Source organism: Zosterops lateralis (genome assembly GCF_965231275.1).
Source record: "Zosterops lateralis genome assembly, chromosome: Z".
NCBI classification, from domain to species: domain Eukaryota; kingdom Metazoa; phylum Chordata; class Aves; order Passeriformes; family Zosteropidae; genus Zosterops; species Zosterops lateralis.
The window spans coordinates 51058457-51635172 of NC_139800.1; the positions used below are offsets into that span (position 1 = coordinate 51058457).

At 37.6% G+C, this 576716-nt stretch overlaps 1 protein-coding gene and 1 long non-coding RNA gene across 2 annotated transcripts; both read left to right on the forward strand.

The window, feature by feature from the left end:
- Window positions 1-21737: 21737 nt before the first annotated feature.
- Window positions 21738-22301, forward strand: TUSC1 (tumor suppressor candidate 1; the record flags this gene model as incomplete). The annotated part of the gene is made up of 1 exon (XM_083884061.1): window positions 21738-22301. One exon carries the CDS (start codon window positions 21738-21740, stop codon window positions 22299-22301), a length of 564 nt encoding a protein of 187 aa, XP_083740187.1.
- A 90884-nt stretch (window positions 22302-113185) lies between these two features.
- LOC310922468 lies at window positions 113186-119011 on the forward strand. The gene is made up of 5 exons (XR_014592432.1): window positions 113186-113338; window positions 115127-115388; window positions 117034-117161; window positions 118299-118378; window positions 118767-119011. It is a non-coding gene; the product is annotated as an uncharacterized lncRNA (long non-coding RNA).
- The last annotated feature ends 457705 nt before the right edge of the window (window positions 119012-576716 follow it).

The window sequence follows — 576716 nt, forward strand, 5'->3', positions numbered from 1 at the left end:
CTTTAGAGAAATGGAAAGTAATTGCACCTTGTTTTCCCACAGGGAGTTTCTAATTTGGTTTCTGCTACCCTCACCTTCTGCAACCTGCTTTATTACCATAAGCAAGACAATCTCATGAGATTTATTTTCATTTAAGAGGGATCCCATTTGTTTACCTTCCTTCCTTCCTTTCTTCCTTCCTTCCTGCCTGCCTTCCTTCCTCCCTCCATCTTTTTGGTCACAGAAGTAAGAATAAAAGACAGTTATCGGGAAGAAATGGAGAAAAAATTGATCATGTTCCAGAGTCTTTCTTGCTCAGTGAGGGAATAGAAGTAGAACTTACCTGTTAAGCAAACAATGACAGTTATAGAACAACTCACAATTGCCAAGATCAAGTATTGGGAAGATCAAGTATGACAATTAGAGTTGTTTTTGTTACCAACTGCTTCCCACAGTGGTTTGAGCATACTGTTGAGCTAGGACTACATTACAGTCTGTCTGATCATGTTCTAGCATGGCCATGTGTCTACTCTTCATAAATAATTTCATCCTGTATATGTATTGTTATTCACCTGCAGATCTTTTTAATGTCTGCTATTGATAGTGAAAATGGGAAAGCAGAAAATGGCTGCTGGCATATGGAGATTGAAGAAATATTAAAAAAAAAAAAAAATTAGATGTATTTAACAAATCCATAGTTTGATCTGTTTTGCTGAAAGAGACACAGGAACAAAACTTCAGTACAAAAAAATCACAAGTATTTCTTCCAGGTTTCACATCAAGAGATGGTGCCTTAATCATTGGAAGTTTTTGTTAATATTACAGCATGGTTATATACAAATTCTTCACTTCATTCCACCTAGCCAATCCCTCCTCTCAGGTCACCATAGACATCAGACATTCTTTGCATATATGATGAAAAAAAGAACATATTAATCACTGCCAATTTCAATCATCTCAAAGTTTAACAGTCCTACAAGATAAAATTGTCTAGAGGCTCCTTCAATTGTTGAAGGAGAGAAAACCATCTCCTGCCGATCTGTCGCCACTTTTAAATAACCCACTTCGACATGGTTTCTACAATATGCTTTCTGAAGTCAAAGGTTGTTTCTTGACAGAAACTGTTACCCTTTCCAGTGTAAGATTTTACTCCTTTCAGTAGTTTAATTAAGCATAAGGAACACTAGATTTTTTGTATAGTTTTGCTTTTTCTTTTATCATATCTTCATGACAGCAATACTGAGAGCCTATGTTTATATTAAAGAATTTATCAAAGATTCTCTTTTAATTTCTTTTTTTATTGAATCAGGTGTTGCTGTTGTCCTATTTGTTTTCTGCTATGAACTATACGGTCCAAATTGAAATACTGTGTAACCTGTGGCAGATTATTCTGGAAAGAAAAGTATTTTTGTAAGTTTCTTTTAACTTTTTTTTGTTGCCATGTTCTCTTCTGTGTCGGGAACAGTACACACCAGTTTAAAAATAGACTAGTGATTCATTTTAAGTACAACAGAAAGTGTGGCCACCAGAGATTCTATCTCATTACCATTACCTTGGATCCTATCAATCTGATGAGTCACTATTTCCTTTCACTCCTCTCCCACTTTTTTGTAATGGAAGTACGAGCATTAGGACATTATACAATAAACCATCTTCTACGGGCTGCTCATTTAATTTTTTTTTTTTTTAATTAGTATTTTTAAGATGTCCTGTATCTAGTGTCTTAAGTGTAAGGATACATGAAAGGCCAAAAAATTCACTTTTTCTACCCTCTCAGTTTTTGAGTGAAGAAAACAAAAAAGTTCTTAATGAAGCTCTCATTTCTGGTTCAGCCCTCATACAACTTTAAAAATGTAACTTAAAAAGACATATGTATATAATCAAATACTTGTGACAATGCTGAGCAATGCAGAGTCCCCAGGCAGTGCAAAGGAGAGCTGCTTTATTGTAAAAACCAGGCCTTTTAAAGCAGTTAGCTAGTTATCAGTTTACAGAGTTTTAAGGCACAACAAGCCCATTAATCAACCACCACACACCACAATACGGACATGTGGCAGTCATGCAGCACATCTCTCATGTCTCTCAGGTCTCTCTACCTCTATTCCAGCTGAGTCCCTCTCCCACACTCCTCTTCTACTGAGCTGAAGTAGCAGACTTGACCCATGATTTTATAAGGGTAATAAGGCCCTTATTTTATAAGGCTTTACCTATATGCAACACTTAACACGTTCCACTAGTGAAAATCCAACTTTAAAGTTAACCATATATCTGAAAAATCTTCTGAATTACACTGGACATGAGAATTTCATAGAACAGGTATTTTATTATTTAACTTAACAGAACTTATTACCTCTTTCTTAGTAGTTCTTACATTAAAGACCATGAGTGAATTCTGAATTACTCCACTGTGTTTGGTCTGTGTCTTTACAGTTAATCTTCTATTGCATATGACTAAAGAAGTAATTTATATCTGCCAAATCTCATAGTTACCTCATCTATATAAATTAGATCAATAAAACATGTATTTCCTCCCCCCTTGTTTGATATATCTTTAGATTATCACAGCAGTAACATTTCATAAGATGCAGACATTTTTGGCACATTGATCAGTGCTTTGAGACAAAACTTCAACATGTCATTCACATCAGTTTCTGTGTTTGCAAATTCACTACAATTCTAAAACTGAAATGTGAGCCAAACTTCATCACATTCAGTGATATGCGTGGTGTAGCATTTTTTGGTACATATTATTAGGATGGTCCTTAACATGGTGCTCAAAAGATAATATTCACCCAAGTTTTTCCTTCTTGTTTTTCTCCCTCCATCTTCCATTTTTTTTTTTTCTCTACAATGGCTCTGAAATGCATGTGTATTAGATAGAATCAAAAGAGGCAGAAAAATACATAGTTCCCCCTAGGTAATGCAAATTGCATAATAATAGCACAGGGGGAGAGAGAAAGAGTGAGAGAGAGAGTACACCAGAGAAAGATGTGACTGCTTATAGTCTTGATGCTTTTACAGAGAAGCGGAAAAAAAGTTATTGTGATGTTCATATAATCTTTTATTTAGAAAAGGAAGGCTACTGCATGTTTGTTTTCCACTGAGTAACTTCCAAATGATACTAGCAACAACCAGGCAAACATATTAATCAAACTAAGAACAGCATCTCAGGATTTAGTCTTCTCCCTGTCTTGCATACCTATATACACAAAGTAACCCTTCCACTGACCTTTTGTTTTCTCAAGCAGGAACAAGACAGCAAATCTCCCAAAAAACAGAATATGTAGTATTGAAAAACAGCATACTTGCAATTAGCCTAATACATAAATCAAGATCTTTACTGGGTTTAGGGATGTCTATCAATACAGGACTTTGGTGTGCTCCTGCTCCTGTGGCCATTGCCCATTTTGGACAAGAAACTTGGATTTGCAGCATAAAAATCTGATGTAGTAAGACAGACCTGACTTCCAGAGTCCTTTGAGGCTTTATTAACTGTCTGTGAAGCTCTGTCGATCCCAGCATAAAAAATGTCTCCTCTGCAAGTCAGTGTTTTTCTGATTGCATCTGTCTTGCTTCTAGTTTCCTGGTGAGGTCTTTTAGTCACATTAACCCAATCCTCTGGGTTTTTCTGATACACAAACAATGTCTCTTCTTGTTTAACACATCCAAGAGTACAAGTAAAATTTTCAGATTACTTTTAGTATGTCACCAAACTGGGAATAAGTTACAGGACAAAACTAATACAGATTCAAAATAATACAGATTGAGTACTACCACTTTATCACTCTTAAAATTAGAATAAAAATAGAAATAAGAGAAGAGTCTTTCCTTTAGGGCTCCTAAGTGTTTCCTGTTAAGGAGAACTGTTTCATGTCATCAAGCACTGGGTTAATCCAATATTATTTAATCTTTACAAATTAGAATCCATACCTATACATAAAGTAGTTGAGCTAAGAATTCATCAGAAACATGCAATATTGTGAGAAAGAATTCAGAATATTTTTAATTGATTTGCAATCCAGTTTTCAATTATGAGACTGCTCATTCTGTCAAAACAAGCATACAATTCAATACATGCCAATAATATTTCAAGTAATCTTGATCGAGATCTTCCCATCTTTCAGACAGATACCAAGTATCCTATAAAAAACCTTTCTATTAACAAATTCAGACAGAACTCCAAATCCTTGAGGAAAACCAGTATGTTTTCAAAGTTATTTACATTTTGGGCTAACAGTAGAAGCATTTCCTGAAAGATTTATGGTAACTAGCCCATACTTCTGCACCTTGCTCCTAATGATTAAAGAAGTGAATAAACTATTTATTTTCCACTGCTGGACACATCATTGGGATTTAAGATAGAACTTCCAGTCCTCAAAACATCTAAGATAGACCCCCCCAAAAAGCTTAAAGAATGACAGAATCAGCTGATGCAATGCAATGTGCATTTTGGGTTTTCTAAAGTTCTGTACGGTTTTTGTTATTAAGTTTCTGTAATAGTTTATCCCTACCCACCCCCCTTTCCCAAATCCCTGTCGTTTCCCTTACAATAGGCTCTCCCAGTCCATTGTAATTCTTCCATGATAAGACTCATTGACACACCCTAGTGCTTGAGTACTCTGGCAATAGCTAGGTGACTCAGCCAAGCTTCAGGTTCCCCACTCCCCTTTTGACCCAAAATGGCCATGTCAATGCCCCTGTCTCTGGGTCACTTCCCTTCATTACCAAAAGTAATGCCCCTGTACTTAAGGGCAGGTAAGAGCTAGAACTGCTCACTCTCGCATTTGGGCCATTGGCCTGGATAAACCTTCCTACCACCAAGTGTGAGTCTGCTCTTTTCTCCAAGCCATGATCACGTCTCTGTCTGGAATCTGGACCCACAGGAATAACTCGTTTATATGGTTACCTGAAGAGCAGGGCTGGCCAGGAGATCGGCTCAGAAGGAAACCATACCGGTGAACTGGAAGATTCAAGGAGAGCTTGACAGCCCAATGAGAAACTGAAACAGATGTCAAGTAAATTTTTTGTTAATGCCATTAGCGCCAAAATGAGCTATTAGCTCCAAGGGAGACCACATTACAACTTATCTGCAATTTCATTTGGTTTTTCAGTGATCAGAATCAAGGGATTTCTTTCTTGTTTATTGCACTCTTTCATATATGCCAAATAAAAATTCTGCCTTGAATCTTTTCATTATAACCTTTCTGTATAAACAATTTCCTATATCTTGCCATCTAATTTTGGCCTCATTTGCTCATTTTGCTAGATTTATAACTAAGCAAAACTCTACGAATCATATCCCTAAGCTTAGGAAATGCAGAAAAGAAACAAACATTACCATGAACATTGGCAATACAACAATTACATAACCTTCTCAATCAGTTATTTAGATGTTTGTTTATACAGTTCTTCCACAAATATTTTGATTATCAGAGTTTGAACTACATAGACACAAATATTCATGCTTACAAAACACGTCAGTTGTTAACCAAGACTGGAAAACCATGAAGATAATGGTCTCTATCACATAATTAGAGAATCACCTTCAAAACTCTGTCATCACAAGTATTTTTACCTACTTCCTTTTTGACCTTTGCAGATCAATAAATGTGTCAAACAAATGACCTAGTTAGAAATTCTGAACTATTTTGTTGTTAACTTCTAGATATGATAAAGACTCATCTTTTTTGTGATCCAGGACATTTTATTTCTTCTCACATCACAGAAACCTAACAGTTTCTATTAATTTCAGGGAAAAGAAATTTCTAAAGTTTTAAAAGTTGATATCTCATCAACTAAATATTGCCAAATAAATACCCAATCATAGTAAAAGAAGCAATAAATGCAAATATTTTTATTAATATCACTTGAAAGCTATAATTATCCTACTTTTCTATTGTATATTCATAAAGGTCAGGAGTGGTAAAGCAAATAATTTCTAAAAGATCTATTTTTTCTAAAGAAGAAATAATTTTCTAAAATAAACCAATTTTTCTTTTTGCAAAATCATGCTGCTTAATTCTTGTCATTTCCTCATTTTCTATTGCATCGATTTTAAATATATTTTAATCCAGATTGCCCAGCCTATCTATATCTTACTGAGTTATGATTCTTTGATCCAGCTACTAAATATTCTATAAAACAAATATGCAGGAAATACTTGAAATTCCTTCCAGATCTTCTAAAAAGAAGAGAAACAGGCTGTTTAAAAAAATTACTATGTATATTTTAATATTTTTGGGCATAACATGATTCTATTATGTAATTCTATGAGAATCATCTGAATTAATTATTCAGTTACTTTGTCTTGCTCAAGACTGACCTGAAAACAGCCTCACAATTTTGGTCAGCTTCTTTAAGACCTTCTAAAAATGCTGTGACTCTGTTTTATCCTAGATTTTGTACATCACTCAATCAAAGATTTTTAAAGGGAAGAACATCATCATGTTAGATTTTACGGCTTTTCCCATCTATTCTGTTTCAGCTTTTGCAATTCATCTTTCTCTATTTATGCAATAAAGACAAAACATTAATTTTTTGCACACCAGGCTGTATTTTGTATTCAGATGATTAATCCCCATAATATAATTATAAATAGTCTATAAATAATAGAGATTTCTCTTTAGAAGTTCTTTTTAATCATATATATTTGCCAGTGTTCCTAATTTTGGGTGTCCAAATAAACGATGGAATGGTCAGAAGACTTTCATTATACATATAACAGAAATACAGAACTTGGCATCAGATTGGATTAAGCAAATCCTAATGAAAAGATTCACATTTGTAATATTAATTTTAAATCTGGTACTTTTTATTGGTATTATCTTCACATATATATGATGGCTTTCAATAAATCAACATAAATTACACAAAGAAAATGCAGGGAGAATTGAAATTTCAGAAATCAGCCTTCAAAAGGAAACAAATGTTCCAGACATGCTTTACTTTATTCATCCCATGTTCAGGTAAATCACTCAGTGACTTAACCAGCAGATTCATAGTAAGAACTTTCATATTTTCATGCTTGAAGCCATCTTCTGACTTCCTAAAGTTTCTGGATATATTGCTCTTTGACCTTCTACAGTATTAAACATATCAGGGTACTGAATGATTATATTTAAGATATACAGAAAAAATCTGGTCTACTACAAGAAGATTAAAAATAAAAGAAATAATTATTAATGAATGTATATGCCATAGTGCTAATTGCAAAAGTTAGAGTCTTTTATTAAGTTCAGTACCTATTTTATTTCACTGGGATTGGGACTGATAAATATAATACATAAATATATATATGCATAAATATACAGACACATATTTGCAAACAATCATACACAGAATTACAGAATCACAGACCAACTATGTTAGGAAAAGACCTTTGAGATCATTGAGCTCACCTATGACCTAACACCATCTTGTTAACTAGACTGTGGCATTGAATGCCACAATCTGGTCTTTTCTTAAACACTTCCAGGGATAATGACTCCAGCACATGCCCAGGCAGCTCATTACAAAGCTCAATTACCCCTTCTGTGAAAAAAAAGGGCCCAAGCTAAACCTCCCGTGGTGCAGTTTAAGACTCTGTCCCCTTGTCCTATTGCTGGTTGCCTGAGAGAAGAAACTGACCCTTACTTGGCTACACCCTCCTTTTAAGAAGTTGTAGAGAGTGACAAGGTCTCCCTTGAGCCTTTTTTCTCCAGGCTAAACAACCCCAGCTCCTTCAGCCTCTCCTTGCATTCCACGCTCTTCAGCAGCTCTGCTGCACTTCTGTGGACTTGATCCAGTACCTCAATGTCCTTCTCAAACTGGGAGGCCCAGAATTGGACACAGAAGTTAAGGTGTGTCCTCACCAGTGCCCAGCACAGGGGAAGAATTACTTCCCTGGTCCTGCTGGCCACACAATTCCTGGAAACTAGTTCAATCTTTGGTTATATCTTTGAAATTTCTCTTTTACCTACCCCTTCTTTTGGCTCCACAGTATCATTTTTCTTTTAAATTTAGTTCAAGGTATTTTATTTTTCCTAATTTCAGTAGGTGAATTACCTGCCTATGCAGAAACCAAATAATGACATCTAAAGAGCTGGTAGTCAATATAGTTAAACTTGTTACGATATTGATATGCTTAATTATTTCTAAACTACTTGAGATGGGGTTGAACTGTCAGTCTGTTCTGTGGAAAACAGAAAATTTACTCTTTCCAGCTTAAAGAGACTACAATAGACAGTCAGACTCTTCTTAAAGGCATTGCTTGCTATTATCAAAAGATATGCAAGTGTCCTGGATAACACACAATGTTATTGTATTCCATATCTATCTATGCCCCAGATTGTTACTGGCCTTTCAAGATCCTGTGACCGCAGACGGAACTGTGGGGCCAGGGGATTGCTGTGTCCTCTTGAAAGTCAGTGCTGCCAATAAGAGCCTCTCTTGCCTCCTGGCTCCTGCTCTTTCTCTTTCATTCTTGCCTGCAGAAAACTGATGCAATGCAAGCAGAGCCCTTTTGTTTTCTTTTTTTCCCCCTAGGAAGCTGCTTGGAGAGGGTCTCCCAAGAGGCAGCAGTAGCAACACACAAAGCTGAACTTCTCAATCAAAATCTGTTTCAGAGTGTATTTCTCAACACCTGCAGAGAGCACAGGGCCAAGAGCCTGTCAGGACCAGGGGGGGCCGTTTTGGGTGTTTGGGGTGACTGGTTCTTCCCCTCAACACACCTGTATCGGCACCCTGTGAATTGGGGGCTCACTCCACAGGGCCGGGGCCAGAAGGAGGACTGAACCAAGTAGGGTTTATGTGCCATTTCCTCCCTTTGTCTGTCAAGGCATGCAGGTGCCCACGGAGGGTGGTGGGAGAGGGGTTCTCTTCCATTTTTTATTCCTCTTTTTCCCCCCACAGTGAGTGCATGAAATTTCAGCAGCTTTGTAACTAGTGATTATTAGTGTTGTTTTTTCTTTCCTGGTGCTGCTTCGGGTTGTGGTTCATTGGTTGTTTTGTGTTGGGGTTTTTTGTTTGTTTTTTTAAAAATTAAACTGTTATTTTCATCTACTTGTATTTGCCCGTCCTTACTAATGGAAAGAGATTGGTTAAAATTAAGGGGGTGGTAACTCATTTTGGAGTGTCTGCTGCCTTAAATTGTCCTAAACTAAGACAGAAAGATTATGAAATCTTAATCCCACATTGTTTTACAAGCCTGCAGATGTGCAGAGCAGGGGCATAACAAATAATCTGGGAATTAGTTACATAGGCCTTCAACTTGTGTCTTCTTAGCAACCACAACTTCAGCAGTATCATCATGCAAGTCAGAGAAGTGGAAGATAAATCAGATAATAATTATTTACACAATGAATGGTTGTGGGTATTTTCAAGTTTAATGCATTTCACAGTTCTTTGTATCCCTGTTAAAATGGCTTCCAAGTTCCTTCCCCTCGGGTTCCATTTTGTTGTTTGTCTCTCTCTCGGTTATTTTCAGACCCTCATTTGTTACTTTCCCCCTTGCCGGGCCTTGGAGACGGCTCTCCATTGGCTGTCCCTTCCCGCCACCTGCCCTGTCCATCACCCCTACCCCCCATGCCAATCACCCTGAGGCCTGAGCCTAGGGATTGGTTGGACCCTGACCCTCTCTCCTCCCCGTTCTCAATAATTGGTCCTGTTAATGAGTTTGCCACTCCCTGCTGTGTTACCATTGGCTGTGCTGGTTGTTCCCGCCCCTGAGTTAGCCCGGTTTAAAAGCTTGTGTTTCGGACCGTTCAGGGTCTCTCGTCCTGAGGGCTCCGGACAGAGAATAAAAGTTCCCTGTTCCACCCTACCGAGAGTCCCTTCTCTTTCTTTCCGACCCCATTGCGACTGTCCCTGGAGGTGAAGCATGGCAAAAGACCCCACAACACACGGTGCTGTTCGGTGTGCCAGGGTTGGCCGGGTGAAGAGGTGCACCGCAACAAATGGTCATTTTAAAAGAATTATTTTCTTTGAGAAAAATTTTGTTATGTGAAGAGGTGTCTTGTCTCTGCCTCGGCTAGCCCTGACACCTAAAGGGTACGGCTCGGTAGCAGGATGAACCTCACTGCTCCCTGTGAGTTCTTGCTTGCCCGAAGGAGTGAAGCAATGACAGCAGGAAAAAAGGAGGCTGTTCTGGGTTAACTTCTGGCTTTATTCATCAGGGTATCTGCCCCAGCAGACACCCCTCAGCAGAAACAGTGGGGAAGAAAGGCAAGGGAAAAAAAGCGGGAAACCCCATAATGAAACACCTTTTACTGAGGGGAGGAACCCAGGGATGGGTTTAACTGGGGACAAATCAGGGACCAAGGGGGTATGGCTCTCCAGCGAAATGACATACATTGTAACAAATCAGTAACTCGGGTGGGGAGACAGCTGAAGTCTTGTCCAATCATTTGGGATCTTTACTGGAACTTTCCAGACTTTTGGGTGAGACTTCAAAGTGATAGACAAGACCCAGGAGCTGTATAACTTATGATTGACATATAACTGGGGTTAGGGTAAAACCAATAAGGGTGGAACATGGGTGACATGGGGCAAACCATTACAACTTATAAAAAAGATAATATAAAACAAGGAACAAATACATACATAAAACTGATAAACCCAAAACCATACCACTACAGTTATGCATTTCTCTGCTGGTCTGTAAAGTAGAGAGGGAAGATGAGTTACTACAGATGAAATTTTGCAAACATGGAGCTAGCAATCATCTAAAAAGGACACTATTTCAATTCTGGCTGTTATAAAACTTTTCCACCCTTTAAATATCTGTACTAGGCAAAAATATTGTTTCTAAATTATTGTATATACTGAACAAATAAAATGACAGAGTGTGTGTTTCACATATAACTTGTGCAAACTGAAATGGATACCTAGATTAGAGGCATTGATTCAAAAATTCTGATTCTGTATGTTTCTAAATGAATAGGGAAAAGGCTACTACATTTTCCTCTTTTGGCTACGTCATCCCACTGCTATTGCATGAGTTAATCAATCAAACAGTACAATAGGGCAATCTTGATGCAGGCACCACACACACTCTCCTCTGGGCTTTCCAGTTTTTGACAACTTTTCTATCCTGTAATTACCATTTGGGAGGAATCTAGTATGAAAAACACTGGCGCATACAAAATTATTCCAGCTTGGAGAAAAGCTAACAATAGGACACAGGTATTTGTTATTGTCAGAGTATCCAAAAAATTCTATTTCTAAAGAAATTCTTGATCATCAATGTAAGTCTCTAGTACTGACATTTATATATGGTAGAAACTTGTTCCTTTAACTTGTGGTGGAGCTAAAGACCATCTCACATTACTTTGTGTCAACTGTATATATATTGTATAAGTATCATCTTATTATCACGGATAGTAGACTTTGCAAAGGACTTAATTTTCTTGCAATTATGAAACCTGCTCCTGCCATCTTCAGTCTTTCCTTCAGAATGACAGTGGACTAGTTCAAGGTTTAAACAAAGCTTCCTGAGGTATTTCCATTTTGTCTTCTGACGTTGTAGCGCACCACAATGATACAAAGATTTTGATTTTAGAAGGTTGAAATGACTTTTTTATTTTTGAGAAATCTTTTTTTTAATACTATTTTATATAGATTAATTTGGTGATAAGATGACAAACTTTTTTAATTACATTGGTTAGACTAGAGGAATATTAAGAAGTTCCACTTAGGGAAAACATGTAAACAATTTTGTTGTTACAAAAACATGTTTTTTGTTCACAGAAAATTCTTTGGGAATGGAATTTCAGAAAACCAAAGATCTCAGGCATCAACCAGGGTTACAGACTTCCTATTTTGGTCAATCACTTTCTTTGGGCACTAGTTCTGTGTTGGACCTGCTAGCTCAACCTAGAGATTCTTAATCAGAAACAAAGGCCTTTAGGCGGTATCTACAGCACAGAAATGTAAAATGTGATAAACTAGAACTTCATGAGCATGCACCTCCATGGTTTTTCTCTGTTCAGGCATCTACTAAAACTACAAGTTGCTACTCTGCAGCTGTTGCGCACTGTGGTGCTCACAACAGGATGCAGGTGGTCTATGTTGGATTACTGTGATGGGAGCATCTTTCAGACTCCTTTGATAGGCAACAGAAAGTAAAATGTTGTCTGGAATGAGACCTACCTGATCACTTTTAGATACCTCCATTATCATGACATGAGCTGTGTTCAAAAGTATCCAAGTGACCATAAACTGAACACACATAATTTGATGTAAACACATATACTGCAAACACAAGATGAGTCTCACCAAATGATTCACTAAAAAGGATCTGATCTGTTCCTGCTCTCAACACCTTTTGTAAATAAAGTCTATCACACAACACCAGATTTCAAGATATATTTTCTAATTTTCTACTGGAAACAAGAGATGATCAACATTTTTACTGCAACTTAAATTCTTCACTGAAAATATTGTTGACGATCACTTTTTTCTGCACCTCTTTCTTCTTCCATCTGTAAAGCCAATTTCTATGCTCTAATTTTTAAAAGCTTTTTCTAACATGGTTTGCAGATGAATAACTACAAAAATCCAAAACATTTATTTAGCTTATTCCCCATTTCAGCTGTCCAAATGCCTTGTTCTAATTTTAAAAGTGTAATTTTGTAGGCAATTTACCCATCCTTTTAATTAGGACCTTAACCACTACCTGTAATTAGGTGGTTTATTTTAGACTCATAATTCTTAACTGTCTCATCAAAACTTATGAAACAACAATGTCTAAGTCATCGTTTAGTTTTCCTATGCAATTCACAGACCTTGCTCTCAGTTCAAAGGCCAAACTGTTAGGTTTGACCCTAAACAAAGATTCAGGACTGACATTCATATCAGTAAGTTTTTTCTTTCGATGTGATGCTTCTTAATCCCAAAATAGAAAATATAATTTTCATTTTACACAAAGTCACACATTATACACACAACCCCTTGTCTGTATTTCTGAGTTTAGCCATTGTTTTTACTTTAGTTTACAAAGCTTTGTCAGAAAGCCAAGCTGAGGGGGACTTAGTTGCATGCTGAAGTTCTTACAGTTCAACCCAACCTGTAATCTTTCATGCACATTCTCTTCTCTAATACACATGTAGCTCTGAACTCAGTTGCCCCACTCTACCCCACAGTGTTTTGAAGAAATGTCCCTTTCCCATAGCTATATAAATATTACCTGAAACAGGTAAGTTGAACTTTCTTTGTTTATATTCAGTTCTTCTTAAGGTGACACATGGACAGGAAAGATGCTGTCAAAGAAACATGATGTTGTTTGATGGTTTTTAATATTGCTGTCCATACCAAGAACATAAATCACAGAATTAGAGTCATTAGGGTTGGAAAATACCTTTAATATCACACCAAGTCCAACCATCAACCCAGCACTACCATACGTTCACCACTAAACCATGTCCTCAAGTGTCATATCCACAAGTTTTATTTAACGCTTCCAGGGGACTTGGTGGGCTTGAGAGATGGGCCTGTGTGAAACTCATGAAGTTCAACAAGGCCAAGCGCACAGTCCCTGCACTTGAGTTGGGGCAATCCCAAGCACAGGCTTGGAAGAGAAGGGGGTGAGAACAGCCTTGTGGAGAAGGACTTGAGGATCTTGGTGCGTAAGAACCTCAACATCACTGGACCGTGTGCATTCATAGCACACCAATTATAGAAAACCAACCATATCCTGGGCTGCATCGAAAGCAGCATGGCCTGAAAGTCAAAGGAGGTGATTCTACTCCTCTGCTCTGCTCTCTGAGTTCCCATCTGCAGAAAGAAACGTGTAATTCTTGGGCCTTCAACACGGAAAGGACATGGATCTCTTAGAGCATGTGCACAGGAGGGTCATGAAAACATCAGAAGGCTGGAGCACCTTTCTATGAAGACAGGCTGAGCAAGTTGGGGCTGTTAAGCCTGGAGAAAGAAGCCTCTGGGGAGACCCTATAGCAGCCTCCCAAGACCTAAAGGGAGCCTGCAAGAGAGCTGGAGAAGGACTTCTTAAAAGAACATATAGTAAGAGGACAAGGGGGAATGGCTTTAAACCATAAGAGAGTAGGTTTATATTAGATATTAGGAATAAATTCTTTACTACGGGGATAGTAAGATACCGGAACTTGAAACAGAGAAACCCAGGATGCCTCACTCCTGGACGTGTCCAACACTAGGTTTGTGGTCTGGTAGAAGGTGTTTCTGCCCATAGCAGGGGTGTTGGAACTAGATGATCTTTAAGGTTCCTTCCAAACAAAATTAGGCTATGATTCTAAAATATTGCTGTATTAATCTCAGAATCACAAAATGAACTAGATTGAAAAAGACCTTTTGAGATTATTAAGTCCAACCTATGACCTAAGACCTCCTTGTCAACCAAACCATGGGAATGAGTGCCACTTCCAGTCTTTTTTAAAACATGTTCAGGGACAGTGACTCCACCACATCCCTGGGCAGACGATTCCATTGCCAAATCACTCTTTCAGTGCAGAATTTTTTTCTAATGTCTAACCTAAACTTCCCTTGGTGCAGGTCAAGACGGTGGCCTCTCGTTCTGTCAGTTGCTGCCTGGGAGAAGAGTCCAACCTCCATCTGATTACAACCACCTTTTAGGAGGTTGTAGAGAGTGATAAGATCACCTCTGAGTCTCCTTTTCTCCAGGCTAAACAACCCCAGCTCCCTCAGTTGTTCCTTACAGAGCTTGTGCTCCAAGCCCCTCACCAGCCTCATTGCCTCCTCTGGACGCGCTCAAGTGTCTCAAGGTCCTTCCTAAACTGAGGGCCCAGAGCTGGACACAGCACTCAAGGTGTGGCCTCACCAGTGCCCAGGACAGGGGAAGAATGACCTCCCTGCTCCTGCTGGCCACACTATTTCCGAGCCAGGCCAGGATGCCTTTGGCCTTCTTGGTCACCAGGGCACACTGCTGGCTCATGTTCAGCTGCTGTCACCAGAACCCCCAGGTCCCTTTCTGCCTGGGCACTCACCAGTCACACTGTCCCCAGCCTGAAGCATTGCAGAAGGTTACTGTGGCCAAAATGCAGGACTCAGCACTTGGACTTATTAAACTTTGTTTTATTGGACTCTGCTCATTGACTCAACTATTCCAGGTCTCTCTGCAGAGCCCTCCTACCTTCCAACAGATCAGCACGCATTCCTAGCTTGGTGTCGCCCGCAAATTTACTGATGGCGGACTTGGTCCCATCATGCACATCATCAATGAAGACGTTAAACAGGACAGAGCCCAATACTGATCCCTGGGGGACACCACTGGTGACTGTCCCCAGCTGGATGCAGCACCATTCACCTCCACTCCCTGGGCCCAGCCATCCAGCCAGTTCCTAACCCAGCAGAGTGCTCCTGTCCAAGCCCCGGGCTGCCAGCTTTTCCAGGGGTGTGCTGTGAGAGATGGTGTCAAAGGCCTTGCTGAAGTCCAAATAGAAAATATCCACAACCTCTCCCACATCCACCAGGCAGGTCACTTGGTCACAGAAGGAGCCCAGGTCAGTCAAACACATCCTACCCCTCCTATATCCATGCTGGCTGGGCCTGATACCTTGGCCATCCTCTACTTGCTGTGTGATGGCACTCAAGATGATCTGTTCCATTACCATTAATATTATCTATTCTTACTTTAGCAATTATTCTAATAATAATTGAAATAATTGTGCTGGCAAGCATCAATAAGAACTGCTTGTACTCAATCTACTTGGTGATAATAAACTATTTTCAGGGATGATTTTGGAAAGAATGTTAACAGCAAAAAAACCAGAAACTCAGAATGTATTTTATAAAACTTCTTAATGTATGAAACTAACAAAGATTAAAGAAAAGTGTAAAAAAGAAGCAAATCAGACCACAAGTATTTATTAGACAAAGATCAGAAATCCAGTAATATAGTTATGCAATTAACACCTTCCCAAGCCATGTATCTCATTCTCAGAAATCGTTCAAAATTCCCAAAACATTACTTCTTTCAAGAATGAAAATGCAACTTCTATAACATCTTTATTTCAACACTAACAATAATGGAGAAAGAATGACACCTTAAATATAATACATAAAGCTGGCTGGCAAAAATATAGGTAAATTAGCTTCCAGACCCTCTTCGTCTTCTCAACATAATCCCTAGTTACAGAGAGCACTTCAGATCTCATTTACTCCAGGCTGATGGTACTGTAAGTACAATCCCAATGCCTTTGCCTTTTGTATCATTCCTGTAGCATTCCAACAGCATTGGTGAAAATGGATAAGAATAAAGCCCTTCTCTTCACTCTTAAATTCAATGTGAAGAGAATTCTGCTGAGAATAAATATGCTGTGCTTTCTACTCAGGAAAATTTATAAAGGTGTCAAAAGTGATACCATAAGATCTATCAACAGAATTATTTTAGCAATGCTAACTAAATTTCTTTTCAATTGTATAAACCATTAATGAATTCAAAGCAGCAGCAAGGCTATGAGAACTACATTTATTATGTTGTTATAGATTCTCCCTCAGTACAACAGCACTGAGCTGTCTTATTGTCTCTGAAGAGAATTTTTTTCTTTAAATTGAAGCTTACTTCTGTTCCACTGATGACTCAACTTGGGAGGTAAAATAAGCTGAAAGGAGACAGTTTTCCAAATCTCCCAAACTTGGAAAGGAATTGTTTCTTTAGGAACATTCCTTTCATCTTGATACCAAGACCACAGATCCTTTCTCCAAGGATGTTTCTTCCCCTCGACCTAAAAAAGGACCCACAGATAAACCTGCATTTCCTACATTTACAGGACTGTTAGCAAACTCCTGATACACTCCATGTTTCACTGTTTCTCTACTGATGGCAAATATAATTCCTGATAGAAGTCCATGCTTTTTTTTTATTGGGAATTCACGGGCTAGAGAGTAAGCATAAGTTTCTCATCCTACATTGAAACTCCTTGTTATGTCAGCAAGGCAGAATAAATGCTTTCTACTGTAAGCATGTTTAGTGGTTGTAATTCATGAATTATAACATTGTCTCTTTTAGTCTTCATCAGCCAGGAAACATTTCCCTTACATGTAATCACAATTTCTATTTCTTCTCCTGTTGCATTATTCTCTTATCTGCACTGTTCCCTGATTTTATCTTTTTTTGTTCCTCTGCAGATCTTTCATCCCATTCATTTCCAACAGATCCCAATATTAATAATTTTCTCTGTTCTGTCCATTGAAATGTAATCAGTGATGCAAGTCATGCTAACCTTTTACTCATGCCATCAGAGAAACCTTGACACAAGATGCAATCTAATGAAACTTGATATTCTTTCCCAGTAATGGTCTTCTAGACTATCCTTCAGGCCAAGCTATAAGGATAAAGTATTTACCAGTTAATCTTTACTTCCTCCTGGAAAATTTGGAGCCTGTCAGTTAGAAACTTTCTGTTTGCTAATGTACTCTTTGATTTTGAAAAATATTGACAACTAATTAAACACATTAAATAAACTCAATCAGGCCTTGCAACTGGAAAGGTGACACCACTGAAGTGTGTTATTTTGAATGCACTTACAACCTCAGTTTTAAAGCTAATGCGCCCTATACTGCATTTTTATATTTGTTGGTTCTCTCTCTTGAATGACATTGCTTCACATGTACACAGCAATTCCTTTATCTTCAGGTCTATACAAAACATCTGTATCATAACCCTGAGGGCTTTCCAGAGTTTCAACTTTGAATCAAGTTCAAGCCTGAAAGCCGCATTACACTGGCTGCATCAGAGCAAAATTATCTACTTCATTTCAGGAAAATCCATATGAAGTATATTTACACACACTTCAGGGAAATGTATGAAGTGGAAGAGAGATTCAATGGGACATTCTCTTACCTTTTGTTCTATTTCTCAAAGGCTGGGATGGTGTTCCAGGGAGCCGCCAGTCATAGAAAGGAAGAATCTGGGGACCACTGAGCTACTGAACTGTAACAGAGTGGTTATTTGAGACAACCAGCATGGTTGCACCAAGGCCAAGTCCTGCTTGACCAACTAAGTGACCTTTCTGTGATGAAGTGATTCCATCAGTGGACAAGGGAAAGGCTACAGATGTCATTTACCTGGACTTCTGTAAAGCCTTTGACACATTCCTCTACAACACCTGTCTCTCTACGTTGGAGAGAAGATTTTATGAGTGGACTATATGGTGAGTAAGGAACTGCCTGGATGGTTGCATTCAGAGCAGTGTTGAACAGCTCAGTGTCTGAGTGGAGACCTGTGATGAATGGTGTCCCTCAAGGGTCTGTATTGGTTGGTATCGGTATTACAGGATGTCTTCCCCACTGACAGTGACAGTGAGATTGAGTGCACTCTCAAATTTAGAGATGACAAGAGCCAAGGAGTGTGTTTGACACGCCCAGGGAATGGGATCGGGATGCCATCCAGGGGGAGCTGCATAAACTGAAGGAGTGGGCTCACCAAAAAGGTTAACTCCTCATGTTGAACATGTTATAAGATTCAACAGGTCCTGCCCCTGGGTCAGAGCAACCCTCGGTATCAATACAGGGAATGAAGGGATTAAGAGCAGTCCTGTCAAGAAGGAATTGGGGATACTAGTGAATAGAAAACTGGACATCAGTCAGCAATGTCTTCTTGTAGCCCAGAAAGCCAAACATATCCTGGAGTGTTTCAAAAGAAATGTGTCCAGTAGGCCAAGGGAGGTGATTCTGCCCCTCTGTTCCACTCTGTTGAGACCCCCACCTCAAGTACTGCATCCAGCGACTGGGGTCTTCAGCACAAGACAAATCTGGCACTTTCGGTGTGGACCCAGAGGAGGGCCACAACAATGATCAGACGGCTGAATCACATCGGTGAGGAAAGGCTGAGAGAGATGAAGCTGTTCAGTCTGGAAAAGGAAGGCTCCAGGGAGACTTTATTTTGGACTTCCAATACTTAATGGGAGCTTAAAGGAAGATGGAGACAAACTTTTTAGTAGGTTCTATAGTGACAGGACAAAGGGAAATTGTTTTAAACTGAAGGAGGGTAGGTTCAGACTAGATACAGGAAAAAAAAATTTTTTACAGTAATAGTGGTGACACACTGGAACAGGTTACCTGGAGAGCTGGTGGATGCCTCATAATTGAAATCATTCCAGGTCAAGTTGGGCAGGGCTCTGAGCAGACAAACAGGGAAGAAGTTGTCCCTTCATATTGCAGGGATTTAGAGTAGAGGACCCTTAAAGATCCTTCCCAACCCAAACCATTCTATTGCTCTGTAACTTAAAAGAAAAAAAAAAAAAAGGCACCAAAAATTTAAACTGAATTCAATTTGGGCCTTTTGCTATATGTTGCACTAAAGCCAAAAGAGAATATTCCCTTCAATGATTACACAAGCAGCAGTGTTGTTTGAATTCCCTTCACTTCAAAAGTATGGACTCAGTTGTAAGGGAATGATAGGCACAGAGAGCTTTTGTTTTCCTTGTGAGGCGTTTTTTCCAGAGTCGTTTTCCTGTGCAAGCTGGACAAGGTTCAAAATAAATGCCAGCTGATAGTCCACAAGCACTCTCACTTTCTCTTATCTCTCAGAAACCTGACACCATTAAGTAAACACAGGGTTTTAATCAAAAGGAATAGAATATTATTATTGTATTGCTGTTTTAAATATTTTGTCCTTCACAGGCATTCAGTGAGCAAAAAATCACTGAAAACTATTCAACTAGTCACAACTTCTCTGGTTACTTCTCCATTTTCACTTTCCCCTTCACGCTTTCTAGTGTGATCCTATTTCACAATATAAGTTTTTCTATGTTGATTTATCATCTTTCTCCAATCCCTACTTTCCGTCATTGTCTTTAACATTAACATTGTCTTTAACAAATATCAAATTGGAGTTTAAACATTGTCCTAGGAATCTGATACTCAGCAAATACTATTCTGATATGCCATCTGATTTTTCTAAGAATACAGACTGTCAATCCTTACGCAGGTATACATGCATGTATCTCCCAGCATAAAATAAAAGTACATGAAAAAACTGAAACAGGTGAATAAACAAAATGGAGACCCGCAATACAACATTCCCTGCAAGACTTGAGGAAGTTGGATCAAAGTGAAGGTGCTGTTCTTCTGTAATGACTGTAATTTAATTTACTGGTCATCAAAAGCTCAAGCTTTATATTATCCTCTCCACTATTTCTCTGGAGTGCAAAGCCTTGGTCCACTTCCACACAGATGGAAGAGTTTCAGCGTTATTTTGGATTCAGCCTATAGTTCAAATTTAAGTTTTATGAGTGGATATATCCATAGATTTACAAAGCAGCAACATTAAGAAGTGCCTCAAACAGGTATTAACATGTCTCTTTCAATGCAAAACTGGTTCAGCCACATATCACACAGAACTTTTATAACACCCTAGTGAATTTCCCCTTGGAAAATGGCTTAGTACAGAAAATACTTGTTAATTTCTGTTAATAGCAGTCACAGCAAAAGTGCAGTAAAACGAAGATTATTTCTGTTCTGCAGTGCTTTGCTGTTTCTTTTCTAGATGTTTTAAATAAATGGTTATCATATAGAGCTGAAAAGGTTCTGAAAATAATTATTACAATCATTTTCACACATTGTTTGTCCAACTTCAAATTCAGGGTCCATATTCAAGACTCAATTGGTAATTAAGTGAACATTGTACCAGAAGGCAAAGCATACTTCTCATCATAGTTCACAACCTGAAGAATAAAATATACACAGACGCCCAGAGTGATATATAGTGTACCATCATGGTAATCCCAAACTGCTTGCTATCTGCTTATCTGCAGATAACAACGTGTGGTTATATAATGGGGGACAAAGAGAATTGAAGGGACTTTCAGAGGATTAATTGACTTCATCACACATTGCAAAATGCCATCAATATAGAGTTCTTACATCCTATTTCTCTTCTATTGACTATCACTTAAATGTAAGTTTATACCAAACAATCTTGTTACTTTAAGCCAAATCATCCATGAGCAGTCAGAACTAGTCACATATGCATTCTAGTCTACATGTCTTACTCCTTAAATCCCAACAACCTGGCAACACCAAGATATACTGAGCAACATTTTCATGACCAGATCTTCATCTAACAAGTGCTGCTGAGCCAACACTACCTTTCCTTTGTGTCCTAGCCACTGTGCTAAGTAATGGTAAGAAGGCCTGTGTGAACACTGGAGGACTGTGCAACCACATCTGACACTTAAAGCTCCCCGTGCTGGGCAGGGAACAGCCGGGGCTCTCGTATTCCACAGCAGCCCAAACCCTTCTCTCCACCTCTGGGGTCCTCAACACAAGAATGACCTTGAGCATTAACAAGTCCATAGGAGGGCCACCAGGTCAATGCCAGGGCTAGAGCCAGACAGAGAGAGGTGGGACTGTTCAGTCTGCAGAAGTCAAAGTTCCAGGAGGACCTTAGAGCACCTTCCAAAAAGGCATTACAAAAAGGTTGGAGGGTCTTCTCATACGGGCACGTAGAAACAGGGAAGGGGGAAAAGGCCCTAAGCTGCGAGAGGGCAGGTTTATCCCAGACCTAAGCAAGACAATCTTTGCTGCGATGCAGTGTCACAGGTGGCTGGGAGCAGCCCCGGCAGCGCTCGGGGAGAGGCCGCTGGCGGCTCCGACCGGCCCCGCGCCCCCTGAGCGGGCCCCGCCCGGCCGGGCGCCCCCTGCCGGCCGCCCGCGCTCACCGCGGGGCCGCCCCGCCCGGCCCGGCCCCGCCCCCGCGAGCCCAGGCCCCGCCCCGATTCGCGCGGACCGGGAGCCCTCGCTCGGCGCGCGGCGGCTGCGGGCGCGCGGCGGCGGGCCCGGCACGGATGAGGCGCATGCGCGCGGTGGGCGGGCGCTGGGGCAGCGGCGCGGCGCGGGGGGGGCGGGCGGCGCTCGGGGCCGGCACCGGGCGCGGCGGGCGCGGCGGGGCCGCGGGGGCGAGCGGCGGGCAGCAGGGCTGGCGGGGCGAGTCGCGGGGCTCGCCGCAGCAGCTGGCGGAGCGGTACGCCGACTTGGCGGCCAGCCACAGCGAGGCGCTCCGGCAGCGAGAGGAGCGCGAGTGGCACAACGCGCGGCTGCGCCAGGAGAACGCGCGGCTGCGGCTGGAGAATCGCCGCCTGCGCCGCGAGAACCGCTGCCTCTTCCGACAGGCCCTGCTGGAGCCCGGCCCCGACAAGCCCCCCGCCGAGCCGGGCGAGGAGGCGGAGGCCCTGCGCGCCCAGCTGGGGCGGCTGCAGGAGAAGCACCGCCGGGCCTTGCGGCACCTGCGGCGCTGCCGGGCCGCCGGCGGGCCCGAGGCCTCGCGGGCCGAGGACGGGGAGCTGGACGAACTGCTGCTGGAGGAGGACGAGCAGCCGCTGGATAAGAAGAGCCTGGTGCCGGCCGTGTAGGCGGCCGCGGCCGAGGGGGCGGCGCCGGTTGGCGCTCGGGCCCTCCCCGTCGACACACGGGGTAGGGGCGGGTCACCCCCTCCTCGCCCCCGGCTCTGGCTCCGGGCGGGGACGGCGTTCTCAGCTCCCCTCGGGCAAACGGGCCCTTCCCGCGGAAAGCGTGGGGGAGGAGTTCGGGTTTGTTAATCCTTTTCCCAGATGTACACCCCGGGGGCACACTGACCGTGATCGAGGGGAACCAGGTTCGTGTGGGAAGCTGCGGCTTGGAACACGAGAGGAATCTCTCAAAGCGGCTGGTGTGGAGAAAAGAACCGCGATGAACAGAACTCTTTGGTCTGGTGTCATCCCACAGCATTGAACTGTGCTCCCTCTGGAGCTGTGGATCGCCTCTTTTCTCTTGAGTTAGCAGCAACTGTCATGTAGGCTTCAGGAGCCATGGAGACGGGCTAGTTCTTAGTAGTTGGTGTATGTTAGAAAGAGGAGTGGAGAGGAAGCTTGAAATCTTTTGTCAGGGCTCCAGTAGAAGTTGGTGATCGTTTGAACTATGAATTGCCTTGGACACTTAAAGCAGAACACTATTTGTATTTTTAATGACGGCCTTCCTTCACCCTCACACGATTTGAATTTCACATTTTCACACAAAACTGCAGCTAATAAATAAACTTATGATACATCGAATGTTTGTCTATAGTGTGAATCTTTAACAGGCACTGTTTTTGAAATTGTAGGTGAAGTGCTCTTCAGGTCATTGCACTGCGCCTTCTCAAAGCCCAGAGAATTGGGCTTTTTTTGTTGCTGTGTCTTCTTAATTAGCAACTGTTTGGAAGAAAATTATTGTTCAGACCTAGAGAAATTTGCTAGTAAATTTGTTTCATTCAAAAATTTTCGTTTGAAAGAAATCTTTTTAAAGAACTGAGGCAGAGGTTGGTTTTGTAATGTTTCCTTATTTTTTGTGACGTTTAAAGGCTGGCTTATGCCTTCATGTTTGGAATTGGTTTCTTAAAGCTTTCAAAGCCAAGGTCTGTTTCAGTTCAAGTTGAAACTAATGTGAAAAGGTGAAATTCCATCATTTTCTGTAAGTAGCTTTGAGCATATAACTACTGAAAAGAGCCATTTCTTCACAGAGTGTCAATATAACCCGCTCATCGTAAATGCCTGTAGTGCTTGTTAAGTTTGTGGATCTGCAGCTTCAAGTGGGTTCTCGAAATAGAAAAAAAAGTTGGCATAGGGCTGTCAATATCTCCTTAAGGAAAAAGTGTGGGTGGTGATGTCTGGTTGAGGTGTCTGTTTTATAAACTTAAGTGTTCTCAAAAATATTTGCTAAATGCTCAAGAACTACAGTATCTACAGTATCATCAGGATTGTCTTGCTTTAATAGCACTTTCCAGTAAAGTATGAATACTCAAATGATGAGAAGAATCTGTCAAAATAGGACAAGAACAGGACTCTCTTAGGATACAATGCTAGAAATGTGTCACTATGTAAGGTGTATCCTTTTCAAAAGTTGCAGGTGTTGGCAGAGACAAAACAGGACAGATTCTGGACTTTCCTAATAGGATATGCAGTTCTTTTTAACTAAACTTCTGTGACACGTGCATTAGGTGGACTTTTTTTGCAAGAGTAGTAAATTCTCTGGAAGCCTATATAAAGGATTCTCTACTTTTATATATATATTGGCAGATAAATTACACAACAAACCTGCAGATTACAGAGGGAGGAAAGTGTTTCAGCAAGATTCAAATTAAGATAAAAAGCCAGAGTATTGCCTCAAATTGCTACTTCCACATGGACTGCAGCAAATAAATCACTTGATCCAGTCAAGCTGCAAAAATTTTATTTAAGCAGTTGCCTGATCTGGTTATTGTGAGTTTGGTTTTGAGAACAAAATCCAAATTTAGGAAGGGCCTTTAGTGAGATGATCAAAAAGTGATACTTCACTGCAGTCTCCCTCCACATTATGGCTTGCAGGCATCCCTTCATGACACACTTGGGATCCTTGTCTCCATGAAATTACAAATACTGAGACTTACAGGAGAAATAAACATCCTTTGGGCTATAACTGTTTGAGCATTCTGTCTGGATTTGTCTCTGCAACTAGTTCTAACAGTTAGTAGCTTGATATCAACAGGTGCGTTCAGCCAAAACCTTTAATGGGTTGGTAAAAAACACAGTTTGGAATTGCCTGACACACTACAGATGGCATCTGTATGTCTGAAGTGCTGGGAGAGGTGGTACTACAGTTGAAGAGCTTTTACCTTACTCTACTTTTGGTTAAGGTCTCTTCTATTTTCTGGTGTTCTGCTTTGTGTCCAATAAGCAGTCAAATCTTGAAGATCCAGACCTCACTTACTCCCAAATTTTGCCTTTAATTCCCTTTATTACCTTCTGGATTAGGATAGGTATTTGTCCTTTTTGTTGTTGTTGTTATTGTTTAGTTGTTGTTGTTTAGTTGTTGTGGTAGTGTCTCCAGGTTTCAGTGTCTTGCAGTGTTGAATCTTTCTTCCTCTGGTCTGAGTGAATGTGGCTTCACTGGTTTTGGAAGAGTGTATTACAGAACAAAACTGGTAGAATGTACCAGGAAAACAGAACCCAGAACTATGCCATCTTCTTGTCCTTTTGTTTTATAATTTCAGTTCTTTGCTTCAAAATAATTACAGTTGTATACTGATCATGTTTAAAACTGTGAATTTCAAAACCATGGGGGTTTTTCATGTTTTTGATTCTAGGTTTTAAGTACTTATCTCTTTGCATAGTTGATGCCTTGGGAAGGCTGGCCTGGAACAGAGACTGGACAGAGCTAAAGAATAAAGTAGATATTTATAGAAAGGCCTTGAGGCTACACCTTGGGCAGAACAGGAGACAAGGGCTACACCCAAGGTGGACTTAAAATAGTCACAAAATGGATGACTGGTCACAAGGTCTTACACTTTTATGAGTTTTGGTCCGTTTGCATATTGGGGTTTAATTGTCTAATTACAGCTTCAGATTATGAAGTCTTCTCCGTCTTCTTTTTTCTCTTCAGTCCACTGCTGTTTATGCTTTTGGACCTGAAAACTTGTAACCGTTGTCCTTGGTCTTCAGCAGGAAAAGGATTTGTTTTGTCTACCTACTCTGTGAAGAGAGCTCACTAACAGTTAATATGAGGCTCAGAACTACATCCCTAGGCAGCACAGAATCTGAAAAACATGAAAGCTAAAACTTAAGGCATCAAAGTTACCTGAAAAAAGGGAAACAAACTTCTTTATTTTTATTTTGCTAGCAGCAGATTTATGAACGCAGGTGGATTCTTCCTGTTTAAAATGTTTTGCTTATAATTAACTTCTGCATACTATGCAGAAGTAGTTATAAACAAACTGGCATACTTATATAACTACTAGCATACAATTGGTATACAGTTATAACTACTAGTATACTTGCATGCTAACAAAGAAGTGAAAGGCTACAACGAAAGTATTTTCTTTTATTCCTTAAGGAAGTGTTCACTCTTAGCTGAAAACTTTTCTTTCCTTCCTAAATCCTTCTGTGCATCATGTTAAGAAATTATAATGAAATTTGAATTAAAAAAAAATAGTTATATGTATGGAAGCTATATTAAAAGTGCATTTACATCTTCTGGGGCCATGTGTGAATTCAATGACAATTGCTTTAAAACATATGTGTAAATGGAATGTCTCAGTGTCAGTGCTATATTTTTATATACATTCTATTGCTTTTGAGACCTAATTTAAGTTTCATTAAATATTGCACTTCGAAGGAGTCCTTTGTCCACTGTGCTCATCTCCTTGGATGTGCTAGGGTCTCACACTGCTGTAGCTGCCTACAGATAATAATGAAATAAATTAAATGTCTTTGTATGATAAACTAGCACCATTCAGAATAGTTTAATTTGGCTACTTTCCTACTAAGGCAGTCATCTGTTACTCTTCCCTTTCCATCTATTTCAATGTGTTCAGTATCCCCTTTTGTGTTTGTTTAGTTGAGTAAAGATATTTGCATGATGTGTAGAAAGCCTCTGTTCCAAAGTTGCAAGCGATTTGAAGTAGTGGTTTAAAGCTGTATTTTTTAGTGTTCACAACTCCACAAGATCTTTCCTGTATATTTTTAAGTGATAGCCAGTATCTGCATTGTAATAGTGGAGAGTTTAGGTATAGCTGCCCTTGAAGCATTGTTCTGAAAATACCCAAATTGCATTTACTCTCACATCGCTTCCAAAATAAAACCCTGTATCATTCAGAGAATAATAGCGGCATCTAATTAAAAAGCTCTTTTTAAAAAAGCTTGCAACCAGTATTAGTTCATGACTCTCAAGGCCAGTTGTTTCCTTTTTGTGCTGCCAAGAGTCTTTGTGCAGTCAGAATGTGGTTGTAGGAGAAAATAAGATAAAAGACATTACATTTAGAGGACATAAAGAGGCTGATTTAGATACAGCTATGTAGGAGGGAGACTCTGTTGTAAATCTGGGACAATGGCAATTTGGTTGGATAATCCAGAGAAAGAGAACATTTTCAGAGAGAGAATTACTGTGGAAAGATGTGACCATCAAACAACAGCTAATGGAATTATATTAATATATATTCATATATATTTAATGAATAAAGATATTGACTGTAAATCTGGATAAAGTGAAAAATTTGCACTAAGGAAAAATTCTACTGTGTCATGCACTGGCATGCTTTTGAAGTGAGGGCAAACTTTGGAGAGCTGATCTACAAACAATTTTTAGTCCCTGCTGAGATTATTAGCAGTGGTGCTCATTAAGGTTAATTTATTTCATGTGGAAATTTGTGAGGGCCAGAAGCCTGCCCATCTCCATTGTATAAGTACTGCAGAATTTTCACTGACCTAAGGTGGTTCCTTAATTGTTTGCAATTTATCACCTAGATTAGTACAAATCTTTAACCACCCTGTGCAGCATTGGTTCATAATAGAGGAATGGGATGCAATCAGTCAGCAGCATCCAGGTGATGTGCTTTGACAAACTCAATTCTAAGTGCCTAATCCATCCTAATCCTGATTAGTGTGTAAGTGCTTGGGGCATACCCAGAGGTGAGGTGTTTGCAGAGTGACAACTGCCTACTGAAATTATATGGGCTACTGAAATAACTTTGTTCGTTCATGAATTGTAAATACTTAGCTGTGTCTGGCTTTTTCTTCCTTGTTAAGTTTGCAATAGTTTTCATGTGCTGTGGTCAGAATCATGTCTCTGCTGGCATTGTTTCTTCTTGTTGAAGATAGTCAAGCCATTCTGCTTAGCTATAGAAAGCCTCAATCCCAGCGGAGGCTTGTATGACCTATAATTTTGAATTTTATTACCACTTTTCCTTCAGAATTGATGGATTTATATTTTTTTAATTATCAAAAATCTTTTACACTTTGAAAGAGTTTTGCTGCACTGCACTTGTGAGGAAGAAATGTTTCAGCGTGGATGCTGTAATATAATTTAAAATCAGAGCAGTGTACTTGAAATGTTTTCCCAAAGAGTTTGAAAGTCTGTAAGATGCAAAAAAGCAGAAGTTTTGAAGGAAATCTTATGGAAGATTTTGGTTTTCTTTGGGTTTAATTTTTTTAGTGATGTAAGAACTGTCAGCAAGAGTCTAATATTGTATTACTCTCCACGATAAACATGAGTGACTGGATTCACTGTAGGGCTCAGGCACATAAAATCTAAAGGCACTAAAAACTACTCATGCTCAGGAATTTAAATATAAGATTTTTATTATCTCAAGCAGAACCCAGAACGCTCTCTTCTTGTCAGAGAAAGATTTTGCCTTTACTTTTTAAGTCTCTGATTATTGTGAAAGAAACAGCTGCAAAACTAGTGTAAAAGTCACATTTGACACTATGACCCTGAGTCTTGTATTCCAGAGTGAAAAGGGCACTAGCAATTGGAGGAATGTGCATGAAAAGCTGCTTATCTCCTGGATATGCATAGGTGTGCTTGGCTAGATTTTAATAATCTTTGGCTTGGAGGACATGCGGATGAGAGGCTAAGAAGGAGGTGTCAGTCCTTCTGTTAGCCTTGTTTTTGCTAGCCTTGTCTTGGTACCAGAGAAGCTTTTGTTTGTCGTCTGCCTGACAGAGTTTTATTTCAGCTTTTAGCCGAAGAAGCTTTTGTGCCCTCAATAGATGTTTATCTGTCTCCTCAGTAGCTGCTGCTCAGGGCAAAATGAAGAATCTTGCAAGATCTCTCTGGCCACTTAGGAGACTGTAAGAATGGCTAGAAAAAGATTGAATATATCTGTTTAGAGAACAGATGGGAGCATTGCTGACCATACGGGCAAAAAGCCCTTGTTGCACAGAAGATTTCTGTGTAAAGAAAAATCCTAGACTCCACTATAATGGTAGAGGGAAAACTGTTGCAGTGTTGCAGCAAAGTTGCATGCAAGCTCTTCCTTTCCAAAGGAAAAACTCATAAGGACTGAGATACATGCATCTGGCAGTCTAGCCCCCAAAAATATACTTTTTTTGTTGCCACTCAGTCCTTACATGAATCCTTGCATGCGACATAGGGCAGAAAATACCATCTTAAATGTGTACTTCTCCAGTGGTTTTAGGTTGGTTAGCATTTGCTAACTTTTTATATAGGTCTTTTGCGCCTTTTATGAGCTAGCTGTAAGCAGTGTTTCCATTCCACCCCAGTAATTATGAAGGCTTTGTCTCCTGGCCTGAGAAAGTGATACACGTCTATGTCGGGGTCTCTGACCCAGTAGCATAGGTACCATTCTTACTGCTCTTCTGCAATTTTTTACTTTTATTTGTTCCCCCACACAGAGCCCTATCCCCTCCACCACACAGCACCACCTTGACTTTTCTATTACAGATCTCTAGAGCAGATTCTGATGCACCCTGGAATGCTCTATTTTCAAGTGGATTGGCACAAAGTATTTTCAGCTGCATTCAGGACTGCATTTGAAGCTAAATTAATGCTTGTTCTCAGATGCAGGGAACCAGTGGATGGACTCAACTCTCAAACTACAATCACATGATTTTTATTTCTGTACTCTACACATTAAATTTTACCAGGAGCCAAAAATTTTCTCTTTCTGTATGCAAAGCAGCACTGTAGTTTCAGAGAAACTGAGTATATAATTTTTTTAACTCATGCTTACTGCCAAATCTGATTGGAAGTCTTTATGTTTCCCCACATGTTAAGATATTCTGAACAACTCGTTCAGTATCAATTCACAAAGCATTTCTCAGGCATCAGACACAATGTAAAATATAGGCAAGCTGCTGTTTTATTAAGAAAACACAGCTGAAGAGTCTTACACAACAACTTAAAGCTTAGAGAGCTTATTCAAGATGTGGCTTTGGTCCTTAGCATAAAGAATTCCAACCCATTATCTCACTTTCTAAGAGCTTGCTTGGCTTTAACAGTGCGGAATTGTGTTTTACTGGGATCTTCTACACTACAGAAAAGTTGAATGCAATGTCTCTAAAACAGAAAGGAAGCATTTTGCTGATCTGTCTAAGTGATTAACTTACTGTATAACAGAAGCTTCATTTCAGTGGAAATGAGAGTGCTGAGGTCTAGACTTTCCTACAGAGAACTACTGCACAGCGATTTCCAATGGTGCTACCTGTTAATTGATACATTCCTTTCTATATTTTCTTTTTATCCCCCTTCATAGTTCCTACCATAAATTCCCTTTTAACAATTCTATTTTGAAATATGATTTTTCATCCATCATTTTTAACAGTAGAGAGTTGTTAGTTTGTTTTGCTCTTCAGAACTTCTAAGAAAACAGGTTCACAACACAAACAGGTTCAGTTGATTCAGGGAATCAACTTTAAAAGATTTCCACATACTCTGTGGGTATACTGAAAAAATAAAGGTGATTTTTAGGATAGGAGAGATGTTATCCCAAGGGTGATCATGAACACATGATCTTGAATCTCTGCAATTACTTTATGAACTTGTCTAATTTTTCTCCCTTTAGCCAGAGGTATGAAAACTAACAGTCCTTTTTATTCTATGTCTTTTCAGTGGCATGATTCTTCAGTATGTTTGTGTAGTCTCATACTTTTTTCATTAATACATTTCTTTTCAAAGCAGAAAATTTAATAATTTAGACAGCAGCTGTCCAACTAAGAAGTTTCTTAAGAAATTCAGGTCATGATGCAGCTTATTAGGAATCTCATTTAACTGAATCTGTGAGGGTTGTATGGTTGCAAAATTATGACAACTGCAAACTTCTGTGATGGTGGCTCACTAGAAAATTTGTCAGACATGCATTTACAATAATCTTGTGTGGAATGTTAAGTACATTATACAGTGCTCTTTGATTGAAATGGCTCACCGACTTCCTGGAATATAGAAAGTATTACAGAAAGTTATTTGTATAACTGAATTTTTTAAAAAACTGTATACCTTATACCAATATGGAAGATAATGAAATAATGTGGTTCGGTGTAACATCATTGATTGAGTTGATCTGAGTCATGACAATTGAAAGCAAGAGTGAGGTAGGTTCAGTACATCAGTTAAACACACTTTATTAAGATGTAGCAGAGCAATGGGCATTTCTCTTTACCTGCCTCATTCTTTGTCTCTGAATAATCCTTCCTAGTTTGAAGAAAAGGTTAAAAACCATGTAGCGGAGCTATGTGCCACTGCAGATTTGGAAGAGACAGCTTTTCACCTGCAAGTTCATAACTTGGAGGCTTTTATCACATAACTGAGTGGGTGTACATATTAGTATATATTAATATTATGACATATAAATAATCTGAGGAAAAACAGTGAAGGGTATTAGAGGATGGGTAAGGGCTTCATAGTTTCATATCTTTGCAATGATGGTAAGAGTACATGCATGTGTGTATGTGAATGCATAAACATACAGACTCTAATCATTACAGAGTTTTTTATACGGTAATTTTTCTGAATACATGCGAAATACACACCAAGGTACAAGATCAAAATATTCTCTTTCCGCATCTGCCCTCTAGGCTCTCTGATTCCACATGTATTTCAGTATGCTACAGCTTTCAGGAACCAGAAGCAGGAGCACATGCTTAGTTGTGTTCAGATTTTTATGAAGGTTATGGTGAAAAAATAGGTTTTGTGAGCCTGTCCTTCCTCTCATCCCTACTGGTTATCCCCAGCACTTGAAGCAAAGATTCAAAGGCATCCAGAGACAATGGTGGGGTCCAGACAAAAGATTTCACAGATGAGTATCTCTTCATTTTATGCGTCCCACCTGTAGAGTCACTGAATTCTTATTTCCTTTGCCTCAAAGTATGCTGGAGATGGCACATTCTTATTTCAGTGTGATTTGATTAATTTTCTAGGGATTAAATTGTGTTTAAGGCTTTATGTCTGTAGTTATACTCTACTCCACGTTGTAATTTTTTTGCTTTTGTTCTCATCTTTTTCCTTCTTGCTATGCACCTGTTGCTGACTATTGATTCTTTTAGATACTGCTAATGTTTTAGGAGACAGGGAAAAAATTATTTATTCATACAATAGTCTTTTGGAAGCCAGCATAAGTACTGGCGTGATAAAAGGCAACAAAATGTGACCCTTCTGAAGAGATGGTATCATACTGACATTTTGTGTTTGTGTTGCAAGAGAATAATCATTAAAATGCATTCTACTTGATCTAAACCTGTGGATTTAAGGTGACAAAGCTGCATGAGCTACACTTGCCTTAAGTGCATCATAAAGCTAGGAACTATAAAGAATGCAATTTCTTAATGTCTGGGTAAGTCTTTCTGTGTTACAGCAGAAAAGTGGAGATCATGGTATCCAGATAACAGGTTGCCTGTAATCTATTTTTGTGCTAGGTTTCAAGTTTCAATTGAACTTTAAAAAGTATTAAACAAAATATGGAAAATATTTACAAATTTTACAGATTGATATATTTAATTTTCCTATGCTTTTAATCTGTATTCAGCTACAAAAATTGATGTACATGGCTGCCAATCCAAACCAGATAAATGTTTCTCATTCTGTTGCTGATTTCATTAATTACTGAAAAATAGTCCTTAAATATTCTCTATGTGAAGATTTTTTGCCATCACAGAAACACAGTATTCCTTTCACAGCTGTGCTAGTCCTGTCTTACCCTGGAAACTGAAACCTGCACATCTTTAACATTAAACTGTTGTTTTTCTGCTTGCTGAGTGATGTATCTCATCCAGTTCCAAGGACTTGTGAACCTTAAGGTTCCTCAGATGGATTTGAACCTGCTCCTCTCCTAGGGCAGGTCGTTCTGCTTTCTCACAGTCTCTGTCTTTGCCTTCAGCAAAATAATAAATCTACCCTACTAGTGCAGGGATTCTTTATAAATATGTTGGACAAAATAGTGCCTGGCATTACTGGTTAAGACGAGAAGAGTACTCATAATTCATATTATGGAATCATAATTTAGTAAAAATGCTAATGCTTAACAGTCAAGAATGTAAAAGACAGTCCATGACGCTGAGTTTGGTGACAAGTTCTGTTGGTATTTCTGTGAAAAATCAGTACAGCTTTCAAGTAAAGCAAATAGAAAGCAAGGTAACAGTTCTGCATTTTGTCAGTTAGGAATCCCATGTCTTTTGTGTGTTTTCCATTAAGAACAGCTTTATTTTTTTTTTTTTTTTTTTTTTTTTTTTTTTTTTTTTTTTCATGCTTCTGTCTTAACTGATTTGGAGATTGTTTGCCTGAAAATCTCACTTTTTCATTTCAACAGTACATGTATATTTTTGTTTTGTTTAGTAAATAAAAACACCTAATCACTATTCAAATGCTGCTTACATTTTAGCATAATGTAAATTACATTTGATTTATAATTAAACACATTTTCATGGTATGTCTTACAAGTGAAAGCTCTGTCTGTAACAGAAGCAATAATAGTGTTTTTCTTATTATATTGTTTCACTGAACTGAGGTCTGTCATGCAAGAACATGACAATTAAGTCAATCTGAATTAGCACTATGTAGCGCTTATTAGCCAGTGGGTTTGGGGAAAATTAGAAGAGTTCATCAAATTCATTGTCGTAGTTCTTCCATGATACTTGATCAACTTCTAGCTATCAATGTTTCAGAGAGTTTTGAGGTGATCATAGAGTATGGGGAAAGTTATATTGAAGGGATAGAAGAATGAACAGTGCAGGAAAAAAATGAAGACACAGAGGAAACAGTCAACAAGTCATAACTTGTTGAATCATTTATAGTGCAAACTGGAAAGGAACTAGTGAAATTACAGACTGGGACTTAAGGAAGATGTTCAGGTAAGGAGATGAGAAAGGGAGAATGAGCACAAAGGAGTAGTCAAATTTAAAAAATGTGAGCAGTATTAAAATGTAAAATTTAATAACTAGTGAAAAATTGTGAGGCAATGTAACATCTCGACAAAAAAAAGTTAGTAGGGAAAGCTGCAAGATACGGGTTTTTTTCATTTTTTTTCATATTAAGTAATAATTTTCATACTAAGTAAATGAAAATGCTGTAACATGATATAGAAAAAGTACCAAAGTGTGTAAAATGACCCATTTGATTGAGACTGTGTGACATTACCATTTTACTGTTTCTGCAAGGCTGCAAAAAGAGCTCTTAGTGATTTGAACTGGAGACAACTATGCTCAAATCTAAATATGTAGGTTGATAACCTTAATAAAAAACATACCAAGATCAGTCCTGTGGAAGTAAGCAGGGATAATTGTGGTGTGAGGCTCTATATTGTGTAAGGATAATGCAGTCTGATTTATTAATCTGAAAAACTTCTGGTGACAGGAGCAGAACAGCCAAATCATTATGGAACTGAAGATTATTCCCAAGAAATTCAGTTGTCATTGGTGACAAAGTAGCTAATCTAGATAGTTACTGTGAAATGACTGCTGTAGTAATAAATGACTGAATATTCACTGAACTGTTGTTTATATATGGAATCATGTTTTACAGGGATAGAAATCTCGTCACTATAAACCCTGAATAAGGGTTCATGTGTGAAAGAAGAGCACTGAAAACTGCACTTAATAAAATGTACAAGTGACTATTTGTTTGCCTCAACAGGCTGAGGGTGGCTGTGCCACAGCAGCCACATTCCCTTTGCTGATCTCAGACCTTACCTCCTGCAGGATCACCAGCAAAGGACCAGGCTGCGTGTCATAGGAGGCACACTTTGCTTCTGGGTAAGATAGGCACTGAGTGTGCCATGTTGTCATGTGCTTTGTGCACATATCTAACAGGATTTGGTATGGAGTAGGGCAGGTGCCAAGGGCTAGCTTCAGTTTTGGGCATTCAGCTAGCTCTGTGTTTGCCCATTTTCTTTTGAGCAGGGGATATTCCCATGACTGTTCATGGCAGGAGTGTGCTAGCAACTAATAAGGGTAGTGGTCCATTCTTGCTGAGAAATTGCAAATGGTGGGGAATTTTGCAATGAAGGGTGTTCTTGGAGCAGGTCCATCTGTGAGGCAGCTCTGATATGCTGGGCATTTCCATGGCATTTCCTCACGTATGTGGGCAAGATGAGCTATCATTGGTTCTCTGTGCACAACGCGAGTCTGTTAAATGTCAAGCAATCTGCAAAGACACTTCTCTCTGCTTTGCCACCCTGATATCAGCCAGGCTGCCGTGTACATCTGTTCACTGGCTCTGTTTATGTAGGAATGTAATTCTGTCAGTAGGCTAGTATTTGGGAAATGTAGACTAATAAATTCTGATGCATGTTAATAAATTTAATTTTCTATAAATTTATATGGGCTTATGAGCTTGAGACCATCAAAGGTAAAGTTACATGGGAATGAATACTCTACTGAAGACCTGATAGGGGTCTCAGTATCTGAATTTGTTCTGCTTTTTTTTTTAAATGGAAAGGAAAGCTTTTGATAACATATATGATGCAACATTTTTAAAGGTGGTTATTTTGATACATAAAGGTGGCAATTATTATTTTTGTATTAAACAATGAGCATTCCCATATTTTTTCCCTTCAGGTGTGAAAAGTACTGACATGATTCAGCTGGGATTTTTAAATGAGCAGCACAGATCAATTAAAATAAGATGCTTGTAGTGATGGAAAATTACCATCTTCATTGATGTTGAGGTGAAGTAGATTGCAGAGCTGTTTCACAGGAAATCTTATGAGTACCATCACACTGTTTATCTTCCACAATTCAGCATATACTTTTGCTAACTCATTACTTTGAAAAAGTACTTTAAGAGTCCCAAAATTTCAAAGGTAAATCAAAGAAACTGGAGATAATAACTGAAGAAAGCTTTTTACTTTTTTCTTTTCCTTGTTCATAGAATAAAGAGAAATTGGTAGTAATTGTGGAGTGGCAAGCGGAAATTGTTTCTAGCTAGGTTCCTACAAAGTCATTGTGGGAATGAACACTTTTTTGAGTGTGTGCCTATATCTGCCTGTATTTTTTTTATGATTTTACTCACTTTGAGACAGGCTATTCTTTATTTTTTAATCTAGGGCAAAGTCAGTCATCCAGCTTTCAAAAGCAGACTTTCAGAAAGGTTCTCTGGAAGTGAGCTGCAATAGTGAGGTCAGAAGAATAGATCAGGGACAGGTAAAGGGACAGAAACCTTTTAACCAGGCACAGTTGACAAAGAAAAGTGTCATTGGGAATATATCCAAGCCCAGCAGATCAGAGGTAGATTCAGGTAGAACTGTTGATTATAGTCCAATCCATTGGGTAAAAATATACAACTCTAAAGTTATATAGTCATATATATTTACTACTAGAGTAATCTGCCTAAATATATGTATACGTATGTATCTATGTAATTAAGGATATGAATGTGTGTGCATGTATATATATATCTGTGTTTATGTATAAATTTGACTGTAGTGCAAACATTAAGAATAAATCATCTACTTGATTTAAACTATAAACATCTACTGCATCTGAGTGGTTAAGAAGGCAAAAAGGGGAGAAGAATCTTTTGTGACAGCTAATGTTAGAGATCTTTTCCTGAAGTTCTAATTGCATGAGTAATAACTTGTTGCCTCGCGGTGAGGCAAGTGCGACCTGGTTCAGAGCGAGACCACAGCGGTACTTACAAACTGGCCGGACAAATCACACATGACGCCAATGTGGTGAACGGTGAAATGTGTTTATTTCCTGTAGGCACCCACTTAAGTAACCGCGGTGTGCCCATGTCATTTCCTTAGGGGTGGTTTACAATGTTATAACGGGGTGACGTCATGGAGAGGAAGGGGCCCTGCCTCCTCATACAGCCCGAGATCTTCTGAGCGGCTTTGGCTAACTACATAACTAGAAGATTCAGCCTGGAAATATTTACTAGACACTTCTGTGAGCCATTAGTTCAACTTTAAACAATGCAATAGCACTCCCAGTTCTACTGCTTGCAGCCAAAAATTACCTTTTTTTTTTTTTTTTTTTTTTTTTTTTTTAATTTGTGCGCAGGGAAAAGACTAAAAAGCTTTTTTTTCCCCCTTCCCATGTATTTTCATGATTTAGAGATGTACCTGAAGCCCAATTCAGTAACTCAATTTAAGTAATTATGAAAAATGCCCTTCTCTTACAAATCTTTACACTAAATGTACAATTAAAGGAATCTTTTCTTGACTTCAGAACTCAGCTGTGAGATTATTTCCTTCCCCCAAAACCTGATATTCCAGCTATTGGCCTTCTTAATTAAATAAAAGTATAGTTGCTTTAATGTCTTAGGTGTATCTCCTGCATGAGGTAAAGCAAAGGAGCAAATTTGCATTTACTGATTAAGGGTGGATTTATGAGCTTCTACCACAGCCTATATGTACTCCAAAGAAGACATGTTTTACCTGATTACTCAGATTCTTTTGCTCGGAATAAATACAGTTACTTCAAAATTTCAAAGACATGTTAGATTGGTGGGGAAGTAAGGGACAATGTTTCACTTCAGGGTGTGTTATGCATTTAATATTGTATTTTTGAAACAGAAACAAAACATTTTGATATTTCAGAAATTTGAGAGAGACACCCCCCATCAGAATTACTTAATTTATTTTTCTTTAAAAATATTGCCCTGAGTTAAATCAAAAATGTTTGATTTTTTTTGTTTTACAAGATTGCCCAGGAACTGACAGTTTACAGCAGAGGTCCATGACATAGACCTAAAGACATAGTTCTCTTATGCTCTATGTAAATCTTGCAATTACTGTTTAAATCAAAATCTGGCTTTAACAACCTATTTTTACTTCATTCACATAAACATACACAGAAAATATGGAGTGAAACTCCTCTATGTATGTATGAAGTTGTGTTGCAGTGCATTTGAGATTTACCCAAGTCCTGCATGCTTATGTTACTAGTTTTGTAATGGTTTGTCTCTGTGTCCCCATGATCTAACCCCCTGTTGGTTTTTCCCTGTTTGTGAGTCCTGTCAATCACCCTGCAACCCAGCCCAAAAACTTGGAAAATTCTAGTGGGGCTGTGAAGTGATTTCTCAAGTTCTCAGTTCCCCTCCTTCTTTTATGTATAGAATTGTATTGTTAATTGCCCTTCTGTTCTGGGTCACTCCCCCTGTTCTTAGATTGGTTCTAGATTGTCCCCTGCCTTTTCCCCACCCCCTGTACTGTCACGGTGCCTGCCTTGTGTCACTCCCCTCTGCCAGCCCTGGCACCACGGCAATAGGGTGGCTCTTGGCTGGGCAGGAGCAGAGTTGCAGCTACGGCGTGAGTGAATCAGAAATGGGACTCTTCCGAGGTTGAAGCAACTGGGTTTATTGAGGGATCCTCACCCCAGGGCTGTGCCTCAGGAGAGACTCCGAGCACTTGGGTGCGAACAGTTTATAAACTTGGGCGTAGCTCAGGGCAGGGAAGAACATGGGACCAATAGGGAGCAAGTAGGGCGTGGCTCAGGGTATAACAGACATACAGAACAACAAATCATATTGAACTGGGAGGGGGAATTCCTGGATCCTGCCCAATCACCTGATGCCTCTCCTGGAACTTTCCAGACGTGAGGAGAGGTCTCAGAGTGACTGGCAGGACCAAGGGGTTATATAACAAGTGATTGGCAGATAACAGATGCAGCAAGAAACCAAGCAGGGAACAATAGGAGGGGGGTACAAAGAACAAACCATTTAACAGTAAAACATACAGAAAACACGCCATGAAAATGGAACTTATTATCCGAATGCATCATGCACCGCCACACTGTACTTAAGCCAAAACCCAAGGGCCAGGACTCACTTTCATGTGGCCCCTCCGGCTGAAATTAAAGCTGGTTGCTACCCACGTGGGAGTCCTCATTTCTTCTTCCACACCATTTGCCACACTTCTGCCTGAGGTTCAGACCCACCAAACCTAAAATGTACAAAGCCGTACCCCTGAATGCAGACTTGGTGAGCGAGCTAGCCAGTAAGCAGCCCCGAACACCTGCATAGCTGGCACCCAACATGGGGCTTGAATCTTGGCGGCCCCGAACACCCACAAAGCTGTGTGGAAAAGAATGTTGCTCTGCTTTGTATTTTATTGTATAGTAGGTGGAGTTTTATTTAATGTATCTCTGTTCCCATGAAATTCAAATATGTTATTGTTAGAAAGCTGTAAAAATACTCTTGACTGTAGGATCTATCAGCTATCATGTATCTTCTTTAAATTAGTTCCTTCTGAGAAATGCAAAGACTGTCTTTTAACTGAGTTGCGTTTTATTTTTGTTTGTTTTTAAAAAGTCTTCTTCTAACTCCTAACTAACTGGTTTTTTTCCTAGCACAGCGTTTTACATTCTAGCTAGTTTTGAGGGGTTGGAAATCGAAATCTACTGAAAAATACCTAAGTCTTCTGGAAGATGCAGAGAAAATCTGGAAGGGGCTTCTTTTTAAGCTTCAGAAGCTTATCAGAGTTACCAAGAGGCCTTATGTTTGTAGGGAGAAGATGGCCTAGGAGCTCACATGGAGAAAATTGTGGTTTGTTTTACAATTATATCTGCTTCATCTAAAAATTATGCCAGGAGCCTGGTGTAATCATCAGCGGTAGCCCTGCAGACCAGAATAAACTATTTTTAATGTACTCTTAATAATGAAAGCAATTTGTAGGTTTCAGGGAATACTCTTCACGTGAAACACACCCAGTGAAAGCTGTGATTTGATGCAGGTGACCTTGACTGGGCTAGTAAAATATATTTACCGCCATTTAAAAAATTTAGGCTTTTTTTGTTGTCTATTAGGTGTTTATAACAACTTTATAGTATCATGAGAGAAACAAAATCATTCTCATTACACTTACAATATCTGAAGTTTTGGGCTGCAAAAGTACCTAATGGCTGTTCAAGTTAAGATTAACATCTCAAATGAACAGTCCTCTCATGAAACAAACAAAAGTATTAGTGTATAAATATACTAAACTTTACATAATTAAATCCAGGCAATAGGGACTGTTGAGGAAGGCTGAAGGCATACTTTCATGATCATTTGTTTGCATCATATGTGATTTAAACAGCTCTGCCTTCTTCAGAATGTCTTTTTAAAAAAACCCCAAATGGTTATCCTGGTTTTAGTAAGGCATCAAACATCAGAGTGTATCTTTTGAGATGGAAATAGTAGACTCTGATGTCTTTCCTCAAACACAACATTCAGTGGTGTCAGTCTGAGCTTGCCTTCTGTAAAGGTGTCCCCCCCACATGCTGAAACCTGATAGCTTAGCTTTGCCTGAAGTTATGCTTTAAACTAAAGCAGTTGGAGAAAAAACCAATAGTGATTTGATCACTTTCTGTGATGCTCAACAGAAAGTCTTCTAATTGCCAGTTTCAGAAAGAACTCTGCTAGATGTTCTTTATTTCTCTTTAAACGAGTGTTTTGTCCAGTTTGATACAATTTTTGTGAAAGGTCATTTTCATTCACCCTAGACATGTGCTGCAGTGACTCATTGTCCATAAGCATGCTGTTATTCAGAACTTTTCTCATCCTGTGTAAAAATAGACAGTGAATATAAAGTTAATGTATTTTAAGTGCTTCAGGCATATTCCAATTCAGTATTAACAATTATTGGAATACTTCCAAAATATTTAGAGTATATAACTTTCAGTTGTTTTAATCTTTAATTAATGGCAAGAGTTTCTTAAAAAAGGTATCATATTGTCAATTGAGGGACTAATCAAGAAACTTCATGATATATGTAGAGCAAGCATTAGAATAAAAATAAAAGTGGTTTATGTTCCAATCCACAAACATGTACTAGGTGTGTGCATGTATCTCTGCAAAGGTGAAGAGAGGACTATATGTGCAGTGTCCATATCATGGACTGATTTTGTGAGATGCTGAACACGAGGAAAACAAAAAGGTTTTAAAAAGTCCCATCCGTGGACATTAAAGACATTGATAGCAGACATAAGAGAGATCAAGGAAATGTATTTGAAGTTGGAGATGAGACAGAGAAGTGTTGAAAGAAAAGTTATTTATTTTGAGGAGGAAGAATTATGTCTCAGGTTATGAAAGATCTTGCTTTAAAAAAACCCAGAGTGATTGTAGCACTCAAAAATCTTTCAGGAAGACAAATAATAAGCATAATAATGGCTCTGGTTTGTTGTGTAATCATGTGTAGTGTGAATGCATTATGTTTAACTGCTGTTCAAATGCTAACGTTTTCTGTTGTGCTTAGGGCTTGAAAACACCCACACTCTGTTTGAAATTCACTTTTGTTTCAAACTGAGATCCTAAGTGCTGCATAAGCATTTGTCAGACTGTATTTATTGAGGTGGAAAAAGTCAATGAAAAAATCAGAGTGTGACCTTCCACACTGTCTAAATGCCTTTCACCCTCACTGCCACCCTCACTGATAAGTCTTTTAGCTTCTTTGGAAAATCAATCATTTTGCTAGTTTACAATGCTTTTGCGATTGGAGTCCAATAGTTTCCAGCATATAAAATAGTTTGCTGTAATGATTTTTTTTGTTTGTTTGTTTGTTTTGTTTTGTTTTGTTTTGTTTTTCAAATTGTTTTATTTTTGGTCTTCTTTATACCAGGAAATAGATATACCAAACTTCATCAGAAAAGTTGTTCTCATTATTTCTAATGTAAACCTGGATATTTGAAAGTTTACAGTGTTATAAATGTATATTATAAAGTTGGCTTTTCGCAAGGTTTGTGCTATATGATTAATAACATTGTGGTAAGGATATAGGATATAAGCTTTTTTTTTCTGCTTTTAGTAAAGAAAATCAGGCATAGTGTTAGTAGTTGATGTAGTATGCTTAAACTGTCTGTTTGGTCAGGGTAACATCCAGTAAACATGTAAAGAAGACTCTGCCATTGATATACCAACTATCAGCATCTCCCATCTAAAGAAAGCATGGACCAAGGCCCGAGCTGGAGGTGATAATGAGGACACAGCCCAGAAACACATGTGCTCTAAAAAGGCAGACCCAAGGAGGGACCATGCAAAACAGTTCCTGGAATATGGAAGCTAGTTTACGTAAAAATATGAATATTCAACAAACTGATGCAATAGAAAGGGTATTTAACGAATGTCTCTGATATAGCAGGGTGTGGACTTGGCTGAATGCTAAGTCACCAGCCAGCCGTATTTTCCTTTTTTATCTCCTAATTGTCTTAATTTTTTATTAAATCCATCTCTTAAAATTTACCGAGAAAGTGAACCTCCTTTTTCACAACAGGAATAAGAAACTAAAGTCATGAGACTCCAGCCAAGTTCTATCAGTCTGAGAGCCTGCTCAGTAAATTTTATTATTTTGGAGTATGCAAATGTTTCTCATGCCTCACATCTCAGTGAGTTCACTTCTTTCCTTTGTAAACTGAGTTAACATCAAGTTAAGTGTAAAACACAGTTACAGCCATGACTCTTGTTTGTAACTTCCCCATGCATATGAAACTGAAATAAACTCCTTTCATCAAAAGTTTACCAAACACCATTTTCATTGTTCTCATATCCTCAGCATGACAAAAGCATACAGACTTTTCTTTATGCCACAGTGCTAAATGTCTGTAGGAGACTCTCATGCATATGTAAGCTGTTCAAACAGAGATACAAAAAATGCAGAAAATACAAACTTAGGGTAAATTATTGTCCTGATCATGATAGTTTCTTGCCATGTCATTATATCTGGTAACTCACACCCAGTGGGCTGAAATAATTTCTGAAGAGTGTAATACTGATGGAGGGAGGAAAACTGTTACTTTTCTGAACAATCTGGAAGCATGGGTTTGCAGGCTTTAAATGGAAATCTAGGTGACCTGGGGAAAATGTGCAATAATGGATGGAAATGTCACTTCTATCTCTTAAGTGAAGTCTTCTTAATACAAAGAGATGCTCTTCATTTGAATTCCTAGTGTATTATTTTGTGGGTAATTTGGTAAAAAAAGATTTTTACCAAACAGCTGTAACAAATGTTGCAGCTTTCAGGTTTGGTGATCCAGCAAGTCATTCACATATTTGAGATGTTGAAGACCTAATCTTGGGGCTTTTTCTTGACAATTTTGACTTCCAATTTTCCTGCCAGGTGCTGATTTAAATCTTATCAAATTGCAGGTGAACATCGCATCACGATTGTTTCATCCTAATTTCATAATAACTCTCCACCTGTCTGTCATTCATAGCAGAAGGAAAAACATGTCTGTCCACAGAAGCTTGTCTTTGTGGAATGGTCTTTGGAAACTAGCTTGGCCATATCACTCAGATAATTATAAATAATTCACTTAGATAATTATAAATAATTGAATTAGTTGCACTCTGGTAAAGAATTGAATCAATTGAACATTTCTTTATAATTGGATCTTAAAAATGAGACCTCTGAAAGTGGAAATGTTTCGTACTATTTAGATGTAATTAGCATTTGTATAAAGTTTTATATTTTAACAGAAATGCAGAAAAAATTACCACAGTCTACCATTTGTGTTAGTAACATTAGCTGGTTTTGTACATGTCATCAACAAAGTTGTTAATTGTAAATTTTCAAGGTCATAGAACTTTGCAAGGTATTATGAGGAAACTGTTGGCACAATGAGGCCCAGATTCTGCAACTGATGTGAACTGCAACCAGTAGTTCTCAGCAACTGAGCAGCTCATTTGATCTATTGAGAGTGTATCACTGTTCCCAGTTCACCCTCCAGCTTGCTCTGGGCTCGTTGTGATATTGTGAAGTTTTAGGCAGGTCCAGATCTGGGCAGAATCATGCTTATTTCAGAGAAGGAGCAACTTACAATTGGTAGTAAAAAGGTGTTTATTCAGGGCAGAAGCCCAGGTGGTCGAGGCTTGAGTGTGTGTCTGAAAGTGAGAGACCAGAGAGAGCGATTTTTGGTCTCTCTTGTTCTTATGAACAGGGGTGTTACTGAATACAAATTAAGGGGAGTGACCCAAAGGAGGGGATGTGACATTACCATTTAGGGTTTGAAGGGAGTGGGATGTTACCTGAGGCCTCGGCAGAGCCACCTGGCCTGGCCAGAGCCATCAAGATGCTTGGGTGTACCCAAGATAAGATACAATAGGTCTACAGTGGCCCAGGCCGGGCTATCAGAGACATACAATGGGCTGGCCCGGGGCCTATTGATCACATACAATAGTCTGGGCCTGGGCCATCAAGGGAAGTGAGGATGTGGGGGTTAGGAATGAAATCTTACAAAACCTCATTAACAAAAATTATAAAGAAATTAAAAATCTTAATTCCACACCACTACAGGAGTGTTGGGCTATTTTGCTGAAAGCAGAACAGACACCTCATTTGCTCTGTGAGCTGCAGTACTTGCAAAGAAAATAGACTAATTTTATGGAAAATTCTCTGACAGCTGTATTTGTGATAGATATCCACCCATCCATCCCTCTGGTTGTGTATAAAGGTTTGCTCTGTTCAATACTGACCAGAGAAAATGATCTTCGATCATATGAGATTAGACTTGTATGGTAAAATTTCCACTTCACTTCCTAAGTTTACAGAGGAAGTTCAAGCAAAAGTGATCACGAAAAACACTGACTGAAAAAGTCTTTTTTTTAAAAACAATAAAAAAAAATTAGTTTCATACATACACAAAAATCCTTATGAAGGTTGAAGGTCTCATTTTGTGTTCCAGCATTCAATTTATAACTCAAAACATTTCAGAACAAAATATCAAACTACTTTGCCTAAAAGGGTCACACCAAAATGCTTCAGCTTGTCAGAACTTTTTCTTCTGTTCCCTTTTATGTATTTATTTCTGAATGATGAGTATAACCCAAGTGAAAATAATTTCAGCTAAGTTCCTCTTACAGAGTTTGGACTGGTGACTTGGCATTTCACTTTTGAGGTGTATGAAGTAGGATTCCATAAGTCGTTCTTTTGATATCAGAAATTGTAGCTCACAGGACATTCAAAGCCTTATCTTCTTTTGAGGTAAATTTTTATTTATTCTATTTAACGCCTTGATTCCAACAGTTGATTGCAGTTTCTTTGCTCATTTTTTCTGGTGGTACAGAATCCGGGTCCAGGCCACAGTTTTTTGTTGCTTTATTTTTTTTCTTTTTTGGTCTGAATTTTTGCAGTCCCACTTTCCACATGCACATCACTTTTATTTGAGTAATACTTTATCACTTTGTCCTATTATGATTTATTAAACCAATAGATCATTGGAGTGATAGCTGGCTCTGATGATGCATGATCTAATACATCATAAAATCAGCACCTCATTGGGATTATGCATTACATAAGATTGATAAATAAAATCCTTCCCCTTTTTACTAGTTGTAAAGGGGACTGTTAATAAGGCCTGGTATGGCATTAGAATGAGAATATTAGAATAAAGTGAGATTGCGATTTCTAGTTTTAACTTCTATTTTCTCTCTTGAAGACAGAATGGAAAAATGTATGTCAGAATCATTTTAACTGTAGCTGCAATAAGTAAGGGAAATGTAAAGCAAGCCCATCCTTTAGACAAAATGCAATACTATGCAGTATTACTCAGTGTGAAGTTTCTCAAAATAATCATTCTCCCTCTTGCAAAATAAAGCTATTTTCACTTACAGCCCAGTTCAAGTTGTGAGAAGTCAATTGCGTGGACCTTAGTATGCTTGAAGTCAATCATTGCAGAAGAAAGCAGAGAAAGTTTGAGAACCACTATAAAAAGATCTTCAAGAAATCATTTCCAAGTTGTCTTCAAATGTGGAAGATTTGTGTGCACTTTGTTGGATAGGCAGATGCATTAGTTTACTGCCACTAACCAACTCAGATTTACTTATATTTATTAAAGGCATGAAAAAAACACCCACATAAAATGCACAAACAAACATGTAGAAGAATACTTTTCCTCAAAACTAGTGGAATAGATCATGCCTCTTTGCCTCTTGACATTTTAATCTCTATAATATAGGAAATGGGGAGCTATGAGACACGGGAGAGATTACTTAGAAAGGAAAAATACACATACTTAAAAGCTTACTTAGAAGACTCTCACCTCTCCTACCCAGAGACAGGAATCCGCTGGTATGTTCATATTGTAATTTAAGAACAAAAAGCTTGGTAATTAGAATTAGAGTGGCCCACAATGACTACATTTTTTAAGTTCACCTGTGGAAAATCCTCAATTGTAACAGCATCAACTTGTTATAAATGCAATGGCAAATATCGGATAAATAAAAGACAATTTATTAATAACAAAATATCGAACACCAGAAAAATGAGAAAGCCACAAAGATAGGAAATGGTCAGCGCCGCGCTGGGTGGATAGGGGTCCGCACCGGGGTACAAGACTCCCAAATCCACGCCGATGCAGCTTTCAGTCCAGCATTTTATAGGGTTTTTCTGCCCTTAGGCAGTCCAGGTGTCCAGGATGGGCTGAATAGTCCGAATTTCTTTTCGATGGCCTTCCTGGATCTCGTCAGGTCTCATTGTCTCATTCTGGGAAAAACTCTTTCTTATGTCAATTTCATGTGTTCGTCTTATGCTGATTTCATTTTGCTTGTTGCGCCAGAGAGTTGATGAGATCGCCAGAGAGTTGATGAGATCGGCATCGTTGTCACAAAGGAATTTCCTCCTTGCATTGGCAAGGAAGTGATTCTTATCGAGGTTGGCCAGTGTCTTTGTCTAGCTTGATGATGTTCATCCTGTCTTTGCAACTGAGACTGGCAGGCTGGGGGGGAAACGATTAGCCCTATACTGGATTTCGTAATTTTATTAACCTTATTCCTTATTACACATCAGGTTATTATTTTATACCCGAATTTTTGCCCAAAATTTATCACAAACTAAACTGCTTCATGTTGAAGGTATTGATTTTCTTGGGGTCTTCAAAATACATAGCAGTCGGTTGAGTCTTCTTCCCTCTTTCTTCCCAGTTTTGCAGCTGTTGTGATTTCACTCCAGCTACCAGGCAAGCCACTTGCACAGTCCTCCTCCAACAAGACTGGGGACAGAATAAGAAGGGTAAAAGCCAGAGAATTCATGGGTTGAGATAAAGACAGTTTAATAGGAACATCAAAAGCAGTGCACACAAACAAAGCAAAACAAGAAATTCATTCAGTGATTCTCGTGGGCAGGCAGGTGTTCAGCCATCTCCAGGAGAGCAGGGCCTCACCACAGTTAACAGTGACTCAGGAAGACAAATGCCATCACTTCAAAATCTCCTCCTTCTTCCCCCAACTTTATATACTGAGCATGATGCCATATGGTCTGGAATTGGAGTCAGCTGTTCCAGCTGTGTCTCCTCCCAATTACCTCACCCCTGTTGCCACAGTGGCCACGTGAAAAGCAGAAATGTCTTTGGCTTTGCGTAAGCTGTGCTCAACAACAACAAAAACATCTCTATATGATCGATCCTGTGTTCAGTGCAAATCCAAAACAGAGCCCCACATTGATTACTGTGAAGAAAATTTACCCCCAGCCAAAACCAGCACATCAACAAAGTATACACTTGTTGCAGAGGAGATCTTACTACTTCAACTCAAAGTGAGAACTTTTTTTCCCAATATGAAGTTCAGAGGTCCATTCTAAATTTTTGCAAAGGCTGAGGAAGGATTTCTGTCAAACTAAACATATTTATGAGATGTTGTTAGCTAATTTAATCAAAACTGCATTTCTCTCCTTTCATCTCTTTTGGATAGCAGTGGTTACAACCAAACCCAGAACATTTCTTATAATTTGCTATCAACCAGAAAAAGGGAATACTGGGAGCTAAGGAGTCTGGCTTTGCCTTTCTTAGGAGAAGGAGAGAAAGAAAGAGAGAAAGAAAGAGAGAAGGGGAAGGGGAAGGGGAAGGGGAAGGGGAAGGGGAAGGGGAAGGGGAGGGGAGGGAAGGGAAGGGAAGGGAAGGGAAGGGAAGGGAAGGGAAGGGAAGGGAAGGGAAGGGAAGGGAAGGGAAGGGAAGGGAAGGGAAGGGAAGGGAAGGGAAGGGAAGGGAGGGGAAGGAGAAAGGAAGGAGAAAGGAAAGGAGAAAGGAAAGGAGAAAGGGAAGGGAAGGGAAGGGAAGGGAAGGGAAGGGAAGGGAAGGGAAGGGAAGGGAAGGGAAGGGAAGGGAAGGGAAGGGAAGGGAAGGGAAGGGAAGGGAAGGGAAGGGAAGGGAAGGGAAGGGAAGGGAAGGGAAGGGAAGGGAAGGGAAGGAAAGGAAAGGAAAGGAAAGGAAAGGAAAGGAAAGGAAAGGAAAGGAAAGGAAAGGAAAGGAAAGGAAAGGAAAGGAAAGGAAAGGAAAGGAAAGGAAAGGAAAGGAAAGGAAAGGAAAGGAAAGGAAAGGAAAGGAAAGGAAAGGAAAGGAAAGGAAAGGAAGATATAGATTCTTAAACTTTAAGCTGAGCTGGCTGGAAAACAATTTCTGCTGACTTCTGGAAGTTACCTTAAGTTACTGGCACTTCTGATCCTATTTCCTTCCTAACAATCCTTCAATAGATCTGCAGAAAGAGATGTAGAAAATGAATGGTAAAAGATCATTGAAATGGCTCCCCTTGATTTCTGCAGCCCTTTGTACTGACTGTGCACATTTACTTTAAATATATTAACTTCTATGCTGTCAAAGAAAAAATAGTTTTGACAAATAGTAGCTTAGGCTTAGAAGTATATATTTTTTGCAAAACAACCCAGAAACTGGCACTTTCATTCACAATGATTTGGGAAAGTAGTTAAATGTGAGCTTGAATTCTAGCATGAATTTCTGAAACCTACTAACAATCTCTGAATCAAGTTATCAATTTTTAGTGCCAATTAGCATGCGATATTCCTGTTTATTTTCTTTAATTATGCAGCCATAGAGTTAGTTTTTGTTTATAGGAAAATCATAGAATTGTATAAGGGCTTGGGATGGAAGGGGGTCTTCAAAATTATGTAGTGTCAACCCCACTGCCATGGACAGGGATAGCTTCCATTAGACTATATTTCTCAAAGCCCCATCCTGCCTGGCCTTGAATATTTCCAAAAATGGGGCATCTGTAGCTATTCTGAGATTCCAATGCCTCACCACCCTCACAGTGGAGAATTTCTTCCCAATGTCTAATCTAAACTTGCCCTTTTTAAGTTTAAAGCCATTCCTCCTAATCCTATAACTACATGTCCTTGTGGAAAGTCCTTCTCCATCTTTTCTGTACATCCCCTTCAGGTACTGGAAGGCTGCAGTGTGATGTTCCTGGACCCTCTCCTTCTCTGACCCGATCCTCTCAGTCCATCTTCACAGGAGAAGTTCTCCAGCCTTCTGATCGTCTTCATGGTCCTCCTCTGGATTCACTCCAAGTCCACATCCATCAGATGCTTGATGTGGCACTCCAGGTGAGGTCCCATGCAAGAGGAGTATGAGAGGGATAATCAGCTCCTTTGCGCTGTTGACCACACTTTAGACGGAGCCCAGGATAAAGCTGGCTTTATGGGCTGGTGGGTGCACATGGCCGCTTCAGCCTCTCACCCACCAGCACCCTCTTCTTCATGTGGCTTCTCTTGATCCATTTCCACCTGGATCATCCTCTGTGATTGTGCTTGGAATTACCCCAACCCCAGTGCAGCGCCCTTGCACTTGACCTTGACGAACTTCATGATGTTTTCACGGACACTCGTCTCAAGCCTGTCAAAGGCCTTCCAGATGATATTTCTTCTCTCTAGTGCATCAGCTACATCACTCAGTTTGGTGCTCAGCAAGTGTGCTGAGGGGCTGTGGATCCCACTGTCTATGTCACCACCAAAGATGTCAAACAGATGTAAAACAAGCTGTAAAACAAACAGATGTAAAGCGGTAGTGGGCCCAGATGTAATTCCAGGCCTCTGTGCAAACTGCATTGCATCATTTTTTCTGGATGCCTTTGCAAAGCTCTGATGAGAATTCCAAGAACAGAATGAACAGAAATGTGCAATCTGTCCAAATTTTAGAGGGATTTTTCCTTAGTTTCTGGTGAGGTTAAAGACATCCCTGATTGAAATTTGCTGGCACATTATTCAGCCTGCCTACAGTAAGTCTTAACTATCATGTGCTGTAGCTGCAAATCCAAAGATGCAGTTTTTGGCTCCCTTGAAATAGTATGTTGTGGTACATCTAGAGCTTTGCTGCCTTGTTTTGTGGAAGGAACAGCTTTATGGAAATATGTAACTCTCATTTCACACTAAAAAACATGCTGGGAAGTGTTGTGGCAATATTTTTTGATTATGAAAATACTTTTACTCAAAAACCTTATCTGGACTATTGACTTGTTTCAGTGAAACCTCATGTCTTTTTGAAAAAATCAAATTTTCACTTAAATTTGCTTTTCTTTCTTGCAAAACTAAGTTTCAGAACTTAGATTAATTCTGAAACCTTTCTGTTTCGCTGTAAAAGATCTTTTAATAAATCTCCAATGTTAAAAAAAAAAATCTGTTTTAAATTTAAACATAGTGTAAAGAAAAGCATTTTTTCAATCCCAAACCAATTTTTCCTGTGATTTTTTTGTTCAGCAAACAGATTTATTTTAATGTTCAACCCAGCAACTAAAAAGATAAGCTTAGAAAATTGTAAATAGGAAATGTGCATGTCTTTTTGTATAGCAAGACCTATGAACACCCACAAAAGCTAAAAGTCATGCCAGGTAGTTCCTTAGTTGAATTCAAGCTAGCCTGAATAGCTTTCTGAAACTGCCATTGGTATTCAGTCCAAATTTGGTGACTTGTTTTTGGGGTATTTTAGTGAGGTCATCTTCTGTATCTTACTGCAAGTAAAATTATGTTGTTCCTATAGCTTCATTATAACCTTAAAAATCATAAAATTATGCAGCCCACATAGAAATATAGAATTAGACTGGAGATGATTAAGGCACTTTTATTCTTTGGTGAAACCTATTCCCTCAAGTAAGAGCACTTGATAAAGCCTCTTTTTCTCTGAGATCTGGTGACAGGTATCAGATTAATTCACAAGCAATTTCTCTTAGCTGATCCCATTTGCTTGCAATGTTACTTAGGGTTAGCTTTCAAAATCAAGTGACTACTGCTTTCCCCTCACACAGAGACATCAGATAGAGATAAGTAATTTATTTTTCATTCTTATAGTAAAGACTGTTAAAGAAAAGGGCTGTTTATTACATTCTAAAATCAAATGCATCGGCCTTGTCCCTCTCAAGCAGCAAGGAGACAGACCTGTGCTGTAGAGAGGAAGAGTGTGTGTATAAATTGTCATGCAGCAGGATTTTTTAATGCACTTAAGGTCGCCAAAAATACAAATGCAGAAAAGCTTCTTCTTCTTTCTCCTGTCCCTTTAGCCCTTCCTCCCTTCCTGCTTTGTTTTTCCTTCCCCTCCCCGCTTTTATCTGTCCCTCCTGCCCTCCCATCTTGCCCCCTTCTACCTTCTTTGAAAGTCTATTAGGACCTTTTGTTCCAAAAGCTAAGATTGGTCAAACATGCATACTGACCCCTTCTTTGCCTTATTTCCTGTTTTAATTGAGTGTCAAAGGTCATATATTGCTATTAGAGCAAGACATGAGTGGCAGCAGGGGTCAGGGACTCTGTGGCTTTCTATTAGAGCCATAAAACCAAAATTGAATGATAATTTCATTTGCTCTAACCCCAATTTTTCCAAGATGTGATAGACACTGACCTTAGTGTTTGACTGCTATTGACTATGTAAACTGCAGCCAGCCTAATTCTGCTTACTAAAAAATAAATGTGCCCTTTTTGACAAGGATGGGAAATAAAACAATAAAACATACACAGAGATGATTCAAGCAAACAGACTAATCAAGGTGACATTAAATGATAAAATAATGCCTCACTGGAGAGGTCAGACTCTTTCTTTGGCTGATATTCCTCTCCAGTTATTTCTTCTACCAATTTTCAATTTCTTCATTTTGGCAGAACATCCTATATCCATCTCCAAGTGCTGAGACACATGCAGTAAATTTTCACTGCTGAAGAAGTCCCATCTAAGCTCCTTGAAATGTTTGTGATCTCAAGAGGAGACGGTTGTTTTATTTTGTTTGATGTATATAGGAGAAAGTAGGAAAAGTGTTTAATTTTTTTAAAGAAAACTTTATTAAATACAGGAACATTTCAGAAAACCTTCCTGGTCAAAGAATAAAATGAATAAAATAAAGAATATATATAAAAAAAGAGAGTACTTGATATTAAGTTGTTAAATTTCTTGTATCCTTTTATCAATAATATCTAACTTAGGTTTTGCAAACAGCTTCCCATACTGCTCAGATGAGCTGAGGTACTTTCTTTCATCTGGTCTTTGATACAGGTTTACAAAGAGGAAATTTCAAAATGTAATTAGTTGCTGGTTTATATCTTGCAGATTACTTTCAAATATATGGGGTAGCTGGTGTAAATCGATGATGTTTAATTTCAAATTCATTGATAATTACTATAAGAGAACTTTAGAAGGTGCTGAGATTCATTCTCTTTTAAACATTTGACTGAGAGAGACCCACAGAAAAGTATATTTAATAAAATAATCTATTCATTTTACAAATTATCCTAAAGTTTGAGAAAACATCTAAGACTATCAATCACAAGTTTTTACTTGTTTTACTCAGAAATATTTACCAATCCCTAAAGAATGTTTGCCCAGACTGTAGGTTTTAAATCAGATTATGCAAAACAATACCAGCATACATCTGTAAGCTTTGCCATAGCAACAGTGAGAAATTCCTGTGGGTCAGAAAGGAGGACAGCCATCTTTCATTTTCTACTGATGTCAGTATCCATGGAAACCCCTTTTAATAGTACCTGCATCAGGCTGAGAAAACAGGTAAGCTCTCTTCTAAAAGGGGATGCATTAAAATAAAATAATTCTTTGCAAGGTCAAGCCTTAAGAAAGAAGAACCCATCAGTGGAGAGAAAAGTACTACTGTAAATCCTCAGCTTCTTTGCTAAGAGTTCACAGAATCACATTAACATTCTTGAACATGGACAGTGAAAAGTAAAGCCTAAGATATTACACCCCTGAGGACTCGCTTCCTTAACTAGGAGAATATACAGAGGATGTGATTACATGAACTGAGAGATAAATTATGAGCAGAATTCAGTGGGGAGGGACTGACACAAGCACATGTACTGTACGCTTAAAAAAAGAAAAAGGCTGAACTGCAGAAACGCCATATGGCAAGTCCCCATAAACTAAGAATATCTACACAGGGATATCATTCACATGGTAGCATTTTAAAATATCTGTAAACTCAGCACTTCTGGATAAGTGGTTTGGAGGAAACGGTGCTGCCACCGTCTCCTACCTGGGCTATATTAGGGGAAACAGAAGTTGTTCTATTTTTAAATCATTGTGGTGGCAAGCCATTCTTGTCTTCCACCTTTGATTTCCACAACAATTCCCACAACAAATTAGCACATACATGATTTTTAGTGGCAAAATTTACAACTTTCTTGTTTTAATTCACAACTAAAAACTGTCACACCCGTGGTTCAGTTAGAAAGCAGAGTTTTTTTATTATTTTTAAGCCCAAAATATTACATTAAATAAATAAATAAATAAATAAATAAATAAATAAAGATGAACTCAAATTAAAACCCCATAAACCCCCCCAAAAAAACCAACAAAACAAGAACACAGAAAAAAAGAAAAAAGAAAACCAAAACCAATCAACCAACCAAAACAGAACAAAACCAAAAAACACACACACAAAAACCCAAAACCAAAACAAACAAACAAACAAAACCAAAACAAAACCTCTCAAACCCACACCAACCTGAAAATTCAAAACAATATCACATTTGAAGGCATTTTATATTAAATTCCTAGATTTGGGACTAAAAGCCATAGGGTTAATTTTTATCATATTATAATAAGAAAAGTAATCTTCCACAGCAGTTACTACATTGCAGTTAATTGCATAATGTGGCTATGAATGTGCTGTTGTGCTAAAACCTTACTTCTTTTTTTTTGTCAGACACACATGATTGATCTCAATCTCTTTTATTACTGAAAGAAGATAGAAAGAGAATTCTCCTAATGGTTCAACAGTTTGTGGCAAAGGATGAAATACTTAAATTGTACAGTCCATATTATACACAGCCTGCCGGGGATGCAACTTGATGTCTAATTGGTGAAGGAATCATACTATTAGAGAGATCATGTGGTTTAAATGATAAAGATTTCCATACACATGATTGCAAGATAAGCCAGTGGTATATTCCAAGGAAACTTAACAAGTGCAAATTAGATTGGCCTTGTAAAACCAGGATCACCATGAGCTGTAATAAATTTTAAAAAAAAGTAAAGCTGTTGCATGGAAATTTTTAAATATGCTTTCTGTCTGAATGCATGCAGAACCAAAATATTTAAAATCTCTGAATCACCTAGAACAATTCAGGGCAACAGGGACCTCATCTACTCCAATGCCCTTGCTCAAAACAGGGCTCATTCAGAGACTTATCTGATTAAGTCTTAGACGTTTCCAGTATGGGACACCCTACAACATCTCTGGACAACTCGTTTCAGTGTTTTACTGCCCTCATGGTACTTTTGGTTTGCCTTATCAGGCTTTCCATGTTCCAGATTTTGAGACTGGAGCTGCCCAAAAACTATTGTTTGTGCATGGTTGTACTGTTCTTTCTTAGGATGTGCCAGTATCGGTATCTACTTTTATAAATGAACAGAAACTTCAGATTTATTGTATTCACTGCTAAAAGTCAAAGGAAAAAACATCTCCACTGAGCCTTAAAACAAGTATAAGAAATTGATATTTCAAAAAACTATAGTATAATGAAGGAAAACCAAAACCTTTTTTCTGCTTCATACTCTTCTAGTTCCTAAAACCTGACCAGTTTGTTAGAACAGGTGTGGGTTAGACATCAGGGCCAGTACCAGCCAATACCAACTCTGAGCAAGAGTGTAAGTCTTTGAGGTCACACTCTTGAAGCAGCTAGAGTGAAGGTTGTTGGGAGGGGATCCTGATTCTGGAGATAAACTACTTTTGAGAAGTAATCTAGATTTTTAGAATGAAGGACAAGTTTCTTTCCTTACTTTCATAAATAAGAACAACAAAAATTTTGAGATTCAAGAAAGTGTGAATTAACAAATACATATATATTTCAGATATAGATATTGTGGAAAGTTTTGTCAGATATAAGCATGTGTATGTGGACAGTGCACTTGCATGTAAGACAGGAGTAAAGAAACATGATACACATTTTACAGATAGCCTGGGCATGTAGATAATGTTTCTTATTATTTGTTATAGCCAGACATGTTTGGAAAATGGCTGAAGTAATATTTGAAAGTTTAGGTCATATTTGTGTCTCTGTATGTGCATACGTTCCTATACTTGTTTGTGCTCAAGTTAAAAATGTAAGATCTAAGATTACTACTAGCCTTTAAAAATCTTTGTCTGAAAGTGCTTTTCTGATCAGTTCAAGTGAAGATCAAGACTTGTTTCCCTAGGAAAGAAGAACTGCTTGTGTTTATGCCCATAGGATGTGGTTTTTGCTTTGATTTTATTCATTCTGCAAAGTCTTTTGACTTTTAAAATGAAAGTACAAGGGCGAAATGACACCCTGCACTTTAAAAAGTCCTTCACTAAATTATAGTGCAAGCCCACCTTTGAGTTCTTTGGACATACTTCTATTTCTCCAACGCAAAACAGTATCCTGAGCAATAGCTGAAATACATATTTCTATGAGACTGTTTTACTGAAAGTAGAGCCATTTCAGTATTGCAACACACCAACATGAAATATTGTACAATTGATCTTCTAAGACTGCTTTATGAAATGCTAGTTAAATTGCTTTTACACCCTGCAACAGTATTTCACTAGTCTAAGTCTGAATATCATAGCAGTCAAGATGTTGTTGGTTCTTCATTGTGTAATAACAATAGAAAACCTTATACAGGTAGGATTTTGCCCAGGAGAAGACCCCAATTTTGACAATTTCCAATTGCAAAGTTAAAAAATCTAGATCAAGAACTGTATTCTTTCTCATTACTATACTCTAGAAAAGCTGAATTCAGGGATCCTTTGTGAAGTAAGTGTCATGCTCCTCAGGATCTGCTGTCTTCGCATATGACACTATTCTGGGTATGATGAATGTGAAGGTGGACAGCTGCGTAGTAAGGCTGATCTGAGATAGTCCTTGTTTTTCCTGATCTAGAACTACTCAGGACCTGGTGGCCTCTAAATGCAAGTAGAACTGTGAAGCAGCACACTTTAACATATTCACCTATCTGTAATAATGGCTTTAGGCTTTTTTAGTCTCTTTACTCTTCCTTTCAGAGATTACTTCATCATTTTTATTAACTTTAAAATTTTGGGCATACACAATTTCCATTAATAAGTTCATATGCTTCTTAATTTTTAGAAATTTCAGCTTATTAGAACATGGTCCTTCTTATGTACCTTTTACCTGTGCATAAGTTTAGCACTTATGGCTAGAGATCCATCTGTTTCTTGCAACATTGGGTATTGTTACAGAAAATACCACTCTTGCTAAGTAGCTATTCTTAAAAAGAGGAGTAAATTAAAGGAAACAAAAAAAAAAAAGTTAAAGAGCAGGATTGGTTCTAATGCTTTGTAACATCATTTTCTTACTCTCTTGATGCGAAATTCCTAGGTTTTTACAGAAAAAAATATTAGAAAACAAGATTAGCAAAAATTAAGTGGTGCAGCAAACCAAGCATGACATAGTTTTTCCCTTCTAGAGCTGAGTTTGGCAGCAGGAGAAAGCACGTACATTAAATTGGGATGAGAAGAGGAGGGATTAAAAAGGGGGGGAAATGTAATTTTGCTTGATTTATAGTGGAGGGACACTACAAACAAAAAATATAGTGCAAATAGTAGACTTTATGCAATACCTTTGGAAGGCTGTTTTGACTTAACACTAGTGTTAGGTATTTCTTTTCCTGTATCACAGTGTTAAAGGTCTTCTTGGTGAACAGAAGGAAAGAAGATTCAATTGCTTCCCCAAAATCCCATCATTTTCAGTACTTCCTGGCAGACTGTATTGGTCCCTTTCATGTACAGTAGCTTTAAGAAAACTAAGGCGCTGTTGAGGCATACTAAACATTTTTTTTTCTCTGAATACTGTTAAGAAACCTAAAGAGATTAATGAGATAAGCCTATTAATAATAAATCTATTTTTATTTTACAGATGAAAGCAATATGTAATAAATGGTATAATTGTAGTTCTGTTACTTTTAAATTAGGAAATGAAACTCTTTGCCATCAAATTTGTATGTTTAATGAACTTACTCCATATACTGAACAATTTTGCTGGGGTTTAGCAATTTATTTCTTATTTATAGGCATTTTTAATTACATCCAGGACCTCTTTTTATACTCTCTAACATTAAAAAATACTGCTAAAATTAAACAAGCAGCATTTTTGTCTCTTCTGTTCAAACCACAGGTGCTAGATTTGATTTTTATTTCTTACACTGAGATTGCAATTCTATTTCAATATGCAGAGCTATAGGCTAGGGAATCATAAAATGCAGAGTGTTTTCATTAGATGATGGATCTGCACCTCTAGTTAACAGGAAAGCTGATTCATCAAACAGTAGTGATGAAGATAGTGGGACTAAAAATGCCAATTGGAAGAGGGAGAAAGGATATAACTCTTTTGTACTATATAATTTTTGCTTTTGTGTTAAACTGTAATTCTACAAATAAAACTTTATTTTAAATGTGCAGTCATATTTTATAGATCAAGGTAATGAAAAGGTTGAAGCATGTATTTTTCATTCATTTACAAACTATTAGTTATGGAATTTTAAGGGTTTCACTTTTGGTTGTTTTTCTTTTGTTTTGGTTTTGGTTTTGGGTTTTTTGAGTGTTCTCACACTTTGGTGTTTTTCTCAAAGCCTGCATAATTTATGGGTTAGCTTTGTTAGAATAGTTTATCGCTGCTACAAATGTAGTAAGAGGAGTTTTAAAAAAAATCAAATAAAGCCTACAGAGAACCCCAGGTGCAAAATTACTCCTGCATTTAGTGGGTAGTATTTTAGCAAAGCATTATGAGTTAGGTAATGTTCTTACCTTGGTTTCACACTTATGTAAGATACACAAGTTAACTGGCTCAGAGAAACATTGTGTTTCTCTACCAAAGGCACTGACTGCATTCTTTGGTTAGAATTAGTTTGATTGGCATTTCTTGGAGTGTGGTGATGCAAAATAATCAGCAGGACCTGTCTCTCACTTGCTGTATAAATGGATGTCTTTGTCATGACACACAAGGAGCTGTTCCTTGTGCCTTTGAATTGGGGGCACATTTTTTCCTTCCATCGGAATATCTTAGTATGGCCATTAGAGAGAGAGGTCTAAAGGTATTTGCAAGGAAATTCATATTAATTGCTGAATAGCAAGCAACAGCAAAAGAAAAAAAAATCCAAGAGGGTAAAAGTGTCCCATGCAGAATGAATGCTTTTGCATTATATGTACCTTTATATTTAATTTCTATTAGCCTCTAGATGTTCCCTGTAAAGTGTTAAACGGTTCTTCATCTCTGGTTATGGTTCCTTCCAGTAGCCATTGCAGAACTCTGTTTTCCAGATGTGACTTCTAAAGAGCTGCTCAAAACTACAATTCTCTTTAACAGTCCAGTGTGTGTCTCCAGGAATTGTTTTTTGCTGCTGCAAAAAGCTACAACAGAGCTTCAAGACAGAGCTTCAGAACAGAACTGGTACTCATGTATGAATAGTTCTGTTCAGACATGCATAGCAGCCTGTTTTAAGAGGTTGCTTACAGTGTAGAGACCGAGGAGCACTGCAATATCCAGAAATAGGATTTGTTGTAATCTTATATGCATCAGTGAGAAAACTGCTTTTGTATGCACACTTCAACACTGCAAACAAGTTCTCTGTTGTCTTCTGGGAGTTTTGTTACATGTGTGGGAGCAAAGGTCATTAATTATGCACCTGAGAAAGATGTATAGATATAGTGAGCAATAAATCTCTCCAGTAAATTGTCTCTCCACATTCTGTCACTCAGCTGCCCCTTTTTCCATACGTATTCCTATTGCCTTTTACTTTCTTACAGGCCAGGTCCATCCTTTCACTGAAGGATAACACATTCCATCTTTGTGTGTATTTCTGTTGAAACAGTTAGAGATGGAAGGCAAAGGCTGACTTAGATCTTTCCAGGCTTGTCTAAATGGATACAATTACACAAGGAAATATTACAGAGGTTGTGTCTGATCAATATCTGCTCTGCCTCAGGATCACAACAGGAAAACATTTTCCTTCCTTACAAGAGCTCCTGTGCTCAAACTCCCATTTCCTTATCATATTTCTTGTAGAATGTCTGGAGATTTATTTTCAAGAAACATTCTTTAAAGTATTTTTTTGAAGAATATCAATGTATAATCCAATATAAAATAAAAATACTTTACTTGCAAGATTTTAGAGATTCAGAAATAAGGCTTATAATACCAGGCTGAAAACTTTATCCTGTGTGACTACAAAAAGAATCACTTCCAATATTTCAGAGTTTATTGTGAGTATTATTACTGTTTCTGATTTTTTGTGTATCAAATGGAAATATTTGAGTTGCTGCAAATGAAAATATTAGCATGAGCAATTAATCTGAAAGCATAATAAAATTAACAATTGCTTCTAAGATTCTTTTTTTTGTGTGCATGTGTTTTTTGTGTTCATTTTAAAATTTAAAACTAAAATCTATGAAAAAAAAATAGAAAAACTGAGACTAAGACTGTTTTCTTAAAATTTTTTGTTACTCATCAGTGACCTTTATGAAATTTTCTTGGGGTATTGTAGATTTCAGCCACATGCATGAATGAAGATTAGTTGCTCTGCTTTAACCAGAAGGTTTTTATCTCTGAGGACCTCCGAGGTCCTGGTTGGTCACATGTTCTTCTGAATATATGAATGGTTGTTGTTGGAAGATGCTCAATCTCTGTAAGGTACTCAGCCAAACACACACAGTTACAAATTGCTGAACATAACAACTGAAGAAAGAGTTCATACTATAAGAAAAAACAGTCTGGCAGTTCTGCTGTCAGAACTGTGGTGAGATGTTGTCACCCAGCAAAAAGTGAAAATGCTGTAAACAAACAAACAAACAAATCTGATGTTTACTTGCAGTAAGTCTATGCAGCAAAGTGAGGGATGTAAAAGGAGACAGTGAAGATATGTAAGCAGAGATCAGAGGATCCTGGTGTCTACTTTTGGGGATTACAAGAATGCATTGTATCATAACTCATACACTGATGCCTTTATTCTGATGTTCCTCCTATAAGCTGCTTAGAGACTTCTCATGACAGGAACATCCCATACAGGTCTTCTTGACTTTTGATACCACTGGAGTATAATGCAAAGGTGTGTCTTAGTAAAGAATGATTCTTGTCTACTCATACCATTTTGTAAGTCCACAAACTCCCTTGAGGAGAACAGGGGAAATAGAGAAACTGTAATTCCAGAGGGTTGTGCAGGTCCAGTTCAGTAACATAAATCCAGTGCAAATCCCAGACTCTGGAAACAGCTGTTGGTCAGGACCAGCAGGTGACCACCCTGAGGCAAGGGATCAGAGCCATGAGCAGGAGGGCTGATGTGGCTGAGGAGCAGCTGAGCCCACGCTGGACAGTTCAGCTTCAGCCGCATTTGCTGGCCCAGCTGCTCAGCAATCTCTGAGGTTACAAAAGGCTATTGTCACCTCCTGCTGTGGATCCACCTCTGGATTTGGTGATTCTTTGTTTTTTTCCAGACAGTAAAATGGTAATCTGAAATTGTTGGAGCTTGTGGGGATGTTTTTGGGTGTGTTGGCCATGACCTGCAGTGATGCTGGGATTATGGGCAGAAGAGCTCTGTCATGTGAGCTGACATAATGGAGAAATCTTCATAAATCTCAAGACCATTATAATCACCAAAAAAATTTCTTTGCTGCATTTTTAATTGTTGATCTGCTTTTGTATTAATTTTGGTATTTTTCCATGACAGTTTATATTTTTGTTAAAGCATATTTTTACACAGTGTTATCAGTACCTTTAGTATAGGATGAAATGTAAGTGGAAAAAAAAGTCCCTTCCTTCCACTGGAAACATGGTAGAGCATCATTAGTTTATTCTAATGACAGGGAGATCAATTGCAGAATACTGATTTTTACCAGTCCACAAGCAAGGGGAAAAGCAAAATAAAAAAGGGTCAAGGATAATGGGTAAATAAAAGCACTTTTTTGGCTTAGTTGACATATGTAATTTGTATTGCACATAGTAGTAGATTTATAAGCATTCTGTCGTATGATTTGTAAAAATAGAACTATACATTGCATTAAAAACCAATTGTACTAAATGTGATACTTCATGAACACATACAGTATTATACATGTACCACTAATGCATAAAACATTGCTGGTAGAATGGTGCACAAACCTGTGTTTTTCTGGTTTTCATATTTCAAATTTTCTGGTTTTCATATTTTACAATTTAATTTCTGCCATACTCTAGTGTTATTTTTGTTCTCCTTTGTTTTGCATACCTCAAACTTAGAGTGATTTCATAAGATTCTTTTAAAGACTCTTTACCAATGAGGCTAAGTCACTTTGGAGCATATTTGCCATCTTCTTTAGCTGTTTATAAATCACTAAAGAGTGTTCAACATATTTTTTTTTGTCATCAGGTGTAATGGCAATAGCAAAGTTGTCAAATACAATTAATAATATGCAGAACTATGTGTGTATAAACACCAAATTTGCATTTATGCCAGGTAATCAAACTGGGATGTGCCCTGGACCTTAGAAAAAGTAGGTATTTAGGTGTAAGTAACTTTATATAAATACAAAAAGCAGGACTCCAATGACCAGTGAGAAACCATGTGCCATTGATAATAAACTGTGGAAATAGTTTCATTCTAGGCAGCATACTTGTTTTGTAAGTTAATGCTCATTAAAACACTGCTACATACCATGGAAGCTGATAGTTCTTGCTCCTTTTAAATCTTTTTCCCCATACCTTGAGCCACAGATTTTTTTTTTATCTTGGGTGTAATCTGGAGAGTTACACATTTTGTTCAGAATTGCTGCTTCAAAAGCATAGGAAACATACTAATTAGGGATTTTTTTTTTTCTTCCTCTAATATAGTGAAAGCCTAAAATTTGTTAACTTTTTTTTTTTTTTTTTTTTTTTTTTTTTTTTTTTTTTTTTTTTTTGCCTATAGGACCCTAAATTACAATCTTTATCAAAATAAGACTGTCCACTTTTTTTTCCTGTGGGATTTTTATATAGGAATGAATACTTTATAGTGAATTAGTGGAGTTCTTTTAAGTTATTTGAATAATAATTGTATGATTCTAGGTGTGACTGACCAATAAGCAGTTATGTTTTACAGAAATGATACTGCAGGTGTGACTTTCAGTGATATTTTCACATCTAAAAGTGCTGCTGATTGAGATCTGTGGGACAAAAATAAGTTACTTGGAAATCAGTAGGGAATGTAGGGAACACAGTATTTCCAATAATTTACTAAATGAAAAACAATTTTTTTGCTCAGCTATCCTTTAGACATCTAGGGAATTCAAAGTTATTTTCAAAATAATAAAAAAGCAATATTGGAAGACTGTACATTTGGCACTTAAAAATCTATGTTCTACTGGAAATTCACTACAGGAGAATTTTTCTTCTTTCCTGAAAAATACAGAAAATAAGCTTTAGAATGCTTTGATAAAAACTCTTTATTCTGGGAAAATCAAAGCACAAGAATCTGAGGACAAAGAATACTGTATGGCATAATGAATTTAATAAAAAGGAAATCCAGAACAATCTTGACTAATTTGTGTCTTTATTATAAAAATTTCACAGATGTTCCCTGCACCATACAAAACACTGAAATAACTCCCAATGTGCTTTTGTAGTTGCCTCAGAGTAGGGCAAAGCTATCTTTATTGCTAATCAACACATGTAAAGCTTGGAAATAGTAAAGAAAGCTGCTAAATCAAACACTTAGCTAGAGAATAGGCAAAGGAAACAAAGAAAAAAATCCGATTATTTTATATTTGTTTTGCTAAATGGTTATTCTGTCAAGGACTGTAGAGAAGAAATCCATCCTTCCTTCCTTCCTTCCTTCCTTCCTTCCTTCCTTCCTTCCTTCCTTCCTTCCTTCCTTCCTTCCTTCCTTCCTTCCTTCCTTCCTTCCTTCCTTCCTGCCTGCCTGCCTGCCTTCCTTCCTGCCTGCCTTCCTTCCTGCCTGCCTTCCTTCCTTCCTGCCTTCCTGCCTTCCTGCCTTCCTGCCTTCCTGCCTTCCTGCCTTCCTGCCTCCCTCCCTCCCTCCCTCCCTTCCCTCCCTCCTTCCTTCCCTCCTTCCCTCCTTCCCGCCCGCCTGCCTTCTGCTTTTTTAACTTGCTTATCTCTGTTCTGTAAGGCTGGAAGCAGACAGTACCATATGATAAGCGATGAATTGTTGCTGAGATTTCTGCCAACAACCTCGTCCTGCAAATATCAACAAAATGCAGCCTAGGCTTTGTCTGCATATGTTTTAAAATAACAACAACTATTAAAAAGTCCCCAAATGGATTTTGTCCTAATTGTCTTGTAGTCAGTAGTTGTTCAGATTCTTTTTCTTGAAACTGATCCTCCAGTTGAGAAAAATCCTTCCTCTGCCCCCCAGAATTCTTTGGAATTTGTTATATAGCCAAAACCACAGCAGCAGACATAGTTCAAAGAGCAAAAGTGCTACAGCCCTCAGGCTTTCTGTGGTTGCTGAACTTTTGGATTCTGGAATGTGCCCCAAACATCACACCAAGCCCCTAAATGGCTCAGAGGATGTTCCACACTTCTCAGTGAGGACTCTGATCACTTCAGCATCTCCCCTTTGAACCATCAGTGTATACTGTGGAAACAAAGTGCACAGAGCAGCCACAGGGGCAGCCAAAATCCTTTACATGCCAAGGTTTTATTCCTCGGGTTTACTGCAGTGCAAAATTTGGGATATATGGAAGCAGTTAGTCTCATTAGAATATGAATATTTGGACAGTTTGATTAAGAGTGCCTTAATTGAATGGAGCTGCAACGACTTTTGGGCAGGCAGGTGAGTAGTCTGAGGTGGGCAACAAACAGGTCTGGAGGCAGCTTTTTGGGAGTCACTGAAAATGACTAAATGAGGGAGATGAGGTCCTGTGAAAGTGGTGCAGTGTTAAACAGAGACAGTAAGGCACTCTTTTCCTTTAAAAATTAGTGCTCATCAATAAGCAATCTTAAGGCATCTTAAGATCTTATAAGCAATCTTTCTTAAGGCATACCTTATGCTATATATCTCTGTGAAAAATAAAATACAATTTTAGATAAATGATTAAATATTTTCAGAGTTATTTCAAATGGCGTTAGAGATGGTGCATAAGGAAAAAATAAGATGTCATAGATACATGACTATTCTTAGATCTGTACCAAAACCTTCTTTTATTGTGGATTTTTTTTTTGTCTCAGTCTGCAATTCTCAGCCTCCAGGATATGCAGATTTTTCTGCACCAATATGGCAAGGAACCTAATTTGTACAAACTAGATCTGCAGGCCAGTCTTTACATACAGACTGTTTTAGTTATATACTAACATTTAACTTTCTCTTTCTCTATATTTTCCCCAAAATGTCTCTTCTAGTCATACCAAACTCCCACCAGAATTTTTTCATGCTGTAACTGAAGTTGCTGGCAGTCATTTAGATGAATCTAAATTATGGTTTAATTTGCCTCTCTCTAATTTGAAGTTTCTGATGTCCTTGAAGGGTAGCTAGTGGGTCATCTCTAAGAATGTAACCAAAAAATATTTATGGGTGTCACAGTGCCTACTAAAATGTGTTTGTCTATTATCTGTGCCATTTTGCCTGCACTAAGTATATATTTCTCATAAATCTGTGGTTTGAAAGCTGTGCCTTGCACCACATATTGTATGGATTAAAACTATTTGCACTTGACATTGGAGGCAGAAGAGACTGACTGTTTTATAAGGTCAGGCCTTATATTATTCAGGCTGCAGCTTGAATGTAGTTTTTCCTCTGTGGGTCAGCGACAAATACAGATGAATATGGTAGGGCTTAAAAAAAGCCATTGGAAAGAAATTATGTCAACATATATAACAGGCTTAGCATTATACAGCTTCTCCCACTGGGAAATCAAAGTGAGACTTTGGCTACGTAAAACATATGTTATACGTTCTACATGGCTCTATTTCAGTGTAACACTAATTTTATTTTTGGCTATAACTCTGTGATTGAAGATCATGTCAAAAAGAATGGCTTAATGCCCAATATTAGATGCTTAAATACTTTGCTGATTTGGGGAACAGTGTCCCTGAGACATTCTGTGGAGCTTCTGAATCTCAAAACAGCCCTAAATAAATCTACTCAGTCACAAAGACAATTTTTAATACAGTGCACTATGTAGCATTAGACTTGGAATTTTTATATATGCATTATTGCTGAGATACAGTTGCTGTGGGAGGTGTAATTTAGAATTTTCCAACCCTGCTTATTCAAAAATCTGTGTCATAGCATTACACTAATAAGTTTACAGTAACGTATCCTTATTTTATTTAAGTGTTGGATTATATATCCCTTTATAGAGGTCTATAAAAAGTATCTAATTAACCCTATTCACATTACCCAATTATTTGGGTTTTTATGGTGAGAGATGAATGTCATCTTTAATGATCATATGCCTAATTAAATTGTTTAATTTACATTTATTGATGCTCCTGTTTAATTCATTTTGGAATATAAATAAAAAAACCCACAATAGTACTTGCTCATAACAATACTTTTAAGCAAAATATTAAAGTAGTTAATTTCTTAGGATTTGCTTGATGAGATAAGGAGGTACTCTGCATACTGAGGGAATGGGGCTGTTCAGATTTAACAGAAAAAGTCTGCATCCATCACATCTTAAAATAATTTTCAGACATATGACATAGTGAATAAATAATTGATTTCATCAGGGCTTATGTCAAGGTACAACACAAACAGTAAAGGTTCATTTGGCTTGAACTAACATGTACATGAAAATAAATGATATTACATGAATAGGTGCATTTTTTCATACCCAGTTGACACTGCCATTGACTTTCTTATAGAGAAATTAGATCAGTTGGGGTATTAACAGTATGAAACATTTCAATTTTGTGACAAACAGACCTCTGTTGAAGAGTGACTTAATCAGTAGCAGAGAACAGAATGAATGTCCTTGAAAAATAGTGTTGCTGACTGATAATCTTGGCACTACCAGACCTTCTGGGGATTGACAACAGGCTTGCTCTGGTGGGGTCTTTGCTCATCAGCTTGCTTTGCCTGATGTCTGCCTTGACAGATGTTTTAGAGATGTCCCAAACACCCATGTAACTCTGAGGCTTCACAGTGTGCATGTCCCTTCACCAAGACAAAACTGAGAAGAGTCTGGCTGGGTGGAGGAACAAGGAAGGAGAATTCAGCATAGAGAGGAGAAAACACTAAGACCAAAAACTGCTGCAGAAATCCTCTTCCTGCTTGTTTGACTTATGGTCTGAGCAGCAAGATCATCATTATATCTCTACTATCTCCTAAAATGACTTATTTTCTCAAAGGAGAAATGCCTGGCAGTAGAGACACCCTGGCCCCTTGCTACCCTTTTCACCTGCAATATGTATTGATGTATTTAATTTATATTGATGCTTCTTCTTACTTGCTGTTGTTTAATCGCTGTAGCTGAAACTTGTGAGCTACATTGCCATCCTCATTTGTGGCCTGGGAGAAAGCACACAGCTGTGGCTGTGGATACAGTGAAAGGCCAGACGCTGCCCTTTGTCATGGCAATGCAGGGCACTAGACTCAAACTGGGAAGGAAACCCTGCCTTTTTCTTAGGAATAGGTGCAAGTCTACCTGTCTGGGTGTCTCACAGTGTTGAGCTTTAAGTCAGAGAAATTCAGACATGGAAATACATTTTACTGGTTAGAAAAGTGGTGGTATAGTCCGAATTATACTCACATCCAGTATTTAAAAACAAACAAACAAAAAAACCCCCAACAACACACAACCTCAACAACAAAACCCAAAAGTTTCAATTTTATTTCTGTCTCATTTTTTCTCCTTTTACCCAAAGGAGATATTTTAAAAAATTCATAAAACATGTACAATTAGAGGAGAAGCTTATATTTTGGGGCAAAGCAACCTGCTCAATAAATCCTTGACTGCAGACATTTAGCTAAAAATTTCAAATTCCACAAGCAACATATTCTGTTTAATTTTGAGCATGATAAAAATAATTGTATGTAAGATTAACTTTGTAGCATACAACAATTCCTATAATTTATTCCCTTCCCCCTGCAAATGTCAATATTATGTGTTGAAAAAATTAGCAGAAATAATCTCAAAGTTCAGTCTTCCTTTATGGAATTGAAATTTTCAAGGGCTACATTCTCAAAAATGAGAGTTATTTATAAGAGTTTTTAAATGAATACAGGCTAGTATTTGAATGATGGTAAACAATACCTGTTTTAATTTAAAGTATGTATTTATGTCATATGGTTCTACATAATTTATTTAACTTAACAGTAGTGGCCAGCCATATCAGTAGTGTCCCACCATCTTTCTGGCTTTTGGCTTCTAACAACTTTATGTGAGTTCATAAAATCATGAAATCATGGAATGCTTTGGGTTAGAAGTGACATTAAAAATTTTGTTTCCAACCCCCCTCCTGTGGGCAGGGACACGTTGAACAAGACCAGGCTTCTCAGAGCCCAAATCCAATCTGACACTTTCAGGGATGGGGCATCCAGAGCTTCTCGGGGCAACTTGTGCATGACAAGGACCTGCAAGTACAATGCCTCCTGTAGCTGAAGCAGGAAGTTCATCACCAGAGAATGGGTATTATGTAAGACAGTGTGTCAAATAGCAGGAAATCACACAGCTATGGAGCCTTCTTCCAGGAAAAGCCATGGAGATGGACAAGGACTTTGGATCTCATGCCACTGATATTTGAATACGTCTGAGGATGAAGATTCCACAAACTCTCTGGAGTCTCCCTCATTGCTCTGTACCCACTGCAGTCCCCTCACAAGGCTGTGTGTCCCCTCACAAGAGTAGCATCCCCCATCTCTGTCCTTGTCCTCATCTGCTTCATCTACTAATCCCTGTGCAGAACCAGCCCAGCAGCCTCCACCTTCTCTTCTACACGCTCTGCTCCGGCTTCAGCCATTGTGGGTACCTTCCAGCAGAAGACTTTGTCTTGTGCCAGGATCCCAAACCTTGAACCTGAGCTACCAGTATGGTGTCACTGATGCTGAGCAGCAGGTCATCCTTGTTGCTGCTGTGACTGAGCAGAGAATCCACCTTTGGCATATTTTTCTGCAAAGGATCCTTGCAGACTCTTTCTGCCTACCAGAACTCCTCAGTCTTGTACACAAGGTTCCTTTGGCTCTTCATCAGACCTTGTGTTGACGTTTAACATTATTCTGTATGTGCAAGGCATTGCATTTTCCCTCATGGAACCTAAAGTGGCTGATTATTTTCAGACAGTTTCTCAGTCTTTCAGAGGTTCTCCTGAATGGCTGCACTGCCCTTCAGATTACTGGCTTCTCCCCCAACCCCATCCTTCCCACCACTAGTACAATATCAGCTGCAAACTTGTTGAAAGTGCACACTATCCTACAGTCTAGGTTGTCTATAAAAAACATTTTATGTTTTTTTAACCTCCAAGTCCCTGGCTGGATGCCACTAGGTAGTAATAACCAATAGAGCTGACACATCTCTTTGAGCCCTCCAGTCTACTTTCCACACAATTTCTCATTTACTTATCAGGTCATGTCCTGCTAATTTTTCCTGCCAATGTTGCTAACAGAAATCATGCCAGCTTGCTAAAGCCAAGGTGAGCACTATCCCTTGTTCCCTTGTCCACAGCACCAGTCACATAACCACAAAAAGCAATCAGCTTAGTCAGGCAGAATTTGTCCCTGACAGTTCTATGCTGGCTATTCCTGGTTAACTTTTTTTCTTCCACGTGCCTGAAGGAAGCTAGTTTCAGTTTTTATGGTTGAATTAATACCCTTGTGATGAGATCCTCTTGGAAGATGTAGGCAGAAGTTTGACAGATGGTTGTCTGTCAAATCCAATTCCTTCCATTTCAGCAGCTGGGTCCCACTGGGGAAAATTCAGACCTGTCTTAAATAGTAATGATCCTTCAAATTTATTTGTAATAGACTAAATTAATCTCACCTGTCGAGAGTGTACACTCTATGTGAGGCATTACTGCAGTGGCAGACCAAGGAAGTTAGGAAACAATTACCAGTCTCTTCCGATTTTTATTTCTGCGAAAATTAGAATTATAAGGTATTCAAATAACTCAGTATTAGAAGTTATCCAAATAAATCAGTAAGGGAGTCCTAGCCAAATGAAGAGATGAATTTCTGGATCTTGAGGCTATAAATCCAAACTATTCTTGGGGTAGGAGACATGCCTTGCTGGATTACATTTCATGTAATATTTACATATAGTGTTCTCTCAAGTCGCTCTCAAGGAATGTAGCAAGAACCAATCAACAGAAAGAGTGAGAATAAAACACATTGTTACTGTATGTTAAGACAAAAATCAACCCAGAGATGCAGTCCTATAGGATTTCTAAAATTCTCAAACTAAAGTAGGACAATCTTATTTGAAATTTTACTTTTCTGCTAAAATCAATGTATTTGATAAGAATTCCCATTTATTCCTCTGTGCCTCCTTGCCTGACTCTACAATTATGGTATGTCATAGGTCACTGAGTGACCTGTGGAGCTGGGTTGCCAATGTGCACTGGATATTCATGTCCCATATGCTTTACTGTTGTGTTCCTAAAACTGAGATGTTACAGGTCATACTATCAGTCTAGCATTGGTGCTTTATCACTCTTTTCCTTGGGGCATCAAATGAATACGAGTATGGAACTTGAAATCCTTCTCACTGCCTTTTATCTATGAGTCTCTGTGGATCTCTCTGGAAAGCCTCTTTGCAACAGCAGGTATGTAAAATATTTTAATTTCCTGACTTTACTTAAGTAACATGTGGTGACAGCACTGAACTACTCTTTCCATGATCAGGGCAGGTTCAAAAGCAGGGAAAGCTGCAGTAAACCATAATATATGCTAATAGTCAACCTTGATATCTGACAGACTATGAAGATGCTTTGCTGGTCTAACTTTTAGTGTTCATGAAATTTAAGTTGAGACTGAGAACTGATACTTCTAGCCCAAACTTCACAGCTGCAAAAACCTCTATCCTTATATGTAGATGAAAAAAAAAAAAAAAAAAAAAAAAAAAATTAATAGGCTTGTTGGCACCTAGGTGTCAATTTTTTCCTTCACTGAATATAAAGCTGACTGAGATGGATACTTTAGATGGACCTACTGCAAGAAAAATAGTCTGTCCCAAGAAGAGAAGCATTCTAAGTTATTATATTTCAACTACAAAGAATGCCAGAATGAGTGGGCAGTATAAATTTTCAGCATAAGCTTTGAAATTAAATTAACAGAATATTTAATTTATGGCAGAACGTGTGTAGCTGTATTACAGAGACTGAGAGCACATAATTTGTCAATTAATACACATTAGTAGATCTGTATTATATTTTTGGCTTCCCAGGCTCCTAATTTGGTGTTATGCATTCATTGAATCATTCCCTTTGCTGCTTTTTTATTGAGTATGCTCCACTCATCTCAACAGAGAGGAGACCTAAGGTTGTTAAGGTCTATCTTTCTTTATGCAGGAAGTAATGGGACAATTGTTGAATGTGCCTTCTCATTACAGTCAACAGTCAAGATCTTCTAATACTAATAATCTAAAATGATACAAAAATCTTCATTGTCTGCTCATGTTCTGTACCTATATATGGGCAGTCCATTGTCAATATAAAGGGGAATAAACACATTTATTTTTCTGTTGCACTTCTGTACACTCTGGATAAATCACAGAAACCCAGGATATGTCCAGAGTACTTCTTCCCTTGACTTCAGTGGGCATAATTTCTTTAGCTGCTTGTAAACTGATCCAACGCTGGCAAAATCATTAATGAAGGAGATATTTTCAAAAAAGGCCTTATATTCTTTTAATCTTGTAATTTGTTAGTGCGGATTTGTTCGAATACAGATTTGAATATTCTTGGAGAAGTAAGTATACAAAAAGTAGACACTAGAGTGATGTTTTCTGTCAACATGCTAACACAGAAATACTTGACTGTTACTACATCTAATTAATTTTAAACACTGGTTACTGTTACCTGTTCTAGATACTTAAAAATGTCACCAAAAATAACCCGTCCTTTATGGAATAGCTTCAAAAGAGCTTCTTGGAAATGTGTGCCAAGACACGACCAATATGCTATATGGAGTCATGGAGACTCCAACCATGGAGGTGTAGGGCTGGCCATGGAGCTATTTTGGGATGATTTGGTCAGGGTGAGCCTGCTTCTGGGCACTAGATCAATATGCACACCCTCTCAAGCTCATCTGCTGACACTCCCCAAAACACATTAATCAAAAAAGCACCAAAGACTTTGGGTACTATATCTGATTTGTACCTTTTAATCTGTGAATTGCACAGGGTTATATTTTTTAAACATCCATTTATTTTAAGACTTAACCTTCTTGTTATATCACTTAATTTTCCTGTGTGATGATGAATACTGCTTTTGCTCTTATCGTGTCCTCCTTTTCTGTATGTTTGTCTGTCTATTTCTGCAGTGTAGGTATACTATAATGACTCTAATGTTTTACATCTACCTGATGTAAAGGAAGTAATGTTTAATAAGTTAATGGATTTTTTAAAAACTAAAGTGTAGTCTTGTTAACTAGATAATATATTTTTCCCCTATTAGTATATGATACATTCTGCCAGCAGGAACATCAGATTCCTTGTTAACTTGCTATATATCATTCACATATGAAATGCCAAAAGATTTCAAAAATATATTTATTATTTTCCTCACACAACTCTTTGGTTTAAATTGAAAAAAATATTATTCTAATTGATGAAGTATAAGTCTTACCAAAGGTAAAGGATTGTGTCAGAATAAGGAATTCCCTCTGCATGATTATACAAAATGCAATACAATTAGGTTTGGTTTCTTCCTGGTTTAATTTCGTTTGTTCCCTTAGGAGAGATCCATTCACCATATGTAATTTCGCTGTAACACAATTTAATTAATATTTTCCAAAAAAGAAATCTTTAAGAGTTGAAGACATAAGTTGAAGACATATCATAAGCTTCCTATTTTCCACCTCACCTTCTTAAGAACTTTGTTGTTTTGGTTCCATTGAAACTTGTAAGGGGAAAATGAGAGCTCTGGAAATGTTCCTGGTTTCAACCTTAGTGAAAGAGTTTACTTATTCATTGAGCCACAATTCTAATCCTGCTGAAACCCCAGGGCCTACTCCCCAGGGCTACCCCCCAGCCCCAGCAGCATCACTGCTGGGACTCTGCCTGCCCAGGGCAGGACTGGACGAGGCTCTTGGTGCAGCACACACCAGCCTGTTGGCTCCTCTCTCCTCCTGCCCTGGTCCACCTGCCGTTGTACACATTGGCTGCAACTCTTAGAGCAATGTCCAGATGGTAGTTATCCAAGCCTGACAGAGTGCAACTGCATCTAGGCAGTGAGATGCTCCTGCTGCTCAGTGAGCCCATAATGGGCAAGGAATACAAGAGAATTGACCATTCTTCATTATCTACATGCAAGAAACCTGTACTGAAAGTCACACTTCTGACTTTCTGTGTGATACAATTCTCGTGTGTCATCACTAGTATTCAGAACCTTCAGAAATAAGACTCAAAAGGAAGGGATATCTTTTTATCTACACATTAGATTTTGATTAATGGCTTATATGTTGTTTGCTTTTCTATATTAACTGGCAATTATATACTGTAATCTACTTTCTTTAGAAAGTTTCTAATGAGAGCATTGAATGCTACAGGATTTCAAGGGAAACACATGATCTGGAATCCCTGCCTGCGTCACCAGCTCTAGTGACACTGAAAGATCTACAACTAATATATATATATAGAGTAGTTATTTTTCTCCACTTTTAATCCATTGTCTGCTCTGGCACGTGTCTGCTTCTGGAGAAACTGAAGGGAACTTTTCTGGGAATGAAGCAACAACATGACACTTCCGTCGTGTGTTGAGAGATGTACTTTACCTCTACAAGCACAGACTAGGTAGAGATACACACTTCATATCTGTATTTTCTGTCAGGATACTGTTCACACTCTAAAAATGAAGATGTAAGAAAGGAAAAAAATAAATGTATATGAACCTCTAAGATTGCATTGTTCAATAGCATAAATTGAAATGCAGGAGTTTAGGAGAGAAAGGAAGATAACATTTTCAGGCATGTGTTTTCTTTTTTTTTTTTTTTTTTTTTTTTTTTTCTGGAAGCCAAAGAAAATATTATTATACTTGCCTAAAGATCTGATATTTCTTTTCCATAGCAGCATTAAATTAATGGCTCTGCATAAACACAGGACTTTCTAATCCTAATTTGCTTTATAAATTGGTAGACTGGTAGCAGCTTGAGGCATTCCAGAAATGTAAATATTATCCTGAATAAAAGTGTAACAGTGTGGTCTGTTTTTCTGTAAGCTCAAGGTTTTGCTATTTCTGATCTTTGTTTTTAAGCTGCAGACCATCTAAGTCACAAGGCTGTAGATATTTTTACATTTTGTAACCTTGTGTGAGGCTAATGACACAAATGCCTTTGTGAAGGATAGATACAAGCATCAGTGGTTTGAGACCAATGACTCAGTCATTGCCTTGCTTGAGATGGAGTGTGGCAACCTGCATTTTCATCACAAATAGGCAGGAGAAGCAGCATATTATGCCAATATTAGCACTTTAACAAAGCTTTAGGCAAGGGTGATATGAACAAAAAAGGGGGAGAGAAAAGCTGGTGCAAGCCAGGGGCTGTGTTCCAGGACACTGTTCAAAAGCCCCTTGAGTGTGCAGCAGCTGCACGGGGGATGCAGGCGTGCAGGGGTCAGCACCACTTGGCATTCTGATGAGCAAGGCAGTTTATCCATCATGACTAATGTAGTGTGCTGCAGGGCTGCGGGGGAAAGGCTGAGCAACACGGACCAGCCCTGCCAGGACCAGGTGTGCAGGCGCCACTGCCAGCTCACTATTGGTCTGAGACAGCAAGGGCCAGGGTCTCAGGGAAATAAAAACAGTGTGAGTCTGAGGATTGCTAAAGAGTCTGTTCCCGCAGCTTCTTTAGGCTTTTGTGTAGCCTTTCTGTAGCTGGCAAGGTAAGTTTCACCATGTGCTGATCAGGCTGCATTGAAACCTAATGCTCTGCAGCAATCCTTGGTCATCTTAGTCATGAAGGGCATGGGACAGAGCAGAGCCTGGATGTGTTGCTGAACAAGGACTAAACTACAGCAATAAGCTGAATCAGGATCAGGATCCCAATTTAGTTGTCAAAGGCACTTGCTAGATTTAATCTAATCTACTGGGAATTTACACAAATACCTGTGTATGTGAGCTTGCAATGCACTTACCTGGACACTAGGGTCAAGGAGTGTAAAACAAGTACTTGGTGTTTAGAATTGTATGTTCTTGAATTTAAGAATTCTTGCTTGAAATTATTCAAATCTGGGCCTACCCACTAGTTGAAAATATAGAGAGAACAAATAAACTTGCATATAATGTTCTCTTTTGTGATGTTTCTGGAGAAATACTTGAGAAGAGTGGAAGAGACTTATACAGCCTTTTTTTTTTTTTTTTTTTTTTTTTTTTTTTTTTTTTTTTTTTCTTTTTCTGTCTTATTCTTCTAAGAAAGCTGGGAATAGTGGTAATAGCTAATAGGGTAAAAGAAACATGGATTTCTTAGATCAGAAGATAAACCTTTGTATATGGGAGAAATTTTGTAACAGCTTATGGTTATTCTTATAAAAATAGTACTCTGAGTAGAACTAATGCAAATCCTGACAGTGATTTTTCATTTAAAATGTCAGGAAATAGCGGAGAGTTGTTTTTTTTCATTATTTTTGGGGGTTCTTGGGGAGTTTTGTATGTTTGTGGGGTTTTACCCCAGTTAGTTAGAATCAGTAAATCTGACCTTTTTATTACAGTTTTAAACCAATAAGAAATTATTTTTTGAAAACAAAAAAGTTCCCACAGCTTAGGAAATAAGGGCATTTGTAGGCATTTAAAACTGATTTATATTGGTGTAGTTTATTATCCTTCCTGTACAGACATCTTTGTAGTGGTATAAAGTGTCCACACTAAGACAATAATCCCTTTCTCAACATGTCTGTAAAGCAGGTCAGTTTTCTATAACAGACAAAATCTGAATAATTTCCTCAACTTGCACAAAGTTGTATTTAAAGCATAATTGCATCTTTCAGTGGAGATATTAAAGAGTTAGAACAAGGTTATATCTACACTGCAGTGCCTGAGTAGTACTGCAGGTACAGCTGAGCTGTCCAAAGGGCAGTTCAGTGCAAGCTGATTTATCTTGCAGGTGGTGCTGGTGTCTCAGCTGCTGTGAGCAGAGAGGACAGGTGTTGAGGGTCCATACTACACCTCAGTTCCTCCCTTTTGAAGTTAGACAAGTGCAGTTTTCTCAAAGGGATTTTCCAGATGCCATTGCTGTTTTGGAAGTCAAGAATAGAATACCTTTTGCCTGCAGGGTAAAAGAACATGTTTTTATTTTTTTATTTTTGGCTTGGAACATTTATACTTTTTTAAAATAAAAGTCAAGTTTCCATTAACAAGCATATATTATATATGTTATGAGTAAATTGCCTGAGGATGTTCTAGAACAGTTTGCAGTATAAGGAGTGTGTAAAAAGCATCCCATATCCAAACTAAAACCCTTATAATCTTTTTTTTTTCTTTTTTCTTTTTTCTTTTTTTTTTTTTTTTTTTTTTTTTTTTTTTTTTTTTTTCTTTTTTTTTTTTTTTTTTTGTGAGATGAAGGAGAGTTATCTGTGACCTGCTGTGGGGTATCACATCTGGAACATAAAAATAGATGGCTTCAAACGAAAGAGCTGATTTGCATGATATGCAAATAAAAAGCATTTCTCCTTGTACTCTTGACTACGTTCAGCAATATTTAACATTACTGGAATAAGCAAGAAATGCTACACTTGTTTGTGCTGAAAAAGAAATATTTATGTGAATGTTTCTTGTTTACATCAGGATCTGTACATTTAAACAATCTACATTTAGATGTTGCACTCCAAGTTATATCTCCTCCTGCTAAGGACATGAGAAAGTGTGTTTGCCATGTGAGATAATGTATTCTGAATAATTGCAGCAATAATACAAAAAAGAAGGAAACAAGTTTGGGAAGATGGAGGGATAGTTCAAGGATCACATAGTAAATCATGGCAGAGCTAGGATGAGACTTAGATTTCTAGGTTCTGGCTTAGGAATCATATCTACTGTACATGCTGCTTCTCAATGCATAACATGAACAAGCAGTACTTTTTAAAAATGAATGCACTAGATATTCTGGTATTACTGACTTAAAGTAAATCCAAGAGACATTTAAATCTGCATAATCGAGACTTGTAAGTTATCCCTAGTACAAATCCAGAGTAGTTGGGTTTTCAGGTCTATGAGCACAGAAAATCCACTGAAACGTCCCCATCACTAAACCAGGTTGTGCCTTTTGAAAGGAATTTCACAATAAGTACTTTTCCTGCAGTTTTTGCAGATGCAAGAAGTGGAACAGGGGATGTTGAAAATTTGTTTTCTTTACCATACAGTTTTAAACACTAATAAACTGTCCTAGGGTGATATTATGATGTTTGTATCTCCAATTGTCTGTTGGGTTTGTGCTGGATATTGCACTTTGTACCTTTGATATTGGGTCTGAGAGCAAAGGGGACGGAGAAGTGCAGAGTTTGTTTCCAGAAACCCTCCTCCACCAGCTGGCCTTGAGAGTCGGAGTCAGCAACACAGGGTGCGGGACGGAGAGGTTTTTTTTTTTTTTCACCCTTCTTTTTAGTTAGCTAGTGTGTAGCTAGCTGAGGGGGGGAATGCTTAATTTTTTCTTTTCCCCCTGTTTTTTTTTTTGTTTGTTTTTGTTTTTGTTTTTGTGGTTTTGTTTTTTTTTTTTCTTCCTTTTTTTCACCCTTCCTTGGAACTGTTAAAATCTCTCTGGACTGAGGACCCCAGGAGAGCACTGTGGGGATTTGTACCTGGAACCCACCAAGATCTATCCTGCGCAGCAACTTTTCCCAGCGCCAGAGGGACTGAGACAGAGCAACCACCTACAGGATAGATCCTGGCTATATTGTATCTGATTAGTAATTTAAATCAATATACTAACTTCACATGCACACATATTCCTAATTTGCCATTTAATTTTAATGACTAAAGTGAAAATTTGTACCATCTGGAAACTCTCACTTTATTTTTCCCCATGTTTTCTGAGGTAGGTTATTTAATTACTTGGCAAATGGTCTGCCTAATGCCACTACATCGTCTTAATAATTTGTATTCAAAAAATGAACTCTTGTCTGATTGATAGTTCCTTTGAGGCAGGAAAGAGAGCAGAGGAAACAGTTTTAGCTGAAAAAAAAATGTAAGCATCTTGTAAATATGTTGCTGAGGCACTTGTTCTAAACTGTGTGTCCACAGAGACTTGTATTAATGATCCAAAATACCAGAGCAAGATGAAAAATTACTTAAATGCTGCTGCTGTTTTGTAGCTTGCAATACAGCCAGAGATAGCTGTCAAACAGAGAGGCAGGACAGTGAGTAGGAGCAAAAGGCTGCTCAAGAGGTGTATGAGAGCTGGGGATGCACTGGGTTTATCCGGTGGAAGGGAATGCAGGCTTCAAGTGGAGGTGGGAGTGCAGGTCTTCAGGCTAAATTAACATAACTGCAGATAATCTGTTTCCTGGTTTTAACAGTACCCAGTTTTGGGAAAAGTTTTTTCTACAAGCAGTTATTTTCCCCACACTCAGCCAAAGTGTCAGGAAACACACTGTTTTCTTCCCTTATTATTGCTTTTCCTTATTATGTATGTTGCTTAGTTTAAAAGAAGGAAATTCTTTTCCCCTTACTACTGCCACATTACAGATAATATAAAAAAATGAGGTGAGGATAATGCAGGATTTTTTTAAAAGCCTTCACTGTACCTGTTACTCTGAATTTTTTCAACTTGTTAGTTTACTTTTGGAAACCTATTACAAAAGTAGTTCATCTTGACTTCACACCCTTCTTTCCCTCGTTGCAATGCTCGCCACTGCCATGCAGTCACATGCATGTAGTTTCAGTCATGTAAAGATAGCTTCCTTTTGATAAGGATGTTATATATGTCAGAGGAAGGGTCCACCAAGTATTTAGGGCATTACAGGAATTTCCCAGAATACTTATAGAGTATTCTTCCCTTGTTTTGCAGTAAAGTTTTAGTTAGCTTTTCTTGTCAAGAACATGAGTTAAACCACAATAGGATACTTGTGCTACCTGTGAGCAATAATTCAGTATCATGGTGTTAATTTCTGAAGAGAGACTTTTAATCTGTGATGCTTTAACCCCTGCCAGCAGATCAGAACAATGCCACCATTCACGACAGGAGGCAGTTTGTCACAGAAGCAGTAACCTTCCATGGAAATGCTGAAGTGAAAAGGAGCTAGTAAAACTATAAATACAGATGTACCTGTTGGCAAGGAGATTCAGAGGAGTATTAGCTTAAGGAGGTAAAATATGCTTTTATACTTAGCATTTGCACCTTACCTTGGCACCATATCAGGGCTGAAGAACATATCTCTGAGACTAGACAAAATATTTTCCTGACACAAAACATGATATAAAGAAGTTTCCATCAGTGTTAAGTTTAGGATTAAATTACATTCCAATGGACTAAAATTTGATCAATTTTTAAAACTTTATAAATATTTATTACATTTCTTAACGTTTTTAAATATTTAGTGGTAATGTCAGTCAATATTTTGAAAGTGTTTTGAAAGGTGGTGACTAAAACCTATGATAAATTTTGTAGATTTCTGATTACATACACACTAGTTCATATAAAATACCTACAATACCTTAGGCTTTTGAATTTTCCTTTCCCAATAGCATTTTTTAAATTGTACACACTCATCTGAGGCAAAAACTCCAAAATTTTACTCTTTTTTTTTTTTTCTATCCTTATTAGCATTTAGAATTTTTTCATTCAGGTATTTATATTTATTGCCTTACAGAAATATATGTTTGTATTCATTCTATCTCTTGTCATTACAGTTCAACTACCTTGTGTAATCTAAACTGCATTTGTAGAATGGACTCTGTTCATTGTAAAAATTCTCCTTTACGTTTTTCTTTGAATCAAAATAATTAAAAATTTTAAGCTAGCCACTTTACCTATTAAATTATAATTTAACATTTCTAGCAAGAATTCTCATTTATATAATATGAGACTTATAATCACCAAATTCTCCAGAACTGTATTGGTTATTTACCAAGGATTTTTTAGTAACTTTTTATTCAATCAGCAAATGTTAATTAGCTGCTCTGGCTTTGTTTTAAATCCGTGTGTCTGTTGACCTAAAATAAAACCATGAAAATGAGTTGAAATTGACCTTTGCTAAGGTAAAGAGGTGAAGCAAAATGATGCTATGGCTTTTTCTTTTCTGCTATTATGTAAGAAGGCGATCTAAATTAATTATTATTCTGTCACTGTGCTAATGGCTATTTAGCCCTTACAAATGACAGTCTCCACTAAAACATGGAGCTGGCCCACAGCTTTAATACTAAATCCGTTGTTTAAATTTTGTGATAATTTCATTCAGAATGGAAAATTGTGTACAATGTCATTATTTAGATTGATTACAGACATACATAAAAACCTTTGAAGTTTAATACCTTATATCTTTGAAGTGGAGTATTTTAGGAGATTGAATAGTTTAATTTAATAGTTTCAATAGCAAGGTTTTAAGGTTTTTAAAAACAGCAGGTTAAGCACAAAATCTACATACACTGTGTTCCATCACCCCAAATGAACTTCTGCTAAAGAACTGAAACCTTGCCGCAGAGCTATAGCCAGTATCAGAGAACATAGTCACATTGCAAATACTTCCACTTGCATGTGAGAAAAAATTACACATGGAAATTCCACAATCTCCTCATTCTCTTCTTTGTTGGGACTGTGAAAAAAATTTGTGCACATTCAGCATGAGCTGTTTTGTTAAAGCCTGTCCCATGCTCTGCAGTGATAACTTCTATGCACCTTTTAATCCACAGGGGTGATTACTGCCTTTCCACTGTTATTTGGTACTGGTTTAGCATAACCTTAGCATCATGACTCTGACAGTGCCATTTGGAGACCTTGAGGATTTTGAGGGCCACTTGTCCCCTTCTCATACTCGATTAGTGGTGACTGATTAGTGCTCTGGGTTACTTCTGTAAATTGTTGTCACTTAAGAGCAGCAGTAGCATAACCATTAAATTACAGCAAAAATGTGTACATGATGCTGGGCTTTTCTCTACAAAATGAGCTAAAATTAACGTATTTAATTTTTAAAATGCAGTGCTTGATGGTTTGATTCAGAAGTTCGGTTGTCTTTTCAACAGGAGCAACGATTTTTGTAAGTGTAGTGGGTCTAGTGCTGGCTGAATGCCAGTGCACCCACTAGAATTATTTACTCATTTTCTGTTGTGAGATAAAGATTAGGAGGAGATCAAAGCAGGCTCAAAACTTTAAAGGGCATAAAGAAAATTATATTAACAGAACTAAAAGAAAAATAAGAAGAAATCAGAATAAACCTTCAGAACACTTCTCCTCCCCCCCAGTTCCTCTTTATTTCACACTGGCAATGTAAAGAGACAGAATTTGGTATTTTCAATCAGTTTACCAGTTCTAAAATAATCTTTCTTCAGTTCACTTAGGGAGAGGAATCTCTCCTGCCATGCTTTGGGGACTTTTCCACAAGAAAGTTCTCTCATAGTTTTGATTTTCATGAATAGCAGCTGCCTGGATGTCTGCAATCGTGAAGTCTCTCCCATGGTTTGGTAGTCTTCCCACAGCTACCACCATGGGTCATCTCAGCTTATTGGGATGCAGTTTTAAAGATGAACTGTTCTAATATAGAAACAAAAGTTCTCATATCTCTGAGAAGAGAGGTTTTCTTTTTCCATCCCTGGTGCAACGTTTCTCATCTCTCTCATCTCTCTCTGTTCAAGCTTCTTGCTGGATCTCACAGCTACTTCTGCTTTCTTCAACACGTGTGCCTCTGCTCATAGCTGTACTTAGAACACTATGTCCCTCCAATGTATTCCATGAGTTACGGGGGGGTGGGGAAAGAGACTGGTCTATTGATTATATCTTCACCACAGCCTTACAAGAGAATTTCAGCCCAAGACTAAAGCATCTCCTCTTTCTCCTCCCATCTGGGATTTGACTTCTTCTTCACCGGACCTTGGTGTCTCCATGATGTTTTCTCTACATGTCTACTCTTTCCTTTTTCTCTCATTTGAGAGAGGATTGATGTCTGCCAGTTTCATTTGTGCACTGAAAGATTTAATATTTTGCCCAGGCCTGTGGATGGCCATGTCCCCCCTGCCGGGCAGTGGCCACTCTGGCCGCATGACTGTTTTCCAGTCCCTGCCGCATTCAATTCCAGCTGTGGGGACGCCGTCTGAGCAGGGCTGCAGGGCCACCTCTGTTAAAACCTCATGATTTTCCGCAGTGCCAGCAGGATGGCTCGCAGCTCAGGGCTGGGGCAGGGCCCGGCTGATCTCCACCCGAAGCTGGGCCCAGCCGTGTCGGAGCTCGGCAGTGGCAGAACCCGCGCCGGGCCCTCGGCGGGGAGTGAGCCCGGCCCCGCCCGCCCTGAGGGGGACACGGCAGGGCAGGGCCGGCCCAGACAGCCCCCAGTCACCTGGCCAAAGGCTGGAAGCAGGATAGTTTTCCTGGGCTTCGTTCGTTTCTAAATGTGATTTCACAGAGGCGTGTTCAGCTCTCTTAAATGGTTTAACAGAGTGTCAACATTCATAACTAGCCAGCTGATTGGTTCTGTTGGGTCTGGAGGAGGCTGTTAGCAGTCCTCAAGGAGAATCACTTCTCTAACTGATGGATTTTCTTTTTAACTAAAAACCAAGCTATGTTAAACCACAACAATAAAGAATTGCATATGTCTTTCCAAAAAACCTGATTGTTCATATACATCTGCTGAAGATGAATCTGGTTTGATAGAATATCTTTTCTCATTTCGGTAATTACCCTAACCAAAGGAGGTTATCTAGTACTATAAAGAAACCAAATACAGGTATGTATGAAGCAGGTGACCATTATAATTGTAAAACCTACAGTTTCCTGCTAATTGGATGAAAAGGAGAATAAAGAAAAACAACACTAATCTAGGGACTCCATATTCTACCAGCACTCCTTAAATGTTCTAGTGCCTTATTAATGTTCTGGCTTTGTGCTGTCTTTGAACATGCAGCTGAAATGGAGATAGGGCAATGTGATAATTTATTCCAGGACATGCACTTCTTGCATTTCTGTTCACTATTAAAAAAGCCCAGTTTCAGTTAAGTTGCTTTCAAGTAATTCAGGTTCTCCTTAAAAATATGATTTATATGAAAAACGAGGTTCACTTTTTTTGGGAAAATTTAAAAAGTTTAATAAAAAGATAATTAGAAGAAAGAAATAAAGCAAAATATCAATTACAGCCAGGTGATTTGGCATTTAGCCAAGACCACACCCTATCCCTTCAGAGCACTGGTTTAAGAGGATCAGTATGTTACATATTCATTAGACCTTAATGCATGATTCAAACATTCCTCTTGAGTTTGAATTTTTTCTGTTCAGTTTCAACTCCCCCCAGCTGTTTTATTGTAGACTCATCTATGAGTGGTTACATTTCATCTGATAGCATAGGTTCAGTAAATTCCTTCTGATAGCTTTGGTTCATCTCTATCTTCATCTGGATAATTCAGGAAGGCAGGAGGACTCTCTCCCTCCTCCAGTTTGGCCGGTTTGGATGTTACAAAAACAGTCTTTACTTTTAACACTATGCTACAACCACCCCCCCCCCCCCAAAAAAAAAAAAAAAAAAAAAAACAAAAAAAACCCCCAACAAACAAAAACAAACAAACAAAAAACAACCCACGTTCATTACATCACCATTTTTAAACCCTGTTAATAATAAAATAAACTAGATTAATACTGTAAAACCTTCATATAACATTCAACTTAACATTTGCAAAAAGCCAACTTTATAATATGCATTCATAACAATTTAGATGTGTTATAACTGACTGAGATGTCCTGTTGATTTGAAAATATTGAAATGAAGATTGAAGATATTTCCCCTATTCCTTTCCACCTGGCCAAATCTCTGGGGAATCACCAATTTGGGGAGAACTCCCCAAATCTCTGGGGAATCACATACTGGAATACAATACACTTATGATAGAAGAAGCTCCTGAGTTGTTTTTGTCTGTTTAGGGCTTTTGGGGGGTTGTTTGCCTATTTGTTCTGAGTTTTAAGTTCTAGAGGCACTGAGAATGTTTTACTCCTTTGTTTTCTTTTTGATTTTTATGTATTTGACCTGATTTTCCTTGGAAAAGAAAAATCGCCTCTTTTGGGGTATGATGAAATCGCTAAGATACCTAATTGCACAGATGGCTAAGTGCTGTTATTTTAGGGACAAGTGATGCAGATTTACTTGTAAAAGCTTCATCTAAGCAACTGAATGACTTTTATGTACTTAATAATATTCCAAAAACTCTTTTCAAAATCATACTTATGCTTGGATCAGGCTAACATTAGGCAGAAAATGAGGTATCAACAGAAGGAAATTGAAGTTTATACTCAAGATAACAGACAGCTTTGTGAAAGACATTCAATGCAATGCAGAGCTTGTTGACCATGAAATAACAATGTCCCTCTTCTCCTGGGCAGTTCAGCACTACTTTTATGTGTGAGGGTTTGTTTATTGGGGTGGAAGCAGGGGCGTTGTGGAGCAAAATGAAGGATCTGTATCATTTGGTGTTGCCTTCACCTTTCTGAGCAGTGTGACACTGAAGGCATGGTACAGGAAGTGTTTTTCAATAGGAGAGAAGAGAAGAGAAGAGAAGAGAAGAGAAGAGAAGAGAAGAGAAGAGAAGAGAAGAGAAGAGAAGAGAAGAGAAGAGAAGAGAAGAGAAGAGAAGAGAAGAGAAGAGAAGAGAAGAGAAGAGAAAAGAGAAGAGAAGAGAAGAGAAGAGAAGAGAAGAGAAGAGAAGAGAAAGAAGAGAAGAGAACTTTTAGCGCTCTGTGACCTCACAAACATGTTTTATGTATGTGGGTGAGCTACTAACCTACAGCAGTATTAACTTCTCTAGATGGACTAAGGAACTTATCTCAAATGTCTAAGATTCTGAGTCATGGTGATAAATCTTATAATTTCCCATTTTTCAAATGGTCCTTTGGTGTTTTGCTTGTAACAGTATACTTCACATCTAGCCTTGGGAATCTCCAGTATGTTATGGCAAGTCTGCTGAGCAACTCCTATAAAATGCAGAGCTTTTGCAACTCAGTGTTTGATGCCATGCAGGAAGATTCAGTCTCATGCCACAAGAGTGTGAAATGTGAATTAAGAGAAGTTTTGTGTGATCATAATACAGACTGGAGCATCTTTTAATAGATTTGAGAACTGAACCCCTACTAGGAAAATCTGCTACCCTGGACAATCTTAAGTACAATCTTAAGAAAATTATTGTTAATTAAAATCTTAAGAAAATTGTTGTTTTAGCAGATTCAAGGACTGATGGAAAATACAATTTGGCTGTAGGTTTGAAAGGCATGAAACTAGGAAAAAAAATTTTTGAAATTTTGATGCACAAGGATAGATAATATTTACAGAGTTACTACAAGGTCTTGGCAGAGGTGTTGATCAAATACAGATGTAACATTTTAGATTAGAATGCAAGATCTTGGCAGAAGTGTTGACCAAATACAGATGTTACATTTTAGATTAGAACACAGAATTTTATATGCTTAGCTGAGATGAAACAAACATTGGTCAGAATTCTTTTTTTTCAGTTTGCCATTGTTAGCCTATTTTATGAATACAGTATAAACAAAGGCAATGTCTGGGCCAGAATTACAACATGGAGGTGCTCCATGAAACAAATAATTTTAAACTCAAAATATTCCAGGGTGTAGAAGAGAAAAACTTAATTTTCTTAGAGGACTTTATTGTTGGAATTGCAGAAATGCTGTGTGAGTAGTGCCTTAATTACTAAGCACTGCTGGGCTGATAAAAGATGGTCTGTTTTGGTGTGGTGCCTTATTTCACAACATTTACAGGACTTATTTTTCTTGTTCTTGGTTGTTTGTGTGTGTACATTACTTCACTAAGAGACCTACACAGCACAGCCGTTATGCAAAATAGTTGTCAGACTTTTCTCTGTTTTCATACTGAATTGGCAGAATAAAAAGTGAGTTTCTGAATATCCTCATAATTTCCTCTTGATTAACTTTTTTTTTGCTTCTGCTTTCTTTTAAAGAAGCTGTGCAAAAGCTCAAATACCACAAAGAGAAACTTGAACACTAAAATAAAACTATATAACTGAAATTTGAAATTGAAAATTTCCATTATAAATAAAATTTGGTGAATTACTTGCTATAATCTCACCATACATTTCAAATATTGGTTTGATTGGTAGAACTTTCCAGAAGAATTGAGTAGTTGAAGAAATTACCTAAAAGTTTTAATATTAAAGGAATCCTAACAGTTACCCTAAAAAAACTCAAACCAACAATGAATTTTTTATATGTTTGTGCAACTACTTCTGATTTTGATCCTATGAATTCACTAACTTAATTGATAATATTAAATAATAATTAAAATATTAAATAATATTTTTAGCTACTGAATCAGAATTACTTATGAAATATTTATACTTTTAAACAATTGCACCTAGTCTCTTTGGAACAACTAGATGGTCATGGACAAAAAATTATAAGGTAGAGACTGAGGTAAGGCAGCTGACAGTCTGAGGAGAACATGATAATGTGGTAATTTAATTTATCATTACTGTTAAAAGACTTATAAAAACTGGGTGATTTTGATTAGCATTATAGGTGAAAAAACTTCTTAATCATAAAAACCAGAAAAAATTGCAAGGGTTTTTATTTTAAAGATGAAACTTTAGAAGTCAGAATAACTGCCCTCCAAAGTTCTTGACCCTCTTCTTGCAATGATCGTATTTTTGTTTTGTCAGCAGCACCACTGAATGCAGCTGCTATACTGCATGGAATAATTGTATTATATGACAGATAAAACAAGGAGTATGCATCATATTATAAATAATTTAATTTTACAAAGGAATTTTACATCTTAATCTGTTCTACCACCGCTTTCACTTAGACCCTGAAATAAAATTATGTTATTGTATTCTTTGCTATAATCTAATTTTTACCCATAAGGAAATGTCAGGTCACATTTATAGCAATCTAGGGGCCTCTAAGCCAGATTGGAAGGTCATTCTGCTTGAGCATTGTAAATGGACCTGTCCAGCAAAGTTTTGGTTAAGGACAACCAAGGACTCATTACATAGTTAATTTACTCAAATGCCAGTAAAAACAATACTGAGTTTGCTGCTGTCTGCCCTGTGAAACTTGCAGTGGTATCAAGCACCTAGGAATTAATCCCTTATTGTGAAGTCTGGGACAAAATCATATTACAAAAAATTTTGTAAAAGATCATTATATTACAATGCGAATAATGTTAAGCAAAATAACCTTGTGCTAAAATGAGACAAACTATATTTCAGGATTATGAAAAATAAGGATTTATTTTTGTTTTCTAAGTGTTGTAAAGTCTTATTCTGAGTCTCTGTTCTAAGGGGCTTGACTAATTTTCATAGCCTCCCTAGACTGGTACATTGGCATGATTAAGTTCTGTCAAAAGACTTTTTTGCAGTAAAATGTGACTCTCTTTTATACATATGATTGTGGATTTGTTATACACACCATCAGAGAACATGACTGCAATCTTGGAAGCAATTCCCATGTCACATATCTAGTGTTGACACTAGAAATCAGAAGAAATAAAGATGCGTAAGTTCTGAGTGGTGCCTAAGTCACTAATTAATCTGTGGTCCTCCATAGGCAGAAAGGAGAAAGGAATTAAATGTCATTACAAAGTTTTGAAGAGCCAGTCAACACATTATAGTTATATAAAGTAACTTTCATGCTCTGACTATTGTTTTGCAGCAGTATTTGTCTATTCTGTAACAGTTACATGGATTCCATAAGCTCATCTTTAAGCTGAGATTTCCCAAGTTGGTGCAAAACCATCAAGGTGCTGACTCCAGTGCTAGGCCAAATATTGTAAGCAACACATTGGTAAACTCAGTCAAAGCATTTCAGTTCTTTTCTGACAATAACTATTTTCCCACCCTCCCCCCATCATCATTCTTGATTTGTATGATTTATACAGTATATATGTTATGCATAGCATACATAGAAGAGGATAAAATTCTGTTTGAAAATAGAGCTGGTATAAATTAAAGCATTGGAATTATATATTGTGATAGGAAAACTGGAGAGAAGATCTGTAAGCAAGAAGGAGCATTTTTTTTTCTTTCTGCATCATCACAACCTATTTTGAACCATGAATAAAAATAACAAAATTGAACTGAGATAATTTGAGCAATTGCAGTTGTCTTCTTCCAGTCAAAGAGCTATATGATTTGTTCTGTTATGATATAATGGAATTTCTCATGGTGACACATACAAAAAAGTTCATATTTAGAGGCAGAAACTTCTTTAAGTTTTTGCATCATTCAGCACAGGAACAAAGTTTATTCTGATAATCTGTCAGGATTCTAGAAAATGCACAGGAGAAAAAGAATTTTCCATAGAAGACATTATTTATCACTCTGTAGAAATTCCTGCATTCTGTATTGGAAATCCTGGAGATCCCAGAGCAGTTAAATGAAATGTCTATGATTTTCTCAACAACACAGTGATTTGAAATTCCTGGAAGAAATTGGATGATCTGTCATAATTGGTAATGTTTAGTGAACTTTTGCCACATCAGTTTGATTCCTTGATTCTCTTGATGACTGCTTTCCCGCTCCATTTCTTTGGAGAGTTGTAATAAGACACTTGATAGTGTTGAAAACACCATAGGTTGCAAAAGCAATCTTTGCCAAGCTAAGAGTGAATCTTTAGCACAATGTTTTTCCTTTGCACTGTTTTCAGTGTCAGGCATGTTGGTCACAAATCTGTCACCAAAGTTCTCATGGTTAACTTCAGGGACATCCATAGCTATTAGTTATTACTGAAGTTATTACATAGTTATTACTGAAGGGGTTTCATATGTGAAGCAAGGATTTGCAGTACTCTATGATCCAAAGAGTCTCATTTGGAATCACACATGGATTTCAATTTTCACTAGAAAAGGGAGGGGTTTTTTTTAGTTCAGTCTCTAATGTAGCAAAGTGTTGATTTCTGCCAAGAAATTGTGTAAAACCTTAAGTGGAGCCTTGGAACTTGAACATGATGAAATACAGGCTGACTAACTTCTCCTCTTAAATCAGAGAAGGGTTTGGCTAATGGAGAGATTTTTTCAGAGTAATCAAAACTAGCTTGTTTTCCCGATCCTATCTCATGACACATAATGCTTAAAAATAATGTAGACAACTCTTATGAAGGCCAAAAATGAGAAAGTGCGCTCAGGCACATAGAAGGCTTACATTATTTTCCCACTGCTAATATAAGGTATCTTTCTGAACTCATGGATGGTAAATGATACCATGTGGTATAAATCTGCAAATGAAATTATAATCAATTTTCCAGCCTCATGTTGTGTTTCTTGCAGGCTTCAATGATATTTTTGGAAACAATATTGGAACTCCTGTTAACCAGCAGTAGAAGTGGCATTGTTTAAAAGAAACTCATCAGAAAGGAAAAAAGTGTGGTTTTTAATTGCTACCTGTACATCTCTGGGTATAAAGCCACCTGCTGCAAAGTGATGTTATCCTCCCCCTAATGATCTCTTAGGACACTATAGGCTCTGGTGTGGCCACACATTCAAGAATTCTTCCTTCTTCAAGGAACAGAGGGAAGCTGAAGTGGTTGCACTGAGGCAGCACTATCACAGAGGCAGAGAAATTGCTCTGTTAGTTTAACTGCTCCTAAATATCATGGGTGATATATGAGTTTGTGTTGTTTTGGGGGATTTTGGGGTTATTTGTATGGAATACTACATTTAAGAACAAAATAGAACAGTTAAATGTGCATTTAATGATTATACAAAGAATAAAGTATGGCTGTTGGCTAATTAAATCCTCAATAACTACACTGCTTCTGTAATGATTCTACAATTGAAACAAAAGTCCTCATGCATTTAATGCATTTTATGCTTAACCAGGTATTGTGAGTCACTAGTCCAAAGAACTCTGCAGGTGCACAGAAGCCTTTCATAGAAAGCTGTAAAAGTGGTTCATTTGTGGCAATTTCAGTAACATATGTGAATCGTTATTTAACAGATTGGATTCAGTACCTTTGCAGTTCTGTCAGCCAGCTTCACTCCAAACAGTCTGTGCCTCTAAGCTTCTTATCCATTTAAATGCAATCACATTAATGCACTCCTTGCCCATAGGTTTTCACCTTAAATCAGTGTGTGGCATTTGACACTTGAATACTAAAAATAAAATGAGCTGATTCCCAAGTTAACATCTGTTTATTAAAGATGATCTTTCATGTATAGAATTACCAGGACATTTAGCCTGATTTATTATACTAACATTTCCATTTTAGCCCTGGGTAGGGAGCTCTGCTAGTAATGCTGTACCCTATGGTGAAATAGTACCTAATCAGTATTTATGAATAGGGTTTTGAAAGTCACTAAAGAGCAGAGCTTTCACAGTGGACTGGGGAAGAGGTTTTACCTTCTTAAAAAACAAATATTGCTGAGCTTCAGGGATCTGTATGACATTTTAGAATTGACAAGCTTTAATTTTTAAATTACATTAAAATATGTAATGTAATTCTATCATTAGATTAACTGGAATGTATGTCTTTTGGCCACTAAGGCTATTGTTAAACCCTTGTAATTATTATGCAAATGAACTTCTGCACTTAAAAAAAGGCCAAACAGTGAATACAGCATCTTCAAATTCTGTTAAATGTGGAAATATCCCCCTTATTTTTTCTTTATTTCTTTTGAACTCAAATATTGCTCAGAGAAGATTGCATTTTGGGAAGAAAAAATCTTTTTTGGTGTTGAAAGAAATCCTGTGGGGCTGTCTCTATACAATAACAGTGTGATGATTGCATAATATGTTTGGTTTTCTTACTATGAGATGGGTTCTTTAGAATTTCCAGTTTCTAATACTGGCTCTTTTTAGAAAGCTGGCTTCAGGAAAAAGTCAAAGTCATGCAAGGGAGCTTGATGCAGAGATTCTTGTATTATTGGTGACTCACCTATGTGCATAAACTGGACTCATCCAGAAATTACTTGAATCATGTTGGATGATACTTCCTGTTTCCTCAATGAGGAGAGCTGATGGCTATTCTCTTTTATTTACACAACTACTCTGTGTACACTAAGAAGTTATAATCCTGAATTTCCTTCATCTAGTTCTCTAAGCAAGTCTGTTTTAAATCTTCCCAAAGCTTCTATCTTCTAGACTTTTATACTTTCTCTCCTGAGGTTCCGCATTGATTCTATGACCAAAATTTGATATTGGAGTTCATGTTCTTGAAATATGACTCCATATCCCAATAGTTGATGGAATTGTAAAAATGTGTTATTTCCCTTACATGTTAATATTCCAGTTTATGTGAACTATATTGCTTACTGGATTTTTTCATTGTATCAAATATTTTTAAATTGCTATTACATTTATGATGTAACATAACTTTTTAGATTCTTTTCTGCAAACATTTGTCTAGAGGCTTTTTCTTCCATCTCTATTTGTGTCTTGTTTAGGTGTGAAAACCTGTGTTTATCCTATTTTAAAATGCATCCCGTGTTGTTTCCATATTTTTTTTAAATTTGGTGTTTAAAAGATTATTCTGTTGACCATTCTTAAGAAAATCTTCATAAATTTTAGTGAGAAATACTTGTTGTTAATGACAAAATCAGAAGATATGCAGCTGATCGGCAAAGGCGTCCATCAAATTAAGCTACAGCGTCAGTGACTGTCTCCCTTCTGTAGGACCTGCAGTTCATCTTTGATCTTCCTTCAGGATCTTATTATGTCGAGCAGTAGACCTGCACACATGACTGTGGGCCAAAAAAACTGTATTGTTGAGCTAAAAGCACAAACCTGGAGAACGTGTACCATAATGAAAAATTGAGAAATGCATATAATTCATATTCTGATAGGAAGCAGGACACAATTCAGTAGAAGAATACAAAATTCAGCTTTGGTGAGCTAGGGAATTAGCCCCACAGAGTCATCACAAGTAATTCTCAGGGGAGCACCTCATAGGACTAAGTAATTTCTACAGTAAGCTTGACTTTTAAATATATGGTTTTTAGAGTGTACTTTTCAATTATGGAGAAATAAATTTTTCTACTACTGGAAATAATTGGAAAGATCCGTCGGATATATTTTAGAAAATGGTCTACTTAAAAGGAATGAGCAACACTGTATGCTCTCTTCAGATCCATGTCAAATGTTAACCTGAAAAAAAATCTGGGAAGGTGTTTGACTGAGTTTGACTTAAAATCCTTGAGTCATTACATTGAAGCTTTATCTTATCCTGGTAACATATACCTCTACCAGCAGCAGATGTGAGTTGGTAGAGACAGCAATTTTCAATGTTAAAAGGACATTAATAGGAATTTAGGAATGATCCTATGCAATCTGAGTTATAAATAATTAATTTCAGATTACCTAGTTCTGTAAAACTCTTTTGCAAATAAGAATGGCACCTTGCTCCAAATAATCTGGGAAATTGGTGGCTTTTGTTTAATGTAAAGCACAGCCAAAAGGGCATAAATTCTCTGAATCAGTCAGCACAAATTTTTGTTAATAATAGAATGGTATGAATGGGTCAAGGTACAATATGGTACACGTGCATACAAAACATCTATGCAAGTGAACATAGAAGTTAATATCTTTAAGTTATTCTTTCTCCTGTGTATATGAATATGTGTAAACCCATTTCAAACCACATCTTGCTGCAATAACTCTTCTAAAGTAGTCTGGAATATAGCTTGCCTAATGTCAAAAATACTGCTAGATTCCACTGCAAGTTTGTGAAGTTCAATAACAGTAAAAAAGCAATGATTTCTGGACCTTCCAGAATCATTATACATAAATGAGACTGGAAGAGGTTTTCAAACATGAACTCTACAGCTAATTCTCATACAAGGAATTCTGTTTCTTTTCCAGGCTAAGAAGTAGCAAGATATTGAAAAATGGGCAGAATGAGCAAAGGAAGAGGCTAAAATGCTGGAGGAAAACAACTCAGAAAATGTCTTTATTAGATCAAGGAGGCTGTTAGCAATGGTGAAGGATTGTTTTAAACCACTTTTTTTTGTTTTGTTTACTTGAATGATGATCTACCTAGTTTCAGCTCTCCTAAACCAAGCTATCAGCCAAGGCTGGGAACTGTAAAATCAGAAGTGCTCACACAATCACAGTGTGTTAATAATACTGCTCACCTGAATGACATGGTCTGTAAGTGCAGCTGATGGAGCAAAGAGTAAAGATCAGTTCTGCTAAATTTAAGGAACTTTTTTTTCTTTCCTTTTCATTTTCTTTTCCCACCTCTAAGAAGGTGATTAATATTCTAATGATGTAATACAGAGACTTCCAGGATTATTCATCATCTTAATATATGCATTAGAGTGGAGAAATTGATAGCAAAACAACACTAGGACTGAATTAAAAGAGCCAGACTAATCCAGTATTCACTGCCAAAATACCAGTGATCTATTCATGGAACACCTAGTACAACAGTTTGTCTTCTATAATCGTTTTCAGAGTGAGTTGATGCATCTCTTACAATAAAAAATTGGAGAATCATCTTTCCCAAATTGTCATGTGTGTGTTGGTAAGCAGCTAGTATGAACCAATTCAGCCATGGGAGTATGAAATGAGACTACATGGAACCATTTCTCTGCATTTTTTTGCTGCAGGCTTATAAAATTTGTGATTCCTACATGACCTTACTTTAGTTCCTGGTGATAAGTTGTTATCACAAAACTAAGGATCATATCTATTACCTCATACAGTCCCTTATGCTGTTTAATCCACTCAGCTCATTACTACATTAAACAATCATACAAATCATGCATTTTATTAATCTGTTTTTCATGTAGATGTAAGAAACACAGTAAATGACATAGTCAGAGGAATTTCAATGTGTAGTACATCAGTGGGCCATAATTTTATTATACAGTGGCTGTGCAGAATTTTAGTATTTGAGGTTTATTTGGCTGGGTGATTTCCATTCAATGATATGTGTTTAAGCAAAAGAACTCTGTAGTAAAGAAAATTAATGTCAAACCCTTTAGCAAAAAACCCCCTTTGTGCTAGTGATAGCAAGAATAATAATTTATTTTTTCCATTGTCTTCATGAATTAAAAATACTGACATAATTAAAAAAAAAAATCACATAAAGTTCATAAGAAAAATATTCTTTTTCAGAAAAGGTCACTGGATGAAAAGAGTATAATAGAATTTGAATGAATTTTGTCACTTCTGCTGTGCAGTTTCTGAAGATTTTGTCTTTTGCTCAAAGGTTTTGATTTGTTTTGTTTTTTCTTTGTAGAACAGATATGAAGAAAAATGTTCTTTCTCCTACAATGCCCTCTCTCTCATATAAATGTATTGCAGCAGCCCTCTTATTAGAGGGTAGAAATGAGCCAAGATACAGACTTGTTGTTTATCACAGCATTTAAAGTGTCCTGGTTTATTCCTCTTTACAAGTCATCCTGACTCCATCTGACTCTGGCTGCTTACAGCCTCCGACTGCTGATTATTTCCTGATAAACTCTCACTGCAGTTATTAGTTTACAGATTCTGCATGCAGGCTTTTACCTGGCTAGACTGTGACTGCAGGTTCCAACAACATAACTGGAGACCCAGACTGACCTCACAGCAGTGATTCTCTCCCTCAGGCTCTTCCTTCATGATCCTCACACTCATGATCTTCCATGATAATCCTCCTCACCAGATAACCCACTCCCTTTTATCACACTTATCTTTATTGGCTATAGCTGTGACTCATCAGGGGTGAGGCTGTATTGGGTAATTAACACAGCTGATACTTATCAGGGACAAGGTCACCTGTATTCCTTTCTCCTACATACATACAAATATCTACACATACATATAAACAGAACAAATAATCTTCTTGTTCCCCCATTATTTTAAAAAATGTTACCAATGGTTTGCCAACATAGTTTTATGAACTTGATATCATCAAATCTCTGTCATTTGGAGTATTTCTGCGACTTTATTTCAAAATTATAGGTAGCAGCTTGGCAAATAGGAAGGATAGCCCATTACAGATTTGTTGCCAGAATAGTCTAGAGCAGTTGTGAACGCATGTGTGCCTTATAGCATTAAACAGCTTCTCTTTATGACACCTTTTTAAAGCAAGAGACTTCTTTTATCTCCATTTCACATGAAGAAGATAAAACAAGCCTTTATATCTTGCCTGACTGACAAATCAGCCTGGGTCAAAGCAGGGAACTGGATCCAGCCTCCCAAGGACTAAGTCAGTTGCTCTAACCCACAGTCACTTTGCAGCCATAGCAGAGCAGGACTCTCACCTGATTAATTTGTCAGCTAAGCAAGTTGTTGCATCAGGATTCATCTTATTGTTAAAAAAAAAAAAAAAAAAAAGAAGACATTTTAAATTTAGGCTCTTAATTTAAATTTGCAGAATGTGTTTGATTGAGACAAATGACAGAATTGGTCAGGAAACTCTGCCATATAGAATTAAGTGCCAGAGAGACTAGTTCCTCAACGCGTCAGCAGTCTGAGGCTTCAAAATCTTTTACTTCTGCCACTGACTAACTAGGTACAGCTAAGAAAATATTTCTGCTTTTCACTGCATCGATTCCAATGTCTGTTTCCTGCATTTGCACAGAATTGTTGAATGGCTTGGATTGGAAGGGGTTTTACATATCATCTTTTTCCCACCTCCCTGCCATGGACAGGGACACACTGCACTAGACCAGGTTTCTCAAAACCCCACACAAACTGGTCTTGAACGTTTCCAAGGATGGGGCATTTTCTCTGGACAATCTGTTCCAGTGCCTCACCACCATTCACAAAGAAGAATTTCCTTTTTATACCTCATCTATAAATTTTTTTTTAGTTTAAACAACTCTTCCTTGTCCTCTCCTTACATGCCCTTGTCAAAAGTCCATCTCCACCACACCTGCAAGCCCCCTTAGGTACCAAAAGATGCAAGTCTGTCTCCAGCTTTCTTGCAGCCTCCTTGAGGTACTGGAAGGTGCTGTGCAGTGCCTCCGGATCCTCCTTTTCTCCAAGCTGAACCACCCCAAACCTCTCAGCCTGTCTGCATGGGAGAGGTGACACCTCCTTTGTAAAGTTGATTGTGAAAGAGAGAGGTTCTACTGTCAGCAGCAGATATATATATATAGATGAGAATTGCATGAAAAACATTCAAACTCCTTCATTGACACTTTTACAATCGTATTCCATAGCATTTATATTCAACTCAGTGTCTGTTTTCTCATGTTACAAACCCCAGATTATTACACATCCTTGTTCTTCTGAAAAATACATAGCAAATTATAGCTTTTAATTTGTCTTCTTAGGATGGGATTGATCTAATCTGTGTTACAAAGGAAAGATTTCTTCACCACAATTCTTAGTTAAACAAGAACGATTTTCAGGGCAGGAAACCTATACAAATAAATATTTTTCTGTAGAATAGAAACTGATGCGCATGAATGCTGTCTGTGATAATCACAATTTTCATGCTGCCATTTTGTGAGGGCCACCTGACTGAGAGATGACGTTGATGCCATTAGAAAGTTTCATCATGGACTTTTTACCAGTTTCAACATTCTGGAATATGCTTCAACATTAAAAACAAAAGTATCATCTTTAAGATATATCAAGCTTTTAATGTTCAGATGTTTTTCTGAATAGTTGTCCTACCAGGATTGTCTCCTCAAAGTCTCTGACATGGAGTGTTAAACTGCTTAAACCATCCCTATGTCATCTAATCAGAAATCATGTGCATCCCTCAACAAGATGCTATGAGGGATTATTATTAATTTAATAAAAATTAATTTTTTATTAAAATCATTGATTTGAGTTACTGTGGAAGGGGAAGATTAGAGTGAAAGTACATCTTTTGTGGACCCTTGTTTAAAGTGAAAAATGTCTTGTGTTGCAGTGTGCCTTTTGGGTTTTCTAAAATGTCTGTAATTTTTGTTAATAAGTTTTTGTAAGGTTTCATTCCTACCCCCACCCTGCATCCCTTGATCACTGTAATCAACTCACATTATAAGCCTGGCCTTCCCCAATGTATGTCTCTGATAGCCCTGGCTAGGCCATTGTATAACTTTGTATGTTATCTGTGAAGACACCCCCTAGTACTTGATGACTCTGGCTAAGCCAGGTGGCCTCGGGTATCATCCACACCCCTTTTTCCCCTACATGTCAAAGTCCAGCCCCCCTGTACCTAAACTCCTCCCCTTCATTTCCATCTGTAACGCCCATGTTGATAAGGGCAAGCCAGAACTTTCGCAACCACTCACGCTTTGACCATCTGGGCCTTCACCCTGAATAAACCCCTTCCTAAGTAACACCAAGTGTGAGTCCGCTCCATTCTTCCAAGCAAAGTCACGTCTCTGTCTGAAATCTGGACCCAAAGGATTAACTCATTTGTATGGTATATGAAGAGCAGAGCTAGCCGGAGAGTCAAGCTCAGAAGGACCATAGTCTTGCCTTCAACAGTAGATAGAAATGTGCAGTATCATTATGTTTACAAGAAATATAGACCTCTATTTAATGTACCATTTTTGAAGGGTACTTTTTGAAGGCTAATTTTGAAGGATACTTTTATGTAGTTTCAGATCTGAAATATAACCTTTATAAACACTGAAATAAAAGAGATCCCACTTACTATTCATATGCTTAAGTAGTGCAGATAGAAAATTATAAACCTCAAAGACCCTCCAGAACATATCCTTTACTTGTCTTCTGACTGCACAGGGATGGTCTTCTTTCATTTTTTCTCCTTTCCTCTGAAGTCAGTGAACTCTGTTGCCTTCTACCCTGTAAGCAGATAGCTCATCCCAGATGGCAGAGCTCTCCATAGGTTTTATATTCACCAAGCATGATTTTATTTTGTCTGCTGCAAAATTCATCCTTAGGAACGAAGTGGAGATGACAGCAGAAGAGCAGCCATGCACTGCAAGGGTCTGAGCATTGCCTTGGGGAACCTGCAGCACACAGTGTCTGCAAACCAGATTGTGTAAATCTCAGAGAGGAAGTTTGCATGGAGAAAATAGGGAAATCAAAAATAAAAAAGGCACAGAGTTCAATATGCAAATTAAAGCTATCAACAGCCCTTCAATGCATATGCATAACAATTTACATTAGCCAAGAAAAATCTGATGGCAACAAAGAGAGGCTAAGAAAAAAGCAAATTAGAAACAAATTGTAATTAAACATAGCAGATTTACACAACTGGTACCAGCTCCCAGCATAAGTCCCCTGCATATCATCAAAGAATCTTCAGTAACTGATATATACAAAAACTAAAAAACCCCCCAGGATCTCCTTTGTTCATATGGTCTCTGTTTGGTGTGTCTGTGGTCTGTGTGTCTGGTTTTTTTATACATGATCTCAGTGACTGGAAATACAAACTTGTGTGACTATAGTAGCTGCCCTCCAAATATATTTGCAAAAGCTTTCCTGACAGTCATGAAAACGTGTGCCAGCACTGATCTTGGCAGAGGTTACACTTCACTATAGGAAGTTGCAGTGATGCAAAAAGCAACTTACATCTGTTTCGTATGTGCATGTAGAAAAGGCTGCATTCTGAATTCTGCTCTATCTTTGCATTTTCACTCTGTGATATATTTGTGTTTTAGAACACTTTAGAATATGAGATAAAATTTCTTTGCAGAATAAATGTTTTGAAAGCTTGACTCCCTCTTACCTGCTCCCTGTTCTCAGCTATGTCAAGTATTTCTGGGCTTTTTTCTTCTCACATAAATTTTTTTCCCTCAGGAGCTCTCAATTTATTAAAGGATTTACCCCTTCTCACATTAAAATCAGCACAAAATTTCTTATGGCTTTGGTGAAAACCTGTAGTTTGCTTTCCTTTAAATGAATGCTTTACCAGTTCTTTAGAATATCTATTTTTAGAAATAGACATATCTCACCTTCAAAAAAAAATTGACCATTATCTCAATATCAAAAAACAAACTTGACTTAGTATTTAATTGTATTCTGTACTCTGCTCAGATGAAGCTCCACCTGAAGTATTTGGTTCAGCTCTGTGGGCCCCAGGATGAAGCACCTGGACCTGTAGGAACAGGTCCATAGGAAGGTCATAACGATGGTCAGAGGGCTGGAGCACCTCCTGTGTGAAGACAGGCTGACGCAGCTGAGGCTTCTCAGCCTGGAGAACAGAAGCCTCCGGGAGGACCTCACTGCACTACAAGAAAACGACAAGAAAACTGGAGAGGAGCTTTTTCCAAGAACATGTAATCATAACACATATAGTCATGATAGATTTAAACTGAAATGCAGTAAGGTTAGGTTAGCTGTTTCAAGGGAATTCTTTCCTGTGCTGGTGGTGAGGCACTGAACAGATTGCCCAGAGAAGCTGTGGATGCTCCTCACCTGGAAGTATACAAGACCATATATAACGGGGCTCTGAGCAACCTGATCCAATGGAAGGTATCCCTACCCTTGGAAGGGGGATGGGAATGAGATGATCTTTAAGGTCTCTTCCTTAAAATCATTGCATGTTTCCTTTTAGAATTTTTAATGGGAAAGAATGCACCTATGCTGAAGTTGACTTCTTTCACACAATAACTTGAGAAGATATCCAAAGTAATGTCAAAGCATATGTTAAGTGTTATGGTTCAGTGACAGCATAACAGAAAATTCTGGGAAGTTGTGCAATATATTTTAAACAGGTAGCATGAATACAAAGAAAGCCATAAAAAATAAAAAAGACAGGAATTTCGTTTTCACCAGTTCACACACTAAATTTCACTATGGATTTCCTGCTGACTCTGGTATAGTAAAGCTTTTTTTGTAGTGAGAGAGAAGATTCAGAAAAATCAGAGCTGGGATGTCTGAGGCTTTGTTCCTGATGTCTGATAGGCAGCTGAAAACAGGGATTATAGCTGGATTTCTGAAGCTATTCATAAAAGGTGGCTCAAAACAGCCTAGGGGAGTACCTCAAACACTCCTTGTTTGTATTTTAGTCTCCTGGCTCCTCGCATGAAAGAAAGAGTGAAGACTACATGAAAAGCAGTTGATTGTCACATTTCATCTATATGGCAACTAGGAATGGCAGAATTAAGACTCTGGAGAGCTAAGGCAAATTTCTACACACAAACTAAACTCAAATACTTCATCTGCTCTGAAAAATATTAAGAGTTTCTAAAGTTTTCCTACTTTTATCCTAGATCAAGCACCTATAGTCCAGTTTTACTGTCATTGTTAGCTGGTTTGTATTGATAATATTCCACATATTTAAGATTATAAATTTTTTCACTTCTTTTTTTTTCGCATCATGTCTGTGCATGCTTATAAATTTTTGCTCCTCAGTAACATTGGTAGCACCTTCACAGCAACTTCTATGGAAGGCATCTTCCTGCACTGTGCCCATACTGCTTCTGAACCTTCCAAACAATATTCAAGTAGCTCATTCTAATTCTTACTGGAGACCATGCAAAATGTTTGATTTTTTGCCCCTATAATAATGCTCAACAGCTCATTTTCCAGAGAACTTTTCCCCCTAAACTCTCTAGATGATTAAAAAGATGGTTAGAAACTTGAGAATATCACTAAATTAAGATGAAAATCTAGTGGAGTTTAAGCTAAAGGTTGGTAAAATTGTAGAATGTACTGGCTGATACAGACACTTAAAAGAGGTGTAAATTGGATATTTTGATACTGGATGTTCCTTATAGTCATACATCTCCCCAGAAATCTCAAGACAGAGACTAAGTCTTGTCGTAAGCCTGAAATTAGGCGAGAGTACGGTGTAACATTTTTAGTGTTTTCATGCGCTGTTTTTTATCCAGAGGCTGCCAGCCTCCCTCTCTTAGCATTTAAAATGCATTTTCCTCTGCTGTTTTGGAAGTTCCAAGAGTGAGAACTTGGTGTGGTGCTTATATATGCTGAGATGATATTCTGCCATCCTTTGCATTTTATAGTGCCTTTAATATTATTCTGGTCACTTCAGTGACAAACTTGCCTCTTAAAATTTCAAACACTGAGCTACTTGATATAGCAGTGTTTGGGCAACTCTATTTCTTCAGTTATGTATGGTGATTTAACTTTCGTGCTGTCTCTTTTCTGACATTAGGTTGAGTGTTACTTACATTTAAACAAATCACAGGCATCTGCTTAGTCCTCTTTTTCTTCCCATGGTTTGTATATAGCATTACAAGGAAATATTTTGAGTCATGTGAGATACTACTGTAAAAAGCTTCCTACATATAGGGAAATCTTTGTCTCCTAGAACTTTCTTGGCTTATTGTCTACTAGTATATTCACAGTTTTTTCCCTCCAGAAGATTTTTTGCTGTATCCTTCCAAAAGACCTAACACTGTGCAAAAAAAAGTACCGGTTTCTTAGTAATAGCTATCGTATATATAACCCTAATAATGTCAATTTTTTTTAGAGGGATTGTTTCTGACAGTCTTGGTGATAATTATGTATTTACCCCTTTGCAAACTTAATCTTTGTTTCTCCTTGTGTAAATTTTATATAGGCAGAATATTGTCTTTAGAGGAGATAGTTAGTGTAAACATTTGAAATTCAAGTAATATTCTTGGTATCTGGACTTCTTGGATACACCAGACTCGTTATCAATCTGTGTATAAGTGTCGTTAACATGAATCATAAGCACATAATTTACTTGTTGATTCCATCCTGGTTTATTGCACCAGGGAATGAGGTACTTTGAGTAGGCAAAGGAAGGTATTAGTTCCTATTCAGCAACAAAGTTTAATCCCTTCATTTTCTTTTGTAAGAAATTGATTTAAAAAATATAAAATAAAAAATATGAAAACTGATAATATTTTTCTGTCTCTGGCAACATAAAGGTATTGCTGAAGAGGTTTATATTGTATATTTTTGGTGTGCAAGTGCCCAGGGAATGTCTCTCTAAATGTTAAAAAAAAAAAAAAATAAAAATGAGGGGGGATTTATTTTTAACATAACTTTCATTTAAGAAAAAACATAGAAGAGGAGAATTTTGATCAGTTGTAGTACAGGTGAAAGACTCAACAGTGTTTAATTCTTGAGATTGAAAACTTGCTTACTAAATTATTTCAAGACCTTGAACAGATTCCATAAAACAAAGTGCTAGGAGCTATTACCAACTATGTATGGTGTGTTGTAATTCTATTTTAATAATGCTATTAATATTCACCAAGTTGAGCTGTGTCAAGTGTTCTTGATAATATATGTATTAGACATTACAATACCCAGTATGAGCAGACCAAAAGGAAGTAATTATTATAAAGCTTGCTAATTTAGTACCTGCTCTCAATTTGTCATTTTCATTGCCTTTAAGTTATAATATTGAAAATAGAATTCAACTTACCAAATTTGAAAGGCTGTGATCTATCTGAAAAATGTCAACAACAGAGTAAAAAGCAGGCAGGAATTAATTTGCAGACTTCATAGCAGGTTCTGTATCTGACGTTTTTAATGCATATGGGTACTTATGGGAAATAGGAGTATCTTGTTCAGTTTCAGTATTTTAGTACTAATGCCTAATTTTTTTGGTTTCTTTGAATTCCACCTTGAAAGCCAATGCCAATGTCAGCTTTAAAATGAAACATTTTAATTGTATTCAGGATTCCTATCAGAGATACAGCCACACTGGAGACACTGCTGCTGAGTCTGGGAAGCCATCAGATCTGAAAGGAGTAAAATGTCTTTATACCTGGTCAGCTGAAGGTCTGTCTGGTATTCACATCTTGACTCTATCATAGTGAAGGAGATTTCTTCAGTTATTGCAGACAGAAATGGAATGGGAAAGAGACGGGAGGGAGATTGCCAACAGTCAAAGCTACAGAAACCTACAAAACAAAATTGTATTCTGTCCCTATCCCAAAGTTAAACCAAGCTCATTTTTGAATACTTGACAGGATTCCCAAAATCTCATTTGCAGAAATGTTGAGTATTTGCAGTTAAAATTGAAAACACTGCAAAAAACCTTTTAAATATGTTAAGTACTATGTTCTGTTGCATTCTCTGAAAACACCAAAGTATTGTTGTTTTGACTTGGGAAGTTGGAGTTTATTGGTACCTTTGCTAGACTTCAACACTAAATTTTAGAGGTTCTTCTTCTGCTCTCACAAGAATGAAACATGAATATGGATTCTTATGTGCAGTAACAGAAATCACTATGTATGTATGCAGTATTAGTTAATTGGATAGTGTTTTAGTACTGAATCCTAAGCAAAGCATGTCCAAAACAACAAGGAGAAAAAAAATACTGAACTTATATTTATATAGATGCATACCAACATTTTAGTGAATCAAATAATTCTTTGAAAAAGAAAAAAAAGGATGTAATCTTCAATAGAAAATGTCCATGTTGAAATTGAAATGTGTACGTCCACCTGTGTGAATCAAGGTTGTGCAAGAAATTTGAATTTTAGATTTTAGTATTTTGAGGTGTTTGACACTGCAAACTTATAATTATTCAATTGATGTTGAATATAGATGTTGTACCGTTGTGCTATGTACTGTTGGCTTTTGAATAGAATAGTTCTCTCTGGAAAGGTGATAAAGTATCCTGCTAGAGACTTCTAGAACAACACTAGTTATTTCTTTGCTTTCTTCCATTAAATATCTTCAAGGGAAGCAATGGAGACTTTCTAATATATTGAAAGTGCTGGTAGTAAGAAGCTGAGTGACTCTAGCTGGCTAAACTAATTTCATATCAAAAGTGTTTTTACACTAAAAACACTAAATCAGAAATTATCATGTTCAGAGAAAATCACCTTATGACTAAGAGACCTTTTTGTTTCTCAATGTCTTCTTTTTTCTCTCAGGCACTCAAATTATTGTTTACATCAAGTTTCTGTGAAATCATTCCCGTAGTTTGCATGAGGGTATGCTGGAGCAAACCATGACATGCAATAACTTCCTCTGCCAGCAAAGGAACAAGAAGGGACTGTTGAGTTGAAACCATGGCTGATATTACACACATTGTTTCCTAAGGTTTATGAGTTGCAAGGAGGGTTTAAAATATGTGAATCTCACATTTCTTTTGATATTGCTAATGTTTGTCTTAATGCTTAGTAAGTCAATTATTTGCTTTACTTCAGCAATAATGCAGCAATACTTGCAGCAACCATAATCTTGGCTATGCATGCTTGCTTTGGATGTAGTCTATAGTTGCAGAATTGTTCATTAAATATTTCCTTCCATGTATGGTTGAATGATGATTCATAGCTGCTTTACATAAGACAGTTTTGGGGAATATTATATACTCTAGCTCTTTCTTTTAAACACAATACAGATTAGAGTAAAAATTGCTGTAAAATAAAAGAAATATTATATTTCACTTGTGATGCAAGAGTCTTTACAGGAGATGCTTTTTTAATTTAGTCCTTAACTCACCCAGTTGTGCATGAATATTCTAAGACTTTATACATTAGTAATATGTAAGATAGCACTATAATCTAAAAGCTTTGCAGTATCACGGGTACAACAGCATGAGATGAGCTATTCTTATTGTTACCTTTGTCTTTCAAGTAGCCAACTGAGCAATTCAACACAGACTTTTTTCTTTTGTTGTTGAAAAATAAATGGCAGCAATAGCAGCATATGTTCAATACACCCTGCTGTTTTCACTCCTTTCACATCCATGGAGCTGGATGAATCATGATCCTTGGCCCACTGTACTCAAGGACATCATGTTGTATTATGTGCAGGAAGTATGTATAATATTCTCTAGAGAATAGGTAGCAATTCAGAGGTGTTTTTTTTTTTCTTTTGACATATATATATGTCATTAAATATTAAATAAAATCCTGCTTAATGATTTTACTGCACACTCAGCTAATGGTGTAGCAAAGTTAATCATTGTCAATAATTTTCAAATCAAGGGCAAATAGAATTTCATTTACAAACCAACTGTCAAAAGTTGCAATTGGAAATCCTGAAAATATTCTTCTTACTCAAGTAATTGTACTTTTTTATTGTGATAGTTCCAAGGGAACCATGGTTCTTGTTCTTGATATACGCACATCAGAAGTATAGTTATCATCTGCCCTACAGAGCCTATAATCAAAGCACCAAGAAAAGGAGGCAAGAAATGGGGAGCTAGGAAACTCACTGTATTAAGAAATCCACTATGGTTAAGGTAATAACCACTACAACTGTGGCAATTAATCTATCACCTTTCTTTCAAAGCCTTTTACTGTGTACATGGATTTGTTTTTAATGATAATGGTGGTTTTATGCAAATATGAATTTTAATAAATAAGCTCTGGAGTGTCTGGAAACATTCTCATGTGGAATAAGAGTAACAAGGGGAAGCAAGGAGGAAAACACTTTGGTCTGTGAAAATATTTTTGTTTACATCCTACTCCCTCATTAGGAATAAACCTTAAGTGACTGCTTGTGCTGGTAGAGTTAAGTTTCTGCATAATGTTTGATGTGAAGTAGTGTCTTGGATTTGTGCTGGAAACAATGTTGATAACACAAGAATGTTTTTGTAACTGTTGAGCAGCATTCATACAGAGCCATGACAAACCCATGGTCTCTGCTGCCCCTCACCACTTCCCATGAGCAAGACTGGAGCTGCACAACCAGAACAGCTGACTCCAGCTGACCCCAGCTATGTATCCCACACCATATGGCATTATGCTCAGCACATAAGCCAGGAGAAAAGCTGGCTGGGAGCTACTGCTCAGGAACTGACTGGACATCAGCTGATTGGTCATGAGGAACTGGTTTTCACTAGCACGACTTGTCTTTTTTGACTTTTATTTCCTCTTTGCTGTTGTTGTTGTTATTTGTTGTTGTTGCTGTCATCATTGTTGATACTTTCATTACAAATTTTTTATTTTATTTTATTTTATTTTATTTTAAATTTTTATTTCATTTATTTTATTTATTTCATTTATTTCTATTACTCTTTATCTCACCCTGCAAGTTTTCTGACTTTCACCCTTCCAGTTCTCATACTCGTATCTTGATGGGTTGGGAGCAAGTAAGCAGGTGGAACTCCTACCTAGCAATTGCAAGTATTTAGTATTTAAGTAATGTTTCTGGTTTGGGTTGGATTTTTTTTCATTCTCAGGAAAAGTCAGAATAATAATCAGTTTTTTAGTCAGATTGTAATGACTCATTCATTGGTCTTATAGAAGTTTGAAAGCATTGGATGAAGCCGCAAGGTGAAGATGTCTAAAACAAAGGTGTTTAGGGAGAAAGTTGATATTCTATTTGTTTTGGTTTTAAAAATTATACTTCAATTAAATAAAGAGAATGGCTGACATTTTTTCTAATAGGCAGAAATTATACTGAAGAAGAAGTCTTAAAAAGTTATGCAGTTCAGCTATAATTCGTGTCTTTGAGTGCAATGAAGCAATACGCCTGGCTTTTTAAGTAATTATTTGTTTTATGGTATTCTCACCTCTTTGCCACAGCTGCCTTTTCCATTCCAATGCAACTACTTCTCTGGAGTACAAAATCATAATGAATCTCTACATCATACAGAGTTTGGAGGACTTATTCATTTTTCCTGCAGAAGTTTAATAAAGTACAAAACTTTCAGCCCATCAATCCTTAAGCAAGCTGTCCAAGGTGACATTTCATTAGCGGATTTTGTCAGTGGATAAATTGTACAGCATGCTTTAAAGAAAAGGTGGAAAACATCCAGTCCTTTTTCATTAGATCCATCTGAAGCTGAACCACTGGAGATTAAACACAAAAAGCACATAAGACAGAAAAAAACCCACTATTCTGTCTGTAAACTGCATTAATCATTCATTTCCTTCTGAGTGCTTTGAGTCATTGCCCCTTCTCTGGTTAGGCCCAAAACTGGCAATTTAATTTTGAGCTGCATGACAGATATATTTCAAGGAAAATCACAGACATAATGACTCCTGCCAAACTTGATAAAGTCCTCATTTGTCAATTAAGGAGCTTCCAATAAGGCAAGATGGATAGAGCAAAATGGGACCAATCACATGATACTATGAACAGAGTTGGGGTTTACAGGATTTTTCCCCTCTTTCTCTCATGCATGCACAAGCACATATTCCCCAAGACAAACACACATGCACACCCCCTCACACATATTTTTCTTGTTGATTCTGGGAATAGAAGTAATTAGGAGGCTTTGATTCATTGGTATGAGCTAATTACCTAAGAGACTGGGATTACTTTGCTGGTACACAGTAAGTGTCAAAGACCTGACCAAAGATAATAAATACCTGGGGAGTCACTGATGTAATTCAGTGTCAAAATGATTTTTTTTCTTAGTGAAATTTTTACAGGCTATATAGAAAATCAGTGTTCTAATAAAAGTGAGCTACGAAAAGAAATAGCAGTGCAGTAAAATCTAATGAATTGCTGGAAAATGTGCTACATAAACAAGTGAAGCTCCAAAAATATAGAGGAGACACACTGTCATAGTTTAAGGACCAGCTTAAATTAGTGATAAGCCAATTAGAGGAGCACTGTCAGATATGAATTGTGGATCCAATACAGTGTTAAGTCAGTGGATGTATTAGATATTGAAAAGTCATTTTGTAGTAACGGCTTGACTAAATACAAAAACATCAGTGCTGAGGACTTCCTAATCAGAAATCACTGGCAAACTTTCTTTTCAGATGTAGCCTAGGATAAGAAAGCCTAGAATAGCCTGGGGTAAGAATAAATGTGCATAGGTGTGTATGCACCTTTATGCATAATTAGTCATTCAAATAATTTTTGGAAGAGATTTCACACCAAATTTTTCTATTACGTGGTGCGAGCACAGGTATTTCTGGGAGCTCTACACATGTTTAAAGCATCAAAATTTACTGATTTTACTTGGCACCTTTGATGATAACAGTAGGAACTGATTAATAAACTTTGCTTTACTGATTCCTGCTCCTCTTTTGACTTTGCTTCCTTTCTACTTTTTCTAGTATTATAACCTATCCATCTCTATCACTTCCCACCGCTAAGAATGGTTTCTTTCATTTCCCAAGAGGAGCGACCAGATATTTAGAAGTTGTACGTATTTTTCCTTCCAGATATATTTTTCTTTTAGTCATATTTTTCTTTCCAGATTATTTTTATTACTAGACATTCATGTTTAGGCTAATTGAAAGAGAAACGGTTAGGTGTTACTGGCCCGCAATGACAAATTATGAAATAATGCAGTTTGTGGTAGATTCAGAGCAGATTTCTTGGACAGCTGGTGCCCTGACTTTCTGATCTACTTGATTCCACCTCCAATGAAGGTTTTTTCTGATGTTTGAAGTAAACAAAGCTGTAACTCCTTATATTCTTTGTATTCTGTCAGTGTCTAGAGTTCTACCACAGGAGCAACAGATCATAAACTTGAGTAGACTTATAACTTGAAGATTGAAACTGAGAGTGTGAGAGTAAAGAAATGGTGAAAATCATCTTTATTCTCTCTCCTTTCACTTTTTAGCTTAAGAAACACAGTAATGGATAATGTCCCCATGTACCAAGTACTTGCTAAAAAACTCCTCCCTGAATTTTGGCCTTTGAAAGCACTCAAGTCTTTCTTTGCAGAGAAATTTTCACTTTGGAGCAAATTTGATCTTTATTTTCTCTAACATTTTACATAATATCTGAAATACCTGACATTAATAGGTATTAATAGGTATTAAGTGCTTTCTACTAGCAAACGTTTCTCTCTCAGTTTCATTTGATGATGAAACAACTTTTGACATCAATTACTTGATTTGTCACTTGTGCTTTCAAAAATATGCATGAAAATAAATTTCAAAAATTATCTATATAGGCATGAATTTAGTTTTTATATACGCATTAATTAACCAACATGTTTTGAAATTAGCACCTGAAAGTGAAAATAATGATCATGCTGTAAATGGTCACTTAAAGAACATTTGTAGACCTGGAAGTGAAGAAGCAGACACCTGACATCAGAATGAAATGGATTGCATTGAAAGATTTTGTCTTTTCTCAGATTCTAACTTTTTTTATAATTATATGGATGCTGAATTTTTACTAAAATACTGCAGATTTTTTTTCCTTATTTTATTTACAGATGATGTCTTGAGGCTCTTGTTGAAACACTAAGAATATCTTGGCTTTCATGACACAGTCGTTGGGAAGATTACCTCATTTTTTTATATATGTCCAACTGCACTCTTATGAAATGCATTAAATCTGAAAGATATTCCTGCTGAAAAAAAAGCGAGAAAGAGGCAACTGGTGTAAATGCATCCTTTGCTGGTATAAGGAAAATCAGTGATATTTAAGGCATGAAATTCTCTATCAATCAGCATCTTATAGGTGATTCTCAAGATATTCCCTTTAGAGACCTAAGGTGGTATTTTGGTTGGCTTAATAAAGCTGTCTTGAAAAATAATTCCATCAAGTTCAAATTTTAGCCCAGAGAATCTTTGGCTCTGTTTGAACTGCTTTATGAGAGACCTGAACACAGAAGACCCACTAAATGGTACAATGGTCCTCCAAAAACAAAAATAAAATCCCTATTTGCAAATATTCTTCACAACGCCCTTATTTTTCATCCTTCATAAAATCATATTTAGATCATATATATTGTAGCAAAACCATGGTAACTATACAAATATTACTATAAAATCATGGCCAAAATGTTGTATTTCAAGATAATCTTTGTTGGTGTGTTTATGAGAAGTTTATTGCAATTATTTATGTATTATAAATACAAATAAACCATACTACAGATTTATCTCAGTATCTCTAATATAACCCAAATTTATTAATGGACTTATATATTTTATAGTTTCTTCTGCATGAATGTAACAGTGTTATTTTCTAACTACTCAGATTTTAAGCATTTTGACTCAAGGCTGTTGGCATTTGTATCCAATTGTCAATTGGATTTCTTACCAGACTTGAGAAAATGTTCAAATCATTGCACTACATTTAGCCTTTTGGGTTTTTTTCAGAAGAAATTTGTCACTTTTACTGGTACTTGATAAAAGGCTTCTTTATTCCCAATGAGTTTTAATATTTGTTAGACCATTTGGACCAGGCACAAGAGGTTTGAATATGCTCACAGAAGTGAATAATTATTTTAAAAATACACTACCAAAACCTTGACTTTTTAAGCATCTAAAAAAGTATGAGTATGGAGAATTTTGATTTCCTTCTCTTACTGAGACCAATGATGACATCAGTGAATATTTCAGTAGTTCTGATTTTGATCCTTGCTGAAGCACACAGGTTCTAAATAGTGAAACAGAATATAAGAAGTAACCCTTGTTGAACTTACTTGTTTATTTTTTTCCTGGTTGGTTTGATGACCTGTAGTTGACATGTTCCAATTAGGTAAAGATAAAAGATCATGAAAGCCTAACAGCAGGTCTCAAGTAGCATAGAAAAAAATGAATTAATTATTTTTCCAATAATAGCTCTAATTTTTTTTTATGAGAGCTATATAAGATGAAACTTTTGATTTAGAAAGTTTAAATATTCATCATACATCAGGCAGCTTCTTCATGTCTGGAAATAAAACATGTTTCTTGCAAACATAAATTTAGCTGTTTGTCTTACAACATTTTACAATACTGCCCAATTAGTTGTGCTACGTTCTCCCAGTTGCTAGGTGAAAACTTTACCTTCATTAGGTTTATATTACAATTCCAACAGTCTGCTAGGGAACAGAGATTTGGGTTTACAGTATGATCAAAGTTGTTAATGTTACCCACCTGTTTCAGTGCTGCAATATTCACTCGGTTTAACGAAATTAAGGTTGTGATGGGAAGTCAAAAAGATCATACAGTGTACCACGGATTATATAGGACATGTAAACCAAATACTCTGTTTCTCTCTCTCTTTTTTTTTTTTTTTTTTTTTTTTTTTTTTTTTTTTTTTAATGTGTTTATCCTCCATTTAGATCTTTCAACTATCTGTAAGATAATGGTAATGATATATTTAAACAGATGTTTGGAGCACAAGGTTCTACTATTTCAGTGTTTTTACTTTGCTGAAGACTAGTATACAGTGTTGGCTTGTTTCTACAAGATAACCTTGAAAAATCTTAACACCCTTGTTTGGTAGATCTCACCTATTTTTGCATTTAGAGCATTTAGTAAGGTTAGGCTGCCTAAGTCAGCGGTCTTGACTGATAATTCAGTGACTACCATTGACACTTTAAGATGATGTAAGACCAACACCAAAATGCGCAGGTAACCAAGAAAATATGCCCTACATGAAAGTAAATTACACGTCTTTCTTTCCTCTCTAAGACAGACAGACTTGACATTTGCAATAATACACAAGTTGCAAACAGATAGTTATTAAAAATGAATCTCTCCATTAAAATGCCTTTGTGACTAATTGGAAGAAACCCTTGCCTACAGTGCCATAAATCTTACTGCTAACACTAAACCCTTTTAATTATGGGTTAGACTAACAAAACATGATAAAATTTATGTGCAAATCAGACTAATGTGATTTTTTTTTTTAATTCCATCTTTGGCATGGAACTAAATAACAAATCTCTAAAGGAATATAAATGATCAAGTAGGTGAAAATAATATACTGTTCTTCTGAGTATCCCTATTCTATATAGTTGTGGGTGATCTGCTTCTGCTGATTCAGAAAACAAAGAAATTAAAATAAAATCTAGGTGTCTGCAACTACCCACTATCAAGTCACTTAGCAATACAGTTCATTTGTGATTTCATTTAAATTCCCTATGAGAATTTCCTTTTTATTTTTAATTTTCTCCCCTTCTTTTCTGTTGTTGCAGCAGATGATCCAATCCTGCTGCTTTAAATAAATAGGTATGTGACTATAATTCAGAAAGATTTAAGAAAACTGTGACCACACTGTCTTTATTTTGAACGTATCTATACAAACTGCAATCAGAAATATTTCTGCTAGTATGTGACTGGTAGCAGTATTTTAATTACTAGAATCTTTAAATTTTAAAGGAAATGAGAATTTAGATGACAAATTTTTTTTTTCAGTTTTGAGTTAGATTTCTACACACCTTCACAATGTGGTCCTGTGTGTTGAAGTGTGTTTCTAAAATCCATGAAACAAGTTATTGATGGTTTCAATTGTTTTCAGTCCTCATCTGTTCTTTGACTCAAAACTCTGTTGTTTAGCATTCTGTTTTTATGAGCAGTAGGTAATGAAGATTAGGTAGATCACTGCTTCAGAGGATGCTTGAAAAACTTTATATCAAGCATTATCTCTGGTCTAGGAGTGTTATTTGTTAGGAATGATCTCTGAAATTAACAGTTTCTGGAGACAACATTTATATATTTAAGCCAAAGTTCAGTCATATTTTTATCCAAAAAAAATTATTTTGTTAACTGTGTTTTTGAAACTAATGATCCCTTACAATCTCAAATAATAGAAGTTAATGAAAAAAAACCCCATAATCTCTAAGGAATTTTCCTGTGTTTGAAGAACATTTCAGAGATAAATAACTTCCTTACTAGAATTGTATGAAAAGTAGCCTGATGATAAAGCAAAATACATATACCTAAAGGAGTTTATGGGAATTAGAGCTTTATCCCACTGAAGATCAGTGAAATAAATTGCTAATGATAATAACACTTTAAAAATGCTAGTACTGCATGGAGAATGCTTAACTGTGAGTATGTATTTATCTCACAAGGAAAACAACACTTACACATTAAATGGGTGAAATACTGGTGATGAGAAAATTATTGAAATGCATGCCTTAGAGAGAGAAGAGTTTGTATAAAAAGTTAGTAATGATACTGAAATATTATTGGGAAAAGGTCTAATGTAATTGGGAGCTAAATGAGAAGCTAAGCATCACTGAATCCATCAATGACAGGGCTAGGGTCAATCCACCCAAAACCCTAAAGTAATTGGAAATTCACCCTAAAGTAATTGGTTACTGACATGTCTAGATTCAATCAAAAGTCAATAAGCCAGAAATACTAGTCCCCATCTTCATCTGTGTGAAATAGTGCCATCAATTTTAGAGGACATATGAAATTTAGTATGTGAAGGGACTACAAAGGAAGGTGAATATTCTTTTATCAAATGGGAATGATCTTTTGTTTTCTTCTGCATCACCAGTTCAGACAGTATGTTTTCAGTACCCTTCAGTACCTTAGAGCAAGCACAGGATTATATGCATTTAAGGTTTTAGCATGCTACATAACCTGATCTCTTTCTGCAGCAAGGTGGATTTAGTGGATGATGGGAAGGCTGTGGATATTTTTTACCTAGACTTTAATAAAACCTTTGACCCTGTTTTCCAAAACATTGTCCTGGAGAAACTAGTAGGTCGTGGTTTTAACATGTGCACTCTTGACTGTATAAAAAACTAGTTGGATGGCCTAGCCCTCAGAGTGATAGGGAATGAAGAAACATCCAGTTGGTGTCTGGTCACTAGTGGGGATTCTACAGGATTCTACAGTGTTGGGGTCAGCCCTTTTTAATATCTTCATCAATGACCTGGATGAGGTGATGGAGTGCACCCTCAGTCAGTTTGCAGATTACAGTTTGGCAGTAGTGTTGATCTGCTGGAGGGTAGGAAGGCTCTGCAGAGAGACCTGGACAGGCTGGATCCAAGAACAGAGGCCAATTGGATGAAGTTCAGCAAAGGCCAAGATCTTGTTCTTGTGTCACAACAATCCCGTGCAGCACTACCCACTAGGGCAGAGTGGATGGAAAGTGGTCCAGTGGAACAGGACCTGGGAATGCTAGTTGGGATCCGGCTGGTTGTGATCCAGCTGTGTGCATAGGTGGTCAAGAAGGCAACAGTAGCCTGGTCTTCAGCAATAGTGTGGCCAACAGGACCAGGATAACCCTCTGTGCTTGGCACTGCTAAGGCCACACCTTTTTCTGTGTCCAGTTCTGAGCCCCTCACTACAAGCAGACATTGAGGTGGTGGAGTGAGTCCAGAGAAGAATAATGGCGATGATCTGGAACACAAGTCTTACGTGCAGTGGCTGAGAAAGTTTAGTCTGGAGAAAAGGAGATGCAGGGATGACCTTATCAGTCTCTACGACTTCCTGAAAGGAGGCTGAACCAAAGTGGAGTTTGTCTCTTCTCCCAGGTAACCAGTGACAGAAGGAGAGAACATGGTCTCAAGATGCACCAGGGAATACTAAGTTTGGACTTAATTCAGGAAGAATTTCTTCATGGAAAGGGTTGTCAAGCCTTGTAACAGGCTGCCCAGGGAAGCAGTGGAGTCACCATTCCTGGTAGTGTTCAAGAAATGACTGGACGTGGCACTTAGTGGGTGTCCTTGACAAGGTTGTCCTGGTTGGTTAAACATTGGACTTGATGATCTCAAAGGTCCTTTTCGATTTTAATGAATCTGTGATTCTCTGATTCTGTGACTAACAAATTCTAAGCAGCAGTAATTTAAAGCCATACACACTACAAGATTAGATCACTATGGTTGGGTGAAGAATTTTTTTTCATCCGTCAGTTCCTTTTCACCATTTTACTGAAGAAAAGAGAAAGACATCATTCCAGGTTCTGGTAAGTAATATGAAGCTTCCTTCATTCTCTGTCTAAAACTCTGTATAACAGGTGTCATACTCATTTCATAGGGACTCTAAGAACATGATTAAAGTGAGCTAATCCTAGGACTTTTCAGAAGAACTAGAAAACAACAACATATGCAAAGGCAACATAGAAATGTATTGCTAGCTGCAATGGAGAAAGAACTCACATGTGAAGAAATGCTCCAACCCATACTGTTAATGGAAACATTGTTAGAAACTACAGCTTTCCAACTATTTAGGTCAGTAAAGAAAACTTCCAGAGTCCCTGACCTTTTTTGGACTCAGCTTCTGTTTACAATATTGAACACAATTGCATGACATCCACCTTAAGAAGAATTGACTTCCTATAGAAAGGGCACACATGCCAGGGATCATTTCTCGAGGCATTGAGCAGATAAACAGTGAAATTGTGGGACACTTTGTCACAGAAAGATCAAATATAAGAGCTGGATTACACATTAGACACTGATAGTGTAACATGGAAAGTAGCATATAAAACCATTTTCAGATAGAATAAAGATCAAGAAAAAAAGATATGTGCTCACAGACAACAGTAGACTAGATCTAGAGATCCTTACAAGCCTGCTTCTTTGTTGTCATTAAGTAGTTATTCACTTTCAAGCTATGCATCCTCTGTCAGAAGGAACAACTATTACAGAAAAGAAATGTTATCTGTGAAGGATAACCCATTTATGGTTTCTAGCTCAGTGAGGATAGATATCTTTGTAAAACAGATTAAAACATCAAGAATGTTGTATTCTTTACATACTTTTTTGTGAACTCTTAATAATAAATCACTGTTTCTGCTATCTAACACATTCAAAATTGCATAATATTTCTCAGATGCAGCAAATAAGTTTAGTGGGGTAACACAGAATGACAACTGACATATTTTTGAAATATGGAAAGCTGAACCCAGCCACTGAACAAGTACAGCAGGCTACAAAATGTCCTGCTTTGAACCGAATTAGTTATGCACAAGAGAAACGAACAAACAAAACCAACCAACCAACCAAAATTTAACACACCCCCCCCCCCAGCTGTGATGAATATCCTCCTAAATGTTGTCACCAGGCTTGGGTCTGAACTTAAGTAAAAACAAAACGTCCCAGGTCTGCTGACTTCTAATTTGCTAAGTCTAGGAATGAGAAGAGACAGCAGCATGTAAAACTAAGTACTGGAGAAAAAAAAAAAAAGTGTGAATAAGGTCATGAAACAAAACCAAAACCAAAACCAAACCAAACCAAACCAAACCGAAACAAAAAAACCCACCTCGAAACAGAGGTAATTTGACCTTCTACCAATAGTGTTAGTTTTCAAATTTTGCCAAATAATTATGACTGGATTACATGGTTCAGGAGGGTTTTTCTGCCCATGTGTGGAACTGAAAATTATACTGTTGCAGTGCATTTTGAGTTTTCTAAAATTCTGTATGGTTTTTATTATTGAGTTTTTGTAATAGTTCATTCCTACCCCCATCCCCCTTTTCCTAAGCCCTGTTGTTATCCCCTCAATAGGCCTCTCCCTCCCTATTGTACCCTCTATTGTATCTTATCTATTGACACACCCTGCTACCTGACAGCTCTGGCAAAGCCTCATGGCTCAGCCAAGGCTGCAGGTATCCCCCCCATCCCTTTTGCCCCAAAATGGCAATGTCAATGCCCCCTGTATCTAAGTCATTCCCCCTCATTTCCATCAGTAACACCCCTGTACTTAAGGGGACATAAGAGCCCAAATCCTGACTCATGCTCTCACACCCTAGGCTTCACCCTAATAAACACCTTCCTAATTACCGCCAAGTGTGAGCTGCTCCTTCTTCAAGCCAAGAGCATGTTTCGGTCTGAAATCTGGACCCAAAAGAAAAACTAATTTATATGGTATCTGAAGAGCAGGGCTGGCCAGGAAACCAGCACGGAAGAACCATATTATACAACAATATTGTTACACTATACACTTTTCATGAGGTTGAACAGAATAGAGTTTTGCACTGCTTTGAAAGGAAAAGTTGACTGTCATGTTTTAATGTGAGTTACAGCATGTCTGTACAGCAAAGTGTATTCTTTACAGTACAGTCATGAGAACCATCAAAAAAAAGGTTCTATTATAGTTTCTTACCTGACAAAGTGCATGACTAGATTGTTGATTACCATCTTAATTAATGTTCTTGTTATTTCTACTGCTGGTGCAATTGTCTTGTTGCATCAGTCAGCAGAAATGACAGAGACATCATCTCACAGATTTATTGTGGTTTCAACTCCTACACAAAGGCATAGTTTAAAATGTTTGAGACTATGGCTGTAATTAAATTGTGGCTCAGATTAAAATAGAATCTTGTTGACTGTGAGAGACAATAGCAAGTTATCTGAACTAAGTCAATTAAACATGTCTCAGTATTCATTCAGAGGAAAATGTTCATATTTTAAGATAAACTCTATGACTACGGACTGCCACATAAAAATTATAATAGATTTGTTGATGTTTTTATTTCCTCTGCCTGCCTTTTCTTGTGTCTGCTTCTCCTGCTATGTTATATGGTATCCTGACAGCCATTTCATTTCAAATTTGTATTTCCATTTTAAACTTATCAGTATTTTGAATTTGAAAATAAAGTTACTCTTTATTTGAGAAAATGGGAAATACAGCAATTTTGTCATGAAGGTAAAGGAAGAAAAGGCAGAGAAAAATATAAATTTTCCCCATAGAAGAGTTTTTGTATCTTTTGAAAGCACATATATTGTTTCCTGTGTACCACAAAGATGGCTTTTTAAAAATGAAAATTAATTTTTTTGTTACCATTTCCTTACTATAGTAAGCTATAATCTTCATAATAATCAGACTTCTTTTGATAATAAATTATAGGGATAACTCGTTATTTATATCAAGTTTTAGGAGCTGCTCCTGTAAATATAGATGTAAATAATTTTGTTAATAGAAAATATAAGTGCATTTTGTAAAAGCAGTGCTCTGCCAAATGTATATTTTTCCTATTATATAAATGTGTGTTCAGAATACATACTTTACAGATAACATGTATTGTCCGAATTTATAAGCCTTGTTTTTAAATTTTTTCTATAATGTGATCTAGTAATGAAATACATTTTATTAGCCTCTGTGGAACACAATTTACTTATGTCACAACCCAAAATGCAGCAAACACATCAAGGTGAAAAAAACCTAATGAGAATACCTGGTGGCATTCTTAATTTGTTTTGTTTTGTTGGAATACAACCTGAAACACTCTACTATATTATGTGATCAATTTCGTGACAAATCCCCGCTTTTGAAATATCTAGACAATGTGTTACATTTTTTCCTCTCTTTATCTCCAAGTATTATGACCTGCAGTACTAGGCAGCAGGGCAGCAGGACCAAATAGCCACATTCTATGAAGTAAATCTATACATGGCAGCAAGTCAGTTGCATCCCACGCTCCATTGTCCTGCTCCACATATGCACTGATAAATTTTACAGCATAGTGTGGGAGGTCTAAGATTTCCTGAGCACCTGAATGTTCACGAGGATATTTTCCTACCTGAAATTCTCTAGACAGGAACTGTAGAGTGCTAGCACAATACTACAGAATGTTTCATCCCATCTGTGATCACAGCACAGCTGTTAAGATGGGCCCTCATGCACAACTTATACAGAGGAAATTCTTTCTGGTCCTAGGATGGGTCAGTCTGCACTGTGTAGCTAAACCTGGGAAACCTCTCAGCTCCTCTCCTGGACATACTGTTTCAGTATTGGAAATTGTTTCACCTAATGTCAAACCTGGCCTGTTCAATCTGCAATTCGTGGTGGGTATCTCTTGCTGTATGATCTACCAACAGCAAGTAGAGTCTGCCTTGGATTTGTCCTTTTCAAGTAGCCATAGAATGGTATCTTGTCTTATCCTTTAGCCTATACTTCACTTGTCAACACCCACCAATCTCTGTAGGAATTATTCAGATAGCAGGGTAATAACATCACCAAGAAGGAGAGCAACTGCTAGGCAAGTCAGAAATGCAACCAAATGTACAGAATACTAATGAGCAAACTAAACTTTGCTGGAAATGCAGGTGTGCAATACTGTCTTTTGTATCACAAGTTTCCACATGTTAAAGCAAGGACACATTAATTATATATGTATATTTTATAACGTTAAGTGTATTTTCAGAATTATACTCTGGAAAACTTTCCGTAAGAAAGAGTAACATGGAGACACCAGCCTGGCACAGAATCAGCCTAAGTCCGGGGGAATGGAATAATTTTTACCCTGTGAGTGGCTCCTGATCTGCATCAAGCTACCCTCCACTGCCATCAATGCACTGGGCCCAGTGTCATCCAAATAAAGAAAGAAAATTCCATAAATTCCATAAATGAGTTCTACATGTTAAACTGCTATCTTTTGAAAATTTGGTCCCTAGGACTGAAGAGTACCACTGAGTGAAAACCAGGTCATTGCAGGAGCAGAAGGTGGTGTTTACAGCTTTGGGATAGACTTTAGGCACATATTCATAATCTTCCCTTGTGGCAATTTCTCACATTTTTCTAAATACTAAGTTTATTGCCACTAAAAATTCAAGAGCATTATGAGACAAACTACTGAGTCTCACATTCAATCAGCCATTTGTCAGTAGTGTTAGTCAGATAAATAACTTGAAAGGGCTGTGATGAGCACTTTCTCCCCACCCCAGAGGTAGTCTATTAAATATATTCGCTTTCTTTGAATTGACCTTTTGGTTTTTATATATTATTATAAAATACGCAAAATATATCTTTCATAATCCTCAGATGTCTCTTAATTGTAGTGTTTCAAAGGATTTTTTTTTTGTGAAATGTATGCAACTTAACAGTGCTTTCAGTGATCTCTGATATTTTGGCACCTGTTGTTTCATTTGTTCTCCCCTTTGAATTGTCTAGGCTCTGAAATGTAATAATTATTTCTGTTGTAGATGAGTCACTTGCCACTGTCTTGGTTTAGACAGACAGGTGTCTGCCAGGGAAGATTGGAGTCTCCCTTGGAATGGAGAATGTAAGCCCCTCCCCTCCCCCTCCCTCCCCCCCTGCCCCTGCTGTTCCAAATTATTATAAATTTGCAAGTAAAAGGCTGTCAGGCAAAGCTTTTGGGAATAGCTATAGCAGTTCTTTACTAGGGATATTAAAAATACAATGTTGTAGCACAAAAGAGCAAACAAGGAATCCCAGAAAACCCTGACAGAGCCAGAAATACAACCTGACACCCTGTTGGTAGGATGTTGGAAACAGTCCAAAGTCAGCCCTCTTGGATTGGCAGATGGGGTCCTGTTGGAAGCAGAGATGGTCCTGTAGAGAAAAGGGTCCAGAGATGGATCCAGTCTTCCTTTGGGAGTCCTGTGGGAACACTGGACAACTGGTGACATTTGTGACTCCTTTTTATCTAGGTGCAAATGGATTGGTTCCTCCTCCCTGGGTGGAGCATCTCACAATAGGATGATGAAATGTGTCATGCCATTGGTGAGCTTTAATGGCCCATTATCAGAAGATATTCCCATGGGGCTAATGGGAGGGTGAGCAGAGATAAGGAACAATGTCCCACCTGGCTTAACAGCTGGCTTGTTATCAAAAAGGCAGCCACCTCCTCCCTCCTGGAGTTATAACAGGTAAAGAAAAAACACCTCCCCAATCGGGTTTCGTTACCTAAGCCAAGACAGCCACAAAGTGCTTTTTCTAAGTTTCTTCCATGGAGAATTACCTTGTTTCCAATCAGGGGATTGGGCAACTAGATATTTTAAAATAACTAGATTTTTTAAAACCATCTGGATTTTCTGGTAACTAGTTAATTTAGAATTCTAAGCATATCTCAGTAAGGATTAGGCTAGAAAAGGTTAGCACTGAAGAACAATATTGTCAGATTGTATATCCATAACCCAACCATTTGATTTTGCATACATCTGATTTCTATCTTAGATTGATTCTGTTTTGCTTTTGATAAACACTCATTCTCATTGCAAAGATTTGGTCTTCACTTATCTTCTCTGATTGTTTCATAAAGATTTTACATTTACAATCACAAAATGATTTAGTTTGGTCTTTTTTCAAAAACAGGAAGCCAAGCGTTTTCAAGCTGTTCTTAAATAAATATATTAAATATAAATATATTAAATAACCTGTGTTCAAGTACTGAAGTTTTGTATCAGGCTAACGGGTGAACCTCAAATTTCCTCAAATATGATTTATCAATAGTTTAGTTTTGGAAGTTTATTATAAAGGCAAATTATTTTTGTCATTTTTTTTTTTTAATACACTTGATTATCTAGTCACTCAGGGGAAATTGTGTGTTTTAGCTAAGTGACAAGAAAAGAAAGACATCTTGTTTTCCTCTGTCTCCAAGACATCCAGGTACTAGACTAGAGCGGTCAAGTGAAGCAGGGCTTTTATAGTCAAGCCTAATTCATGAGGATGGGATTTGTGGTTAGGTTACACTCAGTCAGCCACATGGCAGTTTTTTGGTAAGACAAGTCATCACAGCAACTGGTTTGAGTCATTTGTCTTTCTACACTTGAGCCTGGATTCATTTGGGGGGGTGATGTGATTTCTGCACAAAGTTGATGCTTCCATCTGTATGGGTATTATGGTTAAATAGAATGTATTTATTGAAAAAGAATGATGTAATAGCAGTGTATAGACACAACTATTTCTTTAGTTGCTTTGTTATCACTCCTTGGACTCATACAACCCACAAGTGATACTCTTGTAAGCTATTTGGTTCCATCAAGATACTTAAAATGTGATCTCAGAAGTGCTGTTCTATTCTCAGATGGCCCTGTGGTGCTGCGATTTCTCTCCCTAGCTACAGCTTAGATATAAGTTTGATAAGTTAGATACATTTAGTTTGAACACAAAGACGAAGCAAGACAGGCACCCTGGTGCTTCAGGGGTTTCTGTTACTGGGACCAAATCTGCAAACTGGTCTGTTTATCTAAATGAATACACAAGTTTCCGATGGCCTGTTGGACCTGAAACGTGCCTAGTGGTTGATGGTGATGTGAGACTGCATACTCAGTATCATAGCTTATAAAATGGAGTGGATGAGCCCTGTGGTCAGGGGAAAAAAAGCTGACATGATCTGTGGAATGGTATTTGGACTTTACTCTTTAAGGAGGGTCAGATGGTTATCCTTATGCACATACAAGAAAGGCCTCAAAATCAAAAATATACAAGATAAAAAACAATCTTGATAACTCTGCCTTAGCCCTAATAGGTGGGTGGACTGTTCTAACTCAAAGTGCTAGGACACAAATGCTGAACATCATGAAGTTATCTGTACATGTTTAATGAGTGCTATGAGTAGGATACTAAATTTTAATAATTTATGGAAAAGATTAGGTGACAGGTCATGAATGTTTTTCAAGCTGAAGTGTAATCATGCTGGCAAGTATACACAACGATATGTATGAGCAAGGAAGATATAGAAAAGTAGAATTCATTCATTTAAAAAATTGCTCATATTCACTTTTCATGGAGTGTGACCTTCAAAATTCAGTGTGTAAACCAGAGAATCACTACAGAGAGATTGGGCATAGCATGTAGTCTGAATACTCGAATGTCCAAAGGGAAGAAGCTGTTTTCCATAGAAATATGGAATTGCTACTTCATGACTGTAGTGGTTTGAACTTGATTGGAAGCCAGTTGCCCATCAAAGGCACTCTATTACTCCTTTCCTTTCCAGGGCAGGAGAAAGAATGTAGAACAAAAATCTTGTGGATCAAGGTAAAGACAAGAAGGTCATTCAACTGTTGCTGTTATGGGCAAAATAGGCTCAACTCAGAGAAATTAGTTCAACTTCTTATCATTCAGATCAGAATAGGCTAATGAGAAGCAAATCCAACACTTAAAAACACATTCAATTCATCCCTCCCTCCTTCCTGGGCTTGACTTTACTCCAAATTTACTCTAGCTCCTTGTTCCCATGCTCAGAAGGGGGATGGGGAGTGCAGGCTGCAACCCTGTGCCCAACATGGGGTCCTGTGTCCACAGGTCCATCTTAATCCATAAGTTCCTAACTGACACCAGGGCAAAGCTCTGTCTATTTCCAATGGTAACTTACAGAAAGGGTCACTCACCCACCTCACTTTGCCGTACTCTGCTGTCTAAAGCTCACATATCCCTCCAAAGCAACATTTCAGGCACTACCTACTTTTTTTTGGGGGGAGTGCCAGGAAACTTTGATTTGAGCATTGGTTGAAAAGCCATATATGCCTTACATGCTGGTATGCTTGGATGTTTCTATTATGTTTGAATTGTGACCTTAAACTAAGATGCAGAATTGATTTGAGAAAAAATATCTTTAAGACTAAAGGCCAGACTGATCACAATCATGAAGTTTTTAAAGATTTTGTTGTGAAAAGTTTGTAATTTTATGCATTCTTTTAACTCGAATATAACGAATCTAAAATTTTAAGGTTTTTATAAACAGTGGAAACTGTGAAAAAAATAAAAAAGGTTTTCTTTGAAGCTTTGGGTCCTATATGTAAAGGGTGTTTATTCTATATGAAAATTTCAGCAAGTTAAGGCACAAAATGCAGTCTCTCGTAGTGTATGTGTAAAATATGGGATATGAACAATTGCTTAAATTTTGTATGGATCATTACACAGAAGCTATGGGTAAATATGTTTACTGTCTGCAGTTTTCTGTAAGCTGTTCTATGAGTAAATTCAATAGATTCAGCCAGAAAATATGTAAGTTAGAATGATTTTGAAAAATTACTTCTCCAGAACAATAGGCAATTTCACTGTCTCATTTAAAGAACAGTCAGCAGCTTGTGTCCATTATGCAAAACAGTCAAAAAGTTGGCTTCTTTACCAAATAGGTTCTAAAATAACTTATTTAGCAAACAATATTAGAAGATTTCATTTGCTCAGTTTGCAAAATCATCTACAATGTGTAGTTTAAAGGTGTTTTTAAATATTCTGGTAGAAATAATATGAATCTCTGATAATTTCCTAAAGGGAACATGGTACCATATCTGCTGAATCACCACAATATTTAATTTTTTAATAAAGTAATGTTTATGATTTATTTCTTTCTTATGTTCTATATAATAGTCTTTGGGTTGCATCAACTATCAATTTCCCTAGTGTTTTTAATTTCTACTGTTTATCTGTGCACATTATGTCAGATATTACATAGGAATTTGCATATCGGTATTACTGCTTTTTTGCTACTGACTGCAGAGACATAGAAATGTTGCACACATTTGCTTTCCTCCAACTTTCAATCAAATTATTCTTTCTTATGTATTGCTACTCAGCAGCAAGGCAGGGTAACATTTTAAAGTCCTAAGTGATGAAAAGATCAAGGCAGATATGCAGCTTTATTAGAGACAGAGGAGAGGTGGGGAACAGGCTAGGGACATAAGCACATCTGTAGGTATAGAGTTAAGGGATGTTCCCCTTCACTTGCACAGACCATGTCAATCTGTGCTGGCAGGGCTGCTCTTACAACTACAGATGTCCAGCAGCAGTCTGATCCTATCCTTACCATGCTAACTCTAAAATGTTGATGGGGAACCTTCATTAGAAAAGATGTGTCAGTTGCCTTCTGTGGGTAGCTGCAGCTGGGGGCTTCTCGGAGCAGGTATGCACAGAGGACACAAAAAGACATTTGTCAGAAGTGCCTTCTGCCGGGTGGCACTCTTCTCCACTTGCAGCTCAGCTGAGTGACATGATCTTTTCTCTCCAAAGTGTTTCCACTGATGGATCTTTTCCTTTTTTCATCCAGTTGATTAGTCCGATTAAAAAAAAATAAAGTAGACTTTTAGAGTTGTTGAACAAATAAACCGCAGGGATACCAGCTCCATTAAGATTTGTACTAATTTGAAATTTTTTTTCTCCCATGAAACAAAGACAATAACAAGACTAAAAACTGTATTACAAAAGCTGCAGAGAAGACCACCACATCCTGAATAGGCCTCCTGACTGAAGCCTTATGTTGTTCGCTGATGAAGATAAGTAACAGGTCTGGGCTGGAGACATTCACAAAGCACAAGCTGAATACCTTCAAAGGGACCACAGCCCCGGGGCTCTCAGCTGCCAAACTCACTCAGACCCTCGATCCAAAGGCAGGGGAGGAGAGGTTTTGGCTGTGCTGGAAAAGCCTCTGCTCAGGGGCTCCGTGACCTCCCCTGCTCCCTGTGCAGAGGGGATGGGCTGAGGGGCCTTTCCCCTGGGAAAAGCTCACCACAGCAGAGGGGGTGTCATGGCCCACCAAAGGCCCCCAAAGGGTCCCCAGACCTGCCCCAGAGCTCTGCAGATGATGAAAAGCTCCTCAGGGCTGCAAGGGACAGTGTCAAACTGGGCCCCTGCAAGGAGGCACCTGGGCCTTCCCCCTGCCCAAAGCTGAATTAATCCACTGAACTCCACTCTCTTTATTAATCCACTGAACCCTGCACTCTTCGAAGTGTGGTGGTGACAGGGGCCCTCACCACTAAGGAACCAGAGATGGAGGGGAGCAACGCGGAATGTTGGGACCCCTGGATGGGTGACAGGCTTCCAGCTAATCTGTGTCACTCTCCCCCTGTTCCCCCCCCCACACCTCTTTTTCTATTTCTTTCCTTCTTTTCTCTTTCTTTCTCTTTGCCTCTTTTACTATTAACAACATCAAACCTCATTTGGTTATAATCATATTTTTTGGCTATATTTTGAACCTTCAAAGTTCTTCCCATTTTATACATAGAGACTCAATTTTTTTTGCTCTTCTGGGTTTAAAGTGGATAGTAACATGGTGATGTCCCAAGTACCCAGTTTTATCTGCTCAGATTCAGGGGGGAATCCTCAGTGCCTTTCCCGGGGGCAGGGAGTTTCACAGTAGAATGATACAAGCCTGTGAGTCATAGGATATTTTTGAAATCCTTGATGATCATTGCAGTTGCTTACTCAGCTTGTGCATTTCAGCTCCTTATGGCTGGTTAGCGGAGATGATCCCCTCAGGATGGGTAGGACTGTGCTGATTCTCCCTGGAGGGAGTTGCCAGGGCTGAATCATTGGTGTGAAGAAGAAAAACCCAAGGAAACCTTACCCTGCCTGGCAGGGTTTACCTCTTTTTCTTTATCTCATTTAACACCCAGCTTGCAGCCTGAGGTATCAGGTGTGCACTGAGCAGCTACTGTGAGCCACCCATCATAAAGGGTTTATCAGAAATGAAGTGGCAAGCAGCAGAATACACAGTTTGAGTTAAACACACGTAGTGCTAAATTTCTCCTGTAACCACTACAGAGGTGTACTCAAATACTCTGAAATGAAAACTTTCTTGGTCCTCCTGTTCATGGATCAAATTCAGTCTGCAGCATTTTTTTTTAAAGCTTTCCCACCCAGGGTTTTATTTGTGCATCATTAACTGAATTCTTGCTTTTTGAAAGAGGACAAAAGTGCTCTTATTAGCAAATTATTTAATCATTGCAAAAGGAGAAAAAGAATATTTTTTTAATGAAAAGTATTCCTAAGTTATGTTTTAATCACATATGTGATTAAATCAATTTAATCACTAATGTGATTTAATCACATAAGTTATGTTTTAATCACAATCCTGTAGATTGTGTTTTTCCAAATATGAAGAAAAGTCCTTTGTAGCAATTCTTGTGAAACTGCATAATTTGGAGCTTAAAGGCCAGGTTTGTTAGTCTGTTTTGATTTTGCTTATTCTTCTGATTTTAAAAATAATTACTAATATTCTACTGCAGTGATGTGAAAGACCTTAAACTTGGACATTAAAATTTCCACTCTTGTCAAAAAGGATAACAGGCTATCCATGGAGAACCCTAAACTAAGCTTAAATCTTCTTGCACACTTTTCTTTCACCTCTGAATTTCTGTTGATTGCAGGGAAGTTGTTGCTAATTATGAGCATGTCTGTAATTTTGACACTTGTCCATTGAAGGGGAAACTCAGTACTGAAGTAATCCAACTTACAGATGGTGGTTTGGGATATTACTGCCAGAACTCTTTGTCAATAAAAAAGCCTTTCCTCTCTGAGCTACAGCAGCATTGTTCAGATACCTCACTGACTTGTCACTGAACAGCTTTTACAGAAGGGAGATTAACAGTCTCATGGAACAGGTTTGCTAAACAGGACTACTTGAAGCTTTCTGTATATGCATTGGTGATGATCTGTCCTTGCATGACAGCAGAGTCTGTATGCAACTGACATTACTTCAGTTGTTGGACATACTTAATTTGTGCCCCCTCGGTCTCTGGTGGGAGTCCTGCCGACAGTATTCCTTGTAGCAAGAACAATTTTCTTCATTAACAACCAGTACTTCTCTCTGACTCCCTATGGTACTTCTTCCTTCTTACCTGTAGGAATTGTCAGCAATCCTATACACTTCTACAAGTCTCCATTCTTTCAATTTCCCTTTTCAAGCTTCACTTAGAATGTCAAACACAAGCTGCAAAACTTTTATTAGTTTTCATCACTTCAGATTTATTTTTCTGTTTCTCAGATTGACTTTCTAGATATTTTTGTGATTATCTAGCCTTGTGCTTTTATTAAAGGAATGGTTTCTTGTGGTTCAAATACTGAGTAAGGCTACTTGGGCTGTTTCCACTTCTGTCAGGAAATTTCTTTCCAATCTTTTGTGCCACAGTGCCCTAGCATTAAGCTGAGGAAACAATTGTCTCATTTCCAGGCATAAGAAATATACTTCACTAATGACTGTGATAAGATTAGTGGTTAATTGTGAAGTGCTATTAACTGTCATTTTACTTAAGTTCCAAAGTGCACTAGGCTTTTAACAACCATTTACTAAAAAAAGAGGTTAATATTAATATTACTTGACCTGTTACAAGACACTCTTTTCAATGTTTTCATTTTGCAATGCTTCAGGTATTTTGATTGAAATATTCAGACTAAGTGGCCTAAATACTCCCTCAAAATTCAAAACCTGCTAGAAAAGAAGGTCAACAGTTCTTAGAACAGTTACGAAGGCTATCTTATGTTGTCCAGTATTACTAGCACTACTCTTAGTGCTGCTACAGGACACAAAATCTTCTGTAGGGGATACAGCTTTCCATTTTCTTTTTATTTGACAGGTTCCAATGGGAATTTTCAAATTTATAGCCTCAATATGTTCTTTTAACATAGTTATTTTGTGAGAACAAAAATGAAGGCCCAAAATTAGCAAAATGTTGTCTTTGCTCTGCCAAATGCATTAAAATGAAAAAATCAGTAAGTCCTTGTCAGTAAATTGTTTCCAAGCTGTGTTATTAAGAACAATGCAGAACAAATAAGAAAGAGCACAGAGTGGGCAATAACACTGAGCATACACATTACTTTAACAGATGTTTCCTATTAAAAAAGCTGCTTAGCAGCTCTTCTAATGTATTTCATTCCTCCAACAAGTAGGAAGTATTTTTGATTCAGTGCCACTTTAATACTTGATAACCACATTAGTTATGGAAAAAATAATATTAGAAAGAGATTCTTTTATGTGAATAGAAGGATTCTGAGGTTGTATCTGTGAGCACTTAAAATATATATTGGAGCAGATCAATTTCTTTACCATATAATACTTCTACAGCTAGGTGAGAAAGTGTTTCTAAGAAAGCAATATTGTTTAAGACATTAAGTTTAAAAAGTGTAAAGTGATTTTCTAAGGTTTTTCTGTCCTTTAGGCTAACAGATTTTGTCAACATTTATCCATTCTGCTGTTTTCTAGATCCTAGTAGTGAATCCATTTAATTTTTCCTTCTGTTAAAGGCTGAGGAAGATTAAAGTAATGTATCAACAAAGAACATTTGTTAGTTTTACTAAAACATGTCAACAATAAAACAGAATTCTTATACTGCTTATTTTCTAAAGAAGATGGGGACAGCATTCCCTGATAGCATTTATGTGTTTAGCTTCAACTCTTCTGTTGTCCACATTAAAAGAATGAAATTCAGCCGGTTGATGAAAATGAAGATGAAAACAAATGGTAAGAGGAAAGACTCTTATAAATATTTTTTAAATAACTAGCTGCTGACAGATGTGATTAATTCTGATAAAGCAAACAAGGTTCAATGTGTATCTACAGAAACTGAAAAATAAAAACTAACAATACCACGCAGAGAAGCCAGAATGAGGATAAGAGGATGAGGCTACATTGTCCCTGCTGAAGCTGGCCACTCAGTCTCATGCAGAGTCATATGCCTAAAAATGGGCTTACATCATGTGAGATGCAAGAGGTTCTGACCTAGCTGCTAAATGCTATTATGATGAGTACTAACAGTACAATTTGAACCATGGATATGAACATTGCTTGGGAAAAACTGTTAGGATCAGGAAGAGGAGAGATGGTAATTTAAGCCTTTAAAAGGAATCATCTATGTTAAAAATAGATATATATAATACAGAACTCACCTTAATTTCCATGGTTCCTTGTAGCATATAATTCCTTTTTGCAGAAGAATATATAAATAATACATATGATTAACAATAAAGAGCTTCAATGAAAAATTCTTTAGAGAAGAACATGATTACTCTAATTCTAAGAGAAGAACATGATTACTGTTTCAATCCACAGAAAGCAATCCTTGTCACAATATTTCTCAAGTCCTTTTTGAAGAGGAACAATTCTCATGCTTCAGACTGACAGACTGACTAATTTTCTCTTTTTATTGTACTTTCAGAACATTTTTTATTCTAAATGTCTCTCCAAGTTCTCAGGTACTGATTAAGGAAGAAAGACTGAAATACCAATTGGTGGTTCACCAACCAGTCATGAAACCATAAAAAAGAATTTTGTTCTTTACACTGATAAATAGGTTCTTTGACCTAATGAAAATAAAGTGGGTGATCCTCATGATAATTAACTAAAATGAAATGATGTCTCAGCTTCTTCAAGTTCCTTTGTGCATGACACCAGATCCACTGAAAACATTAGTGGGGGTGGCCAAGGAAAACATACCTGAAAAATTAACCAATTCAGTCCAATTCAACGGAATAATTTTCAAAAGCATTATGGCCATATTCCAGGAGGCATTAAAACCCCCAAAATATAATCCTCTTAATTGCTTTCAAAATTGGCCTAATATGACATAGAAATCAGGCTTTTCATTAAATCAGGCCAGGTATGGAAGCCCTCGTCTCTTTCCTGTCAGGTCCATATTAAAACAAAGTTGTCACTGATATGACTGCTGAACATTGAGGAGAAAAGAAAAGAGGAACTTTCCATTTCTGTACTGTTTATTACATACTTTGCTTTTTGATGCACAATTTTAACACCATGAAAGACAGATATTCAGGGTCAACATGACTTTCTCCTGTTCCTCTCTACTCTCCTCAGATTTCACATATTTTTTAATCATGATGTGTAGAATATTCTGAGGCCATGTAAGATCTGCTTGACAAATATTCCTTGTAAGCTTTAATACTACTGGCTGTTCAAGCTGCTTACAGAATAGAAGATCCCACACAAATGGTAAGGATTTTACTCTGTGTGAATCTTGATTTACTCAAGTAAAGATGACAATAATAGTCACACAACAAAAGGACTGATTAGGATGCTACCTTTGTGCTTCATGTCTATGTGATGAAGATGCTTTCTGCCCCAATGAGGACCAGTTCTGGTGATGTGGCAGCTAGATGTCCAGAGACGTGTGTGATACCAACAATTGTGCTTAATGAGTTCAAATTACCTACATACTGTCAAATGCCATCAGCAACTGCAGTATCTAGAAGGCAGGTGTTAAATCTTTCAACATTCAATTAATTGTCTCTGTTACATTCAACCATCCAATGTTTCTCAGGTGCTGCAAATGGTACTGCAGGTGGTAGACTAGTTGGAATAATGTCATGCATGCAGTGTTGTTTATTTTTAATAGTAAGAAAGAGGTATTAAAAAAAAATTATCTACTGTACTATACTAACAGGGAGAGAAGCGAAGAAGTCATGGACAAGTCATGCTAAAAGAAAATCATCATTGGAAACATGTGCATGCTTGTGTATAAATCTGGTTTCTACCATTTCATCTTTGCTCATAGAAAAGGTGAATAAAAACACAGCAGAAGAATGAAACTTTCTACAGTGAGTCTGTTCTTAAACAATTCTTACATTTTAAGTTTATGATTGCACAAGAAGCATTGCTGTCTTGGTAAGACAGAGAAAATTAATGGGTGGTATGCTGGCACCCTGAGCTGCACCTTGTCAAATGCCTCTCACTGTGTAATGCTAAACTCTGTCACAGAAATAATTTAAGTGCAAATACCAGGTCTTGTTTTATTAATCAAACAGCAAATAAACAAAAAGCTCCCCAAAAATCTCCTTTTTGAGTGATTTATTCTGTCCTCTAGAGTAAGTATTACATTTGTAGTTTTAAAGGAAAACCTTGAATTCATTATAATAACATTTTTTTAGGTCTTATCAAACATTCATAAGGAACTAAAAAGTATATTACCCTTCTTTTTAAGGTACAGAATCATAACATTATGTAATTTAAATCAGTAAACTGCAGATATATAAGCTAGTCCCATGAAATGGGGAATGTAAGCTAGTGATGAGAACAGTATGGACCAAGGAGAGCTATCGGAGAGAGTTCACTCAAAGAATGAATCCAAAATCTGATACTGGCAATATTGGCAATATTAACAGTCTTTCTTCTTTTGACATAAATCTGGAGAATACTGAGGTGACAAGAAACCTACAGCATGAATTTGTCAAGATAAATCCTATGTAACCGAACTGTTTTCTTCTCTTCCAGAATAGCTGATTTAACTAATAAGAGAAAAATATTTGATGAGATACATATATTATTGACTCACTTAAAAATTTCATCTAACATGAAAATGCATCATCTGAATGAAAATGCTGTAAAATTGATGGACTGGGTGAAAAACTATGGTTGAGAAAACTATCAATGAATTGTTCTCAACCTGAAATGAAGAAATCTTTAAACTTTCCAATTTGCACATTTTCTTTATTTCTTTAAAAGACATCCACATCAGAAGTGGAAGAGAATTGAAAAGGCTTTGGGTGCCATTCACAGAAAAATATTAAGTGAAGAAATGCTTCAAAATCCATGGATGACATTTGCTAAAGAAAGTACAAAGTGTTTCTGTATGACAGAAAACGGTCACCTTCAGTACAAGATAGAGAAAAATAGGGAGGAAGCAATTTGTACACTGGCCTGTGCAAGTTAACAAGTTAAAAAGGCGATGAAAGAAGTGGTCTGTAAGTAAGAAAGAAAAGGAAAAAAAAGAAGAGGTGTTGCATGCACATCATCTGGAAGGAAAAACAGTCAATAACTATCTAAGAGACTGCAATTTTGCAAGAGGAACAAACACTTCTAGGAACAGGAAAGAGTCCCCTCTCAGCATGGTGCTATACAGTTGTAAACCAAATTACAGAAACAAGAGCTTTTGGCAGATGGTGTATTACCTTTTGTTGAAGTGTGTTTTAAAACAATAACATAATTCAAAACATCACTGAAGAAATATGAAGAGAAAAATGTACTCAGACAAAGAGAAAACAAGAAAGGCAAATAAGCAGATTTTCAAAACAATTGAACTTTATCCAGCAATAGCATGCTGAAGGCATTACTTACTGGCTGGTAAGTAATTTTCTTCTGGACACAGAGTACTCAAGGTGCAGCCTCACCAGTGCTGAGTACAGGAGAAGAACGACCTCCCTGCTCCTGCTGGCCACACTATTCCTAATACAGGCCAGGATGCCTTTGGCTTTCTTGGCCACCAGAGCACACTGCTGGCTCATGTTCAGCTGCTGTCACCAGTACCCCCATGTCCCTTTCTGCCTGGGCACTGTCCAGCCACACTGTCCCACCTGCAGGGGATTATTGTGGCCAAAGTGCAGGACCTGGCTCCAGGCCTTCTTACACCTCATATTGTTGGATTGAACCATCTATCCAGCCAGTCCCAGGTCTCTCTGCAGAGCTTCCTTACCTTTGAGTAGATTGACACTTCTCCCCAACTTGGTGCCACTTGCAAATTTGCTAATGGTACACTTGATCCCATAATCCAGACCATCAATAAAGATATTAAACAGGACTGGGCCCAACAGTGATCTCTAGGCACACTCTCAGTGACTGGCCACCAGCTGTATGCATGCACTGTTATTCACACATTTCCATGGCTTTGGTTTTAGCATTGCTAGGTCAGATTCCCTTGGGTGCTTTTCAGTCTCAGAGACATTAATTCAAAATCCGTTCATTTATTAGTAACAACTACAGAATGCTCCTGGGCAGAAAGTCTCAAATCAGCTCTTAATGATAAGCATTCACAAGGCAAATTAGCAATGTGGGTGCTGTTCCCCTGTAAACTATGCTTGCATGCAACTATCACTCAGTTAGCTGTTCTTTATTGGGTAGTTACATGTTGATTTATGTTTTCTACTGAGAAGTGAGAAGATTACTCTCATAGGGATTGTTTGTTGTTATTTTCTTTTCCCTTGGGTTTTTTCCCCTCTTTGATCTAGTTCTTCAAAGTCTATAGTATACAGGAATTTGGGGATGCTCATTTTTAACTTTAATTCTAACAAAAATTTAAGGTTGGGAACTTCCTGCATCTTCCTCTGGTCACAGGACTCTGCAGCAGGTCCTAGTTTCAGCAACAATGAAAGTATCTGTAATACAGTTTGGGAGCTTAATTCAAACACATTTTTATAATTCTGACAGATTTTATTTTTTTTTTCTGAAACATATGAGAAGATCTAAAATCTACTGGAAATAAGTATCAAATGTTTGTGGGGGTGCTGAAATGTTATCATAGGTTTCTTAGTTGTAGGTTTGATGTGATTTGGACTTTAACCCTAGCCAGGTAAAGTTCCTGTCTTGGATTGTGCTTATCAGAGGTTGATAAGAGTTGCCAAGACAACTCTAATCCTCTGCCCTGGGTTTTGATCATCCTATTGTATTTTCCCCCATCCCATTGTACTTCTCCCCCACATGTCCATCATCCCCCAGACCCCAGACCTTCAGGAGAGGTGTCTGACAGTGATTGGTGGGTCTCCTAGGACTCCATCCCAAATCCACCTGATTTGTTAATGTTGTGTATTGCATTTTGGCCTTACCCACCTGGCTTTGTTTCATTGGTCTTGTAACTTGTGTCCACCCCCGAGATTTTGGGGGAAGAAAAACCCCCTGTAACTGAGGCCGGGGGTCACTCCCCAGAGGCACAGGCCTGGAACCAGGGGCTGCCCCTGAGTTACCCGAATAAAACCTTTCTCCCTGAGCCTGGAGTGTCCCCTCTTTCGAACCACGGCCGAGACAGCTAAGGCAAAAGCACTGCGGAGCAAAAGACCCACGCAAAGGTACTGTTGGATGTATCAGAGCTAGCAGGGTGGCCCAGCCGACGCTGAGCTGACCTGAGAGACAGATACGCGAAGCAACAAATGTTATTCAGTAAAATATCTGTATAGATATGAAAAAAAAGTGGGAAATGTCAACACAAAAAAAAAAGTGGCACGTAACACATGTATAACAGTACTCACTTATTCTGTATCTAGATTTAAAAAAGGCTTTTTCTAAACAATCACTTCTGCTTATTGACCCCTTTTGATCTCTTTCATTGAAGCTTGAAAATCACATCCTTCCTAAATTTGCATGTGAGAGGGAATGATAGCTAGGTGATCCACTGGCAAATTTGTCAATAAACAGATGTACTTCAAACTTAGATTACTGCTAAAACCTGCAGTATCTAATAAAACTCTGGCCTGAAATTCTTGCACAGACACTGCAAATAATGGTCTAGACTTTCTTATTACTTTCTATACACTGATAGATTATCTTATTATTAGTTTTTATATCAGGCCATGAGTATCTGGTTATAAAGCAGTGCTTACAAAAGTTTTGACATTCAGTTTCAGTTAAATATGTGTAGCATAATTAACGTGCACTTTTTTCCTATATCCCTCTCAGGTTTTTCTTTCAAATGTTCCACATTCAAAGCCATGTATTTTTAGGAAAAACTTGATTTAGGAAAAAGGTGGCTTTGTTATCTCATGCTATACTCAAATAAATACTCCATCCAAAAGTTTTTAGCCGAAGAACACTGTCTCTTTTCTGGTTGTTTGTCTTCTGAGACTGAAAATGTGTTGATAAAGAGGTACTGTCTTATAACATGTTTTGCATGTTGTTGTGACTTTAAAAGTGAAGATTAATAGAGCTGAATTCTGAATTGCATTTGGATAAAATGATTTGGAGTAATTCCTTTATGTTCTTCCACTTGGAGAGCTCTATTTTCCTTCACTGTACCTAAAAACAGACACAAAGGGTTAATGATTTTCACACGTGGCTTAATGTGCAGATATTTGATTCACACTTGATTTCGATAAACACAAATTTTAAAGAAAGTGTTTCTTTTATCCTAATGAAAAAGTAAAAAAAAAGCCCACCAAAGCAGTGAAACTGTTGTATTTTCTCTGACCATTCTATTAAGTTATTTCACTGTGTTTGGGGGCAGAGAAATACAAGGTGCAGGGAAGAAGGGTAAAATCTACAGATTCCTATATGCTTTTTACCTATATGCTGCCTTAGCTATTTGTATGGTCTTCAATCAGACTTTACAGATGCCATGGACAAAATCTGCAGGATCCAATTTCTGGTGTTCTCTGGCTTGTTTACAGCTTTGTCTTTGATGCCTAATAAATGCCTACTTAGGACAAAGGAAGGGTTCATAAATAGTGTAAAGAGGAAGAAAAATAATTTTCTTAGAAAAATTCCATCTGTCAGAGGAGTGCAATCTTTATCAGCAAATGTAGGGCTACTATTCTGGAGGCAAGTATTACTTGTTGCTGGGAAACAGACTTTGGTGACATAATAGATAATAATTATTAGTGTGTGGTTTGGTAAGAACATCATGAAGAACAGTCTATTTACTAACTGAGGAGATTAGCCTGCATTGTGTCCATGTCTGACAACAATAGATAAACCACAGTTTGTTTTATTTGGAGGTTGCACCACCATAAAGCCATCTGAATCAAACTGTTTTTGAAGTACCTTCCTTGCCTTTGCAATAAACTGTTTGCAATTGATTGATTTCTGTGTTAAGTGGGAGAAATAATTTCTAGTGCTTTTAGTTTACACATAAAAACCCCATAAAATGTTTGTACAATATATTGGTTTGTTCAGTTTAGTTTAACAAAGAAGATTTAAGTTCTGGGTGTTGCCACTTTCTCCCTTCCTCTTCTCCATGTTCCAGGCTTGAATAACCAGATATCAGAACACTGCAAGTCATTGGAAATTATGTCTCTCAACCTCCAGGGTGTGTTTGCTTTGAATATATTTTTAATTTATCCAAAGCTTAGGAAAATACATTCAGATTTCATAAGCATTTTTTCCTGTGTGAACTCCTTCTGACTATAAATAGTAGAATACTGCAGTGAGTTTTTTTCATGTTAGTATTTTTCCAGTGCAAAAGGATCAACCCCCCACTTGGATTTAAAAATATAAATTAAAAGAGGGGGAGAAAAATCATAAAAACTCCTCTTTTTCCCAGAGAGTGACCTCTAGTAGTTTTTTTTTTCTTCTTCTTCTTTTTTTTTTTTTTTTCTTTTTCTTTTTCTTTTTCTTTTTCTTTTTCTTTTTCTTTTTCTTTTTCTTTTTCTTTTTCTTTTTCTTTTTCTTCTTTTTCTTTTTCTTTTTCTTCTTCTTCTTCTTCTTCTTCTTCTTCTTCTTCTTCTTCTCTTGTCTTCTCTCTTTTTTTTTCTTTTTAAAAATCTAAACCACATGAAAGCATAGGGGGTCTGATGCTACAGTTTTTCATCCTGAAGTACATCCGTGACATATTATGAATTGTATTATCTGTATCATTAAATGATAAGGTGGCAAGCTCTGTAGTAGATGTGAAGTTTCTATACTTGTTTCAGAAAGGGTTTTAATAAATGATGACTGAGTGCAAAAACTTTTTCTTTCTACATGAGAATTTTTCCACAGGATATTGTATACAACTTGGCTTGACATCACCAAAGACATGCGAAAATCTAGTTAAGAGCTAACACAAAAAGTATTCTGAGATATTTATGCATTTCAAATGTAGTATTTGGAGTTTTAAAGTAAAGTTTCAATTTGCACCCATTTCCAGTCAGTAGAAAAGGAGAAGAGGCAGAGGGTGAGAAGGGAAGGTCAAGGTTTAATTTTCAAATTATTTTCAATTTGTTTCATAAAACCAAGCCAGTGACAGAACACATTGAATGCCTTTTCTGTTGAACAGTCCACATTTCAGGGTAGAGAACAAATTAGACAGTCTGGGGCCCATATTGTTGGTATTTCTCACTATCTAAAAGGGGTTTGGAAGGGAGATCTTGAGTAAACAAGCAGTAACTACAATAAGAAACTACTTAAAACTAGTACAGTTTTAAGTAGTTTCTTATTGTAGTTATTTAAAACTGTATTAGTTTTAAGTACTAAAGAAGTTTGTCATGGCTTACAGCAACAACAACATGAAACTTCACTGCATCTTGCAGTGTAGGATTCTCTGTTGATTCCAGATATGGAACCTACTTTGCCTAAGAGGTAATCTACCTACATAATTCTTAAGTTCAATACTTGTCTTGCATTTTCAATATATTTCAATATATGCAACTGCATATTGAAAATGGAAATTAGAATAGTGTCTCAAACATAAGAGCTGAAGAGTGACTAGGAAAGGATGAACTGTCTAGGAGAGTTCCAGAAGAGTAGTGCTACATTTCATCCATATTTTTCTGAGACATTTACGTGGGCCAGATAATTAATTACGCATATCTCAGTGGTAGTTAAGGATAGCATAAAGTTCACAGAAGAATTTGAGTTGATTACTGTCCCTTTCACCTTACGGCTTTTAGCTTTGGTCTCACATTTAAGCCTTCCCAACTGGCCTATGTGCTGTCTATCCATAAAGCAATTTAATTCACACAGGATGCTTGACTACCAGTTGCCATTCTGCTGAAGGTTCTTCTGGTGATGAGGGGCTGACAATTCCAATCGCTTAACTTGGTGACTCCTGTGTTGTGCAAGTAATCTCTTCTGATATACTGTATATGGTCTAGTCTCCTCATTTTTTGTCTTTCTGTTTTGACTCCTGGCAAAAGCAAATATTCCTCTGAGAGATGGGAAAGCATGAGATGAGACAGTATCTCAGAAACAATGAAAATTTTGTTTCAACAGTATAAATTTATCCCATATTAAATGACATGCTACTTCTTGTTTGCAGCCTTTAAACTTGAAAGCCATTGCATGCAAAAACAAAAAAAGCATATAAGCAATAGAGATACACTCTTCAAGGCCTTGGATGCTTTCATTTTCTTTGCAGTTACCTAAATGAGGTGTATCACAGTTCTTATACTTAACTGAGTCTGCAGATGGAAACCCTAGTCTTGTGTTTTGATTACTAGAAAATTCATAAATGCAGTATTTGATGGTCTCAGAATTACTCATGAATTTGCCTTTGTAAAATCTCTATGCATTATGGAAACTTAATCTCTAAGTGTGTATATGAACCTGGTGCACAGATTGATGAGAGAAGCTCCAGCTGTTGCACAGTGAATCTGAAGCAGATTTGGGAAGAGATGATGATCTTCCCAGTCCTGACCAGACATCTTTAGCAAGAGTTGTAGGGTAAGAACATGCCTTGAAGTAGGCATGACCAACATAGCAACCAGATCAACTTATTGCCTGGAGTTTCCCTTGGTCACACCCCATTGCAGTTCTCTACAGGCTTTCTCCACTCTTGTACTGTTTTCCTGGCTTGTTCCTGTAGCTCATCCTGTAAATATTCTGCACTCCCACATGGGTTACAGCAGTGGTGTCCTCCACAGGATGGAGGTCTGGAACAGTGACACAATCGTGGGAATTGTATAAACTCCAAGCATACCAGTCTTCTCATGAAGGTATGTCTATGTTGTCAGGTACTCTTGTATGCTGTGGAAGGGCTCTGAGTAACACATCCATGTCGCAGCCATGCCATGTATCCAAACACTCATCCAATTCACACATGGAATGTATGGGCCTTGTGTTATGTTTAATCCATGATTCCCTTACACCATACAGCATTTCTGAAGTTAAGCAGCAAGTATCTTTCCTGAGTCTCCATAAATGCAAAGGTAATTGAAAAAACCTGTTACGATATCTTGCTTATGAAGAAGTAAAATACATGTAATGTGATTTTTGGTAAATTCAACTTAAGCTTTCTTAAGCTTAGGGCTGCTATTCAAACAATGCCTTGAAAGCTGCTGGAGCTCTTAACCATCCTGCTAGGACAGCTGATGTAAGGTATAGAAAAGCAATTAGACAAAATAGGCTCTGAAACTCATAAAGCAGATGTGGATGTCATGATTCAGATTACTTACTGCTATAAATGATATGACAGAATTGCAATGCTTTGCAAATGTGAGCTATCCAAGCTTTATAATTTATATTTTTTCTGCCTTGTTTGTAATGAATATCATTTCTTCACAAGTCAGTAGACAATAAGTTTTCCTTGTGATCTTAGCATTTGCATTTAAATGTAAAAAAACACAGTTTGTTTTGGTATGGATTTCAGCAACCATGCTGCAGAATATGAGAATACTTTACAGACTGATGCATATTTACTTCCACATTTGTCTGTACAGTCATCAGTCATACTTTTTTAATATGGACACAACACTCACATTAAAAAAAAAAAATATATATATATATATATATATATTTATATATATAAGAGAACACTTTGGCTGGGTATTCTTATGCGGCTGAATTATAACTTGCAATGAGTGACTGACACTTCTATTGAAGTTGGAGGCTCTTCCAATGCATAACCAAGGGTGATCTTCTTCCACCCAGGTTTAATCACCACATTGAATGTAATAGCTGATTGTTTTTCCTTTGTGGCTGAATCCACAGATCTATGTGATGGTTTCTTTTCAAAGTGATCCTATAATGAGTATTAATCATATACAATGTTGTGCAGAGTCTTCAAAGTAATAGTAATAGGGTTTTTTATAGCTCCTGTTTCTGTTTGGCCTTGTGCAATAAATGTCCTGTGTTAACTATTTCTAGAAATTTCTGTTTAACCTCCACTACTGCATTTTTGCATTTTAGGTTACTTGTATCTTTTGAAGTGGTTTCATGATTCATTGCCTTTCTACTACCTTTTATCTTAATCTGGAGCTGAATGGCTATAAAGACAAAAAGGTCTACACAGCAGCTTTTTTAGCTAGTAATAATAGAATCAGTTGGATTTTGCCACTGGAGATATCCATCAAATTAAAAAAAAATATTACTATTGTTTCTTAGACTATCATTAGACCAGTGTTTGAGCTGCAGCCTTCTGCTCCAGCTGAATGGAAATGTAAAACTGAGGTTTATAATACAGGTAATTTTACCCATTTTAGGTAGTGCATATCTGTGCCGTGTTTAAGATCCTATACACACAAAATTAGTTTATTTGTTGTATGTCTATCTTACCTTTGTTCCTCTGAGAGGTTTAAGAGCAATTACTGTTGTATTCTTAGCTATCAGTATTGCCCATGAGAGATATTCTCATCCTTCCAAGGGTCCTTCTTCATCTAATTTACCTCCCTTGATGTATTTTAGCAATTAAAATGAGTGACTAGAGTCTTTCACAGTTTAATTTATATGCTATTCAAACATTACTTAGGCAATGTTTTAATTTGGTTAAATTTGCTTGAGCATAGTGGAAATTCCCCAGTTTTCCCTTGAAAATTTGAGTCTTCCATGATAGTAGTCTCTTCACACACTTTCTATGCAGTGGTTTGCATAGAGCTGGGAGAGTTATGCACCTATTACACTAGTAATGGGTGAAATTTTAGGTGGAAAAGCCAACTGAAAAAAAGAAATTCCAGATAGTAGGAATTTACTTATATAATTCAGGTCTTGCAGGTGTTCAAAGATGAAGTTAGATCTTGTGACAATTATCTTCCCTGTACTAGTAGCTTTGAGCTGTATTTCAGCTCCTGCTATTCACCACAGCTTTTCAAAATTTCTTAGTAACAATGACAACAGGACCTAGTAAGAAAGATAATCTTTACTAGCAGCACTGCTCCTGTAATACACTATTGATTCAGCCAGTCTCTGCAATGTTAAGAGTACTCTACATGTGCCTAGAAGATAAATAGTGTTTATGTATTAAGTATTCACACTCATATGAGTATGCCTCTTCTGTGTCCATTTAGAAAGGGACTGAAGAGATTAATGTGTAGCAATCTCTTTATTACTTTTGTTCTCCATAAAAGGCCATTTTTAATTCCAGAATATCTGTATTTTGCATGAAAAATCACAATATCTGAGACAAAACCTTGAATTGAAATTTTTCCTTGGGGTTGCTCTGCTGTAATGGTAACTCAGATTTTTCACAGGATTTCAAAAAATGACAAACAAGGAGTTTGGGTGTTAGAGCCCATTTCAAGACAGAGATTAGAAATTAAGTGAACTTATTCTTATTTGTCTAAAGAGTGAATGTAAACTAAAATGATTGCATATTTTGTGTAAGAACTGTACATTCTGCATACATTTTAAAGACATCTGTGAAGAAAGTAATCCTTAGACTTGTGAGACCAAATATAATACATTTCCCAGGACACCTTCATGGGAAATCTGGACTGGTCACAGTAAGTAGGGATGAAGAAGCACATCTGTTCTGTACAGGAGGGTAAGAGTGTGGTATGAGATCGAAAGATGCTGCTGGTTTCTTCTGTGTATGACTATTCTAACAGATTTTTGTTACTTATGGAACATAATGATCACAACCTTCTAGATAGTGCACTTCTAGCAAGGGGTTGAGTGTGGTTTAAAGCAAATGGATTTTTGTTTAGTGCTTCTGTGTTGAGCTGCAGTCTTTGTTCTCTCAGGGGGATTTGCCTGTCTTAGTTAGACTGGCTACAGGGAGACAGACTCGTGCATGTACACACATGCATGCACACGTATGCTGACATGCACAATTGGATAATTGCTTTTTAAGTATTACAGGGAACAGAAGGCAAAAATAATTACAAAGGTAAAATGTATAAACAAAAATTTTAACATTTAGGCAGAGTAAAGGCAAGAAATTCTCAGAAAAACTAAATCTTTTTACATAGGATTTAATTCAAGTCACAGAGTACATTATCTGTTTGCGAGGTTTATCCTAGGAGATAGCACTGCTCAAGAAAAAACACAGAAGGATACCAGTTAAAATTGGCCTGAGCCAGGAAAATACTTTAAGCCAGTTTAAGCAGTTTGAACAGCTGATAATCTGGGTGTTTCATGCTGAGACAATGAAACTTAGTTATAAGCATTTTCCTTGAGCTTCTTCAGACATAAAACTCTGGTACCATAACGGAAAACCCTAATTTAGATATATTTTTAAACTTCTTAGATATCTGAATTATTTTTACCAGAAATTGTTTTTCCCCAAGTGCTTGGATTCTGGGAAGTATGGTTCAACTCACACCTATCACTGTAGTCAAGGTCCTCAGCTGATGTAAAGCACTATAACTACATTGAGGCAAAGCATCCAAATTATTGACCTCCAGTGATAAGTGTCCCAGTCATTTGCTCAAGCTATTTTTGTCAACTAAGGTGTTTTTTAAACTAAGTTTATTTTTAATTAGTGCATTTATGTGGCTATATTCATCACTGGTGATCAGATGACTTACTTTAGTGGAAATCCTAACTTGCCGAAAGTATGTTTTGCAGCACTGAACACATGACAGTAACAGCCTGTAGCTATCTCTTTGCAGGCCGGATCACATTTTATTTGTGTTCAATTTCTCATAGTTCCTGCTGTTACAAAAGGATCATGGAACTTGTGCTTTTATTATTTTTTTATTTGCTGTTATTTTTTTTTTTATTTTCCCTGAAGTTCCTGCTCTGAAGAACAGTGAGTTCATTTTCACCTTGTGAATATTTTGTTGAATTAACACATTTCAAATTTCTTCACATAGATTAATTTCTCTGCTATTACTGATTTTTTTTTTAATTAATTGTGTTTTAAGTTATAAGGGAATCTTTAACACTGTGTGAAACATGCACAAGGTGTGTGGAAGAGGAGAACAAGATAAGAAACACAACAATGAGAAATTCATTACCATTAATGTTCAAAAGAGATAACATTTAACTGAATATTATTTTCCCTCGATGATCTTTTTCTCATTGCCAACTCTGTTGCATTTCATTTTCAATAAGCTTTATCCAGAATCACAAATTTTGCTAAAGAGATTAAAGGTTAGATTTAATCTTGTATTCGTTATAAATGGGAGACCATTCCATGAAGAATGAATGTAAAATGCTCTGTAATGCCAGCTCAACACATCAAAGCAATAACTCCTTTGTGTAAGAAATCAGCTCCTCCTAAGACCAATGATAATTAGAGCCATGTGAAAAGTATCTTATCAAACATTTAAAGATTTTTAGTAGAAGTTTCCTTTTCAGTGTTTTTTATGAGGAAGGAGAAAAAACCAAACTACAACATGTTACTTTGTATCACTTTATTACATGTAAGGGTGAGGAAGTTAAAATTTCATCATTCTTACTAAAATTCAGTTTTAGTCCAAAACTTGACTCCAAAAGACTGGGAAAAACAAAACAAAACAAAACAAAAACTCAGACCAAACAAACAAAAAAAACCCCAACAACAAAAAACCCCACAAAACCCTCAAAAAAAAAAAAAAAAACCAAAACCAAAAAACCCACCCAAAAAACCAAACCAAACCAAACCAAACCAAAAAACCACAAGAAAACCACCAAACCCCAAACTCCACACCAACAACAAAATCCACACCAATAAAAACTTATGCCTTAGGTTTTTACAGTCTTTCATTATAAAAATTCTTGGCAATATTCCAGTATTTGTAATAAAATTTTGTAGAGGACAGGAACAGAAATGCAGAATCCAATGGCAGGATAAATTACTTTTACTTTCTTTGAATGAGGGCTTCTATTGCCAGAATTTGCTAGTCATCATGACAGAGATTTTTTTTACATAGTTTTTTCAGGTATTGTAGTCTGTGGTTCATTAAAGTATCTTAAGTGCATATTGAACGAGACAAAAAATTTGTTGCAAAGGCATTTGAACAGGGATTTTTGGACTTTGCTGAATTTGAAACATAGAGATCAAAACAAATAGCAAAATCTTTTTTTATGTGCTGCAATTTGGAAATGAATTTTCTGGTAAAGTTCTGGCTTCTGAAATACTGGAAATTCTCTGTTACCCTTTTAAGGAAAGGAAATCTCCAAAATAGTCCTAAAAGTATTATCTAGAAAAGCTGAATGGAGTTGCCTACATATTCAGTTAATTTTATTTTCAAGTTAAATATAATTCAGCTTCATATGGAGTTGTGTAAACAATTTCTAATTGCAGTATGAAATTTGCCAGCTTAAGGCTGTGTTTTAGACTCTAGAGAAAACATTGTGATCATTCAATATTTGCATGGCTTGTTTGCCTTAGGACTTCCAAGCAGTTGATTTTTTTTATTGGTTTAGTTGCTGATGTTATCTTGCATCCTTCTATAAACGTATTATGATGAAAATTATTTTATTAAAGAAACACAGCATTATGACCATTAATCTTCCCTTTTCCAGTTTAAAATTCTTATCCTCATCCTAATCTAGACTCTTTGTGATAAAGAGTCCTTCGTCATCTTTGTTGTAGGCCCCCTTTACTATAAAGATACTGTAAGACTTCCCTGTGCCTTCTTTTCCCTAGGCCTCCTCATATGAGAGGTGCTCCAGCACACTGATCATCTTCATGATCCTCCTCCAGACTTGCTTGAGTGGATCTATGTCTTTCTTGCGTTGGAGACAGCAGACACCAGTGTTTAAAGACACCAGAGCTGGATGCAGGGTTCCAGATGGGGTCTCACTAGAGCAGAGCAGAGGGGCAGAATCTCCTCCCTTCCCTGCTGCCAACAGTGCTTTGAATGCAGCCCAGGACATGTTTGGCTTTTTGGGCTGTGAGTGCACATTGCTGTTTCACAGTAAGTTTTTCATCCAGCAATACTCCCAAGTCCTTCTCCACAGGGATGCTCTTAATCCACTTGGGATCGCTCATAACCCACCTGGCCTATATCCATCTCTGGAATTGCCTGGACTCATGCAAGACTTACTTGATCCTGTTGAACTTGAGGTTCACACAAAGTCCAGCACTAAAATCCTTTTAATTTTACACTAGATGGCATCCTGTCCCTCTGGTATGTCAGCTGCACTACACAGCTTGGTGTCATCTATGGATTTACTAATGAAGTCCTCAATCCCACTGTCATGTCCTAGACAAAGATGTTAAATAGAACTGATGGACCTCATCACTGGTCTCCATTTGGACATGGAGATTGCAATGTCTATTGACTGCAATGTCTTTGACTGTAACCATCCAGCCAATTCCTTATCCACTGGGTGGTCCACCCATAATATCAAGTTGGGTGGGAGTGTTGACCTGCTGGAGGGCAGGAAGGCTCTGCAGAGGGATCTGCACAGGCTGAATCAGTGGTCTGAGGCTAACTGTTTATGGTTCAACAAAGCCAAGTGCCAGGTCCTGCACTTGAGTAAACCCCATGCAGTGCTACAGGCTGGGGAAGGAGTGGCTGGAAAGTGTCCCAGTGGAAAAGGACCCAGGGGTGCTGCTTGGCAGATGACTGAAAGAAGAGAAAAAGGAAAAAAAAAAAAAAAAAGAAAAAAAAAGAAAAAAAAAAGAAAAAAAAAAAAAAGAGAGAGAAAGAAAAAAGGTGTGAGGGATATATCAGCATAGGGTTAGAGATGAAGAATATCCCTAGGTGCAGGGAGAGGAAGATTAATTAATGTCTCAGAAAAAAAATTGCCACAATAGATATGAAATACATATTTATGAGTTGTTACATATAATTCTTGTTACCATCATACTGCAGTGTCTTAAAAGGCTGAAGAAATTTTACTTGGAATGCCATTATGACACAACAAAATCTGTCATCCTGTTGAAAGATATGCTAGACCATGCAAAATAAGATATTAAATTACTTTCCTAAGGAAACTGAACACCATCGCCACTGCAAGTTTGCGAATTTATAGTATCTTTTTTCCATACATTCTTTTACTAATTGAGAAAGAAAAGGGACAACAACATCCATTGTGAAATCTACATTTCTGAATTGTTTAAGTTTTTGTGAAGGATGCAAAGTATTAACACTTCCGTTTGGTTTAGCAGTTAGGTTTAGCATTAGAAACTACTAAATAAACAAATTTTATTTCAAAAATGGGGAGTCAATACATCTGATATTCTATTTTCATACCAGCAAAACTCCACTAGCTTACTTTTGCCAATCCTACTATTGGACTCAAATACTTTTCCAAATGCAGTACTATTATCATCTGTTCGGTATGCTCATCTCTGCTCTTTCTGCGTTCTGGGAATATAGCCCAAGAAAGCAAGGAACTATACTTCCGTGAAATATTTGGATTGCAATAATGCTAATAATAGGAAGGAGACCTTATTTGCTGTGTTCATCCAAACTGATATATTAAGTACAATCTGCTAACATGTCTTCTATGCACAACAGCATTCAATTCAAACAAAGAATCTCCCAAAAATTCTTGCAGAAAAGTATTTCTTTATGTGTGGTAGCACTTAAGTTAGGGGGGTTTGTACCACTTAAATACACTAGAAAAGATTACAACCCATTTTTTTCACCCTCAGGCAGATTAAAAAAATAAATATACACAGAGTAATTATCACTTCCTACATAAGGATATAGTATCATGAAATGAATGACACATTTGCTGACACATATCATGACACATTTGCTGACATTAGGTCTTTATCGTTTTTTGTTGAAAGAGCTCACTTCAACAACTATAAAATAATTTTCTACTAAGTTGCAGATATTTAATAGTTATTCAAATTGTAATGAGTAGATCTATTTGGAACAATCTGAAAGAAATACTAGGTGCCTAGTAGGTCATTTAAGGTTCTAAAATGAGAAAAAAATTACATAAATGTTTCTTCAACAATATACACTCTTGTTGTGGTAGAAACTTCATGCTGCAGCATTATGAACTATGACTTCAGAATGAGTAAGGGGTGCTTCCCTCTCTCTTCTTCTCTTTGTTGAAGGTTGTGTTGTTAGAACATCCAGAATAGTTGCAGATTTTGTGACTTTTAGGTAATAAATAAGACTGAACCAACTGTACTTGCTATTTGATGTAACATGTACTTTCATATTTTTATACTAAATTTCAGGAATACAGCACAGCTGTGCTCTATTTTTCATGTGTTGATATAATTCCACTGTATAGATGTACCAAGCTTCAACTGGAGTAAAAGAAAATGCCTACCCAATGTAAGAGAGAGTTACATATTATCATAAGCTCTGTTCCTTAGGACTTAAGATTTTCATTCTCTGCTCTTTCTTGTTCAGGTGGTATCCATAATATTCTCAGCTCTTGGTTGTATTGAACCCTGTGCACTTAAACATTTATTAACAGAACTAAGAGCTGACTTAGAAACTTTGCTCTCACTTAAGGTGTGAGTCCCACTGGAACTTGCACGCCTACTGGAATTATATAATTTACATTCATATATGACCCTTACATTTAAAAAGATTTTTCTGAGAAGGGAACACTTTTATTTTTTCCCAGTTAATTATTTATAGAAAAATGTGTAAGAGCAAGGGGACTACACTAGTATTTATAGTTAATTAGAAAAAGGAAAAAAATCAGCAAAATGCCTTTAAGGAAATTATAAATAAAAATTTCCATAGTTTCTTAAGTTTAGTGGTGATTTCATTACTGAATGTATGATTTGACTCCTCCCAAAAACCATAAATGTAGGATTAGATTAAAGTAATTATGTTGAAGATTTCACTTTAGATTGCTGGTTCTGCCTCACTGATGAGAGAATTACCAACACTTCAAGAATTTTTTGAGTCTTAGCTGTTTTAAATTAATTGAAAACGAAAAAAAAAAATAGAGAGAGAGAAAAGAAAGAGAAGGAAATTGCAGAATGAGAGAAGCACATGAATCCTGGTCCTTTCTAGGATCAGATATTGGCTAAAGAAAGACAGAAAGACAGAAGGACATTGGCTAAAAGTTCATAATTGTGAGTACACTGAAAAAAGCTCTTGTTCAATAAAGATTTTTGAAAAATTTAGTAGTTCTGAGCACACATGTAAACCCTAGTCAGGTTAGTTTCACAATCTACTATAGACTACCTAATTAATGTTAAATATAGCCTCATAATACTAACTTTATAATTCAGTATATTTTTAATTGACTTTTCACCCTCTCCCAAACACAGCATGCACTGCTAGATGTCGTCGGTCAATGTCACTTTTATGTTATCACCTTTGTGTTCACTGGAATAATCACTAAACTCAACAGGGTTTAGTTGGGTAAATATATCTATATCCATATCATCTCTCTCTCTATATACATCTCATAAATATATGAACACATTGTGGCTTGGATATCCTTGGAAACTTGGGGGAAATTTCACAAAAGCCAACAAGATACCAAAGTTTTCTCAGATTCAACAGATAAAGAGCTGTTATATGTGAACCCTTAGAGAGCTCTCTTCCCTTGCACACATCCACTTGTTGTATTACTATTTAATTTAAACCAGAGTATCAAAAATAAGGATAAGAAATAACAGAAGGGAACAGGTCAGAGAAGTAGGAACATGTAGTGGGATCACACCATTTATGCACTTATTTAAATTAATAAATATGGAAAAAATTCTCTATCTTGGCTTCCCAACTTGGCTGTCTGTGGTTATCTTCAGATATTGCAGAAGATAAAATGTTATGAAAAGTTTGAAAAAAAAGAAACTAATAGTGAAACTGATACCCAGAGCAACTAAATCATTTACTGAACTTCTCCATATTTGGGGAAGGTTTAATCTTTTCTGGGGAAGACTTATACCAAATGGTTCTTCCAAAGCCTCAAACTACATTAAGTCTGACAAGAAGCAGAAACTTTCTTTCTACTGTATTGCCATCACTAAACAACCCAAAACATGAGGCTACTTCATTTGAGGTGAATTTACAACCACTTTAATCAAGCTGGAATGGGAAGTGCACATAAATCAACAGTCTTTCAGTGTCACATACTCTATGCAAAAGTGAATTCTTTAAAATTCTGTGCCTTTCTTTAAAATTTTACAAGAATAGAGTCCTAACTATGTGGCACCTATTACCTTAATTGAAAAGTGTATGAATTACTCAAATATTAAAATCAATTCCTGCAAAAGTAATTTTAGCCAGAAACACAAAATACAGAAACATGAGACTCCAAGAAAGCACTCAGTGACTTTCCATTCATACAACTGCCTTATATATGATTTATGACTGTCAATGTTTTGGAAAAGAGGCACAATACTGATGACTGGGTTTAATAAATCTGTCCCCAGCTAAGTAACCTCACTTGCAGACTACTTCCTGAAGGTGTAGACATCTACTGTTCTATTTTTTTTAATTTAAAAAGCCTGAGCCCAACCCAAATACTGACTGTACACAGATGTTGGTCTTACCTCTCCTCCAGTCCTAGTGAGAAAACACTATGCTCCCTGTTATCTGAAGATAGTGATCAAAGATTTCCCATTTGGCCTTGTAAGAGTAGAAGATAAATTTCTTGCAGCTGCACCACCAGTACTCAGCTCTGCAAGACCAAGGACAACTTTCCAAGTGTGAGAATATACACAGTCATATTACACTGATTTGATCTCATTCTATGGTCTATCAGAGAATACTCAACCTTTCTTTTACTTCTACAAGTAAAAAACACTTTGGGACACTTTAGACCACTGAACCATCAAAGCCCTCACTTCTTCCCATGTAAGGGGATAAGCAGAAACAGAAAAATGCAAAACTCTCTCCAGTGAATTAAGAAAGAAAGATGATCCAGATATAGACTTTTTCTGTTAGAATTAACAATGATATAATGTGGGGTTTTATGTTCTAAATTGGCCCAAACTTGGATGTTTTTCAAGCTACACTCCAAAATACCAACAATAAGCATTTTATATTATGCACAAAGATTGAACTCACCAAAACTGTTTGGTGTGTCTGTCTGAATCCACATGTACCAGAAAATCTCTTCATGCAATTTTTTGGAGTAGGAGTGAGGATTGAATCTGGAAAAAAAAAGAAAAGTTGTTTCTTTAATTTTTGGGGCTTAATTGCTATCAGAAGTGTGAAATTTAGTTTCAGGAACATAAAAAACCGAAAAGCAGCCTCTTTTTTTGCTCAGCACAGCACTCTGAAATGCCACAAGGCAAGGAGGACTTCTTGCCACATATAAGCTGCCTTGCTATTTCAGAGCATATGGTATGTAAGATCACATACTGTTCTACGTATCCTACCATGAGTAAGAGCAGCAGGACAAGTGGAGGAGTTGAAAGTAGCATTAATTTCAGAATTGCAAGCACTTATATCTGGATAATATTCCCTTACTTCAGTGAAAACTGTACTAACAGAAAAATTAATCCAGTGTGGGAAATAGTGCAAGAACACTAGGCCTTGAAAGGGAGGCTTATCTTAGGCAGGATAATTGTCCAGCCTGCTAGTTTTAGGAAGCCACTGATCCACTGTGCAATTGATGTGCTGATGCACAGTACCTTCATTAAAAGAAGAGGGATGAGGATACAGACCTAGGTTAAATCCTCATCTTACTCTTCAACCCACATTTTGGACATCTGGAATTCCTTCAAGACAATCAAGCTGCTTATTTTCTGAAAACTACAAATACATTTATAAGTGTTCATTTTTGTGTCTTCAAAACAGTATGATAATGTGTACTTATACCTTCACTGTAGTGAAGTGTTCATACACAGTGTTCAACAGGTATGGCTTAAACTAGTGGTGTGGTTTATCAACAGAAGATTCAGGGTCTCTTCTCTATTTCAGTGTGTTTATAGGAAAATGGAAGAAAAACAATGGAACGCCTTACTTTTAAAAATACAGTCCTAACTGCTATGCTATTTTGGACTGCTCGAGGAATATACTCTGTTTGACCACAATGTTTTTGGTCTAAAAAAGACCCTTTTTGCCCTCTTTTTCTCATGTTTTAAGGCATGTTATGTATTTAAAAATTTGCTCCCTCTGTAGTACTTTTACGATGTTATCAGTCTCTTGGGTTTGGTTTTTCATCCGAGATTCAGGTAGTATAGAGTCTTCTGCCCTCTGAGAAGCCTGTTCCAGACGTGAGAATGAAACGGAGTCTTCAAGGTCTTGTTTTTCAAGGTTTCTCGTGTTTTTTACTGTTTCTTATCTTAAAATTTTCTCTGTGCCCGGCTGAGATCTGTTCTGCTGCTCAGACACAGCACGACTCCCCCCTCGATGGGAGGTCACTGCCTTCTTATACAGAAAATTACATATTTATTATTTACAATTATGTGCCAATGCCTATTACCTACACTAAAAGGGTCACCTCTACTCTGACCCAATCTCCTTAAACTACTTTGTGCCATTGTCACTGCAGAAGAAGAGAACAAGGGAGAACAAGAAGAACCCAGGGTACCGCCCTAAAACCTCTATCTTGTCCCCCATTCACCTCCATTCTAAGAACCCCAAAACTACAAAATTTTCCACCAGGTGATAAACTACACTACTATCTGTCACATCTTTGTGACTTGTAATTCTTCTCTCAATGTTAGAAGCTTTTTTCCACATACTGAAGTCAAAGACTGTCTTTCTGGGCTCTGTGCTAGCGTCTGCAACCCCTCTGTACAGATCTCAACCTCCCCTGTACAGATCTCAAATCCTCTTTCTTGGGTCCCAGACCTCTCTGCTGAGGTCTGTGGCCTTCCAGGGTGACCAAAGGAATCCCCTGGACTCTGACATCAGACCACAAAAAGTTGTATCTGAGGAAGCAGTGCATATATTTAAGATGTTTTTTGTGGCAACCCACCTCTGAAGCAGGGCAACCAGGTTAATCCCACCAAAGCTCAGGATTCATAAAATTCTGGTTCTTCCAATGAACACCCCAACACTTCTTCTGTGACTGAAGGTTGACCAGTGTGATGCCCATCCACAAGAAAGCATGAAAGGAGGATGCAGGGAACTACAGGGCTGTCAGCCTGACCTCAGTGCCCACAAAATTTATTGAGCAGATCATCTTGAGAGTCATCATATGGCACATGCAGAACAATTAAGACATCAGGGCCAGGCAGCATGTTCAGAAAAGGCAGATCCTACTTGACCAGCCTGATCCCCTTCTATGACAAGGGTGGCATTCTTAGTGGATGAGGGAAAGGCTGTGCATGTTGTCCATCCGGACATCAGCAAAGCCATTGACAACATTTCCCATGGCATTCTCCTGGCAAAGCTGGCAGCCCACAGCTTGGACAGGAGCACTCTTTGCTGGATTAAGAACTGGCTGCATAGCTGGGCCCAGAGAATGGTGGTGAATGGTGCTGCATCCAGCTGGGGGGCTGCTCACCACTGGTATTTCCCAGGGATCAGTGTTGGGGCCAGTTCTGTTTAGTGTCTTCATTGATGGTCTGGATTGGGGGATGAAATGCACCTCCGGCAAGTTAGGCTGGACTGATCTACTGAGATCAGTGACATGAAGTTCAAAAAAGGGGTAGTGCAGGGTTCTGCACTTGGGTCACAACAATCCCATGAAATGCTACAGGCTGAGGAAGAGTGGCTGGGAAGTTTCCCTGTGGAAAAGGACCTGGGGGCACTGGTCAGCCATGCCTGAATATTAGCCAGGAGTGTGCCCAGGTGGCCAAGAAGGCAAATGGCATCCAGACTTTGTATCAGCAATAGTGTGGACAGCAGGACTTGGCCAGTGACTTTCTCCCTGTACCTGGCTCTGGTGAGACCACTGCTTGAGTCCTGTGCCCAGTTCTGGGTGCCTCACCTCAAGAAAGACATTTAGGTTCTGGACTGTGTCTGGAGAATCAAAATGAAGCTGATGAAGGGTCTAGAACACAAGTCCAATAAGCAGTCGCTGAGGGACCTGAAGTTGTTTAGTCTGGTGAAACGGGGACTTAGGAGGGAAGTGAATACTCTCTGCAACTATCTGAAAGGAGGTTGTAGCCTAGTGGGGGTTGGCCTCTTATCCCTGGTAACTGGGACAGTGACAGAACAAGAGCACATAGCCTTAAGCTGTGCCAGAGTGTTCACACTGGATATTAGAAGGATTTTTTTTCTCAGAAGAGGATGTTAAACATTAGAATGGAGTGCCCAATGAGGCATTGGAGCCAACACACCTAGAGATTTCAAGAAATGACTGCTTGCAGCACCTAGTGTCCTGGCCTACTTGACAATGTAGTGACCAGCATGAGGCTGGAGTCAATCATCTTGGCTCTCTTTTCCAACCTAAATGATGTTGTGATTCTGTGATTCACTCCATGATTTTGTTACTCTGATGTGAAGCTGAACAGCATTGTGTTCTCACCCACTTTGGATCATAGATGCAGTGTTTTCTTTCTCTCCATTTTCACACACCTTCACTACACTTCAAAGTTGTTAGTGACTTTGTGAATGCATCTTCCAGATCATTTGGCACTCTTGGATGCAGGATATCTACTCCTATGGACTGGTACGTGTCAAACCCATGCAAGTACGCCCTAACTGAATCCATTGCTAATTGCTCTCTTCCTTGAAATTAGTTCCTAAATGCAGACCCATGGGACACCTTTCTTGCTGAAGTCTGACACTTGGGATCTGGTAAAAGGGGAAGACCATTTGGAGAACTACAGGATCATCACCAGAGTATGCAGTGGTACATAGAGGAAGATCAGGGCTCACTTAACATTGAATATTTTAAGGAATATCAAGAACAAGAAGAAGGGCTCCTACAACTACGTCAGCAGCAAAATGAAAATTAGTGAAAATGGGCATGTCTGTTGAATCGGATGTGTGTCCTGATGACAGAGACACAGAGAAGGTAGAATGACTGAATGATTTCTTTGCCTCAGTCTCTACTGCTGAGGTCAGTCTTCAGGGATTAAAGGTAAGAGAGAATGACTAAAAAAAGGACTTCTCATGGTAGATTTGGTTTAGAGATTGGCCAGGAAGACTTAATACCCATAAATCCATAGGCACTGACAGGATACCCTACAGGTGCATAGGGAGCTGACAGATGTTGTTGCTAAGCCCTCTCCATCATCTTTGAAGAATCATGGAGAACAGGAGAGGTGCACAAATACTGAAGAAAAGTCAGTGTTAATTCCATCTTCAAAAAGTCTAAGAAAGAAGACATGAAAAAGTATTAGCCAGTCAGCCTCACCTCCACTGCTGGAGGGTGATGAAACAGATCATTCTGGAGGTCATCCCCAAGCCTGTAAAAGAAAAGTTTCTGGGATTAGTCAGCATAGATTCACCAAGGGGAAGTCATGCTTTACCAATCTGTCAGCTTTCCATTATGACATGGCAAAATGGGTCAAGAAAGAGTAGTGGTTGTTGCTTACCTTGAGTTCAGCAAAGCTTTTGGTACTGTCTCCATATTTTCATAGGTGAGCTTAGGAATGTGAATTAGATGAATGGACAATGAGGTGGATCAAAAATTAGCTGAATGTCAGAGCTCAGGGAATTGTAATCAGTGGAGTACAATCCAGTTGGAGTGTAGAGATAGAAGCTCTTTTTGTCCTTAACTTTTCCCACCAGACTTAGAAATGCTGTGCAGGCATCCAGGGATGGTATGAAAAAAGTTAAAGCTCAAGTGAAACTAAGTTCTTTCCTTGAATCTTTTCCCTTTCACCACTCATGTGCTGCCATTTTGTGTGAGAGCTGTGTCATGAGTTTCCCACTAACCAAGTCACTCTCCTGAGATGTCTGTTTTCCTGCCTAAGTATGCATTCTTGTGCATTTACTTCTCCATCTTTGAAATCCATTTTTCAGTATTAAGCTACTTTGTGGTTGAAATTTCCTTTGCATTTATGATGTTGTGGTATATTGGTTTTCAGTTTGTTTTGTCAACTGCAGCCCAACACCCTGAGAAAAAGGATTTTATCTTCATTTTCAATCTACTTTGGAGATGGGGTGTAAACTAGTGCTCCAAAGCGTAAATATGAGATTTCTGGTCTTTTTCTGGTTTGAGAACAGCTTTTAATACAATCACATACATTGCTAGGCCTTGAGCATTTTTTTTTCAGAGTAGCAGGGTTTGTTCATTGCTATCACGGCTGCAAAAATTGCTTCTGAGATAGAAATTTGTTTTGCACAGATCGAACATGTAAAAAGAATGCACTTACCTCGGATAGGGCAGGTTCTCATATTCAAAAATTCTTGAGATTTAATTAATTTTTGTTTTATTTTTATTATTTAACTCCTTTTAGTGGTAGCTAAAGGTAGTGGTAGCTACCCTGTGAGCAAGAGGTATAAGCTGAGTGAAAAAAGAGGCCTTGTTTTGTCTGAGGGAAATAAAATAAGTAGTCATGTAAAGACAATTTTTCCCATTCTTCCCTCTTTGCTCAATCCTTTTTTCTGAGAGCACTCTTCCTCTTACCAAGAACCAAGTATTTTAACTGAAAGGCCTTGAGCTATGAGATAGCAAGGATTAGATTGGAAAAACATCTGTAGTTTAGCACTGTTAGTAAAATTTCAAAAATATGAAAAAGAGAAGGGGCTCCACAAATGCTAGGCTTCTCCATATAGATAAATGACTACTTCCAGTTGTTCCCATATTGAGGACTAAGATTAGCAGGAATTACAGACTTTTTTTTTTTTTATTTAGTAATTTGTTTAAGGAATAAATTTTTTTCCTGTGTTTTCCTTTTTATTCAATTTCCTTACTGCTATTATTTCCATGATAAATAATAAAAAATACATTGATGCAATATACTTTTCACTATTCACTTACAGAGAATACTTCTAATCTAAGCACTGCCTTTTTATCCCCACACTTGTGCTTATTTTCTGATCTTTCTACCTGTCTAATACATCACAAAGAAGACACTATCAACATGTCAAGGCTAGATTTTAAAAGGTTTGCAAATATTTATTTGCAAAAGCTGTGGTATTCATTCCTTTTGTGAATTACCTCTGTCTAATAGTGTACATCTTGCTTCTATGGATTATTAAATCTCACAGGATGCTACCCTGAATAAAAATTACTGTATTCTTCATTTTACTTCAATAGGCGATTGCTGGAAATGCTTTATTTGCTCAGAGTAATTATGAAATAATTGGAGCTGAATATGCAATAAGGGTGTCTTTCAGGGATGTGGTGTTTTGGCTCCTTGTTTTTCACACAGAAACCTGTGAATCACAATAGAATTATTATCTAACAGTCTCAGTTCATTATTTAAGAGTTGCTTTTGAATTGTTGTGACACTTGTAGATATACCTGTGCAGCATATTAAGAATGGTGGTCAGAAAGATATAATCTGGCTCTCCAGTTATGGCTCTCCCTCTCTTATCCATTGTAACCATCAGACAATAGGATAGACAATAAGACAATAGGATAAATTGTTAGTGGACTGTTTTTTGATTTCTAACTATTTCTTGTAAGTTTTATGACTGAGTGAAATTAGATTATTTGGGCATAATGTCCACAGCTAAAAAATAAAAAGGAGAGGTTTGAGTTATTAAATAGACTACTCTCACTAAAATATTCACCAATCAGAATAAATGCAAGAAAAAAATGCTTATACCTAGACCAAGTTTTTCTCATTGTTTTTTAAGGAAGACATCGGAAAGCAGCACTCACAGAGATTTTTGTCTATCCTCAGGAAAACTACATTTGGTCACTTCAGATATTTTAACATTTGGACTAAATACAAGGTCATTAAATTTTAGACCTGCTTTTCATGCCTCTTGGTATACACTGTCTCAAATTTGAGGATATATTTAAAAAAGCAGTAATAGTATCTGATTATTATTATTATTATTATTCATCTCAGTGAATTCTAAACATATTAAGATTTATTATTTTCTCATATTCTCATATGATTAATTCTCATATTCCTTGAATATGTGATGAATGCTTTTTGAGAGGTGATTGCTACATTCCACATTTAACACAACTGGACCATCTAGGAATTATGTTAATTTGTATGTACATATAATGCAATGGGAATAATCTACCTGAAGTTTTAAAACTACATAAAATTCTCCAGATTTCCTTGAGAATACCAAGTTCTACTTTACAAATACTGCGAGTTTCACTAAAGCATTTCATGCATTGAAGCATGTTTACGTCACTTTGTAATAATATAAAGAAGAGGCAATGGGAAGTCATCTTGGCCAGAATGACAATTCTGTGATGGTTCTTCCAAGTAGCTGCACCCTTCATCAGAGTGTAGATAGCAGCTGAGTCAGGCCTGCTCACAAAAACCAAGGTCAGGTCCTAAAAAAAGTTTGCAAATTTAATCACACTTCCCTTGTCTTTGTCTTTCTCTACCGTTTAGGTGTTAGAATTTATTAATTGCAATAGCCTCCTTTTATTTTTCTGAAACTCAGAATGGTGTCAGAACCATGCACATTTGCAGACTACATACTATATTAGTTATATATATTTTCTTAACCATAGCTCCAATCACATCTAGTGTGTTAGCTAAAACACACTTGCTATGTCTGAAGTATAGCTGCTGACTTAGCATTCTTTTTTATCCTGTGGTGCACTATCTCTGTTGCGTGAGTATTGACCTTTTCCTTTTCTACATCATCTTTGACTCTCTAATTGAAGTCTTTCACAGTAAATGGTGATAAAACCTTGAGTGAACCATATTTATCTATCTATTGCTGCACATAGAATTAGCTGATCACTTGAGACATCAAAGCATTTGCCCCGTTTTTGCAAGTGAGATACTATGCAATGTCATTTGTATTCATCTCGGGCAGATGCTGAGCCTCTGTTCATTTCATCAAGGAACTATTTATGAGGCTGTAAAAAAGATTAGTTTCTCCAAATAGTCTCCAAATTAAACTTTTAAAATTTTAATGTTGGCACACAAGAATAATTACAGTTATAAACCATTAAACATTTAGAGGAAATTTATAGTATTGGAGGAGAAAATTTGCAGCTGCAGTTAAATGCAATAAATTTCCTCTGAAGAATGTTTCCACAGAAACATTTCTTTCTGAGAATTAAAAAAAGTAGTGCTTTATTAACAACACCAAAATTCAAAAATTATGTTTTAAGACATTAATAAGATAAGAAGATTCATGTTTCTATAAAATGCTGTCAGCAACATATAATAGTCACGTATTGTTTGTTTTTGCATCAGCAAGTATGGTGCTCTGAATTCACTTATTATTAGACCACATATACTATGTGATCCCAGAAAAGGAGGCAATAGTTCAAAATCTTCTTCCACGAATTACCCCATGCCTCCAGAGCAGTTAACATCTATGAGACTTGGTCAGCCCTTCAGAAAATCCTTTGACAGTTCCTACTTTTCTCTGTTAGCATACCTGTGATTTATCATTATGCAGAATAATCTCACTTTGATCTTCCAAATTTTTCCAATCAGAGAGAAAATTTTATGGAACTCTACCTCTGCTCTTGATAACCCTCTTGACAACCCTCTGTTTTATAGAAAAATCCTCAAATTAAATTAATTTATTTGAGACAAAGTCCAATGCCTAGGAAGGGAGTAAAAGGATTCATATGAGTATTCTGGGTTTTGATTCATGCTTATTTTAACTTTAATAATTGCATGCATGACCCTCTTGGAAATATTGGAACTTTTGTCTTTTCAAACAAAATAGAATGAAATATACTTCCTTTCATCACTTTATGGCCAAAAAGAAGTAGTAGTATTTCAAATTCCTTAGCTAATTTTCAGTTTGACTGAATTACATAATTCATTATTCACAGCAATCAATCATATAGTTACAGTTGTTTAAAGGGGACAGTAAAACATCTCACTGAAATAGAATAAATCAGAAATATTTAACTAAACATGTAAATTAGACTTTAAATATTTTGGTGATAGACTATACTTTTTTATGATTATATGTTTGCAAATCAGAACAGGATGTGGCCTTGATCTCACAGTATAAGAAATATTGTGCTGGTATTTTGAAGTAAATAATCATATAAATCAATATACTTATATAATTTACTGTGTGGACTTTGTGACAAACTCTGTTGCATGTTTACATTATGATAGGCAACACTGTCTAGCACAAAAATCTCGTATTTTCCTTGACAGTGTAGTGCTTCTTTTTGCAATCCTCTCTTAATGAAGGGATTATTAAGTTCTAATTGATTAAAAAATACTGATTTGGACAGTATTTGGTAGTCTTTTAATCTGTGAATGATAAGTAAATAAATAAATTTGATTGGAGAATCAGACTCTTAGGTGTCTTCCCTAGGTTTAGATGCACTTTCCCCAAAGGTACTAGACGCCGCACAGCATTCCTGCTGAGACAATTCAGATGTTATAGGTTTCAGCCCACGGTCTCTAAAGAATGTACATGAAGACAGCACAGTGGTTTCGTGCAAACTGAGGGACACTATTGCAAGAGACTTAAAGATGAAAAATACCTCATACACTGTTAAGATCACTGAAGGATTTTTCCCGCAGTAGCAAAATGTGAAAAGAAGCAAATGCTCATCTGCTCTACTGAAGCCCGCCCCCACTGCAGAACATGCCTCCTGGATTCTGGGAAATTGGACTGTGAGTTAAGCTACCTAATGGAAACTTGAGATAAGATAAAACTGGTGCTATCATCCAAATATCTCAGATCTAGTGTGAAGCAAATAAGGCTGGAGGACAACCACCTCAGGAGATATGCTGAAGGCTGGCTCTTGATGGGTCCAGAGGGAGGAGGCCAGGAGGCCTTAGCCCCCAGAATAAAGATGGGAGGCCCACCCACTTTAAAAAAGAGAAAGACAGCCCATAGGACTAATTGACTTGGAAGAAATCAACCAGTAGATAAGGAGAATATGTAGCCAAGGTGCATCAATTACTTTGTTTGCTGAAATGTATAAATGTTGAGAAGTTTTGAGCTAGGTCAGGACCTCCACCACTGAGAAGCCAGGGTGAAATGGACCAACAAAATTTCATCTGCATACACAGGAGGGTGTTAGTATTTCTACTTATTCTGTCTTTCTCTCACTCCTTTTCTTACCCTACTTTTATATTTCTTTCTATCTCTGCCTACCTTACATTTATTGCTAAATAAAATCCATACTATTGACTTCAGCATATGGTCTTATTGCACCTTGATTCTGGGAGGGAAGTCTCTCTCTGATAAGTCTCTCAGACCTTAACAACTATGCTTTCTGTCAGCAAAACTAAGTGAACATAACACATGTTTACATACCTGAGACCACAGCTCAAAGAGTAAGTGAAGGACACAGCAGACCTTTGCATCATCCCATTTTTCCTTCTCTCCTGCGTTCTCTTATCAGTTTTATACATTTCACATCTTTGCTAACTCTTACAATAGTTCCTTAACTAAAATTAGTTTTTTCATTTAAGAAACAGTGAAAAATGTTTTGAAATTACTTTTCTACTCAGATGTGAGCATTTTTCTGAGCAAGGATATAAGAGAAGATGACTTGTCTCACACAATTTATTCATTTACGCCAGCTGACAGAGCAAACAAATCAGAAATTGCTGCCTGGCAGCATTAATAAGTGTTCAGATTGATCAAAAGGTCTGGACAGGTGAAATCAAGTCATTCTAGCAGCATATTGATAGTTATTGACTGTAGTCAGGACTTAATTTGTACTTTCTGTTTATGATTCTGGCTGTACATCACATGCACAGTCAAAACCAGATATACCAGATAAATACTGGTCTATCTAAATAAATAGAATATATATATATATTATGTAATAGGAATTTGTATATCACTACCTTAGATTTCCCCACACAGATAACCAAGAATGCAATATTGTGATAGTTTCTACCAGTCACCAGGAGCAATCTCAGTTTTATGCCCCCAGATCTAAAGGAATATGTATTAAGCATACTGCTGATGGATGTATCTCTTGTAGAGGATGGAGACAAAAAATGAAAAAACCCAAAAAACAACAGAGGAAAAAGCCTAGTGAAAATAGTAAGGGAAAGACCATCAAATACCTCAGCAGTTTAGGCTTCCATTCTAGAAAAAATAAAGGAGAAGATAAGTGGGAAAGAGAACATTGATATTAACATTGTTATGCTTACTTTTGCAGACATAAGGTCTGTATGCACAGAAGTCACATTACATATTATTATTATTATTATTATGTCTTGTAATACAATTAGCTAAGGGAAGTACAGTAATGGATGACAGATTACTACCATTTCTGTGCTGCAAATCTATTGTAAGGCTGAGATTCTTTCAAGAGGTGCCATAGTTGCAGCTGATGCCATGTTTCCTGAGCAATAATCACAACAGTTTGCAAATACATATTGATTAGTATTGAGCTAAATGGGTCTTCATAGAAGACTAAAGAGGCTGGGTTGTTGTAAAAGTCATTTATTGAATGGATAAATCAGTCTCATGTTCTCAGGTTTGGTTTTTCACCTGAGATTCAGGTGGTATAGAGTCTTTTGCCCTCTGAGAAGCCTGTTCCAGACGTGAGAATGAAATGGAGTCTTCAGGGTCTTGTTTTTCAAGGTTTCTTGTGTTGTTTACTGTTTCTTATCTTACATTTTTCTCTGTGCCCGGCTGAGATCTCTTGTGCTGCTCAGACACAGCATGAGTCCCCTCTTGATGGGAGTGGGAGGTCACTGCTATCTTATACAGAAAATTACGTATTTATTATTTACAATTATGTGCCAATGCCTATTACCTACACTAAAAGGGTCACCTCTACTCTGACCCAATCTCCTTAAACTACTTTGTGCCATTGTCACTGCAGAAGATGGATGCCAAGGGAGAACAAGAAGAACCCAGGGTACCACCCTAAATCCTCCATCTTGTCCCCCATTCACCTCCATTCTAAGAACCCCAAAACTACAAAATTTTCCACCAGGTGATAAATTACACTACTGTCTGTCACATCTTTGTGACTTGTAATTCTTCTCTCAATATTAGAAGCTTTTTTCCACATACTGAAGTCAAAGACTGTGTCTTCCTGGGCTCTGTGCCAGGGTCTACTACAATGCCCTTGGACAGACCCCAGACCCCCCATACCAGGATTCAAATCCTCTTTCTTGGGTCCCAGACCTCTCTGCCGAGGTCTGTGGCCTTCCAGGGTGACCAAAGGAATCCCCTGGACTCCAACATCATGTGGGCAGAGCTCAAAGGATAACAGTTCATGCTGTTCTGCAAAGCTGTTTGGCATAAATTCCCCATATCCCAAGCAGAAGGAGCCTTCTCAGCAGCCTTCTCAGCAGCCTTAGCAGCCTTAGCAGCAGCAACAGCAGCAACAGCATCCATCCATGATCTCTCGCATTCTCAAAGCAGTGCATTTCTATTCTTTTTTTTACCCAATCATTTACAAATACGTTCCTACTATTGTCTTCTTGGACCTATCTGGGCCTAACATTGATGTACAAAAGTGGTTGTAATTTCTTACACAAATTCTGTGTACATAGTTCTGTCTGTTCTATCTAGGAATGCTAGCACTGCTACATTATGTTTTCATTATGTCTAGGACTTAGTTAACTTTGTAAAAGGTAATGCCACTGGACTTTAAACTAGGGTCTAGGGCTTTTCTTACTAACTAATATAGTCTCTTATTTGCTTAAGACTCTTAAAATATTCTCTACTCATTTAAAACTAAAACTTACATTTCTACTCATGTCTGTGTGGATGTAAGTATTTTAGTTTCTCTGAAGGTTTTAAATCAGCCTCTACATTCTTTTCTGCCTCTTAGCCTACGTGCACAGGGTCCTGGGAGACTTCTATCTGGTTTCCAACAGATAAGTATATTACTAAAAGGCAACTTTGAAATCAAGAAATAGAGTGGCTCAATTGTAGTCAGCAAATGTCCAGTCTGCTGGGAGCTGCAGATATTCCTGACTGTGAGGGCAGATGCAAGAGACCCTTTCATGTGGATATAATTATAAAAGATAAAATTAATATTGCCATAAAAATCGCTCCTCTACTTCCTCCTCCTTCAACCAATGAAAAAAAAAAAAACAAAAACCAACTGTTTCAGAATGAAAATTGAGGTTAAAGTTTCTTTGTGCAGCAGATATGTGAAACTGCTGACTGATTGCTTGAGCGAAACTAAAGGTCATAATTATGGATTTTATGTTTATACGACAGAATATCTCCCAAGAAATCTATACCTGATAAGACTGAGATATTTGCTTTCATTAATTTGATACATAGTCATCAGCAAAGTGTAATAAATTTGATTTTTTATTTGTCCTAGAGATGGTTATAGCCTTTACCACATGATAAGAAAATGGTTGTTCTCTTATCTATTATGTATGACTATTTCTCCTCCTCTTAAAAAAATTCATGTATGGGAAAGTCCTATATTTTGGTTTCCCTAATAAGGGGGGAGTGAGGTGAGGATGTAGGTCTAATTGAAGTGCCTTTTAATTAAATTACTGTTAATTTTTAAAAATATTTTTCTAATTAAGAAAACAGGCATATTATCTGAAGGGCTATGTTTGCCACAATCTGACATCTTATTCCCCTGCCTATGTTTGTGAGGCTAAGTGCTAGCTTAGGGAAATCTGTGAAAGAAAAACAAGAATTGAAAGCTTTCTAGACTGATGCTGTCTTGTTTTTTAAATAATGTCTGTTAGTGCACATTACATAATTAATCACATTGTCAAAAAAAATTAATCATGCCTGAAGTTCTTTCAGCATTAGGAAGACAATTTATCTACTACAAGGAACAGAACTACAGTTCTGGGACACAGGATAGTGCTGGGCTAGTGGCAGTATGAGAGTACTAACTACCTTAAGTAAGAAGATGCTGAGTATTTATTGTTGAGCTTCCCATTAGGGAACCAAAACTATTAAAAAAGAATTATTGAATGACTAATGCAATATATTTAGCTATCTATTGAAGATCAAGTTTCAAACTAGAGTTTAGTTTATAATGACATAGCTGGTGTCCAGCACTGGTAAATTACATAGGCTAATATTCTTAGCAGATATAGGAAAACATGAATGTGAGTAGATTAAGCTTCATTTTTAATTATGTGCATGCTAACAAGATAGCAACTACTCCTATGACCAAAACAAAAAATTTTTGGTGGATCATATTAGGATAATGGTTTTCATCGCAAGAGTTCTCCACACCTCAAAAATGCAGGTCTTTGTTTTCTTGATTTCCCATATCATTAAAAGTGAATTGTATGTTGGGTGTAAAGGAGTGTCCGTAAGTAATTGTTATGCACACTATGAAGTAAACTCAACCCTGCAATAAAAGTTGTCAGCTGCACAGTGGATCAAGTGCAGTGGCAAAGAATGATAGAAAATGAAAATATTACTTTTTTTGCTGGCTCTCTCTTTATGAGATGAAAATTCTAAACTTCAAGCAGAAAGAAAGAAACTACTTGAAACTCAAAGAGTTTCCCCACTTCTTACCCTGTGCATATATCTAGCACATCTTGGCAGGCAAGTAAAATAAAATCTTACCATTTCATCAAGTTTCTCACATCAACATTAAGAGCTTTTGCAATTGTTTCATAGCAATCATGTAACCAGGAACTCAGGGTTCCCTAGTTTCTTTGGCAAGTTTTGAAGGATAATACTGTTTCGTAGTAACAATAGAGATAAATTTTGTCCATTTTTTTTTTTAACCTGCACATTGTAGAAGCAGGCACACTTAGCTAAAACCTTTCCAAGTTTTTTATAATAATAATTAGCAGCTGCTCACATCACTGCCATTAAATAAGGGAACTGAATTACATTTTCCAAAACAAGTGTCCTTGCATGAAGAAATTGAGGGAAAAACTAACTGATCTTCTTTTGTCTGTACAGTTAGGGGATAAATGAATCAAGAAAACCGAGTTAATTTTGCCAGATCTGTGCTGGTTTTGTACTGATCTTCCAGTATTATGCCTGCAAAACCACCTGAAGAGGCCAGGCACAGAGTTAGTGTCTCTGGGCAAAGCCAACATCTTCCACACTAAGTTCTCGACTTGATCAGGTGAAGCTAGGGATTGAAAAATAAAACCAAAATTGGTCAGCAGTAAGTCCAGGGCAAGGAGGGGAGAGAAATGGAAGATTATGACAAGTGGAAGAAGAAGGTGCAAGGGCAGCTGGGTGAGATGAATAATGAAGATGTTGATTAGAAAATTTTGTATAATTATTATGTTTCTGTCTTTATGAAAGGAAAATTTTGACCAGACTTTCTTGAAATATTCATGAAGTCCAGCGGTGCCTCTCCAGTTCTGTAGGATTTCACCAGTTCTAGATCATGACTGTTCTCCAAGTCATTGGTAGTTCATTTCTAGGGTCTGAATGGCCAACTTCATTCTTCAAACCAATTAGGAAATAGGTTCATGAGGTGATGCTAGCAAAAAGCATTAATCAGTGCACAGTAAGCAGACTGTGATGTTCATATGAAGTAAATCAAACTGTGCACCTATCCATGAAAGGCAAGAAATGCCTGTGGTTTTCTGACACTGATGTCAATTAAATATCAATTGACAGTTAAAAGATCATTTACTGAGATTTAATAGGAAATGTGTAATCTAGTTAAAATATAATTAGATTTTCCGCACATGAAAATTGTAAGGAATATTTAGACTTTTAATTGGATTTTTAGAAGCTGGCTATGTTGAGTTAATAATTGTGACAACTAATAGAATATCTAAGAAAATGTCAATATTTTTATTAATTGATATTTAATTTTCTGTAGGCTGTATTGGCAAATGTTAATTAAGTGACAGAAAATTCCTTACAAATTTTAACATATTAATAACCTTAAATTATGCTTTTATTGCTCACATAATCGGAAGTTAACTACCCAGCTACATACTCTCTCTCTATTGTTTACACAGAGTTCAGGATCTTATGGATCAATAAACTTACCTGCTTATTAGCTACACAAAGGAAAAGTGAAGGCTTGTCCTACGTAATTGTGTGGTGTAAAACATATTAATGTTTGAGGAATTCCTACTTCCAGCCAAAGGAATTTGAACAAGGTGCAGCGTGTATTTTTTCATGATTTCCAGAGTATGTATGGTACAAGTCCATTAACCAGGGCTGTAATGTCTGGGATTCAAAAAACCAATAAGTTAGAATACTTGCATCCTTGGTAATCAAAACCTTGCAGTTATTTTTGATGAGTAAACACTGCCATTAAAAGGTTGTAGCATTTTTATTTAAGTCATTGAGTAAAAGACAAGAGAATTCAGGTCAGCATGACCAAATGCTTTCCCTTTTGTCAAAACACAGCACATATTTATTACTTGCAGAAATGAGTATTCCTGAGAAACTCTTTTCTTCAGTCCAGAAGGTACTTCCAACCTCCTGACAAAGCAAGTTCTTCACAGGCAATGGTCAATATTGGTCAAAAATGCATGCAAGTCCAGGATGCTTTTTCCTTCTTATTTTCAGGATCCTTATGGAGAAACTCAGGATTCCACATCTAAGAGGCAACAAGGATCATGAACTTTTGGTGCTGTGTATTGGTTAGATATTTAGGGATTTACCAAATTATGGCTTATTTATTTTAAATTGTCTTACTTGCAAAGGACAGAGCTTTACAAATATTGACTTATATCTGAGTTATTGTGTATCTACATGCCATTTTTCTTTAATTAAAGGATAGGATGAAGACAAAGAGCCATCAAATACGCAGATCTAAATTTTTTCAAGTAACTGTTTTTTGAACTTTCTCTGTGTGAAAGCTGTGGTCAGTCATATCTCCGTGATTTATATGGACAATTTCAGCAGCTGTGGTTTGATCCTTGTTTTCCAGAGATTCTGTGCCAGAGTAAGCTGTGGATATTCTATGAACAATGGGCAGCCTCCAGAGAAAGCAGGTGATCATGCCTTAACTACTCCATGTGGAGTTCAGTACACTGGGCGTGTATACTGTTTTCTCATAAATACCTAAAAATATTGAAAGAAACTTTGTCATATGAGTGAAAACATTGCTATCTTGTTTGGGAATTCAGCAGAAGGAGCATCATTTGTGTGAAAAGAGCAGACTTCCAGAAAAATCACTTGAGTGCAGTTATTCTAATCCATACACCATCCATTCTCAATGTGGCTGTTCACATATCTTTTATTTTTTTCCCCAATAAGTCACTTTTTCTTTCATTTCTAGCTAAAATAATTTTCTTCCACTCAGAAAGAATTAATAATAAATGCATCCGTATACTATTTTTTTTTTTTTTTTTTTTTTTTTTTTTTTTTTTTTTTTTTTTTTGTATATGTGCCATAGTAATTACATTCCTATTGATTATATGTAGGTAAAACTAGTGAACCAGGGTTCTGCTGCCTTTTTTTTCAAGATGGTACTTTGGAATTCAAGTCTGAAGTTCTTGTAGGTAAGACATACTGTCCAAAGTTGGAGGAAAGTTATCTCTAGCATCTGGGTACAGCTGAAGTCTGAAGTCTGTTCTGCTGTCTTCTGACTACTTTTAACCAGTACATAAGGTGATTTAATATGTATGACATATTAAAGGTATGATTTGTATGATAATGTTATCTTATTTAATTTTTTCAACTTCCAGCCTAATATCTGCGTACATGTTGTCATGTAAATTTTTGTAATTTGAATAATTTTGGCTAGTCACTTTCTTATATTCCAGATTCCAGTGTTCCTTGACATGTGTAATTTATTCTTGTGTTAAATGGATCATATTTTTCTACATGTCAACCCATATTTTAGAAATAATACATGGCAAACTCTGTTTGCATGAATAGGAAAAGATAAGATTCTAGATTTTTGTACATGATTTTTCTAATTGTACTATTTAGATGAAACTATGAACATAATTTATATTGAGGTAGTTTCTGATGTGACAATATGCATTGTATATGTTGATATCAAACAAGATTTTTGTACCTAATTTTTTAATTAAGACTGAGGGAGAAAAATCACACATCTCTTGGTCATGATGGACTGTAGAGGATTCAAAGCATACTCAAGTGATAGCTTTCTGAGCTTAAGGAATGTTTTACTCCACTTAGAAATACTTTTAAGAACTGTCACTACCAATGAGATCTTTACATTAATGTAAAAACATTGATGGACAGTGAAAAGAAAATTTTCCACACAAATACTCATATGAACAAACACTATTATTCTGTATAAATCTTATAAATCTAACACTTCAACTAAACAATGGCACTGAGTGCCACATCCAGTGTTTTTTTAAACACCCAGGGATGGTGAATCCACCAACTCCCCAGGCAGACCATTCCAATAATTTATCACCCTTTCTGTAATTTTTTTTTTCTAATATCCTACCTTTATTTCCCTTGGAACAGTTTAAGACTGTGCCCTGTCATTCTGTCAGTTGAGAATTAGACCTGGAGAAAGACATCACCCCCCACGTGATTACAACCACCTTTCAGGGAGTTGTAGAGACTGATGAGGTCACCTCTGAGTCTCCCTTTCTCAGATTCTATGATTCTGTGGAATTTTGGCCTGTCCCAAGGAGACGGCAGAGTCACATGGTACGGGGGGGTTGATGACTTTGGTGACACAAGCATCGCAGGACAGTTTTCCTTCATTTGCATCCCAAGGAGTGTGTAAGCCAACATGTTAGTGGGGCCTAAGGAGTGTCTCACTTGTGGTTAGAATTTATAGTTGACAAAAGTGGTAGAATCAACCCTTTGATCCTCTTACAGAATACTTAGGCAGCAGTCAAGGCCTTCTGACCTTTGTCAGAAGATCTTTGTAGGTGCCCTTATGGACCCAGAATTACAATAAAGATTGTTTTCCACCGTGAGGGGAGTGTGGCTGTTGGCTGCTACAGAGGCACGTTGCTTTGCGTGCTTCGTTGAAGCAGCACCAGTGCATGAAGCCTCTTCTTCACTCCAGGCACTTAGGCACTTAGATATTAGGCCTTGCTTCAGGCTGATGCAAGATAAGAAAGAGGCCCAGCTCACATTTTTCTCAACCAGTCTCATCAATTCTTCACTCTCTTACAGCTGAACTGTACAATTCTGATCATTTATAGCCACTGTACAGCAAAAGGAGACAGTTATTCCTGTACTTCTGTATTCGACTAACTTTTTGTTTTATTAGAAATCAATTGTTGCAATTGCAACTTGGATGTGCCTTTCCCTACATTTTCTTGTCTACTGGGAAACCAGCTGCATCTCATTTTACTACCATTTACAATGCCTAATTAATTTTTCTTCCTGTGGGGAAGGTAGACTGCTGGTTTCCAATAGTATGTATGCACAACACTCTGTGGCCTGGATATTTCCCCTATGACATCAGCGATAGCTTAAATTAGTTGTTTCAATTTTTAACAACTGATGTAAACTAAGCTGCACTTTGAACTGTTTTATTTTTTTCAGAGGATTATTCCACTAATTTTTTTTTTATCACTGTAGGATGTACATATATTACATATAGCTGGTCTTGCAAAGACTGTTGACTTAAGCTGTTGACTTGAGAAACTAGCTATCTTGTTTTTCTGTACTCTTTTTTGTTCTCCCACAAATAAGTTTGCCCCTTGACTGACATATATTTAGACATATCTAATATTTTCATCTAAGAAAAATTACTTGAATCCAGCTCAGAATTGTGCTTGCCCTTCCTCTCTTCTTTTAGCAAAATGGTACAATCTGGCACTCTATTACATTCCTTGAAAGACTGGAAAAGGGTGGGAATTTTCAGGGTGCAGAGACAAATTATTAGTATCTGAATAGTACTGATATCTCTTTGTCCAAAACGAAACTTTATTATGTCAGTCACACAAAACTACTGGCTTAGAAAGCTGTCTTTTCCTCTCTCATTCCTTAAAAACAAAAGAAATTTAGAAAGTTTTCTATTATTGGTTCTACTGCACAGAGAGATAGAACAAAAGCCAGAATGACTCAAACACAGAATACTTTATTGAATAATAAAAGAATGCAATCAATACATTTCTATCTGTTCAAGAAATTTCTCCATAATGGCTTTCTGGGCCCCAGTGCTTTAACACTCTATACAGCTACTAATGGCTTTCTAATTTCATAATGTGCAATGCTAGAGTTTTAAATCTATTTACTTTAACTTCATGACATGCATCAGTGGCAAAAGGATGTATTTAGTGGCTTCATGTTACATGTTTCTATTAGATTAGAGGGTGCCCAAATGTCTTCATCAGGAACTCACATTTCAAGTTCTCATGGAGGAAAGGGAAAGAAAGGAGAGGTTACTTTACTAATAATTTCAGTTCTTAAATTTAAAAAAGCCAGATCCTGCTGTACTTTTGAATTGCAATATATCTGACATTGTTTTCAGTCTGAATTCTTCTTTCAGGAGGCTGCAGCTTGCCTTTGTGCTGTTGAACTTTTGCCCTTCCCTTCCCATTTTATTTACTTTTTTTTTTTTTTCATTCTCAGAAGGTACAGTTCTGATTAAACAACTTGAACATATTTGAATATTTAGGAAGGGGAGAAAACCTGTTAATAAGTTTCCTTTAATCTTCCTGTTTGGTTGGGGTTTTTTTAGTTTTTTTTTTTTTTTTTTTTTTTTTTTGTTTTTTCCCCATCTCAGTGCAGAGTAAATTGCAGTTCTTTCTGAGAGGAGAAATTTTAAACAGCAATGGGAAGGAAAAGTTTAAAATGCACTGTATCTCACCTGTCCCAAAAGAAGACAACTATTTTACAAGCCTTGGATGCATGAATGGATATCTAAATCAAAATAAGACGGACATCTTAGGTTCCAGAGATTTTCAAGTGAGCTGTTATATAAATACAGTCCACAAAAAGAGGAAAAGATTGGGATTAGTGATTGATGCAAAATCATCTATAAAATTGGATTTTTTTTTCAACCTATAGAGACTTGCAAATTTGACAGTGACCCTTGCTTATTCTTCATTGAAGAAATGCTCCAGAACATTTTACCCTGTGTAGAAACTGGAACAGGAGGGAACACTGTGTTTCCTTCTTAGAAAACAATCTTGAGCTTTCCAGTTAAGATATGACTCTCTAATCCATGCCAGCTCTCCCTGTCTGACTTCCTTATGCTGAATGCTCAACCGGACTGCAAAAAAGACACCTTTCTCAAATGTCTCTGACTTAGGAAGAGCAGAACTGGATATCTCTTCCTCCCACTTTGGACCTACTAGTTCAGTAAAAGAATTTGATAGGCACTGTAATGTGAATGTAAAATATGTCATTTTTGCTGATAAAAGAAAAAATTGCACTAAAGATCCTTTTCTGAACTTACCAAACATCTGAAATGAACTTTGAAAAGTAGTGATAATGAGTTTTCATGTATCTGATATGCTGCCACGAGGGAGCAGGTGTTCACAGTAAATTTAGATTATACTCAGAAAATTTTCAGCTAATCTGGGTGTCCTAGCAGAAGACTCAAAGCTGTTATTGCACTCTCCAGGAGAAAGCAAGTTGAAATAACAGATTTCTGTTATGATTGCAACTTCTATGATTTATGATTGCAGATTCTAGCATTCTACTAAATCAATTTCTCTCAGAACAAGAGGACACAAATCTATCAGATCTAAACCTTGGCTGGGACTCTGCATTTTTTTAACCTTTGTTGAAATTAGATTGATGCTATTCTGAAGCACATCAGGAAATTTTAGATGTTAAGAAGTTCAAAGGCTTCTTTGAAGCTATTTATGTTTCGGTTTAATGATTCATATGTCATTTCTTTGTTCCAACTTCTGTATCCTGATGTCAAGCATCATGTAATAAATCATGCTTGTGCACTGTAGAACTATTTCACATAGTGCTTAAAAACCATTAAAATACCTGATAGAGATCTCCTGTACTAAAGTCTTTCAGGAGAACGAATCTCAGATCCAAACTCTAAAGTATGGGTTTAGTCCTTGTGAGTTAAAAAATTATATATACTCTTGCATCCTGAGTGCTTTATGACATAGCAGTAGTGTCCATATTTATCTTTAGCTTTACAGGATTACATGTGTATCTTAAATTTTGTCTTTTCAGAAATAAGACTTTATGGAATGTTAGCCATGAGTGCATACTGTAACTGCAGTAAAGAAAAAATAGAGATTAGCCTAAAAATAGCATAATTTATTCATACTTTCAATATGCTGAACAATTGTTGCTGAAAGCTAGAGGAAAGGTTGCAGTTAATTTTAATAGTAGTCTTTTCTGTAACCTCACTAAAATTGCATCAGACATTCCTAAGTTTTGTATTTCCTGTTCTGTGATGCTGACTCAATTACTTCAATTCATTTATTTATTTGTAGTGGGAAAAAAAAAATCCATGTTTAGTTAAAGAAGTATAAAAGGGAAAAAAATGCCCTCAGGTAGCCTAAGTGGCATTTATCACTGCTTGTGCCCTAATTTGAAGTTTTTTTGCATTTATGTAACATCAGTTTTTAAATAGCATAAATTGGTACAGTTCTATTGAAACGAGTGGACCTACACTGGGTAAAACAGCTTTCAACATAGCTTACTTGGTTTATTTGTTCTGGGCATGGTGTGCAGCACAGGACAGTGATTTCTGGACCTCCCTGATATCTCTCAGAGGAGGATTTTTTTTGTAAGGGCTTTCTACCAACACACTTTTCTTGGGCTGATCAGTTGAATTTGACAGTCAGGCAGGCACCTGAAGGCTCTCTCAGAGGTCCTTTGGGAACATTTATTGTTAACCGCATCACCCCTTCATTTAGGAGTTAGGAAAGTGCATTTGTCTTCTATATATTTTTTTTGGTACTTTTAAATAATACTGTTCCCTGCACCCCCCCTCCCCCACCTCCCCCCCACCCCCCGGCTGGGTTTTGTTGGTAATTGTAAAGGTTACTTGTACTTTCAGATCTCTTTTCTAACAGTAAATGGAAAATATGGCCCATGCAAAAGAATAATCTTGAGATGAAGTTTGCTCATTGTATTTGTCTGCCATGGCTTACATATGTGAATTTGGCCTATGTGATATGTGATGAAAACTCTTAATGGGAAGCATTAGTAAAATAAAATAGAGTAATACTTGTCCCATGCTTTGGCACAAACCAGGTTGAATCTGCTGGGGTAAATGAAAGCTACCATATCACAGGTACTGCCACTAACAAGGTTTTTTTTCCCTCTTTAATGTAAGAGTACTGTAATGCTGCTCCTATTTAAAGAAATTGTTGCAGAAAGAGACAGTATTTTCTGGACTGTTACTTTAAAAAGCCCCTCACAATTCAAACACTTACCCAGTTACATTGAAATTATCTCTAACATCTGATCCTGTTTTCTTTCCAGCCTAACAGTTTCCTGGAAAGAAAACACTCAATTCTTTTCTAGTGGATCTTTTATGCTTTATACATAAAAGCAGATAAGACCTGAAATGAAAAGCTGATCTGTGCCATTGGTTTCTTCCTCTGTCATTAAAACTTTTGATGAGTAGTCACTAAAATGTCAAAAACTTTTTGATGCCATTCAAAATCAATATCCTAGACACAGCAAGAATAACCAGCTAAGAAAAACATTCGCACACTGTTTTAAGTCTTGTTCTGAAGGTCAAGAAGGCTTCAGTGACTGACTTTTTGTTTGTTTCACATAGAAGAGTAAAGAGAACACATAAATGAGTGTGACAAATACTGTGTATGGATTATGTTTAATTTTTCCTCCTCTTCTTCATGCTTGAAATACATAAAGGTTTAAAACATAAACACATGAAGGTTCAAAACCTTTAAGCATATACTGGGAGACCTCTTCCTTAAGGCAGGGTAAATGCTTCTTAAAAAAAGGTAAAGCACCACTTCTTTTCTCACCTTTTACATTGCTGTACAAGAACAGCAGCATGGCACTTGTACTAGAGACAAATACTGACAAGACTAATGTGCAAAAGTCTTCTAGTTAAAAGAAGAGTGATAGAGAGAATTTGATGTTACCTTGCCATAAATGTCTTTTTCTGCCTCTCTATCACTAGTGTAAGAAGTGCTACATTTTTGGTTATATTTGTGATTATCGGGTATTGCCACTAAGAATACTTTGACTAAAGAATTCTGAGAACTTTTAAATAATTGGTCTCTCTTTTCTCCCTCCTTTTTTGAGGTAGCTTGGGTTTAGATCCATTTGACGTGTACATATAAGCACTGCTGCTGCTGATTGTTACTTTACAGCTTCCTAGCTCAATAACAAGGTAATTCTTATATAGTCTTGTGAGATTTTCAATAAATTCTCCATTGAAAACTAAAGGCAACTATGTTAAATCAAACTTGAAATGATTTGCCATTCCGTAATGCTCTTTTTCATATATTGAAGAATATGGATTAAATATATTTGCTGCCTCCAAATGAAATGGGCTCCAATTATTAATACATGAAGGCATAGTCAAAAGAGATTGATGCAGGTTTAGCAACAGTGCAGGTAAAAGAAGTAACTTATAAGTGATCATGGTTCCACCTTTTTCCCCAAAGAAATAGATATGGTTTTAAATGGTTCAACAGGCTGCATTTGAATTAAACCATTAAAGCTATTTACAGCTTGGCCATCTAATCATGAATATTGCATTTCCTTACTTTACCAGTGTGATTGACTATCATTCTAAAAGGGGCCAAAGTATGAGTGGAAGAGTGTCTCGTAGCAATAAATGAACCAATAAGCTATGGTGAGGTGCTCAATTCAAAGACTTTGTTTTGGGTGTTAAACTCATCTGCCATAGTTGAGAAATTTCCTCTTGATTACATCCTGGTGAATGAATGAGTAACTCTGCCCTAAACACTCCTTTGATTTGTTCATTCCAAGATTCTCTGAGCATTTTATTCTGTTTTTACCAGCAAGCACCAAAGCTTGAAAAAATAATGTTATTAATTAATCACTTCTTTTCAAATCTGCTCTAAAGGAAACTCCTTTTTGATCTTCTTTTTAAATTATTTTATTTACTGATCAGCTCTTTTTTTTTAGCGGTATCCATTTCCTTATTCAGAATTTGCATAATACCACTATAAAACTAATGTGTTTTTCAGTTGAGGCACTGTTAAAAAATTAAATCCAAATACAGTTTTCTTTCAAATTCATAGGAAAATCTGTATTATAGTGTTTTCATCCAATTAAGCCTTTGTGTTACTTATGAAAAAAATTAACTAGTCATAAGTATTATACTGCTATTACTTTCCAAAAATACATTGTAAACTTTTTCAGTGAATTCACATCTGACATGTGGTATTTTTCACAAAATATTTTTTATTCTGCAAAACAGAGGCTTCAGTGAAAATGGAATTCACTATCCATGGCACAAATTCAGTGCATCAACCTAAAACAGCTAACTGGAGACATCAAGATTGGAGACGACCTGAGATGCACTGGTTGTGATTGGCAGAGTTCACAGCCCTGGGGGATGTGGGTCAGGTAAGGAGTAAGGCTAGGTCCCTAAAAGCCTAGTCTGACGAGACTTCCTGCTCTTCAGGGAGAGTCAGTGGAACTCCCTGGAAGACTGCTCTCAGGGACAAAGTAGTAGAACTGAGCTGGCAGATCATAAGGAAGTCTTCCATAGAGTCCAACAGCAACCCCTAAGAGTGAGAAGTCAGTCAAGGAATGCAAGATTCTATTGCATATTTCAATTTTAGTAAATTTTGCTGAAATTATCTTGTTATACCCATCTAAAAAAAGAAGAAAAATACCAAGCCATAATAATATTGTAAGTAAGTAAATAATATAAGTAATATTGCTATAATCTGATTAAACACTAGAGTATTTATTTAAGAATATTTTCATTAAGCAAGTGTAAGTATGCTTTGAAAAGTTGACTACCTTCATCTGTATTTTAAAATGTTTTTTTCAAAACAGTAAGTTTTTAAAAGTCAAGAAGAAACCATTGCTATAGCAATGATATATCTGTGTACTTGACACTACATGATCATTTACACATTATTTTTAACCTTTTTTCATTATATTTTACATTTTTCATTCTAAAATTTTCATCTAACGTTTCATCTTACATTTTTCATCTAACTCATTTTGAGAAATTTTAGTACAATACTTCTATGAACAGCTGAGAGTGATAGACAATCCATTTCATGTGTGACAAGGGGAGAAAAAATACGGCTATTTAACTTTAATTGGGTTAAACATGAATCACTGACTAGTTCAAATCTTATGTGCCCTATGGAAAACCAGGGCCAGTTTAATCTATACCAATTTTCCAGTTTAGTATACTATTTAACCAGGGCAGGGCAGGGGAACCAGAACGTATTTTCATGCATCGCTTCACCCAGACTGCTCTGTTGTCAAGCACTGTTGAAAATGACAAGGAAATGTCATAAAATGAAAAGAGATTTGAGGTTTAGTGGTTGCTTACTTGCCTTTTACTTGGGGGTTCATATGATGCTCAGTATCAATGCAGAAAGAGCAAATACTTCAAAGCAGACAAAATCTATTCCACATTATATTGTGCCACATGATGAGGAGATGTACAAGTTCCTTTATGTAGTCTCATGTGAGGTGCAGCAAAAGAAGGATTCCATCGATTTTGAAAGAGTAAAGTATCCTTGTGAGAAACTACTTTTAGCAAAAAAAAAATAACTCATTTCAGGTTCTCTGTCTCCTATCAAGACTGGAAGTTTTACCACTTGCAACAATTCACTGGTCTTCAGTAGCTGCTGCTATTCAAGGCTTAAATATCCTAAGTTCAGTGTCTTCATATGTATCTGGTTTAGTAAGAGAAAATTTTAGTGTCATTTCTACTACTGTTGAGCAAACCTTGGCAGCCATGAGAAACTCTCCTGAAATGGTCCTTATGAAAATAAGTACTAGAGTATGACTAGGACCTAGCATGGATATACATGTAGAACTTATTAAGTCATCAGTTTTCAAAAAGGTCCAAAACCTGCTACATTTATTGCAATAGACTATTATCAAATTTCCTGCATATCTGTTTTATGAACTGGTTGCTAGACTGGTAAAAGACAAGGTCTTTAATCCTGAGACTCACCTCATAAGTTAACTGAAATATTTAATAGTGAGTTGCTTACTAAGTTGCTTACTAATAATTCCTGTTAAGAGAGTAATCGGTTGTTTACTTTCCCGTTCTCAAATGGCTTTGTTGAAACTGATAACTACGCACACTTTAGCCTATTAAATACACACATGCCCATCTTGGTAGTAGCCTTAAAATCCCTGAAATGCAGCTCTGTGCATGAGGCAGGAGGCTGTGATAGAGAGTTTATTGCAGTGTTCTCCTTTGAAGCTTGGTCATTCCAGATTAGCGCTGTGAAAGCTTATAACACAAAATAAAAAGCTGGAACTGTGCTCCGGTTAATGTCTTGTTTCAGCACCAGCAGGTCCCTTTCAGGTTTCATTTTTCATCTGCAGGACCAATACAATGTTACTTAAAAATACTGTTTCAGTTTCTAGCCTGAAAGGGAACTACGATGGAATTCAAACACTGCCTGAATAAAAGTGGAAGTTCAAATGTGTAAACCTGTTGTTCAAAATTCTGGAGTGATTTTGGATTCCCAAAGGCACATCCATTCTAAAAAAAACCAAACAATGAGCAGCAAGTGGAAGTAAAATAGTATTATCTAATATTATTTAAAAATAAGTAATAATGACCTGGGTCTTGGTTTTAGTTTTTGTTTGCTTTTTAAAATGCCATTAGCCATAAGAAAATGAATGTTAACAGGAGGAGGAACCTTCAGTCAACTTGGCCAGATATGTGCTTGATTTTGATGCTTAGTGTCAAGTATTTGAGCAATCCAATTTAACATGGGAAGAAGAACTGAATAGCGTAGCAGTTTTTATATAGTAGTAGTAGTTGTAGTTAGCCTTATACCCAATATTTAGACCTAGGAATTAGTCAGTGACATTTGTATTATCTAGAAGTTGTACAGCATTATTTGATAAAGTCTGAATATTGTAGCCTTACAACATGGGCAGATAAACTGCACAAGCACAAAGCCTGCATGGGAATAAGAAGCACTTGTTTTGCTCCATGTTATTTGTAAATCCACCAAAACAAAATTACATGAACAGGTAACACCAAAGTAAGCAAATAAGGTAACGTATGTGGAAATGCAGCATCCTGGCTCTTCTTGTAAAGCAGTATGAACCTCAATCAGTGAAGAGAAAATATTTCACTTCAGCTGTAACATGGGCTATTAAGATTCTCTGCCATGTAGTGCTTTGATGTAGTCACGTCAGATGCAGAGAAAAGTTTGTTAATATTCTGTTCAGTTATATTTTCATAGATTTAAATTAAATTTTTCTTGATCTGAAACCTTTCATCATTTACATATAATTCACAACAGTTTTGTACAGAAGAAAAAAACAAAAAACACCCTGATTGAACAAAACAAAAAGCCAAATAACAAACCTATCAATTGAAAAAAAAAAACCAACAAAAAACACCAAAAAACAACAACAACAACAACAACAAAAAACACACACACACAAAAAAAAAAAACCCAAAAAAAACCCCCAAAAAACCAAACCAACCAAACAAAAAAACCCCACAAAAACAAAACAACCACACAGCTCTAATACTACTATACAGCACTGACTTCTCTGACTTCTTATAGATGCTGGTGTAAAACTGCGTGACCAGGTGGATGACAATAATATTGTAGGTCTGGCCCAAAATCCATACAAAGAGAGTAGCGCCATTCTGTAGCTGGTACTTCACCTAAAACTGCACACTATTATCACACACTACCAGCTCAAGAGAGAGTCAAAGAAGATACACTAAACAGTGATCTCACTTTGTAATTGAACCTGTAGTGTCAAAAATATATGAGTGTGAATGGCTGTTTAATTACTGTCTTCCTCCCTGTTGTGTCTCAGCATGATAGTGTCATCCACTGCTGTTAATTACTGTGGTGTTTCTAGGTTTGGCAGAACTGGAATTAAAAAAAAAAAAAAAAAAAAATCGGTCAGAATTTAACATATTACTGAAATTTGAGGGTGTCCCTAATGCTTATGAGGGTCTGACTGAGACAGATTTAATTTCTTCATAGTCCCTCATATGGTGCAGTGATTTGAGTTTGTCATCCAGCACAGTAATCTTAACTACTGCTGAGCAGCTTTTGCACAGCATCAAGGCATCCAACCTGACCCTCCAGCAAGGTGCTGGGAAGGGGCACATCCAGGACAGCTGACCCAAACTATTCAAAGGGACATTCTGTACTTTATGGCCTCATGCTCATCAGTGAGGGGAGGATTTTAGATCGGGTAGGTATTGCTTGGAGACTGGTTGTGCATCAGCTAGCTTGTGAAATATGGCGAGTAATCACCTTGTCACTTGTTTGTTTGAGATTGGGTTGTTGGGGTTTTCTTTCCTTTGCATGTTAAAGTTTCTTCATCTTGACCACTGAGTTTTCTCTCTTTTTCTCTCTTATCTCCCTTATCTTGCTAAGTGTGGGGTGGGAATGACAGCTGCATGGTGCTTAGTATGTTGGCTGGTGTCCAGTCACCACACATGATGAGTACAAATTGTTTGCTCTAAAATTAAGAAAGTTAAAACAAATTTTTGCACAACATTTTAAAATTTGGTTTTTTGCTGCCTTAGAGAGCATGACAGGGAAAACGAGCACTCTAACCTCCCCAAACACAAGACTTAACAAGTAGAAATTTGTAAATAATAGAGAATTTCTCTTGAAAACAGACTCTTTTTCTCCCTCCATGATCACTAGTCATAAGCAGTAGTAGTTATAAGCAAAATTGTATTAAACTTCAATATTGTTTCTAATACATTATTTCTGAGAAAAAGTGCTAGTTTTGTATTTTATGAGATTACCTAGAAAGTTTAAAATAATCTTTAGAACTCTCTATAAACTCAGCACCTCATTCAGACCTTCATTTTCTACAATGTCCATATATATGGTATTTTTAGCATTTCCCACTTTCTCTCTCAGAAATGATCCTCTCAGTGGGCCTGCCAGTTCTAACATTTCTGTTCATTACAAAGAGATAAGTAGCAACCTGGACGTGCCTTCCTTGAGCCCCTTGCAACAAAAATTCATAATATTAATTGGCAAAAATTACCAGCTGCAAGTAATTTTATCTAACAAAGCTGCCCTGTGGCTTCCTCAAAACAATATAGTACCCTTTATGTAGCAGACAAACACTGAAGCATGTAAACAGGAAGAAGCCCAAAATATAAATAATATTTAAAAAGCAAGATGTCAGGCTCTGCTGAAGAGTTTTTAGCACTTTTTTTTTTTTTTTTTTTTTTTTCCTCAAATCACTTTTTCTGCAGAAGAATATACTTTGGGGCCTAACTGAGCAACTTTAAATTGACCAGAGCCTTTGTATTTTACTGCAAAGTGGTGAGAACTACAGAGATATGTGATCCTCAAGTTTAAAATGGGAAAAAATGCCATTAATTCTTAAATATCTGATCATATAGATTGATATGTTGTTTCTGCCTTTTTTAAAGAACTCAGAAGCAGAGACAAAAAACATAAACAAATAAAGAAGGAAAATAAAATTGAAGGAAAATGTATTACTAGATACAGAAAACAGAGAGAACTGCCTAATAAGCATATATAAATGAAAATCCGTATTTTATAACCTTTTGGAGTCTGTGGTAAAAGATCTTTTTGCAGATACATGTCAACAATGACAGCTTTGTACACACAACTTACTGAAATTCTAGCTTTGTGGTATAGAACAGGAAATTACAGAGCAGAGATTTGGAATGAAGTATACAACTTTCTGTACAAGGTCAGAAGTCCTTATAATAGAGTTTGAAGATAGAGCAAAGCTGGTGTTCAGTCCTAGCCTTCTGAGACAAACTTAACTCTCGCTAAAATATGTAGGAAAAAAGTATCTATTTCTTAGAAAAAAAATTAGCTCCTCAACTACCCCTTGTGAGTAGGTTGAAGAGGTCTCATGTCTCTGTGTCAGGTGTCCTCAGACTCTGCTGCCCCTGCCTCCCAAAGGAGTCTTTCAATCAGACTCCTAACAGGCAAAAGTCTGGCCTCTGGATGTCAAAGGCAGCCATTCAGCAGCCATCTCTCCTTACTTCTACATAAACTTCAAACTTACATAATTCCATAACCACCCATGCCCAAGACAGTTCACAACAGTCACATCACCCACCAGCTCTTCTCTATTTACGGATAACAGGTTCAGCAGGTGCCTTCCCTAGGTGGATCAGTTGTGGCAGGAAGTTATCTTCCACACACTCCAGGAACCTTACTCTCCATTGTGTTTGATTCCAGCAGATATCTGGTTAGTTGACATCTCCCCTGAGAACAAGTCTAAGAATCATGAGACTCATCCCAGCTGCTTATAAAATATATCTGCTGTTTCACCTTGACTGGGTCATTTATAACAGGCTCCTCCCTTGATATGTAATGATCTTTCATACATATGGTTCTTTCATACATTTATGGCTCCTATCCATAAATGCTCAACCCTTTCCTTACTATCATCAAGCTCTGGATAATCAAAGCACTCCCTAACAAGCAGGACCACCTCACTCATTCTTCAGCTATTACTTCTGAAGAGTTTATAACCATTCATTGCTGCACTCCAGTTATGTAAGTAATGCTGCTGTATTTCTACAGTTTGGACAATATCCTAATTTTCTGTCTTTCCAATGATTTCCACCATCTCCTGTTCTTGTTGGTGTAGAGACACTTCAGGTGGGCTATTGACCGTAACACCTTTTTTGAGGGTGAGACCCTGGTTTCTGAGTGAATGTTCTGAGATACTTCTGTGGTTTCAAACACATCAACAACCCTTGAGTCTTTGCTGCCATGGACCTCACAACCCTTAAGTCTTTGCTGCCATGGACCTCAATCCCCTATTCCCACTGAGATGGCTATGGTGTTGCATGCATCAGTACAGGGACATTGCAGATGTGTTGCAGTATGCTCAGGATATTGTAGAGCATGCTGAAGGACCTCACTAGCACACCCTTTCTAAAACACTGCCATGCCATCCCCAGGCTCACCTCTAAGAAGCCTGGTTTTATCCCTTTCCCTTTCAGACCTAGCTTAAAACTCTTTTAAGGTGTCCCACTAATGCTCCTGCAAAGATTCTTTCTCCTTTAGGAAAGGTGAGCACCCCACCTCTTGTCATCTGGTTTAGTGACTGATAGACTAACCCATGACCAAAACCCCCAAAATTCTGCGACTAACATAGATGTCAGAGATGGTGTTGGTCAGCTAGGTCTTTCTGTTTCTTCCAATATTCCCTACAGTTGGAAGGATAGAGGAAAACGGCATTTGAGCTCCTGATCCCTCAATCAATCAACATTCATCCAACACCTTTGCAAGGCTGGCAGATATCACTGCTTCAGAGCTGCCCACTGGCTAGCCTCACCCTGGCCATGATATGATGGAGGTTTTGGCAGGTCTGGACCCCAGGCTGAAGAGTGATCAGCGACAAGGAAGAAAGAGTGGATGCTTGCTTAGGTTTTACCAGGCTTTATTCTTGCCCCGGAGCTGCCTTGTGCAAGTGACGGGCTCCGGGCTTCAGGTTTCCCCTTTTTACTTGAGGGGCATCCCCCAGGAGGGGAGAACCCAGAACCAATATCAGGGGAGGGGAGGTGTGACCCAGAAGAGGGGAATTTAACAGAACAAAGGAAAAAGGTGTTGCCCCCTCACCCAAACCGAATCATGGGGCTTTCTTCTCAGAAGCTTCCAGATCTAACAGGGTGATTGACAGTGTCCCTCTGGGAGGAGACCATCGGGGGTATGGGAAAGGGGTGTTAGGAATAAAAAATTTTAAACAAATAACAAAACATAACAAGAAACATACAGAACTTCAGAAAACTCAAATGCACACCACCATAGGCAGAACAATCTTGAAATGAACAATCCTTCTCTTTTAAAAACTAGTACCACTATGAATAATAAATTATTATTATGATAGTTATGAAGTTCACCCAGATAAAATTGCATAAACTTCTTAAATTTTATTTTTGAAAGCATAAAACTACTCAGGTTTCTGTATTTTTCAAAAGCAAGGAGTTGTTGTATAGTGTAGGGATAAAATAATGTAGGTAGTCCAGAAGGTAGAAATAAAGAATCCAAAACAAAAACAAAGGCCAGAAGTATTCACTCAGATAGTGGATGAGTTTTTATTTAGCCGTTTTTAAACTGTTCCCTTTTAGGCACAGATGCAATACGCAAGATGTCTTTAGAAAGCTGAATATTTTGAGTGACTTGGAAATAACAATTGACAGTGGAAATAATTTTGCATAGCAGCCACTCTCTGTGGCAGTTTTAACCTTAAAAATATTTCCTTGATGTAAAAATAAAAAGACTGAAAGTGAGTTGTGATTTTCAAACTGTGCGTATCTGAAATAAGAGATACAGCATATAGTACCTATCATCAGTTTTAATATCACACTCATAGAAAAGGTTGTTCTATTAAGAGAAGCTTATTATAGTTGCAAAATATGATTCATAGCTGTAAAATGCAATAGAATTGCAAAATGTCATGACAGAAATGTTAGTGATTTATTGCTACAGAGTTATTGTCCATTTGAAGCACTTTGGTATGCGGTAGAGAGAATCTGTGGTTCAGAACTAGACTAAAAAGAGGTAACATGGGATGAGCCACATATGGTCTTGGACAAGGCCTAGCCACTTTTCATTGATTGCTCTTCCCTAGATTACATGAATTGATTATTTGCATAATCTCCAACGATGTTGTAACTGGACCCTATCCTAATAGTAGATTAACACAGTTAACAATATATTGGTTAATACAGTTAACAATATATCCACTACAAGATGAAACCATTGGGAAAAAGGAAATTAAGCAGACTTTCTGGTCAATTCCTTGCAGAAATTCCTCAAAAGTCCTGTAGCTATTTTTCCTCATACAGTACTTGCCATTATAGTGACACAGCTACTATAATAAATGTCTTAGTATTGAGGGTGTGCAGTATTCTCCCAAAGTAACAAAATAAAATTAAACACGACAGTTTTTCTTCTGCTTGTCATACTCTCAGTAACTGTTGGTTACCTTGGGAACATTTCTGTAGTGTGACAGAGGCAGTTAGTGCTGGTAATTTTTTTTTTTCTGAGGGTTTTGCTTTCTTCTTTTATTAGATAAAGCTACTTCTTTCCTGGATATTTACAAACCGTAGACCATTAGCAGAATAGAAGACTCATCATCTAGATGATCACCTATGAGTCAAGTCCTTAGCTCATGTTATTGGGCTGATTTTTCCTTCTGAAGGGTCTGGCCGTACCTGTTAAGTGATAGAGTTACTTCTTTCTGGATTACAGTGAATGTGAGCAGTAGATCTTTTTTACCAATCACTGTTGCAGAATAGGAGCTATGGTTGATGACATACATGATGACATACACAGCTCCATGAGAAGTATTTTGACTTTTCTTGTAACCTAAGAAGGTACTACATGAAATCCTAATAAGAAATAAAGAAATACTTAAATCACAATACCAATCTTCTTGGAGTGTGCCTATGACAGTTTCATATTCACACGATTAGTAAAGTTTGAAAGAAGGTGACACATTTAAGAAATAATCATAAGCAAACTGACCACATTTTAGTTGGATGCCAATGGCTGTGATTATTTGTTCCTAAAGTTCAGTTCTAGTCATACAGATGCTGAGGTGTACACACATATATAACTTGCTGATGCAAGTTCCTGTATTTCTGGTTTTGAAAAAAATTTGTATCATCTCCCTCATTTTTTGAACCAACCTGATGGATGTTAAGCTGCAATTTAAGCCCAAGGACCTCTCTGTCTTCTGTAATATTAGTCAAGGCATACTGGAATGTAGTTTCTGGGCATGACTTTGCTTTGTATACTGATTCAAACTTGCTGGATCAGACAGAAAAACAACACAGCACCAAGTAATTGCCTTAGAATGGCACAGAAATCCAGGTATGCAGCACTGTGTTTCCCCTAGAACATCTAGAGAACAATAATGGATTAGGATGTCCTTCAGAGACAGTGACTATGTGTGTTTTGATCCATATGTTTGGGGTAGACCTTGTGCTCTCTGCTGAGAATGATGGAGAGAATCCAAGAAAGAGAAGGTACTGTGTTGAAAGCAGGAGAAGCTTGCAGAGTGATCCAAGAGTAGTTTTGTCAAATGCCAGAGCTGTCTAGGTGTGAGGACACATCTCTGGGGATTAAGGCAGCAGCAGAGATGCCTGCTGTTCAGCTATTTCTAACAAACCCTTTTTAGACATGTCCTTCTGGGCTGCTGTTATAAAACATGTATTTGATCTCTCAAGCAGCCTTTAGGGGCTGACTGTGGGAGGTGCAGCCATGTAGACCTTAGGGGTCTGCTTACCCGCTGAGGCTGCTCATGGTTTCTACTTCACCAAGCTCTGTGTTGTCAGTGAGAAAATACTGAGGAAACCAGCATTTTCTGACCACGGGGAGCTGACAATAGTTTGTGTCTTTTGTTCATTCTAACACAAGTCTTTATCCTGCTCAATACAGAAAAGTATTTTTCCTCCCTCCCTCAATAACCGCTGCAGGTGGTTAGTGGCAGGTGTTATTTCCAAGACCATCCCCACTTCTGCAATATCATTCTTTGCTTCTGCCATAGAGTCTCATAAGGTAACTCATGTGAGAAACCACAAAGAGGCAGGGAGGTTTTTGTGTGGTGCCATATGCCAGCTGAAACCAGTGGGCATGAGTTTCTGAATTTGTCAGTCTCAAAAGACATGGAACTGCAGCAGTTATCATCTTTTCTGTCTATAAAGCAAGATTCTTTTTTTCCAGTCAGTGGTCTGATATAATACTGCAGCAATGGCAAAACCATTAACAAGCTGAAACAGTCATGTGCTGGTTTCATTGCTGCCCAGATTTACTGTATAATTTAGTTTTGCTGATCTTGTCTCTGACCCATCTGTTTTGCCTAGTTTGGTTCCTCCCCTCTTTTTAACTAACTTTAAGTTACTATTATCATATGGAATAAAATTTACAGGGTTTCTTCTTTCCAAAGCCAAGCCTAGTTGTAAAGTTTTGCTTGATCTTCATAAAATAATGATGGTATAAAAAGCTCCTTTCCTGCCCTGGAACTTGTGCTTGTTACTTTACCGGACCAAGGAACAATACCTTAATATCCTTTTTTCTGTATACATATAAGAAATTAAGTAGTTACCTTTGGTGCTTCATAGGCAAAGAGGAGGATAAAATATTTGTTTGTTTAGTTAGTCATCTTACTATGCAAAGACATGAGAAACTTGCAATAAAATACATAATATATCTTCTAAAACAAAATGAAAATACATAGGAAATGCTCAATAGTTATTTTGTCTTTCAGTCATTTACATTTGTAGAATATTTTATCTGATAAGCCAGTTACACCATTGAGCCTAGAATTTTTTAAAAGTGCATAATTAGTTCCCAATAAGTATTTTACTATCTATATAGCTGATCTGTCTAATTAGTAGACTTTCTGTTTGCATTTGTAAGATTAAACTTTATTAGTATACTTTTGCTTATTAGACTACTTTTTAAATCTCTGTGAAACTCAAGTCACAAAAGCTTGGCTAAGTCTTCTAAGACCTATAACCTTATTTTGAACCAATGCATACAGCACAACAATCATACTTATCCCAAAATTATAATTTTTTAACTCACCTATGAGGTTTTATTTTTAATAATTACATTTTATACCATATTCTTAAAGGTTTCAAAATACTGTTATGATCATGAGGGGACTGTAGCACAAGGCAGATATGTGAGGCAATATCAAAGCAAGCAAACATATTTTCTAGAGTGATTAATTTGTATTCCTTTATTTTAGTAATTTCTCTAATTATTTTTTAAGAATATGATGGTTTTGAAAGAAAGAACTATCTCCATAATAGCAAATGGAAATGGGAAAAATTATTTATTTGAGAAGAAGTCTACAAAGCTCAATATTTAGGCGTTAAAAAAAATCAAGGCAGATGTTCAGAAAATAAATTAGCTCTGAGTACCAGAATTTCTGGCTTTCTAATCTTTTTTCTGATGGAAATTTTGTCTTTAAGTAGCATTTGTAGCATCAAATGACTTCAAGATGTTTTATGCGTCAAAATAAAGCACAGAATTACTTTATCACAAGCATTTGTCCTTTGCACTCTAGGGTGCACCTCAAATAAAAAGTAATGAGACTGTGATTTAGTTACTATTTGTTTTACATCTCACACTGCAAGTAGGTGGGATCAATTGAACTAGCAAAATTTCAATCTGGATTTTGGTGTCTTTGCTGGAAAATTTCTCACCAGGAGTTTTGATTCTATTTTTTATTTTGGTCACCATTATGAAATAGGATTGAAAGAAGGTTTGAGAATGGGCTCTGGCAAATTCTTTCTTGCAGTGTGTCCAGACATTTGAAGGCAGAATGTGCTCTCAGCCAAAAACTATTTGTTACATGTATTCCCAATAGAATAACTGCATAGAATATGATTGTCACTGTACATTGTATGTAGTCTTCTGTCAGCTAACTCAAGTTATTCCTTATTGTTACAATAGATCTCTTTGGTACAAAAATAACAAACAAAAAAATTATTTTCTAGAACCAACAGATGTCATCATAAAATGCTACATAAGGTAGTTGTTTTATAACTGCACTGAATACAACAGATTCTACAAGATAGGGGCTCTAGATGTTTTACGTGGTGCTGTGTGTCAAATTCACTTTGTCCAATCATCATTTTATGGTTAACCCATTCTTTAAACAAGAGCTGCATACCAAACTGTTCTGTCAAATATGCCCAGAAGTGCACTCGGTGTTGTAGTTGTCTCCAGCACCTGTAGCAGTTTAACCTCTAGCAGCAGGTGAGCCCCATGCTACAGCTTTCTCCTCCCCAGTGGTGTAGGGCAGAGTATGGGAAGGCTAAAAGAGCAAAAAATTGTGAGTTGATGGCAGTTTAAAGCAGTCAGCTAGCAGGTGTTTAGCTATTTCCAGGAAAGCAAGGCTTCACCACACATATAGGTCATCTGAGAAGGCAAATGCTGTGACTTCCAATGTCCTTTCTCCCTCTTCTTTCCCATCTCTTTCATGCTGAATGTTGACATCATATAGTACAGAACATCCATTTAGTTCTCAGTCAGCCTTTGCCAGCTGTGTTGCCGTTCAATCTAGTACACCTCCAGCTATCACTGGAAGGGTAGCAGGAGGAACAAGGTAGACTTTAATATGGTGCAAACAGTGCTGAGCAACAGCAGGAACATGGGTCTGTAATCAACAGACCAGTTGTTTTGGTCTTAAACCTAGCATCTCATGAACTGCTATGAGGAAGTTAATTCTATCCTAGTGAGTTCTTGAACAGTTGAACGGGGTTTATTCACTTGATTTTCTTGTAATAACTTTAAAATATTTTAAACCAATAGTTCAGCACTCCCTTGACTTAGATTTTTGAGATATTTAAGCTATTCCATCATATGTAGTATGATGCACTGATTTGGCATGGCCTTGTTTTTTGGTAGCAGAGGAAGGCCACAGAAGTGGCTTCTGTGGGAAGCTGCTGGAAGTGTCCACCATGTCTGACAGAGCCAATCTCTGATGACTCTGAAGATGGACATGCTGCTGGCCCAATTAGAGAGGTTAGTAACAGGTCCGTGATGCCATATTTAAGAAGAAAATCAAAACAGCACAGGTGCAGTTTCTTCCAGAGGTAGCAAAATGGCACTGCCAGGAGCCATCCCCAGGGTGGTGCTGGCAAAGTGCTGCCACAGCTGCCACCATCTCGGCACAGCAGGCAATGAGTGGGCAATGAGCGGGCAGTGAGCTGGTAATGAGCGAGCAGTGAGCGGGCAGTGAGCAGGCGATGAGTGGGCAATGAGCGGGCAATGAGCGGGCAGTGAGCGGGCAGTGAGCGGGTAGTGAGCGGGCGATGAGCAGGCGATGAGCGGGCAGTGAGCTGGCAATGAGCGGGCAGTGAGCTGGCAATGAGCGGGCAATGAGCGGGCAGTGAGCAGGCGATGAGCGGGCGATGAGCAGGCAGTGAGCGGGCAATGAGCGGGCAATGAGCGGGTAATGAGCGGGCAATGAGCGGGCAATGAGCGGGCAATGAGCGGGTAATGAGCGGGCGATGAGCGGGCAATGAGCGGGCAATGAGCGGGCAGTGAGCGGGCAATGAGCGGGTAATGAGCGGGCAATGAGCGGGCAGTGAGCGGGCAATGAGCGGGCAGTGAGCGGGCAATGAGCAGGCAATGAGTGGGCAATGAGCGGGCAGTGAGCGGGCAATGAGCGGGCAGTGAGAGGGCAGTGAGCGGGCAGTGAATGGGCAATGAGCGGGCAATGAGCGGGCAATGAGAGGGCAATGAGTGGGCAGTGAGCAGGCAGTGAGCAGGCGATGAGTGGGCAATGAGCAGGTAATGAGCGGGCAATGAGCGGGCAGTGAGCAGGCGATGAGTGGGCAATGAGCGGGCAATGAGCGGGCAATGAGCGGGCAGTGAGCAGGCGATGAGTGGGCAGTGAGCGGGCGATGAGCGGGTGATGAGTGGGCGATGAGCGAGCAGTGAGCGAGCAGTGAGAGGGCAGTGAGCGGGCAGTGAGCGGGCAATGAACCAGCCACTGCGGATGAAGACGGTGGCGGCAGGGACAGCGGCAGGGCAGGGACAGGGGCAGGGCAAGGACAGGGACAGAGGCAGCAGTTCCCCTTCTTGGCACCCTGCAGGAAGAAAGGCATTAAACAGCGCCAGTGCCATGGCAGCCACCACTGCCTGTGTGAAGACGATGAGGCTGCCTGGCTGGCAGTGAAAGCGTGGTGAGAGATTCCCCAACATGGAACCTAGACAAGATCAACCTCTCGGCATTGTGGAATCCTGCAAGAATCTTTGAATTAGTGGAACTTGTTGGCAACGGTATCTTCAAACAGCAGTTTTTCTTCTAGTCAGGGAAGAGAAGGAAGGGAGCACAACATGTGAGAGAAAACAACATGGCGACACCAAGGTCAGTGGAAAAGAAAGAGGGAGAGGAGGTGCTCCAAGCATTGGAGCTGAGATTCCTCTGCAAGCCATGGCGAGGACTATCATAAAACAAACTCTCATCCTGTACTGCATTAAGTCCATGGGGGATGCAGAGACCTACTCACAGCCCATGGAGTGGAGTAGGTGCATGCCAGAGAAAGCTGTGGTCTAGTGGGAGACCCAAATAGAGAAGATAGCCCCTGCTTCCAGAGACAGCCCTTGCTTCCAAACTAGAGCAGCCTATCCTTAAAAGACTGCACCCTGTGGACAGGTAAACCATACCACAAGAGTTTTGAGAAGGCTGTTTGCCTGCGGGATGGACTCCATGGCATAGCAGGAAAAAGACTCCTCTCCCTGAGCAAACGGAAAAAGAGTCTTGAGTAACAAACTGACCAAAACCCCCATACCCTGTCCTCGTGCACTGTCAGTGGGAAGGAGGGAGGGGCTGGGGGAGGAAGGGGCGGGGGGGGAGGTGGTTTAAAGACTTATTTTACTTCTCATTAGCCTCCTCTGACTCTGTTAATAATAAATTTACCTTATTCTTTTAAACTTGAACCTGTTTTACCTTTAAGAGTGTTTTCTCCCAATCTTTATCTCAGTTCATGAGCCCTTCATTAATTTTTTTTATCCCATTCCTCTGGCCAACTATAGTTTCATGAGTGCCTGGCAATTGGCCAATATCAAAACATGACAGTAAAGAGGACTATAAGGTTGTGAATTCAGGACCTCACAGACGTGCCAATACAGACCTCACATTGTGCCAATAAAGACCTGTTTAAGTTTCACTCTTGTAAAAAATTGAGGAAAATAAGTAAATAAAAAGACAATAAAACATGAAAAAGAAATCAACAAAACCCATGAAAATAGACCCATTCCACTTTTAGTGCCTCAAAAATATTTACTTTCATTTCTTTATTTTAGCGAAACACTTGAGTGATTTAATTATCCTATCATCAGGCATAAGGTAAGAAGAAATATTTTCAGGATGAGATATAGGATAAGCTAGGATAAACTCTTGGAAACAGCCTCTTTTGTTGCCTCCTCAACAGACAGAGTGAAAATGCACATTTTATCTCTTCCTCTATCAGGTAATTTGCAATTGGTCATCTCCAGAGAGACTGTGCAGGCAGAGTCATATATAATTTATGTTACCAATTACCTAATGTTTAATAGACATAGAAAGTAGCTAGAGGAAACATTAGTACATTCACTATTCCTACTGAGGGAGCCTAATGAGTTTCTATTGCCCAGGCAGACATCAGCCACACTGGCATTCATCAGATAAGTTTCAGGGAGTCCTTGAAAAGTCTGATCTTTGAATTTTCTCTATTGCTTTTTGACTTTGTTGGTTTTCTTGGAGCTGCATATACAATTTTGTTTCAGTATTAAAAAAATCTCATCAATACTATTATTCAGGAGCTTCACAAAGGTTTTTCAGTCTTCTATGACAAATAACTCTAAACAACATGCTGCTGAGTAAAGTAGCAAGTGAAGCTGAGCCAAGCCCCTAGACCAGTACCTCAGAGAACTGATCACAGTGCCGAAGACTGCTAATACCCCAGACCAGGTCGTATGAAAAAGGAAGAACACGAAATCACTGAGCTTTAAGCACTTTGCCATACTTAGCCTACAGAAAAGATGTCTGAAATTAAGAATGTGAAGTCCGAAACAACTGTATCCTTTGCATGAACCAGAAGAAATGTCTCAGACTTAGCTTAACTGCTGAATCCTCCTTTTCACTTACATAATGCGGCAGTGCATTGATAATGGCATGTAAATGCTATGTTCTGACTCTCCTCAGAGTCACCAATAAAGTCAATCTCAAAGGGAAATCTTTCCTGTCTTCTCTCACACTCAGTTCTACCACAGTGCATATGGCGGTCATCAAAATGGGGCTATTACAAAGAAATTTCCAACTGTTCACCCTGGGGAAGGGAGAGTCATGTCCTTAGGATAGGGTAGATAAAAAATCCAAGGTGTCCCTGTTATAAATAGTCCATGCATAAGCATAAAAAAATTGAAACACAGTTGGCCAGGTAATTTTTCTTTTGAAAAACCTCCTAAAGAGGTCAGAACCAAGATACAACACACAGAAGGTTTTCTACTCACCATGCTTTGCAACCACAGCCAGGACTGACATCAACTTCCTTAGTAATAGATCCCCACTTTCCTCCTGTCTTGGATCTCCTGTTTTGCAGGTACTTGTGATGTCAGAATTGATTCCCTTTGAGAAATTTCCAGTATCAGATCATCTGAATTGTCAGGACATCACCAATCTTCAGACTCCATAGGAATACTCGAGTACTGGCTTGGAAGACCTATGCATGGGTGCAGATGTAATCTACCCTCAACTTGTTGATGTATACTTAGGCTTCTTGAACCCTGCCATAAGTTTCCACAAACGGCATGATACAGACTTCATAAGTACAGAAATATTATTAATTGGCTAATCCACGACTAGCAGACAGACAAAATAAAGCCACTAGCTGGCCACTACTGCAGTGTACTTTCCACTCCTGGTACAGGCTCTGAGGATGTCTCCACTGCCCACACACAAGACAGCTAGGGGTGGGCATGTGCTCTTTGTACCAGGCTTAACCTCAGTACTGCTGACAGGCTCTCTTTGTAGAATTTGGTGGTTTTCTTGGGTATTTTATACTCTTTATATCCCTTATATCCTTTCCTGTTGGATGTTTTCTATGACCTACTATCACATTTCACCTCTAAGCCATGATTTCTTTTAAGAAGCCTCTGACTGACTTACAGCTCAGGAGGACATTTTCCATGACAAAATATAGGATTTGGTCTCAAGTCACATATCTTGCCTAAAGCACTTTTTCACACGCCCATGAGCTGTGGGATGAAGTTTCCATCATTGATGGCTCAAGGACACAGGTCTTCTCATGATTTCCCTCATCCTGTAGATTTAGAGCCAAGGGCTTCTCTTCTGCTGCCTGTGAGCTGTGGCTGCAAGTCATCTTCAATGTCTTGATGTGATGATGATGATTCTTACCACATTTCCATCCAGATTTTCTCCTCTCCCCATGATTTGGTAAGAAGGGTGTGGTGCTCTTGTAGGTCTCACACGTAAGCATCCTTTGGTTTTGTTAGCAAGTAAATCGTATCAACAATTTAACTAATAGCACTTCTAATATTAAACTTCAAAAGTGGAGCATTGTCTCCAACTGTAACATGGTTTCCAAAATTGTATTTTGATTAATAAGGAATTCCAGTAGATTGAAATTCATTTAAAGCTGGTACATTATTTCAGTGATAATTTTATAGAATTGTGGAATAATTCATCTTGGAAAACAGCTCCAAGATCAAGTTCAACCTTTGGCTGAACACCATCATATCAACTAAACCACAGCACTAAGTATCACATTCAGTTATTTCTCGAACACCTCCAGGGATGGTGAATCCCATTCTGCCCCATGGATCTTTGAGTATCTAAGTGGCACATCACAAACTACTCCCTCCTGGGTTAGAGGAGGTCTGTGCTGCCCCTGTCCCTGTGTAATAGCTCAGAGGACTGGTTGTCCTGTGTATAACTGGTCTTTCTCTTAAAGACTGAGACAAATAAGGCATTAAATACCTCAGCCTTTTCCTCATCCTGGGTGTAAGGGTTTCCTGTCCTGTGAAAACTTTACCCTTAACTTTTTCCCTAAGATTCCAGACTCTTGATTATAGACAATTCCCAGCAATGTCACATACTGAGTGTCAAAACAGCTGACAAGAGTTTTGCCTATTTGTCACAACTCCCCAATATTCCCAGTGCTCACATTGTAGCCTGTGATAATACAAAGCAGTGTCATTTCGTATGACACATTTTAAAGCTGCAATACAATTATAAGAATGTATTTTATCTGTTACCCTGAGGAAGATCTGAGTTTTAACTGTTGACAAAATATCTTCTAGAAAAGCTTGTAATAGTACCTGGGTCTTGATAATAATCTTCATAAATCATTAAGATGTTATCATTAGCACAATTCTGGAAAACCACTCAGAACCACTCTGTTTGGTATTTATTATGCATTATAATTAACTATTTAGTTTAAGAGATTTTTTTTCCAATCAGGAAGAAAAAATACCATAATGGTTGTCACTGAAAATTGGGAAATAAACTCTCCAACCCATTTTACTATGTTAGATAGCTGATATTACTTTATTACCTGCACTGGAAAGATGAGGCTTTTCCCTAAAGCATGCATGCCCTGTACCCTTACAGACTGGTTATATTTCTGAAACTAATACAAAGCTATCATGTTTCCTGAGAACATGCATATATGTTAATTATTTCTGTTTGGATATGGTTCCAGGTCTTCTGATAAATCTTTTTCTCCTTGAGAGCATCTCAAATACGTGGTCAGGTCATAATGTACTTCTCTCATCATTCTTTGCTCTGACACACAATCCTTGTTTTCAAAACTAAGCTATCAGCAAGTACTCATTAATCACTGATGTAAGTAAACAAGGAAGCATTAGCTGACACAAGGCTTATTAGTCACAGATGTAGGGAGTTAACACAAGGCCACATTAATCTCTGACATTTGTGCCAAGTACTGAATGGTACAAGACTAAGAATTAACCATGAATATAGGGATCATGCACCATGTGTTAAAAGAATTCTCCATCTTCTCCCACTGCTGCATATACTTTTTTAAAGGAATGTAACTAGTTTTATAACAGAAATGTTCCATTTTAATCTTTATATGCCTGAAAGATTTTCCTCCTTATTTTTCCCAGTTCTCATTTGTACCATAAATTAGGAATTGTGTATAAAATGTTATTTTATTTTCCAAATATTTGTATTATATTAGTGATCCTGCTGCTATATATTGTGCATGGGACCAATAAACAGCCATACTCAAGTATTAGCTATTCATTTGAAAATGCAGGTATTTCAATTCATATGATTTTACAGCCTTAAATGATATTGATGCAAAATAATGGAAGTAATTTATGATTCAGGTACAGCAGACCGTAAAACCAGATTATTTTCAAGATTAATCTAATACTGGCCCTCTGTGTCTTCTGTTTTAATAAAACAGCTTAAAGTTTGCAAAATTTTCTCTTAGCTGATAAAAAGACAGCAATTGGTAATCTATGTCTTTCGGTATTGTCTAGTATTGCCATGTTGTGCTAAAAAGCAGTCACCCAACATTGCACCTCAGAAATATCTACTTCTTATTAACCCATTTCTAAAGAAGGACAAATTCTATCTTCATCAAGACATTTAATGCCTTTACTTTCAGGAATGATGTACATCTTTATACATCTTTGTAATACAGACCTGGCTGTAAAATTCTTCATGGACAGTTCATTGTAATCTTAAAAATAGCAATGCTTTTTTCACTTTTGTGCGTATGAAAGGACATGAAATTAGTTTTTTCTATCTGTATCTTGAAAAAAAAATGACCTACACAAGAAAGAATAAACAGCAAGGAAGGATTTCTAAATAGGAGTGATCATATTTTTTATAAATGGACTGGTATTTTCACTGACAGAGAACAAGTAACTTCAAACTCTAAAACAGAAAGAAAACAAGGCCACAAGATAAAATAAAGGATGTGCGTTTCTCTCCTCATGTAACAGAAATATGGTTTTAAAGACAACCAAATGCAAAATCTTGCCCAAATAATGAAAATTCTAAACATCAAAAAATAAATTCCAAAGAAAACTAGATTTTTAAAATTTTCTTTACATGTTCTTTTCACTATTTGAGTATTCTCTAATCCACAAACCTATCACATTTACTACTGATTTATGCCCAGATCTTCCAAGGCATTCAAGAGTCCAAGTTGTGTTTGGGATTTCAAGGGAAATCCTACACAAGAACCAAAACACCTTAGAGAACCTAAGACTTGAGGAAAGATTCTGATTTTCTCCTTTTTTTCAGTTCCATTATAATTTTCCCAATAAAAGTTTGATTTTGCAACACATGTATTTTTCATGTAATGCAGTTTACAGCACCAGTGATGGACACAAAGTTACTTGAAGTGCATGGATTCCCATGGTTCCAAACGTGTACAAATTTTGGCTTTATGTAACTCAAAAGTGAGTTGTTTTCTCTTGAAATAATATTTTCCTCAAAGATGACCTCATTCTCTTGGTATGTAATACAGAATATCTTCCAGAAATTCCAAGATTAAGATGAAAATATGACTATCTAAGTAGGTCTTTAATGACTGAAATTAGAAAAGTACTTTAAGCAATTACTCTTTCTGGTTTCCACTGCATTAATTTAGGTGAGTCAAAGCACTTCTAAGTACAGAAGATAATTAATGCATTGCAAGTCTAATTTTAATTCATGTTGCCATTTGTAATGCATTTGATTTAGGTTTAAGTTTAAATTATACAGTCACAACACCTGACCAAAGATCACCTGATCTCTTCAGGACAAACTCGTATGACCAGGAATTCATAGATAATGGCACCTTAGATGGAGATGTGGCTTTTCTTACTACAGAGCAGCATATTCTAGCTGTTGAACGAGGTGCAGGATGCTTAGTGAAAATAAACAGCTCAAACATGACCTTGAGAGTACTGACACAAAATGCCACTGTGCTGTTTGCATGGGCCTTTTTCTTCTGTAAGACTGGCAGTACAGTTTGTGGGGTTTAGTTTCCCCATAAAGGGCCACAGAGCTCTGTGACAATGACAAAAGGTACCCAGTGGTCTTCTGGCAAATCTTCTCCCACCACAGACCCACGTACCCTCCCCCTTTTAGATTGTCTCTGATAGGCAACATGGTTTGTCCTAAGATGAGAACATGAAGTGACAATAGCAGAAGAAACTGTCTACTTAAATAATATGTTGATTCCAGAGATGGAGGACTTGTGACAATTCTAAATGACTCTGACAAACAGTGGCCCACAAAAAGATGCTGCTGGAGACTGGGCCAGCTGGGTAAACTGATCTCCCAAGGTTGCAGGCAGCTTCCAGGTACATATTTCCCATGGCAGGGACACCTGGAGAGTGTGTCCAGCCTGAAGATAGTGAACAAATTCTTTTGGGTAGGTGGGCAAAAATACTAAGATCTGGTTATATGTGGGGATAAGATCCTAAAGCAGCTCCGGAGGAGCTTTTTTCCTTTGTAACTGTTCATTCTGCAAGGCCAAAACCAGTAAACATGTACAATTCTACATGAACCCGCTTACATGAAAGCCCTTTAAACCTGCTTATATTATATTGCACTGGCAATATTTAGACCTTGTGTTAGCAATAAATGTAGTCATAATAATCCACTAATTAGTGCCATACTTCTCACACCTTACTGAGTCTTCTCTCTATTACTCTGTTACACGCTCTCAGTGACTCTGGTTGACAAAAACCTTTATAGCAAGCAAAAAATGTCTAGACCTCTCCTACATATCAGTCCTCAGTACAACTGATGGTAAGGGAACCAATGTGATGGGTTTTCTTGACTCTTCTAACACCTTGAAATGTGAATAAACTCCTTCCTCCTCACCTCAGGCTACCCTATTCTTTTGCTTGGGTTGTCTCTCCTCAGCCCTGACATAGATGGTTTTGACTGCCTCATAGATATCAAAGGGGATTTAGACAAGGATGCTTTCAGGCTTTGCTATGTTGAAAGTCATTCTGAGCAAATGTATTATTTTTCAAATGATGAGGAATCAGGGAGGAAGAAATAATTCACAAGCTTATAAAAATGGAGGTGGTTACCATGAATGTTTCAGCATGGACAGCACTGTGACCTTGTCAAGTGGCTGAAGAATGCTCATGCTTTGTCTTCTCCTGTATTCCTTCTGAAGCAAACAAGACTAATAGGAATGTGAATTCTATTAGCTTTTGCAAAGCGTTCATGAGCCTGTTCCAGTCAGACCTACCCAAGAAAGAAATTAATTTTAAATGCAAAGGCTCAAATTACTTTAAACACTTCCAATAAGAGAATTTCTTCACTTCAAGTATATTTGAAGCTATTATTCTGAATATTAAGGATTAATCATAAATCAATGTGTGTCTTTTTTAGTATGAGTTGATGTAGAATTGTAATTATATTTCACTGTACAGCAAAGGTTTTGCTGTCAAATTTGACAAATCTGATACATGGTACAAGTTAAGGAAGAACCTAAGGATCACTGAGGGTAAGAGTAAGATATTCATGAAGTGTTTGAGTTTCCAAAAAATAACTTAGAATAACAATTTATATTTTATATTTTATATTTTATATTTATATTTTAAGAGTCTACAGTGTGCCACCGTCATGAACATAATTCATAAAGTTATCAGTCCCTATACTTTATACTTTTTTACATGGAACCATGACTAAATACTGAGGGCTACATAAGCTGAGAAAGGCTGAGAATTCATTTGTTTCTGTCTGGAGTGCACCATGTCAGACACACCCATACAGAGCATGCACGTCAGCATACCTAGCATAAATAGAGATTTCAAAAGTAATTACAAATGTTTAACATAGTGTCCTGGTTTAGGGCAAATTTGGGAGGAAACCTCTGAATGGGGTTCCTCTGGAGAGCAAACACAGAGTCCCTCCCCCCAGCCCAGAACTTCCTCAGAGAAAAGTGGAAAACTATTTATTTAAAAAACAAACTGCCCACAAACATAAGGAATGAATAATATGGAACAACAAAACCTCTCGTTTCTCCAAAGAGAGATGGCAAAACTGAGAGAAGTCCTTGCTTGGGAGTTAGCTCAGCTCTGTCAGCTCTATCAGTCCCAGTCCCTTCAGTGCTGGAAAATGCCAAGGTCCAGGCCTGGTGGGGCCATAGGGGCAGCTCCTGGTGCTCCTCTGGGTTTTCATAGGGGCAGCTCCTGGTGCACCTCTGGGTTTTCAGTCCAGAGCAGATTTAAACAGTCCCAAGAAAGAAAGGGGAAAAAAAAGTCCAGAGAGCTTTTTTGCCTCAGCTAGCTAAACTAACTAAAAGCAAAAAAAACCCCTCTCTCTGGCCACTGTCCATGCATCCAACGACCACACCAGAGTCCAGGGTTAAGAATGTGTAGGAGTGAACGTTGTTTTTCAAAACAAACACCGTGATGCTTTTTTTCCTGCTTCACCCTCATAGCCAGTCTTAAAGGTACAGAACACAACATACAGCACACACAGAACAAACAATTGGGGATACAAGGATCATAACATTACTCTAGGACATATAACTTTAAAAATTTTGATTGAATAGGTGAGAATAGATAGGTTTTTTTCATTGCCATAATTCTGAATCTAGATCTCAAATAAACTCACAATTCCAATTACAAACTCTCCTAATTTGAATTTTTAAACCATATACGCCAGAAATTCAATACATATTTCAGATTCAGGTTCAGAGATTTTTTTCCTTCAGAACTTTTTGGCAATAAAACTTAGGTAAAGTTTTACTTCCTTTTTTTTTTCTTTGACTATTTTCTGATGATGCCCTAATTGTAGCACTCCAATGCCAAACAAAACTTCTGGAGAAAAACATTCACCTTAAGACTGAAGGGTATGTAGGTAAAAACAAGCAACAGGGAAAGACTGAAGATGAGTGAGTACATGATGGCAAAATGAGTCAATAAACTCATTCTTGCCTTACTGTTCCACCTGTTAAGAGAAGGTATATTGAATTGCATTTAACTGCAAGTCTTGTGAAAAAATGCAATCATTTTAGTTATTAAGGTAAAGTAAGTCTAGTGCATTTGAACACTTTAGAAGATAGATATCACTGTCCTAGAGCTTGTCTAACTTTCTGGTTTAATTGAATTAAGCATATTTTATACTGCTATCTAAAAAGGAAGCATCATTAAAATAAGTGTATATCAGTAAAAAATACACTAGAAAAACAGAATCACTGAACTTCTCTCCCAGAAACACATACTCTGTGAAAAAAAGTTACCATATTTCCTTAACTCTTTTAAATTGTTGCAGCAATAGGCATATTTAAGGCAAAACTTCAAAATGATCTTAAGGACTTTGCAGAAATAAATGCAGTAACAATGGAAGAACAGGTGCTGGATTTCTTTGAAAAAGCTTTGGCCTATTAAAAGAAAAACTCTATAACTTAAGCATTGCGATTAACATCAAAGAAGTTCTTTGACAACATCTGAGAGGAACTTTAGTCCTTTGAAGTTGTAGAGTAGAAAAGTGCGTAGGAATTTTGCTCCGACTATGCTGTCGTTGCATCATTATTGTTAGCACAAAAGCTGATGAGTCAAGACATTGAAAGAGTTTGGCCTGAACCTAGAACTCCATCTGATCCTTCTGCTCTGCCAATGGCAAAAACCTCCCTGCACTGTGATTGCTTAAAACCTCCACAAAATCAAAGATATTATGGATCTTGCTACTGAACTAAAAATAAATTTATTTCCCTCAGATCAAAATTACGAAACTTGAACTTTTTATCAAGATGAGCAGTATTAATGGTTATGGTGTAGAATACTAGTAAGCTAATTAAATGTGTCAAAACAAACAAATACACTAAACCTCTGCCAAAATAAAAAAGTGCCAAATCAAAGCATTAAAAAACCAAATACTTGCACAAACCAACAAGTAAATAAATAAAATAAAATAAAATAAAATAAAATAAAATAAAATAAAATAAAATAAAATAAAATAAGAGAAGGAAAAGCAATAAGACAAGTAAAGTCTCTGTCATTGTTTCTGGATGAATATGTCTCCAATTTCTGCAGTAATAAGACTGAGATCTTGACAGTTGGCCTGTACACACAGTGTTGTGATTCCCATTGTATCTTAGCTTGTGACTGTGGTGTGTCTTGAGGTGTCAGCTGGAAACTCAAGCTAAGAAGAATTGTCAACAGAGATAACAGCTAAGTTTCAAAGTTTAAAAAAACCCATAACTACTGCCATTTAAAAAAACCCAAATAGCCTCTCCAATTAATGAATTCTTCACTATTCTTTTCCATGCAGACCTCAGTGCTGAGGCTTTAGTATTTAAAGAACCATCCTAATCTACAACTTCTTTTCATTGGGTTTTGACTTATTTCTTGTGCCAGATCATTGCAGATGAGAAATTCTTGCAAATCATCTTAACTTTATACATAACTATGACTAGTTTCTTTAAAAAGTTGATATATTAGGTGGAGTCTGAACATACTGTTGATTCGTCACTGAGCAGGTGTATTTCCAAATTGCTGAAGTTTAGGTAAACCTGAATAGAAATCTCATTTTAGGGATTTCTGTACCGCTCTCTCGCACAGAGTTTTGCAAATGTCCCCTACAGGAAAAAAGCCCAAACAAATTTAACACAGGTGACAGAAATATTTAACTTGTTTCTTGGACTTTGAACTATTGAGAATTGGTTTAATGGCAACTTACTTGAGGAAAATTGCCTTAGTACTCTACATAGTTCATACATACAATTTAAACATCCTCTGTTATATTCCATAAGTGACTTTTTTAAAAAAATTGGGCTGGTTTTGGATCTTAAAGTGTCTGAATTTACTCACAGAAGGAAGTACCAGAATTTACCCACGGACAGACTTGAATATTTGATTATATGGAGTAGGCAACTCTCATGGTGTTTTTTAAGCAGAATTATATATTTCAGTTCAAGATGTCCACTAAGTGTTTACATGCACAGAAATTAAATAATGTATTTACACATCTTTATTATTACCTATTACAAGTCATTATTGTCAACACGAAATGAGATATTTCTGGTAATTCAGTGTCTGGATTATCTGGAGTACTATGCCACATAAATTTTTTGTATTCACAATAAAAATGACAGTATAATTACAATGCTTTTGTATTCCTTCTTGACTCAAACTTTGACATGCTAGTGGGTATAAGTCTCCATATCAGACTGTAAATTTAATTTTTGTTTTTCAACCTAGTGTTGTACTCCTTCTCCCAAGGTTAAATTGATAGAGCACCTGTAACAACTCAGTTCTTCTCCCTGTGGATATTCTGCCTTCACAGCAGCTGTATTACCAGAAGGTTTGCTACCTGCTGCAGAATGCAAATAACTTCACCTAAGTTATAAGAAGCTGTATCAGTAGGTGAGGAACGGATTCATGTACCACAGACCTTCAGTACTGGTAGTAACAGTTCACAGACTCATTTAGAGCTCCAAGTACAAATTTTTTCTTGTGGCCCCTTCCTTTTGCTTTGTAATGCACTTGCATAGGGAATCCTTTTTACAGGTTTCCTGCATGGGTAAGGGAGAGGAGACATTTCTAAGCAGTGATCCTTAATATGCCATCCAGGGACTCCCTCAGGGGAGGAGCTCAGAGTTGGGAGTGGGCTTCTGGTCTTCTGTTATTTTACACCCACACTGGGCTGCTTGTTGCAGAAGAAAAGTAATCCTTCAGTTGGTACTTCTCTAAATGGAGAAAAAGGAGCATGGGCATCTGTCCCTTTTCCAGGAATAGTAGCAGTGGGAGGAGTCCAGCCATGGACAGGATACCTCGTAAGCATTAAGACTCAACTTAGATGTGCATGTTTAGCTCATAAATACACATTTAACTTTGAGACTCAGAGCTGTGTTGGTCCATAGAATCTGCACAGGTCTGCAGAAAAGTGATTGCTCAAAAAAGATACTGGCTTAGAACCTAGAGAATGTGTCCTATAATATGAAACGCTGAAGGTAGTACAAGATGAAAAACAAAATAAAATAAATTACCACTTTCTGAAAAATTTTAAAGGTATAATTTTTTTCTTTTGTCCAGCCTTGTAGAAACAAAAACTTAGTCCCCATTTCTACCTTTTTATTGCTTTTCTTTCCATGCCTCTGAGGGAAGGGGGAGGCGGGGGGGGGGGGGGGAGGGAGAAGCATTTTCATTAAGTGACTATTTTATTTATTTATTTTTAATATTTAGAAAAAGTTGATGAAATATCTTGACTACTTCAGAAAATAACAAATAATATTGAAATCAGTGAACTGCAGAAGCATGTCCTAACTAAAATTTTTATCATGTATGAATAGTGTGGAGTTCCTCTGCCCCAAGAGGTGGAGATATGAGGTGTGCCCCTGCAAGACCAAGAAGAAGAAACAGTCCACCCCCAAATTACAAATAAGGTATTGACCAGAATGTTCTCTCTATCATTTGTTATCATTGGTTAAAGTTACACTGCAATGTCTCCACCACAGTTATTCCTATTAGTTACCTTCCTTCAGCCCACCCCTTTGCAGTACTTGCTCCTCTCACTGTTGGACCCTGACTCTAAACTCTGCCCTTGTTCTACCCTATAAAATCTACCACCTTGCCTTTGTTCTTGTCCCTGGTCAGTACAGAGGTCATGTTGTAATAAAGGATATCTGGATTCCCAAACAAGAACCCATCTCGTCTCTGTCCACACTGATCACCGGTGGCTGTCTGAAACATCAGGGCCCCAGGGCAGTCATTGTGCCCCAGCAAAGCAACAGAAAAGCTCCTGACAGTTAAATCTCTGAGAAGTGCCATCTGAGAAAAAGAACTGTGCCAATAGCAAAAGGCTTGGAAACATCCTTCTTCATCATATAAACACTGATATGGTGAGAAAAGATAGTATTTGTTCTGCTAATGTAACTGTATCCTGTGTCACAATAATATCCTTATATTGTGAACATAATAATAATCTTTGACATATGAAAATATACCGATTGTGACAGAAAAAAAGAAAAAAAACTGTAGTACAAAATTTTTTTCCCAAACAGGTTTTTTGTGCATTCAGACACATAACTTACAAAAGAAAACCACAGCTGCCTTTTTGAAGTAATGTTAGGACTACCACTACATTGCTAACTTCCAAATTTTACAGATTTCTGAAACTTGGAAAAGTTAGTAACTATTTTTTTCATCCAGTCCCTGCCAGAACACTCTCCATTAAACTGGAAGACAAGACTTACAATGTTCTCTCCTCCAGAAACTATGACATCATGACAAATAGAGAAATAAGTTTTTGATTTACATCTTCTACATTTTAAACAAGCCATGTGCACCAGAGTTGTACACTTCCTGTTATCTGCCTATAATTCTTTCTCAAGTTTATCATGAGAACTATGATTAGGTGAGGTTAAGCAAGGATACATGAGTAAGAATGTCAGAGCAGATAAAAAGGACAAGTATTTTTTCTTTCATCCTAGTCTCAGTGGTACTGCTTATTCAGTACTGCTGGCCTTGCTGAGCTAAGCTAAACTATTCTCTGATGCCAGAACCACTGCAAGAGAAAAGAAAATGTTTAAAATGCATTCATAGAACTGCTGGGACTCTACACCCTCTTGTTCTCATTTATTTTTGTGTGTGTTCAGACACATAATTTACAAAAGAAATTATCACTGCTCTTCACTAGGCATACTCAGAACAGATTATCCCTCTTCAGACCCATTTTTAGCAACTAAGAAGCCCAGGAAAACCTGACTGTTATGGATTGAAGATACTTTATCTACTGTTTTATGCTGTCATCCATACAGCTGCAAACCAAACAGCAATATCAAGCACCTTTGTTTTTCTTGCAGACTACTACTTATGTGCAGCAACCTTTTATGCAGTAAACCTTTACAGGTTATTTTAGAAGTCAAATAGCATGACTTTGGCCTGGCAGATGAGCAAACCACATGCATTCAACAAACTCCTAAATGCTGTTACAGACTAACAAATCTGCTTAAAATTGTTTTGGAGTATAATGAAGTATGATCAATTATTCATTACTGGACATCTTCGTCTATTATTCAGCACAGTGTAAGTGCAATTATCTTAATGCAAATGTAGCAGTTCATTGATATAAACAGATTTCTGTGTCTCTCAAAGACAGCTATACCCTAATGTACATCAGTAGAAATGAAGTAAATTCAGTTTTAATTACAGAGAGCCTCAAACTATTACATGATAGGGTAAGAGGAGAAGAGGGATGATGTTTGGATGTCTAAGCCCCTCTTTGGCTGGTTTTTAGCACTTAAAGGACTTGGAACTTTAGCCTTGCAAAAGACTCTCTTTCTCTTATCCAAAAATCAGTATGTGTTACTGGTAATAAATATGATTTTTTTTTTTTTTTTTTTTTTTTTTTTTTTTTTTTTTTTTTTTTAAATTTTTATTTTTATTTTTTTTTCCTGTCTGGACTGGAACCTGGCTACTTTCTAAATAAATTTTCTTCCCCACCTACTAGTCATTAGTGTCAGGAATCAAATTTATATATTTTGCATGAATCTAATAAGATTGGTTTAAAATACACTTTTCTGTCTTTCACAGCACCATTCCCAAACAGTCTCACCCAGTAAGTGAATTATTACATATCTGGAATCATTACTGGGTATTTAGGAGTCTGAATTTTGTTGCATATTTTACTATCTCACCCCTTACCATTGTTATATATGGTAACATTGTGAGAACAGATGTACAGGTAAACCCATGAGCCTCAGAAAAATCCATAAACTCTGCAGATCACATGTAAGCCCAATACTAGCAGTGGATCAATAACACATATTTAAGACAGTAAGTTGTAGTTATTTATTCAAAGCAAATGCTTGTGTCTAAAATAACTTCATCATGAGATTTTCCTCCAGTAAATTGTCCCCATTCCCTGAAGCTGAAAAAATATGCCTCTAACTCAATAAAATCTTCTATGGAGCTGAGCTGAATGTAACCCATTCTAATGTAATTATTTATCTATGTTTCACTTAGAAGAGTGATCATCCTGATGGATCAGAGTTTCTCTCTTTTAATATGTGAGAGCATTTACATATCATTGACATGCAAAGGATTTCTTTAGAGTATTTTGTGATAACTAAAATAAAAATCCAACCACCATACCAAGGAATCCAGACTCAATCCTTTCTTTCTGCAATCTCAGCAGAGGTTATAATACCATAAGTAAAAATGTTATACTAGCTATATTTTTGTGTGTGTGTGTGAACACTGTTATTTCTTTATGTATTTACAAAATTATAACAATGTTGTTAGGTTAGGTTAAAGGTTTCAAGAGTTTTTACTGAAAAGCCTATGGGAACTTTTATTAGATATGAGTAAAGTAATATATAGCTACCGTTTGATGCAGAATTCAGGTGTGTGTACTATGAAAAAGTCACTGTTGGCAATGACTCTCTTTGACAGCCATGACATGACTCATCTGTGACAGCATGGAAGTGCAGTAAATATCTTCAATTCCATGCCCAGAAAGAGCAGTTTCATTCTGTAGAAAGTTAAAAGGAATGCAACATAAAAGCCAAAAAAAATTTCTAAAGTACCTATTTTTAATCTGTGCAGGTACCTGGAGTCAATTTGAGTACAAGGTCTAAAAATAACAATATTCAAATTCCTTCTTCTCTGAAGCCAGAGTTCCTATGTGTAATGCAGATGCTTTACTTTTTGCAAGTCATCTATCACCAGGTCCTGGTTTCTCAGGAACAAACTGAAAGGAGCCCTTATAAGGGTGAAAATGATGCAGGGTGAGCTGCTGGGAGTGATACAAGCAGCTCATGTCAGTTCTCAGTGTCATTCTGCAAGACATCCAGGACCTGCAAAGCACCATGGTGAAGCTTCCAACGTGCTGGAAATGGTATGGAACAAGCTGCTTCATGATTATCACATTGAAGTGAAGTATTGATTACAGCTCTTATTCTGTTGCATGCACAGCAGAACAGGACTTCTGTAGAAACTTACAATCCTGTTAGAAGAGGGAAAAAAAATTTCCCCTATGGAAATATCAGAAATAGTTTTCTAATGTGCCTCAGTGTGTTTTGGCAGATGGGAAATACTTTATATGTATTTAATGGAAAATTAAAAATGGGAAGTGAAACATAATAGACCCCTTTGTGGTTTCTTGTAAGGGTCACATTGCATTCTGCAACCACAGCCTGTTTGCTGTCTTGTAACACTGTGATTTTTACACTGTGTAAAATACCTGCATCTGAGAGTAAAATATTTTATTTTTAAATTAATGTTTCAGTGCTTTGATTCCAAAGGATTTTTCCTTCTAACACTGATTAAAAGAGCAGTAAAGAAAACTAGAACTAGAGTTCATCAAGATAAATGTGATATTTACTTTTTGATTTGTGGTGGTGCTTAAATTCAATTCCAATTGGGTTTTTACTGCTCCAGTTTGGTTTTATAATTTGTGTTTTATAATTTTGTATTTATTTCTATTGTTTAAGATGGCCTCTCCTTCCCTCTCCTTCTCTCCTTCCCTCAGACTTTCCTTCCCCCCCCCCTCAAACCTTCCCGCCAAAATCTTGGTTGTCCTGGTAACCCCATCCCATAATAGTTGTTTACCGCTTTTCGGTTACCTGTCAATCTTTAAGTTATATAACTTCCCCACCCCCTCATCATGTATTCCTCCTCCCCAAGTTACCTGTTACTGGTTCAAAAGTTGTGCATTGCCTCATTATACGATGGCAAAAGGTTGTAATTGGTCCCACGCAATCCCACCCCTGAACCCACTCAATAAAAAGCCGTGCCATCTTGAGGCCAGCGTCTCTCTTCGGAGCGCTGCCTCGGGGACACGCATCCCCTTGTTGCACCTCTTGAGAGTCCCGCCTTTCTATTCTGTGCACCATCCGCACCTTGGTCGAGTTTGCCCACGCCTCTGGCAAAGTGAGCCCCTGGATGTAGTGGCGGCAGGGCTGGCCGGAACTGCACCCATTGGAAAGCCGATCCACTGCAAGCTGGCGCCCAACGTGGGGCTGTCACGCGTGGGCGAACATCTGTCGGCTCGACCCCGGCGGCACTGACGCGGCGCACGCGGTTCCAGAGCGTCGCGAGCAAATCCGGTTCATCGGGACCTTTTACGGATTTTTCATTGTCGTCGCGCCTCCTGGTGGTCAGTTGGCTCCCGGGAGGAAGGAGGGGGTAGCTCTGAAGCACCTAGCAGAGTCCCTTCTGGTGCGGATCAATCCCAAACCAAACCGCCATTTCCACGCAGGAACCAGGAAGGGTAAGCGTGTGAGCCCCTAGCCCTCACCCTACCCAAAAAGGGGGTCCAGCCCAGGAGAGACTGTCCTGGGGGGATCCAGCCGCGCGGCGCCCGGGGGGGGGGTTGTTTTCCTCTCTCGGGTTTTACTTTAGGTTCCTGTTTTTATTTCGTTTTGTTCGTTTGTATTTTAAGTTTTCGCGGCTCTGAGCTGGTGCCTGAGCCCAGCTATCGGGAAGCAGCTCGCTCGGGTATCGGGGGAAGCGACAGGGGCGCGCCGCGGCAGGTATCGGGAAGCCGCGAGGCAGGAGCAACACGGCTGAGCCCGTGGTGTAGTGGTTAGAGCTCTGCGCTTTCGCCGCGGCGACCTGGGTTCGAATCCCGGTCGGAGACGGCTCCGAGACCGGGATCGCGGGACCGGAGCGGCGCCGTGCTCATTCCTTTTGCCGGCCCGGGCGCGGGCGGCGCAGGTTCGATTCCTGGGCGGGGACAGCCCTGGGACGGGGACCGCGGAAGCGGCGGAACCCGGCGAGTCCCGGCGCGGAGCCGCCCCCGCTTTTTGTCTGCGCATGGGCACAGACGGGGTTTAAAGCGGGCTTTTTTGTTTTACGCGGCACCTCTGGGGCGGAGGCAGCGGCGGGGAGCTGCCTGACCGGAGTTTTTTGTGCTGGGATTCGGTTTTTAGTTTATTTTTTTTTGCGGAACAGTTTGGAAGTGGAGAATGGGTGCCAGGCTCTCGGCAGAAGAGAAAGGCGTTTTTCGTTGTTTTGTTGGAGTTCTGAGTTTTAATAATGTTAAGTTTTCAAAGGCAGAACTGAAGCGTTTTGTGCGCATGCTCTGTCTGCACTTTCCCAGAACGAACCCGGAAGTTGTGACGGAGCTCCGATATTGGGGCCCCGTCATCTTAAAACTTACCAAATTAGCTGCGTCCGGGGACAAAAATGCAGCGAAATACCTGTTCTGGTCGCGGCAAATTCAAACTGCCGTGAAAAATATGAAGGGAGTGCAGAAAGAGCGGTCTCCCGGAGAAAGCTCTGTTTCCCCCTGTTCTTCCTGTTCTGTATCCCGGTCCCCCTCACCCCGCCGTGGCATCCTCAGAGGTGCAGCGGGCGTACCCCAGCCCGCCAGCCCTGGCGCTCTCAGGACGCCATCCCCCTGCCCGGGACAGACAGGGCAGTCTGCCCGGGACCTCCGACGGAGCACTGGCCACGCTCCCGAGGACTTTTCCCTTCCCCAAACCTCCCTAAACAAACCCCGAGTTCAGTTCAGTGTTAGTAGAAGTGAATGCACGCAAAATGCCCGCGCGGGGGGCGCGGGAGGCGCCGGCGCAGAGCCGCTCGGCGCCCGCGCGGGAGGCGCGGGGGAAAAGCCGCTCGGCGCCCGCGCGGCAGGCGCGGAGCCGCGCGGCGACCGCGTGGCAGGCGTCCATGCGGAAGAACCGCATGGCGACCGCGTGGCACAGGCATGCGGCGTCCATGCGGCAGACGCACGCGCCGCCCATGCGACAGGCGCATGCGGCTTCCATGCCGCAGGCGCATGCGGCGTCCACGCGGAAGGCGCGCGCGGCGCGCGCGTGGAATGCGCACGCGGTGCCCAAGCGGGAGAAGCGCGTGGCAGCCATGCGGCAGAGGCGCTGGCACGCGGCGCTCGCGCGGCAGAGGCGCAGAATGGCGGCGGCCGCATGGCGCAGTCGTTCTCTTTGTCCGCCCTGCCCGCCGTCCCGCTGCCGGAGGCGCTGCTCGCCGCCGCCGCCGCCATGGCCCCGCTCCCGTTCCCTTCCCCTTCCCAGTCTCCCGAGTTTTCCCCCCCCCAACCCTTTTCCGTCCCCTTCCACCCTTCCCCGAGGCTGTCACTGTTCTGAAACCCCTTCCTATGACCCCCCCACCTGCCGCTCCTCCCGAGTCTCCACCCAAAACCACTCCTCCGAAGGCGTGCCTTTCCCAGACCCTGGCACGCCCCCCTCCCGTCGCAAGCCACTCCCCTTGGTGACGCCCAAGTCCCGCCCACTGCCTCCCGGTTCCCACGCCCCTTCTTTCGGTTCCCACGCTTGGGGCAAGGAGGGGGAGGGGTGGGATCCAGGAAGTGATGGTCCCCATGTCCCTTCTATCGCTCCAGTTACCTACAGGAGGGGTAGGGGAGGGCATGAGGAGGCAAAGTGGCAGCAGTTGTCCCAGAATGTTGTCAGGGAACTCATGAAGGCCCTCAAGGAGTACGGCCGCATGAGTCCGTACTTCCTTGGTTTGTTAGATGGCCAAGTTACCGGGAGTGAGGTTGTCCCCCATGACATCAAGTACCTTTTCAGGTGCTTGCATTCCAGAACTGAGTATCAGCTCTGGTTTGCAACCTGGAAAAGGCACTTGCAGGACGCTCTCCCAGGGTGGTCAAATGACCCTGACACAGCTGTGGACAATGAAGGGAACATGATCACGCTGTCACATGTGATGGGTGAGGGAGAATGGGAGATGCCACAAAAACAAGCTGAAAGCCTCCCAAAGCCGTTGTTAAGGCAAATTGCTAAGGTTGCTGTCAAGGCGTTTTCCACCATGCGGCCTTCCGGCCCCATGGAATCGTATTCAGATGTTTTTCAGGGACCTCAGGAAAACTTCCTGCTGTTTGTGGAAAGGCTAACGGTAGCCATAGAGCAGCAGGAAGAGGATGAAGTGGCAAGGGAGAGGCTGGTCACGTCGTTGGCGTTCAGGCATGCCAATGACGTCTGCAAACAGGCCATGCTGACCCTTCCACGGATTCCCAAGCCGACATTACAGGACTATGTCGAGGTGGTAACTGAGGTAGTCCCCCTGATGACATCAGCAAAACCTGAAAGGCCGGAACAGCGACGGAAAGCGGTGAATGCAGCAACCACAGAGACCCCAACCATCCATCAGAACAACGCGGCCGTGGTACCAAAAGGGAGGCGTCCATCTGGAAATTCAGCTGACAGGCCTTGCGCCTTATGTGGCAAGCAAGGACACTGGTGGCAGGCTTGTCCCCTGAGACGGGAGTTTCAGGAATTTAAACAAGCCAAAGAGGGAGGAGGAGGAAATGGGAGGGGAGGACGCTCCCAACAAAAAAACGAATAAGGGAGCGCGGAGCCACCCAGTGCGATGACCCCAATCGGGTGGCCCAAGCCGGGGGAGGAGGAATGGGGAATGATGATTTGAGTTGTACCGGACATGACATTTTAACGGACTTGACTTTTTCTTCCCAGAGGCAGCAGAGGAGCCCTCTGAGAGGGAATTCACCGGACAAGACAAGAGACTCCCCTTTGAGGAGTCCTTCACCTGATGATCCTGACCCGAATGTGCCTGTTCCTTTCACAGGAAAGTCCTTGACAACAACAAGCGAAGGAGTGCCCTTTCATCTTCAATTGTCTGATGCCCTGTGGATCCGTGATGATGAATGGCACCGCGTGGCGGTATCTAAAAATCGAGGTACCTGGCACAAAATTGGCACAACATATGTAGTCGTGGGGGATTGTAAACATACCCCGCCGGAGATCGAGATTGTTCCCCAAACCACTCCTGCGGATCCCGAGTGGTTTGAACTCTGGCTCCGCTGCACGACTCCACCCATTTATCTGTCAAAGGGACAGATAGTCGCCCAGGCAATACCATCACTCCCCGAAAGGGTGTGTCCTGAAGGCGACTGCAAAACCTGCCACCCCCAGATAAGCACAGTCGTGTACATTACACATGACAGACCTGAGGAGGTGTGCAAATTAAGGGTGGGCGGGGAGACCACCACCATTAAAGGTCTCCTTGACTCGGGGGCGGACGTAACGGTGATCCCGGAACACCTATGGCCGTCACGTTGGCCACTGCAAACAGTAGTGGAGCAAGTTGAGAGTGTTGGAGGCCTTCAATTGGCAAAAAAATCAAAGCACATGGTGCAAATTAAGGGGTCCAATGGGCAATTGGCAAACATCCAGCCCTTTGTTTTGAATTACAAAGCACCCCTGTGGGGGAGAGATGTCCTGGCCCAGTGGGGGGCGACAATTGAATTCCCTGACCCTCCACAAAATTTTCAGGCTGCGGTCACTGAACTGCGCCCCACCCAAAAACTGAATTGGAAAACGGATTCTCCAGTTTGGGTGGAGCAGTGGCCGCTTTCTAAGGAAAAGTTAAAGGCGCTGAATGAGCTCGTGGAAGAGCAACTCCGAAAGGGTCACATAGAGGAGACCACCTCTCCTTGGAACACCCCGGTGTTCGTAATACAGAAATCGGATAAGACCCGATGGAGGCTTCTCCAGGACCTCAGACAAATTAACGAGGTCATCGAGGACATGGGCTCTCTCCAACCAGGGATGCCTTCCCCAGCCATGTTGCCCCAAAATTACAATTTGGCCGTGATTGACATCAAAGATTGTTTCTTTCAAATTCCTCTCCACCCCGACGATGCTCCGCGGTTTGCGTTCTCGGTTCCTAACATCAACCGAGAGGCCCCAAGGAAGAGGTATCACTGGAGGGTTCTTCCCCAAGGAGTGAAGAGCAGTCCTGCCATTTGCCAGTGGTACGTGTCTTCCTTGCTGACCCCCGTGCGTGCAGCTGCACACCAGGCCGTCATCTTGCATTATATGGATGATGTGCTCGTGTGCGCCCCCAACGACGACTTGTTGACGCATGCGCTTGACCTGACAGTGTCTGCACTGGTTGCTGCAGGGTTCGAGTTGCAGGAAGCAAAAATTCAAAAGATGCCACCATGGAAATATCTTGGCCTCGAAATTAATAAGCGGACCATTGTTCCGCAAAAATTGGCGATCCAAACCAAAATTGAGACCTTAGCGGATGTGCACCAGCTGTGTGGGGCTTTGAACTGGGTGAGGCCTTGGCTGGGTCTCACTACCGAGGACCTAGCACCTCTTTTCAATTTATTGAAAGGGGGAGAGGGGCTGAGTTCCCCTAGGTCACTCACCCCGGAGGCACAGAAAGCACTGGAAAAGGTTCAAGAGTTGATGTCCACCAGACAGGCAAATCGATGCCATGCTGATTTGCCTTTCCGATTTGTCATTCTAGGGAATCTGCCGCACCTCCATGGAATGATATTCCAATGGGACAATGGGGTGACCAGCATACCCCGAAAGGACCGAGGCGGGAGAGATCCTCTTCTTATTATAGAATGGGTCTTTCTCAGCCATCACAGGTCCAAGAGGATGACACGCCCACAGGAGTTGATGGCTGAATTAATCCGGAAAGCCAGAATCCGCATTAGAGAACTGGCTGGTTGCGACTTTGAGGTGATCCACGTACCAATTCGGTTGAATTCGGGCCAAATTTCAAAGGCAATGTTAGAGCACTTGCTTCAAGAGAACGAAGCACTTCAGTTTGCCCTGGACAGTTACACTGGACAAATCTCAATCCATCGGCCTGCCCACAAAATTTTTAATTCGGATGCTCAATTTAAATTAAATTTAAGGAGTGTTCAGAGCAAAAGACCGCTCGAAGCCTTGACAGTTTTCACAGACGCGTCCGGAGGGTCCCACAAGTCAGTGGTGACTTGGAAAGATCCTCAGACTCAGCAGTGGGAGTCTGACGTTGCTGAGGTGGAAGGATCCCCTCAGATTGCTGAGTTGGCCGCAGTCGTCAGGGCCTTCGAAAGGTTCTCTGAACCATTTAATTTGGTAACTGATTCGAGCTACGTTGCAGGTGTAGTGTCCAGAGCGGAGAACTCAGTTCTCCAAGAAGTGACTAACGTTGCTCTGTTTAAGTTGCTCTCGAAGCTGATAAGGCTGATCTCCCACCGAGAGCAACCGTTTTACGTGATGCACACCAGGTCGCACACGGATTTGCCAGGGTTCATAGCGGAGGGAAACAGGAGGGCTGATGCTCTTGCTGCCCCTGTCGCGAAGGCCCCGCTGCCTGACGTTTTCCAGCAGGCAAAGCTCAGCCACCAACTGTTCCATCAGAATGTGCCAGGTTTGGTCCGAGGGTTCAAACTAACCCGAGATCAGGCCAAGGCCATTGTGGCAACCTGTCCCAGCTGCCAGCGACATGCAGTCCCAACCTTGCATGCCGGGGTAAACCCCCGAGGGCTGAGCAGCAACGAGGTATGGCAGATGGATGTTACTCATGTCCCTCAGTTTGGGAGGCTGAAGTACGTCCATGTGTCTGTGGACACCTTTTCTGGAGCAGTTTATGCCTCCGCCCATACAGGGGAGAAAGCAAGGGATGTTGTTAAACACCTTCTACAAGCCTTCTCTTTCCTAGGCATCCCTAAAGTCATCAAATCGGACAACGGGCCAAGCTATATTTCCAAGGAGTTCCGCAACTTCCTCCAGCAATGGGGTGTAGAACACAAGACTGGCATCCCCTACTCCCCGACAGGCCAAGCAATTGTGGAGAGGACACACCAAAACATCAAAAGAGTCCTCAATCAACAGGGACAAATTCTGAAATTAGAGTCACCCCAAATTCGATTAGCCAGGGCTTTACACACAATTAATTTTCTAAATTGTTCATTTGAATTGATGAATCCCCCAATAATTAGGCACTTTGGAGGGAACCCAAATTTGAAATTAGAATCCAAGCCGCCAGTTCTCGTCAAGGACCCGGAGACCATGAGAATGGAAGGTCCACACGGTTTAATCACTTGGGGACGCGGATACGCCTGCGTATCGACACCCACCGAACTTAAATGGGTGCCGGCCAAGTGGGTGAGACCTTATGTTCCCAGGGCCTCCAAAGAGTCAGATAATCAGGTGAAGAATGTCACTTGGCGAAGAAAAAGGAAGCCTGTTAGTCCGGAGGAAGAGAGGTCCGCTCCTTCCTTCCCCATTCCTCACTGGCTTTTTGTTAATTAATTTATTTTGTTATATTTTAAGTTACTCCTAAGTTTTTGTTACTTATCATTGGAATTGCGTTTGGCATCATCCGACGAGCCACTCAAAAGACCATCACTGCAGCCACCTCGTCACTCAGCGTGAACAACGTCTGGGCCAGTGTTCCTCCCGTCGAGAAGATCGAGATGCAGCAGCTCCCGTCATGGGAAGATGAGGAATACCCTGACCCAGAGGACTTCTTCACTGGAGACTGATGACGAGAGGTGGCTCACGGAACAGAACATCTATCCCCCAAGCAGACACTACCAAAAGCCATCACAAAAAAATAAAAAAGGGGGAGATGTGGTGGTGCTTAAATTCAATTCCAATTGGGTTTTTACTGCTCCAGTTTGGTTTTATAATTTGTGTTTTATAATTTTGTATTTATTTCTATTGTTTAAGATGGCCTCTCCTTCCCTCTCCTTCTCTCCTTCCCTCAGACTTTCCTTCCCCCCCCCCTCAAACCTTCCCGCCAAAATCTTGGTTGTCCTGGTAACCCCATCCCATAATAGTTGTTTACCGCTTTTCGGTTACCTGTCAATCTTTAAGTTATATAACTTCCCCACCCCCTCATCATGTATTCCTCCTCCCCAAGTTACCTGTTACTGGTTCAAAAGTTGTGCATTGCCTCATTATACGATGGCAAAAGGTTGTAATTGGTCCCACGCAATCCCACCCCTGAACCCACTCAATAAAAAGCCGTGCCATCTTGAGGCCAGCGTCTCTCTCGGAGCGCTGCCTCGGGGACACGCATCCCCTTGTTGCACCTCTTGAGAGTCCCGCCTTTCTATTCTGCGCACCATCCGCACCTTGGTCGAGTTTGCCCACGCCTCTGGCAAAGTGAGCCCCTGGATGTAGTGGCGGCAGGGCTGGCCGGAACTGCACCCATTGGAAAGCCGATCCACTGCATTGATTATCTGACATGTAACATTTCTCGTGCTTCCTCTGCTCTTGCTGCACTTCAGGGTTTGCTATTGCAAGTAGCATTTGTATTTGGACATAATGTGTCAGCAAGGCATATAAAAATGGATACTGAGCAAAAACATCTCTTAGAAATTTTTCCTTCATCATGATGAGGCTTGAAAGGAACCCATTATGAAACAGAGCAAATCAATTTTACTCCTAAGCTCCTATATGATGAAAGCTTATGCATACAGTGTATGTATGCAAACCTCTTGCAGCCACTCCAGAATCCGTTTGAAATGGCATCTGCATGGTCAAAGTTCCTCAGGAGAAGGAAGTTTTCTGAAGAGAGTTTCTGTCAATATTTTCTCTGTTTCCCTTGTGATTCTTGAGATTTTCTTGAGTGGGAGAGGTGCTGATATCCAGTTATGGATATATGGACATATCTTATTAATATAATCAACAGTAATTTCAAGTAAAATGTATTTTTATGTTTGCCTAATATTAACCATTTGCAATCACTACTGGTAAGCACAAATTCTGCTGCCTGTGGAAGCTGTTCTAGTTTTCCAAATGGAGTAATTCAGATCTAAGAGAAGCAGTGATGAACCTGTTTTTTCGTGCAACAAAACAGGCCCTGTAGTTTAAAGTGTAAGTTGCACAGAGTCAAGTTTTAAAATTCTATTTTGTCAAGATATATGAATTGATAGAAGCTACATATTGAAAAAAAAAAAAAAAGGAAGAAAAATCTAAAATTCTGCAAATCCTATTTGCTGCAGAAAGCTTTGAAGACTTGCTTATTGATCAGCAAAAGGGTGAAAGAAATCATAGAAGACAGAAATAATCTCACAGCTGATGAAAAATTTGAATTTACTCTACTTGGGAATGAGCTGTGTATGAACAAGAGCAACAATGCTATGCCAGCTGGAAAACCTGCTGTCTCTGACTGCAGCTTAATGGAACACCAAATACTATGATCATATCATTCATAAATTTTAGACCTGACAGATTCCAGAGTGACTGCTTCCAACCCAGTAAGGTCAAATCTTGTATGATTAAGTAAAGTTAAATGGGGATCATGCATGGCTTATCATGAATACTGATATTTTTTTGAATTTGGACAAATACAGATACTGCAAATTTGATTTTCAAGAAAAATGGTTTTATGTATTGTAGATTAATTAATTAATGCAGCCCTTCAGACCATGACACATGCAAGATTTAACATGTCTACTAAACATATACTAACAGCTTCCTTTAAATAACATTAGAGATGGAATAAAATTTAATAAACTCTAAAAAAAGGCTGATAATTTATGCTCCCTTTGTGCTGAGGAGTCAAAAAAAGCTACTTGATAATAAGGGCATCTTGACTGTTGAAGTTTTATTATATTCCTGCCTACATCTTTGTTGTTATTCAAGCATTGTCTTCTATACTGCTCTCAAAAATACATAATACTGTGTAGATTTAATAGCTATACTTACTAGTTCTCTCTTCTTAAAATGTGACTGACTTCTTACAGTCAGAGTTTTAACCTGAATAAAACTGCAGAATAAAGCTACTCCAAATTAATTGTAATTTAATAACCTAATGGAATTGAGTCTTAAACATTATGTTGAGCTCTTAAACCTTTGATTGTTTTCAAGAGGTGAAAGCCGTCATACAGGTCTGTGGTTATCACACAACACACAGAAACACACAGGTTAAATTTAAAGCAGGAGCAGACATGAAAAGAATCCTTAGTCTGCAGACAGGAAATCCCTATTTTGAAAGTATGGCTACAGTAGTGCAAGTTTTGCCAAAGTAATCACTGCAATATTGATAATCAGTGCTTCCTTCAACACTCAGTCTTTAGTCACACAGTCTGAGTTATCCTGCAAGGCTGTACAATACATTCTGCAAAGAAAAGGTCTTCCATATTTTTATACTTCATAAGAGTAGAGTTCAAGTAATTTGGTGTCCTGTAATAATTTGGAAGTCATCCAAGTGCTATACTAATCTGACTTTTCTTGTTGTAGTTTTCTTGATAGATCAAGAGCAACAAATAAAAGTTGTATTTCTGCCTCATTGCTCAAAATCAGGGGTAACACAGTGCTGTTTGTGATAGATTTTTCAAGTTGTTCTACCTTTTGAAAAATCTGTATATTTGTCTGAATTTTGTTTTGTCAAAATCCAGACACATTTCACAGAAAATAATAATTGAAGAATGGTGTTAAGAAGATGACAATCACATGAATTGGAGAGGTTTAGGAAAAAAACTGAAGTTAAAATTTTGACCTTAACATTTTTTTATGTAAGTACTTAGGCAATGAAGGAACTATTTCTCACTCCCTGTAAAATCTTGACTTCTGCCTGGGATGTAATTATTTTGTTCAATATCTGTGTATTGCTATACAGGCATGACTAAGATATGGTTCACTTCTGAAAATATTTCCAGGCTACTATTTTCTATCTTGCTTTCTGATGGTTAATACTGATTCAAAACTCTCTCCAATGCTGCTACTAAACCAATATCAGTTTTTTTCTACAGCCTCAGGGCTTTTTAATTTGCTTTTTATTATTTTATTTCTTCTTTTCTACTTGAAAATGCATCTTTAGAAGCCACTGCCTTATAATGAATAATGTAAGCAGTGGCAGAATTATCATATATTCATGGTATAATAAAAATAATGTTTCCTGAAGGTATCAGGAATTTACTTTAGCCTTAGACTTGTAAAAGTATTTTTGTCAATATTTAATCTCTATTGACTCATAGCTTGATTACAATGCATAATGCTGACCACATCAGTCTTCCCATAAAGCCTGGCTTCTGCTTCTAACAAAAGTCTATTGATACATTTGATTCACGCTAATATTGCATTACTAAAAAACTGCTGAGATTTTCACTCTCTGTAAATTTGTGTATATTTTTACCCTGAATGGACACATAGCAATACCTTGCTAGATTAACTGCTATATCTTTTTGTCCTTTTTTGCTTCAAATGTAAAAATGAAACAAAGACATAATAAACATAAAAACCAAAAATGAGTAAATTTTATCTTCTCTTTTGAACAAATTCTCCTTCCTGTTGTGGTTTGAAAGCAAAACAAGTGAGAGGCTCCAAATCAGAAATATAATTTAATAATAAGAAAGGAAAAAAAAGTAAAATAAAATAAAATAAAATAAAATAAAATAAATGCAATAATACAAAAGACCACTGACAGAGTCAGAATACAACCTGAGCAGGGTGGTGGAAGCAGTCCAGATGAAGTGGTCTTCCTGAAGCAGTGACCCCGTAGAAAGGTGTGGTAGCTCTGGTCCTCTGGGAATCCAGTAGGTAAGAGCTGCTTGTACTGTCCCAAATCCCAGCTTATATCCAGGTGAGAATGCTTGGCTCCTCCCCCTGGGTGGAGCATCTCACAATGGGATGATGAGTCATGAAGTGGGTCCTTGATGGCCCATTAAACAGAGATAACTCCTGGAGGGAGTTACCTGTGAGTCATGGGCAAGGCATTGATGGGCATTAGCAGAAGACACTCCAAAGGCAGGAGGCCTGGGAAGAACACTGCCCCACTTGGTTCCAACGGTTCATGAAGACGATGATAGAAAAAATATTTTGTGTACATCCTACACTGCAACCCAGGACAGTTCCTCATAGAAACTCAAGGTAAACCAAAGCCTTTTATTACTTTTTTCAGCATTAAAAGATTCTACCCAGCAAAATATTTTGTCTTGTGCTTAACTTTGTGATACTGTGAAGTCCCCTTTTGAAGAGGTGCATATTCAGGTGTTGAAAGATTTTGTTGAGCTTTCTTCCACATTACCTGCTGGTTGGTAGTCTGACATATTACACAGTAATGTATTAGTTTGCTGTCTTGTTTTTAAGATGAATATATGTATTTCATGCAATATAGAGGCATTTTTCAATTTTATTCATATTTTTTTTCCTTTTGGGAGTTTTATCCCTGAAGTCAGGTAATTTATATGAAAAATACCACATACATGATCACATGAATGCACAGTTCATCAGAATATTTCTGTTCTAAGGTTTGGATCAGACAGTAGATGTAAGTGTAGATTTGGATTGTCTGAAAAATCTAAAATATATTGCATGTAAGTATTAATATATGCAGAACTGATTTGTTGGATGAAAAATGCAAAAGACAATAAATTAAAACTAACAGAATATAAATATCTTGCCGCTACAAGACATACTTGAACAAATATCTCAGGCTTTAAAAAAAAAAAAAGCAGATTTAAATGTGTCTATTTACCTTTACAGAGACAACATTCAAATCTGTGACAACCTTTGGCTGTAAACAAGATGTACATCCACAGATGTCTACATACAAGATTTTAGTGTAGCAGATGCACGCAGAAATCTGGCAGAATAAAGAAAGGCTGGTATATCTAACACAGTTGGATAGTCATAAATGGATAAACATCTGCTCTGGTATTTTCTACACAAGTTTACTTAGACAATATAAGAGCAGGTTAGAGTCTCAATTTATGACAATATAATTTTGTTGCAAGGTTGTGAAACTTACTGCAGTATACAAGATGAACTAGTTATAAATAAATCTTAAGAATAAAATCATAGATCTTTGAAAATGAACATCGAGTTAAATTGTTGTTGCTTATTAATTGTGTACTGCTTGGTATTTGTGTTTTGGTAGTCTGTTTCTAGAAGTCAGCTCTCTTTTGACATCCCCTAGCAGCTCATCAACTCAGAGGTAATTGTATATATGTCAACAGAAAATCGAACACTGTATTTGGACCAAAATATTTTTAGGACTACTATTTATTTGTCTACATCAGTTTGGGCTGACCAGCTCTGAGTTGAAATAGCTCAGAGACTGCTTTTTATTTTTGCATTAAAGTTGCATTTTTGCAAGTTAATTTTTGATCCACCTGGGAGTGGTGATTACATTTATGTCAGGAGATTTCTAGTCAGCTTTGCATATTTGATTGAGAGTCTGAAGTTGATAGTATGTAACAATGATTTTTCATTTTTGCACTGTCTGCAATGCTTCTTTTTGTCCAGGAAATAGAGACAATACTAAAAAGTCATGCTTGTACAGTCAGTCTTATGATTGTAATGATGCTTTCTTGTTTACTGAATCAGTTCCTAGTTTAGACATCAAGAGTTTGTAATTTGACACAAAACAATGATTGTGAGGTTCTCTGACACATTAATAATTTTATGGCCATGGTTTACTATAGGAATGCTCAGAGACTCTGCCAATACAAAAACTCAAGGTGCAGCCTGCACGTACCTACCTGATGAATTTATTGAATTGGTAAGAAACCTGGTTTTTTTCATTGTCCACAATTTGTTGTCTTTTGACTTATGACTAGTTGTGCCTAAGTCTATGCAACCCTGAAGATACAGAAATCTGAAGAGCAAGCCCAAAGAAATAAAAAAGAGAGTACAAAAGATTATGGCTGTAGTAGTAAACTGAAGTTTAGGTGTGAAGGAGATAGCTGAGGACTGGTTAGAGGATAAGGGACACAATAGCTCTCAGAGCAATCTTGTAACTAGAAGCTAGGACAAGGCCAGCATGTTCCTGGCAGGACTGTTAGAAAAGAACAGGATGAGGGAGAGAAACTGAGATCATGAGAAAAGAACTAAACGCTACAAGGTGATACAACTGTTGCAATATGCTGCTATAGCATGAAGTAAGCTATTGTGTAGTCACTACCAATCAGGAGCTTGGCTTTTGCATTATGTATGAACTAATTATTTAGAATACAAATGTAAGCGAGAAAACAAATAAAATTGAGCCTGATTGATCAACATCGGTTGAGTCAGTCTCCCTCCTTCCAACATTTAGGTGTAAAGATGACAGCAAATTCTTACCAGCTGTTAATCCAAATAAATAAATAATTGCATAATCCTACTCTCTTTCAGAGCACATCTTGGGACCACAAGTGCAAAACAAAGGTCTTCTCCATCAGCAGTATGAAGTACAAGCACACTTCTGCATTCTGTAAATCTCCACTATACTAATCAAGACAATGATTTCAAGATGGGTCTGAAGCTATGCCAAAATACACAAACACCACAATGTGATGAAGTCCTTACCTGCTTTCTTTAGTGTTGCGGTGCTCCTGTGCTCGGCTCGGCCAGCCCTGGCACCACGGCAACACCGGGGTTCTTGGTTAGCTGGGAGCAGCAGTGTGGCAAAGACAAGAGAAGACAAGAACGGGACTCTTCAAGGCTTAACGGAAACCGAGTTTATTGGATCATGGGGGATCCTCACCTCAAGGCTGTGCCTCAAAAGAGACCCTGAGCACCTGAGGGAGGCAGCTTATAAAGGGGGGAGGATCTTAGGGCAGGGTATGGTGAACATCCAACGCGCAGCAAACAGGGAGTGGCACCTAACATAACAGACAAACATCACAACTAATCATAAAGAATTGGGAGAGGGATTCCTGGATTCTGTCCAATCACTTGATGCCTCCCCTGGAACCTTCTGGGTGCAGGGAGAGGCCCCAGAGTGATGGACAGGACCAGGGGGTTACATAACAAATGATTGATGGATAACAGCTGCAGAGTAAACAGCTAAGGGAAAACCAAAAAGAGAAGAACAGGAGGGGGGTACAAGGAACATACCATATAGCAAAGAACATTCCAGAAAGAAAACACACAACACAGACTGACAATAAAACCTCCTTTACACACCGTCACACTTTAGAATCTAAGACACACTGTCACTTCAGGATCTTTGACTACAAAAGATTTCCTGCCTCACAAAGGGATCCTCCAATTCCTGGTGAAGCTACCTTATCAAATACATAGCAGTATACCTGGGACCTTGGTAGGGTACAGGGATATGGTCTGGTTGTGTAAGGACGGGATCAGGAAATCCAAGACACAGATGAAATAGGACAAAACAAGGGATGGAAAAAATAATGAGAAGGGATTCTTTAAGTAAATAGGTCAGAAAAGAAAGGCCAAGGAGAATATACCCCCACTGATGGGAAGGGAGGACTATTGAGAATACGTGGAGAAGCCTGAGGTAGCCAACTAGTTCTTCATCTCACTCTGCTGGCAGTCAGGCTTTGCCCATCTCTCAGTTTCCCAAATCTGGGAAAGTTTGAGGGAGCAGAATCTCTCCCAATATAAGTGAAGAGCAGGCTCAAGACCACTCAATGTCATGGTATTCCCACAAGTCTGTGTGGCCTGATGAGATAAATCAGAGGGTCTTGAGGGAACTGGTTGATGTTGCTGGCAGTCCACTCTCTACCACATTCAAAAAGTCATGGCAGTCAGGGAAAATCCCAGATAACTGGAAAAAGAGAAAGAGTACTTCCATTTTTAAAAATGCTCGAAAGGAATATTCACAGGATCACAAACAATCACAGAATTAATTGGGTTTAAAAAGACTTCTGAGAGTATCAAGTACAAACACAACCACTTAGATATTATAGTAAGCAGCTAATTATTCCCACAGTATGACATGAAATATGGAGATGAATATAAATAGTTTACTGTTGCAGTGTCTGTGTCACTTGGCTTGGCCTGCCCTGGCACCACGGCAACACTGGGGTTCTTGGCTGACCAGGAGCAGCAGTGTGGTAAAGACGGGAGGAAGCAAAAGACGGGACTCTCCTTTGGCTGAACAAACTGAGTTTATTGGATCAGGACGACCCTCACCTCAGGGCTCAGCCTCAGAAGAAACCTGGAGCACCTGAGGGAGGCAACTTATAAAGGGGGGTGGATCCCAGGGACGGGTACAGTGAGCATCCAATAGGAAACAAACAGGGAGTGGTTCTCAACATAACAGGCAAATGCTCTAACAAATCATAATAGACTGGGAGGGGACTCCCTGGATCCTGCCCAATCACTCGATGCCTCTCCTGGAACTTTTGGTTGCAGGGAGAGGCCCCAGAGTGATGGACAAGACCAGTGGTTATATAACAAAATGATTGACAGATAACAGCTGCAGAGCAAACAACTTAGGGAAGGACCAAGGGAGAACAACAGGAGGGGAGTACAAGGAACAAACCATTTAACAAAAAACCTTCTTGAAACAAACTGCATTAACAGGAACCGACAAGACAAACTCATTCACGCACTACCACAGTTTACATATTGAATAACCTCTTATATCATCACTTCTGGGTAAAGAGTCAAAGCATAATAAGCTTTTCCTCTTAGTGAAACATTTCCAAAAAGTCTAAAACAGGGTAGACTGCATCAGGGGCAAACTTATGGCTGGTCATTGTCAAAATTTTCATTAGCATTTGTTCCTGTAAGTGAAAATATCTCTTTTCTTCTTATTAAAATATAATAATCCAAGTTTAGAGTAGAAGTCTCCAAGAGAAACAAGAAGCATAGTTTAGAAACAGTGAAGACGGGCATGATTTTTTAAATGTAGAATTTAATATCCTTTGAAAAAACAAGTGATTTTACACCATAGGAAATAGACTGAAATCCTGTTGCTGCTCAAGTTAATGGCAAATTTACCTGTTGTCCAGAGTTACATTATCCCCTAATTTTTTTTTTCATGTTTCCTGAATGTATCATGAGATATATCAATATATATAAAGATATGAAGATGGACATGGAATTATCTGGATTTTTAATATAACATGCAAATGGCAGCCAACTAGAATACTTATTCTAAAGAGTAGCTATAAGGTTAAGGCTGAAAATTCATGGCAGTTCTCATACAGGTATTTATAGATTTTCGTCAAGCTCAATTTTGTTTGTCAGCATCATGGTGATGAGCAGCAGTGAAAATGAGAGGGAAAATTTATGATGGTTTTTTCCATCTTCTTCTTAAAACATTGCTGTTCTCTGGCCTTCAGAAACACAGCTATTTGGCACTGTTGTTTGATGAAGTACAAAATGCCTCATACTCCAGGCAGGAAAGATAAATTTTGAAGTCTTAACTATTTGGGAGTATACAGAAAGAATGTGAAATTGTTATTTAACTTAATTCCATTATTTGTTTTACAAATAAACTAATTCAACAGGTACATACTTACTATATTATAATTTATACAATTAACATTGTCATAATGAAATACTATTTTTAAAAGGAAACATGATCCCTAAATTGAGGTTTTCTACTTATCAGCACACTGCGGTGTCCAGCCTGCATGTGAAGAGAAATTTACACTAATGTCATCCTGATTGCAGATGAGTTTCTTTTTTCTTGCAGATTATCAATTAAAAAAATCTGGATATATATTGGCTCACTGTAATGTTCTAAACTTGTGTTTCAGTGTCATAAGCACACTGAGCAAACAGTTCTCTGAGGTGTGAACATTTATTTTCAGCCAGAAGGAATAGCTGAATACACAGAATGGGCTCCTGCAATACATCGGTGTCTGGGAAAATTCATGTTTTGGTAGCAGATGATCTGGTGAGAATATAACTTGGACTTCAAAAAGTGTGAGTAATTATGGAAAGGATATTCTTGTTACTGGTTGCGTCGGTGCCTGTTCTGCAAAGCTCGGCCAGCCCCGGCACCACTGCAATGCTGTGTGGACTTGGCTGGTCAGGAGCGAGTGAGATGAAGGCAGGAAGGAAGAAAGAGGGGACTCTGGAGAGGTTAAACAGCAGCGAGTTTATTGGAGCTCCTGCACGGAGTCCTCACCTTGGGGCGTCTGCCTCAGGAGAGACAAGACTTACCCCAGGGCAGCAACCTTTAAAGGGGGGTGGAACACAGGGGAGGGTTCAGACATGGACCAATAGGATAGAACAGGGGTGTTGCTCATAACATAATGGACAAATACAACAGCAATACAGTAAAAGGTGGGAGGGGGCAGCCTGGATCCTGTCCAATCACTCAATGCCTCTCCTAGAGTCTTCCAGACGCAGGGAGAGGCCCCCAAGTGATGGAAGGACCAGGGGTTTATATAACATGTGATGGACAGGTAACTGAAACAGGGTAAAACCAAGTACGGAAAAACACAGGGGGTACATGGAACAAACCAACTTACAATGCAACATTAACTTATGAAACAAACATCAAACTGATAATGCCAAAAATGTACCCCCACAACTGGTAACTTCTGAAGGAGGGGAAGGAAAGCCAAAGATATCCAGCTTCAATGTAGAATTTGCTGAATGATCTACTCAAAGCATAAGCTAAGACTAAGGGTGATGTCGCATATGGGTGAATGCTCAAGAACTGGAAGCATAGCACATTTTTGAACTTACTGATAGTGGCTGGTTTTGGGAGCTTCTGACACTTTAAAAAAATTAAAGGGTTATCCAAAGCCTACAGATCCCGAAAGTGATGCTTTTCAAGGAAAAAGAGAAGGAATTAATTATATTCTTTCTCTACATGGAATGGGTGTAATGTTACTCCAGTGAAATAGAATAGAGTAGAGTAGAGTAGAGTAGAGTAGAGTAGAATAGAATAGAATAGAATAGAATAGAATAGAATAGAATAGAATAGAATAGAGTATTTTAGTTGGAACTTACAACAACCAGCCTGTCCAACTGCCTGACAACTTCACGGGACTGACCTAAATTTAAAGGGTTTTTTCCATATGTTTTGGCCATTGACAGGCTAGGGATATCAAACACCTTTCAAAGAAGCCTTTTCCAGTGTTTGGCCACTGTCATGGTAAAGAAGTGTTTACAAATGTCCAGTCTGAACTTAAACTGGTGCAAATTTTAACCATTCCCATGTCTTATCGTTAGATTCCAGGGAGCTCAGCATTTTCCTCTCTGGTCCTTCCCTCAGGAAGCTGCAGAGAGCAATGAGGTTGTTGTCCGTCAGTCTCTTTTATTCCTAATGAGATAAAAGCAGTTGCTCAGCTGCTCCTCAAGGAACATGCCATAGGTTTGGTGTGGAAAGACTGCAGCTCAAGCAAAAACACTCTTGGAAGCAGAACTGAACACTGTAGAGAAAGAAGCAGTTCTCATGCTTCAGACCTAGGTACTAATTGAACAGAAAAAGCAAATATGAGAATTCTATGCTGAGGGGAGACTCTTCCTGTAGATTTCATTCTCTGTTCTGCAGAGAAAAGAAGGATGAAGTAGTTTTTGTACAGATAAATATGACCAGCTTTGCTTGGTTGAGACTAGCAGCCTTATACTTGTACCATTCAAATAAGCTGAGCCAGGCTTGAAAATTACCTGAAAGCAGGAAAAATAGATGAAGTTATTAGTTTAATTCAGCAACATAAAAATTGGGATTTTTATGTAAAATAAAGTAAAAAGGATTAGGATGGAAACTTGACAAAATATCTAATATAGCAGGATGTAGATTCAGACTTCCTCATTTTTTTTGGAAAAAGTCAGTTACTGGAGTAAAAGTGGAAGATTATGAAGTTAAAACAGACTAATGGGACAACTTTTTAAAAGTATGCAGTAGTCATGTTTAGACTGGCAATAGGTATGTGAAGTGCAATAGAAATTTCCATGCTGTAGCTGTAAGATGCCTTTATTTCGAGGGAAATGTACAGCGTATATTCTGAGAAAATATGTGGTCTCTTTAAAGAGATCAAGTACAAAATATTATGTTCTATTATGTCCCTACTTACATTATTCATATTTATTTTGAAATAAAATAGGAATACAAATAATTTGAATTTTTAAAATATGTATATAAATGAAGATATTAAAACACTGGAATAATCTATAAAACCAATTATTTTTCTGGCAATTAAAATATTTTAAGGAATACTTTTCAACATTTTTGTATCTTTATGAAACATGGTTATGTATGGTGAACTCTAGAAACATTGATGTTAGTTTTATGAAACCTTTTATTTTGGGCATTGAGTTTTAAAAAATATGAATCTATAAACATCACAGAAATACACTGCCTACTTACGGCTTTAGTAGCTATTCTTAGATCATAAAACATATTGATCTCAGCAGCATGAAACTGCTGTTGTTTTGTTAAAGTTTGCGTAAGTTTCTTATGTAAATTAATACACCAAGAAAACTGCAGTAAACATTAAATTGAACCCTCAGCACTTTGGTTCACTTATTGGCTTTTTTAGAAATGGATTTTTTTACCTAAACTTTTTGTTTTCAATGCCAAATTCTCACATTATAACTTTTTGTTTTCAATGGTCAGTATGTTTCTAACATGTTAATGGTTAAACTTGTCTCTATTTGTGTTATGTGAAAATCTGATTTCAGGGATATCTTTTTATTTGCCAGATGGTTAGGACACTTTAGTTTATTTATCTAAGTCTTGGGAAATATAATTTGAAGGATGACACAACTTTGGTATCCTTGGAAGACAAAGAAGACCTTATTTGGAGAAGTTTTAGCTGTTGTGAAAAAAATTGTGAAACTCAAGCATTTTCTCTAATCACTCTAGTGTCTGTTCAAATTGCACCAAGATTGCCAGCTTTAAGGTCTGTTCCTATAATCTTAAGATGTGGAGTACAGGTTTCAGCTCTTTCAGGCCCCAATCATCTAAACTGTACAAGATATTGCAAAAACTATATCTGGAGCCAAAACCTACCAAGGCTGTTAAAAGAATGTTTATTGTTTAGGGACCCAAAGCAGAGTGTCAGTGCTGCTAGCAGCTGAGCACACTTGGCACTGGGATGTCTTTGCAGCAGTAGAGCTGCAAGGAGGTAAAGGAGGGCAGGATATCACAGAGGAGTCAGGCATGTGTTTAAAGAGAGCAATCACAGGAGCCAGGCGAGGTGATAATGACCAGAGGGTAACAGCACTGGGGCTTAAGAGCAGAGCCAACATTCAGGAGTTAAATATAATTTTGAAATAGATGTCTGACCTCTGGGACCTCACCATGTCAGTCGTTCCAGATCTTTGGCTGAAACAAGGAATAGTCATCAATGTCAGAGAATGAACATTTGACTTAATGCACCTGATCCACCTCAGCAATTAATATTGTCAAAATCTCTGACTGCAGGGTTTTCCTCTGTTTAATTCTGAGATTCCATATTGGGTTTTTTAATTTACTGTGGGATTTTTTTTTTAATTCCTCACACCAGTTATTTTCTTCCCAGATTCACTCTCTCACAAAATTTCATATGGTTTTATTTATAATAAAGTCTATTTATACTTACCCAATCAGCTGAAAATAAACTATATCTCTGTTTAAACCTGCAGTTCACTCCTGTTTATAATCTGTTAATCCAACATTGTATGTCATTCTTGCACTGCTTGTTTGCTTATCCCCAGTTGTTTTCCATGCCATTGCTGATTAATTCTAGATTTAGAACTTTATTACTCTTAAAACTTCCCAGTTATCACATTTTCCAGGAAAGTATAAGAAAACCATTCAAATGTTTGAAACACATTTGTTCCAGTCAGTAGAAATCCACCCACAGGGTGCGATTGTGCCTTCCTGCACTAAGTGACACTATGAGAAAAGGGTACTTGTTATTCTTGCATATCTTGCATGACAGTATGGATTTTAAAATTAATTTTTATAAAAGGAAATCAAAAAGGAAAAAGCAACACCAGAGTCAGTCACCTATATTCATGCTCCATTCAGAGCATTTTAGTCACCTACAGCACCTCAAGTGGGTATTGTCAGTAAAAGAAAATTATCTCGTCATATCAAGGATACCAGGATACTTGGCATTTAATATCCTTGCTTTGGTTCACATTTGAGGTTGACTGAACAAGTGCTGCAGCAGATGCTGTTTCTGTTGCTATGGAAAATAAAAGTACAGTGTTGAATTTAAAGTGAGTAACACTATAAGGTAATGAGATTGTGCTTCAATTTTCCAATGTCCATATAAACCACAAGTAATTAGTCTACTTCTGGATATTATATCTTCTTTTTAAAAGCTAACATACAGTATTAAGGCAGAAGACCTGGGTCAGTTCAGGCTTCACATTGTTAGAAAGGAAAGACATTGTTTGGGCAGAAAATATTTCTAGAAATTCTTATCCTATATTTCATACTCCTGATGGAAAGAAAAGAGATGCATAGGCAGACAGAAAATACAGCATTTTTAATGAGCAAGAGCAAGGAAGGAAGAGAAATATGAAGAGAACTCCTCCAGTCACATAATATTCATAGTTTCTTTTAATGAAATGAGAAACAAACATACACTCACAGAAAAAAAAAAAAAAAAAAAAAAAAAAAAAAAAAAAAAAGAGCGAGAGAAGAAAAAAAGAGAAAAAAATAAGGAAAGAGAAAAGGATGGGCTTAGAATTCTATAGGTGGAAATCTACTTCTACAGACAACAGACTGTACACAGAAAAATATATATCAAATATGTATCCTGTTTCTTGAACAGAACTTGAATTATTTGTGCACCGAGAAGTTTGATTAGGTAGTGATCACATGGAATTTTCTGTTAAAAGCATGTATGGAACCAAGGCTCATTTAGTTACAAGATAATTTGATAGTGTGACCTTCAGTCAGCTCTAATTTCAGTGAAATGTATAAAGAAAATCGAGTAAGATTACGATATCTTCTTATAAGGTGGGAAAAGAGTTTTAGAGATATTAGGTTATATTTCTCTTTGACTTGTGTTAGGTCAGGTAAAGCACTAATCTATCTAAAAGGGGTTGCAAAATATCATAGAAGTAGTATTATACATACATTCCCTCTCTTGCACATATCTTATATCCTACTTGATGCAAAAACCTGAAGATAAAAGGAAAATCTGGTCATTCAAAGGGGAGATAACCTCTTTGAGAGACTTCTTGGTTTCATCAAAATTGATTTGAGTTCTCTTTCAAATAAAGAAAAAAGATCAAAATAAATCTAAGGAAGTAAAACTTACGTCTGAAATTGTAATACATAGTTGGTTTTGAATAGTTCAACTGTCTATGGAAAATGGATCTGTTGACCCTTACCAAAAGTATGTTGAGGGAAATTTCACTGTATCTATTACAAGCTGGGGTAGAACTCATGATAGACACAGAGTGCACCATCAGACATCAAATCTGGCTGCAGGAGGGCTGATATGCTGCAGTTGAAATATTCTTGCCTAATATGTTAATAGCATACGGATGTATGTAGAATGGATATTAGCTATCATTAATCAGTCAGAACTCTAGTAATCAGTAGCTACAAATGTATAGATAACTTGAAAAATATTTACTCACTTATGCTTCCTTAGAATGAGTTAAAAATACCCTGACTTGGGAGTGATCTCACTCTTTTTTTTTCCCTCCAGAAAGAAAATGTCATCAACAAGCTGACACTATACATTTTTGTTTCCACAGTGAAACTAAAGAGTCTACATTTCTTTGAAACTAGGAGAATTATTTCAGTATTGGATAACTGTAATTCCAGTCCAGAGACATTATTAAACTTCCTTATGTGCAGTTAATATATAACACTCTTGAGACAGTAGAAAGAGTCACAGATTCGTGTTAATGCTGTACTGCAAACAATATATATGAGTAAAAAAGTGGAAATAAACAATCACATACATCAATATATATATTCCCAATGTTTGCAAAGCAGGGATTCAATTTCTTACACTTTTCTGTAATGTTGATGCATTTTACAGACATTGAGAGATCAGTTTTCCTTCACAAAATTAAAATCATTGAAATTCTACTACAGAACACTTGTTTAAAAAGTAATTGATATCTTTTCTTTTAGCATATCTAACAACTCAGGGAATACATTTTGGTTTTTTTCACATGGAGACATTATTTTTGTGGATTAAATAACTTTGTTGTATTCAGATTCGTGCTTGAAAACACAAATATTCATATTCAATTTCTTACTTCTCTCTACTTAACCCTCTATTCATTTTGTTCATGGTCAGCTGATATTTTCACCTCAATTACCATGCATTGAAAAAGTTTTGATACTGATGAGACACTCAGAAACTGAGAATTTAAAAGTAGACTTGGAGGAATTTTCCCCTCTCTGTCGGAACTGCATCCATAACCATCCAAATCTTCATTAAATTGCATTGTATTTACAAAATTTTGTCCAAGACAGGATTTCAAGATTTATGGACAAAATCCAGATGTTTAAATCCCCAAGATCATTTGGTAATAAAACATTGAATTTATTTAGGTAGGCATTTTCACATGCCTGAAAACAGATGTTATTCTGTCTATCTCATGATTATTACTTTCTCAAAGAAAAGGGAAGAGCAGAAATATTGTGTCTTTGTCTTTCAGAACTGTAAGTTTATGGATTTCCCACATGCACCATAACCATTAAAAATTTTTAAATAAGGTATGCTAGTTACCTAGACTCTTTCTTATAGTCTGTCTGTTAATAGGCTCTGTACTTCTCAGCCACATTTGGTTATTGACACTGAATCCATATGAAACTGGAGTTTGTTTTTGGAAATCATCACCTTGTTAATTGATAATTGAAAATTGCAAATATGTTCTCTAAGATTTGTCTTCTAAAGATACAAATGGAAATTATAAATCTCGTAGAAATAATGGAGTTTTATCCTTTAATATTGTTTGTATCTAGTCAGATGATACAAGAATAATGCACATAACAATTGAGCACAATGATTGAGTTTTATTTTTAGGTGATGTCAGGATGATTTTGCAAAACTATTTCTGACGTCTAAATATATTTATATAATCTATCTGCTGGATACATATAAGAAAGCAAATTCCTGGGATGAAATGATATGAAACTTGCTTTATAAAATGTAAAACAAGTTTTATATTGCAACATATTTAACTCTAGCAAAAGTGGTACACACGCTGGAAACATTTAGAGCAAATTGACTGTATGAAATACTGTTTAAATTCAGATCAAATAATGATATAGAGGGCATAGAGACCCTGTTTTACCTTAATGAGGTAAGTCACTTGGTCATCTTAACTGAAAAGTCTGCGTTGCTTTGTTTGCCAAAAGATTTATGAAATTTTTTGCTTGTTTTTTCCAGTTGTTATGCGCCCTACAGGTGTTAGAGTGGTGACTAAGGATAGATGTACTCTCATTTTTATTGTCATTTTTCAGTAAAAGTTTCAGTGACTTGACATATACTTGAATAAGATTTGCATCGTATTCATTGACCTTTCCTCGGTTTGTGATGTTTTTTGTTTAAGTTTTTCTGGCTTGTGCCATAATGAGAAAATAATTTGAGTAGAGTACTAATTCTACAGTAAATGTTGTATTTATGCCAATGGTTCATATTTGGTATTGGTACCTGAAGTTACTTCAGTTGAGTGAGCTAAATTTTATCCTCCAATCTTCTCCCATCTCTCTTGTGTCTCATACTGCAGATATCACAGGTTCCTATTGCTCATCTGAAAGCCTTTATCAAATCAAAATGCAGATACACAGGAAATGGCTAAATGGGTTTAGTGATTGCAAAGAGTTTTAAAAGTCGATAACATTATACCTATTGATTTACACATGATTTCCTCATGGAAATAACAATATTTTGAGTACAGGATTTTCAGAGTTTCTTCTATTTCTGCATGCTGTTACACCTGTGAAGCTATTCTTATCTCCACCTACCCACATAATTTTTCTCTTTGACTGTTGGATGATACCACAAAAAATACTGATCTTCTTTAAGTTTAAATGGGGTATTTTATTCTTTGGGAGACACCTTAAGGACTTTTTCCCAATCAGTTGCAGACTTGATGGCTCAATTCAGTCTTAGCAATTCAGAAGGAATAGCAGGTTTGGAAAGAAGATTAAAAAAAGAATACTTTCCATGTTCATGTGAACAGAGAAGTGGCAACAGTAGTGACTGCATCTAATTACTGTGGACTGAGTCCAGATTTTTGGCATTGCTGAGGCAGTACTGTATTGTTTTGTTGAACAACTGGAAACTAGAAAGTCTTAGAAACTAGAAATCGTCTTTTCTAAATTGTGTGAAGAGGTTCAAAGAATCTGCTAGGATGGATAAAAGTTTATACAGGATTCCTATGGTTTTGTAAAACAATTTAGAATCACACAATCATAGAACATTTCAAGCTGGAAATGACTCCTAAGGATCATCGAGACAAAGTCCCTGTTTCCTGCAGGACTACTAGAAAGTAAATTACATAACTAAGAGCGTTGTCCAGACATTCCTTGAAGTCTTTAAAGGCTTGATGCTATGATCACTATCCTGGGAAGCCTGTTCTTGTGACTGACCATGCTCTCAGTGAAGAACCTTTTCCTAATCCCCAATCTGACTTTACCCTGATGCAGCTTCATTGTATTTCCTTGTATCCTATTGCTGGCCACCAGACAGAGGAGACCAGTGTCCCCCAGTGCAAGCAATTTGTGCAAAGCTTTCCCTCTTTGTCCTTCTCAGCCCCAGGGCCACCTGAAGCCTTTTTCCTGGAAAAAGACAGAATTAACAGGAGTCGTAACATCACTGACAGTTAACAGGTGTCACCTGAGTCCTCATCAATTATTTCTAGTGGAAAAACTCAAAATTTTTTTCTTCTGTACCAGAGGTAGATATGGTTCCAATTTTCAGAAACATCTCCAGCTCAGCTTGTTTGTTCTAGGAAAGATATTGGAGTAATGCGTATATGCGCATTATGTATATGCGTGTGGTTTCCACTGGCATATACCACCTGAAGCTGTAGCTTGTGGAACTTTAACATTTGTTTACACCCCCATTCATCAAATAATAGATGAAGACCATTTTCTCCTTTCTATCCTTTCATGGTAACTTTTCACTGCTCCACCAAAGCAGAATGATGTTTAAAAACAGCTACTCTTTTCTTGTAAAAGACAATTCTCTTAAGTTATTACTCGTATGCATCAGTGTTTTCTTCATGGATCACATGCTCATTGGCTTTCCCTTATTTCCTCCCCTCTGACCCAACTGATAGAAATGAAAAGTGGTTATTATGCATCCCACAGCTACTATTAGAGGAGACACAGGAAGTATAATAGATATTTAATAGCTTTCTTAAAAGTATTATGTTAGCCTCTATGGAAGGGATGTTTGGTCAATCAATCAAACCCTTTTGTAGCCTCAAATTATGTGTCAGCTGTCCCAAAATATACCAGCATTTTAACAATGCTCTTTTACCTTTTTTCAGAAATGCTTTTGAAAAGATTCTAATTGATGTATTTATGGAAGCAGGTTAAGTAAATAAAAATTATTACAATAGTTATATTTACTAGTACATTGTCAAACAGATTGAAGTGTTCTGTTTTCCAAGACACCTCATTCTAGAAAACTCAATTTCTTTATCTGTTGAACTGTATAACAGCTCACACACTCTCATTGTACAGTTATCATTATGAGAAAGAATTTGCTGAACCAGATATCTGAAAAGCACTGCCAGCCAACAAACCTTTAAAAATCACATTTTCCTCCAGGGAAATTCACTGAGTCATCATAATGACAAGTGTGTGGTTTTTTTCCTAAACCCAGTAGCTATTGTAAAGCACTAAAATTACAGACTTCATTTCAATGGGACTGAGTGAGACTGAGGTATTCGAGAACAGAAAAAGTTTAGATGGCATGGATGGAAAAGAATTAGCAGAAAGTGAGAGGAAAATCCTGAAAAAAAAAAAAAAAAAAAAAAAAAAAAAAAAAAAAAAAAAAAAAAAAAGTCACAAACACGGCAACTGAAAAAATCTGCCCAATTTGAAAGCAAAACCTGAAGAGGCACAGAACTTGTATATTTTTCAATCCTCTGAAGTGAAAGAAATAAGAATTTTAGTATAGCTTAGAAATAATTCTGTGTCACTTCTTAAAATATAAAAAAATTATAACCTATTCAAAATTGAAAGCAAAATCTTAGGAGGAAAATATCTTGAAATTGGTAAGTTAAATCTGTATCTAATTAAATATTATTATTATATTATGGAATTTCTCTCTTATAATAACACAGTACCAAAAATTTGTAAGAAGTTGCAAACTACCACACCTTTAAGTAAATGTGTTTCTTCTAATGGATACTTTTAATTTACATTCCGGATATTACTAATGGAGAAATAAACTTGTATTACAGACATTTAGCAAATGAGAGCATTTCTCTTTTATGCTAACTTTTTTGTTCTGACCAATTTTCTCAGTCAGGAATCTGCTGGCCTGTAAAATCCAAACCTCTGCTTCATGACTATGCAGTTTTACATTTCTCTCCTTTATTCTAATGGCCAAAAAGGACTAATTTCTTTGTCCAGAAGGTCACACAAAACTTATTTCAAGGACTGGAGCTTTCCTCTTGAATATGGAATAAGAAATGGTACTTTCCCCATTTTATTTAGCTATGCAAAGGCTATCTCTCCCAGGTGACCTGACACAGACCTAGTCAACACCATCCATAATGAAAATCAATGGCACCAAGTCACTAAACAATTACTCCATCTTCTTTAAAAATGCACAAGTCTTCAAAAAAACAAGGATCCAGAGACTGATTAATTTGCCATTTCCTTTGGAGATTGCACAAGTTGCATTATTTAAGATGTTGCCCTTACTTTGTGTTCTCGAAGGATAGACCAAGATCAAAGTCTTATAAAATGTTATGTCTCCTAAACAAAAAAAGTCATGGCTAGATGACTAGATGACAGGGAATACAGATCTGAGCCATGGTTGTGGAAGTTTTGTAAATACCTCTTTGATAAACATTTTTCTTCTGAATGCAAACCCCCCATTATCTCACTTTTCAAACTTCCAAATCTGAGTTAATTTTAAAAAAGGCATTTTAGATAGAATAATTTAAATGGAAACCCAGAAAAAAAAGCAGCAAAAATAATTAGAAATTCCAACCAATTTTGACTAGAACCAATTACTGAAGAACCATTTTAAAGATTATATTTTCAAAAGTGTTTTAAGCAGTGAGAATTTATGTCAAAAAATTGATAAGTTCTGTCTAAAATAGACAGGGCTAGAAGAGTAGAGTGTAGACAGAAGTGTAATAGATAGTTTCCTTGGAAGAAGAATGTTCTGCTTTCTTCTGCAAGCAGCAATATAATGATTGTGAGAATGTTAATGACCAAGGTTTGCCCTATCTGTAAGGAATGGCCCCAGCAGGGAATAGAGAAGGCTTTCAGTCTCATATAAAGTCTTGGCTGTTCACTTCCTCCCCACCTAATTTCTCTCATATTTCTTTAAAATATTGTATAAACCACTGTGGAACTTTTCACACTGAGTTTTTTAACAGGGGACCATATGCTTTAAACAGCATCTTTCTTTACTGTATGCTTGATTTTTTATATCTCTTCTCTACATTTGTACACACCATAAAAGACAAATACTAGCATAAATAGTAAATAGTTATGTATACACATATATGTATATATGTATGCTTTATAATATATGCATTATAAATATGTGTCTATGCATATACACTTTAATGTCTATGTCGTTATTGAATTCTCTTTTCCCCTAATTGTTTTCAGTTCTTTCCAGAGTCTTACTATGCCCTAAACCAGCTCACGTAACATTTATGCTATTATAAAATCTCTTCTATTATTTATATCATACCAAACTACTTCTGATTTTTAATTTGTAGCTCACATACTAGACCCTCTCAGCACAGAATGTATTTGCATGTATTTGGATGAACTTGTGCTTTTATTCCTGAGATTATTATTTCTGCCATTCAACAGGTGTTCAGATCGTGTAGTTGGTGACCTTTTCTGTGTGAATAATTTTTTAACTATCACAAAGGCATCTCTTATGCAACCTGATTTCTGTAATATCTGACAAATTTATTTCAGATTCATTGTTGTGGAAACAGGGATTGAGCTGGAATATTGTTGGTTGCAATCACTGAATTAGGCCACACACTGGTGTACAATTATGATGAAATATCATGTAGACTGCGTAGTGACAAGTCAAGATAACTTGTTGTAATGATTTGGCATTACCAGAGCCACCAGAACTACCAGAACCCTGATGCTGAGATATATTTAGACATTTAAAAGTGTTGATCATGCACCATGCAACTCTGTTATGAAATCAATGAGAACTGCTTGATTATCAAGGCTTTTGTAAAATCAAGTTGTCAATTCAGAGACATAAATACAGATTTAGAAATCAAACTTTAGACACCACTAAAAAAAATGACACTAGGGGACAAGCATGACAATATTAAAAGGACATGCAAATCAAAGAAGATTGACAAGAATGCTGTTTCTGATATAAATTTTAATGACTGACTCCAAAGTTGTAGGAAAACCCAATAATGTAGTTTCTCTCCTAAATCAATTTATCTGTGGCTCATATTATTAATACACATCTTTGATATGACACTGAATACAGTTTTCAAAATAAGAGCATTTCTTATTTTCTTTCAGAAAGCCATAGTATCTGATTTTTTTGGTTTTTTGTTTCTTTGGTGTCAGTTTGAGCAAATGCTCTTGATACTTTTTTCAGTTAAAATTAAAATTTTCAAAAATCAAGGACCTTTGCTTATTTTAAACTCTATTAAATAATTCATGCCACAAAAGGAACTCTAAATCTTTGCTCAGAATAATAAAAAAAAAATTATCCTTAGATATTTGCGTTGTGTCAAGTTGATGCTTCCAGACAGCTGTCTAAATTAAACAAGAACTGTGAAGGAACTGTGGTGACAGCACTTTGTAATGATAGTGTAAAAAACGTCAAGTACAATGATATTGCAGGACTAATCCTGTAAAACTAATGGATAGCAGAAGTGAAGCTATAAATCTTATGGGGAGTGGCTGAGGGAACTGGTGGTGTTTAGTCTGGAGAAAAGGAGAATCAAGAGGGACAGCTTCCCATTCTAGAACTACCTGGAAGGAAGTTGTTGAAAGCTAGGAACTCGTCTCTTCTCTCTTGGTAACAAGCAACAGGATGAGAGGAAATTACAAGTTGCATCAGTGGAGGTTTAGATTGTATATTAAGAAAAATTTCTGCATTACAATGATTATCAAGCACTGGAACAAGCTGCCCAGGGAAGTGGTTGTGACACCGTCTTTAGGGGTATTTTAAAGAAGTGCAGATGTGCTATAGTGGTGTGGTTTTGGTTTTATCAGTTTTATGCATGTATTTGTTCCTCGTTTTATATTGTTTTTTATAAGTTGTAGTGGTTTGCCCCATGTCACCCATATTCAACCCTTCTTGGTTTTACCCCAACCCCAGTTATGTGCCAATCATAAGTTATACAGACCCTGGGTCTTGTCTGTCACTTTGGAGTCTCACCCAAAAGTCTGGAAAATTCCAGTGAGGGCCTCAAGTGATTGGACAAGACTTCGGCTGTCTCCCCACCCAAGTTATTGATTTGTTATAATATGTGTCATTTACCTGCAGAGCCATACCCACATGATCCCTGATTTGTCCTCAGTTAAACCCATCCCTGAGTTCCTCCCCCCAGTAAAAGATGTTACTTTGGGGGGTCTCCCACCTTTTTTTCCCGCTCCTTCTGTCAAGGAGTCACTTCTGCTGAGGGGTGTCTGCTGAGGCAGATACCCTGAACTGAGGTTATCCCCACTGGGGGATGGATAAAGCCAATAGTTAACCCTGAGCAGACTCCCTCCTTCTTTCCTGCTGAAGTTGCTTCACTCCTTCAGGCAAACCAGAACCCAAGGGATCAGTGAGGTTCGTCCTGCTACCAAACTGTGCCCTTTACTGTTGAGGTGTCAGGGCTGGCCGAGGCAGAGAGACATGACGCCTCTGCAATGTGGCACTTAGAGACATGGATTAGTGATGGACTTGGCACTGCTGGGTTAGGTGGACTCAGTACTTTTAAAGGTCTTGTCCAACCTAAATTCTCCTATGACTATGAATCTATTTAATGTGTGCGTAATCAAATGGAATTTCTCCTCTGTTACTAGGTGCACACATATTTGATCCAGGCAAATGCCTGTAAATGTAAGATTTTTTTTTTTTTAATAGCAAATATGGTTACTGATTGGTTTTGCTCATAGGGTCAGTAAGAAGAAAATCAGGGTTGATCCTACTGTTGGTTAAGCCTACATGAATACAACAAGAAGTTTGTGTGTAGATTCTTCTAGATATCAGAACCTAAGGAAAAGAAGAACAGAAATACAGTTTGTATCTCAGCTAGCTGGACTGAAGAGAGAAAGCAGTTTTTCCTTTGAGACATATGACTAGGATTTATATAATGGGGACTTAGTTACTGTCTTTACCATTTTTCTCCCTCAGTGTGGATCTCTGTTTGGTGCCCTGGCCTTTATTTGCACTGTCCCAGCTTTTCTACACAGGCCCTAAGCTTGCAAGAAAAGAGGAAAAAAAAATAGAGGTGTATATTCAACTTAAAAGCTGAGTAGTCCCAAATGATTACTAACCCATTTTGATGGAGAAATTATTTAAACATTTGAGTAGCTTTCTGAAATTTCCCATTGTGCTCCCAGGCAGGTAGCCCTGCAATCCCAGCACTGTGCACCCAGGCTCTTGCCCTGGACATGGGAGGCTGGTGGATAAGTGCACACCTCCATGTGTCCCACAGGGTCTGTCACCAGGCCCACCTGCAGAAAACCTCCCCAGGTGTGCAGAGGGATGGGACACACCCTGGCTCCTGCTGATGGCTGTGGAGACAAAAAAGTGTGTGTGCCAGGAAACACACACCACACACTGCAGGCTTTCTGTTGTGCTTTCATGCAGTACTCAATCTTAGCTGAACTATGTTACAGGATATTTCTACTATTTGTAGTCTGCTTTATACTTGCCAGTTTGTAGCATCTTAACTTTTTTGGTTGTTCGGAAATGATAACACGAGTCAATACTACTGAGGTTATATACAGAAATTTCAGTGTGTATTTATATTGTGGCTTTTGTTTGTAGCTGAATCACATAATTTACATTGTTTAAAATTTTCTTATGAAGTAAACCCTAACCCTTTGCAACTCAATGTTGCACAGAAAAACACTGTAAGAGTATATAATCCCCTTATTTATAAATGCCTTTACTATCACCAGAAATGGAGAAATAATTAAAAATAAAATTATTTGTCAGAAGTTCCAAGCCTATCAAACCATTGTAAAAATTAGCAAAACAGTGTGTCATAGATCCTCCAAAATTTCTACTTTAATGGAAGATGGATAAAAAATTAGAAAGCACTAAAATTAATTGCCATTTCTAAGGGATCTATACAGCTCAATCTAAATATACTTTTATATCAATAATTTCCTAGTTTGTATTTATTTTTGCATAATTACAATATAGACCAATTAGTTTCATTACAATATAATGGACCTGTCATGAAAGCACAATAACATCACAGTTCTGTGTTTCAGCAGCAGAGGCTAATGTATTTACTTAGGTTTCCTTGGCAAGTGGTCCTTTTGAAATTACTTTTCTTCAGAGGAAACATCTGAAAAATAAATATCTCAATATGTTTTTTCATCTCCCTTTGTTTTTTTTTTGTTTTTGGTTTTTGTTTGTTTGTTTGTTTGTTTGTTTTTTGATTCTGGGGGCATTATGGTTTGTTAAGGAAAAAGACTGATCTTCCCATGGGCATTCACATTTTTTTGGGTGGTGATCTGAAATGAATTGAAAGTATTCAAAATAGGACGGTCTTTGTGAAACAAAGGTGTGGTAAAACTGCTAGACAATTCTTGACATTTTTTTTCTCATAGTGGATAAGACACATAGAAAGACTTTTTTGAGTAACTGATACGATGAAGAAGGAATAACTGATACTATTCAATAATGGTGTGTTAATGAAACTCAGGCTTAAAAAATTATTGTGGTATTATTTCTGAGTTCCATATAAATTTACTAGAGTATGGCAAAGGAGACTCCTAATATATCTGGGTAAAACTGAGGTGAAGTTACAAACTCCAAGCTGTAGATCTTTGCCCTGCCTCTTTATGGATCCTGTATTGATTATATAATTTCCCAGAAATACAATTTTTATCAGTATCCTGATGTCATTACAAAACGTCCCTCAATGATTTTTGAGCAGTCTTGGGCATCTGGAGAGGTCCCAACTGACAGGAAGCAAACATTGTCCCAATTCTCAAGAAGGGCAAGAAGGAGGACCCTGTAAGCTAAAGACTGGTCAGTCCCATTTCAGTGCCTGGAATAGCTATGGAGAAGATTATTCTGGGAAGTATTGGAAAACATCTGACAAGAAAAGCAGCTACTGGTCACAGCCAGCACAGCTTCACGAGGGGAACGTCCTGCTTATCAAACCTGCTTTCCTTTCATGACAGAATAACCCACCTAGTTGATCAAAGTTGACCAGCTGATATAATATTTTTGGATTTCGGTAAAGCTTTTGATAATGTGCCCTTCTGGACAAAATAGCCATTGTTCAGTTGGATAAACACATCACGTGATGGGTGAGCAGCTGGCACATGGGCTGAGCACAGAGGATTACAGGTGCCATTAGACTGGTGACCTTTCATTAGGGGCCTTCCACAGGGTTCCATCCTCAGCCCTCTGCTCTTCTATAGCTTCATAAACGACCTGAAGAAAGGAGTGGAATGGATACTTAATAAGTTCCCAGATGATATGAAACCATGAGGAGCTGTTTATTCCTCCAAAAGCAGGGAGGCCCTGCAGAAAGACCTTGACAAATGAGAGGGCTGGGCAATCACCATCCATATGAAGTTCAACAAGGGAAAGTGCTGGATCTTGAACCTGGAATGGGGCAACCCTGGATATACAGACAGACTGGCGAATTTGATGTTGGAAAGAAGTGATATGAAAAGGGACACGAGGGTTGAATAGGTTGAATAGGAGTCAGCAGGGAGAGCCCCCATGTGCTGAGGTGCACCAGGCACAGCATCACAGCCAGGCAAGGGAGGGGATTGTCCTGCTCTGCTCTGCACTGGGGCAGCCTCACCTCCAGTTCTGGTGGCAGTTTTGGGTGCCACAATACAAAAAAGACATTGAGCTGTTAGAGAGGGTCCAAAGGAGGGCCATGAGGATGGTGAAGGAGGCCTTGAGGGGAAACTGTGTGAGGAGTGGCTGAGAGCAGTGTTCAGCCTGGAGTGTATTCAGCCTAGAGAAGAGGTGACTGAGGGGAGATCTTGTTGCAGTCTGCAATTTCCTTGTCAAGGGAACAGAGAGGGCAGGTACTGATCTCTCCGGTGAGCGTTGGCAGGACCCAAGGGAACAGCATGAAGCTGAATCAGGAGGGGTTTAGATTGGATATCAGAAAAAGGTTCTTCCCTGAGAGGGGTAGTTGGGCACTGGAAGAGACTCCCCAGGGAAGTGATTACACCACCAAACCTGACAGAGCTCAAGAAGTGTTTGTGTTAGCACTGAAACATGTAATCACAGAATGATTATATGCAGGTGCTTTATTGTACCTTTGGGAATCAGGGGTACAGGATACAGACCCAAATCTGACTCTGTCATGGATTCGAAATGGACATGTTTTTATACCCTTTTGTTATATAACTATATAATGCTAATTATTAAACCCATATTGTTCTATTGTATACATTGATCTTATCCAAACATGAATTTTGTAAATATTGTTTCTCATGATTCTTGTTTAAAATAATAATCATACTCAATTACCAAACAATTGTTACAATTAACAATTATATCATTTATCAGATGATGATTATGCAGGTGCAGTTTCACATGATCTAGTAAAGAAAAACCTAACCTTTGTTTCCAGGGCCTATGTGTTAGCTGCTAACCACAAAAATCACACTCATCCCGACCCTCCTCTGATTTATTACCCAGGCAAAGCCATACTTGATTTGGTTAAGACAATAACACAAAAATATTGTCTTGGCTACAGTAAAGCTAACATTCTGTTCCCGAGGCCTTGCTGTCCAGAAATCATTCAAACTTTATATTATCATTTGGACAAAACTCTCAGCAGATGGTGTGGGCTGGTCTGTGCGGGGCCAAGAGTTGGACTTTTTTGATCCTTGTGTGACCCTTCCAACTCAGCTTATTCTGCAATTCTGTGACAGAAGTTTTTGTACTTGTTCATTTCATGTTTCTTTGTTGCCCTCCTGCTTAAAAGGAGCTTTCTTGCAATGGTAATGTTTATACCCCCAAACATTTTCTCAGTTTACAAAGAGTGACTAGAAACAGATGCAACAGTCCATCATACTATGAACTAGTCAGTTTTCCACAACCAACCCTTTGCAAATATAAATATAGACAAACAGACATCCTTTTAAGAAAACCTTGTATTGTAGTTTCCTTTTGTAAATCATGCCAACATACTTCTTAATATAAGACTGCATGGTTCTCTAAAATAAAAGTAATAAATCAACATTGCGACAGAAAGCACAATTATCAATTCTGATCTTCTGTAGCAAGCCATTACATTGCTAAATTTCTTTCTGATGATTAAAATAGAAGGGTTGGTGGGGGCCAACAGTTGTTGCGACACAGGCCTGAAGGAGTTCTTACACCCTTCAAGTGTAATTTACACTGTATTTAGTAGGTGTATCCTTTTCATACAGGGCTGTTAACCTGTCATTTATTTCATATTTCATGTCATTTTATTCTGTGGTAGTGTCGTCAATCATAGATGTGATTATCTAGGATTAGGAAGAGTGTTGGTTCATATTCCCTCACTTTTTCTTTCTTTATTCTGTGGAAGCTGCTACCCATGAGCCACAATGCAGACTGACCTACACATCCCTCTGAGGGGAAAAGAAGTCTGTGACCTGCTGACCTCTTTGTTTATGTAACCTGAGTGGTTCAGAAATGTATGAAGAGGACGCTCTCTATAGCAGCCCTTTTACCTTTCCCTAGAGTAAAATGTTTCAGGACAGAAGAAAAGTTGTCCCTTTGCTGATTCATAACTGCTCAAAATGAAGTGAGTTAGAAGCAGCAGGAGTTGTGTGCAGTACATATAAGCTGTATCTCAGGAACTCAATGACAAAAAAAGAAGCAGCAGCAGAATTGCTCCTTATCTTGAGGAAACAAAGCCTCCCTGGGCACTGAAGAGCTCAGTCAGTTTCTTCTCAGCCCTTTCTCCTAGGCTGCGCCAGAAGTCTCAAGATAGCCCACAAGGAATTCCCTAATAGGTATTATGGCATGGCATCAGTTAAATCTCAGGATAATTCTGCAAATAAATGAGGTGTTTTAGAAGTGTGAGTTGATATGAAAAAGACAGGTTCTAATACAGTAGCAATAAATGTCTGATTATTTATGTGTAAGGTTTCCAAAAATGGGTTTAAGATCCAGCTTTTCATCTCAATCGTATCAATCTCTAGCCTGAAAAAAACCCCCAAATCTAAAATGTATCCTAAAATGACAACCTGCCTGCCCCTGACTGTGAAGCTTCTGAAATCATGCTGAGCATCTCATTATAGGACTCTCAATTATGGCTGGCTTTCTGCCTGAAATTTACTTGTGAAGGATGATTGATAGCTTTAAGGAACTGCTTTTTTCTTTTACACTGATAAATGACAGCTTCTGAGAAGATTAGTTTGCAAACTGCCTATGCTTATAGTAGGCCAAAGTGTCTTCCTTGCTGTTCAGGTCTGATATCCATAGGAGTACTTATAGCCAGAGGATGAAGAAAGGAGAATGTAGTAGAAAGTAATTCCAGTGACCATGAGGATGGAAATAGGTCTTTTCAACTTTTTTTACTATTTTGGCCCGGAGGAAAGGAAAGAGGAAAATTCATCAGATGCATTCCGAAATGAAAAAAACAAAACAAAACAAAACAAAAACACACACATACACAAAAAACCAACCAAACCAAACCAAACCAAACCAACAACAACAACAAAAAAACCCCAAACAAACAAAAAACCCCAAAACAACCCAAACCCCCAAAATCCATAAGCTAATCTGCAGCAATATACATATAATTATTTTGAATCAGCACTCCCAAACTGTGCTCACCCTTCTCATAGGAAGCAGCAGGTGAGTTTTAGCACAAAAGGGCATTTATCAACTTCTTTTGGCAAACACAATAGTGGTGTAGGGTATCTGCAGTACTCTTGACAGAGTGTCTGTTGATTCACTGGTGCCCCTCAAAGGAAAAAGGTAAACAATGATTCAGTTTGCAATTTTGCTCATATTTCTAACATTCTCCCTTTACAGTCGAAAATTCTTCATTTCAAAATTGCTCCATCCTCTTATTCAGATTATCACCTAAACCCATCTTGATACGGACATTTTCTCACATGCAGTGGCGAACCATAACTGACTACTGTTACTATTCCTCTTAGTAAAAAAGAAATTGTTATAGAGATGGCTGTTTAGCAAATGCATGAATGCATCTGACAGGAGATTATGGAGAAAACATTAACAGGTGGATTTTTTTCCTTTGCTCATGCACAGGAAAAATATTGATTTATTGTAAAATGGATAGAAGAGTCTTGAAAATTAAGAGAGATTTAATGTAAAAGAAAAGGGAATAGATATTATTTAATGTTAGTTCTATGTTACTATTTCATTCGTGCTAGACATTTTAAAGTTTGTGTAACATCAAAGGAGAAGGAACTGCATTTTTAAATTTGATTTTAACAGTGGCATTCCCAGTGTAAAAACAACTTAAATCACACACATGAAATCTAAGGAGAATTTGAACTTAGATTTGCAAATACTACGGCTGCATTAATCTTTAAAATTAAACTGGTTTACTGTCAGTAAAATATTGAAAATAATGTAAATCTCTAGATTATGTGTACTTTACAGATCAGTGAATTAAAGATAAGATATCTACAGGAAAAGTGAATTATATTTCATGTAATTTTGACTTAAAATTTTGGTTTTTTTGCAAAAATATGTACAAAAGACATCTGAACACTCTAAATATGTATTAGATGCAATATGATTTTGCCAACGTAAACTGTATGATTTTGTCTCTGACAAGATATGGTTTTTATTCTTTCCCTTCCACAAATAAAAATATCCCTTTTCAAGAGAACTAAACTGAGCTATTTTGATTGTAAATGAGAGTTTTAAAGGATATAATTAAAAGTTTACAGACAGTACGAACCATGAACTGATCTAAAGACAAAGAGTTAATTTCATGCATTTTCTCTCTACCTTTATTTTCAGTAATTTCAAAAGAAGTTTATAGGAAGGCTTTGGTATTATGTTTTGTATTTTTTAAATTATGTTTTTACTCTGAAATAGTGTATTTGAATGTTAAAATGCTTTCATGGAAGATTAATGGTGCAGAAAAAATGCTTCTTCCTTTGATTTTGGGAAAATTTATTCTTTAAAATCTGATTGATTTTTTTTGGAATGTCCTTTTTTTTTTTTTTTTTTTTAAATTTTAAATAGCTTTTGATAATAATCTGTAAGACATTGCTAGGAAGAAAAATTCACCTCATCAGATATTCTGTGCAGAATGCAAGACCATCCTTCTGATAAATCAGCTCTATTCTCAAAGTGGCAATTCTTGGTTTGAGTCTCAGGTTCTACTGCAGCTCAATAAATTAGGGGAACAGAAGAAAAAGCAGGAAAATACCTCAGAATACAAACTGTAGGGGAAAAAAGGGAAGCTGTATATAAAGCTGTATATTCTCTATATTGTATAAAGATGAAGAGTTTTGTTCTAAAATTTAGCTTCTTCTACTTAATTTTGTGTCTATGTTTTTTGCTTCTGTAAGTCCTTAGCAACCATTGTTGGTGACTTTAATGAAACTGGTTGGAATGAAATAAAACCACAGAAATCTCTCCTGCTCAGCTCAGCCCAGCCCAGCCTGTAAGCAGATTTTGCCTGCAGCAGATGTTTCTGGTTTAAACTTAAGGCAGATAAAACTACAGGTAATTGTTTTGATTACTGATTTGGGTGTAAACATCCCTACAGAACAGCACAGAAGTGTTGCCAGCTGATGTACCTAACAAATTACTATATTTTGTGGTAGTATCACAACAGGAATTTTGGAGTGCAGCAACAAAACAGGTTTATAAAGGCCTGATGATTGATTGAGTGTTTCAGGGACTTAACTCACCATTAAGCAGAGAAGGGTGTCCACCAGCTCAGCCCTGAGAGCTGCCTCAGTCCGTGTGGCTCTCCAAGCATAGAGGCACTCCCCACACTCTATGATTGAGCAACTTGGACATTTACAGGGACAGAGAACAGCACTGTGGTCTGGGATAATCTTTGGTTTTGCCCCTGCCTCTGCTGGTGACCAGTCAGGGTCAAAACAATCCCTGAACATTTTTAATAGGAATAAAACTCCTTGATCCTCATTGGTTTTGAGATCTCTGATTTTTCTTTGATTTTCTCCACCAGATGAATTTTCATTATTTTTTTCACATAAAGAACAGAGATTTGCTTCTAATTATTTTATTAGGAAGGACAGAAGAACTAAGCTGTCTGTTTAACAAAGAGCACAAAGGCTTATTTCAGTCTATTTGCCTTTAAAAATTAGTATTTTTCTATATTTTAGTTTTCAGCAAGTGAGAGAAAACATGATCCAATGGCCAGAGAGCCCAGCAAAAAAATACTGTGTTTAATGATTAGGTTAATTTTTGGTCACCTATTTTTAAAAATCTAAGTATTGAGTTACCACCAATGAGTATATTCTGAAAAATTCCTTTATTCTTTTCCTTTTCTCATTTTGTCTTCAGTAGATAACAAATCATTTTGGTTATCAGAAATTCTGGGACATCAATGAACACGGATAAAAGCAGGAGAATTCTTCTTACAAAAACTATCAGCATCTGAATGATATACAAAATGCAGAAAGCATGTGTGAAATAAAGCTGGAATATTTCCTTAGAGGAAAAAAAGGGTAACAAAGCTCTCAACACTTGATTAACATGATAAAAGCCAATCACATAATTATCACAATAGGTAAGCTTTTGCACAGCGAAGGATCCGTGATTTGGCTTAAAATTTTATTCCATGCTTTTTCTTTAACCAGGTATGTTTTTTTACCCCAGTCTTCTCCCACTGCCTTGCAATACAGTGAAAATCTTCATTAAGTTGTAGTCCAGATGTAAAAATACCTTTAACAGGTATTGAAAGAGCAATTTCTCTTAACAGCAGTAATGTTCCCCACAAAGAAAAAGATGAATAGGTTAGAGAAAGAGACCAACCTGAAAATGCGACCTGCAATCTGTTTTCATTCTGTATTTCTTCATGATTGTACAACAACAACAACAACAACAGCTATTTTATCTTTCATAAAAGAGTACCATATAGCAATTTTGTGCTAATTATTTATCATTAATTTTGCTATATAAAAGGATGTGTCCTGTCTTTTGTTTATCAGAATATTGTTTAGTAAAAACGATCTGAGAATGGCACTAATTAGGCACAGGTGTAATCTAATTTTTATGAAGCCACGGAATTGGATGCATTTAGATGCAACTAAAAATTAACATGAGTTTAGGTAAGTTTAAGGATGTGATAATTCATACACTTGGAGTTAGATACATGCTTGGTATTTTCCTTAGTTAAGACGTACAGGTCAAAAAATTTGTTATCATTATGTTTCAGTGCACTAACAGCTTTTACTGGTTTATTCTGTTTATAGAGCTTGCTTGATATTTCCTTCACATCTGTGAATAATACAAGCAGCAGCACACAAGCAAAGCAAGCACTGTCTTGGCAATATTCTCTGTTACTCATGGGAGAACTGCAGGAGGAAGTAACTATAGACTTTTGTATCTGACTCATACAGGGCAAATATTTCTTGCCAGAGTAGCCCAAGGGCTGAACAGGTGATGAGATACTTAGAACACTATGTTTTGCTGATTATTTTAATAGTGTAAATTTGAATATTTATGCATGGCAACATATAGAACATGGCAATAATCTTTTATTTAGAGTTTTGACAGTAATTGCATCACTTGCATACCCAATTCTAAGCAGTTAAAAGGATCTGAAGTTATATGAAGGACAGAACAGACTATGTCAGGTAAGGCAATATTTGGTTTAAGCAATTGAAAGGGATACTGAATTGTCTCAACTACCAAACCAGTTTCATAAAACACCTAATATTTTGGATTCAGTTCTCAATTTAGCAAGTTATCAGGAATGTAATTAATGCATCATATTTATCAGTATGCCTATGATTTTACTTATCTATAAATTACAGATAAGAAAAATTCTTTTACTGTTTCACCAGTACTGAAATTATGGATGTTCTTTAAGAGAATTTTTCAGGTTTGGTCTGCATATTACTCAGTATCACTGTTGGATAATTCTGTTCCTTCCTTCATTCCTGTATTTCCATTTATGAAGAACTGAGAAGAAAATTTCAGTTAATCCTTCAAAACATCTGAATAATAAGTATTTCCCCAGATAAGTAAAAGTTACACAGAAATAGAAACAAAATCAAAAATGTGAGAAAGAGAGCAATTTATGAAGGTATGACTCAAAGAAAGAACATAAGAACCTTCATACAAATTTTAAATCTTCTTTTTTTTTTTTTTTTTCAATTGTTTTAGGACATAATCCCTGCAAATATTTTTGACATAGACACACCGTACTTTAAATATTGAAAACAATTATTTTGTGTTAAGTTCATTCCAAGGAACTTGAAATGGTCTCCTAGTACTTAAACAGTACTCCTGAGCACAGATCTGTTTCTTTCTCATGATTTTCTAATAACTCTAAATGTTTTAAAATAAATACTGACATTTAAAGTGTCTAACATTTGTAGAAGAAGCACTCAGTGAGTGAACGCACTATGGAATAACAGTCCATGATATTGGAATAATAGTATAATGCAGAATAGTTTGCAAAGTGTGGAATGATATTTCACAGGCAGAGTTTACAGCCTGTCTTACCTGATGTTTGAAAGTCACCAGTACTCCTCAGGATCAGAAGCTTCTGTTGTCTGAAATACTTATTAAAGGTCCTGTTGATTTTAGAAGGTGGTACTGAATTGCTTCTCTCTTTTCACACTGGAGCCTTTACAGCTATGTAGACAGAATCTTAAAAGGGCACAGAAGGGCCTAAACTAAGGATGGTGTTTATCCCTGGTTCTGAAACCACACAGCATTTTTATTTCAGTTTCTTTAATTTTCTATCCTGTTGGGCAGCCCCTTTCTAACTTAGGTTACTGCAACCCTTGGCTTTCTGTCTTGCTTTTGTGCCTTGGCGTGTTTATACAACCAAGTCCTTGAAGAAAGTCATCAATGAATATCACAATAAAATTTTTACTCCCTACCAACCCTATAGATGTAAAGATAGGGGTTGAAAATCTATAGTAGATATCTTAGATCTCCCAAAAAGTAAATACTGCAGGTACTGCAAAATAGGTCCTTTGATCAACAGAGAAAATTTCAGTTCAAAGAATAAGGGCTTCATACATAGTTTAAGAGCATGTGAATGGCTAGCTAGTGCTATTAGTTAGAATCAATGAATCTTTTTTACTTTTATTTTTTTTTTCCTCCTGTAAAATACCACTAGTTTGCTTTGGTGGCTCCACTTTCCAGATGAAGAAAAAACCTTCATTTTTATTCAGGTTTTTGTTGTTGTTGTTGTTGTGTTGTTGTTTTTGTTGGGGTTTTGTTTGTTTGTTTGTTTTTGTTTTGTTTTGTTTTGGGTTTTTTGGGGGGGTTTTGTTTGGTTGGTTGGTTGGTTTTTATTCAAGTAACAGACTTTCACTCTATTTTCTATTTTTATTGCCCAGAAAAGCACCAGGATTGTTCTGCATAGAGTTATCAGTATAATCAGATTTATTCTAAACACTGGGCTACCCCTGAAACCTCTCATGATAACAAAAGTTATTGCTTCTAGAAAGTTAGATTTACTTCTTTCACCAGTCAGTCAGAGCAGGACTCAGAATTCTGTGGGTTTTGTTACTTTGTTTTGTTGGGGATTTTTTAAAGACAAAGGAAATCTAGTAATACTCCAACAGGTTTGCAATACCAGTGGAAAGATATTTCTTCTTTTATATATTGCAACAAGCTAATTACTGTATCTGTTTGTTTAATTTTTTTTCCATAGAATTATGTAATTATAGAATCATAGAATGGTTTGGGTTGGAAAGGAGACTAAAAGATCCTTAATGCCAATCTCCCTGTGCTGGGCAGGCACACTTTCTGCTAGAGTCCCATCCAGCCTGGTCTTTAACATCATCCCTGGTCCAGAGATGGGGCATCTGAATCTTCTCTGGTCAAGCTCTGAGTGTCTCATCATCCTTACAGTAAAGAATTTCTTCCTAATATATAATCTAAACTTACTGTTCTTCAGCTTAATTTTCCCTTGCCCTGAACTGCCTGACCTTGTGAAAAGTGCCTCTTCAGTCTTCTTATAAGGCCCCTTTAGGTACTGGAAGCTGGTGGAAACTCTCCCCAGAATCTTCTCTTCTCCATGCTGAAAAACCCCAACTCTCTCAACCTGGTGGCATAGAATATGTGCTCCAGCTCTGATCAACTTAGTGGCTTGTCCTGTGGACTTTTTCCAACAGGAAAACAGCTTTCTTCTGCTGGGGACTTCAAACGTGGACTCATTACTCCAGAACAATAATTATCTTATTAATTATACTAAAGCTGGACAGTAATTATCCTTCATGCTGCATGAATCTTTGGTTAAAACTCTAGTTCAATGTTGGGAAAGACGGGACAGGAAGGGCTTGTGGGTATGATTGCCTGGTAAGAAATACTGGAGATGTAAAACCTGTGAGTGAAACAGAAACGAAAGCCAGCTTTGAGATGTGATCATGGCAGGGAGGAAGATGGTGATTAGCTGGAGATAGGTTGAGGGATAGAAAACAAAAGGACACAAGGATGCAGCCCATCTCCAGTAGATAAGAAAAGCAGCCTTTAGAGTTTAGAATATAGGATGATATGGTAATATCGTTCTCATAGGCTGCATGCAAAGCTTCTAGATTTTGTATCTCACGCCGGTTGGTCACTGTAAATTAGAATATTCAACACAAAAGGAGATATAATGTATTGTAATAAGGTCCTTGCTCTCTTACTTCTCTTACCTGCCCCGGCTCTCTTAGCTCTCTTAGCTCTTTTACCTCCCTTACCTCATACCGTCTCTTTCTCCCCCTCTCTCTTTGGGGCTTCCCTTCAGCTGAGGCTGGTGGCTGAAGGCAAAGCCCTTTTTACACACGACCCTTGCAATAAAACCACGTGTTTCTAGAATATCTCAGGTCAGCAGAGTTCCTTGTCCCTGCCATCCACAGATGCTCCCACAGTTCAGTACCAGTGTAGCAGCTGGAAATTGACTTTTTCTGCATAGTTGTCATCACATTATTTAAAACAATATACTGAGTCCTACGGTCACCCCCTTCCTGTATCCACTTAGATGCATTTTCATATTATTTCCATACTCTTCAAAAGGGACTGTTTCAGGTAATAACATTCTGGATGATCTGAGTTATGCAGAGCCCTGTTTTTCAGCTCTTTTTCTAGAGAAAACACACCAGACATCACCATCAGAATCCAGTTCCACAATCAAAACTCAGTTTCACAGAAAGTGAAACTGCCTGGAAGAAAGCTGAATTATTTGAAACAGATATGAACATAGTTTCTTACTTAATCACAAACACAGAATTCTGTGGGTTGTACTTGGGGAAAGGAACCACAAACAACAACCTATAAAACCCCAAAAATGCTTGCAAACCAAAAAACACAAAAATCCAAACAACAAAATATATTTAATTTTAAGAGTACTATGAAAGCTAGAGGATTTAATTGATTTAAATTCAGCTACTAATAATGTATAACATTCATTTCTGTAAATTTCTCTAAACTCTTAAAACATTTTTTCTTCTTTTCTGACTTTTATATTCTACATGTCTCTTTTGTATATATTTGAGAAACAGTTGAAAGTCTTGCTGCTAAATATTACATTGTCCCAACATAACTTCCACTGCTTAGTCAAGCTTTTAATTTCAAGTTTCAGTATTTGTTTTTATAGATAACTTGCTACCTTTACTTTAGCCGAGCCATTACCAGGCTTCTATCCTCTGTCTTCCTTTAGAATGATTTTGTTTAAATTTTAAATTCTACACCCCATTTTTTGGTATCTGGTTCACAAATCACACAACAGTCCACTTTTAGCCAAGCTTCTGAGATGAAACTGATATTAGAACAATGGATATTAACCTATTTTAATTTCAAAATCCTTCTCAGAGGTAAGCATAGATTTTGAAACTCTGCTCCTCTGTGAGGAGCTTCTCTCAAATCCCATGTTTCAGTGCTAGTTATGGAGAAGATCCTGGTGTTCTGTATTGGTGGTATATGAGTCTAAACCTAAACCTAAATAATAAAATAAATATGAAGTGTCATATATAGAAAATGTATATATTATAAATAATAGAGATTAATTCTCTTCCCCTTCCTCTTTCCTTTCTTCTTCCTCTTTCATTTTTGTTCATCACCATGCCATATCACAATTTCTCCTGTGATAGCTCTCAAGGCTTTCCTTTTTGCGTGTATGTGTGATGATTTAACTCCTGCCAGCAGCCAAAACCCCACCAGCTGCTCACTCACTCCCTCACCTGTGGGCTTAAGGAGAAAATCAAATGAGTAACAGCCAGCAAACTCTTGGGTTGAGATAAAGACAATTTAATAGGGACAACAAAACGTAAGCAAACAAAAACAAAGAAGGTGCACATGGGAGTTGAGCCGTCTCCAGAAGAGCAGGGCTCCTTCATGTCTAATGGTGACCTGGGAAAACAAACATTGCAAGTCCAAATACCCCTCCTTCTTTCTTCCCTCTACTTTATGTACTGAGCATGATGTCACATGGTCTGGAATACCCCTTTGGTTAGTTGGGGTCACCTGTCCCAGCTGTGTCTCCTCCCAGCCTCCCAAGCACCCCAAACTTCCTCACCAGTGTGGAAGTACAAACAGCAGAAAAGGCCTTAGCTCTGTGCAAGCCCTGCTCAGCAATAACTGAAACATCTCACTATTATTAACAGTATGTTCAGCACAATTCAAGAACACAGACCCATACCAGACACTGTGAAGACAGCTAACTCACCCCAACACAGTATGTCTTCTGCCTATGCATTAGGAATTTTACTTTTGAATAGACATAATGCCTTCCTGCTGTTAAAATATTACCCAATCAAAGTGTGAGATTATGACCTTCGTGATCCCTTAAAAGCAGTGCAGAAGCTGAACACATCCTGCTGCCCCTCAGTGAAGGCCAGAGGCTTCTCTCTCAAGACAAGGGACAGCCCTCATTCAGCCTTCACCCCTAGTGAAACACCCTTTGAAATTAATTAGCTGTTTAACCAATTATAAGACACTTGTTAAAAAGGAAAGAGAGAATTAGGCTAATGGATAGATCTGACTTTTTTTTCCTTAGGTTTCTTTTCTAGCTAGATTTCAAACCTAGCTGGAGGTTTGATGTACTAAAGACTCTGCAGCAGCTCACACGCATTGCTGTCAGAGTTATTATATATATATATAAAGATCCTTGCGCGTGATGGAGCAGTATCATCTTATCTTAATAAGTGAATACAATGTTAAGCCAAGTCAGTCCCACTGCACTATCAGCTTTCCTGTTTTTCCTGCTACCCAAAATTCTAAAACACCCTGAGTATTTCAGTTATTTTTCAATCTGTTTCCTATGTCTCTGAGCCATTAGCATCCACCAAGTGGAACCTAAGGCTTTGTGTGGTTTTGTGGCTGGTATCCTGAAGTTTTGCTTTGTCAGACCATGACTTATACTACCTTAGGTCAGTGTGTCTGAGGTTATTTAGGATGCAGGAAGAGCTGCAGTTGGCAGTAGCCATAAAATCGACAGCATTTATTTAGACAAGACGGATTGTTTCTATTTAGAAGAACTGAAATGATGATGGAACCTGGTTTTAAGTAGTGATGTCTGTGACCAAAGTAACAATTCTGCTTTCGAAAACTGCAATATCGTTTTGAATATGCAAAGGTGTTACAAAAGGGAACGACTGGATGGTAACTGCTAAGATTCAAAAAGTCAAGAACAAGTTCGTAGAATAGAGGAAATCTCCTTTGGGGACTGCAAGATAGTACATGTGGCGGTGGGTTGATGAGCACTGATGGTTATCCTTTGCCAATATGTTATGTGTTTAAGTTGAATAGTTCATGCCTTGTTACCCCTTATTCTTCCTATTCTTAAGACCAAATGGCAGTTACCTGTCAATCTTATTGTTTACATGGCACCTGCTCCTGCCAGTCAACCAGAGACCTCTCCCAGTGTCTGGAAGCTTCTAAGAAGAGTCCTGGGTGATTGGCTGGAGCCAGGGTTTCCCCCTCCTACAAGTTAAATTATGTACCCTGAATTCCTGTCATTGGTCCCCATGCTCTGCTGTCCCACGTGTTCTTTTCCCCCTTTAAAAACTGAACCCTTCAGGTGCTCAAGGTCTCTCCGTGTCTCCATCTCTCCTGCTTTCCATCTTGGAGCCTCGGCCCTGGGGTTGGAATAAAACCTCAGTTGCTGTTTCATCGGAGAGTCCCGTCTCTCATTTCATCTGTGCCTTAGCAGTGGCTCTGTTTCACTGACTCAAAGACCCTCAAGTTGTGGTGGTGCCAGGGCTGGCCGGAGCCAGTGACACCGGGTTACCACAGCAAGTACGTAGTGACTAATTTGTGGATTGAGTCACGTTTGAAGCAGAGCCTAGCTGTTGTGTAATTGAAAGTACATAGCAGATCTTCCTTGTACGGCAAAATTACTGCTCCTGGGATAGCTCATCTTGAGCCATATATGCATGTGAAATAGGAGTTTGAAAGCATCACTTATCAGTGCACAAGAATATACAACATATAGGCATACAGTACCATACATGCACTACAGATGATTTTCTAGATCACTGGGAAGAGACATTAATGCATTCAGAGGTCCTAGATCCCAAATTTCAGATATTTGAATATCACATCAGATGTAAGTTAAGATTAGCTGCTTCGATAGACATATAGATAAAATGGCATTGTTTCATTGTAACTTTACAGAATTAGAAAATAAACACATTTTTCTGGAGTAGATAGAAAGTCTATCTTCAGCTGCTTTGACACAAGGAGTTTAAGCAAAGGACTAAAGGGTCTAACACTGCAATGCTCTATGAAAACACATATAGCAGCCGGGCAATAAAACGCCCTTCTACAGCACACACAGTATTTCAAGAGTTTGAAAGACACACTGAATAAATTTCACATTTTATTATGATTAGCAAATAAAATTTCTTTTTTTGGGGGGGGGCAGGGGTTTACAAGTAGGCACATGGTATGCTTGCTTTTAGAAAAAGAATGGGGATTTTTAGAAAATCAATGGGTCATTGATTTAACACAATAACTCCAAATGCAAAAGGTAAAAGAGATGGGAAACAGACCTGCTGTCACAAAAGTATATATCTTTGTAAGCAGATACATACTGAATTTCCCTGAGGATTTTTTTCAAAAATGCCACCATCTTCCTGTCTGAATACACATTCTGATTAAGAATCTACATGGCAAAAGGTTTTCACGAAAGTATAACCAGGCTGAAACAAGTTTCCCCATTTAGCTAAATTCAGCAATTATTCCTAGGAGATGCCTTTTAAATAACTAGAAGGATGTCTGTTGTTGACTCCAAAACTGCACCTGACTAAGGGATAAAGTAACATCATCTTAACCAAGTAGTGGTATGTTATAGAGAAATTGGGGTGCCAAACAGTGAAATTATAGAATACAACAGATGAGTTTGGCATAGCTTGCCATGAACACATGGCGTTATTTCTTCCAATATGTACATTCAATTAACTTTCTGTGTCTGACGACCCTGTTATGGGGAATGTCTGTACAAAATAATTTGTGCTAGAAATAAAGTAATATAAAAATGAGAAAGCAGAAGCCACTTCCAGGAAAGCTGATTTACATCTGTGAGGGGACAAGCAGCTCCAGAGGAGAGAAAAGAAATCAGCAACAGAAAGGGAGTCGCAGCCACTGAGATGGGCCATCAACAGTGATTAATCAAGGATATGCCTGGATTATTAAAATCAGATATGCCTTAAAGACTGGACGCACCTGCTCATCAAGACCGATCAGACCAACATCGCTTTCTTGGAAATCTCATCAACTTCTCTGCTCTGCCCGGAAACTTATTCAGGAGAACTGGAGTCTCAAAAGAGGACACGTGAATACACAATCTGAGCAAAGGTGGACAAAGGAACCCTGCCTCAGGGAGAATAAAGAGTATAAAAACTGGACTCACGGTGGTGGGATTTGTGAACGAGGGAGGACTGGTGCGATAGAGACCTGTCTGAGCATTCACCTAGCTCCGATCCTGGGGTCAGGGCTGTCCTTTTATCGTGGCTTTCCGTGTTCACTGTTACGCAAAAATAAATTTTATTTTTTTATTTTTCAAATCTGGCTGTCTCATTTATAACAACCCCTTCATTCACTTTTATCTACATCCTTGTTCTTTCTTTTTGTTGAAAGGTGAAATGTCCTTTTGAAAATCAGTCTTCTGTAATGAGTCCAAAGCAATTGGTTTCCTTTATGTCAACCTTTTAACCAAAGAAAAAAGGTATAGGACACAGATGAATTATCAAGACAATTGAACCTGCATGTTTCACATAGAGAATTAACCTTGTTAGGTGAAGCTGTGAAGATAAAATCTCTAGCCCTAAGAAATTTCTGTTGTGAAATAGTTTTCTTATCAGTGAGGTTAATGAAGATGTCAGCAAATGGGATGAGATTTTGCCAAATGGAATTGCTTTCCCCTCCAACCAAACTTGGAAAAGCTGTTAATCTGTACATTAATCTTATCAGCAGCTGAGAAGATGGCTTTGAAACTGGCCATTTATATTTTTCATTAGGAAAACTGAAAAGATAATTTTTCTCAAAATCCATATTACCAATGTAATTCTTCCTTCTCATTCTTCTTCAAGTGCATACTTTTTGCAAAGACATGACAAGAATGAATGTGTGGGAAGTGGAAGGTAAAAGAATTGCTTGCAAATGTAGCTGAAATTTCCTTGAAGTTTTCAAGACATTTTTGAACAGTCTTTTTCATTTAAAGTTACAAAAATACTGGGGAAATCTTTGTATGTATAGCCATGCATAAAACAGCTTTTTAAAAAATGCATATAAATATATTATATGACTACTTTAAATTAAAATGATAGTGTGATGATGAAGATTTGCAGGATCATGCATGCTAGCCAGTATGTTGGTTGATTAGCAATAAAAATGAAATTTTAATTGACCCTGTGATTGTGTAATTCTGGTATCTCTGTGAAAGGCCATTGTTATGCAAAGTCCTTACTTCTAAGTGTTTAGGAATAACTTTGCATTCCAGAATACTGGAATATATGGAGTTTGTGTTGTGTGATAATTTCGGATAATCTTGCTACAGAAATGATATTGTCATTTATATCTATCCATCTTTTGTATATCTTACTTTGTTCTGTGAGTGTTCCTTGGAAGCAAGAAGATATGAATTCATGAGTGCTAATCAAATCCTGCTGCTGCTGAAAGAGGCATTACAATCAAGTCATAGATCAGAAGAAGTATGATATTTGTTTTATTTGTTAACACAGGGTTCTTTCTTTTAAAACTAACACACACATGAATAAAACATAATTTAAAAATTGTTAGTTTGGTTTGCTCTAAATAAAATACAGGAAGAAAAAATTAGATAACCATTTGAAGGTCTAGTGTGAGGGCAAAAAAAATCACAGTCAAAACTCTATATCTCCCACTAATTTTCTCACTGAACAAAAGACAAAACATTTTTGAAGTATTTTAAATGGCTGGCAGTGGAGTGGGAAGGGTTCTTCTGAGGCTTCTGCTTCAAAGAGCAGGTAAAGGAAGACTAAGTAGAAATCTCCCAAATAATGCACGTTGAACTTCTGATACCCACCTCCATTCTTTCTCTGAGTAATGATTATAATGACAGTTCTCATCCAGACAAGAATCTTTCACAGCAAAAAAAAAATCATTCATGATTGTCAATTACTTAGATAGGTTGATCTAGGTAAAAAGAGATTAATCTTAAAATTTAAAAAAAATAAATAATTAAGAGTCCTAATTAATAAAGCAGTGGTCTTGGCAAGCAGTGAAGTCATGTTTTGACCCATTTGAACTACCAAAACTTCCAATTGTAAAGATTAGTCTGGAGATGGGCTAGAGGAATAGTAAGAGCCAGAGAAATGGAAGAGAATTGCTATTCATTACTAATGGCTCCTCAGAGGAAAAAATGAAAATTTAATCTCATTTCTTCTTGCAAGGCATGAGCATTACTTCTATGAGAGCATCTGCTTTTCTATCTTATGCAGAATTGATTCTAAGTCACCATGAAAGTGATGTTTGGATTTGGTAAATTGTGCAGAAAGAAACTCCAATTTGTTAAAACAATGTTTACCTTTAGGGATTTTGTGGCTCTGAGGCTCAAATCACAGTCTACATCTTCAGCGTGATGGGCTGACCTGGCTGAATGCCAAGTGTCCACCAATACTGCTCTATATCTCCCCCTGATCACTTGGGCAATGAAGAGATAATAGATCAAAAGGCTCACAGGTTGAAATAAGGACAGGGAGAGATCACTGAGCAATTATCATCATGGGCAACACAGACTCGACTTGGGAAAATCAATTTATTTACTAGCAATAAAATCAAATTAGGATAATGAGAAGTAAAAACAAACCTTAAAACACCCTTCTCCCAGCCTCACTCCTTTTAGGTTTAACTTCACTTCTGATTTTCTCTACCTGCACCCGAACAACACAGGGAGATGAGGATGGGGGCTGCAGTCACTTCTTCACGTGTTATTTCTGCTGTTCCTTGCTCCTCATGGAGAGGTTCTCACACTGTTCCTCTATACCAGTGTGGGTTTCCTCCCATGGAAGACATTCCTCCACAAACTTCTACAGTGTAAGACGCTCTAATGGGCTCCAGTTCTTCATAAACTGCTCCAGAGTGGGTCCCTTCCTTGGGCTGCCGTCCACCAGGAACAGATCACTTTATCCTGAATCTTGTGTTGGGTCAGAAGCCTTACTAACAAAGCTGTCCCAGCCTGAGATCCTCTGTCCACAGGTTCTGCCAGGAGCCAGAATGTTCCAGAATGGGGTTTTCCATGGGCTGCAGATGTATCTCTGCTCCCCCATGGACCTCCATGAGCTGCAGTGGCACAGCTGACTCACCCTGCTCTGCACCACAGAATGCAGAGAAACCTTAGAACCCATGGTGTCTGGGACAACACCACCTCCTCCTCCTCCTGCTCCACTCATCTTGGTGTCTGCAGAGCTGCTCCTCTCACATTCCTTCTCACCCCTCTCTCCCTTGGATGCAGTTGTTTCTGTGCTACAACTTTTTCTCCCCTTCTTTAATACATTATACCAGAGATCCTGCCACTGTTGTTGATGGGCACGGCCTTGGCCAGTGGTGGGTCTGTTTTGGAGCCTGCTGTCATTGACTCCACTGGATATGGCAGAAGCTTCTGGCAGCTTCTCACAGAAACCTCCACCCCTATTGTAGCCTCTGCCAATACCAAAATGTTCCAAGGAAAAACAGTAAAAGCATTTATTACTATGGTCTTTTTCACTTTTTGGAAGACTGAGGTCAGGTCCTGAACAAAATTAATTACTAAATCTTGCTTATAATATGTCAGTGCATTTACTTGAGTAAAGCAATTCTTTAGTATAAGTTTGTGTTTATCACTTTGAAATTTAGATCTTTGAATGGACTTACTGGAAAAATATAATGTCATATTCTGTGTAACATTATGCTCTTAGGTGATATATATTGCTTTGATACTGTTCCTATTATGCTTGGAAAATTTGCTCTCGTTCTGAATGGTACTCATAAGTTTCAAGAAAATTTTTGGAACAAGAAGAGTCCATAGAATATTTACACAAAAATTTCCTAATTATAAAATATCTCTGTTCATTTTCTTTCTTGCCTGTCTTTTGATATGGGTTCATTGAAAATGAAGAATCATTATTTTTTCACTCTCCCCAAAGTAATATGTACTTTGTAGCTTCTTTGGTCAAACTAAGAAGCAGCATACCCGGTGTCTTCTTCTGGTGCAGGTGCTTTTGTAACTAGAAGTATGTCAGACATATTTGTTTAATTTTAGAATTTTTTTTTTATTTCTTCATTATATAAAGGCAAAAGCATAAATTTGATTCTAATGCCTTAAAGAAGAGTGTGCACTACTTGAATTTTCAGTCCACTTTAATTTCCAAAGAGAAGAAGGAGTGTCAGGGATTGGAAGTTGGAAAAAGATGCACAGAGAAAGGGGGATGACCTTGATTTATTTCACACACACAGACACAACCCTACATACCAAAAAAAAAAAAAATATATATATATATATATATATATATATATATATATATATAAAAAATCTATATTTTGAAATATACAAGTAATAATGTACATTTAAAGTGATAGCAAACATAATAACTTTAGAATTAAGGGATAAGCTTAGGAACACGCAGTCTTTGACATGAATTAGTAGCTGATACAAGAGTGGTCAAGACAAGACTGACTGCCTCATGTTATTCTGCTTGCTATTATTAGGGTATTATTTCATAATTTTTATGGGAAATGAAATGAGCTGGCACTGAAATCATAACTGAACTGCACAACACACTGGAAAAGAAGCTGTAGTACACACAGCAGACTTTTCACAGTAGATATCATGGATAAAATTGCCTGCTGGGCTGACAGCTCACCTTGAAAAACTTTGTAGACCATCTATGCAACATTTTCATTATTTTCAGCTGTAACAAAAGTGTGATAGTCTCTGAAAGTCTTCAGAAGGGCTTTTGTGAATTTCTATACCTACACGTTTCCTTCATTTCATGACCTCCACAGTCTTGTGGTGCTGTAATACTCTGGAGATGAGAGAGGCAAGAAAGACAAAAAATGAAACTATGTAGGATTTCAAGACAAAAATCACCACCCCTTGGTCCTACAAATGGCTCTGAAGCACATCATTTAAGGTACACGCAAGTCTCTTTATCTGAACCAGAATAGGACAAGAATATCCATAATTAGATTCAGGATGTTGCTACTAATCTCCTTCCCTCTCTCCTCTGCCTAAATGCCGTCTTGATTCCTTTGTTCCTACAATTGCACCAAGTTCTTCCTGAAAATTAAAAAGGCAATACCAAGTTACACCAAATTCAGTATTCTGTCTGATGATACCATACAATAATAGGAGGAAAAAACCCCTCAGACTCAGTTTAGTCTCTATGATTAGGATCTCGAGTCAGAGGTGTATGGTTGTGTTTAGTAGCCCCTGAGGTTTTTTTCTTCCTTGAATTTTTTCAGTATCTTTGAGAACAACTGTAAAATTCTGGGAAGCATCAGATCTCACAGTGAACATTTTACAGCTTGTTTACTTTGAACATGAAGTAATACTATCTTTTGTGGATTAATCTTCAGTCTGACAGTTACTGTTTATACCCAGTATTTCTCATCATATAGGAGGAAGTAGATAATATGTCTCTGTTTAGTCTTCACTGTATTCATCATTTTAAAGATGTTTGAAATAGCCTTCTTCCTGCACACATAACCAAAACTGAAAAAACGTTCCATATAATTGACTACTCTTCACCTTTTCACTTTCTCTGTATGCTTTGAACTCACCAAAACTGACCCTATCTTAGAGATGTAGGTACAGTATATGGGTGGATTCTTTTGCTAAAATACTTAGTATTCTGTTTTCTATAACTACTACTAAAAGTTGTCAAAAAGCTATATGTCATGTCTCTAAGACTCCAATCATATAAAAGTCAGTTGCTACCCTTCACTACCCAAGAAAGGTGAGGCTGGTTTTTGTTTGTATGTAAGTGACATCACTCATCTCTGCACTGGATGTCATTAGCTACTTGCTACCTAATTGTTTGGTGGCAAACTTCCTGCAACTGTTCACAGTTAGCCCATGTGCTTACCTCCCCAAACAGCTAAGAAAAAAATTGTCTGTGTTGTTTATACTTCCTTTATTCTTGATCTGCATATCTTAAGCGTATTTTACTTCTGAAAAATACTACATTAAATAATTCCTTTAAATTTATAGCATTCACCACTGGTAGCAAACTACTTTAAATTCGAACAAGTCAACAGAATCAGACTGCCTAGGCATCCAGGAACTACTCTGCCAATGTTTTGTTTTTCTGGCTGAGTTAATTGACCTTTATCTTGCAAGAGATGGATTCTTGATCTCTTTGAAAATCAGACCCTAACTAATTCCATTTAAAATATTTAAAAATGAAAATTAAAGTGTGCAGAATTAAATTAATGTAAAAAAATGTTGCATAATTATATGCCTCAGATATCAAAGCAGATCAGTAACAGAGTCAAGAGCAAAGCACTGGCCTCCTGAAGCCAGGAGCACTGGCATCACATGGTAGTTACCAAGACTCCTGACTTCCACTCACTGGGGCAAAGCAGCCAACAAAGAAAGTGTTTCAATTAGGCAGAGAAACTCCTCTTACTTCAAAGCATGTAGTCATGACAACCATCTCACAAAAATTTCATTATTATCATCATTAAATACAAGCCGCATACCATGGAAAGGAATCGAAAGGCAGCATTTATCTGCCTGTCTGGCACAGGACAGGCAGAGGACATGTGACCTTTACGGCCAAACTCAGCTCCAGGACTGAAGAACAGAGGAAAAGCCATTATGAGTAGCATGGGCTATGAATGCCTTTAGAGTCTGGTTAAAATCTGACAAACATTTGGAGAAAAAGGGAACCTTTGCTGCCTTGGCCTAACCATGAAGGAGTTTGCATGAGTACAGAGAGATACAAGCAAAATACTGATTCCATAAACGCATTTATGAAAAAACACTGAAGACTTGTATGAAGTTTATTGTAAAAATAATAGAATTAAACCATTTTTACAAAAAAAAACTTATCTTCATCAGCGAACAGTGTAAGGCCTCAGTTAGGAGGCCTATTCAGGATGTGGTGGTCTTCTCTGCAGCTTTTGTAACAGAGTTCTGCTATAACAGGAAAAGTCTTTTATGGAAACACTTCAGTCATAAACTGTAATATTTCAATCTTTGACAGCAGTTCTCCCCAGCATTCTCCTTGAGCTCCTGGACTGCTCATGGTCTGTGTTTCCAAGAAATTTCTGAAACATGACATTTTCCTATGATATACCGTCCTCATCAAATACCAAAAAGGAGATCTAGTCCAATTCTGCACTGTAATTACTCTGTGATGCTTATCAGTCAAAGTTTGCAGAATTTTACCATAAAAATCAGCAACTTTAAAATTAATTTTTCTTCAGTGCTTAGATTACCAAGTGGAGTTTATTTGTCAAGGGAACATGAGTGTGCCATGACACCCTTGCTAACACATTCATAAAGCAATTGAAGTTTATAATTGCATCAAATATATGAAATAAATAACAACCTTTGAACAGTGACATAACTCATTTTGTAGAGAGATATAATGGCCCCCTTGACACAGCTACAGAATTCAGCATGACCAATTGTCATAAATATGTCAATAACACTTACTGGAAAACATTAGTCATGAATGCTTCCATCACACTGAGGACATTTGGGCAGAACATTTGCATTGTCATGCTAGTTTCCATGCTGTTTTTCAGTGCAGTTGGTAATATACTGTTGTGGACCCATTGCAATGGCTAACTCCCTCTTACACTACTGCTTTGTTTGTATCAGCAGTGTGAACTCTTTCACTGTTCTAATGAACTATTTTAATAAAATATTTTAATATTTTAATTTATTTAATTTTCTAAATATATGCTGCTACCAAGATCTTAACTCATGAAGGAGAATTTTGCATTGCTTTTGTTTTAAAACATAAATATTTGACTCTGCATGAGAATAACTAATATAAACAGCTGTTAGGTATTTTTAGTAATCTGTATATACTGCATGCCAGCAAAGACACTATGGGAGTCTAAACCCATCTCATAAATTGGACATAAATGTCCTAAGTACTGGAATACCAGCAAGGGAAATGGTGCAGCACTGCAATTGTACCATCATTTCTTATTTTCTTCATTTAAAAGTTTGATATTTAATCAAAACAAACAAACAAGGAAACAAACAAAACCTAAGTAAAGACAAGTTAAAAAATTTGATTCTTTTTTCTTTTACCTCTGTGTTCACATTTTAATTGCTCTTCAGTTTCAGATGTGCATTAAAAGTAATTTCACTATTTACAATACTAAACAAAGATCAGTAAAAGTACCTCTTTCAAGCTTCTTAGACTACTTGATTAATAATTATTTGCCTCAGAATATCATGAGAATTGTTAATAGTGTTGCATTCCTATGAATTGCGTCTTGAACACTCTTCTTGTGAGGTTAGATGTTGAGATAAAGATTGTAGTTCTGTCATAATCTTCCATAAAAATTACAATTCATTCCACTAGGGAAATGAGCTTTACACAGGTGGGAGAGATCGACAGTGGTATGTCTTGAATATCAGAAAAAATTAGATAAAAATTTGGGCAGATAGCCTATCAATAAAGGCCCTTAGTAGAAAATGGTAAGTGTGGAACTGAGACACCAGGCTAAACGTTTGTACATGCCAAATTCTCCTAGACCTCTCACATATGGGTTCCAACTTTCTTTGGGCAGGTCTACTCAGATGTCTCTCATTGTCAAAATATTACTATCTCCAAACTCTTATTATTAATAAGCTTTTGTCAACCAGGAATAATAGTGTTGCTAATGGAGGGGAAGTACTGTCTTCCCAATGTTATAAATGCATACTATAAAGTTGGATTTTCACAAATATTAGAATGAATAATATAGGTATAATTGTACTATATTATGTTTTATTAATAGAGTTTAGAAAAGTGATCAATGTATTTTCTGATTGTGACATAGTGTAAATAGTAAAAATACTATTTTTTTTTCTTCTTTGTAACATCTAAACATACCAAGCCAGAAGGTATGGGGAGGGTCATCACCTTGTAACCCTGCATAAAGGCTGCTAACTTTCTGTTTTCTTATCCCAATAAAAATAACCAGAAAACTTCAAGAAAAAGATTTATGAGACCCATGTTACCGAGTGGTGCCGCACACAAATGAATCTATCAGATAAAATGATTTGGGATACTTGAAACAGATGAAACTCGAAGAGAATGTTTGAATCATGCATATGTAACACACAGATCTTTAAAAGTGGAAATCTGAGGGAGTGAAAGGGTGCTGCTCACTGACTTTATGCCAGGCACCCTCGGCTGAGATAATTTTGCCTTTCTGTTTCCCAATTGTCTATTTTTTTTTTTTTTATTATTAAATGTATAAATTTTTCTAAGAGAATGGAACTCGTTTTTCACACCAACCAAGTCAATGTAGGGAAGTCTAAGTTCTCTCTGTCCCTGTGGCCTGTTCCCTGATCCTTAAGCTTCTTTTTTCTCCAATCTTGAATGCCTATTTTGGGACTAAGTTGGGAAGTTGCATATTACTACTAAGAAAACTGTATTGTATTTACCAGTGAAAAAAAAATTTAGATGGTTTTAGATGGTTCTAGTTGAATATTTGGGCCATGGAATTAAAAAAAGGAAATTATATGGATGTCTTCCTGGTAATTGTCAGAGTCATTTTGTGGCACAAACTTCTGATACTCTGACTAGCTTATATCTATATATTAGGGTATGACTCTATAAAGATACAAAATGTGGTTTGTTTGTTTGGGGTTTTTTTAATTATTATTTTTTGGCTAGGCACCAAATGTATGTATTTTGCGACCTCTATTTCTTTGGAAATCAGCTGCAATTCCAAATGGCACTTAGATCCAGCCACTGCCAATACAAGTCCCTAATCTAATGGCTGAAACTTTTGCAAATTTAGTCTTTAATTTGGAGGTGTGGCAGTACTTCATATTCTGAACTGCACACATTTGTATCAGGATAAATTAGCCACTGCTAGAGCAAAGGTAAACTTAGTATTTACTGTAACTGAGCCAGAATTCCAGTTTTACTGAATCACATCATGGTCTACAGTCAGCAAACCCACATACTCTCTACTGGTAATTTTAATTTACAGCCCTGTAATATAGCACAGCTACTGCCTGCAACAGGCCATAACATTTGCAGCAAATTTGGAAGGCCTGAGAAAGGGCACTTCTTGGACTTCCTGGCTTCCTAAGCCAGTAAGTTTCCTGACCTGCCTTTAGCTTTGTTGTTTTTTTGTTTTTGGTTTTGTTTTTTTTTTTTTAGCGGCAATAGAAAACTATTTAGTGGACCTGGTATCTGTGGCTGATTTGTTTTACTTCTGTCTGTCTTTGGGTGCTACAACCATATTTTACACAAATAGAAGCAAAGAAACAAATTCTGGGAAGAATTAGATGTTTATAACCCTATTTTAAACCATGCACTGCAGAAAAAAATCCTGATGACTCTTGAATTAATTCTTGGCTACATCCATATATATATACAAATATATATGCCCCTTCTCCACTCTGGTTGAACTTAACACAACAGTTGCAGCAAACACAGAAAGTGGACAAGGCATACTACTTTTCACCCTGTTATTTTATTTTCAAAACCGTGTTTGTCATTGTTTAGCAAAAGGGATTCCAATTCAGGTAATAAAGACAGCAATTACTAAGTGTCCCTTTTGAAAAACTTTTGCCCGACAAATTTGATACAAAACTATTTAAATATCTCTAAAGAAAAGAGGTTTTTACACATTTAATACATTAGGATGTTCAGGAGGGTCTCACAAAACTGTCAATGGTCTTTAGGGTTTATGCAGTATCATAATATAAATATATCAATGAGTTTGCATTTTCTTTCCCAGAAAGCATTTGGTACTATGCAAATATTCTGTGGGTGGAAAATTGCTAAACTAAGAGCTGTGGAAAAAGAGGTTAGAACAAATCTCAGTATAAAATAGCACTCTTCTGCAGCACCTTCAAGAGGTCAATGAGGGTAGATATTTATAATTTAGATCTGTTCCAGCTATTTATGGTATTTCATGTTCCTTAAACCATCTGACAGGTTCTTGTCTGTTATTGTCTCACAGTGTGTGTGTGGAGGTGTAGGGGGTGCAAGTACCTTCTTTAATCCAATGTATTTAACATTTTGCTGGCACTAAGAGAAGGAAGCCGCAGTGGACATACAAAATGGCTGTCCACTGCATCTTGTCTGGAGATTCCAGAGCTGCTGTAGGGAACTTCAATGACTCCTAGTCTATTTAAAAATCCACTCAACTTGTGACAGAGGAAATCAAGGAAGTAGAGTGCAAAACTTAGATGATGTTCAAGAAGACTTCCAGAAGTGCGGAATTTTAATGGGTTTTGGAAGGTTTTCTTAGGCATATTTGTTCAAAAATCACAGGTCCTTGCTATTCAGATGTACTTCACATCCTGTTTTGTTATAGGCCTCACTTTAACATTTTTTGTTAAAATGTAACTTCTTACAGACATAATTGAAATGTTTATTGGTCTAGAACAGTAAGAGTTAATCTCTTGACATCAATTATGTCAGCAAATAAAAAATTTTAATGAAAATAATTGTTTCATCCATCAGACAAATGAGTGCACAGAAAGAAGATTTGTTTTCAAATCAAAGTCAAGGCTAAGCTATCTAGCACAAAATATTCACCAAATAGTTCCTTCTTTTAGACTTCTTTTAAAATAAATATAAGTAAGCTGTAAAATTTTATTTACAACAAATGCAACTTAAAGCCTGTTTTCAGCCTGTATCTCACTGCACCAAACTAAGTAGTTCACAAATTTCAGAAAGCAGAGGTAGTACAGAGAAGTGTCAGCAACGACAGAGGCTTCTCCAAAAAAGTGTTGTTGTTTAAAACCTCTGTTTATTTATGAAGCATCCAAAAGCAGAAGGGCACTAAAAATGAAGAGGGTTTTTAAATTGTTGAAAATTATAGGGGCATATCACATTTCATAAATAGATTTCCTTTCCTTTCCTTTCCTTTCCTTTCCTTTCCTTTCCTTTCCTTTCCTTTCCTTTCCTTTCCTTTCCTTTCCTTTCCTTTCCTTTCCTTTCCTTTCCTTTCCTTTCCTTTCCTTTCCTTTCCTTTCCTTTCCTTTCCTTTCCTTTCCTTTCCTTTCCTTTCCTTTCCTTTCCTTTCCTTTCCTTTCCTTTCCTTTCCTTTCCTTTCCTTTCCTTTCCTTTCCTTTCCTTTCCTTTCCTTTCCTTTCCTTTCCTTTCCTTTCCTTTCCTTTCCTTTCCTTTCCTTTCCTTTCCTTTCCTTTCCTTACCCTTACCCTTACCCTTACCCTTACCCTTACCCTTACCCTTACCCTTACCCTTACCCTTACCCTTACCCTTACCTTCCCCTTACCTTCCCCTTACCTTCCCCTTTCCCTTTCCCTTTCCCCTTCCCCTTCCCCTTCCCCTTCCCTTTCCCCTTCCCCTTTCCCCTTCCCCTTCCCCTTCCCCTTCCCCTTCCCCTTCCCTTTCCCTTTCCCTTTCCCTTGCCTGCCCTTGCCCTTGCCCTTGCCCTTGCCCTTGCCCTTGCCCTTGCCTTCCTCTTTCTCAAACAGCTGTATAATCAAGATGAAAAGCTAGAAAGAATAGGTTGAAGACACAGATGAAGAAACTTAAATTAACAAGAATATCTGATACACAATTTACCAAACACTTGTCTACTTCTGCTATTTATTAAGCAAGGACTTATAAGGTACTCAACTAGTTCTCCTGTATTGTACTCCATAATGAAGATATTTTATTTGTTTGGCTTAATTTGTTTAATAAAATAAGAAAATCATGGATATTATATAATTTCATGTAATCTCTCTTATAGGCCTAAATATGACAAGATAAATAAAAATGGTACAACTTCTGTTAATCCTGCTAAAGAAGAATAATTTTTACTTCAGAACATGAACAATAAAATATATACAATACATTTAACAAAATTTAATAAATTCAAAATATCCTGCATAGTGCCATATTGAAACTGGATAATTCTGACAGGCTAAAAGCGTTGTGACATAGGAAGCTGAGCAAAGTATTAGAGAATTCCAAGTTTCAACCTGAATTTCCATGCATGATAAAGTTAAAAATGACAATGCTAACTAATCATTCACTGCAGGGCAACTTCTGTGAAGTTCATATGTTTGTTACTGATGGAGCCAAAGCTCTTAACTAAACTATTTATGTTTTAGTAATTTGACTGCTTGATGTCTTAGAATAAAGTTTATCTCTATTTTTATATTGGAGGGGGCAAAATATCTCAATATAGTTCACATACTAAATGTGTCTAAATAAATTTATGATGTCATACTAAAATGACTAGATTTATGGGCAAGGTTTTGTCTGTCATTTAACATTCTTGAAAAATCATTGGCTGTACTGAGAGGTTACAGTTTGGCAAATAAAAAAAGGATATATGCCAGGTTAAAACCAGTGAGATAATAGGAGCATTTGATATCAGTTTGTAGAAAAAAATCACTATACTGGTAATTCTTTAGGCATAATACCAGATCTGGAGCAGAGGTGACACCTAAAGCAGATTAGACTCAGTTATCAGTAATTTAACATCACTTATAAAATATAATTTCAAAACAAATTTATAATTTGTTTTCAGTACTGTCTACGTTCTGATCCATTGTTGTAAATGAGAACAGGTCTGAGGAATATTCAGGAGGAAAAGCTGATGAAAAACAAATTCTAGACTCTGCCATTTTTCCAGTATATCAGAATCTGAGAGCTAAATGTAGAAAAATAAGTCATTAAAAATACCTGAAAAAATCTTTCATTATAGTGAATATTAATATGAATGTGGAGATCCTGGAAGTTTACTTGGCTGAGGAATGGTAGTGGTTTATTAGTGAAATCCAAAAAGCTCATATTGTGAGATAGTTGTGTTCTTCAAGAGCTAAGCTACCATTAAGTTCTGATTGTACTGGAAAAACCTATGCCACTTTTCATTTCAGTTTTTAATTTTCTCTAAAGTTCTCCCTGGAAGAATCTCTGCAACTTCTTTGATTTCACTGTTGTGCAAACATTTAATTTGTTAAATGTAGAATATATTCTCAGATCTTTGAATGTCATTGTAAATTCTGATCATTCACAGAATCATAGAATATTCTGAGTTGAAAGGGATGCATAAGCATTGTCAAGTCCAAATACTGACCTTTATAATTTTCTGTTTTAAAGAGGTATTCATCCCATCTATGCCCTTGGCACAGCACAACCAGTTTTCCAGGCATCTGTCTATCCAACAATTGCTACCTATTGTTTACCTTTGGACAATAACTGATAGGTGATTACAAGAATTTCTACTGCAACGCTAGATCTGTTGGTCTAGTAGGCATTTGCTAGGTTATAACAATGGTAACATGAGATAATTTTTTCCCACTTTTAACATTCTATTTTAAAAATACCCCATCTTCTGGCATAGAAATTTAAAGTCAGAGAGGACTTACTATTTTTTTGAACATTAGAGTGAGCAAATATTCTTTCATGCCAGTCATTGTTTTAGCTCAGAGCTAAGCTAAGTTAGACATGGCTAAAGGAAGTTGCATGTCAGGTGAGTAGTCTTGAACATCTTGCCATGTTCTGATGGAAAAAAATCTATTTACTGTGGCAGCCGAAGTACTTTTTCCTATCCTACCAAGCCAAAGTGTCACTGTGAGAGATGCATCACCATTTTTTTGCGTTACTTAAGAGAAAGTGTATTGGTGTGAACCACCATGTAGTGGATATTCTGTGTGCAGATGTGTGGGAACCATGCTCTGGCCTCCACGAGAGAGATGCAGCCACCAGAAATAATTCAAAATGAGGAGTCTCCTCCTTCCATCCCCCAGCAAGGAGGTATCAGTTGTAAAGCAAGAAGCAAATGTAGCTTAGCCCATTTTCTGGGAGGCAAGAAAAATGTTTCTTCATCCTCCTCACTTCCCCAGGTGCCTCTGCACAATAGGTCTGAGGCTTTGTATGTAGTAGACCAGCCTAAGGGTCAAGTGGATGAAGGTCCTGTCACACCAGAGACACCATCGCAATCAGCAACATCAATCCACCATATTACAGCTGCTTACAAGATGAAGAAAATGTGAGGCTTAGTTGTAAGAGATTTCCTTCTAAAAAAACCCAGAGGGGCTGGTATACCAACTGGGACCAGTCCATAGGAAGGTCTGTGCCTCTCTGTGTTAAGGACCTCACTAGGAGAATTCAAAGCCTGATGTGGCTGATGGATCACTGCCTGTTACTGATCTTCAATGTAGAGTGCAAGGAAGTGACAACAGAGTCTCAGGGCAATCAAAAGAGTTTCAGGGCCTTTGGATATTTGGTATGGGAATCCTGGGCACAAGTTATTTTCTAGTCTATATTTCCAGTTGAAATCAGCAGCATTGAAAGAAACAGATGGGCTGAGTTGTTAATACTTGTCTTCACAGCTGGTGTCGTCACCAAGATTTTGGAGTTTTGACAATGATATTGGTCTATGCAAGGTTAGGCATGCTGGCATCAGAAATCAGACATCATCTCAATGAGAAAGGAATTAGTGAGATTTATTGGAAGAGCTTTAAACTAAATATGATAGGGGAGAGGGCCAATATCAAGCTTGTTCCTGAAAAATTGTGAGATATTATGAAAAAGGTAGCTGGAGAGAGTACTTGAGGGTACCTTACAGAGTGTGTTCCTCTGCAGGGGACTCTGCAGGTGACTCTGCAGGTGACTCTAAGGCATACCAGCCACACTGCTGCACAGCTGCAGTCTAATAGAGATGAGCCAAGGACTCCTGAAATAAGAGAAACCAACAAGGAAAATATTTTGGTATTTGTACAGTTTAAGCCTGTATTATATTCACCCCCAAAATCCATTTGAAGTGAAAACTTAATAGTTTTGGATCACAGCTATTAAATAAGTATACAATTAACTATAGGTTAAAATTTGTTCCAAATCTATTTGACAACTGATTTTAGTATATCCATCTACTTCCTATGTTATACAAAAGTTCTGCCCATGACAGGTTTCTGTCTACTGTTTCATTATCAAGCCCCAAAAGAATCCTGAGACACATTCTTTTCAGAAGTTTAGAGAACAGTTCCTTTTTATAAGCAAGTGAAAGCGAAGAGCTGGAGCCTTGTTTTTCAGACTGCTTCATTTTCTTCAGCAAGTTCCTACAAGAAAGGTATTGACCAGAAAGTGTAGGCCAGCAGAAGTGCATCAATCAGGATAATGGCACATTCCATCCTCACTCTTCTAGCCATGGACCACACAGAAAAGTGGAAAACCTGCATCTGCAGGACAGATGAGTGTTCTGAGACACCTGAGATACAAACACAGCTGTGAAAGCCTTTTGCAAATCTTACTCCAACACTTGTAGATTTATTCATCTCACCTGCTAAGAACTTGAGTTTTTAATTTCTCAGACAGGTCTTGTCTATTTTGCCAAGTGTATTTAAATTACAGAAGGAAGTAATAATGACAAAGCTCACCTTCATAAGTGTAGTGAGTACAGCTAACTTGCAATGTTGTTTGTATTCAGCAACTGCCCCTCACTCTAGAGGGTTGATGTTTTATTGGTCTTGGTCTCAAGCAGAAGTAGCATAACAGATGAAGTAACAAGAAGAACTTGTCATAATTTTAATATAGGAATGATAGTAGAGGTCATAATTCTTTAGTTTTCTGCAGAATTTATAACTATCTGCTTTGAATCACCTACTGTTTAAGGTAAAAATTGAATAGCAATTTTATTACTAAATGAAAGTCATATTCCTGTTCATTAAAACAAGTCACTGAAACAATTTCCACACTATGGCTCCAAGAAAAAAAAACAAAACCCATCAACAAAAAATCTCTTAGATTTTGAATTACAAAACATTACATGAGCCAGTTTAGAGCATTGTAAATTTTATTGCTTATTGTACTACCCAAAACACCTGAACAAGCTGTGTTTAAAAAGATGTAACCTAAGGTAAATCCATGATAAAAAGTTCTTTTGAAAACAATTTCCTGCTTTTCCTACTTTTCCTTAGCCATAAATCTTCTGTGAGAACAAGAACTGTTTTTCGGAGGAGGCTGCCTGGACACACTGGTGTAGAGAATGCAAAGCAAAGCTGAAGAAAAAACCCTGACTGTGGTGGTTTGACTGTGCAGTTCCGATCAAGTTTTATTGTTCCTGTTTTGAGCTATCCAGTTATGTTTTATGAATTGCATTTATTCCTATTGTTAAAGATGGCCTCCCCTTCCCTCAGGATTTCCTGCCTTTCCCCAGTTGTCATGACAACCTGCATCCCATAATAGTTGTTTACCCCATTTCTGTTATATGTCAATCTTGAAGTTATATAATTTCCCCACCCCCAGTTATGTAACTGCCCCTTCCCCATTGGTCCGAAGTTTGATCACCCCACTGTTAAAGTTTGTTAAGTGTTGTTGATTCGTTCCTTGAGAGACCACCCTTTATCCCACCCCCTGTTGCTCTTCAATAAAAAGCCGTGGCAAACCCAGGTTGCTGTCTCTCTGGGACGCAGCCTTGGGAACACGCACTCCTTTGGTTTGCTACCGGAGAGTCCCGCCTTTTTCTTCCTAGCGCTACCCGTGATACTGGTCTGGTTTGCTCGACCCTCTGGCTCAAAGGCCCCCGGGTTGTGGTGGCGGCAGGGCTGGCCGGAGCCGCTTCCCTTGGGCAGAAGCCGCGCACCGCACCTGACGACAGCATAGAAGAGCCGTAGGGTAGAAGGGTTCATTTTTCTTTTCCTGAACAAAAAGCGGGACCAGGTACAGAGGATACAGAGTATACTGGCCAGTGTTAAATTAGAAGAGAAATGAATTGTGGAATGTAGCTGGAAATGTTACAAAAAGGTCATTCAAAATCAAATTGATGGACTTGATACATTGAAAGGAAATGAATGCAAAACTATAGCAGATGTACTCCACTGTGACCTCAAATCATATTTGTATGATTCCTGTTGTACAAGACATCACTAGACTGCTTGACTACTCATGAAAATTACTTATTTCACCTGTAATAAATGCCATTTTAATATTATTTATGATGATAGTTTGGGTACTATTTTAGAACTCAGCTCTTCCCCTACCCCATCTTTTCTTTTTCTTTTTCTGCCTGAAGAAAATCCAACATGTGAAAAAAAATCAAAAAGAAAAAAATAGGAAAACAGCCACAAATAGTCGTAACTAAAATGTATTTAAAAACTAAAATATAACTTTCCTCAGCAGTTATTTTAAAAATGTGTTAAAGTAATAGACTTAGTTTACTTCAGATAAGAATAAATAAATTGGAATAAGTTCAAATTCCTGTTGTTTTTCACAAAGAGGAAACCACTTCAAGTATTGTGAGAAATTATCAAAAGATATTAATTACTTTTGGGGTTGTCTTTGTCTACTACAGTATAGTTGCTGGTTGCAAAACTGACAAGAGTTTTAGAATGACAAACTACGATTTTCACTTAACTCTAAGTATTTTAAGGTTCTGACAAGATATCTTAATATTATATAACTATTATATATATATATTTATATATATATATATATCTTTCTTTACCACTAACAGTTTGTACCATAATATGACATATATAGCCTTTAAAAAGGTTTTATTTTTCTCAGAGTTTAGTTAGTAGCTATAGCAAAGGAATCTCCTTTAGCTGAATTTGATAGAGTAGTGAAAAGTTGAAATCAATGGAAAACTAAAAGTTCAATCTTTAATGTCATATTTTATTACTTCTTCATGCAGATCCCCAAGTTCATCATTCTGTGCATTTGTTAATGGAATAGGCTTGATCATCCTCTCTTCTGCATTGTCATTTGAATTGCTGCATTTTAAAATATAACTTTTTAATGATCTCTAGTTGTTTTTATGTTTATAATAGTAGTGAGATCTGTGACACAATGCCATTAGCAGTTTATATAAAAGCTAAGCTTTCAAGGTCAGTTAAGTTTTCAAAAAGAAGAAATGATATTTCAATCTGTTGATTTTTAGCAGCTTTAGGGTTTTGTAGCCAAAAGTCACAGAAGGTGATTTACAACATTGACAACACACAGAGGAACAGATTTTCATGCTGTGGGTTCATGTACCAGGAAAATGCCTTGAAAACTCTCTCACAGATCTGGATCCTGAAGAGGAAAACTGCAAGCTGACTTTGGGGATAGCAGAATATTTTTGTGAGAAAAAGATATAATTCACTGTGCAAAACTGTATTTACTATGACTTGTGGGGTTTTTTTCTGTGACAGCATTGCAGATTACAATTAGATCTTTTTTGAAGTAATGTTGTTCTGCTGATCTCTTGGTAACTCAATCTAGAAGTTTCTAGAAGTATTAGAACTGATAGTATTTTCTCTAATAGCTTGAGTAGAATAATGGAGCTCTCTATTACTCCACGACTTTGAAGTATCTACTAATAGGGAAGCATATCATTGTCCCGTGGCTTGGCAACCAAAGGGACTTTTCATTTTTCATATCTCTTATACTATTTTGTATAATGTATGTTGAGTACTAACCTACCTGGCTAAATTTTAAACATGTCTAAAATCACTGAAGTGTCCTAATTATACTAGCATGACCTCTGGAATAAATATCTTAGTAGCCCCTGTGCAACACTTAGCAATGTATGGGCAAAATATTTCAGTCTAGTATACTGGAAAAGAAATACATATGGGCAGAGAGATTCTCATTCTAGATTTTTCCCCCATTCATTTTAGTAACTGGAAAAGCATACTTTCATGAATCTGTGACAACGAGTCTGAGGAAAACATGTCAGCTACTCTCATCATAATTACGGCATATTTTTAGGATAAATAAGCCGTGTCCAAGGTGGAATTTTCAACTCATTTTTGGCGAATGAAGAAGTAAAGTTTCTTAGGGGAGGTGTCAACGAAAGTTCAATTTTCTAGATAAAGCCCTCTGTAAGTCTGTGTAATGAATACTTTTTTCTTGTGGAAATGTTAATTTATTTTTTTTAATTTGTATTTTTTTTCATTTGTATTTTTTTTCTCTATCTTCACAAAAGCCTATATATATGTTATTACAGTATGTGTGGTGATCTGAAGTTTTCAGAATGTTAACATGTGGATTGAGGAAACCAAGGGAAAAAAGTGATATTGTCTATAAGAGTGAATTCTTTCAAAGCAAAGGAATCTCTTGAAATAACAGGGCTAACATTGTACTGATGAATAATTGCAATATTCCTGTGTGGATTTCCCTAAACCAGAATCATACTACACCATAAGTTAGAGAAAGCTGTGTGTCATCACTAAAGACAAACCATAGCACATGAAATTATATACCTAAACTTTGATAGCATCTTCTGATGCAAACTCTCTGATCAGAACTGAACAGTTCCACAAACTGATCTGTGTCCAGATATGATAATTCTTCAAAATATGTCTGTTGGGGAAAAAAATCCAAAACAAACAACAACCAAACAAACTTAAATCAGAGCAAACAAACAAACAAACAAGACCAAAAGGGTTTAATGCATGATTATCACCTCTGTTTTTTCTCAGACATGCAGAATTTTTATAGTCTCCAACAGTTTCCTCTTAAGATATTAGGTAATCAGAAATTTTGTTACTCCACTTTCCGTGCAAATTATATTAATCCAATTAGGGCACTTACTGGATTGTCTGAAACTAATTTTTTTCATCAAATATTATGAAGAAATCTTTTAAGGGCACTTGATCATGTTGAGAGTCTTAGAAATTTTTAATTCACTTTAAATAAATAGCAGAAGATAACACATGACCATTGGAGGGGCAGTCCAAGGAAGCAAATTAAGACAAGCACGAAGACATTAAGAAATGTAGGGAAATAAGAAATTAAATTAGGAAATGGAAACCTTCATATGATGTCCCAGCACAAACGGTTGTTCATCAATAACCACCACCTTCAGAAGCCTTATAGCCATTAACTACTGAAGTTCATCTTCCAGAAGGGAGTTCTACAGGAAATTATTTAATAATACAGAAATCCACTGGATTAAAAATATTTCACTAACACCATTTACAAATGCATACACAGCAAGGATCCAAGGATCAAGTTAATTCTCTGGTGTGTCTATACGAAGCACCTATCTTATTTCTCAAAGAAATATATTAAGACTACCAGAAGTTTTAAGAATGGCATAAAGCTATCAAAAAATTATATTTAATAGCACTCAACATTGCTTTGTTGAAACCCCTAATTTTTCAAGGATCAAAATATCCCTGGGTTTTTTCAATCCCATAGAAAAAAATACAGAAAAAAACCTAGTTTGATGAAAATATGCATCTGATAGTGGTTCCATAAAGAATATAAAATTGCACTTTTAGTGCTGCACAGAAAGTACTTGTCAAATGCCACTGCTTAAAAGACAGCTCACCTAGGCAGCAATGACAATGAGAAAGTAAGTGTTTCAATGTGTTTGGAAGTACTGCTGCGTTCAGTTCAACATCCCAAGCATGAAAACTACTCCAGTTGTCTTGAATATAATGCCTCTGTAATTTGCTGAACTTTGATACAACTGCAAGGTAAAGAGTAAGAAATTAATAAGACAGGCTATGGAAAAATAATTACAGGAGATTAAAATAAGGGGATACAAAACTGTCTTCTACAAACTTATGCAAATATACAGCAGACTTCCATACAATGGTGCTTCATGACCATAAGCATAGATATAGGTAATGCCTGGCATTTAATTCTAAAGCTTGCCTGAAGAGACGACGTAACAAGGTGAATTAAAAATGATACATAATTTGAAATATCTGAAAAAGATTGCATATTCTTCAAAAAAGACAAGTTCTATGTCATGAAAATTACAGTTCTGGTGGTGGAATGTATATCGAAATCTTATTCTCTATGCTAATCAGGTTAAATTTCCTAACAGCAATTACTTCAGCCATTAAAATTTATGAATGCATTAATATAATTCACAAACTAAAAGTATCAACTAGAAATGTTACATAGCAATATAATGACTATTGAATTCCTCAAAAGAACGCATTTTAAATTTTAGGCAGGAAGATTTAATTAATTCAAACGCTGAGTTGACAGAACAACTCTGTTGTTGGAACAGAATTGAAATACCTCTTTTGTTGTAATATCTACTATTTTATCATGCCCAAATCAATCCACTTGAACATCATTAGACAACGATACTATCCATACCTTTTTTTACAGGATACTGAATGATTAATAAATATCCTTCACTGATGTGTAAGAAGAAATTGCTTATGTTCAAATTAAAGTTATTCTTATGTGTTTTTTTCTGAATCCCATGTTTTCTGAGAAAGAATGAACATAGTGATTATAGGGCAACTGGGAGGGATTGTGAATAAGATTTTGTTTCTCCTAGAAAGAAAAGTATTCTTATTTCACTTGTCTGCTCAGTATTACAAATTATTGCATATAATTTTTATGATTTTTTTTTATAAGTTTCAGTGAAAATATGGAAAAATAGGCAATTGATATGAACTAGAAAGAGTACCTAGAGAGTGAAGTGTTTTAATTTGTAATAACAAAATTAAAAATAAAAAAATCTCCAGTCATTTATATGTAAAGAGGTCAGATAAGTACAATTGATAGATTAAAAATACACTATCTAAAGAACATTGTATCACAAAATTACTAATATTCACAGTATGCAGCACAGTAGCAAGTTCAGGAATTATTTTCCTGATTTATCAAAGGGTTGTTTCATTCATTTTCTCCTTCTTTTATATTTAGATACATCAGCATATCTCAGACATTATGCCTTAATTTGCCTCAGAGAAATTGTATTCTACATAAGAAAAGTTTGTCCTGGCATATTTGTACTTTGCTGGCATGAATCTCCCCTGCAGCCCAACCAAAAGATTTAAAATACTGTGTGTAATAATTTTTTTCCCCTGAACTTACATAATATACAAATCCAATTGATATGGGGCAAGAATATCCTGAGGTGATACAAACAGGAAGATGGCACCGGGAATTATAGAATATAAGGTATTTGGAAATAAAAAAGGAGACAGAGAAGTTGAAAATCATCTTATAAGTAGGGCAGAATTGCTGATTCAAATTATAAATGTTTATATATATTTCCAGCACAAACCCTTTCATTTCAGTCTTAGAAATATTAACTTACCAGAATGGGAAATAAAGCCTACAAAGCAGGAGACATATATAGACAACATTATTTACAGGGTTTGGTTTACGGATATTTCTGGTCTATTAAAGACTCTCACAAACCATTTGTATTCTCTAAGCTTTGAGTCACATTTTGAGCTGTAACTCACAAGCACTTTTTTCAGCTCCAAAATAGAAGTAAATATGTCATCAACCACAGATTTACCAAGCATTTTGTATCAGAGTTATCAGTAAGGAGAAGAATGTATTTGGATTATGAATATTTTACAGAAAGTCACTTTCACCGAGAGAGCTCCTAATGGTGACGAAATAGGTTGAATTGAATTTTTTTTTTCCATTCCATCAATATAGCAGGAATTCCAATAGAATAACTGCCAAATTCCTACTGTATCAATCATTCATATTAGCACTTCAATATTATTATGGAGATATAAACTAACATTAGAACTACAAGGTGACTAACAGTTATTTCATCTCCTACCTTAGATGCCTTAGGTTCTCAAGGCATCACTTTAGAGATTTCTTGCAGATGTTTCATATTTTGCTGCATGGCAGATAGCTGTTATTACCAGAACAGTAGATATTTCAAGTGTTAGTAACAGCAATAGCAGATTACAACTCCTACTCTTCTGTGGCTCTTCAGTGTTAGCCTAAATTCCAGACTTTGCCGACAATGATTCTATAAGAGAGAGTTATTTTAATACATTTAATAATTTTGATACATTCTTTTTAAAAACAGTATCTGCTGGGTTTTTCTTTTTTCCTCTCCTTCCTCTCCTCCTGCCTGGAGGAGAAAGGCCAAGACAGAAATGTTAAAAATATTTTTCCTGAGATACATCTTCCATTGCACATGTCCTTCCTATAATGTGCTTTCCATTCACTACACTAGCATCAGGTCCCAAAAATTCACATCCTATTCAGTAACAGCAAGAAGACAAAATGAGCTCAAAGATTAATATTTTTGTATTAAAATCAAAGAGATGAGCAGGAAAATTGTATATGCCTCATATGTACATAAGATTTTAAAAAAGTGAACAAACTCTTCCTGTCAATCCACTCTCAAGCTGCCAACAGTTATCTGTCAGGTTTGTCTAAAATAAACATGAGGGAAAAAAAGAATCAGAATGAATTCCTGAAGCACACTCTCAGGCTAAGACTAGATACTACATCTCCAGTCACTTTTTGTAATTCAGAAGATTCTAGACAGGAAGAACAATGTATGTACTCTCAAAATTACTCCAGCTTTCACTCTGGAAATAAAATTGACTCCTATACTGTCCCTTCTGTACACTTGAACCCTGGGGGAGTGTCAATGAGATTTCAGAATAGCATTTGTTATTTTTTCAATATTTTGGAGAGCTAATGCAATTTTCTCTTGCAATCATATGTTAAAATCCTAGGTGCATGAGAAATTCATATTAAATATTTCAGAAAAACCCATTATTTTTAACAGCAATCTATAATACTATAGGCAGAAGTGAAAACCAATGCAAAGATTCAGATCTGCATGGCAGTTTGCAGTGGTTCGGCTTTTCCAGTGGGTGCAGTTCCGGCCAGCCCTGCCGCCACTACATCCAGGGGCCACTTTGCCAGAGGCGTGGGCAAACTCGACCACGGTGCGGATGGTGCGCAGAATAGAAAGGCGGGACTCTCAGGGTGTGCAACCAAGGGATGCGTGGTCCCAAGGCCGCGCTCCGGAGAGAGACGCTGGCCTCGAAATGGCACGGCTTTTTATTGAGTGGGTTCAGGGGTGGGATTGCGTGGGACCAATTACAACCTTTTGCCATCGTATAATGAGGCAATGCACAACTTTTGAACCAATAACAAGTAACTTGGGGAGGAGGAATACATGATGAGGGGGTGGGGAAGTTATATAACTTAAAGATTGACAGGTAACCGAAAAGTGGTAAACAACTATTATGGGATGGGGTTACCAGGACAACCAAGATTTTGGCGGGAAGGTTTGAGGGGGGGGGGAAGGAAAGTCTGAGGGAAGGAGAGAAGGAGAGGGAAGGAGAGGCCATCTTAAACAATAGTAATAATTACAAAATTATAAAACACAAATTATAAAACCAAACCGGAGCAGTGAAAACCCAATTGGAATTGAATTTAAGCACCACCACATCAGTTATAGTATCGAACTATTTCAACAGCAGAAATTTACCATATTTTTCCCTTAGAACGAAGAGGATGAGGTATTACAACTCTGATATGCCAAAAAAACCCAAACCAGACCAAACCAAACCAAACCAAAACAAACAAAACCAAAAAAAAACACCCAAAAGCAAAACCAAGTTGCATTCCACCCCCACACCCAAGTGGGTGTTTCCACATAAGGAAAAGAGTTTAAGTTACACCCTTGGAATTTTTAAGGAAAAATAACCAGAAGCTTCTGTGCTTCTCCCACTGCAACTGGTTCAGTGCCAGCACAAAGGCACTTGATGGATCTTTAGCTGTTCCTCAAGGAATGTGGCTATCTTCTATCGGGCAGCAAGCCAAAAAAAACCCGCCTAAATGCTTGAGTACATAAGAGGGAGCACAACGACTCTTGGGGCTTTTTCAGGGTGTCTGAGCAGGTGTAAGGGAATTCCCCGCACTGTGCACAGCTTTAGTTCTTTTGTTTTGTGTTGTTCATTATTTTTGCTTTTATTATAACCTTTTTGCTTTTTCAAAACACCTTTGATGAGCCATCTCACTAATTATTATTAAGCCATTTCTGGGAAGTTGCTGGTCAACCCTCAGAGTGTGATGACCCTTGTGGGGCTTATAACACACTGGCCCCATGCAGAATTTCATCAGCAAACAAACAAACAAACAAACAGAAAAAAAACAACAAGCCAACAAGACCCCCCACAAAACCACAACAAAACCAACAACAACAAAAGCTGAACTGATCTCTCAGTACAAACAGGATTAAGTGCAAGAGGAAAACATCTTTAAGGTTCTTAAAGGATTTTCTAAGTGTTCTGATAATCAAGCTACATTGTCTTAAATGTCTGGCTCTGAGGAGTACTGAGCAGGGGAGGATTCAGTCAAGAACAAGGGAGTGAGTGAGTTCTTTAACAAATTAACATCTCATAAGATTTTATATTTCATTATGCTACATTTTCACCCTGAACCGGATTTTAAAGGAATATGAAAGTGATCCAATTTTTTTTTGTTGGTTTCATACATGTGGAATGAATGTCAGAATTTGAGACAATGCTTTGCTTGTTGATACTAAAGGGAAGCATCCTAACTTAGAAGAAGGCTAAGGAAAACTGTCTTGTTGATTATAATGATCCTAGAGAAGGTAGTTCTGCCAATTTTTCCCCAGACAAGCATTGGAACCCAGATGAGGAAAAGACTTCTTTTATCATTTTTTTCCCTTTGCACAAAAAGCAAGGATTATTGTGCCTTCTTAGATTCCTGTAAAATGAAGCAAACAATGTTTAAGAATTTCTCTTCACTTACTTGACAGCCTAGAATTGTAAGAGGCTCAGCAGGATCACCATAAAATCATGTTCCAATACAGGAAAGGGCCAGTCAAACAAACTTCTTCCAAGACATCAGCTGAGCAATGAACTCTTGCCTTGTATTTCCCCAAAGATTTTCACTTTAGTCACTACAGTTCATAATTCATTTTTATTTATTATTAGTTTTAAAAAACCCCAAAACCACAAAAAAAACCAAAAAACAAACAAAAAAAAATTAAAAAAAAAAAAAAAACCAACAAAAACCAAACAAACCAAAAAAAATATACCAACAAAACAAAAACAGAGCCATAAGAAAGATATTTTTATTTTGCTTTACTCTGGTCCTTTCTGATTTGTCTGCAAGACGAACTTCTCTAAATTTCTTTTTCCTTTTGCAAGTCAAAGGCATTTTATGATCTCTCTTTCTTTTTTTTTTTTTTTTTGCAATGAGGTCCTGTTGTGGTTTGAAAGCAAAACGAGTGAGAGGCTCCAAGTCAGAAACACAATTTAATAAGAAGGTAAAAAGGTAAAAATAAAATAAAATAAATGCAATAACACAATGAAAAGAGATGCGTATACAAGCTTATTTATGTTACTGCTTTGATCCAGTTCCAGCATGAGATTTTTGAAAATAATCTCCCACTTGCTACCATGTCCTCTTGTTTATCTCTAGCAGAGAGTAATTTTTTTTCCAAAACAAAAAACTACGTTACTTTTGGTCAAATATAAAGCAGAAGGTGTGGTCCATCTGGTGATTTGTGTTCAGACTTCCAAAGTATCACAAATTTCTGGGAAAGTACACCAAATCTCAGAAAAATATTGCTATTGGTTTGGACATCATCTCAAAAATACTACTTTTCTCCTGAAAAACTAAACGTCATCATCCCATTGGAAAGTAACCATCTCTAATTCACAGACCATTGAAACTCTGTGAATGAGAAAAAGTAAAGGAATCATGAACACAAGATGAGGGCTAGGTTAACCTATATAATAAATCTTGGATGGGCATTTTTTAAAAGAAGGCACATATTTAAAACACCTTGTATTTTCCAAGAACAAAATATCTTCTCATTTTGGCATGCCACAGCTACATAGCATGAATGTAAGTTGGGTTCTTTAAATAGTTATTAAGAGAAAAGATGCATTGTCTGAAAGGACAAATACTTTAAATTAAAATTAACGTGCGTTTTGCCAAATCCCTGTGACATTTACGGCATAAGAATACAGCATATTAGACAAATGTCTACTAGCACTTCAGAGCAGTTTAGGATGGTTACACTGCTAATGACAACATCTACCACCATATCAGATACAGCTGGAAAAAAATGCAATGAAGGTCAGGAGCAAACAATATCTGAGAAGAAAATACTACAAATCTCTTGAAATATTCTGTGTTCAATTCAATATTTTCATCTTCCCTTCAATTCGTCATCAATTTTCTCATTCTAACTTTATCCCTGTGTCATTGTTGGGCCACAGTCACATAGTAGCTGCACCTACTAACAGGCAGAACTGACTTGGTTTGGAGAATGGTAAACTCTTCTTCATCCAAAGAGGATCCACTTAAGATTAGTCTGTAGGTTTATTGAGACCTGCAGATCTAACAGACTTAGCTTGAGTATGAGTTAAACTCAGATCATCAAAAAGAGGGTAAAATTATTAATATGTTTTCAGTTGGTGTGATAATATCCTTTTTGAAGTGCCTTTACTATATTTAATTAAAAGAAATTAATATTTTACATTACCAATTTTGAAAACAAAAAAGTTATAATTATTATATAAAAGTTATAATTATTCAATATGATTCTAATATTCTATAATTATTCAATAGATTCTACCTAGAGTCACCAAATATTATACTTTGGCATGGCACACACTACTTGGTTGAAATTTCTGCAGCAAATTATAAAATGCCTTAGAATTATTAACGTCAAGTAATTAATGTTCTAAAATGTTTCTCAGTGAAAAAGCTGTCCACTATTATGAACTTTATGCAGATAGACTAGTTATCAGGCTCCCTGTATGAAATAATTGATGAAAGTTATTTTTGGTCTGATCTAAGCAGGGCAACAAACTGCATGATTCAAAAGAGTATGTTCGGCTCTGAGACGTATGAAACAGGGAGGCTGAAGCACAGACTGGTATAAACCAAAACCTTTAAAACTTTTTAACCATTCAGACATTCAACGAAAAGAAAAACTTCCTTAGCGTGGCAGAAGTGTGACTTATTTTGTTTTAATGGAAAGATAAAATGTAAATGCAGATTTTTAATGCCATTAAAAATCTCTGGTGTTGATAGTTTAACATCAGAAAGAACAACTCATTTCCTTCACATGAAATGTGAACCAGGGAATACCATAAATGGACACATTTCTCCAAAAGGTAAATGCTGAGAGTGTTAAAAGAATAAATATTATTTCACTTATCTCAATGGCTTCATACATCATGTCCAGGCAACTTAAGAGTAACAGATCCTTAAGATAGATCAAAGTTTTGATCTTATTTTATGGAGAATAATTGATTTAAAATGCATGCCATAGCTACAGAATGAGTCAGATTCTATTTCATCACTATTTTAAATGACAAATCAGACTTCTCCTTATAAAAGTCTCTTCCGATAGAACTAACATTTTCATCTCATTACTACTAAGTTAATTTTAAAATCCAACATATCTAGATAATAGCAAGGAGAGGCATTTGTGACAATTGGAGCAATGGAAAGAATTGAATTTTCCAGATGTTTGGCAAAGTAGTCCTGGCTTTGTAGCCTTACCTCCAGAACAGCAGCAAAGCAGACTCTTCAGTTCACATGATTTAGAGTATGTAAAGAAGGCAACAAAAAACCCCAGATGAACTATGATTAGAGCTAAAGGGTCTTACTGTATTATTTATTAGTATAGAGCAGGTAACCCACAGTAAATGTCCTCTGCTCAATACATTTTAAAATTCCTGTATTACTGAACCAAACATTTCCTTGACAGCATTTCTTGATTTAAAGTTGTGTTGGAGATTTTTGCTGAACTGATACTAAGAAGCTCACAGTTTCCAAAGCTTTATTCTTTAACATTAGTAATGTAAACTGGATGATTACTTAATTCCATGTCCCTCTTCTAAGTTAAAGAACATCTATAATGTAAAGAGTTAGGAAATTTTCCTCTTTTTTTTTTTTTTTTTTTTTTTTTTTTTTTTTTTTTTTTTAATATTCTTAAAAAAGAGGAGGCATTTCTTCATTTACAAAAGGCAAGAGTGGAGCTCTGGAATTTATAGGGAAAATAGTCAGAGCAAAATGGCCCTTCCCTGGAAAGGTTCAAGGTTAGGTTGGATACAAGCTCTGAGCAACCTGAGCTAGGACATTATGTTCCTACCCATAACAGGGGAGTTGTAACTAGATAATCATTAAGATCCCTTCCAACCAAAACCATTCTATGATTCTATGAAATTCATGTTATTTTTAATGCACAAGGGGTTAAATTCCAGTATATACTTGTAACCTGTGAATGCATAAGACTCATATCTCATTAGCAGTTTTGTAACTGAATTATAAAGAGTTCATTGAAGGTACAGCAAATAGCAGACAAGCTATTCACTATTTCATAAATATTGCAATAAAAAAAATATTTTAACTTTTGTACCCCTTACATCTGCAAACCCATTTTAAAAAAATGGGTTTAAAGAAAAAGTCCATTTAAAAAAATGGGCACCTTTACCTATTTTCAAAGCCCTATTTATATAAGTACCATGAGAGTGACCTTGCCTTTCTTTCCTTTCCTATCAGAGAGGGATAGATGCATACATGAACACACATGTATTTACTAATTTACTCTCTGAGAAAAAAAAAAAAGGCTTTATTTTGGCAGCTGCATGGGTCTAATACTCTCTTCCTTTAATGTAGCCACAATTCAACAAGGAAAAGAATACTGAGTAGTTTAAAAAAATACCACCACAACCACCAACCCCCCCCCCCCCCAGTATTCAGGCAACAGCTGCAGAAGATAATGGATGAACTTACTTTTTATATTTTTAACCACAGACTGGATTAATTATTTAGAAACCTTAAATATATAATGCTTTCAAAGCAGGGAAATGGACCAGGTTTCTAATGATATTGACTACCAAAGTGCTATATGGAGAGAAAAATATTAGATTTTTAAGTATTCTGATCTTAATCTTTACATTACAGGCTGTGTATTGATTAGAGCAGTATGTTTTTTCTTTCTAGTGAAGACCATTTGAAGACATCACTAGCTGCCATTCTAGGAGATCCATTATTTTTTGTCTCCTCTATCTTCCCACATAATCAGAAAGTCCTAGTGTTTGTTGTGTCAAGGTTGGCATTTTGTTGGCTTTTTTTAAAGCATGATATGTGGTTCTAATTTTCACGAAAAATAGCCTATTTATTCCTTTGTGAAAGGAAAACAGAGATGTCTGTATGTTTCTTTAGATTTTACAAAGAGCTATTGTTCCAGCATTTCTCTGCACAAACTAGAGAACTGCAAACAGACTGAGTTCAAATAGTAACATATTCTAAAATGATAGAATCATAGAATATTCATAGAGTTGGAAGGGACCTTCTACGATCAAAGTCCAACTCCTTGCCCTGCACAGGACAACCCAAGGATCAGACCATGTGTCTGAGCATTGTTCAACACTTGAGCTCTGTCAGGTTTGGTGTTGTGACCACTTCCATGGTGAACCTGTTACAGGGCCCAACCAGCCTCTGGGTAAAGAACTTTCCCTAATATCCAATCTGTTTCCAGTATGTGATACATTTTCAAGTTATTTCCAACATGATGATGACAGCTGTCAAAAAGATCTGAGCTATCACGATGTTCACTTACACTCTACATCCCTATGCCAAAGAAGATAAAATTAAGAGCTCTAAAGTTTAATTTCTTCTATTACATATTGGTAAGGTATTATTTATTTAATTTTTTTGTTTGTTTGTTTGTTTGTTTCTGTTTTTGTGGCACAAAACCAGTTATATTCATTTATAACCATATCGTAACTTCTATACAACACAGTAATTCTTGTGTTATCTCCTGAACTTTGAAAAATGTTGTTCATTCATTGCAAGATGTAATTTCATGGTAAAAATGAGAAAACATTTCTGAGACTGAGTAAAGCACTGGAATAGACTTACTAGAGCCTCCAGCACTTGAGATCTTTAAGAACAGGCTAAACCACCCCTGTCAGCAGTAATAAAACTGTAGTTGTTTCTGCTCTGGGCTTTGAGAATAGCAATTATCTCCTTTTTTGTAGTCCCATCAAGCTATTCTGGGACAATGTCTTAATACAACATATTCCTTAGGACCTTCTTAAATGCTTAATGTACGACAGAATTAATTGTATAGGTTTAAAGAAGAAAGCAAAAAATTTGAAATATTTTAAAAATATTTCACATGTAGAGTTTTAATAGTCTTCCTTCCCTAATGATATACTTCTTCCTGGTTTAGAAAATAGGTTGTAGGATTTTTCATGTTTCAATTTTCCTCAAGGAAGTTGAGTTGAAAAAATTCTAGAAATCTTTTCCTGTAGCTGAGAAGTGAAAAAATAGCATGAGAACAATTTAGATCTATCTCAGAACTTTTCTACAATATCTGTTGCTGTAGTTTAGCTATAGACACTAAGAAAGTGTTTAGAAACCAGTTGCATGCAGGGTCATGGAGAAGGGTCCATATATAGAAACATAATTATTTCAAGATTCAATATGTCACTTATTACCAAATATATGTAACTAACATGGCTTGAGAACAATTTGTTGTAGATTTTCCTTTTCCAAGTACACAGGTTTTTTTTGTGATTCTGGATTTCTCTCTTCCAGCAACTTGTATACTATTTTCAACATTGCTGTGAAATTAGAACATTATAATGACATTAAAAAGCCTAAATTTTTGTTGTATATAAAATTCAAAGTTCTGTGTTGGGAATAGTTGGTCAATATCTAAGAACGAATATTCATAATGAACAGGATATAAATATAAAGAAATAGCAAATTATTCTAGCAATAGAAAAGTAAAGGCTGATAACTGTATGTCTGCCTGTCTGTAAAATTTTGGGTTTAGAAAAACGATTAATTATGCTCCAAAAATATTTTGAAAGGAGAAGAAATCAAAGACTATTAAAAAATGGCAAATATCTAAACGAATGGTTGAATGATTGACTTTACAGATCAACAATATTGTTTACGTTGTGTCCTGTTTTCTTGGCTTTAGCTATTTTATCATCTGTAACTCAGGTATAAATGAAATTATCAGTGCTGTAGAGGCACTAAAAAATTGATTCTAACCTTGTTCCATAAACTTCAGCCAGAAGAAATCAATATGCCTATTTAACTTCTGGGAAGATTGTGTACACAGACATGGTAGGAAAGAAGAGTAATGAATCAAAACTATTATTTTACAAATCACTAAAAGGTGACAGCAACAATTATGTCTAAAGAGGTAAATAAAACATCAAGGCAAAATTTTATATCTAAAGACTTCTGTTAGTAATGCATTAGACATCTATTTCCTAATTATTTTTCTCTTTGACTAACTTATTTAACTTCAGTTGCTGTTTAGAGGTTTGTCAATGGATGTGCTTTTTGCAATAATGCCAAAGATTTAAGCATAAGAAAAGAAACACTTCAAAAAATATTTGAGCCAACCATCACATGTGATCTATTTGAATTCACAGCATGATTATATTTCAATGTATTGTCAGAGGGGAAAACAGATTGACTTCTCTGCTCTGTTCCATGACCACAGTCTTCAGCAACATTTATGCTCAATTTCACACAGGAGTGCTGAAAATACACACTGAGCTTTTAAGTCTACCCTTGATCTCTCCTAAACCTGTTACTGGAGATCCCTTCATCAATTGCTATTAGCAACAGGCAGCTCAAAGTGCCATTAAAATAATTTGAAGTCTGAATAAGTTAGTGTCAGGCAAAAGTCATTCTTTACATATTCTACCTGAGCAATGGAAACACTGATCATTCTGAGACTTGGAGCATGCCTGAAGTTCTTAAACAAGCAATATGGTATTATATAATCTGGAGTATCAAACTGCAGCCTAAATAAGAGCTATTAAAGCTAGGAACCCAGCACAAGATACCCATTTCTCCCCTAAAATTTATAACAACCTAATTCACACAACATGGACCACTAAAAATATTGTTGCTAATATGTGAGTCACTATGACAAGATGCCAAACCTCCCCACACATCACTGTAAAATCCTAAATCATGTCTCTTTTCATACTTCTATCTGCCCAACAGTGAAATGACAATAATAAAGGGCTCTCATTATCATAAGAAGCTAAAAAACAAAACAAAACAAAACAAAAACAAAAACAAAAACAAACAAACAAAAAAAACCAAAAAAAAAACCAAACCAAACCAAACCAAAACAAAACAAAACAAAAACAAAAACAAAAACAAAAAAAAAAAAAAAAAAAAAAAAAAAAAAAAACAAAACAAAAACAACAAAAAAAAAACCACCCACATTTAGAATTAGGCAAACAAGACCAAAGTAAAAAAAAAAAAAGTATCTGGTCTGTGAATGTTTTTGTTTGTTTTCATTTTTATTTGTTCCTATTAGTGTCTTGCATTTCAAGAGTTAGGATACTTTTGTTTCATAGCTTTAGAATAATTTCCGCTGAAAAATATACATTGTGCAAATTTTTGGAATGGGGTCAACATGTTAGTTTATTAAGATAAATTCTTCATTTTCACGAGAACATAAATTCTGATTTAAGGCAATTTTTGCATAAAGTAATTTCACCATAGGCATTTCCTGTGGTCTCAAGAAATTAGGTTTATTCTGTGATCAGCAGAGATAACTTTTGTAGGAACAACAATAGCAATAATAATAGTAATAGAAATAGTAATAATAATAATAAAAATAATTACTAATAGTAGTAGTAGTGGTAGTTTTAGGTGTTCTGAATTATCCTCTGGAGGAGTCTCCCAGACATTCCACTGCTTATGGAAGAATTTGACTTGTCAAGGAATTATATGTTTGAAAGGGGAAATCACTGAGGCCAAACACCACTACTTTCAGTACAAAAAACTTGAGAAGCCACTTGAATTTCAGTTGCTCTTCATTACACCTAGATATATTCTATATATGGCTTTGAGTTGCTAAATACCATTTAGCATTTGAGCTACCAAGAAACTAAAACAAACAAGCGAATATAATAAAATAAATAAAACAAGTAAAAGGCCACACTGCTCAGACATTTTCATTCTCAGAATAAAATTCAAGGTACATATGTTGGAGCAAACTGTTTATATTTGATGGTAATAGATTACCATGAGGCTACATAACTTTTTAGAGAAAATACAGTTTCCTATCCTTAAACACTGGTTCTACAAAATTAAAGCCTAGGTGGATATGTGGCAGCTTCATCTGCTGTGCAGAAGCAAAATTTAGGGACAGATGCTGATATTCCTGCACAGCTATTTCTGTGTTCTGAACCTTACTCTGCGAGTCACTAGTGTGAAGGACACCATGTTTATTCACATGTTGCTCATGGCTGATTAGACTGACAGTAAATAAAGCTATTGAAGCATTGAGAAATAACAGAACTTGCATTTTTCAAGTACTTTTCTCAGAATTTACATTTTATTGTGTATCTTTCAGTAGACATTTGCACCTATTGAGGGGCTTTGTTCTGAAGTGGTTCTGGGTATTTTTCTCTGGGTATGAAAAACATAATTTTTACATATGCTTGCACATAATTTTGTGATTTTGAAAAGTAAGCAAAATCAGCCTTTTCATTTTTTCTATGGATATCAGAGATAGTTTATAAGACAGTTTGTATAGTAGAGTGTGATAAGTTATAAAATATGATGAGTGGCTTAAAAAGAGACTTGGAAATTAACCATTCAAAAACAGATATAAGGGTCATGATGGATGAAATTTTAACACACTGAAGTGTTTCGAACTGTAATGCCTTTCAAAAAATGTTTGTACTATTCTAAAAGATTGTCATGATGCACAAAATGTGAGGGGATTTATGACCTATGTTAGACATGTATTAGAACAAAACACTTAAAATAGTACATTCTGATCTTAAAACATTTGATTTATATATAATTATATACTGTACACTTTTGTCTGTAAACAAGATGGAGATGCATCTCATTCTGCAGGACATAATGAAGGTATTTGTTCACTCAACTTTAATGTTTCAAAAAATTATTCTCAAATTATTTCCATTATATTACTGAAACTGCTTTATTAATATTGCAAGAAGTCATACTTCTGTTTTGATCTGTATTATTTTATAACAGGAGAGGGGTTTTGTTACTGAAATCTTGTATGAAATTTGAATAATTATTGCATACTATTCCAACAAAGACTGAGATTTTATGGCAGTAATTTTCATCAGCATAACCCACATCCATATTAAGCCAAATATTCTAAAACACATGCAAATGTCATCTGAAATGTCTTTATATCCTGAACTTGTTGAATATAACAAAACCAAAAAAAACCCCCAAAACCAACCAACAAACAAAAAAATCCCAAAACCAAACCAAAACAAACAAACAAACAAAAACCAACCAAAAAAACACACACACAAAAAAACCAAACCAAAACAAAAACCCAGTAAAAACAAACAAACAAACACACAAACCCAAAAACCAAAATAAAAAACTAAACAAAGCAAAGCAAAACAAAAAAAGCCAAACCAAACCAAAACCCCAAAAACTCAACAACATAAAAATCAACTGACTAATGATGAAATAATGTCTGAATAGGCAAGACAGGTAGACTTGAGGTATCTATCTTCTCTTCAGCTGTGTACTTTGAATTGAAAAATTGCTGCTTTTTCACAAGAGACATGAAACAGTACAGATGAAATATGAGTCAATAATAGATATTTATTTGTATGTATTATTTATAAATAGGTTTTTTTAAGTACAATATAACATATATGAAATATAAACCAAAGACAAGATCTATGGTTACATTAATTATAAACAAAATTGTGCTGGTGCTAACTAAATACCATGGAAGTGCTGAGACTGACAGTGACACAGTTAATGAAAAAAAATGTTTATTTTTTGTTTGCTTTTTTTTCTTTAACCTAAACAAGCAAAAAATATAATAAAAATGGTGGAAAGAATTCTCTTCTATTTTGCATACTGCAGTCAAAATCGTTCAGTAATAATAAATATATGACTTGAATATGTACACATCAACATGAACTATGCTGAAATGCACAAATTTTGTTTCTAAATCAATGGCACAAAACTTAAAATATCAATCACAAATCTCAAAATATGAAGTTATGACAATGACAGTTGCAAAAAACCTTCTTTCCTTACATCACTGTCAGTTGGATCATATAAAACTATTTTGATTTTTGTGTCCAAAAATAAACTAAAAGTTGTTTTAGTTTTCTGTAACAAAATTGGCAATCTCAAATTATATATTGTCTTATAAACTGTCTGCTGAATTGCCAATATGCTTAATGAGCTTTTTGGTGCAACAGATTCACCAATTCAGATTCACACTGTCTTTTCTGATTAGATCTCTCTGGAAAGACATTCATGTAGAGAAAAGTAGCCCGGGACATAGCATAAGATTTCCAGGACTATGTTTTCTCCTGGCAGGTGCATTTCAGGTATAAGGGAAATTAATTTTGCCTCAGGGAAATTAAAGATTCATACAAACCACATTTCCAGTAACACATAAAACTGTAATACAGAAAAAAACCCACCTCACTTGGAGAAAAGTAAATTTGTTTAGATATTCCCAAATGAAACACTTTAAATTCTGTTGCCTGATGAGGAAAAAAAAAAATCAACTTGCATTGATAAGGGAAAAAAATCAGATTTTTCACAAAAGGGATACTCCAAAATTCTTCTAGTTATGGACAGAGCAATTCAATGCTCTTTTAAATTCCCTCTGAAAATTACCACTGAAGCCCTATCTGCAAAACCTTCTCCACCTTTAATATGCAGAATTTACACAGCCAGCAGGCTGCATGATTCTTTAGTCTGAATTTAAATTGTCTACTTTGCAAAACAGCTCAGTAATATGGCCAGAAGTTCCAGTCTGTAACTCATGAGACTTTTCAGTAAAAAATGCTCAGTTAAAACCAGATGAGGTAAAATTTATTTGGCTTTTATTTTAAACGCAAGATACTTATTTCAGTAGCCATTATACAAAAATGCCTTTAAAATTTAAAAATACATATTTTTTTCACATTCAGTTTATGAAGTCTGTGGGGAAATTGCATTCTCTGAGATCTTGATAAACATCAGAAGTAGCAAAAATCAAAAATTATATTTTCAACAATAGATTGTGATGGCTTAGTATGATAAGCTATCTGGGAGAATATATTAATAAAATGTGCTAATAAACCACATTCAAATTCTAGAAGTTTCAGTCAAAATATGTCTTAAAGGAAAAATAGCAAATAAATTTATGATATTACAATTTACTTACAATAAATTTTTAAAACATAAAATGGGAGTTCTGCCTGAAACTTTATGGTCTTCTTACATCAACACCCAGTCACTTAACCTCAAAGAGTCTGAGATATCTTTTGGGCTCATGAGACTCAGGAGCTGACTTAGAATTAAAGGATTGATAAAAAGAGGCCTGGAGGGCCTTTGGGTGTTTTTTCGTTTTCGTTGTGTTACAATGTATTTTATATATTTAACAGAACATTTTATATATTTAACAGAATTTATTTATGCCCTGAATGTTCTGATATAGTTTCCAAATGAGTTATTTTGCTTTTGTATAGAAGCAAATACAATTTGGTGTGAAATAATTTTTTGGAAGATTGAAGCTGAAGCTGAAAGAAGAAAACACTTGACAGGTGGTGAGTGAATCACCTGTGAACAGTGCTGGTTGAAGGGCTCTGTAATATTTCTTGTCCTTTTGTTCTCTTCCAAACAAAGTCAAAAGGTGTTAACAAAGTGCTAATATTAGCTCAAATAATATTCATAGCCTGATACTACACTCCTATTTATTATTTATTAATGGGCACAAAAATAGTTTGTCTTGGAGAAAAGGAAACTCAATAAGAAAAGAAAAACCCAACAAGATGGTACACATATTTATAACCAGACAACAAGGTGTATAATATAATGCATTACAGTTTCACAAACAATCAATACAAAATATTGGATATAAAATTACTTTTTGATTACCAGTGTGAAAACACAAGCTTCTCAAGTCATTCCCCACGCTACTATTGATTTTACTCTACTTTTTCTATCGCATTGTAAAAGCATTTCACATTTATTCCTAAGACTCCATTCTGCTCCTAAATGCTAAGCAAATATGTAAAGAAAAACAGGGAAGATTTAATGGTGGAGAGGTATGAATATTATTTGTCTACTTTAATCTCTGCTGTTTCTAACACAGCTTGTTTAAGTCTGAAATACATTTTCCTAGTCACACTACACAGAGGAACAACCAGAACTTTCCTAACTTTTTAACCCCTTCATTCATTGAATGCTGTTAGCCTTTACCACTCTGTAGAAGCTTTCTATCCTGTGGCACTTTGCTGCCTGCCAATTCCCATGGCAATGGTCAGGTCATGTGTCAAATGAAAGAGTGACGTACTATAGTCATATCTCAAAGCTGGTAAGTGGGTTCTTTTGTTTTTCATTTGTCAATTTTTCAAATACTCAGTAACAAGCACAGTATTTCTGCCTCTTCTCTTTTCCTCTGAGGTGAAGTAGAAAATTTAAGGACAAGGACAAAGACTTAAGTATATTTTTTTTCTGTTGTATTAGCTTTTTTCCTCAATGAATTTAGGTATAGACACATAAAGAGTTACTTTCCATGTAGGGAGTGGTACAAATTTCTCTCAATACCTGCCTTTTGGTGAGACCAGTGTTTGAATCTTATTTTTTCTATTATCTTAAACATGTCAGTGTTTTTAGTCTGTTGCAGTTCTAGTGTTCACTTCGCTGAACATATGTATTTACAATGCATATATCACTGAATGTTGTTGAAAAAATATGCAAAGATATTCATACAAGTATTAGTTAGCACAGTATTGTAAATATCTCTTGGAATGAAAGAGAATTACTATTTATCAAGCATTAGCACAATGGCCAGGCTAACAGTGAGAAGAACTACTACACACAGTTAGAAATTCAAGGGAATCGTTCTTGTTAATTGAGTACAGTTCTTTAAAATGTGCCTATGCCGTGATTCAGAGGTAGTGGTCCTACTTGTGCAAGAAAATGAATTACACAATGATGAAAATGGGGCAAAAAAAATTAGTTTCAGGAGTGATGAGAAACAGAGGATGCATAAAAAAGTCATCTGGAACATATGCCTTAATCAAGATTTTGATTTTTGAAAACTTCATCAAAACAGCAATGTGTGTAAAAACTCTGCTGAAGATAAGAAAATTTTTTCCACCCAGAGATTAAATGTACAAAAAGCACTGAACCTCGTGTTATCCTACATTGCACATGTGTCAAAATGATATTGCTAAGACAATTTCAAATAACATCCAACCACAAAACAAGATGTCAAAAATGTTGGGTGCTTGAAAACTAATATAATCATCGAAGTTTTGATGTTGACATTCAAAACGGAGTCTACAGAGCAGGATAAGAAATAAGAATACTAATCTGGCCATTGGTTTGCCAGATTCTGACTCTGGAAATTTCTTATATACACAACACTACTTACTTGGTCAGCTTCTATGAGGTAGAGGTATTTACAGAAAACACATCCTCAAATTAGAAATGCGGGTTTTTTGTGGTCTATAATAAATACTGAAAGCTGATGCAGGTTTAAAAGAATTGCAGTTGTTTCTTGTATTTAGAGCAAATATGGTGACCATAAAAGGAATTTTCCTATGGGGTAAATAAATAATATGGTCATTTTACCTCAGTTATCATAGCAAAATTACTTAAAAATAATGTCACATTGATTTAACTAGCCATAGCCTTTATTAAAATGAACCAACTTTTTTATTTGAACAGCACGATTTAAGTATCACTGGCAGAGTTCACCACATCTAAATTATATTAGTGCATTTCCCCTTTGTAAGGGCACAATGTGCCAAGGGATTGCCACGTTATCTTTGCTCTTTAGATCAAATTACATGTTTTTAGAAGGGTTATTGAAGAACTAATCCATGAATTAACAACTTTCAACTATACAGTGACTAGGTGTCTAACAGACATGTAAAGACTCCATTCCCTCAAGCCTGAAACCATGAAATAAAGTGAAGAAAACCAACAAACACAGAAAAACCCACATTCTTGTTATGTTTAAGAACACATTTTAAAACACAGAATCTAGTTGTTTTCATTAGGGGATTTGTTCATTTATTTGTTTAATCTTAGGCAATGACTGCTATTCCTCATCAGACTGGATTCATCTCTTCATAAAACATGTTGTTAATTAGAGATTGCACAGATAATACAGTGAAGACATATTAGTGCATTCAGCCATACATGTATGATAGATTAGTCATGGAATGTGGAAAATTCTATTTCTTAAAAAATTATAACTTATTTTACTGTAAAAAGCTTTATACATTATCCTCTCAACCTCCTGTAAAAATCTGATGTTGAATGAGATTTTCGATTAAATAACCTTCCTAGTCATAGCAAAAGATACTGAATTAACTTGTTTGTTTCTCATTTCTGAGTAGTGATTTACTCAACAAAGTCTTCAAAGAGAAAGAAATTAACTCAGCTCATGCACTGATAATTGCTTCACATGTTGTAATTTCATACAGGTATTTAATATGCATTTAAATTACACCAAATAAAAGCCGAAGACAAGATCAGAGATGCATGAATAAAAATCATTTATTGTAAGCTTTAATTCACCATTTAGAATCTTGAATTTTAGATTCGTAAGAACAAAAAGTATGTTTTCATTTTGTCTGAAAGCGCAAAAATACTAATTTTTTTGAATCCAAGATTGTATCCCTAATGTTCATTGCTTTCTTTATCACCCGTACAAGATTACCATTAAACTTTGGTCAAAGGTACAGTCTGTTTTGGTGCTAATTTGTGTTGGAGTTTTCCACCATCTGATCTCTGTCCTGCACTAGTACTCCATAGTAATTTTCAGAATAAATTTAAATGAATGTTTATAGATAAGAAAGAAACACACATGCTACAATAAAATAAAATAAAATATTCTTCACAATTTTAATTTCAGTTTTTCTAATGAGTACTAATTAATTACAGACTATGTAATCAAATATATTTTTCAGAAGAGAATAATACTTTACATGGATTTTTTTAAGTGCCTGATTTTCTCTTGTAGCTCTCAACTATACCTTTACTCTGAACACCATTACATCCAGATTAAAAACAAGGGAGGGTTGTATTTGACAGTGATGAGAAACATAATTTCTAAAACATCAAAACATTCTCATGCAGTAGAACTGCATCACCAGAGCAGATGACATAACTAGTTTTATTAGTGAGTAGATGTTTTCACATAAAAGGTTTTCATTCCTAGCCTTGTCTTATCTGATTGTTTGAGAGGCATGGGCAGATGGAAATATGACAAGAGAACAAGGATGACTAGATACTGTGATAACAAGGTTTATGGCAAGAAGCTGAAATAGCCTCCATTGTCTCCTCTCATACCAGAGAAAGTGTGATCAGAGTTCTCAGCTCGGAAGGTGAGCAGCCTCAAGGCCAAGAAGAATCATCTTTCCCCCATGATCACAGTGTGTAATGAAAGGCAATGGGTTTAAACTGCTCCAGGTGAGGTTAGAGTGGGTATGCAAAAAACCTGTATACAAACAGGGTGAGTTAAGTACAGGAGATTTCACAGCCTGACATGCGCTGCTATGCAGTCTCATCCCTGGAAATTTTATGTGCATTCTAGCAGTGCTCCAAAATGTTGTCTTTGTTATTTTCACTTGGAAGATGAATGAAGTCAGTGTTATCCTTTGTTTTGGTGAGGACATGACGTGAGACTTTGTATGTTCTGAAGTTAGAGAGAACAAATTGCCCCTGATTTTTGGAATGCTAGAATTCACTATTTTGTCTTCTCTGTATTAAGAAGAGATATTTAATTTTATGTTAGTGTAAAGCTGAACCTATTCATTACTAATGTACCTCTAAGAAACTGGGTTTTAGCATAAAACAGATCACGACTTGTCTATTTTTACTATTAATAACAGATACTTTTGTAATTCTTGTTCACATTCAGTGGTATTCTGTAAGATTTTTTTCATTTTCTTTGGAAAAGTGGAGACAGACACCAATTTCCAGTATGACAGCTGTGCTATCTGGCAGCTGATGTAGTGGCATTATAGTTCAGTATTAACTTCATTCATATTTTATACATCATCTGCCACTGTAAATCAGGAGTGGGATCTCATTACCAAAAATCTTGCTTATTTTTTTAACAGCCCTTATTTATGGTTGGTTTTTGTTTTTTTTAAAGCAAATACAATGATGAAAATATTTAGGATCTTTGTAATTATAATATCTTTAATAGGTGAAATAATAGCATCCGTAATAGTAAAACAGTAGAAAGTCATAAATTAACATTTTGAGAACAGAAAATATTTGATAGAATAGGTCTAGAATTGGAAGATTATATATTAAAATACTAAGTAAATATTTAAAAAACATGTAGTAGGGAAATATTCACAGCCTTCTCTCCCTGTCTCTTGTAATAAAATCTGAGGGTATTATTCACCTTCTGATTCGTTAATACTCCTGCCTGTTCCAATATCTGATCAAAAGTTGAGAAAAGGTTAATAAAATATGTTATTCTCTGATTTCAAGCGGCAGATGATGGACCAGAAGTGTCCATTAACAGACTTACCAGTTAAAATCAAAGCAAAATGCTTATCACATTCAGTGAAACAGTAGTTCTCTGTGTCACTAATCACACCACTGTGCTGGTGCTTAGGCTGTCCTGTTACAGAAGATCCAATCACACTAAAGAAATGGATAAAGTCATGAAACTAGGATAACAGCATGGTTATAAATAACACAGATTTGTAGTTTTCATACATGGCTGAATCTGTGTGACACTATCATATGTCCATGATAGTGCTTGCTTCTCTTGTCTTGCTTTCTTTATATCCTTTCCCACTTGCATTCTGATTTTCCAGCCTTGAGTGCTGAGGTGTCTCCACAAGCTTAATGAAATATGCTAAAAATTTTGAAATCTCCTCAACTATACAGTCCTACCACAGATTCAGTCCTCTCTCCCTTGACTCTACTAGAGGCAAAATATGATCTGTACTCTGACAGAGTAAACATTTGTTTTATCAGAAAGCATATTAGTGTGGGTATATCTCAGCATAATGTGTACCAGCACCTGAGATTATGACTAATTTGTTCTGCTATTAAGTGAAAGATAAATTTATTTCAGTACATAGATATGGAACATCACATTTCTTAGGAACTACTTGTTGCCTCATTCTAAGTCTGTGAGAGACTGGGAGCTTTTAGTGCATAAAATTATATTTAAGGGAAAGACTAGGCTTCACATAGAGAAGATAAAATTGTGATAAACAGGAATTATGCAAGAACATTGAAAGAGTTCAGTACTATAAACTCACATAGGTTTCACAGTTTGTCCTTTTGTCTTTTCTCAGTCTGGTATACAGAGGTAATAAAATTGGAAGATGAGAGACAGTGCTGTTTGTGAAGTTGTTTTGATTAAAGCACACAGAAACATGGAATAGTTAAGATAAGAAGAGTCTCAGAAGGTCATCTAGTTTCAACTCTCCTGCCATGAGCATCTACACATTCCACCAGGACAGGTTGCTCAAAGCCCCACTCAACCTGGCCTTGAACACTTTCAAGTATCCACAACTTGTCCGGGTAACAAGTTTCAGTGCCTCACCAACCCCATGGTAATGAATCTCTTCCTAACATCTAATCTAAGCCTGCTTTCACTTTAAAACCATTCAAAATTATACTGTCACTCCATGCATTTCTAGAAGATCTTAGCATGTCCTTTTAGAATGCCATCAGATAAAGGAGGACTGGCTGGGAATGTGAAGACTGGGGCCACTCTTGGCCAGAAGTGACCCATGGGATGGTGACATGGATGAGTGGAGAGAACAGAGCAATATGTATGAGTCTTCCCTGGACTTAAAGAAAGATATCTTTGGCTTCTTAAAGGAGCTATTCAGAGGAATCCTATGAGTTAGGTGTCTAGGACATAGGGGGATCCAAGAGATCTGGTTATGTCCTGGTTTAGGACAAATTTGGGAGAAAACCTCTGAATGGGGTCCCTCTGGGAAGCAAACCCAAGTGGCCCCATCCCCAACTGGTCTGGGAAAGAACTTCCTTGGAGAAAAGTGGAAAAAACTATTTATTCAACAAACAAAGTGCCCACAAGTATAAAAAAATGAATAACATGAAACAACAAGAGCTGTCATTGCTCTGAAGAGAGATGGCAAAACTGAGAGAAGTCCCTGCCGTGGGTTAGCTCAGCTCGCTCAGTCTCTTATCAGTTCTTCCCACACTGGAAAATGTCATCCTGGGCCCTGGTGCACCGCAGGTTTGAGATCCCAATGCTCTTGTAGGTTTTCAGTCCAGAACAGGTTTAAACAGTCCCAAGAAAAAGGAAAAACCAGTCTAGGGAACACCTCTGCCTCAGCCAGCTAAACTAACTAAAAAGCAAAGGAGAGCTCTCTCTCTGTCTGTCCATAGACAGCACAGTCCAGGAGAGGAATGTGTCAGAGTTAGTGCAGTTTCTGCAAACAAACTTAGCACTTCTTCTTTTCCCCCTCTTTGGTCTTGGAACCAGTCTTACAGGTAGAGAACACAATATCCAACACCATCAAAAAGTCACCCCAAGACAGGTTAATATTCAAATATCACTTCCTCCATGCTCAAGATTGGTTCGTCCGCATCAGTAGCACCAAGCAAGGAGGGCAGGAGACCTGGGTGGATGAGCAAGAAGTTTCTGGCAAAAACAGAAGGAAGTTTATGAAGCATGAAGAAGGAAGAGGGTGCTTTGAAGGAACAAAGGAATGTTGCCAAAGTATGCAGGGATGTGACAGAGATAGCTAAGGTCCTTTTGGAATTAAATCTCACACAGGATATTAAGAAGAACAAGAAAAGGCTTCTTCAAATGCACTAGCAGCAAGACTAGGGGAAATGTGGGTCCACTGCTGCATTGGGTGGGCTTCTTGGTATTGAAGAAAAGGTGGAGTTACTGAATGCCATCTTTGCATTGATCTTTACCAAGAGGGTAGAGCCAGACACTTTTCAGTGGTGTCCAGTAAAAGGAAAAATCGTAAAGGGCACAAACTAAAACACAGAAACTCCATCTGAACATAAGAAAGAACTTCATTTGAGGGTGACCTCAAACAACTCTGGAACAGGCTGCCCAGAGATTTTGTGGCATCCTCTTGTGTTAAGATATTCAAAACCCACCTGCAAAAGATCCTGTGCAACTTGCTCCACGTGAACCTGTTCTAGCAGCGTGGGGGTGCTGGATGATCTCCAGAGGACACTTCCAACCTGAACAATTACCATTCTGTGGTTCTGTGATTCTGTGATTTTTCAGATGCACTTGGACATGCATGTGAACAGCGGTGCCCATTATGTCTTCCAGTCTAATATTCAATGGACGCATTAAACAATAAGCCACTAAATCAAATCTGCATTAAAAACCTCTGGCCTGGAACAACAGGGAATGGCCTGAAGTTGTGTCAGAGAAGGTTTAGATTTGATATTAGGCAAAAGTAGTTCACCCAGAGGGTGGCTGGGCACTGGAGCAGGCTCCCAGAGAAGTGGTCTCAGCACCAAGACTGACAGAGTTAGAGTAGTGTTTGGACAGAACTCTCAGGGTGATGCGGTAACTCTTGGTGAGGTCCTGTGCAGGGCTAGAAGCTGGACTTTATGACTCGTGGGTCCTTTCTAACTTAGGATATTCTCTGATTCTCTGAGACTAAAGCCAGCAGAGTTGTGTTAATTATATACTGGTTTCAATACAAATGTATATTTAGGCTGCTGCGCAAGAAAGCTAATGTGCTGATGCTGTGTTAAGCTGCAGCTTTCACTGCAGCTTACCTTTCCGAGAAAGTCCATGACCCCGTTAGAAGACTTAGGTCCAAATGCCTTGCACAACCTAAATGCGTGAGTGGAGTTCCAGTGGATAGGATTCAAGATTACAGACCCCACACAACCCACACAATGTTATTTCAAATGCTGGATTCATCTGCCAGGCAGATTTTCACTTGGGACCTACACATAGTGTTACTGGGTCCTGAAGCCCACCAAGATACATTCATCATAACTGCTCTTCCTACCAGAGACAGGGTGCTACAACTCCAGGAATCCCAGACGGCATAGGCAGTTCTTTTCATTTCAGAAACACAGAATTTAGAGTCAGAAAAAGAATGTATGATATATGTGGTAAAAGGAGGAGTGATTTAAAGAATTAGAGTCCCACTACAATGCTAATAAGTCTGCTTCCATCTCACTTTCCTCCGCAGTTCTTATGGAAACAATAAGATCAGCCAGCACTTGAAAATTTTATTACCTCCTTCTCCTGGATTCCTTAGTGAAGCCTTTCTCCAATTACTGTAAATTAAGTCCTTAGCAGAAAACTGAAAATACTAGAAATAGTACTCAATTTAGTATTTCATCAGGTTACAAAAATGTCTTCCACTTATACATTGTAGGAAGGAAAAGTATGTTTTTGTCATAGTCATTTCTCATCCAAACAGTTATCTAGAGTAAGTTTTTGGTCTTATAAACCCCATCATTTCTTCTTTAATAAAAAAATGTCCAATGCACTGAAAAAAGGCTAACAAGCTTTCTAGTTAAAATATTACTTCATGCCTTACTTGAAACCAACAGTTAACACTTAGTTCATCTCCAATCTACCTGAATATCCAATCAACATTTCCAAGACAGTATGTTTTCTATGTTATTTTATATAACAAAGTTGCCACTCTTTAAATGCCATTTTTTTTTTCCTAGTAGAATTTTGTAGGACCTTGTAAAACTATGGTACAGCAAAAGACATGCTCATATTGAGGTTTTTTGTGATCTATCTTTACTAATATTCATATTTTATCTACACTTTATCTTCCATAACTGCTAATATGCTAAGGAAAAAAGATTGTTTAAGGAAGACCAAGGAGTGGCATTTGGAAACTAAGCACAACCGATTGTATGTTTACATTATTGTAATCTGAAGATGTATAAATACATATATAAGAAGATCTATAAAATGCATATATAAATGGTCCATTAGAGAATCTGTATACATGCAAATTTAATTAAAAGCCAATGCAATTTCACAGAGGTGAAAATACTCAAATGTTTCAACAGCACAGTAATATTTTCTAAGGCAAGTTTTTAATAAAGAGGACATCCTATGAGACTGCCATGCATATGTTCATGGTAGAAGGACCTATAGTAGGAATATCAATAAGAAAGAAAATGGTCATTGTAGGACACTAGTTGCTAGACTGCTGTTTTAAACTTCTCCCAGCTACCTTGAATACACTGTTAACCATTGTCCTGTTTAGTTTCTGAGTGTTGCTAGGGTAACAACACTGCTAGAATTTAAGTACAGCATGATGTTGTTGCATTCTCAGGTACAGAGTTAATGCTGAATATTTCATCTACAGGAGATACCGACAGAGAAGTAAATATAGTAAGACCAAACCTAAGAACTATAAGAAAAATAATTATTTTCTCTGTGGCAGAATAGCACAAATCTGCTTCAGACAGAAGTCCCGGGAGCACAGGGCTTCGGGGATAAACCAGAAATTTCAGGCTAATCTGAAGCACTTGACATGGTGCATGGAGCTGCATTCTGACCCCTGTCCACTGGTTTCCTTCACAATAGAACAAAGATTTGAGGGTGGTGGGTTTGGAAACAGACCCAGACCAAAGTCCTCACCTCAATCTCAGCACAGAAATCTAGTGCAGATAAAACACACACCTGAAGAATGATTTGGCAGCTACTGCTGGGCACTTCATATTTCATTCTGACTGCAGGGCATTTGACACTATAAAGGAATATCTGTTAAGATTGAAGAACAGGAGAATAGGTGAAACTAGGATTCACAAGTATTGATAAAAATTGAGAGAAAAGACAAGGGGATAATTAATATGCAGAGAATAAATCAGTAAAAATATGTGACTATTATTTGAGAGGAGTAACGCACATTCTTCCAGCTTCTATAACAAAGGAAATATTCCAGACCAACCACCATAGCCACGAATATTTTGAGAAGAAAATAAACACAGGCCATGATGTTCTATTTCTCATTTGCTTTCTTGTAACTGTCTGAAATCTAAATGACTGGAGCTTTCTAAACTACCATGGAGAGACTTCCTTTGAGACATTTTCTGAAAACTTGAGATATATATCTGTTTCACAAGAATGATGGTAACTTATGTTCTTTAAGCTTTTCTGAATGATCTGAAAACACTAAAATGTTTTTTTAGATCCAGTACCAAGGATGGTGTTATTACAGCAACTGCATGAAACAAACCATATATGTGAGACATAGCATAATGAACTGAATTTCAAATAGTGACACTTCTTACTGCAAAACCGCTAGATAAGTGGGGAAACAGAAGGAAGTGAAGCATATACAAAAATAATTTAACTGTCAAAATGTAGGACTTTGGATGAGGGGCAATGCATCCTATCAGTCTTCACCCTCCAAAATTTACTTCCTTTTATGGTAACTTCTGTTTATGGTAACTTCTTTTTATGGTCTTATAGCCCACTTTAAGTGTGAAAAAAGCAGTGTTTAATTAATTTATTAATTACGCAATCCACACAATAAGGCGCATGAGCAATACGGAAAACCAGCTTACTGCTAATACTAAATTTGAAATGGACTCACATTTGATTTAATAAGTGTACCTCCTGGAATCACACCTCGTTTCCTAAAAATTCTTCTCCTATGCTTTTAAATTCAACTCAGAAATATCTAAATGTTAATGGCTTGCCTAAGACCCAAAATGGCAGTTCTAGAGGAAAACAGGTGAGGTTTCCATTTGTGTTATTTTCCAGCTATAGTCAACGGTTCACAGACTGATCATGGCCCATGAGTCTGAACTGTTTTTCCAGTAAACTCACTGTAAATCTTCTTGGTCTACTTTGCAAAGTAAATTATTTTGCATAGAGTTCACTGATGATTAGGTAACACTCACAGAGAAATAACAAAATCATCCTATAAAAACAAAGTAATTGTGAATTTTTATTTTAAATTACAATAGCAACAAAAACATACACATATTAAAAAAACCCCAAAACTCACACAAAAAACCCTCCCACAACCCCCCAGCATCAACAACACTTTATTTTCTTTTTTTTTTTCTTCCCCTCTTTCTTTTTTACAGCAGAATATCTGAACTGTGTGTAGTATCTTGGCTACCGTTGATGCACAAGTTCTGATGTACTTGAGAAGTGGCTTACTGGGAAGGTTTATGGAACTTGAAAGATATGCCAAGGCTAGTCTATAAATAATATTAAATAGTAACCCGTTTTTCCCTATCTCCCTTTCTGTGAAATGTTGCCTGAATTTGAATAATAAGTCTGGAAAGGGAAAACTCTGTTGGTGTCTGAAAACTCACTGATACATTTTTGAGCCTACAGAGAGTATATTTTCTGAACTAGAAAGGTTTTGCCTATTTTGAACTGAAAAGCTGTATAATATAAGGAAGCTGTATCATTCAAGTGACATGAAATAAATCTCATTAGCATAAACTCCACAGTAATTTAACCCAGACTGTCTTTTAGCATAGTAAAATTGATTAAATGAGAATCAAAGGAAAGTATGTGGTATTTTATCTGCAAAGTTAGAACAATTGCAAAGGATAAAGTATCTAAAGAAACATTAAAATCCCAGTTATGACCTTGTACAACATTCACATGATCTTTTATATCTAAAATACTTGATTCTGAGCATTTTGTTTCCCACTTACACCAACTGTTCCATTTTCCAATAGCAATAAAACTGAATATGTCAGTCAATTAAATTTAAGGAGCACAAGCTGTAACTCTGTATTATTTAGTTTTCAACAAAAAAAAGGTCTAAATTCTGGAAGCATGATCCCTAAATTTTCATTAATACCAGAGACTAAATGATGACTATTGTAAAGAAACCTCAATTCTAAAGCAAGACTCAGAGCCATGTACAAGAACATAAATTCGTAAAATTCAAGATTAAATCTCAGGGATTCCTAGAAAATGGAAAATAAAAAGGTGAATGAGAGGCATGGATTGTTTTCCTTTTTTCTAAGCATCTGGTTTAAACTCAGAAATGTAAGTGTGCAAGGAGTTGAAATGGTCCAAATCATAATCTTTGGCTGTACCAGGATTTGAGCCCAGGAAGGACTCCTATCTCTAACAGATGAAGAGGGTACTGTCTTTTCTGGGTGAGTTTCTGGCGTCTATATTTTTTTTCAGATTTAAAAGACACCTTATGATGGCATGGAGATGAACACCAATATCACATACAAGAAATGGCAGTAGAAATGCATTTTAACAGGGTAGAAAGATCATTTTGGGATAGTAGAGCTAGTACCAAAGCTGAGTTTTAAGACTGGTGATTCTTCTATGATAGAGGCAGTAATTATTCCTTAAGTAGGGGCAGTAATTATGCCACGCATAAAGGAATGCATTCAAAGACAGAAAACAAACACGCGATAGCGAAGATTTTTTTCCTGAAGTCATTCAGGAACACAACTCCAACAGTATTTTCTACTGACAATTACACTGATACAGACCAAGGTTCCAGACCACTTTTTCCTAAGTCAGTGCACCCTGAATTTGAAGGCTTTCTTTTTCATGTGGAATTCAGATCCAGTGTTTTCTTGGGAAGTGAGTGTTTTTCTCTCCTTGACAACTTGATACGTGACATGTGGCAGAGTAAGGGAAGTAAAAGGAGGATTTTGGAAAGTTTTCATAAGGTTCGAGCAGTGCAGACATGATGAATTTCCTCAATTTTTCTTCTGCAAGTAGAATATTTCTGTGCCAATTTGATTCACTTAGTTACAAATTTAGGCAAATGTAAGTGAAGAATCATTACGAATTACAACTTTTTGTACCTCTTCATGGGCACACCAGATTACATAGGCAAATACTCTTTAATATCCACAAAACATGTAATGAAAATGAATTGCTTGTAATAGAGTAAACAAGGAACAAAGTTTGTAATTTTTAAAATATAATAGGAATGCTTTTCTTGTTGAACATTGACACAGTTCATTCATGATAGTTCATGTGTTCAATCATGTTTTCCCTAATTACTTTTTCTTTTTAAAGAATTGCCGTAGTTTGAATTTTCCCACTAGTATAGTGTGACTTGCAAGTTTTGTTTAGTAATTTCCTGTTGACAATCTATGTATGGTTCCAGAAGATACCAGCTCAATGCAGAGTTAAACCATACCTGAAGAATTGTTTCCTCAGACTTCTGTCCGCCACATTAAAACATGCTGAGGCTGATAGTAATTGAAATCAACTGTATAATATCACAATGCCATAGAAACAGAGATGAGATCATATTTTGCAAACAAAATTGGCAGCTAAATGAGACTCACTATCAGTGGCCATGCCATTCCTACAAAATGGTTTGGAGAAAATCATGATATGGCAATATGATAAGGAACACAGATAAAAGCCATGAAAAAGAAGAATTCAGTTGAACTTTCAACACTATTATGGAAAAAGAAAATTCCTTTTCCTTCAGTTGGAAGAACACAGTTTTATCTTTTTCTTCTCTCTCTTCTTTTTTTTCCCTGAATGCTGCATTTTATAATTTTGTTTTTTCATGATTTTGCTTTAGGAATCTCATCAGAAGACACCAATCATTTAATTTATTTAAAATTTATTGAAGCAAAGTAACTGATTCATTGATTAGAATAATATAACACAATAAGCTGAAAATTATTCTTATTTATTTGGTGTCCATTTGTCAGTTTTCTGATGGAATAGTTTAAAAAGTGTTCCTGCTGCATAGAAATGCAAGTTAATCACTTTCAATCTGTCATATTATTTCTTGCACTTCTTACAACTACACAGCTGAGTTTCAACTCTGATATAATTTCTCTTTCAGATGTAGTATGCTCCTGACTACTATACATATAGATACATATATATGCTGGAATTATCCATATTTTTAAATTGTTCAATATTTATAACAACAATAATGATAATAATCTTTGTAAGGACTTTGAGAGAAACAGAGATATCTAAATATAATAGGAAAAATCTAGTACAGAGAAATTAAGTCAAAAAGAACCCTAAATTGGTTGTAGCTGTGAATCTGTCCAGGAGTCCTGAAAATACTTTTAAAAAGGAATGTTCGTGTAATTTAACACACTATTTTAATCCCATGCCTCTTTCTTATTTAACTGGCAAATATGGAAAGGCTATCATCACACTATTTGCACCACTTTATCAAAAATTGGCAAATAGTACAATTAAGTAAGTAACAATGGGTTCCTTGTGCTACTGTACAAATAAAATGTGTAATGGGTATTAAATTAGGGATTAAAAAATTTCCCAGGAATACACATGTTGCTCTGTCAGAACACATTTAAGACTTATTATAAGCTCTAAGTTATTCCTCCCATTTAATCTAAAATATCCAAATCCACTGTTGCTTCGGTATACTGTGCCTGGTTTACCTGTTTCCATCATGATGCCACATACATGGCACTTGTTCAGTGTCATTTGGGTCTGTCAATTCCAACAATACACTCACTGAACACCAACACATGTTAGATTGCTTTCTCTGCTTTTTATTTTCATTACTGTTAGAAATGTAATGCTTAAGGAGATTTTGTGCTGTTGTTGCAAATTCTTTTTTCATGTTTCTTATTTATAGAGATTTTCAAAATTTTTTTTTTATTTTATTTTTTTATTTTTAACATAACAGCTTTTTTCAGGTTTGATATTATTTTGTTTACATGTGGTATTAATCTGTTTAAATGTGTTGTTGTATGTGTTATCAAAAAAAAGGTCATCAGTAATAGGCAAAGGCAGAAATAATGTGCATGATGTAAGGGGTCAGACAGGGTGATTTCAAAATCAGATATTGGACATGAATTAGTAACAAAGAAGACAAATGAGAGGAAAGAAAATAATAAGTAATTTCCTTAAAAATGTTCCCCTTTTGTAATGATGCATAGTATTAAGTTGGATATTCAGTGATCCTTGTTACTGAAATTTGAGCTCCAAGCATATTTTGCTTTGTGGATAGGCAGACAAGATTGCTAAGTTATTTAGACACGCACAAGGTTATAAAGCAATTATATGGAAAAAGCTGTATTCTCCTACTCCTGAAAATTAAACTTCTGATTAATCATCTATTTCTGTTGATGAAATATCCTTAACCTTTTACTACAATAAATGTGCACTTATACACCCACTCACATGAGTAAGCAGTTCAGAAATAGCAAATGCAAAGAAAGGTGAAAGAGGATAAGAAGGAACAAAGAGCTTTTATTCCTCACGTTGTCTAGTAGATAACATTTTCTTTCTTTGCCACATCAGAAGGAACTGGGGTTGACAGCTTTTCCTGCGATTTGTTCTTGGTTTCAAATAAATTCATAGTTGTCCTAACGAGAAGTATGGTTGCTAGACACATGAAAAATCTTGACTCAAAGATGCATCAGTGTTATTGATTTGCTAGATTAACATATCAGGATTTAAATAAATATATGAAAAAGAGTCCCAGGAGTAATGCTCAAAAAACCTTCTTTACACAGTTTTATGAATACAGTCCTACCAGATGTTTTTCTAGTTTATCCCATGTGCAACTTTCCACCGATATTACTAATGTGTTTGTTATTATCAATATTGTCAGTTGATATTAATAGTATATTTACAAGCAAATATTTTGCATTTACGCAGTTCAGTTTTCATAGTTCCTAGATCACTTACCACGTCTGAAAAATGCATGGACTTCACAGTATGTTTAGCAAGAGGTTGAATTCAGAAAGCTGCAGTGGGTTTTGCCTATGCACCTCTCTACACTAATCTTACAATTTTACAGCTTTGTTAATTCTACTGACTATTATCGTTCCTCTTCCTTGTTTTTTTCTGGCTACTCTCATCACAGCTCCATGGTTTCTTTTCTAAATAGTCAGTTAAGAAAGAATATAAATATAAAGGTACAGAGGCAGGTAAATAGAGTGATTGGTGATGTGGAAAATCTTGCAGCGGGAGAAGAATTAAATAAGAGAAATTCAGCAGGAAGGTGATATGTTGAAATTCATCTCTCCCTTGATCTTTTATACTACTTAGATTTCACCAAAAACAATAGCTTCCACATTTTTTTCCCCTGCTATGATTTGAGGACTCTTATGAAAACAAAAGCCAATAATCAAGGAAGCAGAGAGAGAGTATAGCACTGCTGTGGGTTGCTAGTGAGTTATAGATTGCAGTAAATATTTAGAAACAAAAAAAGCAGTGGTTTTGGATTGTCTCATTTAACATTGCTTTGTACAAATCTTTGAGTCATGGCAGTTGAGAGAAAGAGAAGCCACTCAGAAAGTTCACAACAGTTGAAATTAAAAAAACCAGCAGTTTTCCCTCGTCATCACCTGAATGCAGTATTTTATATTTCAGTCAGATACACCCAACCAAACTACCTACCAATGTAAATTATATGACCTTTAAGGAAAATATCTTTAATTTCTAAATCTAGAGCATAGACTGAAGACATAAAGAAGAAGAAATTACAGATTTGTTAAAGACAATGCTGTATTTACAGGCAATATGGAAGGATGAGTGAATTGCTACACTCATTATAAAAGAATACCTGTTTTATTATCTAAATATTTGAGTATTTGTTAATCCAGCCCTACTGAATGTGTTAATACAACTACTCCAAAGGATGATTTTTGAAATTTTCTTTTATAGGTCAAACTGACTTCACAATGGAAATATACATTTGGCATATAGAAAGAGTGATCTTTTAGTGGTGATAATGAGTACATAATGTTTCTCTCAAAATGAAACACATATGTAAAGTTATGACATGATAAATATAATTGTCTAACATATATAGCTTTCCATCAACATGTTAATACAGACACCTGCTATTAGGATGAATACATTTTGCAACTGAGACAGTCTAGGCTTTCACTGTGACTGAAGGAGAGAGATACAACTCTCTTCTCTATCCTAATCCACATCTTCCTCATTTCTTCTGCTTCCTTGGCTTTGACTTTCTTCAAATCTTTTCTCAGAATATTAAATTCAGTTCCTAATACACTCTTAGAAAAATCCTGTTCACCTTTATTTTAGTTTTATTTTCTTCAGGTTCAATAGCTGAAAGACCTTTGAAAGCAAGATCTATCAGCTGCCAGAACCAGTCGGAAAAGACTCTGGAGTAAAAAGTCAGGATATCTCTCCAAGAAGCTAGACCAGGTTCTTCTTATTTGAGCAATGGGAAGACACTAGACTGGGTAAAGTCATCGTTGTGTAAACTTACAGTCTTCTAGTCAGAAAAACAAAACATAATAGGATCCAAATTAACTCAGTCTACTATCACTTAAATACTGCCATCCATATTGTGCTGAAGGGGAAGTCAATGCATGACAAAGAAATACTTTATACAATGACATATTAATAATTTTTTGCAATGAGAGTGTAAGTTTTCCATATTTTTTGTCTTTTGATTTACTTAGAAACTTGTCCTTGATTATGGTCAACATTCTGTCAGTTGGGGGATAAATGTACCTCTTCATATAGTTTGGTGCTCTTTATATTAAAACTACTTGAAAAGAGATTCCATGCTGCGTGTGAAAGTGAAGAGTCATGGTTACTAAATCATATTGACTGCCTACCTGCAACCACAAGGTCTAACCAATTTGGACACATGATATTTCCATCAGGGTATACAAAGTTCATTGTGTCGTTTTTAATTTTTACTCTCCATACAAAGGGGGATTAGCATAACTCCTCTTAGGGGACTAAATACCATCTTAATGTTACTCATCAATTCCTGTATTTTGTCCAAGCCTGAGTCACTCTGAATATAAAAACTGGTACTCAGATACACAAACAATGCCAGGGTTATCACAATTTATTGCACACATCTAGTTCAGAATGTGGTAGTATCATCAAAGAAATGAAATAGTAAATTCATAAGGCAAATGAGAAAATTCCAAAACATGCATCACACCGGGAAAATGGTAGTTTAAGCAGTTATTGTGTCATTAACTAAGCCATTCTAGCTTTCAGTCATTTCTTCAGCTATTTTTCATACCATCTAGTCTTCATTTCTGTGACTTTAAGTCCTGGTCACCTTATTGACACTAAAATATACTTTATTCACAATAACCTTTCTTCTGGGCTAGGGTTTGTTGGGTTTTTAGGCTTTGTTTTGGGGTTTTTACATACATTTACTAAAATCAATTTTTAAGATTACTTCCTTGTCTCAGGCAGGAATCTTATTATTGATGTAGGTGGACTCAGTCAGACTACAATAGCTTCAGAGGGACATATGAGAGAACTCATATAACCACTCTTATATCTGCAGTAGTAAAATGTCATATGAACTTAGCAAAATCAAAAATTGTACATATTTTAGGGGACATTTCAAGGTGCTGTGCACAAAGAACAAAAATCATAATAATAACTCAGCTCAGATTTCAGCTGTCTTTCAAGAACATATTTTGAGTTTGTACGGTTTTCCTGAGGCAATCTCCCTACTGAAATTTGTAAAGGTAGCCCTTAATGTTCTTAATACATACTAATTTTAGTATATAATCCTATAGCACTGAGGAATCTTCAGGATAGGCACTATTCATGAGCATACAGTTAAAAAGAGAACAGAATAGGAATCAAGAACAAAAACAAACAGTAAAGTGACCTATAATCTTTCTGAAGAATGAGAATTTGATTTGGACGTCCTTGTTCCCTATTCAATTCATATATTCCTCTGTGGATTGCATCAATGGCTATGGTCCACCTCTTATCCAGAGTGGACCTCCTTTCCCCAGATGGATCAGCAGCACATGACATGGAATAGGAGACACCCAAAGGGCATGATAGGCTCTAGGGGAATGGATTACAATTGCTTGGCACCTTTCCACCTTGGATACAGGCCCAAGCATGGTTAGAATAATCACTTGAAAACTCTGCCTCATCTTACTGAAATATTCCACAAAGAACAGTCCTCTGTCAAATTGTCTTCACCATATAGGCACTAAGAGAGCTAGGCTGATACCTTACAGCCAAGTAAACATTGATGGGGCACTTGCAACTACAGATGCAATTCAGTCTGTGCAGCTGTAACATCATTCTCTGCCTTAAATGGCAATTCCTTCAAGCAAATGTATATCCATGCTCCTGTGCACTTATCTGTTATTTTCTCCTTGGGACAAAGCCAGGACTGAAAGTATTGCTTAAGAAGAAATTAAAAAAAAAAAAAAAAAAAAAAAAAAAAGTAGCAGAAATTTCACAAGAAACAGTCTCCACACTCCCGCTGCCAACAGAGGCAAAATTCTGCCAAAGCAGTGCTCTTTCATCCACACACAGAGATGAGGCACAAGGACTTGAGGCTACAGCAATATTTTCTTGTTTTTTTCCACAGGAAAAAAACACCCCTCATTTATTGTTGTGAGAAATAAAAATTCTTCATGCATCAGGGTTTTTTTATCATGGTATTATATTCAGGAAAAGAATAGGTTATATCTGTTGATCCATTTGAAGCTCACTCTATCTCTCAGTTAAGGAGAAAGCTCTTATGGGTTTCTATTATACTCCTTCACCATTTACTTATGTTCTCATATCAAGTAAAGGGCTTTACAGCTCTTTAAAAAGCACAATTTACCAATAACTCCCAGAACCAACCCCAAAAAAATCTGTCCAAGAGAGCAAATATAGATCCTTTCCTTTCCTTTCTAAGGTAGGTAGACTGATAAAATAGAATTTCTTTTACAGACCCAGGGAACTAAAAAAGACAAGGGGAGCAAGAAAAGGGAGAGAAAAGAAAAAAAGGCAATTAAGCTAATGCACATTGGGTATCACAAGGTTATAGATATTTCAAGAGCTGAGCAATTTACCGTCTGGAAAGGGAGAAGAGCTCTTGCATAAAATGTCCCCCAGCTCAGATTTATTATGCTTTTACTTGCATTATATGTGATACAATTAGCAGGAGGTGCCAATAAGGCATTCTCTCAAGGACGTGGTCATTTCATACCATCTGTTATTAATTGCATTGTCCTTTCCACCACCAAATAGAGGGGAAAAAGTTCTCTGAGAACCACCTGCAAATTCTGACTGTATGATGACTGGAATTTAAAAATATCTAACCAGATTATGGTTAGACAGATGAAAAGTACCAGAGAAAAAATGTTTTCCAAAAATTCAGGGAAAAAAATCATTAATATAAGGCCCAGTATAATGTATTTTTTTTTTTCAGTTTTCAACTACAATGATACTTATATGCAGAAATTAAAAAGGAGCAATTAAACTTGACCACCTAAGATATAGCTGTACTGGGTCTAGTTTTTTGAAAGCATGGTTGGGGTTTTTTTGTTTGGGTTTTTTTTTTTTTTATTTGCATGTTCCCTAAGTTGCTCATAAAATCAAAGATAATACAGATTGTCTGCTTAATTTTTTTTTAAGAAAAGTAGAGAAGTACTGAACACAAGAAAGGCAGTAAAAACAGAAAGTTCAGGGTGAAATCTCAGATAGAGTAGCCTGTGTGGCAGATTCCAGGGGAACAAAAATACAAGCTACATATAAAAACTTCTGTACCCCTCAATTTCAATACAGTAACCTGATTGTAAAATATATGATAAAAATGTTTAAAAAAAATCAAATAGATTAAATAAAATTTTGATTATGTAGTAATTTTTTTCAGCATTCTAATTCTTAAAGGTGCTGAAATCTTTGGAAAGCCATGTTTCAGTAGAAGTTGAGGAAGATTATCATCATAATTAGGAGCACAGAGCAGACCATCACAGTAGGATCAAACAAAAGTATTACAAATATGAGAAAACGAAAGAGATGAGACTTTGTTTGTTTGGGTTTAAATAGCCTTGGTTTCTTTTTGGCACCATATATCAACCAAGCAGGCCAAGCAGGAATTTTAATTGCACTGCAGATGAAAATATGAGAGATAGGAGGAGGAATTTGAGGGAACAGGATAAAGTTATCTGACTTCCAGGAAGAAAAAAATACTTTTCATATCTAGAAGACAATATAAAGTATATTATAAAATATTATAGCCCAAGACCTTAATTATAAGGTGCCTACCATCTAAGCATGAACACTCAAAACTGAGATAACATTTTTAGAAGACAGTACAAAAGTTGGGTTTATCTGGCTTATGATTTTCATTCTAGGTATTAAGGTGTCCATTTTCCCAACAGTGTAGACATTTTGATATTATTTTAATATGTGAAGTCACAAAATATTCTCCACAGTGTGTTCTGGAAACTAATATAACTAATATACATGATACTTGATGATTCATCTTCTTAAACATTTTACCTTTTATTTTAGCCTTGAAATTAAGTGCTAGCATAGCTAGCTTCTCCTTATTAAATTTTTATATTGTGTGTGCCTTATGTAACATTTCAAAAGAGTAATTTAGGACTTTAACCTTAGATATAAAATGCTGCGATATTTAAGTTAACTGTATCATATTTCTATACATATATTAAATTAATGTTTATATCCAAAATCATACAAGTCTGTGAGATCTTTCCAACATTTTTTTCATGAAAAACTGTTTGTGTTTTTTTCTGATGGACACCTCATAGGCTACAGAAAATCAGATGTGAATTTTATATCATCTTGATACTTTGTATTTAACAAAAGTATTATTTATACTCTTGTTTTATTTTGCAAACACAAACAGAAGAAAACAACTTTATTCTCCTTCAAATCAGGCAGAAGTGGTTTTCACTCTTTCCCAGGGATACCCTCTTCCACTCTGGAACTGTTCCTAGCCTTATTGTCTTGATCCATGTTCAGCAGGAAGCTTTTTATATCTAACTAGGTTTCTATTTCATTAATTATTTATCCCACTAGTCAGGGGTAGATGCCCTTTCCATCCTCATAATACTGTTAATGCATGCTCTGCACTAGAAGCACACAGCAAGTTCTCTATAGCTAGCTTAAACTTCAGTACAATTATGACTGAATTATGAGCTTCCATCACTGATGTTCTATGTGGATACTAAAAATCCATAGACATGTGCACTGCTCTTGTTAAAAAATGAGATGCACATGTGAAGAGTGTAAAAATCTAACATTGCATACAGAGCTCCGATTACAAACATTGTTAGTTATGTCAAACCCTGGTATCATTAAGAAGTCCTTTGAAACTGAAGCCATAATCTCACCATCTGATGTGGAAACCAAAGGAGAAGAAGATTTGCCCCAGATAATGGCAAAGATTGTTCAACAAATCTGTTGAAATCTACCTCCTTTTCCCCCATGTGTGCTGACAGTCCCAGAGTCACAATAACACTGACATGAGCAAAACTTGGTGTGAGGCGTCCCATGACTGGTGTGCCATGATGAACATTTACACACCCTTTGGGAGGGATCGATGGGGCAGGAGAGGTAAGGGGGTTCTCTGCATAAGGGAGGATGTGGATTGTGTGGCATTTTCAATTGCCATGGACAGAGGAAAGGACAAGAACAAGGGGGAAAGCAAATAGAGAATATGTTGTTGTGGAGTGTACTATCTCCTGCCCAACCAGGATGATGACACTGATAAATTATTCCACAGAGAATTAAAGATACTTCTAGACCATCCTTTGTTGTCCTTACAGGCGATTTTAACTTCCCAGCCATCAACTGGGAGTGTCACAAACAGGTCCTGGAAATTTCTGGCAAATCTTGCAGGTACTAAGGGAGCCAAGTAAGAAGGGTACCTGCCTAGATTTGCTCTTTGTGAACAGATAAGAAAATGGTGGGCAAAATAGTGATTTCTTGGCTGTCTTGATCAATGGACCATAAACTAGTTGAATTTCAAGTTATTAGCAATAGGAGCAAAACTTTAACCCTGGATATGGGGAGAGCAGATTTAAGCTGATAAAAGAATTCCTTAGAAAGGTCTCCTGAGAATCTGCTTTTGAAAGTATTGTGGTCCATGAATTCTGGTCAGTTTTTCAGAGACACTTGTGAAGACCACAAAAGCAGGCAATTCCACAGTGCTGAAAGTCAAGCAAGTGGGGCAGAAGAACAGTTTGGCTGAGCAGGAAAAGGAAAGTATATGGACATTGCAAGCAAGGACTGGTGACATCAGAGGACAGAGAGGTCTTACAGAGATACTTGGATAGAATAGAGAGCTGGGCTATCAACAATCATTGAAGTTTGAGGTGAGAAATTGACAATTTCTGTGCCTGGGAAGGATGGTTCTGGTTAAACATACAAAATGGGAAAGAGAGACAGGAGAGCAGCCCTGCAGATGAGATCTGGGGGTTTGGGCTTGTTATTTTCAGTGCAGTTTCAGATTATTCTCAACTTCTTGCTGCTTGTTGCACTGTTTCCCAGAAGATGTCAGTGTGACTGAAGTCCCTCAGCAAGATTATGCCCTATGAGAATGATGCTTCCTATAGTTCTTCATCAACAACCTCCCCTCGATTGAATGACCTGTAGGAAACATGAACCATAGATTCCTTTGCTATCCCAGTCTCTAATATTCACTCATAAATTCCCAACATGTGTGTATATTTTTCATAAACAGAACTGTGCAGTCAATCCTTTATTTACTTTTTAAAAAAAATTTAGAGGACAATGCCCTCCTTTTCTTTCCTACTTGTCCCTCCTGAACAGTTAATAGCCATTGATTGCAGCACTCCAAGCATGTGACTCATCCCACCAAGTTTCCAAAATAACAAATAGATTGTACTTTTCCAGCAGCACAGTGGGAAAACTCACTATTTTCTCCTTTCTTTGCCTGCATTACTGTACTACTGCTGAAGATGTCCTTCGAGCAGCACTCATAAGTTGAATGAAATTGGAAGTGAATTGAAAACTTTCTCATATGGAGAAAGTCATGTACTATTAAATTACACATTGTTAAATTTCATCACATAACACAGACCTTTAAAAATGTCTAATAAATACATATTTCTTACCATTTTACCAACATGTTATATTTGAATGCAACAATTTAGCCTAAAATAAACCCCAGATGTCTGTAGTCAGATTCCATTATGGATCCTGATGTTAAGACATGCCTAGGCTATTCCTCACACATTATTCTTGAGTGCAACTATATATCATCTCTTTAGAAGGCAGCACCTCTGATTGTGGCAGTATGCTTTTGGTTGTCTGCATCCATTATACACTTTCCAGATTGTTCTTCTACTCTTTGGTTCATTCCATGTATCCCTTTGGTTAGTTTCCCTTTGGTTTGCCCCTGTTACAGTTATCTGTCAGTTATCTATTATGTAACCTCCGGGTCCTGTCTGTCACTTTGGGGCCTCACCCTGCATCTGGAAAGTTCCAGGGAGAGCTTTGAGTGATTGGACAAGATCCTGGTTTCCCCCTCCTACTCTCTTGGGTCATTGTATATGCCCATTATGTTCAGAGCCACGCCCATGTTGCTCCCCATTGGTCCATAGGATAATCCATCCCTCTGTTCCACCTCCATATAAAAGTTACTGTACTCAGGTGCTCCTGGTCTCACCCTGAGGTGAGGTCTCCCCAGTCGGGAGTTCCAATAAACTCAGTTGGTTGTACCCTCTTCAGAGTCCCCTCTTTATTTCCTGTAGAGCAGTAGTTGTGCTCTGCTTCCGGACAAACCAAGACTCACAGGGTTGTGCAGGTGTCCAGGACACTGAATCATACCTTGCTTGCCGTGGTGCCAGGGCTGGCCGGGGTAAGCAGATGCTGGCACTGCGACCTCTTATGAGACTGGTTTCTCTTCCATGAAAAGAAGATCTTGTAGGCATATCCAGAGATCAATAGCCACCTCAATACAGTAGGTTATAACCTACTACTGGAGTATTTAAGGCAGCTCCCTAAATTGCAAAAGTGACAAACAAATAAACACACAGACCTATCTTACTAGTTTTGCATTCCCCAAGTTATTTGTAGCCATATTTTCAGCACTTACTGCAAAACATTCCCATTTATGTATGCTTTGTTGAAATATGCATGCTATGGAAAAGAGAACTCTTTGGGGAATGCTATAATCTTTTCTGTGTGCATTACATGTGGTTCTTACAACAGTAAAATACCACAGTAAAAGATAGGGAGAAGAATACTTAATGTAAAACCTCCACCAGTGTGGAGGTATTACCAATGTAATACAAAGTCAGAAGCACAAACAGCTGAGAAAGCTGTATTTAAACATGCCTATATTTGAATTTAATGTTTATAGAAGGTATTGCAGCAGCAGTCCTAGAGATGGATTCTTTTTATTCAGCCACACCAGGGGAAAGCCCATATGCTTCCTTCTGCTTCATTGAACAGACAGCAGCAGATGGGCACTTCTTTTTGCCTAAGAAAGCTTAGGAAGATCATACTCAAGGGAAATGCAGCTAGATGACTAGATGTTACTGTACTAAATAAACACCAGCAGACACAGCACATGCTATAAATCCCGTATGGATGATCAGTGAGGAATGAAAAATAACTGCTACTGTCCCTTTTGGGGTGAGGGGGGAACTATAGAAATGTTAAAGGATGTTGTTAGGTCATGCAGAAAGAAAATTAAGAGGGGGGAAAGCTCAGAATTTAATCTGACCACTGCTGTAAGGATAATAAAAATGCTTTTATAAATACATTAATAACAAAAGGAGGGACAAGGAAAACCTCCATTCTTATTGGACAAGGGGGGAACTGTACTCATCAAAGATGAGGAAAAAGCTAAGGTACCTAACAGATTTCTGCATCAGTCTTCAACAGTAAAGCAGGTTATCCTCAGGATTATTGTCCTCCTGAGCTGGTGGGTAAGGACAGAGAATAGTGGAATAAGGCCCCTAAAATCCAGGAAGAGGTAGTTACTGACCCGCTAAGACATCTAGATGCTCACAACTCTATGGGCCTGGATGGAATTCATCCTAGGATTATGAGGGAGCTGGCAGAAGAACTCAGTAACCTGTCTCCATTGTTTATCATCAGTTCTGGCTCACCAAGGAGGTCGGGAGGTCCCAGACAAGTGGAGGTTAACCAATGTGAAACCCATTCACAAGAAGTGTTGGAAGGAGGAGCCAGGGAGTGACAGGCCTGTCAGCCTGACCTCAATGCCTGGCAAGGTTATGGAGCAGATCTCCATGAGTGTGATCATGTGGACCCACAGGACAGCTGGGAGATCAGACCCAGCTGTTACAGGTATAGCAAATGCAGATCCTGCCTGACCAACCTGATCTCCTTTTGCAGCTAGATGACTCACCTAGAGGATGAGGCACAGCCTGTGGATGTTGTCTATCTGGATTTCAGCAAAGCATCTGACACTGTCTCCTAGAGCATTCACCTGGAAAACTTGTCAGTCCATGGCCTGGACTCTTTCCAGGTGCACTCTTTCCAGGTTTAAGGATGGGCCCAGAGAGTGTAGATAAGTGGTGCTGCATCCTCATTGTTGACCCCAGTCCTGTTTGATATTTTTAATCTGTATGAGGGGACTGAGTCTACCATTAGCAAATTCATGGCGAACACCAATGAGTTGGACTATCCATCTGGTGAGCAGAAAGCTCTGCAGAAGAACCTGGATAGCCTGTATCAATGGGGCATGAGGTTCAATGAGACAAAGTGCTAGGCACTACATTATATCTACAACAAGCCTATGCAGAGCTATAGGCTAGGGGCAGAGTGGCTGGAAAACTGCCACCAGGCAGGACCAAGTCAGTTAAAGTTTTACATTCAAAGACATTTTGGTAACTGCAGGCAATCACAGGTGGCTTAGTCTGCTGTTGTCTATGTAGGGTCCTCATTAAGTAGACCTCTCGATTTACTTCTCTCTTGACATGTGAAGTGTGTGCAACAGAGTGCACTTTTGAGGGTATTGGGAAAGGTGTGCTGTGTCTAAACCTGTCTGTGAGAGGACAAGCAGAGTATGAGTCTGCTATTAGTGTGCTCATCCCTTTTCGTAGTACCTAACAGATGTGGATCAGGCACTCCTGCACAAAACCAAAGGCATCAGCTTCGTGGAAAACCTCAGGTAAGCTGAAGAGCTGCACCAACAAGGTGAGATCAGATGGGGAAAACTGCAAATGTGTGAGGGAAGAACACAGCAGAGAGAACATTAATGCTGAGAGAGCATGAGATATTAAGTTCAGGGTTGTTATGGGAGAAGCAACAAGTTTTATCCATCAAAGAGAGAAGTTCATTGATGCCATGAATTATCTGCCTTAAGTTTATAGAAATATGTTTTTCATGGACTATATTATGAAATTTTCCTGTTATTCATAATGGTTTATCCATGATGGAAAGAGGGGACGTAAGGACTGAGCCCTTCTTCTTTGTTTGGTTAGCATTTTACATAATGTTTTCACACCCCCCACTTCTGCCAAGTCTCACTTCCTTGCCATGGAAGTTGGTATTTCAGCATTGATCTGTATGAAGACTACATCCAGAAGGTCATACTTATCCTGTGGAGGATATTTAGGGTGATTCTCAGAAAACCTTTCCATTGATGTACATTTTCATCAACTGATACCCATCCCATAGCCCTACCATATTTCTCGTAGACATGCTGAATACCTTTGTAATCACATCAGTTTACCACCAATTTGCACATCACAGAATTTGTTGAATTCTTTCAGCATCTTGGTCTATCAGATGTTAATTTTACTAAATAAGATTTTCAGGTCACCTTCTTCATTAGTGTCTCATGTATTTGGGCAAGAAACTAATAATACCTTTGTCACTCCATCTAACTTTTCTTCAGTAAATTAATCTCTGGATGATTATGGCCAGACCATCACTCAAACAGCATTCTAGGGTGAGTTTCTCTAGGTCTTTATCTACAATATCTTCACAGACAAAATTAAATAACTTCTAAATCCAAACTTTAACACTGAGAAAGTTTGATTATAGGAACCTAAAATGTAGTTATTTAACATTCTACTGAAGAAAACGGAGCCACGAGGGCAGGCTGAGTGGGGAAAAAAAAGGGTTCCAAACACAACCTTCCCTCTGTCCACAGGTTACTCCACCAAGGAACTTTCTACTTAGTGACACACTCCTCATTCCCACATGGACCACTGAAAATTGCTTCCTCTTTTCACCCATCCTTTGAGGCCCCACCGGCTGCACCTTCTACTTGTTACACTCCATCTGCAGTTTCTTAGTACTTGTCTCTCTTCCTCTCTCTTTCCCTTCCATGTCCTTTGCTTCCTCATGTCAGCATGGTCTCTTTTCCCCAAGGAAATCAACTATCTCCCTTCCACCACACCCTGACCCTCAATCCAGTCATCCTCCTTTTGTTCTGGAAACACATCATGAATCAAGAGGTACACAAGCCAGTCACAGTAGCCTTCTACCACATCTTCATTAGGTCTAAATTGGGACAAATTATTTATTATTCAAACTATATTTGATGTGATGACTGTACCAAAAGAGGTTTGGTTTTCTTTTCTGTGTTAGAAATTGGGCATATAATACTGAAAAATGTAAATTTATCCTCAAAATTTGTAATCTAGTTTAAAAATAGCAAGCTGGTTAGTGTTTTTAGCAGTGAGTGCTATTAATGATTTGTATTTGTTCCTTAGTCAATCCCCAATGTAGCAGAAGTAAAAGAATGGTGGCAAGAAGAAAGGTGGCTCTTCTTGCCACCAGTATTTACAATCTGTGGAAAGTGGCATGAGAAGAGGTCCTGGACAAATTGCTCTGCCATGCTGTGCTTTCAGTCCTGTAATACTGTTTCAACTACATCTCACAGACGAACAGGAATCTCCAAGAATTTTTTACTATTTCAAAAGCTTTGTGTCATTAGATCTGCTGCTTTCCTGTGGTAAGGTCTCTTCTTTCTGCTATTCCTAACAGACTCGTTGATGAGTTCCTTAAGAGTTTTACTGTGAATATCTCAGTGTAAGGAGACAAAAAGCCCTCATTAGCTTTATGCATGCTTGAAGACAATACCTGCTATAGAGGGATGTTTTGCCACTTTTGACTGTACTTCTGCTGTTTAACCACAGTCACATAGAGAGAGATACTGCAAATAAACTGGAAATGCTATGTGCTGTGGCACAACAAGGCCTAGAGAGTGACCAGCGTGTTCTGAGCATCCCTGATGAAAAATGACTGATGATTTAGATGCAGGAAGGGTCCTTGTGTAGGTATCTGATAACTGTTTATTGTAACAGGGTACAGCCTCAAAGGAGTCTAGGGACGAGGATCACATTGGGCTGAGGGCACAAGATTAAAAACGGGGCAAAAAGCGTGGGTCTGAGGGTCAAGTTCCAATGGGGACAATATAAAAGAAAGTTTTATTGTTCAATTTCACGTCACAGCTGTTATTGGTTGTAATTTGTTTCAGTGGGGTTTTTTGTAGATTTAGAAGATAAAGTGGTGCAGAGGAGTGGTTATGAACTGGAAGAGCCAATAGAATAACAGGGGTGGAGATATGCAGTAAAACTAGACCAGTGGGGATTAAGGGAAGGAGGAACATTCTAGGGAAAGCACATAAATGGCAAACGGGAACTGAACAGTGATGGCATCAACTGACAAAACAGTAGAATAACAGAACCTGAAAGATATTAACTTGTTGCTGCGAAGGCCCGTGGGGGAAAGGCTCTTCTCACCCTAAACCAGAGGGGCATTTCTCTTCACTTGCTCCAGCCCCTCCAAGGTTGAGGTATAAGAACTTTGGTGGCAGGCTCCTGGGCCTCCACAGCTGTGCTCCCCAGGGAAGCTGTCCTAAGACATTGTCACAGCAAACAAAAAAGATTGTTTCCAAATAATAACAAAATAACTATGCCAGGTATTTCGCTTTCAGACGAATAATGGGACAACTTTACTATGAGAAGGACAATGATATACTGAAATGAGTTTTGCCACTTTAGTCTTTAATAAAAATTACAAATTACTTCCCCCCATGAAGAATCTCGCTAGGTAACTAAAGTTTATCAGTTACAAAATCCATTTATTTCTTTATTACAAAAAGCCAACACCTCAAACAAAGCTGCATCTTTCTCCAATCAAATTTTTACCTTCATACCTCTCAGTAAGGAGAGTTCCTTTCAAACATGAATTAATTTCTCATAACACTATATGACACCACAGGAACTTTCAGATTAAATTTTATCAGGTTTTAAGAGAGACCAGTTCAAAATACTTTTAATTTAATTTTCAATAAACTAAGATAATTTTGGAATTTTCACTACATTAGGACACATAGTGGTCATTAATTTATTTAGAACAGAAATATTGGATGATAAATGAAACTTTATACACTGCTAAAGTAAAATTAATATTTTTGAGTTATATCTTCTTTAAGCCCCCATGGCTACTAAGGAGATAAAGAAAAGAGAAGAGTCTGAGTTCCCTGGTGCCGCATTTTCATATTTCTTGTTTTCAGTACCTTGAAGAACTTTAGTTCTTTGCTACTGAATATTTTAAGGTGTATATTTATTCAAAGAGTGTAATAAAGTGTACATCAATACAGGGTCAGGCTTAATTCAGCATTTTTGTTAGGATGGAAGGGGTATTGCTGATTTTTTTTTTTAGCAATTGCTTTAAAATATATATTTCACTTATGTCAACCACACAAACAAAAGACTTAACTGAATTTTCAAGCCCTCTGTATATAAATTGAACTACTATATGTTAAATGAACCATTACTGTAAATATTGCTATAAATATGGCTTTAAGAACAGACATATTAAAACAGACTGTTCTTGATTAATAGATTATACTGAGGCTAAATTGCCTTTTAAAAAAATCGTTTTCTCCATATTAATCCTATTAAAATACCTCTGAATTTAATTAACATTTAATATAGAAATTGTGTTTGGTAATTGGCTTGATGTTTTTACTAATTAGTTATATATTAAATACTTATTTTCCAAGAACACTTTTCATTACAATAGAATAATAATTCTAGTGAAAAAAATTAATCCTTTTCTTGGGGAGATTATTCTTTTTGAGTTAATAAGACAAACATTTTTGTTGAATCACCTATAAGTTAGGATTACTATGGCAAATCGGTTCTCTTAATTCTTGATTGTAGCTGCCAGTGCATTATACTTTATTGAAATACATTGGTGAAATCAACAGCAAAAATTTGTTCTTAGGAAAATAGTCTGTCTTAATTTAAACAACAGTAGTTAACAGCCACAGATGCTTGCATGGTTAAATTCTTAATACTAGTATTTACTTGTACAAACAAAAACATTATTTTTCTTTTCAAATAAGCTAAGCCTTATGATCAACACCAATACAGACCTTTTTATTACTACTTTTGATTTTATTTTAAGAATCATTTACACACTTTTGATTTTATTAGGACATTGTGTTAATGAATAAATATCTTATGGAAGAATGCTTAGGAAAAAAAATCTTTAATTGAAAAAGCATTGCTAAGGTGTTAGAAACAATGAAAATAAATTGCCTTGAAATGTGTTCTCTTCTGCAACACAGGACAAAATAAAGTACTTTTTCCTCTCAGCTGATGATAACAGGAAGAGATTCCTTTTCAGGTTTAAAATCTAAAATCTCAGTCCTGCAAAGTTTGTATCTCCCAAACAATAGACAAAAAAAATTTGCTGAATTCAAAAATTAGTGAAAAAAATTATACGAACAATGCCCACCTAGGCCATTTTACATGCATCGTTTTGCTTTAAGGAGCACAAGAGAAATGGGCCAGAGATTACAACCAACAAGTAGGAATAGAAGTCAAGTTCTTTAAATGCCAGATATCTGTAGGTAATTCTGATAACAGGCAAACGACTGAAGTACTGCCTTCTGTGTCAATGAAAGTGATTACAGGAACATCAGCCTCACACCTAGTCTGCTCTGGAATCTCTAAGTGTGTTGCTCTGAACTTTTGTGCATGATCAACTTATGACTGTCCCATGCCATTTTTTTCTTCTGTGCATATTCCTGTATCCCTGATTTGTAATTGGAGTCTAGCACTGCACAAGTGATCACTGAAGTGTAACCTCCAAATTGGACTAATGATTGCCACAAGCACAGATCAGTTAGGTATGGGTGAAACTTAACGTGCATAATTTGGTAATTTGGCTAATGTTAGGAAAAAAAAATTGTGTATGTGTAAAGGTGGATATGTTACAAAATCTTTGTTTATTGGCCTACACAAGATAAGTCTTCAGTCCTTCTCTTCTACCTTTTTTAAGATGACCTTCTAAATTTTGTTCCCCTGAAAGGAATTGTATGAACTAGATGTCTGCACTGTCTTTTTGCATATTCAAACATAGATTTTTTGGCCTTATGCCTTGCTTTTGCTTCAAGTTATACTTCACAGTTTACTGTCCCTGACTGTCCAGCTCCTTCTGTCCCACCCTTTGGTGCCCAGTTCCAGTACACCCTGTACATGGAAAAAGTATGTGACTCATGCAAACTTCACACACCTCCCAGAGTGCAGGCCTAATCTGGCACATCACTACTCTTCCACCACCAGTTCATTGGAAAAATAATAGTTCTTAAATTGCACATTTTTTGGTGTATATGATGTATTTTTTACCCTACAGTTACTGTTTTAAATTCTTCTTAGCAGATGCAAAATTTTTCTTGGTTTTGTAGTTATCTGCCACCACTGAAAGCAGTGTTTTTGCATTATTTCATATGTATTATGGCAATGTCCCATTGTTAAATATTAAATATTTCACACCTTTGAGTGTTTCTTATTCAAAGATTCATGCAATATTTGCCTGAAGTATGTCTAATGAGCCCTGTATAAACACTGAAAACTCTCTCTTACAAAGTCTCAGGCAGGTATGAGAGTAATTTTTGAAACTTGCCCTTCACCATAAAGTCCTTTGGCAGTGCTTGACAGTTTTCATATGCTAAATAAATTACCAGTGTGTCAATCTGAAATAAACATAAATTATCAAATTTCTTCCCCGTTATTTAAGGCCTGATTAATGCATTTCAGGAGTTGTTTCTGCTAGAGTAAGGGAATGCCTTTTGTTTCAAAACAAAACTAATATTGATGGATTCCCTTAAACTGTTGAACCTTGAGTTAAAATGCAAAGATCATCCCTGCCTGAAAACACTGTTAGCCTGTTTCCTTGACTAAAAAACTTGAGGAGTACATGCCAGATTTGCAGTTTCCTACCTCTTAAAAATTCTGCTGCTCTAAGGAAAATTAAGTTGAAAAATTAAAACTGACTTCAAACTCCCTTCCCTAAAGATGCTCAGGGAAAAGCAGGACAAGTTCTATAGAGCCATTTGAACAGGCACCTACCTATCACGTGTCAATTATCACTTGTAAAAAGTATTTTAGGATTGAATGCTGAAAACTGAGACCAAGTGAGTCATTATGAGAGATATTTAATATATGATGTGGTAGTCTTACCAACCTTTCTAGCTACCAGTGTGAAGCTTGGGAAGATGAGCTGGTGTAGGGAAAATGAACTTATCCCAGCCAGACGCAATATGTATGATCAAGGTGAAATGAATCTTCTTAATTAGTATATTAATTGAACATTTTTATGTTTATTTAAATATTATGTTTATATTTAAATATTATGTTCATTTAAATAAATATTCTATTATGATAGAGCTCTACGCATGACATTTTCCTAGGTAGATCAAAAAACATCCCTTCAGCTCTCTGGCAGAAAGACACTGCTCAAGAGTGGAAGACAAGTGCTATAAACAAAGAGGACTGCAACATCAGACAGATTAATAAGAAAATAAATTTCTAATAGTTCTGCCCTGTAAATTGATGAAACTCTGGAGTGCCATTGAGATGTGATTAGCCAGAAAGGCAACCTAGTTAGAACAGAAAAAGATAATGAAAAAAATTTGGCCTGAAAACAGAAAATGTCATTGTCTGGATGCTTGATATTCTGGTGTCCTACATCCTTTTAAGTCTCTTGAATAGTAAAAGGATTCAATTTTTATCCACAATTGAGCTTTTCTCTCTGAGAACTTCCCAAACATCACATCTTTTTTTTTTCTTTCCTACACAGATTGAAACATGCACAAGATTTCTGCAGCATTTTGGGTTCTCTCCAAGGATGTTTGAGTGCCTCCAGGCACTGGTTTTGGATCTTCTTTGCAGTGAGACACTGTCTGTTATTTTATTGTTCTCCCTTTGGACCTATTTTGGTACTAATTTGGTTTGTGTTTTGGAGCTGGGGTGGGAGGGGTTAGGGAAAGGAAGGGGTATTGGATCCTCCTTTGAGATTGGTTTGTTTTCATTCTGGAGGGGCTTGGTACTTTATATAATCTGTCTAATTTTTATTCATCTCAATATAATATATATATATATAATTATTCTAAAACCTTCCTTAACTAATGATAATTGAAATCCTGTAATACATCTACTTGGTTATTTTTTGTTTTGGTCATTGCTGTAATAGTGATTGTGAAAGAAGGTTAATTTCTGTACAATACTCTGTTTTAGTCATATGTATGTTGGTTCTCCCTGCCACATGCCTCTCCTATATTTCTGAGGGAGGCAAGGCCATTGGACAAAAAGTCTCAGACTTGGTTTTCCACAATTAAATAAAGAGATACCTTACAGCTCATTTCCAGTATGAATGTGGTGTAGAGTTGTTTAAAAAGTGACTTTATTCAGAAACTGTTATGACGTCATTCATAGGTGTACTTTTGTGTATAAACAGTACTTTTCTACATGCTCAATGGAGAAAACATTTTGAGTACAATATTTCAAGTTAACAACCATAAATTATTATTTAATGGACTGTGTGATTAATGGAATATAACATGGTTCATTCATCAATAAATTTTTCATGTTATGCTTTACGTAGAGATATTAATTGTGTTTATTCTGAACTTTTTCACAGTTCTCAGTATGTGACTTTTTTCTATTAAGTAGGTTAAATATTTTAAATATTTACCTACATATCTATATATAATTAAAGCATAGTAAAAAAATATAAACTCCAATGAAGCCCACACCAGGGGTCCCAGATGATTCTAGATGCCAAATTTTTTTTCAGCAAGACACCCACTTTAAGTCATACCCAAGATATTTCAAAATCTCTGGTTCTTTGCTAGTTGGTATGGTTTCCAGTAATTCAGTCAAATTTTTTTTGAAAGTTTATTACACAACTAACAATTTGCCTTCTCTTGAGCATTAATCTTTTACTGTATGGAGACCTCACATGGTAGATCTGGGTCACAGTACAAGAAAGGGAGAGTTGACACTCATAGAGTCAATGCAGCCAAACCAGGAACCTACAGCTAAGCTATGCAGACCACATTACTAGTTTGTTTCACTACTCCCCATGTTTTGGATAGCATAATCTTTGTGTGGAAATAGCATATAAACTAGTACAGGAAAATCTAGGTATTTGAGTGAGAGTCAATTCAGATTCTGTAGACAACTGAGACAAATTAAAAAATGCAATTTCTGAAGTGGTGAAAATTCAAAGAAAGCAAAACAAGAAAACAACCTTCTGAAATCTATGACAGAGGAGAGACCCAATTATTATTTTTTCTGTTAACAGGAAATCTCCTCTGGCACTAGTAACATTAAAATTTCATTGTGATCTCTTTTTACTTCTGTTCAAACCAGCATCTTTTGCACTTGTTCTTGATGTTTTGTAGTCAAGTTAAATGAGTTTGACACTGGGATATGTATATACAAAACACTCCTTTTAAAAACCTATCTTCTTTACATTCCTGGGTTTGGGGATTACTTGTTTTCTCTTTTAAATGGGATTCTTTGAGACAGAATTCTTTTTCTCCATTTATAGATACAAATATTTTTATATTTCAGATATGCAGAATATTAATTATTATAATGTTTGTCTTTTATTGAACAAATTTAGGTATTTTATAAATAAAATAAATCTATATAGTCTAGTAGCCTTATACATCAGTGTTGGGTTATGCAGCACTAATGCTATTTTTCAGGATTGTATTATGACTTTGCGGCATCAATTTTGATTCTGACTGTCTGAAGCTGCATTTTAGTGTCTGCTTATGGAATCCAGTGGAATCATGCTAGTTGTATCAGCCGAGAATTTTGCAGGATCACCATACATCAATCTAATGCAACACTAAATTAGCAATGTCTGAGTTGACAGAAATGAATCCAACCTACAGCATCTTTGTAAGTTTTGCAACTACTGCATTACAGGCAGGAAAACACACACAATGTAATGTAATCAAATGTAATGAATGTGATCAAACAATACCAACTGCAAAAGCAATTCCAGTAGAGCTTTTGTGAGGGGGGGAGGGAGTGGGTGTCAAAATTCAGATGTCTGTTAAATAATGCAGCCTTACAAAGTAAAATATATATGCTTGCATCACAATACATAGAGAGCAATTAACAGTGATTCATATCTCTGACTACTTGGATTTAGTTTGCAACTGTTAACAACTAATTCGGGAAAATAAATATAAATTTATTTCCTGAGTTTTGGAACAAATCTAATTCTAAAAATGGCTTCCTATTGGCTGGAGACCATGGGCCATGATTTTGAATTAATACCAAGAGTATATCCTGATTTCTCATTTGAAGTAAAAGCATCTGGATTGATTTCACCACCAAACCATTCCCAAGATCTAATTGCTTCTTGCACTTCTAAGAGTTCTCTCTATCTTGGTTGGGTTTTTTTTTTCCTTTAATCCCAGCTATCAATTTCCTGTGACCACCTTAATTTTTTTCCCCATTTTTCCAGACTTTATGCCACATTTCTAAGAGTTTCCTTCACTTTGATTTCTTTGGGTATTAGAATATTGCTTTGCTAACCCTACTAACTCTGATACCTTTTGTACATTTGAAGTCTGCTGCACTGAAAGGCATTTTCTCTCTCTCTCTCCTATTACATGGTATTTTATGTGATAATACATCAGAGATGGCAGTATAACAGAATATGAAACAGAAAAGACAGATTTCAAGTTAATGATAGGTTTGGTTTAGACAAATGTGATCAAAGCAAAAAAGGAGAAGGGGGAAACCCTTATTTTGAATTCAAGAGGTAATGAGCAGTTCAAACAACCAATAAAGGTATTGGGAAGAAATACAATATTAAACAATTTTGAAGAAGGGGAAAAAAGCCTCACCTCAAGGTTATAAATAGTTATGGGTATACATCTGACCAAGAAAATAGGAAGGCAGAGGAAGACAATAATGTGATTACTCAGTGGTAATGATATGCATTTGATACATTAGAGGAAAAAAATAATCCATACTTAACACAGCCAATCCACTTATTGATTTTTCTTAATGGTAAAAAACCTTCTCCAAAACCAAAAGCAGATATATAAACTTTTTTATATTCTCCCTCACTTATGAGCCCCATCTCCACAATCTCCTTGATTAAGAGCAGTAGACAGAGATAATAGAGTAATATATATCAAATCTCACACCTACCTGGGCCAGGTTTGGGTTTTATGTAAAAGTTGGCCAGATCACTGTTGCTATTGAAAAGAAAATGTATGAATAGCAAAAGATGACAATACCAAGTATTCCTTTTGCTTGACACATTGATTAATTTTATTTTGCTTCATTTATATTCTTTCATAATACTCCCTAAGTACATATAGCATATACTTGCAATGAATTAATCTGACTGCAAATCTAGGTGAACTTCACTGACAGGGTTTCAAAGTCTTAGCACTCCTTATCACAACTCAATACAACTAGACTTTGAACAAACCTGCAAAATACAGATTAACCAAAACTTCACCTTCTATGTTGCCATATCCTGTTTTCAATAATTAGAAAGGTGTCTGGCACACAGACTCAAATCCAGCTCTAGAGCAAACTAAAGTTTTGGTCTTGACTCTTTTCAATGACAAGAACAAAACCACTTAATAGATACATAAAAAGAGCACAGCTAAGTCAAAAGTCACTTGTATGATTGATCTGATCAATTGGTAAAATCAAAACATTTGTAGCAAACATTTCTATTATTTTCATTCCTACTCACTTCAAGTCTCATTTTCTGAGTACAGAGAGAATAAATGAGCCCTATATTGTGTTGTTATTCCATGAGCAGATTAATTTCATCTTTTCACAGGCTTTTGGGTTTATTCAAGATAACATAGACCTGATCAACTACAGAGAGTAGGCATCTTCATTTACAGAGAAAAAAGTGATTGCACAGAGAAGCAGCAGAAGACATGGAGATGCCAAACCAATAGTCTGAACTGGTCAATAGGGTATGCAAAAGAGTGTAGCATGCAGAACTGTCCTTGAAGTGAAGAAAAAAACATGAATGGTGAGGACTATCAAAACCAACCAAACTGATGACTGCGAGTGGAGGAGGAAAGCTCTGGCAATACAGGAAACAGGGAGCAAGAAAAAAAGGTTGAAAACCTGAATACCAATTGAAAAGATGAAGAGAAAAAAAGAAGGTAGAAAAAGGATGACTAAATGCAAAAAAAGGCGATAAGATTTGGGAACAAAATTCTGTCTTGTGAAGAGCAAATAGAAGGAGTTTTGTGCAGAAAAAAACTCTACCAGCAGAATGGCAGGGAAGGCGGTCCTGAAGCATTATTCTTTACCTATTTTCCCCCAGGACTGCAGCTTGTATATTCTTTTAAGAAATGTTTGAATTTTCTACTTACGACCTAAGTAAATTTAATATTTAGAAATTATACTACTTCTGTAATTAGACAAATATGAGGCACTTGTAGGAATGTGGAGATCTCTCAGTCGATTTTAACTCCAAGATTTTTTAGACTGATTTAGAAAACCGGATTATTTTAAAATTGCAATTTATTTTTTTCTCCAATTTTTACTTACATGAGAGGTGTGCAACAAGACCAAACCAAAATCCCACCACTAAATAACAGGAAAAAAGACTTGTTTTCATCTCCCACGTCTCAGCTGGGTAATCCATCCTGTCTCTAAGGTTTAGTCTTTGAAGAAATCATAGGGGAAGAAACAAGTGCCTCAGTAAGGCCAAGAAGTTTACTTGTTTCTTCCATCTCCATCCTGGATTCAATGGAAATACTGATATAGATTTCAAACCTTTTCAGCCATGCTCTTCATTCACTTGAACATCAACTGCAACCACTAAATCTACTCCAGTGTGCAGGTGTAAAACCAGAAAAAAAAAGCACTAAAGACTTGAAAATATTGAGGGTGGGGATTGAGCCGCCTTCTTACCTTATCTCTAGTTCTGATCAAATTTCTCTGAACAAAATCAATTTAAGACTATCCTAGGATAGTCACACATTCTAAAATAAACTGAATTTTGTGTATTCTTGTACAACTGTTGTATAAAGAAAACTAGAAGACTTTTCACATCACAGGCTGTAGTTTCATCAACCTGCAAAACTATTGTTTTACATGTTTCTGCAATATGGCTCAGACCCTTTTCCTGAGTTATTAAATGATTGAGATTATTTTTTGTGAACATATGTTGGGGGTTAGGTTTGTTCTTTTTTTACTTTAAAGAATTTTTTCCCCATAAGTTACTAAGGAGACTAAGTGTTGGATACTTAAGAGTACTTGACCAAAACAAAGAGATGGCCAAAGCCTGGTTGGGGATATTTTTCTTTATCTGTTGAAGGGAGGAGGTAACTGCCTTCTCTGATAACAAGCCAGCTGTTAAAAACCAGGTAGGGGTATTGTTTCTTATCTCTGCTCAGTCTTCCCCTACCCCTATAGGAATATCTTCTGTTAATGGACCATTAAAGCTGACCAGTGGCATGACACATTTCATCATCCTATTGTGAGATGCTCCACCCAGGGGAAGGAACCAAACCATTTCCACCTAGATAAAAAGGAGCCACAAGTATCACCAGGCACTCCGGTGTTTCGACAGGACTCCCAAAGGAAGACCAGACCCATCTCAGCACCCCTAGCTCCACAGGACCATCTCTGCTTCCAACAGGGCCACATCTGTCACTCCAGGAGGGCTGACTTTGGACTGTTTCCAACACCCTGATTAACAGGGTGTCAGGTTGTATTTCTGACTCTGTCAGGGTTTTCTGGGATTCCTTGTTTGTTTGTTTGCTTATTCTTTGTACTACAACATTTGTATTTTTAATATCCCTAGTAAAGAACTGCTCTGCCTATTCCCAAAATCTTTGCCTGACAGACTTTTAATTGCAAGTTTATAACAATTTGGAAAGGTGGGGGGGGCGGGGGGCTTACATTCCAAGGGAGACTCCAATCTTCCTTGGCAGATACCTGTCTATCCAAACTAAAACAACACATAAGAAAATCTTTCTCTGCCTTATAATCTGTTCATTTTCACTATCATTAAAATGAAAAGACAGGGAATTTCCATTAAAATATGACAGTACTGCTAGGAAGAAGCAAAAATATATTGAATATAAAAGAAGTGAAACAAGGAAAAATACTTGGCCAATTTTTTTTAATTAGTATTATATATCTATAAATTTAAACCATTTTATGAGTTTAAGCTAATAAAGCAGAGAAATATAAAAGAACGAAGAGTTAATTTTTAAGGACTAAATAGTGAGAATAATAAGGAAACCTGCAATTAAATCATTACTTACAAATCTAAAGATTTTTTGCATTTTAAATATTAAAAGCTACCACTATTTAATGGTATAATATTAGATTATGTTTTTAGTAATCTTTATTTGTAACTTTGCCATATTTAAAAATTATTTCTAGTTTAGACAGAGATTCCAAAGATGGAATGCTGTTCTTAACCAATTGCATTCCAAACGTGGATAGAGAACTTCAGTAAAAAAATTTTATTGTTCTCACATCTTCCTCACCTATAAATACCCAGGAAACTTTGATTCTACATTTTCTTCAATCCATCTTTAAATGCTAGGCATTCAAACTAGAACTGATAATTTTATTTTGAAATACACACTGGAAATACAGGTGTTGATGTTTGTTCTCCTATAAAAGCATTTTTATTGAATGAAAAAAATTCCTTAGATGGACTTCTACAATTTTTTTAAAGCAGCCTATAAGAATGCCATTTACCTTCTACCCCACTCATTCCCCTACTCTTTCATACCCTTCCTTAAAATGACATTGTGGACGTTTGAAGTTATCAATTCCTACAAGCAATGGAACTATAAAGAATAAATAGATTCCATGTGATTAAAAAATCAGACAAAATTGTAAAATTATTAAACATTCATGTCCACCTGCTTAACTCATATTAATAATATCAAAATATCAAAAAAAACCACATTGAAAACACATAAAGTCACATAGCCTTAAATATAAGAAAACCTTATTTGTTGCCACTGGGCTTCCCAGGTTAACATATATGCCTCCCAGGTTAATATACATCTTAAACACACAATTTTGATCACACATGACTAAAAAAAAAATAATTTTTCTTATATTTTAATACAAGCATGATTTTGTCAGAATATGACTTTTCTGCAACAATAACCAAGGTGCAAATCAAATGGGGAAGAATGATGAAAAATCTATGCATTAAAAACAATAATACAACCATCTCACTCAGACCTATGATTCCTATGAAAGTAAAAAAATACCAAATTAACTTAGCTACATATGTCATGTTTAATGTGTTAAGTAACAATGTCTTAATGAAAGCAAAAAATTTGAAAAAGTGCTTAAGGGATTTGTGATTGTTGCTATACATGTTGAGTCTCAGCTTTTTTTTTTTTTTTTATAATCTTAACATCATATGTTATTCAAAAGAAAAACTGTTTATTTGGAAAGTATAAATTTTAATACTTTTCTTAGCACTCCTCTTTCTACTGTTCTGTATTATTATTATCTGCTCCTTGCAGAGCAGTTTGCATTTGCAGCAACTCTACAAGCTTGCATTGTGGCTTGTTTTTACAACGGAGAAATATAAAACTAGTGTTTTTATTTCCACAAAAAGAAATAACCAGCTTTTTTACTGTCCAGTATCCCTTGCTAGCACTGGTAAAAACGAAGACCCTCTGCTGTCCTTCACATTGAGGTTGGCTTCTATATTTTGGCTGGTGGTCCTGAATTACTGCTTCTTCTGCAGGATAACCAGCTAAGGAAAAGTGAAATTTAGCTAAAGAGATTGGTATTTCAGCTTCCTCCTGGACCTCTATGCAGCTGGAAACCCAGGGATGGTTTAGCATCTGCTCTGACCACAACTGTTATGGTGTCTTATCAATTACATCTTTTAGTGTAGCTGTAAAACCCTACCGAGGTGACCTTACAGTGTTTCAGAGGAGGCTGAGCACTAATTTTTTACACGAAGTCTGCCTGTGTGTCTAGAAGCAGAGAGGAGTGGAGGAAGCAGCCCCAGGGCTGGCTGCAGAAGCTCCTCCAGTCATTCCTCCCTGCCATAGAGAAGTGGAGCTGAAGCACATTCTTGTGTCTTGGGAAACAGCTCCTACTCCTCTCTTTGTCATGAACTGGATAGATCAGCTTTCATTTACAATGACGCTTTTCACACAACATGCAAAGATCTGCCGTGCATTTACAGCCTGGTGCAGCACCGTACAGTGGCAGAAGTGAAGTGCTGCAGCCTAATGAAATGCTTTAAAATCTATTTCTCTGGAGGAAAAAAAAAATTTTGTTTGCAAAGAAAACAGAGAACATGAGAGCACCTGAGGCTCCCAAAACTGATTTTTTTATTAATAGAAGATATAAAATCTCCTATTTGATAAAAATAGAGTTGTGTTTATGATTTCGGAAGTGATAGGTGGATATAGGGATACACTGTAAAAACATTGAAAATAAACTCTTCTACTAAGTTAAATGTTTTCATGATAATACATTCAGATTTGGGTAAAGATCTATATATACATGAGCTATGCTTTAATTCAATTTTGGGGGACAGACACTCATTAATTTTGTATTTCACATAATATGTAGATCTATACTTAGGTTGCTATTGCTTCAGTAAAAATCTTAGTTTAAAAAATAAAAATTAAAATTTTAAAAGTCATATTAAAATTCATATTTAAATTTTAAAGTTCATCTGAAGCACTAAGAGAGTAAAATGAAATATGATGTACTTTCCTCTAACTTGTAATCAGCATAGTTTAGTAAAGGAGAAATTATGTGCAAGTGAACTAACAGTTGGGTTACCATTGCTGCTGTCAAAATCCTAGGCAACTACCTGAAAATGGATTCATACAGATCCCACATTTTTTGTTGAGACATAAAATATTGATTCACGGAAGATCTTGAGAGAAGTTAATTGAATAAATCTTAGAGAGATATTCAGATCAGGCAATGAAATATATTTCTCATTCTCTTGCATGGCTGTACGTGTGAGTGCACATAAAATGCAAAACTCTGAAAACATTCTTTTTGCATCCTGCACATTGCTCCAATGCCAAAGAAAAGCTAATGTGTAGAAATAGCACAGTACCCCTGGAAAATACCTTAAAATTTTTGCACACTTTTCTACTAAGACATATGATAAGGAAGAATCAGTGAAATGATAATAGAAAAGAGATCATTTCCCCATAAGAGGGCAAAGTTAGCATTAAAAGGAGCCCAATTATGTCTTCAGGGTAAAAGATCTGCTGGCAGTAGCTAAGCAAATTTGATTGAAAGCAGTTAAAAATCCCAAGTGTATAAATATTAGACTGCTTGTACTGACAGAAATTATATTTCATTTGATGATCTAATTCTTGAAATGTATAGCAGAAATGCAGAATGAACAAAAAGGGTTGAAGCCAGCTCCAGGCAGGCACTCAGCTAGCAAGTCTCTGACTTCCAATAATTCTTGGCACATTCTTCACATTTCAAAAGACATGCAAATACTGACAATTTTGAAAACTGTACACCACAAACCTGAATACGAGGTTTCACACCTGAACTATGTGTGAAAATATAGCCTGTAGATATGCCATGATGAGTAAAAGAATATTCTGTATGCTCCAAAACACAAAACCAACATGGCAAATTGATTTGTACAGTGATATTAGAGTAAAATGTTAGAATTAGCAAGACTTTACAGACCTATTACTGTTTGTCCCCCCTTCTTCACAGGATCCCTTGCGCTCCTGCATTTTCATTCAAGCAGTGATGCTTAAAAGTTTTCATGATTAATTACATGAGGTTGCACATTGGTATGTGACATGAGTAAAGGAAAGACATCAGAGTAACTATCTCTTCGTATGCCCAATCCTCCTTAAAAAAGAAAGAATTTTGACGTTGTGTCAATATCACAGTGATGTTCTGGTTGTGACCTTTGCACTATCAGCTATTTTTGCCATTGCAGAATGATGGTGAATTCTATTGATTGATATTGTACAGCCACTGTTAGCTGCACCAGCAGCTTGAGGCCATGAAAGCACTTTTCAGCTTCTCTTGTAGCATTTCCATTTAAACTCCTGGCTGTGCCAATAAAATAAGATAAAATATGATTGTTCAAAATCAGATATAAAATCTTGCAATATTACAGTAATAATTTATAAATTAAAAAGAAAAAATAAGAAAGGAAAAAAGAAAAAGGAAAAAATAAAAATAAGAAAAAGAAGGAGAAGGAGGAGAAGAAGGAGAAGGAGGAAGAGGAGGAAAAGAAAAAGGAAAAAAAGAAAAAAAAAAGAAAAAGAAAAAAAGAAAAAGAATAAATTTATTGATTTATTTATGCATGCACTGGAGATGTCTTGACTCTCTCATGGTGAAGGATAACCGTTTGGAGTCTAGGGTCTGGTCTGCCATCAAAGCTTTGGGGCTTAGGATGCTTCACTGTCATTGGCACTACAGGTGCTCTGTAACTACTTGTATCAATGGGAGGAAGATCCTACAGAAATGGGTTGTTGAACAGGTAAAAGGATTATAGCTAAATAGTTGCTAATTGGTGCAAATGATCTTATTTTTTTCTTGTCCTCAGCTGACCACTGAAAACCAGAACAGAATGCTTTTACAGACACAAAATCACCTGATATATACTGACAGTTCTCTCTAGTTTTCTAAGTACAGAAATGTTGTGCATTCTTTTGGGAAACATCATGCTTTCTTGTCTGCATGATCTGGTGAGGTGGTGGAGTTGTCCAGATTAGAGAGACCTTCCAGACCCTACATTTGAATTGTCAAACAAGAAACACTCCAAATGCATGGCCACATAGATCTTAACCATTAATTATTAACCATAAATGTCTAAAATGCACATGACACACTAAACTTGGAACTACACGGACCACTCTCCCTGAGCAGTGATGTATTTGGCCCATTTTTGCAAGGCACTCTATGAAAACAACTTATGCACAGCCAGCAATGGAAAAAAAGAAATGTATTAGATTCACAGATATGACTCATAGTTTTGCATTATATATTTTTGTCTACATACACCTTTAAAGTACTGAATCTAGAATGTGTGGCTACTTGGATGTATAGAACTTAGATGATGGTCACATTAAAAACAGTAGAAAAATATCTGCAATGCAAGAGAAATAAATGACATTTTCTTAAAAGACAAGCCAGCTGTGACATTTTTATAGTCATTTTTCTCCCTCTCTTTAATTCAAACCACAAACCACCACAGCAGCTGCTGTAGAGGCAAGCTGCTGGGAAAGGCAGAGTCCAAACCAGCCTACTATTTAATTACTATCCTTAGTTATGAATCAGTGAACAGGCACTACACAGTGTTTTTGCCTTCCAGATTGAATTTCCCCCTTTGTAATAATTGCTTTTAGCACCAAGAACATTATGTTCCAGAAAACAATCTCATCAAGAGACTAAGTCCCCAGCTGGGACGTGAACTTGTGATGCTGAAGTGCAAGGGAAGAAGTGCATCGAAGCAGTGACAGAGCTTTGTCTCATTAAAATAAGAGCTGATGCTCTTCTGTAATTAACTCAGTGCTGGCTGATTCCCCATGTTTGCCCTCAACACAAGGGGATGTTGTACACTAGCTTGAGAAATGATAGGCCTCTCATTTACACACGAAAAGCTATTCTCTGCTGGAGCTCATCAGGGCAGACTGCAGTGCTGGATATGACAACGTACAGCCAGGGCTTGGATGACTGCTCTCCTCCCTCACATGACACCCCAGCAGTCTGCCCATTGTCTCATTGCAATGGGCCCTGCACCCACACCAGATTCCTGTTTGACCCTAGTTGGGATAGTTTTTTTCCATAATGATTGTTTGAAATATAACTTTTCACTGAGTATCCAGTTCAAGAGCTGTTTGAAGAGCTGAGAGGCAGAAGATGCCAGCTGCTTTGGGTACTGCAGGGCTCATCTCAGAAAAGTATTTTATTTGCCTGAGTTCTCTTCTAGAGAACAAGGTCTTCTAGGCACTGTTGCTGTGTAAAATATTTATATCAACACAACAAGCTGTGATTTTTCCCAAGCTGACCAGAGCTAAATTAGGTTAATAATGTGAAACATAGAGAGACCTTGTTTTGAAATGTTTTCCTCCTTTACTTTCACTATAAACACCTGTGCTATCTCAGAAAAAAAAAAAAAATCCCTGAAGATAGCTACAATTCCAGTTGCAAAAGCTTTTTTTTTTTTTTTTTTTTTTTTTTCAAATACATAAATTAGGATTACACCAGTATTGCTGAATTGCACCCATCTAAGGGATTTTTCTCCTTTACCTCTGGGAAAGAAAGTAGATTCAAAGAGAATATCTATACTACCTCCAGCTGGTGTAACAACATGCTACAGAGGAGGTTAAACAGAGCAACCAAAAGAATATTTACTATTCTTTCTATGATTCAATTACTAGAATAATGAGACTCATTCCATATAAAGATACCTTATTTCCTCCCCAGAAAACATACATAAAGCTGTCTTCAAAATTATTATAACACAAAATAAAAAGGAAAACAGTATTTTTTCTGAAATTATTTGTAGAAGCTTATTTCATAAGCACTTTATTTTTGCCTATTATTTTGCCTTTCTATAAAAGTGGTTTTTTCCAAGGAAATATATTTTCCTTTTTTTCTTGTCTTAGTGCTTTTTAAACAGTGTATTAAGCATTTCTACTCTGTGATGGTGAAAGAGTCCTCTATTTATTTGTTTGCAGGACTTGTATACTGACTTGTATCAAAGTAGGAAATGAGCATGAGCCAAATGAAATAAATAATGCAAAATAAAACTAAACAAACTGAAATACTGGTGAAAAAGTAACATTTGCCCACAAACTTATTACTGCATGAAAACTGAGATGCAGCAATTAGTTTGTATTCTAATTTACTGATGGGAGCAGAAGTAGGCAGTATCTTTGGTCACTTCTTCCTTTTCAGAGGAAACATTTCCTTTACAAGCATTTTTATGACCTTTTAGAAATATGCTGCAGAATTACTTTGATCTTCAGTATGACTTTGACATTTATCCAGGCAGCAGTTCCCAAGTTTTCTGAGTTTCAGTTTAGGAATGAATTTTTTCAAAGCAAACTTGCACTTCTGTTCACATTTTTCCTCTGTTACTATGGTCAATTAAGACCAGATACATAAGATTATTCAAAATTCTAAAGATACTAAGAGTGGCACGGGAGGCTAATACTTAGTACCTGATGCCTTTTTTTGCGTAGGTTTTTTTGTTTGGTTGGTTGGTTTGGGTTTTTTTTGTGTGTGTGTGTACAATGACACAAGTGTTTCCATTCTATTTGTCACATTTATTTGCATCAATGCATGAAGTCTTGAAATGTCACATATTCATAATCAGCTTGGATATTAGACAACAGCAATCAGCAACCTTATCTACTTATGTGATTTGGTGAAGGAGTTGATGAACAAGCACAGAGTGTTCCTCACGTGGGCCTCCAGATGGGACTTATGCTTATTGTTCAAAACAGGCATTTTGAATTCAGAAAAAGCCAGAGTCTGAAGATGCATTTCCAATCTTGCATTTATGCAAGCCAAACAGCTCATCTTATTCACAGAAAGAAGACAGTAAGGAAAACTCCTTAAAGTTGTGCAGAGGTACTGTGATTTAAGACCAAAAGCTGCATCATGCCTGATTTAGCATAATTTTTGGACAATATCTCAAATATTAACATGCCTGCAAAAATAATAGAAAAAAAAATCTCTAATTCCTTGATGAAGAGCAGAGCACCCTGCAGTTAATTGTTCTTGGCTTTGAGCCAATGATCTCCCCCAATATCAAAGGGAAGATCTGCATTCTTTCAGTTGGCCTGGTCTCCGGATGGGAAGTCCTTGTCTTGTTCTCATGTCTATGCTGTGTTTGCACCATGAATCTGGAAAACGTCAAACTTTTTGGAACTTTATAAACCAGAAGGGCATGATAATAGCCTACTTATTCCTACATGCCAACAAGTAATACTGTTTGACCCTTAAAGATCTGTACTTTAAACACAAGCTACAACTTTCTCTGTACTTCTGACAATTTCAAACAGCTGAATTATTAGCCAAGATTATTAATTCTACAGAAATTTCTATGGTAGTATCTTTTTAATATCTGTTGGCAGGTGTTGGCTAGAGAATTTAGATGTTTTCAACAATTGAGCTAAATATATTTTGAAGTGTTCTTTACAGCAAAATGTATCCATTTTGCCATAATTAGGGAGCCAAAAGAACTGAAAACTCTGGATGGTTACTGTTAGTTACTTAATATTGTTACTTGCCACAAAAACATAAAGATGTCTTGACTGGGTCAACTATTAATAAGTTGTCCTCATAGCTGAAGTTATGACTTCCCCCCACTATATATAGGATAAGGTGCTATGGTTAGCTCTCAGTATTTGTGTGCCATCAATGGGATTTCCTTAGCTTGTGTCAAGCTAAACAAAACTCAGACACCTATAATCCACCACATCTAGGCAAAAACTTTCACAGATCGGTAACTCAATGAATAAGAAATCACTGTTTTCCAGTTTTCCTGGATCTGGTTTCATTTGTTTCAGAAGTTGTAGGCCCATCTTTCCCAACAAGAAGTCAGATGACCATCCAAGTCCTCCAAGGTCTCTTAGACTTCTGTGTTGTTCCCTTCAACTGTTTCTTCTCCAGATCAGAGCCTTACCTTATCCACTAGTCTCTCTTTTAGAAAGTATTTAATGTCTTTGATCATTATTACTGCATTTCTCTGAACTTCACTGAATTCAACAGGTATTAAACTTTGGAAAGGCTAAATAATACTTTATGAAGGAAAATGTAGTGATATTTCAGGGAGCTTGAGAAGTCATAGTAAGGAAGAGGAAAATAATAGGCTAGAATTCAAATGTAATCAAAACAGACAGTAAATGTGCAAAGTAAAATATACACCCCAACTAATATACAGATCAAGGAATCTATTCCACAAATTCCTAGTAACATGATCTAATGAAGAATAAACAATCACTTTCAGGACACACTCCTATTCGATGTGGTGGTGCGGTTGTGATGTTCGGACCAGTTCTTGTTGTTTGTATTTCCAGTTATGCTATATCATTTATAGTTATGCCTATTGTTCAAAATGGCTTCCCCTTCCCTCAGGATTTTCCCGCCTTTCCCCTGTTACCTTGACTACCGATATCCCATAATAGTTGTTTATCACAGTTCGGTTAAGTGTCAATCTTTTAGTTATATAACCTTCCCCACCCCCTGTTACATAACCAGCCTTTCCCTATTGGCCCAAAGTTTTATCACCCCACTGTTAGAGTTTGTTCTTGAAAGTTGATTCGTTATTAGAGAGACCACCCCTGTTCCCACCCCCTGTGTGATGTTAATAAAAAGCCGTGGCAACCCCAGGTTGATGTCTCTCTGGGACGCAGCCTTGGGGCACACGCACCCCCTGGTTCGCTAACTAGAGAGTCCCGCCTTTTCTTTCCTGCGCTTCCCGCGACGTTGGTTTGGTTTGCTTGGCCCTCTGGATAAAAGGCCCCCGGGTTGTGGTGGCAGCTGGGCTGGCCGGAGCCACTTCCCATTGGGCTGACCACCGCACTATTCCACATAGGAAACATGATACTTTTACTGCATAAACTGAAGTATAAACTTCCTCTGCATTTACTCATGATTATATTGATATTTTTATCTAGATTTCAACAGAAACATATTCAAGTGGCAGCAAAATCTCTACAACATTCCAATTAGCTGCTAAATATTTTTAGGTGTGTAGTAATCAGCAATCTTATGAATGTTGCACACTGACTCAGCCCATTACCCATGGGCATCTCTTAGAAAGAAGTCAAGTTTTTGGGTGAGGATCTCAAAAATTCCTACCATATATCTAAAGGATGATATCAATGAAATCAAATTATACCAAAAGGCACAATTTTGTTAAACCTTTGAGAATATGATATAAAAAAACAAAACAAAATCCTAGGAGTGAAATAATGTGCTTCCTAATGTAAGAACAGCACTGATGGTACTAGTGGCAGTAATGGACAAGAAATTATGAAAGTCTCACTAGCACATAAATTTCTCATCTCAACTTTTTCCAAGATTATTCATTTTTTAATCTTAATTTTTATATAAAAATTATTCTAAATCAGAATAATATTTTTCCAGTGAAAATTCCAAAGTACTGTAGAAAGACCACCACACTAAGGGATCTTCAGAAGTTTATAACCTCAGTAAAAAATAAGAACAGGCTAAAAAATAATTTAGAATCATTAATTGAAAAGAAACACTAAGATTTTTCAAAAATCATTATTGTTGATTGAAGAAAACCTGTGGTTATATTTTATTGTTACTTCAGACAAGTATGGAAGAAAAGGAAAAACATTTACTTACATGTGTAAACTTTTTAAAACCTACATAAAAATTTTTTAAAAATATTTTTTATTTGCTGTGTGAAAGAAGATTTTGACACATTATTCTTTGAATGATTATTTAAATCATTATTCAAAGTATTCTTTGAACCTGGTAAATCAATGATTGCTATTCATTAATTCTTCACAGCTAGATCAAACAAATCAGGAATATACATGCTTCTAAGCAGTCATAACAGCAAAAAATTATTTAGTCCTTGTAGGTATAGATATAGTTTACTTAGGGAATGTCTTTATTGTACTTTATATTTACTGTACTTTATATTTATTGTACTTTAAGTACAATTTATAAGAAAAAGGCAAGTGCTAGAAAACAGGAGAAATTATTGTCTGAATCCCCTACTTCTCTCTATTTTAGCAAAGTGGGTTGGTCTAAATATATTTGATGATGATAGTACAAATGTGCATCTCAACTATAGTCCTTCTGTGCACTAGGTTACCTTTATGACTTCGGAGTCTATCATTGCTGAGACTCTGCAGCCTGTGCTTATTCTCACCAAATCAGTCTTGCTTGATTCCTACACAGGTAATTTTCTAAGTCCCCAGTCAGATTGGTCAGATTTTTCTGTTCAGATTTTTCATGCCTTTACATCACAGATACAGATGCCTAATTTTAAGAAAGAAAAATGGATTACCAGCTGCTTGTACTCCTCCTCATCTATCACTTAACCCACAGGCTTCCCCCTATCTTCTTTTTATCATGTCCTGACTCATTTTTTGTACATATATAAAACCAAAATGAAAAAGTTCCTGACAAAAAGCTTCTGTGATGCAAAATACATGTACTCCCTTCACAACAGTGCAATACAAACAGGATTTCTGTTTCACAGTGGGTGGATTGCACGACTAGAGCAAGATCAAGCAGAGAAACATAGGAAAGAAATAGGTGAGAGATGAAGTATACAAAGGTAAAGCAGTGCAGTGAAAAACGGGAGAAGGAGAAAGGTGTTAATTTCATTAGCCCTGTAGACAAAGGAAGTCATTAGGAAGTCTGCATGATCCACGTGTAATGATAAAGAAAAAGATTGTGCATCTGCTTCATTACAGTTCCTATTATTCCCTGCAATTTTTTTTTCCAAAAAGGGACGAAGAGACAGACTGACTACATCAGTTTCGCAGAAACATTTTACACAAGAATTACATTAAGACTGAGGCATAAGAAGAAAATTATATGGATTGTGCAGAATGTGAAAATTGAACTGTATGGCAAATCACTTTAAGCAGTTGTCACTGACATTAACCAGTTTGGGATTTTACTGTCTAAAATATAGGCAAAAGTAAAAGCATTAGGCTTAACATTTTGGTTCCTCTTCCCTTGTTTTGGCTATAGAAAAAAGCAGTATTGTCCTACCCAGAAGAACACTGATCATAAGACAGTAATTTCTAATCAGATTTTTACATGCAAGATATGCTTTGGTGTGATTAAATTAATATGCAAATAGAACATCTGACTTAAGAATTATGTTTTTATTACTGACTTAAGAATTATGTTTTTATTACTTCTGTACACCATATTTCTCTTTATGATAATGCAATATTTATTACATTGGCAAACATTTCACATCATGTCCTTTCTCAGTACTTGAGCTTAAATGGAGGTGTAACCTTTTGTACCTAATTGTTTTCTTCTTTTTGTTTCTCCTCACTGTATTGTATATTCATTGTTTTTCCCCTAGACAGGAACAAATGGTTCTGCCAAAAGAAGAAGCTCTAAACTTTAATGAAGTTTCTGGATGGCATCCGTGATTGATTTTAAACTAATCCAATATCTTGTGGAGACTATGTATCTCTTATAACATCACAGCATCTGACATCACAACCAGTCAAAATCATCTCACACATGAGGGATGAACAGCCTCAGAAGTGTCGTGGTGTCAGTGTCTCTCTGCCTCGGCCAGTCCTGACACCTCGACAGTAAAGGGCACAGTTTGGTAGCAGGATGAACCTCACCGATCCCTTGGGTTCTGGTTTGCCCGAAGGAGTGAAGCGACAACAGCAGGAAAGAAGGAGGGAGTCTGCTCAGGGTTAACTACTGGCTTTATCCATTCCCCAGTGGGGATAACCTCAGTTCAGGGTATCTGCCTCAGCAGACACCCCTCAGCAGAAGAAGCCCCTTAGCAGAAAAGAGGCAGGAAACCCCCAAAATGCAGCATCTTTTATTGGGGGAGGAACTTGGGGAGGAGTTTAACTGAGGACAAATCAGGGATCATGTGGGTATGGCTCTGCAGGTAAATGACACATATTAGAACAAATCAATAACTTGGGCAGGGAGACAGCCAAAGTCTTGTCCAATCACTCGAGGCCCTCACTGGAATTTTCCAGACTTTTGGGAGAGATCCCAAAGTGACAGACAAGGCCCAGGGGCTGTATAACTTATGATTGACACATAACTGGGGTTGGGGTAAAACCAGGAAGGGTTGAATATGGATGACATGGGGCAAACCATTACAACTTATAAAAACCAATATAAAACGAGGAACAAATACATACATAAAACTGATAAAACCAAAATCACACCACTACACAGAAGTACCACAGAGACTCAGTGCTTTTCAGAGGGATGTCAGGAAAGGAAGGCTTTGTCTCCTGTACAGGAAATCTGTTTGTGAATAGTGTCTGTTATTTTAAAATTCAAAAATATCTCAATAGTGGGTTTTGCAGACAGATTTTTTGCAGTCTTATTCTTCTGACTCAAAGCAAATTAAAAAATTAATGTGAACTATCAGGGCTCATGATTATAAACTCTGCTTTTTATGTTCTGAATCTGCTTCTGGGGAAATGTAAATGGAGGGAGCTACAATGTGCTTCAGTTATGACTACTGTGTCCTTATATCCGAAGGTAAAGTCCACTAACCTCTATGACTCTACTTTCTCTATTCACTCTGACAAAAAATCTAGAGACAATATTTCCAGAAACTTCAACAGAAGCTTACACCTGCTTGAAAATTATTCACGCAAAGCGACTTGAGGGCAATAATAATTTAATACTAAGTTTTGAAATAAAATCATAACATTTCATCAGTATTTTCATTTCTTCCCTCCTCTCTTACGTATCTTTCTCCTAAGCTTTAAAAAAATCAGATTGTTATTGAGATATTTTAACAGTGACTATATCAAAGCTACTCCCCTAAAGTTCCAGGGCTGTGGGGTTTTAGTTAAAGATTTAAAATGTTTTCAAAGGTATGATCCACAGCTCAATGATTCTTCATCACTCACCCTACACTCACAGTATACTTATTTATAAAAATGTCCATTTGATGTTTAAGCTCTAAGTAAAAGAATAAATTAGCACAACACGCAATACATGAACAAGTTCTAGCAGTAGGGGAACAATCCATTAAATCAACTGTACCATCTACCCAAGCCACTATCAAGCTCTTAACATTGATGCCATCACAACTGACATCTCCTAAGGATTTACAGCAAAATATGAGGTTAGAAGTCATACTAATAGACAATAGTGAATTAAGAAAATCTTCCTGTTCTCATTCTTAGAATTAAAATTATAGAAAAATAGGACTGGAAAAGACCCGAGGAATAGCCATTATTTTCACTGTTTAAAACATATGATAAATTACATCATTTTTTGAATTACACAGACTCCCCAACTTTTTAAGTGATTCATTGTATTCTTTTGTTACCTTTATGAACTGAAATAGAAATGAACTGAAATAAAAATGAACTGAAAAATTCTATGTGATTTTTCGTTCTGTCTTAAGCCAATATACTCTTTCTGATCTTTTGCAAAAGCCTTTGTATACCTGACTTCTGTTTTGCTCCTCTGTATTCTTTATCTTCAGAATTAAAAAGCCCCAGGCTCTTTAACTTCCTTGCAGAAGTGACTTATTTCATACCCCTAATCTGCCTCATACAGCTCTTTCAGATCTCTTTTAGTGATCCATACGTTCTTCAAAATGTAGCACATAATTCTCAAGCTGCATAAAACAAGGAAAAAAAACCCTACCAACACAATGCCTTACTAATGGTAAACATTTCCTTAAAAGGAACAATTCTTTAACATTTATGACAACCTCTATTGACATTTCATCCTACATTTCATCATACAACCTAGTATCTTATTTTATGGCCTTGATCATTCATTGCTAACTTCTTGATCATCATCATCTGAAAAAATCATTTCTTCAATATTTTTTTCTAAAGAGCTAATAGTACACTGAATTTTGTAGAGTCGCAAAATATTCAGGGATTTGTCCTGGTTTAGGGCCAGTTTGGGACAAAATGCCTGAAATAGGGTTCCTCCGGAGAGAAACCTCAATCGGCCCATCCCCCAAGCCAGTCCAGGAAAAGAACTTTCTCAGAGAAAAAACAAACAAATGGGATGAAGGGGGTTTTTATACACTTGGCTAACTCAGGGTGGGTACAAACACAACCAATAACATTAACTCGGGGAGTGGCTGCATGCATGACAGGAACAAATCACAACAAACTGGGAGGGGAGCGCTGGGACCCATCCAGTCACCCACTGTCCCCTGGGGGAGGTTCCCCTGCTTGGGGGACAAGCCTGAGGGTGACTGACAGGAGGAGGCGAAGTAACCAGGAGAGATTGACACTTTACAAAGGTGGGAAAGGAAAACCAATGGGGAGCTGTCTCTGAGGCAGAGTAGGAGAGAACGCATAACATATAACAACAGAGGGCTAAGAATAACGCGGGAGAGGGGAGCAACCAAGATGGGGTACAAAGAGCAACTTACAGAACACTACAAGGAAGCCATTTTAAACTCTAACAATAAAGTTGTTTTAAATGAACACCCACAGAAGTCCTTGCCATGGGTGTATCTCAGCTCACTCAGTCTCTCACCAGTCTCAGTCCCTCTGGAGGTCCAGGCCCAGAGTGCCACAGGTCAAGCCCTCAGTGCTCCTCTGGGTTTTTCAGTCCAGAGCAGATTTAAGCAGCCCCAAGAGAAAGGAAAAAAATCCAGTCCAGGAAGCTTCTTTTCCTCAGCTAGCAAAGAAACTAACTACAAGCAAAAAAAAAACATTTCTGTCCAGCCACTACCTGTGCCTCTGATGAACGCACTGTCCCGAGAAAGAAAAAAATGCAGAAGAGTGAATGCTGCTTTTCAAAACAAACCGTGCTTCTTCTTTCCTTGCCTTGCTCTCATAACCAGTCTTAAAAGCACAGAACTCAATATACAGCACAAACAGAACAAGTGACTGGGGATACAAGCATCATAAAGCCCACCCTAGGACAGGATCCAGTTTCCTCTTAAGACCATTTATTGCCAACTCCTCTACCATTATGGAGACATTACAACCAGACAAGGTTGGTCAGACCCTGACCCACCCTGGCCTTGAACACAGCCAGGATTGGGACATCCACAACCTTGCTGGACAATCTGTGTTTAACCACCCTCACAGTAAAAAAAATCCTTCATAATAGCTAACCTAAATTACCTCTTTTTCAGCTTGTACACATTCCTTCTTGTCCTACCACTACAACTCCCAGTGAAAAGTCCCTCTCCAGCTTTCTTGTAGGCCCATTCAGTCACTGGGAAGTTGCTGTGAGGTCTCTATGCAACCTTCTCTCCTCCAGGCTTAACAGCCCCAATTTTACCAGGCTATTTTTGTAAAGGAGGTGCTCCAGTCCTCTTATCAATTTATTTCCCCTCCTTTGGACTTGCTCCAACAGTTCCATGTCTTTCTTGTTTTAGGGGCACCAGACCTAGATGCAGGGTTCCAGGTGGGATCTCACCAGTGTAAAAGTAAAAGGGCAGAATCCCCCTCTTCAATCTTCTTCTCCTTCCAAGGCATGCTGCCTTGGATGCAGCCCAGATTTCCATTGGTTTTCTGGGCTGTGAGCACATCCTGCCGGTTCATGTTGAGGTTTTCATCAACCATCCCTGCCTAGGCTCTGAAGGACTTTTATCAATTGTTTCTCCACTCAACCTGTAAATATTTCTGGGATTGTCCAGACCCAAGTGCAGGACCTTGTGTTTTTAAACTTTTTTAGGTTTTCACTGACTTACCTCTCAAGCTTGTCAAGGTCTCTCTGGATGTATCCCTTCCCTCCAGTGTGTAGACTGCTGTTTATTTTTACCACACAAATAAAGGTCTTCATATATATCTTATTAAATTCTGTCCTATATCCCATATCATATCTCTGATTTTTCAAGGTGATTTTGAATTTTAAACCTTTTCTCCAGTGCAGTTCTTAGTCCAGCTTTTTTTTTTTTCTGCAGTATATTTATTACATAAACTTTTAATTCCCTCATCCAAGCACTTAAAAGTATCAAGAAGTACCTCTGCAGATGATCACATTCTTCTATTTATTAGACTACCAATTCCCATTCCATGTTGGTCATATATTGTACGTACACAACAGAGTTGGTGGTGTTTTTTATTTTAATTTCATATTTTATTTATTTTAGAATGAGTGTTGTGAAAGACAAGTTTTGGCCTGTGATTTAGTTTATTTCTAGTACGCCACCATACTAGAATCAACATAGATTCCAAATGTATGATAGTGATTGATCTGGTTTGCTGCCACTCTTGATCTAATCATTCTGTAAGGCCACTTGTGGGTGGTCCATATACAGTGCGAATCTCAGGTCATAAGGAGGAAGGAGCAGATTGCCATAACTCATGCCCTCAAAAAAACCTAAACTAACCCAAAGATTTGGCAAATGCAAACTTCTTTCTTCTGAAAGAAGGGAATCCACAAAGCTTTTTTCCAATATGTGTTCTCATTCTTTCATCTTTATTGTAATAAACTAAGTAACAATGGAATTTGTACTTCTTTAAACAGGGATACAAGAAGCAGGTTGCTGCCAGCACTTCCCTATAACATTCTAGACATTCTAGACTGATTCACAGGAAGTATCATCTATCCATCTATCTATCTATCTATCTATCTATCTATCTATCTATCTATCTATCTATCTATCTATCATCTCTCATTCTGTGAAACTGTATCTCTCAAACTGTGAAACTGTGAAATAAAGTATTATTCAGTGCAATGGAGGCAGAATCTATTCCTGAGGTAATGCAGCATCATATGTGTTCAAAGAAAGGACTTAAACACATACAAGGACAATAAAAGAAAGGCAGAGACCCTAAAGTTCTTAAACAAAATTTAATTTCTCTTTACTGTTTTAAACTAAACCAATTGCTTTACTGTCACAGGCAAAATTCATCTCAGACAAGTGCAGAAAAAAAATTGCTATGAGCATTCAAAAGAAAGACTACTTTACTCTAAGCTGTCTCCTAATACTCTGCATTAGGTGGCAGAAAAGTTAAGTATACACCAGTCACTGCTTTCAAATTAAGTGGTAATAAATACAGATTTTCATGAAGATACCACAAGTTAGTAATTACAGTTTTATTGAAATTGGAAATGGTGAAATAAAGTCAGTCTCCATTGTCCCATACATGTAATTGATGAGTTAATTTGTCCTCAGCACTCACACAATTTTAATATTTCTCCACCAATATCATGAAAATGAATAGGATACAAAATGTATAAAATCATATTCCCTGCAAAACCACTGTTTTCTAACTGTGAAGCATATTTATTTTATTTGCCCTTGGTGTGGGCTCAACATTTTTCCTTTTTCTTTTTTCCTATTTCTTTTTCCTTTTTTCCTTTTTCTTTTTCATTTTTTTTTCCTTTTTAGTTTTATTTCTTCCCTCAGTGACATCTTTGAGCCTTGGCATTTTGTGGCATTTTCTGTTTCATATTGATGGCACTCTCTCTGCAGAATTAAAAGTAGACCCAAAGGAAAATTACATTCAGGCACATTATCCAAAGCTTACATGGGCTCTTTTTTCTAATAAATATTTACAAAAAGACTGCTTTCCTATGAAAAGGCTAAGCTGATTTTTTCCTTTTGCTTTTGTCTTAGTCATGGTTTCTGTCAAGATTCGCCTCATTTTGCAAAACTTTTGACTCCATTACATTCCTCTGGGATTCAATCAAGCAATAATAGACCGGAATAAAAGAAAGTAGTCTACGTTTGCACCAACTGAAGGGAGACAAATAATCCTCATAGAGGAATTTCTCTAAATCTCTGTTCTGCATACATCTGAGGAATGACCACTATTGCTATTTTTTTGGCAAGAGTATGTAATCTAAATTTCTGCAAAGGGTTACTAAGGTTCCACTCCTTCCTGTGCAGACAATGGCTTCCATAGCCAACCACCATATTTGGAGATTTCGGCTATGTAACTTGATTTTAATTGATACATAGTGTGAAATGCTTCATCACTTAACCTTCAGAAAAGTGAGAAAATTAGGTTCTCTTTATGGGAAGGGATGAATTTGCACCTGCTACAACTAATTTATTTCAAAGAAAAATTTCTTAGTAATTTCTTTTAGATCAGTGGTAAAAAGACAAGATACTCATCTGTCTGACCTGCAGGGATATTTGCTCCAAGGTCTGAATGTTGGAATCCGTATATATCTGCAGGCTGAGTTCAAATTTAAATGCCATAAATAAATAAGATCTTCATATATTATTTCCCTTTTTTTTTCCTAACTGCTTATTGACATGAAGTTATTCTTACATATACATAAGCTCTAGATGGTTTTATTCCTGAAACAGAATGGCTTTTCTGCTGTACAAGAATGTTGGTGGTACCCCGTATTTCTTTCTATTTCCTTCTGAAAACAATAATATTGCTGAAGCAATTGGTTTTGTTGTTGGTTTCAGCTGTTAAAAGATAATAGGAAAAATGTTAAAGAAAAACTCAGGAGTTTTAGTATAAAGGAAAGGCATCATACGCAATTAGGAAAGGCATCATAGCCAATTAGGCAAATAGGAAAGGCAAATTATTTTTCATCATGCACTATGAGATAGAAAAATTAATGAATACTGTTAGTTTTCCAAACAAATATTTAGCCTAGGTAGAGATGACATGGGATAGGAAGGGGAGGTGGGGTGTGCTGGAGCAACTTGGTATGCAACAGATATTTAGCCAAGGTCAACCCACCATGTGCTTAAACTCTGCAGAATACCTTACTGAATCTTAATTCAGAAAGACATCTGACAAGAAAAAGCTCAACAAAGTACCATGTCTCTTTTTTTCTTTACTGTGTGTTTCCCCTAAGTAAGCATACTGAGATATAAATAGTAAAGTAGAGAAAATAGCAAAATAAAAGTCTAGAAACAGGCAACACTCACTGGCAGAAGATAAATTTACTTTTACCTTGCTGATGCTCCTTGCTCCAATATGCTCCCTGTTCCCGCTTTTTTATGGAAGTCACTTAATGAAGGCGTAATCATTAAAAGTGGCAGGTCGAGGCTTAAGAAACAGTGAGATGGTCCTATGTTTTTATATCTACATAGATTTATCAAAAACCTCCCATCTAAGTTCCAGGCAATAGTATAAATTATAAATACAAGAATCAAATGGCTGAGAGACAGGGCAACCACTAATGGGGTTTAAACCTGCTGTATAGAGAAACACCCTGTAACTGGCCATCATGGTCCCCTCAGCCTATGCCTAGGTAAAATTACAAGGCTTGAGGGTATAAAACTGGATCCTGTACTAATCTACCAGTGAAAATTACAGCAGAATTTTGACCATTGCATAGACAGCAAAAAAATCTCCTTCCTTCAGGTTTATCTACAGAGCCACTGTGCCTCAGCTTCTCATGGATGAGGACTGGGAACTTGTCAGCATCAGTAAGGTTAAGCACAGCATTACTAATACATCTGTATAAATAATATGCATGAATGGTATATCAGACATATCAGGCACATTATTATTTGCATTTACAGCACTTTGGCTTTAATGATCATGCCATGAATTTTTTGGAGAAGTCTAAATATTTCCATTTTCTTATGAATTTAGTGAACATTCAAGTGTAAATGTTTTCCCCAATGCATCTGTCTCCTGTCTTTATCCTATTTTTTCTCTAGCAAATGCAATATTCTGTCAGCATACGTAACTCCATCTATTTCATTACTCTTCTATTTTGCTTCTGGATCTAATTACTTTATATATAGCAAAAATCATATCTGTTACAGATGAGAACTTCTTAAGCATGAAACCAAATTAATGCTTGTTTTTTCAGTTTCCCAATATGCAAGCAGGGCTCGAATTCTGTAAAGACAGTAAAATTTGACACCAAAATCCATGGGTCCTCACCAGAAGCCAGAAAAAAGTGAAAACTGACCTGTGACCTATAAGATAACCTATATGTCAAATGAAAAAAGCATATTTTTGTGTTATGGTATCTTTCCTCAGAGAGGTTTGGACCATGAATAAAAACACAGTGTTTTTAATCTTTAATCATCTTAAACTAATAAAGTAGAAAAAGAGCAGCACCAATCATCAATAAATAATTAAAATGGGAGGAAAAAATTAAAAAGCAGTAACGTGAAGGTAAACAAATCATCTATCAACATACAAGTTACACAAAACATGCAATTTCAGTCAGATAAATGATAAGTAATATTTTTGAAGTCACACTTTGTTCTCAGTATTCAGCAACAAAAAAAGAATAGGGACAATGTAGGTATACCTCCATCTTTTGAAAAAAATTTTAAAATCCCTTCCTCTATTCATCAAAAATGAGCCAAAAAGAGTTAAGTTTGATTTAAAATACTAAGCAAACAGTCTCACACAGATCAGAATTATATTGTATTGGAGAGAAGCAATATCCTTTTTAAAAGGTAGCATTTGGTTCTGTGTACTATCTCCTGCTTCTATGTAAACTCTTAGGGAAAGGGTGCACTGCACCAAAATTCACCTGTAATTGCGAATTCAAATAAAAATGAAAAATAAAACTGTAAACTAACCAATGAAAAGAACACTCTGATAAATGCTTCTTAGGTAATGAAGCAAAATTTCTTAGGAAATAAAGGCAAAAAAAACCACCAGAAAACAAAGTTTAAAAATTCATTGGTTAAAACAATCCTTAATTAATGAGATATTTATTATGGATTCAATTTTTTTTTCAAAATACGTTACTTCTCTTTGCTTAAGGGTAAGAAGGATCAGCTCAGAGTCCATCATAAAATGAGCTTCGAAATAATACAGGCAGACTTAATGGGCACAATGATATTCATAAATGCAACCAAAGCTCGAAAGAAACAAGCCCCACAGGTTCCTATCAGAGATAGGTGTGATCAGATTCACACTATGTTTTGGGTTTTGTCTCTTGTGTCCATTTTTCATAGTGTCCATTTCTGATCTGGTGACATGTCGTTACATAGCCACATGCAGCCTTGGCTTTCACTGTCCTTCCTCTCGGGGTTATTCACATTTTTTTCCTTCACTGGTTTTGATGAAAACCTTTTGATCAGTTCTGATAACCTGATGAAATAACCTCCTTTCATGCATTTCTGCAACCACCCCGTTCCTTGGTCCTGCAAAACAGTTCCTGCAAAGGGAAGCTGGCAGTGGTTTGTCTCCTCTGACAGAGACACCCCTTGTGCAGTAGCAGCCCTGCATGTCCAGTGTTCATTGCAGCTCCTAGCTGTCAGCAGCATGCCAGCAAAGCATCCTGGTACTATCCAACAGATTGTTAAGAAAATGGCCAAACCCCTTTGCACTCTTTATTTTGTGCTCTATCACAACCATGGCAACTTGTAATTTTCATTATGGAAGGCCTGCCAGAGAAACAAACCTGAATCTTGGTCACTGCTCCTTCAAGGGATTTTTTTGACATAGCAATCTTTTAGCTATTAAATCTAATAACAAAGCTTTTTACCTGTAAGGAATTTACAGGTTGAGAAATTTATAAATTTCATCACAAATGCTAGTCCAGGTGGGCACAGCAGAATGGCAATGCGTCTTTGTTAACTGTGAGGTAAAAGATAGGACTGAAGGATTGACTGGAAAAATCTTTGGCACCAATTCATCTTATAGCAACAATTTAGAAAAATTTTTGCGCTAAGTTATTTCATTCAGGGGAATGTGAAATATACACTGCTGGAAAAAAAAAAAAATCTCAATTTCTTTAAGTGATATCCAAGTACTTTTTTAGTACATTAAATTAATTTTACATTGGCAAAGCACTTCACATATGCCTAAATCTCTCTTAACTGATAACTACATCTTTACAGTAAAGATTCTACTTGCACGTATTTTGATCACATAGATTTCTTTTTCCATATTTCAGATTGTGTGTATTTCAGATCATGGGACTTTGCTTGTATAAAAAGAAAGCAGTTCACTGTGTAGATTTGACCTCTTGTGTGATAAGGAATACCCAGTGGTGTTGAGTTCACTGGTTTCAACAAAACACAGCTGGAAGACATGCAGATGTAAAATATGTTCTCCTAGAATTATGGTTCACTTTAGCAAAAGCAGAAACTTTTTTTTTTAATCTACTTAAAGCTAATGCCAGAAAAGCAATTACAGCTAAGGAAGTAGTGTGAAATAGTGGTCTGAGACAGGTATTAGCTTGATCATTATGCACATGTTGGGCTTGGTTTTACAGTAGGAGGTTTTTTTTGGCGCTTCTCTGCTTTTTATACAAATGTCTGTTTTCATTATTAAATCTGAACAAAACACCAGGCATTTGCTACTTATTTTGGGCCTTTTGCATTTGAATTTTAATAGTTTAAATAGTAGACAGATTTTATTAAAGGATGTACCCTTCTTTCCTTTTAAGTGTCTGACTATCTTCACTTAGCATCTGGTGAACTAGATGCTAACTAGGGTAAGGTTATTGCAAATGTGTAAATAGAAATCTGCAATTTTATGTAAACATTAATTAAGGATTTACATTATGCTTTCAGCACACTGAGTGGTACTTGAATTGCAGCCCCACAACAGTTCTTTTCCTAATCTCTATAAATAATTATAAGGATTTTTCTGTAACTAAATGCTTGTGGCAAAGGTAATATCTGCAAATTGTAATAAACATTATGGACCAAATCAAAGCCACACTGTTAACAAAAAGAGGCAAGGATTTTTTCATTCCACTTGCTTCCACATTTACCAAAGCTATCAGCAGACCTTTCCAACCCTTTCCAGCTGGGCGATCTGATAGATGGCAAGGAAAGGATTTTGTGATTTGCACAAAACACCACCCACAGAAAGGAACATTATTTACAATTTAAGGTTATTGCATACTAATGATTATTAAATTCACCTGAATTTGCAAGTAAACACATGGTCTCTGATTTGTTCTTCTCTTCTGATTTATGAATCATAAATAATCAGCAAGAAAGATGTTCTTTCTTCACCAGCCTTCTTGGCTAACCACAAATTCCCTTCCTATCCATGGAAATAAAAGAAATCTGTCCAATAAGTATTGCCAGCCTCTAAGCTTCTTGAGTTCATTCCAGCTATTAACATTTTCTAGGAAGAAGAGTGTGTTCACTGGTACTTGGCAAAGTACAGAAATCCAGGGATATCTGTTTGGCTGTACTATCAGAAAAAAATAGTAACTGGAAAATTCATTTCTTGTGATGCCAAATAAACCAATTGGATTAAATTAAGCATTTTAAACCAAGAAAACAATAAATCTGTAATAAATCAGATAAGTTATCTGTCAATTCATACATCACAGCAAGCATAGGAAAGGCCATTGATACTGAGTAGCATGTGGCCAGAGTGTAATAAGCCACGTGCTAATATATCAATCTCTGAGGGGCCAGCCTTCTGCAGAGAAGTTGCTAAAATTACTTAGTGAGACTCCTCCTCAGGGGTGTTTTGTAAATCAGAAAGTTTAATAAGGAAAATTATCAAAATAACAAACGTTACAGAAAACAATTAATAAAGCCATGCACAGGTGTCTGGGAAACCTCTAACACCTTACTAAGACACCCCAAAAAGCTTTTACTTCTTTTTTTCTTGTCCTTCCTAAATACTGAATGTTCTAGGAGGGATAACCTGGCTTGCAGCCAATAAGATCACCAAGAGGCTTTGAGTTATACTTTCAGAGCCCCATCCATGTTCTTGTGCTGGCACTGAGCCAATTACTGTCACAAGGAAATGGAAGTTTCTAGGTAAACTTCCTAATACATCTAAAGGTAAACTGAAACTCTTTCCCTATTTGGAAGCACCTGCTGGGTGTATGGAGGATGCTTTATTACAGGCCACAATCCTGAAAAGGATAAAAAATAAAGACAAGTTGGGTTTTAGATGAAATTGTATATGCAGCACATTGATATAGAACCCTAACAAGATAAAAATTTCATAGATTAAGCAGTTAAAATTATGCTACTGAAAATAGTATACATGTGGATATTATAAAACAGAAATAGAGACGATTCTGTTATATACTATTTTTTCTCTCAGATTAACCATGAAAGTTTGGTGACATGATCATGTTTTTAAAAAACTTCCATTTAGATTCCAACCCGTAGGCTATCTTATTGGTTTTTCTTGTGGATAAAGCAAAGAACTATTTTTACAATTATCTTAAACCTTGGGGGATTACTCCAAGAAACTATATAGGTACTATATTGTATTATTAAATCAAATTATATTCTGATTTTTAAAAGGTAATTCAAAGTAACTTTTACTGTGATCGAGACAAGCCAAGACAACTTTCTCAATGTTTATTTTCTTTCTCAATGCTTACTTTCTTTCTCATAGTCTGTCACAGTACAGCATAGAGTGCCATCAACCATTTGGACTTTTTTAATATGTTAATGGTTTCTAGAGACCAAAGATTTTATTCTATTAAAGACAAAAGTAAATTCTTCAACATTTCCCTTCCTTTGTCCCAATACCTTTTCCTATAACACCTTTCTTAAACATTCAAAAATTATTCTTTTACATGAAATAAATATAAAAAGCTGGGTAGTTTTGTTTTTAGCTTCAGGATTAAAATCTGAGCAACATCCATCTTTTATAATCTTCAGTTTAATCAGATTCTTTTTGAATAAATACACTGCTATTAGAAAAGAATGACTTTTTAATAAACTCAATTAAACTTCACTAAAAGTTACTTAATTGTCCATTAGGAAATTTTCCTTCTTTTTTTTAAAGAACAAACCAAGGAATTGCAACTGCCATGAGAATTAAAATATACCTCCTTACAGCAGTCAGACTGGTGACCACCCATGGGTAGAAACTTTAGTGAATGCAGCTGATTCTCTGAATGCTTTGTTGCCTCGACCAGCTCACCCATCTGCCTTATCCACCTGTTGCATGCTGCTTAAATCTTAGGCTGAAATCTCTAGAGTAAGGACTGCTTTGTGCCTTTTGTGAAACACTTAGGGCAATCGAATTCTGACTCTTGTTGAGATCTTTATGGACTTCCATCATTCATGCAATGAATATTTGTAATGAATATGCAATGAATAATTGTAAGATCAGAAATATAAGTTACTCTGTTGTGATGTCACATAGTCTCAGTCATAAACTTACTGGTTTTGGCCAAGTTTTTTTCTTATCAGCTATCAAAGGAGCTTAAAACCCCAGCACCTGAAATTCCAAAAGATAGCAAATAATTTACATCACATGGTCTAGGATGATCACCTTGAGAACCTTCTCAATCTTGAGAAAGGAATAGCTGCTTGAAATAAGTACGTCTCTATAAAGTGGATTTTTTCTTTCAGTCTTGGGATCAAAAGCAATTGTGCATAAATATTCTATAAACTAAAATCACTTTCCATGTTCTCCAATTTAACAGAAGCACGTCATCAAAAAATTCATCTTGGATTTAAAATTAAAATCTTGACTGATAACTCAGTAATATCATATAGCATTCAAATCTGAATTGCAGTGACTCTGTAATCCTGATTCAGTATGTTTTCTGAATTGTCCATTCAACCATAAAATAAAATGCTGGTGGAAAAAAACAGTGGTAATTTTATTTTTGACACCATCCAAAACCCCCCATGAAATTGAGTTAATATCTTTGTCCTTTAAAAATCAGAACTGAATTTACTTTTTTGGCAAATTATCTGAATTTACATGTCTTAAATTATGTATTATGTAAAGTTTGGGCTGAATGCTCACTGAGAAAGCAGCAAAATTACTTTTGTATTTTATATTTTTACTGGATGAATGGTGCATGTTAAGACTGCACATTTAGTACAAGGCATTAGCTGAAGCCAATTTGGAAGCAGGGTAGAAGAAAAAGAAAATATATTAAAACATTCAAAACACAGAAAAGGTATGAATAAGTCCTGACAGTCTGCAGATGTACCTAACATTGATGAAGTTTTGTTCTGACTTGACATCCAGAAAGCCTCTGAGTTTAAAAGTTTTGGTGAGCATCAAGAGTTGAAGAAACCACATTTGGAATTTTTCCCCTCTGCCAATAGCAATTACCATTTGGGCCATCCTTTAGCAAATAATATTTTTTTTGTTCAGTTTTTATAATCTGTCTGTAGTTGCCGTTGTCTGTTGCCATTGTAGTGACCAGTAAACACTTCCCAGTTCACTAATGTGTCTGCTGAGGTTATTTCTGTTGCTCTGTGTGGAAAGAAATGTCAGCTTCCATGATAGTTGTCTCTCTGGAAAGGTGAATGGCTTCCTCTCTCTAGTGAGAGCTTTTTACGTCCAGGTCAAACATGAACTGGAATGCCTGCTCTTGTATTTCTTCTTCAGAGAGGCAGTTTGTGTCCTTCATAAGCCCCCAAGCTTAGGAGTTTGTGATCTATATCGTAAGATACTAACTTCCAGAATTTAGAAATACTTAATAATTGTATACTGTATTTTTCATCTTCCTCACACAAGTTGAACTCCTTTGTGGCTTTAGACAGAAAGAAGGATGCTGCTTACAGACTGGTCTCACAAAATTATGTATTGTGCAGGTTTTATGTATTCTAGGATTTCAGAATCTTGTAGAATATTTTGGCTTAAATATATGAAATGAGCAATAAAACCTGTTAGCATCAGGAAACAACCTAAATTCCTCACCTCATCACACCAGCTTCTTAAGTCACGGACTTGGGAAAATAAGCAAGGATTGGTCAGTCTACACACAAATACTCTTTGGCAAAGATGTTTGGTTCCAAGATATCTTGCTGCTGGATGCTTTTGTATACTTTTGGGGGAAGAAAATGTCAAACTTTGATGCATGCGATTCCCCCCTGTTAACAAGAAAGTGATCTTGTTTTTGAACTAACTGCTGTTTTGAAAAAAAACGCAATGTAAGTAAGTAAACCAAAACAAAGTGGTGCCACCATGAAGATTTCGGAAAGTGGAATTTGTCAAAGATGTAAAGAAATCCCGTGCTTAGCAAAAAACCCAAACCAAACAACCCAATGGCCTTCATGCACAGATATATCTTGTTACTTGCTGTGTCTAGTGGTACTGTTTCCTTAAAAAAAAAAACAACCCAACATTTTCTTTGATATTGAGAAAGGTAAAATTAGCCAATGAACATAATTTATAATATTAATTGAGTATAGAAGACAATTTATTCATTAGTATTTTTCTTGCCTCTTTAACATATACATTTTTCTATTCCTCTTTTTAATACTATTTTTGCTTTGTTGGATCTTCTTCTTCCAAAGCAAATTAAAAACTCTGTGAAAATTTCATTTGGTTTTATTTTCCCAGGTGGTGGAATCAGTTGATGCTTTAATAGATTCAAATGGTTGCTTTCTAATTCTGGCATGCTAGAAAGAATTAGACAGAGCTGACATGGTAAGAGAACCCTGGGTATTACCACATACTACCAAATCTCCCCTGGGGTGCCTCACAGCCCTTTCAATTGGAGCGGGACCCGTGCCGTGTCCTGGTCTCCCCAGTGAGATGCAGAGGCAGGCCCTATCCCTGCTTCCAATCCTGCCACTGACCCTTGTCCTGGCTGACACTGGACCTGACTTCCTCCTGCCATGCCTGCCACACAGGTGTGCCTTATCACACATTAATTGTAAAATTGAACTCAAAATCTTGAACTGCATGCATATAAATGTAATGTTCATATCCACTAACAAGTACACAGCTCTGTCCTATGCTATGTTATGTCAATCCACAAGGTCAAGAGGCTGCTCAGACCCTGCCCACACAGCTATTGCAGGAGTGAACAGCAAGATATACCAGTAGCTATTTAAGTATTAGGAGACTAAGTATTTAGTCTTCAAACAAGCCCATCAATGCATAAATAAATTCAAGTGCATGTCTGCCTTTTTTTTTGATGACAAGAACAATTGTTAAAAGGTATTGAACACCTTGTGTGCCACAGCTGACATACTAATTTACAGGAAGAAAGGCTCCTGAGCAGAAGCATTTACTATACAAGAGTAGAAGTAGAAATGGCAACTTTCAGTCACAGTTGGATACAGCAAGATTATGAGATGAAAAATGTTACAGGGGAAGGTCACCCAAGCTGTTCCACCAACCCATATTTTCTTATTCCAACTCTCTTTTTTTTCCTCATCTGTGCAATATTATTGCAATTTCTTTCACCTTATAAAGATTAATTGCAGATGAGTTTTAATGTCTAAAAAAGAAGGAATTCTAAAACTGAGCAAAACCACTTTATCAAGAAAATGTGATAAATAAATACCCCTATATAAAAAAAGTATTATAAGTACTATTGCTCCAAATAAAACTGAAGAATAAAAAAAATCACACTAACATCAGCAATGGAAAGCTCAGTGAGAATCAATTTACCATCTTAAATAGGAGAATCATTGAGTGCTGAGTTCAGTGCACCTACAGGAAACCTGCCTTATTTTGGTAATTAAACTAAGGCAGAAAGTCAAAACTGAACAGAGAGGAAAGTAGGGAGCTACAGCTGGTGACTGCAGGACTCGTTTCCACTTCCATATTTAAACATATCAGTTCCGGGCAGCATCCACTGGCCTCTGTAAAAATGGATCTCCTGATTCTATATCCACCTGCTCTTTTTTCTGGAGGCATTTAATTCCATACCCAATTCCCTCTATTTTATCTAGGAATACTCTTCCACCCTTGATATACCTGGGTTTTAGGGTGGGTTAGGAAGTTCCATGCTGTGAAATTGGGGGTTGGCTTTAGGAGAAAGAAGGAAACATTACCTGCAAGTCTATTTTCTGGATAGACTGGTGACAGTCTGTCTTGACTGAGATTTGGAAGGATATGTAAGCTGGACTTCCTGGTATTTTTCTGAGTCTGGCTTCATTCCTACCTGAAGTCTCATGGGTAGTACCTACACACTCAGACTCCTGAAAAGCATTATCACAACTTCAGCATACAAAAAAAAGATATGTTATATCTTGCCAGTATTTATACTGGCAAGAGAAAGCTCTGGCATGTGCTACAGAAATACTTTTTTGTATTTCTTACTTAAAAAAGAAATTGGTCTTTTTAAACTCTGCATCACATTAATATCACAGAATCACAGAATCAGAATTGTTAGTGTTGGAAGTGACCACTGGAGATCATCCCATCCAACCCCTTAAAGGCAGGGTCACCTAAAACAGACTATACAGGAATGCATCCAGGTGAATTTAGAATGCCTCTAGAGAAGGAAACTCCACAAGTAGTCTATTCCAGTGCTCTGCCACCCTCAAGGTAAAGAAATTCTTATGTTTTAAGTTATGGCCATTTCTCCTTGTCCTATCCCTGGGCACCACTGAAAAGAGTCTGGCATCATCTTCTTGAGACCAACATCTAAAATATTTTTATGTGCTAATTAGATTCCCTTTCAGTCTTCTCTTCTCTAGACTAAATAGGCCCAACTCTCACAGTTTCTCCTCATGAGAGAGATGCTCCAGACCCCAAATCCCCTTTGTTGCCCTCTACTCAACCCTTTCCAGTACCTCTTTTTCTTTCTTGCACTGAGGAGCTGTCAGGTTCCGCAAATGTGTGCGGGGAACCTGATGGTTTGTTTTAAGGATCTCAGAACGCAAAAGGCACAGCGGGGGACAACTCATTTTACTGAATCAAAAATGCATTTTTATTTAGTGTCAACAAATGTGATAGTGGGGAGAGAACATAAGGAATAGTAAGAAAGGTAGAGAAAGAGGGGAAGGGGATTATAGCTACCAACGTGGAGGTACGAGTCCTTGAGGCCTAACAATGCCTATAGACGCAATCTTTTCAAGTGGGGTGTACACAAAAGTGAGCAGGGGTCTCCAGAGTTTTTATAGGTTGGTCAAGGTGGGAACCAAAGTGAGGGGCACAGAGCCAAAGGGAACCAAAGCAAAGGGCACAGAGCCGAAGTGGGAACTGCCTGTGTTGATGTTGGGTGCTCAGGAACAAGCTGCAAACTGTACCTCTGGTACAGACAGACCAGTTTGGACAAGCAGCCTCAGCTCAGTCCACTGTGACCAGTCCATTGCTCTTGCACTCCGTTCTCATGGAGATGCATTCCAGTCCTCCAAGACTTGGCAAGCGTTCCACCTCAGCCCGGCCAGGGGGTCCTTTCAGAGTCTGGGGTCTCAGTCCTCAATCATTGGAGACAGTAGTGGGGCATATCACATCCTTGGACAGACCCTGACAGAAGCCCATGACTAGAAACAGAGCTCCAGATATGGAATATGGTAACTCAGCTTTACCAGGGCTGAATAAAGGGGCAGGATTTCCTCCCTTGACCTGCTGGCCGCACTCCTCCCAATACTCTCCAAGATACCATTGGCCCTCCTGGCCTCAAGGACATTGTCAGCCTGTAGTTAGCTTGTAATACATCAAGACTCCCAGGTCCATCTGGGCAGAGCTGCTTTCCAGCAGGTCAGCCCCAGGCTCTGCTGGGATTTTGGGTTGTTCCTTCCCAGGTGCAGAATGCTACATTTGTCCTTGTGGGCATACCTCATTGTGTTTCTCTCCACCCAACTCTCCACCCTATCAAGGCCCAGCTGAATGGCAGCACAGCCTTCAGGTGTTATCAGCTGCTTCTCCTGGTTTTGTGTCATCAGCAAAATTGCTGAGGGTACACTACGTAGATTAAGCTGAGGTTACATTATATGGATTTCAGTGGGCCAGCTCAAAGGTGTGTGATGGCCTTGCTCCAGTCTGACTGAGATAATTGTCCTACTTGGGCATCCCCAGCACAGCTGCACAACCCCAGCTCAGATTTCACTGAGACACAGCAGACAGAAAGCAATGCACACGTGAGTTGGTGCTGTTAGGGATGCAAGTAAAGGAAGAGATTGGTCCATTTCTCAGGTGGTATGAATTGATACAGCTTCAGCATCCCACCAAATAGACAAACTACACAAAAAGCCAACAAGAACAACACCCTAAAACCAAGCAGTTATAGTAAATTGGGATGATGTTTTATGAATGGGATATCTGACTGTTAGGAACTGAACTGAAAGCACACCTTTCTGTGTGAAACAGAAACCATCTATAATTACTTTCAGACATCTTTTTCTCATTGTAGAATAAAGCCAACAGTTTGCAGATGAAAAGAATCCCACGTCCTCTGGAGCAGAAGGAACCAATACTAATCCCCTGAGTTCCAAAATTATTCTGCTGAAATATGCCAGAGTATCCATATCTTTCCAGCAAAAAAAATCGTTACCTATGGAAAACAAAAACCAAACCAAACAAAAAAACCCCACCAAACCCAAAACCAAACAAAAACAAACAAACAAAGAAGCAAAAGAAAAGAAAACCCACTGTGAAAATGAAAGCAAAAGTCAGTAAATATACTCTGTTTTCTTACAAGTTACATGTGAATCAATTAAAGTAATAAATAATATTTATTTCTTGGAATCTAAAATATTTGAGCCATTAAAATCTCATTCCATTCTTTTATGTCTGTATTTTTGTAGAAGTATGTTTCGTTCAAGATTATGTATGTGTTATTGTATAAAGTTACAATTTTATTCTAGAAAGAGCTTATATAGCAGCAGCCCTTTCATTAAATTGTATGCACCATAGAAACTACTGCTATCAATATTTTAATATCAGACTGAATGAGACTAAGAAAACTCCAAATATGCCATTCTAAGCAGATGGTTGTCATGGACTGCATACAACAACTAAGAGTTATGATGCAAGTTTATGCAACTTGATATCCTACAGACAGTTCCTGAGAATAAATACTGATTGAAATAAGCCTTGGGTAACACTTCAGTAAAAAATTAATTTTTATTGTTTTCCTCGTTCTCAAGATGTTTTTTTAACATTTCTAGATACGTGACAAATGGCCTGCCAAAGACTGTGTTCCCATCTTTTCACCAAGAGTGAAGAAACAATGTCCCTCCCACAGAGGGACTGCTGCAAGCTTTCCTTCGGGCCTGACAAGAGAAATTATGAGTTTGAAAATAAAATTATAAAGAAATGTAAGGACCACTAAATGGCTTTCTGAAATTTAACATAAGGCATTATCACTTTACTTCACCTCTTACTTTCTGAATTGTAGGAGTAATTGCAGAAAGAGCTCTATAAGGCAACAGAGGTCACATACATGGGCATACATGGAGACAGTCTGTGTTTCCCAAATATATGCATTAACTTTCAGGGGATTTAGGTAATTGTTTCACTGATAAGAAGGCAAGAGAATTTAGGTGAAAAGCCATGAAGTAGTAACACATTGTTTAGAAGCCTTTGTCCAAATACTTAAACTATATAAAACATTGATTTGACTACAGAATATTCTATCATTTTTTCAACTGCTACCAGCTGCATGCATTCCAAGAGCCTTTTGGATTGATTGTGCTACTTTTCCAAGAGATGTGGGGGTGTTTTGTAGCTGTAGCCAGAAGGCCTCATCAATAACTTCCCCTAGATCAGGGGCTTGCTTATTTATACCTGGTAAAAGCAATATTCTAAACACGAAGAATCTTTCTATTTGCCTTATGGAATATTTCCAAAAAAGTAATTGTATTTGTCTGGTTGTTTTGTGTATGGCATAGTTTCATTGAGCTGTTTTAAAAGATGGATAATCTTGTGAATACCAGCTCCAATGAGTATTAACATTTTCTTTTGAATGGATTCTCTCTTATTTTACTGAAGGCATCAATTCTATAACAAGGATGATGAAAGTATTGCTCAGTCATAAGTTACTATTAAAAAACCACCGCTTCTCTTCATAGTATCTGGATTAAACATGTTCTCCATAAATCCTGGATCTGTTGAAAAACCTAGCAGCAGAAAAAACTAGCAGCAGTAGGAGAAACTAACAGCAGTAGAAAAAACTAAGCACCTAGCAGAACAGGAGTTCAGCATGTGCAGTGGTTCAGAAATGACCTCTAAAATTCTGCTGTTGTCATTGCGGCAAAGCATCTAACATATAAGAAGAATGTCCGAATTCTGGATCTCAGGCAGACTTTGCAGTTTTCTGCCCTATTTCCTCTCAAATTCTATCATAAATCATAAATAGCAATAAACTGATGCTCATCAGTCTCTGTTTCCTCTGGAGCTGAAAGTGTTCATCCCTGCAGTGTGGAGCTGTGTGCAGAAGGTACAGAAAAGGGTAAGTAATGCCGGGGATACCAATAATAATAATAGAGGGTTGGACTGAACCAGCGCAGATCCGATCACTGTGGTTACTTCTACGTTGTTTGTTTATTACGTGCAGCACAGCGGCTTATATACAATCCTACATAGTTTATACACGTAATGACTTTTTCATTGGCACACAGCAGAAAAAAGAATGCAAACACACATTATTTAGTTTACTCTTAAGGTGGCTAACACATGCTCATTAATAACCCTATTCAGTGACCTTCAACAGTCCATTATTTTTCTCAGACACCTTAATATCTATTTGTAACTGTGCCACAACTTACTAAGGAATTTTAACTGCGTCACAGGCTTCAAGGCCTCAGCAAGGCCTCAGGTCAAGCCTCAGTCAGAGTAGTTCAGTAAATAGATACAAATCATGTCCTCTTTCCCTGAGGAAATCCGCAACAGGTAAGGAATGGAATGGCAATACCAAAGAATTTGCGAATGTCCTCATTCTGGCAGTAGCCAGGAGTGGCATGGCCAGGACCCAGAGATTGCTCTATACCAGCTCGTGCCATTTCTGGGTTCAGGGAAAGGGAATCCCTTCCAGGTGAGGCACCTTGGCAGGGTCAGGTGTTGCTGGGTGTTTCTCATGGTATAGTGATGATCACTTGCATGTGAATAATTCACCTCTTGAACAGTTTTGTTCTTAATATTGATACTGTTACTGTTCATCTTCTTATCTCAATGCTGTTTCCAGCAAGTTCCAGTAAATTATTCTTGTTACAGCCCATGATACCTTTTGTCCTTCCAGTTATCATCTCCAGCTTGCCATAAGAAGGGAGGGAATGAGAAATGAGCAAATAGTGCATTGTTTGGGGTGTTTCAGTGGGAACACTGAATGGGAAGTACCATTCCTAAACCATGAAAGTGAACCATGTGTGTAGAATACAGATTAGCAAAACGGACCATTTTCTCGTGTGCACTGCTCAGTCTACCAACTGATTTACACAAGCTGTCAATATGACTACAATATTTATTGTGCAGTTCTGTTCAAAAGCCTGTCATTTAAAAACCTACAAGTAGGCAAGCTGCTAGAAAATGAGACTATCAGAATTGGAGCTAACTTTCTAAACTGAGCAGAGTGCACACAGCATATGATTTAAATAAATTTTCTTATATGGATGCAGAAAATTGATGTATTTCCTGGATGGTTTTTTTTTTTTTTCCAATCATTTAAAGTACCCATGTGGCTGAAGAAAAACATATTTTACTTAGGCTTTTAAAACAGCAGGTCAGGAAGTATTTTTCTCCAGGGAATGCCTGTATATAAGTACTGTGCAAAGCCTTTCCTTTTTTCTGTAGTTCTCAAGTCTTCACAATAAAAGACACTGGCATATTCATCCACTCATTTGTTGAAAGAACTTCATAGGGACTTTTATAATGCCATAACTAGATACAAATAGCTTAGGTAAAGATTAATGTTTTGATTCCTCTTAGATCAGAACCTCTAAATTGTGCTCCTAATAATAAGAAGGTGAAGTGAATAATGACCTGAGTTTGGTGACCCACAAGTCACCACAAGAGAAATACAAATGATCAAAAATTCTAATGGATTTTTTTGACCTCTTTTAAGGATCTTGCAAATTTTTTGCCTTTTCATAGCTGAGATAAAAATCCAAAGATAAAATATTCCCGGTGGCATTTCCTTATTTTCCATAACTTTCTTGATAGATAATTTGAACAGAAAGTAGAGAAGACTAAAGGGTTTGAGTCTAAGCAAAAAATCATTTCTGAGGAATAGCCCTTACTTATAAAATGCTCGGTCAAAGAAGTTTTTGGAGCTGAAAAAAGGAAAAAAAGCAATCACACTACTTTATATTACCTCATTTACCTATTTCCATTTTGTAGTGAAGATTTGTCAAGTCATTTATCTTTGCAGATGTGCAGATCATTCCTGCATCATCTGCTTATGATGTGCTTTTTCACGTGCATATTTTTGCTTTCTCATGTGCATATTCTGCTTTCTTTCCACAGTGTTTCATATTTCTCTTTGATCTGTGTTACCCCAATTGCAGCATCCTCCAAAAAGCCTTGCAAAGTAATAGAGATGCTCTAGCAAAATATTGGTATTTATTACCTTTCCTCCTTGGGCTATTTGTCCCATTGCCTCCTGTATCTCCTGCAGTTCCAGATCATCTACTGGAAAGGCAAATGGCATCAGCAATGTTGGGATTTATATCAGTATGTGTGCATGTAAATTACATATGCACATTATATATGCATAAATATCCACCAAGTTCATTAGAATCATGTTTTCAGCTTTGATGCTTTCTTCTGCAGACTGTAGTCTTTCTAGATAACTCCTTTGCACATTCTTTAAGGCTGCAAAGCAAGAACAGTTTTGCACTTCAATATGACTTAGAACACAACACTGATTCTGATTGGCATGATCAGTTTGTACAAACATCAAATAATCTCCTGAATATAAGCATTTCATAGCCTTACTGAATGATATACGAATAAAGCCTGTATAAAGATCCACAAGTCTGAGCACAATTGAGTACTAAAACTTCATTTTTGCTAAGGCCTGCTAAACCAGCAGAAATTTCTTTTTGGTTTTTTTATTGTTCAACGTAGTACTATCAATGATAAACTTTCACTTTCTTAGAATATGCACTAGTTCTCCAGGATCCTGGAGATCTATCATATTTCCCCCCAGTCTCAGAGGCTGTGATGTGTTTCAGGTATACTTCCTGCACATGAGGTTCTGCAAGGAACCAGAACTCCTAGCACAAATACACCTTGGAAAACTTTTCTCATATAATCTCAGCTAATGATAGCTTGAGGAGACTGAAGACACAGCTTTGATGATGGTTTTATCAACAGATGGATGGATTAAGAGATTTTTCAGGCAGGTACCACTGGAGACTGTGAGAAGTCTCTTGAGTCCTCAGTTCCTTCCACACTGATTAGGGCTGTTGAGTCACTTTCCTTCATGGTTCTTCCATACCACAGCACAAACAGTGAAAAATCCCTCACAAAGACAGGACACATTTTTTCAATGTTTTTGCTTTGTCTAAAGGTATATTAGTTTTATTTTTTTTGAAAAACACCCTTCCCTTATCTGACTCATGCCCTTTTTTCCAAACAAGACTACTTTCTACATTAAATTTTCTCAGAAAACTTGTGAAGGCATTTTATTTTGTCTTTAACAGAGAGAACTCTTAATAGGTTTCAACAGAGTCTGATTGGTAAAAGTAGCACTTTCAAAATGTAGTCATAGATTGATTGCAGCATCACATTTTTAGATAATTTCTACATGTCATAATACTAATTGTTGGCTAGGCAAGATATCCTTGGAGAATGGCTATAAATATATGTGAGAAAAAAACCTTAGAAATTGAGAACATAGAGAGACACTCAGTGTCCACTAGTGAAAACTATCATAGGTGGATAGATACTAATCTTTATCCTTCTGTTAAAATAAAAGGAACCTAATTAATAGTTATTCCACATCCTTAATTACTGAAAATCTGGTTTATGAACACTGAAAATGATGGAGTAGAGTCATACAGTTGACACACTAAAAATGGCACATTGTCCTGTCTCTGATAAATATAAGAAAGACAGGAAAAGCAAAATATTGGCAATGTTGATAATGCTTTTAATTCAATTTTACTTTTGGAAGGATAGATAATGCTTATTACCTGAGCACACTGGTTCTTATACTGAATGAGTATATATTGATGATCCTACTGTAGACTTCGAGATCAATATCTTCCAATCACTGGCCAGTTAAACCTTCTTGGAACTGTGGTGACTGAGATGTGGAAAAGGATAGTGTCTGCTATTCTAAGGATAAAATTCTATATTAATAACCCACAATACAGATTAGGTGCAATATAAAATACATGTATCAACTACTACGTAACAACAGAATATTGAAAGTTTTTTTCCTCTTGTGCCATAAAGTCTAAACGAGGAAGGAGGCTCAGAAGAGACAGCTTGCTTGTTCTCACTTGCAGAATAGCCTTTTTTTTTCCTTAACTTTTTATTTATCAAAGAGATTTCAAGTCAATACACATATTAAAAAAAACACAACCAAGTAATTTTTAATATATAATTTCATTAATCCTACATGTTAGGTGAGAAGATTTTTTTGAAGCATTAATTTGGCTTTTACTTTTAGATGCCAGTGTATAAGTTTAATCACTTCATAGATAAAATTAAGTCTTAGATTATGACATGGTCTTCAATCTGTGTAACATCATGGCATAAACTAGGGCTGCTTGCTACAGACAAATATTAGGATTTGCTTGGGTAAATTCTTTATGTAATGTTCAGCTAGAAGGCAGTGCTAAAAACAATTCTATTATTGCACCTTATTTTAAAAAGTTTGAAAATAAAAATTATATATTATGAGGCAATACAAATAAATATAAGTAGGATTTGCTCTGTGCATGTTTCAAAGTCACAATGGACAAAGCTCACGTCTGATTTTTGGTCTGCTCCACATTCCTCGTGTACCCATACTAACTTAATCAGTGATCATGGTGTGTAAACAGTGACTGATGGGGCCCTTTAAATCTAATTCCCCCCAGCTGAACACTGATGACAGAAGGAGAAACAGGAGGCTCCCACAGCAAGTGAAGCAGAATCCCGCATTCTTCAGCAAATTTACACCAGGGATAAATAACTTGTCTGCTATGATTTAAAAAAAACATAAATATAAAAATGTGCAAATGACAGTGAAAAATTCTATGTATGCACAGAGGATAGAAAATTATTATTTATGTGGTTACTAAATTAATTACAGATATTACATAGCCTGTATAAGTTCATCTCTGTAGTTTACCAAAAAGTAGAAATCTAAATATTTATAAAGACAACATAGAGAGAAAAAAAAAATTAATATCTATATGAATATTAAATATCTATATAAAATGATCCTGTATGCTGAAGAATCTATAAAGTTTCCTTCCTTCACTGTAAAATGTGTTGCCAAACGTTGGACTGCCCATGAGAGCAGTGGAGTCACCATCCTCAGAGCTGTATGAGGCAAAGCTGTATGTGGTATGTGCTATAGTGTAGTCAACAAGGTGGTGATCTATCACAGTTTGGACTCAAAATCTTGGACATCTACTCCAACCTAAATGATTTTGCAATTCTCTGCTTATATTTTGCAGGTAACAGGGCAATCATAATTTGATCATATTAGAATTTACACATTCCTTTCCTGAAAAGGTTCTTCACTACATAAAATAGTAAAATTTTGACTGAACAAGAGAGTAAAAATATTTCCCTGTAATAAAATCATAATCCAGAGACCAATTCCATAATTTGAAATTAATTGTAAGACCACAGAACTGATTCCAGGGCATTTCAGGTCATTAGGGAGCACAGCAGGTCTCCTGTTCAATGCTCTGCTTGTTGACCTGGCTACTGAATATTTTATCCCAAGGAGGGATTGGACCAACTGATCCACCATTATCACTGGGAGAAATCTTCTCTTTGTTTTCAGCCCCTCTGTCCCTGCTGTGCTTTGTGCTGAACAGGACCCAGGACCTTCTCCCAAGAGCCTTCCCCAGTCCCCTAAGGACCTCTGTCAGGGCTCTGCCTGCCTAGGACATGGCCTCTGCAGTGCTCCTGCCCCAAGTGCACAGGGATTCTCTCAGCTCCTGGCACTTGCCAGTCTTGGTCCCAGTGAAAGGCAAATCCTATCTCATACATATTGACCCAGCACAAGGATTTAATATTTTTTGACTGATTGAATGAGTTATTAATGGTGTCCCAAATATTTAGCAATTTTTCATGGTCCGTAATGATAAAATAAGCTAATTAGTTAATTGTTTGCATATGAATTAAATAATCTTATAAATAAAGGATGTTTGGCATTCTGCCCTGTCAAGCCGGCAAGCATGACTGCCTTTCCCAGAAGAACAACTTCTGACACATATAGTACAACACAGACCAAGCCTGGCAGTGTGATATTATTCCAAGGAGAGACACACCAAGAAGATGGCATTGTGCTGGCAGGTGTGCATGAAGTTATACATACAGTTATTCTATTTATTTCAGTAGCTGACTGCTCTGGAGGGGGCTGCAAGCATTCAGATAAATTTTCAGGCCCTCCCTCTGAATTCTTCCACCTGCTGAAAATGCCTACAGCATACATAGTGTCACTCCTTCTGGTTCTCAGGAGTTGTGCAGAAATCCAGAGAGAAAATGAAAGTATGGGTGGAAAGACAGAGGAGCAGGGAGGCGAAGGGAAACAAGTTGGTTTTTCCTCTTTTCTCCTTTTTTCTTTTTCTGATTCCTTTTTTCTTTTTTTTTTTTCTTTTTTTTTTTTCCTTTTCCTTTTCCTTTTCCTTTTCCTTTTCCTTTTCCTTTTCCTCCTTCTTCTTCTTCTTTTCCTCCTCCTTCTTCTTCTTCTTCTTCTTCTTCTTCTTTTTCTTCTTCTAATTTATCATTACTAATAAATTAACCTAACAGCAATTTTTACAAATGCAGAGGGTAGTTATTTTCCATGAGCATAAGAGTTAATATTAGTAACAGTAGGTCTTATCCATAGCCACTGTTTTTTTTATAATTCTAAAGAGAGAGTAAGCCTTGAAATCTGACTGTCTCATTAAACAAGCTCTATTAAGAAACTATAAAATAATTTGCATTACTTATTCTTTTGAATCCAGATGAGATTGCAAACAATAATAGCCATTAACTCTGGGTGCATAATATAGCGAGATGCCTGATGGATTCAATTAAGAGTCAGGTAGCTGCATATACCTTTTCTATCAAAAAAAAAGAGTTATAAAGATAGGTAAACAAATTATATAGCACATGATGCAAACAGTTTACTGTTCTGAAAAAAAAAAATCATGATATGCTAGCCTGTGACATAAAAGAACTTCAGGAAACTCCATCTCAGGATTAAGGCACGGAAAATATGGCTATAGCTTAGGCTGCAAGTTTACAAGGAAACTTGAGAGAATTCAGGACAAGTTCTTCATCCCATGGGCAAATATCCAAGTATGTGACATGTTTGAACATGAACAACACTTTTCCTCTTACCACTTTTTCAATAAGGGGTGAATTTTATCAGCTTCATTTCCAGTGAAAATAAGATAATGTGAAATTTGAAAAGAACAAATACACAATAAAATATAAATACATAAAATGTTCCTGGGTGGGGAGGGGCATTAAACTGCCAGTATTTCAATAAGTCCCTAACACATTTTGAAAGGTATGCCCATTAAATACTGTATCCATCTGGAAACACAAGGTTTTCTTAATTTACAGAATCAGGTAAATGTAGACACATAAAAAGAGGCAAATTTGTCATTCTTCAGGAATAAAATGAAAAAATAAGTTAAATTTAGGATGGTGAAGTGTAAAACTATTTTATGCTCAATATATAGAAGACAATACTTTTCCAAAGAGTTTCAATTTGTGATTTCTGAAAATCGCCAGCTGAGATCTACAAATGACAACCAACACAAGGATAAAAATCTTTTCTCATTTGTTCTTTGCCATTTGATTTTAGAGAAAACAAGGAGAACTAAAATACAGTGAAGCATTACATGTTGGAAATGAAGTTTTTTTATTAGGGGAAAATAGATATTAAATTTTAAACAGTGAAAATATTATTGTGACAGTTGAATGATAAGTACAAAGGTAACTGGCTGATAAACCACTAAATGATGATTTAATGAGCTGTGAATTTGATCCACAAGCAGGGGATTAATTTAAATAATTTAATTATTTAAATTAATAATCTTTGAAATCAAATTCATGTTTCTTAATTAAAAGGGACATAGAAACATTCTTCTTGTTTTATTTCTTCTATTCAACATACCATTAGAACATGCATCATATTCAGGAAGAAGTTCTTCACAGAAAGGATGGCAAGGCATTGGAATGACCTCCCCAGGAAGGTTGGAAGGGTCACTGTCCCTGGAGGTGTTTAAAGAAATACTGGATGTGGCACAGAGTGCCACAGCCTTATTGAGGTGATGGTGTTCAGTCATAATCTGGACTTGAGGTCTTTTCCTACCTATTTGATTCTGTGAGTCTGTGATTCTGTGATTCTGTAAGATGTTTTTCACTTCTCACCTAAGATTCATCCCAAGCCAGAACAAGCACAGCAACATTTTCAGAATTGGAGACTAAAAAACAAGGAAATGTAATTTTGCAGAGAAGGAGGTGAAACATGGCTGAAGTACTACTGGTTCCTTCTTTATAGAGTTCATTTAGTTTTTTAATGCTCATATTAGTAAGGTGCACGTTCAAGTTAAAGTAATTGAAATGTTTAGAAATTATGGTGAAAGCTAGGAGACCAAAAAGGAGGTTTCAATAAACCTGTCAGTTCAGTAAATTTGAGATGGGGCAGAGCAATGTGAGATTATATTGTACCAATTTCGTGTTCCAGATTTTAGAAATTTACTACACTGCTAAAAGTCATAAATTTGTCAATATAACTTTAAATAATATTTGAGTAACACTGCTACCTTCAAGAAAAAAAACAATGTATTTGAGACTAACAGCTACTGTGCATGGCAAATCAATATTTGATGATGGCCAACAGGTGTAAGGAGAAACATATCAGATGGTAGTTAACTTTAAATATGATTTCTGACATTGTGAAGGTACAGGGCTACTGCTGTAGCAATGGGCTTTCCTCACTCTTCCATTCCTATCCATCTATCTGTTCTACACTACAGCATAGAACAATTTCCTATCCTCATTTTCTCAGTTCACATATCATGTGCGTGTATCTACCTGCTTTTTACATGTTCATCTGTGAAGAAAAGTGATAGAGGTGAAAAATTCATTGCCATTTATCTATAACAGACACCTGCTATGAATAGTGTTTGATTTGCTTGAGTCTTGAACTGGTCTCCTCTGAGAATACTGTAAGCAATTATTTTTAGTGTAAAAATTGACAAAATGCACCTGGAATTCTTGTTCATAAATACAATTTATCATCCACTTCAAAATTTTCAGCAAGTGATGAATAGAAAATTCCGAATTTATAAAAAAATGTAGTACCTGTTTTCGCACAGTACACAGTTCTGATTCAAATTTTTCTGCAACAGAATGGTTTTGAGGTGAAAAAAAAAACAAACAAATAAGGATTTATATGTCCAATAAATCTGGAACTGACCACTGTCAGAGACAATATCAGATAAGTAAATCCTGAATTACATGGCATGGCTTGTTACTTAAATCTTATACTATCCTCTGAACTGCCATAAAGGAACTCTAGCAGCAGATTTCCACCTCTATTATTGCTGGACTGTGTGTGCTCCTTGTAAAATTGCTAGCAGGGTCTGGAATGTCACTCTTAGACACTCTTAGATTTGAGTGATTCTTAATGACAACACATAGAAACCAGAAATGGTTTTAAAAGTGTTAGAACAATGAAGATCCTCCAGATGCATTGTAGAGACCAGAAAATATCCTGCTGCAGATTACAAAACCAAGTTGTAGCCATCATACTACAACCTGCCCTGTTTGACTCTTGTTAGAAATGCTGATAGCTTGATAGCAAGCCTGGAAGCAAATGAAGCAGATAGTTGTCATTTCAGACTCTTTCACCTTAGTGCAGAGAATGTCACACACCAAGGCATTTATCTGGGATATGGGAAATTCATTTCCCACTTCTGCTATCCAGAGTGGGTATTGGACCCAATTTTACCAATCCTTTGCAAAGTTTCACAACCACACATGTAGAAACTTATACTGTTTTTCTATTCTCTGGTTCATTTTATTTTCCAGTTCAACTGGTGATATTAAGCAAAGATGATCCAAGACTGTTCCAAAATCAAGTAGACTCTTGTTTTTGAACCCTAAACTCCTCTACTTCATAAGGCTCAAGGTATGATCAAGGGAGGAGGATTTTTTCCTCATTTTTACTTTCTTATAATTCAAAAAAGTCTTGGCATGTTAAATATTTCAATTTTATCTTCTAGCATATAGGTCTTTTAAGTTATATGAAACCATTGTCTCTATTACTAAGGCATTTTTTTACCTTGATATTTCTTATACAATATTTTTGTGGGACGAGAGTGCTGCATTGTTTCTTTTTCCTTCACTGTTTATAAATATTTGAATATTTGGTCTCCAAATGCCAAGAAAATGTCTGATGAATTTTAGAGATGTTAGAAATAATCACATTTTCATGCTTATTTATTTAATATAAAATCTGACTTCATATCATAGAATAGCTGTTTTACTTTCTGTTTTACCGAGCAGTCCAGTGAAAAAGCATTTCATACAGATCTTTTACTGTTTAAAACTTTTGAATAAAACATGCTAACCTTGTCATACTAACTGACAGATAGAAATGTCACCATTGTTTGCCTTGAACAAATAATCCATGTACTTTATGTATAATTCGTCTGATCTTTAAGAATGTTTAACAATATTGAATTTAGATACATTTCAATATTGTGTTGCATCAAACCCCTTTATCAATTTACATCTGCACCTCATCAACTTAAGTGTGTGCCTATATCACTCTAGCTCCACGTTAATCCTCATAGGTTTGGAGGTTGTTTTTTTAATAGTAGAGAGACACTGACATTTCCCAAGTTGTACCATTCGGGATCCTCCTTGTGGCCTTCTTGCTACCACTCTGAACTTGAGAATCCACAACAAACCAAGGCTGTACATCCATCACAGTGTCATTAGCTGCAGGGACACCTACCTAGTAGCTTTTTTTGCCTCAGAGCCATCAGACTCTAAAAAGGAATTGAAACACCAGTATAGATAAGACTTAAATTCCCTGGCCAAAATAGGATTCCAATTCCCTCCTAAAACTTAATGTACATCAAACTTGAAAAAAAAATAAATTTGAAAACAAAGTCTCTTGAGTTGCAGAGAGAGGGAAAGATGTTCCATAGTAAAATTCACATATGCACACAGATATATACACACACACAGATGCTTGCAGAGTCCTGCTAGCACTCTTCTGTCTCCAAAAGGAAAACATGTGGACCTAGCAGTTTTTAGGATAAGTTTTCTGTGAAAAGTACAAGCCCTGTACTCTCCATCTTGTATCAACCCAGAGCCAACACTTAGGGGGCTCTAATATGGCAGGATCAGAACATAAGGGTTGTGGATGGACATTTCTAAAGTGGAGTGATTTTTTTTTTTCCTAGAGACACCCAGCTGTTATTAAGTAAAGCAGGTGAAGGTTTCACGCAACAGAAGCACTAAATCATAAATAGGTTCTCTTTTTTCCAGTGCTTAACGAGTTTGCACGATGAACATAGCAATCCACAAATATGCACAAGTATGGAAGCTGGCAAGTGGGATGGAATCTCTGTTGGGATAAACAATGTTTTTTCTAAAATATTTTTTCCCCAAATAGCTTCTGAACTTGACAAAAACTTGCAACTTCATGTTGTTTCTATTTCCCTGGTGCCAAAACCAAAGAAACAAAAGAATACAAATTTTCAAAGAAGCACTACGCAGTATCTTCAGAGATTTTTATTGCTCTCTCCTGGATGGAGAAAATATAGTCCAAACAAATGTCTCCAAAGGGTTGTACTTTCAGCTACAAGTCTTTTAGACAACAAGAATCTGGCATAACAATTAAGTTCTTAACTCTTACCACCAAACTTTTCAAAGTAGCACGAATTATGTTGTATTTTACTGAAGTACATTCTGCTTCTATAAGAAAGAAAGAAAGAAAGAAAGAAAGAAAGAAAGAAAGAAAGAAAGAAAGAAAGAAAGAAAGAAAGAAAGAAAGAAAGAAAGAAAGAAAGAAAGAAAGAAAGAAAGAAAGAAAGAAAGAAAGAAAGAAAGAAAGAAAGAAAGAAAGAGAAAGCTTGTATTATTATTGGAAGTTTTATTTCTCCACTCACACACAAAAAGATTACTTTTTTTTTCTTTCTGTGAAGTTTGACTTAGGTTTGACCCTAATTTCATCCAGAATTAGCTTTGCACCAGAAAATCTCAGTAGTTCTTCAAGTTTTCCAGAGTCAATAGCCCACTTTCTGAATCACTTTTCCTCAGTATTATTATTATTATTATTATATATATGTTAGTACCTGCAGGTGAGCAGAAATGGGTGTTTACAAGTGCAGATGAAGAAGCAGTATTTATATTTACTACCACCACCAAAGGAAAACAAAGAAGTAAATATAAAAAGCCTATTTTTTTTTTTTTTTTTTTTTAATGAAACCTTATCAAACTAGTCAAGCAAGTGTTGCAACTTGTCTTACAGAGCGACAAAGAGGGAGAGAGAATAGCAAGGATTATTCCCATGTACCTCTTCCCTGCACATTTGTTTCAATCTTCCATCCAGGAATAAACTCACCTGAATTTGAAAACACAGATACAAGCTGGTGAAAGATTTCTTACACTTTTGTTTTGACATATCTAAGATTATCAAACAGTAGGAAGAGCATTTATAATTGGAAATCAAGGTCCTTGGTGTATCAAGGACCTCAGAATTACATGTATTGCCTAACACAAATTGGACAACACAATAATACAACTTGGTTCTGAAACCTTAAATATATAAGTATATATATAAAGATTTCATTTCTCTATTCGTCCTTCAAAAATTTGTTTTGATTTGCAGCCAGGGTACATGGAGGCTGCCAGGAATCCTAATACCTCTGAATTATGGAGACGGTGTTTGCTGATCTGGACAAACTCAAAACCAGAAGGTGAAGGTGAAGGAGAGAGTTTCTGAATATAATTTAGATGTGACTGCAAATCTGTATGGGTCATCTGCAGGCATATAAACAGAGATGGAAAATGACTCCTACATTTTACACAAAATCTTATCTTGAGTGATCTTGATTTACACCACTGCCCGGGCTTTTAAAATTTTTAATTACTCCACATATTAAGTACAAAAAAAAAAAAAGGATTATTCCAGCTGAGATTGAACCTCTTTGAACATAAGCATACGAAATAATGTAACTCTCAGCTGAGTGAATCATTTTACTCTCTCACTTAACAGTCATGTCCAAATTAAAAGATAAAGAAATAGTCAAAAATGCAGCAAATTCTGTGACAACAAATTGTTGTCTTTATTGCACAAAGAACTAAGATTCAGAAAATGAAATCAGACAGCTTTATTAATTTTATTTCTTCTCATTAATTTCCATGTCTTTCCTATCATAATCTACCTCACATGCTGGACTGCTTTATTTTTCTCAGTAGTAACACATTCCTTCACAGCAGATCAATAGCAAATAAAGAAGGTCAGCTCACAATAAAATGCTAAAACCATTGTCAACATTTCTATTCAGAAGAGATGCTTTGGATGGGATAGTTTTCCTTCAGAAAGAGATAATACTGTGGTTCCCTGTCAGAAGATATCTCAGACAGCTTTCCTTTAGCAATTTTATTGCGATAGCAAACAATATGCGTAACAATGTATTAATAAATTTTGAGTGGAACATCAAGATGTAATTATTGTTCCTTGAAATTAGAGTGACATTCTTGCATTGGTTGCAATTATGTTACCTTCAAAAATAAAAGATTGTTTTGGTATTGAGTTCCTCCTAATAATATACTGTAATCACTGCATCCTTGAAAATTTGCTCTGCCTCTACAGAAGCATCACATGAAACTTTTACTTATAAAATCTTAGCCTTTATAATATTAATAACAAAAGTACCAATAGGTATCTGAATCAAATTTAATAATTGGAAAATACTAGCTCAAATACAATTGAGTTTTCCCTATGAGTTGCATGAAGGGCTATAAGTAGAACTTAGTATTTCAGTTCGTTTCTTGAAATTTTTGTCAAAATTTCTGCTGGGGCTGGCAGAAACAAATTTGAAAGTGGAAGACTTATTGTCTAAGTATAGTGTATATTTAGCAATATATATATATATATATATATATATATATATATATATATATATATATATACAGCACGAGGACTAATTAAGGCCTTAATGTTCTCAGAAAATAATGCTGCCTTGAATTAAAGAATATAACCTTCTTCTAGGGATTATTACTCATAACACTTAACATCTGCACCAGTACAGAACACAGATCTATGTATATCTAAGTAGGAGTGTACTGTCTGAGTCACAGAAGAAAGAAACACCATTACGCTGGTCTTTTTTTTTTTTTTTTTTTTTTTTTTTAACTTCTTTGTTTCATTCACGTTACTCAGCATTTTGCTTGGATAAAAGCACAAACAAACTGGTAAAGATTCTCTTCAAGAAATTAATGAGATAGGCAAAGAGAATCCAGGAGAAAAATAATTATGTTTCTTTCTCGTTTTCAGACAGATCAACTCACTGGCTCTAAAATTCTCTAGTCTGTAAGGGTGAATATGCGCAATTAATCTGAGGAAAAGCATCTTGCTTTCTGTTTCTCCTGCAGCTGGAAATTTGTATAGAAAATCACTGCCTTTGACATCAGGGAAAAGGAGAAAAATGACCTGAAATATTTAAAATATGTACAACGATAAAGAATGATTTCAGAAATGAGTGGTAAGTCCTGAGTCTGATCCTGAGATGGTGGGCCCTCAGCTATGGTCATGCTGGGTGTCACAAGCATCCTAGAAAATTGAAAAATGGAACTGTACAAACCACGACCAACTGTTCACACATACACTTTCTTTAAAAATAAAGACATTTTTACTGAGAGGCAAATTCATTTTTATTACTTACCTAAATATTAATTTCTTTTTCCCCAAGGATTGTCCAGATTTTAAGCCCATTACCCAAATATCTATGCTTGGACATTCTTGGCAAGATTTAGCTTTTCATCTCAAGGCATTATCAAAATATTAACTCTAGTTTCTCAGTATGGGAGGGGAGCAGGTCATGGAGAACTATTGCCCTTTACTAGGTGAAATGAAAACTCGACATTCCTCACTGCAGTTGTGTGATTCTCAGTCAGATTACTTTTTAATTCTTTAATTTTGTAAAGGACAAATCTTAAAAGTATTTTTTCCATATTCCACAATGTATAAAATGTAAAAAAAGCCACATTCATCAATCAAACAGCCATAATTACACAAGGGTATGACTTCTGCTCTTGGTTCAAATTCAAATATCTCAGTGCTGAGTAAGTAATGGTTCTATAAAGAATGGCTGAGATGTACTCATTCAGTATCTCATTAAAATAGCAATAGTCATGATATATTTCTTTTAAAAGAAGCCATATCAGTCACATTTTAAAAGCATATATTTATGCAATATATACTTTACACATCCCCAAATACAACAAGAAAACAAATGCACAGACATGTCTTATATCTTTTCAAAATATGTAGCATATGTTTTTAACATATATCATTAAGAAGAGTAAATTAAGTTGTTTCAAATCAATCAAGACAGAGTTTGGGCATGAGGTTTTAAAATGGAGAATTGTTTCTGATTCATTTCCTCATATCAACTCTAAAAAGAACACACAACACAAAGAGGAGAGTGAGGGACAGTCTATTTTCAGCACAGCTGTAGCTGTCTCTATGGGGAACAAATACTATATCCCAGTTTGGCCAGGGACCTCCTCAGAGCACTATGAAGCAATTGGCTATGCTGTCCAAGAACATTGTTCTATCTTCCATGGAATTTCTGTCCTATTGTTTGCTTCTCAAGTGTTGCAGTCGAGCTCAAATTTTAGTTTTTCAGACTCTTGTTACTGGCCACGCTGGTAGCCACCCTGTCCCAGATATCTATAGATTTTCTCAGATAAATTTGGTTACAGTGTCTAATTTAAAAATACATGCATGGAAGGAAATATCATCTACAGAGGGTACTGCTTTATCTCCTTCATAAAGACGCACATTAGACACACGCACACACACACACACACAAACCTAGACACACTCCAGCAGCTGGTCATCCCTCAACCGTTCTATAGAGTTTTTACCAAGTACACAAACACAATTAAAGATCTTCATTCTTTCAGTCATAAGGAAAAATTAGAAATTCTCTTGTCAGTCCATTGAGGACTTACTGCAGAATTTATAAATCCTCTGTGCTCCATTAGTGATGTGATTTAAAGTTCAAAGAACTCAAAATTAACAGTTTGACATAAAGGAGCCATCAAGAACAAAATATCAAATCAGAAAGTTATTTCATAGAATGCTAAATAGGCCTAAAGTTGTTTCTTACTCCTCCCCACAGTGATTACACTATTAGTCCTTCACACGTCACTTTTACAAGCTGGCAAACACATTCTAAACAGCAAATGGTAGAAATTTATTAAAGATCAACTCGAGTATTTTCAAGATAGATATGTTACAGATCTATTATTTCATCCTTAAAATAAATTAATATTTTATTCCTTTATAATTTATGATACTTTTCATAACAATTATAAACAACTGTTTAGAAAACTGTATTAGATTAATCTTTTATAAGCATTTTAGTTGATGTGGGGACCCAGACTTTTTAAACAAAGCTGCACCAGAACTTTTCAGCTGTAGGGAGAAAGGAAAGTTGCAGGGGGAGTTTAACTCTTCAGATGGCTTCAGAAAATAAAATATTGATATATTTGTTAATAATTTTTTTCTAAACCAATTTACACAGTTTATTTTTCAGAGAATAAGGGGTTTTTTTTTCCTTTATTATAAAAAGACTCTGATCTACACACAGGCAAATAAATAGGCTCTCTAAAATCATTTTTAATGGATTAGAAAGGGTCTATATTTGGACATTTATGAAGTAAAACTAATTATTTTGTTTAGACCAAAAATAAATGTAACTTGGTCTAGACCAAAAAAAATATATTCTCACTGGCTTTATTCATCTGATCAGTGTTTAATTCAGAGATCAGAACTTCAAATAGCTAGTAGTAAAAAGGGTCTTGGCTCTCAAGTTGTCCTGATGAATTGCCTTCAGAGAACTCTGTGAAATGAGCATGTTCCTCATACTAGTTTCCAATGTTTTCATTTACAAGAGAGAAGACTTTCTACAGGATGACACGAGATGCTAAAGGATTTTGAATCCTTGGCATAAATGATAAAAATCGACTAAGCATGGAGAATAAACTTTCTGTTTGGTTAATGGCTGTATTCCCTACTGAAAGGATTTGTATCCCTGCAAGTAATCTTACAATGATTACATGTAAGTCTTTCTTTAAGAAGCATCCTAATCATGCTTTTAGCTTGATGCTAAAAAACTATTGATCCTCACATACAGAATGCACTGAGATTAGTACTGGAAATCAAGGATCCTAGTGGTTTTTTTTAATTGTGTATTTTTATAAAATATATTACTGAGGGGGATGTAGACTTAAATTAATAGAAAAACCACAATAATTTAATTTATTTAAGAATATGGTGAAAAGATGTGAAGGAAATTTAGACTCAGACTTGGAAGGCTGACCTGAAACAGAGACTGGACAGAGCTAGAGAATAAAGTAGGTATTTATTGAAAGGGTTTCAGGATCCACCTTGGGCAGGACAAGAGCCTGACCAGGGCTGCACCCAGGGCAGACTAAAAATAGTCACAAAATGGCTGACCAGTCACAAGATCTTATATTTTTATAAGTTTTGGTCCATTTGCATTTTGGGGTTTGATTCTCCAGTTACAGGTTCAGGTTGTGAAGTCCCATCCTTCTTGTTTTCTCTCTTCAGTCCACCATTGTGCATTCTGTGCTGCACCCCTAGGCAGCACAGAATCTGCAAATTTCAAATTTCATCTGCAAATGAAAGCTAAAGGCATCAATCAGCTACAGTTCTAATAGAAATTATCCCTTTTTTGCATTATAAGAGTTATAATAAGGAACGAGAAATTTACAGATCCAATCTGATGGACTTTGTTTCACTTTAGTCCAGCTAAGCTAGCTATAAATCTTGAGAACTTAATTTCAGGAAATTTCCTCAGTGCTTCCTGAATTACTCACCTTACCTCATCTAAAATTTGTGGAAACAGGGCACTGGGGGAAGTCTCATGGAGAGAAAAACGCTACACTTAAAAATAAAAATGCCTGTCATTTTTTTCAAGTATAGAGATTTCTCTAAACAAAAAGCAATGGCGGGTATACAAGCTATATTAAACCTAAACAAATTGAATACTAAATAAGGCCTGTTTTTTGGCAAGCTCCTTGGAAACAGCACAGCTAAATGTGCCACTCTTCCCTACACTCGTGGTAAGTATATTTCCTAAAGGTAATATTCATATCCTGCAACCTCCCTTTTGTGACCAATAGCTGAGTGATAAATCCTCAGATTCCTTTGTCCTCTGTAGTCTTTGAGATTGAAATCAGACCAGTTGTTTCTCTTAAATACTTTAACCATCCATTTCATTCTATTCTATTCCTTACTCCTTCCTTCAACTCAGTGCTTAGAAAAAGCAAAGAAATTGTCTTTTATTTTTCTTAAATATCAATATACAACTATTAATATATTCAGTTCTCAATCCATAATTCTTCACAAGGCTGAGATTTTCTTGGATGACTTTCTTTAAATTTCCATTTATAAAACTTACCTGCTTGTTCTTTTATACTAAAAAGTCATCAAGGCACATAGAAATCAATACAACAGCAGCCTTTTGTTTTCTGCAAAACAATACTTAGAGGTCAAGTAATTTCCTGTCTACTGAAATATGTTTATTATGTAACACACGCAGAGAAAAAAGGCACTCCTAGCTCATAAAAGCTGCATAAATAGGAAAAAATAACCTTGAAATTAAGTGGTAAATTAACCTGAGATTCTTATTCTTGTCTTGAATCCATCACTGCTGAAACATAGAATTATGTTATTGTAACAGAGGAGAAAAAGCTGACACCTTGCTTTGATTGAAAACTCTATTTAAATTACCACCCTGCAAATTAATATGATGCAATTTGGTATGGAATCTAAACCCAAAAGCTGCAGCATTCTTCAAATGCTCTTTGAGAATGTATAGGTATTTTCTGCTACCAGGTATCCTTCAAAAGTTTTGCCTATCATTGACAGACTACTTGAAATCTGAACAGGGACACCAATATGCAAAAAATGTGTAAGAAGAAAGCCTCACTTGTGAGGCCCAACTTTGATGTTTGACTGCTTATGCCAATAACCTTATTCCCTGAAAGCAAAAGCTGGTTGTGTAAAAAAAAGTAGCTGTTCTCCTCAAACCAAGACATGACGAAGAAGTGCATTCCTTTCAGAAATGCCTTCTCAGTTTCTCCTGTACTTTAAAATGGCCACTGACAAGGATTCAGATACAAGTAAAAAACAAATACACACACACACACACACACACACACACACACACTCCTTCAGGTCATAGTGGACAAAAGTCTGGAAATGGTTCAATAGGCATGGTTTCTTTTCAAAGGAGATAGCCCTTAAGACAGGACAAATAGCAATAATTTAAAAATACACTTATGTCTGTAAAGGTTTGAAATCTCCAGTAAATCTGACCTTTCTTGAAGTCTAAGTTTCTATACTTTCCAGGGATAATGAGAAGATAATATGGAAGTGAGCAACACTTAAGTACAAATATTCCAAGGTTTTTTTCTCTATACTATGTTTATCAAGATGTAAAAACATCTATTTAAAAACAAGTATTTATATTGAACTCTGAAATTTTATTCCTCAAAAACTTTTATCCTAATTGAAAACCTTCATTAATAATTACATATGTGAGCAAAATGTTATTGCATAACACAGTCAACTCCCATTGTAAGGTTTTCACATGAAGAAAACTTTCATTTATCTGTGAAAAAAAAGTCAGAAGAAGAAAAACAGATAGACTTTGCAGATAGATCAGTTTCTGAAGGGCTTGTTATAGTCCTATGTACTTTCTGAAAATAGATTAATGACAGAAATAGCAGCTGATTTAGTTTGGGTTATGTGATATAAATGTGTGATTGTCTGAGGAGTATAGTGGGACTCAAGTGAGATTTTAAAAGTTCACATATATTATGTAGAAGATTTGTGAACATAATGCACTTATTTGGGTTTTTTTTACCCAAGGATGCTGAGGAGCTCTTTGTTTTAAATTTTTAAATATATATAAATATACACTGCTCATCTTCCCAGCTCATTTTCAGAGACCTACAGAAATAAACTTACCAATCCATTTTAAAAACACAAATATCATAAACTGTAAGGGGGGGAAAAAAAGCCAACAGTCTCTTGAATCTACTGTTTAGTATAGTGCACCATTACAGTAGACAACATGAACAAGCACCAAAGCAAACATGAAAACTGACCCATTTGTTGCTGACTTCTGTTATATTACCACCTTGTAAATCCTTTCGGATGCTATTTTGTCTCCATGTCCTTACATACATGTTTACCACTACTTTAGAATTTACATGTTCATCCTGTGACTTGGCTTTGTTAAGTGATCCTGATTTAGCTCAAAGCAGTTCATTTTGGCCCAATGAGTGCTCTACAGAATCAGGTGAAAGGACGAAGAGGTGACCAACAAAACAATAAAAAAAAGGTTGCTAATTTTGAGCAGTTGAGAACTATGACCTCTGAATCCAGACTCTACTCAGTAGAAGCTCGCTTGGAAACTGAATAATATATAGAGATGTCACATTTGTTTAATGTCCTCAACACACCTTTCAAAAGTAGGTTCCTTTTGTTTCCACAAAAATAAACAAACACAATAACATTTAAGGACTGCTTGTCACAAAGATTCCATTCTGCAAAAATGAAGTTCAGAATTTAATTGATATTACTGCCTTTCAAGGACTGTAAGATTAGAATTTTAGCCATAGTGAAGTTTACCCTTTTGTAAAATTCTGATTTAACACTGCATGAAATCTTCATGGTTAACAAGACCATAAACCTTCAATGTCTAAGAATTTTTCTGCAGCCTTTGGCTTCGTCAGCATTCCCCACATCTACTTCTTCTACATCAAGATTTATATGACTGAGAGAAGATTCATGAGGTAGCACAAAATGCTGCACAAAGTCCACTTTTTTTTAAAAAAATATTTTTATCTGCATACAGTTGATTAAACACAAAAAACAAAGAAACAAAAAAAAAAAAAAAAAAAAAAAAAATCACCCAAAACACAAATTTAGAATCTTAAATGTAGACCATAGAATTTTTTAAGTTTTCAGTGAAAAAAGTTACACTCAAATAGAATCCATGTTTTTAACAAACTTTAATTTTATGTTACAGGTTCGAGGGTTATTTGGATAAACTTACTGCTAAAGGCTATGTAAAAATATGCATAGCACTCTGGGCATGGATATGTAACTTTCTACATACCAATACATATTTTGTATCTATTGTTAGTAATTGGAAAGTGTTTAGAAAAATCTTACAGGGCATCAAGTGCAATTTGTGGTATAAGTTCCTTAGCACCGAACATTTAGAAGATTGAAAATTAGATGCATGAACAACCATGGGTTTACTAGTCCTCGCTCCAGAATTTTGGATTTAGAATTCTTAAAAAATATGCTGTGAAGCTAATCTGGTTCATTTTCTAATTTCTCTAAATTAGAGAAATGAAGTAATGTTCAAAATCAACATAATCAGGCTCAACCTTGTTAGATTAGTTTTTATTTTTTACCTCTTATACATGTCTATCTCATTAATGCTGATCTGGTACCTGGAAGTGGAAGTGTTTACAAAAATTTAAAATGTCACCATGACATTATATCTATCCCACTGCCTGTTGATGGTATGGCTTTGAGCCTAATTTAATCTGGAAAACACCATTATAAAAAGAGTTTCTCAGTAATATCCCAGACCTGATACCTCACATGCAAGGTACCGAAAATGGCAAAAGTTATCACAGTGTGATGGAAATTCACATTTTACTGATAGACTTTTTGCAAATAATATTTCAGTGTAGGCTAGCTGAATCACCAAAGCACAATCACTGCAATTCTGAGATGTCTGCTTGGCTCAGCAGTTTTATTACACAGATCAATTTTGCATTACCTCCTTCTAGCTGTGAGTGCCTGCAAGTGCTCATAGAGTTAGGTCATAAAACATTTATAGGCCTAAGAACATAAATTGCAGGAAAGAGTGAATCCCCAATCTGTGGACAGACATTTGAAAGAGATTTTTCTGAGAAGTCTGTGGCAATCATTTGCCTCATTCCACACTGCATAAAATTCAGTTCTTCTCTAAGTGGTAAAGCAGACAGACAATTAAAGAAGAAAAAATAGAAATATTAGACTGACAAAACAGTATATAGTAGAACTCTGCAACACAAGGGCTGGTGTAGTTCAGATTAAATAGCAACAACAACAACAAAAAAGGTTATTTAGTTTTATTTCATGTTACAAAGTTCATTTTAAGTGCTAAAAAATATCCAATTTCTCCCTCAACATTTTGTTATTAAAATAAGAAAATCTTTTTAGTTAAAAATCCTATAGTCATTGATCTCCCAATTAAGAAGTCTATTTGAGGCCTTTGACCTCACAGCATGAACACTCAATCCTTTCTGAAAGTCTACAGTACAAAAATAGAACAAAGATTTCAAGTCCTGAAACATACATAATTCAGTAATAAGAAACCCACAGAATTCTCAGACTCTTTTGTATATGGACATCTTATGTGAATTTTGGAATGGCTTACTAATGTAATAAAAGGGACAAACTTGGCTGGAGAGGATCATTCCTCCTAGAAACCACTAATAATGAGTGTGACCATTGTGACAAATCAAAGCTAAAATTACTCTGTTAAGAACTGAGAACCAAGGAGAAAATAAACCGTGAAATAATCATACAAATGCTGTGTCTAACCATAATGACCCAGCTGGTTGCAGGTACTGTCGTCAACACACAATTCTGTTGGGAAGAAACTATGAAACAAGGAAGGTAAAAAAGTCCATAGTGCTGACAAATTCAATCAAGAGAACATCAAATGCAGCATACATCTTTATTTGTGTCAGAGGACTGATATACATATACATGAGAAAACTGAGTATTCTGTCCTACTGAACCCATGCTTCAACCTCCTCTCCCACAAATATTAAAAAGCTAAGCTATTAATTCAGAAACTAGAAAAATTCTAGTTTTGAATCTGATTATAATCAAATTACTGTGCATCAGGCAGGTATTCTATTCACATATACATGTTTTTAGGCATGGATACGTATTTTTATACATATTTTATACATATATACATGGACATGTTTTTTAAAAGGCTTTGGTCCATGGAAGTTCATGGAATCACAGGGAAGTTCAGCTTAGAAGGGACCTTTTGAAATGTTTTTGTACAACTCATACACCTTTTTTCCCACACCCAGTTGCGACTGAATTTCCTTCTTCATAGATACCTCAGCTGTTCCTTTCAATCCACTTTCTGCAAAGCAGTGAATTCCTATATTCAAATGCACAGAATCCATGAGAAAAAGAAGCAGCAATTTGCTGAGTTTAGTTAGAGTGACATTTATTAAGCTCTGAAAGTCTCATCTGCATGTCAGTGAATGTCATATACTGATTTTATAATATTTACTTCTTATATACTTTGTAGGTTGAAATGACATTTATATGATGCCTATGATACAGAAAATTGAAATTTAATGTTCAAAATGTCTTGCTTTTTTTCCCACAACTTACGAATAAAATTCGGGACCTTTAACCACAGATCGAGTTTGGCCTTAGCAATCACAAATGAAACCTTGAATATCTCTGCAGGGCAGGTACTGGAAGTATATGCAAATGCATAAATGCGGGAGACAGAACATACACTTTTTCTCCTTACCAACACCAAGGATTTCTGTTTTCTTTCAAATTTGGAAGCCATTAAGTCTTATTTGCATAATAGGTATAAAAGCTATTTGACAGGGTACTCAATAACAGATTCTATCCTTTGATCCCTGGTGATGCAAATAAGAGTTACACACCTTTCTTCCTCTGTCACCTTCAGCCTTTTTCATGAGTTATCATCTCCAGCTCAGCTCCTTACCTCTCATCTCAATCTGCTTCTCACTTTTTCTCAGTGCTGGGCTGTACTTACAGCTTTTTCTTGCCACCAAACTTTTCATTTCATTACCTGTTCTTGGCTAAGCTCTTTCCAAGGACTTATCAGTTATTTGCCTTTCTGGATTCTGTTATCTCCTATGGCAGCAAAACAAACATAACACCAAAAGCAAAAGTTTTCCTTAACCCTCTTAAACCCCAAGACAAAATATTTACAGAACAACCTATCTTTCACATTCCAAAATTAAAATCTCCATGAATCACATAAAAACTGTGGGTTTGGTTTTTTTAGTTGGTTGGTTGGTTAGTTGGTTGGTTGATCTGAGAGAAACACATAATCTAAACTAAACATGTACAACATTACACAAAGCTTAAAAAGGGTAGCTCAAAAGCTAAGTCTGCTATTCAAAGCAATGTGCTTATCTGAACCTCCTTAACAATATTGGATCATATATGACAGATCATAATTTTCAGCAAGAAGAGAGTTGCACTCCATAAAATCTATGAGTTGACTTTTAGAACTTTTTAAAGTTAAAATACTATTTTTTTTTTTTTTTTTTTTTGTTTTTTTTTTTTTTTTTTTGTTTTGTTTTGTTTTGTTTTGTTTTCTGATGACGCCAGAAATATAAGGGTGGGGAAATAATACAGTATTTTTGCAAAAAAATCTGGAGCAAAAAAATAAGAGCTGTTTTCACACTTCTACATTCTGATCCCAAACGCCAGTTTCTACATCAAAAGAACATATATATTCCTTTAACATTAATAATGGTACTGGTAGCAAGTGGTGATTTTTGTCCATCGCAGCACATCATTCAGATTCTGTTCTCAAGTTTGTCTGTTAAAGCTTACATTAAAGCTTATCAGTTCATGCAAGCATTCAAGATTATCATTCATTTCTACAACCAACACCAAGGAATTTTTCCCACCAAAGTGCATCCTCCCTTCTCTTCACTGAGAAGTGTAGGTGGGGTTTTTTGATCCCTCCAGATTATTTTCACACTTTGTCAAAAATTAGACCATGGAAGCAAAACAATGTCTGCTTATAACTAACTCAACAAGAACATCATATTTCAGTGCTTTGAGATGAATCATGAAGTGCCTGTAACTGTGAGAATCAGGGCAGAACATTTCAGAAAAGCTGTACAAAGTCCAGAGGTGTGACAGTTGTAGTTCCAGACAGCTTTGCTCCAAGAAAATCAAGAATGATAATTTATAATACTATTTTTAGGATTATTTTGGTCAAGGCAAGTCTTATGCTAGTATTTCTTTGTCCTTGGTGTTAGTTATGATATTCTAGCAAAGATGGAGTTGCGGTATTAAATATTAGTAGCCTGTGTATCAGGGAGTTACATGGGACTTCTATGGGACTATGGTAGAAAAAAAATGCACAAGTCTAGGAACAGAAGCTAATTTTTTAAAATTTTGATTTTTGAGATGAACTTTTCAAGAACCTTGGCAACTCCACAGGTATTGTCTGTTTATTGAATCACAAGTGCATGCCCACAGCCTTTGATAATTCAGTAGAGAAAGAAAGGTAAAAAGGATGAGTGGTGACTCACAAAGCTACTCTTCCAATAATTGGAACAAGCTGATAGGAGGCAGATTTTTACATGGGAGGAGAGATGAAGACATGATGGAGGAACAGAATTAAACCTTTTATCTTTGCTAAACAACGCTGAATTAACCCAGTCTTGCTCACTTTAGAAATTAACAGAGAATCTCAAGTCAAATATGATGTTTTCTGGGGAGAAGGAAAAGACATTGAAGAAATATTTTATAAACAGTAGAAATGAATTGGTAAGTAAGTTGAAATTTTAATGAGAGTAAGTCATTGCTTACACTGACTTTTCAGTTTGCTCATAGTTACTGTGGAATGAAAATATAATTCCACTGGATTTTTATAAGCACTATATTACATTTTTCCCTTCCTTTGGTTTATTTGTGTTTTAATATTTCTGGAAAGCTCTTTTCTGATATAAGTTTATCTCAATTTTGCCTTGTAGTATCATGTTTATATTATAAAAGGATTTCTGGTAGTTCTCATCCTTTCTCTTTTTTTTCCAACCAAAATGCATAATAATAATGCAATATCAAACACCTCTTTTGGGGAAATCTACAAGTAACACTAAATGGAAGAGCAGTTTTTGCTTTTTCTTTAACTATCCACCAGTAAACAGGTTCTCTGTCTTCCATTTAGTCTAGTATTTCCCTATTTTGTATTGTTCTCTTTTTTGTGTGTTAATCTTTCCTTATAACTCATGCATGCATTTTTTTTTAATTCTCTGTCTCTGCCTTCATCTTATTCAGTATTTTGTGACATAAAATATTGGTTTACATAAGCAAATACTATAGAGACAACAAAAGTTACTTCTAAAACAGATAATAAGAAAACTCCAAACTCTAATTAGTTTCATTTAAATGCATTCCCTGGAGGGTAAACAAGATAATTATAAATTCTCCTATTGAAGGCTCTTTCACATCTTTCTACCTCCAAATTTCTTGTTTACTCTTCTGAACCAGGGAATACATGAAGTGAACAATAAAATCATATGCTCTCTGGACTTCTCTAACATGACTTCTCTATTTCTAAGTTAAAAAAAAAGTATCCTTATCATTCTATAAATAGTATATTTATACATACATGCTATCCTAGGTTTTTTTTCTGAGACAATGACACTGATTATAAGGGTATTCTCATAACTGCTAGAATGAATGGATGGCCATATATCTTCCAAGTAATTTTGACTCTCTAGTCTGTATCTACTATTTTCCTGTGCTTCAAGAAGGATGGGATGAATTAACTTCCCTAGTCATTCACTGAAGTTTCATCCGGAAAGACTACTGAATTGACAATGGTTATAAAATTCTTGAGTTATCTATTCTGTGGAGGATGCACACTGCATTACAGTCAACAAGCATAAAGGTATCAGCATAAGCTAGAAAAGAAATTAATTCCCTGAAGTTTAAGTTGTGCAGGCATGGAAACTTTAAACACAAAAGGCCAGGAGAGCAGGAATCTAATCCTTAATGATTATAACTAGTGACCGCAATCGTACTTTAGTGAAGAGTAAAGGTCAAAAGTCTACTTAGCATATAAAGAGATAAAACCCATTCAATGTAGGGTAATTATTTTCTCACTTAGACTTGTATATACTGTTCAGTATCTCTTGTAAGCATGCCACTTTTTCATAGGTAATGGATTCCATTCTGCCTTCCTCACATTTCGCAGCAGATCTTGTTAGTAGTCCAAGCAAAGAAAAACCCAATGCGCAGCTGACGCTGCACACCTGGGATGGTGTTACTTGGGATTTATTAAATATTATACTGGAGCAGATAATCTTACCTTTTAAAAAGGTTATAGATATCTGATGACAGCTTCTGCATCTTGTTCTGTAATGCACCATAAAATAAAATAAACCAATTTCTTTCATCTTTCCAACTTTATTTTTAAGGACCTGAGCTACAGTGATAGTATCCCCTATCATTTGTATGATTCAGCATATCAGTACATTAAAAGTTTATACGTCTTAAGAAATTCTATACCAATTATCAAATAGCTTTACATTATACTACATTAAAATATATTTAAAAGTTATTAATAAATACATAAAAATCAGAGAAAAGTTAACAATGTAAGTGAACTATCCTATGTTTCTTATCCATGAAAAATCTCTTGTCGTCTGTTTAAATAAATGAAGCATTTTATTAGATAAGCTGGAGAATGATCCCTGGATACATGTTAAGTTTGTGTGACTAGTCTGTACATATTTCTCTGTGAAATTTAGAGTGTAAATTTAGTAATTTTGTTTTTGTTTGAAGACTTCTTCTTTTACTTTGCAATTGCATTTTTTCTTCCTTTTTTTTTTTTTTTTTTTTGGGGTTCGGTTTTATGTTTTTGATGATTTTGAAGGTTAACATATTTTAATCTGGTTTGGAATTTATGATATGTTAGCTTAGTTGTTATTGTTTACAGTAAGAATGTCTTTTTTCAAAGTAATGAGAATTTTTTTCACTCATGTGCTAGTACTGTCAAAGTGTTGTGACCTGTGTGTTTGTGCAAGGTGTCATTACTATTCAAGTCTCCCTCCCCAGCTAATACAATTCAGTCTTACTCAAAGTCAGTCTGTGTGAAGAAATGTTGTTTCATATTAAAAAATCTGACAATTTTTTCAGTAAGAGTGCTAAATTTTGAGCAAGGTCTAGTAGTTGCAGCTCTACTTTGAAAGAATATTTCTTTCTCAGAAAGAATGAAATTGACATTTCATTTTTAATTTGTTAATGCAAATATAAAAAAACTTTCTCTTCTGGTACATGTGGTAGCTTCAAAAGACTTAAGAGCAAGGAAAGCTGTCACTTTTACTCTCAATGTATCTTATTAGACGTAGGCATAGCTCAATATGAATAAAAGCAAATAAAGAAGGCTGCTCTGGAAAAACTTAAATAATTACTAGGAACCTAAGAATTCCAGAGAGAAATGCTATCAGAAGGAATGAATAATATCTGACAACAGAAGCCTGAGTTGATGAGGCTAGAAGGAAATGAAACAGGTGGGAACAGATGTCACCAAGCTATCTATAAAAATTTTGGTACCAGGCTGACTCTGGCCAAATCTAGTATCCCTTTCCTAACACAATTCCTTACAGAAGCAATAAAAATCCAGAAGAAGCAGACTGACATAAGATATATCAGTTCTTGCATCTAATTCTCCCTCCCCACCCCCACCAAAAAAAGGAGATTTAGGCAGAAGGCATTATATCTGGGCTTCTGCAATCCTGTGAATCCAAACAAATTACTCCCTCTGTACTGTAGAGGTGGATTTGAGACTAATTGGGAATAATGGAGAAACAATTGCAAAATCCAATTAAAAATATCCCTCTTTCATCCACTCTATGCTACAAATGCCCTGTTAAGTTTTGTTTTATTGGTGACATCTCCTAACTTGTGCTATCTAGCATCCAACAACCTGTTAAGAGCTAGCTCAAAGAATCAACAAAGAGTAAGTTCATATCTGTACATTTGTTGGTAAAGGAATCAGCAAAGGGGAAGGTATTTAAAAGATTAAGAGGGAGGCAGATACTCTATGCAGGAAAAATAAAAATTCATATGCTTACAGGCTGTCAGTACATGTTCCAGTGAGAGACTGGGCTTTCTTCATGTCGCTGACTTCAACCTCAACTTGTCACTGAATTCAAAGGTGAAAATATTGTTGGCAGATTTAGTGTAGATTCACCTGGGCAGCAACACTGGAAGGGGAGGAAGAAATATTAAAAAAACTCAATCTGTCACATCTAGGCTTTTTTATTAAATCTCTCATTTACAACACCAACATTTACTTTCTCCGTATTTATAGAATCACACACTCATAAAAACAGTAGGGCTGGAAAATTTTGAGCCCAACCATTAATCCAGCACCTCCATGGTCACCACATTCCCAAATGCCACATCCACATTCCTTTTGAAAACTTCCAGGGATGTGATTTCACCGCTTACCTGAGGAACCTATTGAAATGTCTGACCACACTTTCAGTGCAGAAATAGTTTCCAATATCCAATCTACATCTTTCCTAATGCAACTTTGAGGGAATTTTTCCTTGTTCTGTCTCCTTTCAGGTAGTTGTAGAGAATGATGAGGTCTCCTCTGAGACAACCTCCATTTCCCTAACTGGTCCCCAACACACTTTTGCTCCAGATCCTTCACCAGCTCTGTTGCCCTTCTCTGGACATGCTCCAGAGAAGCAATATTTATCCGCAATGAAGGGGGCAGAACTGAACACAGAAATCAGAAACCTGACTAATACCAACTACACCCATTCTATAGAGGTCAGGATACTATTGGCCTTCTTGGCCACCTGGTAGCCAGCATAACTAAAAACAAGGCATGTGATTTTGTCTTCCTTTTCATCTTCTGAAAATATTTGATACTGTCACGTGATATGGCATTTTAAGGGGAAAGAAAAAAAAAAAAAAAAAAAAAAAAAAAAAGCCCTGAAGATGCTCCGTATCTTGAAGTCATATAAAAGTATAATCCCCTCTCCAGAAATAAAATATGTCCCTAGAAAGCATATTTTAAAGTGCAAAATGTACAATCCTTCTTTTAATCTTAATTGAACCTTCAGATTTCAGTATTCTGTTTGAAATAAAATCTTACTTTTGCCTATTTGATGTTTTTCTTGAAATTCTTAAATTTCTTTCCTTTCTTCTTTCTAGTATCAGTTTCTGCCACAGATAAGTAGCTATCTGTGTATGCCACACAAGTACCTAATATTTGCTAGTTTTAAAATTACTTTGGTCCAAATCTGATACTTTTTCGGTAGTCTTTCCATGACATGCATTTCCATGAAATGAAGATGCCATTAATTCTCACCCCTAAACCATTTAATAAATAAATAGATAATCTCTAGTTCTAGAGGCTGGACCAGCATATCCTGTACCATTAAATGTTTGACCGATGCTGTTTTCTACTACAAGAGCTTGATGGTATGTCAATCTATAATTTATATAGCTTGAAAGAAAAGGCAGCATTTATAACATGTTTATAGTTTCAATGAATGTTGCATGAACTCAGCCAGCAACTGAGCCAGAATGTGGACTGGAACACTTTTCAAAAACATTGCAAACCACTGTAACTGCCAACTCTAAACAGAAAAGAAGCATCAACAGCCCTGATGGGCTTTTTATGTCTTCTAATGTGTTTTAGGAAATACAGAAAATTGATTTAAGTCAGAAACACTGGTAAGAATCAGAAATGGTTACAGAAGCTTTTTGATATGTAGGACTGATATTTCTCCAGAAGCTTGACTTCTTTAATTCATTTTTTGCAAGTGCAAATGGATGCACTTATGACATTCTTCCAGTGGTTTATCAGCATAAAATTTTCTGGTGAAACTTTTAGTCCTTAAATATGTATTGACAGTCTTTGACACTTACTAGTCTTCCCTTCTCTTGATGCACTACTCAGGACTAGTTGGCTGCTCCCCACAGCTCCACTGTCAGCTCCTTAGTTCACCTCCTGGCTGAGTTGCAACAAAGGCAGATAATTAATTTCCACTCTCATCTATATCCCTTTTTTCTCCATCCTTTTTTTTTTTTTTTTTTTTTTTTTTAATAAAATACACAACAAATTACTTTAGAAGTATTTTTTTTTAGCTTTTTCTATTTAAAAAACTGCAATTGCTCTTTGTGGCAAAAATTATAATTAATATCTATGCAACATAGTTCCTTTTAATGCTCTGCAGAAAAAGCAAGATTTATTCAAATTATAGGACACACGCAAGTGATTCAGGTCAATATGAAACCTCCAAATGCACAGTTAATTTCAGCTGTTCCTACTGAGCTGTCAGTACATCTTATCCCAAATGAAAGACATTTATCCCACTGTGCTCCTGGCAGGACAGATACATTCCTCAGATGCTTCATTATTTGCTTCTTTAAAAGGCAACTGTCACAAAAAATAGTGAGCAACCCCAGCATTTCTGGGAGATGGGCTTTCTTGACCAGGAAGGTGCAGTAAAGAAAAAATTAGCATCTGCTTTCTTTCCACATGTATGAAGAAAAGGAAACTTCCCCCCCTGCAATTAAACCATGAGGATTGTCACAGAGTTGTCAGTGTGAAATTCGTTGGACTTGGCACATGGGGGCAGGGTAAAACAACACTCCATTCTTTTGGTAATTGCACCATGGTTCTATTTTTGCATTATAGTACTGTTCCTTTAAAGTGACAAATAAAAAATAAGAAAAACAAAAAAAAAAAAAAGGCAAAACAAAACCAAAAAACCAAAACCAAAACTAAAACTAAAAATAAAACAACCACCAAAACAGTTACCAAAACAACCAACCAAAAAAAAAAGGCTCAAACCAAACCCACAAAAGCAGCACAAAAAAAAACCAAAACAAAACCAACCAAGCAGCCAAATCACAGGAAAAACAAAACAAAACAAAACAAAACAAAAAAAAAAAAAAAAAAAAAAAAAAAAAAAAAGCCCAACACTACCCTGAGAAAGATCTTCTTTTGATTTCTGACATATTACTAATATTTGCATTTATCACATATTGATAAGGTATTCCTCACAAAAGTTTCAGCACTCTAGAAACCAGTGAAAATAGATGACTTGTGGCCCTATTATCAATAACTATATATAATCTGAGACTGATATACACAGAAGAATTAGTACACTCTTTGAATATGAAATTAGAAGTATTGAAAAACTGAAATTAGTATTCTATCTAATACAGATAATTTAACAGGAAAGAAGGTTCTCCTTTTTAAGCAATCCAACTTACATTATTGATATGGGAAATTATGATCAGAGATAAAAAGAGGCATCCATCTATGTGAAGTGCAGCAACAGGAAAAGAAGTCTACTAGCTGTCAAATATTCAGCAGATGAGTAAGGTATTTTAAAAGAATCTATTTTATAGGATAAATAAGGACTAATAATCATTCTTCAATTCATGGCTAATTATTTTCTTCACAAATCTGCTCTCTTCCTCTGCCTCATTCTTTTTGAGAATTCTGGTGTCCCTTATAATTCAAATGTTTTGCAAATTAGGTACTGCTTTCTATCGCAATTCTCCCTTATACATCTTTTAATCCAAATATTTTCTTTTAAAAGACTCTATAAAGCTGTGTGCATTTAAATCAAGGCTAATTTTTTTATGGGAAGTTATTGTGGCTGCATCTCTACCTTAGTGTCAAAGCTGACACACCTGGACACCATTCTCACCACCACAGTGAAAACGTTTCCAGAAGATCAGAGCAAGCAGTCTTTCCCTGTGATCAGGGAATCAGCACCTGGAGTGCTGTGTCCTGCTCTGGGCTCCCCAGTGGGGGACAGGTATGAGCTTACCTGAGCTGCCCCAGTGAGGAGCTGCAAAGATGATGAAGGGACTGGAGCTTCTCTTGTGTGCGGAGAGGTGGAGAGAGCTGGGACTCACTGGCTGGAGAAGAAAAGACACAGGAATTTTATCCATCTGTGGAAATACTTGATGGGAAGAAATAGAAAAGATGGAGCAAATTTAGTGCCTAATGACAGGAGAAAGGGCAATAGGCATATATTGAAATACAGGGAATTGCGTTTAAAAATAAGGAAAGTATCTTTTACTGCGAGGATGGTGAAGTACTGGAAGAGGCTATCCATAGAGGGTGTGAAATCTTCATCTTTGAAGCTATTCAAAACCTCTTGCAGCATCACAGAAACATCACAGAATATACTGAGTTGGGAAGGATCTATAGAGATCATCAAGTCCAACCCTTAAGTGAAGAGCTTGTGGGGATTGAATCCATGACTGGGGTGTAACCCAATTGCACAGAGCCCTCAACTCTACCTGATTCTCCTTGACTGGAGGAGCGGATCAGAGAGTAGGAGGGAACTGGGCGATGCCATCTACAAGCTACCATCTTGGTTTTTGTAATTATTTGTTTCAGTGAAAGCAATATTTAAAACTATCCCCTAAGAAGTAAACAAAAAGACCAGGAATAGAACAGAAACTATGGATACCTTGGTCCTAGATACAAGAGTTTGTAGAAGCTTTAGGTGATTTGCTTTAGCCATCTGAGCATTTGATGCAACAGTAATTAGAGTGCCCAGGCTTAATAGCAGTAGTGTCTTTGTACTGATGAATATATGAATTTTTATATTCCTGACCTTTCCATGTGTTTATCTAGTAGAAAAATCAGCACAAGTATTTACAGAGGCTCAAAAGTAACAAACCTAATGCCTATTTCTAAAATATGTTCGTTTGGATTTAGTGCACATGGATGATAAGGAAATCAGGACAGTCAGGTCAAAACCAAAGGACTCACTATTTACACCACAAGCATCATAAACTGATTGATGAGTATTTGGGAACTTTAGATGAGACAAACTGGAATCAAGTCCTTGAAAATATTAGTCAGAAAATTAAATTCACCTAAGCTTCTGCAAGAGGTAATGGGAGTCAGAACTCAAAAATGAGGTAGCTAAAGTATCAGATAAAGCCTTCAAGACTAATTATCATGTAGAACCTGAAGGTGTAGAGAATCTCATATTGTAGGCAAACATGAATATTGTCAGCAACTTTTCACTTTTGGATACTAAGAAGCACACATTATGGAAATGTGTTTTACTTTTGAGTGTTATGTGTGACATTTAAGATAAACATAGCTTTGAGTTAGGAGAGGTTGTTAATTGTGTATCATCATCCTTGAATTTACACAATTTATGTTTTATACATTAGAGGGCAAAACCAGATCATTTAATATAATTTGTTTTTCTCAACAAAATAATTGTGTTAATTTTCCCCTTATATTTTCCCTTAGAAATTCTGCATTGTGACTGTTAGAATTTCTCTTGCATCACACTTGTTCACACTAAAACATGGGCACCATACAACTATCTTTCTATCTCCTCTTATTTTTCCTGTCTTGCAGCTCTAAGTCTCCAATATCTCTTATCCTTCTTCACATATCCGCCACTCCCAACAACTGAACTGCTGTTGAAGGCAGTGTTCATTTCTATCCCATTTGGATTTTCCTAGAGAGAGAAAAAGAAGTTTGGGAGGAGAGTAATTTCTTTCTCCTTTCTCTTGTCCTCTGAGAAGAATTGCTACAAATCTTTTAATTGCTTTCATATTGAAATAAAAGTTAATAATTTCAACATCCCTGAAGCACAGAAAGGAGACTTTTCCAAAATACATAGTGACCCCTTTCACCTTTTGCCTGTCATCCTTTTGCTCTCAACTTTCAGTGCTCCACTTCCTGAAACTGGACCTAATGCAGCAAATGATAAAATAAAATGGGAGAAAGACGGAAATAAAATCTTTGGACTCCTTCTGTATGTCTTCTTCAACCAATTTCAGGAAAAAAAATTCAGTCAGCATATAGGATATTTTTACTACCCTAATGTAGGTATAATCCCTTGGATAAAATCAAATATGGCTCTATAGAATGAAGAATCTTTCAAAGACTTCTTGTACGACATGGGCAACCTTTCCTCTGACAGGTCTCAGAGACACTGGAAAATAACCAATGCCTAAATTATTATGTTCAAGCACATGAGCATATGCCAATTAGAAGCCAGTCCTGCTGAATAACAAAAAATGCTACATAAATATGGAGCCCTACCTTGAGTAGAGGTAAGAATAAAGAAAACTTTAACAAAAATAAAGGGAGCTTTTGTTAGAGAATTAATAATAAGGCAGGTGGTCCTTTGGTTTACAGGGGTCATTTGACATGTAATAGAATTGTCTAAACTGGGCTTCACTGCAAATATCAGAGAAATTGATACGTTTGTAGAAGAGAAGCCAGGAAAGTTTTACTTCTTTCCATGGAATTCTACCTTGTTAAATTCTGAGTATTCCTTTTTTTGTATTTTGTAGCACAGAGGGTTATTATAATATCAATTATTATTTCAATAGTAAGTCATATACACCAGGCATTTCTGTCATATCAACTGCAATTCAAACTGTCTTCCTTTAGGAATAAATTGTTGAAATAGAAAGACAAGTGAATTTACAAATTAAGATTATGTTCTTTCTCGTGTTAGAGTTTTAGGGAGTTTTTCTATAAGAAGCACAAACACCTTCTCCACTGTACTCCACTACTTCCATATGAGGGCTAGAACTTTGCTACCTTTCACTCCATTGCTACGATGATAATATCTTGGGTTCAAAAGAGCTTTAAAAGTCTACATTCTGTATTTAAGACAGTTTGACTGTCACTTCTGTCTTACTCTAATCTTGCTGAAACACATACTTAAAATAAACAAGTCCTTTCCATAACTAGGCAATACATGTTGCACTATCTTTCAAGCATTTGTCAATTTTTTTTCAGATTTTGTCTTTTCCAATAAGAAAATAAGATCTCTCTGACCTGAATTTTTATTACTCAAACTCTTTATTATTTTTCCCATGTATCTAAGTTGCATTTATTTCTCTCAGTTGCCAACACAAATAATAATAATTCATTAATAATTATTATTTATGTAATAAAAATTTTTGCTATTATTTATTAAAATTATTAATAATTATTATTAATTATTATTAATAATTTATTTATTTTAAGTAACCTTAATAATTCTAATTATCTTCTAAATTTGTCAATTGTTTTGACTCTTGAAGTAATTTCAGAGAAGAATTTCACATAAGCCAAACCTTTTGACATTCCCCACTCCTGACTATTTTACTCTCAGTTATGCTCCTGAGTGCACAAGTTTCAGAAATTGTACCATGCTTTCACTAGAACAGAGCAGCAGACTAGTAGAGGATTTAGCTGAAATTAGAAACAATGCCACTAAAGCAAAAGGAAATTTTAGGTTAAGGTTACCTAGCCAAATATATTTTAAGTATATTGTTTTAGCAGTCAGTGTAGGGCTTTTAGGAATAACAGTTAAAATTGAATAACTTTTAATTTCTACTAACAACATATTTTAGAGAATTCAGTTTCAGTCTGTCCCTTGGAAAAATTATACCAATATTGAAGGTGAAAAAATTTTCAGAAGAGAAAAATTTGACAGTGAAAAGTATATTCAGGAGAAAGATAAACTGAAATTATTAGAGCGATAAAAAATCATAATCACATCTAACAAAAAAAGCTGGTCTTCTACCCCTCATAACCTGCCTTCAAAGTTGATCAGTATGTGTTACTTAGGAGGGAACTGGATTAAAAATAATACGTATGTTTTTAATTTGAAAATTTTACTGTAATGTCTAAAAAGGAAGACCTTATTGTCTTATCTTAAAAATCAAGGACTGCTCTAAAGTCACTCTTCTTTCCTTAAGTCAAGAATTTTTAACAGAGGATGACACAAAGTCCCTTGATTTGAGTACAAGGGCTATTTTTTTCTTATTGTAGATAGTAGAACTCAGTTTCTCACAAGTTTCTCTTGAAAGATTCTTTTGATTTTCTTTTTTTCCTCTTAAATTTTATTTTCTGTAACTGTTGATAACTTTAAGATAACTCCAGTCAAACCTATTTGTACTGTGGGCAGAACCAGCACCTGCCACTTCCCATGAGTTCTCACTTCATTGTCCATTTTCCTCACATTTTGCTGCACTTTTTGCTGAAAACTTCTGGAAATACAAAAAAAATTATGGTCTCTCTGAGGTCAAAAACTTATAAAGCTAAACATTAGGTAAAAACAAAACCAGGCATATTGTTTGGGCTTACCACCTCTTGGGTTCTGATATTAAAAACAAAAAAGAAAAAAAAAGTATAAAAGCAAATCCTAAATATTGAACACGTCAATGCAGTAGCTTTTAAATTCTCTCAAAATGCTGTTGAGACTAAAGGCTTAGGAGAGTTAAAAGTAAATAATCATACATCTGCACATATTATGAAAACAAAAAAATAGTGAAAAAAACCTCTAAAAGTGTAGAAAGGTTATTTTATTACAGAAAGCACAATGACCATGTTGCAAAGCATGTGGCAGGGAATGGTGTTTCTCACATAAGTCTTTGGTATTTCCAGCACTATCAAGGAAATAATAGCAGTGCAAGTAAATCAATGATGTAATTCACTACAGTAATTTTTGTATCTATAGCAGATTTTTGCATGTCTAAGCTGAAAGGTAACAAAAGGACAGTACATGAAACACAAAAAAGTACAGAAAAATTATCAGACATATCATGAAAAAAATCCCCACAGAACTGAAAAAACCCAATGCTCATAGTGTATCTCAAGGAGAGCTGAAGTAAGGAGAGGGCTGGTGAACAGAGAGAAGAAAATCAGACAGCTCATTATTAAGTCAAAAGATTAATAAAAGCAGACTGTATTTTATCAAAGCTCCTCAGTTTATCAATCAGTTTAAATGAGACTCCATTACAATAAAGATAGTCAGCCTAAAAATTATGACCATTGATTGATGGATTGAAAGTGGATCAATTTTAAAGTTGAAAGAAAATCATAAAATGACTACTTCTCCTTATGTTATTAACCCCCTGAAGAACTGAGAAATCTACTGCAGTAAAATGAAAAAACACCAAAGAGATTGGGAACAGGATTTTTTTTTGAAGGGTCAAAATATGTATTCTTGTGGAAAATACAGTTTAATGATTTTTTTTCTTCCAGATTAACTCGCTCACTAGTATTTATCACAAATATCTATGAACCACAATGTCACAGGGTTGTACACTTCATTCCATACATATCAGTTGTGCACACACAAGCCATGCTCTGACAAATAAGCAAATCTGAGACAAACCTTCATTATTTCTGTTTCCTAAAATTTTTTTGCCTTTGGGGAAACAAAAATTTATAGTTAATTAAAATAATAATAATAATAATTATCATCATCATCATCATCATTATTACTGTAATAACCTGTATTCCTAAGCGAGGTTGACTGATAGTTAATGATATATCAATGTGATGGAGAAAAGAGATGCACCAAAACTGGAAATGAACATGACCTTACACAGAATTTTACATGTACCAATACATGCATATACATGTGTTTTGGACTGTCTGCATAGTGTCAGGATGTGAAACTGGGCCTCAAACTGGGCATTCCAAGTTGGGACTTTGGTCTTCCCTAAAAATGCTTGTTGTTCACAGACCATGTAATGGTCTTTTGGCAGCATCCACTCGTGCCCCTGCCTTCCACTGGCCTTCCATTATGCCTGCTCACACATCCTTCTCCCTCTTCAGCTGGTATTGAGGTCCCAGTTGATGTGTAGTTTAGATGCAGAGCCTGCAAAATGCTTCCAGTGACAGATTATGCTCAGAAGCCAGCTGTTCACATATTTTAATAGACAGCAGTAAATCTTTGAAAAACTCATGGGTAAAAATCAGAGACTGTGCTGATATTCTCATATCACGGTTCTCAGATCTGCCCACTGGCTAGCTGAGCTCTTTTGTGAGATGATGGAGTTTTAGGCAGGTCCAGATTTCTGGCAGGAGCATGCCAGCAGGCGCGGAATAAAGAGAGTGGACTCTTGCTTGGGTTACCAGGTTTTATTGATGTTCCAGCTGGACCTCTTGGCAAAAAGACGAGCCCCTTGCCTTGGGTTGCCCCTTTTTACCTGGATAGGTGGTCCTTCCGAAAGGGGAACCCAGAACCAATAGCTAGCAAGGGAGGGTGTGACCCAGAACAGGGGAATTTAACAGTACAAAGGAAAAAGATGTTACCCTCTCATCCAGACTGAATCCTAGGGCTTTTAGATCTGAATCTTCTAGATCTAACAAGTTGATTGACAGTATCTCTCAGGGAAGAGACCATCAGAGGGGAAGGGGAAGGGGTACTGGGAGCAAAGCATTTTTAAACAAATATAAAACAACAAAAACCATAAAAAACTTCAGAAAACTCAATCACACACCACTACATTTTCAGACATTGTTTTCAGCAAGATGATTATGGCTGTTCACAGGGCACCAGAAAACTGACCACATTTATACACTTTGCCACAAGAACAATGATACTGAGACCAATTGAATCATCTGATTAAATGAATATTTCCTTTAGGTAACTGCTGCTATGTATTCATGATATACAAAGTCTTTTTCACCCTAGAGTAATCTCCAAATTCAGCCTTATTAGAGTTTCTTGAATATATACAAATAGGTAGTTTAAAAATATAACCTATAATTTGTTTATAGATTTGTAAAAGCATAATTTCTCTGTTTATTACTTTTTCAAGCACAATAGCAGAAATCAAAAACAAACACAATAGATGAAGCATAATAGATGAATTCTGAATATTATGGTTAAATATATTTTTCAAAGAATTTAATTTTAATCCTAAGAAATGCGTCAGAAGATTTAACTTTAGTTCTTAAAAAAAAAAAAGCAAACAAATCTAGCTGTATTCAGACTGCTTTTATTTTCACTTTCAGAAAATGTTCTGGGTGATTTGGCTTCTGAGATTGAATAATACAACAGTAAAATAACTACATATATTTTAGAGTTTAGAGATAGAAATATTTCTTGTACATTTTGTTTTTCCTCAGGTACACATTTAAAATTGAAGTGTTGATTCAAGCCAATCACAAATAACTTTCAAAATGAGTTCCTTTTGTCAGAGAAGTCCCTGTGGATTGGGAAATTGTTCTGAGTAAGGTCAAGAACTTGCTGCTTGTATATCTCTAAGGATCTGACAAAATTTGGGTCTGACTAGGAAAATGAATGCCTTTAGAAACTAGAGTAAGATATGATTCTTAACACTTAACCTGTACTGTCAACTCTCTCAATTTTATTCTGAGGACTATAAAATTATCCTCAAGTTCTGACTGCAGAAGTATATTCATGCCAAATGTACTTTGTTTAATGCATAACCTTATATTCCTCGAGAATAAAAGCTAAAAATAATACTAGTTACATTTTTATTAATCTTCTGGTTGTTTAAATTTTAAGTACATATTTTCAAAGGCTCCTAACCTCTGAGGAACAACACACTGAATTCATTACATGATATTTCTGATCCTAAAGAGGCTAACATTTAAAATTACACTAGCTGATTCTCTTGTAAATCTAAATCACACATAGTGTGATTGCAAATATTAGTTCCCATTTAATAGTGAATATTAAGGTTCCTATCATATCTCCTTGGCTAACTGCATTTTTAAATGACCCTTTATCTATCAGGCAAAGAATAAGAAGGAAGTACAGTAACAGATTTACAGAAAGAAATGGGTTACATTTGATGACAATATTGGTTTCATGTATTGAAGGGTGCAGGAGCAGCCAGTCACACTTGCACATCACTTGCACAGGTGGCAACAGTTCAGTGCCACAAAATCTGACAGAAATATAGAACCAGGGGTACATTAAAAAAAATAGCAGAGCTTATAAAATTAGGTTTCCTATCAAGCCTCCTTTCTTGATCAAGTCCTTCTAACTTGAGAGAGAATAAAGCACTTGTAGATACACAGGGACTTCTTACACTACTACTGATATAGTAGAATTATGCTTATTTAGGACTCAGAGGCAAATCTCAATTGGTAATTAACTATAATTGCTAGCCTATTCTGTTAGTATTAAATTACCTCATTTTAAGTTCTGATCCATTATGTTTCTAATTTTCCCCCGAGTATTTTTTTGTGATAGTATTCATTTAGGAACCACAGATATGTTAAGAAAAAATGACAAAACAATGAAACATAGACAAGACACTGGATTGTATAAAATCTCATTGAGATGACAAGGTATTTTAAAACTCAGAAATCAAAAAAAAAAACAGCCTTCTATTGAATGTTTGGGAATATTTTCCTATGGACTTGGAAAAAAGTAGTGTGAAGAGAGCAGTTGCCCTTATATACCCCAATAATAAAACACATAGTACATGTCCTTATCATGTTTTTCACCTCCACAATCCATTCATGTTGCAGATGTTTCAACCCAGTGATAACCCATGACATAAATCATTAGAAATAGGATGTTTCCTATTGACATTCTTTGTTCTTACTCTTTTATCTAATGGATGTCTTGCAACATAACACTAAAAGGAGGTGTTTATATCCTTTTTCTTCATAGTATCTGTACACATTTAACATTCAGTTATACATTTTGTCAGTCTCCTGAAAGTAAACATCTTTTAACTGGTGGTGGAAGGGTGGCATTTCGTTTTTGCAACGTTACTTTTAGGCAGTATGTTTGAAAGCATCCTTTAAAAAATAAGCAAATACACCTACCTAAATAATATTCTATTGTAATTGAGGGGAAGCTGAGTACTAGTGAAAAACCATACTGACTTCCCACACGCAATGGACCACACTGCTCCAGAGTTCATCATAGAACTGACAAAAGATCAGAGAAAGAAGAACAGCAGATCCCAGAGGATTCTAATCAGCGGCACAGGGTCCATTTGGAGGCCTGTCCGTGGTTCAATAGTGGGCCCAGTCTTGTTTAACTCGCCCATCAATGACTTGGGTGAAGGGGCAGAGGCCTCCTCAGCAGTTTCACTGACAACACAAAGCTGGGAGGAGTGGTGATACCCCAGAGGGCTGAGCAGCCCTTCAGAAGGACCTCGACAGGCTGGAGAGATGGGCAGAGAGGAACCTTCTGAAATTCAGCAGAGGCAAATGCAGGGTCCCGCACCTGGGGAGGAACAAGCCCAGGCACCAGCACAGGCTGGGGGTGACCTGCTGGGAAGCAGCTCTGTGGAGAAGGACCTGGGGGTTCTGGTGGACAACAAGCTGTCTTGCCCATGGCATCCTAGGCCACATTCTGGGGAGCATTGCCAGCAGGTTGAGAGGGGTGATCCTGCCCCTCTACTCAGCCCTGGTGAGGCACATCTGGAGTGCTGTGTCCAGTCCTGTGCTCCTGAGAAGACTGACAAGGAGGTCCTGGAACAAGTCCAGTGGAAGGCACTGAAGACAAAAAAGACCAAAGAGAATAGAAGCTAAGTATTTATATTGGGGTAAAATATGTCCTGAAGATAAGATAAAAATAAGATAGAAGCCAGGCAGACATAATAAATAGCCAGCAGAGCATTTCAAGTTTCAGGAGAGGGAGAAAAAGCACTGCTACATAATAAGCCTAATTCTGATGATTTAGTGCTTCACATGTCTACATCACTCTTGGTTTCTTCATTGGTAATTATGTAGCAAACAACTGGGACATGGTGTTTATTATTATTTTCGTTCTATTTAAATCCATTCCAAAGGCAGCCCAAACAAATCAAAATTCTAACTAAAGTAAGAGATAAAACAGTACAAGGATTGATAGCTGGAAAAATATTACATGCCTTCTTCTATGAAACTGCTCTAAAAATAAATTGATTCTAACTAAGACCAGCGCCAATGAATGAGGCAAATTTTACATCAAACCATTATGTTCTGCTAATATAAATATGGTAGCTAGCAGGTTCTGGGACAAGTGAAAGAAGGAGAACCTGAAAAACCTGGCAGTTGATAGAAATAAGACAAATACTGTGACAAATCTGTCAAGTGTAGATACTGTTTCAATGAGCTAAAGTACAATTAAATTAGAAATTCAAATGAGACACTATTTAAGCAAAATCGCAAGGGGAGAGGGAAAAGAGAAAACTTGGTAGTATGCCAAATGCAGCTTTTAGTTTTAGGAGGAGCATCCATCAGATTCAGTAAGGACAGGGTCAAACATATGCAGTAGCTTCCACAATAACTAAGAAAATTTAATATAATAGTAAGTGTCAACATTAGAGTCAACTACATCATTAGCTCTGTGATATAATATAATGAATATGATAGTCTTACGGCAAGAGAGTAACACTACATTTAAGGTTGTACTGGAGTTTTCATTTTACCAGGTTAATGTATCATTACAGGTTGAAATTGTTTTAATATATATGTACAAACATCTATTACATTATAGTTCATACTCATATTCATACTGAAATTTTTTGAAACATCTCTGTAAAATGCTTTTGATTTGCATGTGCCATTGCACAAAATGACATGAATTAATACACTACAGCTAAAGAAGGAGGAAGAGGGAGGGAAGATCAGAGAATGAAGAAGCAGAGAAAATACATCTGAATAAATGGAAGTAAGAAAAGGGCTACCGTGTTGTCATAAGGCTGGAAACACTGCAAAGCAGCTCTGGGCAAACTGTGAAATTAAAATCACAAATTGTTGTGATAGTTATTATTTTTGTGGCAGAATAGAAAATCTGCTCAAGGCAAGCAGAAGGGCATGAGAGCTGCGGAGAAGACCTGACAGTAGTACTAAGACCAGGAGAAAAAAAAAAAAGGCCTAAATGGGCTGTAGGAGGAGTATTAAATTTCTCTTATTAAGGAGGTTATTCAAGCCTGCTTACTCATCTATTCCAGACAGGATGAAATACTCATCATAAAATAAAACATGAGCTCTTGGGTTGATTGAAGCAGAATATCTCCAGATACATCATGATGAGGCTTTCCTAGGCAAAAACTATCTAAAACATAACGCAAATTCCAGACAGCAGTCTCTTAAATCACAACATCACCATTATTTATAAGTAAATAGTTGGGCCAGGAATTCTTCCAGTTTTCTATATTTTGATTTGTAAGGTTTTTGGGAGGTAGATACATCAGGGACCTGCACAAGGGACACTTTTTAGTCCTCTTTCGCATACAACCCAACAAACACAAACACAAACAAAACACAAACCAACAAGAAACAAAATCCAAAACATATCCCCCCCACCCCCCCCAAAAAAAAAAAAAAAAAAAAAAAAAAAGTGAAACTAACTCTTATGGAAAATATTACAGCAAGCTGCTACATTTTTCTCCATTCCAGGACCTCCTAGTGTTTCCCATTAAGGGTTGCCTGCACATATGACTTTTTTTCTTTAAAGGCAACAAATACAGTCAGAATGCTTCTAGTGTTTCAGTTTCAACCTGTGAATGCTTTATTTATATAAGGCATTTTAGTTACACTTAATATCAGACTTAAACAATAGAAACAGTGCATACTCTTTCTGGCAAATCAAAGTCCAACATTTCTAATTACATAATCAGAAACAAGATTACAGAGAGAAATGAAAAAAAAAAATCTATCCTCAGATTATCTCTAAAATTTCTAAGTAACTTCTTGTGAGATGTTTGAAAAAGGAAACAGATATAAAATTTATAGAAGCCAATTAAGTGGGATCCGGGTGTCCTTACAGGCCAATCTGAAAGTTAGCCTTGCTGACAGTAATCAGCCATCCCAGTTCATGCCCTCTTCCCAGTCAGCACTTCAAGACAAAGTCCTTCTCATCTTTTCACCTTCTTAATTTCAAACTTGATTTCCAGTTCTTTCACCAGTGGACTGGTATTCTGTTAGTGGAAATTTGTCTGAAGATCTGTTCAACTCCTTCCCTTCACTGTAAACAAATGTAACACAGGAAAACCACAGCATTTCCCAGAGCTTTTCAGAATGGCCATCTTACTACGGCTTTTTTTAATTGGGTTGTCTCTACTATTTTAAACAGCTTTCTTGCTTGTCAAAATGTTTTCAATTCTGTCATAATATTTTTGTATCTGTTATGTCACAAAGAATATCAGCTGTATGTACAGCTTTATCAAAACTGCAGACTTTGATTTGGAAAGATGCCCTGAATATTTAATCTATAGCTTATGTTTTTATATTTGGATGCCATTTCAGTGGAGAGCATCCCCCACGCAGCTCCCAGTCCAGATGTGCAAACACAAACACGCATATATATATATGGAATTTTATGGCCCTACAGCATCACGCTGTGGAATAAAATCATTGTTTTTGCAGATACCCAAGGAAAAGCTTTGTGCCAAAAAAATCAAATGTCCTCTTTCTCAAATATGGCAGAACAGTGAAGAATAAAAAAAAAAAAAAAAAAGAGAGAGCAAGAGAGAAAGAAATTTGTGCTTGGAAGTTGTGAATCTTCTGTTATACAAAAACATCAGAAGAGTAAAAAAATATGGCTGTTTTCCTTCCCATATGTAGGGAGCTATCCAGTCTGAGATGTTCACATAAATTAATGGGAATCTCCATATCTGTGTGTACATACAAATAGGCATGCAAATATATAATAAACATAAGTTAGAAAACAGGAATTTAGACAAAATATAAAATCGCTTTCTGTAGTTTAGAGTTCTATCAAATTTTATTCCTCACAGTAAATTTCAAGAATTCACAGAGGCAAAGCATGCTTTGCAATTTTGTTAAAACTTCTAGCTGTTATCTGTACTAGGAAATATAATATCTCTTACAGTATAAGAGAACATCATTATCTTACCTGCCTGAATGCTGGGGGAAAAGTATTGGCAACACAGATATCTTGACTCATGTGAACAACAGTTGTCCAGTGAAGAATTTGTGGACTGCTTTTTCGCTTGAGTGATAGGAATTTCAGGGGCATTGTTTGGCATAAAACAACTTCATGTCACTTTTTCCAATCACTCCTTTATTGCAGGAAGAAACTAAATTGGGTAGCATGTGTACCCCAGATGAATGTACCATGAAAAAAAATCATATTATCAAACCTACATGCAGAATGAGAAAATAAATTTTAAATTATATTCAGGGCCAAAAAGGGAAGTATGACCTCAGAAGACAATTGGCAAAAAGGAGAATAATCTAAATAAATTATTTTATCCACTTTAAAGGAAGTTCTTTTTCCACTTTAAAGGAAGTTCTTTTTCCACTTTAAAGGAAGTTCTTTTTTCTTACTGATGTAATATCAGTCATTGCATCCAAACAGTTATCACTGCAGTAATTCATTTTCTAAAAAACCATCAATTGTCTCAGTGTAATGACATTTCCCAGTGATTGTTCTTTCTGCTTGTTGAAAAGAACAAGATATAGAACTATTGATTGGCACTCTTCTGTGTAATGTAAAAAAAAAAAACCAAACCAGCAAACAAAGAACATTTTATCAATTCTTCTCTAGACTGATACCCATCTTAGAAAGTTGATTCATATGCCATGCTGACAAAATCCTATCATTCAGTAATATGGTAACAACATGTGATAAAACAATTTCTGCATAGATCTCCAGGTGCTTCACAGAACACCATGAACTGGAGACACACTGAAGAGAACTACATAAGGTCATGAGGTCATAGTGAAAAATTTAGAAAGAAAAGTTGGGTGTCCTGTACTCAAAATGCGATATCAGGCTATATGTTTCCTTCCAGTCCTCTTTACAAGTAACTGTAAACCAGTTCTGTTCCCACCATTCAGTCAAAGTGTAAGAGATGAAAAAGGTTTCCATGTAATGAGAGACGTCCATCTCTTCTATACAGCAGTATTATAACCTGACATAAGCTAGGGAGTAACAATTTTGCATCAATTTTCTTATTTTAGTCACTTCAGTACACATTCTTTGGAGCAATGTAGTGCAAACAAGAGAGACATAATGAAAGAATTAAGTTAGCAACACAGAGGATCTTAAAATGTGTCATCAACTATAAAGCCATACCTGAAAAAAAGTAGTTATTATGACATTTACTTTTTCCACAACATGTAATATGACAAGTGAAAGTCCAGGTTTCTGGAGTCTGTACCCTACCTCTTACACATCCAAGTAGGAAGGAACAGAGCAGTAAAATTTAAGGTACAGGTAAAATGGTTATCAGCCCATCCAGCTTCTTATTCCCCGGAAATATTTATATGAAAAAAAAACAACCAGCCTTGTAGGAATTACCTATTGAAAATTCAGGAGCAAATTTACTGTCTTGAAGAAGTCTCCCAAATCCCTCTGCCAGGACAGAGAGACAGACCTAGGGATGCCTCAGCACTGATCCCATTTGGGCAAAAGTGCTAAATCAAAGATGTTTTATTGAATTTAACTTTATTTAAAACTATCAATATTCAATTACAAGTTTTTCAGAGAAGATATCATATTTTCAATTAGTAAACATTCTGTATCTGATATGCATATGCAAAAAGATTCTGCAGTTTAGTTCAGTGGCAAAAAGATTATATTCTGATGCCTTTTTGTTGACAGAATGATGAGTAAAATAATATTCTATTGACAAAAGTGTTATGGAACTTAGTTGTAGAATACTTTGTGAAATGAATATATAAATAGAGTGTTCACAAATGAAGAGTAGTGGAAGTTATTGCAAGCTTCTTTTGAAAGTAAGATACTTTAACTAATTGATGACTTTTATTAAGCTCATGGAACTCCACTGAGTCAGAATATATTTTTGGTAAGAAAATTTAGTAACAGTCTTTGTAGTGGTTAAGGAGACAGTAAATTTAAGCTGGGCCATGAAAATACAATTTTAGGATTTGGCGATGTAATTTCAAAGTATAATCAGGCATCTATTTCTAAGTTCACATATGTATGGGAAGGAGGGTAGAAATAGGAAAAATCAGTTATTTCCATCTTAAACCAAAGGAAAAGGTGAGGTTTTGGCTCTAGCTCCTTATCTACCTGATGTGTGCCATTGTAACACACATCAGGTAGATAAGTAACTGCACTCAGGCGTCTGAAACTTCTCCATCTTTAAATTTTAAGGTTATTCAGTAACACTGGGAATGGACATATTGGCACCCTATTTTAAAGTCCACTTAGTGCCCTGTGGTAGAATTAACTCTCTATTAAGCTAAATACATTTCCACAACTTCATTCAGTGCTGATGCAAGTCTGTTCCACTTTGCTCACTTGGCAAGTTTTGCACACTAAATTCAAGGTACAGAAGAAAATTTAAAATTACAAATATTTCTTTGAAATGCAGCCTCAGACCTGTAGCATCCCCTCAGTCTTCTGAAATAATAGGTATTTTGCCTGATTGAAAAGCGCCAAATAAAAGCATTGCAAAACAAATTGAATAACCTCTCTAGGTTTGTTCTGCATGTGTGTTTGTAGACACAGGTATGGATGAGGTTCTAACTAAAGAGAATAAAAGGAAACTGGGTGAAGGAAGGAAAATGAAACATTAAAAGCCTATATAAACAGGAAATGTTTGCAGCTTCTGGTAGTAAATCTGCAGCCAGGTAACCTTTTTGGTCATAAGCTTCTGTATTCATTGTGACTACTTGAGACACTGTGACACATCTATTGACAAAAAAGCAATTTGGGTATGACTTCAGTGATCCACTCCTAGAAACTTACCAGACTAACTCTGTGAGCAGTTGTCTTAGTTTGAAAAGACAGGAGTCTGTAAAGGAAGGCAAAAGCCTCCTGTGAAGTGGGAAAGGTAAACCCCCTCCCTCCCTCCGAATTACCACAATTTCAAAATAAAAAAAACAGCTCTCAGGCAAAGGTATGGGAATGGGAATAACAGTTATTTACTAGAAAAAACTAAAATAGAAAAAAAAGAACAACAAATGTAATTAGTACAAACAAAACTACTGATACAGTCAGAAAACCTGACACCCTGAGGAGTCAGGGTGTTGGTAAAAGTCCAGTTGGATGGTGGCTGTGCCTCCTGCAGTGGCAGATGAAATGCTGCTGAAGCAGAGATCCTGCAGAAGGGTATAGTTCTCTGTGAAGGTCTGGTGATAGAGTAGATGGGCCTGGTCCTCCTCTGGGAATCCAGCAGGGAAGAAGCTGCTTCTCTGGGAATCCAGCGAAGATGGCTGCTCCTCTGGGAATCCAGTGAAGAAAAACTGGCCGATGGCTTAGACCAAGCTTATTTTATGCAGGTAGGAATGCTTGGTTCCTCCTTCTGGGTGGAGCATCTCACAATGGGATGATGTACCTTATCAGTCATGCAGTGAGTCACTTAATGGCCCATTAGCAGGAGACATCTCCTCGGAGGGAGACATTGTTCTTGGAAGAGATAAGATAACTGCCCCCCACCTCCAACAGATGGCAAATAGAATACATTCTTATCTCACAAATCTAGGACATTATCCACCCCTTATTCTATTTCCATCTGCATCACAATGAAATCTTACACCCATTTTTCACTTAAGACTAGGTTTCTTTGTGATACACAACGGGTTTCTCCATCTTTCTGCATTACCCACCAAGTATAACCAGGTCCTTGAGCAAAAACAATCCCACGGATGGGTTTGTCTTTGCCTGAGGTGGGATTAATCCAAACAGTTTTTCCTAAAATACCTTTCATATGTACCACAGGGACTTTATCTCCATCTACTGTGTGCACGGGTTCAGACTGGGCAGGACCAGCTCGATTGATGGACTTTCGGGTGTTGACCATCCAGGTTGCTTTTGCCAGGTTCATTTCCCAGTTTCTAAAAGTTCCACCACCAAGTGCCTTCAGGGTGGTCTTAAGGAGTTCGTTGCACCGTTCAACTTTGCCGGCAGCTGGAGCATGATAGGGAATATGATATATCCATTCGATACCATGTTCTCTGGCCCAGGTGTTGATAAGGCCGTTCTTGAAATGGGTTTCGTTGTCCGACTCTATTCTCTCAGGGGTGCCGTGTCTCCACAGGACTTGCTTTTCCAGGCCTAAGATGGTGTTCCGGGCGGTGGCATGAGGCACAGGGTAGGTCTCTAGCCATCCAGTGGTGGCTTCCACCATGGTCAGCACGTAGCGCTTGCCTTGGCGTGTCTGGGGCAGTGTGATGTAGTCTATTTGCCAGGCCTCCCCATACTTGTACTTGGACCACCGTCCACCATACCATAGGGGCTTCACCCGCTTGGCTTGTTTGATGGCAGCACACGTCTCACAGTCATGGATAACCTGAGAAATGCTGTCCATGGTTAGGTCCACCCCTCGGTCTCGTGCCCACTTGTAGGTGGCATCTCTGCCCTGATGACTTGACGCATCATGGGCCCATCGAGCCAGGAACAACTTCCCTTTATGGTGCCAATCTAGGTCTATCTTTGACACCTCTATTCTTGCTGCCTGATCTACTTGCTCGTTGTTTCGGTGCTCCTCATTAGCCTGACTTTTGGGGACATGGGCATCTACATGACGGACTTTCACTGTTAGTTTCTCCACCCGAGAGGCAATGTCTTTCCATATATCAGCAGCCCAGATGGGTTTTCCTTTGCGCTGCCAGTTGGCCTTTCTCCACCTTCCCAGCCACCCCCACAGAGCATTGGCTACCATCCACAAATCGGTGTAAAGGTAGAGCCTTGGCCACTTCTTCCTTTCAGCAATGTCTAGGGCCAGCTGAACAGCTTTGAGCTCAGCGAGTTGGCTCGATTCACTTTCTCCTTCGGTAGCCTGTGCAACCTGTCGTGTGGGGCTCCATACGGCTGCTTTCCACTTTCAGTTTATCTCTACAATGCGACAAGAACCGTCAGTGAAAAGAGCGTAGCATGTTTCCTCTGCTGGTAGTTGGTTATAGGGTGGCGCTTCTTCAGCCCTTGTCACTTGTTCTTGTTCCTCATCATCAGTGAGACCGAAGTTTTTACCTTCTGGCCAGTTCGTAATTATCTCTAAAATCCCAGGGCAATTCGGATTTCCAATATGGGAACGCTGGGTGATAAGGGCAATCCATTTGCTCCATGTAGCATCAGTGGCATGGTGGGTAGTGGGAACTTTTCCTTTGAACATCCAGCCTAGCACCGGGAGTCGGGGTGCCAGGAGGAGTTGTGCTTCCGTGCCAATTACCTCCGAGGCGGCTTGAACTCCTTCATAGGCAGCCAAGATTTCTTTCTCTGTTGGGGTGTAGTTGGCTTTGGACCCTCTGTAACTTCGGCTCTAGAATTCCAAGGGTCGGCCTCGAGTCTCACCAGGCACCTTCTGCCAAAGGCTCCAGGACAAGCCATTGTTTTCGGCTGCAGAGTAGAGCACGTTCTTCACCTCTGGTCCCGTCCTGACTGGGCCAAGGGCTACCGCATGAGCAATCTCTTGCTTGATCTGGGTGAAGGCTTGCTGCTGTTCAGGGCCCCAGTGGAAATCGTTCTTCTTGCGGGTAACCAGGTAGAGAGGGCTCACAATCTGGCTATATTCGGGAATGTGCATTCTCCAAAATCTTATGGCACCCAGGAAAGCTTGTGTTTCCTTTTTGCTGGTCGGTGGAGACATCGCTGTGATCTTGTTGATGACCTCAGTGGGAATTTGGCGGCGTCCATCTTGCCATTTCACTCCAAGGAACTGGATCTCTCGGGCAGGTCCTTTGACTTTGCTCTTCTTAATGGCGAAACCGGCTTTCAGGAGAATCTGGATGATTTTTTCTCCTTTCTCAAACACCTCTGCCACTGTGCTCCCCCACACAATGATGTCATCGATGTATTGCAGGTGTTTTGGAGCTTCACCCTTTTCCAGTGCAGTCTGGATCAGTTCATGGCAGATGGTGGGGCTGTGTTTCCACCCCTGGGGCAGTCGGTTCCAGGTGTACTGCACACCTCTCCACGTGAAAGCAAACTGAGGCCTGCATTCTGCTGCCAGAGGAATGGAGAAAAACGCGTTAGCAATGTCAATAGTGGCATACCACTTTGCTGCTTTGGACTCCAGCTCGTACTGGAGTTCCAGCATGTCCGGCACGGCAGCGCTCAGCGGTGGAGTCACTTCATTCAAGCCACGGTAGTCCACAGTCAATCTCCATTCTCTGTCGGATTTGCGCACAGGCCAGATGGGGCTGTTGAAGGGTGAGTGAGTTTTGCTGACCACCCCTTGGCTTTCTAGCTCACGAATCATCCGGTGGATGGGGATCACAGCATCTCGATTTGTCCGATATTGCCGGCGGTGCACTGTCGAGGTCGCAATTGGCACACGTTGCTCTTCCACCCTCAGGAGTCCTACTGCAGACGGGTTCTCTGATAATCCAGGCAAGGTGTTCAACTGCTTAATGTTCTCTGCCTCTACAGCAGCTATTCCAAAAGCCCACCTGAGTCCCTTTGGGTCTTTGTAATAGCCGTTTCGGAGAAAGTCTATGCCTAGAATACATGGAGCGTCTGGGCCGGTCACAATAGAATGTTTCTTCCACTCCTTCCCGGTCAGGCTCACCTCGGCCTCCACCAGGGTCAGTTGCTGAGATCTCCCTGTCACACCAGCAATGGAAACAGCCTCTGCCCCCACCTGTCCTGATGGTATTAAAGTACACTGCGCACCAGTATCAACTAAAGCATCATATTTTTGTGGCTCTGATGTGCCAGGCCATCGGATCTACACTGTCCAGAAGATCCGGTTTTTCCGTGCCTCTCCCTGGCTAGAGACAGGGCACCTCTAACACTGGTTATTATTCCCTTCCTGGGCATACATACTAGAGGTTCCTTCAAGGGGATCTGACACATCATACCCGGCAGCTCGGTCATGGGAGGTCGAGGCTACCTTCACCTTGGTGGAAGTTCCTCGGTTAGAGTTTCCCTCTTTGAGCTGACGCACCCGTGCTGCCAGGACAGAAGTGGGTTTCCCATCCCACCTACCCATGTCTTCCCCATGGTCACGCAGGAAGAACCACAAATTGGCCCTTGGGGTGTACCCTCTGTCTCTAGCTGGGGAATGTTGGGCACTGAATTTGGGCCCTGTAACTCGCACAGGGGCTGCATTAACTTTGTTCATCTCCTCCCTCATCTCCCTCATCTCTTCTTTGAACTCCTTAATCACAGCTGAGATATGAGCCTGCATTGGGCTATTGATCATGCTCTCATAATTCCTTAGCTTGTTGGCAACAGAACCTACGGTCTCTCGGTTAGTATCTGCATCAATTGTTGCAATAAAAGTGGTGTATTGAGATGGCCCAAGGTTTGCTAGGCTCCACAGCATTTGCCCTGTGCACCTGACTTTGTCGGGGTCATTGTCATGCTGTCCATCCCTCCCGAAGAGTACCTCCAATATTGCTACTTCCCTCAGCTGTTGGATCCCTTCCTCAAGGGTCTTCCAGCGCATCCTATGGTGGTGCTCCTGCATTCTTTCCTTGTGGACAAACCTCTCTCTGACACTCATTAAAAGCCGCTCCCAGAGAGAAAGAGACCCTGGCTCCCTTACAAAAATCTGATTCATACCTGAGTCTTGGGTCAAGGGTTCCAAGTTCCTTGCCTCACCACCATCCAGCTGCACGCCTGTACCCATAAGATCCTAGACCCGGAGTAACCAGGTAGTATAAGCCTCACGTCCCCGTCGCACAATGTCTTTGTGCAGGTTACGGAGACTTTCGTACCTCAGGGACTCGGTGATGATTGCAACCTCTGGCTCCCCTGTGGGTTGTGAGGTTCCTCCATTCCTATCCTTATCTGGGTGCTCAGCTTTCATCTTAGACCTCTTTGTTTCTACCGGGGCAACTGCTGCTGGCTGTGACTGCCTTTGTGGTTCGGCTGGACCCTGGACAGTTGTAACACTTGTGGGTTCCACTGCTGTACTATTTGGCTGTCCCTCTTGAAGGCAAAATGAGGGTTTCTCAATAGCTGGGGAAATGCACTCCTTCAGCATCTGACTCATCTCACGTATCTCCTTAACCAGAACCCCCACCAAATCTGGGTGGTTCATTTCTGAGACAGACTGTGGGGCAGGGTCAGGCTCTGGAACAGCAGCATCTCTAGTCTCTGGGGCAGGTGTCAGGGTAGTTCTTCATGTTAATCTTCCCTTATCTCTGAGTGCTAAATATAACAGGCATATCAACAACACCACCCATTGTATGACATCATTAGCATTCAGAGTGGATCTTAACCCTTCAAAAACTGGTGGAGCAGACCCAAAAAGATGGTTAAAAGGTTGGGAGAAAATCTCCCCTGGTGTCATTTCTTCACAATAGGTACCATTATTAAGGTAACCCCAAAAACACACAGTTAGTGTATGATAGCTCTGAATCCATGTACCTGCCTTCCAGAGGAAGTTAAAGATCCATGAATTCCTCACCTTATTAACCCATAAGCCAAACTGGATAACAGCCACAGTAGCCTTAGTTATAGGACCCATATCTAGATAAGGGCCTGCAAATGGGAGAAATACAGCCACGATCACGTGCCACCCAAACCAAGGTAAGCTAGACCACATGGTGACACTCAAAGATGTTTCTATATCAGTACACACAATTAGATTACTTAAGAACTATTATTCCCTTTTTCCTTTCAATGCCCTCGAGCCCCACGTTGGGCGCCAAGATCTGTCTTCGTTTGAAAAGACAGGAGTCTGTAAAGGAAGGCAAAAGCCTCCTGTGAAGTGGGAAAGGTAAACCCCCTCCCTCCCTCCGAATTACCACAATTTCAAAATAAAAAAAACAGCTCTCAGGCAAAGGTATGGGAATGGGAATAATAGTTATTTACTAGAAAAAACTAAAATAGAAAAAAAAGAACAACAAATGTAATTAGTACAAACAAAACTACTGATACAGTCAGAAAACCTGACACCCTGAGGAGTCAGGGTGTTGGTAAAAGTCCAGTTGGATGGTGGCTGTGCCTCCTGCAGTGGCAGATGAAATGCTGCTGAAGCAGAGATCCTGCAGAAGGGTATAGTTCTCTGTGAAGGTCTGGTGATAGAGTAGATGGGCCTGGTCCTCCTCTGGGAATCCAGCAGGGAAGAAGCTGCTTCTCTGGGAATCCAGCGAAGATGGCTGCTCCTCTGGGAATCCAGTGAAGAAAAACTGGGCCGATGGCTTAGACCAAGCTTATTTTATGCAGGTAGGAATGCTTGGTTCCTCCTTCTGGGTGGAGCATCTCACAATGGGATGATGTACCTTATCAGTCATGCAGTGAGTCACTTAATGGCCCATTAGCAGGAGACATCTCCCCGGAGGGAGACATTGTTCTTGGAAGAGATAAGATAACTGCCCCCCACCTCCAACAGATGGCAAATAGAATACATTCTTATCTCACAAATCTAGGACAGCAGTCAAGGCAGTTTGATAGCTACATGTTATACCCAAGAGAGGAGGAATATACTCACATACTTTATTATATGTGATTGAAGCTGAATATATAGAAACACAGAGTCATTTTAAAAAGAGGAAATTTATGTAATCTAGCCTTGTCTGCTGTTAAAACCAACACAGTGTTCTATCTTGGCATATTTTTGGGGATTTGTTACTACATCATTCCATAATATTCTTTGGAAATCATAGTATATGCATATGTTTGGCCAATGCCTTATCATGTATGAAACTTTGAATTTGTAGCATCCATGAATAAAAAAGACCCAGGAAACTATTTACATTAGATTTGGTATTTAGATATAGTATTTGCAAAAACAAACATGCTTTGCACATTTTCAGCAAATTACAAAAAGAGAAATATGTACATGTATGCGTACACACACAGTTTTACATTCATTCAGCATTATGTTGTTGAGCTAGATTTCAAAAGAATAAAAAATTAAACTATTAACATGTACCAAGTAATACTGAATTCTGATATTTTTCAATGTTTTCCTTTCCCAATGCAAAAATATATATACATAATATATAGTTAGTTCAAATTGTCATAGAAAAGAGTTACTCAACCTGCATGAGTTAACTGAAAGCTTTGCACCTTCTCCCTCTTCCAGACATATTGTACATATTCTCTAAATTATTTCCTAGTCTCATCTGACTGTTATGAGGTATTATTTTCTGTCCTCAGTGAAAATCTCCAGTGAAGCCCAAAGGGGCAAAGGGGTGCACACTGTTTAGGAGGGACAGACCAGGAAGGCACAGTGGTGGAGTGGTGCTCTGTGTCACACATCACTTGGTAAGTGTTGAGCTGTGTTGTAGAGTGGATTACGAGCGAGTCAAGAATTTATGGAGCAGGATAAAAGGGCAGACTAGTTAAGTGTGACATTGTTGTGAGTTATCCTACAGACTGCAGGAGGAGGAAGTGGATTAAATACTGTAGAAGCTGCTTGAAGTAGTCTCAAAGTCACAGACAATAATTCTTTTAGAGGACTTTATCTACCCAGACTTCTGAAAAGGCAACCCAGCAAAGCACAAAGCAATTAGGAGGTTCCTGGAAATCCTGGATCACAACTTCCTGCTGCAGGTAGTGGAGGATCCCACAAAGAGTGATGTGCTGCTTGACCTCATATAGAACAATGGGGAAGATCTCATTGGAGATATGAATGTTCATAGCAGCTTGGCTGTAGCTACTATGACATTGTAGAGTTCAGTTTTAAGTGATGACAAAGCAGGACAGAAATTAAGATCATAACAGATATCTTCTTCAAAGAGTCCCATGGAAATCTATGGATTTCCCATGGAAATAGGCCCTACAGAGAAAGGTAGTCCAAGAAAGCTGGCTTATATACATGGATCACTTCCTTCAGGCACAAAAGTAATGCATCCTGATGAGCAATATATCAGGAAAAGCAGGAAACAGAACTGCATGGATGAATAAGGAGCAGTCAGACATAAGAATGAAAGAGATGGGAAATGGAAACCGAGTCAGGCCACTTTGCATGACTCTAAAGAGGTTGTCAGATTAAACAGAAAGAATTCCAGGCCATTCAGAATTAAGTCTGGATACACGTCTAGAACAACAAGATGAGCTTCTTAAGCACACCAATTACAAAAGTAAAATGAAGGATAATGTGGGCCCTTTACCAAATCGAGAGGGGACTGTGGTAGCTGAAGATGCAGAGAAGGCAGAGTTACACCTTTGCACAGGCCTTCACTGATAAGACTTTCCTTCAATTAGGTTCCAAAAATAAAGATAACACAGATATATAAAACAGTTCTGATAAAACAGTACTATTTTTGTGATAACTTCAGATACCCTAAAGTTGACTGAATGATCTCTCAAACAAGTTTTACTTGGTGTTATGAAAACACATCATGGATACTGTTAAGGTTATGCTTAGTCTCAATTTTTTTTTTTTTTTTTTCAAGAAATAAATGCAGTGTGTAAATTACAAATGCACATGCAGTTTCTAAAAACCGTTGGGATTTTTTTTCTGTCATAACAAGTACAGTTTAGATAACTTGACAAATGTCAATAAATAAGTGATCACTGTTTGTAACTGGATAAACAGAGAGAAAAAATAAATGAAAAAACAAGAGTCAGTGCTTCAAAGAAGCTGCATAAAAGCTTAGAATGAGGGAATGAATGAAAAGGATTGAGAATGCTGTGATTAAAATGAATGAAAAACAAAACACTGGGTGAAATGATAAATAATAAATGATTTTTCAAGCATAAAAAATAAAGCAGTTGGCAAAGGAGGCTATGGATTCCTTGTGGGAAGGTGAAAAAATAAAACATCAGAAAATGTAAATATTGTTGGAAAGTTTAATGCTAGAATGAGAGAAAGATTTTCAAGGTGAAATGAAGAACAACTAAAAATGGAGCTAAAAAGTAAACCAGGAAAAAAATAAACATGGAAGCAAAAAAGGCACTGCATTGTATTGTATTGTATTATATACTATATAAAATGCAGAATACAGTAGAGTAGAATAGAATAGAATAGAATAGAATAGAATAGAATATTTGGTAAAACTTAAAATACAACCTGTCTGAGTAATCATGAGACAAATCATCCCAAAAATTCAAAGCAAAGACCAGGTGGGAGAAAGATCGCCCCAAATGCCTCAAGACAAGAATTACTGATCTTGTGTTTATTTACTCCTATAAAAGGTAATGTCCTACTCCATCGGTATGAACGAATCAGCAGTGATTTAAATTAATGTATGTAATCATATTAAAGATGGTTCAAAGGACATAAAGCAAGAAATCAGATTAAATTTGATTGGTTTGAACTGAAACTACTATGACCTTCTGCTATTCTATTCAGATTTATTTAGTGTCTGAATTCCTTCCTGGTATTTTAAGAATTCGTGTTTAAGAATCTTCATTCTCTCTCTGATTTCTTGCATTCCTTAATGTCTCACTTTCATATTTAAAAATTAAAATAAAAAATAATAAAAATCATGACAAAATGCTCTCTATTTTTTCTAACCTTACACAAAGCCTACTGCATGATGAAGATTTCTGTCTTGATCAGACAAGAAATACCAACCAAGCATTATTTCAGACAGCTGATCTATGATTAGCTGAAGTAGTCTTAAATTTTTTTTCCTACCATTTGGACTATAGATTCTCTCCCTTAGATGTATGCAGACCTTCACATAGTTCCTTCACCTGAGACACTTTAATTAACTCTTCTGATATCACTATTAAAACTTGCATAATTACTGAGACCTTCTATTTTGGAGTCCTTAGTTTTGACCCTCATAAGAACCTCAGGGAAAAGTACTCTCAGAAATAAGGTTTGTTCTATCACTAGAAGCTTCAGTAGGGATGCACCCAATTGTGTCTTTTGCAGTTTTTATTAAGGATTAAACCTACCTCTTACTTTGGAAAGAGGGTACGAAGTTATCTCAAGGCCACTCTATTACTGATTTTACTTCCACCTACACCTAGGATTGTTGTAGTTAAAAAAAAACAAAACCACAGTCATGGTAAACCACAATAGGAACAACTATTTTGCATTTTGGCCACAAAGCTGAACCACTGTTTTGAAGACAGATTACCTAATTCCTTATTAATTAACATATTCTTCTAAGTAATAAACAAGGGCGGTGCCCAGAAGAAATTAATGTTGCATTATCTATTATATCATTTATCGTGATAGAAGAGACATCAATTCTGCAATTCTTACAGGAATATATTGAGTTGTCTCGAGAGGCGTATTCTTCCTTTCACTAACAGGAGAGTAATCACAGGAAGTATTCACTTTATGGGGATGTCATAGCTTTTTAGCACTAGCATATAATACATGAAAAGATACATGTTTTATAACAGTGCATGTTTACATTTTGACTTCAAGCATAGAAAACTTCCACAAACCTGTAAATGCCCTTCTTACACTCACTGTTAACAATTATAGTCCCATGTAAAATGTAAGCAGATATTTAGCTATTTTCTCTTAAAATTGAATCTGGATGGAAAGACTGCATTATTACTGTCCATTGTATGGACTACCAGGAGTCTTTATCATTTTATAGTATTGCCTTTCAACTGCAAAACTTTAAGACAAGTACCTCACCTCATGGAATGATAGGGAAGATTGAGATCTATCTGTCTATCTATCTATCTATCTATCTACTTAGAGTTACAATACTTGAGCTAAACATCCTCACCTCATTTTAAAAGTAAGCTGACATTTTCAGAAAACTCTAAGCAAGTTTGAAGGAAATTTTTCCTTAGACATTTCATTTCCAAGATTCATTTATAAATTCTACCCAACTTCCAAAGAAGTGGAAAAGATTGAAGATTATAATGAAAGGAGAGAGGGAAAGAAATATCTTTGGTATTCAAGAGTCTCATGCAATCTCTTGACACAATCAGTTAATTAATAAAATTAATCAATTAGTTTGATTAGGAAGTACTACAGTACTCTGTATGTGTCCACTACATTAGAGAGGTTCCTTTATAAAAGCTAGGAAAACCTTACATGAGCAGTATCCCAGTACATTATCTCATCCCCAAAATTATATAATGATAGATCTGTTCAATCAGAGAGCAGCCAAAAGATTAATTTCTTTCAGAAGGAAGTAGGGCTTCTCAAAAGTGGAGCTGATTTCACAGCAATCTAGGAATTCTTTTTAAAAACCTAATTTCTATGATTTATTCAGTAAGCTGGGGAATAAATAGCAGGGGTTGAAGAGTTTTAAAGTACTAGTACAACACATTGTTTCAAAATTATGGTCTCTTAGAGGAACTGACTCAGATAACTTCATATTGTGGGAAAACCACATTTTAATTAATTACCTCAGTGCTGAAGATATGTGCTGCAGTAGCACAGCTTTTTCTTTTTTAGACTATAATGTATGAAATGAATTTCAATTTAGAATTAAAAGGTTTATTTTTCTTAAAAATATATCTTTTTATTTTCAGATTATTTTATTAATATAATTAAAATTAGACAGTTGTGTCACATCATACATTCACTTTTTCAATTGAATTTTAACCCAAATCAGGCCAGGATTTTAAATATTCACATTAATTCAGGTCCAATCATTGTTTGAGTGACAAAGAAATTTTACAGTACCCCATAGTGCCACTGTACCTAAAGTGGGGTAATAATTTAGTTCCTACTTTTTGGAAGGCTTTAACTCCCCTAGAAGTTTGTTTGTTGGGTTGTTTTGTTTGGTTTTTTTTTTTGGTACCTTGTGATTGGGAATGCCCAATGTAAATGTCTTTCACTCAGTGTTTAGTCCGTATATATTTTATGTATCTTTACCCATATTTTAATCTGGGATGATGAGTTCAAAACTCAGGTGTTTGAAAGGCAAGAGGTTGAACATGTCTGTTGCAGAGACAATTAACAGTGTGACAAACACAGAGCCTCCATGGCTTATGGGCTCAAAAGGCTTCCTACTCCACATATGCTCTTCTAGAGTTCTCCACATTTAGGAGAACAAAGAGTTCAAGACAATTTTTATGTCTGTATTTTCATTTTGATGTAAATTCACCACTTCTTATAATACTAACTTTCACTACAGTTTTCTGCCATTGCATTTCCCATGAAAATATCCCATGAAAATATTTCACTTCCCTGCTCCTCTCTCACTCCAAGAGTGAGACAGCACTTCAGTCTTCATGTTTATTGCAACATTAAGTATTTTAGCAAGGAGCTGAAATAATCAGAAATACTACAATTGAGGCTGACCATGATCTTAATGCTGGTCTTGTCATGAGACATTTCTTGTTGCACCCTTTGGTGGAATTACTCAAAGAATCAGCTTGAAAGAGCAATGATGTAATCTAGGAATTAAAATAGAGGGTTGCATTTATATCTAAGAGGAGTAGATATTAAAGATATGTAGATATAGATATGTATAGACAGAAATTATAGATATTTTAGTGAAGTAGAAATAGTCAAAGATGTTGTCTTCTATTCTTTTTAAGATTTGTAGTCTTAGTAAATACAGAGTAAGTAGATGCCCTGGCAAATGTTTGGTTTAGCAGCTTTTGCCTTTAAGTTATTCTGAGCTTAATGTAAATCTGCAGGGCTTTTTATCCTTTGTTTTCATCTTCTCTGTGAATAGCTGCCAAAATACAGATGTAACCCAAGGAGCCAGGAACAGAAGACCTTGTCTCAGTCCATTCTTAGGTTTTTCCAGCTGCTGTCCACTGTTACTCACCCTGAAATTTCTCATTTTTCTGGAACAAAGGAGGGGTGAAGATCAACATTGTGTACTATGATTGTTATATCTGACATGTGCTATGGGCTGTAAAATAGTAACATTTCAAAATTATCAATTCCACCTGCTATAATTATTCCGTTTCTGATTTTAATACTAAATTTAAAGCCTGTCACATATACTCTAGTATTCTGCTGTTAAATGAATCTAGAGTTTCTAATGAAAAAATAATTACTAATTTGATTAAAATCAAATCACAGTATTCAGGAAGGAACTATGAGAGGTGGTGAAGGAGCAGAAATATTTCTACAAGAAAACTCAACCTTCATTTTTCCAGTTTATAAGACCAATTTATTTAACCTTATGGTTCTTTTTCTAATAGTTTTTATATAATATTGCATAACCAGATACATGCCGAATTAAGTAACTTCAAATTTTCATAGAAAACATAGAAATACGGAGCTTGAAGGAATCCAAAAAATACATACTTCTGTTCCGAGACAGAATTAGACATGACTAAAATAATCTCTCACAATCGGTACTGCCATCTGAGTCATTTTCACTTAAGAATCCCTCATATTTACTTTTCCTTTCTGGTTGGGACAGATGAGACAGGAAAAGCTTAAAAATATGATTGCCTGGTAAGAAATTACTAGAGATGTAAAACCTGTGAGTGAAATAGAAATGAAGGCCAGCTTTGAGATGTGATCATGGGAGGCAGGAAGATGGTGATTAGCTGGAGATAGGTTGAGAGATAGAAAACAAAAGTAGTCTTTAGAGTTTAGAATACAGGATGATATGGTGATATAGTAGTTCTCATAGGCTGTAGGCAAAGTCTGTAGGTTTTGTATCTCATGCCTGTTGATCACTGTAAATTATAATATTCAACACAAAAAGAGATATAATGTATTGTAATAAGGTCCTTGCTCTCTTACCTGTCTTACCTCTCTTACCTATCTTACATCTTACCCCCTTTACCTTTCCTCTCACCTGCCCTATCTCTCTTACCTTACCTCCCTAACCCCTGCGATCTCCCTTACCTCATACTCTCTCTCTCTCCTCCTCTCTCTTTGGGGCATCCCTTCAGCCAAGGCTGGTGGCTGAAGGCAAAGCCCTTTTTACCCACGACCCTTGCAAAAAACCCCATGTGTTTCTAGAATATCTCAGGTCAGCAGAGTTCCTTCTCCCTGCCGTCCACGGATGCTCCCACACTTTCTGGGCATTAAAAATAAATAAATAAGTGAAGACAGACAGAAACCATAGGAAGAAAAATATTTTCCAATTTTTAATAGAGAATGGAGAGAAGATAATAACAGATATTTGATGTGAATATTCCCTGCCTATTTTCCTTTCCTTAAAAAACCAGACAGTGTGAAATCCAAATTACCTACATAAGGAGAATTCTCTAGAGAATCAATCAGCTATAAAAATCTTAGGAATTAAAAAGAAATACAGTTAGAATAGCATAAGTGTATTACATAGCAAACATGCAATTTTCTCTTAAAACTGTCCCCATATAATTATTAGTTCTTAATATCCAGAAAATCAAATATAGTAGGATCCATTTTAAAAGCTGTTTATGGAAGCGACATTAATATTTAAAGGAGGATCACTACAGGAGAATAAATCAAGATTATTTAACAAATTTTGTGATGGAAAATTTGGCAAAAATGGTATACCTTTAGGAGAAAAAAAATAACCAGGATATCACTTCTTTAACAATATGAAACAGAAGGGAAAAAAATGTATACAGGTCTTGCTACAAAAGACTGCAATGTAAGTTAAACTATATCTAGGGACATATAGAGGGAAAAAGAGAGGGAGGGACATATAGAGGGAAAAAGAGAGGGAAGAAATCTATAGACCTGCTGAGATATAGGACTTTTAATTTTATATATATGTATATACGCACATCTAGACATACATGTGTGCCTGAAAATAAAACTTACAGACAACAAAAAGACTGGAAAAGAATCCATCTGTTTTAAGAGGACTATATAGCAGAACGTCATAGAATATACAGTTGGGGTGATTTCAAGAAAGAATTTACTTTGTTAAATGCATCTTTAAAGAAGCTCTGTCTGAAGTACAACTATTTTTGTTAGAGTCACTGCAAGTTGTGTAGAAGAGACACATGCAGATTTTTTTGTAATCTGGAATTTTTTCCTTGCTCTATTTTCTTGGTCATTCAGTAGAATTCTCAGTATGAAAAAGCAAACTCCAAAGCCCCACAGCCTTCATCTATCCCTACTCTTTACCTACAAATCCCCCACAGACACTGAAGGCAAGAGCAGCTTTCCAGCTCTCCTAGCTGACTGCTGGCTCGACATGCCAAAACACCACTTCAACATGCCAAAACCACAGGTGCAAGAGCAGTTCCAGATCCCAGCCACATCAGAGAGGATCTAAGCTCCACGGGTGTTCCTAATACTCGCCCAGTCCCCAGGCAGAAATGCATATCCTAGTTTTCCTTGCTGAAAATAAAGTGTGTTTCAAATTAAAGGTCAGTGAATTAGGTTAGCACAATGAGCAAAAGAGTAATAAATCCTAAGTTATGTCAGAGTTGCCCAAGTGACTGGCTAATTACTGGCCATTCTGCTCTTTTGAGCTCCACATTTACAGTGGTTTAGTACCTCACTGCTGACAAAATTAATCACTAAAGACAATTCTATGCATGGACAACACTGATGTTACCCTTCCACATAGTAATTAAATGGGAACTGCCATTTTTTGAGCCTTCTCAAATGCCAGTTAATAAATTCACAAAAGGGTTTAGCTCCACTTTACAGGAATTGTGTTATTTCGTGGCTTTTTCTTCAAGGGGCATATAGAGAGGCAATAACAGAATGGCTAACCAAGTACTTTAGAACTTGGTGATGTTTAACTATTGGAGTACAAAATTATTAGGAAAGAATACAGTTGCCTAAAAAGGTAAACTAGGAAGCAACACATTTCACTTTAGTAAAACAACATTAAAGAAATACACTGCAAACTGTTACAGATCAGTGAGAACATCTGTGACTCAGATGTCCCAAAGAATAAAATCTTTCTATAAACATGCTTAATTAATAAACCAATGCATAAAATACTGTAATAATCAGAATGGGGAGATTAGCTGGCCATGATGATGATGATACTTTTCTTTCTCCTTCTTAAAAAATGCATTAGATGCCATTATCTTTACTTCCATTATCCAGTTGTAGTATAAATGGAGAGAGAAGCTGAAGGGCAAAGAATATATACATATGTATTCTAATCTTTATCAGAAGTTGGAATTTGGATCAGAGGGTTGTGTTGGTTTGTTAGATGCACAAAAACCTAATCTAAAATGTAGGTATCCCAACACCCATGCAGAACTGAGCAACATAGTTTTGCTTCTATCCAATTGATGCGTGATCAATAAAAGGTGAGGTCTTCCCTTATATACAGACCGTGTACCTGTGTACTGTATGGTGTGTGTCTGTAAATGCTGATGAATATAGTGTTCTGTTCCATTGAAGCCGAAAGAATATATGTATACCATTAATTTCCACTCAAACAATCAGCATCACATTCAAAGATTAAAACAGATATAATTATTTAAATTGACAATTCACAGGTAAGAATTATAACTGCAACAAAAAAGGCCACCAAAATTTGTTTAAACACCATCAGGAATCCACAGCATAAGTTAAATAATATCCCACTTATGCTTTGCATAATATGCTTTTGCAAATATGCTTTTGCATATTTGAAGCCTTAGCACATATATAGTCTCAAAAGATAACCCTACCATTTAAGAACTTTAGAATAATTTTTAAAAAAGGTTGAACCAAACATCAGACCAAAGATGTCACCATGTATAATGTCCTGCCAATAGGTAGATATACAGACTTTCCCTGTGAATCAACACTATTTAAGTGCTTTATATCTGCTACCATCATCTCAAACTCTTACCAGATATCTGCCAGTAGATGATAAAAAAGAGCAAAATGGTTGCTGTCCTTATAGATGCATCCTTAAAGATGGAATGAAGAAACTGAGTAATATGTTTAGTACCAGTTTCCCCTCCTGTATGAACTTGGGCCTCTGGCTCAGAGGGCATGTTTTGGATAATTTATTTTTGAGTAAGAAAATGTCGCAGCTACTACTCAAGCAGAGACAGTCAAACAGTTCACCTTTCTGCTAAAATAATGCAGTGATGGAAATGAAAGTGATGACCTGAAGCCACTCGTAAATTCTAGACTGAGCAACTCTGTAAGTCACTGAACACCTTTATCCTCATACAGCTGTTTTGTGCAAACAACAGGTAAACTCTATGCCAGTGCCAAAGAATCATTTGGTTCCATTCATCACTTAAGGCTTTTGGCTGTAACACTTGACTTACATGAGGCAGCCTTGGATTTGAGTATCATTTACGTGCTGGACATATTGTACTGTCTTGAACTTATTCAGTTGTAACAGGAAGGGCAACATGATGCAATGTTGTGATGTCAGACCTTTTAAAGGCTGCTGGGAGCAGAAGCAAAACAGAATTTGGATAAGCCAGTTATGCTGTACTGCTGAAAGAGTAAAAGGCAGCCTTGCCTGCAAGAACCAGGAACTGAATGGACACTCTGGATACTAAAAATTATTCATTACCTACAAAGTGATCCTTCCACAATATTTTAGGCATGATTTATTTACATTTTTGTTGCCTCAGATATTTGTGGGAATTCAGCTCCCAGAAAATCAAAGAAAGGATAAGGTTTTATGTGTGCTAAAATAAACAAGAAAATGTTCAAGTCACTCAAACCATAGTCTCAATGAAATCTATATGAGTTTAGGCCCACAAAATTGTCCCTGTCCCTATGGTTACTAAAAGTTTTCTATTCTCAAATAGTAATGAAAGAGGAGGTCTCTAAAAGTGCCTATCATTCACGGAGACATATAAACCCATAAATATTCAGGGTACTCAAGTACTGCTATCAGCAGTTTCTTTCAAGCTAGCTACTGAGCAGGATGATATCTGTGAAGAGTTAAGGGTTGCAGTGCTGTGCAGATGCCAATCCTGTTAGACTGGGGTATGTAAGAAGTCAATTTTTCAAAACACTTCAAGTGCATACAGGAATTAGTACAGTGCTCTCAGAGGGTTAGAAGCTAGCAAAGCAATTTCATACTTTTTTTTTTTTTCTGCCGCTAAGAGTCATAACCAAATAAGGAAACTGACAGATCAATGTATAGTGAGGTTGATAGATCTCAAACTGCATGTGATAACTGCCTGGACTAACTTGACTCTTCTTATCATTATTGGAGAAAGAGATACTTGCAAGTTATCTTTCTGTCTATACACACAATTTGTGTGGGATTCTAAGATGTATTTTGGTGCTTCAAGCATCAAAATGAGAAAATAGCTCCATTCAATCCCATTTGATTGTGCCAAGCCCTTCCTCCACAAAACACACAGATCTCACCACCTGCCTTGTTTAAGAAGCCCAGCAGAGTTCATTAAATCAGCTACCACAACATTAATGTATCATCAACAGACTAAAGGTTATGTAAAGGTGCTGTTTACCAGCTGAGTAGCTCAGAAAAGCCCTCCTGGTGACTGCTTTTGGCAGAAATCCATGCTAATAGAGTACTGCCTGCTAAAGACTATTGTTGCCTTTGCTCTGTGGCTGCCATGAAGGCATAGATTGCCCAAGTAAAAGGCAGGATCACAAAACAACTTCTGGTAGAAAGAAGACAGGCCATGCAAAGAGTTTGACTGAACCATGATATTTCAACTTTGTTCTTCCTTTTGCCTTGGCCTTTTTCTTCTCTCCTTCTCTGTCCCCTCCAGCAAGCTATGTCTTGCCTTCCCATGGATATCTTTTCCTTGAAACACAGGAAAAGTGCACAGAATTCACTAGCAGAGAAACTGCTATCAATAAATGCCAACACTAGCACATAAATACCCTCTTGCTTGGAAAACAAATCACCTCAAAGGTTTCAGTGCTATAGCTAGGTGATTTCCAAGACGAAGGACACCAAGCCTTTATTCTGACATAGCACAATCACCTGGGCTTCCAGGAGGCAGTTTTCGTCCTACAACTTGTCCCAGAGACCACCTGTACCTACTCATAACATAACTGACAGGGCCAAATGATCATGGGCATCTGGGTCCTTAGCATTCCACCATCTAATTTACTGATACCTGTAATCTAATAACTGAGGCAAATCTAGAGGTCTTTGGGCAGTTTCTGTCTGATCCAACATTCATAGAGACCAGTGGCAGATGTCAGAAGTTCAAAAACTGCATTTCCCCATATTTAATTAAAACCTCACAACCTCGTTCACAATGTATTTACAATTATTATATTTTGTTTCAGCATGCAACCCTTGTCAGTGACAGTAGCGCTCATAATGATTCAGCTGGCTACCAGCAAGCTCCTAAGCACAATCATGTAATTTGCTCTCAAGTCAGGGGAAGAGAGGAAACACACACTCAAATAAGATGAAGTCCATTTCACTGATCCATAGTAAGGAAATCTAAAAGGAAGCAATAAAGACTTTGGAATAAAGGTAAGGCACAAGTGTAACGGATCAAACAAATAATATCAGGAAAGCAAATAATGACTGTTTAACAGGACACATTTAAAACTGTAAACCACTGATGTTTTGAAATTCAGGCCAATTCACAGTTCTCCCTTGACAGATTACATATAGATAAGGCTGTCCAGTTAATAGGTTTCACAACATTACATCCAGAACACTGCCTTATTCTTTAATCTGGATACAGGGATGCAGATGCATCCTCCAATTCTGTCATATTTGTTGATTGGGATTTCTGATTTAGAACAAAACATGATGCTCCAGTAAACATCACAGGAATCACAGTTTGATTAATTACATTTTTTGTCTGATTAATGTGAAGCCCGGCTTCACATTTTCTTTCTATGATTTACAATGCATATTACAAATCATAAGATTTGCCTCTGGTTACTTTAAACAGATATTACAAATGCTACTTCTCTGTCTGCCTTGTCAAATGGTCTTCAGCAGACAGGAAGCTTTAGACAAGAGAAATTAGAGAGGTGTCAGGTATAGAATTTCAGTGACTGCATGTTTGCAAATAGCTAAAGAGGGTAGATTTCCACTTTTTCTGTTCCAGAGAATTCTCTGGAGTCCCATTTACTCCTGATAATTTTGAAATGGCTCAAAACCCGTAGTTAATAGTTTTCTTCCACTCTCATGTTGAAAAGAGATTAATTTTTTGTTTTAGTCCAGAATTTTGTGTGATGCCATGTAAATAGATCCATTAGAATGGATCCGAGTGAGAAATAATATGCAATTTTTACAGCATGTTTGTATTTCTGCACTTGTTGAGACTTTCACCAGGGGATACTGGAGAGTACACAGAAGATGTCTGACAATTGGCAGGAAATTATGCATTTCCATCTGTGAGACAGTATGGAAATATATTCCTGGATAGGAATGCACTGGCAACTCTTGAAGGAGTGCTGCAATGACACAAAGACAAGATGGAAACAGAGCTGAAATGCTGCTTTGACAGACCTGTATATATTTATAGAACTTCAAGAAAATTTATTAATAACACACCAGAGACTGCTAAGGTACCTAAGGACCTAATTCAACAAGCTAGTTCAACTAGACCAGGTATTGATTGCATCCTGCACTCAGGTCATAAAAATCCCATGCAGCACAACAGGTTTGACAGAGAGTGGCTGCAAAGCTGCCCAGTGGAAAAGGACCTGGGACTGCTGGTTGACAGAGGCTGAACACGAGGCAGGAATCTGCCCAGGTAGCCAAAAAGGCCAGTGGCATCCTGGCCTGTATCAGCAATAGTGTGGCCAGCAAGACCAAGTCAGGGATTGTCCCCCTGTACTGGGCACTGGTGAGGCCACACCTCAAATCCTATGCCCAGTCCTGAGCCCCTCAGTTCAGGAAAGACATTGAGGTGCTGTAGAGTGTCCAGAGAAGGGCAGTGGATCTGGGGAAGGGCAAGGGAAGCTGATGAGAAGGCATTTAAGAAGGTGGGGATGTTAGCCTCGAGAAAAGGAGGTTCAATGGAGACTTTACAGCTTTTACAAGCACCTGAAAAGAGGTTGTAGCCAGGTAAGGGTCAGATGCTTCTCCCAGGTAACAAGTGAGAGGACAACAGAAAATGGCTTCAATCTGCGCCAGGGGATGCTCGGGTTAAACATCAGAAGGAATTTCTTCCCTTAAAGGGTTGTGAAGCACTGCAATAGGCTGTCCAGGAAGGTGGTGGAAGCACCATCCTCTGGAGTTGTTCAGGAAGTGACTGTGTGTGACATTTAGTGCCATGGTGTGCTTGACAAGCTGTTGATTGCTCAAAGTTTGGACTCAATGATCTTGGAGGTCTTTTCTAACTAAATAATTCTATGATTCTATGATTTATTTCTTCCTTACCATTTTTCAGTGCTCCTAAGGCTCCTAGGAGACTTTCTCTGAGTTCTGGACTGCTGGTAGACAGAGAGTATTGGTCTGTATAAGACATGACTTCTTTTGATTATACCTACTAGAAAACCTTGTTTTCAGACAAGATCTGATTTAACTTGAAAATAACAGAAGATAAAGTAGGCAAGGTTGCAGCACTCATAATTCTATATACATCTCTGCAAAAAACAGGTCTTCATTTATATAATGTGATAAAAAAAAAAAAAACCAAAAAAAACCGTAAAAACCAAGAGCAAACTAGGTATATTTTTACTGCAAATAGGTCATTTAGCTGTGACAATGACTATTACCTGATGGCTACAATATGAACAAAAGGAAAATCCAGCTGTAGAAACACTTTAAATCTTATTTTCATTTCAGAGATCAAATCATCAAATCTTCTGCCAACAATATCTGATACAGTTTCAGAAGTGTGTTCAAGGTTTCAGATAGACAAGTTCCTTTATTTGTTGTGAAGGGAGCTCTATATATAAATTTCTATGCATCAGGCAGAAAATAGATCCCTTATGTTTCACAAACCATATCACTTACTTTTAATAGAAGTCATTGTCCCAAATATTCATTTACTCTGTAAATCTATCCCAGTCAGTGAGTCACAACACCTGACTATATACGCCTTTTCAAATGTTAATCTTTAGCTATTCCCCTATATGTAAAAAGTTGTCTTGAAGGTCAGTAAAGGATTAATAAAGAAAAACAGAAAGGCTGGAAGTACTTATATTCAGAGATGCATGAAGTATTTCAATCAGTTTTCTCAAAGAGGGTACTATTTAACTCAAAGGTGAAGATTTTAGCTATCTTTAAACATAAGGATTCAAATTAAGAATACAAATTCAGAGGTCCTTACAGAGCAGTTCCCCCATTCCTTCCATTAGATGTAACAGAGAATGGCAAATGATCTTCTAACTGAATCAGTGACAATTAGATTTGACATTTTCCATTTTCCTAAAGCTAAAATGCATGCAGTAAATACTCTATGGACACAAACAAACAAATAAAATAAACCTGTTTTCTTAATTTATTTGTTACAGATGGAAAAAAACCGTAAGATCATGGCTATGTGACCATATTTGGAAAATTTACTGAAAATTTTATAAGAATTTTTTATTTTTACTAATATCTAGCATGGCAAATATTATCAATTGGCAAACTTATTTGAAAGAGAAAAAAATTTCTAACAATAGTTACTTGTTCCTTCTGTAGTAAACATCTCATCTTCATCTCTTGCCCATAAACACTTACTAAATGGTTCCCTCTGGCCTTAAATGTAATTTTCTCTCACTCTCCTGAAGAGGAATATTTGTCATTCACGGTAGAAGAAAACTTTTCATAACATGTACCAGTTCTCTAAAGGCTGGGACACATGTAAATTCTTGTTTAGTCTCTGCACTAATTCTTGTCATCTTGATTAATAATTCAAATGTGTCCATTTTTCCTTCTTGGATTCTATATGTCTTATTATGAGGCTCATCATGGCTGGCCTATATAAACTCTGAAGAAAACCCGTGTTTTGTCCATCATTAAGCTAAAAGATTTCTCTTAGCCCTAAGACAAGAAGCATAACCTTTTTTTCAAGGAAGAAATGCAATGACTCATTTCAGCCGCCTATGCAGTATGGTTGAGATAGAACCAAGTGTTATGCCAAGATACCCTTCTTAAACATGAATAATTCATTTACATGGCAAACATCCACCTTACATCCTGTCTGAACCTCCAAAAATTGCAAGAACTGCTTATTGGAACCTTAATCAAAATTGACTTTAGCAATATTTTTGCCAATCACTGTATCATTTTTGGATGCAGTTTAACACTTAGTTTTTGAAAGATCTCAGGTCCGTTCTAGCATGTCCTTCATCCACATTTCTTTTTTGGACTTCTTTGGTCCATTTTTGTACTGTAAATGTTGGAGCATTGCTCTTCCTTTACAAACAACTTTACCAAATACTCCTATTTTTTTCCACTCAGAGTCTCATTTTAAATGTTAGAAGGGAACAGATTTCCTCTATTCGTTCGCCCTTATTCATTTTGTTAAGAGGTGGAAGAAGATATATATATTTATTTTTTAACCCTTGCTAAACAGTTTAATCCTGGAAAACGCACACAGACGGGGCTTTCTGTGAGCCACAGGAAAATTACTTTTTTTTTGCTATTTAGAATGCAATTTAAAAAAAAAAAAAACAGAAGTACTCCCAACTCAAGCATTTTTTAAGGTGAGAAATTAGTCTGAAAATGAAGCAAAGGTCTAAGAAGAGTGCTATAGACCCAATTTGTTTTTTTCCTTATTCAATTGACATATCATGTGAGTGTGGGTAATTAATCTTTTCTGATTCTTGCAGTCTGGCATTTTCCTCCCTGCACATGATCAACAAAATAACATATTTTAAAAGAGTTCAGTGTTAAATACGTGGGTTTGTTTCTAAAGCAAAGGAATATTACCTCCAGTTACAAGTAGTTACAAAAACTGAAATCACACTGACCTTGTATAACCTTTTCATTTAAAAGGTCAAAGTGAATCCAGGCATGTTTTAGGAAAAGATAAATTCTTTTTACTGAAAAAAAAAAAATCTAGATTTGAGGAATTTTATGTTTATGTTCCATAGAAATAATTAAAAGCTCTGAAGCCACTACAAGTACAGATGAATATGTTATCAAAGGAATACATATGAAGAGAAAAATGTTGTATGAAATGTTTTTATTATTTCCAGTCAAAATAGGGAATTTCATGCAATTTTGCAGACCTATGTTTTGTAACTCAGCTCTATTTTTTTCTAAAGTGTAGTCCATATTAGCAATACTTGAATATTTCCTATTTTTGGCAATATTGCATAACTTTCCAGATTTTTAGTGAAAATGGGAAAAAAATAATGTATTTGAGACTTCAGAAAGGATTACTGTTGTCTAGGAAATAGTAGTATTTTGACAGCAGTAAAGTTCTGCAATTTTCATGTTCAGAGGTTATATTCCTAAAAGTACAAGGAAAATCTGTTCTATAAGAGAGTTAATTTTAAAACCTAAATTTTTTTGAAACAGTGACACCCTCTTTATAAATAAAGAATGTCAGGTGTAGCCTGGCCTTAGACCAAATTGTAAATTAGATCATCAGCATCAGGAAATCTTATCCTCTCTGGTCATTATTCTAAATTTCATTAATCAAATTTGAAGCTGCTTTTTTTTTTTTTTTTTTTTTTTTTTTTTTTTTTTTTTTTTTTTTGTCTCTGTCTGGATGTTCAAATCTCAGCAATAAAGATGATACTAAGCAGATTTTTGAGCTGAAAACTATGGAGTCATTATATGGAGTCACCCTAATAAGGATGTCTTTAATTAGTTCTGTTTTCCTGCAGGAAACTAAGAATGCTATAATTTTATACTCTTACTAAAAATACAGTGTGTATAAATGGGCACTGCTTCTTCTAGCGACTACTGGAAAGCAAAATCTCAGACTTTTGAAAGTTTTACATTTTCATTTTTCTGACACAGTTTAAAAAGTAAAAGTATGCAGCAACCCAGTAAATTGATGTGAAAATAATTTCTGTTAACATAGCTTTTGTAATTTTAAGACTGCCATAACATACTTTCATGATTTTTTTACTACTCTAGTTACACTGCAATATCAATATAAGGCCATGCATCTATATGGTGTAACAGTAACAAATGGTGTACTCAAGCTTCATATTTTACTGTATTTTTATTAATCTTATGCAAAATACATAAGATAGTTAAAGCTACTTTCCATAAATCTAACCACTTAAAATTCAGTTTAATTCAAGGTGAGTAAACACACCACAAAATATTGTCAGACACCTTTACTGTTAATAATGTGTTAAATGGCAAGGAGTGGAGAAAGACTAATTTCCTGACATAATCTTTTTTTGTAACAATGAGATAAGGACAATCATGGTTTTGCACTGTAAACCACTTAATGTAACAGAATTTTTTTTTATCAAAGGATTAATTAAACAGAGATGGTAATGGCTGAGTTACCTCAATGTAAATTTCTTCTCTATGAGAGATTGCAAAAAATAACATAGCATTTTCATGTTTACTGATTTCCAGATTTAGTTTGCCTATGTGAATTCTCTTGTAAAGGGAATGCTCATGCTTTCTCCTGCTATCAGGTCATAAAATGCAAAAATATAACCAGAAAATTTTGTTAGCTTTTTCAGCTTTAGTTTTGGTTTTTTCGGTGGGATTTTTGAGGGTGTTTTTTTGGTTTGGTTTTTGGTTGGTTGGGTTTTTTGTTCGTTTGTTTGTTTGTTTTGAGAGGTTGTTTCCATGATCTTAGCATTGGTAGGAGCTGGGTACCAAGGAATGTTCTCAAGAGTTTCACAGAGGTGTTAATATGCCTGTAAGAACTGCACCAAGCTAAAACAATACAACAAATCCGATACACATGATCCCATACACTACACAGAGTTACATATGTGCATACAGCCATTTCATCCACCTACGCTCTGAGCTTGACTCTTCTCACAGCTAAAGACAAGGCCCTAAGATGTTGGATGTGACTTTAACACAGCAGAGAACATTCTGAGAGAGTAGCCAAATGTCATTGTCCTTGTCAGTTCAGCAGGGTGCCGGGACACTGACTAACAAAAAGATATAAGTTCCTCTGTCTGACTTAATAGTTTTTCTTTCCATTGGCCAGTACCATATCTTTTGAAAGTCTCACCTGGTCCTCTTGCTATCTTGGGTATTAGCCTGAACATAAGTGCCAGGCACTGAAAAACTGCTGATCAACACACGTGTTGCTCTTGTGTTAATCTCTTGAAACTGAAGTCCTAAATTTCTATAGCCAACAGTTTTCTATTCTGTCCTCTTCTATTCTTCTCTGATCCTTACTCATAATTTTCTTAATTTACAAGCAAGATGAATTGCTTATTTTGCTCTGTATCACTTCTAAAGAGGTGAAGGATATGTTAAAGGATTGCTAGGTATGGAAATCTGAGAAAAAGACTGCTGAAAACTTACATTTTGAACATCTGCCTAAGTAAGTATGATCAACATCTTGCCTTTCTCATCCCTACAAGAAGAAAGCATGAATGCCATGGTTTTTTCTGCCTTGCAACTCTGTCCTTTAAGTTTCAGTAGAGAGGTAGGGAGACTATATGGGCAGCTGTCGCTGTCACCAGTGTGGTTCCATATTAGGCTTAATTATCCAAGTTTTCAGTACATGCGTGTCTAGATTCATGAGCCTAACAAACCACAGCTGATTTGTAAGTGAAGCAAGAAGAAAAATCACCAATATCTGAAGGAAAACATATTCTCTGTGGACAATTTTGTAATAATTTCTAAAAAATCATTTTATAAAAGTGACTAAAGTAACCATGGACATGCCACCAGGTAAAAATTGAAAGCTAATGGCAACAGTAATGAGATTTAGAGACATAAAAGAATTATTTGTTTTATTCCCTCCTGTGGTCCTGTATAAAGTGGCCTTCTTAATGGCTGTTACTGCTGTGATGAAGAGCAGTCTTTCTTGTGGTAAGAGAATGCAACTGGAATGAAATATTTTTGGCCTTGGTGTTACTTGAAGGTGTAGTGCACTTGAGAAATCCAGCTTGCAGAAGTAAAAAAACTAAACGAAACAGGTCCTCCTAGAAGAGCATAGAAGAAAACAAATAAAATTAAATCATTTTAGTTTTCAATGTAATTAATTATGATATTTAAATCCTGACATTGAGAAATCAAGCTTTCCTTTATAATAGTTACATTTGAATTCATAGGAACTACCATGTGCACACTAGGCAAGTAATTTAATTTTATTTCTTAATATTCAAAAGAATTACTCTGTAGTCCTGACACTTGTTACCAAAGAAAAGCTCTGTTTTATGGTCTCTGAAAAGGCCATGAGTTATATATTTTTTTGCAAAATCATGATAGTCAAGACACCAATTCAGCAAGTCACTATTCAGGAGGTACTAGATTTGATCACATGTGTAATCTTGCTTTCTTTTAAGGGACTTGACATTGTGTCATTTAGGAATATCACCTAGCAAATACCTAGAAAGTTGTCTTTTGGAACATTTCCACAGTTCCATAGATTCAATCTTAGTTTCATAAAAAGAGTCCATTAAAAAAGGCCCTTTTAATTAGTGTTTGTATATTAGAACAAAGTTTATGGAAATCTTAACCCTTGACCAGGACCATTTCAGTGTCTTGACCTAAACAGTTGTTTCCACAATGCTGAAGCACATCTCTAGGGTCATGCATTTTGTACTCAGTGAGTAACATGCAAGCACCAAGTTGAAAATCCAAACTGTGCAACCTGAAGAACGAACAAGCCTTGAAGCAAGACAATTTAAACATACATCCCTGATTTAGTGTCTGAATAAACCTCAGTGCTGGGGTGGAAGTTCATGTAGCTCTTTTGATCATCAGATCAAAAAGTGCCATTTTAAGTTTGCCTGTAGAATAAGTCAAGGAACACCAAGGAAAAATGTCAGAAAGGTGTCTTATCATTGGATCACATCTTTCATTGCACAGTTAGATCACTTGCTGTCTGTAGATACAGCAATACTACAGTCTAGTCACTGAATATAATCCATTTCCAATAATGCCAGAAGAAAGTAGAAATCCAAAGTTGCAATACTTTAGGAATCTCTTAATAATACATGTCAATAACTTACTTTAAGTTCATTTCTCAGTAAGAGAGAGATAAAAACCCAATAGCAATTAATATATACTTCAGTCTCTTCAGAATTTTCCAGCCAATCTGTGGTAGAAAATTGTGTTCATACTACAAGATTTTACAGACAAGCAAAAAATTTAAATTATTAATAATTCTGTATAAAACAATTTAGATTTTCACAGAAATTGCTTTAAAAATCATTATATTTCTCTAAATTCTTTCCTTTTAATTCCCATTCAATCCTACAGAATCTTCCAGAAAGAAGTACTGTTTTGGTCAATACAAGCAATGGAAAAACTTCCTGAGAACGAACTCCTTTGGAGCCAGAGACTGAAAAATACTTATTCATCTGAATAGAAAGAATCAGAACACTGTTATAAATGTTCAAAATTACTTTTCCCTTTTCTCAACTGCTAGAATGGAAATGTGAGCTATGTCCATAAACTTGCCAGCATCTTATGATCTAAAAAGTTATTTTTGAATTTATTTCTCGCAGAAGAAAACCTATATTTTCCAATCTAAAATTAGACTGTGAGACTGTCTTATCCTGCAGCCAATCATATGTAAGGTAAGTACTCAAATAAAAAAAAAAAAAAAAAAAAAAAAACAAACACCTGAGAGTTCTAAAAGCAATAGAAGTAGGTCACAATGAGCCTTACCTGTGGTTAAGAGAAAGTTTCAGTAACAAAGGTATTCTTGTTAATGAGCTGTGATTTAATCAGCTTTCTCATGAGAAAAAATTGTCTTCACATAAGGAGACAATTGCCCCATACAAAGCCAATTACTGAAGATAGAAGGTTTTTATGTGCTCTATCCAATGTACTTAAAGGAAAAATCCTTACAGTGGAGCAGTTCTCAGGTGCACATTAGACAGTTACATATTGCTGGTTCCACTTAGGCACATTAGATTTAAAGCAAGAGGTTCCAATTTCAGGAAATTGGTAGGAAGCTCTTGCTCACTGAATGACCGACTTAAGTAATTTTAGGAAAGGAAAAGAATCAGTAACTAGTGTCTTAATTGCACAAGTTTCATAGCTACAAATCTGAGCCTGGAGGCTGTGGCAGCCCTGCCTCTGTTTCCCTTTTAATTTATTTTTTTTAAATAGTAATATAGTGTCTATTTCAAAGTTAAAATTGCCATCAGCTGCAGAGATGTGGGGAATGCCCTGCTGGTTTGCAGTAACAGTACTAAAAATGTAACATCTTTTTTTGTTTGGTATCTTCTCTTTTCTAGGTTTGAAAAGACAAAAGCTGCTTGCAGGAACTGAAGAGCTCTTGCACAATCTTGGTCTTCACAGCTGTATTTCTACATTCTGGGGTCAATCTGGACCTCATATTCTAACAATATCTGTCAGGATCTCAGCCGCATTTGCAAGGACCTTGGTGTTATTTCATTAGTTGGTTGTTAATAGCAGGAGTTGATGTCTGATTATATTTAGACTAAAAGTCATGCTGGGATTACAGTGTACTTTAGAGCAGTAGTTAAGGCTTTTGGAGGAAAGATGAGCTACAGACATCCTTTCTAAGACATGTACAACTAGATAAAGGAAGTGCTTATTTAAAAAAAAATGTATTTCCTAAAATTTTATAGATACAAGTGAGACATTAATTTTCTTCAGTAATTTCAAACCACTTAGCTAAACCATTCCATTAAACTTCTATGTTCTTTGACATATTTAGTAGCATTTTTTCAGCCTAGTTTACAATTAACTATTCTTTTTCAGTCTATATTAACTCCTAATTTAGATGTTTAGTCTGCCTAATTTGCTATGTATTTTGACATATTATTTGAAGAACACCTCCATCATATACAAGAGGCTTCTTATATAATGATTTATTAATTTAATTATCACATTTTTAATGATATTTAGGCTAGAGAAGCCAAGAATTTAGCGCAACTCTATGCATCAGCGAAGACTAGTGCGTGTCCAGCATTCAAGTGCTTGCACACAATTAAAAATTTTTGGTTGAATATCCATATGGGTAAAGGAGAAATGGTGTGATTAAATATGAATATTGATATTTCTCATGGGATACTTAGATGTGCAAGGGAAATTCCAGCTATTTTTAAGACTAGTGACATAACTGTATTTTCAGTTCCATGAACCACTAAGTAATCATGTGATTTCCAGCTGCCCTAGCCCTTTAGGTTTCCTTTAAAAAAACAGTTCTTGATTTATCTTCTAATTCCTGTTGCTTCTACACAGGGGAAGAATTGTGTCACATATCTCAATTTTCATTTAAAATTAATTGGCTAATAATAGCACATTTAATATATAGATGTGTTTAGTAAGCCTTCATGCACCATATTATATCAGCTCAGAATGAGTAATTCCAAACACCTTTCACTCTTAAACATAATTCCACTTGTGAAATCCTCATGTACCCATTCTTTAGTCATTTCAGGATGTTTTTAATAGTAATTTTCAATCAAAAATATACAATAAATAATATAAAATAAAGTATTTCTTGAGAGTCTTAAGCATTTCTGAAGTGAATTTCAAAAACACATCTCCTTTAGCTGACATCTAGGATGCCTCTCATGAAAGTAAATATGGTGAACATAGCACTGTAACAATAATATTAATATTAATATCAATATCAATATTAATAGTAGTACTATTATAACATATTCAGATACTAATGGGGTCAACAACTTAGCCATTTTCTTTTAGGAAATATTGAAATTATAAATTTTTATAAGGAAGAAATAACAGTTGTCAAAGCTACACATATCAGCACCTGATCATTTAGAATTTGTATTGCATAACCTTTGATAAGGAGAACATTAGAACATTTATCATTTTTGCAACTGTCTAGAAAAAACAGCCCATAGAAATGCAAAAGGACAGAGGATAATATTTCCACCTCAGCTTAGGAACTTTTAAGGTCCTACACAACCTTGTCTGCTTGAGGTTCTGATCTTATTATCACATTTCAGCTCCAATAATTTTACAACATTTTTCTTGATTCTCAGTCATTTCTGTTAAATTTAGAATCTTTTTGGAAGATTTTTCCCCCCCATCAGTCTACTTTGCCACTTCAAATACTGCTCCACCACAGCTGATGAAATCACAGTATATAGACTCACTCACAATGTTTGCTTTGTTCACTTTTGTTATAAATGAGAGACAGCCAGATTTAAAAAATAAAATAAAAAAACAGAATTTATTTTTCGCGTAACAGCGAACATGGAAAGCCACGATAAAAGGACAGCCCCGATCCCGGGATCGACACTGGGTGAAAGTATGGACAGGTCTCTATCGCACCAGTCCTCCCTCATTCACAAATCTCACCACCATGTGTCCAGTTTTTATACTCTTTATTTTCCCCCAGGCCAGATTCCTTTGTTCACCTTTGCTCGGATTGTGTATTCACAAGTTCTCTTTTGAAACAGTTTTTCCTCTGAATAGATTTTCGGGCAGAGCCTGATGAATTTTCCAGGAAGGCAGCATCGGTGCCCAGTCATTGAGGCTCATCTGATTTGGTGTATCCTTGATTAATCACGGTTAATGGTCCAGGGCTGGGACTCCCTTTTCAGCTGTTGATTTCTTTTTTTCTTTTGCCTTTGAATGCAAACCTAGCTTTCCCAGAACCGGTATCTGCTTATTGCTTTTTATTTATACTTTATTTCAGCACGAATTATTTAATACAGTATGTTCCTCATAACACTTTTTATATAACAACTGATTTTTTCTTCTTCCTATCAGCTAGAACAATGGAAATTTTGCTTAGAGAGGTGCGCATCTGTTGCGAGTTAAGTTTGTTCCTTTTTTAGTCTAAAGAATTTCTTCCCCATAAGTTACCAAGGAAACTAAGTGTTGGATACTGAAGAGCACTTGACCAAAACAAAGAGGTGGCCAAAGCTCAGAGGGGGAGATAAATGGAGCTTGAGGCAGCTTCAGGCTCTCTGGGTTTTTTTCAGCGTTCGGGAAGAGAGAACTACTGGGTTGCTGCTTGCTGCAAGAGGAGTTCACTGTGGCCAAAGGGATCTAGTCCTGGGAAATCTACCACCATCTGCCCTCCCTGGAATTCTGAGCTCCTCTGCCGCCCTGCTGGAGCTGGGCCAGCCCTGCCCCTGTTGGCTTCTTCAGTGCTGCTCCTCTTGCTACAGTATGAACCTGCAGCTCCCCTCTGCCCTACCGGGACATCCTGCCATCACAGCCACCAGCCTGGGATTTCCTCCGTTCCAGCTTGGTGTTCTGAGAATTCCTGCAGGGGAACCGAGACCAAACTCCCCTGGGTTTTTGTAAAGTAAAGCCCTCAAGGTTCTTGGTATTGTTTTGTTATTAATGCTGTAGTTGTTGGTTTTGTTTGCTTTGTTATACATACTGGTAAAGAACTGCTATTTCTATCCCCAAATCTTTGCCTAAGAGCCTCTGACTGCAAATTCAGAATTGGAGAAAAGGGGGGTGGTTTACCGTTCCCATTCCAAAGGAAACTCCAGCTTTCTCTGGCAGATACCTGTCTTCCCAAATTGAGACAGAGTCTCATACTTGATACTGAACTTTGGATTGCGGAAGAAAGGGTGAAATACATATCTGCGCAAAACATTTTGGTCTCTACTTTTTTTTGCAGCATTTATGGAGCTGTTGGATTTATGTGTCTTCATTTGGTTTTTTGTGGTTTTATCTTCAAGAGCGTGAAACACTAATAGTCAGAGAAGGAGCTTAACTATTGGGAATGTCAAAAAACTATTCTGTGAATAGTTAATTATCCAAATGTATGCATAGATACTAGATGGCACAAGGAAAAGACAATGTTTATTTCTTCAAAGGTAAGTTTTTCAGTTGTTATTTCAATAATAAGTTTACATTCACTTATAGCACAATTCAAACTATTTTGAAGTGAAATCTTATTGAAATGAACAAAAACATCTGAGGTGGACATAATAATGAAGAATTCCTCTTATGCAGATAGAACATTCCGCTACCTTATACACATAAATACAGCTATTTTGTAGGGGGCATGAGCCACGTGAAAAATTGAACAATCAGGTGATAAATTACCTTGTGACAAATTAAGTTGATGTGTGCCTTTGACTGCCTTACCTGCTGTCTACTCATGAATCCATCTCTTGGGACTTCCTTTAACATCCAAAGCTTGCGCTGCCTCAGGTATATGCCATTCTAATTCTAAACAAGGTAGACAATAAGAAAAAAATCGTCTTGCTATTTCTATCCAGAAAAATTAAATAAATCAACCATGCTCACTGAATATGATGTTAACTTTTGTGGCTGTGACATTTGGAAAGAAAAACATAGGTATGAGTGTCCATGTATACATATATGCATGAAACTAATTTTCCAATTTTAAAAACTTCTCAAATAGTTTGTTCAAATAGGCTTTTTGTGATACACAGAGCGTCCTCATTGCTACATAATCAATGCAATAGCTTTCAGAAGCAGAGACCTGCAAATCATGAACAGAGTACGCCCCTAATATATTTTTCATTCATCTATAAGCCCATGTGCATGGTTCCAGTATCATAATGTTTCAGAGATGAACAGCTGTTGGTGAAATTGTCCTTTACCCAGGAGAAACACTGCTGGGAAACAACTACGTCTGCCCTCATTGAGATCTCTGTGATCAGCTCTCAGACTTTGTAAATGACTAGTCAGGCTTTAAAAGATAACACCTCATCTGGAACATTCCCAAATAAATACGTAGTCCCCCATTACACTGTGATTACCCCAAATCCAATTCTGCTTGTCTCCTCTTATTGCAGCACTCAGTAAAAATCCTAATGAAGAGGAATGCTGAGATTTTCATTTGTGACTCTGGAGAGGAACTTTCACAATAACACAATTGCCACAAGGGGTTTTTTGTCACAGATATCTTGTCATGAGCATCTGCCACGAAGACAATAAAATATCCTCTAAGTCCTCTAAGGTCAGATTTCCTTCTCCTACATAATGGATGCATCAATAAACACTACTGGATGTTTTTGACTAGGTGATTGAGCTGGCAGTAACAGCTGCCCACACACCTAGCTGGGACTGAACATCTCCCAGCACCTCTGGTCATTTCCAGCATTGCCTTTCCTATGTAACATTTTATGGACAAATAGATATGGGTAAGTGTCAGCACAACAGTATAAATTCTGAACCAATTGTGCTGTTGCACCACACAATTCCTGAGGGCTTTTGCTTTCAGCACCTTCATAGTCAGTTCAACAGTAATAGCTGGCTGAATTGGCTAATGAACACTAGCAATATATTTTACCTGTGGCAGAGGGGTGACCAGAATGCAAGACCTCTGACATTTAATTCAGCTTTTGCTACATTGCAGAAAGAATTAAATGCTGGAAGGCAGCCCAAGACACAGATTTTGTATGAAGTGTGATTTGCTGATATCACTTGTCTCATGGGATGACTTTTCTAGACTGAGGAAATGCTGAAAAATAAAGATACTAAAATCCAGAAGTGGAAGCTCATCCCCCAAGAATTTAGAAGTGTTTCATCAACTGTTGCTGGATTTCATAATCTGGCCTTGCTTTAACATTGTTGCTTACAATGCTTTAATGTCAGTTACTTATATATAACTGGTCACAAATAATAATTCTCTCTTTAACCCAGATTTGGCATTTGAGAAGATACAATTCACTGAAATATGTAGTAGTGTAAAAGCAACTAATTAATTTCTTTTTAAATTAAGGTGTTTTCCAAGTTTTCTTTGCTTAGTTGCAGAGGAGACAGTTTAGCTGATGAACATGCAATAAATGCCCTTATATTGAATCCCTATTATAGAACCTCCAGCTGATAAAATTGAAACACTTTTTAGAAGGTTTGTAAAAACCTGGCAAATTTAGCCTTCCTGAACAACTTACCTATTAGGCATTTCTGCTATAGTAATAAGGAATTTAAGGAGGAGCACTTTAAGGCTTTCCTAAAGATCACACTAAAATTCTGTGGCATGAATCATTGATGCTAAATCTCTTAAATCCCATTCCTTTTTTCATTTTGTGGTGGTTGTTGTTGTTGTTGTTGTTGTTGTTGTTGGGGTTTTTTTGTGGGTTTTTGGTTTTGTTGTTGTTGTTGTTGTTGTTTTTGTTGTGTTTTTTTGTTGTTTTTTTTTGTTATGGGTTTGGGGGTTTTTTTGGAAATTATATGACAACCAGAACACCAGGTAATATGTTCAGTGTCAACATTCTTTTAGTAGTTATTTTGTCCAGCCTTCTGACAAGCCAAAGAAAAAGAACCCTGAAAACATTCCCTCTAATTTATGGACATAGAAATGAGGTATTTGGGTTAATTTCCAATGTATAAGTAGGGTTGTGCACCAGTGAAACTTGCATTATGGCAGGACCTTTTCAGAGAAATATGAGACAATTATGTTATTTCTTAAACCTTATAAACAAATGACAAAAAAGAAATTTAATCAGAAAAACATTTGCACTGCATCAGCTCATCTCACCTTTTGCTTTGATATGAGGACAAAATGGAAAATTTTGATGAAAAATGAAGTATCACTTGTGTCTGTGAAGGCTTTCGACCTTCACAGGAGGAGGAATTAAAATAAAATGTGCAAGCAAAGAATTTGTGATGAAAATCAAACTACCTAAACTTAACTTATAGAGAAAAGGGCAATTTTGATAACCTATTCTGTCCTATTCTAGTGTGCTTTTTCCTAACCATACAGTGCTAGCAGGTTGAATTGGTTTTCAAATCACAGGAAAATATTTTTCAACTTTTGCAATAGCAACAAGGTGAAAGGCCTCAAAACCACATCCCCAAATATGTTTTCAAATATAAAATTATTTATCACTTTAGTAAGAAGCTAATTGTGAGGATCCTGTCAAAAAAACCATTAAGTCTAAAGTCTATTCAGCTGTTCCCTGAATTCATTCTTGATGACAAGTCAACCTGCTACATCCCCTAGCTTCAATGGCTACAACAGGAGCTATTTTCAAAGGGATGCAAGCTTTTAAAAGAATAAAAAGTAATATAAGAAAAAGAACACTTTCTATGCCTTAATCTCTGGTAGTACCTTCATTCTGTCAACATGTAGCATTATTTATACGTACATAATGTCTAAAAATTAGTGCCAAATTGACTGGCAAAAAGCTCCACGACTCATTTCCTAGACAAGGTATCTGATTCTTGTTTCATTTGCAATGTATTTGTGTACATAGAATACAATAAGAAATTCCATGTTTATGCTTTAAAATATAGTTGATTCTGTTTAAAGTGAATTTAACAACAATTTACAATAAGTGAAAACTAATGACAGACAAATTAGGAAAAACAACTTTCTGGCAAAGCTGAGGAGGTTCAAAAAAAAATAAAGTACTGAGTGAAGTGAGTGGGAAAATTACACAAAATGATTAAGTGTGAAATCACCATCCTATTTATCACACACTGCCAGTTTTAAAAATAGCTCTCAGAGTGCATGTTTGCCATTTTTCCTACTGTAGGAACACTGTGATATATATTTTTGAAACACATTCTTTATATTCAGCAGACAAGAAATGTCACTGTTGATCATAGCTTTGATCCATCTCTGAGATTGCAGTTCCCTTCCACACAAGGGCCAATAATTGGTGTAGTCTCACAATAACTGAAATAATTCAGAGGGTTCCTAGTGAAGTATTTTGAACTCTCATTGTACTATCTGTGCTGTACCTATTGTAAGATATGCACCAGAAAGTGTCCTCTTGACCACCTGTGATCTAAAATGAACACAAATGAATCACCTCACACACTAAAAAATATTTTTTTAGAAAGAACAACAATGTTCTTTTGTATATGTTTTAACCTGACTGGTTGTCCTATAACACACGTCACCTTCATTTATAGAAATATCATAATAATGTAGCCTGATATCTGGCCCAAAAAGGAAATTGCAAATGCTGAATTATTGTCTGTTTTATACTTTTCAACAAATCTATAGCAACAATATTTTGCGACAGTATTGTGGTAGACAGAAGTCTATAAATAAATTTGGCTCATTTTCTGGTCTTTTCCCTAGCCTCTAAATGGAGGCAATGATCCATACATCCTTTGTGCAAGTTCCTGAGGCCAGGCAGCTCACTTTAGCCATAATCCATCTAGAAAGATCTACCACTCTGGATCATGTTTTGTTCAAATGCTTCTCACTTCATGCATTTCACATCCACTCCAACAAGAGCTTTTGGAAAGGAAACATTGCAGTCTTACCTAAGAAGAATCTGACATTCCTGAGCTCAAGAGAATGGACTACAGAGAAATTGCAAATTAGAATAAAGTGCACTGTGGATAGTTCTTGAATTTCTTGTGTCTGTTATGGCTCTATCAGAAACATAGAACATGCTACCATTTGCTTAACAAAAAAGTTGTGTATGAATGAACTAGACAATTTTTCATTTGTAAAGCCAAATTACTTAAAATCAGACATTCAAAGAAAGAAAATGAGAGAGAGGGTTTATGGAAAAATTTTCCATTTTAGCCAGGCACTTTAAAATGTTTAATGGTAGGCAACAGGAATGCAGACCTCTGTAAGTATTATCGAGGTTAGCAAGTAGTCAACAAAATTTGAGTTATGCAAAATAAGGACAGTGTCCTATCATAGATGTTGACATTAGCTATGAAAACAATCATCTCCCCTGCTACTTCCCCCAAGACAAGGAATTTATAACAAGCTGTTTGTGTGCAAAGATGAATGTCTGCCAAGAATTACAAATTATTATTAAAATTATTATGCACAGTACATCATAAAAAGTAGTTTGGTCTAAATTCATCCTGGGGGTAATTCTATCGCCTACGGAAGACTCTTATCAATAATGTATAAAGCCCACTCATTGCAAGCATTTTTAATGTATACACTATCTTTCATATAAATACAAAAATATTTGTTGTTAACAGCTGACTATGGAATTTCCTGTTGCATGACTGCAAATCAGATGCATTAACCTCACGCCTTCACCAGCCTACGTTTGGTATTGCAAGAACCTCCAGTTTCAGGATTTTCCTTTGTTTTTCCTTAACAGTATCTGAATAGAAATGTAAAGCAGCTTTTAAAATTTTGCAGTACAAGAAAGAACAAAAGTACAAGAAAGAACAAAATGTTGTCCTTATGAAGTGATCTGTCATTACCATTGGCACTATCTAGACATTTTTCAGTTTCATTTAGTTTCCAGAAATCTTGTTTAATTATTTGTCCACATGTTTCCTTAAATATTAACTGAAAAAAAAAAAAAAAAAAAAAACAAAAACAAACAAACAAACAAAAAAAAAAACCACCTAACAACAACAACCAACAACTAAAGAGTACAAAATATTTCACAGAATGTAAAGGGCTACAAAGTACACCGAAGGTAACTTTTCTGGTATAATGTAGTGCTTTGTTCCCCTTACAATCCTAGGTTTTTTCTTGTTTTATGTTGAAAGCATTATAATGAATAGCCATAACAACTTGTAAAAGAAATTGAAAATAGAAAATTTTCATGCTCAGGAATTATTTAATTTAAAGTACATGCTGTCTATAGACTGCAGTGACCCAGATTTGAATCTGCAAAGACTAGCATGGGGCTTTGACTTAGCAGCATGAATTGCACAGGGATGATTTTGGGAAAGGTACTGAGAGGCCTGGGTGCATTCTGCTGGATAGAACAGTAATGTCAGCTTTTGTATTATCTCTAAAAGGTTTCTTAATTAAAACCATTCTATCTCGAAAACACAGAATCCTTCCAGTTTGGTACCTGGTGCCCGATACATGAAATTGAACCATGATCTCACAGAACTGAAGGAGCATTGTTACTCAATGGGAAGAAGGGGGGAAACCAGCTAATTTTAAAATAATAATTTAATAATTAATAAAAACAGCTCATTTCACATTCATAAGGGGTAAAAAAAGGAGGAACCAAGCGGAGTGCTGAGCTTCTGTAATGCTACTCCCTAAAAATTCAATTTTTATTTTTCAATGGAAAATTAAATCTGCACTTTCCTAACCATTGAAAAATAAAAGAAAAAATACAGTAAGCCTACTTCTGTTTAAATCTCTCCTGGAGTAAGGGAAACACCAGGATACGTACCCTGGCTCAGTCTAGGATTCAGTTTCCAGTGCTCAGCAGTGAGGACCTGAATGGACCCACTGAACCAAATGTAGATACTCATAATCTTTAGGATATCTACATACTTCAGTACTTTGTAGGTAGAAGTCCTGTTTCTGTGTTAGACTGTCTGTAGGAGAAAAGTGCTGAGGGCCAAATTTGAGATTATAAAACCCATCTTGTGCTACTGATGACCTTGCTAGATGGGCAGACTCTATTGACTCTGCTGAGAACAGTATGGTTTCCCCCCCTAAAAAAATTGATTGTTGCCTAAACACTCCCCAAATGCTGGTGTCATTTTTATGCAAATGTAATGTTCTGTTTTACAAAAAGCAGACTAATAAATAAATAAATTTAAGTATAGAAGTAGAATAAAAGATAATAAAATCAATTAAAATAAACTAGAAAAGCCAAATCCAAGGCTTCTTACCTAGAAAATATATATGCAAAACTGAGTTCAAATCTCAGGTATTGCCATTTGAATTCAAAGCCCATAATAAATTATTTATAACACCTCCTAGAGTTCAGCATTTCTCCATTTTCATGTATATTTGAAGTGTCATATAACTAGAAAAGATACCTTGATCTGTAATTGTTATGGGTGAAGATAGAGGCACAGGACAAAGGTATAAGGTATCCCATACTTTCTGTTGAATAAATGAGAAAAGCAATGGTATTTGCCCACCAAAGCAGCCAAAAATTCTGAATTTAACAGAACAGCCGAATGAATTAGTGTTCACAGAGGCACAACATGAAGCCTAGGGAAGAGCACCTCAAGGCATTTAATATTTTCATGCAAGGCTTCTGGCAGAGTAACTGCAGAGAGGTGGCAGTGGTCATAGAAATATCATTCTGCCATTCCTCATTTTCATAGAAATACAAAAGTCTTTCTGCTTTATGGTCTGCCTCTCCAACTTTTTCCAAAAGATCTGAGACCTGAGCTAAGTGACAGAAAGGTTACTCTGTCATATTTCTTTGTGTCACATTTCTTTAATAGGTTAATAAATCTCATACCTTTTCTTCACGGAGTGTCTCCAGCCCTGTTGATGTGTTCTTTTCTTGATATTATTGTGACTAACTCCCAAAGCAATGCTATTTCCTTCAAAGCTGCAATACTGAGCTGTAATCAGAGGGAAAAGTATATTTTTTACATGTATCTAAAAATATTCAGCAAGTCAGCACAGACAGCACCAGGCACAGTATTCTACTTATAGCTCAATCTATTACACACAACAGACATAAGGAATCTATGACAGAAAATCTATGACTTAAAATATAACATAAAACACATTCATGTTAACAGGTAATACTCAAAGAACTGGAATTTATTATACTTTATGCTGGAAGCACAAGTTTGGTATACCAAAGAACACTGTGGAGGGATAACATTTTCTCTCATGTTCAGATCAAAATTTATCATACCTCAAATAAGCAATTTTAAATATAGAAAAATCTTAATTAATAAGAAAATTACAATCTGACACTTTCTTTGTTATTGCTCGCTTCCATTGCGTATCATGAAGTTAAGAATAAATCAAAAACCAATGCCAGTCTTTTTGTAATGTCCAAAATGCAGACTTGTTAACCACAGAAAAGATGCTGCAATATTTTCTTTTTATTAGGATATCTATTTCCTATTAGCTGTAATTTATAACATTTTCTCTCAGAAACTCTGCAATTAATGCTGTTTTCAGGTCACAGACGTGACAAAACATCTTCTGCCCCATTTGCTGCCCACAGAAAACTGTTCGGTTCTGAATCTGTGGCTAAAAACAGTGTCCAAGAGTCAAGGACTTCTGCTATCCATATCTGTCACTGTCCTTTGCTCTCTTCTGCTCCCAAATTACTTGGTTATGATAACCAGGTGATCATAAAAATACAGCATATGTGTGCACTAGGTTAATATTCTCAAAGTGTCAATATAACGTGTCCTAGAATGAAAGGTCTCTAGAAGAGTAAGATATAATATATATTCTTCTGACAAATAAAACTACTTCATCTGCTTAGGCATAAACCAATCATTTAAATCATTAATAGTAACAAAAACCAGCAGAGTTAATATTTAATCTACTGTTAAAAAGACTAGATGCAGGGATACCATGCTCAGGAAAAAAATTAACACAGAATAGGGAAGCATGTAGGCTCAAATTATCACCTGTTGTCGTCCCTGAATTTCTTGCTTTCAAGTGTTTGAGTCTTTGCCGCAGCTTTCTCACGCTGCTTTATGTAAACAATAAGTATTCTTAGAAAAATATGTTTTGCATTCTTGTTCTCTGAGAGAGAACTTGACTGATGGTCATATTGACCAATGGAGTCAGGAGGTTGTAACCTCCTTGGGCCAATCTTGGCCCTCTGTACAAAATGTATATAAGCCTATTGGAGTCAGATAATAAAGAGCTTTCCATGTTTCACCAAGCTGCTGCCTTCTGTCCTCTGTGAGGGTCCGCTCCCACGTCACAACGTGTTGCCCCTCTAAAGGCAGGGGTAACATCTGGTGACCCCAAATGTGTGAGAAGAGGGTCTCCAGTGCATCTGGTGACCCCGCACGTGTGGGAAGAGGGTCTCCAGTGCATTGGTGACCCCGAGTGTCTGGGCTGCAGCTGAGTCGCATCTGGTGACCCCGGACGTGTGGGAAGAGGGTCTCCAGTGCATCTGATGACCCCTCCGTGTCTGGACTGCAGCTGGGTCACATCTGCTGACCCTTTGTGTCTGAACGGCACATCTGGACACTGTCCGTGTCTGAACGGACTCCTGACGTGGGAGAACAGGTCACACCGGTGACCTCCGACTGTGAGAGAACTGCACATCGGTGGACCTCTGTGCCCAGTGAGAGACTGAGCTGCTCTGCCTGAGGTATCGTGGTAAGAGATAATGATCTCTAAACCCTCCTCAGATGAGGAAACCCTCATGGTGGACTTTTGCCTTGAGGTCCTGCGGAGACAAGAAGTCTCCTTTCCTGGAGATGCTCTCCAGAAACTGTTCTATTATGCTAGAACTCATGGGTTTTTTTGCAGCCTTGAAGAAGTTTTTTCTACAGCAGAGTAGAAGTCTTTGGGCGACTATCTGCTCCAGGTTTTCTTTGCAAATCGCAGTGTGAAACTTTTGAAACTCATAGCCACCTGGAGCAGGCTGGAGAAAGTGCTGCCTAAAGTACAGCCTTCCAGCTCTGAGGACAGCTCCAACCCCATCAGGCTGGGTTCCAGGGAAGACGGTGGAATCATTCCTCCTGTCCCGGCTCCACGGAGATGGGCGGGACAGCCGACTCCCCTTCCTCGGAAAGGTAGCAGCATGGCGGGAAGCCTGCCTGCACTCAGCACAGCTGCTGAGGCGGGCACGGGGTCTTCTGCAGAGCAGACCCCTCCCCAACCCACGCCACATCGGCGCTGGAGTGTGGAAAAACTCGGGGCTTCTGAAAGCCCCTCGGGATCGGCCCCCCCTCCCAGTCCCGGGCCGCCGCTGAAAAAGCGGCGACAGAGGCGAAAAATCGCCTCCCCCACTTCCCTCCCCCCCCATGTTTTCCCGGCCTTGGAAGCGCCGGGAGCACTCTTGGATCGGGGGGGCGGGGTGGTTTTTGTGGACTGTCCGCACTGTGGGGCGTCGGTGGAATGTTCCGTGCAGCAGGGCGGCGCAGGGCTGTGCCGTCCCGGGGCGCCAGGCAGGGCAGCCGTTTCCCCCCGCGGCGGGGACTTGCACGGGGCACACAGGTCCGTGCAATCTGGCGACAAGCCAAGTGCCCCGCCGGAGCGGGGGTGGGGCCCTGCCCAGCCTGTGAGGGGCGGGGCGGCCCCGAGAAGCGGCGGGGCCGCCCCGGGGCGGGTGATGCAGCCCGCCCGGCCCCCGCAGGGGCCGGCACCGCCCCTGAGAAAGGGCGGGCCAGCCCCGCGCCGAGCGGCAGCGAAGCCGTCCGGCATTGGAGCCACAGACGCTGCTGTGAATGGCAGGCGGGACACGCCTCCTGCAGCGCTGCGATCTCCCCCCGTGCCAGCCCCGCGCCGCGCGGGGCGGGCAGCAGCTGCCGGTCCCAAAGCGGCGCCAAGGGACACGCCCCTCCCAGCGCTGCCATCTCCCCCCGCGCCGAGCAGGAGCAGCGCGGCGGAGGCAGCTGCGGCTAATCTGTCAATTTTAAAGGAACAGCGCGGTCACAAGCGGGTGTTTCCCCGCTACAAGGGGTCCCGGGATCCTGGATCTCCCCCAGTCTCGGGTGATGTCCCAGCCGAGGCTGATGTTGTGAGCAGCCGTGAGTCAGCACAGCACCCCCTGCAGGGCAGGGATGGATTCCCCAGCTCTGTGGGTGCAGTGAGAAAGGCTCTCACCCCTGTCTCTGTGAAGCACACAGGACAGGAATCAGAGGTGCATGATGCCTCATCTAATGCTCAGGCCAGCAAGACTAATGCTAAGGCCAACAAGAAACAAAGAAAGAGAGTGCAAAAAAGAGGAATCACTCCCTTGTTTCTTTGTGGAAGGTGTGGACGGCCGAATCACATGGCAGATGTTTGCAAGGCAAGCCATGTGAAAGGCCAACCTCTGACAAAAGGGCAGTGGGGTGCAAAGAGGAAGTGTGCTCGGACAGAAGAGTCTTCCCAGTCCCCACAGCCGATGGAGGTTTGTGGGGAAAGTCCAGTCCCACACCCACTTCTCCCTGTTAATGTCTCTGAAGGGACCAAAATTGTTTAATTTGTGTTTGAGTTTTCTGTTCACAGGACAAAGAGTTGGTGGTGAGAAGGCAGTTGCTCTGAAGTTACTGAGCTGCCTGGATTTCACTGGACTGTTGCTCTAATCAAAGACTGTCCTGGAACAATTTGGAACGGACATTGCGATTTTTTCCTTCGCTGTTTAGCAGCTGGAATGGACTGTCTTTCAAGATCCATTCATCGCCCTTCGTGACGTGGTTTGGGAGCTGATGGACCAGGATCATCTGGAAATTTCAACCAGTCCTGGGACGTTCCTGTGTTCTGCATCGAAACAGAACTCTGGGGACTGGAGGTTTTTTATAACACCTCCAAAAAGCCAATCCTCAAATCTGAATCTGAATGATTATTTTCTGTGATTCATTTGTATCCTGCAGGTATCACTGGCTGATGAATGTCCAATTCCTCGCACGTTCTGGAATGGGTCGTTTTTGCCCCATCTGCCACAAGGCGGCAAAATATTGTTTGAAAAAACAAACAATGAAAATATTATTTTTTTTGTTTGAGCTAATTATTGCTCGATTTCAGCCGCAAAAATGGCAATCAATCATTTTTGTATGAGCTCATTGTTCGATTGATAAATTGCAGGCAACAATGCTTGTGAATTTGATGGGTGCAGATTTTTGTAAAATTCATGCTCTCAGTATTATGGGAGGAATTTGATTGGAGCTTTGCAAGCAGTGTTTTTCTGCCAAATGCTCTGGAGCCATGAGCTGTTGCGAGTGGCAAGAATCCTTTGGATTTCTTTTTGCGGCCCAAAAATATTCAGAAATTTAGTGCAAGGGCCCACTGTCTTTACAGACGATTTGGGAGGATGAAGTAGGCCAGTGTTCCTTGGAAGGATGATTTTGAGGGCAAGTTTTGGAAGCCCTTGAGGATGGGCAGCCCATTTGGTATTGGGGCTGCTGCCATGGCATTTCCACAGTTTTCCCAGAAACTTTTTCATTTAGTCACGGATTCAACTTCTGTGGTCGACATGGCACACAGATGGGTTGTTCAATTTAAAGGGAGTCAGCAATGTTGTTTGTTCCATTTGCTGAAGAACCTTTTGTTGTGCCACAGAGGCCTGGTTCTTCAAAAACAAAAATGGGGAACGCAGGGTGAAACCCCGCAAATTTAATTGGCAAAGGCTTTGCATGCCATTGAGCACCTTACAGGTGCCACAGAATTTCACTAACCCTGCAATGTGAAAAGCAAGAAACCGTGACCGAATGAAGGTCAACAGAGGAGGAACCACTGGTCCTCCCATGGGAACAGAAATTGAACTGTAGTTCATTTTCTTTTTTCCTTTTTTCTTTTTTTAAAGGTAAAAAGGGTGAGATGTTGTCCCTGAATTTCTTGGTTTCAAATGTTTGAGTCTTTGCCGCAGCTTCTCACGCTGCTTCATGTAAACAATATTGTATTATTAGAAATTATCTGTATGTTTTGCATTCTTGTTCTCTGAGAGAGAACTTGACTGATGGTCATATTGACCAATGGAGTCAGGAGGTTGTAACCTCCTTGGGCCAATCTTGGCCCTCTGTACAAAATGTATATAAGCCTATTGGAGTCAGATAATAAAGAGCTTTCCATGATTCACCAAGCTGCTGCCTGCTGTCCTCTGTGAAAGTCCACTCCCACATCGCAACATGTTGCCCCTCTAAAGGCAGGGGTAACATGAGTCCTTAGGAATTATTTAATCACCAGTTGTGAATGATGTCACTCCATTTCTGTGACATCTCCTGCATTAGTACCAGGTCACCTGCACTGAAGATGTACAACATCTCCCATAGGGTCAGATGAAAAGAAAAATTTTCTCTTGTATTATGCCTTTGAATGATGTAAAGCAGGTCATATTCTTCAAAGTTGTCTTCTGTATAATTCAAAGCAAAAGGAAGGTTTCAAACTGGATTTTTGACAGAAGCTTCTTTTTAAAGAGCCCCCTTGTCTGAAAAGACTAGTATTCATAAGGCTTTCCCAGCATATTTTGATGTCATCTCACATCAGTATTGACAGTGTTTTGACTGCTGCAGAAAGAAGAGAACAATTCACAATAATTCACCTAGATTTTATTGACACATTTCACTATGCTTGGAGTATTAATGAGAAAGAAAAGTACTGAAGACTTATAAGCCTTTCCTGTGTACACCTTGCTAGCCAGCAGCCTTCCATGTGGTAGCATCATTTATTAAAAAAGAGAAGATATTGACAATGGGAATCAGAGTGGCTGCAATACAAATAATTGTGGAACAGTACAAAAGGAGATTTGCACTAAAATTCAGTTTACAGCCTCTGATCTCTTCTAATCTGTAGGTTCTTAGTGGGGGATGAATTCTTAGTAAAGTGATATGGAAGTCAGTGGTCATCTCCTCTTTGGAAGGAACTCAGCTCTGGTATCCCCTCAGCACAGTGTTATTACCAGAAAAGATGTGGTGACACAGGCAGAGATGTCACAAAACCATGCAGCTGTCCAGGTGTCAGGCTGCAGGGTGTGCCAGAGCTTGGCACTGGTGTTGGAGGGCAGTGGATTCCACAGCTGTATGAAGTGTGACCAGACCAGGTGGATGATCTGCTCAGCCTAGTGGCAGAGCTAAGAGGGGATGTAGAAAGGTTAAGAACTACCAGGGACTCAGAGCAGAAAACTGACTGGTGGAGCCATTCCCTACCATCAGCCAGCTGCATCACCAGAAGGGAAAAATCCCCTACTGTTTTTACTACCAGCCTAAAGGAGGGAACCTAAAAGAGCAGGTCAGCAACAGGGGTTTAGGAGTGACAAAGACACAGTGCATAAGATTTCTGTTAGGGGTAATAGGTAAATTCCCTCCCAGCCACTTAGATGCCAGCAATGAGGATGAAGGTGCATCCAGGCTGTCAGTCTAGGGCAATCAGTCTACCACCACGTCAGTCAAGATAAAAAGGAGGGTAGTTGTCATTGGTCACTCCCTCCCGTGGGGAACAAAAGATCCAGCCTAATAGCCAATGGCACCTAGCCCATAGGGAGGTCTGCTGCCTTCCTAGGGCCCAGGGTAAAAGATGTTATTATCTGTTATTGGTTTTTTTTCAGATGGGCAATGAAGTCCAGCAAGAAGTCTGAGGACTATCAAGAGGGACCTCAACATTCTAAGGATGACTGACTGAGAGATCTAGAGCACAAGGGGTCTTATCCTCTATTCTACCTGTTACAGGGAATGACAGGGTTAGAGCAAAGAAAATTGTACATATTCATACCTGACTCTGAGCTTGGTGTCATCAGCAGAATTTGGGAGGTTTTGATCATGGATTGGTTTTGATCATGAGTGGGTTTACACAGCACCAGGCCTGTTGGGGCACACCTGCCTTGAAGAGGGAAAAGGTTATAGGTTTCATAGCTTTAAGCTCTGAATTGAAGGGGGAAGAGGGAAAAATCAAGGTCATTTGAGACAACACAAGGGCTGGCATTTTGCTTTTTGAGAGACAGTGTGTTAGATAGGTCCTTCAGTCTGCTGTCTTGGTAGAAGTAGGAGATGGAGATCCCTGTGACAGCAAGAAATCGAGGGTTAATAATGTGCTGGAAACTGTGGAAGCATCTGAAAATGCAGGAATCACAGTTTTCCCAGGGAAAGACAATAACCCAACTAAGTTCATCTACACCAATGCTTGTAGCATGGGCAACAAACAGAAGGAATTGCAAGCCATGGCGCAATTGAAAAATTATGACCTAGTTGTCATGGAAGTCTTGATGTGATAAGTCATACAGCTGGAGTGCTGCAGTGGATCAGTGGATGACTACAAGCTGTTTAGGAGAGAAAAGAGACAATGGAGGAGTTGTGTATTACAAGCAGTATTTCAATTGCATAGAGATTAATGATGATAATGATAGGATTGAGTGTTTGTGGGTAAGAATCATGAGACAGCATACAGGACAGATGTTCTGGAAGGATTCTGTTATAGACCAGCCAACCAGGATGAAGAAGCAGAAGAAATATTCTGTACACAGCTGGGAGAAGTCTCATTGTCATTAGCCATTGTTCTCATGGGGGTCTCCAACTTTATCAGATGTCTGCCAGAAACAGAACACAGTGGAGAGGAAGCGGCAGAAAGCATGGGACAGAGAACATGCTGACACAGCTCATAAGTGACCCATCAGCAAGAGGCACCTGCTGGACTTTTTGCTTGTGATCTAAGAGGGACTGGTGGGTGATGGAATGGTTGGAGGTCATCTTGTGCCCAGGGAACATGAAATGATGCAGGTTCTGGTTGTTGAGGAAGTAAGGTCAGCAAAACTGCCATGTTGGACATCTAGAGGGCAGATTTTTTTCTGTTTGAGAGACTGAAAGGCAGTCCTAAACAGCAGCAGAGTCTAGGAATTTTAGAAACTTTTTAAGAAGGAAATCTTAAAGACAGAGAAGCAGGCTGTCCCTGTATGCCAAAAGACGAGAGCAGGGAAGAAGACTGGCCTGGACACAGAGAGAGCTTCAGCTGGAACTCCAGTGGAAAATAAGAGTACATCACCTTCGGGAGAAGGAACAGGCACATCAGAATGATTACAGAGGTATGAAGTTATGCAGGGAGAAAGTTAGAAAGGTGAGAACCCAAACTTATCTGGCTGGTGCTGTAAAAGGTAATGAAAAATATTTTTACAAATACATGAGCAACAAGAGGTCTAAGGAGAACCTCTGTCCTTTACTGGATGTAGTAGGAAACATACTAACAAGGACAAGGAAAAGGCTGAAGTACTGGAATGCCTACTTTGCCCCAGACTTTAATAGCAAGAGCAGTTGTCCTCAGGGTATGCAGCAGCTTGAGATGGAAGAAGGAGATGGAGAGCAGAATTAAGACCCCATAACACAGTAGGAAGGCTCTGCAGAGGGATCTGGACAGGCTGGATTGATGAGCCAAGGTCAATTGTTTGAGGTGCAAAAAGACCAAGTGTTGGGTCCTGCCCTTGGATCACAGCAACTTCCTGCAGCGCTACAGGCTGGGGGCAGAGTGACTGGAAAGCAGCTCAGTGAAAAGGACCTAAGAAGGCTGGTCAGCATCCAGCTGAACAAGAGCCACAAGTGTTTCCAGGGGGCCAAGACAGCCAGTGACATCCTGGGCTGTATCAGAAATGGTGTGACCAGCGGAACAGAGATTCTATGGTCTGCCCTGTACTCGTCACTTCTGAGGCCACATCTTGAGTTCTTTGTCCATTTCCGAGTCCCTCACTACAAGGAAGACATTGATCTGCTGGAGTGTGTCCAGAGAAGGGCGACAGAACTGCAGAAGGGTCCGAAGCACAAGTCTTGTGTGTAGCAGGTGAGGGAGCTGGGAGTGCTTAGCCTGGAGAAAATGAAGATATGGAGGGACCCCATCACCTTCTGCATCTACCTGAAAGGAGGTTTTAGTGAGTAGGAGTTCAGTTTCTCCTCCCAAGCAACAAGTGACAGGAGGACAGGAAATGGCCTCAAGTTGTGCCAAAGGAGTATGAGGTTGGATATTAGGAGAAAATTCTCCACTGAAAGTGTGGGCAGGCAGTGGAATAGAGTGCCCAGGGAAGTGGTGAAATTGCCACCTCTGGAAGTGTTCAAAAGGAGTGGGAATGTAGCACTTGGCAACATTGTCTAGCTGTGAACACAGTGGTGCTACATTAATGTCTGAACTGAATAATCTCGAAGGTCTTTTCCGGCCTTCATGATTCTATGATTCTCCTTCTGCAGCACTGAGCAAAGAATGTTCTCTATTTCATGCTGGCACTTTTACTTTTCACTCAGAATGAGCAATAGGTAGGTACTGTTTGAAAGCAGTGTCTGATGCAATATTACACAGAGACTGTCTTGATCTGAAGTTGTGTCAATCAGATAAGAAAGCTTGAGAAAATATAAAATAGACTTACATTGTCATCAAAAGCAGGATATCTTTATGTATAAATGGTAGAAGAAAATAAATAAACATATATCTTTTCTGAACACTTGTTTCCAAAATTCCCAAGTTTAACCATAGAATTTTTCAGCTAATCTGACTTACCCTGTACAGTCAACTTTTCAGATACTGAGTGGTCTGAAAACCTCTCTACAGAACTCAGGACACTTGAGTACCGGCAGTCACCAACTACATGAAAAATGTATGGACTTCATATTATCTGTATGAATGCATACATACAGACTAAAAACATATATATATATATACATATATATATATATGCACCCATATACATACTATAAATGCATATGCACCCATATACAGATACACATACATTACTTTATGCACACTAGTTACTGAAGCTGATATGTGCTCAAGACAGACCACTATTTTGTTGTTTCCTGTGGAAAGTCAAAAGTCATCAAATGTGGTTAAGTAATAAATGCTGATACAGTACAGCTATCTACAAGAAGCCATTACTAGTGACAGCTAATATCTGGTAATCAAAAAACACGTTACAGAAAGTTTTAAAAGTATTTCTCTGGTTTTAGATGTGACAAAATTTCTAATGTTTAATAACAGTCCCAATTATATGGACAGATGTCCATTTTCTATCAATTTATGAGAAAACAGACATACAGAGGGTTTTTGTTTTAAATATGGATTAAAATTCAATGGAAACAATTGACACAGACTGGGTATTCAACCCCTAAACAAGCAGCCCTGTAAAAACTGGCAGCAGGAAAAAAGGTAAAAGCAACCATTGCTCTCATTGTGGGGAAAAAAATTTGTGTGTACTCAAAGCCATTAGAAGTAAGCACAATCATTACACCTAACCCAAGAAGGATTGTAGAGAGGAATTCTTGCAGTAACATTTGTTATTCCAAAAACTACTTCTTAATTTTGTGCACAGCCTCTCAAGACACACAAGACATGTTCTTTGGGTCCAATATCTGGTCCATGATAGCAACCCGTAATACCATATGCTGTGGGAAAAAATGCCATAGCCCTGTAGTGGGCAGACATAGGATAATCTGTTTCCACAGATACACAGTTATAGACTCAGAAGGGTGAACACTACAATAATATCTGATGTAAATAATCAACATATAATTCAGAAGTTGGAAGATTGGCTGCTTGCCATCTGAATTCTTGATCTCTGCTTCTCTTGTAACATTGCTAGAAAGGACATTGCCTGATTTTGCAGTATTGCTAAATGTCATTTCATAAAGCATAGCAAGGCAACTATGTCACACTTTTCTTATGGGCTTGCCTTGACAATCCCTGAAAACCAGCGAGAGCAAAGACTTAAGGTGACTTGAACAATAACATTTCCTGCATGTATTTAGCCCATTCCTGTTGTTCCATTACAAACATCTGCTTTAGAATGAAAAGCCCTTCCTAATCAAATGAAAACAGTAATGTAAAGTCACATATTCTGACACTTTGCAAGTTTCTTCTTATACTTTATAGCATCATGCAATGCTCGTCGGCAAAAGAGCAGATGTAAGAATCAAATTCACATGAAAATTAATATTTTTATCAATTTTTCTTATAATAAAAATAACCCAATTGAATAAACCCCAAGCCAAAATTTTTCCAATTACAAATCTCATTAATTCAAGTTACTCTAAAAATGAATTCTATGTCATTGTCAAAAAATTTTGATGATGCCATTGCGAATATACTTACCCAGATTTAATATGACCAAGGCGAGTTAAAATTAAACCCTCTGCTCTTGTAATAAGCATAGCAAATTCTGGGGTGGTAGCTGCATCCCTTACATAAATTATAAAACTAACGTACATCTGGTGACTTAGAGTGGTTGTGGCAAGTGACAGGGTAGTCCCAGACCACTTGCCTCTCAGCCACACCGCAGTCAAAGTTCGCTGGGAAAAGGGATCCCAATTTTTTGGCTTAGACATGTACCTTCTACCAAATTTAGTGAAGGGAACAGGTTATAAGCTCCCTTAAAAAAAAAAAACACAAAAAACACAAAAAACCCAAACCAATGATCAGGTGATTCTAGATCTTGATCAGAAAGGGTTTTAAAAATAGGTAAGGAAAAGCAAATGGCTTTGTATAGACAGACAACTTGTACTTCTGTGTAGGTGATACACATGACTGTAATCATGCTATCAAGAGATTATTCAAGAGAATATTACTAAAACCTCTGTAGATGATTATCAATTTATAGCCCTGTGATTTCAAAATAATCTTGAAATAATCCTTATCATTAACATTTAAGATGGTATGTCATTCCTGTTTTTCACAAAATTTGCCAGGTAGGTTCCATGACAAAAATAGCTTGTAGAATTCAATGAAAACTGAACAAATAGCAGTACCAACAAAGCAAAAAAATAATTAGTGTGATATAACGACATTTTATAGAAAAGAGACAAATATAAGAAAACTGTAGTACAAACTGCTGTACTGCTTATGCCTAGGGGAAAAAATTATTTCAGTGAAATATGTTACCTCTGAGTAGGCAGAAAAATAAAATGTTATAACAAAAAGTGAGTTTGTATAAAAGAATGAATCATGAAAAATCTCCCATGAAAATGAAAATCCACTAGGCAGAATTTGCCCAATACACTCTACAATTTCCACTGGAAATTTAACAACTCTACAATTGTGTTTTGCACTTACTAGTACAATAAGAGTGAGGATTCTGGCCCTTTGTTAGAGTTGTACTGTGTTGTATTACGAATAAAACTTGTACTGAGTTTATAAAGAATTTTGCTAGTTCTCAGGAAAGCTTTAGGAAGAGAATAGACAAAAAAAATTACGGAAAAATATTGAAAAGGAAAGTTTCTTTTCTACTAAGCAACTACATTTTATCCTTTTCATCCTTCTTCCTACTCATATTTGACCACTTAAGTTTTTCAGGGTTATTAAAATATCTGCTTGTCTTTACCCCTTGCCCAGACTCTAGGCATCTTTTTCTTCCTGTTTCTTACTTAGAGAGAATTAGATGGGAGAGAAAGGAATTAATTTCTCAAGTCATGTGATTCTGTGATAAAAGAAATTTTAGTTACTTTGTTAAGTTACAAACATCAAAACTAATAAAGAAAATTCTTAAAATACAGGCTTGCTATAAGAAATATTTGCATTGGATTGAAGTTACAGATATAGATAGATAAATATTGATAGATTATATAAATATAGATATCAATAGATATTGGTATATATATGATTATAGATATAGATAAGATATAGATTAGATATAGACATATTAGAGATAGATAGATAGATAGATAGATAGATAGATAGATAGATAGAGATACATATAGATGCGTATGTCAGCTGCTGGCATTTATTGAATTTAGGTGAGCATAAAGCATTAAGACCTGCCAAAATAATTATTTTCTTTTTGCATTTTAATTTCAGGGCAAGTTAAGCAGACATTTTCCAAGAAGTAAGAAAACAAAAGTCGTATTTATTTGCTTTTTTCCAACACAAGAGCATATTCCTCTTCCAGGAAAACCAAGGTTACAATAATTGGGAGAGTTCCTTAAAATACACTAAGAATTTTTTAATCATATAATTGTAGAATATCTGGAAGTGCAAGTGACCCGTAAGAATTATGAAATCCAACTCATGATTAGGAATTTAGGAATGGATTTCCCCAATTTAGTGTTCACACTGAAACACTCCAAAAAACAGGCATCTCACTGACCTCCCATTTTACCTCTCCCCCTCCACCCCCAGAGGGATGGAGAGGAGATGTGGAGGCACAAGAGGTAAGGATTATGGGCTTGGATAAGGACTGCTTGCACACATAGGCATCTATTACACAAGGGATGTGAAGATGGGACACCCCTCCGTTCTGCAGTAGAAGAGTTTTGGGGGTTTACCGAGTCTGAAGAGTGACTTTGCTGGCAAACCCTCTGCTCTCTCTTTGAAGTATAAGCAAGACAAATTAAGCTGCTTTTTGTACAGTGGAAACCGAAAATCAATGATCCAAAGGAAAAGGGTCTGGGTTTGTATGAAGGTTTACAATCTCATACAGATCAAGTTAGTTCTACTAAATAATTTTCTTCCAGGAAGAAAAGGTATCCATTTACACAGCCTTCATCACAGTACAAGGTAGAATTTAATATACTCTCTTGTACAGAGAAACCTCATTGCCCTTTTGCACCTAAAATAGAATAATTTTATTTTCAGCTGGTGAAAAGGATGAATTGCCTTAAATAGAAACATGTCACTGGACCAGGGTACTCAGAGCTCCACCCATCTTGGTCTTGAACAGCCCCAGGAAAGGGAGGCCACAATCTCTCTGGGCAACCTGCTGCAGTGCCTTACTACTCTCACAGGAAATAATTTTTTCCTAACAACTAGTCTAAATCTGCCCTTCTTCAGCTTGAGGGTGTTTCTCCTTGTCCTATTCCTACACACCCTTGTGAAAGGTTCCTCTCCAGACTTGTTGCAAGATCCCTTTAGGGACTGGAGGGCCTTCTTTGGAGTCTCCTTTTCTCCAGGCTGAACAGTCCCAACTCTCTCAGTCTGCCTCCATAGGGGAGGTGCTCCAGTCCTGAGAAAAACTTAGAGGTTCTTCTCCTGATTTGGTACAACGGATCCACCTCTTTCTTGTGTTGTGGGCCCCAGAGCTGGATGCAGTGTTGCAGATGGAGTATCTCAAGAGCAGATATTTCTAAAACAAAAAAAATCGTGTCCACAAGTGAGAAAAGAAAATTCCTTCAGGTAATTGTTTGGAGAAGTAGCTCTGTATGACTAAGCACAATTATTCTTAGGCATAACTTGAAGACTGTTGTCTTGCATTAATTTTGACACCCTGTATTGAAACACTGTCTCCTTGCAATTCATAGATTCTGCTCTGATTCTCAGAGTTAATGAATTAAATGGGACAGGCAATCAAAAATGAGAAGAAAATGTAAACTTTGCAAATTCTAATAAAAAATGTGGTGTGGCTTTTGCATCTGTTTATTACATTCTACATATGGAGTAATCATTCCAGCTTAAAATTATTCACTCCTGATAATAATTTGGCTTTAGGTCCTCAAGATAAATGAACCACCTACATATAGGAATCCTGAGACCGAGAAAAAATTACAAGCACATTGTTTTACAAACACACTGTTCTATCTATGAGCTTCAGAAAAGTGATCCTATTATATTCAAGATTAGAAATGTATTGGTCATTTACAATATACTCAATAATCTCTGCAAAATCTCTGGCTTTAAAAATTCTCAGTATTAACTCAAAGGCTTTAAGATGTCACTCTTTTTTTTCTACTTCAGAGACAGACTTGGACTTTCAGGGATCGTGGCGAACCCGCCATTTGGATTGAATTACCTATGAAAAGCATCCTGATATTTAACATTAGAGACACACTATTTTTTTTTTTTTTTGTTCTTAATAAAGTTAATATATATCTTAACTGATTTCAAATCACAGTCAGAAGATCAGTGATATAAGAAAAATCACTACCAGAGGATCAAGAGATAATGCATGAATATCGGGGATAGGGCTTTGAGGAAACATGCTGGGTTCATGGTTAGACTTGATGACCTTAAAGGTCTTTTCCAACCTTAATTAATCCATGATTCTATGAATTCTTAATGAGAGGATACTCAGTAAGCCAAGACCTAAATATACTGAGAGGCTTTAGTGAAGAAATAAACAAGTTGGAAGACTTTGAGAATATTGCCAGCAGATTAGCATTCATCAATTTTTTCACTTGATGAGTTTTTCTTATAACTTCATTAAAGTCATTATTAGTGTCTTCTGAAGCATAGTTTTGTCTTAGAGTTTAGCTATCATAACTTTCCTGTCAATATTGATGCCAGTGACAAAGCATGAAACAATGACACACAGAAAGAATTTGCCAGGCAAGGTTTAAATAAATTAAGTTTACAAATTCTCAAAAAAACATTTTCACATTGATTAGTAACTTAGTGATTTTTAAGAACCCATAGAGCACAAGATTTCAAAGGATTGAAAAAGTGCAGATAAAAGGTTTATCATTATTAATAGGTATAAGAGGGAAAAAAGCCAGGAAATTTTAGTTTAACTTGCATTCTTGAAAAATTTTTTAAAAAATACAAGCACGAATTTAACTTCAAATAAAGCAGCTAGAGGGGAAAAAAATATGAATAGCATCCAGTGCAAATTTGTTGAAAACAAGTCTTCTGTAATATTGTAGAGGAATATCCCTCACTGTAGACAAGAAAGTATAGGTGTTTGTTATGACCCTCATGTCCTGGTTTCAGCTAAAATGGAGTTAATTTCTTCTCAGTAGCTGCACAGAGCTGTATTTTGGATTCAGAATGAGAATGGTGTTGACATAGTGATAGTTTGTTTTTTGGTGTTGTGTTTATTCTAAGTCAAGGACTCAATGGAATTTTTTTTTTTTTTTTTTGTCTCATGCTTTGCCAGTGAGAAGCTATGCAAAATAAACTGTATCTGGGACAGGTGAGTAGAGCTGACCAAAGAGATATTCCACATTCCAGAATGTCATGCCCAGTATATAAACTAAAGGGAATTATCCAGAAGAACAGCTACTCTGGATTTGGGAAGGAGAGTCTGGCATCGCTCAGCAGTTGCACTGTATATCACTTGTTTGTTTTTTATCTTTCCATTTTAATTATCATTATTATTGTTGTAATTTACCATTATTACAGTTTACTTTTGTTGTGAAAAGCAAACCATTTTTATCTCAACCTAAAAATTTAACTTTTGATTCTCCTGTCCATCCCACAGGGGGGGGGGAGGAGAGGAGGACTAAGCAAGCAGCTGCATGGTGCTTAATTTCCATCTGCTCTTAAACCACAACACTTCAAAAACATGAGACCTTTCTAGGAAACTCTACTGATACGAGTTCTTCCTAGGAACAAGTAAGAAAATCATGGATATTATGAAACTATAGCAGGACCAAGTGAAACATTCAGACACACTGAAGATATGTGGTTATCAGTGGTGCACAATAAAATGTGAAGGAACAAATTAATATCTTGTGGGTGTATGCTGATATTATTAATTTTTTAAAATTAATAATGTAATTATTAAATTCATGGATCTTAGAAGAACCACACACACATTGAACAACACAGAATTCAAATAAAAATTATGAAAAATTGGAAAACAGATCTGATGGACTAAAACTGATGTGAAGTTTATACCTAGAAAAGAATAATCAATCTTGCAGTTGACAGGTAGGGAAGATCTGATTTAAATTATTTGCTGAAGAAGACACAGAAGTTATAGTAAATTGCAAATTGAACAGTAGGTTAACAATGATGTGCTGTTTCAAAAAAAGAGGAAAATATCAAAGGAAGGGAAGGGAAGGGAAGGGAAGGGAAGGGAAGGGAAGGGAAGGGAAGGGAAGGGAAGGGAAGGGAAGGGAAGGGAAGGGAAGGGAAGGGAAGGGAAGGGGAAGGGGAAGGGGAAGGGGAAGGGGAAGGGGAAGGGGAAGGGGAAGGGGAAGGGGAAGGGGAAGGGGAAGGGGAAGGGGAAGGGGAAGGGAAGGGAAGGGAAGGGAAGGGAAGGGAAGGGAAGGGAAGGGAAGGGAAGGGAAGGGAAGGGAAGGGAAGGGAAGGGAAGGGAAGGGAGGGAGGGAGGGAGGGAGGGAGGGAGGGAGGGAGGGAGGGAGGGAGGGAGGGAGGGAGGGAGGGAGGGAGGGAGGGAGGGAGGGAGGGAGGGAGGGAGGGAGGGAGGAATACTTGGTTTACAGAAGCAAAAAGAGAGAGATATATTTATGAAAATACACAAAAAGAAACTGTAAGAGGAAAAAGGGAGACACATCTCTCGTCTGTTATAGAGACATGAAGTAACAGGCTTGGACTGCAATAAAAGATTGAAGCTTGGCATCAGGAAAACATTTTGTGATAAGAGATACTAAAGCACATAAATAGATGGTCTGGAGGATAAGCAATCTTTATCAATGATGGTGCAGAATACTGCCTTGGATCTGCCTTGCAGTAAGAGATGAACAGTACCTTTAGAGGTGTTTCCCAAAAGGGCTGTTTCTGATTCTAGAACAAAATGCACATGATGGCTTCATTAGCAGATATATCTTCTAAACAAATGTGACACTGGCGTTCATTCACTGAAAACGTATGAGGTGCATAATTGTTTTTCAGTAACTTTATTCTTGCCTCTCCACTGTCTATTGTTCAAGTTTTTTTTCACTGTGAGTTCTGTATCATTTATGTGAGGATGTAACCCTGTCCATATCTGAGCAGGGTGATAATATTTTCAATTAAAAAAAGAACAACCCAAAACCAAGGAAAACAACACAAACAACCAAAAATGAAGTGAGAAGAAACAGAAAATCCCCTGTTCATGGAAACATCCATTTGTCTGGGACATAGTGAGGTTCCCATTGCCTTAGATATTCTTTGTCATCTACTATTAGCCTGAGCAGAAGGTCTTTAACAAGGATCTTCTTAAAGGAAGGAACTTATTTCTTGTAATTAAGTTGTTGTGATATAACACCAATTTAAATATCACTAATTAACTTGCATATTGACTTAAGAGCACCAGTGCATGCATCAGGACCTGATCTATTAAGCAAATAGAAAAAATTCCCTGGTTTCATTAGTCTGTGCATTCTTTTAATACTTTCTACTCAATTAAATATGAAGCAAGCAGTCACTTTAAAAAGCTGGAATTAGAAGAAAAAAAGAAAAAGCTATACACTCTATGAAGAGAGGAATAGGGAATATAATTTTCCTAAGTCTCTGACTTCCATGTTTGTGAAAGAAAACCTGAAAACAAGCAGTTAGTCCACCTTTCACCAGGACTTGGACCACATTAAAACACATTCCAGACATTTCTTTTACTTTAAAGGTCATGATTTGTGCAGGTTGTAGTGTCAAAAGCAAGTCAGATGGGAAACATAAAACACAGATTACGAGCATTTGCAGAAATAAAAACCAAGAGGGAATACAGTGAAGCTTGGGATAGCACCAAAATGTGAATTCTTCATCTTCTGTTTCTCTTTTCTCCCCTGGAAATTTGCAGTCCCCTGATCTCCCCAGTGAGTAAAACTGAAGCATCCTGCTCCCTCCTCTCTTCTCTTCTTCCAACCAAAACAGCAACAGCAGTGCACCCAGCAGAGCTATACTGATCAATTTTGTACTTCTAAAAATGATATGCTGGAAAAGTACCAAAAAATTTTATCAATTCTGTTCAGACATGACCAGTATACAAAAGACAGGTGCAATGTGCAACTCCTGCCTGCTGCCAGGAACTTATACTGTTGGCAGTGTATAAAGAGACATGTTTCTGATCCCATCTTTTCCCACTCTGTATTTCAAAGAAATCAATAAGAACAAGGAAATAAAATGCTCTTAGCTATGCTCTTCATTTCTGTGATATGGTTATATATAAAGCACAAGGAATAAACCAGCAATTTCTAAACATACTACAGCTGTTGACCCAACAGTTTCAGGGAGGTATCACAACTTTGCAAGTGTTGAGCCATCATACATCATACAACAATCTAGAGGGTCAAAGGCCCAAAATATTAACTTCATGGTAAATAAACAGTACAGATCAAATAGCAATTTCCAATCCTTCCAGTAAAATCAGTCCTACAGCTTTCAGATTACTAGAAGAACCATGGGGTACCATTATTTAAAATACTGCTTTGCAAGTTTTAAGAACCAGAATTTATTCAAACACTGATAGGAGGAGGGAAAAAAAGGCATTTAAAAATATTATTTTACCAGCTCTATTTCTAAACAATTTTTTGTTATTAAAATGTCTGTAGAGCAAAAGCTCCTATGAATTGCTTATAAATGGACACTGAACTGAAGCCACAAATTCTGCAAATAAACTTGATGCAAATATAGCTCAAAATACAGCAGAAAAGGGATTTCTTCATTATATTCAGCTGCTTAGAAGTACTGGGACACATAGAAGTCATGTTTCTATTTCTCTAACAGCCATTGTGCTCTAGCAGCATTCAGTATTCCCTAGTCACAGTCATTTGTGCCAATTTCATTCAAATGTTCTAAGATACAGAGCTATTATGGCATATCAATTATTAATATTATTATGAGAATATCATCAGTTATTTTAGGTATAAGGATTGGAAGGCTGAGTAATTTGGACATTTCTCCCATGAGGGCAACATTTGAGTTTCCAAGCACTTTATTTTAGCTTGATTAGTGTTTTCTGCAATATTGTAAAATACTCGTGATTCTATTTTTATCAGGATTTTTACTTCCGAATGTATGTGGTTTCATATATTCTTATGAGATTCAATTCTCCTAGGAGGATGATATTTTCTAGCCTGGGTATAACAGTATCAATGCTGGGATAGCAATTTTAGTTTTTATTGCAATATTTGGAAGAATATCATATGCAAATCAAATATGCAATATTGCAAGAATATCATCTTCCTGATCCCCCCAATCAATTGAACACAACATCCTCTGTCCTCCCATCAAATCTAGCTACCCACACACACTCTATCCCTCACTGTGGTTCAGATCTCCCACTCTCACATATTACATCATCTCACAGAGAAAAGCTCAGAGGTCCTGCTCTGCTAAGCAAGATCATCTCAATATTTCCAGACTTCTTGCCTGGAGAACTGAATTCTCATCATCGATGTCAGGCACATGCTGTGCACAGGCTAGCACGCTGTTCCACCAGCATAGGTGCCCTTGAAATGTATAAGGAGAGGTACAGTTCATTCAGCCACAGTCCCCTGAAGATACTTCCTGTGGAGAGACTCTGAGAAATTCCCACATCCCATCCGAATCTGCACCATTCAGGTATCTCTTTTAAATGACCCAGAACTGCTGGACAGCCACTATTGAGTTCTGTTTCTCCATGTCCATGTAGGAAATAAAAGGAAATGGAGATTCGTCAGGAAACTACTTACATTTTAAAGGGAGGAAATGCAGCAGTGGCATGTTTTGTACACTGATGCTTAGTCCTCTTGTAGCTAATGGAGCAATAAATTCCTAATAATAGATTTTGATTGGTGGCCAAGTAACCAGAAATACTGTTTAGCAAAGGCTAAATGAGAAGTTTCATATCCAATAAAACAATAAGTTGTATGCAATGTACATTTTCATTTGCTTACAAAAAGAAGATAAAAAATGCAGCACTAAGAAGACCTTCTGAGAAGGGGTAGATGCAACAGGACAAACTTTCATCCTTCAAGTAAAATATTTGTCCTGGAAGACCTTTGCTTCAACATCATTATTCCATGCAGTGCCAAAGGATCATTTCGTCACATTCCCTTTAATTTCTCTCAGACAGCAGGAGTAGTGAGGCTTGGTCACTGCTCTCTGACTGCAGTAACTTGAATGGTTTTCTGTCTCCAGAAACAGGCATGACTGGCCTAATGAATCCTGATTCTCACCCTGGGGTCAGGGCTGAGAAACGGCCCCAGCTCCACCAATGCCAGTAGGCTGCGCTGTTCTAGTTTTCAGAGGAGGTCGGGGGTGCCAGAGTATTGGCAAGGTTATATTTCTATTTCAAGTCCCATGATACCTGATGCTGTTGGGTTTTTTTCAAAAAGGCAAGCTTCTAACCTTTCTAATTGTGAAGAAAACTTGAAAGTATATTTCAAGTGCATCTTAAAAGCTCAGAAGCAGGAAGGCTGCATTATATAATCAATTAAGAAAAGAGGCTGACTGCAATTTTAGGGCTTATGGAGAGAATATGGAGCAGAAGCCACTCTTCCAAATGCACTTTCATGTTCTTTTAACAGAGCTAAACCAAGGAAATGACAACATATGGAGAGGTTGTTGAGTGTATATAGAAAGTTTAAAGACATTGCTGAGAGTGGTCTTTTGCTTATTTTTTCAATCTTACCAGTGAAATTATTTTTTGAAACAACTTGTTTATAAGCCAGATTCTCGAGAGGGTTTAATGACATTGTTGCAAAGAAAAGAGATTTACTACGAGTAGGTAGGCAGATTAGCTGCAGGACAAGGTCCTCTGATCTTGTTGCATTCATAGCTATCTCTGGGACAAAGATATCAGGTAGAAGTGAGTTTAAAATCACGGAACAAGGCATCAGGAAAAATGATGGTAGCAGGAGGGCCTAAGATGATCTGTGCATGAACCAGGGGTAGTAACTTATGGCCAGTTATGTGGAGAGCAGTCTGCACCCCTGTCTGTCTTTCCCTTCCTTCCTGAGGCTTTGCAGGGCAGGCATTTAGGAGAAGAGAAGCTGAGGTGCTGAAAGACTTGTGGTTTTGCCTTGGGAATGCTATTCCTCTCTACACACTCCTGCTCTCTACCTGGAAATAAAAAGAAAAATCAATGGCTGCTTACTTGTGTACTGTCAAGTTCTTTGAGGTTGACAAGAAAAAACTGTTTCAGAGAACAAGGTATAAAGGATGCATTCAAACCATGTCTTGACCTTCATTTATGGGTCATGTTGTCCACAGTACTTCAGAAAAGAAGATGCTGCAGCAAGATGTATTTTAAGGTAGCTGTTTCTACAGCTAAGCAACCAAATCATCACTTGGACCTGGAATGAATGCTCCTTGTCCCAACATTAATGCAGCATTTGCCATTCAAATGGTGATAAATGCACAGGATTTGAAGCTAAACTGCAAACAAGAAGCAGCCTGGAGAGATAACTCAGTTTCCCCTTTGGGATAAAATTGAAAAGTTTAATAAACTGAACATATTTCCACCTTGCCCATCAAACCACAGCAAGAGCAAAGCTGCTGAGATGACAGCTAATGGATGTCAGGGAAGCCTTTTCTGTTGTAGAAGTAAAATCTCATGCTAGGGCTGCTGACTAGCAGGGGTTGGAGCATACATCATAAAGTGTGCCTCCTCCTGGCATGTTGGATAGGCTAAGTGGAGGTGGGTCCCACTCCTTGAACTTTGCTCCTCTTGTTCTGTACATTCTTTTCTGAGGAGTCTATGATTGTGACATGATCACTTGTAGCAGGCAATGGCCCCAACATAAGTGTTCCCTGATTTGAACTTTTTACTTCTGTGCAAGGAAGAACAACAGGTTCAGTAGCAACTACAGCAGTTGTTTTTTGACAGTGCCCCTGTGGAGGGAGAGTGATGTGGGAAATATTGCAGGGGTCACTGACAGATTTAAGCACCAGATTTTAATGTTCATTTCCAAACACAAACCCGCCTCCACCTCTCTGCCTAAAAACTCATTCCATCTGTCTGTCTTTCCTAATGATCACTCATATTTTTATTTGTTTTTCCTTCCAGTGTAACTGGTGGTGCAGAAAACAAAATATGTAATGAGACAGTTTGATTGTGGATTTTTGCTCATTTTTTTCTCCTTCTCCCTTTTACTCTAGCTGTGAACTTGCTCTAAGGCATTTCTTGAAATCGTTGCTTTTAAGTCTGGTTTGTGAAGAAGGATTTCATGACTCTTGCCCCCCCCCCCCAGAGAATTGTTCTTTATGCTACCGCTTTTCTCTGCCATCTGGCATGTTTACTTGAGTAAACATGTAGGGTCAGAGGCCAATATGGACATGTGGAGGACAGCTTTGTCATAAAAGCTGTAAGGAACGAGTGGGTGCTTCTGAATATAGAAGGGTGCATTTTGCTCAGCTGCTGAACACAAAGAGGTGAGGTTATCCACCCTGCTGAAACAAAATAAAGAAAATCAAATGGATAAGGAGAATGGCAGCTTGTACAACAGAGATCACGGAGTCCATTTTATTTGATTGTTTGGGGTTTTTTTTACTCTAAGCCTTTCTGGACACATTTCTAAAAAGTATATCAGAGAGGACATAAAATCTCCCTCTCCCCATTCTTTCAGAGACTTGGTTTATAGAAGTTCAGTAGTGACCTGAATGTCTCAAACCACTGCAGGTGCAGGTTGGCAGCTGCAATAAACCAATACCTACAACTCCAGCAGTCAAGCTACCATCTATTTAATTGCCAAATTCTAATTTTGATACTTATGAAGAAGAATTAATTTGATACAACTTAGAGGAAGGAAGGAACAAAATGAGTTATTTATCAATGCAGTCATTTAAACAAAGGTGACCTTGCACTTCATGAAGGCTTCTAGGTAGGAGGGATAGGTCTGAATAAGCCAGAGACACCTTTGTTTTTACATTGCTAGTTTTGTTCAGAGTAGATCAGGTCTCTTACTCCCGTATGACTAATACCACAATAACCTCAAAGTTCACTCCCTCAAAGATCTTCTGCTTTCATACACGCTTCCTCTGTGTATGGACCATTCTCTTTAGCATTGGATTCCATGATCCTTCTGGGTCTTTTCCAATTTGGAGTAATCTGCGACTCTGATTCCCTTTCAAAGAGAATGATCATTGCATCTCTACTGTGCAATTCAGAGCTTCCTTTTTGTTGCCTAGAGAGTATCAAGAAAAACAACTTGTTCAGTTTGGGGTACTTTTGCATTGTATTTAATCAGCAGCTCTAAGATACAAAGGTCTACTCATAAGTGGCCCCTGCTGAGAAGAACTTTTCTATGTGGCTTCAAAGTGGGTTGGTGGCACAGATGGAATGCCTCAAACCCCTAGTGGCAGAATGGTATTGGAGTTGGATCACGAAACTGGCCCCTCGTAACCCATCCCTGGGCCCATCCTTCACAGACAAGGAAAAGCCTGCCACAAGACCTGGCTTCTTTCATCATGGGATAGGTGCCATATAAGAGGATCAAAGACCCACAAGATGGTTTATTTCCTTCCATGAGCGAGAAGAGCAGAGAGTGACTGTGGTGACAGAGTGCACAGAGCTCATGCACTACAAAAAGAGAGGAGATAATTTGTAACCATGGAAAGAATGGTAAAAATTATCACTGTCTGAGAGCAAAGGGAAGCAGGAAGTGACCCTGCTCTACAGTGTAGCCATGACCCTGCCCTTTACTGATAGTACTGCGTGAAGAAAAATTCATCCTGCAGAATTCATTGCACAGCATAGCATTACCATGTACCACAAATGGCCTTCAAAATAGCAAAACTATCTGTCAAAAATTACTCTAACCAATTTCAGATGACATCTAAATCTGACCATATAGCAAATAATGCACAGGTTAATACTGACATCTTATTAATGGATCCTTTTCTGAAGCTATAAAATAATGTAATCTCTGAATCAACTGTACTGCATAAAGTTCTTTTTATCCATATTTAATACATGAGCTCTAATAAAAGTTTATTAAGACCAGACAAAGAAAAATGGAAAATTACATCTCAGATTCTGTCAAATTATCCTTGGAAAGAGATCAATCAAATAAATAACAAATGCAAAAAAGCCTAAGCACTATATATTTCACATTTATCTACCTGAACTTTAATGAAGTAATAGCTTTTTATTTTGGCTCCTAGTCAAAATTCATCACAGAATTCAGGCCCTTTGCCTCACTGTAATATCAACATGGATTGGTAACCATAAAAAAACTACCAAGGACTGTTTTCTTTGAAGCATGAAGGAATTAGAAGGTCTGAGTGATTATTCTAAAAGAGAAAAACAGACTTGATGTTCAGACGATCAGAAACATGCCTCTCACTCTAAATCTTAGAACATCTACTAGAATTTCTGCAGAGATAGATCTATCACTATCAGTGTCATTATCACTGTCACTATCACTATCACTGTGACTATCAGGAATACAAAAAAAAAAAAATCCCCAAAGATACCAATATAATTACACAACTATATTGAGGTACCACTATACTAAGAAAGTTTTAAAGAACTGCTCTATTTATGACTAAAAATAAGACTGATTTCAAAAAAAATTGCTTTAAAACCCCAAATTAGCAACAATTTGATCTTTTTTATTACTCTCATGAGAGTAATTGCTATTGAACCAAGGTAAGCAGAAAAAATGGAAATATTAGTATTTTTCATAAACTATTCTCAAATAAATTGCAGGGACCACCTGAGCTCCTCCAAGGAGATGTCATCCTGTTTTCAGGTGATGTAGAGTTAATTTTCTCGTCAGTAGCAGGTACAGTGGCATGTTTTGGATTCAGTAGGAGAATGCTGATAACTCACTGATGGTTTGGTCATTGCTGAGCAGTGCTTACCCTGAGTCAAGGACTGTTCAGTGGCTCATGCACTGCCAGTGAGAGGTGCACAAGGATCTGGACAGCAGCATGGCCAAGAGAGGGAACCTGAACAGGACAAAGGGATATTCCACCCCACAGAATGTGTTGGAAGAAGCCAATTGCTTTTGGGGACTGGTTGAGCACTGGTCACAGATAGTGAGCAATTGTATTGTGTATCTCCTCTTCTCTTGGGGTTTATTTCTCTCTCCCCTTTTCTTCACTAATATTATTATTATTGGTGTTGGTGTTGTTAGTATTATTACATTTTATTTAGTTTCAATTATTAAGCTATTCTTATCTCAAACCATGAGGTTTTTCTGATGTTCCTCCCCACTGGTGGTAGATGGACTGTGTGGTCCTGAGTTGCTGGCTGGGGTTAATGAGATGCATTCAGAGGGTCTCCCTACACAGGAATGGCATAATAGGCCCACCCAATTCTGACGCAAACAATTATGCTTACTAGGACTAAGTGAGGCCTGTCAGCCTAATACACCTTTATTTGGGAATTTGAAGGACAATCTTAAAACAGAAGAAATGGTCAGAGCTTCTGAAGAAGGGACTTAGTAAGGCAATATTTGATGTACCAAATTCTATCTCATTTTCCTCTGGCATTCCGTCTATAACATTTTTCAAAGACTATCAGCAAATAATATAATCTTGAAAGTTGATATTGAGAAATCAGTCACCATTTCCATGTTGGACTAGTTTTAATCTTGCTTAACAGTGGTACTCTCAGTATATGAGCACAAGATACAAAAAACCTTATGTCCTGGGTTGCAGTGTAGGATGTACACAAAGTATTTATTCTATCATCATCTTCATGAACTGTTCAAACCAGGTGGGCTAGTGTTTTCCCAAGCCCCCTGCCTCTTCTGCTAATGGCCCATTAACGCCTGGCCCATGAGTCACAGGTAACTCCCTCCAGGAGTTATCTCTGTTTAATGGGCCATCAAGGACCCACTTCACGACTCATTATCCCATTGTGAGATGCTCTGCCCAGGGGGAGAAGCCAAGCATTCTCACCTGGATATAAGCTTACCAGTGGGACAGTGCAATGGGCACTTATCCACTGGATTCCCAGAGGACCAGAGCTCCCAGACCTTTCTACAGGACCACTGCTTCAGGAAGAGCACCTCATCTGGACTGCTTCCATCATCCTGCTCAGGTTGTATTCTGACTCTGTCAGTGATCCTTTGTGGTATTGCATTTATTTTATTTTATTTTTACCTTTTTACCTTTCTTCTTATTAAATTATATCTCTGACTTGGAGCCTCTCATTCGTTTTGCTTTCAAACCACAACACCTTATCAAGTAGGAGTATCCTATAGAGGCTTTGGGTGCTGTAGAAGTTTTAACCTCTGTCACTATGTCAGTGGCAGTACTGATTCAGTACCATATGCAACTACAGACAAATGTATAACTATTGGAACATTTATTCCATTTGCTAGTCTGTGATGAATGGAAAGTAGGTGCTTCCTAATTCTATTTTGAACTTTAATTGAGTTGCATTGGCCAGGAATTTCAGTGACCAAACTTGCACACTTGAGGGAAAAAAGAAGCAGAAGGAATCAAGTTTACTTGTCTGAAAGAGTCCCAAGTACAAGATCATCACAATAGCATTCTGTATTGACAGTTAATGTTTCCAGTATTGGTGCATACTAATCCAAATGGATATTGCCAGAACAAATGTTCAACATATGTAAATATTAGAAGAACTTTCTTGGGATATCCACAGAAATCAAATGCACTTTGCGCAAACATAAGATTTAAGCATTTGCGGTCAATGGTGGAAACAGTATCACAAAGTTATTTTTTCTAAGTAGCATTTTAAATTTTTTGTACCAACAGACTGGTAGAAATATGTGTCATTTGTTCATAAACGTGAAAAGAAAAAAAAAATTCACTTAGGTCTATATAATAATTTATTGCAAATTTTTGCTTGGCTCTATAAAAATGCTCATGTACACACAAAACATAAACAGTCTCACATACTTACTTCTACAGAAGCAAACCGAAACTTGCCCAGTGATTTATATCAATATTCCAGAAATTCATTGAAATACGTAGCTTAGCTACTTAGTTTTCTGAGTTTGGAATGTTCCTTTATTGTTATTAGACAGTAGCAATATTTAATTACAGTAATTTTTATGTCTTGCTTACTTTTCAGTAAATCTATTGTAATTTGTGGAGAAATGGGGCTGTCATAGTGTTTACATGTGATATGAAAGAAAAGATAATACTTAGGAAACCATGACGAAGAAGATTATATCACCATGAAAGACAAAATGCTGTATCTGAACATAAGCAGCTAGTTCACACTATTATGCTGATACTTTCGGCTGTGCATGGGAGTCAAGATCTTCCTAACCTGAATTTAGCTGAATTTATTTATTACAAAATAAATAGATAACAAACATGGCTTTGGTTCCTTGTCATGATTAATATACAGCAAAAATTATCTGCATTGCAATCAGGTGGAAATCCAGGTGGCAGGCAAAAGGTCCAGGACTAAATTTCTGCTGATAATGGTGTTTGCTTTTAGTCTTTATATGTCTGTACAAACAAGCTTTACCTTGTAATATTAATTTTATACTGCCTGAGATACAAATATAAAAGCTGCAAAGGACATAGGTATCACAGAGTGGAGCATTTCCATTAGAGATTTCTTTTTTTTTTTAAACTTCAGTTGAAGTAGTTGGACTATTCTGATCAATGATCCACCTTGAATTTTGCTAACACTCAGGTGATTGAACCACTTTAATGCTGGTTGTTTTTCTAGCAAAATTAAATAAATGGAATCTATCTTGTTGGCAAAATTTAATAAATGGATACAGGCTTGTTGGTAAACATTCATAAAAAATAGGACTACATCCATTTAACTTAATAAAATATTTCTATTAACAAAAATAATAAGCTTGATTTCGGCCAGGTAATTCAGCTCTATTTATTAATTAAGAACTGTGTAACTATATAGACAATGATACATCAGAGGTTCAGGAGTTTTCTAAAAATAATAAAAACCCAGTGCAAAGAGACATTGCCACAATGCATACCAAAGAAGTAGTTTACATTCTTTGGAATCAACCAAGAACAATAAAGGTTATCAAAGTTCGAATTATGGGGAAAAAAATGAAAGGCAAGCTTTCATGGAATAGAAGAACATATATCACTATAATGGCATTCTTGTAAATGATTATTACCAATTCTCCCTTTCTTCACTGCAATTTTATGTTCAGTCCCCTAAATGCCTAACAAAATAACATAATTTTGAGGCTAAAAGTTTGAATTATATGTCTGTTCATACCTTTAAATGCCAAATACCCCAAGGCAGCACCTGCAACCTTGGGTCTTTACAAGTGCATTCACCTGTGCAACTCATGTGCATGCAAGTCAATATACCCATATCAGAGTGCTTCCAGGTAGATTTGGTCCTTTAAGAGCTTGATCATACAAGTGCTCCACGTGCTACTTTTGCATGAATAGTGAGGCAGAGAATCACAGCTGTTGAACCAAAACACCACATTGCAAAGCTGATAGATGCTTTTTGTCAGTATCTATTATTGTGATAAATGTTAATGACTTGAACCACTAAAGTAACTCACTGCTGTTGTATTTACATAAGCAGCATACTTCTCAGTAAATACTCTTCACTAAACACTTCCACATTTACACATTTCTGTTAAGAGCTTTTTCATAGGAGGAACAAAGAAGAAAAATACAGCAAAATAAAGTGCCATTCAAAAATACAATGAACCTCTTAGCCTCTTCCAGTTAAAAAAATATAAGTAGGGGGTTTTTTTTAAAGAGTTATTACCAGTCAACTGAAGGCCTCAATTCGTTTGCAAGAGAAGTATTAAAATTACTGGACTGTGCAATGTACTGCATTTTTCTTAGAGAAGGTAATCAATTTTCCAGTAAGGAAAACACGAATAGACAAGAAACAAGAATCTTCAACACCAATTTCTAATAATTATCAATAAAACACCTCCTGTGTCAGGACTTGCTCTTCAACTTTTTTCATATAGTCTGAAAAGTTTGTAATGTGACATCTGGCATGGTTTTCTAAATATAATATTCTAATAGTCCTATCTCTAGGAACAAGAGACAATCTTCATTGTCTCAAGAATGCCATATGACTTATAAATTTGTTTATTCAGAATAGAGAAAACTGTACTTTTTATGTTGCCTTGCTCTGAAAGCAGCTCAAGACTAAACAGGATCCCTGTGCTTGGCAGTAAATAAACAGGGGGGACAAAAGCTCTTAAATTCCAACAGTAGCCATCAGGTCTGATCACAAGTTCCAATTCTGCTCCACCCACTAGCATGATTTCTACTTTATCAAGATCCTGTTTTAGTTCTCTGATTTCAGCTCAAAACAGGTTGGAGTGGTCCAGACACTGGAAAAGTAAATCCAAACCTCATTAAGGTTCAAAATAATAGAGAACCAAATATAATTTTGAAAGTGCCACAGTTTAAAACAACTCAGTTTCTTCCTCTCCTCAATATATGTGTTGAGTGAATACATACTGCAACAGAACCCTGACACAACTTAGATAAGAGAGTGCTTCAGAAAGCTATCTGTCACTATATGTTGTGATCTTTCATTTTAAAAAGTTTATCATCACAAAAATAATTCCATCTCCTTCTGTACAGGCATTAAGGTTACAAAAGATATAAAAAGAATTGTGCCCTGCAGAATTAGCCGTATGGCCAGATCCATCCAGATGAATTCTAGTTCTCATCCAGGCTCAATAGTGCAGGTTCAAGCTTAAAAGCATGGTGCACAGTCACATCAATTTAAGGTTGTCACGTGTCATACCCATTTCCAGCTTAAAATGGATAAATATATTCATAGAGCTATCTTACAAATCTAGCTTGCAAGTGCTTTTTTGCATTTCACAAAGATCATAATATTGTTTAGATTTGAAAAGCCCTTTAAGATTATCAAGCCAAATCATTTACCTCCCACTGCAAAGACCATCACTAAATCATGCGTCTGAGCTCCACATCTACACATCCTTTGAATACCTTCGGGGGATGGTGAACCACTTGCCCAGGTAGCCTGATCCAACATTTAAGAACCCTGTCACTGAAGAAATTTTTTTCTAATATTCAACCTAAAACTCCCCTGGCCTCCTTTTCTTCAAGCTAAATGTCCTCATCTCCTTCAGTCACTCCTCATCAGACTTGTCCTCCAGGCCCTCCACCATCTCCACTGCTCTTCTTTGGACATGCTCCAGCATATCAATGTCCTTCCTGAACTGAGGCACCCAGAACTGGACACAAGATTCAACATGGGTTGTCACCAGTGCCCAGTACCGGGAGACAATCACTGCCTTGGTCCTGCTGGCCACACAATTTCTGGTACAGGCCAGGATGCCACTGGGCCTTTTGGCCACCATGGACACATGGCTGGCTCATGTTCAGCTGCTGTCAACCAGCATCCCCAGGTGCTTTACCTCTAGGCTGATTTCCAGCCCCTCCTTCCCCAACCTGCAGCTCTTCAACAGGGTTGTTGTGATTCAAGTGCTGGACTCAGCAACTTGGCCTTGGCCTGCCAACCCAGCCTGTCCAGGTCCCTCTGCAGAGCCTTCCTGCCCTCCAGCAGATCTATGATCCCACCCAACTTAGTGTCGTCTGTGAACTGACTGAGGGTGCTCTTAACCCCCTTGCTCACACCATCAGTAAAGATATTAAACAGGACTAGACCCAACAGATCCCAGGGGAGCACCATTAGTGATTGCAATCAATTGGATTTAACTTAATTCCCCGTCACTCTCTGGGTTCAGCCATCCAGCTAGTTTTTAACCAGCAAAAACCATACCTGCTCAAGACATAGGGAGCCAGTTTCTCCAGGAGAATGTCACAGGAAATGGTGTCAAATGGCTTTACTGATGTCTAAGTAGACATCAGACCCACAGCCTTTTCCTCATCCAGCAAGGGTCACCCTTGTCATGGAAGGAGGTCAGGTTGGTCAAGCAGGGCCTGCCTTTCCCAAACCCATGCTAGCTGTGCCTGATCTCTTGGTTATGCCACCTGATGTGATCCATGACCTTTCCCTTCTCACAGATAAGTGTCCCATTCACCAAGCTCCAGCTGGGACCTCCCTGGTTAGCCAGGCCTTGTGTTAAATTATTGAAAGAGGCACAGTGAGCACTTTGGCCATCTCAACCGGTACCCTTCAGTGCTTCTTACCAGGCCTCATAAACTTGTCTGGGTCTAAGTGGTGTAGCAGGTCATTGATCATTTCCTACTGGATTACGAGAGCTTCATATTCCTCACCATACCTGTCTTCCAATTTACAGTACCCCCCAAATTACTAGCCTTGCTACCAAAGACAAACAATGAAGGCATTAAATACTTCAGCATTTTCCTCATCCTTTGCTGTTTCCCTCTGTATCCGTCAAACATGGGGATCTTCCTTGGCCCTCCTTTTGCTGATGATGCATTCATAGAAATGATTTTTAATTTTCTTTTATGGCAGTACCAAGATGAAGTTCTAGTTAAACTTAGGAACCTTTTAATTTTGTCCTTGCATGACCTCAAAACATCCATGTAGTCGTCTTGGGTTGCTTGTTCCTTAAGAGATCTTATCCAGAAACTACAGGTATTATAAACTGTGTATTATAAATTGGATTTTTTCTTTAAGCTTTAATGACATCTAACTGTATTGTATGTAAAAATTCACTATCTAATAAAGAATCAACCTCAAACTAATACTGATCTTCTCTGAAGGCAGAACTGAGATTTTCAGTGTTCTTAGGTGATATAATAGTGAGAGATTTAAGTAAATTAGTGCTTTATTTAGTCTTGAGATTTAATTGACAGCTATTTTAAAAGTAAGATGATACTTAAAATGAGCATCAGAAATATGTTGTAAAGGTTGGACCTTCATGTTACTACAACTTCAGCTTTCAGTAACTCCTTCCTTCCAGTATTAGGATAAGCATACACAATATCCTCTCCCCCTTTCCCTTATTATTTACTTTATAACTTCAGGTTAAACATCAGAGACTTGTATTTCTGTTTTGATTCCCCTGTCACACAGGTAAACATTGTATTTTTTATTCAATATGTCATTAAAGTCAGTAAACAGCAAAAAAGAATAACAGCAACTTATGTATTTTTAACATCTCTGAGTTAAAACCATTTTGCAATAGGGAAGAAGAACAGATGCTCATTTCTAAATGCTAAAGCCCCCAACTGGGAATATGCCAGTTTTAACTGCTGCCATCTGTTTTCAACTGTTCTTTTTACCTTGCTCTCTGAAATTCATATCCAAATTCACAGCCATAAATTTCCACTAGGAACGGGGCAGTGGGAGTAGTATAAGCAGGATTTTCCCCACATGCTCTCACCTTCATTAAAAAAGAATGTTCAGTAATTACTGGTCTGCAGGATCTCTGTGAAATGATAACTCAGGGGCAGTTTTCTCAAGGATTATATGGTGACAGCAGTTATTAAATGACTACTTTTCATCACTACTTTCCCACAACTCATTTAACATATTTACTTTCCCACTGCAGCTCTTCATCTTCCTATCCCCTCCATAACAGGCAGAAGTTGACTCTATAGCTCTAGGCTTTCTGTAGGGATAACTCAGCTCATGATGGAAACAAAGCACCTTGCGCATAATCAAGTGTCTGTTAACAGAACTGAGTTGCATTCTGCAGTTAATGCCTTCTTTTGTGTAAACACGTTCAAACATTCCTTGCATGCATGCATAGTTTTTGCACTGTCTGAGACAGTGTGCAAGATGGCAGCGCAGGACCGACATAAGTACAATTAACATATATAATTAAAAAACAAAACCCTCTCGTTTTCACCAAGAAAACCCCTTTGAATTGCCCAAATCCACTTTTGCTAGTTTAGAAATAGACTCACATTTAAACCTTTTACTGACTTCCACACACATACCATAAAAAAAGCAAAAGAAAAATTCTTAATCCCTTCCACCCTCAATATCATTACTGGATGATTATTTGAAATGTTTTACATTATCGTGTGGGTTCTTTATTGCCGACCTAGAGTGTATCACTACTGTATATTTTATATATGATGGCTTGCAAAAAATCTGCAAGAAATGTGTGTCTGCAGCAGCTCCAGACTGGCTTTCGTTTTTCAGTCAGGTGTTCTCTTAGCCAACATAGGTACTGAATTGGGCTTCCAAAGAATAAACCACAGTAGACACTAATGTTTGAGCCAAAAAGCCAACACCTTGTAGCTGTCCTCTCTTACAGATCAAACCCCATACTTCAGACAACATTCCCTCAGACAAGCTGGCCTGGGCTGCTGGCAGCATCCTCACTTCTCAATAAAGAATGCTGTTATAAAACTTTATCAACATCTACTGGCCTATGCATCATTTAAAGGTGGGGATCTCATCTTTTAGAGACATTTGAGCAGTTTTCAGCAGTACTGCTGGCATGAGCAACACTGAATACTTAGCTGCAATTAATCTAATCATTATCCTCTGTTTTCTCTCTCAATCACCAATTTATTGCAGTATTGCTGATCACTTTCATGAGTAAACTTCAAACCATAATAAAAACAGCACTCCATCTGAAGATCTGTAATCCCATTTCTCTCTTTCCAGTGAAGAGAGAGGAATAGAGAGGAGTAAAACTATGTAGAGTCAATGGGTCAAAGTAAGGCACTATGCTAAAAACCCCATATATGAAGAATGCCATCTCATTTAGTCTTTGCTTTCTCACCATCATTTTCCCCTCAATGTTAAAGAAAAACAATTAAGAAAACTACACTTTTTCCTCCCATTATCAGGACTATCAGCTAAGATTAATAAAATTTAACATTATCACAAGTAGAATGTATTTTTCGCTTGAGCTCAGTTGTTATATTTAGTGCTTCTGACAGAAGTTAGTTCTTCATTAATCAGTGCCTTGTATAGGTAGTGGTGTCAAAAGAGAATACAAATTTTTCACTCTACTTTCCTCTTTTTAAAATATGACAGTGAACAGCAAAAGAGGCAAGGGCAAGTGTCACTTTTATTGAGCTAAATTAGAACTGATAAAAGTCCAGGGACCATTTGAAACTGAAGAAAGCTGCTGAAATCCTGCAAGAGGGTATAAATAGCAAGCTCTTGCCATTTTTCCAACATATGCTCTCATGTTTATATTTTGTAAACAATGTAACATCTTAAAAAATAATTACATGGAAAGCAACACTAATGTGCACAATTCATCAGATTACTGAGATATAGAGGTTTTGTAGGGTCCAAAAGCACCCAAAACAGTTCCACACCTTAGCATAAAGGAGACCAGTTTTGTAATGCATCTGGCCTTGTATCCCTCTCTGTAAAAGGTTGTACTCTGCATCTTCTGCTATCACATTTATTACCATTTATAACACTTCTTGGGGCATAGACAATAGGTGTGTGTGGCATCCTAAAATTGGCTGGAGCTTCCAGAAAACCTGTAAAATACAAACAATGGTTAATTCCTGATGCTTTACCTCACTGGTCTTTCAGGAGTCATCCTTGTGCTAAAGAAGATGAAACAGTGAAACCTTTCTCCATCATCTGGACAAAATCAAAGCCCCACATTCTGTGAGAGTCTCACCAGCAACAGTCAGTATGAGTCTATCATTAGCCTGGCATACTAAAGATCTTCTCAGGGTGTTGCTGACAGAATACATACTGTATGGTTTGCTTTCCCTCTTGAATATTCCAGGAGAAAGGGGGGAACGTAGGACATGAGGGACATGGGGAAACAGACAATGACAGAAACAAAAAATGAAAGCAAAAGGAAGAAAAGTTATTTTTCTAATTTCACTAGTAAGCTGGGAGAGAGTTTAAATCCCATTTTGTGCCATTGCTTCCAGCTCCTGGGTGAGACTTTTGAAAACTCATATTAAAGTGGTTAAAGTTTAAGCACCACAGACAAATTTGCATCATGATTATTGAAACGTCAAGGAAAAGAATTTAGTAAATGAGGAGAAATATCCCTCTGTAGCCAAAGTCCTACCTTGCACTATCGAACATATCTTACAGACTTGGAATATATTCTTTCTCTTTTTATGCTGTCTTAAAAAAATAATATGAAGAAAAGTCATGAAAGGCTCAGAATGTACGACACCAAAAGCCAATAATAATTGCTAATCAATAGTTTTCTTGAAAAGAAGTCAGTGAGTATCAAAAGCCAGGTATCAGACAATGTATTCACTAACTAGCAAAACTTTCTATAAAAATATGCAGGCTTCTTTATTGGTTTGAATGAATTATTTCTAAAGTGGTATGTTCTTTAAGATTCAATTTCTTTTTTTTTTTTTTAATCGAAAAGGAGGACTGAAAAGGTTTTGTATTTAAAGTACAGTGAGAAAATAAATATAGAGAATTTATCACTTGGAAAATCCATTTCTGAAATGGAACTGCTCTGTAATTAGTGTTTGAAAGGAACAAAGAAAAAAAAAAAAAAAAAAGTTGAGCAGAACTTAAGAGTTGAAAGATGTACCACAATCAGGAAAGAGCCTGTGTCACAGACTACAAAAGGCCTAAAGGCTGGACAGCCAATTAAGATACATGCAGTGATTTAGGCAGGACTTCCTAAACATTCCTACTGGCATCTTAAGGCATGGATACCAGTATGTGTATAGACCAAGAAAATTTCTGCCAGCTCCTCAGCTAAGAGGCAGAAGCTCATCCAGCTTTTTTTTCCCATGAGAAAAAGCATTAGGACAAGAACCATGCCTCCTGCAGAGAACAGCTGGCAGGTGGAGCAATACAAGCACAGTAGTAGCAATATCACCAGCTCCTGCTGCTGACACCATGGCATGGCACACTTTTCTTCTGCTGGTTACAGCACCTGAGCAAAATCAGCCACAGAAATATTGCTGAAAAGTAGCTGACAACAGGAATCCCTCTATAAAATTATTTTTTCTTTCTCCACTTTTTCGGTGGTCCTGAGTATGGGGCTTCCCAAATTTGTTAATGGTTAGATATTGAGACCAGTAAAGAGTAGAGAAAGGAGTAAAACTGCAACTGTGTGGGATTAAAACCAAGAGCAGAGCCCAAGAAATGCTCAAATGCACCTAGAAGTGCAAACCAACTCAGGTAAATCTGAATCTAGGTTCTGACACTTGATGAATTCACCTGTTTTGTGAATGGTGTTTGAAGAATGATCTACATAGTTTTCAATGCATGTTCTCACTGGGTAGGAACTATCTCCTCCCCACAAGTAGCTATTGCATTTTTTTCTTCATCAGTTTTTGGTTTAGAATATCCCTTAAATATTTTTTATCCTCAGCATCTGTTATTCAACATATAAAAATAGTCCTTTTTTTCTCTTGTCTGTGTCTGACCATATACACTGTTGTCACTTGCCAATCTCTGCTTCCATAGGAGAGAAAACACTTCAGTAAAAAAAAATAAAAATGAAAATTTTCTTAAAGAATGTGAGATTGAGATATTATTTCTGCAGGTTTAGCTTGACAGCTGTTGTTTAAGTCCTCTTTTTAATTATTTTCAGAAAAATATTTTATTATTGTATTCACAAGCCCTTAAGTGCCAAATGGTAGCAAGTCACCAGCCTCAGAGTGATCTAGAGTTGAATAATGTCACCAATGGTTCAGAATTTATTACAGCTATAGAATTTATGGCTGAGGTTGTCAAAAGTTAATAGTTAAATGTAGGGTCATTCATACATATTTTATTATTTTAAGAAATTATTAGTTATGGATTACTGCTAAGCAGTCAAAATTTCTGCTTTGATCAAGATACTAAGTAGTGAATATTACAAACCTACTCCAAGTATTAAAATAAATGTGGTAATTTCAAATTTCCAGTGTTTCTTTTTCCTTTCTGTAAAAGGGAAACAAATCCTGCTAAAACTGCCCTGAATTACACCAGGACTTCTTTACCCTAACATTTCATGCTTGTGTATTTCATGGATTATTTACCCATATCCAGTACAGAAGTGAATAATTCTCTCTTTAATTGCCAATATGTCATCGTTAAGCATACATATGCAGCTGACAGTCTGGCCCATCATTTGCTGCAAGGGGAGACTGTTGAAAAGGCAGCTGTCACAGTGATATCCGTGCTCTGGTCAGGCAGAGCGAACAGATCAGGCATGCACAAATTCCATTATCTTAGCTTTATTCTTAATCCTGCCACCCTACAGAGAAGGGTTGTTACAGGCTCAGCAGAAAAGAGCCTCAGCTGCAGGGTCCTGTTACCTACCATCAGCTGCTGGCCATAGTTGCCTCCCTGGGGAACTTCTAGTCCACCACTTTCATCCACAGATGTTAACACAAATGTTCTTTCAAATCATTGGTGTGATTCCTCAGGCGCCCACGCAACCTGTTTTTATCACGCTTTTAAAGATTCCTATTCAGAACATGTTTGACTGTACTTTTCTGCAGTTAGGTGAAATTTAGGTAAGTTCATAAAGTCTATGTGGTCAGCATTGTGGTGGAAAGGGTGGGAGGGTATTTGGTAACATTTACTGCTCACAAGGGTGAGAAGAGGGGTATGTGGTAACATTTACTGAATATTTTTCATGAAGGAGCCTAGCAGCTTGAGGGATTGCAGGACAACTGGATCAGTGAGAGTACTGTGCTTACTTCGTTTATTTAAAAATTCCTTTAGGCTCTGCAGTCAATGCATCTAAAGTACAGTTCCAGTTTTCTAACAGTTACAGATAAAGGAGCTGTGTAGCCTCATTTAATCTCTTTACTTCTTCCAAGATTTGCATACTTTTATCAAATACATTACTTTGGGGGCTATCAATGCATTTAACTTCCTGCACATGAAATTAGTGTCAGCTGTCACTCTTTGTATACATTTGTTAAATTCAATCTTGTATATAGGGAGTTATGAGGTGGAGACATAAGTGTATTAAAGTTTGCCACAGAAAGACTGAAGAGCTTTTGATTTGGAATGATTGTTCAGATAAAAGAAAATAAGGTCACGTTTTTACTGCAGTCCTTTAAAAGGCTAATATAATTGAAGTAAGCTTCCAAAACCTGCCCCTCTGAGTGTTAGGAATGGTAAGAAATATAGAACTTTCTCATGCTGAGCTCATGTCTTTTCTTCCCTCACTGCTCACCATACCCCCACTTCAATATAATATCGGTGAGTTTATGGGTAATGTTGGATTAGCATCTCTGGAAAATGATCCCCTTTGCTATAAAATATCCATCGCAAGGATAGACAGAGGAACTGCAGAATAGATTCTACCATGTAGACAACTGTTTCCAGATATCTCTTTTTTTTTTTTTTTTGCCAAGAGAAGATGAGGCCCATGTATCATTGACTTCCCTTGTGGGATTGGGAATCCCAGCAATGATTTCCATCCTGCTACTGAACTCTTAAATGTCTTTGCCTGCTAACATGTGGCCAAAGCTCATAAATATGTTTGTTTGTTTGTTTTACTTTTATTACGTCTTCAGTAATAAGAAAATTGCTTTGTTTTTAAAATAATAAATGTGCCAGATAAAACATTTTTTCTGACAAATGTTCCTGAAATTCTTCTAATCCACATGCACACATCTTCCAGCACTGTTTGTCACCCTTTTCTTCCATTTTCCTAGACTTTCTCCCATCCTGTGCTTCTCACTGAGCACCTACAAAAATCGTAAGCCCGATCTCATCTGATAGGCCTTCATGAGACACTGGTGGTATTGAAATAGAAATTAAGAAGTCCCTTATGTCCTGTAGGGAATTAGAGAAATTGGACATTATCTTATTCTGTCTGGAGTTACTAGAGCTACTATTCAGTTACTAGGAATAACTGAAATGTGGTGGGATGACTCACATGATGGAAAGATTGCAGTAGGTGGAAACAGGTGTTCTGTAAAGACAGGCAATGAAGAAGAGGAGGAAGAGTCACACTCTATGTTATTAAATAGAACCTTGAATGTATAGAATTTAACTACATTGATTATGAAAGCCCTATCAAGTGCCCCTGGGTCAAGATCAGAGCAGCAGTCTTCCAGGGAGACCTCACATAGGCATCTGCTACTGACCTTAAAACCAGGATGATAAGGCCAACGAACCAATATTTAGCTCACTTAAGTAAGCTTTTGGTCAACACAATCTGATTATTATAGGCAACTTCAATTACCCAGATATTTATCGGTAGAACAATGCAGCAGCCTGCATGCCATCAAGTTCCTGGAATGTATATCGGCTTGCTTCCACATAAAAAAAGTTAGATTTGCAAACCAGGAATGAGGCGCTGTTGGACTTGTTGCTCATAAACCAATACCTACTTTTTGATATCTGTGTTAGTGATAGCTTTGGCTGCAGTGATCCCAATATTACAGAACTTGGGATCTCATTGAATAGGCTGAAGATTTTAGAAAAGCAAACTTGAGCTAGCTCAAAGCTAATTTGGGGGAATTTTGTGGGAAGACACTATAGAGGATAAAGGAGCTAGTGAGTGTTTCCAGGAAGTTCTCTTGGAGGGATGATACTATTCACACCCTCTAAAGCTAAGGGAAGTAGGTGGAGGTAGAGACCAGTTGGCTTAACTGCAAGCTTCTGAGTCAAAACCAAAACAGTAGACCAATATTCTACCAAAAGTAGACAAATATCTGTTGAGAGTTAGACATGTGTTGTCGGGGTGTCCAGAGATGCAGTTAGAAAAGCAAAAGTTCAAGTCAAATTGAAATTGGACAATATGTCAAAAACTACAAGCAGGTATTCTTCAGTAATATAACCAATAAGCCAAAAAAAAAAGGAAACAATGAACTGGTGTTTTGCAGAAGTGGTGAATTACCCAGTCACAAACAATGCTGAAAAGACAGAGGTTCTCAACACTTTCTTCATGTCTATCTTTACCACCATTGTTGGGCCCCAAGCCTTGGGAGCAAATACCCTATTTGATGCAAACGCATGGCCAGCAAAGAAAGAAGTGGTATATGAATTATTAAAGGAGCTGGAAATATGCACCCAAAGGTGTTAAAAGAGTTGATGTCATCTTGAGGATGCTTTCCATAACCTTCAAGAAGCCATGGGGACCAGGAGACATCCCAGAAGACTGTAAGAAGGCTAATTTCACCCCATCTACAAGTTTTAAGATCCAAGTTCTCAAGATCTAGGTAATTATAGGCACATGGGGTTTACTTCAGGTTCTGGGAAAGTTATGGAACAAACACTCCTGAAGACTTCCACAAGTCAGATGAAGCATATGATTAGGAAAATCCAAGACAGATTCACAGGAAAATCATTCATGTCAAAGCATCACAATTGCCCTCTAAGATGCTCAGTTCATGTGGGAAGAGCAGTGGACACTCTTTATCTGGATTTTTTCAAGGCTTTCTGCACAGCTTCCTCCCAGAGAAACCAATGTGTGATGGTCTGGACAAGAAGTCTGTGGGGTGAGTGGGGCCCTGGCTCATGGCCCCCTAGATGGGGGTGATAAACAGCTCTTTTCCAAGCTGGAACTTCTCACAGGGGGGTCCCCCAGGGATCAGTGTTGGGCTCAAAGCTGTTGATTACCTTCCTAAGTTATCTGGACAATGGGATCAAGTGTACCGTGATTATGCCCATGGTGGTACCAAACTGAGTGGGAAATGGGTTCTTTGAAAGGGAAAGCCAACCTACAGGAAGGCCTGGATAGGCTGGAAGAGTGGCTGGGAACAACTTTATGAAGTTCAGCAAAGACTAGTGTAAGTTCTTGCATAAGGGAAAACATAATCCAGGAGGGCAGCACAGGCTGGGATCTGCCCAGAAGAGAACAGCCCTGTGGAAAGGGATCCAGGGGTCCTGGTAGACTCAAATCCCCACTGAGTGTACAGGGCATGCTGTGAAAAAGAGAGACAATGCTAGACTGCATCAAAAAGTGCATCACCTTCAGGGACAAAGGCACTACTATTCCACTCTACAGAGTGCTTGTCAGGCCACTCCTGGAATACAGTGCTTGTCTTTAGTCCCTACACCAGGAGGCTGGAGAGGGTCCAGAGAAGGGCCATAATGGTGGTCCAGGGCATGGAAAGCCTGCTGAGTGAGGAAAAGCTGAGATATATGATTTGTTCAGCTTTGAAAAAGAAGCCTATGGGGAAATCTTATTACCATGTGTATTGGGTCTGTCTGAGTTGGAGTTCATTTTCTCATAACAGCCCTGTGTTTGCATCGGTAGTTGGAAAGGTGCTGATAACACCAGTGTTTTGGCTATTGCTTAGCAGCACTGGCCCAGAACCAGCGCTGTCCCTCCAACATTCCTCCCTCCATCAAGGATGTGGGGGTGGGCAATATCCGGGAAAGGGTACAGCCAGGTCAGCTGAGCCAAACTGACCACAGCAATATTCCGTGCCATATGATGGCAGTTCAGATATAAAAGCTGAGGGACGTCAGGAGGAGGAATGGGAGGCATTAGTTATTTTAGTGTTCACCTTCCAGAGCAGCCACTCCACATGCTGAAGCCCTGCTTCCCAGGAAGTGACTGAGAATCACTCACCGATGAGAAGTAGAGATTAATTTATTTTTTCCCCTTTTCTTTTCTGCATGCAAACTTCTGCTTTTTTGTCTTGCTTTTCTCTTGCTTTAAACTGCCTTATCTCAGCATACTAATTGTTTTCTACTTCATTTTCTCTCCTCTGTCCCACTGGAGTGATAGAGGTGTTTGGTGGGCACGTGGCTCTCAGCCAAAGTTAACCCACCATGCAAGTTCCAGTATTTACAGGTTGACTACAAAGAAGTTAGAAGCTCCCGTTTCGTCAGGAATCACATAGAAAAGACAAGGGATAATAGATACAAATTACTCTTCTGGAGGTTCCAATTGGACGTAAGTAGAAAATTTCTCACAAGAAGAGCAATTAACCATGGTAATGATCTCTTCTCTAGGGAAGTGGTGAATTCCCAAACACTGGACACTTTCAAGATCCAGCTGGAGAAGGTGCTGGGCCACCTTGTCTAGAGTGTGCTTTTGCCAGGAAAGGCTAGTCCAGATGATCCTTGAGGTTCCTTCCAAACTGGTATTCTAGGATTAAGCACATATCTTCACCTTTGGGAGCCATTTTAAAATGCAGTCAGAGAAAAGTTTTAACTAGTAAGGTCTATTAAGTTCTGAGATCCATGACATACAACTCAATGTTTATTGTAAATATAAACCTAATCATTTGTATTCTCCAGCAAATCTGATTTGTTTTGATTTTAAAATGGATCTTTATAAAGGATGTGTCATAGTTGAGAGAGATGCCTGAAAAGTCAGACTACAAAGTTTGCAGACAGCTAAAAACTTTTACGCAGTGTACTAGAGCCTGTCAACTAGCTACAACAAGGGAAAATGAAGCAAAATGCTGAGAAATATGGGGCAATACATACCAGGAGTAACTTTAACTGCACTTTACTATATTGTAAAATATGAAATGAAATTTTGTTATTTATGAAGATGTACAGGGTAAGACTGAGTATGGAGTGCACAACACTTCAAGTTTATCATAAAAGTATGGAAATGTTTGCCAATTAGAGTGCTTCACCATGTGTCCTAAGTAAAGTGCAGTAGAGGGATTGGTTAATGCTTGGTCATTTATCAGCTAATTGACAAAGGAAGAGATCTCAAGGTTTTTCCCCAAACAATTTTTTTCTCTCTTTTACCACATGGTTGTGCTGACTGGCCTGTTCAGGACTGACAGAACAAGGAAGAAGTGGGAGACCCCCTTCTCTGGCTTCTCATGTGCAACTGCAACTCTTGTTTCAGTCTGCAGAGACTACAATGGTATTGTTACACATCCAGCTCTCAAGGTAGACTCCACTTCAGCATATGAATGACAAACCTATTGAAATGGCTAACTCAGCCCATCCTAGCTGCAGAAACAACACTAGAGTATTTTTATTGGTATGTTTCTGGCTTAGGATATGGACATTAAGCATCATACTCTTTCCACATTAATACAGAAATTGTTTAGATTACTTTTTGATTTTTTTTTCATAACAATGTCATTGAACTTCTGTCATACCACAAAGGTATTTGCAATTACATTTTTTTTGGCACATGTAGGAGAATATATTTTGGTATCAGCAAGCATGGTTTGCTTTTTCATCTGTGAGGTGAGATGAAAAAGGATACTTTTTTTTCTTTGTACTCTGAAGAGTAAATTGTATTTTAGAACATTTTTCCAATGTTTTTGGAAAATGGAGACATTCCCATCAAAAATAAATGTAGAAAGTAAAGAGGTTTGGATATAGAGGTCATAATATGCCATCTGTTGTACTTTGAAGCACCGGAACCCTTTTTCAGTCCTGCAGCACTTCTCCATTTTGATATCCAACAGCACAAGTAGTACAAAATATTGAAAAATATTTTGTTATTCAAGATGGAAAAGAAGATTCCTAGTTATCTCCTTAGCTGCTGCTATATTGATGACTAGGTTAGGACTACTAACTAATCTAGTAGTTAGGACTACTACTAATCTAATAAAGGATCCTAGCAAATGCAACTGTGATGAGATCCAAGGAGGATGGTTTCTCAGGAAGAATCATCCTTTCTGAGCCTTGTTAAGATGACTGAGTGAAGAAGGGGAGGGAGGAAAATATAGCTCATTTCTGAAACATGAATAGTTTCATAGGTTACTTGTTCTCCTCCCAGTGGTGTTACCAATGATCTTGTTCTGAAACAGCTCAAACATTACTTGTAAGTATAAGGAGAGATATTCTATTGTTTGATCTTCTTTAAAACTTCACAGTCATATCCTCAGAGACAGCAGTGCCAAAATATCTTCTTTCATTGGATTTTTTTTTTAATCTATTGCATTTTAAGCTTTTCAAGATGAGAATTTTTTAATAAAGAGAGCAGTGTCTTCTCTAGAGAGAATGAAAGCCGGATCTCTCTAACCTGCATTGTGAATCATTTTAGTTTAAACTGGCCTGTGGGCTTAAATAAATAGCTGTATTGATTCGCCGCCTTTCAAAACAAGCTACATTGTTTCACAATAAGGCATGCTCCAGTCCTGTTCTCTTATCTCCTGTCAAAGCCTGAAAGTACATTGCTGCAGAACAGAATGTTCAGTATACTGCAGAAAAAAAAAAAAAAATTTGATGATATCTTGGGCTTGTTTTGTGCCATCGAATGAAAGAGAACCACACTTGAAATCACCACCTTTGTGCAAGTTTAGGTAGCATGAAAGAAAATTGTGCTTCAGGTACTTCAGGATAAGTATTAACCTTTGTACAGTAAAACAAGGTCAGACCAATTTGGAAGGAATAGCTAACAATAACAGGAAATATCTAAAGGTCAGTTACCTCACCTTTACATTATTGTGTAAGGCACTGATAACAATAACAGTACCAATGTGCTGTTGAAAGGGTTTTATTCGTACCACAATAAAAGAGGTTTCTGTCGTTTTGGCTTACAGCTCTCTGCAGCATTATGGACATAAAAAATAAAAAATAAAAAATCAGATGAGCTCTACTGGGCTACAGATCTGAAAGCCTTTTCCCACATATTTTCTATGAAAGCATTTTTTAAGCATAAATTAAGTCATAAAAGACTTTTTGGCTTTATGAAACATGCAGTTGAAAAAAAAAAAAAAAAAAAGAGCCAAACAAGCTCCAAACTTGGTTTCTTTGTGGTCCTTCCATAGTTCTGTATATTTTCCAAGTTCATATCTTCAAAGTTTTCAAATTTCCATAAAATTTTGCTTTAATACTATTTTCTTTAAATAAAATTTGTGCATTTTGTACCTTAAGAATTTTAGAAATATCAAAAAATATGGAAAGCTTGCAATACATTTGATTTCAGTTCTACTGCAGTTAATTGGAAGAAATTACCAAGTGAGTCATATGACAATATCATCCAGGTACAATTATCAGAAGTAAAAGATCAGAAATATTTCCAAGGTTTTAAACAACTAGAACTTTGTCACTATTGCTATTAAATCAACTCCAGGATACCCACAACAACATAAGATTTCTCAACAGTAAGGCATTCACTTCTTCAGAAGAACAGTATGCACAGGTCCACATTTCGTATACCTGCTTTTTCTTATTGTTTATCACTTACTCATAAGCACATCTTCATAGCAGAGGTGAGATACTATATGACAGGTTATGGACTAAATACACAATAGTGCTGGAAGCAACAGGAATATTGGCTAGACTGCTGAGCTTTGGCCTTTACCTAGGAATTAATATCTTGCTACTCATTGTTAAACTGTTACTTAGATAAGTCACAAGCTACTGCTAAAGGCATTATACTCATTTCAGCTTTTTGGCTAGCTAGCAATACACTTCTTTTCTGCAGCTGTAACTTCAGGTTACATGCCCTTGGAAGAAAAAACCTGTATGTAAATAGAATATAGGAAAGAAAAAAAAAAAATCCAAACAAATAAACAAGCAACAACAAGAACAACCAAACAGACAAACCTCAAAAACCACATTGCTTATAAATTCTATTAGGCATTTACGTGCTTATGTGATCTGTAGAGGAGAAGGTAAATTGAATGACATGTTTTCTCATGAATTGTTGTTCCTTGTCTATCTTTGAATGAAACAAGTCATAATGCTTATGTTGTTTGCCTTAAATCTTTCAGGTAAGTAGACCTGAAAGATGAAGACACAGTGAAAAGCTGAGATGCTTATCTGGAAAGCACTTGTGAACCCTTGCCCTCAAGCTTCATAGCCTTGAATTTTTCATATCCATAGCATTTTTTTCAGCATCCGGTTTGTCATTTTGTTAGTTAGAGAATTTAAAGAATATGTTGTAATAAATGCATGTATTGTTGAAAGTAAAAAGCAATGTCTTCCCTTTCCCACAAGACTTCAAGTATTCCTGCTCTGTTTGGGACAACTCATACCTGTCATTATGAAACAGCTTCCAAATTTGCATCAGCTTTTGACTTGTGGTTGTAAGAAAATTAAAATACTCCTTCATGCTCAGTGCAATCCTAGGGATCTTTAGAGAATGGCAGACCACCCTGCAAGAGGTGATCAGTACCAGTCCTCTTCTGATTGTTTCCTGACTCTGATAGTACAGCCCCATGAAGACAAATACAACTGCCTCTCTGCAGCAGCTGGAGTCAGACTAAAAATTGAGAGGGAGGAAAGAAAAACATATTGCTGTCAGAAGACAGACTAGGACAAAAAGAGGTTATTTTTGCTTTTATTTCTGGACAAAATCTTTATGTCCATATTTCATTGTTCCAGGTAGTGAAGTGCAAAAGCAAATGCATAAATCAGAAGCTTTCTACAAGCTGGGGAGAAGAAGAAAGAGACTTCCTCTACATAAATATATTTTGCACCAGCATCCTGAGTGATCCTCCATCAGATCACTGATTCAGAAGATGAACTAGATGAGTGCACCGAAGCACAGAATGGTTAGAAGGTTATAAATACTATCAGAAGGAATAGTTAGGCTCAGATCTGAGGTTCTGTACTAGCAGCCAGGCTCAGCAATCAGTCAGCAAGGGCTAGGGATATGATTTTCATACTGGCCTTTAGCAAATGCATAAGAACCCAAAGGATTGGTACTGATTTGAGTAGGAATAGGAACAGACCTACAGAAACAGCTATGAAATTACCTCATGTCTTCCTAGGTTTAAAAAAGTTTAAATCTAACACTTCAGGAAAATAAAGAAAAGTCACCATCCTTTATCTGGCCATGGAAGAATGACTCATTTCAAACTCAATTAAAATAATAAATAATGTTACAGTTGGATAAGCAAGAGGCCAGTGGGCTGGTAAACTATTTAACACCAGCTTTTATACACTCCATTGAGTAAGCAATGAACAATTCAGAGACTTTACATAATGGCTGTTCTCAGAAGGTACCACAGGAAAAAATTAAATTCTCATGCACTTTAGCAGGGGAAATAAGTAATAACTCAATGTCAAACGGGAAACTATTTATAAAATGACTAAATGAAAATGGATGGCTTAGACATAAAGAGACAGCCAGTTTAATCAGTTGGTGGCTGTATTGTATTTTTCTAGACAGAAGATCCTTTCTTGTCTAAATGAGTAGAGGACTCCAGTTTTAAGAAATTAAGGTGTCCAAGATAAAACTGAAACTAAAAGTATTGAATTAGAAGTGATACTGACTGTCAGAGAAAGAAAGACTATACCTAATCAAGTAATTTACATTGTATTTTCTACCTACAAGCCAAAATGCAGAGGGTTTGTCTCTGCTTCGTTACCAGGAAAACTGAGGCCTAAACAAATCAAGGGATTTGTACATGGAAACATTACTCCACAAGACTTGAACTCTAATCTGCAGTGGAAGAGACAGATCTGGAAACAGAAGAAAAACACATGAAAAAAATTCAAAACAAGTTAGCTGAAAAATTAGAGGTGTAGCTACCTTGTTTGGATGTTAAGTATGCAGTTTTTAGTTGGACAGGCTAGAGAAAAGTGCAAAGCAATAAGTACTGTGGAACACTGATACATGTACATCTTTTCTTACTACAGTCGTGGTCAGCTGTGGAAACAGCAGTGACTGATATTTCTGATTCTTTTTGGAAAAAAGGAAGTCATTAAGACTTTGTCAAAGGCTCCTTCCTCTGTAATACTAGACATGTTTATAGCAGCTAGAACCAGCTTTTTGCATCAGAGAAGAGGTCTGCAGATACATACACCAAAAGAGATGCTTCTATATGTATACTTCAGGAATAATGACCATGAGAAATGAAATCTTTTCTCAAAATTGAGCAAGAAAAGAGGTATATTATTTTTCAATATTGTCATAGTGATTGCTGTCTTCTGTACAGGTTCTCACATAATTTTTAAAAATAGTGAATATTTTTCTATGACTGTTTGCTGGCTCCAGCCAACTGGTTATCATTCCTCTGATTGACCATTGACATGAATCCTCATCCATCTATGTCGATGTCCAACTATATCGAATGCAGACCTATGGTAGCATAGTAGATTCCTAGTTTTCACTTACAAAAATTTTAAATTGTTGCAGAGATTATAATTCTGGTGTTGTTTAAAAAACTCAGCAAGCATGCAGAAGCTGATGGCGTCATGTCATGGTTTCACCCCAGCCATCAGCCAAGCCCCAGCAGCCACTCACTCACTCCCCCACCAGCAGGACTGGGGAGATAATCAGAAGGGTAAAAAGGAGAAAACTCACAGGTTGAGACAAAGCCACTTCATGAGGGACACCAAAAGCCATGCATTCAAACAAAGCAAAACAAGGAACAAAATCACTGCTTCCCAAAGGCAGGCAGGTGTCCAGCCATCTCCAGGAGAGTAGGGCCCCATCATGTGTAATGGTGACTTAGAAGACAAATGTCATCACTCCAAATGTCCTCTCCTTCCTCCCTCTTCTCCCTAGCTTTATGCACAGAGCAGGATGTCAGATGGTCTGGAAATCCCTTTGGTCAGTTGGGGTCACCTGTCCTAGCTGTCTCTTCTCAACCTTCCATGCAATCCCAACTTCCTCATCAGCGTGGAAGTACAAACAGCAGAAAAGGCCTTGGCTCTGTGTAAGTGCTGCTCAGCAATAACAAAAACATCTCTGTATTATCAACACTGTGTTCATCACAGATTCAAAATATAGCTCCATAACAGCCACTGTGAGGAAAGCTGGCTCCATCATAAACAATGATGGAGCACACATCATCATATAAATTTTCTAACTGTAAAATCATGACACTCCTAAAAGAATGAAGGGGCAAATCTGATCAGACTTTATGGTTTACATCTAGATGGTAGCACAATTAGTCTAATTAATATATCATGTATCTTTACCATTATATAGAGATGCCTTCAGATGTCTTCCACAGTCCTGTGCAGACTCTAGAGAAAGCAGCCTCAGAACTTGCTCCATTTAATGACTGACTCGATTAGACTGAAGTAAAAATAAAAGGTGGAGGAGTGGGGAAAAGGGTGTTTTGTTGATTTCAGCAAGAGTGGAGCTTTTATTATAGTGAAAAATGGTGACACTTCCTTGAAATAATGCTCTCACCGGGTGGAATTTAATACTGACAACACAACAGAATTTCTCTAGTCCTCTTTTATATCTGGAGTTTCTCTTTGAATAGTCTGTCAGAATAAGCTTTTCTCATGCTTTAATAATTTTCACAGCATTCATATTTATTTTTCATCTTCATACTTATCTTTATTTCACACCATTCTAGCCAGATATAAGCTCATTTTTATGTGGAGTAATGCTCCTAGAAAAATGGCACAGCATGCAGGAGAACAGACAGCAGCACAATGAGGACCCACAGAGAATGATGAGTCAAGTGACAGAAAAGCCTCTGCAATCCACAAGATGCCTCATCATCTCCAACACAGTCAGTATGTAACACACTATGCCTTTCTAGTCCTTGTCTAATGGTCAACAACTGATTTGTGTCTTCTAGCTAAAGCTTTGGCCAACAGTCTGTGTACTGATCGGGAAGAAAAAAAAATCATTTTAATAGACCTTTTAATAGATCTAAAAGAAAAGAAAATAACCTTCCAGAGTCCAGACTGGCTTTTCTTAATTTGCATGTAACAATTAACAAAAGACAGGTTTTATAACTTAGGTTACAGGATCATAAGAAAATATATTAAATTTAATGCACATATTTAGTAATTAAATCTGAGAGAAGGCTGTATGATAAAGAAAATAACAGCAGCTTTAAAAACAGCTCCATGTATAAACATTAAAGTCATACTGTTATCAGAAACCTTCTGAAGTGTGAAAAGCACATTTTAAAAAACCCTATTAGGATTAGATCTGAAACCTGACTGTTATAAACGCAACGGCAAAAATCAGATTAACAAAGAAACAATTCATTAATAAAACGATCCCAATCACTGATAAAAAGAGAAAACCACTAAAGGATTCACAGTGCAGCGCCAGGTGGAAGAGAAGACCGCACTCTAAGGCACGGTTTTCCCAAATCCACGCGGAGAAGGTCGCAGCTTGGGGTTTTATAGGGGTTTTCATGTCCCGAGGCGAAACAGGTGCCCAGGATAGTCCAGCAAATAGTCCAAATAATTTTTGGATGGGCTTCCCGGATTTGTCGAACTCTGCAGACCATATTCCGGGAAGATCCTTTTCATACGTGGATGGAGCTCGCCGGCCCATGGTTTTTTTATGTGTATTCCTCGGCAGAGAATTCTCTTTTTTGTTCGGAGAGGAATTTCACTGTCTGGGTTGGCTAGTGTCTTTGTTTCTCGTGATGGCCCTTGTCCTGTTCTCTTTGTCTCAGGACTGAGGACCGTGGAAACCTGGTGGGGAATAGTTTCTACAGACCATACCTTTATATTAACACCAATCTAACATATCTTGCTATATTCTTTTATCACGAATTTTTACCCAATGTCACATTTATCACATGACCTACACTTTTTGTTATTTATTAGATCAGGAATTATGAATCACTGTAAAAAAAGTACAATCATTTTTTGATCCCCTATTGGCAAAGTATGGCCTTTCCTGCCATAGTTGTAGACACAGACCCTAGAATTAGAAAATAAGAAAGCAAGAAATGTTTTGACATTTAAATGTTATTTCCTGTATTTTGGATTGACAATCTGGACAGCCAGTTGTATTTTGAAGCTGTAACTGTTAGATTACAAAGCCTTGAAATAAATTCTGTGTCAAGAATAAATGAACCCTATGCTGCTGTTTCTTGAGAAAAACACTTCTGAAAATTCTGAGGTTTTGAAAAGGGTAACATCCTTTCCCCCACTCTGGGTTCTGGTTGGTTCATTGGTTGGGCGGTTGGGGTTTATGGTGATGTATTTTTTCTGTAGGAAAGCCAGTCACCACTAGCTTTTGCTAAAAGATCCTCCACCCCTTTTTCTGCATCTTCTTGTTTCCTTTGTTAGCATACAATGCCGCATTTACATGTTTATATCACCACTTATCACTCCGGCAGTTGGCTGAGGCTTGTCCTGAGCTCTGCTTTACTTCTTTGGCACCTCGAAATTGCTGCTGAAGTCTCAGCATTAAAACACATTATCAGCCTGAGGTTTGAAAGGCAGGAGGCATCTCCAGGACCACAGGCCAAAACATTCTTCAAAGCTCAACTGCAAAAAGTCCAAGGTCTGAACTTTTGAAGCCCAGGGTTGTGGTCATTCTTTTTTATTATATACCATCCTCTCAAGGACCCTGAACACTGGTTCCCATGGTAGTTGCTGGCTGCCCAGTTGTCCCAGCTGCCTGTCTCAGGGATGGCTTATTATCCCATGTTATAAATGCAACGGCAAAAATTGGATTAACAAAGAAACAATTTATTAATAAAATAATCCCAATCACTGATAAAAAGAGAAAACCACAAAAAGGATTCACAACGCAGCGCCGGGTGGAAGAGAAGACCGCACTCTAAGGCACAGTTTTCCCAAATCCACACGGAGCAGGTCGCAGCTTGGGGTTTTATAGGGGTTTTCATGTCCCGAGGCGAAACAGGTGCCCAGAATAGTCCAAATAATTTTCGGATGGGCTTCCCAGATTTGTCGGACTCTGCAGACCGTATTCCGGGAAGATCCTTTCACATGCGGATGGAGCTCGCCGGCCCATGGTTATTTCAATGTGTATTCCTCGGCAGAGAAGTCTCTTTTCGTTCAGAGAGGAATTTCACTGTCTGGGTGCGATGCCAATTCTTATCTGGGTTGGCTAGTGTCTTTGTTTCTCGTGATGGCCCTCGTCCCGTTCTTTTTGTCCCAGGACTGAGGACAGTGGAAACGTGGCTGGGGAAAAGTTTCTACGGACTATACTCTTTCCATATTTTATATTAACAACAATCTAACATATCTTGCTATATTCTTTTATCACGAATTTTTACCTAATGTCACATTTATCACATCCCATGTCATCCCATTTTTGGGGTGTTTGATCTGTTTGGTTTGTGCCCAGTGGTCCCCATGCTCCCTGGCTCTGGGGCTGTGGCACTGAGGGGGAGCCAGTCCGGGAGCTGTGGGTGCAGAGAGAGGCAGTTTCTTCTCTTCCAGGGGAGGTTCCACGGGACACACTCAGCTGGTATCTCCGACCAGGGATCCTACTTGTTATGGGGAATGTACTGTATAAAATAATTCGTGCTAAAATAAACTAATATAAAATAAGAAAACAGAAGCCAATTCCGGGAAGGCTGGTTTGCATTCATAAGGAGAGGGTGACTCCGGCAGAGAGAAAAGAAATCAACAACAGAAAAGGGAGTCACAACCTCGGAGATGGGCCATCAATGGTGATTAATCAAGGATATGCCAAATCAGATATGCCTTAACAGACTGGGCGCACCTCAATGCTGCCTTCTTGGAAATCTCATCAATTCATCGGCTCTACTAGGAAACCTATTCAGGAGAACTGGAGTCTCAAAAGAAGACACGTGAATATGCAATCTGAGCAAAGGTGGACAAAGGAACCCTGCCTCGGGAAGAATAAAGAGTATAAAAACTGGACTCATGGTGGTGGGATTTGTGAACAAGGGAGGACTGGTGCGATAGAGACCTGTCTGAGCGTTCACCCAGCTCCGATCCCGGGGTCGGGGCTGCCCTTCTGCTGTGGCTTTCCATGCTCACTGTTACGAGAAAAATAAATTCTATTTCTTTATTTTTCAAATCTGTCTGTCTCATTTATAACACTGCTGGTTCTCTTTGGTCTGGTTTGGTTTGGCATAGTTTTGCTTTGGCACTGTGACTGAGCTTGCTAGTGGGGCTTCTCTTGCTGCTGTGCTATCGGGAAGCCCAGAGCCAGTGTGTGCTGGCCCCAGCCCCTGCACAGCCTAAGCTGGATGTCTATTCCTGCTGCTCCCTTAAGGGAGCAACTTCCCCTACTCAGAGTCCCAGCCTGGCCATCCTAGAGCAGCTATATCTGTATAGGGCTGTTCCCCAGTTGTGCAAGCTATCCTACAACATCTGCATCAGTCCAGTGAGTTCATAGGCCTGCAGCTGCATGCAGATTTCTAATTCCTCCTGCCTTTTTCCTATGCTGCATACATTAAAAAAGGCACTTCAGATGAGAACCCAAATGTACTGCTTCCCCCACAAGAGCATAAGTATTTTCCATATGAGGTATCCCTATACGCACTTTCCTATTTCTGTGTCTCTGCTGAAAGGGATTTTACTTGAGTTCACTTCCATTGATTGACAAGTCTTTTCCTATGACTGTGTCTCATCTTCCTCATCCTTTTTTGTTGCTAAAGAATCACTGCCTTTTCCATCATTTTCAGTACAAAGACTTTTCTATCAGGTTATGGTAGGGGAATTTTCTCTTTCCAACTTTATGGTCAGAGACTTATTCTGCTCTCCCACTGCAACTGGAGAGCTGGACACCTGAAACTACACAGGCCTGGAGAAAACCCACTCAATGTTTTCCCCATTCTCTCTGATGCTGTGCAAGCTGCTGATCTCCTTCCACAGTACTTTCACTTGGTGGTGCAGCTCTTCAGCAACTGCAGGCCAGAAGATCATGTGTCCTAGCCTTAGCAGGAGGCTTGACCCTTTCTAAATCATGATTCTGTAAGCATCCTTTGTCACAGGTAGCACAAATAGTTCATTAGAAGATTCTAACTCTGTTCTTATCTTAGCCTTATCTCTGTCTTTATCTGGCTGCAGCTGGAGTCCTCCTGTTCCTCGGAGGGATCACAAGAATACTCCAATCATCCTATATAAAATGCCTATAGAAGCTGCAGTGCAACTGCTGTATCTGTCTGGGCCATTTGATCTGTAGTGAGCGTGATAAGTGTGACATTGGGGTAAAAATTCGTGATGAAAAATATAGAAATATATGTTAGATTGGTGTTAATATAAAAATGTGAAAAGGTATGGTCTGTAGAAAAATTTCTCTCAAGCTAGCCGGCTGCCCCTTCCCAGCCTGAGACAAAGAGCGGGACAGGAGCCATCAGGATGAACAAAGACACTGGCCAACCCAGATAAGAATTGGCATCATACTCAGACAGAGAAATTCCTCCCCGAACGAAGAGGAATTCTCCGCCGGAGACTACACATCGATGTAATCATGGACCGGCGAGCCCGATCTGCATGTGAAGGGAACCTTCCCGGAATACATTTACAAAGTTTGACAAATCCAGTAAAACCATCCAAAGATGTATGTGGACTATTTGCTGGACTATTCCCCACACCCGTTTTGCCTCGGGACACGAAAAACCCTATAAAACCCCCGGGCTGCGATCCGCTCCGTGTGGATTTGGGAAATCCGTACCTTAGGGTGTGGACCCCTTGTCCACCCAGCGCTGCGCTGTCCGTCTATTTGTGGTTTTTCTCTTGGTCAATGATTGGGATTGTTTTTCTAATAAATTGTTTCTTTATTAATCTGATTTTTGCCATTGCACTTATAACAGTGAGGAATTATGATCACTGGAGTCAGTGAAAACATCTCATGACCAAGAAATACTCTCCTTAGATGTAGCTAATAGGCAAGACAGGATGTGTGAAACTATGCACCTGGCTCACTCAATCATTTCCTTTATGTATAAAACACGCTCTTTATAACATCTTGAAAAATGCATTTTCTACATTCAAGGCAAAGTAAGCAATGCATTTACAATAACCAGGACACAAGGGCAAAGAAGCTGACATGGAAAAGAAGGGTGAGGATTTAGACAATGGATTGGCTACAGCTTGAAAGGTCACTGTGAAAAACTAGCAGCATTCCCAAGTGTCACCCTGTGTTCTTTAAATACAATGCTTTCTGATGTTAAGAAGTGGGATATGTTCCTAAATGTCTATTTTGATTTTGGTACACGAAAAAAAGGAAGTTAATATACACTCGTAGCCTGGTGTGTAGATTTGTAATGATTACTCGGAACTAAGAGACTCTTCTGTAATTTATTCTGGTTAATCTTCAGTACGCAATTGCAAAAAAGCAGATTATACACACACCTTAAACCTCAAAAAGCCCTTAAACCTAAACCCAAAGCAAACAAACAACAACAACAAAAAATCATTATTGTTATTCCAATTCTATTTCTCCCTTCCTTGATACACAAAACCTTAATTTCACTCCTTTAAATTGCAATGACTGGTGTAAATCAGCCTTTGAACAGAAGGCTCAGCCCTGCAATAACACAAAGTAAAAGTTCACTCTCTTTGTAATCCCATCCAAGTCAACTCGATGGGATGGATCATGGTAGTAAACACTGCTGCACCTTGCTTACATAGATCGAACTACAAGACCAAATTCTGAATGTTTGCATGGTTAGGATTATATTCTTTATTGTCACCAGCTGCACTATTTTCATCTGGTAAGAAAAGGCTTGTGGCAAGGCTGTGGCACTGTCTTTTAAGTTGTCACTGTGAATTCAGCAGGAATTGCAGACCCCTAGCACAGAATGGTAGACAGTGTACCCATGTGGAGACAGCACATCAGGTTTTGATAATCTTTTTAATTTGCTTCCTATGCTTGCCAAGTTTAATTTATTTACTTTCATATATCTGTGAGAATAGATACTTTTTGAAAAAGCTTCCAATTTTACCATGACTTCATGAGCAGACGCAGTATGTAAGTATTTATAGAGCCGTATCTTTTTTAGTTGTGCTTCTTTGCTCTCAGTTTCACGATAACACTCTTGAATTGGCTGAGATCAGTCAGAGGTCCTGCACCTCCACCTCTCAAGTCATTCAACACTATCACACAAAATGGACAACAGACATCCAAAGATTTTATTTAGCTGCTGTGACTCCGGTCAAAAACAGCAGTTAAAAACCTCAGAAAAAGGCAGAAATTTTTTGACCGCAAGAGCAAAGGGTATGCAGAAAGATTATGTGGCCCATTGTAAAAATGTGGAATTTCTTATGAAGTGTTTCTGTAATTTGCATCTACTGTTTGCAATCCTAATGGGAAGCTGAATGTAATACATTGAAGCACAGCTCATTAGACACAAAGAAACCTGAATTATGTCCTACTGGGTTTGGACGTGATATATATTCAATGAATAGTCTGAAACTGTTGAAAATTTCTAACTATGTAATATGGCCAAACACTACTCCTAAAAATCTGAATTTAGTCATGTTCTGAAAAAGCAATAAACATGAATAACCATATTATGCACAAGAACTATGCACTAGTAAAGGGATTGCTTCACTAAACATGAAGTTAAATAAAGTTAAATAGGCATTTGTATTTGAAAGATACACAGGCAAGAGCTTATTCCTCAACTAGACAAGAACAAATATGTGATGATCTGTTATTTTATACTAACTTAGTATAAATACACATACATGCATTTATTTTATTACAGGAATATTTATTTGGTTTTATAACTGAGATTAAAAATAACATCAATATTATTTTGATGAACATCCCTCAGGTCTTCTAAAATGTGTCCAGGATGGCTTCATAGATTTGGGAATGGTACATTGAATCGATTACAATTCTTTCACTCTGAAGTGAGAAGTTAATTCATTACAGAAGCATTCCATCTCTGCTGGGTGGTCCCTGGATGTTTTTCCATGTCTACGTTGGAATCCAAGTAGTTCTGATCTTGATCTTTGGTTTTCTATAAACATGGACTCCTGCAAACCATTATACCTCTACTTTAACCTCCCTCTGAAATCTGTGAATAATGATAATTAGCTCTTTTATGAACATAATTTTAGTGAGAAAAAGAATTAAAGGTGTTGTTATTTATGTAATGCCACTAAAAATATATGCTGTGGCAAGAAAATACTCCCATGACTTTCTTGATTTATTTCTTAGGCAGACATTGGGAAAACAAACATGAGGTTAAAGACTCTACATTAAAAATAGCACAGCTTCCCTTTTGCAATCTATTTTGCTCTGTTCTTTTGTCTTTTTTAATAATAAGTTTATTTATATATTAAGATTGACATTTTGAATCAGAAGACTAAGATTTTTACTCTATCAGAAAAATTAAGTGATTGACTATCTCAACATTTTCATTTTACAAATGCAAAATGTAGATTTCACAGATAAAGCACTAAAAGCACTGTTGAATCTGAATAGCATTTCCCCCCACATTTTCAAAAGAGGCAAGAAAATTAACTGTAGGTTTGTGTGGCATAGAAGTGAGCACAAATAAGGAATATGCATTGTTATCTTGTGAATAGATTTGTCACATTGCTATCTAGAGCTTTTGTCTACTGACAGTGGAATATCAAAAAGATACTGAATAATATAGCAAAAATTTATTGAGCCATGAGATCTAATCTTTGTCTGCATGTAATTGCCTTATTAAAAGATTTGCAAGCTTGCTCCTTCTGCAATTCTGAAGCAAGCCAAGAAAACCACGTTGTTATGAAACTCTAATCCTTGTGATACGAAAATAGTGTGTAACTTAAACTGGAAATTAAAACTACAGCCCTCTGGTACTGTAGCAATGGTAAAGATGATTCCAGTGCTATCACTGAAGCTGTGAATGGCACTTTGCAGAAGACTTCTTCCCCCTCCACCCCACCTGCTCCATCACTCTCACAAGCAGTGCCACAAGAGTTGTGTTTGTAGACATCAGAATCCAATTTGTTTTGTAATAGGTATTATTTGGCACCTCATATTCTGTCTGTTGCTTTTTACTTGTCTATAACAGCCCACAGAGCATGAATAAGACAGGATCCCCCAGCTCTCCCAGCCTCTCTGGTCCCTGGTTCCCAGCAATGTCACAGCCCAGCAGCAGGACAGAAGTAATTGCACCTTTCTGTTGCCAACACCCATTACAAATTGTCAGCTTTCATAAATAGTATGGCTGGATGAAACATTACTTTCTGCCCTTCAAATAATTTCCTTTTATTTATTGTGATGGTTTACTTTTTGATTGTATGGAAGGCATGGGACTGCTACCCTTGGCAACCAAAATGATTACGTTTTTATCTGTGGATAAGGCAAGCTTCCCTACAAAGAGCTGTGCTAATTCAACTCATGCTTGGCCTGGGTACACCCCAGAGAATAAAAGCCAGTTTTGTTGTTTTCTCTGTCCTACATGCCATTTCAGAAACATCAGTTGCTTCACAGCTTTGGCTTCTGCACTTACTTTCACCTTCAGAACTTAAAAGTATTGCTTTGGCAGCAGTTATACATAAAAATTCTGGCATAATGGAATCTAGCCTAAGAACATTTTACTTCTTGATAATTATATTTTTCCTTCAATCTAATCAAGACAAACTAGAAAAGACTTGTGAATACTGCATCCCATGCTTTAACAGTACAGTGAACATGTACTTCCAGAATCACAAGTATGACTCGAGCACAATGAAATCTGAAAATTAGGCATGAATGTATGTGGTGATTAATTTAAACTTTTTGCCATCCCACACAAAATAAAATGATGCAGGTATTTTTGTTCCAATTTTTTTCCTTTTATTTGTTATATAACCAAATGTCTAATTCACACAATGAGAATCAGATAAATACAAGGGATTAAATGTAGATGCAACAACATCTTACTGCATATAGATGGCATATGAAGATTAAAGTGCCTACAAGGGAAAAACTACATTGAAACAAGATTGAAGTCCTTTTGCTTACATTTACTTAATCCAACCCACAGAAATACATAGCTGTAGAAAAGCAAATGAACAGACTACTTTAACAAGTCATGTGACCAAGAGAGCAAAGTTTTAGGATTTGCTAAGCCAAAATCCTAACGAGCAACCACCATAGAAATGGAGGTTTTTTTGAAGTGGTAAATAATCACTTTTATGACAAAAAAAGTGATTTCTGAGGGCTTGAGGGTTTGACCCTAGGGTGGCATAAACCAGATATCCAACACAGGGGAAAGAAAAGTTCTGATGCAGAGGATGAGCACAGGGAAGAGCTGGAGGTAAGAAGAGGCGAAAGTGATGGGGTACAGCTGCTGTTACCATGCAGCCACCAGTAACTGGGCACCTTTGAGACAGCTTTTACATTTCCATTTGTTGGTGGTTTTTGAAGAAGAACTTAGAAATGAGTGCTCCTGGTCTTTCCTGGTCACAGAGCTGCGATTTCCACAGTCTCAGCCTACTGATGTGAGCAGGTGGGTGTCCATGTACAAAGATGAAGTATTAAAATATGAAAAAATACATGATTTTTCTTTTTTTTCCCCTCTGTATGGGAAAGCATGCACAATGGCAATATCTTAAAGTACTGTACTTGGATAAAACTCTTTTAAAAGTAAACATGCCTATTTGTTTCTTTTTTTGTAAAAAAGTCATATTTGTATAAAAAAATTAGAACAGTGGATCATATTGCAGCCCCTGGGGAAAGCAATGGCAATTCAATTCTATTAATTGTACATCCATCACTTTGTTATCCCCTGTCAGTTCCAAATTTTATTATTTTCCCCGTATTGTTTTCATGTGACTGCAACTTACAGCTTGATGCACCATATTTTGACTTTAAAAGGACCGCAAACTTTCAGAGCAGGCATAATGTGTTCTTTTGTGCATAATGTATCCAGCTGACCAGTGCTCCAGCTTCAAATACAAATATCAGACCTGTACCTGTAATTACTTTTGCAATTTCAAATGATGTTCACCACTACTACAGTGGCAGAAGCAAACTTTGGTTACTGAGGATTCAGCTTTGAAATCTCTCTTTTAATGACTTTATCTAACAGCACATCAGACATCAGCTAGTGTGTAGTAAAGAGCATTTCAAAGTATTAATTGTCTCTGTCAACACACACTTTTATAGATTTAGAATTGTGATACGTTTAGGGTAAAAATTTGTGTATGAAATAATAATCCAATGTGTAATAAGAATAATGTTAATAAAATGTAAAATCCAGTAGGAGGCTAATCGTTTCCTCCCCAGCCTGCCAATCTCAGTTGCAAAGACAGGACAAGAATCATCAGACTAGACAAAGACTCTGGCCAACCTTGATAAGAATCACTTCCTCGCCAATGCAAGGAGAAATTCCTTCTTGACGACAATGCAGATTTCATCAACTCTCTGGCACAACAAGCAAAATGAAATCAGCATAAGACTGATCTGTGAAATTGACATAAGAAAAGAACCTTAAGAACCTTAAGAAAAGAACCTTAAATTGACATAAGAAAAGAATGAAACAACGGGACTTGACAAGATCCGGGAAGGCCATCGAAAAGAAATTCGGACTATTCAACCCACCCTGGACACCTGGACTGCCTAAGGGCAGAAAAATCCTATAAAACGGTGGACTGAAAGCTGCACAGGCGTGGATTTGGGCGTCTTGTACATCGGTGCGGTCCCCTGTCCACCCAGCGCGGCGCTGACATTTTCCTATTTTTGTGGTTTTCTCATCTTTCTGGTGTTCGATATTCTGTTGTTAATAAATTGTCATTTATTAACCCGATATTTGCCATTGCATTTATAACAGAATTAATCTAACAGCACCAGGGAAGGGGCCTGAAACGAGCTCCTATAAGCTCAGCTACAGAGGAGGTGGGTGTTAAAATTTCTGTTTTGAGAGGGATGCCAGGGCATGGCAACTCTGAAAATTTCTGAGATGCAAATTTTAAGGGTAAAGCATTTATATGACTAAAAGGATAGGTCTGAAAAGTCAGGTAAAATCAAATGTTTATATGCAGCCACTGCCTAAATGGGTTTAGAGTCTGGCTTTCAAAGGTCCTATAGACCTAGAGAGTTTGCAGGTATTCAGTGCTTTGGAAAAATAAGGACCTATGAGCTTCAAGTCAGAAATAATCACAAGAGAGAGGAAACACTAAAAGATAGATCAAAAATGTGGACATACTAGGTATTTCACAGTTTCAAAGCAAACAAAATGCTAGGTCTCTCTGGTACACTGAAATGCTTCATTTCTGAAAAGGGGCATCTTTATGACCCTCTGAGAAAGAAGTAGGACTATTAAATGATATTGGAGAGATTTCCATAAAATTAGATTTTAGTCTTTCATAATATGATGATAACTAGAGGATATTTTCAAAGTCAGCAAAGGTTTTTTGGCATCTATTCAGCTGTGTTAAGGGGAATTGTGGGTTTGTTTTATTATTCACACTTAGCTTGTTGACCTCTTCTTCTGAGGTGTAATGTCTGACTTGTTATATGAGTCTGAAACAAGCGTATATTACCAGAAGTATTTTATTCGTATAATATATGGTTGAGGATAGAGTTTTAATTTTAATCCTTGTTTCTTCCTAGGCCAATGATTTTTATGTTAAATATAGTTGAAACTATATTTTTTCAAAATTATAACCTATTGTTTTACACATTTATGAAGCTGTAACTAAGACAAGAACCACATGATTATATGTAGAAAATAGTATAGAAATTCTTCTGTCTCTAATGGATATGCTTCTAAAATATAAACATGGAGATTTGAATTGACAGACAGGTTGCTCGCCAACTCTAAATATGACATAATGTAAATTCAGACACAAATAAATATGCTTTTTTAGTATATGTTTCGAGTTACCACAACCAGTTTGGATGCAAGCAACAATGTATGAGCCAAAATAAAAACAGTCGGTAGGAGAAAATTGGTGCAAACAGATTGGCATCTACCAACTTGCAGATGCTATGGTTTGCTAACTATCTGACTATTTTGGTAGAATATGGCATGTGTCCAATTCAAGCTTCTTTAGAAAAAAAAAAAAAAACCAAACAACAAAACACAGAGCATAATGAGAGACCAAGAAATATAAGTTCATATCTCTGTTACTGTTCAGATCTCTGTTTCTTCTGTTGAAAGAAGACATTTACATTCTAGAGATATCAAGAACTCTTCAATTTATACATGTACCTTAGGTTGCTCTGCAAAAAACCAGAAGCTTTAAAGATACTGCTGGTTGGATCACTATAATTTATATTTAAACAATATTAAGAGTGGAGAAATAGGAATTTCTGAAGTTAGGATGCTGTTTGATTACTTGTAAACATAGCTGTAGCCTTTATTTAAGCCATTTTGAGGTGTTTAGATCTGTCCATTACAGGAGGAGCTCTGAATGGCTTTGGTAGATCACTTCATTTAAGAGCAGCCTTGAATTTACTAAAGTACACAATCAAGACAGCAAATAAAGAGGGTATCCACACTGGTCTTTAGTCCTTCTGCCCTTAACCTCACAATCTCTGGTGAATTATGACCAAAGCCTCACAGAAGAATTTTCCTAGGAATTACTATTCTCAACCAAGCCAGAAAAAGCAGCAGCTGATTCATTCCTATCATTGTGTGCACCACCCATTCTGGAGCATTGAATGATAGAAGATAAAGTGAACCACAGAACTGAAATTGCATCTCTGCATTCCCAAGGTTGGCACATTCACAGGGATAAATCTAAATTTACACTGGGCCCTCCATATAAAGCTGAGTTAAGTTTCATTGCCCCAGGGAAAAAAGTACCACAGTAGAAATTAAAATACGACAGTTGTCCACAGTGTACTTGCTCAAATCTTAAGAAAAATACCATCATTTCTTCAACTAATATTATTTCATCTTCACAATACATAAAATAACTGATTTAAATGGGACTAATTCAGGGTTTTTTTTGTATTCCAGCCAAACTTTATTGAAAAGGAGATGGACTAGGATGATTGTGCTGCTTCAACCTCTATTTCAAGAAAGGAGAAAGCATAAAACATATCAGCTGAAGCAATGGAGTGCAAAAGGAAACAGAAGAGAAATAAATATTTCATGCTGCATCAACACACAAACAAACAAACAAACAAACAAACAAAATGTTTATTTCTTTCTCTTGATCAAGATGCTCTGACATTTGATCATCATTTATAAAACACATGCATATATTCCAAAGAAATCATAAATCAGAAGGAAACTGAGTAGGATACTGGAAGCCATGTGCGGTCACTGAAGTAGTTCTTAATTATCAAGAACCCCTCCACAGTAACAAAGACAACACACTCAAAACTATTGCCTCAAACTCTGTGAGGATAGGTGTTCTCTGCTGTATCCTTTAAACATGAAGAAGAACTTGGGCTCTGCTGAGGAACAGAGAAGGAAATCCTAGGAAGTGACCCATTGCACAACTTGTCCTATGCCTAAGTATTCCACACTGAACAGAAACAGAAATTCTGGTATGTGCTCCTTACTCATACAAAACTCATGCATTTGGTCCTTTTCTGTTTCATAAAACTTCTTAGCTGTACTAGAGAACTAAGAGAATTATGAAGAACAATTCTAAAATTCAACTTGCATACTTCCACTTCTTTTGATGTTAAATCCTGAAATAATTCTGAAATTCTTAGTGATTGTTTATTTTAAACATGTAGAAAATTTAGGAATTATTTTTTTATTATTATCTGCATTACAAGCACATAATGAAAGAATATGTCAAAGAGCAGAGCATACATTGAGGTGAAATAGATCATGAAAACACAGACTGGTAGTATCCCTGATAGTTAATGTATGTTAAAGCAATTAAGAAGTTTCTAACTCAGAAGGATAACACTTAATGTGCATTCTTATGAAACATTTGGGGGCAGGGTTTTTTTTCCTGTTTTCACTTTTTGTTTTGGCTCAGGCCATCTCTTTAAATCCCCTTTCCTACCAAGTTTGCTTTTGCAATCCATTATTTTGTAACTGAATCTGACTGAAGAAATATTCAGAGATTCAGACTCTCAAGAATTGAACTCTGAGTTTCTAGAGCAACAGATACAAAACAGGGACAGTGTCACAAACTAAACCCTACCATGAACATTTTCATTTGCCCTTGGCAGACATTGTAGAAGGAGGCATTTAAAATGCTCAGCAGAAATGGAAGCAACTCACTTGTAGATGCTTCTCAACAAAGTGAAGTGGCATTGATGTCTCCTGCCCAGAAGACAGAAAAATCATGTCCAGTAGTGAAGATAAGAAATTTTTTCTGGTATTATTTGCACATGATTTATGTAAATCATAACCTTAAATATTGATTGCAACAAAGTTAATGGGCACCTTAAAATTATTTTTTTTTAAAGGAACAAAAGAAGTAACACCTCAGTCCTGAAAAAATAACTTTTGTTCCATTTTGAGTCCATCTTTATTAATTAAATTTTTGCCTGGAGACTTGTAATCAGTCTATATTATTTTATTCAGCTCTTGTTAGATATTTGCTTGGAGCATATCTTTGAAAGAAACAAAGTTCTCTGCCTTCTGCTTTGCACACACTGCAGTAAACTGTGTAAAGAAGAAACTGCTCATGGGCATGTAGCTGATCAAGCAAAGATCACCCCAAGTATTGGGACAGGCAACACATGTATCCAAGTGTTATCTCTGACCTAGGAGGAGGTTGACCAAGAGGGGGGAGGTTGACAAAGCTGGGGGAGAAGAATGTATCACTGATAATGGACACAAAGAATACAGAATTTATGGACCACAGGGAAAGCCAAAACAGCAAATATGCTCAGTTGCTCCAATTGGGTAAAAAGTAATTCTGGCAAGAGGAGATTGTGACCCACTGACCCAAGAAACTCAGCGACTCAGAAGAGAAAGACTGAACGTAAGATTAATCAGCATTAGAAGTGCCAGAATAATTTAGCCAACAGAATAAGAACACTGTGTAGCCAATGACCATTGACTCTTTCGATTGCTAAGATGTGTAAATAGTAAAAAGTTTTCTGGGGACCCCCACCACAGAGAAGCCAAGGGTGAATGGCCACTGGGACATCACTGGATCCACAGATGGGGAATATTTTCTGCTTGATCTCTCCCTGCTCTCTCCCTCCTCTGTCTCTATCCTATTCTCTCCCTCTCCCTTTCCCTCTCCCTTTCCCTCTCCTTTTCCCTCTCCTCCAGTATTTTTCTGCACAGTAACATTCTTTTCTTTCTTAACTATTTTATCCCAAAGGTGACACCACTGTCACAGATGGGCTGAGCCTTGGGTACATCTTGGAGCTCACTGGCTTTGTCTGCACTGGATGAAGGAGTCTGCACAGGAGAAGTTTCTAGCAGCTTCTCACAGAAGCCACTCCTACAACCCTCCCCACCAAAACATTACCATACAAGCCCAATACAGTGTTGGCCATAATGAAAAAGTCAAGAGTGTATCATTTTCCTGTAAAAAATATATATAACTGGCACTAGTGAAATTAACTGTTGTTTGATAGTTACTATTTTTACTTTTTATTTCTTCCTTCCCTTTACTTATCTTTATTCCTGGAACAATATTCAATATTTAAATCTTGGTATAACAACCAGGTTTGTGTTTTTTTTTTTTTTTTTTTGTTGTTTTGTTGTGTTTTTTTTTTTTTTTTTTTTTTTTTTTTTTTTTTTTTTTTGTTTTGTTTTGTTTTGTTTTTTTTTTGGTTTTTTGTTTTTTTTTTTAATTTCAGCATTAGTTCAGCTGTCACTGCCCTGTTTGGTGGGGCATTTTGAATAATCAGAAGGTTGTCAACACACTGTTCATCCTACATATTTGGATAGGTGATAACATAATTGCACCACTCATGCACAAGAGAGAGAAAACCTTATTGTGTATTACTACTACTGTTACTACTGATAATAATTCTAATGAACTGTTACTACCACTACTAATTGTAACGAACCCCATTTATATACTGGGCATCACCTTCTATGGTGTGGAGCATCTCTTTGGTCAGTTTAAGTCTCCTCTCCTGGCCATGATGCCTTCTTGTGCTTCAATGGCAGAGCATGAGCCACTGAGCAGTCTTTGACTCAGGGGAAGCAAATCTCAGCAGCAGCCAAAACAGCAGTGTGTGGACAACATCATTTTCACATTGAATCCAAAACACAGCACTGTACCTGCTACTAAGCTGAAAACCAAATCAGCTGAAACAGGACAGATGCATTGGACACCTCTGAAGAAAGGCTGCTTTCAGTTAGACACCTGTGAACTTTACAAGCTTGGGAATGTGGTTACAAGAAACCAGTAATAGCTTAAAAAACTAAATTAAATCAAATCCAAGGAGAATAGTAGTGAAAACTACATTTTAATATCTATTACGAAGTTTGGGGCTCAAACTAAAATCTCACTAAAGGTCTGTAGCTTTTAAATGGAAATCTAATTGTGTTTTGAATTTGTGCATTATCAGTTCCATTACAATTCCTAACCTAACCAGAATATTCATTAATCATTAAAAAAAAAGTCTGTTAGTTAGAAGAGAATTCTGGATAGAGAAAATGTTCTTATTTTAGGAATTCAAAACTACACAGCTAGAGTGCTGAAGTGTCTTTAGGCTGTTGATCTGAGATGAAAAGGGAACATTTGAGTGTTTATGTTAACACAAAAAGCACAAGTCAGAGAATGGGACTTTCCACATACACATGGCAAGAATTGTCCTCCAAATTAAGCTACTTTTCCAACATACTGTGAAGAATGCTCTCTGAGTTTTGTTAAGTTTAGGAATTCCAGCTTAGAAAATGAATCTTGTAGTGCACAGAGAAAAAAAAAAATTCCCTCCTTTCTGCTTTACCTGTGAATATGATTTCTGAATTAATTATAGTCACAGACTTGGAGTCTGGGGTGAGGATGAAAATTAATAGCTCTTGTTATTGATCCTTCACACTTTGTAACCACTCACTAGATTACTCATGGCATCATCACTTGGCTATGAAGTCCCACTGCCGCCAGACACACAGCACTACCTGCAGCGCGCTGAGTTTCAGCAGCAATTCACTTTCACTTACAAACCAATTTTATTGTGGCCTGAAATGCAAAGGGGAATCTTGGCCTTGTGACAATCAGACAGGATTTTGCCAACAGATTGTTAGGCTATGCTAACAATTGGCTTCTCCTGCCACCAACTCTCCTATATCAAGATGCAGACAAATGAAAGATGAAGGGATATTGAGCCAGATTTTCATGTGGCATGTGACCAGATGCGTATTTCATGCACTCTTTCAACTCCTTCTCAATGACTACTCCAATATCAAAACATCCTGGAAAGAAATTAATTGTGGGTGCTCATACAGTCTATTTACACACTTCTTAGTTTCCCCCTCCTCAAAAGCCTGGTCAATCTGTATATAGTATGGTCAAAAGCCTGATTTCAGCAAAGTGCCTCTGTCAGAACAAAGAACCAAATCAAGTTACATCACTAATAAGTCATAACACTTTAAATAAATTTAATTTAAAAGTAGGGATTTTTTCTCAAGAACATTAGGTGCTTTTAATTCTAGTGGTAATCTTTTGTGATGCTACATCAAGGATTTCTACAGAGAGAACTTTATTACTAATATACATGGAAAAAGCCCTGTGTGAGATCGAAAGATTTGCATACATACACTTTTGCAGGTATGGCCTGATACTCACCTTCAGTAGGAACTTCTGTCACTCAATTAACTAGCTAAATCAACAAATGCATCAATTGTAGGCTTTGTGTATTATGTGGGTCTTTTTTTCTTTTTTTTTGTTTTTCTTTTTGCATATTCCCAAAGCCTTTAAGTATGTTCAACACCTATTTGAATTAGTGATGTGAGCTGGCATGGAAGCAAGAAAGAATTTATTTTTAAAATGAAGACCAACTTCGAAGATCTGGGGTTTTTTTCCATGTATTTCAAATATATAGTAAAATCACCTGGAGCCCTTTTTCAGATTTTCATGTTTCAATAGGAATTTTAATGATGATGGATATAGATTTTTCTCATTGATTTTGCCTTGGTTTATTAATTTACAAAATGCATGATAAAAATGGACTTATCACAAAACCAAGAAAACACTAACTTAAATTAATTCTAAGATGCTTGACTGAAAAGCATTTTGAAAGTAAAATATAGTTTTACATTAGAAACAAATTACTTGAACAGTGTAACCAAAATAAAACAAATATGCTAGTCTATTTATCTGTCTTTAAATCTTTCCTTGCCAAAGGCAAGGACTTGTCTTCCAAAAATTTATCTTTCATCAAAATGTTTGTAAGTTTATCTTCTTCTAAAGGAAATAATGGAAGTCCACATTGCCCCTAAGACTAGAGGTTAATGCGAAAAACAGTTTGCTCCAGCAACAGTGTCTCATGACGATGAATGCACATGTACTAATGCACATTTCTAACTGTAGTCCTCCTAATGAGCCTGCTTCCTCTTCTGTTCAGTAGCCTCCAGAGTGGCTTCAGCAATTCCTAAAAGAGAAAAAGCTCTTTGCCATGCAAGCAGATAAAAAGGGTGAACCACATACAGATATTTCTCATTATGATGAAAAGCATTCCCATAAGGTCTTTTCTTATCTAATGGATGGGGTATTGAAGAAGAGAAAAAATAATGGAAAAGTTATTTCTTAAATGTAGTGGTATGATTCACATGCTTCTTGGTAATTGTTACAATGGATAAATAATGCAACCTTCCAAATTGTTGACAATTTGGAAAATCTGATTTTATCAGCCACTAGCTACATGTTCTCTCATCACAACTCTCATCTGTCTTTACTTTCTGAGTGAAAATTTCTTTTGGATTTTTTAGTCTTCTGACTTTTAAACTACATTTTGTGTTTTCACAATAAGTGAGGTTCTTTTCTAAACTCAATTTAAGACAGATAGCTGCAGAGGACTGACAGGGAACAGCAGCCGGAAGGACGAAACTGAAAGTTAGCACACTTCCTACTCAGGTGCTCCCAAGTGAACGTAGGTACAACCGGCTGAAATGAGGTGTGCTGGCATTTTTCCTCCCGTACATTTCCTTGAATACTAACTTTTCAGGAGTGGATGTTCACAACAGTAGCAGTTGTAACATGACAGAACACAGAGAAATGAAATACCTTTGCTAGGAGGAGTGAGGGGAAATACAGTATCTCCCTGATCCCCATAAGGACATGAAGTGGGGTGAATCTCTCACTGCATTTGAACAACTGGACTTGGTGTGAAAGGAGCAGAAACTAAATGATGTGTATCATTAAGCTAAGTAAGTATATTACAGAATTATCAGGTTATGCTGTTACACCATTAGCTATTGTCACGATAGCACAATGAAATGTTTTTTTTAGCTCTCTGGAGTACTGTTTGATGACACGGTATATTTCCTACTACTAAAGGCTGAGTATGTCTGTGTTTAGAATAGGAATTTACTATCAAGAAAAGAATTACATATTATATTCTGACTCTCTTTTCCAGATAGTACCTAAGGATGTCCTGGCCCCAAGGCAGAAAAGAAAATTTGAAACTGCTTACATAGGATCCCAAAATGAAAGGCAGAAAGAAACAAGACAACCCCTGTCATTTCAGTTAGGAAACACACATACTTTTCTGCCAGAGGTGTGTTTATAACTCAAGCGAGCAGTTCAGCTACACTGGGGAATGGCAAATCAGCATCATGTGAATTATAAGGAGATATTTGAAGCAAAAATCCTAAGTCATCTAATCTTGGCAGAAAGCCAAGACCAAACATTTATAATTTACTAATATTCACTTTTCAGACTCCAGAATGAAGACATATTTCTACCCAAATCTAGACTGAACAATAATGGTCATCTATATATTTATTTACTATAATTGTATTAATCAAATAAAACACTTGAGTATCTATGGAAACAATATATTCTCATCAAGTTAGATCCAAAAATAAATCCAAACACATGAACTGAAATAAAAATATTAGCCATTTTCTTAGAGGATATAATAAGAAAAACATAGCAAGTGGGTTATATTCTGATGATATTTCCATTGGCTGATTAAAATCTGAGGGCATGACATTTACATAGCATCTAATGAGAAACTAATTGTTCTTTGTTTATCATATGTAACGTAAATAACATCGACCCAAAAACACAGATTGTGAGAGCACAAAATCTGTTGAAATAGTGAAGACAGACATGCAAATGGAAAATTCATTTTTTAGAAGAATTTTGGCTTTGAAATATCTCATAATCAGACATTGTAATGACTGAGGAGATGAAACCTTATATCCATACTGCTCAGGTTCAGCTATATGTAAACTGGTATAAAACCCAGAAAAGGAGATCAACAAGAAAAACCTCCAATATGAAAAAAAAGAAAGCTCTCATTCAGAAATTTAGGTAATCCACTGTAAAAAATATGCTGCTATATTATTATTATTATTATTATTATTATTATTATTATTATTATTATGAAAAGAATTTATGAATACATCAGCAGGGTAGTTAAAGAGAAATCTTTACCACCTACTATATTGTTCTACATTAATTAGTTGGGGTTTTTTTTCTATTCCCTACATTTTTGAGGAACAGAAATCTTGTCAGTGTAAAGGTTTCCTTTTTTAAAAGATGTGATCATCCTGATCGCCTCAAATTCCAGACAATATTGCAGAAATTCACTAGTTTTCCACCTGTCTTCAGTAACTTAAAACTGAGTGAACATAGAAGCAGGAGAGAGAGGCCCAGAAGAATCTAAGAACAAGCTAAAGGAAAGTTACTTTTGATTCAACACCCACTACAGGATACAGCAAACTCTCCCTGGTCTTCACTAGCTAACAGGACTTAATATTAGTGAAGGAGAGTTCCTCTAAAAGCTGCAGAGAGATTAGGGACATTATAAAATAGGCAGAGAAGGACATAGCTTTCAAAGATTTTCAAAAAGTACTCGCCCTTGCTAGGACTACAGGACTTTTGCTTAGATGGTCTTTTGGAGCAAACATATCCAGTACACAATTTTCTAAGTAAAAAATAAGAAGGATAATATTGCTCGAAATTACTCTTTTATTTTTCTTTTTAATGTTTTTTATAATTTCTTCCATCATGAACTATTCTCTTCTTTCCCACATCTCTTTACAAACACCTAACAATGAACACAACTTTGTGACCACCAAATGCTAAGGGACTTTGTTGAAACCTTTGTTCCTCCTAATATTTAATGGCAATGGCATCTCCTATCACTTTGCCTCAAAAATGAGCCTTTGTGCAAGAGTAGACCATCATTTCCACATGCTATGTGTGGAATGAGCCTTCCTACAGTCACAAACATCCACTCTATGTCCATAGGTATGGACCATTGCAGTCACCAGCACGATGACTTACATGGAAAACATTAAACTTGACTCTCATCTCTCAAGTTCTCTGGAAAAACTAGGGTCCAAAACCTGAGTTCTCTGTCATGGTTGTCATACAACTTGTGCATTGTACATAGCTTTATGCATGAGAATTAATATTTTTTTAAGTATTCATTGTTTATATATAATTTTTAAGAAACAAAATGTTTGGGGTTTTTTGTATACTGCTCTCCAGCTCAGGCACAGAGAAATGCAAATAAGAAAAGCAAACTGTAATGTCTTGTTTTTCCATAGATTCAAGGACCGCAGCAAGGTCAATAACAATATATTTGTCATAGGTAGGAAAACAACAGATAGAAGACAAGCTGGTGTAAATAAAGGAGTTTTGAGAATTTCAACTCCTTTTGATTTGATTTATCTAAACTCACACCATAAAGCAAAGGAATAACTGTGCCCTTGTGCCAGGACTGGGATTTATGACTACAGAGGAGCTCAGGTCTTCAGCTGGACAGCCCAGGAGCCTGCGGGGAAGTTGTTGAGCCAAGGAGGAGGCAGCAGCATGAGTTCATGACGTGCAGGGAAGACAGGAGAGGAGGCAGTATTCTCCAGCCAAAGCTGCCTACCAGCCACGGGCTCGCATGGCTCCATATCATCTGAACGAAGAGGCTGTATCAGAGAGGCGATGTCGGTCTCTGGGAAGGAAAGAGCAGTGTGTGAGAAGTGGGGAATCAGAGAAGAGTGTTTTGCAGACACGACAGTTTTTGTGTGGATGTGCACATGGCATTTTACAGCGAGAAACTTCTCTTCCTATACATGTACAAACAGCATCTTCCTGGGCTGGACTCCACTCACTGAACTGCTGCTTTTACACCTCTCCAGCCACAGGGACTGGAGCAGGGGAGTCGGGCAACGACCAGGAGGGTGCCATGGGGATGGCACAGATTGCTGAAAACAAGGGACGCGGTGTAGGACGGCGCCAGCTCCACGCTGGGCAGGCGGGGCGGGGCGGGGCGGGTGTGCCCGGGGCGGGTGTGCCCGGGGCGGGTGTGCCAAAGGCGGGGCGGGTGTGCCCGGGGCGGGTGTGCCCGGGGCGGGTGTGCCCGGGGCGGGTCTGGGGCCGCATCACCTCCGGGGCTGGCTCGCCGCCCCCACAACCCCCCCGCCCCTTACTCCGCACACCAGCCGTTTGGGAGAGGGGGGGTTGATTTTTTATTTTTTTGTTAAATTAAGGCGGGTGTTTCCCGCGGTCGGCTGGGAGCGCGGGTCCCTCCCCTCTCCCCCCGCCCCTGGCCGTAGCGGCGCTGGGGGTGCCCGGCCGGGCTGCGGGCTCGCCCCTCCTCCGTGCGCCGGGCTCCAGGCGCGCCCCGCAGCGCGGGCGGGCCCCATCCCCTTCCTGACCCGGGCACAAGTGTTTCCAAAACGCCTAAATACGCGCGTGTTTGTGTGTCTGTATGTATCTGTGGGCTTTTCCTTAAGCCCGTGACAAAGCACTGTGAGTCAGAATGGTAAGTGTTTTGGGTTTGGTTTTTTTTTTTTTTTTTTTTTTGGTTTGTTGTTTTTGTTTTCTTTAATTGTTGTAATTTCTTCCGGAATCGGGGAAGGCAAAAAAAAAAAAAAAAAAAAAAAAGGCACTATGGGCGGGCGGAAGAGAAAGAGAGAATCCTGGCACGTAACACTAATTTTCTTAAGGGATCTGTCTAAAGAAATAGCAAGTTTCCTCGCTCCCCGATTACCGTGGGTAACTTCGCTCGTTGTAGCGTTTAGTAATTAGGTAGAGAATTTATGTCGCCTGGTAGAAAGTAATAGTTAACTTGGCACTGACCTCGTTCTGTGGATATCACAGTAATAGAACACACGGAGTAGTAGCAGTAAGTATTACTTAACTTCACCATTACTTAAAGCAATAGCGATAATTTTGAGATAATTTTAAATCTAGTCACTATTCTGGTGACACTGTTAGGCTGCTGACTGTTGTTGAAAGGATCAGAATTTACCTGGAGGCTAAATTGAGGTACTCTACAGTCAGTCTTATAGGGCAAAAGAAAGGGACATAAAAATGAAGTTTTCCCTGGCTGAGAAGACTTCAAAATACAGACTTCCTAGCTGTAGCTATAGTTATTTCTTTCCTGTAATAATTTATATTTATTAAACAAAGTTTTGGTTTATTTAAATTTTTAATGTTGTCCAAAGGCAGTAATGTTTAGATTGATATTTTTCCACAAATGCAGCTAGGTGAACATTGATGTATTGCAGGATTAGTTTGCAGTGTCTTCTGTTCAAAAATACTGCTCTTCATCTGAAAAAAGTATGTAATCTGTAAAATATATGGATATATTCAGTTTAATATTTGTTAAAATTAGTAACTTCTGCAAAGTTTTATCTTGCACTGGCTGCAGTTAGCTGAACTCTTCTAAGAGACTGCAGGTGGTAAACCATACATGTATTTCTGTAGCCAGAATTCTCTATTTCTTTTATTCCTATCATAAAGAGTGTTCCTCCCCTACATATATTAACATTTTCCTTTTATAGCAATGACACAGAATTTAAGTGCTATTTAAGTGCAAGTATTTATAATTTTTATGCCTTCACTGATGGCTCACCTTTTATTTTCATCGTTTGAAGCACTAACAGGAGAAAAGTGGTGAGCATGGGCAGGAAAGGGTGTTGAATTTCTCAGGAAACTCAACTAACTAGAAAGAAACTCACTTTTCTTGCACATATTCTCCACAAATGTCATTAAGTTCATGGGCAGGGATTAGATGGGTTTACCTGTGCCCATGGTTAGTCTGTTTTCATATCACCTCTCACACAGATGCTCTTCAGACACGGCAGCAGCAGCAGCAGCCACCCTTTGGTGCTCTCTGCCCAGAGCCCACCCATTTGGCCACAGTACCTTCATTTACCCTCACCTGCATCAGATTATGGAGATATCACAGGTTATGCATTAGTGACCCTGGATGTTAGGAAAAAAAAGATAAAAATCTCCAAACCACCACCAAACAAAACAAACAAATTCCAAGGAATCTAAGAACACTGTACATCAAATTTAACCAAAACTGCTGAAAAAGATTGGCAAGCAAGAAAACTGGAAGACTTGTGGATGCAGTATTTGATAGATTTATCTTGCTTGACAATGGCTAAGGATTTGTTTGTCTGAGTAGATGATTGTAGAGGAAAGGCTTTATTTTCCTCAGTAATTAGAAATAGCTAGGGGAAAAAGTCTGCATGCTTGTGCAAACACATTGTATATGCTACTTTCCTGAAGAGTATGTGGATGGATGTTCTGATGAAATTGTAACTAAAAATCAGAGCAGTGACTGTGAGCAAAATGTACACAGAGATGCCTGTGTGAAATTACTAGAGATGGGGGGGGAAGCCCATGTATACACCTTAGAGCAGACAAGTAGGAAATGAGTTTAAATTCTTCTAATATCACACTTCCTAACGTCAAAGTCCAGCCTTAGTGGGAAAAATGAGGGAGTTAAAATTGAAGGGCAACAGCAAAAGTACCAGAATTACTTCAAATAGGAAAGATTTTCTTAAAAAATTATGGTAAAGGTGATTTTCTATAGCTTCCTGGTCACTCCTTCTTCTTCAGGACTTTCTAAGTAATTCTTTGGGATTACTTCCTTCCCAAACCACCTAAGATCTGTGGAAGCTCCTGTCAGTTGGTAGATGCCAAGTACCAAAAATGCCCAGAAGACATTGATACTTATTCTGTAAGAATAATTAATTACAGCAATATTTTCATATTTGAAACACTTAACAAAACAGGGGAGCTAGAACCTCTCGTTTTAGTGCCTTAGAATAACTAAAAAATAAAAATAAGATCAGCTCAATTCTTTCTTTTCTTCCTAAGTATTTGTAAAACTTCATGATCTAATCAATACTTTGAAAGGTACTGTTTGGCGGATTATATATAATCAAAGCATGAGTTCATATTGAGCTGCTTGCTAGTTCAATATCTAATTTTCAGCAATGACTCTCCTCAGAAGAGAGGTTGAAATTTTGGGAGTCAAAGTCCTAAATGGCATTGCTTTGTCTGTTTTTACAGACAAGATTGAAAGTAATGGGAAAATAGGATTGCAGTTGTCGCAGGGTTTCCATCTTCAAATAGTGCAGATGTCTCTTAGTCAGAGATGTGAGAATCAGTTAAAATTTATCTTAGCTTCAGTCATGAAGTCTTTGCAACACCTTACATATTTTAAGCTTAGTTAATTGTATTCTTAAATCTGCCACATTTTAAGATTTCACGTGCTGGAAAATTAAAAAAAGCAATCACATTGCTTTTTGTATCTGGGTCTTTTTAGACAAATATTATTAGAACCTAATTTTCCTAACCTAAATGTTTGGTGATTCATATAAGGAAAGCTGTTGACCCAAATCCTGGATATAATCTTGTATGCCTCTGAAGTAAAAAAAAAAAAAAAAAAAAAAAAAAAAAAAAAAAAAAAAAAAAAAAAAAAAAAAAAAAAAAAAGAAAACAACCCCCCCGACTTCAGACATGCTCTTAGAGAAATACATATATTTTTGATTTTCTTTAAGTACTGGAGGTATCATGAATGTGCTTCCATTCCATATTTATAACACGGTATTGGTGGATACACTTGCACAGATAACATGCCTCATATTTACTACAGAGAACTAAACATTTTTAATTTTGCCTAGTGCTTGAAATTAAAACCTTTAAGCATTATGGAGGTGCAAAACATATTATATACTTAAGGGCTTTAAGTCACCAAGCCTTTTAAAACCTCAATGCTTGAAACTTTTAGTTTTTCATGTATTGGTGACATTATGATCAGTATTTAAAATTTCAGGCATTCAGAAATCTCTGGCAATAGAAGAAAGGATACTTAAGTATCTGTGAAGGAGGATCTGTATTGAAATGAAACCATTTAATGGTGGGGACTGGGATTCATGACATCTGTGTTTTTCTTGGAAGTTCCCTTCACAATTTGTGTTACTTGCCCTGGGTGTTATTTGGTGCCATGGTGACAAAAATGTCAGTCTAGTCTACTCTACCTCAGCAGAAATAGAGCTGTATGGACTACAAATTGTAGATATGAAAATCGGGGTTAATGTGAGCAGGGTGTTACTCTACTGAGTAGTCAGCAAGTTGTTATTATGGCTAGACAAATTGTTTCTGTGAAAATGCAGAAGTCTGTTGTGATGCTGTGCTTGTCTGGGGGTTATGAGGAGAGGACTCCCTTCCCTTGCTCACCCAATGCTTATGTTTAGTCAGAGTTAACACTGACTTCTCCTCTAGAAATGACATCCTCAGGCTCAGCTGTATCTGTGGCCACAGAAGTGCAAAATTGGCATATTTCTGAGAACTGCTTTTTTTAAAAGTACGAAATCTAAATACTTGGTGTCATTATCAGTATGAAGAGATACGGCCGTATATGGCCTCAGCATATGGACAAATCTACAACAAACATTTTTTTTTCCCACCCAAGAGCCCAATTTAATGTGTATAAAGTATAATCTGCTTCAATGACTACTTCTTCTACAATGTGTTGTGGTTGCTGGGTCGACATGGTCTAAAGTAAAGCCGGTTATTCCCTCTAGGCAAGATTTTACACTTTCTTGTTCCTGTAGCGCTAGTGACCATTCAGACAATCTGCAGAAGTGATAATTTATAGACAGAGTGGCAGGAGTGGGCATTGAGACCCAGGGAATACAGGATGTTATTTTTAGCCAATATTTGCTAGTGAATATTTGCTATATGAAGATTTTAGTGCTTGGTAAGTTCACTTTGTCTTTCTAGTTATTAACTGTTCATTAAAGCAGGCTAGAATATTTAATCCAGATGATGTAAATTGGTTTAATATAAGTGTTAAAATAGAACATGAAAATATTTTAATATATTAAAAACTAAATTTAAAAAATTACAAGGCTAGTTTGGGAGGGGAGAGGAGGAGACAAGAACAAAATAAGTTCCCCACCATTGGTTATGCTTTTTTTAAAAGTGAGTGACTACTGGATTTCACATGAAACTGAATATGCTGTGATGAGTTTTTACATCCCATGGCACACTATGTTGTTCAAAACATGCAGCATATGAAACAGATGGCTTGGGAAGACTGTCAAAAAAACCTGCTGGGCCATCTCTGATATTACCTTAAAGCAAAAGAGTGGATGAGTAAGTGTGCTGTAATTTTTGGCTATAACACAGCATTCAGAAAGATCAGTTTCTGAAGGCATGCTTACTCAATCACAGTAACACATATAAAAACAGATACCTATTTAAGGGTGATAGAACAAAAAGATTATTTGAAATTGTGGGCATGAAAGGAAGAATGGAAAATTCCAGTGGGAAAGAGAGCAGGTTTTTTTTTTTCAAGATGCTTATCACAGTAAGGAGCAACATAGAAAAATAAATTTAATCATGACTTTCCCATGACCTCTTTAAGTATTTTTGTGTACAGTATAGTAGAAGTCCTGCAACCTCTAATTTAATTTTTTTTTTTAATACGATTTCAGAGGTCTCCTTGTGAAAGTAACAGTTTGTGCCTCCAAGACCTGCTTGGTTATGGTTTAAAAATCTCTAAGCAATTAGAATCGTCTAACCAAGGACAAGCAACATATTTTGTATTAGAGGCATGAAAATCAGACCTTACTCTATAAGTCTGATTCTGCAACACAGTGTCTTTTTAGGAGATATTTAATGGACCAGTATTATTATAAATAGTCAGCAATCCAAATTCCTCATGTTCTTGTCCATAATAAATTTTTAGAAGTAGCTATTTACTTTCCTTTTTTCCTTTTTAATCGCATTCCTGCAGCTGCATACTGTCTTATTTAACCTTGACTGAGAATAACTAGGTCTAGTATTTCAAGTCAAAATTACTAGAAGTAATAAATACTTAGTAGTATTAAAAAGCAGTTCCATCTTTGAATTCACAGTTTACTGAAATGAAGATTTATTTCCAAAAGCTAATATTACTAGGTAACTCAAGATGTTAAAATGTTCAAAATGTGGACATTGCAACATAAGGAAAATAATTCTCTTACTCATTGCCAAATTTCTGTTTGAACTGTAAAAGTGATCATCCAAAATGATCACTGAAAGCAGATTACTGTAATTTTGTGCAACTTATTTTTCTCATATTTTAACTTATTTTAACTTAGTTCTGTTAGTTGCTTTTAAGTACTATCATTGCTCAGTTGTCTGATAAAGCTGAAATGTTTAACTGGCTGTCTCGGCTATGTTTTTATTTTTCAGCTCTGGAAAGTCATTGCACGTGACTTTGCAATACAGTTATATCAGAACTTTGGGAGACAAATACTGCTAAAATGATGTTATAGTGGTAAAGTTTATCTATTATTTTGAAAATGCACCTATTTTTGCTTACTCTCTTTCTTGGCAATGGGTTTTCATTTCTATGTTTTAGGAAAATCCTATAAATGTTGTTTTGTTACTACTTCAAAAAGGGAAAGAAAGGAAGAAACATGTGAAATACTCTTGTACTCATTTTTCTTGTGTTTTTGAATAGCTTTCAAATTAGAATGATTTTTGCAGATTTTTATAGGCTTGCCCAATCCAGCTGTATATTTTATATGCTAATTTAAGTTCTATTTTTGTTCGCCTTGGGATTTTGAGTGATTATAATTGTTGCTCTTCAAAAGCCAAACAGATGATGATTGCTGCTTCAGGAATATACCAAAAGAAACCAGCTTTCATTAAACCTGCTCATGCACTTCATAATTATCTCCATTTTTTCTCACTTAGAAGCAGAAAAATGGCAACTGCAGTTCATTGAAGCCAGTTCAGTTATTCAAACATCACTTCACTGAGATAACAGGAGGTGTTAAAGCAGAAGGCTTTTCAAACACTAAGATGTAGTCAATACTGTAATAGGAATGCCAACTGGAAGATCAGACCCTTCATGTCAGCTTGAAATACAATGCTAGAGGCCAGAGACAGCAGAAGTTACTGTCATCTCTGCTGTCCTTGGGACAATTCCTGGAGGACAAAACATAGATTCACAGTGGTTTTGCAAGGTATTTTCTGGTCTATCTGCTCTGCAAGAAATGAGAAGTAAGAATAAGTAGAAACATGGGAGAGGAAGAAAGGAGGTTGGAGCAAGCCCTGATACAGGTAGCAAAGAGGATAATAATAGGCAAATGATAGAGGCTTTGATCATAGAATCACTCTTTGAATCTGTCACCCCTACTGACGTTTGGAATGAGCTGGGATAGACAAGAAGGTTTCTCCAGAATTTGTTTCAGCAATAAATTTTAGTTTAATTCCAGTTTAAGAACATTCATGGAGAAGCTTTCCAGTGAAGATCAATGCTGCAAAGAAATGAATCCCCATGAATTGCAACAAGATGCTGCAATATCTATCAGTTCATGAGTACTGGCGTAAACAGGTATGGGTTTAACCCACACACCTGAGAGCCAGCCTGCAGACACGTGGCTATAATTATTAGTGAGACAGCTGATCATGAGTGCCTTGAAAAATAAAGATGGTTTTCATAAAGATGGAAAATAATACAAAAAGCAAAACAACAAAGCCGAGTACAGCACAGAGACAAACTCCTTGTTGCTACAGCACCTCAAGAAACGAGAAGCAAAAAGTGTGGAGGTCCTTTGTTCTCTCTCTTTAGTACTTATAGCTTAGGTGGGCTTTTTGGCCCTTGGCCCAATGTGTGAAACAACAGTCTTTGACTAACATTTCCAGGGTCCAATCTACACTTCTGGGCTGGCTCTGAGCCAATTGCAAAGAAATTCACAGAACTTTCCAACTAACTTCTTAACATGTCAAAAGGTAAAATGAAACTCTCCCTGTTTGGAAGCACCTGCTAGAGGTGTAGGGATTGCATTACCACATCCAGGGATGAAAAGACTTAGAGGTTTCTCAAGATCTAGAAATATGTTGACAGTTTTTTAGTTCACATAATTGGTTAAAAACATCACACATTTATATTTTTGCAGGTATCTTCTGATGTTTTCCTTATCTTACAAGTGTAACTAGTGTTGCTGAATTTTTTCCTGTCTGCTCTCTGAAGTTTGATTCCTGCGGTTTACAGGAAGAAGTTTAACCATATGTGTTTCTATTTGTCCTCCGCTGTTTTCTTTATGCAGCCAATCAGTGACAGCATCTCTGTATAAATCACAGTTTACCACTGAAGGGGTCTGATATAAAAACAGTTCAATCATCAGTTTCTTCTTCAAAGACAGGCTGCAGCAGCTGTCTTAAAACGTGTATCTTCTATCAAAGAGAGCAAAAATCTTTCACAATTCTGGTCTCCCACAGGTCACATTTATGCAAAGGAGATGATGAGGAAAAAAAAGTAGAAATTCACAAGGGGATAAATTTGAATTTTTATTTCTTAAATTTAAAAACCTATACAACAATAACCAGAGGTTAAACTCAGCCAACTATCAGAAAGCTCTTTTTATCAATTTTAGAAGCAAAACTTCTGTCAACCCATGCCTTTTTAACTTACCCAGAATGTTACTAATTTTTGGCTAGAGCAGTGTAAGCTGAGAGAAAAATTGCATGGCCTACAGAATGGAGGGGAGAAAAAGAAGGCCTTTCAAGAACAGAGCTGAAACATGTGCTGATTGCAGTTTTGTTGTTACAGCGCGGGGAGTCATGAGTTCTTGTAAACTTACAATTCCCTGTCAGCTTCAACAACATAATCCACATCTCCTTGAGACCAAAAGGCAGAGGCTACAATCCCAGAGCCCAGGCAGCAGACTGCCAGGAGCATGGCTTTTCCTTTTGATTCCAAAGCAGCTGTATTCAGTATGGCCAGCAGTTTTGGGGCAGTTTTGGGACAGTTTCATCTCTAGCTAGAGTGTCTTAGAACCAGATCAAGCTTCCCATGTAATCCAGGAGCCACAACAGTGAGGTCTGCTCTGGAAGGATCATCTTGCCCCTGTCACATGCAGGCCTGGACCAGGATTTTGTAAATCTAGACATTCAAACACTAGCTGAGTGATAGGAGAGATGCACATCCTTTTGAAATCTGCTTTCAAATGAAAACATTATTTACTTCCTCCATAGGTTTGATACTGCATGTACATTTATCTGCATTTCCATTGTCTAAGAACAAGTTTTGTTCAAGCTGAGCTGTGTTTTCCTCACTTCCTCACGCTCTGTGGCTGGAGAATTCCAGAGGCTGCAGCAGTGCACTTCCTTCTGCAGGAAAATTAAATGGGTTGCTGAAAGAGGAACAATGAAACTGAGATCAGTCCTATCCATAAGGCAAATAAAGAATAAGTGACTAATCCTAAAAGCAGCTAATGTAAGAGTTGATCAGAGCTATCACCTACTTCTCTTTCATTATCAAGAAATGTTTCATCATGTCACCACTGCCTAAAAATCAGAGCTCAGCCCAGAACAACATGGGTCAGGAAATCCTGATCTGTGAACCCTGTCTCCATGTTTTAACTTTTTTTTGCCTTTCTCTTTATCCTCTCTTGCTTAATATGCATTTATATTAAATCAAACTAAAAGTGTTTTTAGGACTTAGTTTTCCTATTGCTGGTAATTCAAATTTGTATTTGCAAAATGTTCTACACTTAATGAGGAAAGGAGTGGGAGATTGCAGACCGTAGATTGTAGAGAATATTGTATTAATTTTTTTATAAATGGTTTATTAAACAAAGTGCTAGGTTCTAAATGTATTACCTTTTCTAAGATAGCTTAATTGCATACCTATTTCCTAAACTGTTCAAGATACATTTCTGCCCTAGTGAGTTTGCAGTGTAGCAATGTGCATTCTGCCATATCACAGATCAAACACCAAACTCTTTGCAGACAGTGCATTTTCACAATGGCAAATGGTACTTCAGAGTCTTCTTTGCAAGCTGGCCACACTACATACTTCCAGTAGCAAAGTGCTCTTAGACTCATTAGCTGAAGAAGTATTTAGGGATCTTCTTTTAATACTTGCTTATGTTTCCTTTGTGTTACATTATCATTCAGAATAAGCATCTTGAGCCAAATTAACATGGGAGGTATTGAAAGTATATGCAAAATAAGCATTGAAAGAAAACTGTTCAAAAGCAGAATATTTCATAATTAATTGAAAAATATGCATGTTAGGATTACTTCAATAGGATGGAAAACAACCGTAATTTGCATTTGACTTTTTTTTTTTAAATTGTTTTTCAGGTTTTTATTTTCTCAATAGTAGATATTTGATCTTATCCCCACACTGTCTGTTTCTGGTGTGATTTCCTTGTTTAATTTAGGACTAAAATTTGCAGAACTACAAAACATCCTTACAGAAGCAGTAAAGGCTAATAAATTAGCTGTAATGTTATAAGAAATTGTGAACATAATGCCTCAGTACATAATGGCTGTGAATATAAATTGACTGGGTATGTTGAGAAGGAAAGTTTATTTTAAAAATATGATACCTTTATTCTCAGGTCTTTTTTGCAGAGTTCTGTGAATTGAAAAAAACCCAAACCAAAACAGAGAAAATGAAAGTCTACTCTAAATAATAACAACGAAACCTAAGAAAGAAAAGCCTAACTGAAAATTCTTAGCATAATGGGCATTAAACAATATAAGATTAGAAGGAATTCTTCTCTTGTCTGTAACCTAAAGGCGACATAGTAAGAATAAAAGAGATGTTCCATGGTATATAATGTCAGAATAATTAATGAAAATAACTGTTGCTACTCAAACAATTTAAAAACATCTTTAATACATTTTACATCAGAGTAATTGACTAATGATTACTAAAATGCTTCCTAAAGCAGCAATAATATTTATTATGAAAATGAATATTTATTATTTATTATGAAAATGCAGAATTAAGAATGTGGTACATTTGATGTACATTGCCAGCCAATTTGAGAGAGCTCTTACACACAGTACAAAACTTAACTTGGGCAAAATAATACATGTATAAGATACATGTGTTAAGCAATAGAAGTTCTTTGCAGTTAAATGTATAAGAATTGTTCTACGTGTTTGACTTCACCTGCTGCAAATATTTCCATTTATCTCAGTAAGATTACCATAACAAGGAGTGCAAAGTATGTGTTGAAGTTCCCAGTGTTACAGCTCTGCTCCTCAGTCTTACCCAAATGGAAATGAAAAAAGCCATTTTCCACAACAGCAGCAAAACTTAAAGGCAAGGAAGAACACAGTCTGTCCACTCATTTAGTCTGTACAAACATCTTCTGGAGGTGTTTTTAAAGAAAAATAAAAAAGCGTGCAAATTCTGTAGTTAATTTCTCTTTCTGTCCAAAAGCATTTTGACTAGTCAAGACAATACTAGGCTGTGGCTGAATCAGCAGTTTACAATCAGAGCTTGGAGAAGCAACAATTATATAAAGACTAAACCCAGCTCATTCATTTTTAATAACCTTGTTTGTCTTTTTGTCAGTCTTATCAAGAATGAGGAAAGACATAGCCTTGTGGACTGAAGAGCGATGTTAGAAGTGATGTCTCCAAACAGCAGATCCTGTTCAATTATTCTTAATGTGCTATGGAGATGCAAGAAGAGCATCCCTGTGGAAGCATTAAGTTCTAGGGGAAAATACTGGGTTTGGAGAGTGAACTGCTCTGAAATTCATTTGGTGCTTCCTGACCTCCTCTCCCAAGCTTAACTGGAGTAATTGTTCCTTTTTTATTAAGTTGCCATCTGTCTCCTTTGATGTCCAGAGTATCTGTTTCTTCCTTTCTTGTGTATTAAAAAGGCAGTCTTTCCCAATTTGAATAACTATAGGCTAAAATAGTTTCTTGACTCCTTTTCTGATTTTTTAATACCTCAGTTTTCTCTCACTCACACTACTGTTGCTTGTTTTCTACCAATACCACTGGGTGATGCAACACTGCCACAACTTAGCACCAATTTATGGCAAACTAGGGGGTGGTGCTATAGAACAGGCTCTAATGAGACACTTTTTTATGCTTATGACTTGACTAGCCTTTTTATCCCATGTCGTGGAAATGGGCATTACTTTGATAAACCATCTTCATCAAAGTATGCAATTAAAATATTCGTTTTCTTAAGATATGTACATACTATATATCTTAACACATACTATATAAAACTAGGGTGATTCTACACAGGTACAAGCAATAAATAGTTGATCCCTTTGTCTCAGTCTTCCATGGAAAATACAGTTACTCGGATCAGAAAAGACTGCAGAATAAGTGACTGTCTGAACATCATATTACACATTCTATCTACATGTCCCACAATGCTCATTTGCATAGTTACTGCATAGTAGCCTTTTAGGACCTCAAACATCCAGTCAAAATAGAAAAAATACGAAAAATATATTAGTCTATTTGAGCATGCTGAATATGGGGGATCTGAATACATAAAGACTAGGAGAACTGATTTCCTATTTGAACACAAATAAATGCCACATATCCAACTGTTAGGAAGTGAGAGGATGGCTGTAAGTTTCACAATTCAGTTATTTTATTCTGGCTCTGAATGCTCATTGACAGTTACAAGGATGCTTTACAAGGATTAAGGAAGAGCTATAGCCAAAAAATATTGAAATAATTGGAGTGTAACTTGATATTTACCTTTTGTCTTAGTGTAGGAGCAAGAAACACTGATTACGTAGTAGGTAGTATAGTATAAATCTAGTATAAATCTTGTCAGTTTCCAGATTTGCCATGCAGGAAAAAAGAGGAAAAAGGCTGTGGATGGAAAGACTAAGTAAGCCTTTTTACAGCATTTTTAATAATTGTGACTTAATTGCATTTGTTGTTTACATCCTCTTTCATGCACATTGGAAATGGTGATGTCTTATCTTTAAGAAGAGTGGTAGGATTTCATAATATCCAGTCATCCAGTAATATTAATTTTCTTTTTTTCTCCCTGTCACCACATTAAAAAAAACCCAAAAAAAACCCAAAAACAAACCACCCAAAACCCCCAAAACAAACAAAAAAACAAACAAAAGCAATAACAAAAAAACCCAAATTAAAAAAAACCCCAACCAACCAAACAAACAAAAAACAAAACAAAACAACAAAAAAAAACCCAAAAAACCAAAACCAAAACAAAAACAAAAACAAAAACAAACCCCAAAACAAACAAACAAAAAAAACCCCAAAAAAACAAAAACAAAAAAACCAAAACAAAACAAAAAAACAAACAAACAAAAAACAAAACACACCACAAACCCGAACAACAACAACAACAAAAAATAACCAGAAAAAGTTAAGTTCCACATGGTTAAACGTGAGTTGAAGGATGCAGGCAAGTCTTAAATTTGCAAATAAAATTTGAGTAGCAAATGAGAGACTTTACAGCTTCTTGAACCATGACATGACTATTTTCAGTTTTGTGTTAAATATCACATGATTTAAATCAGCTTCAAGTCTCACAATGTATCTTCCAGTTCCTGTAAAGGTTGAAGAAGGTAATTGACATGACTGGCGAAAGATTGTGGCAATCATGGCAATCATGCTATCATGAAAATACTGTTTAAAACCAATTCCCATCATTGGGAACCATTTCTAGATCATGAAAATTTTATCCTGGTCTTTAGTCACATATATTTCAATATTTTGTTATTCGAACATAGATTCAAAAAGCAGATTCTTCATTTTAGTTTCACAGTGTGCAGTTTAAGGTGAATCTTCAGTATTGTTGATTATGCTTGATAATGATGTCTATGGTGTAGAATTTTTTCCTTCTTGTTCAGGAGGAATTTGGAGGGTGTGTGTATTTATGTGCCCAAAGGTTTTTGTTGCCCAAAGTTATCATCAGTGAGTTAATATTTCACCATTTTAAGTGCCCAATTAAAGAATTATGAAAGGATGCATTATTTTTCAGAATGCAGGTTGTAGCTAGCTTAATTCTGGATTCCCATGTCTCATGTGGACCAAATAAAAGCAAATTGAAAATCAACAGCCAGATTCTGAAAGGCACTTTGAAGTTAGAGGTCTGGAAAAAAACCAAAACCAAACCAACAATCAGTCCTTGGATTCATCTGAAAAAAATGCTAGAATTCAAATAGCTTTGCTCATTAGACTTGTGTTTGCTTGGTTTCAGTCCTTACTGAGAAGAGGAGAAAAATGTGTAGAGAACTTGTCTAGTGCTTTACAGGTTTTTTAGCCTATGAGATCTGTTTCTGTCTTGATGTGGTTATTGGGGTTTTGAGGGGGGACTATGGGTGGGGGTTTTTTATGTTTTGGGTGTTGTATATGTTTTGGGGTTTTTTTATAACACATTCAACTGATTTTAAAAGTCAAAGGGAAAACCACTATTTAGAACTGTAGTCATTTTAGTGGTGGGGAGTGATACAAAAATCTTATTCTCTGAGGGAAAATTAACTTTAACTTTGAACCTCAACAACTTGCATAAGAAATGCAATTTAGTGCTTTACTATTCTTAAAGAATATTTTCCAGTTGCTAAACTAGATTTCATGTATTGTGAATTAAGCTATGTTCTTTTTTTTAACTTACACACGAATAATACTTGATCATAATCTGCCAATAGTGACTATTTCTAAAAGCATTTTCCTGTATTTTTTGTCAAAGTTTTTGTTTCTAAACTACTTTTCTCTTAAATTACATTCAAGTTGTCTAAAATTTTTGCTTTTAATCACCTTTTTATGGGCTTTCTCCAGTTTTTCTTAAAATAAGGAAAGACTGGATACAGTGTTCTATTTTCAGCTAATCAATGTCAAATACGAAATGTATTCATGTATGCCTTTTTAAATCATACTGTTGTTTGTACATCTCAGAGTGAAATCTCTATTCCTTGCAACATCTTATTTCCGTGACTCCTGGTAGTATCCTACAATCTTGTCTTTGGGACTGCTGTTATTCTCTGGTTTTTGTTTGCACATTTGATTATGATCTTACTTTTCCAAGAATCACAGTCACTTGCCACTTATCCTTATTGAGGTTTATCTTGCTGGTAAGTCTCTCTGTTCTGAAAAGATCATTTTGTGTTCCGCACTTAAACAAATGCTTATTACCATTCTGCTTGCAGAAGTCACACTTTTCATTCACTGTATTGAATCTTCCAAAACATGGACAGAAATGCTATCTTGACCCTAAAAGTTTTACTCTAGTAAATCCTTATTTTATAGAGCCATTCATTTGGTACTACCTCTAGGTATTCTCTAGATATATTTTTGTATAACGTTTTTACAGTAATTTAACTAACACAGTGTTTCCTTTTTATCCCATGAGAATGCAATGCATGTAGGCAACAAACATTTAAAAATCAATGTATTCTTCTACTCTGCCTTACGTGGCATGCTGATTGGAGAAGAAAATAGGATTTGTCCAAAATTTTGTTCCTCAAAAATCTATGTTTCTTAATTTTCGGGGCTTCTTTTGAACTAAGAAGCAGAAATAAGACTTATTATTCTCTTTTTTTCCTGAGTCTCTGCTGAAATAATAACAACAACAAAAAAATAGCACCTTTATGCCTGGTCTGCAGGGCATGTATTTATTACCTAATGACCAAATACAGAGAAGAACTTTCAGGAGAGTGAATATCCATGACATCATCAGAATCATTTGCTGTAATTTTGTGACATACTTTGTTCCATGAAGTTGTACAACAGTGGAGTACATTACTATTTGTTTGAATAACGCTTTAGATATTTACAGCTACATGATCATTTACGACTTGGATTTGCTGATGACGCATCTCTAGCTGAGCCAAAGCAGTACAGAGCTATGCATAGTACTGCTGATGCAAAAACTGAGTTGTACCAGCAGAAGAAACAAAATCTCCAGCATTTATACACAAGAAAACTAGGCCAGCACCAGTGAAAGACCATTGTGTCATCTACAAGTGAGTAATTCTGACACAAATAATAATAAAAAAGTATTTATTTAGATTTAAGCTTTATAGTTCAAAGAAAGATCTTGATGATGTAAGTAACATAAGGCAAGTCCTTTTTGAAAATGAGACTTGGTTTTCGTATCTAGTAATTATAAGAAATAATTGGCAAATTTAAATTCTACATATTTTTAATATTAAGCCACTACTTTATTTAAAAAATTGTTACATGTGACATAAACATAAAGGAAAAGTATGAAGAATGGTGTAAAGTTACATGGCAAGCATGGAGTATACATAAAGAAGAGGTAACTAACTGCCTTTAACATATTGCTATGAAAAAAGCTTTTCTAATATCCCTTCTCAAGAGCGTGCTGACAGTTGTTTACTTGTCATGTTTGAGCAGTCATAGCAGGTGTGTGTTATAAAAAGATGAACTTTATTTGGAGAAGGAGGGAGATAAACTAGTTTCATACACTTTCTGAAATCCTGCCCTTATATGTTAGTGCAGAACACAATGTATACCTTTACTGAATCATTGCCAGCTGGAGTCATATTACCTTAATTAAATAAAACAAAAAATTGAAATTGATACTTAAAATTATATGGAATATATTTAAGTACTTGCTTTACAAGGTCAAAAAAAATCCATCTGTTACCTATGTGGTCTGATTGTCTGAAAATTATCTAGTTACATATTATACAAACACTTTGGAATTTACCGGGACTTTTTCAGTAAAATGGTAGCAACAGCTACTATATTGCTTCACTGAGCTGTGAGCAGGAAATGTGCTGGCGTACTAGAAAAGCTATCTTTAAGTAATACGTGCTTTCCACCTCAACAAATGACACAGGCTCTTGAAAAAAGTAAAATCCATCTTTTAAGTCAATATTCCTGTAGCTTTAATACTACGAGAGGATATGCTCATTACAATTACTTTATACATCTTTTTCTTGGAGAAATATATTGTTACAGTGGAAATCTAATCTAACTGAATTGACAGTATTTGGGATGATTCACTGGAGAACTTAAAAAGAACTTGTTATTTTGGGATAAAAAGCAGCATTAAAAATATTGATTGCTTTCTTGCTTTTCATTGTCTCTTTTACACAAGGTTATTTCTCCTCACATTTACACAGTGTTTTGCTGGCAAGGGTATCAATCACTTCAGGCTCTGTTTACATATTCCCCACAAATTAGAAGGCACAAGGGCAAATAGTTGTAGTTGAGTTCACTGGCTTGTGAATTTGGTCAAAATGGCCTGCCTTCTTGTGAACTCCAAAATGCAGTTTGAAAACCAAGCATTTTTCTGATTCAGGGATAGCCACTTGGCAGTAATTTGCGTGTGCTAAAACTGCACAGTGGACCTAAACTGTGGAACATGTTTGACCTTATCCAGATGTGCCTTATGCTCTCTCACATCACACTCTGGTTTTGCTCTCTGCCACATCATTATAAAAGCCCCCAGATCTCAAGGACAACCAAAAAGGAGTACCTAACAAAGTGCATGTGCCAAAGATGTTTCCCTTCCCCCCTGATTCTGCCTTTCTTCTTAGCTTTGAGAAAGCTTACTGTCTCAATATGTGAAATAAATGACTCATCTCCTGGGTCCTTGTTACTTCTTTCTTGCCAGGTCCTGCTAACAGATATGTTTAAGTGACCGACTAAGGCCAAGTATATGTCGTTAGATTATCAGAGGATAGAAGTAGTCTCGCCTCTCTGCCCTCCATTTAACAACCTTGAGTGGTAAATCTTCAGGTTTCTTTTCAGGTTCAAGTTTCTGTTGGCTTAAGTACCTTGTCTTTCATTATGAAATAGTTAATCTTGTCTTAATTTGTTATTCAAAGAAGATGGAGAGGTAGCCTTAGTGGCCAAAATTAGGTAACTTAATGGCTTACATGCCTATGCAGTTACTCTGGCTCTTCAAGAACCAATCGCAAGGAATTAAGTGCACAACCTTCTTTAGAAAATAATGCTCTGTGACCTTAGGTTATATGTTTTAATTATATTCCTTTTAACTGCATTTTCTACAAAGCTTCAAAAAAACACAGATCAAAGATAAGCTGAATTCAGTCTAAAGTATTTCTGCTGGAAGAAGGTGGAGCTATAATATTTTAATCTGATGCTATTAATCAAACTAAAAACACAGTTTGAAACAGAATTTTTTTCTCCTATAGAATATATTGGTGTGCATACCATGGCTCATATTTTTTCAAGTGAATAATTCCAAAGGTCATTACAGATTCTTTTCACAGCAGCAATTAATTTTTGTTTAGCTGTGTTCACAAACACATGCTCGTATTGTCTGGTACAGAATTGAGCCTGTGTGCTTCCATGTGAGCTTGCCTGTTGTGTATTAAAAATGACAGTGCAGTTCCTTCTCCCACAGAGGAAATGGGGAATTGAAAATAAGCTGCTGCAGTTTCAAAGTGAAAGTGTTTTGTCCTTTGTAAAGAACTTGACAGCCAAATGGATGGTTTATTCTGGGACTCAAAGATATATCACAACAGCAAAACAGACAAGGAGCCCCCACCCCAGTTCAGGTACTGCTGGGACAGTGATTTGGGATGGGGATTTTTTAAGGTCTTTTTATTAAAGCAACATCAAGTAAGAGAAACCTATTTCTCTTTGCTGAAAAGATCCTAATGACAGTTTACTTCACTGGATTATCAGCAACATGCTGGCTGCTGTGCCACCTGAATTTCAATTTCTTCATTTACAGCACAGATAAAATAGAATAGAGCTCGATCTCTGCTGCTCTCTACACTAGGCTGGTCTTATCAAGCATGAAGTTTGGCGCATTGCAAAGCTATTCAAGTCATTATCTGTTGAGGACCTCTTGAGCCATCTCTATCTCTGCAGTGTGCTGATAAGACAGCTGTTTCTGTAGCTGCAGTGTCTCCCTGTGCCTCGGTCTTCTTTCCGTGCAAACTACAGCTTTGTCACTGTGCCCTGATGCTGTCACTTTCTCTGTTGTGCAGTAATTTGATCCAAGCACAAAGGAGGTGGATGGCAGCGACTGACTGGCAAGTGATACAGTCTTATTTTACAATTAGATGTGCATTTCATACCACTAGAAATACAAATCCTCAATAAAAGAAACCATCTCAGCCGTGGTGCAGCAGCAATCTGCCTTTTCCTGGTCACAGTAGGAAACAAATATATAATAGTTTAGATAAATAGACAACTTCTTTCAGGTATTACTTTTTTTCCAGATGAAGGTTCCACAGTTGTCTGTAGAAAATCTGAGGGGTTGTGGTTACCTTTTGTGGAGATACCTTTTTAGTCTCAACTGGAAAAAAAAAAAAAAGTGAAACACGCCCCTTTCATTCCCCACCTAAATGCTAACCTCTTTTTCACAATAGTTTTTATTAACATTCAGACATCGCTATGTAATAGAGTAGAAAATGATATAGTAGTCTCAGTAGCAGTGTTGATACTACTGTAGTTTTGTACAATGACTCTATCTTATGACTGGAGAGAGGCTCAGAGAAGACGTAGGTAAGCACCCATACTGAAGGCCATGCAGGTATGTTTTATCCCAGGAAGTGTGTGTCTCAGGACTTGGTCTGAAACCCTCATGCCTGTCACCGTTTGTTTGTGAAAGTAATGGGAAAAAAGCTAAGCTACCCCTGGGAGAAGAGCCCGTAGAGCCCCGAAGGTGCAGTAACAGCAGGGAGAGGACACCCACGCATTCCTGTGACGGCATCCGAGCACCAGGAGTCAAGAACCATTTGTCCGAAGTGCTCGAGAGGGAGTGCCAAGCGCACGCAGATATCGCGTACAGTATTGAGGTGTTTTCCCGAGGGCAGGGAGAGGACATTCCCCTTTCCCGGGAGCCCTTCCGCAGGCGCGGCGGGGCCGCCGCTGTCCGTGGTGCTGAGGGGCGGCCGCGCGGTTCGCTCCCGGCCGTGCCGCCCTCACTGGGGACTGGGGCAGCTTCCCCCTCTCCTCTAGTTCTTTATTTCTTATTTTTCCACAAAAAAAAAAAAAAAAAAAAAAAAAAAAAAAAAAAAAAAAAAAAAAAAAAAAATTTTCCCCTTCGTGCTAGCTGGTAAATATTTTTCTTCCAGAACAATTTGCGGCTTTTACTGCCCTTCCCTGACCACTCAATCCTGGCCAGAGGATTCAACAGGGTGCAGTATGCTTGAACAACCAGCGCACTTCCCTCCTGCTACAGCCTTCCATGTCCAACGCCTGTTTGCCTGTTTAATAACCCATACACGTTTTAGCTAAAGGCTATGTCCAGACAGCCAGCTACCACTAATCATAAAAACTTTTCAGACATATTACCTAAGCAAAGGGGAACTTCACAGGAAAGTGTGTTTTTCCTGAGAGAATGGAAAATTTAGCTTTCCTTCTTCTACCATTGCTGGAATCAAGGGCCTCTGAATACACATTAGAGATGAGAAGGCCGATGACAAGATAATTCGCTGAAACAGCTATTTTCTGCCTAATTTCACTTTAGCACTGTGTATTGACAAACATGACAGATGCAAGTACCTTATTGATAGAGATATTAAGCCTTGAAAGAAAATGCATAAAATTTAGATTTTGTCTCTAAAAGCTGGTCACTAATTATAGCTGAAAGATTGTTCCTTTTGGGCAGGGACTTTTGGGGCGGGGGACACAGAATTGGGAGTCCTGAATATCAGACCTGACAGGGAAGCTGGTGAGAGCAGAGTTCTTTAATTTCCTGAAAGTTCAGGAAGACACTCTTCTGTATTCTAAGAGTGTAAATTTTGCATTTTGGCATCCACTTTGAACAAAGTTTCTCTAGTTCTAAAACCAGGTGTGTATTCACACAGTTTTAAAATTGCAAGGGGTGCAGGAGGGAAAGGCCTTACATGATTTGGGCTACTGAGTGAATGCATCAGAAATAATAATGCTTAGGAAATAATATTTTTTTTTTTCTTCCTTTCTCTCTTTTATACATTGACGATGTTCTCCTAAGGAACACTTTTTTTTCCTTCAACACATGAAGACAGAATTCTGAAGACAGAAATCTTGTGCACAGTTTTTTATAGATGTTTTCTACTTAGTAGAACAAACAATACTTTTAGTACTTTATTTCAGATATAGATACAGATATAAATATATATCAGACTTGTTGATAAATGCTCCTATAGAATAAAGAACTTGAGTAGATTAATTTTGGTATCATTAGGAGACTTTCAGAAGCAGTTTTGCTGTACGAAAAGGTAAAATTTGTCATAATTAAACAAGTCTGAGCCTCAGACATTAGCTGAAAAAATGCAGACCTTTCTGAATATTTACATTGTTAGGAGCACAATTTATACATGCATCCACAGTCTGATAGACACACTTCGTGAAGGACTTTTGTATAAACAGTTTTGAGAAAGTAGCCACCTCCACCCTGTTCTTTTTTCAGTTCTTGGAGCCAGAAGTTTGGTACTTGTTCCACCAGGGAGTTATCCACCTTTTCGGAATGCTGCTGATTTAAAACGCTGGTGATACATTGTTAATGATCAGATTGTATGTTGTAGAGAAATATCAGATGCATTAAGCATAGAACTAATTATGTAAAATGTAAAATCAGTCCCTGTATAACTCTCAGTTGATGTCACAGTGGTAGGATAGGGAGATCATAACAAAGAAATGATACACAATTCATTGTATTAATCATTTATAAACACATAGGGACACTCTCATTGAAATGCTGTATCTCTATTTGAATCACATTCCTCTATTTCTCTGCCTTGCTACACACAAATGCCAGACCAGAATATTCTAAATAAGAATTTGCTTTCTGCGAGGTGTAAGTGCTTTGCTATTGGAAATACGTGACACTCACTTGTGTTACAGAAGACAGAAGGAAAGTCACATGTAGGAAGCACTTCTGATTCTGAAAAGAAATGATCAAGTGCAGTGAAGGTCAAACCGTATACAGAATAAAAGTCATGCTTCAAGAATACCATGCAGCATTGTTTCTTCCGTACACCTCTTTTCTTTGCAAATATTTGCTCTCCAAGACAGAAATGGACTACATCGAGAATGAAAGCTCCTTCCTTCCCTTCCTTCCCTTCCTTCCCTTCCTTCCTTCCTTGTTTGAAGTATTATCAATATATCGTCATTTAACACTCATTAATATACCCACTCCCAGACGGGCAAATGGTAGGAGCAGCCTCTGGCAGGTAATAACAAACTTGGCACGCATGCGGACAGAACTGGTAGACTGGGGGCATTAAAAAAAAAAAAAAAAAAAAAAAAAAAAAAAAAAAAAAGACGACAATTAACAAAAATAATCAAAGGAAGACTTTTCTCGGGAGCACTTCAGGGGCAGGAGCAGCAGCAGGGGCAGGGACAGGGGAAGGGGCAGTGCAGGGGAAGGAGTAGGAGCAGGGGCAGGGGCAAGGGCAGGGGCAGGGCAGGGGCAGGGGCAGGGGCAGGGTAGGAGCCGGGGCAGGGGCAGGGGCAGGAGCAGGAGCAGGGACAGTGCCGGGGCAGTGCAGGGGCACGGGCGGGGCAGGGGCAGGGGCAGGAGCAGGAGCAGGGACAGTGCAGGGGCAGTGCAGGGGCAGGAGCAGGGACAGTGCCGGGGCAGTGCAGGGGCCGCCCCCCGAGCACCGCCCGCCGCCCCGGGGCCCGCGCTGGGAGCGGCCGCAGTTCCGCGCCGGGGCCGGGCCCGCCCGCGCGCGCGGAGGCGGCTCCGCACGGCGCAACGCACGCTGCAGCGCGGCGCCATGGGCCCTGCCGGAGTGGCGGCCCGCGCGGCCAATGGGCGGCCGCTGCCTCGCCGGGGGCGGGGCGAGTGGGCGGCGGCCGGGCCAATGTAGGCGCGCGGCGCCGCCAGCAGCCTGCGTTGCGCCGGAGTGCGGGGACGCTGCCTCGCGTGGCGCCGGGGTAGGCGTGGGGCGGCTGCCGCGCCGGGGGGCGGGCGCGGACGGACGGGCGGACGGACGGACGCGGGACGGGACGGGACGCGGCCGCCTCTGGACGGACACACGCCCCCCGCCGCGCCCCCGCGGCCGCGGCGCCGGGCGCGGCACGCAGACGCAGGCAGCCCGGCGCGGCGGCGGGCAGGAGCCGGGCGGCGGAGCTGCTATAAATCTGCGGGGCGGTCCGCCTCCCGGCGAGGCTCCGCACGGCGTCCTCCCCCCTCCCCCTGCGACCCCCCGCGCACTCCGCGATGCCGCAGTTGGCTCGGGTGGCGAGCCGCTAGGAAGTGACCAGCAGGGAGGAAGGGGGAGAGAGAGAGAGCGTCTTTAAAATCGCCCTTCCATCCTTCATTTCTTTGTTCCTTCGTTTCTCCCTCCCCTCTTTTTGTTCCATTGGGTTGCGAAAGGAGGGTCGTCCTGTCACTCTCTCCCTTTTGAGTTCTCCCGTTTTCATTTTTTAATTTTCCATTTTTTAATTTTTTCTATTTTTCCCCCCAGTGTCGGACTGTTGGGGGTGGGGAAAGGTTTTGCTTTGTTTTGTTTTGGTTTTTATTTGCTTCCTTTTATAGCTGTCAGCAATTTAGCTCTTGTTTGTTGTCTTGAGAGAACTATCCATCTGCCTTTTACTCCTTATCGGGAGAATTGCACCGTTACTTTTTTTTTTTTTTTTTTTTTTTTTTTTTTTTTTTTTTTTTTTTTTTCCTTGGTAAGCCGGGAAGAGGAAGGTAAGTTATGATTCTTATTCTTTCCGTTATTGTGCTTGTGCGATGGGGTCCACGCGACCCATTCCAGAGGTGCATGCCTTGTAGAATTGCGCTGATCAGCTGCATTTGCTCCGTATTGACAGGGCTGGTGCCGAGGGCGCTCGGGGAGGCAGCCCGCGGCTCTGGCGGCGTGCCCGGGAGCCGAGTTGTTGGGAGTGTTGGCAGCGTGGGGAGGGCGGCCGCTGGAGCTGGGGGCCCGCGGCGTGCGCGTCCCTACCTGGGCTGGTCCCCGCGCGGAGCTCCCGGCGGGACCGCGCCCCCCGGCTCCGGACGCGTCTCCTGGCGGGGAATATCCGAGGGGACGCGCCCGCACCGCGCGGGTGAGGGGAGACCGGTATCACTTTGAGGAGATAAACTCGCATTTCCAGATTAGCCGGGATAAGGCTCTCCGCGCCTAATTGCATTAGCCGCACGGCGTTCCGTGGCTCCCTGCGGGGCCGGGAGGCGGCTGCGCGCACAAAGACCCATCGGGCGGTAATAGCGGAGGGCGGGAGGGCGAGGAGAGCCGCCGAGCCTTCCCGGGGACAAGTCCATTGCGGTCGGGCGGGGCGGACTCGTGTCTTTCCGTGGGGAGGAATAACCCGCCGCGGGAGGGGACGCGTCCCTTTGTTCGGGGCGCCGGGGCACTGCGGGCCGTGCACGGGCAGCGTGGGCGGGGCGGCCCCGGGCTCTGTCCGTGGTCCTACCGCGGGGCCGGGGCGGGCCGGGGAAGCTCGCCTCCGGGAGCCGCGGCGGGATCCCGGCCAGGCTCCGGGGGAAGGGACGGACCCAGCGCCGGGGTCCCAGTCCCCGGGCGCGCCTCAGTCCTCTCGCCCTCCGTGCCCGCAGCGGGGGGAGGGTCCGGGCAGGAGGGGGAGGCGGCAATGGTGAACGCTGGCGCAGCAGCTTGTGCTGCCGGCACAGACCGGCCGCCAGCACTGCCATTGTTGTTTAATTCATGCTGCTGCCAGCACCATCCCCATCTATTTCACGTTCGAAAATAACTGATGTGATAGCTATATGAGCGAGGCAGATGGATAGTTAAACCTCAAGGACCCACGGTGAGGCGGGTGTATTTTGCCCGGTGGTTGGAGAGGCGGGAGGGCGGGTGACACCACAGACCTGCCCTCCCGCGGGCCCGGGACCCTCCCCTGCACAGGGACATCCCTCTGGGCACCTGCCGGGGCGCTGGAGCCGCCCGCAGGAGCGGCCAGACGGACCTTGCGGGGGGCGGAGAGGCGTCCCCTCGCTCCGGACACTTCCAGGAGACTGGACGGCGCTGTCGGGGCGGCTGATGCGGAGCGCTCGCTGCCGCTGTTCCCCTTCCAGCGCTCGGGGGCGAGCTCTTTCGGAGAGGAGGCAGCGCGGAGCTTCTGGGGTTCGACATTTTTCAGGGAAGGACGGCCAGGCGGGGAGCCTTAGGGAAATGAGCAAGCATTGTGGGTATCCTGCCTCTGACTCCCCCGGGACAAGGGAGGGCGAGCTCCCGCCCCATCCCGGTCGGCAGGCTCGGCTGCCCCGCTCTGCTCCCGGGCCCGCCCGGCCGGGGCTCGGCCGAGAGCCCGCAGTGCCCGGGGGCGCGGCCCGGCGGCGCGGGGCTCCTGGAGTGGCCGCCGGCAGCGTCACTCAGGCGGTGGCCCCGGGGGCGGGCTGCGGGGGCCTTTATTGGCCCGTCACCCACCTCAGCAGCTCTGCTGGCGACAGGGCGGGTGCGGGACGGTGGGGTGGCGGGAGCACTAAGGCCAGGTGAGGCGGCTGCGGCACCCTCGGGTGGCAGAGACCTTTCCCCGCTGCGCCCCGGCCTCAGGCGGCAGCAGCGGGAACGATGCTCCGCGAAACTCGCCCTCCTGCAGGACAGCGGGCAGACGGAGTGCCGGTGTCGGGCTGCTGAAAGGAGGGCGGGTGGAGGGGCTGGCGGGGAGCCCTGGGCAGAGGCGCGGCAGGAGGCCGGAGTGGCCCCGGGGCGGGAGGGAGGGCGGGAGCGGGAGCGGCCCGCTCGGGAAGCACGGCGGGAAGGCGGGGCGGCCGGGGCGAGGGGCAGGCTGGCCTGGGGGCTGCCGGCCTGTGTGCCCAGGGTGAGCCCCAGCAAAAGGGAAAGGTAAATCAAGGCGTGCGCGGAGACCTTCACCGAGCCCCACTGCTGTAAGTGACCAGCGGCGTTCCGCCGGTACTGGCTTGGTGAGGTCTGGGATCCGAACTCCAGGATACTTGGGGCTGTTTTTCCAAGAGGGGCTTCTTTACAGTTGCTGACAGTGGTTTTTTTTTTTTTTCTGCGAACAGTTACCTCATCCCCTTCCCCCTCTCTCGTACTAGATGAATTTGAGCTTTTTGCTTTAACCTTTGGGCTTTTCTGACTCTTTCCTTTGCCCCGCTCTCCCCTTTTAATGTGGCAGTAATTGTGCAGTTAAACACTTGTCCTCCGGACAGAACACCGTTCAACAGACCCTTTGTTTAACCATTAGCATCTCTCTGACTGACTTTCACCCCTCCTATTTCCTTAGCGTGGCCCTAAGCACCGGAGCGGCGCTCCCATTCTCCCCGCGAACTGCATCTTCCTTTCCGCCTTGTTCCCCTCCGACTCGGCTCTGCCCGGAGCGCTCATGTCTGCCCTGGGCCCGGGGGGGCTGCGGAGGGCCCGGGGGGCTGCGGAGGGCCCGGGGGGCTGCGGAGGGCCCGGGGGGCTGCGGAGGGCCCGGGGGGGCTGCGGGAGGCCCGGGGGGCTGCGGAGGGCCCGGGGGGCTGCGGGGCGGCGGCGCTCCCGCCGAGGAAAAGGCGCGGCGGAACCCCCGGCGCTGCCCTCGGCCCCCCGCGCCCCGGGGGAGGCGATGCGAAGGGTCCCGCCCTGCGAGTGGGCGCTGTTGGGCTGGGGGGGGGTTCCCTCTGGAGGGGAGCCCGGTGCGGGGATGGGTTGGGAAGGTGGGCGCATGGATCAAATGCTTTAAGGCTTAGGCGGTGCTGAGGAGCCAAGGGGCGTAGCGCGTCCGGGCTCGGCCAGGCCGAGGCATCGGCACCCCGCTGGCCCTGCTGTGTGCGCGGAGCATTGCCGGCGTTCCGTGTATCGCCTGCCTTTTCAGATTGCCCTGCCCTGGGAAAAAAAATCCCACTCTTGCCTTGAGTGCGTGGAGAGTGGGTTGATCTTGCTTCAGCCGCATAAGGGCGGTGGTGAGAGCTCCTGGAGCCCCTTCCCCTCGTTACCCCTCGTTACCCTTTCCCCTCGGTGCCCCTTCCCCTCGTTACCCCTTCGTTAGCGCCCCTTCAAAATTCAGGTGTGCCTTGTTAGAACTGGAAAACTGATAGTTACTGAAAAAAAAATAAATCCAGAAACCACGGAAAACACACAAAAAATTTTGTGTTTATAGAATAGTTTTTGATTGTAGTTTATTTGTAATTAAAGTCTTTGAGACTAAAAGTTGCCATATTTTATAAGTTTTGAAGACGGCCTTGGCTGGTAAAGTTCGATGATTACGTAGGACTTCAGTGTCTTGTGAAGTGATATTGGATTAAGTTGTAACCTAATGAATGGAGTATTTCAGGATGTGTGAATTTTCTTGGCAAGTAATAGATTCCCGATTTTTTGTGCTGAAAAACTCCATGCCGTTTGACTTTGCTTTGATGGCCAATTTAAAATTAAATCGAGGGAGCCTGGAAGGTGTTCCACTATGTGGGGATGTTCGATTGAGGAAGCACAATGGTATTAGTTATAGCTTCAATTTTCCTTTTTCAGTTCCATTAATTTTGAATCCAGAAGTTACCTTCAGGTTTTTTCATCTCTTTTCTCTGACTTTTTAGAAATATTGCAGTAGGGCTGATAGCTCTAGCAGTGGCCTTTGAATCTCCTTTATAGCCATTATGCATAAATAATTTTGTTTGCAGATATAAAATTGGCAATTTTATATACACTGTGTAAAACAGAATATTACTTAATAGGAGAGAAACATAGGTACTTGAAGTTTTTGCCATGATATGTCATTATGTGTTTCTAACTGCAGACACATACTAATGACCTTGAAACTGCTAAGGAATTTTATCAGATATATTCAGACCTGATTAGGCACATATTTTCTGGATGTACCCACGCTGATATTTCTGCTTCAGCAATAGATGTCTTTATTTTGTGTGGTTTTATTCTGGTGGAGTGGTTGATCCTTTCCATAGGCAGTGGAGATTTTTAATTGCTTTAGTCTTTGAGGTGGATATGTCTTAAATATGCTCATATCAACATAAATATCTTCCTGTTACTAGGGTGTTCATGCTTGTCTAATATTTCTGTAAGTAAATTTATTGTGACTTTACCATATTAATGTGACATTGATCTTTATTCTTTTCCTGGGCTCCTATTAAATGCTGTTTCTTAAATGGGAGGGAAAGGTTTACTTACTGCATTTTCAAAAATTGTGAGCTAGCATACTTAAGACTGATCTAGGTGATTTAGGAAAGTACAAAGACAAGACAAAAAAGCTTGCAGAATATGTCTCAGGTTTCTAGACGAAAATATTCGAACTATACTGAAGGCCCAAGCTGAATTCTATTAAAGTCCTCGTAATACTAAGATAGAAGTTTTGAGATACAAAGACAAGCTTGCTTTAGTTGGGGATCAGGTAGGAGATAGATGTCATATGATCTAGTGTTCTTAAAGCCCAAGTAATAGTTCAGCTTTCTTGTGCTTCTTAAAATAAGTCAGTGCCCCTGCAGATATAGACTTTGGAGTTAAAAATAGTGCAAGGATGCCAGCACAAGCTCCTGTCTAGTAACAGCAATGCAGAAATGCTGCTTTTATAGGTAAAACTATTTGTCTTACAACATAATGGCTTCTGATTATATTTGTGGCCAATGATGTTCTTCATAGCAATAAAGCCAATTGTGAGCCAATGTATAAACTCAATTGTGATGAATCTACATTTCAATGTTGCTTTAATGTCATCTTCACTTTTACTGAAATGCTTTTCTAATGGATGCCTGCTAGTATCTGCAGAGGACAAGTGAGAGTTACCAGCTGTTGCTAACATTTGAAAAGTGCGAGAGAACATTGCTTTAGCTCACAGAGATTTCTTTTTCTGACAGCCTCCAAATCAACTGAAAAGTCACGATGCTGTCCAGCAGGATTAGCTGATGGTGTTTTGGGTTTTTACATCTGTGGTCCCATTTCTGAAGAAAGCTACTACATGTTTTTTTGATCTTGCCTGTGTAAAATCTACCTAATTTGATGCACTCAGAAGGATTAGTTCTGGAGAAGCTGGCGTAAGACAATTTGTAAGTTTTAGCTACTAGAGCTGATGGACTAATCTATATTGAAATTCTGGAAGTCATACTGAGTCTCTGGTGGATAAATAACATGAGTAGGCTGCTTGACTGATTTCCCACTGAAGCTCAGACAAACTACCAATACTGAGGAAGCTGCTTTTGCTCAGTAAGAATGGGTTTTTATTTGTAGGGTCTCCTTGCATCTAATGCTTATGAAACGACTAAATGCAATGCTAAATCTGACAGAATCTGAGATAAAAGACCTAATTCCTAGTTGTTGGTCTTCACTGTATTTGGAAGAGCATATGTTTCGTAGACTTTCTGACGTACAGCTCTGTAGTAAGTACACCTTGGAAAGATAACCTCAGGGTAACCCTTTGCTTTAGTACTCAGTGTTTTCACGTGAACTACAATTTTTCAGCTTTAAAACCAAGCAAAAGAGAAACAGCTCACAGCAGAAATCTTATGTGTGCTTTTTCAGAAACTTATTTAAAAATTCTAATGTCATGTTAAGTTTTTGAAGTAGCTCACAGTCTAAATTTGACTTGGCTGGCAAAGTATGTGGAGCTTTAAGAGCAGTAATTACATAATGTGGAAGACTGTAATGGGAAGGTCTTACTTTCATACGTTTGAAAACTGTGAATTGGGAACAAGCTGAAGCTTTCCAGATGGAGATTAAACTAGTGTCACACTGTTTCCTATTCCGTCTCAGCCTAGTGGTACTCCTGTACTGAAGCAACAGGGGTTTTTAATTTGTTTTGGTAGTCATAGTAAGCCCCAATGTAACAAGGGTTTGAAAAAAGCTGTGGTTTCTTGATTAAAGTTGGGATGAGAGTTTGGTGTTTAAATGTGCTATCAGTGAGTGTGCCAGGCATGGATCAGAATGAGAAAAATTTTAGCCAGTCTTGAACTTCATGTAAAATATCAGTGATACCAATTCTTTATTCCGTCATGCAATTGTAGTATCGCTGATGGCTCAAACAGTCCAGCTACTGATCAGAGATTCTTAGACTAGGTGAAGCTGTAAGATGTTGTGAGAATGGGTAGCTTGATTTTCAGCTGCAGTTAGGAAAAAACAGGTATATATGCCTGTAAACCCGCTGCAGCTGCCCAAGTGATGCAGAACCTAGAAAATACTGAGGTGGTGGAAATTCCCTATTCACTTATGATCATGTTAAAGATGTAGGACACTTTTTCAGGTGGGTGTGGAGTAGAGGTAGAAAGAAAGCATTATACATTGGAAAATACCTGAATTGTGGTATCATACTGTAAAGTGTGCTTATGCAGTCTTGTTAATACTTACTATCTAAGTACTGGCAAAGGTGCTAACACTTTAATATTCAAATACATTATGAGACAGTCTACACAGAGGTAGGAAAGAGTAGTCAGGGTGTCCTGAAATATTCACTGTGATATGTTGTGCAGCCTTCCTGTAGGTCTGTGCTAGCTGCATTTGCTTTCAGACTGCTCTAGATGAGTTTGTTTAACGAAGTCCTTACTAAGATTTAGCTGAATAAGCTTTATGTATTTTAATGAAATGAAACTGTTATTGAATGATCACTGGAGTACTGATGTTTTTCTGTGCCTTAAATCATGATGCCAGAAAGGAAGTTAGTAAGATTTGTTTTACAGAATGGATAGCAGAATTTCTGTTGGGAATTCAAATAAGTGTTTATAGGCAAATGCCTTAGTTTCTTCCTGTTACAAGGGTTAAGAGAAGGAGATTCAGCCATGGAAAAGGAAAGGTAATGTAAATTAAACTTCTCTGCCAGTAGTGTTCCCGCTGATTGTATTTTGCAATACCATTATTACATATTTTTTCAGAAGCGGAATTACATACTGGAAGACGTGATTGGAGTAATCTTTCCTATTTTTTTTCCCTATTGTTTAGTATTTGTATTGATGAAAACTTTTGCAATTTTACCTGGAGAGAGATAGAAGATGAGTCAGGTCAGAAGATAGTTTGGATAATCGATGCCATTTCTGCCTAGCTGCATTGGCATGATTAGGTACAGATTTCAGTGGGTTTTGCAGGTATTCAGACTGTACCTACATGTCATGGGGCATAAACATTAGAAATTGGCTTCTTGGGCTGGCTTTGTCTCTTAATTTCCAAATGAGTAGTAGATACAGTCCAAACTCAGGTACCATGTTCATGGTACCTGATTATTTTAGGGAAAAATGGTGCTTTTGAGACCTGATTTAGACCTGCTCTCCAGATGCTGGGACTTAGACAGTCAGCCTTGGCATCCAAGCGTCTGTTTCTGTATAAGGTTATGGAAAGCTTGCTGTTAACATACATTAATGTAAATAAAATTGGCTAAGGATGTTGTGGTAATGTCTGTTAATAATCTAATTATAAAATACCTTTAAGGAATGGTTCCCTGGTTTAGACTTGGTGTGGTGGATATTAAAATTTATGAATTAACTATCTAAACAGAGAAAGGGCCAGGGTATGTCTGCCTACTGTTTAAACTTGGCCTTATAAGCTTGGCACTTCTAATTTTGTGTTTGTGGCATGTGATTTTTAGTTTCAGTAACAAAGTGGAGAACTTCTCCAAATCTTACTTGTGATTAACTTATTTTTTGAATACATTCTTGACATTATGATCTTACTTCTCACGTGCTGTGGGAGCAGCTCTGTCTGGACTTCAGCAGCATCTCTGGAGAAAGGTGTCCTGAATGGCAAGGTAGTTTTTGAAAATTCATGGAACCAGTGGGGCAAAAACGTTCTTGTTTACCTGCAGAAGTAGTTAAGGTTTCTTGCACCGCTGCTCCAGGTGACCTTGTAAGAAGTGTGTGCAAAGTGGTGAGGAGGAGGGGAAGGTGTGGTCCCTTAGATCTCTGATCTGGTAAAGAGTGTTTCTCTTTAATAGAGAAAGGAAGATGGATGCAGGAGAGAGTAGATATTATGGCCATCTGTCTTGGCAGAATAAAAGATTGTTAATGGAATATTTTGATTTCTGAAGTTGCTTTGAGCATGTGCATATGTAGCCATTGTGCAGAAATGGGCAATATATTGCAGGGATGGTACCATACATACTTTGTTAGTTTCCATTTTACTTTTTGTAATTAAATCTTTGTTTCAGTGCAGTGCATTTTGTTTGTCCTCTTGAAGTGGTGGAATATTAATGCTGTGACCTCTGCTTTTATTTATCCATTAGTATTAAATTTCATATGCATCAACACAGCCCAGTTTAAAGGCAGAGCAAGATCTTGGGATTTATTTAAACTTTCTGTATCTGCTGTTCATCTCCAGTCTTGATGCAGCAAGCATGACTAGAGGTGAACATTTACTGGTTGCATATCGCAGTTGATTTAAGAAAGTCTTTTAAATCTCCTAAATTTAAATCTTAAAATTAGAGTACCTGCTATAACTGTAATTAAGGTTACTATTTTTACCTCTAGTAACACATGTAGAAATCTCATCAGCTGTCCTGGTGTGGTTCATTTCTACCCAAATAAGCATTAGAAGATGCCTTCTCTTTCCAAAAGAGACAACTAAAGTTGTAGCTCTAAACCACCATATGCTGCTTGTAACAGACTATGCATATACTGCATGCGTGCAGTAGAGAAGAAATTAGCGTATTAATGAGTTTGACTTTTTAATTTTTAAGTGCTTATACCTTGAGCAACAAGCCCAAATTGAGGTCCTGACCTAAAACTGCTGTTGCTATTCTGGCCAGAGCGCCCATTCTGAAGGGAACTGGAAAACTGCTGACAAAGTGAACTGCATAAAGTGAAGAAGATTGTAAAAGCTGCTTTTGCATTCAGATAGCTAAACTGTGAAACTTGGCATAGCAATAGCACTTGCCTTGGACTGCATCCATAGTTGAGATGTTGGTAGGCAAGACAGCCTCATTAACCGAGTAGCTGATTTTTTTTCTGTAACAGTTGAGCAAACTGAAAGAAAATGGAGTCATGCTTGTCCTTTGCTAAAGGCTATTTTTATAAGAAAAGTGATTCTTGTAGTGAAATTCCTCTGAACTAGTGCAGCTGAGTGACATAAAACTAGCCATTGTGGTGGAGATCAATGTTTTTTTTTCTTTGGGATGTACCTCTGGTGATCAAGAATCTCTTCTCTGCTGAAATTATAACTGGGCCATAGGTTTTCTTTTTTTGTGTGGAAGGTTTCGTGGGCAGCTCAGATGTTTGAGATGGTGACTGTTTCTACATTGAGTGATACAACACAGAATTCAGAGCTTTGAGCAACCTGATCTAGTGGAAGATACCACTACTGATGGCACAGGTGTTGGAGCTAGATTTGAAAATTGCTTCCATCCTAGACCATTCTGTGACTCTACATGGATTTTCTGTTCTAATTTGGTAGTGTTAGAAGTGTAGAACTAGCTGTTACAAAAGGAGTAGATACTGCAGACTTTTGCTGTGGCAAAAAACACAACCTGTTTTTCTCTTGTGGATACCATTTTTTTGATCTTTACAAATACGATGCGTTGTGTAATCGGGTGGAGTAAGAATTATTTGTTTTGAAACATTTTTAGGTGTTCTTAAATGAGGAGTGTCAGTGTTCTTGAAGAAGTGCTAAGTGAGATTGCTCTTAGGAGTTAATTGCATAGAATAATTCCATGCATCAGGTTTCCTGCTTGAAGCAATGCATGAGAACATGAGTTGATAGTTTTTGTAGAAGTTGTTTTTTTTTTTCCTTAAATTAACTGTGCAATATCAGATTTAGCTTACACTTCTGCATGTCAATCTTGAGTAATCTTCATGTGTACTAAAAGTGTCCAGGATCAGTGACCTAATTTTTGTGACTGCTGTTACTACTAGCTCAGTTATTAAAATACTGAAAATTAATGATTGTCTAATTGTAGCTGTCCTCCTGTTTTATATATTGGGTTGACTTGCCCTTTTAAAATTTGATTTATATATATTTTCATGATTTGCTTGACCTAAGATGGCTGTGGTTTTATCTGCATAAATACCAAAAAATCTGATTGTCAGGCTATTAGGAAGAGCTGTAGACATGCTGTTATTCCTATGTTCAGTCCAAATTAAAATAACTGTGAGTAAACTGCTGTCAAATGCGGTACATGCAGGCAAGATTTCACATTGACCTACACAAAAGGATGTGAAATGGTACTCTCAGGAGCAGCATGATACCGCCTAGGTAGCTTCAAACACTTAAATTTGAGTGGTACATTTGCCGTCTGTGATATGTATGGACTGAAGAGTTAGTTAATCCTCCTTAGAAAAATATGGAAATTGTACAGCAGGATTAATAAATGGGAATAAGAGCCTCAGTTTCATGAAACATGAAAAGTGTTGTGGATGTAGCCAAGAGATGAATGTACCTTTTGTATCTGAATGCAATGTGAATAGTTTGAATGGTTCCCAAATTTTGATTGTTACCCAGATTTATGCATTTGTAAAGCTAATCAGCCTTCTGATCTGTCTAAGGTATGCTTGACTCCATATAACTTTTAATGCTGTTTGAAATCTCAGCGGGCCTGGCAGTGATGCCAGCAGCACCAGGGGCAGAAAGACATGGTGGGCAGTGAGCTGAGTTGGCCGTAGAGATCGGGGGTGAGGGAGAGTTTTGCTTTCCATGAGAATTGCTGGGCAGTGGGCCTGGTGTCCACAGAGGTGGATGGCTCTCTTTCCCTCCTTGGAGAGTTTTCAGCCCGTACAGTATACAGGCCTGCGCAGTCTCACCACATGGCTGAACTTGCTGTGGGTGGGGGGTGAGACTGGAAATGACCTGAGGTTCCTACTGTCCCACATGACTCATCTGTCTATCACTTGTGCTGACGAAACAAAATGTATTTATTGGACAGAGAACTGAGGCATGGCAGAGTTTGAGTCTTATCAAAAAAAAGAAACAAGCTCAGCTGTGGTTGAACCAGAAACACCAGCACAGTATACAACTACTGGCTGTTCTTGTGAGGGCATTTCAAGGTGAAATTCAGTCATTTGCACAATTTTAACAGCTGTAAATTTAACTGCTTTGACACTCTTCCAGTGCTTCAGGCTTTAGGCATTTGGGATAGTAATTGGACAGATAATATTGTTAGCTACTATCTGCTGTCCTTATGAGTCTACTTTACGCTTAAAACGTATCAGTCAGCTCTTTTTCAACAAACTTTTTTTGTAAATGGTAGTAGACCCAAATGTTTACTAATTCTTAGGGGTTGAATGACACTGTTCTTTTGAGAGAAAATAATTTAGTTGTCTTTTCCTTTGGGCGAGTTGGCTTATTGAAAGGATTAACAGTGATCTGTCCAAACTTGTTTTCCTGGTGGGGATCAGCCTAGAGGCAAACATTTTCAGATTTTAAAGTAGTCTTAAGAGCCCTTTGGGAGCTATAAGTATGGATCTTTGCGTGAACTGCTTGAGAGCAGTGGCTGTCAGAAGGCTTTTCTGAAAATCCTTGAGGCCAGTTCTGGGCCAAATGGCAATAATTTTACAACTGGAATGATTAGTATGATGATTTTAGTGATGTCTTCTCTGTATAAGAGATGAACTATAACAAGCACACTATTGTCCAACAGTCAATATCCAACAGTCAATATTGTCCAATCTTTGTAAAGTAGGAGTTATTCAGAGTCGTTGCTTGTGTAACAGTTTAAGTGTGAAGTTTGCTACCTTTGTTTGGTTTGGTTTTTCTGTTTGGTTGTCTTTTTTTGAGGATATTGGTTCAAGTGGCAAAGGGTGTTTTGGGCACACCTCTAGGAGAGCATGTCTGAGTTTTGGCCTTGTTTAGACTTTTCAGAGACAGGCTGTATGATGTCCTGTGGATCAGGGTGCTTTGGTGTGGATAATACCTGTCTTTGCTTGTTAGAACAGCTTTTGGTAGATTAGGAGAGGAAATGTGGCTTAAAGGGAGATGAAAATTGGGAAGATGTGGCTAATGAGTCAGAAGATGAAAAATGGCTGTAAAGGTTGAAGTAAATACTGTTCATGGAGCAGTATCAGTCTGTTTACCTGCATGTAACTTATGCATTTTTAGCTTCCTGATTTCTGGAAGTGGCATTATGTACTCAAATGGTAACTTAAAGAGGAGAGGCAAAGTACATATATGTGCTTTTATGCAAGGAGGACTTCTGTATTGTTACTGGCAACTGTAATACCTTTGCCTAAAACTACTTTTGACAATAATGCTTCTGTCACATACTTCTGTGCCCAGTTATGAGCAGGTAATGTGTGAAAGGCATGCATCTTTGCCACTCAACAATATGTGACCAATTTGATCACAGCTTGTTTGTATCACCAGTACCTAATTTGCTCTCCATTGTTCTGTATTTTATTATACTGAGTGATCTCAGAAGGATTAGGGTGCAGAGATGTGGGAAGGAACTCCTGACCATAAACGGAAGTAATAGCAGAGAGGGCTAGTATTGTAAATAGTTAAGGTATTACTTCTGGCTCATGTATTTTAATAATAGCTAGCTGCCCTTTTTCTGTGTTTACTTCACTTTGTGTCAGAATTACTTAGAGAAATGTCCATGTCATATTTCAAATTTGGACTTTGGAACTAGGAAGAAATGGAATGTGTGTTTAAGCAGCTTATTGCCAGTGTCTTCTGTGGGATAAATAGTAGTGGTCAGGAAAACTAGGTAACTACCTGAAGGGTTATGGAGGATTGGAAAATATGACTGAACGTGAAGTTGTTTTTCAACTTCACCTTCATACCTAGGTTTTCTTCCCTGCCTGCTGTCCTTGGAGTGAAGTAATGTTAATGGCCTCTATAAGCACAGAAAAATAAGGATTCTAGAACAGTTTGGGTTGGAAGGGACCTTTAAAGGTCACATAGTCCAACTCCTCTGCAAAGTGGAGGGGCATCTTCAGTTTGCTCTGAGTTTCTTCTAATCTGACCTTAAACATTTCCAGGAATGGAGCATCTACCATCTCTGCAGGCAGCCTGTTAGTGTTCTGTTCATCCCTAGGTGTCAGTCACACCATACAGCTTGGCATTGACAATCTTGGCTTGCCTTTCTAGTGTGTTCTACCTCATAACTATTTTTTCCATGTAGCAGTTTGGGCTGTCTGTGCAGATCAAACCTATAATGATTGCTGTCTTCTGTAGTCATAGTGCATCTTAAAGTGTGCGTTAAGATGGACACAAAATTTTCCTCCTTAAATTGGAGGAGTTAAGTAAAACTGCTCATATGGGACTGCTAGTAGCTAGACATTGTAGTGTTATCCCAGAGGATTGTAATTGGTGGCACAGGCTCTAGTTGGAGGCCTGTCCATGGTGGTGCCCCCCAAGGTTCAATAGTGGGCCCAGTCTTGTTTAACTCGCCCATCAGTGACTTGGGTGAAGGGGCAGAGGCCTCCTCAGCAGTTTCACTGACAACACAAAGCTGGGAGGAGTGGTGATACCCCAGAGGGCTGAGCAGCCCTTCAGAAGGACCTCGACAGGCTGGAGAGATGGGCAGAGAGGAACCTTCTGAAATTCAGCAGAGGCAAATGCAGGGTCCTACACCTGGGGAGGAACAAGCCAGGGACCAGCACAGGCTGGGGGTGACCTGCTGGGAAGCAGCTCTTGGAGAAGGACCTGGGGGTTCTGGTGGACAGCAAGCTCTCCATGAGCCAGCAGTGCCCTGCTGCACAAGGCCAGTGACATCCTGGAATGCCTTAGGAAGAGTATTCATTGCCAGCAAGTCAAGGGGGGTGATCCTGCCCCTCTACTCTGCCTGGGTAATGCTATGTTTGGAATGCTGTGTCCAGTTCTGAGAGATGTGGAGCTCCTGGAGTGGGTCCAGCAGAGGGTGATAAAGATGATTAAGGGACTGGGGCATCTCTCTTATGGGGAAAGGCTGAGAGCTGGGCCTGTTCAGCCTCAAGAAAAGACAACTGAGGATGGACCCCATCAAAGTCTATGAGTACCTGAAGGGGGGGTTTCAAGAGATCAGAGACAGGTTGTGGTGCAAAGCAATAGGATGAGAGGCAGGGGGGAGAAATCAGTGTACAGCAAGTTCCACTTGAATAATAACTTCTTTACTGTGTGTGTGACTGCACACTGGAATGGGCTGTGCAGAGAAGTTACAGAGTCTCCCTCACAGATATTCTCAAGAGCCATCTGGATGCACTTCTGTGCAACAGTGCTCTAGGATGAAGCTGCTAGAGCAGGGAGGTTGGACAAGTTGACCCACTGTGGTCCAGCCTCACCTCTATGATTAACTTCAGTTAATGTTTTGGCCTAGCAGAATGGCGGGTGAAATCTTGTTTTCTCTCTGTTTCTGATTCCCACTTTTCTCAGAATAAGCTTATTGCTCAGGATTTAATCCTGAGAGTAATTTTGATACATTGGAGTGACCAAACAGATGGTGGTGGGGCTAGCAAACATCCAACTATGCAAATAAAATGTAAGCGTGATGATACGAAGAAGCTTGTTTCTGTCTATGCGAGCTGCTGAATCCAGGCGTGAACAAATACCAAAGCCACTTGAGAAGCCTGGATAGAGACTGATAATGTAGTGAAGGTTAAAATCTCCAGCTGTGTAGTAGTCAGATGGAAGTCTTGCATGCCCTTAGTTAATGGTTCTTCTGTGACTAAGTGTTGAGATTGTTCTGCCACAGAGACTCCTCAGTAATATCTAGGAGAAATCTTCAATCTCATCCTTTCCAAATAACATCAAGCAAGAAGGAATTGTATAAAAGGAGTACTTGAACACCCTCTTTTAGAGAAGCTGACATGAATTTTTAGACATCTTTTCAGTCCAGTGAGTTGTAATAACTTTACAACTTAATTAAAAATAGTGTCTCCTCAATGTCCGTTTCTGTAGCAAACCAGGATAATGTCATCATTATGTTGAGGAGGGTGTCACTTAGCATGCTTTTGGTGGCAAGCAGCTGGCAATCTCTGTGGCTCTTTCTCTAAAAGTGTGCTGCTTCATGACAGTTACCTGCAGTATACTTTCCTGGAACGGCGTTGCTGTTTTTTGATGCAGAAGTGTTTATGACCTACTGTACTGTATAGGTATAGTCAGAGCACAGCGGTTTTTTGTCTAATAAATATTTTCCTGCCTTTTAAAAAAAATTATTATGAAACTTGCTTAAGCTAAGTGTATTCATCCTTGAAACCTGTAATACTCCTGCTGTGTAACAGTAAAACATCATTGGAAATGATGTAAAAACCTAGACACCTGTGTTTGCTTCCCTTCTTTCTCCACATCACACATACTTGGGCACAAAATGAATTGTGTTTACATGAGTTGTAGGTGACCCTGGGATTTTGCATATTTCTCACTCTCGTTTGTGAGAAGCAGGTAGCAGGTGTTTTTGAAGTTTTTGAACTTACATGTCATACTGTCTAATTTGGAGACAGAAGTGGGACTTGTGAGGACTTCAGGTAGCTGTGTTTGCTATGGGGCCTCCTACCAATGAGAAAATCGTTGATCCTGCAATTGTATACCCCTCAATTCAGTAGCAATAAGCTATTATTGTTCATGCTAAGATGTCAATTGTATTCATTTTTTCATATATGTCTTCTACTGAATTAATGCAAGATGAATTGAGAAGTGAAATACGCAGCTGTGGTGGTGTTCTCTCATATGCGTGACCCCGCTGTGTGGAGCTCCCAGAAACAGAAGTGGCCTCTTGTGAATAGCTGTGTCTGGTTCTGGAGTGTGTTGTTTCTCCTCCTCCAGCATTTACTAAGCCAACTGGTAAGGCTACAAAAGCCAGAGCCACTGTTTATGTTGCAGGACTGTTTCTACTTTGTTCTTCATGCCTCCTTGCGCACAGTGTGTGTGACATTGCAAAAAGGGATTCTATGTGAAAAATAAGAGTGCACTGAATTACCAGCAGAATTAAGCACAGTGTTTGATTTGTTCAATTTGAATTATTTGCTTCTTGGTATGAGTCTGTTAAATAGACATCTGTGTTTTGGGATAGGTATTTGGAGAAAATCAGGTTATAGATACTAAGCTAGAATTAGTTAGAAGATGTCTGCTCAAGTGGTATTACTGGACTGTTATCCAGTCTTTTTCTCCTTTATAATTTTGCAGCACTGTTTTAAAATTTCTCATTGTGGCATCCATCAGGATGGAGGGTGATGGATTGAAGCAAAACTACAGATAACAGGCAAATAAAGTTGGAGGTGCTTGATAGCTCCAGCACTGGAGACATGGCTGTAACAGGAAACACAAGTGTACTCAGTCTAACAAGCAAGAAAGGATTAAGCAGATGGCTGTGGTGACCATAGAATTACTTCAGTAATTCCAGCTGTTAATTTTACAGCTGTAAAACAGTTCTTTCAGGAGAAGTCTGTGGAGACTGTAATGAAGAATTACATAGGCAAGTTCTGATGTGTACAGGGGAAAAAACCCTAGACAGCCAGAACAGTGATGGTGAACTTGCACAGTGGATCATGCAACAGTTGTTCTTTGAGGCAGTTTCCTTCTGCATCAGTTTGTTCCTATGTGTGTTTTTGCTCTTTTTTTTTTTTTTTATAGCTTGCATACAGCTGTTCCTTAGCATTGAAGAATTCAGTTCTGAAGCCTCCGTAAAGGAATGTCACATCTTGTCTGTCTGTGGTTGATAAAGAGGCTGTCACAAACAGCCTTGAGGAGGTAGACTGCAGTAGAAATGTCAGAAAATAACTGAGGAGGTATCTACCAATCTGATATTCAAGGAGTTGTATCTTTATCAAAAATTTTGAAGCATACAGCTTTATTTTCCAAACTTCCCAGCTAAGCCTGGTAATTCATTAGTTGCACTGATTTTCTTAGAAAATGAAGGTGATGTTGTCAGGACTGTTTTGAAAGAAATGTCTTGACACAGGTCTTGCATGTACTTACCTATTTATGCTGGTAACAGTGACAAATCTATAATCTTGGGGGGAAAGTGGAACTTTTTTCCCTAAAATAGGTTATTCTCCTGAGCATAAGTGTAAATGCTTTGTGTACTCCTGAGGACACTGTTGTTTTGGTCCATGTTCTAGAATGTATTTCGTCTGATAAACTGGAGAATGGAATTGCATGTTAAGTGGAAAACTGTAAATAGTTGTAATATAATGAGTTCATAAAGAGAAGTATTGAGGTGATTTTAGAAGTTGATTGCTGGTTTGCCAGGTAACTTTTCTAGAGTCTGGTGTTTGTTAATTCTTTCTCCATTTATGCTGGTTAATGGTATAACACAAGTATATCCTTTGTTTTACTGTTGGTACTTTCTCTAAGGGTGATTCTAATGGTATCAGTCTATTACAGGATATATGGGTGATATATTTTTACTCCTACATTCATGTGGATTATATCACAATGCTAGTTGGAAACTTGACCAAAAATAAAAAACAGTAAACCAAAAAACTACTAAAAGCACCTTGGTAAGAGCAATAAAAGTCTTAGGTATTCCATAAGGCTCCCCTTTGCTTTTTCTCATTGACTTGCCTGTTAAGCAGTGTTGCTGTTGACAAAATTATGGAAGGTAAAAGTTGATGTATAGGTGTACCATAATGTATTCCAGTGCCTGCAAATGCTCTTGAATGTTAAAGAAATAGTGTAAGTGAACAACACTATTTGTCATTACAGGTGAAATAATAGGATGACATGGAAACCTCTGAAAAGATCTTTCTCTAGTTGCACAAAAACAGAAGGACACGGATGTGATGTATTCGTGTGTTCTGTGCTGTTCTCAGTGACTGGAGTTGATGCTAGTGGTTAATACCCCTATACTGCATACTTAAGCTTTTTTAATATATTAAAAACTATCAAAGGTACTTACATTGTATTAATGACTGAAGTGATTTAGATGGGCACTTCAGGAGATATTATAGTTCAGTCCTTAGTTTAAAGCACGGTCAGCCTAAAGCAGGCTGCCCCAGTCAATGTCCAGTTAGGTTTTGGATGTCTCCTGTTCTGCCCAGAGAGTCTGTGTTATCTGTGGGCATTGTTCTGTGCTTGTGAGTGTTAGTAGCAGTGGGACTGTGTTCTTGTATGTTTGAACATACGTTGTCTTGACACTGGATACCTCTAAAAAGCTGTCTCAACCTTCTTTGCTCCCCTCCATCTGGTATTTGTATTGGTCTTACCAGTAAAGATCAAGGCTAAAGATAAACAAACTCAGCTTCTTCCATGTCTCTTGTCACCAGATTCTCTGCCCCATTCAGCAGAAGGCTCATATTTTTTGTAGTCTTTCTTCTGCCTTGCTTTTTCCAGACAGCTTTCTAAAGCTGCCATGTTTCTAGCAATGCTGGTTAGTTGTATTAACTTCAGCAGTTTTAAAGTAGGCATTGTGTAGTCAATCAACTTGCTAGCAGTTTTTAAAAAATGCACAGAATTGTTTTTCCTCTCTCTGTATCAAGAATACAGGTGCTTGATTTTTAAGAGTCAGTGTGACTGGCTGGTTTTAGTTCTGCTTTTCACACTCTTAACAAAAAGAGATAAAAAATATCTGTAAAGAACTACAAAATAAATTTCTGTGATGTACTGAAAAATTAACATGCTTTTTATCTTATCTAAGAGTAGTTAATATCCTTGTGTTTAAAGATACAAGTTGAGCAGTAGTTTAAGATAGCGTTACACCATGAGTATTTACTCAGCTTCTTCTGCAGGATGTTAGGCTGTAGTTGGAGACTTAATGTAGTATAGATTGCGTGGTTGGATACTCTCTTTAAATTAGTGTTTTATTTGTAATCTGCTTTCTGTGTTGTGAGTCATGTGACAAAGATGCACTATTACTAGAGGTCTGGTTTTGCAGAAGCTTTGGATGTGCAGTACCAGCTAAGTTCTTGTTTTGAGGACTTGCCTAAAAAATGTATCTGGTTGGTCTACATGAAGTTAGTTTTGACCTTGTTAGAAAGCAAATAACCATCATCTATGTCTAGAGTTTGATTTTGTTCTCAAATCTTTAGTGGAAAAACCTTGCACTACCTAAACAGTTGTTTAGATAGAGGGGAAAAAAAAATCAAGTGTTTCAGAGAGGGAGTAAAGTGCATTATATGTCATCAGCAGCATGCTCTAATAAAATGGTGAAGACTGGAGAAAATTAATAGCTGAGTAAATTTGTACTAGACTTGTTGCCTGATACAGCAGAAGCTATTGCTAAATCTCAGGGAATATTTTTGCCACAGCTCTCTCCTCATCATTTTTGCAGCCTTTGACTGAAAATGTTTTGGGCATAAGAGGTCTATATACATAAGCTTGTTAGAGAAGCTCATTTCCACTGTGTTCAGGCTTTGTGATTCCATGGAGTTCTAATCTGCATGCAAGACTGCTCGAATTGTAGTGGAGCCTGAAATTATTGTAGGTGATTCTTACTTAGACTTCTTTTCATAAGTTTATGTTTCAGTTACAAGCCTGATGGAAGAAATAGTGATTTTTAACATTCCTTGAAAATTCTGTGTGCATGCTGGCATTTACCTTTTCTATTTGTGTTTGACATAGAGGATGCTACATTATGGCTTTCTGTCTGTGAACAGATGTACCAGTAAAAATTACAGTAAAAATAATACTAAAGGCACAAGTAATTTTCTTGTTACAGAAATAGCTAGGTATCTTTTCTGAGCCAGTGCTCTAGCATCACTCCTCTATTTTTGACAAACTCAAGCGTTTTATCATCCTAAATTAAATGAATTCTAAATAAGGGACAAAAATACTATTAATGAGACTAGAAATAAACTTCCACAAGTCTTTGAGCTCAGCAAGAAGGTTTTGTAGTACATGTCAAAGTCACCCCTGTAAAAATCATAAAATGGCTTGAGTTGGAAGGTACCTTAAAGATCATGTCGGTAGGGACACTTCCCACTCTACCAGGTTGCTCAGAGCTTCATCTAGCTTGGCCTTGAAAACTTCTGGGGATGGGGCATTCAGAACTCCAGGCAACCTGTTCCAGTGCCTCACCACACTCCCTATAATGGTTTTTTTTTGTAATATCTAAACCTACTTCTTTCAGTTTGAAGCCATTTCCCCTTGTCTTGTCACTGCTTGGCCTTGCGAAAAGTACTGGAAAGCTGCAGTTAGGTTACCTCTTCTCCCAGGCTGAGAAGTCCATGTCTTTGTAGGAGAGGCCCTCCCTCTGTCCCTCTGACAAATTGTGCAGCCCTCATCTGAACTCATTCCAGCAGTTCCATGTCCTTCCTGTGCTGGGACCCCATAGCTGGATGCAGGGTTCCAGGTGGGGCCTCACTAGAACAGAGCAGAGGGGCAGAATCCCCTCCCTCCCCTGCTGCCCACACTGCTCTGGATGCAGCCCAGGACACGTTTGGCTTTCTGGGCTGGGAGTGCCCATGGCTGGGTCATGTCCAGCCTCTCATCTACCAGCACCCCCAGTCCTTCTCACAGGGCAGCTCTTGATTTGTTCATTTCCCAGCCTGTGTTGATACATGGACTTGCTGTGACCCAGATGCAGCACCTTGTTCTTGTACCTTGGTCTTGTTAAATCTCATTAGATTCTCACTTTATGACTTTGCCCAGTGCCCTCTGGATAGCATCCCTCTCTATTTTGACAAGTGCAGCCGTTGAGAGGTGAGTAGAAGAAAATGGTACAGCATACCAAAGGCATGATGATATGAGGTATCTTTATATCTCTGGATAAGCTTTATAGAAAATACCATAGATTCTGGGCTGTTACTGTGTGAGGGTGTGCTGGTTTTGTCTAGGGTAGAGTTAATTTTCTTCACAGTGGCTAGTATGGAGCCATTCTTTTTTACAAAGTACTTTTTACTTGTGCTGAACACAAGCACTGCCACACTGGTGAGAAAGTTGAGGGTGCCTGGGAGCTTTTAGGGGGGAGATACCACCAGGATAGTTGACCCAAACTGACCAAAGAGACATTCCAGACCATGTAACATCATGCTTAGTATATAAAACTGATTGAAGGGGATAATGTTTGTAATTACAGCTTTTGTCTTCCCAGTAACCATTGCATGTGAAGGTGGTCTGCTCTCCTGGAGATGACTAGTGCAGCTTTTGTGGTGCAGATAGAAACTCCTATGCTTGAGCAGGTTTTGGTTGAAATAGGGTTTTTTTGAGTACAAGAAACAGCAAATGTCTATTATCTATTTCTGTGGTGGAAAATGGTGATGAAAAGTAGAAGACAGATTGAACCTGTGTTAGGGTAGTCTTTCAAAGTAAGTCTACTAGACTTGCAGTTCTAGGAAAACAAATCCAGTGGGCACATCCAAGCTTTCATGATTTTTTCTCTCAAGTCTTAAGCTCAAAGAGGAGCTGGCCATCTGTTTTAGGTTGTTTATAACTGTCAGTGTTTAAATAACTTCATTGTGTGCCAAAATTTTGAGTCCTATGTACCAGTTGAGCTCAGCAGATGCAAAGAATAGAAAACAGAATCAAAAGCACTATGGCAGTCTGTACAAAAGTGAAGCACTATGAGCTAAAGGAAAGTCACTGTTTTGTGCCGTATGCCCATTAACACTTCCCGTAAGTTTGAATCATTCATTATGTGAGATTTCCTGGTTGTGAGACAGTGTTACCCCTGTATGACAGATTGTGCTGAGGAGGAAGGTGAGTGTTTAACTCAATGAGGCTATGGATTGAAATATAAACAAACTTGAATGCCAGTGGAATACTCAAGGCATGAAACACACTCTAAAAACTGACTTAATAAAGGGATTGGATAGGGTGGTAATTTGGGAAAAGTGAAGTTGGTGTAGCATGTTTGACATACCTTGGCATGGTTTCCAGTTTTGTTTGTTTTGTTTTGGTTTTATGAGTTAAAATTTCTTTTAAGACCCCAGGCAGTAGGTTGCACAGCAGGCTGGGTATCTGATGGGTCTGGAGTTCATTTTTTTTCCCCATTGAACTTCAGTTGTTTCTGTATGAAAACAACTGCTCTTAAAGTGAGATTTTTTTTTTTCACAGAGAATAAAGAGGAGATTTTAGAAGTCTCTTATGTGATGATTTATCTGCTCAGAATTGGATGAGATTGTTGGTACTTGTATTTGAAAGATTAAAGGAAACCTACTTGAAGAAACAGCTTGTCTTGTTGCAGCGTTTTTTGTGCCAGAGGTTTATTGGAGCAATGTCAGGAGGCAAATGGTTTGCCATAGATTTGAGACATAAAACTGATGACACTGGTAATTGTGAGTAACTTTTGATGCCTATAGATGGCTGCTGGTTACCTCAGTCAGATTTGAGGTTTTTCACACTTGTGCAAACACGATACAGTTGGACTTCGGAAACTTCAGATGTAGGAAGAGTTGCCTTTTGTTTTGTTTACGGTTGCAGATGGGATGTCAGGGCTTACTGGTATGAAAAGACTAAAGAGAACTGCAGGGCTGCTGGGTGTTTCACCTGAGAGTGCTTTAGATAGTTAAGCTGTAGTTATGGGGGTTTTATCTTCCTGATTTGTATCTTTTGGTGTATGTGTACTGCTTATAACAATTCAAGGGTTGTTATCAAGCTCTGACACTTACCACAGTGCCCTAGGCACAATGGAGACCTTGTGTGGCAGCAGTGAAAAGAAGGGCTTTTACAGCACTCACACAGAGGAGAAATGAAGTTGTTGGACGAATGTGTCCAAACAAATTCAAATGAATGTTTGACTTAGTAAAGTCAAACATAACATCTTGGGTATATTGATTTTGCACTGCTAACACCTGAAATCAGATATGTCTATATTCTGCCCATCTTTGAGGGAAAGTCCCCTTGCAAGTAGGCCGTGGGGACTGCTGTTTAGTTATTCTAGACTTTGTCAAATCACTGAAATGTGTAGTATTCTAGCTGCCATGACAGGGAGGTGGTTCAAATGATTTTCACCTACAATGGAAAGTTAGAAAATTACTTTTCACTTAAACCTAGCAACAGTCTCCTTGAGTTACTACTAGCTCTTCAAAAGTGGAACAAAATACTCTGATGGTGAAGTAGTTGAGGAGTGATAGTGGAGAGTTGGGTATGTTGGATTGCATTATTAAAATGATGTAAATTTCAATAAAGTGCTAAGGTAGCAACTAATGGTATCCTACGGAATCTCAGAAAAGTTAAGTGTTGAAAGAGATCTCTGGAGATCATCCAGTACCACCCCCTTGCCAAGGCAGAGTCACCTAGAACACGTAAGACAGGAATGTGTCCAGGTGGGTTTGGAATGTCTTCATGCTTCTTGAGCAGCCTGTTCCAGTGCTCTGCCACCCTCATAAAATATAAAGAGGTGTTTATATTCACCTAATATAAAGAAGTTCTTCCTCATCTTGAGGTGGAACTTCTTATTTGTTTCTCATTCTGTCTCTGGGTACCACAAAAAGAATGTGGTATTATCACCTTGGCACCTGCCTTTGAGATGTTTATATGCATTAATGAGATCTCCTCTCATTCTTCTCCAGACTGAGCAGGCCCAGTTCCTGCAGTGTCTCCATGTGAGGGAGATGTTCCAGGCCCCGAATCACCTTTGAGGCCTCTGCTGGACCCTTTCTGATATCTCCTTGTCTGTCTTATACTAAGGAAGCCAGTAGTTGACCCAGCCCTCCAGGCGTGGCTTCAACTAGTAGATGGGAAGGATGGATAGGATTTCACATCCATTGACATACTTCCAGATCTTCTTGCTATTTTTCAAGTTCTTGAGGTAGATTTCTGTGTTGACTTTTTAGGAATGAAACAAAGAGGTGGTGGAGTATCCCATGTCAGAGATGCTCAGAAGCTGTCTAGATGTGGTCCAGGGCAGCTGGCTCTAGTTAGCCTGGTTTGAGAAGGGCAGTTGGACCCAGTGGTCTCCAGAGGTGACTTCCAACCCTGAATGATCACTGTGTGAATCTGATTTAGGTAGTCAGCTATTCTAAGAATAGTGTATGTGATGCTTTATTGAGCTGAATTTCAACATTGGAAAACTTGTGGGAAACAGCGCATGTAGTCGCTGGAGCAGCTACAGAATTTGAAACATGGCAAGGTCTGCAAAATCAGACTTGCAAGTGAAAAGTCTCTTGTCTCTGTTCTGTGTGTAGATTCTTTAATCTTCTCTAATAATCCAAATACAGCTAGCAACAAGAACATCATCAACAAAAAACCCAAAACAAAACCCAAAAATAACCTAAGCCCCCAAAACAAGGAAAAAACCTAACCCTGCAAAGTTGTTCAACTCCACTTTTTTGCAGGTGAACTTGATAAACAAAAGGATTAAGCATTCATGGTGATCTTTATTAGGACCTTAGACTTTTTTCTCATTTAGTATGAATACAAAGTTGATGTGATAAGTTTAGGATGTTCTCCACAGCCAACTATCTAGGGCTAGAGGAAAAAGCATGGTGTATAGTTGAGGTTTCCAAACAAGCTAACTAATCAAATCTAGGTGATTTGACTGGCCACTGAGTAGCACTGACAGTGTTGAGATGTGTACTGTATGTATAGAAGCCATTTCCTCAGAGCAGGTTGTAAGGGTTGATAGCTTTTTTGAAAAACATAAATGAAGCTTTCAAATATGCAAGATTATGTGTATCAGAGGGCTCCCAGAAACCTTGAGCTCACCCAATGAAAATTTTGTTGATTTCTTCTTGTTATTACTTGGGTTGTATTGAGGTGCTTTAACATTTTATGTCAATTTTTACTTGGGATAGCCTCTTCTTCTTGATGTATCCTGTAAATGTATGTAATAAAATGCTAAGTTGTTGAGGCTTCAATTCCCTTATTTTTAAGCTTTCAGGAGCACCTGTGTTTTGCTAGAAAAACTTGACTCCTATTCTTTACAGTTTGTAGTCTTGCACAGTATCAGGAACAGTTTGGGGAACAGCTTCATGGAGTGAAGGAGTTTGTTTCATGGAGGTGGTAATAAGAGTGTTTGCCTCCATAATGGACTCCCAAGGATCATTATTTGCTGTTCAGTTATTGAATCACAAACACTTGGCTTAAAACCAGAAGGAACGAGCAGTCCCAGAAGCAGATTGCTCCCTGAGGTGAACAGAATCTGCTAGGTCAGCTTACACTGGTGCAGTTTATTCTGGTTCAGGTAATCCAGTTGTGATAGGTTTGCAAAACAATTGATGCCACTTTTCTCCACCTGCTTTTCAAGTGCAAGCTCTCTGTCACCTGAATTACCTCTACCACTTACTGCTTTCTTAGTTCTCTTGAAAGATTCCTGCTGCTGCTTTTCTGTGCCCTGTCTCAATGCAGAAATTCACCTTGAGAGTCATACCTCTTCATAGTGCTTCAGAAAAGAGCCTTGATAATGATGTCATTCTGTACAGCTAATCCATTTACTGTAGTGGGTTCTGTAGAGAAATAGATCAATCTGCATTTTGCATAAGCAAAAGAGAATGTAACAGAGTGGTGTGACACTTGTGAGACTGCACCACTTACTGTTTTTTAAAATATGGTTTTGGGACCCTGCGGGAGGTGGTAGGGAGAGAAATAGGTGGTACCTGTTTTTGTAAATCAGCTATGGGGAAGGACATCACTAAGAATTGGTGTCCTTTTTTAAATTCTTGATGAATTAAGCGGTTTTGGTAGTCTGTGAAAAATTAAAAGGGGAGAAAAATTCTGGGGGAAACATTCTTTCTAATTTTAGCCTGTAGTGCTTGGGCATACTAAGATATTTCCAAAATCCCTGTTAGTGTCTCTTCCTCTGGAAGAATGTTTA